The following is a 510,991-nucleotide window of genomic DNA, read 5'->3' as shown; positions in this document are numbered from 1 at the left end:
ACCATGATTGTGGGAAGTCCACTCTCTAACCTGCCTGTGCCCCTGGCAGCTCGAAAGGGCCAGCTGGTGCTGCCAGCAGCCCTGACGGATGACCTGCTGTGTGGATACTTTTAGCTCATGATTCACCCATTATTATATAAATGTACAGTGTTATGTACAACGTACTGAGGCAAAGATTTTTTCTTGTAGCTCCATCCGTGAAGTGTGTTGAATGCATTTGTTGCCGGAAAACCTGAAAGATTTACTTCCGCTTGGGTGAATATCAAAATATGTAAAGCTGTAAATTCAAAGTGACAGAAGAGATGTGTTTTTAAAACATCATTCTGACATCTCTGTTATGACCACCTACAACAAATAAATCCCACCATCAGCTTTGAGTGATTGAAATATAAAGTATTAGACTGGCACTATATAGACAAGGATTACACACACATGTAAAAGAAAAAGAAATCCTTGTATTTGTGGAAATAATGTTAAAGCAATATTGTTATTTTTAACTGCATTGCTTTACAAAATAATTTGAAAATTTCATTAAATAAAGCAGCAGAAATGTGCAATTAAAATTTTTGAAATAATCGTTCTTAGTTTGAGGCCCATATATAGGAGAAGTCAGGGAAGTAACAGCTATATCTTTTACTTGCTGCTTGAAAAAGAATTCATCACCAGGACTGAACTTTTTCATAAATGACAGAAAAGATGAAAAAGGGTAATGTTTTCCAACAAGAGCAAAGTGATATAAGGGAATAATAATTTAAGGAAATAAATTTCTCACAGCAGAGGAAATTATTTACAGTATTTTTTTTTTATTTAATGTGATGCTTTGATGCTGGGCTTTTCCCTCACAATTGGTGTCCCTGTAAAAAAAAGAAAATAAAAAAATAAAGAAACACAAAAGCAGTGTTTTAAATTACAAAGCAGCATTAAGATATAGTCAATGCTCTATAAACACAATACTAAATGGAATGCCTATAGGTAAAAGCACCATGATTGAGGAATAAAATATTCACTAAGAGGAACATATGGTTCTTTAAAGATAATGCTTTTTAAATTATTTTTGTTCTCACGGTATCCCTGTTCATTTCAGTACATTGATGCCAACAGCATCAAACTGTACAGCAAAAAATAGTTTTCTAGTTTTTCTTTTTTTGCTATGCTTAATTTTCTTGGCCTACGGTAGTTTACCAAAAATTGCATGTGAACAGAAACAAATTTTGAAACATTTGCATAAACAGCCACCTCTTTACTCAAAGAGAAACAGCATGTGCCTGCTATTTAATGTTCAATGATAAAAATAGATGCAACATACATTTCATTTATTTACAGTTCCTTTATGCCAACACTACATTTTAACCAATCTATAGAGCGTTGCTTGGACTTCAACAACCAAAATGAACATCTACAACACTTCATATTGCAATATGCATGAAATATGCTGTGTTTATCCTGACTGGTGCTGGCATATGGTCACCAAATTAATCAAATTTCTGTCTATTTCAATAAATGTGTGTCTGTTACAAAACTAGGTTTTTTTTGTAACATTTTAATATGAACCATGAATACTGACTAAATTTGAAAAAAAAAAACATGCATATTCAGTTCTGAACAGATTTTTTTATTCTATTACAGGAAACTAAAATTGAAAGCAACAACTCAAAATTGAATGTTACAATTACTGAAATTACCCAGCGTATCGGTCACTTCCCTCTTCACTTTTAAATGTTCTTCATTCAGACTGAGCTTTAAATGCCTGAACATCTGGAGAGTACCTTTGTTCTGTAAATGGTTGGAAGACAGCTGCCTCCTCCATGTCTGCCAACAGCGGGCTTACACTCCTCACTTAGCCAACTGCAAGCCGTGTGGCACTGTGCCTTTCTCATCTCCTTAGCCAATAAACATGTCTTCTTTACACTGGGTGAAAAGGAAGCAAATTGCATCTCAAAGCTGCAAGCACTGTGATCAGAAGGGCACTCTGATGAGTTTACAACATTCCTCCTTTTCAGTTGCCTTTTTTTTCACCTTCTTCGGACTCTGAGCGACATTTAAGCAGAGAACTGAGAGAATAGCTTCAGTGGAAGTGTGTCAGAAAATGCACATCATAAATATGATCCGCTTCTCATTTTCACCAGAGGAGATTATACATCAGAACAAAAACAATTAGTCAGGTATAGGACGTGAGGTAGATTAAAAAATGCTGACTTTAAATGGTTGTAAAAAGAAGACTACCCAAAACCTAACTGGACCTTACTAGATTATTACCTAGTAAGTTACCTTTTCAGTTACCTTTTTAAATGCCTGGATAAGCAACTAATCTGCCTTTTAACAACAAAGAAAATCACTGCAATGAAGAGAACAAAAAATGTTGCATCTTATTTATTTTTCATCTTTATATAAAAGTGAGCCTTCATTCAAATACAACCCAACAGATAAGAACAAAAAATATTCCATAACAAAATATAGCTACTAAATCCTAATATCTATAGTGTCTGGTTCTTGTTTTCAAATAATCTTTTCGCTTTATTGAGAGAAGAAAAGCATTTGTTTATTAAGGTTATACCCTTGCTTAATCATCATCTAACTGTGATTAACCACATTTTAATGACAGCTGACTTCAACTTCAGTGGCCACAAAAAGGCCTGATTATTGCAAGCTCTCTACTACACAAAGCATTCACTTGACTGTCTTCTGGACATCAGTCAAGTCAGCAGTATTTCCCATGATTGAGTAGCCAATAGATCTAGAGTGAGAGACTGTTGTAGAGGTTCAGAAAACCTTTGCAAATATTTTCAGTTAATTAACTAATTAGGTTATGCACATGAGTTTCCAACAGTTACCTTTTTCATAGTATTCTAATTTTCTGAAACACTGAATGTTGGGCTTTCATAATCTGTGAGCTATAATCATCAAAATTATAAAAATCAGAGACGTGGAATATATCACTAGAACATTGACCAACAACAATGGAACAATGACATACATTGATGTTTTTGATGATGAAACTCAATAAAATATAATGTTTGTTCTCAAATTGGTGACTTGATGTTTTTGTTTTTGTGTTTTATGATGGAAATCACTTTGAACTGCCTTGTTGCTGAAATGTGCTATACACTTGACTGATCTATGTGTGATCTGTGTGTGAAGAATATTTTATGAAATTTTTTTTTTAAATGTACCTGACTGGGAAGATCACACTGAGTGACATGTAGATTTTATGTAACAGTTGTTTCCAGAATCAACACTAGTCAAGTGTTTTCTTTACACAAAAGAATTGTTGTTGTTTGTTTCTTATTTTGGTTACACAAGTCTTTTTTTTATCCTGGTTCATTACGTTTAGTTCTTGTCTCTGGTCGTTCCTTGTACGCTAGTCCTATTACGTCTCTTAGGTCTCTCTCTCCTCACACCAGCAAACCTGTTAGTGATTAGCCTGGTTCTTTGTTTCAGCAATCAACCTCCCAGTACCAAAGCTCCTCTCTTTTAGTCACTCCTCGCTGGTTCCTTCTGTTGATTCCTGTTCTTCATTGTGTTTCTGTGTTTACATTTCTTTGGATTCATGATTTGTTTTCTGCCCCGTTCTGTGGATTCTTGGAAATTTTTTGTTCCTCATTTTTTCATTCAAAAAGTTTTCATCATCTACTCATCATCTCTGTCATTCTGCATTTGGGTCCTCCATCAACCTACCAACAAGAGTCAAGGCCATTACTGAAACTTATTGTTAGCATTCCAATCTATGTCAAAACTAGCTGTGATATATATTTGTTATTGCTATCTTGGTGTAACTCTCAAGTGTCCAAGTTAAAATCTTCCATCTCAAACTATCCCTCATAGATTAAATAAATGGCTAGGATGTTCAAGAACAAATCAGGGGCCAAAAAGACAGCAGCTAATCTTAAACTAGAAGATACTGGAACACCGGAATCACCATCTACAATGAAGTCAGTTTAGCGTTATCTAAGAAAGAAGTGCCTACTCCAAAATCAACTCTATGAAGCTCCAATAAAATTAGTAGCTGTCATGGACAGACACAAAAAGGACAGATTTAAACACTATTTGGCCACAATGTTAAGAAGAAAGAGTGTCAGTGTGAGAGTTACAGACATACAGGGACATTTAAACTTAGGAACATTGAACAAATTATGAAACTTGGTGATTGTAGCATCATGGTGAAGGACAGGTTTGATGCCAGGGAACATTGCACAACGTGAATGGAATAATGAAGAAGTTGGACTACCTTTCAATTCTATACGTTCCCTTTACATCAATAGATAATCATGGACCAATAAGAGTGTTTCAACAAGACAGTGGTCCCACACATGGCCAAGCTAGTTTTAGAATGGGATAGAGAGGCTGGGTGTATGGAAACTTCTGGCTGGTTATATACATCAATATACATTGTGGTTTTTAAATACAATTTTTCAGGAGACATCAAAAGGCCACAGGCAGAGTGTTTACTGAAATATTTCTCTAAGCTCCTTACTACTACGTTACAGAAAGCTAGCAACGTATAACAAACTAACAGGTGCAACAATGACTCCAAAAGGCGAGTTAAAAGGTTCTTTGAATTATTAATCTTGCTTCTTTGAACACACTCTGACAGTATAGCCGACCGCTTCACTGTGGTTATAAGTTTGGTCAGCATGCCTACTTCACACAAAGAATATGTGATGAAGCTTCGGTCTTCTGAATAAGTTCATTTTAAGATTAAAAATCTTTTTGAAAAAGTTCTGCTTACATAAAAAAGCAATTTTCACATGTGGTAACTTTTTATATCCACTAAGGAATGGTTTCCCTTCAGATAAACTAAGCAGTATTGCTAAAAGGGTCCATGAGGGCTGTAGATCTGTCTTATGTGATTGGCCCAGTTACTCTTATGTTGTTGGTATGACTCATCCACAGTAGTTTTATGTTTTATTCATCATTATTCGTTAATTTCAAATACTTGTGTTTTGTGTTAACACATATGGAGCATGTGAGCTCTGCTCTGAATTTCAGGTTTAGTAAAAATGAATTTAAACTGAAAAAAGGAAAGTCCCAAGGTTATGTAAAAAACAAGCTCCTTTAGGCCATGATATTTGAAATAAAAAAACACCTGTTTATGTTTTGATAACCTATCTGTTAGATGTGAAATGCGTTGGATGTAAGGCTGCCTTTCCCTGTCACTCCACATCCTTCCTGTTTAATCTCTACCAAAAACCTCAAAAGTGACATTACTGACTAAAATCTCTGGAGTCTCTAAAGATAACGCAGATTTTTATAGGCAGCCTTTTTTCATCACTAGACATGAGATAAAAAGCGAGAGATACGATTTAGATCACAGCACCAACATTAAGGTTTGCAGAGTGCAAGAACAACATAATCCACAAAGGGCTAGTTCTTTATTGTTTCTAACATCTGAAAGAATTATTTACTGAGTGAGAAAAGCTTTGAGGTCTGTTTTTTTTTTAATTTCCATGATGCACAGTTATATTTTATTGACTGCATACCCACAAAGTCCATGAGATAGGATAGAACTTGTTTACTGCCAAAATGTGATTGTACTGTGTTACAGAAATGCGCCTAACTGCAACAAAAAGTGTTTAAATGCTTTAGTTCTGAACTAAAGCATTTAAAACATATTATATGTGTTTTATGCAAAGAAAAAAAAGCAAGTGAGTTGAAAAATAAATGTTAGATATCACAGCTTTTTCTATTGAAGGCTAAAATGTTAAAATGCTACTTAGAGTACAGTATATGAGTCTATGTTTGAAAAAGGCACAATAATTTTTGTTTTTCTAAACCTGAGAATCAAAACTCTGTATGACTGCAGGGCTTACAGTGTGAAAATGAAGAGATGATTTATGGTCTAGGGATCTGGAATTTGAACAATATTTTTTTAAATGTACTGAACAGCCTTAGAGGCAACAATAGCCTGTGTCTACAAAACTAGCGAGAAGAGAGCCAAGAGATGCCTCCACTTGAAGGAATACTGTGTTGACGTCTGTACTTAAAAATTAGTAAGACTAAAAACTCAACATCCACATTGCTGGAGCTGAAAGCATCCATGTAGAAACTTCTCTTTCCAAAATCTGCTCTCCGTTGTTGACTTTGTTTAACACACAAGCAGAGCAATACCATTCTATAAAGTTAAAAGACTGCTTTTGTTTGTTGTTAAAGAGATTTTACTTCAGTAAGATCAAAGATTTATCTATAAAGCAGCACATAATGGAATGGCAGTTTAAGATGGATTTATTTCAAATTTCAACGTAACCTCTCATAATGAAATATAGTGAAGCCCAAACATTTCATACCCCTGAAATATTTAAAGTAATATTTTAATTTGATCAACATGTTTGTTTTTTTCTGACTGTAAGGGACATTTTACAGTAGTAGTCATTCATCCATCATAGGGCAAAACAAAGACTCATTAGGCAACCATCCATGAATGTATATACTCTTTACAATTTGGAGAGACCAATTAATCTAACAGTCAGATTTCTGAGCTATGGGAGGAAGCTAGAGTGTTGGAAGAAAACCATGCATGCATTGGGAGAGCATGCCAACTCCATGTACCATGACACCAGGGACGAAGAATCTCTTTGCTACCCACCGTGCAGCACAGGTTTGGTGCAATTCCTGTCTCATTTTTTAGAGACAAACTTCTTTGAGTAAAAATAATGTTAAAACTAAATTACCAGTCATATAAATATTTTTGGGCTTAAATGTATATACTTGGTGTTAAATTTCAACATAAATTTCATAAGAGGTGGTGAAATATATGTGTTGTTTATTCTCTGCCACCTCATCCAATTATTTCTATGACTAATTAGCACAATATGCTGTCTTTAAAATGCAATTGTCTTCTTATATTTAAACAGCCTATGAGAACTTAAATCCTTTAACAGGATAATACAATCACAGCACTCTTCATGCCTCTCAAAGCAAGTGGAGAGCCAAATCTGATCCTTAACACAAAACCTCACTGTGTTTGGAGACTAGTGCTGTTTTGTGGAAGACCACAGAACTATGGCTGCTAATGTGCCACAGAACCAGGTGATCCCTCAGAGTTGCAAATGCAACATTAAGAAAGGAAAAAAGAGAAATGTATTCAATGATAATGTGGCCTTATCTATTCATTCAAATAGAGTGAGAGCAAATTATTTTGTGTGTTGACTATTTTATTATTTTTGACTATTTATTATTGGAGGTTTTCTGTACAGTGTGGGTTGAAAATGAGGCCAGGGATGAAAAGAGTAGTTATTACAGTTTTCAACTGTAATAAGTGAATTGCAACAGCAATGTTTTGTGCTGCTACAAGTTAGCACCAGTTACTGACTTACAGATCAGCTGAACACAGACATTAATCTTCAATCTAATTCCGAATCTTCTTAACAACATATTAGTACTTTAGTGTTTTGGGACAGTTATAGACATTGTAACCCATATTCAGTGCATATTAGGTTCTATTCAGTATTTTCACCTTTAATTCAACTAGGGTTTAACTGAAGACAAGCCTTTAAAATGGAGTCAGACATCAAAATGCATAATTAATACATTCCAAACTCCAGGAAAGAGAACTTAAAACATTTCACTCTTCGTTTATATGTAAGTTGTGTTCTTACCCCTTGCCATTTTTCATTTCTACTACTGGTGATTTTTCCTAATGCATTGCAATACAATAAATCCACATTCCACTCATTTGAATTGTGTTGCACTAGCAGGTGTTTGAAAAGGAAATATCTCTCTTTTAGGCATTTCCTACCAAAGATAACCAACCAAAAAAGAAGCAAACCCAGTTCTCAGCTTGAGCTTCATGAATCTAATTTGTGAAAATCTGCAGAGCACTCCAGAGATCTGCGGCCTCGTCTTCAGTGTTGGAACAGAAGCAGCCTATGTTCCACTGAGCTCCAAAAGCAGCAGACCCAATCGATCGCTCTTTGATCGCCTTTCAGCAGCTCTCCTCTCTCCTGCCGCCAGCTCAACATGGGGGAATCAGGCTGCTTCTTCATGTGAATTGCAAGTGTCAGAAATGGCTTTGGCGAGATGTTGGTAAGTTCAACCACCTGCCTCATTCATTCTCTGGCCTATAGCTGCTCTCTGCACTCTCAGGCATGCAGCTCAGAAAAAAACAGGGATCACTCTGAATAGATGTGTGCCAAATTGGTGCAGTGGTTTGCTGCTGCCAGGGGAATGTATGTGTCATCTACGGGCGCTGAAATTCAGGATGACATTTCTTTCAAAAGATCGCCCCTGAGCAAACCTGCCATGTTTGTTTACACATGAATGAGCCATTATTCCTGATGTCTGTTCAGTAAGTCAGGGACGATGGTCCCAACTGTTGAACCATGTGCAGAGCAGAGTCCTGCAAAACAGAAAATACCAAATAAACAGTTTAAAAGGAAACAGAAACAAAAGAAAACCCTACAGTTCCTTTTTAAAAGACATTTTTTTCCATTTGTCAATAACCAGGTTTCAAACCTTGAGATCAAATCAGTTTTTGAATCTTTTCCTGCTGTTTGGTTTGTTCTGTATTCCAAATACCAAACATATAGCCCTGCTGGTTAGAGTTTAGATTGGACCTAAAAAATTCAACTCAACCCAGTACAAACCCAAAGACATTGTGTCTGAGCCCAATCTGACCTAATTAACTTTAATTAGAGTTAATTAGTAAACCCAACATATTAACTTAAAATGCTTATTACAGACTAATTAACTTTTTAACCTTACTTTCTTTCCTCAACAGAGAGAACTATCTCCTTCTCTATTTGGACTATGTATAAATTTATACAACTTTATCTTGAGTATTCTTGTTAGTTTACATTGTGCTGATTGTATGGTAGACTTATAAAAACGCTCCACAGTAGCCTGAGCCCTACCCGACCACTAAGCACATAATTTTGGTGGAATTTGGGGTCAGGCACATACTATGGATCAAACTCTACTGTTGGTAAAGCCGCTACACTGTTGTTGGTATGAGATAATTACTGTGCCTGGTGAAGTAGTCATGAATCTTTTCACATTTTGTCATGTTATAACCACAGTTAAGAAAAACCATTGTCAAAAAAAATTTAAATTATATATTTTGAAAATTTAATACAAAATAAATGTGCGAAATGTGAAATGTGTTCCATGCAAGAGTTACAGTCAATCCAGTCATGTTTATTCATATAACATATTTCAGCAACATAGCCTTTCAAAGTGCTTTATATGGTGAAAACAGAAAAAAAATCCATTATAAACACAACATATAGTCAACATTCATACTTTTGTTAAAGCCATTTTATTATACATCTGATGCTAAAGGAAGACCTCTTACCTAGCCTGAGGTCTTCCGCAGATTGTAAAAGGGTTTCTTCCAGGTTTGTACTGTATTTAGCTTCATTCATCTATTAGTTAACTCTAGCCAATTTCCTTGTCACTGTTGAAGAAAAGCATCCCACCACAGCATGTTGCTGCCATTACCATGTGTCACATGTGACTCAATATATGTTTGGGTGGTGTGCAGTATTTTGTATACAGGCCAAAAGGATACGATTGGTAAATATTTTTCTGACCAAGGCATATTTCTGCACATTTCCAGTGTGTCGTGTGTTATTTTCTAACATAACCTTTCTTTAAACTTCTCCAAAACGTCACCCTGTCTGGTGTGGTCTTTGTGCTCTGTGATGCCTGCAAATGTTCTCTAACAAACTACTGAGGCCTTATCAAACATGCTTCATTTTACTGAAAAATAATTGCACATAGGTTGACTCTGCTTAATAATTCAGACTTTTCTGCAGGGCTTGTTTCAGGTTTATCAGATTAAAATGGGCTAAATATAAAAAGCCACACTTTTCCAATATTTTTGTACTTTATCTTGGAAACCATATGTGTGTTTCCAAGATTCACACAAGATAAACATATGTGTATCTTGGATACACATGTGTGTGTATCCAACACATTTATGTGTTTATGTAGAGGAACAGAAATGTGTTCCTCTACAATTATGTGCCAGTTTTTGTTCATAGGAATTTCACAAAGACATGTGCTAATGTCTTTGCCCATTGAACAACAAAAACAGTAGTAACTTTTACAAATTGTTGTGACATATTGCTGATTGCTCTTCTCATATATCACATACTGTGTGCTGAATCATTCACAGCTGTGTTTGTTTGTTAATTCCTTGTCTGTTTTGTTTCCCCTTAGCTCAACTCTGTATTACCTGAATCTGAGTCATTCACTTTTTTTGAATTTGAAAAGGAAAAAAAAGCACAAGTGGCAAAAATCCTCTGGGAAACACTGAAGTTGCATCACAACTCAGCAATGTTTGCTTTCGTTTGCCAATAATTCCACCTACTGACTGTCTGCATTTCTGAATTCTTCGAAACAAACAGTGATTTATATCTATAGGCCTATGTGTATGTATGCATTTCAATCTGGAGAGACTCAGACGGAGATGAGAAGACAATTAGAAGAGTTTATTGACAAACAGAATTTAAAGTCTTTGGCGCTCGGGCCCCGGCTGGGGATAACGGTTATCGCAGCGTTAGCGATGGGCTTCAGGTGAGCATCCCCGATGCTGTTAGGAACGTCATCCCCCAGGGCCCGGCACTGGTGGTGGAGGTTGAAGAAGGGTGCGGGCCTCAGGACCGGGCGAATGGAGGAGAAGGGGTGGTGGTGGGTTGAGCTCGGCTGGAGAGCGAAGGACGCCATGAATGAAGGTCCTTATCAGCTGGGACTTGGTCGATGATTGGACATGACGTGGCTTGGTCCGGCGTTGATAGGTCGACGATTGTGGGCAGGTCGCTTCAATTAACGGGTCCCGGCGGGGATAAAAGAGTCTTCCAGTTTGAATTTGCGCCTAGGCTTCATAATATGTATAAATTACTGTATTCCATTTATTAGCTGACAAGCTAATGAATAATGAGGCATTATGAGTTTAAATCTACAATCCAAACTGTGTTCAAAACTGTGGTGGCAGACCATCTTGTATAGCTCACTACATCACAAAAACACAACAAATGTGTTTGCTTTATCATGTAGCTGAATCCAGTAAGCATGCATACTGCCAAACATAACACGGCAGCTAATAGAACAGACTCAAACATGATCTGTGGATTCTTTTTAATCTCAGAGAAAGTAGAGTTAGTGTTGTTTGAATTGTCGTGCATTACATCATCATAGTTAATTTGAAAAAGCTCCTGTTGGCAATCTAACATTTAATATTTGTCTGAGGATAGTTCTGTGTTTGAGTATGAAAGTGGGGTCCTTGTATTTGCTGTTTTGGGTTTACTATGTGAGATCAAATGTAGTCTGTAGCTTCTCTCTGTGGTTAGGATGTGCTCAAAGCCAATGATGTGTCTCTCTGAATTCATGTGATGGGGCCTGCTGGCACTTAGTCTCTCAGGTGCTAGTGACCCTCCTGTTTTTCTGAATAGCTGCTGAGCTCGGTTCACTGAAGTTGAAAGTCTATCACATTTAATTGATGGAGACCCTCCGAAGTCGATGAGGCTGGGAAAGCAGGACAGCCCCTCTCTTTGGCCAGCCAGGGGGCCATCCGTGAGGGAGGCAGGATGAGAGCTGCATGTGATGTTCATGAGTGAACCTGGGGCTTTGGAGTAATGGTGTGTGTCTACCCTGGTGCCACGCCACATAAACTTAGGAACTCCCTGTCAGATCCAGACACTAGGCCTACGGCAACACACAAGAGGAAGCTGCAAAGAATAGACTCAGTATCTCAAATACTTATCACATGGTAGTCATAGTTAATGCACATGCCATGTCACAAAAATATTAACCATTAAAAAAGTAATGCTCCTTAATAGGACATTTCTTTTTAATTAAAAGTCTAAGCTAAATTTATCTAAACTAATATTTTACTATTAAATTGTTGATGTTTCTAGGTGTCCTCTAGGAGCTGGCAAGTTCAAGAACCTCTTATGGCCTTTTAATGGAGAAGGGTGCAATGGGAACCCAGTCATCTGCTAAAATGCCAGCAGGCACCGCTGGCTGTCTCCTCACTGTTCTCACTGCTGCATCAACAGTGTCAATGGACTAGGCCAGTCTTAACAAGGAGCATCTGGACAATCAGTATCGCCACTTTGGATGACAAGCAAGAAGCCAAGACATGCAACAAGCTGAGTTTGCTTCAAAGAGTGATTATTAAATAACTGGGATAGGTTAATTTTGTTATTACCATTACTGTTCATTTACTACTTAATTTTCAGAATCAAGAGTAAGTTAGAGTTTACAAACAGGAACTTATATAGTTAAAAAAAAGACATTCATGAACTATATGCTGTGTGGGTTTAAGGCAGTAGCAAACTGAATTAATACAAAGAGTTTTTAAAAAGTGTCTCAAAATGTTAATAAAATATTTTTCTTACATTTCTGAACTTTATAGTTTTTTTGTTATGCCCTGAAAGAAAAGTGAGAAAAAAACTATGTATGTATATATTTTTAAGTGTTCATGTATTCATTTTTTCTACCACTATAGACACTGTGTTGTTCAAGCGGCTAGTCAAAAGGCTGGTTTCAGACATGTCCCATGTTCTAAATAGGATTGTTTTAAAGTAAACTAAAATAAAGCTTCATTAGCTGTGCATTTGTTTGCCATGCTATATTCGTATCATATTAAGCTGAAATATGAATGCGTTATATTGAAATAACTAGTGGTGATTAAGGACATAAGTAGAACAAAAAGTACTTGCTCACCAAGATGGCTTTTTCATGATTAAACGAGGCAAGAATGCTTTATATTGTCTGTGAAAGTTGTTAACTGAATGTATTAAATTGATTTGGTCCTGTGCTTTTTAAGAACCCACAGAAGGACTTATTTTGGATTATTTGGACACGATTTCACTTGTGCTGTATAACACCCATATTTTATGATACAAACATGTTATAAAGTTGTTTCTCTCTCTTCCTTTTTCCTTTAGTTTTTGCTTTTTAGTCACTTTTGAAAGCTTCAAATCATTTCATGTTGTTTGCATATCTTACCATCAGACAAAGGCGACATGAGTAGATGCAAAAAGCAGCAGGGTTGGCACAATTAGTAATTAGTTTTAGGGGGCAGTTATGGTTTCACATAGGGTCATCTTTGTGTTATATTAAAATTTACTTACTGACCTCAAACATTTATGTGAATAATAAAAAAAAACTACAAAAATCCGTAAAGGGGTAAATATATAATTTCACATTACTAATTTTTAATTATTTTCACATTGGTGCTATTTGTGTAGGTTGGTTTAAAAACATGTAACCGGGGTGTAAATTTTAACCTTTATTTCCTCCTTCTCCGATTTTCCAGTCTTTTAACTTTTTTATATCTCAAACTTCGCGATGCTTTTAATGGAATGATTGGCCATTCTCGCGAGACTATTAATTAGCCAATTGCGATTGAGTATTGGGATCACGTGTACCGCTGCCGCGTTACCTGCTAGGTATATTAGCTGGAGCGGGGAGGCATGAAGGTTAGAACACGTTGGAAGGAGCAGAGCTGCAGGTCAGTTAAATGTGGTGTTATTCATTTCCCGTAAATCTGTACGATGCTCACTTAATGTGCTAAACCATTGGAGCCAACTGGTGTGAACCAAAAGGGAGATGGGAAAAAATAAACCCCAGTAGGGTGAAATAAAACTGCGGAACTGGTGAGTGTTTTCGTCAGTGACTTGGCGTTGGCTTATAATCACTGTTATTGTGTAGCCGCTAAATTATTGATTGTACACTTCTTTTGATAAGCAAAAAGGTGGCTTAAATATTTCTTAAACACTGGTTTAAATTAGATTTTACATTTCATGTTTATTAATTATATGGTGTATATTTATTGAATATTTCATGAATGTTATTTATACTCAATTTTAGATTTATTGTAATTGACTAAACATGATGGTTTAGAATTATTTATAGTATAAAGAGTGCTATTTATTGAATTGTGTATACACTAGATGTTTAGATTATATATATATATATATATATATTAAGGAAATGGTCCTGTTTTGTTATTCAGGCCAGGTTGATGGTGAGCTAGAAGACCGGGCATAGAGCCAAAGAAAGAATTCACTTTTTTTGGGTGAACGAATCCTGTTTCCTACCAGGATTTGAACCAAGCAAATTATAATTATCTTGTTGAGACCCCTAATTAATCCCAATTTGGGATGAATGGACTAACAGGTGTGGCCTCTCAATTGTGGAACCTTGGGAACAATTGATTGATTTAGTTTCCTTTGTTGTTGTGTTTTTTTTTTTGTGTGTTTTTTTCCCCTTATGTTAATGGCCATTTGGATGTTCCCAATGCTATTGTAAATATGTATATATATTATTCACATTGCAAATATAAACAACTCGCAACTACAATTTCCAGCCTACCTGCTCTTTTTGAGTCGTACTTATCTTCTGAGGAAAAAAACTAGCCATTTACCTTATTGGTCAAAATCCAATTATATAGAATATAGTTCTTATAAATATGCTACAAACATTTCAGATTTTATTTTTTATTTTTTCCTTAGAAATAGCTATTTTTAATTGGACATGATCTTCTCACCCCTTCACCAGAATACTACAATAACCCCATTGGATTAAGTTAAAGACTTGCTAATGTAAGGATTCTCATGCTTTAAGTGTTTACTGTCTGGATTCAAGTATGCAACTACTTACTTTGATTGCTGTTTGTTTTGCTCAATGTTGCTGCATCCTTTAAAACCGGTCCTTTAATTGTTTCCTAGATGAATTATCATTGTTAGAAACCGATGATAGAAAATCACAGTGACAGCCTGTGCTGTTGTTTGTTGCTCATAGAGCAGAATAACTAAATTCAAAGAATGACAGGTGCAGTTATCCTGGTACATGCTTGAGGCAGACGTAAACACGTATAATCATCTGTCTGTTTTGCAGTTTGCACAATACCCACAGGGAACACTGGAAGGCAAAAATGGCAGATACAGATACAAAGATTTATTTATTTTTTGTTCAGTAAAGGCAAGAAATGGAACTGGAACTCACTTAGCAATCAGAAATAAATCAGGACCATTTCTTCCCCTCTCCATGAGGTTAGCCACCAATCACATGCAAGCATTTAATGTTTCAGCAATCACTGAATGAATAGATCTAAGCATTTTGGAAAAGCCTTCTGTAAGAGAACTAAAGATTTCTGGTGGTTCTACTTTTATACTTCTACATCTATGGCAGGACTCGCATGGTGATCAAACATTATCTGATCCTTATCTAAAGTAAAATGTTTTTGGCAAGAGTTACATTTGCATAGCACTGAAGTGTCTGAAAATCTACCCCGACCTCAGAGTTGCCTTTCTGAGTGGGTAGAAAAAGATACCCAACCTCTGCGTTGCCAGAGGTGCTGCTGAGGTTGAGCTTGATGTACACAGATGGGGAGTGTGGAGAGCGTGTAGGATGAGACTTTCCTGAGCTGCGCTGGGCACATAAATAAGAGAGCAGCACAAAGCTATCCCCCAGGACTGCTGTCAGTTGGCATCTTAACATCCTGGACACTAATGAGAGACAATGCTGCATCACGCACCTTATGCAACGTGCAGCGCACAGATGGATTAGGTTGTACAAGCTCACACAGTAAGAAGTAGGTCTGATAGTTGCAACATACATAAACACAAAGATTACATTTACAACCAGTGCAATATCATTTTTTAATTTTTATAAATGAATGTACTGTGAAAACAACTAAATCATATAATCTCTGTGCAGACATTCAGCAGGGCTCTTTTTATTTAACATTTTAATACTTAAACCTTTATTAAACTGAGAACAAAAAGTTGAATGTGAACTGAAATATTCAGATTTAGTGTAAAAGAGAGCATGAAACGTTGCCAAGGATAAAATCTATTTTTATATACGTACCTCTGCATGCATGTAAGCAGATTGTACAAGGTCTGTGTGGACTAAGAACCACTAAGCTAATTTCTTTATTAAACTAGTTTATTTCATTCCAATGACCTGAACACAGTAGGTCACTGCAGATCATGGAAGTTTGTAAAAGACAAATTAGTTGCTTGTATTTCTAAATTGTACCATTCTTTGTTACATAACTCAGACAATTAACATAAAAGGGATATAAATTTGCTTTGTTCAGAAACTACAAATAAGGAGTGAACAGCTTGATTGGGGGTGGGAATTTAAAATAAACGCAACCAACTGTGGTGGCTTGAGTGATGGTTTGTAAGCATTTTTGTCAGCCTGAAAATAATATGGAATGAGATGCATAAAGTACATTGTGATTTTTAAAATGTCATGTGGTTTAAAATTAAGATTAAGTAGAACAAAACAAAAAAAAAAGTTGAATCAAGTAATCAAAAATAACTTTTCAGTTTAGTGGACAAAACTGATGAGGAACTGGCTAAGTGTCACATCTACAAGTTGTTTTGGTGTTTCTTTCCTCATCTCTCTCACCTGGGTGTGACCAGCAGGTGGAGGCTCTCCATCTGCAGCTGGTTGAGAGTGTTTTCACACCTGATAGTCTGGTAGATGTGGTTGGATTGGGGGACCTGAATTTCAACATTTGTTGCTTTTTCAGCTAGTGTAGTTTGCTTTCACACTACACTGGGTCAAATTAACCAAATTCTCTGAACAACCTGTTTACGCACTGCACCAAGAACCATCGAAGTAAGCGACTCATAAACCTCTGAAGAAGAAAACTCCCTTGTTCATGAAATGTAATCAAATAGATGGTGTCAGATTTTAGCAGTTGTAGGATTTCTCTTTCATCTTTGGTAAAAGACCACAAAGCATTTATCCTCCTACTTTTGCAAGGCACAGTAATTCTCTCATAACACCAGCATTGTAGATTAAGTGATTGTAATAAAGAATGAAACACAGTGCTGGAAAAAAAACAATTAAAAAACAGATTCTGTCCCACTGGGCAAGGTTTGAAAAGCAGTTTTCAGACTCAACACTTTGTGAAATAATTACCCTCTTCTCACTTCAGCAAGTTCACATACTGTTTTTTGTTCTGGACCCTTTGGTGTCACAAATCATCAGTGTCTGTTTTAACACCTTCTGCGAACGTGTTTCAACATTGTGTTTAGTTGCAGTCTGCAGTTGCCCATTATCCAACTGCAAAATTGACATCTAGTTTTCATGGTTTTGTGATCTCTAATTACTTGGTTTCTTGATTATTATTTTGGTTTATAACACAAATTATATAAAGTGAACACATTTTTATTTGCACTTTTCCAAAACTAAACTGTGTTGTTCCGCCAAAGAAATAAGCATGTTAAGTATTGCGTTGAATATTTTTTAATATTTGTTTTACACTTCTTTCATTTTGTATCTTAACCTTCCCAAGGTTTTAGCATGACGCCTCTTAAGACCAGGGAGAGTTAAAAGTTGTTTCTGAATAAAATAGTCTCAACTTCTCAAATAATTTTAATTGGAGTCAATTAACCTTTAAACATGTACTGCATTTTTTTCACAGGACTACTTCCAACTATAAAAATATTTACTTGAATATAAATGTATGTATCTTCTCTTCACAGACGTACAGCTTCGCACGGCAGCTTTATTTTTCAAAAGGTAACTCAAACACATTAACATCAGGGATTGTGTTAACCAAATATTTTCTGTCTTAGACAGGGTGTGTTTTTTTTTAAACTGTCATAGAAAAACTTTGAAGGTCATCATCATTTTGATAGACACACCTGACTTTGTGCAGACATTTTCAATTTTATGTACAGAGAACATCATGGAGGAGCTATGGAAGCTTTGGAGCATCATTGTCATTTTAAAAATTGATTATGATGGGATTTTTGACCATGTCAGTCAAAATGACAGTCAATTTTGTTGTCAAAATGACTGACAACTAAAAAGCTTAGTGTGACCTCAGATTTACACATAGCAGTATCTGATGCTGCAAGTTATTGAGCTACCAATGAGCAGATCATAAGAATAATTTATTATATCATATATTAAATCAATCTATAGCTATATGTTGCTTTGTTTACATTTTAGTAAGCTCATTTATATTTATGGGTTTTTGTGACACTCTTTCCTCACCACTGTCTGGGTGGGGACAAACAAATTGTCCACCTGACAATCGCATCCCTACTCCTCTTCTTTTTCACATAATGGTATAATCCCACATCCTCATATGTAATTGGCCACATGGCCACCATGTCATCAATCAAAACAAAGTTCTGTTGTTGTCTTGACTGAGCCACTGAGAGTGAGAACCGAGTAAAGGGGAAAAAAAAAATAAAAAATGGGGGAAGCCAGTTCTGATTTGATGGGAGTCGAATCTTATGATTTACTACAAAGCTTTGGCATGACTCAAGCAATGAGAAACATTATAACATGATATAAAGCTTAGAAAAGTTGATTTTACATAAACCCTATCTTCTAGGACTGCCTCCAATGATGAAAAATATTATTTTCCATTTGAGGTAGGTGTTTTCCCCCAACCATCCCACTGCCTCCAACAAAACCTGCTTTGCAAGCTTTTTGTGCGTAGTCAGCTGTGCAGCCTAACCCATGCATTTTCCTGACAAATGTGGAGTAACCAAAGAGGTTTTCCAAATGTATGTGATTTATTGCCGAGAAGCATTGTTACAACAAACAAAAAGCCTGCCAAACAAAAATGTTCTTAATATTTGTGATAAGTTTAGTTTTTGTCTTCTGCGTTTTATTAGCAGTGAAAGTGTTCAGGTTGGGACAGAGGATTTTAAAAGGGGATTACAAAAATATTTTTTATGTGGTACTTTGCTGGCTTCCTTTATATATTTGTTGCATATTTGATGAAAGTTTCCAGATTATACCGGGGTGGTAAATTTCCAGCAGCACACAGCTACTTAAAGACACCAGTTTAGTAATATTCAGCTTTCAATAAATCTTGCACATCTTATTGTACAGAGATGGACATTACATTTATTCTAGTTCATTCTATTTGCAAATAAAGCTGGATGTAAGAAGCAACAATAAACAAGAGAAGGAGAACAACAAATCAAAATAAAATTGTGGAATTTGATTCCCTTAACAAACAATAATACTAAGTTCTGATGGGTTCAGAAACTCTGATCTTGCATTTGGTTATTTGAAACTTTGAAAATCCCCTGTGTGGCACCGGCAATGGATGAGCAATAACATATTTTCACAGTTTCAGATCAGTGAAGCTCTTACACTTTAGATGTCTGGCAAAGAGGTACGATGATAAACGAGAGCTGATGCTCACTATAAAATTCTTTTGATGCTCACGACAATCTGTAAATTTTTCAGCTGGATGGTTTCAAATTAGCAAAGATAAGTGAAAGCTGTTTAATAAGTACACAAATTATACAGCCCCTTTTGTCAATTAGTGGCTTTAGCTTTTATTTAATGCACTTGCTAATAGTGGGAGCGGTTGTGCTTTTAAATGTCTATCTCTTCTCTGACTTTTTAATTTTCAGAGATCAAAAGTCAAAATTTGGAAAATAAAGTCTGAAATTTTAAATTAAATTCTGAAATATAGGGCAGAGCTTTTTTTTCAGTAGCCTAAATTATTTTCCATACTGGACATCAACTTGACCTGAGCAAAATGATGAAAAGATCATTTTAAGTGTCTGAGCTGCTTTAAGGTAGTTAAATAAAACAATTTAGTCATAATTTTTCTTATATGTTGGTTGCTTCTTGCTGAAGAGTTGCTTTTTGAATGCTGTGATTATTATTGTACTCTGTCACCCTTGATGTGTTAATGCTATGATCCGTTTGAAGTGACTTGTATCTACAGCAGAGTTTGAACAACTTGCTAAAACCAAGCTGCACGTTCATATCTGTATTCCTCTTTTTCTCTCTTCCTCTCGCTCTCTTTGTCTCATTGTGTTTTCCACTGTCAAACATCACAGAAGCCACATTTTAATTGATCTAGAACTGAAACTAGGCATGAGTGCATGTTTGGGTTTTTATGATCCTTTGTTTCAAAGTTGTGGGTGGGTCTGGATCTGGACAGCATTTCCGGATCTGACGCCCCCCCGACTTGTCTCCTGTTTTTCTGTCTTCTCACTGCAGAAGTCAGGCTGTTTTGTGAAAGGATGTAATTTAGCTGTATTGTGATTCTGCCACTCTCTTTTCTTTTTGTCCTTATTTTTAAGTAGTCACTTAGTTTTGAAGTTATTCCATTTCGTTTTATCACAATTTGTTCATTAGTTTGATTTGATCCTTCACTCACCATTTTTTATATATATATTCTTTGTTATTTTCTTTAGTTGTTAATTTCTATGTTTGCAGTTAGCAAAAGAGATTATCTCAACTGTAAAGTTGACCTATTTTGTTAAATTCCCGGACTTAGTTGGAGACAGGTGTGTCTGTGATCACCCCTTGAGTGAGAAATGTCTGCTGTCCTGTAGTCATCAATTCATTTCTTCCAGCTTGACATACGTTTATAGGTTCTGGATAGTGCCCTGATTTAACTAAAGAAACTCTAACTTTCTTCATATTTTCATTAGTAATGAATTATTCATCATAATTTGTAATAATTACATGAATCAAATATTCATAGAAATTTTGATTCCCAACACTGTAGATGGGAAATGTAAGTAGTGCAAAGCTGGATGGGAAACAAACTATTTCAACACATTCCAGCCTGCACAAAAACAACAAAAGTGTTGCCAGGCAATTTGTACATTTTAAAAAGCACCATGGACTGTGTTGCAATAAGAACATGTTCAGCAATGGTCTATCTCTGTATGTATTTCCAAATTATATAATGCTATCATCCGCTCAATTGGAAATAATGCAAGTACTTCAGAAGAAATATATAATAGATAGTTGTCTCATACATGTTTTTAATTATTGTCTAATTGTTTTACTGTTGCAAACTTCCTGCTAATGAATCTCTAAGAATATATGCTTAGTTCCAATATATCCATCCATCCATCCATCTTCTTCCGCTTATCCGAGGTCGGGTCGCGGGGGTAGCAGCTTCAGAAGGGAGGCCCAGACTTCCCTCTCCCCAGCCACTTCTTCTAGCTCCTCCGGGGGAATCCCGAGGCGTTCCCAGGCCAGCCGAGAGACATAGTCCCTCCAGCGTGTCCTGGGTCTTCCCCGGGGCCTCCTCCCGGTGGGACGTGCCCGGAACACCTCACCAGGGAGGCGTCCAGGAGGCATCCTGACCAGATGCCCGAGCCACCTCAACTGGCTCCTCTCGATGTGAAGGAGCAGCGGCTCTACTCTGAGTCCCTCCCGGATGACTGAGCTTCTCACCCTATCTCTAAGGGAGAGCCCAGCCACCCTACGGAGAAAACCCATTTCGGCCGCTTGTATCCGCGATCTCGTTCTTTCGGTCATGACCCAAAGCTCATGACCATAGATGAGGGTGGGAACGTAGATCGACCGGTAAATCGAGAGCCTCGCTTTTTGGCTCAGCTCTCTCTTCACCACGACGGACCGGTACAGCGCCCGCTTGACAGCAGACGCTGCGCCAATCCGCCTGTCGATCTCCCGCTCCCTTCTTCCCCCATTCGTGAACAAGATCCCGAGATACTTAAACTCCTCCACTTGGGGCAGGACACCCCCCCTGACCCGGAGAAGGCACTCTACCCTTTTCCGGCTCAAGACCATGGCCTCGGATTTGGAGGCACTGATCCCCATCCCGGCCGCTTCACACTCGGCTGCGAACCGCTCCAGCGAGAGCTGCAGATCACGATCTGATGAAGCCAAAAGGACCACATCGTCTGCGAAAAGCAGAGATGAGATCCTAAGGCCACCAAATCGGACCCCCTCAACACCTTGGCTGCGCCTAGAAATTCTGTCCATGAAAGTGATGAACAGAATCGGTGACAAAGGGCAGCCCTGGCGGAGTCCAACTCTCACCGGAAACGAGCCCGACTTACTGCCGGCAATGCGGACCAGACTCTGACACCGGTCATACAGGGACCTGACAGCCCGTATCAAAGGGCCCGGTACCCCATACTCCCGGAGAACCCCCCACAGGGCTCCCCGAGGGACACGGTCGAACGCCTTCTCCAAGTCCACAAAACACATGTAGACTGGTTGGGCGAACTCCCATGCACCCTCCAGGACCCTGCCGAGGGTGTAGAGCTGGTCCAGTGTTCCACGACCAGGACGAAAACCACACTGCTCTTCCTGGATCCGAGGTTCGACTATCCGACGGACCCTCCTCTCCAGGACTTCCAATATATTGACTACTTAAAATTTGCGGACCTCCAAAGCACAAGGTCAGATAGGGAGAGTCCTATAGTAGTCAATCTCTAGATTTGCAAACTTTGCACACTGGTAACCTTTAGGTCTGTAAAGTGTGTTGACAGAGAAAGACGGAGCCCGGTGGCAAAGACCAGCTTTTGGAAGGAGAGGTACTGCAGTGTGGGCTGCTGCACAGAGCAAACAACAAGGCAACATGTTTGGTGATGCGTGATAAAGACATGTCAGACTGAATAACCAGCAGATTCTGACACTGAAGCTTGTTTACTGATTAAATTCCCAACTCTTTCTCTTGTCACAGATTGAAAATGTTTCTGGGTAACTTTGAACCGAATCAAAGCACAAATTTAGCAGTACATTTGAGATCATTTGCACCAGCTGCCATTTAGAAAGAGAAAGAGGCAAATATGTGTAACTGAAGAGCTACAACTAAGAAAATGTTCTAATGAAATGCATTACTCCATTCAAAAACATGTTTATGTAAAAATTCAATAGACGCAAATTCTCTAATAACTCAACATCAAATAAGCTATGAACTATATACGAACACAAAGTAGTGCATAGTTGTGAAGTTGATGGAAGTTTATTTTCTAATTTTTTGAAAAATGTAACTCTAAATGTGGCGTGAAAATTAATTCATCCCCTTTGAATCAACATTTTTTAAAATGACCTTTTACTTCATTTACTCCTGCTGATCTTCACTACCTGTCCATATTGAAAAACTGAGGTTTCTGCCCATTATTCTCTAAGGAATAACTGGAGCTCAGTTGTGCTAGAAAATTTGTGAACATCAATTTTGAGGTTTTGCCACAGACTTGGATTCTAACAGATCTCTATGCTCTGGTTTTATCCATATCATAGCGGCTCTGGCTTTATGTTTAGCATTGTTGTTCTGTTTGAAATCAAACCTAAAGTCTCAGTCTTTTTCTGTCTTTAATACGTTTTCTTACAGGGTAGTTCTGTAGCTGCATCAGTCTTTCTATAACCTCTGGCCAGCTTCCCTGTCCCTGCTGAAGAACAGCATAGAGCTGCCATAACCATGTTTCACTGTGAACATGGTGGACAGACGTGTTTCCCCAAAGGTTTAAACTTCTTTACTACTTCATCCATGATCTATCTGCTGCGTTTCTCAATGTTCATGATGCTGTAGATTCAGTAATGCTCTCATATGTGCATGCATTCTTTTTATTTAATGTCATAATTATGCACTACTTTGTGTGTGCCATGTTTTCATAAAAAAATATGCAGCCTTAGATTATGATTAAAACAAAAGTAATAGAAAACTTAGAAGGCATTAACCCAATGTGCACATTAAAGCCTTAATTTATAGATAGTTGATGATTTAAACTTGCCTGTAAATCTGCAACACTCACAAGTGTAACTATCTGGTCATTCAGTGTGTGCTCTGTCACAGGAAAAACATCAAATCATTTACAAATAGTTTTCACTCATAATTTTCACCCTAAAGTTTCACTTCCCTACCCATTAATTTACCTAAGTGTTCATTTCGTCATGACTTCATGCCATTAAGTATCGCGCAGAAATGAAGTCGGTTCCAAACAACTTGTTTGGAACAACTCAAAAGCATTACTGTCGATGATTGGGCCAATTTAACCAATCATATGTTGACTACTTCTCTTTCAGTAACAAACTATGAGAAACGAATCAGTCTGACCCTGAACCCTAAATGTGAACTCTTTTATCAAACACCAAGGGCGTTTGAGATCAAATAGCTCTGAATCTCCCTGATCAGTAGGCAGGATGCACCTCCTGGGAAGCAACAGTGTGACACCTATCAGTGTCGATGCATTAACTGTGTCAAAGCGGACTGGTAATGAACTGGGGTCTGTAAGATACAGGGCTGCTGAGCCACCATGTTCTGGAGGCCTTTGATCACCCTGGATCCCTGACCAGCCAGATGAACAGGCACTGGGGCAGAATAGTGCCTTTGAAGATCTCAGTCATCGGCCACTGATAAGGTTATTATATCTTTGCTCTTTACCATCAAAGCCATAATCAAATGTGACAGGGACTACCTTGCTGGGGCTCCCTCAGGGATGCAGTAAGGTTTATGTGATGAGAATTTTGTCAGACGAGGCTGGGTTATTAGATGTTTTCATTTTGGTGGAAAAAATTGAGGAACCTGCACAAATTGTAAATGTTGAATACAGCTGCACAGGGCCGGTCAAAAGTGTACAATCATCAGCTTCAATTGTATTTTATTTTTGACTTGACAATGTATTTCAAACATTATTTTTGTCAGGAGTTTAACAAACATCTTTTATAAATTTTAAAGGCTAGAGACTACAGCACAAATTTTGAGTTATGAAGGTCAAATTTATACATTTAGTACTAAATATACATAAAGTGATTTTACTTGTCTATTGAACACTGGAGCTCAACTGTCCTCCAATTGCTTATTTTGGGCAGATTCCCCCATTTTTTTCCTATTTTTTTTTTTTACACTGAACCAGCCTTTTTTACATGAGGTGACTGTTAGGGTCAGATCATTGAAATTTGGATGTTCCAGGAGGATAATGATCCCAAACACACATCAAAACTGTTTTTGAAATGGATAGGAATAGCCCCAACCTCAGTCCTAATTTTCAGAATGTGCTTAAAAGTAAGGTTGCTGACAGGAAGCCAATCAAGCTGAATAAAATCTACTATTTATAATGAAAAGTGGTCAAATACCCAACTTGGTGAGGAATATTTCCCAAATATCAAAGGTGTGTGCATATATTTTAGCCTATATGCATAATTCTCAGCCTGCATGAAGTGCTTTCAAACAAAAATGTATATAAAAAATAATATAATTCAATTGTATATTTAATGCACCTTGAAAAAGGGAATAGCTCAAATACATGTTTAAAATCTTCAAATTTAACACTGAATGTCCAGTGCTGGATCGCACACCTAAAATCCAGAACTGTAAGTTTAAGGATGCCAAATGTACATTATCTCTATTCATTCAGTTAGTACAATACAAGTTTGTCATGGTTAATAAATGTTTAGATTTATGGCAAAAATTTATATACACAGATCAAAATTCTCCCTTTATTCTGCTACATGTTTGACATATAGTAACTAAGATCTTTTACTCCTAGAAGAAAATGTAGATTCATGGTCATTTGAAAAAATAAAACTTTTATTTCAAAAGTAAAGCCTGCATTAATTATTGCCCCTCCTTATTAATAACCCATACATGTGTGGAAGAACTTGAGCAGAGCTGCCTTTAATGTGTTATTAGTTTTCTCTCAGCTGAAGTCTTTGCATAATTCTCCCCACTGCTTCTCTGTGTAAACACAAATCAAACAAAATCAGTTAGATTACAACTAATTACTATCTGTTTCTTCTTGACAGAGCACTACGGTGAGTTGCATGTTCTGAGATCACTTTTAAAAAACAAACTCCCTCTGCAAAACACTGAGGCTTAACCAGAAAGTTGTACAGGATTGATGCATATTTGCTTTTTGATCATATGGTTCATGTAACCGCTATAAATCTTTGCTAAGCTTGTTTCTCCTCCGTCTATTTTTCTATAAAAGCAAATCAGGCTTTCTAACACCACAACTGGCTTGACGAAAACCAGAGAGGAATAATAAGCACGACTTCAGACAGAAAAGAAGGACTAGTTTCCCTCTAATCTTCTCCATCGCACACCTAAAATCCAACGGATTAGGGTCTGCGCTCCTGAGCTCACTATCACGCCGGGGACTACTGGTGCATGAAACATCTCTTATGGCCTTCATTTGATTTCTGCTTTCCATGCCAAGCATTCCTGCTCTGGCCTTGTAAAATAGATGGCACAGTAAAAAGGTTATGTTTTCAGAAGACGTCCAAGGTTTGGCATTATAAATGTGGAAATCTTTTCTTTGGAAATTAGTTTTCTAAGGGAAGAGGGGAAAAAAAAAAAGTTCATTGCAAAAAAAAAAAAAATGAAGCATAAATGGTGGTAGCCTGTAAGACAGGATGTTGGACTGACAAGCACAGCACAGATGAAGGTCACTGATCCATCATCTGCTTCTTAAATAACTAAAATGGAAAACAAAGAACAATAAAACATGGGCTCAGTAGCATCTGAAGCTGTGGGATCAGACCCACTCCTTTGACAGGGATTATTAGCAAAGCTCACCAGCTTTCAAAAGGCAAGTGAGGCGGAGAGCTGCACCAGCAAGGCAACTAGCTACAGCCATTTCACACACATTTCACTACCTTCCGTCTTCTCTGTTCCTTGAGGCAGTGACCTTTGCAGTAATATTTCCATAGACATGTTGTTAATGGACAGGGCTGACATATAAGAACAATTTGCGAAGTTTGACATCAAGGATTACATAACAACCACAGCCATTCAACGGATGTTAAGGGAGAAAAGTGCCTGTGTCTTTCCAAGGTTTTAGTCACAGAGCAGTTCTTTGTGCTCTTATTTTGGTGGTCAGAGCAGTAATTACAGAAAAACATTTTAATTAAGTCAATGAATTTAAAAACCAAGCAGGAAGCAACCAAGCAAAAATATTAAAAAAATAACTTTTAAAATATTTACTCCTCATTATTATTATTATTACAGCCTTGAATATCCTTGTCCATTATGAAAAAAATCTTAAACAGTGACAGAATCTCATTGGTCAACCTTAAAACAATTGGAAAACTGCAAATTAAGTCTATCTCCAGAGTAGTTGGGACATTTTTGTCCGGACCTTCTAGTCCAGCAAAAATAATAAAGGTGAGATAAACAGATGGTATTACAGTGCCAAGAAAAGTTATAAATCCCATTAAAGACTTATTTAGCTTTTCATGTCTTGTCCCACTTGTTTCATGTAATCAAATTACAACGTCAATTCATTATTTGAAATTTCCCATGTAAAAGGGAAATGAAATGGGGAAAGGGACTGAAATGTGACATGAAGAGACTGCTGTTCATTGATTGGCCATGGGGTGAGAAGAAATTAGAGATTTCAAAGAAGTAGCACAGACTTAAGTTAATAAAAGTCAAGAGTGGCTATAATATTATTTAGAACCACAATAGAAGGAGCGGGTAAAACTGAAGTATAATTTTCCTCAGCTTTCTGAATTACATTGAGGTGGTTTGCTGCAATGAATAAATCAGCTGTTCAGATACACATATATTTTCCTCACAACATCCAAACACCACTGCCTTGAAACGGCTCATGGACACAGTAATAGTTAATAGAGGACGGCTCTCCGGCTGCAGGTGGGGCTTTAAGCCAGAACTTCAGCGGTCGAGTAGATCTGTGCTGAGCCACTAGAGCCAGTGGAAAAGGGGCATTATTAGTGGGTTTCTCTCTTTACTCTCAAGTGTTCCTTATTGTGTGAGTATAATAGAAAATGCATCTGCATTATAAAAATACAAAGACTGTATGAATGTGTGAGTGAAAGGAAAAAAAAAAGACTAGCTGTAGTGTTCGACAAGAAAACTTGACCCTGGAATACTGCTTTAGGGATTTATATTAGAATTACAGACAATACTATGCTTTTTGTGGTATATTTGCTCTTCTATTAATAAAAGTTCAGAAAGTAAAAATTCCATGAAGAATGCAGTTATATTTAAGAAAATTGACAACTATTTTGCACAGATTTAACAGTTATGTGAAGCATTTAAAATTGAAGCCCAAAAAGAAAAGTGCAGAGACTTTTTAATACACTTATTTATCAATTTATGTTCTTCACAACCATGAATAATGACACATCAGTGGCTCTAATGACCACTAATAATGACTTTAATTTTCAGATGGTTTGGTTGAATGGACATTTTAATTAGGCCTTTTCAAAACAGTCCACTACGGTACACTAACATGCTGTGAACATGTCACACTCAAGACATAAAAACATAAACTCTTTTCTATTGGGTCATTAGTTGGAAACAAAGGATAGGCAAAATAGCAAGGACTGGCGTTATGGTTTGGGCACAGGTAATGAGTGAACGTTATAGAAAAGCAAAAAATTATGCTGAGGAAATTCTGGAAATGCTAAGAGACCAAAACAGTGCCCACAGGAAAATAATGTATACATATGTTTTATTTTCTCCAAATTCTTAATTGTTAAATTTAAAACTATTATTAGTTATTTAGTGCTAGATTATTATCGGTACAACATTTTTTATCAGAACCTCTGATATAAGTAATTGTTGTTTGTCTTTGCTGTTCAGCTGCATTTTGTTATCATACAGAGGTCTAAAAAGTTTGCAGAGGTTGTTTGAAATGAAAAAAGTACCCCTTCAACTCATTTGCAAAAGGAGTGAAATGATCTGTTATTCATAAAAAGATATCTGTTTTTACATGAAGCAGTAATTCTTGTTTTGTATTGCATAATTGTATTTTACACAAAGAAATGTAAAATTTCCAAATAATTGGACAGTAATCAAAATCTGAAGTTGCCATTGAAATGTTGTAACTGGTCAGAGTGGTCTTTTCTTTTTATTTCCCTCTCTTTTGGAAACGCTATTGCTGAACAATACAAGTGCATTCTTAATGCCTCTTCAATTCCAAAGCAAAGCTACACTCTCAGCATGCATTCCGTTTGATTACCAAAAACGCAGAAACTTAATTGTACTCATTGTTATGCGTTGTCACTCCGCTGGTCAACATGCTGCTGAATATCAATGAGCTGCTGATAAATCACGTCTTTGCTGAGCGTTCAGAGGAAGCAAGAGAGGCAATTGCCCGACTCTGCACCAAGGACAGAAACACACAAATTAAACTCCACCATGTGCTAAGTGAATGTCACACAGAAGACTATTAGATATTGGAGTTACATATCATTTTGTAACGATTTTGTCTTGCATAATAAACCAAAATGTACCCAATTAATTTTTTAACACACTAGTTGGGAGGAAGAATTGCTGCACAGAGGGAAGAAAGCTGGCTGTCCAACAATAAAGAATTCAAAATATTTATTTCTTTAACCAAGTTGCATTAAGGTCGTCCCAGTACACTTTATGTGAAAGGGTATACAATTGAACTAAATTTCTGTAATGAGGAAAACTTCAGATTAATACGGTTTCTGTTAATTAAGGCAACAGCTGTCTGTTTGGTGTGATGGATCATCCGAAAATGAAGATAGGAGCACAGAGAGGCAACAAACAGTAAACAAATGTTTACTGAACATCTGAAGCAAGGGTATTTGTCAAAGATTTATGATACCTCACACAGGCGGCAATAACAGCAGCTACTGTAAAATTACAACTGCATCAACAGACACACGCATTTTAAACAGGCAAATTAGAATAATCAGTTTAGTTCTTACGTTTTTTTATGTTATTCTTTTTCCTTTGTTCTTTTCTTTTCTTTTTTCTCAACATAGCACAACATAAGTCAATGGTTTCTTTACATGGTATCTACAGATCACTATTATAGGGATTAAAATACAGTTTGTCATGGTTTATGACCTGGTCATGATGACATGCAGGACTCTGCAGGGCTCTGGTGAATAAAAGTAGGAAAAATAAAATAAAACAGACTGGCTAATGTTTTCTATAAAATAACAAAAATAAATAAATAATAAAAACAATAAGGCAGAAGTGGGGTTTTTTTTGTATTGTTTTTCATTTTTTCCATAACAAAAAAGGTCACACCAATAAATACTTGGTTGTTCACATGTTTATTTTTATTATTTGTCTGTGGAGAAGCACAGATATTTAATCAGAGGTAAACAACTAACCCTCAGATCTCTCACAACATTGCAGCAACATCATGACAACAATGTCTTGTATTGTGGTGTCCTTATAATATAATTTTTGATTCAGATGTCTTAAGAATATTACCCTCGATGTCCTGGTCTTTGTCTATGTTCTCTGTGATAAACTTCAGATTGGCCTTCATTTTCCTTAAAATGGAAGCGTTTCTTTCCATGTAAGATGGAGAAAGTTGCTAGGAGAGGGTTGTCCCCCTGAACCAATTACCTTTTATATCAAATTGCAATTCAACCGAGAACTTCTTATAATTGACAAGCATTGAAAGATGTGTGGTTGGACAACTATTTAGATGAATAAATAGGTATTTCAGAGAACAGTTTTACTTCTCCTGCAAACACGATAATGCACGTGCAAAATGCTACCAGTAATACCTATAGTAGGTAATTTGTAAGTGAGAGTGCAGGAAAAATTCTCATTTGGTAATAAAGATGTAATTCATTCAGACTATGGATAAGGTAGGCTGATTTAGATGCAATGAGGTCTTTGGGCCAATGGTCCATGAGCAGTAAATGACTTCTAGGAATTCCTTCTTCCACAGTTCAAAGACCCATATGGCTTAGAGCAGCTGCTTGATATTATTGTTGCTTACATGTGGTGCTAACGCCTCAGGGCAATTGTAACTTTAGACCACTTCACAAGAAACTCTGCATCTAAGTCCTCTAAAATGTGGAAAACGGTAAGGTTTAAAATTAGAGATTTTACTCTTACAAGCCCTGCCCTCTCATTATAATACCATACTTATTATAATGAGATAAGTATAGTAACATATTGCTAATATGTTAGCAATGTGCACATTGCTAACATATTTGCTGCATTTCTGGATATGCCATGGGCACCTGGTTCAGACTAGTCTGCTATAAAAGTTGGTGTTCACATTTCTTGACATCAATTACTGAAATTTTGTTAAAACTTGTCTGCCATGTGCAAAAGAAGTCATTTAATACAGTAATGTGATGCATCTGCAGAACAATGCTGCTGTTATAAAGAACAAGCTGGTTTAGCTCTTTGAGATAGTTATTTTTCCATTTTAGCCCTGCTTACATTATGTTAATAAGGTGAGGAGTATATGGAAGTTATTTCTTCTTCACCCTGAAATGGTATTTTATGTTACAGTAAGAAAGACAGACAGCAAGCACTGCAATAGAGCACTGACACCCTATCGCCTTTGTTATATCCATTGGTGCATAATTGTATTTCAAATGCATAGTCTACAGATAGCACAAAACCAATGAGTGCACATGTGCAAAGGACTAAATAAAGAAATGCTGTTAATTGTAAAAGCTATGTATACATACAGTACATACACTTTGCTTGCTGTCCAATCAAAAAAGCTTTTTGTTGTTGAAAAAGAGACTTCTTTGAAGTGTTTGGGCACAATGCTAGTGCATGACAAAATGTGTAATTTTTGCCTTGAGTACTGTAAGTCATATTTGTTGGGGAAGGATATTTTTTTCTAAAGGCACCATCACATTTACCCAGGCCTGTTTCATCACTTTATTTTATTAAAAGATTCTGTTGGACCACATTTCAAAAGCAATTTTCATTGGATATTTTTCATGATTTATTTAAGAATTTTTTTCCGCACTTATGCCCTTTATTTGAAAGTAATTTAGCAGGAAGGGTGCATAGTGAAGGGAGGAAAGACATGTGGCAAAGGAAACAAGAACTGATATTGAGGCCATGCTGACAACTGTAGGGTGCCCATAAATGGGGCACCACAAGATGCCCCATTTATTTATTTATTATTACCTTTGTCAATTCGAAGTTATTTCAGTGACCATTGTGGGCATTTTGCAGCCCACAATGGTCCCATTGGTAATTCTGTCACATTTTTGCAATGTGACAGAATTAACTTCCTTGTCTAAAGCAACACAAGCTTAATATGCAGGACCGAACCCTCTTTGTGAGAAATATATATATATATATATATATATATATATATATATATATATATAAAATGAGCTAGGAGCAAATAAATGACAAAAAAGGTGTAATTTTTATGGTTTTTAATCTTGTTTCCGTGAAAGTCGCACAGCATCATTTATCTTTTGCTTCTACAGAATTTAATTTGATCTTTCTTTTACAACAGGAGAGAAGTTGTTAACCCTCAGTTGTATTTTGATACTTTCAGAAATAATTTTTTCCCTTCTAATAAAGCCTTTTAGGAGCTCAGAGCTGGAGGGAATCACAGTACCTATAATGAAGAAAACTATCATGCATCTTCACAATGTAGAAATCAGCTTGTGTCAGAAATACACAAAGCAGGGCAAGCTGTTCTCCAGAATGAGACTGTCACGGCTCACAAAGAGCAAAGTGCCCCATTTTCGTCAGCCAACTGCGGATTTGTGAGATATGAAACGAAACCTCCTCTTACTCCCATCAATATAGTGCAATTACGGGCAACAGAGAAATTGCTCATGCAATAAGCCAATCCATACCTCTGTTGCTTGCCACGTTTCAAATGCAATCAGAGACGCAATAGGGAAAGCAAAGAAACAGCTTCTGCAGTGTGTCTGTTGAAGCCGAATTTAGCGTGAAGAGATTTTCGAAAAACATTGTGGAGAATCAAATGTTTCATCACTGTTGTAATCAATTTTAGATGCTTCAGTACTTAATGACAAATAATTTTAATACAGTTAAAATTAAGATTTATGCTTTTAAAAAAGGATAGAAAGGAATATAATACAGTGTATGAATAATGCACAGACAGCTTCACTTTCATAGTTCGTCAAAAATCATGCACTAGAGTGCAATGAAGTCAGAGTTTAATCAAAATCTTGGAGAGAGGTGAAATGGAGCATAACTAAGCATCTGGAAACAGCAACGAATGTTTCCCTCAAGATGCTCAGAGAAACCATTAGAGAGCAGGACCAGTTTGCATGCACTCATCCTGGGAAAGTAACTGTGATTAATGTCTGCTATTATAAGTTCCTGTTTGCTTAGTTTTTGAGGACACAAATATGACTATAAATACATATATATTCAATTAATTTGGGTTTTTCTTCTCTTGATGTTCCTCTGGTGTCTTTAGCCACATCTTGTTTTGGTAGATTAAGGTCAGTAGGTGCACTTCTCATATGAATCATCTTTTTTTGGATGAATTCAGTCCTGCAACAACTAATGACAATATATAAGTGTGTTGATAAATGAAAAAGCTCACCAAGCAACTGAAGTGAATGGAGGTGCAAAAATAAATGGCCTATTTTCATTAAAAAAATACAACTTTGTCATGACCCTGGTCTCAATGAATGCAATAATTCTACTCTGTGAGAAAAGGGGGTTAAGCAGGAGTAAAATGAATCACAATTCCAAAATGTGATATTTGCTACATAACACCAATGCATTTCTTCTGAATCTTGCATGCTTGTCTTTAAAACTGAAGGGATTTGTGCTGTGCAATCAAATGAACAGGTTTACTGTGGTTGGGTTTAATATACAAATATTTCACAAGCCAAAATCTGATTCCCTGCAGAATCTGACCTCCTTTTTGGCCTATTTCTTAAATTAAACTAGTACTGTATTTGTTTCATTATGTATTTACAGGAAGTGAGATCATTACTCTTCATATTGATTAAAATTTGCTTTGATCTTGCATCTGTATGTTTTGTACATATTTTGTATGTCTTGTAGATTCTTTGGGAAGTGTTTCAAGAGGTTACACAAAGTGTGAGTTACAATCACAACTCTTAGCAACAGCATAACAGTGTTTTCCTAACACATGGTTTAACTGTATGTTCAGAAGTTTAACTTCCAAATGTGACAGCTGGGTTTATTGCTATGTCAATGAAAGTCTTTAACATTATAAATATTTGAACACTTTATTTGTCCATTTAGTTACCTTTATTAAGTTTAGTAAGTTCTGAAGAATACAAGACAACATGAATCCATAAGTACTGAGGTGTTTAAATGCAAGTATGTGAAAATCTTAAACCCCTGTTACATTATTGGGTATTTAGCATTTCAATGGAAGGAAGATACAATACAATACTAAAAAAAACATGCCAGCATCACATTTCTATGCGTCTGATGCAGTTGAATACACCAATTAACAATGTTTTCTCTTTTTTTTTTGGTCATTAGTGGGCATTAGAGCCATTTCTTTTTAAATTGGAAAGTGAAGATTTAGCCTTTGTCATGTTCATGACAGGTTCTGTTTGTGTTATTTATTAATTCTACAGGCCTGACAGTTATTTATCCAGGTTTATTTATTATGTATTGAGACTGTTCACAAAATAATGCAACCGTTGTATTGTGCAGTGGTTTTCTTGCCAGTGGCTAATTTCTAAACCTAGTCCTTAGTGAGCCTTTTAAAATTAAACAATACAGGAACTAATCAGTCCAAACTCACATGCACAAATTAAATAAAACTAAGTTTGTTTACAGCCTTCATGATCTGGTCATCTTGTTGTAACTCCTATTCTACATTTTTCATTACTTCAGGGGACAAGACCATAGAAGGATTTCAAAGTCAGTTTCATAACAGAGACATTTAAAATGTTCAAAACTCAAGAGATTTGTACTTCTGTATTTAATGGTGTTAATTAATTTGTTTTTGGTCAAAATCTTTCAAAGATTGTGAGATACAAATTAACATTTGTACAATAAAAATTTGAATCTAAAACAAAACCCAGATATTTAAACTTATCCACTTTATTTTATTTCTCTCTCATTAATGACCAGTGGGAAGTTATTTCAGACTTTATGTTCGATTGTAAAACACATTCTAACCGTTTTGTTGTAGTTCAGAGTCAAATATATTTTTAAACTACAGAGACACCTCTATGTGGTGTGGTTTTTGAAATGCAATTACAAATTTGGTTAATCACAGTCAATTCATGTTTCAGCAAGGGATGCAGATACTTTTTCAAACAAGGCCAGGTTCTTTGTCTCGCCCTTTTTTCCTTTTAGTAAATTAAATCATTTGAAAATGGTCATTTGTGTTTATACATGCAATCCATATCAAAAAAAAGAAATGGGGAAGACATTTTTTCACAGCACAGTAATCTTTTAACTGAATCTTTTCACTTTTGAATCAAAGTCTTTGCAAATAAAATAATTAGATTACTAAAAAGGGTAATCACAACAAACTGCTGTTGTTGCTTTAATCCTCACAATAAATCCAGTTTTGAAGTCTGCGGTTAGTTTCAATAGAAAAAACCTGTTTATTCATTAACTTTAATCCATATTTTGTCTTAAATGGGACAGACAGGATCTCATTTTACCTTGGTGTATGAGTTGTAGGAGAAGTTGGCACAGTTAGCAAAGTCAAGCAGAATAACAGGGAGATCTGCAATGGTATTTCAGCCTTCAGTATATCATTTACCTTGTGACAGTGGATATAAGGCAACATATCTCTCTAGCAAAGTCTTTAATATTTACAGAGTCATGATTCTTAAGGAGAAAAAGATAATGGAGTGAGTCAGAGGAAAGAAAAATGATAACTGTAAGGGCTTTAAGAAATGTCATTTTCTATCAGAGGGTAATCTTTCACTACAGATTCAGGTGAAAGTAGCTTGCCTGAACTGTCAGGCCAGGACGCCAATGCTTGACATAGAGTAGTGACTTTAAAAAAATAAATTTAAAAAAGAATCACACAACTCAGCTCTCACAAGAAAAAAAATCTAAACTGTCCACATTTACATAAAAAATAATATGGGTAAACTAAAATCATTACCAAAATACAAAAAATACAAATCCTTATAATTGGTAAAGGTTACAAATTAAACAATAAAAATAGCCTACAGAATTTTCTAAGTATTTTAACATTTTTGTAGTTTTCTGGAAGTTTGTTTCATATTTGTGGTGAATAGTGTAGAGAAATAAAATTATGTTAATAATTAATAGAACCAGAACCAAACATGGAGATGCTGAACGCTGCATCTCCATGTTTGGTTCTGGTTCTGGGGCTGAAGAGTAGATTTGAACCGGAAAACTTGGATGGAGTGGAAGGTCTGTGATTTATAAACAAAAAGTATTTTAAAGCTTATTCTAAGATCTACGTGAAGACAGTGTAAGGACTTTTGAAGTGGGGTGATGTGCTCCCATTTCCTTGTTTTTGTGAGAACGCGAGCAACAGCATGTGGATCAGATGTGACTGACTCACAATGAATGTGTCCACATTATGATTACCTGGGTGACAATATCAAAACTTTGAGATATTTATGTGTTGAGTTGAAAAGTTGAGGCTAATATTAGAGTTAACATTGGATTTGCCTTTGTTGTCTGGTGTAAAAAATTATATTATTACATAATGTATTTTGTTATCAATCTTAAAATAAGAAACACATTCTTCTTTTATACTTACTCTTGTGCTAACTAAATAGTTTGTTTTGAATTAATTATTTTCCAACAACACTGAAGGTGCATAAGCTACCAGAAGACTTACTGGTAAGGCATCAAGCAGGGAGTATAATGTTTCTGTGTCTTCTGAGACGGACATTTAGCTAAAAGTCAACTAGTTTACAATTATAACCTGTTCTCTCTGACTTGAATCATCTTTCAGATTTGATGTGAAAGCTTTTATTTACTACAATTAATAAACCCTTTTGATCTTCCTAAATTGAAATAATCAATTGTGTGTGTGTATATATATATATATGGGCAGTGGTTCTCATTTTCTTTTCCTTACATCCTAAAGTGTCTCTGGAGTTTATCACATGGAATACTCACTCAGCCTTATTCACCAAACGAGTTTCAGAGCCACAGTGGATCAATGTTTGTAGATTTAAAGTCAATTTTTCAGAAACATAGACCTTCCTGACATATAAATTGCCTGAATCATGGCAATTTTCGATATGCTTCACATAAAACTACATATTTTTATATTTTCTCAAACCATTTCCACAAGGCTTTAAAGCTGAGCCTCTTTACCGTTTGTATCATTTGGTATGGAAGTAGAACCATTTGCATTGGTATGCTCTGTCAGCCTTATCGCTTCAAACCCCAGGTTGTTGTACATTATGGTCTTTTGATGAAAGTAGTCTATACTACCTTTTATTTAACATCACATAAATATGTCATGCACAAAACCAAAGCGCTTCTATTCAAAAGTCCCACGTCATCTTGAGGAGAAAAGATTATTTAGTTATATACTAGATGACTTCAACATACAGTATATAACATTTGGTTCTAATGCTGTGACTGTTGTCTATATATTCTGATCATAATTTGAAATCATGGCTTAATTCTTGTAGTTTCAGATAAAACATTTTAGATTTGAGAACTTCTGGTTTATTTTGTAGTGATTATTGGGGGAGCATGCTCTAAATTTGAAAACTGAGCACACAATTACCATCCTGCTTCGTGCTTCAATGTTTTGATCCTGACACAGATGAAGAAACATGAATCAGTTTGCTTGTTCTCTGAGCCAATCCTTTTCTGACTTATTTTGAATGCAGATTTGACGACAAAGTTATGCATCAACAACTGTCAGTTGAACCAAGATCTCTGATCTCCAGTTATCAATGAGCTAGTTGGAGGCACACACATACACACACACGCCCATGCACATGCCGTTTATAAATGTAAAACCTTGTTTACAACCACAGGCACAACAGTTATTGGCAAACTCAACAAAGCTGAACATGATTCCTAAATTGCTTACTTGTTTGTGAATGTTGACAACAAGGACAGACAAGAGGGGCCTCAGATGCCTTTTCCAAGGAGAGAGGCTGTGAAAGACAAATTCCTGCTGCCTTGGTTATGGAGCATAAACCTCCATTCTCATTGTTTCTCATTTTAAAGAGGAATACAGGTGCATCGTAAAGCAGCCGTATAATGTCAAAAAGTAAAATTATTTCAGTAATTTGATTTATAAACAGATCTCCTGTTTTATCTAGATTCATTAAACTCAAAATTTAAGCTTCTTTATATAACACAATTAAAAACAATGATACGATTGGCCAAAAATAAAGTAGGAAAAAGACAGCAAAGCACGAAAAGAAAATGGAAACAGAAAATAAAATGCAATGAAACAATAAAAACATTTTTAACTCTGATGCTGCTGGAGAAGTCAGTGAGCCCAAATGTGTTTTTAGATGTGTTTTTTTTTAACACTGACAATTGGAACCTGGCTGATGTTGACTTACTAAAAAGTATGTCTGTGTATTGTGATTGATATGGAGTCAATACTTGGTCAATGTTTCCTTTTTTAAATAATTCTATAGCAATGTATGGTAATTTGCATTCTGTAAGCTCATTAATGGACTGTGAGTGATGAGGGTTTTTTCATAAAACTGATCCCTGGAGGATCTCATCTATTTTTGAGTCTTTGCTGTACATTTCACATGAGCTGTTAAATTTTAGCAAAATCTTTTTAAGTGCAAAAAAAAAGGAACAATCACAGTGTATGAGAAATGCACAGCAGCTGAACTGTCATAAAATGTGTTATCGCCTGTGGGAGCTCTAATTACCTAATGAGCAAGTTAGTGTCCATTATATAGACTCTTCCATGCAGGTGGAAGTGTGTAGACCAAATCTTGCTTTTAATTAGCTTACAGAAGAGCCAATTCAATGGCTATTCAAAGACTGTAATAATCCTTAAACTTTAAGCAGCTAATGATCAGCGAATATGTTTAATAGTTTCCCATTGTTAAACCCAAGACACGGACAAGAACTTAGATGAGCTTTGGGATGGACAGGTGGATCAGTACCACAGGCGCACCTGCATCAAGTGTGACAATGTTTATTAAACATTTTATGTTTGAAACACCATCAGCTAGTAAAAACTGTTAAAAAAGAATAGAGTATTAGAAACATTACACATTATGCCCAATAGAAATGATTTCATGCTACTTTTAATTTGTATCAGAAGTCAAGTCCTTGAATGACAGGACTGTAAAGCCACATGTGTGTTACCAGTTTAAAGAGAAACAAACTGTAACAGATCATAATAAACTGTTTTTATGTGAAACTTTCATGATGTTTTGAATGCATTTCCCCAAAATTGGATGCTGAACTCAGGTCTGATCATCAGCCCCTGATTTCTCCACGCCATAAAACGTGATATTTATTGCCCACCCCTATCAGAGCCAGAGTGTAGATTCCTGAATCATCACTACTTCAAGGTAAATGTTTAATGAAAGAGTGTAGAGATTAGTGTCTCTTTCCTAAAGGTTTATAACCTATCTTTTTCCCTTTTCTCTTTGTACCAGTAAGATTCTCCTCTTCATGTTACTCATCATTCTTACATGGATTGTTTGATTACTCCAAAAAGTAAACCAAAAAAGGGGAACGTGCATAAACTCACTGCTTTAAACGCCACAATATAATTTTCTGTTGCTTGAATGGGGCTCTGATGAAAGACTTGTGGTAGTTTAAGCATCTTGCTGCAGTTGTAATGTAAACCAAAAGCTGCTGCATCTGTTCTGCAGCTAACATCATGTTTCTTCTGATAAGATACATTCCTTTTTGATTACATATGTGACCACTGTGGTCCTGAACACACTGTTCTTTACACAAGGGGGAGCAATCAACTCAGATACCCAAAGAACATCAACCAGACAAGGTTGAAATAACATTGTATTTCAATTTACACCAGTAATAACAAAAGCAGTCTTAAATGTTATTTACAGTCACCATGTGAAAGGCCAGATTTGGCACAAGGAATCACTTCTTGATCGTACGCTCTTCCCTCTGCTTGCATACAGCTGATCTCCAGATGCTACAAAAATAACTCCACTCTTCAGATGCATCACATACGGTGGCCGACAGGTGCAAATGCGCAGCAAAAGAGAAAACATGCAAACAAAAAAGAAGACACCCCCGAATGAAATGCAGCAAATAAAAAGAGAGACGCAAACACCCCCGAATGAAATGCAGCAAATAAAAAGAGAGACGCAAACACCCCCGAATGAAATGCAGCAAACAAAAAGTGTTGAAAACGGAAGTGCTCCAGACCACTAGGGGGAGTCAAAGAAAATAGTATTCATTTCTATGGGACCAGATGCAAGATTCAGAGAAAGAAATTTGAAAGAAAGTAAAGGTATCTCTCTGAATCTTGCATCTGGAAAGTGTGATTATTGTGAGAAGTCTGAAACAATAGAGCATGTTATTTTAGAGTGTTGTAAGTATGAAGAAGAGAGAAGATGCATGCTGAGAGAGTGTGTAGGTATTAAAGAAAGGTTTAATTTAATAGAATTTTTGAGGAGAGATTTCGGGAGTAGACATATTCAAATAATTATTCGGTATCTTAAAAAAACAAAGCTATTTCATAGGATATGAGTAGAGCAAGTTGGGTGTGAATGTGTAAAGAATATCAAAGAGGGGTATATAAAGTTATAAGCAAGTTGGATAATATAAGCAGGTGTGTATGTGTGGGGGTATGTTTAATCAGGAGTTAATGGAGGGAAAAGGTAGAAAGTGAAAGTTTATAGACCATCTCGAACCACACTCCATACTGGTAAGTGGCGGTAATGCTACTGTAAGTTTGTTGCCAACCGCCAATAAATACCAAGAAGAAGAAGAAGAAGAATCTTGCATCTGGTCCCATAGAAATGAATACTATTTTCTTTGACTCCCCCTAGTGGTCTGGAGCACTTCCGTTTTCAACACTTTTTGTTTGCTGCATTTCATTCGGGGGTGTTTGCGTCTCTCTTTTTATTTGCTGCATTTCATTCGGGGGTGTCTTCTTTTTTGTTTGCATGTTTTCTCTTTTGCTGCGCATTTGCACCTGTCGGCCACCGTAATCACACCCTCTCTGAGACTACTGAAAAGAAAAAGCAAACACCAATATCTGCGCACCACAACGGTATTTGTGGCATGCTTGAGTGTGCAACATGATTATCAAGTATTGCTATTTTTACTTGAGTAAAATTTCTGGCTACTCTACCCACAGCAATTAACTTTACTGAATAAAGAGCAACAGGTTCAGATCAAAATGCACTGGACACAGATCAAAAGCAAATCATGCAAAGAAAATGTAGAAATAAAAAATAAACGCTTCCCGCTGTGTCACACATGCAGAATGTGGGGAAAAATGTCCTTGTGGATTTGGAGAAAGTCTAAGCTGAAGTAAAATATTTGTGGACGTTATGTATCTGGCTTAGAACCTGGCCACATTTCCATAACTTTTATTTTCTGTGCCTCTGCCATGGTTTGTTCTGACCCCATCTGTCCTTTGGGATATTTGACTATTCATGCACAGAGACTTGAATACTAATATTTTTCCTTTTGATTGGGAGGTTGGATAAAACACTGAGGGTGTTAACACGGGCAGTTTCAACATGTTTTCTTTGCTTGAATATTATGATCAATGTTTATTCAGGAAATAAAAGGTAAAATTTTTAAATATCACTGCTGGCAGGACACGCAAAGAGATTTCAGCATTTCTTGGTAAAAGGTAGATCATATTTGCTACATTTGGCCAAGTAAGTTTAAAGGTTTGGCAGGACTCATGCATGATATATTGTTTGAGCGATGGTGTGCATCCAGCAACCAAAAGCCTACAGCTTAATTTTTATGAGAAAAGATGAATCATCCTGGTGCTGTGTGCCTAAAGGAAGAAATTTAAAATTCACACGTCAAATTTCAAAGCCGTATCAGTGATTGTGACAAAATGTCTAGGATTTTCTTTTACGTTTTTTTTCAACATTCTGATTCTTATTTTCCCTAAATAAAATATTAGTTATTTCTCAAATTTAAAAAATACCTATAAGAAAACAAAACATGCTACTTTAACTCATTTAATGCCATACAGTGATTATTTAACACAAGCACGCAATTTATAGATTCACTAGACAGCCCTTAAACTCAGATTATGCAATTAGGAAAAAAAAATAATGGCATAACTTGACTGTATCTAAAGTAGTTGCCATAAAAATAATATCTCAAACTACTGTTTTCTGATTGTAAGTACATTTCCATAATTAATGATATGACAGAGGTGACTATTGTATTAATTTCTTGAACACTTCACCAGGCAGTACAGGTCAGCTGAACCTGCTCTAATTTTAATGTCTGTATTACCAATGGAAAGGTATTCTCAGTGATAAAGCATTCCAAATGGACCTGACCGAATTGTAAATGAACCACATCCATCTTTGTGACACGGCGTAGCAGGGTACTTTCCTCCAGAATCATCTCAAGATGACCTTGCTATTTAAAGTTTTCTGTTGATGCACTGCCTCTTACAATCAGGAAAGTTAATTTCAACATCCATAATACTGAAAGAATAAATTAAAATGGTTTAAAATACACATTTTGTATTATAATAAACTAAAAAACAGATTAGAAGCAATTATAAAACCCACTTTTCATTTCCACTGCCTGGTTCTTGCTGGCTTAACTGCAGTTACTGGATGTTTCAGTCACTCTGCTTGTTAAGCTTCTAGTATAAAACTTTTTTTAACAACATTTGAGTATAAGACCTCCTGGAAACATTTATTTTTTTACTTTACTCGTTTGGCTTTAGTGTTTCGGTTTATGTTAGTGATAACTATTATCACAGAGAACAAACACTGCAACCTTTCCAGTGCTCTTGAACTCCACCTTCTTCCCCAGATTCCAGATTATTTTTATCTCTGTGACTAAACCACATAAGGAAGAGAACTCAGGGGTCTTGTCTCACTCATTCAATCTGATTTTGAGGGGCAAGGTCATTTAAACAACGCAATGTATATATATATTTTTGTTCTCAGTAAAAAGGTTTATGTCTCAACTGATTTTTAAAAATAAGATACTAAGCAAAACTCTGTTCTACAAGCATTAAGGTCCCTTAGACCGTTTAAAACATGTCTCCTCTCTGCCAGTATTTTTTGGTAATTTTAGGCACTGTGATCTCAAAATGACACATACTGAACATGTATCAAGAACAGAGGGAGTTACTGTGGTTCATGACTGAGTTCCTTTTTTTTTCTGAAACCCATAAGACATGAATGTTGTTGATAGAAACTTATACTCTCTGTACCACATAAATATTCATGCTTTTTAATAAACAATATCCCCTTAAAGCCAAAAACAAATTAAGAGATTTTCAGACACATTCTTAAAAGGCCTCAAAGGTTTTTTTTTCTTTTATCAGTTCAGCACAAAGTAATAGGTTTCCACAAGAGACACTTATCCTAAGGGGACAGGAAGTCTGATATTTTCCCTTTCTGCTTCTCTTTAAAAGTCCTTGTTCTGTTAGTTTGGTAAGAAATGCAATAAAAAAATATCAAAGGGACAATAAGAGTACACTTACATATAAAATACACTTTAATATTTCACACTGTGGTTCACAGACTTTTTGCCTTTCTAATTTTACTACCAATTCTAATCAGCAATCATGCATGTAGTCATGAAAGGTTTAAGCCAATGACCCTCAAATATCATCACATCCAATGTTTCATTAAATAAAGAATGAATAAATGAAAGATTTTATGTTTAGTTGGTGATCGTGTGAAGTGGAGCGTTATTGTTGCTCAGCTGCAGGGGGAGAAGAGGGCAGCAAATAAGGAAACAGTGCCAAGGGGGATTAATTGGCACAGCTTCACTGTGTTTCTAATTAGTCTCTGTGTTTTTGTTTACAGAGGTGTGTTGAGGTAGATTTGTAAGGGGATAACATGTCAGGCAATGCTGGAATCAGACTGATATTGCTCCTAGTAAAATCTAGTTGGACAAAGAACTAGATGCACCTCATTATGGCCAGGGTTGTCTTTCTGTGTCTGTTCACAATAAAATATGTGCAAGAAGCTGAAGGTTAAGGCTGCTTTTGGTTCCCCCTCCTCATTATGGTTGAGTGTAAAACTTTTATTAAACTTATATTAGTTAGTATTACTTGAGCATAAAACAGCATGTACTGTACATGAGCTATAGATAGGTACCAGTTCCCTACAAACCTGCATGGCTAGTGTAGATAATGGATGGATGAATGTTTATGCTAAAATACTGGGTCACATTCCTAAAGACTAGAACTATTTGCATCACACAGATTTGAACATTTAATTGCAGCACAACAAAATATATAATAATAATAATAATAATAATAATAATAATCTGAACTTGTACAGTTAAATATTTACTATTGTGAAAAATTAATTCACATGAAATATAATTTAGCTTAAGTAATTTGTTTTGGCTGGAGAAATGTTTCATTTCAACAGAAGATTAAAGAAACTGAAAAAAATGTGGTTCATATCAAATTTCATTAAATGTCTACTACATTTTCCACTTAATTCCAAGGCCTATATGCCAATTGTTTACATGTTTAACAATGCACAATAATTTATACTGAAGCAGCCTGTATAGAACATCACCCAGCCATGAATTAATTAGGCTTTTCTGCTCTGATAAGTACCAGCCAAGAGGAGAAGAGCTGTACTGAGTCTTAAAGAGCGAGTAATTGTTAATGCTGTGCTGAGGAAAACTTCACTCATCATATTGTTTATCACAAGGAGGAGGCTTGAACTTCTGGCAAGTGACACTTGCTGCATGAAGAACTGTAAGTAACAAGTAATATTCTTTTGCAGAATGCTTTTCACTTCATTAACTTCTCTGATTGGATTTTGGAATTGATTCTTGAAATCAATAATGTTAGCGTTTTTAAAAAGGAGAAAGTTTCACGGGTATTTTGTAATTTCTTGCTTTGTGTAAAAAGTGGTATTACTGTGAAAATTCATAAAATACACTACTGGTTGTCTTTTAGTTATCACCTCTCTTCGTATTTAGATTACTAGTGCTTCCAAAATTTGAGTCTTTAGTTTATTCTTTTGTGTTTAACTTCTTAGTTCTGGTGAATTTTGGTTTAGATTCTGCTGGTATTAATCTTCAGCTTTAGATTACTTGTGTTTCCTTCCAGTGTCTTTTGTTCCTGTTATTCTTTATAACAATGATGACTATCTGTCATTTTGAACATAATAGTTGGTGTTATGATGCAAATGGTCTCTAACTGTCGGTGTTTGATACACTATTGAATTGGCTTAACAAACTTTGAATTGATTTGTAATCTGGAGCTGCAAGGAGAAAATATATCTGATTCTTTCTGTGTTTATTATCCATTTCTGGCAACATTGTAACTAATAAAACCCAAGACCTTATGTTGTAAATAGAAGTTTGAATTTTAAGCAAGGATTTAAGCTGTGTCCAGCTTCTTCATTGGTGTTGCAGTGTTATACAAAATAATAATGTGATGGATGAATGCATAAGGAGAGAAATCTGTTTAAGTATGCATCTTCTTCTTCTTTCTGTATTTTCCCTCATAGATATTTTTCCATCTTTGTATCTGTGTGTTGGGGGCTTAGAAGTCAAGCAGAAGCGACTTTAATCTCTGTCCTTGAGAGTAATCTTGCCAGTGTGCAAAATGGCTCACTTTATCAATGCTTGGAGTCTGGAGACAGCAGTGCTGGTGCTTTCCTCATGACAGCTCAGAACAGCAACCAGACGATCACCTTCTTCAGATGCCCACTGAATATTTAGGAAGCACAAGAAAGGAAAACAGCAACTATTTACAGTTTTGGAATACTGCAAGCTATGATATATAATATGAAAAATGCTTTCAACAGAAATAAGTTTAAAGACCACCAAGATCACTGGTGTTCAGCTAAATTACATTCATTTTCTCATAAATCCATGTTTATTTAGAAGTAGAAAACAGAGATACTTTTTACACAAGATAGAAATCACAGATTCAATTTAATCTCCAACATTAATTACTTTGTATATTGAGCATAAAACCATGCTTTACGTTCATTTTACAGTTGTCCACACCATTATGCTGGTCCCTTGCATTCAATAGCAGTAAAGTCCAATGAAATTTGCAGTTATATCTTGAAAAAACAGAAATATTTTTATGTTTTGTGAGTACTTTTGCAAGACCCTGTATAAGATTATCAAAAATTTAATTTATCCTGCAATGTCGCTTTTGTTTCTCCAAATATTGGAACAAAATTACTTACAATATCACATTTATGCATACATATATATATTTGTATAATTTTTTTATATTGTTTGTGGTTTTATATTTACTAATATTTATCACCTTGGATAGAGTAGCTTGTCAGTCAATAAGCAATTTATACATGGGATCAATAAAGTATATTCTATCTGCTATTGCTTTCAGAGAATTTCTTATTCTATAACCATCCTTAAATGTGCTGCCAAATACATATGTCTAAGGTGTAATAGTTCACTAAAAGTTTGGTTTTTGGCTTTCTTTAGTAACAAGAGCAACACATTTTTAGTTTTGTACATCATTTTTCTAGCATTTTAATTGTTGTATATGTCTTGTGTAGCTTGACCTTAAAACACATAGCCATCTAAAAGACTCCCCAAACTCACATCAAACAAAAACATGGTGTCTTTCACATTTCATAGCAAGGTCTGCAATAATGCAATCTGTTTGCCTGCAGCAGAGGTTTGTAATTAGCCTCTCTGTGTCTAACACAGTGAGGCTAAATTGGGTTAAGTCAAGCACGCAGACAACCAGGTTGGAAGCAGCAGAGGGCAGTTCCAAAATCAGGTCATCATTGAAGTTAAGTGTGTACACACACCTTCAGAGCCCACCACTTTCTGTCGGTCTGTATCCCATAATAACCAACTTCCAAAGGCATTGGTTTAGAGCGGAGCATGGACACCCCTTTGGTCATCCTTCATGACCGCATTTCAAGATTAGGTGCCAGTTCCTTTGAACTGTCACCTCCCCTACCTACAGTGAAATACAAACTCTGTCCTTTTATAATCCCAGAGCCTCCTTGTGGTACTGTTTAAAGGCTAATCCCAATTACAGCAAGGTACCGTCACTGGTGGTGTACATATAATCATTTTTTTCCTGAAACTTTCTGTGATCACATCAATACAGCATATAAATGATACACAATAACTAAATCTAAGTTAAAATTCTGCTCTTGCAGTAAAGGAATTTAACAATGACTAAGAGATCCTAGAGGAAGCAGGAGAAAAAATGAATTTTGCTTAAATGTCTAATTGTGTAATAATAAAATATCATTATTAAAATACGCATGTAAATGCCACAGTAAATTGCAATGCCTTTGAAAGACAGAGAAAGCTGCAAAGACAACCAGATTGATATTAATCTAGTGTTTATTTAGCTGAAGCTATCTGTCTTTCCACGCTGGGTTAATTCAACCTCTGAAAAATAAACAACCAGGGGAATATATGAGGCCTGAACATCTGTTGTGAGCAAATTGCTCCATGCTGCACAACATATACAAGTATTTTGCTCTTATTGTGGTGTATAATGCCTGTGCAAACACAAGTAATTGTATGTGTTTATCATATTTTAAAAACTGAAAGCATCATTACCATGAAACTTTTAATATTCACATATGTTTGGTTTCTGTATTGATCATTATTTAACTGATACACTGATTGATATCTTTGGCACTACATAAAATAAATATGTAGTTCAGTAAGCAAAAATATGTCCTTATGTGACAAAGCTATTACACTTAAAAAATTCTGAATATCCATTATTGGCTATTTAAATGACGGAAAGTAAAATACGCACAGAGAAGTGTTTCTGCAGTTTTGTGAATGTTAGTTTGCACCTGAACTCTGTTGTACTTGTGTCTGAACTAATTGTCCCAAGCTAAAAAAAAAAGGAGAAAACAAACTAAAAACATAAACAAAACATGAAAAATAAAATAGATACGTTTATTTGGACGTATTGTGATGGAGTAACACAAAATAGTGCATATTTGTGTCCATATATTTTTGCAAAAACTCAATCACAGTCAGATTGGATAGAGAGAACCTGGAAACAGCAATTGTAATGTCTTGTTACATAATCTCAGCTGAATTTACTGCAGTTCTACACTCTTAGAACAATAGAACACATGAAAATGCTTTCATCTAAACCACTCCTCTTCCCTTTACCTGCTAAAGAAACATCCCCACAGCATGATGTTACCAGCACAATGTTTCACGTTGTGGCTGGTGTGCTCAAAGTAATGTGCAGTCCCAGTTTTCAGCTCCTCATGGCATTTTACATGTTTTGTGGCAAACTTAATCTCGACTTCCTTTTCTTTTTTTCCCCAATAATAACTTTTTCTGTGACACTCTTCCACAAAGGTAAGATTAGAAAACTGCATGACAGATATCTCTTACGTTGATTTATCAACCTTATTTTTTTTTTTTATCTCTACAGCTCCTCAGTTATTTGAAAAGCTGAATGTGCACAGGACTTATTTTGGCTTTTTTGCAGCAACATTTTAGTGAGTGAATGAATAATAATAATAATAATAATAATAATAATAATAATAATAATAATAATAATAATAATAATAATAATAATTATTATTATTATTATTATTATTGAAATGATGATCTCTAAATAAGATTCAGCCACACCTTAATCATTGTGGAAATACAGTATTTACAGCACACAGCTAACCATAGTTAAAATTTAGTCTCTGCAGGGAAAATATCAGCATGCAAAGTGGAGTTTTGCCATTATGTAATACATTTTGCTTAATGTAATTGGGTGTGTAATGGTGATTTAATGGATGGATAAATTAAAGCCAAAGATACTGAATCTTTACTGTGTTTGTAAAGAAATCCAGAGACATAAACCCTACATTCCTGCACTTAATGAGGGCTAAGTCTTAACCAGTTGATAAAACTCTGATACCACTATTAGCTACTCAGCCAGAGCATTAACTTACTAACAAGCAGTGTGGTGTGTACAAAAGAAAAGCTAAAGGACAAAATGGTTACTGTTGAATAAAAATAATATAAATCAATTTAATGAATAACCCATGATAAATGGACAAAACAAAGACACTGATGCAGTTGAGTGTAGCAGAAGAGATAAACAAGTATATAATAAAATGAAAACCTTTTGGAGCAGTATTGTTTATCAGCAATTTATTGTACCCCTGAAAGTTATGGTTTTATCTTTTTGCTGATGATTTTTCCAAATAAAAAGTTGCAGATTTTTACTGAGAGAAATTCACACCTCCTCCTCCTTGCATGGCAAGTTGGAGCTTCAGGGGAGGTGATCATTAAGAAAATGGGAGAGTGGGTGCAGGATGCAGGCTGAGAGATGGATAACTGTGTTATGCAAGGCAGACAGAGCTGCAGTGAGGGTAGTAAACAGGTCAGACCCCTGTAGGCACAGAGCTGCAGTTATTGGTCCACTCCCTCTCTAATCATGATTAATGAAAAGTTTCATAAAAAAGAAATGGCAAAAATGTCAAGGTTCAGGTACAGATTTGATATTACATCATCCAGTTTCTTTCATTTGTCTTGTCATTGGAAGTCTTAATCTTTTTATTACTTTAACATTGATATTTTTCCAAGAGAATTTGTTTTGCTGAAATATTGTCAGCAGATGATAAAAAGTTTGACTAAATTCCACAAACATGGAGGTCCAGTTTATTTATGTTTGCATGAAAGCCAAGGTTAGGATCAATAGAATTTCCTTCTCCAACTATCAAAACATTAAGGGAAATTTATATTTAAAAATATAAACAATATGTATGCTCAAAGTAAACTAAGAAACATTTGGGAAGTCTGGATGTACAGTTCCATAGGCTCAAATTATTCATACCGCTGGCAGATTTAATTTTAAAATTACTTTTATTTTCATGACTTTTTTCACATTTATAAATATTACTTTTTAATCCTAAACAAAGTGGCATTAAGTGAAAAAGGTTTGATAAACCACAATGGTCTCAGGTGATAAAACATATAACATCTGTTTTCCTAAATGTTTCCTTATGAATTTAATAACTCCACATTGAAATAAACAAGATATATTATGTTTATCTTTTTGACCACTGGAGTCAATGTTGCTTTTCTAGTGCTGACTACATGGTCTAATGCCCCACGAACATTCAACTTCAGCACTTGAATGTCTCGCAGGGTCATGACCCATATCCGTTAGAAATTCACAAAGACCTCTCTCCATTAAGACAGTCACTGCTCTCCTGTGACTGTGCCGTGGAAAATAGCAGTCCTCTTCTTCACCGCACAGGGTTTCACCAGTATTGCTGCAGACTGCCCATCAGTGCAAAGCAGCATGTCCCTTAGATAGTCACCTGGGAGTAGCAGGGTCACGCAGCACCAGAAAATGCTCTTTCTAACCATTTAAATCATCTGCAGGTTTCCTTTTTGCTACCAGTTTCCACTTCTGCTCTTCCTATGTGGTTTAAAGGGACAAAGGTGAAATGATAAGAGTGTTTCCCCACTGTTTCACAAGAGCAAAGGTGGACAAAAGTGTATCCACTGCAAACCACCATGCATTTTGAGATGTCATTCTTAAATGTTGTCATTCAATCAGCCTTGGGTGATTAAATAAATAGTGTCTGAAACAGCTGTCTAATAACAGGATGTGTCAGCAAATGACCTGCACATTTAGAGAAATATTGCTATGATCAGAGACATTTCAAGCATACAAATACCTACAATATAAGAATGGTAAGTATCTATTAAATAAGTAAAAGTTGTAATTTTTGATGGAATTGTGTGACGGGGTTCTATTATGATTTAGTCAAACATAATGACTGGTGCAAGTCGGAGATTGTTTTAGAGAAATTTATTAAGCTCGCACAAAGATGGCAGGTGCAGACCACACACGAAGGATATCCAGAGCAGGTTAGAAATCAAATAATCATTAGTACCTTCACTGCAACAGTCCATCACCTCCAGCGTGACTTCTTCAGGAGTCTAACCACAGACTGCCTCCTGTGGAGTAGAGCCCTGCTTTTAAAGCCACAGGCTCCGCCCACAGACAATCCAAACAAGCAAAAATACTAAGCAATTACTTCTAACTCGAATCAACTCTTAAAATATACAAAATACTACTAGATAATAATACTACTACTAATAATAATAAAAGAAAAAAAAATAAGTAAAATAAACTTGTAAACAAAATACAATACTCAATTTAATAAACAACACCCAGTGCGCTCTGATGACATCACCACCTCATGTGACTCCCTCCCTGCACGCCACAATCCGGAAACACCCTACTTGAAATCAGAACCGGGAAAACATTTAATGCGGAAAACATGTTAGAATGAATGTTTAACTGAAGCAGGAACACCGCGTGTGCACCCACGACGAACCGCATCAGGTTAAACTGCAACAAAAAGTAAGTTAGTGATTGTGTGTTCGGGTGTGTGCGCATGCCGATACGGACTCTATAATTAAGTCTTAGCTCGTGACGGCTCCTCCGTCACAAATTGACAGAGGTTTTGAAGACAAAATTTCAGGATGGAAAGTTGTTGTATAACATTTAGTGATAGCCATAGTAAAACAGAAACAATGCCCAAAAACTAATTATTTGCATTTTGCTTGATCTGAATGTCATTAACTGAATCTAATGCACAGTAACCACAAAACCTCCATTTGTGAACATGTTGCCTTAGTGCCTGAAAGTCTATTATACATTCATACTTGTATTACTGTATAACATAAAGTATAGCTTGTATTAGTAATAGCGGTTAGCCAGCTCAATTAATATAATTTCATATATTCTCACAGCTTTACAATATGAAGCTGGAACACAGTTAAGCTTGGCTTGATAGTATACAAAAATCCAAGTTTGGACTTGATCAGAGGTAGGGTTTCTTTTTTTGGTGATGTATGTAACGGGTCACTCTTATAAATGAGACAATGAGTCTCAAGAATTTTTTTTCTCTATAAATATAGGACATAGATACTGGTACTTATTCCTGCTTCACTGTTGTCCAACACATCACTGTGATGTTTGTTTTTACTTTGCAAATATATATTACTGTACGAACATCTCTGGTATGAAACAGAGGTAGAAAGAGATTAAATATTAACCAACACAGAGTTTTGGATTACTCACCAATGCCCTCAAGTTAATCATATGTTTTTCCAACAATATTTTTAATGCTTTTAAGGGCTTTGCTCTCCATTCTCACTGGTATTGTATTTTTAACTGTCTAAATGGAAGGTTGCAACAAAATGCAGACCACCTGTGGAGAGTAATGATCATATGCCACACACTGTGAACACATGGTTGCCCAAAATGATCAGTGCAGCACAGTTTATTCGGCAACAGATGTAATTATTAGAATGTCACTGAATTCTCAGATCATCCAGTCACAAGAAAAACAAAACAACCTACCCTGTGGCGTTGTTTGTGCAGCACACTCACTAGCGATCAATGCCGCGTGAGTTGGTTGAGAGAAATTATCAAAGAAAATTATTTGCCATCACACATTGTGCAATTTTGTTGATAATGGTAGATAATAAATTCAAAAATCTTATTTTTTTAAGTTCAGTCATTAGAGACAAGATAACATATTTCCTTTATTTCCTTCTGCTAAACAAAATCCTTAATTTTTATGAGTGAAGTTCTTTAAATTATGCATGAGGACTATCACATAAATATGTTCCCATATTTCTGACCTTGAATAAGTATCTCACTTATCCTGGTACATCATAAACTACACATTCCTCATTGCTCAAATATTTGTAAGGTTTTGTTCTACCTATTTCTCCTGCTTCAAATCTCCAATTTTCTGTTATTACAGTACACATGTTAAGTTACAGCATAACAGTTTGCAATTCTACTTATTCAACATCCACTGCTCTGACCTCCCATGCTTAATTTCATTACAAATGTGAGACTGGTGTTGTCTTACATAAAGAGAGATGGTGACAAGAGGTAAATATAAGAATAAGACATATGAGCGCCTCCTTCTGTATTGAGTCTTTCACTCCATTTCTTCCCCAGGAGATCCTTTATTGTTCACTAAGAGAAGTGATCCATCAAAGCAAATTTATTGACATTTGTGAGAAAACAGCAGCAACTGAAGGGGTCTCCACAACCTAGTGTGAAAGCAAAATAAAAATGTATTTGATATTTTGAGAATATAGAAATGAACTTACTATACTCGTTTATCATGTGCTAGTATATCCTACAGTAAATTAAAAACCAAAGAAGTATGTTTTAATTAGTTACATCCATAATTTGGTATATTTTATTGGGATTTTATGTAATGGTCCAACACAAAACTGGAAATAATTGTGAAGTTTAAGGAAAAAATGCATGCTATTTAAAACCAAAGGAATCTGAAAAGTGTGACAAGTGTTCATATTCATCCCCCTCACTCTAATACAAAGAACTGGGCTCCAATATATGTAGTCAGCAAGAAATAGTTGGATCTCCTATGGGACCATTCATGGGTGCCTTAATGCCTTCTCAATCACTGCATTTATTTACCCAAAGTTCAGTTTTGAAGCTTCAGTCCTTCTGCTGAACTAAGACCTTTGCTGTTAAGAATCTGTGGCAAGATACATATTTTCATTGGCTTTATCCTTCCAATCTGATTTAGCGTTCACCCTCTTTCCAAGGATTAAAACAGGTCTTAGGTGACACATTTCTCATGCAAAAAAGGCTTTTGTCACTTTTGTTATAAGAATAAACATTAATATTTTAACATTTGGCATGAGCAAATCAGTTGAAAACCGTGCAGTTCTATACAATGACTACATTTTTTAGATACGTGGTTTAATTTTTTTCTAGATTTACTACAGAATGATGTCTTACTACACTCCCCTAACACTTGTTCAGCATTAATTCATCTTCCAAGGAATGCACTGCTTTTCAATTTTTATTCAGCTCTCTTCAGGAAATACAGTAATCCTTACTTAATAGAAGTCAGAAAAGGATGACTTTCTACCAGTGTATTATCCAAGACCTGCAGCCAAGGATCAGCTATCATGTTTTCAAAGAAAAAGCTGCTTACAGATATTTGCAATATGCTATGAAAGGATATAGTTTGTCAAAGATCCTAAAAAAATAAACTAAAATCCAGGATGGGGGGTTTAGCTTTCCAAAAGATATGTTAATAAGTGCTTTCTTAGCTGAAGGAAAGGTATGCTCATTGTCACAGATGACCTGAAACAGTAAAACAATATTCACTTGTAGAGTCTGCTGTTGTCTGCTGGGGGTCTGGAGGAAACCGTTAAATAAACAGCTAATCTGAGGTTGACATGCAGTCGTCCAGAGGAGTGTCTTTGTTGTTTAAAACTGCAGTGAAAGTGCTACAGCCACCTTTCCACAGTTGCTACTGATCTGTAGTGTGTCATATCCTGGGAACAAAACTGTAAAATTATGTTGAGAGAGGTCCTCCCTAATAAATCCATGTTAATTATTTGTCTCTCTCAGCTAGTTCTGTCAAACACCTATTGCAATAACACCTCTCCCACAGAGCATGACAAAGAAGATTAGCACTTTACAGGGAGAATCTCACTCTCCTTGAATCTACATCACATTCATTCACACATTCCCTGTGTTGCAAGTCACATTTGCCTTCTTAGCTGTCTCTTCATAAAAGCTACACCTGGTCTGGTGTTCAATTCAGCTGTGACACCTTCCTGGAGGGAGCCATTGGCTAACCTATTGCCTATTGTTCTAGAAGACATACATGACTATATCTTTCTGTGTTTGAATCTCTTTCTCTCTTAAACATTGCAAATGAAGGTGAAAATTCTGTTATATACTCTTTTTGATGGCTTGACTGGCTCAAAGCATTTCTGTTTAGCTGTGTTTCTATCCCAGAGGAAGTCAGTGAAAGAGCTGCTGCTACCATTAACAATTTAATTTTTTTCTTTATCACTGAAAGTACTGTGCGATCAGTGCTTCTGTGGATGTTGTGTGTCTGCTCTGACATGTAAAATCCCCATCTGATTGCAGCAGAATATCCCTCAAACCTAGCTTCGTTCTCAGAGGTTTCTTCCAATTAAAAAGGTCTCTTTCCTACTGTCACTACACGTATGCACATTATGAGAGAGTGCAACATGATGGAAGCCGCTGTCAACTTTCACCATGTGCAAAGTCAGTGACTTGATTTCTTTAGAAATAAAACTTTTACCAATTAGAAAACTGGACCAAAATTCCATTAAACCTGGACTAAACAGGACTTTACTGCACTGTTTTATAACTAGTATCAAAGCAGTAGATGGCAATGCCAGGTAGCCATTCCATTTTCTTAAATAGTCTACTTTGAAGAAAATCTTATTTCATACTTTCCAACAAAATTAAAATACTGAAAACTGCTTTAATCAGAACTTAATTTAATGAGAGACATTAGATAACACAACTAGTCCAGGTGTCCATAATAGAAGCAGGGCCCAAGAACAGAGAAGGAATAGCCTAAGGCTGACTGAAGGTACCTTTGCTCAGATTCTCATTCCTCTTTCATCTCCTCACCTCTTCCCTATGACACTCTTTCCAGACGCAGACATTGCTGTCCTTCCTTTGTCAGCTTCTGACGGCTCTGATATCATCATCTCTGCTGGAGGGCATCCGTGGAAACTCTGGTAATAGCTTTAATGATAGCCTGAAAGCATATGACTGTTGTAACTAAGCAAAAAAAAAAAAAAAAGAATATTTTTACAATGTTGGATTTTTCAAATTAATGAGAATAATTAATGCCTAAATGACCACACAGTAATTTGAGATAATGTTCCATTCCATTATGAAAGCACTATTTTTCTTGCACGATCAAAGCAAATGCAATGCTGTGAGCATATGCAGATACCAAATCTTTGTAAATGTCTGTCCTACTTTAATGTCTAATATATCTTAGTGTACAGCCTGTGTAAAGATGCTGTAATTAACGGTTTTCCCTGGAGGCCTGAGCTGAGCTGTGAGTCTTTTGGAAAAGTGAGCAAAAATGGGCCCTTCTTTCCAATATAACAGGAGCATGGCAACAGCACGTCCAGCTAAAGTGTTGTTGCCACTTTAGCTGGCACTTTTTTAGTGGGAAAAATTGTCCATCTTTAATGTAAATTGTTTTCTTTTATTCTTAAATTTGCTGCAATGTAACTTGGTTTTTTTTGGTGGTGTTTGTGTTTATGTGGTGTTTCTGTCTGTGGTAGAGCTGCAGAATTTCCCTGGAGGATGGAGCTGAGCAGGGAGCTCCAGCACACCTGTTCTGCACCAAGCCTCATCAATGGCAGGATAAGGTAAGGCAAGACACTTTCATTTGAATATGACATTTTCAGCAACAAGGCAATTTAAAGTGCTTCACATGATAAGAAGGGGAAGAAATAAGCAAAAGACAAAAATAATCTAAAACATCACATTGCAGTTGCAAAGTGAGAAAAAACAATGACAGGTTTCAAAACAGACTAACGTTAATGATGTTCTACATGTTATTAATCAAAGGCAACTTTAAACAAATGAGTTTTCAGCTTTTTTCAGCATTTCTGCACTTTTCTGGAACTTTGTTCCAGATTAGAGAAGTATAAAAACTGAGTGCTCCTTCTCCCTGTCAGGTTCTAATTCTGATTTTGAGGGTAGAAAATAGACCTGAACCAGAAGACCCGGGTGTTCTCGAAGGTTGCTACGACAACAGATCTCTAATGTATTTTGGGTCTAATCCATTCAATTATTTACAAACGTACCTAATATTTTAAAGCCTGTACTCTGAGCCACAGGAAGCCGTTGCAAGGACTTTGGAACTGGGGTGATGTGCTCCATTTTCCTAGTTTTAGTTTTGCCTGAGAAAAATTCACAAAAATATGTTTGACAACGGCATGTTTTAGAGAACATATCAATAATCTCTTATCACATCACATCCATCCATCATCCATCCATTTTCTAACACCCTTGTCCCTAGTGGGGTCGGGAGGGTTGCTGGTGCCTTTCTCCAGCTAACGTTCCGGCCGAGAGGCGCGGTTCACCCTGGACAGGTCGCCAGTCTGTCGCAGGGCGACACAGAGACAGACAGGACAAACAACCATGAACACACACACACTCACACCTAGGGAGAATTTAGAACGTCACATCAAGATTTAAGCTGGGCCCTGGAGAAAAGAGACAGAACAGTCCACATCGGACTGAAGTAAGACACTCACTTCCTGTTCTATTTATTACATTCTGGTGATTGATTAATAACAAATTTCATGCTTAGTTTAATTATTTACTAACTATTATTAATTCTTTTAATGTTTAGTCTGGTTATAATATTGGTTTTAAGAATAGCTTAAGGGTAAGAAATATATACAAATGTCCTTTATTTATATATGTGATAAAGAGCATTGGTTTATGTGCAATTACACAGTGTACTGTAATTCAGTATTGCTACATCTCATAATGTCAACACATTTATAACTTCTCTTTAGGTAAAAAATAAGGGCCATACGAAAAAGCCATTATCGTCATAGCGAAATTAAATACAGTTTCTGCAATAAAGTTACTGACAAGCTTTTTTCTAATTAGACAACAAAAATAACTTCATATTTGAGAGATACAATGATCCCTAAGTTATTGTAACAGACTAATACGTCACACCTATAGGACACTTAATATCACACACAGTTTAACACACATGTTTTTCGACTGTGGAAAGAAGCTACTTACGAAAAAAAGCACTTATGTGCAATAAAAATGTGTGACGTCATCTTAGCAAGGACCCAGTTGAGGAAAATAAAATAAAAGACGTTCTAACTGTGCCACACACAAAAGCATGCACTTGTAAGACTAATTTTGATACAATTGACTTTAAATATTTTTATGACCAATTAATTTCAATAATAACCTTAGTTATGTTAAGGATTTTCCACGTGTATGTTTGGTTGTACATTCAGAGACTTTATAAGATTAAATAATTAATCTAAGGTAAAAGCAAAGATGCTGATTTTCAAATTCAAAGAACTCTTTACACAGTCATTTAGTACCAGAGTACATTTAGTACCAGAGTACATTGAGTACCAGAGTGCTTAAGGACACAAGTCAAAACAACACAAAGGTCTCACAGTGATAACAGGTTCTGACTAAACTGTGCATTGATCTGGAAAGCTGTAACCGAGATGTTACTGGCTGATTCCAAGCAGAATTCCCAGCATGTACGAGAACAAACTGTGTGAATATTTTCTTTTTTCATGACCTTTTGCTCGCTGTGCAAGAACAGCAGTAGCAGCCGCAGCAAACTGAGGATTCCTTCGGTGAGCAAAAGGTTCTTTGTGACAAAAAATGACAGGATGGCTGTGTCTGGTTACCTGTTTGCAGGGCTTTGTGCTTACTTTTTAATAGAAGTGCATACCTGGAACTTGCTAGAGAACATTTTTATAGCATTCCAAACTTAGTTGTTGGAAATAATAAGTATAACACAAGGTTGTTTTCAACAACTGGTTTTCCTTTGCCTTGTGTTGCATACTTTGTAGCAAAAACAAGAGGTTCCATCTATAATTCTATCTTTTTTCATGGAAGGACAACATGGTGGGTCTGTTAACCTAGCACATAGTAACATTTACTGCTCTCTAGTGTTGTCTATTTATTCATTGGTTAATAAGGCCTTACACTTTCTCGTGTGTAATGTGTGAAAAACAGCTTGTTCAAGTGATATTACCTTACAGCTCCTCTACCATGCTGTGACACGAACAGACAGACTGACCTTTCAGTCACTGCTGTTGGAAGCCAGCAGAGTTGTGCCGCGGTGTGCAGCAAACCTAAAAAACAACCGAATTACAGCAGAGCTGTGATGCTCTGTTCACTTACTCCACAAAATGGCTTTAAATGAAGTCAGTTCTTCAGTCCAACTCCAAATATAAAATTTTGTTCATTGAAACAAACAAAAAAGCAAAAACAACAGTAATATAAAGAATTTGAAACTAGAATCATGTAAAATCTTGATTGAAGCCTGGAATGATACATGTTTCAAATGAAATTTTGATGATAGATTAATCATGACAGGCTTATATAAAATAGAGTGACTAGATGAGTCTCAATACTCATGTATAATACAGTAACAGGTGAAAGAAAACCAACACAAATGAGATGAGATCATTTAAAAGGTGTCCTTCAACCAAACAGGCCCACTTCAAGTTCATTTTATGAGATTGGTGAAAAGACTTTTTCCATAACGAACGTATTAGGCAACACTAAGAATGAACAAGACTCCACCCATTTAATTCTGTACTTTAATAAGTTTAGACTTCTTCTTGTTTCTATGTACGTTTTGATTATTTTGTTAACTTGCCACATTGAAGCCACATACTTATGATGTTTGGAAATACAAGAGGAAATTCTATTTTATGTTGTCATGCTGGATCATAAAAGGCCACAAATTAGGATTCCCCAGAATTCTGTAAGGTAACCCGTCCTCCCTGGGCCCTGGATAAAAGCCCTTTCCTCTTGTGCTGAGGTGCACAAGTGGAACGTAAAACTAACACGACAATAGAGGTGGCACTTAAGCCAATCACCAGCTGGTCACATTTTCAGGAACAGCAAGAGAGGTAGGGGGAAAGTAGGCAGTCACAGTGAGCTCAGAGAAACTGAACAGCTGTTGTAAGCTGTTCTTCCAAAACTGTGTATATAGCATGAGAGAAAAGTTGCAAAACATCTACAACCCCCATAGATGTAAAGCCTATGCTCATTCGAAATGCATTTCATGTACACTTTTCAGTGTGAATCAAAGAAGACTGTATTGAGATACACTGTTCTCAGAAAGCAGCCCCAGAGGATTGTGAAGGAAACTAGATGGAGACATTAAATTCTACTTAAAATATTTTTGTTGGTTTGGCTCTACTCTAAAATAGATAATATCTACATCACCACTCCTCAATAAGTAGTGATTGAGGCTGTAAATGTGAATTTCTCCAGACAGTAAGTCTGACACTGGAGCTAGGCCAAATGAGAGAGAGCTGAGCTAATAGCAACCCTGGGTTTATTTCCATGTGCAGTGTTCTCTCAAGGTCATGATGAAGGGCTTGTGGATCAGAGATTGGCTGCTTATCTCCTCTGCAGGACAAACCGGATACTCCCATTAATCAACCAGAGTTGCTTACAGAGGTAAAGCTGTAAGTGAATGAATAAGTCAAAGTTTGTTTTTGTATTTAGGCACATGTATATACAGTTTTTTTACTTAAATTTCAAGGTCTAGATTTTGTCTCGGCTGATTTCTTAAAAATGTTTATGAAGTATATTAATAGAAGATGTAACTCTTCTACTGGAAGATAACATATCTTCATAAGCTTCATAAGCTTCATAAAACTACATTTTATTTTTGTTGGACAACTAATCAAGAACAGATGAAGGTACACTTCATTCCTCATTGCTCATCAAACGAGAACTAAGGAACCTCTTGAGACATGCTTAGGCTACTGGTAGAGCCTGCAAGAATACAAGTTGTGCACCATTTGAAAGAAGATAAATGATGAAGTAAGAAAGTCGAGTAGATTCATCGACAACACAATTGCCTTCTTCAGTGCTATCACCTCTGCTCTCTCTGTCACTGTCTCTGTGTGTAATGTACTGTAAAATGGAGCTTGCTTCACTAAGCCCCCTTTATTAGTTTTTCTTTTTATAAGGTCCTATTTGCACAAATAATTTCCTGCCCTCTTTGTGTTGGGTATGGATCAGTTGTCAGGATTCTCCTGCTAAAATTAACACTGGTGCAGTAAGGTAGAGCTTTGTTATTGCATGTTTCGTGTACTGTGTGGTTTCACTTGGACAGTTTGACTGAAACACACAAGCATTTCCCATTAGTGTAGTGATTTGTGGTAAAAGTGCCCAGCCTTAAATAAATCTTGGATTTGTGCCCTCTTTATTTTTAGCTAGCCCTATTCTTAGTAATGTTTGCTTTTATGTGTGTGTCAGTTAGACTGAAAACACTTTGTGTTAGCTGGGAACTCTTGTTTGTTGCTCCTGAATGACCAGCTGATTCTTTGCAGAGCACAAGAAAAGTCTTATCCTGTGGGGGATAGCCACTTCTGCTCTGCTCTGTTCTGCTAAGAAATCCTGCAAGTAGGGGTGGAACTTTGTTTTAATTTATGTTATCATATTTAAGGGGTCTGTGGTAATCTATATAGTCTAATGAGATGTGCTTTTTGTACTGATCTGACAGATTCTTAAGATGCTTAATATTAAGCACAGCAACCAAAGGAATTTGTTACATCTTAATGATGGTTAAGCCAGGCTTTGAAAAAGAAATTAAACAATCAAAGTGGATATCTAATTCACACAATGAATTATTTCAAATTATTTTGCATAGCAATAACCAAAAACATGATAGTAATTACAGCGAAAAAAAGCTACAAAGTAACTTCATATGCATATTAAAATATAAATCAAATGTCAATATTAAATACTTGCAAAAGTTTGATTTATAAGTGATAAATAAATAAATAAATATATTCTTTGTTAAAACAAATCTGTTTAGAAATACTTACAAACTAGCCCTTCACCCATCTATTTATTCAACTATCAACTTTCACTTCAGACCCCCAAACATGTCCCCAGACATCTTTCTTAGCTCCTTCAAGGGAAAAAAACCCAACAAAACATCCCTAAGATGTAATCTTTTCACCACTTCCTGGTTCTACCCTTAGGCATCCTTTCAAAGGAACATGCTCAGAAACCTGGCTCTCAAATTGTCTGGATGGAAGGCATCCTTGCTAGATTCCCCTACCACTATTTTATGTAGAGGGCCTACAACTCTTGCTTTTTTTAAATTCCCAAATCCAACTGCCGAATACTGTTTTCCAAAAGATGATTTATAAGGAGCTTATTTTGAATGGTTATACATGCAATTTCATTCTAGTTGATAGTAGGTTGTAACCACTGGATGGAGCATTGAAACATATTCACCATCAGCTTTGGCTTTTGCCAATGCTGTGTCTGCATTGTTGCTAATTATCCACTTTGTTCTGAAGACCTAGGGAGAGGTCAAGTACTTCACTTGAGGCAGAAGCTCAAACATGGAGAACATGATTCACCCTTTCCCTGCTGAGGAAACTGGGTTCAGATTTGGGGGAACCTATTCAGTACCCTAACTTGTTCATTCTAGATTTCAACCGGGCATAGTGCATATCAACTCTGCTTAAAGAAATTTACAGGACTACACCTTCTGTAAAAAGTAAAGCTCAACAAAGCAGAAAGGCTTTGCTCCCTGGTTGTGTCTGGAAAGTCTGTTCATAAATATAATGAACAATATGGACCAGACTTGACCAGAAGGCAATCTGCAACTGACAATGCAAACTAAGCTTTGATTCAAGTGAGAGGGTCCTGGTATTCCAAATCCCTTAAGCCCCCTCCAATGCCACAAGGGATATGACTGTAAGCGTTTTGCAAGTACATAAAAGACATGATGATTGGATGAGGTGACCCCCATACATATCCATAAGAATTTAGAGAGCTTCACTGCCAAGATAAAGACCACATTGTTGCATGTTTCTGCAATTTTAAACAGCCACTTCTATCCTCCACCCTGGCACTGACTTTATCTTTTGAGGCTGTAATTTTTCTGCACTTAGAACACTTTCTGGTCCCCTTTCTAACAATATAGAAATGCTTTTGGAGTAAACCAGTCCAGACATACTGTTTTGGACTGTGGTGTACAGAAATGCCGATCTTCCAATGCATAATAATGCTGCACCAACTTGAATGGGCCACTTTTACTGTATCAAAACTCGTCTTGTCAAAATTAAGGTTGCAACTTTTATTGTTAGTCCCAGTGGTAAAATTAAAAACACCCAGATCAAATGTCCTTTTTCTTTGACTTTTGAGATGACAATTATTGCAGGCAAATCAGATGCACACATGGTATTTTGCAGACAACCTTAATCTGGTGTTTGGCAGTCTCCACACAACTTATCATGCAAAGTGCATCTCTTTTCAATGCTAAATGACATTGGAGTGTTCACATGAGAATTATCCACATGGATGAGCATCTGGGACAAATTTATTTAAGAACCACACCATCTGCAACTATTTCCAACAGGGAAAACCTTTTGAAAGATGATGGAATGTACATTAGGTAATTCATAGAGTGGGATTTAAAACAAAACAAAACCAAAAAACAAAGAACAATATAACTCAAATCTGAGCTGTAGGTCAAAACTTATATTGTCACAGTTCTCAATTGTAAGTAATTCCAAATTAAATAAACTTAATATCAACAGCTTAGGAGTACATATTAGCAACAGAGATTTGTCACCTTTTTCCATATCTGACAACAGTCACGTCTCAAGACTAATTTTAAAAAGTAAAGAAAAGAACACCAGAGTCTACATTGCAAAGCCAGGATTAAAATATGTTGGTTCTATTTATGTATTAAAGGCTATAATGCTCTAATAAAATAAAATAAAATGCAGTTGCTAGCATACCAATAAGTCTATTTGACAGACTGAAGCAGAACTCACCAAAGTAGTATAAAGTCAAGTGAGACTTTAATTGAGTGTCTGAACAAATTGCTATAATAGAAGCATGTTTAACACATTGAACAGACGGCAGCAACAAATCAATGGAAACTCTAATAAAACATGTCTGAAAATAAACCCACAACCGGGAAGACTCTCGTCAGTCATGATTTACAGTAACTGTGACACAAGAGATGGTCATACTATTTAAGTCTTTCACATTCATATTTTTTGTCAAATTCCTCTTACTCCTAATCAATCTTCAATCTTTGCAATATTTCAAGTCATTCTGAAAATAAAACTCTTCATTTCATATTTTCTGCTCTAATTAAAGTTGATCAACAGTGTAAAGAGAATACTTCTAGAACAAAAGCTAGAAAGTGTAATATACAATATTATAGCTGTCACTACGGTCCTTTAAGATTTCATATGTTTTTATTTTTCTCACAAGTTTTATTCTAAACAAATTTTAATCACAGGCAAGGACATTGTGACTAAATGCAAACTGTAATGTTGATTAATTAGAGGAAAAACCTATTCAAACAGAATAGCTTAATGTGGAAAATAATTTCACCTTTAAAACCAAGAAACCATAAATTGTTTTAAGAATGAATAGCCTGTTTAAAGTCAGGCCTCAGTGTCTTAATCCCATTTCATTTAAATCTGGACTTTAAGTTTTAAACTTTTGATTTTCTTTTCTTTGGGGAGAGGAGATGGAGTTCAGAGTTGGACTTGATGGTCTGCTTCAGATTACATTCCTGCCATTATAACCTCAATCTTAAGGTCATAAGGTATTCCCCTGTATGACAGGATTTTGCAGTAAACAGCAGTATTAAAAAGGTTTGATCAGTTATGGCAAGTTATTCAGGGTCAAACCCTCTCACTACCGCCACATCCATGGACTGACAGTATAATGTTCATTTTCTGAAATACTATTTGTTTTATACCAGATATCAGACAAACATCTTTCAGAAAGTTCCATGTTTATCTAGTCAGTCCACAATATGTCTTCTCAAAGGTCTTGGAAATCATAAAGATGATTTTTTTTGTTTGTTTGTTTTGGTCTCCAATGGATACCGTCTCTTTCTTGAGGTGGAATCAAACTCAAGACAACTGAGGCACAAGAGAACTGCAGAGCTTTGAAGCTTTTGTCCAGGATGCCATGGACAATCCACTCTTGAAGTCAATGATAGGCTTGTGGGAATGTTCACCAGTTTTATGGACAATGGGTGTCACTGGGTTTTGCTGCTCCTGAGTCATACAAATGGTTTGTCATGATGTCTCTTGTTTTTCCTCAAATTTATTTAGATTGAGGCATGAGGATTTGGTTTTTGGGGTCATCTTGCCCCACTCTATGTTGTCAAGCATAGTGCCTGGTTGGTTTGGACAGCTTTGTACCCTTAATAAATAAACTCATCAATTGAAAACTCCTGTATTACCTCTGATTATCATCATGTTAACATAGACGAAAAGTCAATTTGATATTGAACCAGTGGATTACACAAATTTGACACTTACCATGCTGTTAAAAATCTGAAGCTTTACCAAGTAAAAGCTAAAACAATAATTGTAAGGCCAACCTTGTCAACCTTGATAACAGTAAATGGCTCCCACTTATTTTTATACACATTTGTTTGATATCTACATACAGAAAAGAAGTTGCCTTAAAGATCGGTAGCCTTCATCATGTTGAGATTCCATTATATTATAAATGTGTAGATTTGGAATACCCTTGCTGTTATCAGTTGTAAAGTATAAAGGTACGAGTTTGGCATGGTACATCTGGGTCTGGTGCAGGCTGCTTTGATCACATATTCACAATGACAGTCATGTGTGATCCTGCTTTAAGCTGACAGTGTAAAGCTTAGGCCTGTGCAACACTGCAAGGAGAACACCATGAAAAAGAGCAGTTGAACGAGGATGACTTGAGGCAATGGAGAGTAAGTCGAAGACCAGCCAGATGGATTGTGAATGTGATACTAAATTATGCACGTAAAATGTCTTCAATTTTTGTGTTTAATAAAATTACCTTGCACTGATACTGATGAGATGCAGAGTGAAATAAACACAAGACAGTTACTCAGTCTTTAGTTATTCAGTCTTAATAAAATATGAAGAAAGCTTCAGATACATTTTTCAAGACTCAAAAAGCAGCCGTTCTTTCAGTGCAAGTCTTAAAGATCATAACAATGCTAATAAAGATGACACAAGAAGAGACTGTCTTCAGTGTCCTTAAATATTCTTTGTCATAGTCATATATTAATGGAAAGGATATTTCCCTGTGAAAAGCTTTTACTCCATCCAGGCAGAACAAACCTTAAATAACTCGCACACCACAGCTAACACTTTGCAAGTAATTCTGAAGACCTACTTTTACATTTTTCTTCTTCTTTTAGGAAACTAATGGATGATTTATTAGTTTGTGATTAGTCTCAGATGTGTCAACTGTGCAAAAATACAGATTCTCATCTTTGGCTGATTTACCAGTAAAGACGGTAGAGGGTTTAACTTAATTTCAAGGTCTTTTGAGGGGTTTCATTTTGCACATTTAAACAATAAAACCATGTTTTTCTCTGCTAATAAAATGACTTTGCTTTCTTTAAAAAGAAAGTTGTTCTGTTGAAAGCGTGTGTTGCCTGTTAACTCATTCTATGGTAACAAGAAAGTTGACATCTACAGTAAGCCCATCTTCTGCAGCAAGACAAGTGTCCTCTAATCTGGTCATACAGACACATGGAGCAAACAAAATGGGCTTAATGCCATTTTGCTTAAGAAGCTCATCTACCATCTAGGGAAGGAGACTAGAAGAAGAAGGTGTAAACCCTCTAATCTGGAGAAGGAAACTTTGTGATTTAAGCATGCCTCTGGCACCAAGAATAACCTTAATCATCTTCAAGTAGTGCTCAGAGACAAGGGAATTCTTCTGGATTTTGTCAGTTTGAACAAAATCAAGGCTCACTCTTCACCCAGGAAAAAAAGTAAGGCTCTAGAAAGATTATTTTGATCCCATCTCCATTGCAGGCTTTGAGGGAGACATGAGAGCCTAAAATGAACCACAGCTGATGGTAGCAAAGCAGTTGGCAGTATTGGACAGGGACTTGTTGTCATGATAACACAGTAGAGGATGGAGCGGAATGGGTTGTGTTCATTAGATGAAATAGCAGGAGGGTTTTATTTGGGTATTACCAGGATTAATTGGATTCAAGTGATCTGCTGATAATGTGACACTGTCGAGCTGAAATATGAATTTGGCATGACATCCGACAGGGTTATGAGGCTGTTTTAAAGCCAGCAAGCTTTTTTGTTTAACATTTGACTAATTTGACTGCTAGTTCCAATTTCTAAATATATCCAGTGAAATCCAAAAGTATTCATACTTCCTAAACCCTTTTTTTGTTACAATCACAACTTTTATTGTATTCCATTAAGGTTTTAGAGAAGAGACATACACTAAGTTGTGTAACGGTGAAGAATAATATGAGGTTTTAAGTTTTTTTTTTTATAAATATCTGACATGACTGCTGTGAAAATGCATTTACCCCCTTTTATTCTTTTAAACCTGAGTTTTATTCAGTGCAGTCAACTCCCTTCAGAAGTCACCAACAGAACAACAGTAACAGAAAGTTCACCTTTGTGTAATGTAATTTCTGTAATAACACAGCTGTTCTGTGAGCGCCTTAGAGGTTTGTTAAAAAACATTAATGAACAAACACATGATGAAGACACAGCAACACACTAGCCAGGTTTAAGTTGTGGAAAAGTTCGGGGATAGGATAACAAAACATCACCATCCAACCCTGACGCTCATTCATTTGAAAATGTAAAGAGTATGGCACGCACAACTGCTAATTTACCAAGATATTTCCATCCATCTAAACTAGGCAAGGAGAGTATTATTCAGAGAATGAGCCAAGATGTATATCGTAATTCTGGAGGAACTACAAAGATTCACAGACAAGGTGGGAGAATATGTTATCACAACTAGCAGTTATTCATTTTACATGTCCAGTCTATGTGGAGAAATGGAATGAAAAAAAACATAGCTAATTCACAATAAAGAAGTCCTGTCTAAAGTTTGATACAAGCCATGTGGGAGACACAGCAAATAACCTGGTCTCATGATTAGAAATGGATTAATACTGAGTTATGTGTTGAGAAAAAACCACTCTTCAACACTCAGTTGCCATGGTGACACATGTAGGGGTAGCATTATGCTTGGTGGAGACCTTTTTGCAGCAGTTAAAGGGTAACTGATCAGACTTCTAGGAAGATGGATGGAGCTGAATACAGTGAAGAAAACATGTTAAAGACAGAAAAAAGGTCTTGGTTTTTGGACAGAGTTTTACCTTCCAACAGGACAGGCACCTTAAACTTATATTTTATTTTATTTATGTGAAGATGAAGCAGTGTTGCCTTTTTAATTATATGTTTAAACTTAGATCCATAATAGTTCCACATTGAAGCTTAAATCAGTAAAATTGTCTTTGGGTCAGCGGTTATGGATCTCTTATATAAAGTGCTAAAAAAGTGGCAATCTTTGGCAAGCAAAACATCATTGCTCAAACTGACAATTGTCACACTCATCACATCATTACTTTGAGCCTGCAGGTCTAAACCCAGTCAAAATCCCTTTGCCAAAACTTGAAAGCAGCACACTCTTTTCATGTCACATTTGCCACTGCCTCCGGTGTCTCAGAGTATCACTGCTCCTCTAATAGCATCCATTTGAAGACATTGCAGTATGGCCAGCCAGCAAATAGCAGAGGTCTTGACTGCTGAATTTTCTTTCACTCTTGATAACAATAATCTGAAGAGACTTTAGTCACTGAGGCAAATAAACAATTAACCTCCAAAGTCAACCACAAGCCCACTTATTCCCATGTGTTCTCAGATGGTTGAATTCATCATTCTATATCTTTACTTTTTGGACTTTTTTTTCTGTGCAGATGCACAAACAAGTTTCAGCTCTGAAAATAAATTAAAGAATTATTAAATTGTTATTTGATTGTTGCAACTAATGTAATGCAAAAAATATTTACAACTAATGTACTGGAAAACATAACTAAGATTTTATTTCACTGAACCCATTTACTGTAAAACAAATATTTCATTTCAAATGTGAGATCACTGTTTTACTTTTTGTGCCCTAGTCACTTATAACATCTAGAGGTATTTGAAGGTACGGTGACACAATCACAGTGAAAAGCAAAATATTTTTCTTTTATCAGATCAACTTTGCAGAATGAAACTTTAGCAACAATTTATTATTAGCATTATTATTACTATTTTATTTTTTTCCATCAATTTTACCCATCAAATAGAGGTGTATCTTGTTGCTACAATGACTATCATTCAACTGTGTGTCACCAGTTGATAATAAAACAGTAAGCTGAATTTAGTAATCTGCTTTACTTCTCTTTGGGTAAGTGTCAGAGAGCCATGATTATTAATTATGTTGGCTGATTATTAATTATTCTTCCACAGAACACACAATATTCATCAATTTTTTAACATCTTCCTGTTGAGTGAAAATACTTCTTTACTTGAAACAATGATGGGTAAAATTAAGTCAAATGACATCTGTTTCATTTGATATCGACTAATGAAGGAAACTAAATTTCTAAAATTGCAACGCAGAAAAATGCAAAGTGATTAGTTAATTAAATAATCATTATGAAGTCTGCAACATATGAGAAATGTCTCTTTTTGATTTTGACACACCAACTGAAACTGAGATACACAGAGAGCAGTGAGCAGTGATGCTGCACAATCTCAGCAGGAGTGTAGCAACAAATCTTGAGGCAATACTGCATTGAAATTTACAACTCTAATTATATTCACATTTTAATAACTTATTTATCAAACTCAAATCTTTGGAAGTGAGATAGTTAGTTTTCAGTACTAAGTGTTCACCATTTAATAATTGATGACGTCTTATCAATGGCCTGTCTGTAATTTATATAACATTTATTCTGATAGTAAATAAAAAACAAATTTCATTTTGCTAAGTTAGTCTATTTTAAATATATAAATAACACAATGTGATAAACAGCGATGGTGCATTTACAAAGTATGAGAAGTGCTTTAAAATTGTTGCCTGAAGCAAATCTGAACAAGCTGCCTCCTTATAAAGACTGTGAACCTTGCATGTATCTGTTGTGGGGTTAGCTCCAGGGGTGCTTAAAGAATGCTTTGCAGTGTGACAGAATATTCTGTCATTTGAGGTACCAAAACAAGACTAACAAGTGATTGTGTAAATTAACCAAATATAAATGGAAATTTTCAAGGAGAATTCATCCCTTTTTATTTTCTTACTGCGATTTGGAGTCTTCAAAAGGACAAGTTAAGACAATAATAACCACCATCATTTTTTGCAAATCATGAAATATTAACTTACAATTCAGTTTCCACAAAAAAATTTGTAATATGTCGCGGTCTTCTGTGTTCCAAAAACCAAATTTTCCAACAAAGGCCGTGGGTGGTAACAGGTGGTTTGATTTGCACGTACTTCCGACTTGATTGTTTTGTAAATAATATGTGTGATTTATTTCTTGTAAAAGTAGAGACAAAATAATTACTAAAAATGTCTTGTAATTTAGTCGAAAAATAACCTCAATTTGATGTTTGAAGCTCTAAAAAGTGGTCAAGAAATCATTTACAAAACCTCCTGTCAACACACCAGACATTTACCAAACAACCTTTTTGTTGTTTGGTAAGCAACAAAAAGGTTGTTGTCTCCACCGAGCAGCCGGTGTGTTCTTAATTACTCAAATTAATGGGAGGGTCTAACAATTAACAGCGTAATCTAAACAATTCCAAATATAAAAAATAATTACAAATTTTGTTTCTAAACTAACTTAAATATATTCTAACTACCCAAAAAAGAAAACTAAATTGGTAGAAATTACAATCCACAAAATTTTGCATAAATGACCACAACATAATAGTTTAAAACAAACAATGCAATTCCTGCAATATAAACAATACAATATGCACACATTGTTACATTTTATCAGGATTTACCATTCATACGACCTAAAGATGATGCAAAAGAGTAAACTCAGCATTGTTACTTAACTTCTATAATCCTAGTGATTGCAATTCTGAGGTGAAAATATCCATTCTAATTTTATTCCACGGTTTGAGAAGTTAGTATTCATCTACATAATACTGACAGCAGTTATATTTCAGTTTAAGGAGTGGATCATTAATAGTGACATGGTTTAATTTGCATGGTGTTGTACAGTGCCCAGCAGCAGGAAAATCTGAGGTGTCAAAAGCAAAAGGAGCTGCTGCAACAAGGCTGGGAGGAAATTTCTTTGTGCCAGCTGCCTGTATAATTATTTTCTTGCTGAATTATGCATCAGTGGAAATGGCGAGCAGTGTTAGACTCAGAAAGATAAAGAAAGAGTGGACAGAGAAGTCATGTAAAGCTCATGAAATAGATAATACTGACATGTCAGAAAATCCAAGTTAAATCTTCAGCATTGCTGGATCTCAGTAACAAACTGTCCTAATCCAATCACAGGTATCTGAGAGCCCATCCACACAGAAACAATTGATTTTTTTTTTCAAAAACGCTGTTGTTTTCAACAAACTATAACAAAACTAATGAGTAGCCAAATAAACCTAGATACCTGACTGACTTGATGCTGAACCATGTTGAACTGGACAATGAAAAACAAACATACATCGGAATCTATATGAAGTCTACATGTCAGGATGACGGTGATATAGATTAGCCTCAATACCCCGAGCCTTAAAACTTTTACAGATCAGTGGTAATAATCTACTGTTTATTACTACTACTTTATTAATCTAAAACAACCTCATTAAATTTAGATTTGTATGTACCTGTATTTGTTTTTAGTTTCTTCATAATTTAGTAATTTGTTTGTTTTTTTTTTCCTTACTATTTTGAGGGAAAAATTCAACCATAAAAACAGATTCATTGGTCAAAACCCTCTGGATGTTTAAAAATGTATTCTCAGTCGGGTCATGTCTTATCGTATCTGCACCAAGTGTCAGACACTTAGCCATGGCTCTCTGAACATGCTGCACTGCCACTGTGTAAGTGTCATTCACCTTGGACTGGGATGCATTTGAAATCACAGAAGTGTGAATATAGGAGTCTCCCTTTGGCAAAAAGCACAGATGGCACAACATTAAAGCGCATTCTGTTTGTGCCCTTCCAAAGGTTTTATTTATTTACTTTTTAACAATAACTGATTGAAATGTCTAGGGCCTTACAGCACATTTAATGAAAATCCCTATTCAAATTAATTTTGTGTTAAGAACTGAACTTAAACAGGAAGATCAAATCCAATTGTTCACCCTACTTCAGAAAGCCAGGGTCCCTTTGCAGCCATATAATGTGCTTACTGAAGCAGAGAGCAGAGATTGAAGGGGATAACTTCAGAGCCCAATGACCAGGTGCTCCCAGCCTTTAAATTCTAGGAAGGGAAGAGTTTCAGACTTTGTCAGCTAAGTTACAAACCAACAAGTTTGCATGGAAAAACATGCCAAAACACAACCAATTTCACAAGCAACTAACTACAAGTCAACAGTTTATTCTGCATAAAAAGAATAGTCCTGGAAATAGAGCATCAACCAAAAACCTGCATTGTCGCTCCTACTGGGTCATGCTTGTTGATCTAGAACCTACTGGCTTTGACTTGAGTATAAGTGTATTTATGATTTCATTTCTATGCATGCTCACAATTTGAACACATTAAATTTTTAAAATGTCTCTGGACCAATATCTGGAAAGGTTTTGTGTAAGTAATTGAACATTTGAACTCTTGCAGTAGCTTACATTATTCTAACATACTTGCAAAGCATTCATTCCTGGTAGTAAATTAGACGATAATAATATATGATGCTAAAATAATATTAGGTCAAATGTGTATAAAATCACAAATTATTAGTATAAAGATTCTTTGTGTTTTCTAAACATGAACATATTCCTGTGGGATAGCTATCTGCTAATTGGGTTGAGCTCTTAATTTCTAGAAGTCATTATTATATGACTTCTAGAGATTGAAGCATTCAGAAAACAAATGTGAAATCAAACTTATTTTTCACAAGGGAACATCACTTAAAAGGAGAAATGATGCATGGTTTTTTATTTATTATTTTTTTGACTGATTTTAGCTCCAATTCCTTGTCAGAAAAAGTCTGACTTGGTTTGCAGTAGTTGTAGTCAGTCGGCATGGCAAGTCAGCACAAAAATCTGTTAGTGTGAGAGGAGGTGAAGATTGTTTACAAGTGTGTGAGGGGAACAGATCTGACCCAAACCCAGTCACAGTCAGACAAACATGTTTGACTTTTTGGAGCCAAATCTGTAAGAAGTCAGGTTGTGTGAACTGATTACCGGCTTAACTGCAAACATGTTGTTGACAGCCAATAAACAATAAATGCTAGGCATAACATTGGCTGTGAGCCATTTTGTCTAGTTGAAGACCTTATTTTTAACTAAAAAAAGCTTAAAAACATACATGCAAAGCAACAGTTGATGTGCTCAGTTGGCTTTATTTAGTTTGCCAAATCTTGCTGTCTGTCATTCCGCCGGAAGTCCAGTAAGTGTGTGGTTCCCAATCAATCATAGAACAGTAATCTACTGACACTAAAGTGTAAACTTGTGTATTGTGCCTTAACACACTGAAAAAGTATTGAACATCTCTATGAAAGCAAACACACAAACAAATAAAAAATAGAATTGAACATAAAGCTCAGTCAGTACTGACTGACAAAAATGCTACCCATATGGAGTGCTGCACACAACTCTCATTAAATTGTGCAAATTTTATTCTTAGCTTGGACAGAATTTTGAATCCTGTGGGGACATAGAAATAGCAGTTGAATTATGGTTTAGGTAGGTTTAGGATAAAATTATTAAGATTTTCTTTCTGATTGTTGAAGATTAGGGTAAAGCGGTGAATGTTAGACAATAGATTATGTGTGTTCTTGTGTTAGGAGTGCTGCGTAAACCTTGAATTCTTAGATATTTGGCATTTTTTGGGCAATGGTTGCAAGGAGTCTGTACTTGGATAAGGCCCTGTGAATTTACTCATTTTACCAAAACAAAGTAAAAAGAAAGTCTTAATATTGTATGTATTTCATCGTGAATAATTCATTTAACATCCGCTATTTTTTGATATAATGTGGCAGCAGGGGTAACCTTTGGAAGCTATTAACTATAGTGGAGGTTTTTTTGCATGTGGAAGCCATGTAAACCAGATTACCTTATCACGTTGTGATCATTGGACAGACAGTCTGGTTTCCACTCTGTCCTCCTGTAGAGATCTCATTCTGTAAGAATTAGTACTGGGACAAAATCCCAGAAAGATCTGAATGCCAGTTTTAATCTCTACCTGGGCCTACAGCCCATCACTAAGGCCGGTAATCTTGCTGAGGTGGTTTTGTTATCTTTAGTGGAAAGTACTTGGCCATCACTCTTGGCTCCTGCCACACGATAGGTTTCCTTATTTTGCTTTCTTTTGTGCTTTCCTGTATCTAGCACACACTGTTTCTCTTTTACTTTTTGTGATTCAGTTTTTTCTTTGCTGCCTATTTTCATGATCTGTATCCAGGTATAATTTTTACATTAGCTTTTCTTGACAGAAGACCATTCTGTTACAGTTCAATAACTGCATTTGTGAAAGTGCTTACTGGTGAAATGAGAGAAAAATATGAACCTAAAATGACCGGTGGGTTTCATAGTAAAGAATGGTTATTTTTTTCAACAACAAACTCAAATTTTTGTTCTTTGTAATCTTAAGGAATTAAATCAACTCTAATCTATCACTGATAAAATATTATGTACATAATCTCTTAAGATTCTGAATTTTTTTTATGATAGTGCTTGGTCACCTCATCCAGACATTTGTGAGTCAATACAGACTTAAAGGTTAATGTATTATACTTTTAGTCTTTTTCACTTTTCTCATCAGACAAGAGATTCTCCATCATCAGCAGAGAGCCATTAAAGTGTCTGCTGCTTAATGGACTTGTCAGAAATCCAAAGACAGACCAAAGATAGATGATAAATACTAAAAATACGTAGGGTTAGGAGTGGGGAGACGGTGCAAGAAGCTTAAGGGGTTACCCTGACTCCACATTGATTCACCTGTCAAAGAGTGGACTCTAATTTTCTCTCCAACAACAAATTACTTCCACATCATTTCTTCTGTAGAAACAATGCTTAAGAGTATGTAGGTGTGTACTTTTCACTAAGTGATACTTCTATTTTGTGCTTTCTTCATTTATGCTTTTGTTTAGTACTTTAAATTTAGTTTCATTTTTGGTTGTTTTTATGTTCTGTTTCCTATTTCCCATCTTACACCTGTTTGGAGGTTGTTTTTTTTTCTCTTTTATCTCATAATTATAGTCTTTCTTCTATTTGGGCATGCTCTGTTACAGTTTTTCCTGTGTTTCCATTTTCAATTGAATACATAGAGCACTGATTCATAGCACAAAAGCACTTTACAAAGAAAATGTAAATCTATACATTCCTAATCGTCAAACAATGTAGTCAAATTCAGTTTATTATTCAAATTCATTACAAAAACTTATGTAAGTATACCCAGTACTTCGCGTCTTTCCAATGACCATTGTACATCAGCACCATCATCTTCACGACCCCTCAAAGACAAGTAGATATAGATGGATATATATATATCTATATATATATATATATATAGATATATATATACAGTATCTATCTATCTATCTATCTATCTATCTATCTATCTATCTATCTATCTATCTATCTATCTATCTATCTATCTATCTATCTATCTATCTATCTATCTATCTATCTATCTATCTATCTATCTATCTATCTATCTATCTATCTATCTATCTATCTATCTATCTATCTATCTATATAAAAGATAGATAGATAGATAGATCTATATCTATATCGAATAATATAATTTTAAAATAAATATCTGTCCAAAATCCTGACATCCTTTTGCCTTAACTGCACGGCCTCACAACAAAAAGAAAGTGTTTTTTGTTTGTTTTTGTTTGTCATAAAACAGTCATTTTATGCAGCAACTGAAGTTAAAATCACTCCGCATGAACTTTCGCTATTAACATTGCTCTTTTTACTAAGAATAAATCATTTTTCTGCCAACAGCAGAATGTGTTTTAACTCTACATGAGATGAATTAACAATTTATTTGCAGTGCATCCTGCAGTACGCTAAAATGTCTTTCATACGGTCTTCTTTACTTACTGAGATTTATGCTTTCTCATTTATGTTGTCAGTTCAAGCCTGAAAATCAGTTAGCCACATGGGAAATGACACTGATGTTGCTGTAAGGTTTTAGGTTTGCACTACCCTTCACTCTTGCTCTGATTTGGGGAACTCAGCGGCATTAGTATACATAGCTGCACAACTCTAGTCTGCTCTGTCTGCACACAGCGTCCTATTGTGCATTTCAACAGGCCTTTCAATTTCATCTCTACCACCTTTAACGCATCTCTATCTAGACATAGCCATGGTGAATTCATATTTGATCAGTGAGAAATTCATTACACCCTATTGCAGAAGATCAAATGGGTTTGATATGAGAGAACAAACAAGATGTCAAAGCTGCTTTTAACAAATGTGCATCGTGTTTTAATTACCTGCAAAGCAGTAGAAGCTGCTCTTCAATTAGTAATTGTTTAAATGTTTATGCAAAGGATTTGACTCATTTGTGTAAAGTGTGGTTACGTTACAAGTCTAGAATTAGCACAATTTATTTTTCTGGGTATATAAAACCTAAGCAGTTCTCTAGTTTGGATCATCAGAACACACAAAACTGTATCTATATGATGTTTCTTCACACACGATTCAAATAAATTGGTTGTTAGCAGTTATCTGTAGAAATTTACAAGATACTCAGGAGCTAAATGATAGTAGATCCAAGGCCTTGTCCACACCAACACAGAAATACTGTAAAGCAGATTTTCAGCTGCTTCTATCTCCTGTCAGTTGAATTTTTGGTAACAATAAAAAAGAAGATTCCTTTTGAAAAAGCTTTCCAAAATAGATATTTAATCAATTCTGGTTGTGGTGTGTCCACACAGTCCCCGCCTCCAATTGTTTCTCAACACCTGAGAGCACAGACCCTGTACAAAGTAAACAGCATAGTACAAAGAGCGGTTTTTCTCCAGGCTAAGTCTAACCAAAATTTCATAAAATTCTATTTAAATGATAGCGCTAACATCTTATTACTTTGTTTCTCAAACTTAAATAATTGTAGCCGACATAGCAGTGTCAATAAACTAACTTTTGATAAAAATAAATAAATAAATAAAAGTAACAACCTTCTGACTGACTTTTTGAAGCCTTTTCTTCAATATTTCTTTTGGCTTTGTTTTGGCTCAAGAAGGGGGAATTTATATTTCTTAGTGGTTGTGGTGATCATAACAGATCATGTTAACTAGAACCGAGAGGCCTGTTCTTTATATTTTTAATCAAAAGCTGGCTTATCAAATTATCAAAAGGTCGTAACCAGTTCAAGTTTCCCAATGGTTCCTTCTCAGATTTTGATAAATCCATGCAGGGAATGCTCCAGCAAATCACACAGATGGATACACCAAGCAATGTTAGACTGGTGAAATGGACTATCTCAGTAATTGAAAACATAAGTCATGGCCTCGTTTGCCTCTTCTGATCCCAAGAAGCTGTTTCATTGAAGAAATCACACTGTGGGAGAGGGAGACATGGTGTTCAAATGTTCTGACTGTTCCAATCTCACAGATTAATGAGTCACAGAGGTCTGTGCCTCTAGGAAAAGAGGACACATGATCCTTTATATCAATAAAAAAGGACATTTATTCGTCATTCTATTGATGAAGTGAGATGGCCTATTTGGAAAAGGGCAAAATTATATTAGAGGTGGGCTCGGATTCTTCTAGTGGTTTTCCATATGTCACTGACTTATTCACAGCATCTGTTTAAAGCAGGTAATTTAAGAGACAACACTATACATCTCAACCAAAACTGTTGGCAATATTAAATGAGAAAAATTGCAAATACTGCACATGTGTGAAATAACTGAAGAAACAAACTTTAGTCACACAAAGCTATAACAATCAGTGTGAAACTAATTTCAATTATGTATGTAACTGGAAATCGGCAATAAACATTTATATTAAATTACATGACTTTAAATTTCATAAACAAAATCCAATTCACCTTTTATTTACTTAATGTTATGCTAGAAAACAAAATCTTGATCTTTAATACTTGATAACTATAGAAAAAACAAATCCACAAGCAAGAACACTAATGTAATGTAACAATATACATATTGCAATAAAGGGTCATGGTATTGTACATCTTTACTGAATAACACAAAAAAGTGAAAAACCACTTCTTAACTTCAATAGACTTCTCCTAAAACAAACTAGATGCTTTTTGCTCCTTCAAACAAATTTGCCTCTCTAGTGAGGTGTTTTGGACATGCCCCATCAGGATGAGATCCAGAGGAAGACCCTGGACACACTGGAAATATGATGATTCTTGGATGTCCTAGGAATGCCTTGGGATTCTTCTAGAGGATCTGGCCCATGTGGCTGGCCAGAGGGAAGTCTGGGCCTCTCTGTTCAGGCTGCTGCCTCTTTCAACTCGATCCCAAATTAAATAGAAAATAATGGATGGATTAGATTAGTTTATTTTGAATTTATTACTCCTTTATGGTCATGCTGCATATTCTTAAATATTGCCAGCATTTGTTGTGCCGGTCCTGCCAGCTTGAGCAGAAAGAAAGCATTAAGCCTGATGAAAAATCTCCAGAGACACCAGTGCATCTCAATTCAACCATACAATTAGTGATCTCATGTGGAAATAAAAGCTTGCTCACTCTGTACAAGTTGAAAAAGACTGCATCAATAAAAGCATCCTGTTTGCTCTGTTCTATGCAGAGCTGTAGGCAATTTTGCATCTTTTACTGGAAAGAAAGAGTTCACACGCTGTTGAAAGTGAGCCTACAGCCCCTCCTGCTATTGCAAAACCTTCTAAAAGGAATAGTAACCAGTATTTAAAGCAATAGAAGTCCTCAACTAAATCTGTTTAGTGACTATATGCTTATAAGCAGAAAGATGACGTTTTAATTAAACTCTGAAATGATAAATAGAGTTGTTTCAAAATGCCAATAACCATGTTCTTTGAACAATAATCCAAACTGAACAGATCAAATGATTATGATTTAAACAATTCTGACAGACTTCAGTGTGAATACAAACCATGCTGCTTCTCTGCATGTCACGCAAGTAATAACAGTAAGTGGACAATGTCAACGCAAGAGGAAAGCTAGAACTTCATTAACATTGTATGAGAGTGCATTTATTTGCTCTTTTATGACAAGAAAATATAATTTAATGGATGTCACATTATGGAATATTAGTCTTTTTGATCTTGACTTGTAAACAATAAACAAGCTCTGGAGTGTATTAAATGGAAATTTGTAACCAACTGTCTGCAGCTTCTTTTATCAACATGAATGGATTTGTTTTACCCAGGCAGGGACAAATGTAATTATGACTCTTAATTGAAACAGACAGTAAATTACAGGGAGGGGAGAGGGGTAAAATGGTCTCTTCTTCATGTTGATGAGTAAATTACTGTCCGTGTCATCAAACTTTGCCTTTTCTTTTGCCTTTTGCCAGTTTTGCCTTTGGAGATACACAAAGGAGATGTTTTGCGGGACGGGCATACACTTTCACATACACCCGAACAATGAGCTCAATTAAATTCAGCTTACTCAATCAAGATACTTGCACAGGGATAACGTTGTTTCTGATGGAGAAGGTATCTGTGCTTATTTTACATAGCAATCAGTGTTAGGTTCCAGCCTAATGTGGGCAATAAACTTCTGAAGAAATGCTTAATGGCTCATAAATGTGGCAGCTGGAAAGTTTGGTTACTGCTTTTTTTTTTGCTGCAGATACACTAAGATCGTTCAGGCTGAAATTCCTTGCAAAAATGAGATGAGTATGTAATAAACAGCAGACTGTTAATTTGTGTTATTAGCAGATAAAGTGAGAAGACTGATATGAAAACAGAAAACACGAACAATTAATCCCAGATTTAACTCATACTGTATTTTAAGCTATTTAAAAAGACTGTTTCATAAAAATGAACAATAATGACAAGAAAGCCAAAAAATATTCAAACATTTCTGCAGTAGTACATGAAAAGACAAAAAGGAAATTATTGTGTCCTGACAGTTTTTAGAAATATTGTTTGAAGAAAAGTTACTAGAATAGTTGTGAGGAGATGGTGACATCTTTCGAGTCTTATAGGCTTATGTTCATGTCTAACCTCTATGTGGCAAATCCAACATGTCCACTTATAATTAACATGCCAGACAAGAGGTTCCATGTCTCTGCTGGAGATTCCCCAGTTAAACTGTGAATAGATAAGAATGCACAATCAACTGAGCAGAAAAATAATATGCCCTAATAAATGAGGACAAACAGAATGTTTCTGTGAAGGTGAAGAATAACGGACTAAGAGTTTCATGCATATCATTTTGCACCATGACATTGACAGGGAATGGGAATGTGGAGGCAGTTTATCTTTCATCAATACTAAACAAATGACTACTGTATCTTCAATGTACTGTATGTGATGGACATACTGCTTCTCAAACCATTATATATTTAATCAAACTATTTTACTTTCAAAAGCACATTTCAGGAATGTTACTCAACCATTTATCATTATTCAAAACTTAAGTTCTACTCGTTGCAGGTTTGAAAGTTTGTGGCTTTGTTGTGATCTTAATATGTATTATGAGTGCTTTTAGCCATCTTACAAAGCCAAGGGCAAATGTCCACATCTGTGGACAATAAATATTATTATTATTATTATTATTATTATTATTATTATTATTATTATTATTATTATTAATAAAGTCAAATATATATTTTATTTCTTGAATCCTATATGGTTTCTCCATGTCACAGATTCTTTTTTGAAATAAGTAATGATTTCCAGATACAAAGATATGTTCCTTTTCCATAGATCTATTTATATTGTGATGTATTAAAGTAAACAATCCTATCAGGACCTCTGGGGTTTATATATTGTATAAATGCTGTTTTTAAGCAACAGAAACAATTGTAATGAAATATGTATGGATTGCCTTTAATAATCAAATCACATTGAGTTGAGATGATTTATAGACTGACGTTGATCAGAGAACAAATGATAAAATAAGCAAGGAGAAAACATAATACATAATGAAAGCAATGGAGGCTTTGTGTTTGTTAGTTTTCTCATCTGATTATGCATATTAGTGAATCAGAGAAAAGTAGAGTATCATGACATTTTTGTCAGCTCTTTACTCTTTTGCTGTGTGAAAGTTGAATATATGAGGAGAAAGACAAGGCTGTGAGCTGGTTGCTGATTTTGTCTGCATGCTGCACTGAATAAATATATCCACAGCTTGGATTTCAGAGGACAGTAAAATAAGAGGGAAAACTCTGTGTGCAGTGCTTTTGTTTTCAATATATAGACTTATGAGTTCTTCTGCTTGTGTTAGTTCACAGAAAACAAATCAGGAACAAGGACATCTAATACTCAGAAACAGAACTTACCATCACTTATGTGTGTATAAGGGATCAACTGGAGAGACGGAGACTGGAGGAATGTTCTGATGTTTGAATAAAATAGCAGCATAGCATGACAGTGTTTGGTGATTCTGAGGGTAACAGAATTGAAGCTACATTGGTAAAAAAAAAAACAAAAAAAAAAAACATTAGCTTTATTTAAGATACTTTTGGGATAAAAAACAGATTGTAAATTTAAAAAGAAAAAAAATTAAAGGAACAGCATGTTATATTTACGTATCACAATAACATCAAAAATAATGTAAATTTATAGTGATTTGTTGGATAAATAAACCAAGCTGTCCATCTGTGTCCCTCCCTAAACTTAACAACTCATTCTGCCAGACGTAGTGACAACAGCTGCCATCAACCATTTATTGAAACTGGCAATGGTTTTGTTACATTGATGTGGCAGATATTTGGAGCACTCTTTATCGCAGAATCATTTTAATTCAGCCACATTAGTGAACTTTTGAGCTTGTTTATTTGTCCAATGTTGTCTGACATGTCTATGATTCCAAACTCTGAGAATATCAGTACCAATCAGAAATGAACTTGCTAGTGTGCACATATCTTGCTAGTGTGCCCCCCTTGTTAGCTTTTGGGCTAATATTGTATTAAATCCCACTCCTTCACTACATATTCCAGTAAATACGATCAAACCATGAAATCAGCAACTCTTCAAAGAAAACATTGATTTAGCAGTTCAAAAACTCACTACACCAATGTAATTGAAAGATTCCTAAGTCATTCTGTCCTAATTAATTTATTCTTGCCAAGACACATAAAGACCAATTTTACAGCTTTCAATACAGTGTCCTGAGAGAAAGTCCAAAAAGATGAAAGAAAAAGTGTGTCATTTGTGGGCAAACACCTGGTACACTAAAGTCAGCTATTTGGCTAGGTTCAAGCCTGAGGTTCTACTTTGCTGCAGCACAATGGGGGAAACCACCTAGTCAGATTAAGAGCAGAAGTTATGGTCAGATTTCTGTTAAAACTTGCCTGCAATTCTTTTACGGACTTGTTTTGGTTTTGCCATGGCCAGTCACAAATGGAAAATGACCTATACTTTCATACCAAGTCCAGAGGACAGCAGAATGTTTCACACTACATCCAGCCATTCACCCTGATGGTGGTAAGCTACTGGATTGTAGCCACAGCTGCCCTGGGGTAGACTTACAGAAACAAGGCTGTCATGCATCGGTCCCACAAGGATATCTGACCACCACCAGCAGGCAAGGCGAGTGAAGTGTCTTGCACAAGGACACTATGACTGAGACAGACGGAGCAGGGATTTGAACCAGCTCACCGATTACAAGACAAACTCCAAGTCACAGACATTCACGTGTGAGTTAATGCTCCCTTCTGCATGGCTGAAACGCTGCTGGGAATAAGCAAATTAGTTCCTGTCCCTTGTATAGACATCAGTGATGTCAGAGGGATTCCTCAGCGCTATGAATGCTGGGAGATGCAGATTGATCAGTCTGTTTCACTAGGAACTAGGGCTCAAAACTTGATCGTGCATGTCTAGTTTTAATAAAGTCTCAGAGAGGATGGTGAAATTGTGGTTAATCTCAGTTGTTAATGAGTTGCCATGGGTTGAATACTTATTCACATGGGTCAGGTTAGCTTTCCTAGCTATTTTTTCTTAATAAACAAAATCATCATTTAAAAACTTCAGTTTGGGTTTACTCAGGTTATCTTTGTCTGACATCAAAATTTGTTTGATCATCTGAAATGTAGAAACATTGAAGTGAGACAAAGAAAGCAAAAACAGAAGAAATCTGTAAGGGTCAAAGTCTAAACTTTGAATTTGTATAGACATTGTAGGGTGAACATATACGGTTTACAGGACTATATTTTAACTGACAATAAATTAAGCAACTCAGTTGAATAGTGTGCCCACAAACACAAAATAAATTTACCATTGATTTAGAAAAAATAAGATTTATTATCAATCACAGCAAAAGTTCTGTGCATGTTTCCTATGTTTTCCACGGTTTAAATGTTTACACTGAGAAGCTATGTAAGAACTTATGTCTGACATCGGTTTGAATGCATTTAACTCTACAAAAATAAGCAGAAATGTGCAAAGACATCAATTTCTTTTATGAGAACTTGAATAGTGCCAAGTTAGACTTCTATGCCATTTTATATCAGAGATGGTACTACAGAGCATGTATATTTCTCTCAGTGGAATGCAGTTGACTCATGTAATGCACAAAGACACCATCAAAGCCTGTTTGGTTGGGATTCAAAGGGATAGACAGACCCCCCCTGGGAAGTGAAGTCATGTGGGAGAAAAGTTAGGCAGTGCCTTTGAAGCGTGTGTAAATGAGGCTCTTTTGCTCATCTTGGGAGTGGGAAAGGGAAAAAGCAAGAGGATGCCTGTGATGCAGACAGACATATACCTGCAGATGGATCATTTCCCACCGAAGAGATGCCCCAGATTGCTTTGACAACCTCTAGATCCTGCAACTCATATAGGCTTTGAGGTATGGGATAATTTGTGTAACAGAACTGAACTGACTGAAAAGTGACTGTCTTATTTTCAACTTTAAAGTGGCATTGAAATTTATGATGTAAATCAAATAACATTTATCTTCAGACCCAAATCCTTTACTTGCACTGGGGAAAACCAGCAATTACTTTTTTCGAGGGGAGGGAAATAAGACTTTGTGATTGTAACATATGAGCAAGGCACTCAAGGTACAACGTTTTTCTTCAGGGCTCTTGTCTTCTGTAAATTGACACTCTTAAAAAACAGAGTGCACAATGGCAGTCAGCAATTGGAACCACACAAGCTCTGAAAATTTCTTGTCATATTGTAAAGTGTTATTTTAGATGAAGTACTGTTGTAATTGACTAGAATTATTTTTTTTATTCCCTCATCCGTTATTAATAAAATAAATGCTTCTGTTTTTCATCTCATTTAATTTTCACAAGCCATGATTCAATTTTGCACCTTTTGCTGTGCAGCAGTCCTTTTGTAATAAAGCACTGGAGGTTCATGAATCACTTATACAGAAACAAATGATCCAATAGATAAACATGACCTTTACACGTTTAGCTCAGACAAAAAGAGTTCATTCTGTGGCCAAACATCAAAACCTAAATGGTGCAAAGATTCCTTGTCGCTATGGATTGTTTAAGGACAACAAAAGATGTAATCCATGTGAGAATTAATATTTTTAATATTTGGTATGTGTAGTTTGAAAAAGAGATGTACAACAAAGCAGTCTGTGCCTGAACAATCATACTGGTCAAAATGTTCTGTATGGCTGAAAAATTTAGTTTTGAGGTTGGTCAACACATTCATGTTGCCACTGGTAATTTTCTTCAGAGACATTCCACTGTGGTTTCCCAAGGAAACTTTTGACCTGGGTCTTGTATATAATGGGGCAACAGAACTATTGTTTCTTTGGTGCAAAGATGCTTGAGACCAAAATATTTTAATGACAGCTTCAGCACAATCTACTGGTACCAATTTAGAAAATCTCAGCATGTGAAAAGAGAAATGTACTCCCCCAGTATCCTATTTTGACGGATCTTGTCCTTTGGGACCAATTAGGAATTTTTTTTTTTCTCATTTTACCCTGCGAGATAAGTATCCTCTTCCTAATCTTCTGCCATGTGACATTTGGCATAATTAATTCCAGTTGAATCGTCTATTTCTAGTCTAGAAAGCAGGATGATGCAGTTTTATCACCTCTTGCTAACACCTCCTCCCTGGAAGGAAGAGCAGTAGGTTGGTGGAGAATGTCAATGTTGTGAATAGGTGACAACAAACAGGATTGTGACAGCACTGCACAACAACTGAATAACATTTGGTCTATTCATGACAATGGATGCTTGGACAAAGATATTAGTAGGACTTTTTGGAGCAGTAAAACAAAGAATTGAAATATAATCCCTCCAAAGCATACTGATTGAGTAGCATAAGCTGGAGGTGAAAAGTATTGTTTTTTGTCCAGAAAACTATCTGTTCCTTGTTTACCACCATGGAGAGTCACAAGCTTGCTGCTGATGTGGAAGCAAAGGCTACGGCAACATCCAATGCATGTCCATGCAGTTTTCAAGGCATCACTTGACAGATGATTGTTTTGCTTGGAAAAGTGAGCTTTAAAATTGCTCATTCTCCCAAAAAAAAAAGAAAAGGCCACATTAAATTTATTTGTGTTTCATATTTGAAAGATTTTTTAGGATTTTTTTGTTTTTTAATATTGTAAGATGATTAAAAAAATTTCTGTGTTTTTTGTGAGGGCTGAACATTGATGTTGAGTTGGATGAGAAGTGAATAAAAGTCTGGTCAGCTACACAGTTCTCTCGCCATAAGCTGCTCTTTTCCACTTCCTATTTTGTGGTAACACATCTATTTGCCCCACATAGCAGTGTTACAATATATATTTGCCCTTTAAATGGACTAAGAACGCCACTGAAGAAAACAAAATATACTACTTTTAACATTCAAATAACAGTAACTCGGTTTATTGTTGCACACATTTTGCCAAAATTAAATCACACCACATCGATTTTACTGAAACTAATGAAGGTAACAGAAAAACGAAGGTCAAGATTGGAGAGAGAAATTGAGGGCAGTGAAAGAACATCCAGCTATCTGGGACTGCTGAGCTGTAATTTACTTGAGAGACGACAGGAAAGATACAAGCTGAAGCTGCAGACTGATAGCTTCTGGTTATGAGGGGAGTGGAACATCAGTTATCTGCTAGCTAAGTGACAGAACGTGTTGATTGTACACTGCACAGCCGCAGCTCTTCAAAGAGGAACGACGGGTCTTAAATCAAAGAAAATTCCTGTCGTTTTTCTTTTACCCTTCTTCGCAATCTGTTTCTCCTTAATATTTCCTCACAGACAGAAACACACATCCCCAGCTGCCATTTGCTGGCTTGTTTCATGCTTTACAAATGATCAAATGAAAACTTTGGCCTGCTCCAGCACTCAGCACATTTTCCAATCTTGAATATGTTTGATATAGGGGTGTAAAAGCTTTTATTTTTACATTCATATATTGGATGTACAAGAAAATGCCATTCAGTTGGGGGAAAAAGAGACGTTATAAGACTTTTTAATACATGCACTTGACACAAACAACTGAGCTCTGATATCAAACAAAAGCCAGTGTTATCCCAATAGCTATAGTAGGCAGCAGCTTCTATAACCAGGGGCTTGAATTGTGCTGTCAGTACAGACTTGAAGGAGTAGCACTGGGCCGCAAGCAGTAATTATCAGACTGGCAGCTGCTGATAACTGCCACAAGACAAAACAGGACCGTAAAATATTACCCTTCTCCACTCGACTTTTTAAAAAATTATTATTATTATTTTCACATCCTCCAGTATGCTACACGTTTGCTGTCACTCATTCAGTAGGCCTAAACAAATTTCACTTTTCAGTGCCATTACTGCATTAAATCAATAAAAGTCAGATAATGACAGCATTTAAAGATGCTGCCTAAGTCTGGCAAATCTTACCACCACAATGTAAAATATTTAGCGACAGACAGACATACATACATATGGATAGATAGGAATCAGACATTTTTATTTGGATTGTTTATATGACTGACCAAGTAAAAATAAATGTACTAATGAGCACAACTCATTAAATAATTTTCATGACCATTTACCATTACTACACGGTGTTATTTCAGTTTCCAGTCAGGGCATATTCAAGAAGTGTGATCTCATGTATGAATAATATGCCAAATCGTGTCATGCCTCATTGTTAATGCTTCTGTGTTCATCTTGTGTCAGTGCACATCACTGTTCGCCAAGCTAGTAACTTACTATTCTGTGATTTTATGCAAATCTAGCCAGTTTGATGACATTTGTGATATAATGGTGTGAAAAGAGATGAAAGTCCTCTATAAGGCATATTAGGTTAAGCAAATTAATGAAATACATCACTGTGTGTTCTATGACTGTAATTTTGTGTCTTCATTTTGAGCTGCCTTGTTGCTGAAATGTGCTATACAAATAAACTTGATTGAATGACTGATTGCTTTAAAATAAAGTGTAATTGACAAAATACATGGTGTAACATTTTGTGTTGAAGTGTAGCAGTAAATACTCAAACTAGTTGAAAATGAGTTGGATTGCACTCTTTAACAAAATAAAGATATTAGAGAATTAATTAGGATGAAAATATGTGCAGTTTTAGATTTCGTTCCCATAAAAAACAATTGTAGCTAAAAGATAACTTCTGTAGGGAGTGAGTGATCTGTACTTCAATATACTTGAACAAGTTATGTTCAGTGATTTAAAAAAAAAACATTTTCAATTTTGGTACTGAATTATTTACAAGTTGCAACAGAAATTAGATGTAGAGCTAATAAGTGCTAGAGCCTATTAGATTAGTCCAGGCATTTATTTATGCTTCAAAGACATACTACTCCAAAGGGAATTGAGTGAATAGTAAAAATTTAGTTTGAGAAATACATTAAAAGCCAAACTATCTTTCTTCTAGACACAGGTACCGACATCAGCTGTCCTGACCAATGACCAGGAAAATTATTGTTAGAAAAAGCTAATAAAGTAAAACACTTCTCTAAATGCATTTAAGCCCTACATAAATATCAGTTACTCAGAAGTGTTTCTGAGTTTAAACTGAAAGACAAAAAGCAGAAAAAGTCTAATTGGTGTTTGGTAGTACTTGGTAGAGCACAGTTGTAGTGCTACACCAGTTGAGTTGTTGATATAGGTAATACAATTTTAAACAGTAACATAAAAGCAACAGGAATGTAGTCTGGTCATGTGTGATGTGATCTTACCATATTTTCTTATTAAGCTGTATCATGCACAGCCATTGGTTACGGTGGCCGACAGGTGCAAATGCGCAGCAAAAGAGAAAACATGCAAACAAAAAAGAAGACACCCCCGAATGAAATGCAGCAAACAAAAAGAGAGACGCAAACACCCCCGAATGAAATGCAGCAAACAAAAAGTGTTGAAAACGGAAGTGCTCCAGACCACTAGGGGGAGTCAAAGAAAATAGTATTCATTTCTATGGGACCAGATGCAAGATTCTTCTTCTTCTTCTTCTTGGTATTTATTGGCGGTTGGCAACAAACTTACAGTAGCATTACCGCCACTTACCAGTATGGAGTGTGGTTCGAGATGGTCTATAAACTTTCACTTTCTACCTTTTCCCTCCATTAACTCCTGATTAAACATACCCCCACACATACACACCTGCTTATATTATCCAACTTGCTTATAACTTTATATACCCCTCTTTGATATTCTTTACACATTCACACCCAACTTGCTCTACTCATATCCTATGAAATAGCTTTGTTTTTTTAAGATACCGAATAATTATTTGAATATGTCTACTCCCGAAATCTCTCCTCAAAAATTCTATTAAATTAAACCTTTCTTTAATACCTACACACTCTCTCAGCATGCATCTTCTCTCTTCTTCATACTTACAACACTCTAAAATAACATGCTCTATTGTTTCAGACTTCTCACAATAATCACACTTTCCAGATGCAAGATTCAGAGAGATACCTTTACTTTCTTTCAAATTTCTTTCTCTGAATCTTGCATCTGGTCCCATAGAAATGAATACTATTTTCTTTGACTCCCCCTAGTGGTCTGGAGCACTTCCGTTTTCAACACTTTTTGTTTGCTGCATTTCATTCGGGGGTGTTTGCGTCTCTCTTTTTGTTTGCTGCATTTCATTCGGGGGTGTTTGCGTCTCTCTTTTTGTTTGCTGCATTTCATTCGGGGGTGTCTTCTTTTTTGTTTGCATGTTTTCTCTTTTGCTGCGCATTTGCACCTGTCAGCCACCGTAATTGGTAGCCAAAGTGGTGGGAATGCTGAAAAGTACTGCAACAATCTAAGTGAGAGTTGATAAGAAACTTGTAACAGGAATTAAAACCTGACAGAAATACCATTAATCAAAGTAAATTAAAAAGCAGATTTTACATTTAAGAAATGCAACTATTTGTCCATTCCTTGCAACAAGTGTACCAGTGTTACAGGGTGTGCTGTAGGCATAGGGGATAGCGCGACCCACGTTTGGAAGCCTTGAGTCCTCGACGCGGCCGTCGCGGGCAAAATTTACCGCTTGTCTTCCTCCTTTCCTTCCCCCTTTCCTGTCAGCCCACTTTCATATAAGGGAGACTAGAGCCCACAAAAGACCCCCTGGAGGGGAGAAAAAAAAAGTGTACCAGTGTTACTCTGTAAATTTGACGAAAACTTGCCTGTGAAACCAATTCACTGCATCAAATTATAGTCATATATTGTGTGAAACATCCAGAGGGAGTATGAAAAGTTTGTTTGCATCAGTGTCCATATTATGTGTGTGTGAGTAGGTGCATTATGTTTACATATGTGACGTCCCCCTCCACTTGACGTGGAGGGATCCGTCAGTTATTGTGTTTTGTCCTGAGGCGGAGCAGAGTGGGCGGGACCAGGATTCGCCAGGACCAGCGCGTCATCGCTATAAAAGGGAGTCGGCTTCTCCACCCAGAAAGGCTCTACAGAGGTGGCTCTTCCCTTACCTGTCTGGCCACCCTGTTCTGGTTATGTTTTGTTTGTTTGACCTTTCTTTTCTTTTGCAGAACTTCTCCGGTTATCACTGACTTCAGAGATGCCGTCGACCACTGAGGGGGATACCTGCTTGTCGCTGTTTGGGCTTTGTTAATGTGTTTGGGTTGTTCAATAAAGAACATATTCTTTATTTGATGGCCGTGTTTCTCTGGCTTTTGTTACGGCTCACGAGTCAGGTCGTAACAACATAATATCTACAGGATGGCTGTAGACATTATGTGGAGAAAGTAATGATTTTATGTAAACCTATCCACCATGTGCCCACTAGATAATTAGCCCATTTTCACTCGTGGTAATCTATTTCAAAAGATTATTCAAACTTTTCTGTGCACCTATTGGCAGGTGACTTCTTGCTGCAAAATGCCTTCTCTTTCTGACAGAATAACTCAAAGCTCTTATTTAACTATAGCTGCAGTATGTCAAAGGAAGGAATGAAATGCATTATGCATATGCTCACAGTGTGATGTCACATTTACAGAGAGAAGTAGGTTTCCTCCTCAACCTTAAACTATAAACCTGGAATGCTTGCCAAACAGCATGAAGTCACATTTTGGAAGAGACATGTACAGAAATAAAATTTTTAAATCTTGAATTAATGATGTTCAAAAAAAGAATAAATTCTCACATATACATATCTATATAGATATACATTTAGCAATATTGCTATTATTGCAAATATGCAAAATTGATAATGAAAATCAGGTTTTTAATAAGGACATTACAATAAGGAGATGTGTTCCCATCACATTTGAAAAAATATTCAGTTGGATCCCCACCCATTTTCAATAAAGTGAACTTGATTGATAGCAAGCACGTAATGCTAAAGTCAGCAACCTGTCCAGGGTGTATCCCTGCTCTCAGCAGTTGACATAGGCATAGGAACATAGGCAGCAAACCCTCTCTCGACCCTGCAAGAGTTAACATGTTAATTAGATAATGGATGAATGGATGGATCTCTATTTAAAATTAAATGGCTTGTGTATCCAAGCTTTTGACATGCACTGAGCATTTATTTGAAGAATATTGTAAGAATCAAATCATAAATTCTAAAAATTTGATCCAAGATGCCTAACAAACAGGTAAGATGTTGCAAACTTTATTTTCCTACTGACTTTTCTTGTGTGTTCAGAAACCATTGGGCATAGATTATATCTATCTATCTATCTATATATATATATATACATATATATACTTTATATATACTGTATATACGTATATATATATACATTCTGGCATGTGAGTTGGTTGCTATACTTTTGTACTTTCTCCAGAGAAATCCTTTCAATTCAAAGTTAAAACTGAACTTCAATTCAAATTCTGTTCTGCAAACACCTTTTTGACAGGATGCTCTTTGATAATATTCCTGAGTGGTGTATGCACCTACTTTTTAAATGTATGAAGAATAATAAACTGCACAACTAGAGATACCTTTACATGTCCGAGCAAGGAAAAAAGGACTTTTAAATAAACAATCAAAATAAATATTTAAACAGAATCGATCAAACCAGAGATAAAAGTAGCAAACAGGGTGTTATAAACTTTTCAGTATTCAGTTTATTACGTGAGAGCTAAAAATTACTTGTAGAAAAACGTTCCCTGCAGCTGTTATGAATATAGTCAATTTTCAATTTATTTCTTCTAAAGGAAGAAAATTAAAACAGCATGAATAGATTTTTTTTTTTTTTTAAGATTTGGATATTAGAAATGTCCCTTGTCAGACCATTGTCTTTTTCAGTTTTGATCGTGCTCAAAGTTGTATTAGCTTCAAGGATCAAAACTACTTGATTAAGGTTTGGCAGAGCCATTGCTCCCCAGTGTTGTAATGTGTGTCAGTAGTCTATTAAGAAAGAATTAAGTTAAGTAAATTATTAGAAGTACAATGGACGCAAAATGAATAGTGACTCAAACTGTGTTTAAACTTTTAATGCTTTGTTTAACAGTTTTGAATCATTTTTGAGCAAATAAAAGAATTAATCTTTAATATAACTATTATTTTATGCGTGACTTGTAACTATTGCAAGAAACTGGTGAAGTTTAGACACCATGCTGGTCTTATGCAGCTAGAGACATGATTAAACACATGCTTAAAAAGAGAAGGAGGGGTTCAGTGGAAAAGTCATGGCTTTGAAAATGTACAGCCTCTGCATATGTAATCTATTTCATTTCACTATTAGATTACAGAACAAACATCCCTTCTCAATTGTTATTCAAATTGAAATGAACCAGTGACAGAATTTCAATAGCAGTGCTTATCATTCATTTGACTTGCATTTTAACAAGCAACAAACCAAATGAAATCCAAGAATGTCACAATTTATTGGTAATATCAGCAATCCAAAAATGATTAATGAATTAAAGAATCTGATCCTGGCTGTTTTCAAGAAGAGGCTGAGCAGCACCCTTTGCAGTTTTATTTTCTAGTCATTTCTCCATGTCTTGTTTTATCTTTTCCTTTGCCTTTTTGTCACAATTACCTATTTACAGCATTTTCTAATTTAGCAACAAAGTAACATGTTTTACTGCTGGTTAGGGCTGTAACCAGACTCCACAAGCCCTTGAGTAAAGAAAAGTTCAATCTTTAATGTATCGAATTTTTGTCAGCATGACTGTAGCTGGTTGCTTCACACAATCTGTATTCGTGACTCATATAGATTTTAAAACCGTTTGTGTCAGTCATCTCTGGTATGTACAAAGGAAAAGAAAAAAACTAAAAAATTGTCATTACATACTAAAATCTACAGTAGATATATAATCTTGTGGTGTCAATGAGACACTTTAGTGCTCTGCAGTAGTGAAGTTTCACTAACGTGAAGTGACTTACATGGCAGGGTAACTGTCCTGTCAACTTATTAATCAATCAATCAATCAATCAAATTTTATTTGTATAGCACATTTCAGCAGCAAGGCATTTCAAAGTGCTTTACATCATTACAAACACAGAAACACAATGCAATATAGAATCAATCATTAAGTCAAGTTCCATCAATAAATTTGTAATTGATCACATTTCAAATACAATTCTAAACAGGTGTGTTTTTAGTTGAGATTTAAAAGAAGTCAGTGTTTCAGCTGTTTTACAGTTTTCTGGAAGTTTGTTCCAAATTTTTGGTGCATAGATGCTGAAAGCTGCTTCTCCTCGTTTGGTTCTGGTTCTGGGGATGCAGAGCAGACCAGAACCAAAAGACCTGAGAGGTCTGGAAGGTTGATACAATAAAAGCAGATCTTTAATGTATTGTGGTGCTGAGCCGTTCAGTGATTTGTAAACTAACAACAGTATTTTAAAGTCTATTCTTTGAGCTACAGGGAGCCAGTGGAGGGACTTTAAAACTGGTGTTATGTGCTCTATCTTCCTGGTTTTAGTGAGAACGCGAGCAGCAGCATTCTGGATCAGCTGCAGCTGATAATAATAACACAAATTATAATAATAATAATTTATGTTATTATTATTTGACCACTTTGGGGAGCTCACACACTGCCTATGGGGCATTGAACTTTTTCTTTCCAAGATGGAAAGCTTATTAGTTATCTTTGGGAATCTTAGCGACTCATAGAAAGAGTCTCTAAGGACAAAGAAGGGTTATTCAGGTAAGAAACATTATGTAGTTGCTCACTGTATATTTTGTATAGTTAATCCAAATACACACAAATTTTGTTACAAGGTTGTGCTATAAGTAATATACAAGCTTCATATTTGTAATGAGACTTGATGTTTCACAAAATACACATCACTTTTTGTGTCTGGATACACATAAAAATATGTTTTTGGAAATGCCAACAAGTGTGATGAGATAAAAAAATAACAAAAAGGGTGATCATTCACTTTTTTTCTTTAAAATAGTGCTAAAATCTCACAGTGTCTCTCATCTTAAACCCCACAGCAGGCATCACTTTTTCTCATTATCTAAGTGTACCAATACTGCTGGATGAAAGTAACAATTCAAAGACCTTCTGCTATAACATTACTACAATACGACTGAGAAGTCTTAAATTGTCCAAGACAAGTCATTGGTGTCCCTCTTCAAAACACCCAAAAATCCTTGTTTACCTTAAACGGAAGAAACTTCTGCTTAACTTCTTGCTTCATCAATCAGAATATTTCTAGGTGCCATGTTAGACAGCTGTTGCTGTGTAAAAATGAAGGTAAGCTGCTCCAAAAATAACAATTTCTGCTTCGGTTTAGTGGACCTGAAGCAAAGATTGCTGCCCGTGATATTGCTTAAGCACACTTATTCTCATGTTTGCAAAAAATGTGTGCAAGTTTTCCTTAGGCAAATTTCTTTCATCCTCATGTGGCATCATTAGTTCCCCAGATATCCCCTGAGAAAAGATGGGAGAGGAAGACTGAGATCAAGCGAAAAAACAGAAAGACCTTTTTCTTTATGTCCCATGGAAGAAGCACTATGTATTAAAAAGAATACAGTATGGTCATTATAGAGTACCTTAAGCAATCTGGCATGCCAAACACTTCTCAATGATTTATTTGGTTGTTTGTGTATCTGGAAGAAGCCCTAAAACTGTTATTCTTAAATGTCTTGAAGGGGCAGTATTATGTATTTTCCAGGCACAGTGCCATCCTATAGCACAATCAAGTAGCTATGTAACCTTGAGTTGTTATAACAATGCTGTAAATATAAAACATAACTAAATTGGAATTGACCTTTGTCTCTTTCTGACACAGCCTTTAGCTCGTCGTTACAACAATGCTACTTCATTATGCGGTTTACAATTCTTAGGACTGTTGGACTGAGAAGTAGGTTGTGTGATAATCACAGGAGACTCGCAATTCCACCAGGTGTTTGCTAATTGCTGCTGTCGCTAGTCTGGGGGAGCAGAGTGGGGAAGATGCGGCCGATGGGTGATCTGTGTGGCAGAAGCTCGGCTAGAGACCGCAACTCCAAGGTGTAGCTTTATGGAAATAGGCACCACTTTCTATTAGCAAGTGTTTAGGCACCCTATGAATGGTTGCCATGGGAGATTCAAACATTCCTCAAGGATGCATGAAAGACGCAAAGCAAAAAGCCATGGGGGCAAGTTTGTGCCAGGTATGTTTTTGATGAGGAAATAACATTATAATATAATATAAAGCTCAATGTTACAAGTCAATTTTACAAAATTCCCCCTTTGTACCCACTGTAGATTTTCACATCTTCACATCTCTGGATTACCACTGTCAATGCCTTTTCTAGGAAAAGGGGCATTTTTAATTGTGCTATAAACATGTGTATTTTCAACTCAAGAGCCTAAAATGTCATAAGGTGTTTTAATTCTGAAGGTGTTCCTGGTAATCTGTGACAGATTGTTAATCAGCACAGCTGTTTCTCTAAAGCAAGGAGTTAAATCTCTGCAAAATGTTTCAGTTTCAGAGCAACTGAAACATTGCTCTGAAATGAGAGAAATGGGAGATGGGAGAATATTTATAGCATGCCCCAATTTTGTCCTCATGGAAGTATCACTTGAGAAGGCAAAGGTGCTACAAGTTTGTGCAAAACATGCATTTCCATGTTCTCTCAGTATGATCTAACAATGTTTCAAAATCCCCCATGTGATGTCAGCAACGCTGACTTTCTCAGTCTTCAAGTATCACCATATATATGCAGGAGAGATGAGGACAGTGGCGTACTGAGAAAAGGCCATACAATTATTTTTCTTTGGACTTTCAAAAACTGGTAAGCTTCTGGTAATTCTTAGATTTTCATTCAATTATTAGGGCTACATTTTTTATTCTTTTTTAGCAGCACATTGTTTAAAATAGAAGTTATTTTGAATGTATGTGAAAAAATTTTCCAGTTCTTTCTTTTGCTTGGAGAGTAATAATAGTTTACCTAATATTATACATTTGTGTGTTCTTTTTACTACATTTTTTTTACTTGAATGTCAAATTTTGCATTGAACAAATTCTGAACCCTGAGAATTATAGACATTTCAGTATGACGTTTTCTTTGAAATGCAAATGATCCCCTGGAAAAGAGACGTATTCACTTGTCAGATTGAGACTCGTATAGAAAATAAATGTTATACTTTTAGGCACCTGTTGATACTGAACACTTGTTCCTGTAAAAATAAACAAATAAATTGAATATTTACATTAACAGTGCATACAATCACTATCTGAACGGTGCTGTGTGATTGTTTTTCTCATGAGTAACTTATTTAAAGCAGTACATATCCAATTCACCTCATAGACATGACAGTGTTGCACCCACACTGCCATGTCTGTGAGGCACAATGCACACTAATAAAAATTGATTTTATTTATTCTGTGAATGAGAGAAACTAACAAAGCTTTGCAAGTAATCCATTTACTTCAGACAGTGTCATCTCCTGTCCTCCATAAACCATTACAGCTGTGTAAGAGGACATGTCTGGTAACCTCAAGGTATCCACTAAGTGGTATGTGCACTGGAGGGATGTACTTGGAGTGATTTCATGGAGTGGATTGTGTCAAGGGAAACAGCAAAGCTTTTTACACATAAAATGTCCCTCTCCACAGGGAAGGAAAAAGGGAAACAAGAAGCCAAGAGCAGCATGAACTGTTCATTCAGTATGAAGGGAAAGTCAGAAGGTCAAACCAAAAGTAGGAATAAAACATTAAAAGATCTAATTTAATGTTGAGTATTGAAGAATTTGTTAGTTAGTGAGATAACGTGGTGATGTGGCTTTTCATAGTTAAAATCTTAACCCACTCCACTCCATATTTTGTCTCCTGCTTCAACCATTTCTGTAAAGTGTCTTGCAGTACCCCAATCAGAATAATATATTGTGTCTACCAGTCATCAGTTGTTGTGAGGATTAGTTCCATTGACTTCCCTGCTGTCCCCAATGAACAAATCTTAATTACACTGCAGTGCCTCCTGTGTGAAAGCCTCAACTTTGAACGATGTTACACCTAAACATGAGTATCTGGAGGTGATAACTTTGTGTACTGTTGAGAGATAATACTTTAAGCTGACATGTCTGCATGCATAGTGGCATGGCTATTTGTTTTTGTGCCAGAAACTATGGGAAAATCATCCATCTTCCAAAGCACCACAAACTCCAACAGTTCCTACATCTTATACCCCCAAGTGCCATGACAGAAAACTCATACTGTATTTCATTTAAAAAAAATTAAAATATATTACATTCTTATAATTTTTTCATTATAAACATAATTTCTTTTAATTACTAACACAATTAACTTAATCATAATTGCACTTTCTTTTTTATTTATTTATTATTTTTATTTTCTCTTACCTTCACACTTATATATAAGTGTGAAGGTTATATATATATATATATATATATATATATACATATATATATATATATATATATATATATATATATATATATATATATATATATATATATATATATATATTTTTTTTTTTTTACCTGATTTACCAGGAAATCAGGTAAAATATGTTACACCATTAATTATATATATATATATAAATATAGGCACTCTTCTAGTTTTTTCAAGTTTTTTCTTGTGTACTCCAGTAGCCAAGCAATAACATTTTGTTGCCAGGTTCACTGTTCTGTCTCTGTGCGATGATAATAAAGTAAGTCCATTTGTCTCATGACTCCACAACACTGAGGTTATAATGGGCTCACAGTGTTTACATTTTACCTTTTTTCTACTGTGACTGATCATTGCATTCATGCATGGCTGATGATTTTAAAGGCTTTGAAACAGTATATTGTATTTGGAAAACATGCTTGAAAAAGTTAACAGTTCCATATCAGATAAGGGTGTTTAGGCTAATAATGGTACAGTCTTAGAATTTGTACAATATGAAACCTTCATCAGAAAGCTAACGTCCATTTTATTATGTTATGGACTTTAGTGCATATGAATGATAATCATTGAATTAGAACAAAAATAAAATAATAATACATTTATAATCTTACCTTTGAGGACATGGGAACTGAGGAAGAAACCGTAAACTGATAAGGTACAGATTACACACTGCATCTGTTTAGTATTCTATGCTCAAGGTCAATATGGAATCGTTTTAATAAGGCTGTAGTTCGTTGTTCATTTAGTGATAAGCAAATTAATGTTTTCAGACTACCATTAATTAATAAAGAATAAAAACGGTTTGCATCTATTTTATTCTAAAACTGTATAAAGAAACTCAGAAGCAGACCGGTAACGGAAAATAAGGCTGTAAAAATAAAACATAAACTAAATGTACAATCAGTAACTAAAACCTACAACTCAAAAAATTCATTTATCAGAGTTCCACTAATGACATTTCCTGACAAAGTAACATATAAAGGATTTCCAACCCAACCATCTAATGGAAAAGTAAGGCAGTGCAATACTGAAAAGAACAGGGTTCACTTAAAGTGCAATGTTTTTACTTTTTACTCTGCTGTTCCATTATATCAGACAGTTCACACTGACAGGAAATGTTTTGCTCATTCCTTTCTCAGCGTGTGCTTCAAACAGCAGTCATTGGTGGTGCACTACCTCCTACTTCCATTTTATGCATAAATTATCATCTTAATCTGTAAATAACTACTCAATGGAAATGTGACAGTCATTCAAAGATTCATAAAATATTTAGAAAAACTGCTGTGACATTTTTGAGATTTAATTTGTTCTAGCATAGCGTTACCCTCTGTAATCTGTGTTTCTGCTAAATGAGTACACCAAGAGAGGGAACTACTGCAGTTAATATCTCAGCAGTTCAATATTTCACTTGGAGAAAAATGGAAAACATTCAAAATTAGTAATGACTGCTGTTCAGACAGTTACAATAATGTTCATTCCCTGAAACCTCATCAGTTGCTCTTTTTTTCTCTTCATTCAAACACATCCACATGATGAACAAATCACAGTTGACACATGGAAATGTATCTATAGATCCAACTGGCACTTTCACCTCAGACACTCTTTTCATTGTGAGAAAAAAAAGGCGACCATGACTAAACTGACAGATCAATCAAGAGCTCAAAGTGACATTTTGCTTTTCCGGTCCCCTTCACTGGTCTATTCACCTATCTCATCTGTTCAGTGTTTAGTTGCTCTCACTCAACGCCCTACAGATGGCCAAGAAGCCAAAGAATATTGAACTTTTGTGACAGATCTGCCAGTATCTCAGATCTGCCCTTGTTTTCTTTTCTTCCTATATTGACACAACATACAGAAATGGCCTTTCCCCCGCCTGCCACCCCTCACACCCCCTCTCTATTTTTCTCCCACTTGCCTTCAGTGAGGCCTAATTACATGGTGGACAGGCTAATCGATACAAGAGTGAGTGAAAGTCCCAAGCAGCCAGCATGAGGACCCTCTCAACTCCCTTCAGTCGACCCGTCTCATACTTAGACCCATAAACATGTAAGCTATCTTGACTTTTTGCCGACATTAGACTCATGCTCACCTAATGCACATTACAGCACACCCAATGCCGAATAAACAGAGGAAGTGCATTTTGCTATATACTGTACATGCACTATCAGAAATGATGATAGTTATCTTAATAAATAGATCAATAACCCAGAAATACCTCAAAAAATAATGATGTTGGACATAAATCACTCAGTTTGTATCAGCCAAAAAACCTAAATAATTAAATGTCCAAAATTTTCCCGTTCTTTTTTCAAAAAGATTAATGTCCACAAAGGAGTTCCATATCCTCGAATAAACCAAAGTCCGGGAAATATTTCCCCGTTGTAATCCAAAGTCCTGATCCAAAATGAAAATCCCAAACGTCAACATTCTAGTTTCTTCAAAGTAGCAACCTTTTGCTGTGATTACTGCTTTGCACACACTCTGCATTTTCTTGATGAGCTTCAAGAGGTAGACGCCTGAAATGGTTTTCATTTCATAGGTGTGCCCAGTCAGGTTAATAAGTGGGATTTCTTGCCTTATAAATAGTCATGAAAATAAAGAAAACCCACTGAATTAGAAGGTGTGTCCAAACTTTTGGTCTGTACTGTAAATGGGAGGTATTATATGTAATTACCGCATCTCAAATTGTGTCTATGATTTAAATATACTGAGACAAATTAGTAATTTGACCTTTAGATTAATTCATGTGTTGTAAGGGAAATAACCCCAACCCATGTTTCCCTTAATAGAGAATTCTTATTTTGTTTTACTACACAGCATACTAGTTTATTTATTTTCTGGCTGATGTGCATTAGTGTTGCATTGTCATTATGTGTTTTTCATGAATAAATTGGTAGGTTATCATTGGCAACCACCACTAAAACAATTTAGAAAGCTTGGAGTACCTGTCCGAATTATGCTTCAGGAGGAGATGAAGTAAATGTCGTTAGTTTGTGAACAAATTCAAACCTAACACTGTTAACTTCTAATAAAAGACTGAGACGAATATCTGACCTTTTGTTAGTGTTCTGCAGTTCAGTTATTGACAGCCTCGGGGTAAAGTAAGACTAAGTGGCCAATTAAGACTCCTCATTGAGGGAACCGATGATCAGGAGGACTTTGTCTGAGCTTGAAAATCCTTGCAGGTGCACTATCTGATACAATTACAAACTAAAATTGTGCCAATTCATCAATGTCTTTATTAAAAAAATGCAATGTTATCAGAGCGATACAAGTGTGTCATCTGAGTGAATCATTGGTGATAGTGAGCCTCTCCCTTCTCATTTGGCTTTCTCCAACCCTATCTTTGTTCTGAGCACATCTTGAAGGCAGAACGTGCTTGTTCTGACACTACAGGATGAGATGAGAGCACAAAGCCAGGGCTAATTAAAGTAGGCAAACTTCAACAGCCTTGTCCAACTCGTATTGACCTTTATCAAAACACTGGCATTCATGGCTGGCAAATGCAGGCACATTCCACTGAATGTGGTGCAGTGAAAGAGGTAAACAAACAGAGACTCATTAGGTTGCACCAGGGACCATCCTATCACCCCAGTAATCTTGTGATTCCTAATACACACACAGACCCACTAAAGGTTTCAAGATGTGAATCTGTTAATGAAGGCATCACTGATGTCTGCAAATTAGAAGCCACACTGCTATCACTTGATAGTAAACTAAATAAACCATTTGGAGTCACTACTTGTGTCATTCTTGGAAGAACTGGTCTCTGTTTTCTTCTTCTCTTCACTGTCAATACTTTCATCAACATGAGACAAATCTTTAAAACTAAGTAAAGATTCAAATTATTAAAAGGTAGGGCCTTGGGCTGGTCCAAGTCATAAGAGAACGTTTTATCAGCTTGGGAAAAAGTTCACTGACTGCCACGTGAACTTTGTGCTAATTTCAAGGTAGAAAGAGAAAATGAATTCTCCAAAAACCTGAGAAAAAGTTTACTGTAAAAAGATCAGCAAGTAATATAATTATTTTTTTATTTTGTTAATATTGTTTGTTTTTATAGTTGCCTTGACTTGGTTCTTCGACTTCTGGGTAATAACACATGTAGCTGTAATGTTTATATTTAATTTAAACATGGAATAAATTTTTAACACAGCATGTAAACAGCAGACAACCATACAGAAAATAACTTAACTCACTATTTGCAAAGAAAAAAAAAATCAGTTTGGTCATTTTACACATCTTGTGTAATTACTGAGCTCTTTACTGAACACTTTATTGAAATATGGAAATCAGATAATACAACACCTGGCTTGATATAAAATGAGCACTTTCTAAAGTGCAATTCATGATCTACATACTTTGAAGGAGCTCGCAATATGTAAATACGATGCACCGCAGGAAATAATGTTCAGCATTGTTTTAGTGCCAGGCGTATATACAAAAAGGACTGCTATCCCTAGAGTTCAAATTATATTTCAGACAAAAAGAAAAAGATTCTTTTTTGGGAGATTTTAGCTTGGATATTTTTTGAGAACTCCACTCCTTAGATGTGGAGAATACAGAAGCTGGCTGGTCCAAGGAAAACACAACCATGATTTGAATATCTTTATGACATTGAAGACTGAAAAGCAAACACACCACATGTGTTATACCTAAAAAGAAGCTAAGTCAAGTATTCCTCTCAATTTGACCACACTTGACATATTTTTACAGAGGCGTGGTTATGAGTGGGTTTACTGTAAAGTTCCAAGAACATTTTCAAGTATTTTTCTGCCTACAAAATAAAGTGACTACAAAACAGAAAGATGTCATGATGCCAATTTTCTAAACTGAAAATGTGGCTTGAGAGTTGGTATATCCCTTAGAGGCACTTTTACTTTGAATGACAATTTGTCACAGAATGAAAGCAGACGTCTACGGGTTTTAAAATGAAATTTTGGTGTCTGTGGCAAACTGTGCTCTAGTATTCTGCTAATACTTCCTCATAAAGTGATGTATCAGTAAAAACCCCAGGACACAGTGGATGCAGCATACGCATATTTTTTTCACCTAGCTACACTTTAATGGCATGTCACTTTGAAAAATAGAGATTAAGTAAACCTAGAAGTGCCCCGTCTTTTTGCTTTGCAGGGAAAACACACCAGCAGAATTCAACGCACATTCAAAGCATCTTAGACACCCACATTTTCATACCTACTGCTATAATATTTGCATACTAGGATATCATAGTTTTCTATTTAAAATTTTCACTTGGAGCAAGAAAATCTTGAATTTTGCATAGCTATGCTGCACTAATCTAACTTCATATCTATGTTTTAAGATCATGCTGCTCAATAAATTCAAGGGGGATAAAGCCCACAGTATAGATGATAATAGGTAAGCAAATTTTATAGTGAATTTGAAACATCTGATTTATCTGAGTAACATAACAGAAATGCAGAAAGGTATCAGAGCAAGCCATTCTTGCTGACAAAACACATAGAATGTCTTTCAAATGCAATTTTTTTCACTTTATAATTTCTATCACTTTTAATTCTAATGTGGACGAAATGGTGCAGATTTTAATGTTTTTAAAAAATAGCTCAAAAGTGTGGGGTGCAGTTATATTCAGTTCCTTTAAATTGAGTTTCTGTAGAACCAACTGTGTCAAATGGAGCTGCAAATCCTTTGGCATATCTCACTCATCTACTACAGCTTCTGCAAAATTATATGCCCAATATACTTTGAACTGAACTACTCCACCATAGCTTTATGTTACTTAACCTACATAACTTTAAACAGAACTTCTCATATTTTTCTTTCAACAGTGGGTGAAGGCCTAAAATGTGAAAGCCACAATTAACAATGATTTTCCTGTTATTATTAATAACAAATTCTCACATGAACTGTGAATCTATCCATTTCCTCCAGAGTTATAATGTGCCTTCTGGCTGAATATTTCAATGATTAAACCACCTTGTTGACTAGTTGTCAGTTTCTAGGGGCCAATTGTTGAGCCATCAGATGATCTGAACTATGAAAATCCGTAAAACACAAAGGACAGTGGCCCTCGGTGACTAACTTTGGACACCTCTAGTTAAAGTGGTAAGTCTATATTTGTGCTGTAGTAGCATTAGGACCTAGCGCAGTTAGCAGCTAAGGCTATTGAACAGTGTAGTTATTTAAGCTCCAGTCTATTCAGTCAAAGGTGTTCCCACGGCCTTCCATTGTGTGCCTTGCCACCAGTGAAGGGAGCTAATCTTGCCATTTCTCTCATATCTTGCAACCACAGTAAGGGAACGGAATCAGGAATGCTAAACAGAATTCACAAATGTATGTTTGCTATCGCATTATAAATATAAGACAAACAATTAAGATATATTAATCTAGATGACACCAAATTCATATTGCAGGATATGTAGCCAAATTAAAAATACTTAGACTGGCTTCCTTGGTTTTTTTAAACATGAGAAAAACCTGGTCACTGCAGTAGGCAGAGGTCAAGGGGTTATTTTCAACTTCAGCAAAACAAACAAAACAGATATCAATAAAATGACTCACACACTTTGATTATTCAATCAAAGTACTTGAGGAAAAAGTCCCAGGGATGCATAGTCCGAAGGAGGAAACAGCAATGTGCTCGTTTCTGCTCATGGATTTCAGGCAACCGAGGGAATGAATTACAGCATAGCCTTTCACCTGCTCTGCTCCCTCTGCACCTTGGCACAGCTCTCTGACCTCAGCTGGCTACCACTGAAGATTAGCCAAAGGGAAAGATATAACTCACTCTCTAAAAACTCTTTGACTCTTTCCGCTCAGCCCAGGAAATGACACTTTAAGCAAATTTCAAGAATTTCAATGATAGTCTTTCACATTTTTACTGATTTATATTGCACCAGTGTTCTTGGATAAAATTTTAACTGTGTCTATTTTTCTGTGCAATGACCAAAATGGCAGCAGCTTGTGTTAAGACGAAAAGGGAAGCTTTCATTTCTTCTGGTCTGCTAATGTAAACTAAAACAGCACAGGAAATTATGCAGCATAGTTTTCTGTTTTTAAATTGATTTGTGTGGTTTGTTATTTTCTGTAATATTTGAGGAAGGGTTGAATTTTATACTTTTTCATACCTGATCATAGATCTTAGCATATCATATAAACTACAAATAGCCTTGTCCATGCTTTGAGATTAAGTCATGTTAAAACCTTTATATTTTAGCTTTTTTAGGACTGACTACTTCTAATTTTTATAATTAGAGGTAATTTATTTTGCTAAACAGCAAAATAATCCGGAAGAAGTTGTTTAGAAAATTCTTTTTAACAAACTTTACATTTAGTAGCTGACATAGACAGTAGTATTTCATAGTGTTCTTTTAGACAGTATGAATCTGATCTGACATTTTGACTATCCGTCCAATTGCTTCTTTTAATCGTTTGCTGAACTGTTGGCCCTTCTGATAGAACTGATGTAAATGAGTTAAGTTTGTAGGCCACCTTGCTTTTACAAGCCTTGTGTTACACAATGGGAGGCCAGCTATTCAAGAGAGATTCTCAACATGGTAAATGATAAAGTTTTGTATTAAGAAAGTCATAAATATGTTTAAAGATGCATTGGTAAACAATACCAATAAACAGTTAATCTGGAACCAGACAAGACATTTTTGGATCAAGATCTTAGTTGTGATCAATTATTTGGATTGCCCTTACATAGAAGGCAGCTCTTTAGTTTCTACTGGTCCACAACAATTACACTCCCATCTTCTTTTTTGCAGAATTAGTTAGAGGTTGCACCAAGCACAAGTCTTCAGAAATGAAAGACAGGAGTAGCAAAGAGGATCTCATCAGTTTGAAATATCCTGCTCAGATGCTCTTTCCTTCACTTCAGTATATAATCATAGAAGGTGTTATCATGCAAGAAATCAAATCAATATTGAGCATTGTTTCTAAAAAAAAGAAACCCTTACTGAAAGTTTTTGTAGAACAAGATTTTGAGCTGGTCATTGATGTTTTCAGCTTGAGTGCAATCTGTTCAAATTACACCCATCCAAGTTAACGATCGGAAGCTTTTAAGTGAGCTTTTAGACAGAGTCAGTGTGTCTCTTTATGTCTCACATCATACCAATAGGGATTCAATATTTCCAGTCTCATTAAGTGTTGGGACTTTAGCTGCTGTAACATGTCTACAGCATGTGAACTCACTAAAAACCTATAAGATGTGAAAATTGGACTGTAGTATTTATTGTGCACAGCAGCAAGAGCAATTATTGTTCATGCAAGACCTCACTCTGCCACCGAGCTCTTCACAATTTTTATTCAGAGAGAGACCTTCTCATAGCTGGGGAGCCCCTCCTTCTCTTTCTACGCCTTTTACAGAAATAGGAGAAAATCAATGAAACACCAATCGGAGTGCTAAACTGCCATGGCATCTGAAGTTTTCCCCTGCAAGCTTATGTAAAGATCTAAGTTGAAATAACAAATTAATTTTACACCTTAATTAAAAAAAAAATTAAACCATAAGTAGAGACATTTTGTATGAAATTTACTTGATTCTAAACAGTTTTACATTTGTACTGTTTTAGAGTTAATTGAGCTTGAAAGACTGACTGCTACTTCAGCCTTTTGACATTTTGCAGTTTGTGATAAGAGAACTAAATTCTAAACAACTGAGCTGTCTTGCATATGAAGTAGGTCTGAAAGGACACACAACAGGAATACTAATTCAAGAAATAGGCAAAAAGTAATGTGAGCTCATGTGTGCTTTGGTTTAAGCTGGTGAATTAACCTTTGATTCTCTATGTTGTTGCTGAAACATCACACTAAATAATGTACATAATCTGTGTCTTATGATTTGACCTTCACAGGTCAAAATTGATAGCCTTGTTTATTATTATCTCATGCTCACTTTTATCTTCTTTGAAGCCAGGCATAGCTTTGTAACAGTTATCTTGGCTATGCAAAATTATATTATCTATGTGACTTTACAGGATGAAAAGGGGGACAAGTAAAAGAGACAACAAACCAGATATGAAACAAAATGTAATACTGTGCACACATTTGTAATTTAGTAATAGTAACAAAATGTTATTTAACTCGATGGTGTAAAATTAACCGACACCATTCAGAAGCAAGTTAAGCCACAAAAAGTCATTGCTAAAAAGTAAGGCTGTGCTGTCTTGTAAAGTGTAGTAGAAGGAAAAGCTTTAGTAGAATCCGACACATAAGCAACAAGGACTACCACAGGCTTGAGGGGACTGTGAAGCCAAGTTTATGCAAGAGTTTGAGATATTTTGCTGCAATATTTTAATGTGAATCAAAGAACTGCGTTGATTTTTCCCGGGGAGTGTTTAATCATGCAATAGTGTGAGAAACCAAAAAATTCCTCCAAAACTTTTTTGTATCTGATTACTAACAATTTCAATCAATATTTGTGCATTGATGATTTTTTTTTATTTCTCAGATATTAAGGATCAATGACAACAACCTACTCATTTACTCGTTTGGACATAAACAATGGAATTTACACTTTTTTATGTCCACTGAAAAAAACCTAGACACAAAAAAACAAACAAAAAAAAAATAATTTCCTTGAAATTGATCTTTGGTAAAAAAAATTACTTTTTTTTCTCCACTGGGTGATCTTTATAATTGAACTTGAGACACACATACTGTTCAGGGTCAAATTGACCTGCTGATTAAAATCAAGACAAATGAGTCATGCAGAGAATATTAATGTTTCCCTCCACCTCTGCTGACTGTCCACTCAGTGCAGAAGGAGTTTGTCCACGGGAACAGAAAAGATTTCAGTCAAAAGTTGTATGAACACCTGCTTTCTCGCAGTTTCCTAGTGAAGTAAAGAGAATAATGAGAAAGTGGGCGTGTGTGTGTGGTGTATATAAATAAATAAATATCCTATCTGAGGTCAAAACAAAAAAAATACAACTTTTTTCTTAGATTAAAGTAAATTTTAATTTTATTTGAAAATCCATTTCTTAGACTTTCTAGTGTGAGTAAAAACACACATGTGAAGCTGATTGAAGTCAAGGAGGAAGTTTCCTCAGTCTGAAGTGATTTGTGGTGCCATGTCATCTGCTGTAGATGCTCCAATATATTTTCTCAAGTTCAAAGTCAGCGCAGCTGTCTGTCATGTAGTGTAGCACCCTTTGTTGACAAACTTTATGGATATGCTAATTTAATTTTCCAACTGAACTTGACACCTGCCCACACTGCTAAAAGTACCAGTACCTGGTGTAATGGCCATTGTATCACTGTACTTGGCCAGCAAACTGGCCTGACTTATGGTGGGCTGTCAAGAAGATTAGAAACACCAGAGCTAAGAATCCAGACAAGCTGAAGACTTTTGTGAATGCATGTTGGTCATCTCAATAGTGCAAAGGGATGAAAACCATCATGCAGGAAGTCATTTGAAGAGGCCTAACCAAATATTGAGTGTGTATATGGACATACTTTTCTTTAGTAGTAAACAAAATACATCTTCAAGTGTACATAACTCCAACTGACTTTTTTTGCAATAAGTTGTCTAAATAGGTTTTAAGCTTTGTATTTCTTAGCAATTTTTTTGACATTTTTGTATATTTGTTTAATTCTGTAATATTTTGAATAAAGTCCTGTCAGTGCTGGCCTCCATAGGTTGAATGTGTACTACAGGTTATTTTTCCTGTTGTTTACAATGATACTCCTTGGGTAGCATCCATGACACAGCCTTCAGGTATAAAACCATCTCAAACGCACCCCATGGCAAGTCAGCAATTGGAATTGTGAGCATGGAAAGCATTGATTGATAGTGTCTCTCAACTTTGCATATGTGATTTATTTGCATTGTGGACATGGAGTGAATTGGGTCTCCTCTGTACTAACTTCTGGCAGCGGTATGCTGCAGGATGACTGTATAAGACTGACTGGAGTGATAAGGAAGCGGGAGGGGCTCACGACAATACACTCGCTCTGGAAAGAGCGGAGCTGCAGTGGAGCTCCAGAACGATTGGTGCTTTCATATCTTATTGTCAAAAGATTTCAGTAACAGAAAAATAGTGCTTGATTTGTCGCTTGTCACTTTTTTGAAGAAAAAAAAGTTGCTAAAGAGATCTTAAAACTTGCTAAATGTAGTGTCAAACTGGATAAGTAGGCAACTTTGTCACCATAATTAGTGACAAATTTGTCTACTTAAATATACATATTATGTAGCGTATACTATAGTGCTTTCACTGTGCGGTCAGTTACACTCTATGGTTTTCAGTAGCTATTGTTTTAACCGTAGTATTTACAATGAACAGAAATAAAAGTTAGATTTACATTCATTACACATACACTGAAATATTTCTAAGTTTAACTTTTGAATTTTCAATATAATCCTGTCTTGAGATGAACATTGATAATACATTTGAAAATAAAACACTAGATTTGGTTCGTCAAGATAAACATTACTGTTTATAATTTGAGGATGCAAATCACTGACATGCATTTTTAGATGGGTCACATTATAAAGAAGAAAAATGTAAAAAACTGGCAAAAATATTTCCTCCAGTAATTGTCATGCAGTCAGAGTCCATAGCTGCTTTCTCTTACACAAGGATTGCAGGGCAGCCAATGTGATATAGAGCAGCTTGTGTAATTTTTTTCTGCCTTTATCACTGAGGGGCCCGACTACTGAGTGTGTCTCCTCAGACACGTCTTCTAAAGATATGGCTACAGGTGATTGATTGAATAATCTACTGCAGTTCTTATCTCAACCTTCTTCATCACTCCATTCAGTCTCCACTGCAAATGTCCATAACTCTTTATAGTATAAGATAGATTAAGGTGAACTAGCACTTTTAAGTCTATCTACAATCTTGGTCACACTTTTTCTCTTCTACTTGTCACTTTGCTTTGTTTCTTCACATGGTTCACAGAAAATGCATAGCTTGGTTTAGCATGAGAGCAGCAAAGCATTTGTTGTTTTTCTTTTTTAATGTTTTAGGCTCCTTTAAACCATTATACTATTAAAATATCAAACCTACATACAGCATTTATTGCTTAAAAGTTTCTTTCTATACTTTTCAGTTTGTGACCTCTTTTTTTACTAAGGGTTAAGAGTACAAGTCAATCATTGACTCTTCGTTTTAACCTTGGGATGTAATTTGTCTGCACATTAAAGCCAAATTTGACTGGATCTAATTTGGTTAAATGAGGATATCTCCCAGCTGAGATGGAATGAGGAAAGAAAATGCTGTGGCTGCAGCATTTCTGCCTCAAGAAAGATTTGCTTTTCAAATACTCAGAACTAATAGTTTGTATATTTGTTATGCATTGGGTCATCTAAAAATATCTGATATTAATCAATAAAGATAATGAAGGGCTACCTCTAAATTCTCAATCTTAACCTTAGAGCAGTCATTTTAATTAGCAAAGACACATCAAAATTGATTCTAACAAAGTTGTTTGAATGGCTTTCCTTAAGCTTCAACCTCATTTACATTGAAAATGTGTGGGCTATGCTAAAAACCCAACACTGGACCAGGAGGCCTCCCACTTTTAAAGAATCTTTCTAGTTCTGCCAAGAAAAATAGTCCATTGTAACATGCAGCTTACAACTGAATTTGTTTTTCTTTTCATTTCACGCACTGTAGACTTTACATCTAGATACACAAAATAGGGATAAGCTTCTCTACAAGTGCGAAAACTCACCAATTTTTATTCATTTGGATAAACTACAATGACAAAAATTACAGAATCTGGATGCACTTGTTGGGGCAAAAGAAAGCAATGCCATGAGAGAAGCTAATTTGACACTGAGATCATAGTTATTTATTGACAGTGGTAACTTTCATTGAACAGATACAATTATATCAGATGTTTTATTTGGTCATATTAAACATGAGATGTTACAGAATATTTGTAATTGGAAGAAAGCTACATCTGTGTGAACAAACAGAATAGTATTAATAGACTACTACATCCTGGCTTAACATTGCCTTACTCATGGTTTCTCCTGCATCTTTTTGCCCCATCTAAAGTACTTGTTCTTCAGTCACACAGGGTTTTTGTCTCCTATTTCTACATCTTGTGCATTTTTGTCTTGCAGGTACATCAAATTAATGCAAAATCTTTCTTGCCCGCCAATGGTACTGATTGTTATTCTGTGTCAAGATGTTTTTTATTTTGCCACCAAATCAGTTCGAAGCATGAGTAAGCACCACAAAAGCTGCTTATTGGCAGATAGTCATAACTGGCGTAGGAGGTCCTGATTGAGATAATGGGAAATTAAATATTTAGGGAGATGGATAATCTAATCCTTAAAGTGTTAATGTGCTTAATAAATATTCTCTAAGAATAAAATGATAAAGTTAGCTTTTTCCCCATATATGTCACAAAACGCCATCCCTTTTCATCAATTTTATACTGATCACACAAGAGAAGTTGTTGTATCTAATTAAAATATCTGCTATATTTTAATTAGATATACTCTAACTCTAGATATACTGCTCTCAGTCTATAAATAATTGAAAAAAACATTGGACGTCTCACAAAAATGTTAATGAAATACACAAAATAATTTAAGTACAAATAGGAAAATCTTTATTCTGAAACATGAATTGTGGGTTGTGTCTGTTCTTAGAGGTCAGTGTCAAAAGACATATTGTTTACCTTTGTTTCTGCACAGACGGGAGATAATTTAAACCAAAACTTTAGGAATGAAAACTCAAAATGTATTAATTCTTGGATTTTAACAGCTTAAATAAAATTTGTAAAGTTGCTGAGGCACTTAAACAACAAATCTGTTTTATGCATCACAAAACAACACAACTAAGTAAAATGAAAACACAGAATGATTTCTCCCCATTCAAATATGAACCAAAAACTGATGTAAAAAGGGTGTCCATTATATTTTTTGTACCTGTCTATGAAGCCAGAGTATAAAGCTGTTAATTTATATTGACATTTTCTGAGGTACATCCTGTAATTCTTAAGATTGTTACGTTGATCTGCAAATAATAAATGAACTTCTGTTTTCTACTTTGTTAAACTTCAGATTTTAAACTTCTTAAAAATAAGATAAAACATTGAATATGGGCAATTCCTTTTACCCATTAATCTGAGACCTTTCAAAAAATAAAAATGCAGAAAAAAAGTTTCATTTAAGTCATGTCATCTTGACTTAAATGTGATCATGGCTTAAACTGCATACAGTCATGATCACATTTAAGTCATCTGCATAAGAAAACTGTTGAAAGGATTAAATCCTCCTTTCAGAATGATTCTCCTCATATCTGCAGGTTTTGCATCAGACTGTCATTTTTTCTCAGCTCTTACTATTTCTTTTAAAGTCTACGAGTGTGTTTAAAGGACACATTTTCTAAGTCATCTACCACTCCTTTGTGACGTACTGAGTGGTGGTAATAAAACAACAAAACTGAATAAACTGATAAATAATAGCAGGCTTTTCTTAGCTCATTTCATTTGATTGACTCAAGCTCACCCTTAAAAGGAAATGAACCGGGGCAGGAGTGACAAGCCTATTCGGTGTAAAGCATCGTGGGCATCTTAAGACCTCAGATTTGTGCATCGTGTCTTGAAAAAGCCACCATTTTCTCTCGTAGGAGTGGTTAATGAAGTGTGTTTCTCTGCCTGGGCTGGCAGGTTGATGAACTCACAGAATGGGGCAATTCTTTTCTCTACCCCAAAGAAAGGTAGGATAGGTGGATGGCTGTGAATCTGCTAGTTTTTCTTCCTGGTGCAAACGGAAAAGTGGAAGCTATACCAGCTTTGTTTTACAGATGTTAAACATTTGAATGCTGCATCTTCGTAAGCAAATAACTTCTTGCATTGTTCATGCAAACACAAGTCCTTTGAAAGTTAATTAAAAGTTAACACTGTGAGGTGGAAGCTGAGCTTGGAGTCTGCGGCTGCGGGGAGGTGATTTGTGAAAATAGGCAGTGCTTAGTGAGAGCAAACGTTTATGCAAACCCAAATGGCTCCTGAAGATTAAGAAAATCCTCAAACATGTATGAAAATGTCAAAGCAACACTCCAGGTATGTTTTTGATGAGGAAATAACATTATAGCATGATGTAAACCTAGAAAAAAAATTTTTTTGCTTTTACATAATATCTACTTTTTAAATTAAGAACAGGTGGGCTAATTGCTAATTAAGTGACATCTGAAAGACATTGGCTGCACTTGAAGTTTATTTAGTGGTTTCACAGTATTCTGTTGGTCTTTCACAATAAATCCCAATAAGATGTATTTTAATGGGACCTGTTTTTTTACTTTTGTGCCAAAATTTAAATGCGGTGCAAGGATACAAATAATTTAGCAAAATGATTTACTGTCTATTATAAATCTCATTAGTTGGATTTGCTATGTTAATGATAATAGCCCCCTCATTATTTGACAGTTAACCATGAGATAATATTGCACTGGACATTAAGCTAGGAAACAGATTAAATAATTTTTCTGCAACAACTTTGAGCAACATTCCAGAACATGAACACAGCATTTGGACTGAGGTGAATTGGGCTGTTATTCATCAAGAAATGTAAAGAGAATGAGGTCAGTGATCAATACTATTCTACAACAAGACTAGGACAACCTTGAAATTACAGTAGAGAAGCAAATCTGTGATCAGAAGATGGGCGGTTGTGGCCAACAGGATTGGATTTCACTTTGGAGAATGTGTGGGTCCTGTACAGGAATTAGTGGATTTTCTACACTGGCATAATTTCATCTATGAGCTCTGTAGATAATTAGATGTTAAGGTCAAGGCAACGTTCCCATAATGCAATGTGATCAGAGGCAGTAAAAGAACAGGGATAGAGGTTTACCTTTCAGCAGAACAACATGCAACTAGAACTGCAAATGAATGGTTTAGATAAGGGGTGTCAAACTCCAGTCTTCTAGATGTGCCACAGCTACAAAACACTGGAATGAAATGGCTTAATTACCTCCTTCTTGTGTAGATAAGTTCTCCAGAGCCTTGCTAATCACCTAATTATTTTATTCAGGTGTGGTGCAGTAGAGGCACATCTAAAAGTTGCAGGGTAGTGGCCGTCTAGGACTGGAGTTTGACACCTGTGGTAGATCAATGTAAACTCATATTTTAGTTTTCCAGTCAAAGTCCAGAACTAAATGAAGAGCCTTTGGCAAGACCAAAACACTGTCAACAGGATTGTTCCATGCAACAATCTGATTGACCTTGACCCGCTTTGAAAAGAAAAATGGGCAAAAATTTCACTCTCTACATTTGCAAAGTTGTGACGAGACGAGCTGTTGCAATTGCACCCAAAGGTGGTTCTGCAATTAAGGAATTATTTTAACTATATGCCACATTTTCATATTTGTAAAAACTTTTGAATAAAAAGCATTAGTTGCAATGTAACAGAATGTGATAAAATACAGGGGATGTGAATCCCTTTGCAAGATGCTGCAGCTGTCATTACTTATTTTTTCTACAGATTTAAATCCATAAACCCTTATGAAATGTTTGAACAATTTACCTGTTCACTGTAAGGGTATCAGTAAACATACTTAATATGCCATTTGTTAACACACCTATGTAATTCAGATTCACCATATTTCCGAATTCTCCTAAGAAATAATTTCCATGTGGACAGAATAAGGAGAATATATTATTGTATAACCAGCCATCATGTGTAATCATTTTTAAGCCATTTTATTTTATAGTCAAAGGTAGTGACAATTTTTGTTTATAAGACAGTGAAGCTGGCATGAAATGCTAAGAAGACTATCTGTGATCAGCAGGTGTGTCAACATTCTCCTCTTATCAGGTCATTTCACACCAGCTTGCACTCCAATGAATATTATTTCACATCATATGCTTTGAAGATACTTGCCAGTGATATGGCCACTCCTGTCTAACTTTCTGCTGCTTACATTTGTTTTTAGAGAAACCTAACACTAAAACCTCAGATGTACTAAATTTGAATAAAACAGCTGATAATGTCTGGTTTAAAGTAAGTCAATATCAATATTTCATTTTACTGAAATAACTAAATTTCTCTGGGGATTCAATTTTTGCAAATGAAAGCAAATAAGTTCTGATGACATTTCAAATTGTGATAACCAGAATTCCCCAAAAAATGACATGGCTTAGGTTTTAGTCTAAAAACACTGTACCGAACAAAACAAGAAGAAACAAAGCTCAATTCATCTGTGAGGATCAATTACCATTTGCTGATATGACCAAGGTCAAGATTTATCTTCATACCTTTGAGCGTTCCTGTTCAGATCTATTATTCATCAGAGAGGAGCAGGAATCATAAACACACACACAGTGTTGGAAAAAATGGCAAGCAGTCACTTGCATGTTTACTTACACAAAGTTATAGTTTTTCTCAAGGCAACAAAGGCAGAGTTTCTTATGAATTATGCAGATAGAGTGGATGAAGTCCTAGTAGAATCAAATCAATCTTTCATCTTTGACGAGAGAAGGAGCATTTTACATCCGGAGAAGGCTAGGATGCAGATTTTTGAAGAGGTTTCACAAACCGCTCATTTTTAATTAATTTTTTACTTTTTATTATAACTGACTGTAAGTAGAAAGAAACAAAAAAAGACATACAGGATTTACTAAGAAGAATTTCTTGAAAATCTAAAGGGGATTGAAAGTAAGTATAATTCGTTGTTTTACCCACAACATCAAGTTTGAGATGTAGAAATACTTTTTTTTTGTTTGCAATTTCTGTTAACTTATCAGAATGAATGATATTTTTTCACAGCACTCACAATAAGGTATGTTTCTCTCTGGGTTTACGTTCTTCTAGTGATGCTCACTGGGGGTGTCTTTTTGAGGTTTAATTTTTCAAAATGTTACCCAAAACTTCAAGTTTAGTTTTATCACATTAGAACACATAGAGTTTCCTCAAAACTTTGTCTTTTAGTTGAGTAGCATGCCAAATGTCATAATATGGATGGATGGGTTATAAACTAATTTATCATGATCCTTTTTTGTAACATCACAAGAACCTAGCATTTTAAGTGGTTCTACAGTTGCACTGTAGAGAGCAACTGTACTTAACTGCTGATGTATCTGGGCCTCATCCAGCCTCTTCCTCTGACAGATGTAAGAGGCTCCACACCCTAGCAACCTTGAACATGATAAAGTGCACATAGTGAACAGATAAAATGAATGGTTGTTAACAGTTGTTATTTTGAGAACACCAATGCTTTCACACTTCGAAGCAAAGCCACATGTTGTGCTGTGTGGAGACACCTATGCTCACTTTTGGCCACACAGTGAAAATAAAAATAAAGAGACCATGTGCCAAATCTCAGAAAGAAGACTGGGAATATGTCATAGGTGACAACCTTTCCATCACTCTTTGGTATTGGCAGACACTAAGTAGGTCCATGATTTCTACCTGTCTCTTACACTGCATGCATTGCTGAGATGTTGTTGATGTATGGGCAAATCTTAGTCAAGTTGAAAATTTGCTTAAAATCAGGGAGAAACCTACATGAAATATGACCAAATGTTATATTCTTACTTGAAAATATTTGCTGTTTCACAAACAAAATTCAGAGGTGTCTACACTTTTGAGAGCCACTTGAAATTCGCACACAATAAAAAGTCTGATGTTGGCAATTTTGACACGTTTATGTGAACATCATTGCTTTATGCAACATGAAGCAAGTACAAAAAAGTAATAAATGGTAGAAATAATATATTTTTGTTTTTAAAATTGTAAACAAAATGTATCTTTTTGTCTATAAAAAATTACAAGGTCACAAAAGGCAAAATATTTTTCTCAGTTTTCTGAATAATTGAGTTAATCAAATTTCAAAAAGTAAAAAAATGAAATGATTATAAAGACAAGATATTACAAAATTTGCACAACAACAAAAAAGAAAAAAGAATTGAAAATGCATTGATTCTGTAAATCCCTGTATCTTATGTCAGTGGAGAGAAAGGCAATTTGTTCCAGGCTGTTTGAGGGTGCTTTGAAATCTAGGTTTTAATCAGATATTTAGCATGTAAAAGCATTTCTCATGCATCTTCAGCAGGGTCATTATGTGAGAGTCAATACAATCAGTAAGCTCATTCAAGCTGGACATGTGAGCAGCTCTTAGCAGTCCACACTCCTATGTTTCATTAATTCCTCTGAAATGAAATTCAGAGTTGCAGTGTCCCTCTTCCTTCACCCTAATCTAATAACTGTAATGATACAGATTTCTAAATTCAATCAGCTTAATCTTGGGGAAACAGACGCTTTCGACAGGGAGAGAAAGTGGTCCCAGCTGGTGAGTGGTGAAACTCTGATGGAAAAAAACTCGCTATTTTTGAGGGATGAGTGGTTGAAACATTTGCAAAATGGGAAAAATGTCTGTAATAAATGTGACTCTGCCCGCTATGCTTCCTTTATGAAATCACACAGAAAATTGGAACTATTGTTTGTGAGACAAAGCAATTTTTTATCTAAATATGCTTTTGCCCCTTTTGATAATGCAATTTTGCTCTGCTATGTTTGTATTGTCATGCAGACAAGGGTTCATGAGGAGGCATTTTGCTTTTATTTCGACAATATTGAACCAGATTGGGTTCAAATTCATGTCCATGCTATTCTATTACAAGGAGACATATTCAGATTTAGTTACAATTACAAATAATTTCAAAAATACTGAAAACTGTTTATAAGAGAAATTTTATTCTTTAAAAATTGACAGTTTCACTGAATAACCATTCATTGTTTCATCATAATTACCAAAAACACTGTAGGTGATGCTGCAAGCATGTCTTGTACTGTAGTTAAACTAAACTAGAACTTACTTCAGATTAAAAATCAAAAGTAATCAAGTGGCAGTATGAAAATTTACTTATGCTTTATGTTTTGAAGTCACCTGGTTTGTTGTTGTGTTTTATTTGTCACACAATTTTGGCAGATGTGAAAAATTCTCCTCAGCTTCATTTTCAAAACCAGGACCATAAGCATGTTGTTTCTGACCTGTCAGGTTGCTAATCAGCCAGATATATGTCGTTGCACTTGCTGTTTTGCTAAGCTACCTCTTCAGTCAGTTGCAGTTTCTTTCCAAACTTGCAGAATCTCTGCAGAGTTGTTCTTTTTGCAGAAAGTTCTAGGATAAGTTTGCTTCGTTGCCAAAAGGATTGCAGCATACATTTAAAGCAGTATCTGTTTTTCATAACAATAAGTGGTTTTGGCTGCCTTACTTGTTTATTTGCCTTTCTTTCCCCCCCCTTTTTTTTGTTGTTGCTGTGAACCAAACAGTGAGCGAAAAACATTGGATTCAAAGTTTTATTAAATATATTCTTCTAGTCTGCTTGCATTTATTTTTTGTGCGTTGAACTACAGTACTTGTCATGTTTTCAAGTAGCTTTATTCTTTCACATGCATCACTTAAACATTGAAGATAAATAGTTTAATTGAAAAACAGTTCGTAGGAGTGCTTTCATCCTGTTTGTAAATGTTTTACCATTTAAAAAATTTTAAATGGTGAAATACAGTATGTTAAATATCCATTTTGTTTACATTAAGTGGCGTTTTACCACAGCCGCAGAGTAGATGTTTCTCAGACTACCATGGCACTGCAATCTACAAACACTACTGAATCAATGAATGGATTCAATCACTCTACTTTAACATCAATGACACGTAGTTAATGTGTTTTTTCAAAGGATGGATCAAATTGGTGGATTTTTAGAACAATTAATCAATTAGGTAATTTATGCTACAACATAAAATAATTATTATAGCTATGTACTGTTAAACAATACTAAATACATTGTTTAACATATATATATAAAAAAGCTTTTCATTATGCATCACAGATAATGGAACTGCCCTGATTGTTTTGAATGAGCACAAAACCTGCACCCATCCTTGACATCCTTTCAGACAAGAGGTGGGTTCACACTTGGAAGAAAGTTTTCAGATTCAGCCATAGAGGTCAATTGTCGATCACCAGGTACTCGCCTGCAAACTCTGTTGGCCAGTGAGAACCACACTGGAGAGCGAACCTCTCCAGTGTGAGTGTGAGGTTTCTTTCAGTGTAGACCCATAATGGTGTTTAGATTTCTTCCCTGAGCACAATTTGCATCAATCTGCATTATCTTCATTCATACTTTTATTTAGCAATAGCTGTAGAATACAAGCTTATCAAGCTTAATATTATGTGGTGTATTATGTATGCAAAAAAATGGCTAAAAATGCAAAATTTAGTATTTTGCAGAATGGATGGAAAAACACTGATTTTTTCTTTAGCACAAAATGTGCCAGTACAACAATGTAATCTTCCTCACTATGAATACCATTTGCACTGCTTTTGTGTGAGGTTGCTGGTGACATGAGACACAGAAGGCTTCTCACTGCTGAATTGAAAGACTGATTGCACCTCAATTGCAACTGACATGAGCCCATAGAAATTCATGCGCAAGGCCTTGCTTGTGTGCATGATACGTGCATCAGGCCTGCTTAGTTTCTCTGTCAACAGAAGGAGTTCACAAATAGTGATGTCTTTGCTCATTTGCATTCTCTCTGCCATCTTCATTAAGTCCATGATGCCATAATGCATCTACATGCAAAATGAGGTGTTATATTTAGAATTTGTTTATTTTAAGTTTGTTCTTTTGTTTTATCAGAGCACTCAGTGGCAAGGTTTGGATATCGAGGAAATTATGAAGCGTATGGAGCACTGAAATGGCCAAGACAAAACAAATCAAGACAGTCATTATGGACATTTAAATATATTGAAGATTCCAATACTACAAAATGACAATATACTTCTTCAAAATACATTTATTTCAGTGCTTGCAAATGTTTACCCATCCCTTTTACGTTTCACATTTTGTGATGTTACAGCCACAAATGTCAGTGTATTCTATTGAGATTTCATATTATATCCCTACAGAAAGGTCTGGGTGATTCTTAAGTGGAATAAAAATAATGTATGACATGATCTTTGAGAGTTTTGCTTTATGTCTTCGTTCACTTGTCTTCCCTCACAGCTGCAACCGGTTTCTAATCAACCACCTGCTCCTTCTTTAGTAATCAGATCTCAAGCTGAACTATCTCTGTCATTGCACAGTCAGATAATAAATAAATAAATACATTTTTAACAAGGTATATGGTGGCAAAGATGTTGGGATCCTAATAAGTTAAATGTAAATGCCACTTTGCTCTTTAGGTAATTCCACAGATCTTCTGTAAATGTAAATGTGGCATTTTTCAAACTATGGTTTACTCTTTTTTTTTTTGGCTGGAAATGTTTGTAGAAACTTGTAATTAATAGGATAGAATTTTATGCTTCCTTAAAGGGATCCGCAATTAGTTGTAGACTTTATTTTAGAAATATTTATTTTATATGTAAAACAATACAGGAACAATATTGTAGCATGTTTAGTTTTTATACATTTTAATTAAATATTGTCACATCACATGATGTCACCATGTTGTTTATGCTGTAATGCATTTTGGGTAAATGCATGGCCTTATTGCACTAGCTCCAGCCAAAACAGAGATGAGTAACGTTTTTTTTTTTTTTTCAATTTGAGCCAGAGGAGTTGAAATTGATGGGAATGTAGAAATCACAAGTGGTAATGAAGATGAGGAGGACCAAACAGAAGAAGAGGAAAGAGCTGGTTTTTGTGTTGCTGCTGCCTCCTTCAGCTTCATAAATTGAACAATGAATGACACATATTTCTGGTCAGGCTGTGTGATCCAGTAAGTAGTTCTGTAGTTCTGTGTCCAGTCCGGTAACAGCTGTTTAGGGTCAGTGGTTCCACATTACTAGCAATAGCTCTGATATTATTTAAAAGAGCTTCCAGCGCTGCCTGTAATAATGTGGGTCCTTGTCAAAATGCAAACTATTATAAACCTTTTGAAATATCAATATAGTGAAAAGGGTACTACGTATTTTCCAAGAGGCAAAAATGAAACGTCTCTTGGAGACAAACCTGCTACTCTCACTGAGTATATAAGCTTCCTGCTCAATTAACTGTTACTTTCAGTTGTTATAAAATATCAAAAATAACAGGACACAAGAAATTGAAAGATCTATCTGAATTGTATAGTCAGACATCCTGCTGCCCCAACATTGAACTATTTTAGAAGAATAAGTGCTTAGGAAAAGGGGGCTGTAGGTATTAACAGCAGATGTGCTGTGAATAGTGATTTTGTACAAAAATATATATATATATATATATATATATATTTTTTTTTTTTCCCCCATTGGATAACTTTACTCAGATTAAAGTTTGGATTTCTCAAAAATGTTCATTACTACTGCAATTAAGGATTAATTTATCCTAAGGATTTTTACATTTTGACAAGAATTGGATGAGTTACTGGGTCTATTTCCATACAGTATTTCATACAGTTTAAAAAGTTATTCTCTGTTGCAATTGTTTTGAACATCGCTTACAAAATAAAACCAACTTGGATATACAAAAACAGGGTAACCTGCTTGGACTTGGAACAATGACGACACAGACTTCCAGCTCATACAGCAGAATCCCAGACAAACCATTACCTAGTTAGGATATCCTACTTTATACAGAATATTGGGTGTCCTGACTTACTAGTTCTTCCAATCTTTCATCTAAAGTTGATTATTAACAGCCGTGAACTGATGCACATGAAAGCAGAAGCGCTGTCCAAGGGACCGCATTCTGCCCCTCCCCGGTAGATATCACGAAGAGACACGTGATAAACGCTCTGTCTGTGGCTCCTGACAGTCGCTGGATAAGCTGAACACAGAAACCCGACTGCACCTCCTCTTCTACAGTGATAACTGGATTTCTTTTTCGTCCCGCGCTGCTCACCAACTCCATCCACTCCCATTTTATATATCTTATTCTTCTTCATTCACACCGTGAGTCACATTTGGAGGACACAATATTTCAGGTAATTTCTCCTAAGCTTTTACGATTTGAGCGGAGTTTGAGTGAAAGTGGACACATCTCGCTCTCTCTCTCTGACTCTTTCCCTCGCTCAGGCTGATGCTGTGATTCACTTGAAAGCAGATCTTGATCGTCTAAAGAGGATTTTAGACTCGGGCTCTCCAACAGACGCGGAAATATGGACGATGCTGATTATTGGGAGCTTTTCGAATCGTTTTCTCATTTTCTTCGTGCAACTGTTTAGGGGTCCCGTGGAAGTAGAGGTCTACGCGGAAAGGTAGAAGAATACACGGCACATTGCTAAAAAAAAATAAATAAAAAAAATATATATATTAATAGCTACTCGAATAAGTAATTAATCCCACAAATACGTAAATATAATCCGTACCGGTTGTGTTGTCGCGGTAGATGTGAAGGTATGGACGATCAGAGGAAGGGGCTTTTGAGCGAAACGTGAAATTCCGATGAAGATCTAATTTATGAGATAAAAGCATTATCATCTTTGAAATCCATCGCGGACACTTATTGTGCAGTTTACTGAGATAATTCAGTCTATTTAAAGTATAATCTTTTATTAAAGGCAGCGTCCAACCTTTCTATTAGATAGACCAATATATTTTTTTTTTTATTTGAAATGCTGCCGAGAAATTAAAGAGTTTTGCTTCTTTCTCAGTGTAGTATTCTTTGTTATTTTAGATTTAAAGAAATGCCGATATAAGTGAAATTATAATACAATAATATGACAAATGGCTATGAAAAGCACATTTAGGGATTCTGACTGAGATCCAGAGATTTTTTGGGAAAGGTGGTCTTTGTGGTTATGTGTGTGAGGGTGACGAACACAAACCGACCATTGTGAATCAAGTGACGCACTTATTCTCATGTTTAGTGTTCAGCCGGGAGCAGAGCATTCAGGGCATCTGTTAACGGAATGCTGAGGTAAATGGTCAGTAGATCTGGTCTCACCCCTCCTAATTGTAAATGTTCCCCAAGACGTTATCCGAGTGATGCATTTCTCTTTATTCATCTTTTATTGCAATTAAGACCCAGAATGTGACTGTTTAGAACAATTTGTGACTTTTTCCCTTCATAGAGTATATATATTCTACTACAGATATATTGCCACTGAGATGAACTCATATGTGTGATTGTCAAGTGCAGCAGCTTGCTTCCTGGAAAGAACTGGTGATGGTAATCTAATGATACAGCTTGTGCTTATTGTGACAAAGGGCTTTCTGACTATACTTCAACTTAATCACAATATTAGTCTAATTCTAGTCTGAAGGCATTGCCAAAGTGGACTTGGAAATGGATATGTTGAAAATGCTGATGCTGTATTAAATCTGCTTTTTTTTCTCTTTTCTCTTTTGCAGAGAGCATCAACACAGAGAAGAGCCTTGACAGGCAAACTGTGTCTTATGCTGAGCTTATCAGCCAACGTGACTCCTTATGGCATTTTTCGGCTCTGCTAGCTAGGACACGGGGTGCAAAGCCCTAAACAAGAATTCCAGCGGCTCACCAGAGAAAATGCAGTTAAACATGAAAATTAAAGTTGCCATTTCAACTTTTCATTATTACATGAAATAGATGCTGTTTGTGTACCCAGGAGATATTTGAATCGCATGCTCAAACTAAGCTATGGCAGAGAGAACCTTCGAAGTGTTTAAACTGTTTTGGCGAGAACAGTGAGATATTAGGCCACTGGCCTGGACAGATTTAAGTAATGCTGTCTGCTCCAGGAAGCAAGCGTTGGCTAAATCAGTTGTCAATTAAACCTGTGCTAACATGTAATCTTATACCTTACAATGCAGCAGTTCATATTTATAAATTTACCTAGGCAGTCAGTGCTACACCAGACCTTTATCACAGTTGACCCAACATACTTTTTTGCATAACCTAAGATACATATATGTAAGTTCATAAACTATTACTCCTAACTACAATCTACCAAGTTTGGAATCACACAATGGTTGTACAAAAGCTGCACAGTGCCCATTTCATATGGGTTGGAATCCTCATATGCTGCTTCATCGAAATAGGCACCTGTCTAGAATTTACAGGTACTGAGGGACAGTGGGCTAGGTTCCCAGTGTGGAATGCATGTTGTGAAAGTGAAATGAGCTTCAACATGAAAACAAAGAGCTCCCATGGGGTTCTTGTTTACTTTGACGACGAGGGATTTTGTGACTTTTTAGAACTTCTCCTAATAAACGGCAAACTCAGCCTTCGCTACTCAATCTTCTGCGCAGAGCCTGCAACTGTGGTGTCTGACACTGCGGTCAACGACAGCCAATGGCACAACGTCACGATTAGGAGAAGCTTTAAGAACACAACCCTTTCTGTGGATGGCGAGATAAAGTGGGTAGAAGCGAAGTCGAAAAGACGAGACATGACTGTCTTCAGCCATTTGTTCATTGGTGGAATACCACCGGAGCTAAGGTCTGTGGTGTTGCACTTGACGTCTGCAGCGGTTAAGGATCAGCCACCTTTTGCAGGATGGATAACAGATATAAAGGTCAACAACACGGAGTCTGAAATGATCAACAGCGAGGGGGTCTTACTGGATGTCTGTGGGACAGCCAACATGTGCTTAAATGGAGGAGTTTGCAGTTTAATTAACAGTGAACCGACATGTGACTGCTCTCACACTGGCTTCCAAGGAAAGGACTGCAGTGAAGGTAAGACCTGGACTTTGTAATTCAACACATCATGGTTTTGACATTACACAAATTAACCCAAATTGTTCAACTCAACATTAGTTCAAAAGTAATGGATTCCCTTCCTTTATCTGAGTAAGCTCTGGTTGTGTGCTATTGATCAGCTATGCAGTTGTTTGTAAAGTAAAATCTCCTTGAAGGCCTCATTAGCAAGCAATGCAGGTAACTTTCATCCCCCAAAGGTGTCCTCTATAACTATAAAGCGGGTCTGTGGGGATGAGTTGACCTATAAAGTATCCCCAGTGAATTGCTGCAAATTAAAGAGCAATGATTGTCATCATAGTCAATGGAGTAAACATGAGTGATACCATTGATCTCATAAAACAAATTAAATGATGGCAATAGAAGAGAACCCACATGCTAACAGGGTGGGGTTTATGGATTAATAAGAGGATTATAGTGTTATAGTGTTGCTCAAAATACACAGAGCTTGACACTAAACAGGCATTTAGGACAGTATTTTGATTTACGGTAATAAACTGTAAATAATATAATTTTAAATAATTTAAGTTTGAAGTAAAAAGTATTAATTAAAACAAACAACAACAATAATCCTTATCACAGTTTTTGATCAGACCTTCAGGAAAAGAGTGTTGCAAATAAGAAAAAACAGGAACAAGAGACCAGTTAAATATAAAGACAAAGGGAACATAGAAGTCCTTTGGAGGTAATGGAAGTAATACAAATAAAAAAATATGTTAATAACTACTGCTTGTAGCTGTAAATTTGCATGTGTTCTGTTTTCCTTTTTTAGTTCTTATTGTGGACATCAATGGATATTCATTCTTAATAAACATATAGTTTTTTTTCCCCATGAAGCAACAATGTAATCTGTTTTGTGACTTTTCAAGGTATGAATCTTTTCAACTATAAGCTCACTGAGCTACCTTTAAATAATTCAGAGCTATTGCATAAATTATTCTTAATTAATCCCCTTAAATTTTTTAGGATAATATAAAAACTGTATTATAAAGTATGCAGGCTTAACAGGCTTATACAGTTTAATCAATTTTTGTTGATTGGTTATAAAATGTTTTTTCAATTTCTTTACAACCCTTATGCACAGACACAGTGAATAATTCCCTCTACAGTAAAGTTGTTTTATTTCTACCACAAATTGTTTCCTATTCTAAACTGGTTGGAACTACAGGCTATGAACCTTTTCCTTCTGTTTCCCATGCTGCAAGCTCTGGCTTAGAAACTGAAAAAGCGGTGCTACGTAGCATAAACGATCAACCCAGAACTCCTTCAAACATGAGCAGCAAGGCGGGCTCATCTAGACAAACCAATCAAAATGTTGGAAGGACCATGTGATTGATTTGCTTAAGTCAAGCTTAACATTCAAATTATTAAAAGACCTCACATTTTCTGTGATGTCGTGATATAACTGATATAAGTAGGGCAATACTTCATAAAGAGCTGTTGCTATTGGTACTTACAGCTGATTTCTGGAGCTGCTATTTCAAACTTAATTTAAGTTTTAAATATTGCAAGGTAATGTTAATAATTCTTTCCTCATGCATTATGTGTAAATTTAGTTTTTTAGCACCCTGGTGCTGATCAGAAGGAAACTAGTATAAATGTGAGGCATTCACAGATATTGCTTGTTGTTTAAAAAATCCACCCATAGTAGTCTCATCCAGCAGTCTATTGAGTGAGAGGCAGGGTCCACCCTGGACAGGTCGCTGTTTATCCTAGGGCATTATTCAAAATGGTATTAGTAATTTAAGATGGTGATATTGGAGCCTGGCTTGCTGGAAATACTAAGTAAATTTTTGATGTGTGCCGTTATTCTATCTCCTTGCATTCCAATCCTATTCAGAGAAAAATGTTATTAAAACAAAGGTACTGAATGAGAGCCTAGAGATGTGGCACTGAACATGTGCTTTGGTTGTGTAAAATCAATCCAGTTCTTTTACACAACCAGTTAATAAATGGTTTTAGCTCAAGCCTTGGTTAAGACCTGGAACCACTTTTGTGAAAAAATCCTAAAACCCTACAACCTCAATAGTATAACTTGAATATAATACATTAGTTATTTCTTTACATCAAGCAACCTGTATCAGTTCATCTAACAGATTACATTCATAAATTTGAAACGAAACATTATTGTGGCCGTACATGTGCTTGGACCTGCCACTAATCTTTGTCTAGTTTTCGTTACAGCTAAAGGCACATCAGAACATCATAATGACTTTGCCATTTTAAGAGGCATTTAAAGTGTCTAAACAAATCTGTCTCAACACTCAAGCCTCAGCAATATTCACTGCCCTTTCAGTTCTAGTATTGCAAGGTATTGTTGGTTATGGTCCTAAATTAATTCTTGGAGAGGGCTTTCTTCTGGGTGTGTTATTTGATGTTTGTCACAAAGTTGTTTTTTGTTTTGTCAATCAGATGAAAAAATTATGATTGTCACATGAGCGCATTTCATGACAAAATACTTGAGCTTAAAAATTTACTGATGAGAAAACATTTTTTTATGCTACAGGAGTGTTGAACAGTCACAGTCAGTGAGGAATGGAGTCATTACGATGATGGCCTGAAAGCTTTTCCTTATTGTTTAAAAGCCCTTTTGAGAATCTGCATCATCACAGGATGTTGTCTATATGGGGGAAGACATGTCCTGAGAGTTACTTACTGTATTCAGAGCATAAGCATGCTTATAAATAAATTATTTTGCAAGTTTCGATAGGTGTGACGACAAAAAAGTGGCATGTTTACCTCATTCTGATGGTCTAAATTTAGCATTGTGCATCTGTTCGCTCAGTTTAGATATTTTCAGTCTAAGTATGAACCCACTTTTCTGACCTGATTACAAACCAGCAATCTGTGTAATGTGCCGATGTCACTTTTCTCCTTGTGTTATGCTTCTGGTCTCCTAGAAAGAAATACACAAATTATAAAATAAAAGATTATTCTCTTACATAATTAGAAATTGCTCCCTTTTTGTAGCACTTTAGAAAACGTTGGTGCTGTAGGAGTTTCAAGAGAAATTGTGTGGCCCTGATTGGTTTGTACTAACAGTTTTGACAAAATAATAAATGCACCCTTATTAAGTTGTGTTTTTCCAAGGAGACAGAAAACTTCACATCCACTAAGCATGACCCAAAACCAATTTACACTTGTTACTTGTTAACTTTGCTTTATGGAGCAGAGCAGGGCTGTATAGAAGAGGACCTTCAACTTTTTTGATAAAAAAATTGTTGCCTGTGGCTGTTGACACGGATTCATAAAATAATTATAAAACACACCAACCCTATAAATCTGTAAGAAAGAGCACTTTTACAAGTAGCAAGAGAGTTGGACTGTAAGTACAGAGGGACTCCTGAAATTTCCAAAACACAATATAGTACATAATTGCAATAATGCACAAGTCAAAATAAAAAGTAAACACTGTTTGCATATTATTTACACTTGTGAAAGAACAAGGGAGTTAGAGCAAGAGTGGAAGGAAAAGTAACTTTCTTTCTCACCCTATTTTATTTCTCACCAGTATGTCGTGAAATGTTTTCTAACCTTTTGGAATTTGACATAGAAGAGTTAACTCTCTTCGAGCTTGACTTGTTAGATACTCAACCTCACTCATTGGCTTGATAGCGTGTCTCTGAGCATCACTTTTCAAGTTGTGTTACAGATGTTCATTTGGATTTAGGCCTGGACTGTGCCCAGACTATTAACAATTGTTGTGACCTAAATTGTTGCACTGCAGCTGTGTTTGCCTCTCTTATCCAGTATCAACACCTATGTAACCTCTAAAAGATGATACAACCTGCCTTTGCTCGAGGTTGCCCATTATGAAGTTACCAGCAACAAGATGACCATAGTCGCCATGAACCTTAATGCTGTCCCTGCCCAACCTGTCAGTTCAGTAACATTTTTTAGTACTTAATGGCAGCAGTAGTTATTTTAGTGGCGTCATAGGAATGAAAGTTAAACAAAGAAACTCTGAGCCAGTAGTAAAATCTATAGGAGACAGGAACATGCATAGCTAAAGAGAGAGACATGGCTAAACACAGAAATGCCGGGTCTAGTGAGAGAGCATGAAGTTATTGGCAGCAAAAACTCAACTTATAGCTATCTGCAGAAATATGTCACAGCTAAACAGCGAAACTTGGAAGTAACCTCACTAAAAAAAAGTTTTAGCCACAGCCTTTAAGGTAGACTTTTGCCTCCAGGACTAAAGCTGTTTCACAGGTGAATTGGAGCATTGAAATATCTGCCTCCCTTTTTACTTTTAGAACCAATAGCCCTGCAGTGTGAGAAAAAAAGTATTTTGTTGGGAATATAGCAAGCAGTTCTTTAACATAAGATGGACCTATATTTAAAAAAAAAAAAGCAACAAAAAAAAGTAAAATTGGGATTTGGATAATTGGGACTGAAACTATGTCTTTGTTTGCTGGCAACCTCTCAAATAAACCATCTCATCCATGTTAGCATCAAGCATTTAGAAGTGAAAGAGATATGTATTTCAAAATAAGACGGCAAAGCTGTTCTTTGAACTTCTCCAAATCTAGCTGGTGACTAAGCAAGGATTTGGTTTAGGAGTATATTGAATTTTAAACTTATTTGTCGATTGGATATTTTATAAACTGTTTTGTTACTTTGATCAGATGAAAGGATTATGGGATTTGCCACCAGATTTGTCAACTTCTTCCCATCCAACTGCAAGCATGGACATTACATGATGTCAGACACAAGCATACACATACACAAATCCCCACAATTGGTTGAAACAATTATTTAAATGCACCGTTCAATCAAAAAAGTTCTCTTGAATGTGACCTTTTGTTTCTCATAAGAGAAATAACAGATGCATTAGATAAATGCATATTTTATCGTTATAAAATGGAACCATGTTTACTTCATCATGCATTGTTCAACCATAAATCAGTAGAAGTGAGAAAGTAGGGCAGACTTAATTCTGGACATTACTTTATTTTATTTGCCCTTTTCTATTATTTATTTTTAAGCATATCACCAGATAGCATTTAGTTATTTGCATAATCTGGAGACAGTATACTGGTACATCTCAAAACATTAAAAGTGCAGTTTTTCTTGCCAGTCATCTCAGAAAATGAAACATTATTTAGAATCATCAAATATACAGTTATATATTTCAGGCTTTTGTTTCTTGTAATTTTGATGATTATGGCTCAGCGATAATGAAAATCCAAAATTCATTGTCTCCACCAATTAGAATTCTGTGATAAAAGATCCTCCTAGGCTCACACCCTACTCATCTAATTAACTCAAAACACCTGTAAAGGTTTCCTGAGCCATTAAATGGTTTTACAGGTTAGTAGGATTCATAATCAGTCATTGATACCCTTCACAAGGAGGGTAAGCCACAAAAGGTCATTGCTGAAGGAGCTGGTTGTTCAGAGTTCTGTATCCAAGTGTATTAACAGAAAATTGACTGGACAAAAGAAGTGTGGTAGGGAAGGTGCACCAGTAACAGGGAGAACCACAGTTTTGAGAGGATAGTCAAATGTAATTCATTCAAGAAGAGCCACTACACAGATGAATACTAGACATGGGCTACAAATGTTGTATTCCCCGTGTCAAGCCACTCCTGAACCAAAGATGTTAGAGGTGTCTTACCTGGGTTAAACAGAAAAGGAATAGTGCAATGGTCCAGCGTTTTGTCTTCAGATGAAAGTAAATTCTGCATTTAGAAATCAAGATCCCAGGACCTTGAGGAAGAGTGGAGAATCAGAATCAACATTGCTTGAAGTCCAGTGTGAAATTTTCACAGTGAAGGTAATCAATGTCATGTCATCTGCTGGTGTTGGTTTATTGTGTTTAATGAAGATCACAGTCTATAAGGAAATTCTAGAGCACTTCATGCTCCCCTCTGCTGACACGTTGTATGGAGATGCTGATTTTATATTCCAGCAGGACTTGGCACCTGTCTACACTGCCAAAGGTTCTAAAAGCTGGTTCAATGACTCTGGTGTTCCTGTTCTTGACTGGTCAGGAGACTCCCTTGACTTTTAACCTCATAGAACATTCTATGGGCTGTTGTCAACATTAAGATGAGAGACACCTCATCCAAGAAGGCAGATGACCTGAAGGCAGTTCTTAACTCAGTCTGGGCTTTCATTACCTTTATGCTGTGCCGCAATAGTGATGAGGCATCATTAAGTGTTTTGACACATTACCAAACCGTATTGGTATTGTGTTGCTACTGTGTCACTTAATACTGATACCTGCTGGACTTTAAAAATCCCTACAGGCAACCTCGTTGACACTGATTTGATGACCTTTAAGCCATTGTATTATATATTATATTGCTTCATTTAAATTTAAAACATTGTTGATATTGTTAGTCAAGTTAAGTTTTCCAACGTTTGGAAATTGAGTCTGTTACGCTTTATTGATACAACTTCTCCAGCTGTACAAAGCACAGATGAAGCCGGAGTTGAAAGAAATTGTAAGGAAAGGTGGAAAAGGTTTGGACAGATAATCTTTTGGTTGTCCTAATATCTTATAGGATCCATCTATTTGGAACTGCAACAAATCAGAGATTACTTTGGCAGATGCATCCCATTAACAGATATGCTTCCTTATAAACAAAGTTTGGCTCGTCCGTGTCCGAAACAGTTACTGTGTCAGCTATGTGACTTTCTTGTAGCGATACATGGGGTTTCGCCCAATGAGCTCCATGCATTGGTGTTGCCGGACCCATTACTATGCCACAATAGGGCGATATTGATTTCAGGTGATATGGCCAAAATCAATATCATGATATGATGAGCAGTTCATTTCAATAACAATAAATGGATGATAACACTACCCCCACTTTATATTACTGTGAGCTGCTCCTCTTCCTACTTGACTAACTCTGTCACCGCCACTCCAACATTTAACATTTCCTCTATTTTCTCAACCTCACTGTCTCTCACTTCTTGCTACAGACTTAATGGGTTGGAGTCACATGACTACAGACTGTAAAGGTAGCACAGCAGCTTAAATCAATCAATCAATAAAAATTTATTTGTATAGCACATTTCAGCAGCAATCAAAGTGCTTTACATCATATCAAACACAGAAACACAATGCAACATAGAATCAACAATCAAAACACAACATTAAGTCAGGTTCCATCAATAAATTTGTAATTGATTAAGTTTCAAATACAATTCCAAACAGGTGAGTTTTTAGCCGAGTTTGCATCCATAAAAAGTTTACCGGTTACACTCCTACTGTGTTATATGGAACAAAATACCTATTGCTATTTTTATTCCCACTCATGCTCACAATCACACAGTAAAGGGATATGCACATAATTCTACTTATACACAGCCCACAAAGACAAAAACGAGTTTTCTTTGAATTAGTTTTTAAATGACGTTGGTAATTGTAATACATTTAAGTGTTTACAGGCCTATGCCACAAGCTAATGGCCTCTAAGTCACAGCACATTGATGCAGTAAGTCATTCAAGAGGATGCTCAACCAAGAATTGAGTGCTTAGGAATATACTATACATACTTTTCAGAAGCCTGACAATTGTGCTTAACACATCCATTGCAGAGGAGATGAATATAAATGACTTTGCTGTCAGGTTGTCTTGGTGTTTTAGCTTCATGTCATGCAACCGCCTCTCTATCACCCTGAACTTACACTCAATGCGTCACCGCTCCGCTGCGTACATATTATTAATATAGACAAGGTCCCCCTCAGTTTTGTCAATTTCTAAACAAATGCGACTTAAAGTTCAGTGCAACTTATGTGTTTTTCCTCTTCATGACACATTAGCTGTCTGATGTGACCTATATTCTGGAACGAATTATAGTGGGATGGTTATAGTTGAAAAAAAAAAGGTACTATTTGAGACCTAATAGAATGTGAGATATGTTAATTGTATAATTTCTAATTAATGCTCTATGCAAATCAGTCAATTTTAGTTTAGCAACATCACAAGAAATTAGAGGTGTTATTGTCAGTGCTCTTTGTCTATCAGGATTAATTACGAGATGCCTCCTGTATCATACATGGCAAGTGTTTTTGCATTTCATTGGTACCTTTTGTGGAAGCTATTCATGGTGTCTTTCTTGCAAATTTATTTTATTCCATAACTATTAAAAGGTTTTAACATGACTTTCTGAGAATAAAAAACAAAATTGGACACCAATTGATTATCTCTCAGCTTTTACTTTAAAGGTGGACTCATCTATATTATGCACTCATACAAAGATATTGTATTTTACTTAGTTAAATTGGCAGTTTTTAAATAACATGACGAAGACAGCCCCCAAAAATAAAATGTCCAGTTAATGTCCCAGAATAAAGTAAGTAGAATTATGAGGTCTGCAGTATTGAGAGACTTGAAAAAAATATGAAAACTAAAACACCTCCTCATCATTTAAATAAGGTTGGTAAGACAAATCATATGGATCAAAGTGTTGTTACTGGTCATCAAAGCAATAGTGTGTCCCCTGAGTTCAGTCCAGAGGAACACAGTCAAGTTACTAAAAGTAACCCTCATTCTGGTCTTCTACCGAAATGCCTACATCCTTCATAAGAAAAGCAAGCTGGAAATTGTGTAGCTAAGAAATGCTGATAGGTGTTTCAGTAATGACTGAGTGGCCCTGCCTTTGAAAAGAGTGAGACTACTTGGCATATTATTTATTTGATTTAATTTTTCTCAACATCAAAGTAGTTTTACTAAAGCTACGTTTTTGTTTGTTTCACTTTAGCTTTATTCATTTTACCAACAATTGATATTTTATGACAAGTAGATTTAAATGCCAAAATACACTGAAGAAATAATGTAATGAAAAGTATTATTAGCTAGCTAAGTTTTATGTTATTTATTCGATTACCTATTTTAGCTGTTTATACAAAGATAAATTATGCTTGTCCTACCCACAATTTTGTTTTTATACCAAAGCAATCCTGGTCTGACAGAACTTCTGAGTGTATCCTGGGGTATCTGATACTAGGATGTTGTTAATGTTAGATATAGATCCTAGCACCCTTTGGGTTTGGCAATGGGAACATTGTGGGTTTGGTAACCTTCCCACAGATGCCATCTGATGCTGCCGGATTGGCATCAGGGGAATATGGTGGCCTGAAAAACACACCATAGCCTTTATTGTGGTACTCTACCAGTCTGTGGCCAATATATTGCAGCTGATCATGTCTGTCTATGCACATATACACATCTATAATGTGTGTATATGTACACAGACATATACACACAAATAAATAATTATCTACTTCAGAAAAACAAAATTTTGTCTAAGGCATTTCTAGATTCCTGGCAAGCTAGACAAGGAGAAGTGAGTAACAGAACTCTTGATTATCATTCATGATCATTTTCTTTAGAAAAATTAACATGGAGCATTGGGTTTTAGCAGTGAGTGGTGCTTTCTGAGTTCTCTTCTAGATTTGAGTTCATTTATAAGTACAGCTCTACAAGAATACTTGATTTAACAAATTAGTATTCAGTAGCTTTGCCCTTGTTCACATATGAATTTAACTACTGAGGTATTGTGGGGAAGAAGATGAATTATTAATGTGAATGAATACTCCTGTTTCAAGTATGCCTGTCATTTTTACAAACCATGTGATTCCACTGTATATCTGAAAGATGGACCTTCTGCAGCTTTACTGCTTTACTCAGAAAAGTAGATTAACAGTATACTTTTATCTTCGCGTCAATAAACACATTATATAATTAAATAATTGGAGGAATTTTCTCGGAGGATTTTCATTTTGTTACAAATAAACAACTGATTATCAAAGGGAATTTCTAAATTTCTTTAACACCCTTTTGACAACTTTTTAAAACATTATTTCTAGCAGACAATAACACCTCTGTCTCAGTCAGACACAGAAAAATACTGAACTCAACAATCTGAAGCTTATATTTTTTGCTTTATCTTAGATAAAGCAAAAGTGTGTTGGTCTTTTGTGATGAACCAACACAAAATTCCTTTTTGTGACAAGGAACAAAAATGTCAATTTTTAATATATAACATATGTAACATACATCCTCTTATTCTATCCTGTTCTGTTCTACTTTGCTGCACATAGTGTTATAAGGCCCAAAAGTTTAATTTTGGTTTCATCTGAGTTTAGCACTTTTTTCATAGGTTGGCTAATCCTCCTGCATGGCATGTTTCAAACTGCAAATAGAACTTCTTATCCTTTCACTCAATTATTCAACTAGTAAACTCTACAAGTAAACCATGCCATAGTCCTGAGAATGAAGTCTGTTCATCAACAAGGAGACCTTTGAACGTAGTTGTTTGCCGTGGATATTATATAAAATCAAAACAGTAAAAAGGGCTACAATAATGTTTTTTCAAATTATTTGCAAACATTTTTGAAAAGTAAGTGGATATACTTTTTGACTACATATTCAAGAAACTGGAATATGGACTTCAAATAATCTTGTTTTTCATTTAGAAGTAAATTTTGAAAATAATGTGTTTTGTTTTCTTTTTCTAAATCTGGTATAATATTTTAAATTCCCCCAAAATTAAATGTGTTTTCATTAGCTGTGAACCAAAAATTAGCTGAGTTAACAGAAATAGGCCAGAACACATCCACCTGTGTGCAAGTAACCTATGTAATGTGTTTCACTTGGTGAATTGAGTTACTGAAATAAATGAACTTTTAAACATTAGAATTATGACCCCATTTATGTTGGTTTATCACAAAACATAAACTAAAATTACATTTGCAGTTGTAGTCTGCCAATATTTCAAAAAGATCAAATGTGGCAATACATTCGTAAACACATTACAAGTATTTTTTCCTGGCATATGACACTTTCAGGAAAACGAGCCTTATTTTCTCAACCATTGCAATGTTATGCAGGATCTGAGAGAATTAGACATATCTTGTTTAATTATTTGGTTATACTAAAAACATATATGTTATTTTATTTGTAACAATATTTCCATTTCCAATATTACCACATTTGCTTGGTAGATTAATTCCAAATTCCAAAACAAGTCATAAGAGCACATGAATAATTTCAAAGAAATGATGCCCAAACCAAGTAAAAACAAATAGTTTTCAGAAACATTTTTGTTACAGTCATGTTTACATACTTTGTAATTCTGTTACTGAATAACATCAGACATGTTAAGCTACTTTTGACATCTACAAAGCAGTGGCTAACATGTTGAGGGTGTTTACACTGAAGGAGAATCATACCGTCCTTCTTGTTTATTTTTTCTGAAAATGAAATCTAAATTCAGTTTTGCTTCGCTTCAAATGACACTGTTAATTCATTTAACACATGATGTATTTTTATTTTCACATGTGTTTTTTTATGTATAATGGGTGAAGATGTGGATTAATGGTAACAGTGCTTAGAGCTTAGTTGCATTAATGCTCAGTATGCCTTATTGCTGTATTTTTTTAGGTTAAGCTCAAGAGCCACTATTCAGATAGGGATTTGTTAGACGTCAACAGTATGAGAAGTGGGAACTCATTTTCTTAAGGAAGTCCTATACATTTACTGGCTTAAATAGCCACCATTCTGCACTTTGTAACAAGTTGGAAATATGCTGAGCCTACACTTACAAACTTTCCACTTGCATTGATTTCTTAATGCCATCTTTCACTGCTAATACCCGTCACAAAAGAGATTGACTCCACAATGGTAATACTATCCTAGATATTGTCAATCCTGGGATTAAGGTTATTAGAAATTCTGTATAAGCTGCTCTGATTATCCTGTTGGATCACTCCAACCCGTACGTAAGATGTAAAAGAATGGAGAGCACATCTGCTCACACAATCCTCTCTAACGGGTCTGTCTCTTTGGAGATATCTGGATTGGAATACAATGTCCACACACCATCTGTCCTGAGAGCCTGTTAGTAGCTGAATAATAAGAGTAATTAAATCACAATCATTGATGTTATTTGAGTACAAATAACATCAGTTATTTAAACATGAAATGTGTAATGCAATGTGAATGAATAGATTGAACACATACTAAAACATTTCTTGATTTTTTAACGTTTTATATAAAAGCTCTATTTTAATATCGACCCATTGCTAAAGAGGATAAAGGTGTATCTGTGCACCGTAAAGGGCAATTTTATAGTTCTTCCCTTTCAGTTGTGTTTGAGTTTGTATTTAATTTTCTTTCCTGAAAGTGAGAAATATGTAGAAAAGTCTATGAGAATAAAAGCGTGGCCAAGCAGCATAGAATGAAGCTTAAGGTTAGATTGGAGTAACCACGTTCCGTAACACCAAACTTGAACATTAGTACAAACCGCAATGGACACTCAAGACAATGGTGATATCAAAGTCCTCTTGTGATATTTGGACAGCATTTAGAGAAATGTGGTAATTTCTTCTGTCTCACACCAGCATTGTTACGTTCATGCGCACAGGTATCAGCACTCTTTTTTTTTTTTTCCTAAAGTTCTGTCAGCAGAATAGCCATTCTTTATGTCAGTGAGCCATGCAGTGGATGTAGAAGTTTCACTTTTCTGTACATAATCAACTGTGTTTTGCTTGTGAGGATTTGAGTGCAACAGAATAATGTTGCTGTTTAAAATGTTTTTCTGAGGACAGTGAATGTCACACTACGCAAACTCTGTCAGTCCACAGGTAGTTTTCTCATCAGAACAAGAGCATGTTTTGCCCTAAAAACGTCAGTTCAAGTTAATGCTGCAGATCTTGGATGGTTAAAGAAACTAATGTACATGCAGTCAACAGCTGAAGTCCAACACTATGTAAACTTGATTGATATTTTGCACTAACAAAAGTTAAAAAAAAAGCTAAATCAAGTAAAAGATAGCATTTTGTTATGTGAAAATTTCTGTGCTGATGTTTTCTTCAGGCTCATGTCATCCTCTATTGGAGTAGCAGGAACTGTGCAACATTCCCGTCCTTCAGACGCGTACTTTCCCTTAAATCCTGGGGCAAAATATTTTTTCAACTGTTTGTTTCTTTGTGCTTTGATCTTCAACTTCTCAAAAAAATAATTCTCTTTTAAATTAAAATAGACAAACACAGACAAACTATGATCATTCCAAAACACATTTACTTTCTTGTCTCTTCTTTGTATAGTGCTTGCCTTCTGGTAGCTTCCTGTAACTGAGTTTTGCTATCACTATTGATTGACAAATTGTTCATTTTTAAATCCTTGAATGTTCCTTTTGGACACTGTCCTGTTTGGCAAGGCCATTACCACTGGGAAGATTTTTCTAAAAAGCTCATTCAAAGACAGAAATGGTCTGAAGGCGTAAAAGCTCCAGCAGTGACTGAATAATTAGAAGTGGAGTTGAAATTAGTGAGAGTATAATTATCCACAGCTGTGGTCGCTATCAGTTTCTATCAGAATGGCTGGTCACTTAGTCAATGCATGCACTTCCTCTCTTATCCTTTTTTCTGTTGCTTCAATTACATAATTGAGCAATGGTGAGCTGTTCATTGCTATGAACTCCCCTTTGCAGATGCATTAGGTTAGTGGTATAAAGAGATGAGCACCCACTCATTATTCTTGATTTTGTCCAAGTTTGTCCAAGTTGTAATTTAACAACCAATTGATGCTTAGTAGTTCCTGCGCTGGTCTTTCAGATTTTCTATCAAAACATCTGCTACCACTGTTTAAATTAAAATTTCAGTTGAAAGAAATTGGATTGTGTTGTAACATACAAATGTACAATCATTGTAATTATTTACTAATGAAATCCACATGCTGAAACTTGTGCTATTCTTGTGAAAACTCACTTTTTTTTGCATTCCCATCCCTTTTTATTTATTTATTTTTTACATTTCTATAATTCCACAAACATTTAAATAAAATATCACATATAAAATGTAGAATATTTGTAAAACCTTAAGAAAGAACATTTAACTTTTACCTAGCTAAGTTGTGAATCTGTCTCTTCTTTAATCTCAAGCCAACTGTAAGCCAATATCTGACCGTTCTGAGGATTTTTCTATTAAATTGATTATTTATAACCTATTTTAATTTCTTAACAGCTGGGAGCAAATTTCAACTGTTCATTATAAACGAAACTATTGCCTGCATTTACAAAGAAGCATTTTTTAAACCAATAGTGATATTTTAATTTCAACATTAAAGACTTTCAGTTTTGTTTCTGCATTTATTCATTTACGATTTTCATGTGGATTTTGTGGAATGGACCAACTTCGTTAGATGTCGCAATTCTTTGGTTATCAAACAATTAACTATTTTGCTCTGTCCACTGTTAGAATATTACCATTATTATTAGAAAATTTGGAAATAATAGAGTTTAGTCCTGTATGAGAATGAATTGTGACATCACCATTGATTAGAGCACTATTCACTTTGGATGTAATATTCTGTATAACTCAGTTTTAGAAAATTATTGATGGAATTATATTACTACTGCTTGGACTGTGAAGTTTGTGTTAGACTATTTTGAATATTTGGACCATTTAGGAAGCAATTGGGTGTTGTTAAGATATAGTTAAACATCATTGCAGGAGCTATCTCAGCTTTTAGTTTGGATTAAATGTTGTTTAGAATAGCCTCTTCTGTTTGTTTTCTTTGCTACCCAAAATAAATGATTCAGAAAATATGAGTGTAATTCCAGTGCAAGAGAAGACAAATTCACCAGCTCATCAGTGCTTATGGCATTAACAGTAGGTTTATTCAACTAGAAAAGATCTTACAACATTGTCAGAAAGCAGAGAAAAAGGAATTGTATCTATAGCTGTGTGTGGTGTCTCGTGAATATCACGCATGCTTCTTTATTTAAAATGTCAACAGGACTCTCCTTCCTACATCTCTTCAGCCAGATACATTCAGACACACAAGACAGACTTGCATCTGTTTGTGTGTGGTGATGGCATTTTGAGGGTAGCTTGAATGATGTATCGTAGTGGACTAAGCATGTCCAGTTTTTTTTTTTCTTTTCTTTTTTTGTCTACTGTATGTCCTGTCACTTTGGCTTTGAACAGTTGTCACGGTTGGGGGCTCACAGTCAGGGGGGTCAAGATTGTGTTTTGTCAGAATTATGTCTGCATGAGGCAAAGCAAAAAGAAAATCAATTTATAGATTAATTTTCCCACCTGTGTGTCTCTGTGTGTTTTTCTTGGAGAAATTGTACACCAGATGTTTCATTCAGTGAGGCATTAAGTTAGTATTGTAATTATATTCCTTGAACCGCAGACTGCTCTGTGTGCATAACATAACAGCGTAAGACTATCAGAGACACAGATTGTTTGATAGACAGTTGAGTGCATTTTGGTGTAGAGTTACCAGCACAATAGCACTAGGATCACTTTGTGAAGGGGATTAAATGGATTTACAACTGTGGATTAAAATGTAACCAGCTGGGTACATTTGTGAAAAAAATGGAAGTGCATTGGCTTGTGTAGGAGTGTGTGCCTGTGTGAAAGAGAGATAGAGATGAGTGATGGTGACTTGCTTTAATGGATCCTGTGAGGTGATACTGCTATTAGGGAAAAGCTTCTTTCGCTCTTAAAATCACCAAATGAAACCTCGTTCTATGTGGCCCCTAGAGGTTGGTTGAATTTCATCTCATAAAATGCAGTAGGGAAAATAAGTGCAAAGGAGCAAAAATATGTTAATAATTTTTCTTAATAAGTAAATGTCTAAAGGGGCTATTGATATGAAATTCATGCCATGTCAGTAACAACTCGTGTTTCATATGTATAGTTTATTTGTTAATGAATGTAAGACAGAAGAAAAATACTTAAAAAATAGGATCGCTAAAATGTAATAGTATTTAAAAGACAATCTTTTCCCTCTGCAAATCAATTAACCCCAGCTGCTGAACTTTGAAAATGTTTCTCAGTACTAAGATATCACACAAGAAGCATCTTGTGCTATGTAAAACAAAGAGCTTCCTCAAGGCCAAATTTATATTTGTAAAACATACTGATAGCAATGTTTCCAGGTGTATTACTAAACTTCTGAATCTGGAAAAAATAGTCTGGTCAAGTGAGATGCTTACTGAATTCTTTGGATGTCATTGCAAACATATTTGGAGAAAGAAAGATTCTGCAAAATTCTATGAGCATGTCAAGTGTGTATTCTCCTTATCTTGTTGCACAAAACTGATCTAATTTGTGATAATTTTTATAAATGAATCCAAAGTAAAATTTATGTCAATAGATTCCATAGAAATATATTTACCAATAAAATCTGTTTTGTGTTAAACATACTGAACACAAATAACAAAAAATAGTTGCATTTTCCTAATCACACCAAGAAAGTTATTTTCAGTGGTTTCACTTTTGGTAACTAATCACATTCATTTTATCCTATGGAGGTTAAGAATCATGCTAAGATAATGTTCTCTGATCTGATTTAATATGGAGGACATAAATATTGTATGTCTCCAAAGCTATAATTAGATAGGATCAATAATTAATAGCTTCTAATTTAAGATTTAAGCTGATAAAAGGAAGGGAATCAGTGTAATATCATGCTAATCCCACTGGTGTATAAAAAATCATCTAAACTTCCCACACAGGCCACTCACAGAACTAAAAATATGTAGCTTAAATATGTCTCACATCTAACATTACAGGTACATTTGATAAAAATGGACAAAGTATGTGCTGTAGCTAATGTTTCAGTGCCTTTGGGTCTTGACATAATCCAATGTTTTTATTTATTAATGTTTTTCACCTCTTTTTTTGGTCATTGGCAACTGCCAGTCTCATGCTTGCTTTGTCTGAATGCCTTTAATTTCAGCAGAGTGCTTTTCATAGTTAAACTGGGAAAAGAGATCAAACAGTTTGCATGTTTATTTGACAGCAGTATCTCATTTATCTAAGAGACCTGTTTTAGTTTCAATACTTCCTGTATATGCACACAGTCTTATTCATCTAACTTTCTCACATGCAACAAATTCTGCCTGATTGTTTAAATATGCATTTGTTTTCCAACAAGTGAGGCAGTATACTGTATTTCCAAGAAAATTTTGAAATTTTATTAATACAGACAACACCTTTAGATAGAATATGAATACACTTGAATTTTGTTAAGTTTTACAGAACTGGTGTTGTCATGTATCTTAACCAATTAGTAGACGTTTAATCACTTTTGTACATTGCCACAACCTTTGGTAATTTTATGTGTGGTGTCTGACTTGGAAAGGGAACCAAAAGGTATGGTAAGTTTTGAGTCAAAGTAAAAAAATGCTTAACTTGGAGCAAGAAACCATTTTGGAGAGGTAGGAATTTAAATTGTGGTCAAAACTGGGATCCTGATGGCATGGTTAAAACCTGGGCCGATCACAAGAACTATTATTTTGAGTAATTATAAATGGATGTTGCATGCAAAACACAATTTTTTTCTTGTTTTTGTCATGTTTATACCCAGACCCGGATATCTCTGTAAATTTGGTTCTAATATATAGCCTGACGAAGAACTACTCTTTGAGTATATATTTCCCCATTTTTAGAGGCAATAAACGTTTACTGTTACGCGTTCTCTTTTTCTTATTTTTGCATGTTTGAACTCACATGATTTTTAAAAAAAATAATATATATCCCCTCAGGTGGCATGTTGTGTACCTCACCTATTTGCCATCACTTTATCAATATGTATTTATGTTTATTTTCTTTATCAGAGTAACATATTTCACAGTGACTTTCTCACTGCCGTAAAACTCACCTTATTGCCAAAATTAATATAGAAGCAATGATATTTAGGTGCCAATCTTTTGTAAAACTGGATGCACTCACTATTCTTTGCCTTTAATGGTGTAACCAAATCTCCTGAAAACGCCTTCAAAAGATCTCACTGCCTGTTCTGAAACATCAAAGGTTTTACATATAGAGCCAATTCCATTTGTTTATATTATTTTCATTTGCTGTGAATTTTATTAAATAAGACAGCTTGTCATCTAAGAAAGAAAACATTTATGGTGATTATTTTGAGGCAGTAGAGATTAAATTATCTTTAAAGAAAGGTGACATAAATAAAAGCTTTTGAGTGAGAAACAACAGATCAGAATGAACCAGTCTCAAGTTGTGTTGCTTTCCTCCCCTTTGCCTTCACATGCTTTGTGATCAATACTGGTTCTTTGATTATTTAAATGTGAAGCCAGTTTTAAGATGTAGGTGGAAGAATGTACTTTTTGCTTATTTGTAAACAGTCAAATGCGCTCACACTGTTTTAGAGCTGTCTGATATTCTAGGACAGGCATAAGCTTACTAAGTCCCTAAGAGCACTTTAGTTTGTAAAACTTCAACATTTTTTAACATTTAATTTAGTAAATAAATATAACATTTTAGATTTATCAAAATAAATCTATATAGACTGGGATTAATAATTTCATTGGATGTCATAATTTAATGAGTTGAAACACGATTTCATAGAAACTTAATAAATAAATCAATAATTTTCTATGCTCTCGCAAAAACACAGCTGAATAAACTTTGCCTAAGTTTCTCCTCTCGCATTTATATTTATAAGCCGTAAATCGAACACAACAGCCAAACTTATCTCTACAATTTATGACTAGCTTACACTTTCTAAAAGATTCCGTACAAGCTGCTTTTTACTTAATAATGTAAAGTAACTGATAAAAGTCAGTCATCTAGTGATTTTAAAAAACTTAATTCCAGCTCATTATTTAAGTACCATGTGCAACAGCTGTTTTTGATACCTGATGGTCCAGTGAATTCACATAAAATTAAGGTGTTTTGCTCCTATATTATCTTCTAGGTTATCAAAAATGGGGCTACCATAAAGAGCAGATGAACATAAATTTGTATTTTCTGTTGAGATGTTGCAATAGGTCACTTGCATGTGATGTTTATTGCCTTGCATGGTGACAACATGCAATGGCCAGTACTAGCCTGCATGCTGCTTAATGAATATCTCCCTCTCTCTCTCTTTGCCTGCCTATGCCTCCAGAAGACAACAATACCAAAGGTGGGTATTTTCATCCTGGGGACTAATTCCACCTAAAGTCTATCAAATGAATGTTAGAGAATGTTTTGTCTTGGTGATGGTATCGATGTAACTTGAGTGGTAAGTGTGGTTTGTCATATTTTAACTTTGTTTTCATTTAATTATTTTCTATTAATAGATAGAAATAGAAAATTAGAAAATTACGTCCATTAACGATGAGAACAAAATTAATTCATTAATTAATAAGTCAGTTGATTTTCAGAAATACTCATGCCTCCAACAAAGTTTTTAGGAACGCTTTTATTAATTTCAACATTAACATAAAAACAATATTTCTATTCAGAAATTATAAATTCTGAAGTCAATGTATAAAATAAAATACAAAAAAAACCCAGCAAAAAATCTCCTGATTCATTTTTGTCTGTATCTGTTTTATTTTTATTTTTAAAGTCAAGGCTGGATAACGTTTCAAATTTCCCAGATAATTTAAGCAACACTAACTGTATTGCCTGTAAATCTTGCTGTGTAATGTAGTGCTTATTCCAACTAGTTCTATATATCAGTTGCTATAAATTTATCTCATCCATATATATGATATATAAAATGATATATAAAATGGCAATAGTTCAGAAAACTCTAAAAGATTACAGAAGCAAGCAATCAGTAAAAACCCTCTTTAAAGAATCAAGCAAAAGTGTATATTTATGTACATTGAAATATTAATGGATGAATTCTTTACACCAAGCTTAATACTTTCATCAGGCTTCTTTAAAAGAAGTAAATGCAGATTTCAATGTATATTGGTGCTTGTTCATTTATTTTTCTTCAGCAGTTTTGGGTATGAGGATCATTAAGACTAAAATGACAAAGCCTAAAATACCATCTGACTGCAAAACATGTTGCAGCAAGCACAAATGTTGTCAACATTAATTTCAGCATCTAAATCATAAAGAGAGAGGTGTTGTGGGCAAAGGATAATAAGGACAAGACTATTGCTCTGAGGTCCAAAGTCCAATTAGAGGATGAAAGATCATTTTCCATTTCTTTTGAAAACTAATGTCCCACAGTTTGGAGGAAGAGTGAATAGCCACAGAATCCAAGCTGCTTGTGGTCCGGTAGGACTTTTCCAGGCAGTGATCATTTGGGAAGCAATTTCACCTAATTGTGATGATGCATATAGGTCAGCGTGACTTTAGCTTTCTGAACAATGCATAGTAAGTTGCTGATGATGCATTGCAACCTTTCTGAGTTGCCTTAATGCTCATCAGACTAACCCTGTTTGTGTGTCCTCCACTTGATCTCTTCCCTGTTTTTCCCCTATCCCAACACTCCTCAAGTAACAGACATCTGCTGTCAAGGAGATGTCTGCATGTCAGTGTCACACAGTTTCCCATGATCCCTTGTTCTCTGCTGACTGTACTCTTATTTTCCTTTAAGGTCTGGCACACCTGATGATGGGCGACCAAGGTATGGGCTATGTTCCTTTTTCCTGTCATTCCTCCATTGCTCTTCCTGCTCCTATTGTGCTTAGAAATTTGTGAGCCACTAACTCCTGGGCAGGCTTGAAGCTTCTGATATGGGCTGCTGTCTATCCATTTTTGATCAATGGCTTTATTTTTTTGTCTTGTGATGTTTTTCCATCTGACTTTTTTCACAGGTGATCTAGCTTTAATTTGAAGTTTGTGTTTTCTACATAGTTTTGACATTTCCTTTTATATATAGTTTTTTTTTTAATGATTAAAATTTAGTATATCTTTGTGACATATGGGTAGTTGTATTGAAGGACAACTTGCAATAACCTTGTTTGGGTGTTGTGAAAATAGCTTACTGCACTTTTAGAGCTAATCCTCATCTGCCCTCACTTTGGTAATGCATGTTGAGAGCATCTGCAGAGACAATTGTCCATTCTGTATTCTTTTTTTCCATTTTTGCAGTTCTGCATATTGCCATGGCACAGCAGAGCAGCAATGTAGCTTTCTGCTTTCACTGTCCATAGCAGCATCCTATTCCCCCCCCCCCCCCCCCCCTGTATTTGCACAAATTTGCAGCCATCAAGCCTCTCTATCCCCCTGTCCACTGTCCTCCTATTTTGTCAGGACACTTACTGGTGTCTCCTCTCCCTTTGTTCTTCCTCTTTGTCTGGAACCTACTTTCTTCATGGAACATTTCATCAAATCTCATAGGTAAAAGTAAAGGTATTACCCTTTTTAATTATTTGAATTCACTGAGCTTTGTGGTAATTTTTCTGGCATTATATGCTCTTGTTGAATGATATATAAAGACCTATGACTGGGATTTTTAAAAATTGCTTTTCAACTAATTAATTAGAGGGTTTCAAGGTAGGTGCTGCTTGAATTCACATGCTCAAGCTGTGTTGCTTTCACCCTTTTTTTTCCTTTTTATTGCATGAGAGCCATGCAGACTCATATGAATGTAAGCCCCACAGTTGCTGCCCTAGTTCTTGTGCACAATTTGCACCCAGGGGAAACTACACTGCTTTTGTTTAAATGATGGGTTTTGAGGTTGATCATAGTGTTGTGGGCCTCCCATCCTGGCTGTGATCCTCACCTCTTCTCTCTGTGGGGTAAGTGGACTTCTGATTTTTCCCATTTGACTCTCCTCCTCAGGGCAGAGAGGGGAGACTTGGCTTGTAAGGTCCCTACTGAGCATACAAGGTAAAATTTAAATTCTTATGTTATTTTTGCAGTAAACTGATTTAGCAAGTTCACTTGTGTTAAGAGACTGTAATGTTTTATCAATACATGTGGAAAGCTAATTGTAAAATAACAATTTCCATATAACTAATTAATAATGGACAATGTGACATTTAACAATCAATTTTCATTACCTTGACTTGCTTTTGCTTTTAAATTAAATGTTCTATTTGTTTTAGCATAAAGTCTAAATATTTGCTCTTGCACTAAATGTTCTCTAAAACCATGTTCTTGTGAAGCTTCATTTAAGCAGGTAAGTTTTCAAACTGACCAGTGTGAGGAATATTTTGAAACATTTAATTTGAAGAAAAATATTTTTGTCACAGCGTATGGTTTCTGCATCTGTCTGTGGATTGCAAAGTTTTCAACTGCATCTTTTCGAAGTTCGAAGGAATAGGGACATTTTCAAGTGGTCACAAACTGTGTGTGAGTAAAGGTAAAATTTTATATGTTTAGCTTAAACTATAAATCTACATGCACTGTCAAGTGACATTTTTCCCTCCACACTGACATTAGAGTAATGTTTTCCTGTTTTAGGACATATGGTATCAACATTATTTCTATTTGCAAAATGTCAGTACCTTTATTAAAATTCAGAAGCTTAGGTAAATATAATTGCCTTATAAAATGTTTTGGGTAAACTTCCACAACCATCTGATGAACCTTTTCAACCCAAACATTTTATTTAACTAAAGTCTTGATTATTGAGACATCCTCTCCAAAACATTGACTTTGTTGTCATTAAGTCACTTTGTAACTAAATTGCCACCTTTCAGCCATTGTAATAGAGGTTTGTTCTCACTGTGGATGTTGTTCTCTTACTAGTTTTAGCCAGCATTCTTACAGTCTTTTGCATTTGATGTGGGATTGATACACATTAATTCATTCATCTCTGAGACATAGAACCCATCTGTTTTCTCAAATGTACAATGGGCCAAGATTTGATCTCATGCTGTTCATACTCGCATGTAATCTTTTTGAAAAAGTTTGAAAAGATAAACATGGCATTGCTAGGCATTTTGAAGCCATAAGGATAAACTAGACTTGAGGAGGTCCACATTTTTTTTCCTGATATCTTGCCTAGTCTTTTTCGAAGGTTCCCTAATGTCACACATGGCTGCAGTGTATTAGAGGTGTTGTCTAACATAAATTGGCAAGAGTGTCTCAAATTACCTTTAATGTTGTGAATTAGCCTATCAGAAGCTTCCAAATTATTTGAATAATTCTATTAAAATTATCCAAAAAGTCATCATCATAGACAAAGAAAAACCTGCAATTGTCAACCACAAATGACCTACAACAGGAAAAACTTTAAAAATAAAAATGTTTCTTATCACTTTTCTGTAAATATGTTATTCTTTCTGCTATATTACCATAATAATTTCTTCCTATTGGTCCTCCCTAAGCATATGTTTGATCCGTATTTACTGGTAATTCAAAACAAGTCATGAAAAAACCCATATAGCCCATATATATGGAATGAGAAAGCCATAAATTAGCTTTAAAGCTGTGTAATAAATGAGACTTCATGCATAATATTTGCCCACATGCATACACATTGTCTTTTCAGGGGAATGAAATATATTCAACTGCTGTACTTATACAAGCCACAGTTACAGCTTTTGTAATTTGCCTTAAGCTCATTCTCCAACTAAGATTTGATAATTATGGTATGGGGATTATATGTAAATACACAAATGTGAAAACTGGAATGAAATCCATTTGCAACATCTCCCAAGGTAAGTGTCACTCTCAGTTCTATAGTCTTCATGCTTATTGTTTGGAAAATTGATGCAGACAATTGGTATTCTGATATACTGTCTGACAAATGTGATTCTTTCTTTGTCTGGAAATGGAAAATTAATTCTGTGGGTGGCTTTTGAAATGTAGTTTTTTTGCTGTTCTTCCAAGGTTTGACAAATCCTGTAGACTATTTGTCATTGATTTGCAAGTCAAAACTGGTCCTACATTTATATTCTGTGAATGAAACTCTACATTTTACAGCAATAGCAGTTAATGCCTGCAACTCAAATGTTCTTGCAAGGAAAACTAATTTCTGGCACTGTCCTGCTCAGATTATGTAACCTACTGTTTGATACAGCACTTGTGATAATTATCTACATTGCTTAAGGAGTCCATTAGTAACATTTGAATCATCTCCCGATAATGTGCTGTAAAGCTTAGGTGTTCACAGCTCTGTATCAACACCAAGTTTGGCTGTGGCAGAAGGAAAGCCGCAGGGAAGAAGTCAAATAATGCTGATGAGGCACAAATCTGCCATACTCGGCCCACTGCTTCTAATTTGGGGCTTGGTAAGATGTCCCTTGTGTTTTACAGTGTAAAAACCCTTCTCAGTCTTTGTAAATGCACTGTTTGGTCATATACACAAATCCCCAAATGAGTGGTAAAATTGGAGTGTGGACAGAGTTTGTATTCATTGTCTCCTTTATGCTTGTGAGGATATTGTGTTTTATGTAGGCCCTCGCTGAGATTCTCCTGTGACGATAACCACTTGGTTTGGTTTATCCTCTCTGTGAGGGCTGGTCCTTTGAGCATGGGCTTTTTGTGTGTATCTGGTGCTTTTAGCTGGTTTACCAACATTGTTTACCTAAAACCTTTTTCCCATCCAGCACCACATAGCAGTGAGTGCAGAGGGATAAGTTGTAATACCACTGGCACATAAATCATTTGGGTATTTAATTCCTGTCATTGCAATGTGCAGCTTAAGAGGAACTACACACTGTACAGATAGGCTTACAGGTACTACGAGGCTATTTCTAAATGAATGGATTTCCTAATGTAATTGCTTTCACCTTCTAAAGATGGAAATTGTTATTTTTGTCACAGAGGACATCAAAGGTGATCATATTTGTTCATATTTGTGTGCATAACATTTTAAATTTTATTAGATTAATTTGATATTTATAAAGCATTTTGCAGTGCTTGTTTGTATTGTATAATGGCTATTCACCAGAGTCTTTTAATTCAGTTCAGTTCAATCTTACATATAGCTCCAATTCACAACAAATGTAATCTTGAGATACTTTACAAAAAATCATTTTAATTCAATCATGCATACATTCCAATTGATCCTAGTTATCAAACAATATATTAAGCTCTGTTAATTTTTCATAGTAGTTTTAAAGGTTTCTGTCTAAGGATACTTACAGTAGAAGATTGCATCAAGTCACTTAGCTTTCTGTAGCGGCAGCAAAAATCGCTTGCAATGTTTTAATTAACTGAGTGTCACAGATTGATAAAAGTTCACAAATGCTTTCAGATGGTGGTTATCTGCCAGATACAGTATACATTAGCTGTTATGGTTAATGGGATGTCAAATTATCAAGTGTCACAATTTCACCCTGTTATCAGAGTTAACAGGGTATGGATATTTCTCATGTTCTCACGTATGGAGCTTTGCCTGTGGTTTGGATTCAGTCATATTTGATGCATTTTTCACATGGATAACATGTTTTATGTGTCTATTATATAGCTTTAATATGATAATGATTCAGAGAAACCTCCATCACTAATGTTTAAATAGGCTGGGAAATTAACAGGACAATTGAGAATATTAATGGCAGATAATGAAGCAACACATCAGATTCTGAAAGTACGTGATACCAAAGACATCAGTTTGATTTAGTTTTAATTTAATCCATTACATGCATCCCTAACCTTGAGGGGAAACCTATGTTGTAAGGAGGTGTGTTTGTGTTTGTACCTTGTTATAGCATAGTACAGTGATGGATAGTACTTATGGTGGGATTCAGCACAGATCAGTGAGCATGTGACACTGGAGTCAGGTCAGTGAAAATCATTGAAAGACCTTCACAGGTAGGATTTTACCACTCACTTGCCCCAAAACAAGCACTGTACAATTATGTATCACAGATTTATTTAGTTTGTAACAATAACTGAAGAGGTGAAGTATTTTAAGAATAGCAACACTTAGTATTTTGAAAATCAAAACTACTTATTGTTAGTTATATGTTTCAGTTGTTTTTAAAGGTAGACCGTGACAGTGAGATTTTCGCAAGAAACACTTCTGCAAAAAGAAAAGGAACAATCCATTTTTTGATGTTTGGAACCTAGAAGGAAGATTTTACAGATAAGTGTAGAATATTCCAGTCTAAGTTTGACTGGTCCGTGTATTGTGGAATCTATGGTTGTCTATTTCTAAAGCAGTCCTAAAATCTTTCCATGTTTAAAAAAACTCAATTTAGATTCAGTAGATCTGAAACTGTGTTGCTAGGTCTAGTGTAGATTTCATCAGTCCAAGTAATTTAGATTTGAAACTGTAAACAATCAAATGCAATCCAGACTCATTCAAATCATGTCAAACAAACCTGTAGGGCCATTTGAAAGCAGATTTAAATTTTACATTCATTAGCTTCTGATGTCAGTCCCTGTATTTCCACAGTGCTTACAAATGATTTGTATCTCACCTGAATATTTGATGTCAATAGTGGGCCACTGTGGGATAGTGGGCATTGCTCATTATAAAATTGATTCCCACAAATCCAGTTTTGATAATTCATGAATTTCCCATGTACAATTACAGCAATATTTATGTAGACGTTTGGATTGCAGCCATGAACTAAAACAAAAAGCACAACTGCTACACACCTGATGTGCTCTACCCTTCTCCTTTTAACGTACAACATCCTTCTTCTGTCCCAATATCTCTTGTTAGCAAAATTAAGATAATTTGTAACCTAATCAAAACATGGACGGCTCGTTAAAATGTAAATTTAACTTTATGTCATCTTTATATGAAGGTGAAATGAGAAGAGTGTTGGAAAAACATTACAAGAAAAAGCATTGTTGGAGCCGTAGCTGGTATCAGTGATGTCTCAAATTCTCATTACCTCCAACAGGTAGCGTCAGTGAGGCAGTAGCCTTCATGAGCAGTAGCTAACGAAGACATGCAGATGCAGTGTGAAGTCAAAAGTATGGAGGGCCGATCAGGCCAAAATCATTAATAACAATTAACAGGTTGATACAGTAATTAATGGTAAGCCACAGATGATGCTGTGATTGCCAATAAAGAGGAAGATATAAAGGAACTGTAATAAATGTATTCAACTTGTATGACTAGATAGTTCATCTGACAAGTACTGCAATTTTATTCCAAAATAGTTTTTCATGCTCACAAATATGTCTTAAGTGGAAGACATGAAGCAAAGAAAACTTAACAGGTAGAGAGACAAGAGAGAGCATCTACAGTGACAACTAGAAAGAGAGAAAAGGACATCAAATTAGAGTTCTGTTTTACATAATATAAGTCTCACAGTCAAGCTCATTCGTATTACCCCAAGACTGAACAGTTAATTCATCTGACAAAACACCACAAGATGTGTGTGTTGAGTCAGTGACAAATGTTTTTGTACCTTCCCATGAAACTTGTCATAGCCCTTTTTCTAACCTTTATGTGAGATATTATGGTCACAATTAATGAAAGCAAGCTGTGCTTTGCGGAAGGTGGCACTGCACGATTATTTCAGAAGGTGATTATTCAGTCTTCTTCTCAATAAGACCACATGCAGTGTTAATAACACCTTTACATAAGTGGTCATTCACACTCTCATTATGTGAAATGTCACTGGAAGACCAATGTGAGAAGATGATGAACATTTTTAACTAAATATCTCTTCAGTGGTCCATGAACAGCACAATGTAGTTGTTATAGAAACTCTGGTCAAAGAGTTTGACTAAGGCTCTTTGACAATATAGATATTCTCTCACTCACTCACTGTCTGTTGAGAAAACATCTTATATTGACTGCCCTGTTGGCTGTACAAAAACAGTGTTGTTTTATACTTGAACATATGCAGAAGGTTTACTGTATGTGCATAACTAAGTATGCAGTGCAACATAACTTTAGAATGAGTGCACTTACAGCTCTTACTAATTTGGATCATTTTGGATCATTAAGATTTCTCATGCAGGTGTAGTTGAGAAAGAAAGGTGGCTCGAACCTAAACTTTGTTAGTGTACACAATTTTCAACAGCATTGAGACACTTAGCTCTCGCTCCACTTAACTGAGTTACTCACATGGAACAAGGTCATGCTAAATGTAAAGATTACTGCTACTGGAGAAAAATCCACCTTAGCCCAAGTGGGTACCTGTATAAAATCAAACTTGAAGAAATCCCTGTTGATGAGAGGGGATTTCCCAACAGCTGCACATGCTGCTTTCAGGTACAGATGGTACGTTACGTTGTCTAAATATCAAAACAACTCCAAAATGATTTAAACATATTTTATTCCCATACATTTGCAGTCTTGATTAACAATTTATCATTGACATTTTTAAAAGTCAATGATAATACTGTAGTCTGTCTGTGAATCTATCTAGGCATTGAGTGTGCATTCTTATATGACGAAATGTATGAAGCTATCTCATCCAGTAATAAAAAATATAAAATATATCTATTTATTAAGAGATTAAGAAACTGGAGAAAAATCACTCTATCTAAAATAAAACGATAATACCAAATAAAATTCAATCAATCACAGAAAATGTATCAAAATCACTGTTTTGGGACAGAGTGAAACGCAAACACTAAAAGGAACCATGTCAACTGTAGCTTTTCATAACTGTTGAAGTTATTTATTGACAGCTCTTTAAGGAAAATTTACTTTAAAATTCCTGAATTAAGTAAAAATCTGGAAGGGAACTATCATACTGCTTTTTAGTTCTGAAAATTAGATTTATCCTTGGACTCATTCATTTCCACAACATCCTTAAATGAGTTCACCTTTTGTTCAAAGGGAAGCCAATACTGATGTCATAATCTTGCTAGCATCATTAGCTGCAGGGAACAGAAGCCTAAGGGCTGCTGCTGGGACATGCTGCTGTTACTCATCCTTGAGTGAATTGACGACTGTGCTAGCAAAACAATATAAAGACTTTGTAAACGTTTGTTTGTCTTCCATAACTGTTGGAGATTTACATGAGTTTAAGGTTAAAGGGTTTGGGTAGTGGGGGCCTGGTGTATAGGTCAATAAGTCGGTGAACAAGAAACAGGATAGGCATTTCAGTACCTCATCATCAGTACAAACCATACACATAAATATACACACAGAATCATTTCTAATGATAATTTATAATTTACATTTAAACTATGCTTGAGAGGAAACCAGGGTGCCCAGAAATAAAATAATAATAAAAAAAATGTAAATGCACAAAATTTACACACAGAAAGCCCTTGACCAGAATTTGATTGCATAACCATCTCCAACAATGGTAATACGCGTTCCACCTTGCAACCCTAGTGTAAAAAAGGCCTCTGACATTGTGTTAATATCTTAACTTTCCTATTGTCCTGACTTAAATGTTTAGTTTTAAGTTGTTTTTTTTATCATTTTATTTTGTTATTTTGACCATTTCTAGGTGAATAAAGGGGAGTGTTACACATATTTTTGAGATCCCTGTTTATAATCAGATCTTTTATTCATAGAGTCTGGCATAAAATAGCTACTTATGAGCACCAACACACTTGCAATTAAATGAAATAACAATGAACTGTTGAAGCATGGCTTTCATGCCAGTAGCCTGTACCCCACAAAACATATAATTTTAGAGTCCTACTAGGAAGGCTCCTTTTCACATTTAAAATATAAAACATTAAAATCTAATTGACCTTGTCCAGGCTGAACACAATTATGAATTCTGCCGAATTCACGGGTGGGTTTGATATCAGAAAATTTAGAAAGGAAAGAAATGCTGCATAGAGGAGAGTCATTGAGCCATGTCTGTCACTGTTCCATTGTTCTGATAGTAGCTCAGTTCAGCACCAAAAAGACATTTTATTCAGTGCTTGTCAATAATCCTAAATATACAGGAAAACAGCATTTATCTCATTCATTTAATCAGATTTGCATTTAAATTAAAATTATTATAATGCGTAGAAGAACAGATGGTGAAAAAGACACTAGGGAAATGGTAATGGGAAAAATGTGAATCAATGCATGCTTGGGATCTAGACCACCTCAATTATTTATTTTAAACCTTTGTAAAACATTCAAACTTGCCTGATAAAAGTCAAGTTAACTTATTTCTTTGTTGGAGTAAACAGCACAAGTGTTAGGAAAAACAACCAATAAGATTCCTTTCAGCAATTTGTTCTTCCCCCTTGGAGCTTACTGATATTATATACCCATTTACCATTTTAATCCCTGCAGTGCTTAGCTTCCGTGGTATTCTCAGCAACTGGTGTTTGTAAAAACCAAGGTAATTGTAGCTGATGGGTCACAGTGGCAGTTTTTATTGCAGCAAACATCAGTAAAGCGACTCCTTCGCAATGCAGAGTGAAAAAAGGCCTGTAATTGCCTGGAGTGAGATTTGTGTATCTTGACATGGCAGATTGGCAAGTCTGCACTGAAGCTGCACAGATTAGTGCATTACCAAAGATTCTGCTCCTGAGGGGGAGGCAAGAAGACACACAGACACAGCGAAGGGCTTAATGCAGACAGAGAAAGGCATTTACGGACTAAGCACAAGGAAGTGGGCACAGAGAAGGAAGAGGGGCACCATTTGAAAAGAGGCAGTGTGATAAACTAAGATTATAAATCGAAGGCATGTGATTGTAATTTACACCCAGCAACATGAAGTAAAGATTGAATAAATCAAACATTCAAAGTATTACCTGGAGTTAATTAAAAACATAACTTTTAGTTTTGAAGAGAAACACCTCTCTTTGTTTGGCTCAAACATTATATTTCATATGTCAGACTTGTCTGCTTGGGTTGCTGACAGATGTGTTTTGGCTCTTTGTGCCAGTCCCAACTTGACTGCCAAAAAGACTGGAGCATGCCATAAAATCATTGAATATTATAGGCTGTTAACAAAATACATAAACACTTTTTGCTCATCAGTGGTTTTCCCAAAGAATGCCTCTTTATTTAATATTTATTTAAAATATGACAGGTATATACATTTTTCCCCTACCAAAGGAAAGAGGGAGAGTATAGAATAAAAATGAGGGATCAATATGAACAAGGCTCATGTGGCTCCCCAGGTGGAGTGGAAGGAGATCTGCTCCAGATCAATAATGCTGGTCGATGCCAGTGAGAGACTGCAATGATGAAAAACTCCCTTTCTTGGTCTCCAGAAGGAAGTGGATGAATTGCAGCAGAAAATAGATTAAAGGTAGATACCTATACCTCAGCTGTAGCCTGTGAAATGTATCCTTTGCACATCCTTTTGTTTAGTTATTGCTCAGATTCAGGATCATAAATTATAGCCTCTTTATTGGACTTAAATGATGGAATGTTCCCAAGTGTTTTTTGATACACTGGATATACTTCAGACTATCATTTCTTTGTTTCAATTGTTATTTTGAAAAAAAAAAAAAACAAGCCTTATTTATAAAGTGTTGCCTTATGGATGAAATGTATGATCAAGCTACTGCCTTATCCATTTTCAAGAGATTTGTTTCGTACTAGGGCTGATTGTTAATTTATGAAAATTCCACTGAAAGTCCTTTTCACCTCAAATATAGTATTCTCCAGACCTTATATTAAAACGTGGCCTTATATTAAAACATGGCACACGTTTAAAATAAATCAGATTATTTAGTTAAGAGCTGGAAATGAATGAACCTGTAATAGACCTGATTTCCATTTCTCTTAAGACCTGGAGATACTGTTTAAAAACTGAAGTAGTTTTCTCAAGCTGGTTTGAATAGTGTCTTGGTTTAGCTCTTTCCACAGATGTTCAGTGGACTTAGATCAGTTTTATTCATTGACGTATTTTTTAAAATGCACATTTAAAAAGCAATGCATTATTTTCATTGGTTAATTTTCAGAAAATGTGTTATATCTATTACTTTTTTCAGGTTTATTTTATCTCAATGACCATTGTGGGCTCTTTGGTCACTAACAGAGGGATAACAACAATTTTGTCTGCATGTGTACACGTTTTACAACGATTAACATAAATCTGTCAATATTTAGAATCTCTTCTAATGTGATTTTATTTAACTTAATGTAAATTTGATAATTACCACTAATAAGTGGAATACTGTATAACCTAAACATTTGTAAAGTACCCACATAAAACCACCTTTGCTGTTGTCATTTGTTGACCTAAGTAAGTATATAATCTACACTAAACAGAAAGCATATTACTAAGCTCATGTACAATGATTCTTTTATTTTTATTTATTTGACAAACTAAATGTAAAAGTGCAGTGCCTCCTTCAGAGACCCACAGTGAGGAAATTGCAAGGCTTCCTGAGGAAAATTGAATAGTCCATTTCCAATTGAATGTGCCCTGGAAAATCCATGGAGGTCAGTTGCAATTTGTCCTGGAAGGTCTACACTGAAAGTCATTACACTCAAGACCATCATGTCTCAAGGGAAAGAACCATTCTTAAAGGGTAGACTTGCATTTCCTTTTCATACAAAAACTATTTCACTTTCTTTGGTGCATTTTCTTGTGAGTAGATTGGACAATTTTCTTCCTTATTTAGAGAAATGTGAACTGTAGATTTTTTAAAAAACATGGTTATGACCACCATACCACACTTTCATCTATGGAGCCACTTACCACTGCAGCTTTTCTTCCCGAGTACCTTGTCTTTGTACAACAAATTGCTCATCTCTCTTGTTTAATTATCCGCAAAAGTGCCATATCTACTCTTCTCCAGCATGGTTCAGATTACAAGTGTCATGAATTTTAATGGGCAAACGGTGCTGCTATCAATCATTATAGTTTGCTCATGTTTGAGCTGTTAGCAAGTGACTTTTAGGCAAATGTTTCCTGACAGATAAACTCAAGATAATTTTCTCAGCATCTGCTGCATGACTTCATTTTTTATTCATCATGCGTTTAAGTATATGTGTGTGTTGTAATTAAAAATCACAGCAGCAGATTCCTGTTAAAAAGTCATTTCCCAACACTAAGAAATTGTCTCGGTGCTAATTAATAACCTGGACAGTGAAATGTTTTGTTATGTGGACATAGAAGCAATTTTGCTTTATTGCTGCTGGTCACTTATGAGTTCTGTTTGCAGTAATATGAAATGGTGATTAATCGAAATGCTCAGATAATACTGTTTAATGAATTCAGTGGAAATGAAAGAAGCCAGGCCACATCTTGCAGTAAAAGTAATATGAATATAATTAAGAGCTAAATGTGTCGGCCTCTTTGCAAAAGTAAAAAAAAAAAAAGAAAATCTATTTTTGACTATATTTTTCTAGATGATTATCTTCTCAGTTTCTGCTTGTGTTGTATCTTATCAAATCAGATAAAGGCTTCACAAATGGGTTCACAAGTATCACTGTTTTTTTTTTTTTAAGCTAGTCACACTCGTTATAAGGAGACTTTCTCCATATTTGATCTAATTCATATTTTCAATGCTTTGCCTGGAATACATGGAAGTTAAGAAAATATTAAAGCTCAATATTTGCAAAATGCAGCCAGCAGAGTTATTACTAATTGTAAATGGTGCTTCATATTTGTGAGTGAATTTGCTATTGCAGATTGTCGCTCTTTGTTTCAGATGTTATCTGGAGGGTTTTTCTTATTTGTAGGATTTGAACTTTTCCCTCACTCTAATGCCAAAAGACATGGGGGCATGTTAACTCCATTGTGAACACAGTTATGGGACAGTGCTAAGTAACAAACATTTTAGAAATTTGTTATATCAGCATGATATTTATAGAGATAATGGGAACCAGTGAAAACTCTGCAACCGGCCCAAACCTTCAGGTTGCAATGCTTGAGAAACCGTCACTGACACTAAACGCTGTAGTGGAATGGCTTAGCAAAACTATTGCATGCTGCAACAGAGCCCAACTCAGAAATTTTATAGGCTCATATTTCTGCTGCAAAACTGAAACAATTAGTACTCTCATTTTCCAAATGATTACAATCAATGTAATTAATGAGAAAGGCACAGTAGTAAACAAGCCTCTCACACCTGTGAGTGTGTGGTTGCCATGTAATTCTAGATCTGTAAATAGGAATAGATCAATCGAGTGGATCCATAAAGACATAATAATTTATTTCATTTTAAGCTGTTTGTCTTGAGAAAATGAGAATAAAGTCCAATTTCCATGACAGTTTTGGGGCTTGAATGCAGCTGAAAAGTGGTAAATAGTTGTACTTTCCAATACCTATGGCCAAAAGACATCTAAAAAAATAAAAGCCTTTGCGATAAATACATGAAAATTAAGAATAAATAGTCCTTTTTGCAATAATTGCCAATAAGGTGAATAAAAATAAGAATGAAGATTTCCTTTTAAAACTATATCTTAATTGTTTTGTGGATTCCAATATGCATTTTAAATTACATGTAACAACAGAGCACTTGAAAATGTACTATGCATGCATTGGAAGAGAAATTGTGAATAGTGTCTTATTCTATCCTATCACGTGCATTATATTTTACTTATTATATTAATAAAATCAAATTCACAATTTTCCATAGCAATCAATAAAGATCATGCTTTACTTGCAATGACTCAAAACTAGAAACTGGTGTTTTGGTCTCATATTGAAAATATTTAATCAGTAGTAAAGTATTGTGGGTTATATGCATATAACCTATGCGTAAGTTGACCGTGAATTATATAGCAATATAAAAGTTATATAATTCATCTGTTTTCTGAATGCTATTTCTACTTTTTATGTACTTGGATTTAAAAAGTAAAGGCATTGAGGAATAGCATGAAGCAAGTTTTGCTGCTAATTTTCTCATTTTTATTTGGGTATATTTTGCTACCTACACATAGATTAAGACAGTATGGTTTTGTGTGCATAGTAGTGGCATCTTCAGGAGCGCATCACTAGCTGTCGCTTCTAAAAGGCGTTGTCCAAACCAGTAATGTATATCAATGGAGAATTCTTACAACCACTAAAATCTGATACTACTCCATTTTTGTTTAAATTTTGTGAAGAAGGAAGTAGCACCAATCATCTTCTTCTTTATTTAATTTTCCTTTGGGACCACTAAAGATTTTTTTTTTTATTGAATTTGAATTGCATTGAATTGCAGAGGTTTTGTGTTGATTCCTTGAGTGGTTCTTGATGCAGTGCCATCACAGGCAAGGGGAGGGAACAAGATTTGTTCAGTTAGTTTAGGTTATTTGATTCTGCAGTGTGAAAGCGAGCCAGAGCAGCTGAAAATGTAATGTTGCAATTTTTGTCCCCAATCAAACCGAGTCTACCGGACTAACTGGTGAAGTTCGGTATTATGTAGAATGCTACAGGATTTGTGCATTTTAGTGCTTAAAGTACTACATCAGCTTTCCCATTATGAAGCGTAAGTATACTGTAGTTCTCTCAGGTGGCTATACTGAGGCCATAATTCCTTATCTCAGAGCTTTGGCGAAGGTCACCAGGGAGCTGTCAAAATGTCAACATTCCATGAAGGTATTACCATAGCATGGCTCCAAAGAATTAAAGTCGCTGTCTGAATGAAGCCAGTTTGGATCATTAATTTTATATTTTTTTCCACAGTTGGTCTGTATTTATCCCTGGCCTTTTTATTTTTATCCTTGTGGGAATGAGCCACATTTTTATGACTTACATAGTGCATAATGGACTTGGGATGGCGACACTGCAATAATTTAAATTCATTCTGCCAAGTATAACAGCATTTGTTTATAATGCTATTCTTTATAATTAACAAAGAAACCCAGAAGCAAGCAAATGGTGGCTTACAGTGCACTATTACCCAATACAGTTATTTTTTGTGAGAAGCAAACTGTACACTGTTGTCTTATCCCTGATTATCTTTTTCCTATTTTTGTTTTTCATCAAAATTATGATTGCTTTGTTTATTATACAGGGGCACACCAAACATTCTAACAGTTTTCCAACAAGATAAAATTACATCATTGCTTTGAGAATGGTCACATTTAACCTCAGAGAATGTAACAAATAAATAAGAGCCCGGTACAAAGTGAGGCAAAGGGGACACTCTGTTCAGAAAGATACCTTCTATATTCTTTATCTGTTCCTCTACCCCCTCAATGGCAAATTTTGACTTAATGTGTGACTCTTCAGAAAGTCAATTACATGTTCCAAGTGTTTAAGCTTGAACAGCACTGAGTCTTTTTGTATTTTGTGATGTTTTGTTGTTATATTGTGTTGTGAAGAAAGTTGTTACATTATCTGAGATTTTTGTGATTTTCATTCTTTCCAGTGTATACAGTTTGATGATGCACTGCTGATTTTGAGCATTGCAATTTGACATCTGTATGTGAATGAACATGGCACACATGACAAGGTGGGAATCTGATTGTATCAAATGACAGCACTGACATAGAAAAGTGCTCCTGGTACAAATGTCTGAGAAAGACTTAGACTTTTAAACTACTTGAAATTCCCCATGGCTTGAAGTCCTTTCAGTGAGATGCCAAAAAAGTGCCAGTGTGACTGGTTTCAAAATAGCTGGCAATATGTGAGAAACATTTTGGATTAGCAGCAGACTGCAGGCTACCCGGGCAGATGGCCTGACTAATTAACCAACAAATACAAACTTGTTTTCTCCTCAGTGTTACTGCTAAAAATATTACAATAATAATTACAATAAATTGTGACAGAAACATGTTCTTTTAAAAGCTATAAATAGATATAGACGATATTTGATCATTTGCAAGCTTGAATCATTATGTTTTGACAGTGGTTGAGATGATTGTTGCATTCAGTTTTAAATGTTTGTGTAAATAACATCTTTTAAAACCGTGATGCTTTTCCTTAAGCTCATCATAGAGCGAGAATCACATACCAGCTCTTGCTTAGACATGAATGAATTTAGAATGATCTAAATATTAAACAAAATCAGAAAAAACAAACTCATGAAAACATTTGGTTTAATTGTGTGAATCCTGAATACTACATGTTGTCATCGATTTAATCTACTTTTAAAAAGTACTAAGTACTATATAATAAATACTAATAACACAAAGGTATTTTTGCAGCTGATGCATTCATTTATTCATTCATTAAATCAGTGAGCATCAACTACATTGCATATAAGCCCGGGGTTTTATAGTAGTTCTACGGTTTTAGCAAATAAAATAACTTTTAATGTAACTTTGTTTTGTCTTAACATATATAGATCTGGTATAGGGTGCACTTGAGAGAGCAAAAGATTACAAAAATTATAGATAATTTACTTTCAAGTGACACAATGAAACCCAAAATATGTTTCCTGAAAACTTGCATCAAAATAATTGTTGTTTATCTCAAATGTATGTTCTGTTGTTCAGCTAGGGGTTGAAAATCTTTCTCCATAATGGATTTTATTCATGTATAATTCCATCCAGAAAATTTATGACTCTGGATTTTGACATTATCTATGATTGTTTGTATCACAGGTGCAAAAAAATTATGTATGTAACATTTAACAGCACAAGAGAAGTATTTGCCGTTGAGGTGTGATTTTGAAGTGATGTCAGGTACTAGAATAGGCCTGTAGCTAAGAGCCAAGGATGCCTAGCACATCATTAAGTGTGAAATATAACAACATGCCCCTGAGATTCCTACTGTTCCCCTGAAGGGGCGACAGCTAGATGGAGCTTTGTACAATTACGGCTTCGAAAACTGCAAACTTGCTTCGTTTTAAAGCTGGTGTGATTGGGGAGCACACGATGGTGCAGAATGCCTGAAATGATGTTTATTCTCTAGTTCAAAAATTGTTGTAAAAATGATAGCACTGTGATTGGGTTTTTGTTTCCCCCTATGACACATAAATGACAATGACACATCAAATATTCTATTTGTGACAAAGCAAAGACTATTTTATCTTAATAAACCATATGATATGGTAGAGCAGTGTGCTCTTAGTATTTTTAAGACTGGGCCAAAGCCCACTTTTTGACTTTGAGTATGTTTTATATGTGGAACTTCAGTGATTATGTATCAGGCGTTAAGGGCTTACAAAACATGGGTGACCTACAATTCGCTGCTACATCAGAGAGCATCCTGCGTAAACACAGGCAGAGCGTTCATGCTCTGCTAACATGCTGTTAACACCCTGCCTCCGGTCTCGTTGAAGTGTAAACATCTCTGTTTGCAGGTACAGTGGTGCTTGAGCCCAATGTATACCATGAGGCAGATTTATAGTGAAATCACTCCCTGGAAATGTGATGTCTCATATGAAGATGTAGGGCTACAAAACTGGGAAGCGAAGTTGTTGCTTCAAGAGGCGCTCTGTTTTGCTCTTCTGAGTCATCCTTTCTTTTTTATTTTCTGCTTAGTGTGAGAGGCATGACTATATTGCTCTGAAACTGCCTGCTTATTATAGTGTTTGGCTTGAAATGTTGGCAAAGCAGCATCATTGTCATATCAGCTTTTAAATATAATCAAGTTTTACCTCAGTGAGTCATTTCATCACACATTTGGATTAGCAGAGTAGTTTGCAGCAGCATGAATGCATACAGTTTATGTGTTTGTCATAATTCATCTAATTCATGTGAACATAATTTTACTAGCACAATATTCTCTCTGTGCCCAGCTACACATGCATTTATTTTTTTAAAGAAAAGAAAAATGAACAGGAATAATTTAAAAAGTTAATGCTATATTTGTTGTCACATGTTTTTTGTTTCATTTTTTTAATAATCTTTTCTACCTCCCACCCACTGCAGAGCCCATAGGGATACAGAGATGAGTTAAAGGAAAAAAATGTCCCCTAACACTGTGGTTTTTCAGAGTGCTGACAAGCTGTTCTTTGGCTATTAAATCCATTCCTCACTGTCAGTAGAGCTGAAGTAGCTTAGACCTGACTGAAGAGATGCTGGAGCTCCTGCTGCTGTGGGACCTACATATAGATATAGCACACTGAGGGCTGTGGAGTCCATACGGTGCATCATGCTACAAATAATCTGCAGGAGCAATGTGGAGCTGGAGTTACAAGGAACTACAATCTAAAATATTCATTCAATATTGATGTTAGCATGTCATTGCAACGTTTCTTCTGGATAATTTTAAAAAAAGGTCTGATTACAATTTCTCCCAACAAGAAAGGAAAACTATTCTGAAATGAATTTAAATTATTCAACTCAGTTATGTTCAATTTAACTGAGTGGAATAATCCTGTTAAACTCAAATGCTGTCAGCTGGAAATGACAATTTGTAGAGAGAATTGTTGTCATATACTACAATTTCCAACTTTATACCAGTACTAAGAAAAATCCTGAATACCAGTATTATTTTAGATATTTCAGTACATTTTTTTTAACAAGTTCTTTGTAGTAGAGCAAAAAGTATGATTAAATACAATATGACAACATTTTAATGTCCTCCGTTAGGGCAAAACCAATAAATGGGGGATAATGGAGTCCTCATTTATATAAAAAAAACATCAGTTGAAATAATTTCCCTGTTCTTCAGAAGAGCTGACAAGATCACACTTGTAAAAAAAAGTTAATAAATTATATCGGTAGAGTATTACTTTCTTAGGTTATAAATGTGGCCCCTACCAAGTCCTCTTATTCTGTTTACTCTCTATATATATTACTTTTGTTTGAATAGACATGTTTCCATTTACTTTGAAATTGCTGCTGGTACATCTGAATTCCCCTGCTGTGGGACATTAAAGTATTTCTCTTTTTCATTTCTAATATTCTTTATGGAAATGTCCCTTTGAGTCAGTTGTCCATTTATTTTGTTTATTTATAATTTATTATCTTTAGTGTGCCACTGTGTGCTTCCATTTGCCTGTCAATTTTCTGTTACCACAAATACATTTTACTACAAAGGGACAAAAAAAGAAAATTAATTCTTTCAAATGATAAAGATCAAAATATAAAGTTTATTTGTAGTCAAATTCTGCATCATCAGAGGTGAAAAAAGACTTGATTTGCTTTTTTTTTTCTAATTTGGGTTTTATAGGGTTAAACAGGTTCTCACTATTTCTGTATTGTCTTAAATTTTCACATCGGAAGGGTTTTGTCTGAAAGTCAGTCTTATTTTTTCTATTATGTTGCTGATCCAAAATTCAAATTTCATCATGAATGAACACCAATAATTGAGTTGATGGTTATTTAGCAGAAAAGGTCAAACATCTGGTTGTTAGTGCTCGGTTTTAGCAGCTGTGTGGAACCTCTCACTACTTTTAAAATGTTTATCTGCACACTTCTGAATGCTCAGAAGACAGGAAAGGTGTCAGATAGCCCAACTGTTAGCCCAGACACAAAATCTGTTTTGTTGTTTTCTGTGATAAACTAAAGGGCTACCTCCCAGTTGAATACAGCCTGGAGTGTATTCAACCATTTATAGTTTAAACACTGAAATACTATAAAGCAATGCATATAACACCCAAGCTAAATAATTCTACATCCATAGGAAATTCTTTAAAACACGATTAATTAATTTGTGAAAATACTACATCAGAATTTAAATGTAGTAGGATCACCTCATAATTAGACAAGCATAAAACATACTACACAAACTATCTGAACTTGGAAAATCTGGCAAGATGTATTCCCCTGCAATTGTGATTTCCAAAATCTATCACAACTTAAGCTGACTTTGATTTGTAAAGACCAACAATAGAAAACCTATGCAGGTGCACTGCGAACACATAAATACAATGCTTAACATACTCCTGCAAGTGGGTTTCATCTTATATTCACATTGACTCATCATAGCACTAAACTGTTACCTAACTGTTAGATGCTGTTTATTTTATAGACTGACAATATTTTATTATTGGTACAAAAGAATAAAATAAACATAATTTTTCAGTTAAGCATGGTTTTATGTCAAATAACACTGCCCTTAAATCATGAATGGTGTTCAGGAGTAATGTAAAGCAATGCAAATATTGGATTTTCATTTCTAAGCTTTTTTCTCCAAAATGTTGTTATTCTAATAACATAAAAATCACACATAGAGCTGCTTAGTGGATAAGATGACGAGGGAGCTGACAAAGGGGTACTAGTAATAAAATGATTGTTATGAACTTTATCTCGAGTCTTACTTGAGAAACAAATGGCCCTGTCAACCAGAACACACCATCTATAATTCTTTGTCTTTTTTTCCATAAACAGTTATTCTGCCTATGCCGGCCTTGGTGCCAGAAGATAAATAAGGGGAATTAATTTGTGTCAGGATGACAGGAAAGCGCTGCTCTGTTTGGCAGGAAAAACACAGCAGAGAGTGTTATTAATGACTCAACACAAGGACTGCAAGGACCATAGTTGCTCAAAAAGAGGTCAGAAAAAGAGGGAAGTGAGACAGAGGGACAGAAAGGACTGAAACGGGGCACTAATGCAAGAATAAAAAGAATATTTTGTAAAGGGACAGATGAACAGATGGAACTGGTCTGGAAGTTAGAACACCCACCACTCCACATCATTTGCTGCTTGTCCTAGTTTTCAGTGTCAGCAGCTTCGTCCCAGCTCTTGTAGTGTAGTGGTGTAATGTAAATAATTGGGTCTCAGTGTTTACTATGGAGGCAGCAGTTTGGTCTGAGAAGTGGTGACTTGAGTACCTGAAGAGCGAAATTTGTTTGGCCTTGGCACATTCAGCGCAACCTCATTCTACAAATGTGATTGCCAGTGAACTCCCTCATCTCAGTGAAGTTTACTGTGTCTTCACTGTTTCTTCCTTATTCTGAGTTTATATTCTCTTGCTCTGAAACAGATTTAGCTCCATCTTTTTAAAAGCTTTGTTTTATGTGTTTTTTTTTTTAATCCTTGAAACAGTACCTTCTACAGTCTACATGTGATTTCTATTTCAAAAGTAACAACAACAAAAGAACTTAATTAGAACTTATACACTCCAATTTACATATATTTTGCTTCCAAAAAGCACTGATTTTCTTGTAACCTTGATCAATTATTCTCTATGCTTAATGGAGATAGTTTTTCCTTTGGATACGAGGCCTTGTTTTCGACCAAAGAGTTATTTCATGCTGTTCAGGGTGCTTGAAAATAAGGAATGTGAAAGAGTATAGAACCACAGGAAAATAAGCAATATTCTAAAGTTTTGTCTGTGCAGTCCAGAAAAGAAGTGAGCAATACACTTATCACATTATGAATTGTGCAACACATTAATGTGCATAACTAAGCTTATCTGTTGTTGCTTTTTTTTTGTGAATACATCTCTACGTATTTTACTTTCTTCCTCTGCAAAATTGATTTGTTTTTCAATTGAATAACATAGGATATATGTTGGACAAAATGTGTAAAAAGTTTAATTTTAAAAAAAGATAATTTTATTTACCTGCTTGATTGTTTACAATTTAGGTCACAATATAAGTAAGAAAATAACAATTCTCATTATGTATGGCACACACGTTTTTCATATCGTATAAGGTGCACACTTGATACTGACTGCTTAACAACAGTATTTCTTTTAGTTCATGCATGCTTATGAAGAATAAAGAGTGGTTCACAAAAGCAAGGCTGGCCTGGGATTGATTTAGCAGACATGCATTTATAAAAGGCTCATTGTCCTTTTGTTAAGCCTTTAGAAAATATAGAAGTTTGTCTGAAAACATAAAATGGTAGCTAAATTACACCAAAATTGGATGGATTTGCCACTGATAATGACCTTCTGCTGTAATTTACAGAGAACAGAGCTTGTTCTGAAAAGGTGAATCTTTCTATTAAAAGGGTGAAGGGGATGCTGTCCTTCTGTTTGTATTCACAGAATGAACTGAGAAGACACTTAGTTTGCATACCCAGGATGGCAGGGGTCTTGACAAACATGTGATTATTTCTCAGTAATTAGCTTGCTAGCATCCCTCTAGTAAAAACAAGGGTGGTAATTATGTGGAAGAGGTCTTGGGATGGCTGTCTGCATCTCTTCGAAAAAACATAACACACCAGGGGATATGACAATGAGATGAGAACAGGAGGGCAGTGAGGGAAGAGGAGGGAGGGGTGGCATTTGTTAACTGTGTCCATGCTGTCATAGAAAACAAAACAGTCTTTTAATTGGCATCCAAGGAGACTAAACATGGGATGTGGATGCAGTGAGTTGGAACTGAGTGTTGCAGCAGGAAGTGCCTTAGAGGAAATATCAAAGTTACTCTAAATGCACCTGCATATTGTTGCTAATAAAGATGCTGGTGATTAATTTACCGGCTGGTAAAACATTATAGAAATTTGTTGAAACTCATTTTAGTTATAGAAATTCATGCTTATTGTTTGTTTGTTTGTTTCCATTCTACTCTGTAACTACTCGTTTCTGTTGTGTATATTATCGACTGAGCTCAAGGTTCACTGCAGGCTGTGTGCAGCATGGATGTTCTCTTAAACTCAGAGGTCAAGAGGGTCACTGGGGAAAGATGAAGATCCATCATAGGCTTGTCTTGTGCTGGTTGGACCACTCATCCACCCCTGGACCCAGGACCCATTTGCAGCAGTTGCTTGGCAACTGCTTGCTGTAATTAGTCCAGAGATGGAGCCTCAAGTCAAATATCCCTACTTCTTGGTCAGATCGCAGAAGGAGCAAAACCACACCTACACATCCTCTAGGTGCTTAAATGAATTTTTATTAAAGCACAAAGCATATTATATGCATGTAAAAAAGTAAAAGATCTCTTTATTTCTGTAAAGCATTCTTTCTCTTGCCCATAGAAACACTAAACTTTCTATACACAAAATATTTGTTTCCATATACAGAAAAAAATACAGTATAGAATCTTAATATCCAACCCAAACTTGCGTTCTTGGTCCTTATAGCTGCATTTTTAATAATATCCGAGTGGCCGTTTGCCATGAACAACTAATCTTTGTAGCCTGTTTGTGTCAGGTGGCTACAACCTACCACATGTTGCTCTTTAGGCTCTCCACTGTGGTTGTTAATAACTTTGACCGAAAATGCCGCATACATTTTAAGCACTCAAACAAATACAAGTTCAACTAACTCTGAGTAAGGTGATGTAACACACTTTGGAGCAGTGGCTCAAACGCTAGTCTTTGAAAACCATTCCCCTGATGCTTTTACATGTATTTCTGTTCCAACTCACTGGAATTAAATGTATGGCTCATTACCAGCACTTTGCTGAACTTGACTTGCAAGATGTTGGCTCTTAAGAGCTGAAGTCAAAGATCCAGCCTTGAGAGGAAATGTAAGAGGTGGATTTCTAAGGTGAAAGGATTAGGGAACAAGTGACTGAACTGAAGACTCTGGATGATGAACAACGATCATTGTTTTAAAAAAAAAAAGTGCTCTGGTGTAGGCTCTTAACCGTATAAGCAAGCAACTGAGGAGCTGTTCAACAAATGGGAACTGGACAAAAATAATGTCCATATCATTCTATCTGTTGAGCTGCTTACAACATTTGGTTGCCCTGTACAGCTGAGTTCTAATACAAGTAAAGAACAATATATTTTCAAATGAGGTATTAGTTTAGTATGACATGTGACAAACAAGGTAGAGGAAGTTAATTCTTCCTTTTGGCAGTTTTAAAGAAAATTACCCAGTGCAGAGCTGGCTGGGTAGAAAAATTGGGAATCAAATGAAGACGAATTGCCATTTCCATATTGTGGTGACATTGCAGTCACTGACTGAGAAAAATTAAGAATTTAGTCGCTAACGACTATAGGTCAGTTATCTTGTGTTTAGATAGAACAGATAAAACCTGACACAGGAACTAACACACTACGAAAGAGAAGATGGAGAAAACATGAAGAGCTGATGATTACATCAAATGTTTTACTTTCATGTCATGTACTGAGAACATTAAAAGTGAATTTAAAAGTGAAAGGTAACATTTTATAACCTTGCCTTTATTTTTGTTACTAACTTAAAGTAAAGCTTATTATTTCTTTTGATTTTATTTCACATATTAATGTATTCTCTGTCAAGGTGATAAAGAATCTACTGTTTTGTATTAACAGCCTAATTATTACACCTTCTACAAATATAATAGCCATTTATGTTCAATTTCTAATCAAAAGTTCAAATAAAAAGACTGTATAATTTCACCTCCGTTTAAAAGGACCACTGTGTAGAAACAAAAAAATGAGGTAAAAGGGTTGATGCGTGGTGTAAAAACCCCAGAACATTTTTAGATGAAAATTAAACATATCTTCTGAGAAGCACAGTGCTGTAAAGATTATGATTTGAGTTTGTTTTGCATCCTAAACAACTTCCTATTTTTTTAGTCATTAAGTCAGTCATGACTGCTGCTACATACTGAAATATCACAGTTACATTTGAGGGTAATAATCCAACAGCTGGCTGTAATTTTACTTGATAATAAAACAAAAAAAAAACATAATAATGACCATAATAATGATTACTACTACATGTACTACCAGGGAGTCCTTAAGGATGGCAAGCTGAACCCTAAAGGAAATAACAGTGATCGTAGAAGGTCCCTCTAGAATAAAGCAGTTCAGGTTGTCCATTGTTGTCCTTCTTCTTCCATGTCATTCTTTTATCTGTGTTTTTAACATTTCATGAGTTACTGGTCATTGTGAATTTATAGCTTAGTGAAGACTGATTTACCTCTTCAAGTAATAACTTTTACAATCAACACATTTTAAACACACTGTGAATAAAATAAAGCTGCTGATCTAACAGTTTTAAAACACCACATATATATATACCAGAATGCAGTGGGCATGGTGAGTATGTTTTTTGATAGAAAGTCGTTAACAGGCATTCCATTTCATTATAGTCATTGATGTGCCTTTTTATTGTCTGTATTTCGTTCTCTCTCTCTCTTTGACGGGACAGATAACAAGTCATTGATATGGGCTTGTTTGGTAGCAATTTATGATCTGTGGCCCATATGGGAAAGCCATAAAACCTAATCAAAGCACCGCAAGGTTGACCCTGGCTCAGTAAATTCTAATGCCAACCATCAGCAAGCTCAGATAGACAAAAAAAAAACACACAAAAAAACAATTACACTTCATAAAATGGCATCCATGGTGATCATTATTTACCGATTTGACCCTGGTTGTCCTAGGTCTTTAAGATATTCAGCAAGTCTGCACTCTTTTATCTAAGTACATGAATCAGTTTGGATTTTTAACTAACCTGTTATGGGTGAAATATTAGTTTTTTTACTATTGTTAGACCTTTACAGGTGTATTTTATGTGGTACTTTTTATAATTGTTACAAGAAACAAATACTTTAATCATGGAGTATTTTGAAAAGGAGATAATTTAATTCTTCTACTGGATGTGGCTGTTTTTACTGTATGTATGTCAGGTTGTCATGTGGCCTTGTGGCTTAGTAGCACTCCATTGATATCACAAGAAATGTTCTATTTCTGTAGCTTTAAAGAGACATTAAACAGATTGCCTACAATGTCCATGAGTGTCTGGCTCTATGTGACATGAACACTGTGACCCACATCTCTTTCGAAGTGTGGCTGTATCCCACTGGGGAGTTTTGACATTTTCCGATGTGTTCCTTTTACTTCGTTTTTTTGCTTTAAGCCATGCTTTTGACAGTTTTGCCTTCTCATTATTTTAGAGCTTTACTGAACTCTGCTTGCATTGCTTGCTTTTTTCCCCTTTTCTGTTGAATACTCCACTTTCTAGCTGCCCAGATCTTCTGACGCGCCAGCAGACATGTTTTGTCTGTCCGCTGGCAAATTGTGACAATGGGAACTCCATATGGAATAGATTTATGAGAGTCAAATCTTAATAAAGGGTGACCCTGGGAGCCACATCTGCTATTAAGTGCCATGTCTCCATAATTTACAGCCAGGACAATCTGGGCATGCTCTCAGTCCTCTGAAAGTCAGTGTTTCACATTTTCATTTCCATAGAGGGTGTGTTTGGTTTGATCGATTGGCCATTAAAAATGCAAGGGTCAGAAATAGCTTTAATTCATTTTTCTGAGAAGCCTCATGACATGCATTCTGGACTGTTGATTAATTTAAAAGCAAGACTGGTAATTTTTCTTTTCCTTATTAAAGAGAGTAATTAGAGTACAGAAACATCATTTTGGCTTTATTTACTTTGACCAGATGAACAGTAAATAAAATCAAGATGGGAAAGATAAGGCATAATTTTAGACTAATTTGGATTTTATTTTTTTGTTATTGAGCAACCATTGAAGTTCACTGAAAAGAATAAGCAACTGTAATTCAGAAAGTCTGTCTGTTTCCTGTTGTCCCTATTGTCTTCACCTATCTGGAGTCTTTCCTGTGGTGATAAACTAAAACTCTAGTGGCCTCCACCCATGTTGGTCCCCAGAGAAACCTCTTCTAATGAGCTCCATGCAATAACCTCCCTGAAGTTTGTGCTTTTACCTTGACTTTGGAATTTTCCTCTCAACATACAACATTAGCCGAAGGTTACACTGAGGATGAAAGTTAATGTTATTTCCATAAATGTAAAAAACATTACAACTTTAGGTTAATGTAAACAAACATCATCCTGGCACTATGTATACTTTGTAAATCAGCAGCTGAAATTTAATGTCATACTGCCAATGAATATATTAGAGTCAAGCCTATCATCTGCATGTTAGGATTCTTGGTATCACATTACCAAATGTATACTTAGTTATAACTTTTCTAACTGTTGTATTAAAATTGTGTATGAATTCATTTTAAAACAAATGGTATTTTTTATTTTTATCTACAAAACAGATGTGCTCTCAAGTCTGCCACTTGACTAGTATCCTATTTACTTCAGACTTGATGTGGATTCAGAAGTTTCATGTCTTGAGACTTGTCTCAGACATCCATCCATCCATTTTCTTACACCCTTGTCCCTAGTGGGGTCAGGAGGTGCTGGTGCCTATCTCCAGCTAACGTTCCTGGCGAGAGGCGGGGTTCACCCTTGACAGTTCACCAGTCTGTCACAGGGCAACACAGAGATAGACAGGAGAGAGACCAATTAACCTGACAGTCATGTTTTTGGATTGTGGGAGGAAGCCAGAGTACCCGGAGAGAACCCACTCATGCACAGGGAGAACATGCAAACTCCATGCAGAAAGACCCTGAGCCGGGAATCGAACCCAGGACCTTCTTGCTGCAAGGCAACTGCTCTACCAACTGTTCCACTGTGCAGCCCTGTCTCAGAAAATGAGATGTCAAATTCCCTTCTCATGAGCAATCTTTAACACATATTATCAGGAGTGAATTTAAGCTTAGATCATTCAATGTATTGATCAAAATGGCCCCCTCTGCAATACCAAAATGTGTTCAAATGAGTAGTTGTCCTGGTAACATTGTATCATGGTTATGTCCATTTGGGTCTTTGGTAATGAACATGGGAGTAAAAAGTAGCGAACAGTTGCCACTAAGTTTATCTCTTTTGAATGCTGCCATTAGCTAGTGATTCTGTTGTGGAAATGAATCAGTGAGAAGACATGTTCAGTGTTTTGCCGACATTCTTTTTGGCTTGTCATGAGTAAATCTATCTTGTTAGGTCCCAGTGTTTATTTGTTAGAGGTATCTGGATTCATATCAGTCAATCATCTCAACAGGCTAATTTGAATCATTCTTAACATAAAAGCTATACACTATGTAATCTTTTCCCAAATGGCTTCTGTAAGAGCTTGAATTAATGAACAGCTCAAATTCACTGATCTAATTTAACCAAACCTGTATTAACCATATCTTAGCTCCCTGCCAAGAATTCTTTTGAAAGTGCCTGCCAATTTGAAAATGTTTTCATAAGAGAAGTTCCAAAATGGTAGATAGAAAATATAAACAGACAATTATCATGAACACATCTTTAATTTGCAGGTTCTTGATTTAAGACTACTCCCTCTGAAAATATTGCTTAGATTTGCTAAGAACCTATGTCTGCTCCTTGACTTAACTTGTGGTTTATTTTTTACAAAAAAAGTAACACACAGAAACAGAGTACTGTCGCTGTGCTAGATCAGCCAGTAAATGTTGAAGAACTCTGTATTGAAGCTTTTAGCTGGCATCTTGGGGAGTCCTGTGGCCACTGACATTTATTATAGAGCAGTCAAAAAGACAAGGGCACTTAAGTCACCGAGACATACTCAGAAAATGTTGTTTTTCTTTATCCTTTGTTTTACTCACTCTTTACACACACACATTGCTCACAAATGTTTCTATGTTAATAATAATAATCTATTTGTACAAAAAAGCTGAATTTCATTACATCCTTTTTTATAGTCATATATAGTAACATTTAACTCTAAAAGCCTGGAAATTTCTGACTAAATATAAATGTTTACCACTTGTATTCAGCCACTTTGTTCTGTTTGGTTATAAAATACCTTGTATTTATTCAAGCTTTGGACTAAGTATTTATGTGATAAACAGATGCTTTATAATACTGGGGGTGTGTTCTATAAGCAGGCTGTTGGAACTAATGTTTGAAGAACTAGTTAATTATGTTGCAGCATGTTTAAGCAGATAGTTCACATAGATTGCAACATTTCAAAATGTATGTTCAGTTCTGAATTAGTTCTGAAAAGCTGGGTACAAATTATCTTTATTATCTTTATCACAAATGGGCACCTAAAACTAAGCATGTACAGTGGACCACCTAAAATAATGCCGATTTTATTGCTTGCAAGCAAATTATTGTGTTAGCCGAAAGAGTGCTCTGGGGCTTCCTCACATAATTCCGGAACTGATTTGTTTGTTCAATTTACTGCAAATGTAAATTTCTAATATTTTACATCTGAATAAATTTTATTTAGACTGAAAGCTCGACTACTTTTCCTTTTTTTGTTCACCAAGACGAAGAGGCGTTTGATGTCTCTGAAGAGATTTTACAGTCAGATTGCAAAACCTTTGGAATTTAGTTAATATATTTTTCAGTATTTGCCTTGATTTTTATGTCTTGGCTTTTTAAAAAATATTTTAGTGTTTGGGTATGTTTGCTGTGCTGATCGCAGTGTTTTCTTGATTCAATTAATCCTAACCCCTCAGCTCCACAAAACAAACAGCTTCACGTAGTTGAACCTGTTCGATGCTCCATCAATCAGTGCTCCTTAACTTTTAATCTTCCAGTTTTTTGACACACCTTGCTGAATTCATCTACTATAAGCCATCCTAGTCGTCCATATTTTTGTCATCTAAGTTGGTGATTATTGTTTGTTAGTTTGTGCTATCAATTATACATGCTCCACATTGTACACTCCTTTCCTACACCGTACCTGGATCCATTGAATTCACAAACCATGATACTTACAGGCACTGACAGCTTGAGCAGCTTTCTTGTAAATTTCAATGAAGAATCTAATTGATTGGCATACTAGAGATAATTAGTTATAAATTCTTTAGGTCGCTTCACACATTTCTTTCATAATAAAATGTCAGGTTTTTTTCTTAATATGTACACAAAAAAGGGCTAAAATATAATTTTTGGTCGGCTAGCAAATGTATTCTCAGGAAATTGCTGAAATGTATGTAGAGTGCTATGTTGAGAGAATTTTCTGTCTTCTGAAAAGAGGCAAGTTTCTTTTGGTCAGCTGTTGGACATCTTTGTATTCTGAGCCATCTCTGTATTGATGGTATGTTTTTGGTTATAATGTTTATCCTCCTTCCCACATACTTCCTGTAACAATTGATCACAAGAAAAAAATATCAAGACAATTATGGGAAGTGAGGCAGCAAAGTAATAATCTCCTTATGAATAATGAATCTACTTAATGGTTTAAAGCATCACTGTGTGTTTAGGGGGTGACTGGAAAAAGGAAGTAATGGAAAAAGACAAGACAGGGTTTACCTGAGCTACTTCATGAATATATCATGCACTGAATGCTGACATAGAGGAGCGTTTCAAGGAAATTCCTCCTAGAGGTGCTTTAAAGCTTAAGTTGTTTCAGTGGCTAGAAAATACAAGAATAACTGATTGAGCTTCTTGACTTTTTAAATGATATAATCAACACTTGTAACTGCAGCTAGTCTTGTTTAGAAAGCATGGAATTGCTACTTTGTGTGTTGAGGATAGAGGTTGATGCCTGAGAAGGAGAGCCTGAGATTTCTGACTGGCTGTTTGCCATGCCGACTACTGAATAATGCACAGCCAAACCCTGACTGTATAATAGTGATGCTCCAGACAGGAGCTTCAGCAGTACGCTGTGCTCTGAATAAGATATAGCTAGACTTTTCTAGTACTTTCTTTGGTGAGAGTGAGTAGGATTTCAAAAGAAAAACATTTGCGAGCATCGTCTTTGAGAGATTGTGCTTGCAGTTTTTGTATAAGAGGACTGAATTTTGCTTAAATATAATTTTAGATTTTGGAGACTTAGATCCATGTTGATTGGTCTTAATGGCAGAGCATGCATGTTAGCCTAAGCCTCACAGACTCTTAGTTCCTGATTGATCTGAGATGTTGACAGGCAGGGTTGTCAGTGTTTGATTCGGCTCCTGTTATCAGTAATGTAGCTAAGGCTCTCAATAGGCTGACAAGATTAGAATGCATTACTGTCAGAAAGCTTGGTGCCCTAGGGCTGCTGCATGCTTGTTGAGTGTTAATGACTCAGACTGTGCCTCACTAGTGCAGGGCATGTGCTGACAGTCCACCTAATCACTTGCATCCCAATCAGTCCAACCTACTGCTAGAAACAAAGAGAATGGCTGTTCATTTAAATTGTTTTGTAGATATGCACTTTGAAATATCACTGATGTGGACTGCATTAGACTTTCTAAGTCTTTTTTGGCCTGAAGGCTTGTGTGTTTGTGGTAACGGTAACGGCCTGTATTTGTATAGGGCTTTATCAAGTCCAGAGAACGCCAAAGCGCTTCACACTACATATAGTCATTCACCCATTCACGCACACATTGACACACAGATGGTGACAAGCTACTGAATTGTAGCCACAGTTGCCCTGGGGCAAAACTGCCATGCACTGGAGCCACCGGGCCCTCTGACCACAACCAGCAAACAAAGCGGGTGAAGTGTCTTGCCCTAGGACACAATGACTGAGACAGACGGAGCACAGATTTGCACTAGCTGGTGGCCGGATGGGGGCAATGGATGATGATGAAGTTTAAAATGAAGAAGTACCCTCTTAAATTCAGTAAAAAAATAGATGCAAGACTGTCTCCTCATGACGGTCAGTAGGGGGAGTTCAGTGGGGAGGGCCATAGGGTCATCTTTTGCCCAACTACCCACACAACTTCTTTAATTATAATTTCTAAGAAATCTTCTACTTTGTCATGTCTGAGTAGTTTAAATAACAGCAGACTTATTTATACATTTATAAATTACTACCAGCTATCTTCAGAAACATTGTATTCCACATATTTTAGGGAATGTTACTCATATTTGCAGCAAAATGCAATGATTTCTTTCTTAGTGGTTTATGTCTTCCTTGCCCTTTTTGACCCAGGCTAGGGGTTCTCTGTAATGCCAGACAATGTCATGAATTTTACAGGGTGTCCTGGGTAATGAAACAAAATGTCCTTGGTGAAACTTGTTCACTAAAATCTTTTGGCAAAAATTATGGATTGAATGACAATGCATCTCATTTCACTCATGAAGGATTCAAGATATTAGCATAAAAATACAGTGTTTCTCTGTAATTGTTTGCTGAAGACTGTGTTGAAAGGTGTGTTTGTGTACATGGAGCTATTGCAACAATATTAAAGTGCTTCTCTTTACACTTTAATAAATGCTTCCATAAATTTCATATTTTACTAGTCATTTCTTTAAAATATTCTCATTTATTTTGGTTCTATTTTCTCTCTGGGCCAGAATTATTACAGATTATGAGTCTAGATCAAACCAAAAGATGCTTAGGTCACTTTCTTCTGGTACATAATATTTATTGCAGTCATGTGATAACACAGTAGACTAAGACTTGAAATCTTTGGCACAGCAGGCATGAAACATCCCTGGCCAATGCAAAATAATAGGTAACAGGTTAAAGATACATTCAATATACTATTTAAAGTTATGTCTCATTCTCAATAGGAAAAGCCATTCGGAAAGCTGATATATACTGTATATATATATCTTCATCTATGTAAAATCTATAATATAAAGATAAAGGTTGTTTCTCTCTTTGTCTGGCTCTCTTTTTAACCAACAAAGAGATGTGTTATAGTGTGGATGAAAAGCTAAAAATACACTGGTTTACAAAAAGGCTGTTTGTGAACTCAGGGACTCTGATTTCAGAGGCAGATAGAGGGAGAGGATTACACCATCTGGGAGTAATACTAGAAATAGGGAAGACATGAAAATAGATAATATTGAAAAGGTGTTACTAAAAACTTTATGTTAATGTCTGAGCATTCTTCTCTTCTAGTCATTTCAAAGTTTCTTCAGCTTATGTTTTCATTGTATTTGTTTTAAGATCTCAGCTCTCTTATCAAATGTGATGTGGTTGGTGATGATGCCATATGTGTCATTATGGCAGCATTGTTGAGAATCGAGGAAACCACAGTGTAGAGGCTCTTGAGGATTCTGAGATAAGGGATTCACTCATTAGGCCTTGCATCTTTAATAACTGCCCAGGGGGAAATTAATAACCACTCAATACTCTGTGGCATAGATTGCTCATCTATTAGCTCAAGCTGTGAGTGTTCTCACTTTTAGATAGTGCAGGAAAAACCTCTATTCTTTGTAATGTTGGATTTCTCAACAATATTGGCCTTTTAAGTCAATTGGTTGACAGTTTGTTCCTTTGCTTTCTTGCCTATTTGTAGCATTTTCTTTCTGTGTTTTAAAGTCTCCCCATTGGTACCCCCTCTGTAGATGAGAAATCTAATGCGGTGGCAGAAAATGTCACTTTGTCAGCTTTGCAACAACTCCACTCAAGTAGTCATGTCTCTGTTGGACTGTATGAGTGAGTTGGGTTTGTAGCTCTGATGGAAAAAAAAAAAAAATCTTGCTTACACATGTCACAATCACTGCAGATATTCCTCAGCTGATGTGTTGATTCCCTGAAAATGGTCACCTGATTTAGAAAAATGTGTCCTTGACAGTAAAAATTGCAGATATGTCTATAGTTGCCAGAGATGGTGTTTCTCCTGAAGGTGACCCAAATTAAGTTGGCATTTATGATGTGTGGGACACAACACAAATACATTTTTGTGACTAAAAACATTAAAGTTGAGCATGGGAAGCATAATATTATGTTATCATTTATCAAGAACTTAAAAAAAAGGTGTGATAACCGCTTATCTCCCATACAGTTGTTGGTCATGTATATCAGCATTCTATATTGCATGCAATACACATTCCAATTGCTTATTTAATGATGGCAACTTGTTAATTATATGATAGTGCACTTGATTTATAGAAACACTTGCTATTTTATTTTCTATTTTCACATTAAGTACTAAATTCTAATTCTGGTACTCATTTCTCTGGCATAAAGGATCTTTCACAGTTTTGGTACGAAAAGTGTGTTTCCATGAAAGGATGCTGCCCAAATAGTGAAAAAATATACAAAGACGTGTATAGCACAAGGCACAAAGCACGGAAGGCTCATTGAAGCACCTCATAAAAGCTGCAAAGTGTCTTAAGAGGAAAGCAGAAATTGACCCTAAAAACAGGAAGATTATTTATTACTAGAGAGCACAAGCTCACTATTGAAAGGAAATATTTGTATCAAAGAACAACACTGTTCTTTTGAAGATGTAGATAAATGTATTTTATCATGTTTTTTTTCCTATAAGCAAAACGTGGTTCTCAAAAGAAGATAAACAATGCTCTGTATTCTGTACAGCAAACAAATAAATAAATACCTTTACTACTTTCATTGTTCTAAATACCTAAACAACTCTTAATGTTCCATCTACAGTGTTACAGCTGATTGTGTATTTTGCTAAAAAACCCTGTTGGCAAAAAAATATGTAATACAATACTTTATTATGTGACAATGTAATAGTGTTTATGTATGAGCATTTGATAAGATCTGGCCAGTACATCCCTAGGTTGAATAAACTCTGTAGAAGGATCTTAATTTTTGACAACAAACAGTTAAGGCAGAGTTACCATGAGCACAAAGTGCACTACAAACTCATTTCTTTAGCAGCCTGTAGGTAGCATGAAAACCTTACCTGAATATTTTACATGTTTCCATCTGTTTATGTAGTTTTCAGGAGTCTGTGTCAATGGGACATGAATAGCTTTTGTGTTTTCTGATTCACATCTAACAAGAAGCCAGATAAATTAGAAATTTCCACAAAATCTCTAAGTATGAATGACAACCCTTCCTTTCAAACACTTATTCAGAGATAATGATTAGCTTGTATTTGCGCAAGTAAGAAGTACATGCAGCTCCTAAACATTTATCAGACAGTTATAATAGTCTCTGTGTGAACAGCTTGGATTCTTAAACTGTGTAAAAGCAAAATACTTTTTCATGTATCTCTTAAAAAAAAAAAAAAAAAAAAAATATATATATATATATATATATATATATTTACCCATTTGTTGAATATTTTTAACAGATACATGAAAAAGTATTTTCATGTATATATACAGTACATGTACTGTATATATACAATTTTATGCAGTTGGAATGTGATGTTTAGTTCTTCCCCTAGTCTTTGTCATTCACTCGCTTGTCATGTCAGGAGTTATGTGATGCATATTTAAATTTTATTCTATTTTGCTTTCTATTGTTATATATGTTTGTGTACCAGCCCAGAGGCTGCTGTTTTCAAAATCAAACACTGACCTCTTGTAGCCTCAGTGAGGAATATTTTATGACCTGCATACATGTCCACAGGCAAGCTGAATTCACCGTAAGGTAGGAGCAGAAAATAACAAACTCTAGATAGATTTTTGGAAAAGCCCTTTTTTTTCTTGAAGTAAAGCAGTAGGAAATTTTCTCATCACAGAACTCTGGTCAAGACTGCAGCAAAGGGGCTGCTGATGGTAAAAGGCTCATAACATCCAGTTAAAAAAAATAAGGGGAGGAAAACCTCATACAAATGTCAGGAGGAAAATTTTTCTGACTACTTCAGAAAAATGAAGTAGTCAAATAGAAAAGACAGTATACGCTTGGACTCAGGAGATGTGCTTGGAAATACAGTAAGATCTTTAAACAAAGACAACCATTTTTTATTTCTCAGGTTGTGATGATGCAGACGGTCAAAAAATAGGTTATTCAAGGTTGACTAAGTTTATTAGGGCAGGGACTTTAACAGATCCATTTTGATTAATTGCATAGACTCCAATGCATTGAAAATGTTAACGCACTTAATTGATGTAAGCAGAATTTATGTATTCAAGTGTTTCTGGTATGCCCGTAAATCTGACACACAAGCAACATCCGCATACTGTAGTGATAGATAACAAAAGGTGCTTCTGTTGGCCCACTGGAGGTTACTATTTGCTTCAAAAACAATATGGTGCTGAAAAAGGCTATTATGGTTAAGTAGTGCTAAAAGGAGTTAGCCTATTAGCTATTCAAACCTAAACTACCATGTCAATGCAAAACATCAGCAACAAACAGCAGCAAGCACAGACATCTCCAATGTTTGGCCCCACTGGAGGGCCAAACATTAAACTGTTTAATCAGTATGGTACTGATTAAACTGAAGTAAATGTAAGGCATTTAATCAACTAGACTGCTTTTAGCTGAAAACGTTTGTGAAAGTTCAGAATGTAGACAAAAAACTCCAATTAAATCAGAATTTTTAAGGTCAAGCTAAAAATAATAAAACAAAACCTCTCAAGGATCTTAGATGAAGTTGTCTTCATCTTGGATTTTGTCTTATTTCTGTGTGATTAAATTTACAGGGCACTTTATGATCTTTAATTATGTTTCCCAGCTGAAGCTCTTCAGGAATTTAAAACACTTTTTCAGTAATCTTTAGATACATGATTTAGTTCTTAGTATTTATTATAAAACTTTTATAAAATGCATTTATACTCCAATATAAAATTGACACTCCATGAACAGGAGTCTTAAAAAAACCTTTAAACTGAAGAATGTTCAATAACAGCATGGAACTTGTTTTGCTTTATATCAATAATAAAAATAATAGTAACAGACTGAACCCACTTTCACCAAGATGTGCTGATTCAACAGGTGGACTGGCATCATGGGAGCGAAAGGGGAAAAAAATAAAATTTTGCATTCATACATGTGCTAAAATTACACCAGATTTAATTAAATCTAATATAATAACTTTTATACCAGCTGACATTAAACCTACACAGCAGCAGTTGGTGCTTATGGAAAAAAACACGAAAAATCTGGAAGATGAGAAAAGTGACTGGCATAATACAATTCATATACTTCCTTTAAGCCATGCATTATTGTGAAGAAAAACTATAATGCAATAGAAAATCATTGAAGTGTATGATTATTTGTCTCTTTTGAAAAGATTTACATTTTTTTCAAATACAGTTCTGGAGTTCAGGCCATCATGTTGATGGACAACAGCCGCATGTATTGTAATCACAAACAGCTCACTCCAGACTCTGTTTGCTCCTCTCTGCGAGCAAAGTGGCGCAGCCCGCTGAGCAAACAGCGACAGCAGGTTCTTTAGGCAGCATGGTCTGCAGGTGAGACAGCAGAGGTCAAACCATTTCATGGAGCAAAACTCCAAGGTTTATAAAGTGACTGTGATCTAAAATGACTTGCAGTTCAAGAGGATGTCACTCTCTACATAACAGACACCCAGGAATGTATTTTTGCAAAGAGTTAAAAAAAAACAGGAATTAGTTTTCAGTATGTTTTTATTGGACTCTCAATAATAATTTTAATACTTAGAAAAAAATAAATCCGTCAGACTAAAGCTTCAGAATAATTGCACGACGTCTACTTGTAAATTGTTGAAATGGATCTGGCTGCAAGTTTTGACAGCCACAGCCAATCACAGGCCTCTGTCTCACAAAAGCTTTACATCGCAAACATACTGTGATTCCTCTGTGCTTCAGATTTATGTACTGTGAAGCATCTCTCAAACAATGACATGAGCACATTTGAAGTAAACTGCAATAAATTGCATTTCATCATGTTTCAGTGCACTGGAGTGAAAGAGGAGTGAACTGAATTGTACCAAACCAGCTGGCTCAAATACATTATGATCTGAATTATTGAGAGCATATTGAGGTGCATATTGAATCTGTCATGGAGAGACACATATAGAGCCCTAGAAGGGAATTAGCTTGAGGTCCAGAAATTCATTCTGACATCTGAATGATTGTAATGAAGATGAGAATGTAGTGGCTCATTTGCAAAAGGACTGCTATCCTAATCAGATTACTTGGCAATAACAAAAAGTCAAATGTAACTTGAAATCTCTATGTGATCATATAAGGCTGTTACATTATGACTTTTACATAAGCAGTGGAAGCGATTTCCTTTTTACAGCTGGCTAAACTCAGCTATCTCATGCAGACTTGCCTCATCATGTTTCCTTGTTTTGACATAGAATTGTAACAGTAAAGTCCCCAGAGCTAACCCGAGATTGGATCAGGCCGTAAGCAAAAAACCCATTTGGTATGCCCACCAGTTGCCACAGCACCACTGACCTCCCTTAAAAAGTGTTTACGCTTAATCATTTGTTCCTTTAAAACAAATTCTTTTGTAGTTTACTAGTGTGCCAACAATTTGTTAAAACTATTATGCAACCAGAATATACTTTGCTTGACTATTGCATTAGTCACAAGTATTTTTAACTGTATGACTTTACAGTTAAAAGTGCTGCTAAATGAGAACAGTGAGAGCCCATTAGGTAAAAGTAATGCAAATTACTGAAAACAGGTAAAGTATCCATTTGGAAGAGCTATACTACTTACAATCTTATTGGATTAATAGACATTTATTTACCATAAAAAATGTTTAGGTAAAATTAACAGGAAAAATCTACATACATGTCTACCATCTAATTAAGATTTATATCTTCAGATTAAATTGCCATGATGTGTTTTAAAGCAGCACTGTCATTTTTTTTTACTAAACAACTGTATTTATACTTACAGAAAAGTCCTTGTTCTTCAAATAAGTAGTGAATTAAAACATTCATTTTAAATGTACAAGAGCTCTTAGGATTTCAAAACCTCTGAAATATTATGCCATACTCAAGACTTCAGTGTTGATTTAGAGATAGTGTAATTTAACCATATATAGTAGGCCAACATTGTCCTCTATCAAACTTGTACAACTATCTCCAGTACTTTACTAATATGTTGAACAGGTACAAGGCTGTTAATTTTTTTTTTGCTGCTATTGGTGTAGAACTACGGCAACATAATTGCAGGGTGAAACTGACCTTGAAAAGTACAATTTTAGCAATGCTTTTACACTATGGAGAAATAACGAGATCCCCCACCTTTCAGGTACCTTTCTTTACCTTTTACATTTCCCTGTCTACTGTGCCCTCCTCTCCTTTTAATATCCTCCTCAGGCATCAGCTTTACCATGCAAGGAGGTCCTTTCTTTTGCCCACTAGCATAATGAATCACATGAATTGGCCCTGGTTGGTGGGGTCTTGTCTCCTCTCACCCGCCTGAGGAGCCATGTCAGATTGATGTACCAGTCACCTAGAGACTCCCTCGCATTGTGATTAGAGCAGCCAACCATCCACCCCAAGTATAGAGGGCTTCACCACAGGATGGATACACATCTTCTCTTACACACCAATGGACGCAGACTTAAATAGCAAAGGTGATCCAGCAGTCACACAGGCCTCTGTGATGGTGCCCCCAGCTATGTTTCCTGATGTTAAGCCTCTCATTAGGCCCAACCCATTCCCCTTGAACACTACACGCTGCCAGCCATGTATTTAATTAGTTTATTTAGCTTTTCTTGTGACTCAAGGATGAAGTTGCCCTCCTCCAGCACTTTGTCATTTGTTTCCTCAACTCTGCAGGGGATGGGGTTCTTACAGGATTTCAGATGACACGTGCATAGACAAAGGTGAATCAGTAGCAGTGATTCTTGCTGTTTGTTTGGATGGAGCTCAAACTGCCCTCAATTCTAAGAAAAACTTTTTTCTTGAGGCTTTTTTGCTTCTTTATTAGGACATTTTTAAAGTAATGACGAGAAAGACTCACGAGTATAACATGCAATAAAATTGCCCTGTGTCTTGGGAGGTTGGTATGTATATGTAAGGCAAACTGAGGGCTGGAAACTGCTTTGAAATTAATAAATTTATCAAATTTAAGAATTAAGAGGATTCAAATTAATCAATTCATTATTTACCATAAATATTTTATTCCAACTTACAGCAACTTGAAAAAAAACGTTCATAATCCTTAAACTTTAATGTATATTATGTGGATTTTATGATATGCCTTTAGAAAGTAGTAGATTTTTTTTAATTGGAAGGGAAATGATTCAGGGGTTTGAAAATTGTTTTGCAAATAAAAATCAAAAAAGGTGCAGCACTTTTTTTTTCTACTGTTCATAACCCTAAAGAAAATCTAATCAAACCAAATGCCAGCCAATTTGACCTAATTACTAAAAGAGCCAACCCATGTGTAGGCTAATCTCAGATTAAATAAAACTATTCTCTGACAGCCTCAAAGCTTTGATAGGGACAATTACAGAATAAACTAAAACTAGTTAATGACCAAATGCACTTAAACTATGCAAGTAGAATTGATGTATTCACATGTTTCTGGTACTGTATACCCGTAAATCAGACACACAAGCGACATCCGCATACTGTAGTGATGGATGACAAAAAGGGCTTCTGTTGGCCCACTGGAGGTTACCATTTGCTTCAAAAAACATGATGCTGAATAAAGACGTTAAGAAGGTTTATGTCAAAAAACAATATTCCAAACACTGAACATGGAGCACGTCTTTAATCCATCTTTCAAAGGTGGATTAAAGGCAAGACCCAACCACAAACATGCTAGTTCATCTATATTAGCAGTCAGGGCAAGGTGAGTTTTATTCAGCAATGCATGGATAAGTTGTGGAGATCCACAAGTGGGAGAATATTTTAACAAAACAACTGTTTCCTGTATCCTTCTGTCTCAAATGAAAGTGGTTCCCCTTGAGCAAAAACAGATTTTCTGTGTTGTTTTAGCCACATAGCTACATCTTTTACAAAACTATAAACTGTTGCTTTAGTGAAGACCAAACTTTTAAAAGTTATGTTAATGGAAACTAGACTTCAAATTACCCTGAAAACACCATACCCTTCATGAAGCACACTTATTATGCTGGGGGAATACTTCAGCAAAAACAAGGAAGCTGGTAAGAGTTGATGAAAAGATGAATGGAGACACAAACAGACCAACCCTGTAAGAAAACCTCTTAGAGGCTGGAAGCTTTTTGGACTCAAGTTTAGGATAGGGCAGGGGAAGCCAGAGACCAAATGACAAGCTTCAGATCAAAGAATAATTGTTAGTGTTATGCTGGGAGGTGTGGTGTGGAAAGAGAAGTCAGCCAACCTTACATATACAGCAAACAGGCTGGTTTTTAAGTCTCCTGATCCACCACAGATTTCAAAATGGCAGCCCACATCCAGCAGTCCACTTATGTACAGGTTAAACCCCGCCTTTCAATTTACATCGACCAATCGCCTCAGCCTTCCAGAATGGGGATAAAAAGAAACAAAGTTAACTTTCACATAAAATGTAAGCACTAACAGTTATTTATCAACATGTCAAGCAAACATTTTATGTATTCAATTGCAAAACTTACAAATCATTTGATCCTTTTTAAGTAATTTAAGCTTCAGCCAATCAAACACCAGCTCTCATCAGTGGTCTTTCCATAAAAGAGCTGGGTTTGAGGCCAGCCTTCTCTTTAGCAGGATCCCAAGATGGCTGCCACAAAAGACACACCCACAAGGTAACAAACATTTCAACCACACAGATAAAGACGGTTCATTTACACCCTCTAGAACTCAAGGAGCTTAAGAAAAACGTATTGCTTCTTAATAGTTAGAATTGCCTAGGCAAAGACCAGACTGAAATCCAATGGGGGCTCTATGGCAGTTTCTTAAAACGTGACAACAGCTAGTCAAAACTGACTTAGCTGTTAGCTAAGTCAGTCGAAACTGACTTAGCTTCAGTAATGTTCCCAAAAATATTTGGACACAACTTGTAGCTGTATTTTTTTATCTCTAAAAGATTTCAGATGCCATATCTATAACATGTATATTTTTTACAGTACAAATATATGTAACATTTTATTTCATGATCCAGGGCATGAAATACTCATTAAATACATTTCTGTTTGAGGTTGCAATGCGACAAAGTATGAAAATGTTCAAGGGCACTGAATACTTCTGGAAGGCACTATAGTTGTATATCATTTCTCATACCTTTTGTCTGAGTGTAGCGATAAAAATATCTGCACTTGTTTTATATTTCCAATGCTGTGGAGTAATGAGATACATGTACGTCTAAACTATAGTTTGTGTCTTTTATTTATTTTTTGGTGACTCTCAAAGTTCTGTTGTGGGATTTAAGCACTTCTATTATGTGTAAACCTTTTTAAAATAAAATGTCCCTTCTGTGAATACAATTGGAATGAAAAAGCAAGGCTCATAAAAAGCATAAAGGGAAACACAATGAACAAAATGGACTGAGTAGGAAGAGCAGATGAATCTTGAGGGAAATACAGAAAACTAAAATTGGAATTTATTTACATATTGCTGTCATTTGAAAAAAACGAAAAACAATATCCCACTTAGTTCTACCATTTATTTAATGTCACTACACTCAAAAAATAACAACTATTGTATGTAAAATTAACTGATGAGTTAGATAATGACTATTTGTCTGGCATAGTTGAGTTGGAAACACCTAGGGTGGATATGAGGGACAGGTGCGCTTATGAAGGGCTGATTCAAATACTTAAGTTGAATGTTGTCAAGTTTATATGGCTAATACATGAAATTTGCATCATGTTGATCCAAATAATATTGGAAATTAAGCCTGTTAATTATTTTTATTTTACTTACTCATTGTAGCACCCTTTTCCTGGGGGTAGACCTGACATGAGAGGTGCTCTGTCTGAAGAGCTGTGCTTTGTCCCTCCTCTTACCTTCTCCTGTCAGCAACATGCTGAGACAACATCCACCCCAAATAAACAAAAGGATTGAAAGAATGCAAAGTGCAAATCAGCTCTCCCTCTCTCTTGTCAAGTGTTCATCCATCTGTCAGTCACAATAGTCCACAACCGATCTAGCTCTATTTATTCATAAATCCATCTCACTCTTCATTCATTGGAGCCATTTTGTTTCACAAGGTCATACAGAAACACTGAGACATATACACAAAGAAAGAGGCACCTTTTAAGTCCCAGTATAGGATTGTATCTCTGTGGATTTTGCTGAATATGCTGAGACTGATGATATGAGTGAATAGTGAGAAATAAATATCAAAGGAAATCTTCCTTAATCTTGCTGGTTGCTTACTGTCTGCATTCTACAGAGATGAAAAACATCAATCTGTCCTCTTCTTGACTCTGAGAAATTTGCATTGCAAAAATGAACAGATTGGGCACAAACTCAATAAAAACTTAATGTGATTATTTTGCAAAGGCGTATTTGTGTTTACATTTTTTCTGTGTTCTAAACAGGCCTTACCCTGTAAATTATGAGAGTTTTACAATTTTCAGCTGCATTTACTGTGTAAACAGAGTGGTTGTATTTCAGTCTGATGAGGTGTCACAGGGTATGATGTACTAGTATTGCATTGCCACTGGTTGCAAGGCAAGGGACATTGTTTACAGTTCAATTTCACCTCGTCAGCAACCTCTTGATATCACAGCTGTTTGTTTTAGGCATAAGGAGGATCTTCGGCCTTGTGTGACACAAGAGTGTATTTTCTCAGCCTACCAACCAGAAATACCTCACCCCGGCTGATTATGTCAGCAACCACTTTAAAATGGGAGGTTCTCTGAACTTTAAGACTTAACTATTTTTGAGGCTCTTTTTCTTCTTCTGTATTTTATTGTTCCCTTGTGTTGTCTCTTCCTTTATCTTCCATCCATCCATTTGTAGTTTTTAGATAGAACACCTTATGATTGGGCTGAATGCTTGGTTTGAAAGGCTAAAAATAAACATTCTAACAGAGAAATGGCAACGAAAAAGCCATTGTAGAAACACATAAAAAGTTTTCACAAACCACAGCAAATGTATAGGAAATGCTGCTCTTGTGGAGTAGGTCCAAAATTTAACTGTTAACATTAACATTTTGCTGTGGCTGGTAATGGATAGAGTGAAGTGCAAAGTAATCCTGGAAGAACTTTTGTCTGATCCAAAAGACTTGAGACTAAAGCAAAATGTTTCACTTCCAGCAGGAGTCTAAACTTACAGAGAGAGCAACAGTATAATGGTTTAGTTTGAGTCTTAGATTTTAGTGTCTGGATGTTCAGCTAAGGCTTGTAAGTCTATAGTTGTACAATTCTGTTTATGAAAGTCAATTTCTTGTCCTAATATTTGTTTGTGTAAAAAATATAGTGCATGCGAGACATCTCATAGTAAAAAATGCAAAATATGCATCAAGAATATTTAATTTACAGTAAGGGACATGATATTTAGATTTTAGATGTTCTGACATGCACTCAAGATTGACATTTTTTTTTAAATTTTGTATATGTAAAAGCTTTTTTTGGTTCAGTATTCACTTAGGAACTTCACTTGGTACTGTGTCATTACAAGTTATTCAGGAAGACCTTTAAATGTGTATTTGAAGGGAATAGGTTTCAGTTCGTTTGCACTTCAGTGGGGCATGTCTGTGAGCCCCTAAAATCTCCTGTTAAGATGGCTAAAATACATTACAGAGGCTCTCCTTTTGTAGTGGAATGAATCAAGATAATGGGGGACTGCAGATCCAGGCCGTCAACTCTGGGGCCATATTTATAGCTTAAGAGCTATTAAGCATTGGTTTGGTTTCAGCACTGCCTGACAGACTGCTACCCTGGGGTCACAGAAGAAGGACAGTCTGAGCTTCCGCAGAACAATTTGCAAAGAGAAAACAACAAGTGCAGAATTACCACAAATGACTTATTGCCTCCAGCTCTCTAAATTTGTTAAAGCTGCTCGGCTATTTTAATCCCCATAAACACTGTAGTAAATGAGGGCAAACGTCAGTGTGGATTGCCTCTCAAACATGGCAGCGCTGATAGCTGCTGGTGTGTGTGTGTGTGTGTGGGGGGGGGGGGGGGGCGTCATTTGGATGTGAAGTCATGCCCTTCATCATGCCTGAGAGCCAACCCATCATGCTATACTATGATTACTGCATCTGCAGTTTGCCTGAGCGTCCTGAAGGGAGACGGTTGTCAACACTTTTTGTGCTCTTCTTCTCAGTGCTGGACTGTGCCAGGCCCAGTTACAGGACAGAAAACTGAGCTAATTTCATTGCCATATCACTTTGATATGAATGTAAAATTTTCAAGTTCAGTTCATTATTTGAATTAAAGTTATTTTTTTTTTATCTAAGGACACCCAGCAGATTGCATTGAGTCATTAACTTGCAGTTTTCACTCCTCCTGGACGATCCTGTAGTGATTATAGACAGTAGTTGGCTATGTGTCGCTTACTTCTCAACAATCTATCATTCTGAGCAAGCAAGTAGTGACAGTCGAGAGGAACATCTTTATTTTAACTGGAAAAAACCTTCAGCAGAACCTGGCTCCGTGCGAGCGGCTATCTGCCATGACCAACTGTTTGAGAAGACTGAACCTATCTACAAAAAAGAAACAGAAGAACTGATGTAGGGGTACTTTATAATTTAATTTATTGTCTAACTGTGTGTGTACAGCATAATGATAAAGGGGACCTATGATGCAAAATTCTCTTTTCACATGTTTGTGTACTTCCATTTTGGTCTGTACTGATTCTAGAAACAGACCAAGTTAAAAAACAAACAAACAAAAAAAACACATCCATTAAACTATCACATCTGGTGATAGTTCAGTGTTTTGTTTTGTTTTTTGGTGTATGAAAAATGCAAAGTCTTACAAACCTACTGATTATTAAATCACAGTCAGCGGGCATTCCCCTCATTTTGCAACTGGCCAGCTGATTTATATGCACTGTACAATGACTTGTAAAGACAAATGTTGTGGACTAACGAAACAGAAACCACTGCTGCATCCTTGATGATTGTGTAGGAGGCTCCACTTCTTATTCTTCTGAGTTTGACTTAGGTTCAAGGATATACTACTGTACATATGTGAATTTCTAGTTTTAACCTGTTTGTTAAACTAGTTAGTTTAGCAGAGTTTCAAATAACAATGATACACCATGTTCTCCTGAATTTCAAAGCTAAATATAGAATTGTCTTTTTAAGTTAGGTTGCTTTCTTACTTGTAGTAGCCACTTAGTTGTGTGCCAACTTAGCTGCATCAGTTGTACTTATGCAACAAACTTGTTTTGACGGATCATAAAAAGAAACTGCTTAAATCACATAATAGCAAATATAGATGTTGTAGTTTCATTTTGTTTGTCTGATTTTACTATTTATTATTTCATGCTTAGTAATAGATCTTAAACCATAAACCGAGTCTTTTTAAAAACCACCATGATGCACCCAACCTCCATTATTTATGATGAAAGTTATTGTGATTTTTTGAAATAAATGCTAAAGCTGCAGATTAGAACTGAGGATTCAGATTTGCTCTTTATTTGATGTTCCTGCTTCAAAACTGAGTCAGTAAACTCGAGTTACTTACTTTTAATCTAGGATTTATTAACAGTTGATGCACATGCGTTATGCATGTGCATTATTTGTTTACCATTGTATTCAATTTACCATTTTCAAAGAAATGTTAATTGCATATTTCCAATCTTCATACATATTATGAAAAATGTATAAGCTAATAAAGCACAATGAAAGCACAATGATAAAAACAGGAATTCTACTAACATTTAAAATGTTTTACACCTAAAACCTCTTTTCTATTTTATTCTGTTATTGTTTGACCCCCACCTAGTTTCTTCCAGCCACAGATCAGATAACCTTCAGATGAAAAAACAGACTGAACTTGCAGTGAGACAATATTGGTTCCTTTTCTGCAATATTTATGGGTGCTTTGAATTAGCATGATTGACTGAACACCATGTGATGCTTAACACAACCTCTCCTGTGAATTGACTATGGATTAGCCTTTTTGCATCAAGAAAGAAAATGCAATTGTTGGCAAACAGAACAAAAGACAGTTTTGGTGGTTTGAATTCTCTCCAAGATCTGTATCTTCATCACCTGAGCACAGTCAACTAATTTTTGTTTTCAAGGTTAGTAATGAGATAAAGAGTAGTTGGACTGTGAAACATCAGAGGGTGGTGGGTGTTAGCTGGCAGGACACCTCCAGCAATAGAGCTGTTCTCTTGATCCCTATGGCTCAGCTCCATCTGGCTGTGAGCTAACCACATTAGCAGGCAACTGCCAGTGCCTCGTGGCAACTTGACACTTGCTCATGTATGATAGTTAGAGAGATTCTTTATCGTTCAGTGAATGAGTATATTTTTTTACATTGGGGACTGCATTAGCCAATTATGTCTGCCAGGTATGGTATCAGTGGTGTAGCTTGAAATATTCAGAAGTTTAAGGTAGCATGTTCAGTTTAGTAAATTTTTTATATGCAACTGTAAGTAATGCAGTAAGCCTAAGAATTCTTTATTTGTTTCTCAGTTGCAAAATACATGGTTTTGAGCTGCAGTGTTATAGTATATTATATGCACGGTATAGAGGGAGATAGTGTATAGAAATACAAAATAAAACCAAGTAAAAATGCACTTTAAAAAATAAATGGCACAAGGTTAAAAATCAGAGATAACATTCTGAATGTGGCTGTAGAATAGAACTGGTCAATTTTTAGCCCAACAGCATGGTCAGAAATTATGTTACCACTACCAGTTTGCATCAACAACAAAACCTTCAGGTGTGGATGCTATTGTTAAAAATAATATAAGTAAGGAGACATGTCTGCACTTCATGTATGTGCCAAAAGCAGCAGGCAATTACATTCAACAGAAAAAAATGTGGAGAGATGAGTCCACTTTTTGTGCTGTTTTTGGCACTAACTGGGCTAACCATTCATATAAAATATGAATACTTTTCTGCAAGTCAGATTTACTAATTCCAAATATCAGAAATCTTGGTTTATTACAAATTATTATTAATAGAGCTACTGACATTAAAGGAAACTAAAACACTATCACTAGTACTAAGGGACCTTCTAAGACTTTTCTGACATGAGTTTCCTTTGTAAGATTGTAAACATTTAGTTTTAGGGTACGGTAATTATTATTGCAGATATTTAAAATAGGTATTGAACTTGTAAAATTCAGCTTGACCTAAAGCAGAACTCACAATACACTCAAGGGGGATCGGTATCAGGAAATCAGGTAAAATATGTTACACCATTAATTTCATAAAAAGAAAAAGTACCCAACCACTCAATAAGAAATTTGTTGATTTTTAGCATCAATTATTTATTCAGAAAGCATTACAATACTAAGAAATGATGATAGTTATCTTAATAAATAGATCAATAACCCAGAAATCCCTCAAAAAATAATTGCTAGACTTAAATCACTCAGTTTGTATCAGCAAAAAAAAAAAAAACCCTAATAATTAAATGTCCAAAATTTCCCCGTTCTTTTTCAAAAAGATTACTGTCCACACAGGAGTTCCATATCCTCGAAAAAACCAAAGTCCTGGAAATATTTCCCCATTGTAATCCAAAGTCCGATTCCAAAATGAAAATCCCAAACGTCAAAACCCTCCAAAAAAGATAAGAAAAAAGAGTGGTACCACCAAAAATCCCCAAAACGAAAGTAAAGTCCAGATCTCACCGGGAGAGTCTTTCTTTCCCCTCGGTGGCGTCCTCTTGCACTGGGCGGCCTTTCCAGGGTGCAAACTCCGATCCAGTTCCTATAATACGATCTGCGGCACTGGGGCGAACTTTGATCGCTGTTTTTTTATGTCTTTTCTTTGATTTCTACTAGTTTTAAACGATAGATAAAGACCAAATCCCGCTGCACAGATCTAACGATGAGCGTCTTCCTCACCGGTTGCGCCGCCATGCGCCAACGCACCCGGCCCTTTTTTAATCACCAATTTCCCACACACCTGAAAACTGCATGATGTTTCACCCAAATCAGTTGTAAACAGTGGGAATTCGGAATGATTTTTAACAATGAGACCACTGCAACTGTTCTACAAGACAGTTTGATACATTTACTTTTTAATATAATTCTTCAGACAAAAATTAACATAGAGGTTATGTTACAAACTTTTTGTTGGCATGTTTTATACACACAAAACTTTTTTTTTTAACACAGTAGTACATTTTCTAATTTTCCTTCTTCCTATTGTTATCTAATGCACAGCTTCTTCACCATCATATTCAAAAATATCCCAATCTTATTGTTTTTATATAGGTGAACACCATATGGTAACATGCAATCATTCCAAAACAAAAGTTTGAAAAACCTTTCAAGTGGTTTACAGTGCTGGGGGTAGCAACCTCCGGCATCCGTCCTGGTACAAATGGTGACTTGCAATGCTGATGGCCTTAATGAGCAGTACCGTGTGCTCCCAGCCATCACATAATGAAATTTGCTCAAGGCAGAACAGATCGGAGAGGCTTGGCAGAACATTGAGGCATATGGCGGAAACAGCCGTGATTTCTATGGCAGGTGGCTGGATGCTGCAGATAGGTAAAGGGCTAAGTCACCTAGAGCTATGCCCCGGATGATGGATAACACTGGAGAAACAATCTAAATTAAGTACCACTATTATTGACTAAAATCTGATTTGATATTTGCATTTGGCCATTTACATGATATCATATGTATGTGTGGCATATATGTGTGGCACTAGAAGACAGCAGAGCAAGTTAATTTGAGTATATAACACATTATACTTGCAGTGATATATGCGGAGCACAGCCACTGTTTTCTGTGGGACACGAGAGTAAAAAAAAAGACTAACATGATTAAGACTCCCTCCTCTATCCCTTTTTGTCTCTTATGCATTTCTTTAAAAAAAGCATAAAGAAGGACATGCAAGCCAGGCCATTTTCAAAGCTTTTTCATCCATCTCTGGAGGACACTTCATAGAAAGACAGAAAAAGCAGCCCTGTGCTTTTAATTAATTTGTAACTTTCCAAGCTCTTATTTAGCTGTGCTGCATAGTGGAGCCCATGCCTCATGAGAGGGAGTCTGTGGAAGCAAAGAATCATGCAATTGTGTACATTTTTCTGCATTTTGTAGAATTAGCTTAGTGCATAGTGTATGCATGTCAATATTTGTGTGGGTTTGTTTCAGTGCGAGGAATAAAATGTATGCACAGGCATTCTTTGCCTTTAATCGACTGTAACGAGGAAATCCCATTATGTTTCTTTCACTGTTTTAGGAAGTGGGAATGATTCAAATTCTATCTCAAATGATGTGAATACCATAAAAGATAGTTCAATATTTTTGTCACTCATGTCAGAAAGTGAAACTCATATTATTTATAGTCATAATATAAAGAGTTAAATATCTCAATACCTTTATTTGTTGATGATCATTTCAAATGGGTTTTTATTTCTTGGTTGTTAGTCTCAGAAATTTTGAATATTACATGAGATCAATAAATACTTGAATTACTGCACCAATGGGCTGCGGCATGGAGACGATCAGCCTGTGGCTTTGCAGAAGTGATGGAAGCCCAGGTTGCCTTGATTGTGGCCTTCAGGCAATCTGGATTGTTGGGTCTGGTGTTTCTCATCTTCCTCTTGACAGCACTTGATTTCCAAATAAATGCAAGCTTCACTTTCATTTGAAAATGGTACTGTGGACCAATGAGCAACTGTCCAGTTTTTCTCTCCTTAGACCAGGTAAGACACATTTAGACCACAACCCCTGCACACTTTGGTCACAACATTGTCGGACAAATACGACATCAGCACAATGATTAGTTACAGTCTTTCTAATCGGAAATGTGACATATTTGTCACACCGTGCAGTGTTGAGGTCTTCAATATATATATATATATATATATATATATATATATATATATATATATATATATATATATATATATATATATATTTTTTTTTTTTTTTTTTTTTTTTTTTTTTTTTTTACATAATTTTAAAGTTAGATGAGAAGCACATTGGTTAACATGTCCGACGATTTAAGATTTTCATTGGACAATATTAAATGACATTGGGCATCTCTGACCACCCAACATGTTTTCACAAACACTGCAAATTTCAATTTCAAAAATGCAATGTACTGATAAAGTATAAACGTCCATCTGTTTTATCTCAAGTCATGTAAGGAAGTCTGTGCTAACAGTCATTTTTATTTATCTGAACTTTCTCTGATCAATTCTTAGCAGATAAAAAGGAAGAGCAGTGACATTTAGCACATTGTGGTATTGTTGCTTATTAAATTCATTTATTCTTGCGTGGCACTGTGACACCTGCAGTTTGGTATGAAATGCAAAAGTAAGTGGCTAGGCAAACAAGCTGCTGAGCTTATCTGTATGTCACCACTTTGAAGGCTTAGGGGGGGCAAAATGCAGGATCATCTTTTTTCCATCCTTCTTTCTTTGCTTCTTTCACTCCTGATAGAGGCAGATCTTTATCAGCCTGCCGTAGCCTTGACTCCTGTCACTGTAACCGGCTACACTCTCCTTCATCACACAGGCCTGTTGACAGCAGAGTGGCAGCTGGACAGCCCATTATGAAATGACCTTGGTCTAGTGTCAGATGGGCGGTAGCAATGCTGAAACGGTAATACCCAAAAGTGAGTAATTTTACCTCTATAGGTCAGCAACTTTGCTGGTCTGCACAATCTTTCCCTTCAGATAAAGGTGGGGAGGGGGCACAGGTATTTACAATTCCAAAGGTTAAAGAAAGGGGGAGGGAGGGCTATGAACATAACACAACCATCTGTTGGGAAAGGCTTAGTGAGACACCTGCGGCAATGCAATTAGAACAATGGACTGTGTTGATTAACAGAATAGATTAACAATAGTGGAACTGCGTTTTGTTTCGCAATTTGTGTTCAGGTCTGCCTAATTACTCGCCATATGTATTTATTCTTACCAGATTGGGTTTTATTTAAGCCACTAGAGTTCTATTTGTTATTTTTTTGAGCTGAGAGAAGGTTCTAAGATTTCCCACTATCCTTATATTAATTATTAAAAAAAACACTCCACTTCAGCTTTTTTTTAGCACATTCTCAGTAAAGTGTGTTGCCCTGATATGTTATGGGGATATGAACTCTTCTAATCTGGGAGCAAAAAAGCAGTTTTTATACAGACTTCATCTCCAATTTAGTGTTTTATGCTCAGTAAAAACTCTCGTGCCTGTGGCTTTCAACTGCCAGGAATACCACAATGTGATCTTATTCGTAGCTGTGAGGCTCTTGGTGGGACACCAAAAAGAATATATTGTTTTTCCTGCTCAAATAGCCCTCAGTGCAGCACACTTCTGGCAGTAGAACAAGCAACAAAGGAAATAAAGTGTGTATGTTGTGCATGCACAGTAGATCCTGGGGAAATCTCTCAGTGAATCTCTGTGTATAGTTACATTACAACACTGGCAAAGTATGATCTGTAGAACTGTCACCCCAAAATTACCCTCATCCCCTTCACTTAGAAGAAAACACAACAAACTCATTAGGTCAGAAAAGCAAAGGCAGTCAAGCTATGTTTTATCTCAAGCATGGAACAAACGTGTACCAAGATCTGAGTCATTTCTCAACAAAGTAAAGTTGAGAAATGTTTGTCCATTTGCAAACAGCAACTTGACAATACACTGCCCAGTTGCATATTGTAGTGGTTGCATATTCCTGTGACCTATCAAAAAACTCCTAAAGATGTGAATTAGTTGGCTTTTTGCACTCTTTCTGTCTTCAGAAAAAGGATGGGGGGTTAAACATATCAATGCACTTCAGCCAAGAGAAGTTTCTTCAGTAGGTTTTGTGACGGCGAGTAGAGAAAAACTGAGAAGTCCCCCTACCTCACCAACATGTTTCACCCTTCAGCAGTCTTCTGAGGCTTTGATTTATGTGTAGTGCTTTATATTCACCCAGCAGAGTTCCATTCCATGCATCCTTTGGTTCCATTTTAAAAGCTCACGTGTGCCAAATATTAGTGATTTGATTGATGATGTGTGATTGGACAGAGGCATCTCAGAGATGGCTTTTCAATTTTTGAAATTAGTTTGAAAGTGGTTTTGTAAAAGAAGAATTTATCTGCTAAGACAAGTGTAGGCTACCATTATGATGCTCAGATGCACAGGAGAAAGCTTAGAGCCCTACTACTTGTTCCTTGTTTTGAGATTTATTTTAAAATTAGACTGGTTTTTGTGTTTCCATTTTGTGTTAGGGGTTTACTCATACAGTGTTAATTGTCTGGCTCAAAATATTCAGTTACATTATGCCTATAAGAGGCAGCGATTTATATTAAAATCACTTATACGATATTTATTTAGGCATCTTGAAGAATTAAACAGTAAGAGATAAGATATAAAACATTTGCAATAATTGTAAGAACATATTGCTGGGTACTACTGCTGGCTACTACTACTTTTGATAAATTGCCATGCTATCTCATCTCCTTATTGAGATTTCTAGATGCTGGGTATCTATCTGATCAGCACTTCTCTCCTATGTTAGTCGTCATCAACTAGGTCAACTAGGATACCCTGCAATATTTTTTCTTTTTAGCCAATGTTTTATATACATATATGTTTTATATATACATATAAAACATTGGCTAAAAAATCCTAACAAATGAAAAATGGCTGTAGACTTTTTCCTCAACTGCAGGATTGTTTGTTTTCTTTTCATGTTCAGAGGACATAAAGCAAAGGTGATGTGCTGAGAAGATTTAGTTTCAATTCAGGGTGCATTTATTTCAAGCTCACCTCACTGCACCTGAAATGGTTGTGTGTAACAGACAGGCCACTTTGCTGGCGTCAGACCTTAGAAGGCATGAATGAGCAATCTGATCTCATTGTGTTGACTTCAGTACTGAAAGAATAAAAGTACTGTATGCCACCAGAGGAAATGGTGCCACAGAACTTACTTACTAAGAAATAAAGATTAGATAGGAAAATAACAACCTGACCCTATTTTTCAAATTAGATGAATTATTTCTATGTGATATTACACTGAATATTTAGCAAATAAAAATGCCGCAAATCTGGGGTATGTTTTGAACACCAAAAATAAATGGCTTGCCCATTCTTTGCAAGATAGGATGGAGATAATCTAAGAATATAAATACTTATGATTTGCCACAAATTCTCATTTGAATTAGTTCTGGACTTGGACTCTAACCTATTTCTGAGTGCATTATCTCTTGCAAGTTTTACTGTTCACAAACATGCCACTGCAGTTAAATAAGATAAGAGAAGTTTTAGATATGAAGATAGTAATACGTGTGTGCCTATGTGTCTGCTTGTCTGTTCTCTATCAAGGATTCATGGTGTGTCTGGCAGAGAGAGGATCTCAGTGGTTAGAGCTGAGAGGACAAGAGCTACTCTGTACCGAAATCATCCTGAGAGACAGTGGCGATGTAATTAGCACATGAATTATTTCTGTTCAGTGACATGTTTCTGTGCCACTTGACTTTGCTCTACTGTGAGGAATGTCTCCACATATATGGCCCAAATTAGACGCCTGCCAAATGGCTGTTCCTTAGCAGTCGGAGTCTTCATCCCCGCTCCTGTAATCAAAAGTGGACACGGTAACCTCTGCAGCTTTCTCACAGCATGCACTTTTATTTTTGTGCTGGCAACCACACAAAGTTATCTAAAACAACTGTGAATATACATATGGCACAGATTTTTTGCCAGCAGCACATTTAAAACAAGGTATATTCAGGAAGAATTAGACTTTCTAATCCAGTGTTTGCACAGTTTTATTTATTTATGTCAGCATATTATCACTCTAATATTAAAGGGTTTTTAAGCGAGAATTGTTTTTGTCATCTGGCCTTTACAGTGTGTGTGAATAGGAAAATAAATAGCAACCCACATTATCTAAATCCAAATGCTTCTCTTTAAATGACATTATAGATCCATCTCAGGCATTCGTTATTATCCACTGGATTTACTGTGCAGATGTTGATTTATTTAACACCTTGCACACCCATTTCCGCCCATATCGTAGGAGTGAGTGAATCTCTAACGAGATAGGAGCTGCACTTTCTGTGTGTTTACAGTAACCTCACCCATATGCATGAGTATTTACATTGTATTTGACCGGCTAACTGTATGTGTTTGTCTGTACTTTATTGTTTCACATTTTGTTTATTGAGTTTCCAATTCCTCTTGAAAATTTCTTGGAGATATAATTGAAGAACTGGGGAGTCACAGACAGTTTTATCCTTTTGGTGTTCCATGCTATAGTAAAATATAAAAACAAATGGGATGCTTGGGGTCGGGGGGTTAGTTTTTTATACCCAGTGCACAGAATTGTCCTCAGCGGTGATGAAACGCAACAAAGATGATCTAGTTTTATGGTACACCTGACAGCTATAAATGTCTCACCATTTTTATCTCACTGATATATTTGATCTGAGACAATATTTCTGCTCCTTCTTTAAACAAAAAACCTCTTCTGTACATTTTTGAATTATCCGAGCCTCTTGAGAAGAAAATCTAATGGGTATTTGGTTTTTGTTTTCATTTGGCTTAATGGGATTCCTAGTGGTACAAGTGGTTTGCATTTTGTTCCCTAATATTATAAATACATGTTGAAGATGAATAGGATTTTGCTGCAGAACAGTTAAATTCAAGAAAATATTTCATTTCTTTGTCTATTTTAAATTAAAGTTTTTGATGTAGAAGTTTGCAGAACTTTGTGTTGGTATGAGAAATTAATTCTGCATGTGTGCCAAAGGAATTCAGCACAAGATCCTTTTTAGAGTCAGTCTTTCAGACTTGTTTATATGTGTGTGTGTGTGTGTGTGTGTGTGTGTGTGTGTGTGTGTGTGTGTGTGTGTGTGTGTGTGTGTGTGTGTGTGTGTGTGTGTGCGTGTGTGTGTGTGTGTGCGTGTGTGCATCTGCACAATTTCCATTGTCTATTGTATGTTTATTTTTCTTGCCTGCCTGAATGTGTGCACAGGTGTATGCATCATCAAAGTGGTGATGCCAAGCTGTAGATGAGGTGGCTTTGTGGGAGCTGATCCCAGAGGAGGATTGTCTGTGCAGCTGACTGAGATATTGCAAACAACAGAGAATTCATATAGACTCTGTTTGATCTTGTTGACATGCCAAGATGTCCTAGCTTGTGCTTGTTTAGTATTATTAGATTTCACCAAATTATTTAGCTTTTTTTCCAAACAAGAACATATGTTCATCTTCGATTATTTGTATGTGGCTTTATTCAGGACATTGCACAAAAATGGTAGTGAATAACATAACTTATTTATGATCTTGACTGCTGCTTCTTCCAAGCAGTTGTTATAAACATATCAAAGTTCTGGAAAGAAAACTCTTTTAAACTGATGTTTAACTTTAAAATGGACCTATTATGTTTCCTTTTAAACAAGTTAGGATAGGTTTATGGGCTATATATGTTTTTTGCCCAGAAATATTCTCAGAAAATGACAACATACCCCAGAATACTTTAGCTGTAATTTTACCAAAAGGTGGTTTTGACTCAGGATAGTAGGTTACATGTTACTTTTTTTTCCTTACAATCCAGAGAAAAAAACAGCAAAGGTTGTGATTGTAATATGGTACCGGATGGAAAACTTTAGGAGGTGTGAACACTTGTCTGAGGTATTGTAATTTCCCTTTCCTTTGCAAGTCTTAACTGTTGTATCCTATCATACTTCATTTTTACATGACATATCAATACGTTATGGACTTTGGCAAAACTAATGAGCTGGATATTACAAACTGATGAATGGTTAGTGGGGGATGCTTGAAAAAGCACACAGCAAAGGGTTAATAATAGTGGACTGCAGCAGCTTATGTGTATATCACAGAAAGCAAATGTAAATATTGACCTCTTTGAATAGCCACCCAGATTGGTAATATACTTTTGTTGTATTTTATGTAGAACAGATCATGCATGCAGTAGCAGTGCAGCTCAGGTTGACCACATGAATCATCTGTGAATTGTCAATTTAAAATATCTCTGTGACAGAAACCCAGTAAAACAGCATGCTGAGACACAGACTCTTTAATTACAGTCTTTTACCACAGACATTGGATAGCCATGCTGAGATTAATTGCATTCCCCAGTATGAACATGTGCTTTTAAAACTGGCACCAGCTTTGCAGAAGATCTGAATTAAACCAAATTGAGAATTTACCGCTTTGCCAAATGTCTAAGTTAAATGTAAAAGATTTGGTTTTCATTTTGATTTTTGCTACAAACTATTTTAAAACATTTTGCTAATAGATACATGTCTTCAGTTTTAATGACAGTCATAGTGAGAAAGCCAATTATGAGTGTGAAAGTTTGTCTGCACTGCAAGACATTTTTATACTGTGAATCTAAATGGCACTTTGTTAGACTTGCACAGTAAGGCATCAAAAACAACTTAGCATGTGTAAGCTCAGACACTTCCACACTTGCTGACTATATCCTTTAAATGTCTGGATACATTTAAGTGAGCAAACTGATATGTTCTCCCCTGGTGCTGCTTTACTGCTGCTCTGGCAACAAAAGCAGTTAGCTTCACAGAAGTTTAATTTTTATGGTTGACTTAATACAAGAAAGCCATCAAAATGTCCTATCAGGGAGATGTTTAGGGCTCATGTTTTGAGCAGCATAGGGGTATTTAAAATGATTTTCCACATTATTTTAAATGGTGTGATAAACATTTGTTTTAATGTTTTTTTCTATTTAATTGAGCATAAGGAAATGTCCCATTGCTACAGAATCAATAATCAAGTTTAAAAATGAATTAACTCTTAAAAATTAATTAAATATTAGACAGTGATGCTATGGTAAAAGTAATGTGTCCTGTCCTCACCTAATGTATGTATAGGTGAGTTTTAGTCTAGACTGAAAATGTATTTGTTTTCCCTGACCTTCAAAACCAGTTGAAATAAGGGGAAAAATTATCCATGTTTTTGTAAAATTAAATTGAAAGGCAATTGTAACTTAATATGTTATTTTATTATTATTTATAGTGGTATTTTATTGCAAATTGTATCGTCAAATTTAATTTTATTTCTTATTTTATCTTATACCTATCTGATTCTGTAACTATTGTGAAGTATAATCAGCTGAAGTTGATGATAATGTGCTATAAAAATAGTCTTTGAATTGAAGTGGATATGGACACTATATAAAATATATAGGAACGTGTGACAGCAGCTTAAATATTATGAATAACTGTGAGATGTCATAAAAAGATGACGCATCCAAAGCAGCTCAACGTTAGTTTAACTCAGTTTAAGCTGTCATGAACTCAGTCGTTACATTTACAGTGAGTCATTATATTACTTTCATTTTTTTAAAACTAGAAGACATTCATATCCAGTGTAGTCTTTTAATGTTTCTTGTGCAAACCTGTTCCAATAACCTAAATCAAATATGTTTTTTCAAGAGATATTTCATTTCTGCCAGGATGTTGACCTTTCTGGCTTTTTATTAATGCATTACATTCAGAATTGGCTCCCGAATGTCACATTTTAAATAATAACACCTAGAACTAAAGCCTCTCCCGTAGGTCTTTTATCATATCCTGTCAAGTCTGTTTCAGGGTGTTGTGTCATGATTTGATGCTGACAGTCAGCATGCATCCTCCTTCCACCACAGCCCTAGTGCAAGCTAATTTAAAGAGCAGACACACAGTAGCAGATGCCAGATTAGTGTCAGCAGAAAGTGACTGATGAGGAGCCTCCTGGTCGCTTGGTCACATGCTCCTAGTACATCCAGTACAATGTGCGCCAGCTTGCAGCCCCTCTGTGGTTTATAACAATTGAGTTTCCCATACTCAGCTCCACTTAATCAAGGGTTAAATAATGCTTTAGAGGCACTAATGCTGCTGCTGCTCTTTTTTATTTGCAGTGAAGTACTGTATGCTGGGCATTCTGTGGTAGCTTCATGCAGCAGTCTGTCTGTGACATTAATTTGACTTGAGTGGCGAATAATTGTATTACTTCCATTGAAATGGGTGGTTAACTCTGCACCACAACCACAAATGTAAGGTGACTATAGAAATTGAGGCTTTTGAATGGCAATATGATTTAGACATTGTTGAATGACCGTTGCAGGGCCTTCCAAAATTATCATACCCCTCGAAATTTTCTATTTGTGCAGATTTAGTCATCAACTACAGGAATTATAATGTCATTTTACGTAGATCAAATGAGTTATTGAAAATGTTTATAATATTTGAAGAAGCTTAAAATGTGAATTGTGTTTGTTTTCAGTCTCTGAGTTAGTTCTTCAGTTAATTGTAGGATCATCTTCTTCTGGAATTACAGCTGCAAGTCTTTAAAGTTTTGTCTCCCCACTTTGCACTTTCTAGACACTGCAATTGTGACTTTTTTTTTATTTCAAAAAAGCTCAAGCTCAGGTTTATTGAAAGGAGAGTGTTGACATCAACTGTCAAATTTTACCATAGATTCTCTGTAATTTGAACGTTTCTTTTATTTGTAGTTTTGACTTTATATCTAGTCCAGTTAGAATCATTTGTCCCTCCTTAAGTCTTTTGCAGCATCTTGCAGGGTTTCTTAGTTTTTTCCCCTTAAGTTAGAAACACAAAACTTAAGGGTGTTCCGTTCACGTTTTATCTGTCTCTGCTGAAGATAAGTAAAAAACTTACTTTTTACTTATCTTAAGTTTTCTGCTACAGATTTTCCGCAAAGGCTTAGCATTATAGATTTCAATATAAGCTAAAGCACCTTCTTCTGCATTTTTGCCCTGTATCTAAATTTGAGATTTTACTTCATAACATAACCCCCTTTGCACATATCTACAACTTCTTTCAACACTTTGCTTGAAATCTATTGATGTTTGCTACAAAAATTAAAAGAACTTCAGAAAAAAGTGTGTGTTCACACAAGAAGCAAAATTCACACATGATAACTCTATTTATTCATTAGGTGACTTTGGAAGACATTTAACTTTACTGGATTTACATTAGGCGTGTTAGAGGAAATGGGGTTGAACACATATTACCTCCACACTTTTCATATATTTATTGACAACATTATTAGAACACAATGCAATTTTTCCTTTCACTTCACAGTTGTGTTTCTCTCTGATATAAAATCCCAATCACATAAACTGAAGTTTGGGGTGGAAAAAAAAAGTTAAAGGCACATTCCATTTTAGGATATGTTCTGCTTAGAATGGCTGAATGTTAATGTGAAGAACTTGGCATTCAGAATAGAGTTGAAAGATGCAGAGGAACAGAGTGTGACAAGTTTCTACCTGTCTATTCATGGCCTCTCCCCTGGGGCTACACTTTCACTCTCTTATTCTGTCCTCTGTTTTTTGAAAAAAAGGAAACATATTAAAAGAGCTAGCTTTTATCCATGTTTTCATTCAGTGTCATGACTCAAGGGCAAAAAGGTGCGAGCAGCTTGCTATAATTTTAATGACTGTAAACTGTGGGACAACCCAGGGAGACAAGTGGTACACATCCAGAAGCTCAGGGGACCATGGTGACAAAATATTGTTCCTCTTCAATAAGAAGTAGTGTTTTTGGGGGGGAATTTTTGAAGAAATAACACATCCTAGTGACTTACTGTCTGCTAAATTATAACATTACAGATCACTGTGTGTTCTGTGTTTCCATGTCTAAAAAAGATGAACATGTGATATGTCTGTCTGCATTGTCATGATCTTTAATTTAAAGCTCACTAAACAAGTGCTAGATGCAGAAGATATTTACTGTTATTTGCTTCAAATAGTTTTCTAATATCTTCAAAGGGTGAAAGCTATTAACCATTTTATTGAGTTTCTCCATTAATTACAGTTAAACATGTCAAACATTACTTTTAATATGCATTGCTGTCTTAAATGAATAGGTTTATTTACATCTTTCTTTGACTTTCTTCCTGCAGTATCTTTCTTTAAAAACATGTTGTGTTTACTTCAATTCAATTTACTTATATAGTAACAATTCACAACAAATATCATCTTGAGGTGTTTTACAAAAAAAAGGTCATTTCAATTTAATCACACATACACTCCAATTAATTCTAGTTATCAAACAGTTAAGCTCTGGTAATGGAACTATTACGTTATTAAATAACGTGACAGAACCCTCTTCTTCAAAGAATATTAACTATGCTTTTGAGGTCTATGTAATATATTTTTTTCTAAATGTCTTACAGTCCTTCTAACTGTATCTTTCAGAATAAGCAGATTTATAAAAAAAAATAAAAATACAAAAGAGCTGTAGTCTACAATGAAAAACTTTGTCAAAACAAGAAACTAGTTGGTAAGGTAAACTTTATACAGTTTATAAATGTGATGTTATTTTAGTAAAATGGTAAATGGCCTGTACTTGTACAGCACTTCACATGCGTGGGTGACGTTATTCAGTCATTCACGCATTCATGCACACATTCACATGCTGATGGTGACAAGCCACTGGATTGTAGCCACAGCTGCTTCCCTTCGATAAATAAAGCGCCAGCCTCTCTTTTCCACATTTGATGATGTAGCATACATGATTTGAATACCTGCTAGGCCATACTTGGACTTATTCTTTTGGAAATGTCAAAACATTTCCTTTTAGCTCCCAAATGTTATACATATTGTCTGGCAACACTGCAATATTTACAGAACTGACAGACAACTATTATACCAATTAACTAATAATATTATCACTTAGGCTCATGCAATACCATGCAGAAGCTTTATCTGTGGTCTGTGCTCTTGAAGATTCCCTCTCCTGAGAATTTCAAATGCTTTAAAAGTGAAAGTGAAACTTTCTTTATAATTCAGCTAATAATCAACTAACCACTTGGGGCACTAATAGAGCACGAAAATCTAATGGCCAGATGGATCACTACAGCTTTGATATGACAGTAGTGTTTGATCTGATCTGAAACAGGGTCGAGGTTATGTAAATTCAAGATTCAATGCTGAATCCTGAATGTTGTTTTTGTCTGTGAAAAAAAATTTATCTGAATCTGGGAAATCAGAAATGTGCTCTCTAGAAAACTGTACTCAAGTAATGTGTACAAGAATGTTGATGAAATATATATAATTGTGTAAACAGTTTAGATTTAGAGTAACTGCATTCCAAATGAGTTTTTTTTAACCTTTTATGACAAAATGTCCAGGTGTGGCCTGCATTGTATTAAATCCTGCTGTTTTATTTGTAAACCTTTCACCCTTTCATTCCTAGAGCACCATGGCACAAGTGCTCCTGTCCCCAGTACATGAGACTCATGGCTCAATTAGCAATTACATTCTTTTTATTTTGAGACCTTGTCACTGCCAAAAAAGACATTCTCATAAAAGTAGTTATTGAAGATTAGCGATATTTTCACTTTGTTGTTAAGTTGTTATGTTTTAAAAATGGCTTTATGTTTGGTTGTGTTTGATCCAGACAAGGAGAGAATGTTATAAGAAGCCAGCAGCATGCATACGAGCTGTTTGCTGTTCGAGGCGAACAAGAATTACAGCCAGAATCTGACACTTGACTTGGCTGAAAGCTTCATGGTGAAATGCTTCCAAAGGCCTTGAGGCTGTTTGAGTCTGCCACAGACATTTTCAAGAAAATGATCTAATTTGACCTTAATATAGTTTTGTTCTGTTGGCAAAAGAGAATTTGTGTCATAGAGTTTGCACGAGTTATAAAAAAAATGGAGACATAATAATTAGCACAGAAATTCATTTCCGTACAATTGTCATTTATTATATTGTTCTATTTAAACAATGTGTGAAATATGCTGATTGTTGCTGAAAAATGTGCTCTTGGCTAAACCCCAAACGTTTTAATATCTAATTTTACATTTCTTGAAAACACGGGTCCCTGTCTGGTGGTTAAGGGAATTCCCTGTGATTTGCAGTTATTGGGGTTGTGTGTCACGAGATAGGAATGACCTCAAACTATTGGCTCTATTTGTTATGTGCTCACTCTGATATGTGGGTTTTGTGAGGAGGGTAGAGTTCTCTCATTTTCACTTATAGGGGTCTCAGACACTGAGGGAATGACCAAAGACTGTTCAGATCCAGTCAGCTTCAATTACAGCCCCTTGTAGTTTTCCCAGAGGTGCACTATAGCTCCTTTAAGGGGAAATCAATGAGGTGACAAATTGTTGTGGACAGCAACCCCTTTTATTTCTTACATTGTTGCATCCATGCCTGGATGCCCCTGTAAGCATGTAGGGGTGAATTTGCGTGTGTGTGTCAGTGTTTCATTTGTGTGCATACATAAATGAACAACCTCATCTATGATAATTGAATGCTTTGGCCCATTTGTGTTTTGGTGGTTTTTCTTTCTGCTTGTGACTTTAATGGCTTGTTATTTGTCTAAACTTGTTTTTAAATGCTCTCTAATGGCTGCTTGCACGCATCGCCCACTGACGCTTGTTGCCTCTTTGTTTTGTTTATACATCACAGTGTTGATGTTTTCTCAGGGCTATTTTTGTCACTTTCTTGTTAAATGCCATCATGACTGATGGCTGATGAGTGCTGATTTGTTTGGGTTTACTGAGAAACATAAGTCACCAACTTAGGTAGTGTTTTATAGGTTTCTATTGAAAATGTTTGTGACAGCAGATTTAGCTGAGTTTATTCTATTAACTTTTTGTCAATTATAAACATTGACTTGCACTATAACATATTCATACCCTTTAAATAGTTTCACATTTTGTCACATTGTAGTTACAAACCACAATACCTTTTCATGGGATTTTCTTTTTTTGTGATAGAAGAACACAAAGTAGTTCATACAGTAGATGTAAAGTGTAAGGGAAATGATGCATGATTATACAAAAACTGAGACATGTGGCATGCCTTTAAGTATGGCCCCGTTTAGTTGAATATGCTTAAATAAAATCCAGTTCATGAACTACCTTTAGAAGTCACCTGGATAATTGCTGAAGGTACAGCAAATGGGCAGGTTACTGCATATCACCTTAAGGCTGTACAACTCCCTAGTATTAGTTTTATTTCCCCAAATTAACTTAAAAGGAGGTTATGTACAATGGTCATATCTTTGTATCTGTGTGTAGTTTTGAAAAATCACTTTTTGCATTTTTATTTATTTTTACCCTTTATACTCCTACTAGAAGTTTATAATTTTAAAAAAATAATGTGTTCCTCCCGCTGTGTTTCATTTGAGAGGAAGAATGATTGTAATGACAACCTGTACTTTGTAGATGTGTTATTTAGCCACTCCTGTTGCTAAACATGTATTCTACACAACTGCAGTTATATAAAAAATCCAGGTTTGTTTTCAGATTATCTGGCCTGAATAACACATTAATGCAAACAGTTCAACATAGCTGAGTGTTGTTCAAGTTTTCTCAATTCTAAATATTTGAACAATCAGGTAAAATTAGGTTTACCTGATTGTCCATGTATCACATGGACAATGACAACAAGGAACCATGCTAAATTATAGCTTTCTGATGATTTAATCGTAGAAAAATAACCGCTACTTGTTCTTCTTTATCAGTAACCGTTGAAAAAAGAGAATTTGGTTTCTTTTTGAGGCTACATAAGGACACATTTTTTGCTGATATATTTTCTAATGCTGGTTTTCAGAAAAAGTCAGGCTGTTTTGAAAAAAATAGAAATTTTATGTGTCGATTTATCTCAAGCTTCTTACAGGTTAATTGTGATGACAAATCACTGCTCCATGGGAATACATCAGCTTTGCTATATTGATAAAAGCAGTGCTGAAATTAAAGATAGCTCACTAAAATAATAATCTGTTTTGTTGTACATGTCCCTCTACAACTTTTTGAGGCATTTCGTCCTTTTTTAGGCAGCTTCCCAATAAACCCCTAAGAGGCCACAACATTGATGAAACGCATTTCTTTCTCTTGTCTCCCCAGGAAAAGAAGAATATGTTGCAACCTTCAAAGGATCTGAGTTCTTCTGCTACGACTTGTCCTTGAACCCGATTCAAAGCAGCAGTGATGAAATCACGTTGTCATTCAAAACCCTACAGAGGAATGGACTAATGTTGCACACGGGCAAATCTGCCGATTACGTCAACCTGGCGCTGAAAAATGGGGCTGTGTCACTCGTCATTAATTTGGGGTCTGGAGCCTTTGAAGCTCTTGTGGAGCCAGTCAATGGGAAATTTAATGACAATGAGTGGCATGATGTCAAAGTTACAAGGAATCTACGTCAGGTAACAGTACAAATGGTGATGAAGCGATGAACTAAATTAATTAACAAATGCACTGAGATCATTGCCATCACAAAATAAATTTTCCTCAAAACAATTGGGTTGCTTAATTTAATCATGGTGTTATGGTGGAGACCTTAACAGCGCCACAAGAGAGCAGGGACATCTAGATTTGAATTAAGACTGCAGTTCAGTTATGGTTATGTCTCTTTAAAGTTAATAACTGGGCATTTGCTTACATTGAATAAAGTACTAAAAGGAACAACCGAGTCTTAGATAGTTCCTTGTACAGTTTAATTTGGTGGATCTTGAACAATGACGAATCCCTTTGAGTCTGTTCTCTCACTCAACTAAATGTCTATTGACCTAAAAGTTTGTTAAAATTCCCCAATTTCTTTCTGCTTTGAGAAATGACCCAGTAGCCTTCAGATTCTGGGCTTCAACACACTGTCAGCCTGTTGGATCCCTGACCAACTTAGAGATAAAAGTTTAGTTGAGAAACCCTTTTTTTTTTTGTGTCAGCTGAGTAAGTCCGTAAAGATATGGGTTTAAAAAATATTACTTGTACAATGTTCTTGTGTCTAATTATTTCTCTGAGAGATACTACTTAGAGCATTCAGGAGGGATTTGGGATATGATCTCAATGAGAATTAGTCAATTTCATAGGTGTCTAGAGAGGAAAACTCAGAAGAACACCTGGGTAAACACTTTCAACACTGCAACCCTATAAACCCTACTTTTTCATTTTCATAATTGGTTGTCAATAGGCTTTGTTGACCATATACCCCCCCCCCCTCCTACTCATCTATAAAATTCTAGTATTATGGATGAGTAGGTATTGCCAAGGTACAACAGGGTATTTCCATTTTAACAAAGGATTCTTGTGTAATGTGTTTTTGATTTTAAAATGGAATAGAAATTAGTCTTTGCTTCTGTAGAGAGAGGACCCATGATGTACATCTGAATAATGGGACCAAACAGCCTGACAAAAGGCAGGAAAAAATATTACAATGATACCACCATGTAGAAACATTCAAGAAATTGTCTTTGTTTATACATGAGCAGTTTTATTGGATTATTGGGACATAACCTGTGTAATCACCATAATACAAGTCAAATCATTTGCACTGTTTGTGATTTTATCAATCAGAACTTATTGCTAAACTATTCAGCTACTGGTAAACAGAACTATGTATTTTTTTTCTAGTTACCAATTATTAGATAAACACCAGGGGGAAAATATCTCTAGATTTGTTCCTGCTCCCTTGCTGTGAAATGTTTATCTTCACCTCAGCATTTAAAATGCGTAGTTTGCAGACTCAGCACTCTGGTTATTGGCAAATATCTGCTGTTTTCCTACTTGAACATTCACTGCATTCAGATTTAAAAGGAAAACCGAGCATACTGAGTGCATGCTGTACGGGGGGATCAGAATAGCCATCCTCCTCATTTCTTGTCAGGTCCTCTTTTCTTTGTCTCATTGCAGTAAAGTGATCCTAAAGTTCATCAGTAAGACCAAATGAAAGGTAACGTATTGAGTGAGTGCCAGAAAGTCTGATGCGCTGGATTGGAAAATTGCTGAAGACTGAACAACAACATTAAAATGCAAATAAATAATAAAGAAAAAGAAAAACAATAAGGTTTTCATAAATATTTTGAACATGGAAACGCTTAAAGAGGGTCAATTGATGTGCTTTAGGCGTTCTTTTTTATAAACCATACAATATCTTTCAATCACAACCTTTTGTTAGATGTTTGGCTCAAAAGCCTTTTTCTGCAATTTAGCTATTTGGGCACACACAGAAAATGGTGCAACTATATCAAGACAATCTCAGGGAGTCACTGGTTCAGCTATGGCTCCTCTTGGGGAGCGTTCTTCCTATTTTTCTTGGTCAGCTTTTTTCTTGTTACACTTATTTTGCCCCTTTTTCTTTCCTCTATGTCACTAACATGCTTTGGAACAAACTAACATCATTCATGGAATGTGCCATTCTACTAACCAGTATGGGTTTTGTCGTTTACCAATGTACTAACAGTATTGACCATCATATATTATTTGAGTAACAATCGTTATTCTGTTCACAGTTTTTAATTTCCTTTCTCCCCCCTTTTCCACAAAGCACTCAGGCATTGGACACGCTATGGTAAACAAACTACATTGTTCGGTAGATATCATTCTAATTGTTTCTTAGTTTGGGTTTGCCGTGTGTTTCTTTTCTTTCTTTTTTTTTTTTTTTACTGTAGACGTCATTTACAAAATAAGGGAAATTGCGGTTGGTACTCTTCTGCTTACTTTTCAAATCCTTTTATTTATATTTTTCGGTTCATTCATTGGTTTTCACTCTGTTTATTCCACCTGTTTTCTGTCCACTTCTGTTTCACCCACTCTTTTTTTAGGAGCATCATTTTCGAGCTATTTGCAACAAGCTGTGGTTAATAATGAGGACGCCCTCCTGTCTGGCTGGACTGATGCTCTGTGGCTCAGCCAGTTGTATCCCCATCCACTTTGCATGTCATCTTCTTCAACTTACATGTTGGAAATGTCAAACTGCACATTTGCCAACATGAATGTAACACTTGAGCTGTGTTTGTCATTTCTTCTCTGGTGCTTTATTATTTCGTTTTGTGATTTGGCAGTGCTCATAAACTTTTTCCACGAGCTTTTGCATGTGAGTGACACTGTGGCAAGCATAAGACATTATGATTCAGTATCCAAATAAAGCATTTGGGAATCATTTCTTTTTGATTACTTGTAAACAAAAAGAAAAGACAAATACATGCATGTTTTTAATGCCCCAACCTTTTTCCTACTCTAAAAAGGTGATTGCATGTACTCCCTTTCTAACATAGTAGCACGTTATGATCTAATTTATGTAAGTACTAAATGTACTAATTTAAAATAACAGTTGAACTAACCTAGATAGCACTTTACTAACACCATTTTTGTGTCTGCTAAAGTATTTTTAAGTTGCATTAAAGTCAATACTAACACTGTAGTATGGGTAGTTTACTAACTATATAACCAAAACAGTTTTGGTTACAAATAATCAAACTGGACAAAATAATAAGAAAACAAGAAAAAACGACATTTAAACAGACATGAAAATGGGTTTGGGAATATAAAAATGGGAAATATGTCATTGACAAACGAAAAAAAGGGAATAACAATGCATAATCTAGGCTGGCTCCCTATAGCGTGTCCTTTCCCTGTGCTTTGTTGTGTAGGTAACCATATCCGTAGACGGGATTCTGACCACAACAGGATACACCCAGGAAGACTATACCATGCTAGGCTCAGACGACTTTTTCTATGTTGGAGGAAGCCCGAGTACAGCAGACCTTCCTGGATCTCCAGTTAGCAACAACTTCATGGGTTGCCTCAAGGAGGTAAACACCGCTTCTCTGTGAACTCTTAAGACTGGTGGGTGTATGGGATGTACAGCTGGCTTCACCTCAGGACACCAGAACCGGCTCTTTACACCCACACACTGACCCTGCCTCTTTCTGAACACTGTCTTTTAGTTGGCATCTCTTTCTCTCATATAGTTTGATGCAAACTTTTTATGATCATTTTTTTGCAGATTCCGTTTCTTCTGTGCACATTCAATGTTTTAAACACAAAAAGTACCAACTTACAGACATGCACTGAGCTCTGTCTTAAAGTGGAATTCAGCTCCGTTCTCCAGTGGGTCCGTCAGGTGCACATCAAAGAGAAACGGTGATCCAGAGATGAGGGAGTTGAATTTTCATGAGCAGTTGGGCAGCTCTCACCTCTATTTGGATATGAGCTCAGAACAACCGACTGAGACCCTATCTTCATTCGGACTTGTTCTATCTGAGTTTTATTTAGTGTCAACTGAAATTTGCCTTCCAAGTGCTAGAAATGTGACACAAATACTGCAAATATAAACAACATTTACAACCTGGTAAATGTTGTAAATGCAACATTTACCAGGTTGCATTTACAACCTGGTAAATGCAACTCCTTGCATTTACCAGGTTGAACCCAATTTTAGAACAGCCTTATGTCATGGTCAAGATTCTACTCAGATTTTGCTCTACATTGACATGGTAGCTTCAAGCAGTTGTTACAGATATGTTAGCTATCGATGATGCAACTCTGCTGTGCTACTGAATTAGACTGAGGTCATTGAAGTTCAGTGTTTAAGAAATCTGTTTAAAATGCTTTGAGTTGTGTTACATGATACACATTAACCTGCTGGAAGTAGCTATCAGAAGATGAGTTCATTGTGTTCATAATACTCAAATAATATTAAAGCACTAAAAATGTCCCAAGAATCAAACCCCACGTCATTACATCAGTGTGAAATATTGATAAAAGGCAGAATTGTTCTTGTCTTTAAAGCTGGGATATGTGACTTTTATTTTTAAGAAAATAGTTTTTTACATATTTGTTGAAATTCTATAATATGAGACGGGTAATTTGTCTCAAAAATGAGACAAATTACTTCAAGACTGAGCTCTTCCACCTCCTCCCATTGCTACCATTGCTGTTTAAAGAAATGCACAATCAGTAAGAGGCAGCAGGAAGGCTGCCATCCTCAGGTATGCAATGCTAAATCTCCTAATGTCGGAGAAACGATTTACCATTGCAGGAAAACTGTTTATCTGGAGCTCATTTTTTTCACAAATGAGCTCTTATATTATGCTGTCGCAACATAATGATGATTTTAACAAATACATAAAACATATATATTTTTATAAAAGTTGATAACCCCAGCATGTTTGTGCCAAATGTACAACCAATCATATGCATTTTACAGCTGAAATTGAACTCATTGAACCTAGTCTGGTTTTCTGCTGCTGTAGTGCATCTGCTTCTGCTTTGACTTTTGCTTTCAGAGATTCTGCATGTATTGGTTTTTAACAAGTGGACATTTTAATTACAGTTTTCAGTCATTTTGAAACAGTCTGCCCATTCTTCTTTGACCTGTGACATCAGCAAACCATTTTAATGAGCAAAAGTTCTGCCAACTGGATTTTTTCTGTTTTTTAAGTCACTCCTTGTAAACGTGAAAGTGGGTTTTGCATTAAAATCTACCAGTATATGTCAGCTGTGAACTATTAACTACTTTTGCATGTTGTCTCAACCAGATCTAATGCCTAAGTGCATAATTTTGGATCTGATTTGTTATTTGTGCTAACAATTAATTGAACAAATATATCTGATAAAGAGGCTGGCTAATGTATTTTCTTTCAAAAGATGTGTTCACAGCTATCTAATCTAGTTCATAACCCTGAGGACATCTTGGGTGTGGTCATTATAAGAAACCTAGCAAATTTCTCCTTTAACTCTAATGCTTATACTGAACTGCTCACAATCTTTTACATGTAGCACGCAACTATAAATGAGAAGAAGGGTAAACCAAATTTCTGCTTTTGCATCAGTGATTCAATTTTGCGTTTTAAATCTGTGCATTTTATCATAATCATTACAACCGAATAAGACTGCAGCACAAGAGCCGGTCAATAAATTGACAAGCATTTTGAAGACATTACATACAAAAATAAATTGCACTGAGTAGCCGCTAGAACAGGCAAACCTGTCCAATTGCTTGTTGACACAAATAGCAAATAAGCCAATTACAGGGCAGTAGCTCAGTGCATTTATTTATCTAGCTATGGTGAGGGCAAGTTCATGAAGTTTGAAATGAGCATTAGAATAAGAAAAAAAAAGGGTTTTAAGTGGCTTTGAACGTGATGTGGTTGTTGATGCCTGACAACCAGGTCTTGGTATTTCAGAAAATGGACTGGGATATTTGCATTCGGCCATTTCAGAGAAGAGAAAATATCCTGCAGGTTGAGGTTGTGCGGATAAAGATGTGCCCTAGTCAGAGGAGAAAGGGCTAACTGGTTCAAAATGATAAAATGGAAATGGAAGCTCATATAACCACTACTTATAGGTAAAAGTATACAGACTACCATCCAGGAGACACAAGACAACAAACTCTGAAACAGAGGACTACAGTGGCAAGTCTATGAATCCATGGCATGACGAATTAGGGCCATTTTGAAGGTGAAAAGGGGTCCAGTCTGGTACAAGATGTGACTTATAAAGGTATCTGATGAGCATAAATGGAACTGTAATAAGAACTAAATTGAGAATGATATATCTCCAGGGTATTGTGACTATTTACTAGTTAGTAACTCAAATCATGAAGACAATAAAATTAAATACAGTTAACAATATACTCAATAGCATACAGCAAAACAAGACATTTTTTCTCTGGGATATGTAACATGCGGGTGTGAAAAAAACAACATAATCTTAAATAAATACCTAAAAGAATGCAGAATTTGTTTAAAAAACATGCAACTTATAAAATGCACAATCTTAACAGCAGAACAGCATCTCAACAGCTTGTGGCAGAAAAGTGTGAAGCAGTCTGGTGATTTTGCTTTCGATGTTCAGTTTGTAGAGTTTACCAGAATGTCAAGTCCTGTTCCCACAGCATCTCTAGAAGAGATCCTGGAAACATAGGATTATGTCCCAGGTTCCCTCACTTTCATGGGGTTCTTGTTTACCACATGAAGTAAAGAGACTATCAACTCTGCACAAAATTGAGGATGCTGATAAGGAGTGACGTTTGGGTTTTCGCAGAAAAGCAGTCTCGATCTCAGTGATGTTTTTGATGAGGTTATCTGAGATCTGTTCACAGCAACTTCAAAGTTTACAATCAAATGTCAGGCAAGTTCTGGTGGACAGTGGAATCTTGAGTATAATTTGACAGAACAATTAATTCAAAATCATCTGCTGGTTTGTCCTTTGTCAAAAAATGCATTGTTATAAGTTAACTTGTGTTTTATGGTGCCAGAGTCATAAAAGTGAGAGAGGAAATGAGAGCTCATTACAGGGTGTATAAAATGATTAGTGGATTAGCAGCTATTAGAAAGGACTCACTGTGCTCATTTCTAATTTTAAAGTACCTGAATCTCCCACCCAGCTGTATCTGTAGCTCCTTTATTTATGAGGCAGTGAAGCAACTAAGCTGGCTCTCAAACTCTCGTATGCCTTCTACATCTTCTATAAGGTAAAGGTTTGAGGACTAGAGAAGACTGTTATTTATAATGACTGTGCTGCTTTAAAGCAGCCATGTTCCTTAAAAATGTCACATTACAAAAGGAAATAAAAATTAAGTTTATAAAGCAATACATTTATTTTTTTCTCCAATTAGATCAAACAGTTAACCTGTTTATCTGGAATACATACAAAATAGTATGCAAATATTTCATGAAACTGTAATGCAGCTTGTAGGTAATTGACTGATATATTCCTTGCCATTTTACTACACTGGTAAGCTTCATCTCAGCTGATAGTGTGGAATTACACAGGTGCCCCATCACAGGTCAGCCTCTGAGTATGTTGTAATGGCATATGAGAAGCAGTTTACCAGCATGTGCTCTACTCCCTGATTGATGGTGTGTCCCCATGGGACTTTGTTGCAGTGTTTGTGTGCAGATTCTAGCCTGAGCTGCTATGCCTTCCCTGTTAGTTCTGATGGCAAAACAAACGGTGGTGCAGTAATAGCTCAGTTGTCACAACTGTGGTTTGATGACAAATTAGTGCAGCACTACTGGTGCAGAGCAAAGCATAGCTCTGACCAAAGCTTCTTTAACTTTGAAAGATGCCCTTTGTCTTAACTTTAAAAAATTGATTTGGGTTTATTGGGTTTATCTGTTCCAACTTTGTCTCAGGGACTCCAGTCTAGCTGGCTGAGATATTATCCTTTATCCCTTTACTCCTTTCTACATTCTTTCTTTAGATATGATGTTCTGGTAAGATGACCTTTCTATTTCTATTTACTTTTATTTAATTGTAAAAAAAAATCCATTCAAGTCAAGAACACACTGAGATGTACAAAATAAGAAATAAGGGTACATATGTGAGAATAAAGACTTTACATTATCAATTTGCTAGTTTTCATGCAGTTCAGCACTCCACAACAGTGAGTCTCTTAGCTTTTCTGTAAATCCAAGCATGATCTTAAATAATTCTGATCCACAGTTTCAAACTACATCTTCCTTAAATGTTAAGCAGAGTATATATGAGATGGTAATAAACATCTCCAAGTATTCCAATGTACTCCCATTGGATGTGTCCTCAATTTCATGTGAAGCTTTTCCATACCAAGAAATACAATAGCAAGGCTATTTTTTTTTTCTTTAAAGTAAGGTTTATCTGATTTGACCCAAATGTAGATGTAATACAAATTCTCTTTTAGTTTGTAGTTCATATCTTTTGCAAAAAAAGGAATGTGTTAGTGTTTTTTTCTCCTTCTATAGTTTCATTAGTTTTGTTTCCTCCACAATAAATGTCTACTCCTCCGAATGTTTGATTTGCAAACTGATTTGACACACATTTAAGCTTCTGTGTCTATTTCTTTGAGGTGAAAAGAGGAAAACCACATTGATGTTTTAATTAATCATTTTGACATTTGTCTAAATGTTAATTAGTGTCTCATATGGATATTACTCATAACTACACAGATTCCTGCAATGGCAGCTGCATAATTGCAGCAGACATGGAAATTGGATAATTACGAGGTGGTGGCTGTGTGTTTTATTTTATTTATTTATTTCAAGACTGTTGCCAATTACATTAATGTGCCACTGAGTGTGTAACTAAACACACTGTGGTTACCTACTTAGTTCACAGTATAATGTTCTGATGGATAGCAGCAGTTATTTTATTCAGAAACAATCACTGACATTTACAAAATAACTTCCTGAGAGATTTAACCTCACATTCTAAACTTGTTAAAAATAAAATAAAAGATCACATTCATAAGCCAATGTAACTACTAATACATGCAATGTCTTGCAAATGTATTCACAACCACAAAACATTTTTTTATATTTTGTCACATTACAGCCACAATTGTCAATGTATTTTATTGGGATTTAAAGATTTAGCCTTGTACAGAGTATTGCATAATTATAACACCCAACATTGTTACAATGTGTTTAAAACTTCATTTACAAGTGACATAATCAATATGTACACCTTAGAGTTATTTACACTTAGTAAAATTACATTTTAAAATGATCCCAGTAACCCTAAATAGGTTAAAGCTGGCATTAAAAATGAATGACATTGAGTTCCTACCCTCTTTCTACAACAGCTAGTGGTCACAATTCCATTCTAATTTTTTCATACAAAAGAACTTCATGAGACATGTCCCACTGATGCTACACCTGGTCTGGGTCATATTGTTTGAGAGCATTACCTGAAACAAATACTGTATAGAGTTTGCAGAATTAAAATCTGTAGAAATCTTCACCTAATCAATTTTCTAAATTGAGTGCAACATACTGAGTGCTGCAGAGTGGATGAGTAAGCTCATGCACTCATTTTTTGAAAGGCATATCCATCATCTGCCCACTTCTTTTTTTATAATTACAGCTCCAACCAGGGCTTTAATCACCATTTTACACAAGACCTGTGAACAAGACTGTAGTTTAGATTTATCCCTTTCCTCGCAATTCTCACATGCACTCTAAAGATATTTTACCTACATTTCCCCTCTAAACCATTATCAAAGTTGCTTTGTAAACTGAGAACTTCACTTGTTTTTCCGGTAGTAAAAATCAAAATAGATGTATTGCTTTTTTCCCTCCTGCCAGTCAGCATACACTGTGCACTTGTTGTGAAGTCATAGAAAGTATGGAGAAGTGTGACACATTTGGTTCTATGTAGGCAAAGCTCCTTAGTTATAGATACAGTTTGACAAACCTGACCAATTTTGGGGGCAAATATCACCTGTCATCAGGGATTCAACATGGATAACTGCTGATTAGTTATTGCATACTGTTGCATTTTGCAAGGCTGTACTGTATATCATTTATGACTGTGAAAAATTATTTTATTTTATTCTCTCCTTCTCCTCTTCAGGTTGTTTATAAAAACAACGATGTGAGGCTCGAGTTGTCTAGGCTGGCTAAGCAGGATGACCCCAAGATGAAAATCCATGGCACTGTGGCCTTTAAGTGTGAGAATGTAGCCACTCTGGACCCCATCACATTTGAGACACCCGAGTCGTATATTATTCTCAACAAATGGAACGCCAAAAAGACTGGGTCCATCTCCTTTGACTTCCGCACCACCGAACCCAACGGCCTTCTACTTTTCAGTCATGGCAAGTCCAAACAACAACCAAAGGACTCCAAGACACCCCAAACTCTTAAAGTGGACTTCTTCGCCATTGAGATGCTGGACGGCCATCTGTACTTGCTGTTAGATATGGGCTCTGGAACCACAAAGACCAAAGCAGTCAATAAAAAAGTCAATGATGGTGAATGGTACCATGTGGACTTCCAGCGAGATGGAAGATCAGGTAATTTTCAAGACCTTTAAAGGATGTATAGTCTGTATGTAAAGAAATTTCAAATTAGACAAAAAATATTGGTGGGGAAAACCTGTAAATTATTCAATATTGCTAATTGGACATCTAAAATTATACAAAATTTAACTTGTAAACTTAAACATGTAGAAGGCACTAAGTGATGTATTCCTCTGTGAAAGAACTTTCCATAAATCTTAGTAAACTTCTGTAATACCCCCAGACAGCTGCTTTAGGTCAGAGCTGTGGAAAGCTCAACTGGAACACTAGTCTGAATTAGATTTGTCTTTAAACATCTTTATTCATTATAATTCAGCTCTTAATATTGGCAAATACCTGATCTTCAATTACATTTGAGGGGGAAAATATCCTGATTGAGCAACCTTTTGAGTTGCTTTTGAGTTCATTTGATACGTTGAGCGAAAGCTCAGTTGTTCACTTTTTGATTTTTTTTTTTTTACCTGGCACAAAGCGCTACTTGTGGATTAGCTTTGTATTATTTTTAGCAAAAAAAGAAAAATATGCATCATCTTTCATTGTCTTAAGTTTTCACTGAAAGCTTATTATATTCTTTTCAATATATCTGAAATGCATAGTTTTGAGATCAGTAATTCAACTTCAGTCAATCAATGCTGAGATCCCAGGCATGAGTTTGAAGCAGAATAACTTTTTGCCCAACATGTCCTCTAAGACTGTGGCTACCTCACTCTAATCTATGTTGAGTTGCTTATTGAAACAGCAATTTGTTAGTGTGAGCTTAAAGCCAGGGTCTAGCAATGTCATGCTGCAAATTAGATATGCCCTTTGACCATGTTTTCCACTCCATCTCAAGAGGTGGAAATTAGATTAAACTGTTTCATTATCCCCCAAAGCAATATTTGGTTGCAGTTATAAATTGAGCTTTCAAACAGTCAAAATCATGATCATCTTTTATTTAACATTAATATATGTGTTAGTCAAATTAAGCATCTATATTTTTCTGAAAATTAAATATATATTCAACTCTGATTTTTTTGCATGTTATTAAAAGTAGTCACTAAGTGTTTTCTTTTTTCATTTTACAGGATAGAGAAAACTGACTTTGCTGAAAACATAAATCTCCAACATTTAGTTACGGTAGACCAAACTATAAGAAACAATGTCTTGCTAAATTAGATTGTGTTCATTATCTGTATAGTACCCTCCTATCATCCAACCACACATACTTACTCACCCCCACTTACTCTAACACATCCACACACAACCTCAAGCCCTCTCGTCAAGTTCTCTTTACTCACCGCTCTCTCTGTCTACTCTGCCTAAGTTTCCATGGAAACAGGAGGTGGTCTCTCCCAGGACTAAGACAGTTGCTGCACAGTGCTGAGCTGTACACTAATGACATTTCAGAGTAACTGTTCTTCTTCCCTTCAAGTCTGGTAGCAACGTGTTCATACCATAGAGTGTAAAGGGGACATAAAAATACTTTTTGCAATAGAGACATAAATCCAAAGCATACAAACATAATGGCTAAATTAGGTAGAAATATCAGTTTTACATCAGATTAAGACTGCCCACACACTCCAACCTGTCCAAGAATGTGTTAAAGTAAGACCAAAAACCTCATTTCACTATGAAGGTGAGCATGAGCCTACTGTGATATTAGTACTCGCCACATACTTCTCCCACTTCTGCTTTTTTAAAATCATCATAGTGCTGCCATCAGAGGTATTACATCTACTCTGGGATGTATTTGCAATTTGGAGGTGTATGCACATACATACTCCATACTCCCAGTGGACTATAGAAGCTCATTCAAATTGAGAATGATCTCTTCCTAATGTGATTTATTGGCTTCATCCAATGGGAACCAAACCGGCAAATAGACGTCTGCTTTTTTTATCCATAAATTCTTAATTTTAATTGCTTGTTAAAATGTTTCTTGTTGCAGCCAGAGCAGTGGTGGAAATCTAATCTGCTTAGTAGCCATGGTTCCAAAATGGTACAAAGTGTGACAACTTGGAGTACTGCCAGCCTGATGTGGCCACTATTAGGTAGTAGCTTTACCATGAACTTCTCCTTCACATTTTCTGATGACCAACATGTCAAGAGGCCACAGATTATCACATTCAAGAACCTTCCTAAATCCAGTAATGCCGTCACAACAAAAACAACACAACAATTTCATAGCATAACAGTAACATAACTCCCACTCCTTCAGACAGAAAGGCCTATCCTAGCCGGTATATAAAATATTTGCCATCCTTTGAAAGTCACATGTAAAACTTAATAAATTCCCTGTCCTTACTCTTATTCGTAAGGGCTAGCCATCCTTTATACTGCAGTGTCCCTATCATGTACTTTTTGATATTTGACTGTACATAGATCATTTTAAAACTTAAGAAAATAATTTATTATTATTTAAGTCTCTTGAAAGCACAATGCATAAAGCTTGTCATCTATGTACTGTATTTTATCAATACACACTACCAAGCATACACTACCTGAAACAAGTATTCACACCTTATTCCTTTGTGAGCAACATTTCCAGCAACTGTGACTTTTACAAATAATGATCTCTTCCTAATTTGATTTACTGGGTTCTTCCAATGGGAAGATGGCACATACACGTCTGCTTTTTAAAGTCATACTCTAACCTCATTGCATTAGTAATTCTACAAGACCCTGTGCTTTTAAGTAAGGGCTTCTTGGCTGGAAGTACTTGGGGTTTCTCACTGGGGACCTTACATAGAGATTCAACTGAGGACACACAGACACACCACTGCTTCAAACTGAAACATGCCCACAAAGAGTAAAGGAACAGATACAGAGCAAGCAGAAATGTAGTCAACACTTTCTTCATCCTCACAGCCACCTTACTGGCTTCTTTTCCCGCTGAGAATCCAATCACATCAGGGAGACTTGGCTGTACCGCCCTAACTGGATTGCAGTAATCCCCTGTCTAACATGTTTTGGGGATGTGCGAGTGGGGTTACAGGATCTCATGCCAAGTTCAGCCAGTCTGCTGATGCAGAAGGTATGAGAGGGATCTGAGCTGTCTTTTGGACCCCTGTGATACAGTTTGGTAATAAAGTGCTCCTTGCGGGCTAGCCAAGAATGTGAGAGTGAGATATATATAGAGAGAAATAGAAACGTGTCCTTAATATAATCAGGTGCAACCGGTTGCCATAACTCACCTAATCAGTAGTCAGAGAAACTAGTCAGAGACCATTGAAGGATGAATGTTGCTCAATACAGAGGAATTCTGAAAGAAAAACTGAAGATATGAAACTGGGGCAGAAGTTTATTTTCCAACAGTAGCCTTATTATCCTGTAACCATTGTTAAGATCCATAGTTTACAAAGTCAGTCTCCAGCAGTGTCCTACATGTTCAGATTCAGATATTGTACTGATTGAGCACACTTAAATAGCATGAGTGATTCTTGAGCAGAGGCAGGTGCCAAGCTAAGAGTGTAATTTTGACATTGGAATCAGCTTTGTTGAAGTAAGGTCACATCTTTGATCAGTAGGGCAGCATGCCTGGATGAGTGGAACTGGACACACCTAGTTTAGATCTAAGCATATCCATATCTTAAAATGGTCCAGTTAAAGTCCTGAACTAAGTGCACAGCTACTTTTGCAGCCATATTATTTCTGTATGTGTTTGTCATTAAGTCACCATATTAATCACATATTACTCTTTTACGTCCATTAATAGATTTGCTCAAATAGATATACCCATTTTGGCTGCTAATATCAGAAACGCTTTCTGTCCTTCAGTCTTTATATATGTGTTGCGCTTCCCATGGTTCATGCCAGACACTGGCTCATGTCTCCATAGGATTCTAGTGTGGCTTCAGACATAACATAGTTTGACTATGTTTACACAATACCTTGGAGGACTATGACAAGTGAACAGACCAGTCTGAGGCCTCAGTGATGATGGCATCCATCTTCCACTTGCATCAGCTTAAGTCAAGATCAGTTTAGAACAGTATATTCTAAGAACACAATTTCTTAGCTTGCTGCCTATGAATGTAAGTGATTGTGAGACTTACAGTAAGTATAGGTATGGCCCAATTATGATAAGGGACTATTAGCTTGATAATGACCCCTTCAGTATTTACTTTGTACATGTATTATTCACAGACCAATCATCCAAATCACTTCCGATTTCCACAGGGTGAGATATGTCAAAACTGAGAGTGCAGACACTCATGTCACAATTCATCCTGATCGTAGTGATGTTTATTCTTCAGCTGGGCACCTGCAGTCTGGGAAAAGTTTTCTCACTAATGAGTTTGATGTAGTGAGCTCGTTAGCTGTAACCTGAAGGGAGCTGTTCTGGCTGCATGACGGGTGGCCCATGCCAAGTGTGCAGAGCTTAGAAGTCTCAACAGCTGGTGCTGGAGAGAGCAGGGGCAGTGGGTGATGGCAGGAAAGTGCTTGGAACAGATGCCTGGGGCCAAGACCCTGAGAAGAGAGCTGGAACATGTTACTGTGCACCAGGTTAATCATTGTGCACTAGGTATTTAGCTGTCTCTCTCTCATGCATTTTTCGAAGTAGGCTGAATCACCTTGACTATAAAGTGCATGCATAATCAAGATTATTAGCATATATTTTATTTCTAAAGAGCTTAATTTCTGTTGGATAACATTTTTGAAAAACATTGCAATGACAAAAGAACAAAAATAAATGAAATGCATTAATTACATAATTGTGATTTATACAGACAAACATGCTAACAATTGTAATGAAGTGTGAAAAGCCCATGTTAATGTCTAATTATTATTTTTAATTATGTCAACTAGCTGTATTGAAAATGTATGTGTGGCTCAGGGCTTGTTTCCAAGCATAAGCAGTTTGACTTGAAAAGTCATCTGAAGCTGTGGTCCTATCACACACACTGGAGTCTTGCCATTTAGCCCGAAGCAGTCTGCTAATAGCTCTTTCATATCTGCCAAGGCATGCCTCCGCCACTCAAAATGTAAATTATAACTTTATGGCAGTTGTAGTTTCGAGCATCCTTAGCCTACTTTTTTCTCTACCAATACTTGTGCTGATCTTCGGCAGCACAGTGTATGGATTACTCGATGTGGATGCGGGCAGACGAGGCAGCCACCATTAATTAAAGTCCACAATGGGTCCTACGCTCAGAGTGACAGATCCATATACAAATTAATCACTCGGTCTGAGTCCCACAGTAAGGCCTTCCCTTTTTGAAGCTTTACAGTCCAGTCATGTCCGCTGTTGTTTACGGTGCTCCAGATCGAGAATTAAACCTGAATGAGAGTGATAAATCATGGCCAAGAAACACACAAACTCCCACTGCAGGTTTATGTGTTGGAGAGGCACAGACAGGGTGAAAAAACCTCAGCCTGCAGTCTGTTAATCAAGTTCAAAAAGATGGTTACGATGTTGTCCCCCACCCCCACTTTTTTGGACAGGGTGGTGGTAGAGGACGTCTGCAATGATAAAGAGGGTGATGATTTTTCTTTTCCTTACTTTTCTTTTTATGACCACTGCTTTATAGATAAAGAAGATTTATTAGGGGAAATCCAAGGAAAATGGAGAGGATACTCTCAGGGATCCCGGATTAGATTTCTAATTGACCAGCGGCCTGTGATTAATAACTTTTATCAACAGTCATCCGTCATTCTAAATGAAGACAATCCTGACCCTGTACAGATATATAACCCTAATTAAGCTAATTTCTTCATTAAACTGGGTTGAAACAGGCATTCCTTGTAAGTTTGCATCTTGAGCAAACTGCTTTTTTTGCTTCTAAAGACATTAATATATGTTATAATCTGATACATAGCCTTGTATAACAGGTTTTATTCATACAACTGTATCTTTTTATTGCTTTCTTTTTAGGTACTATCTCTATCAATACCCTTCGTACTGCTTACACAGCCCCTGGAGAAAGTGAGATCTTGGACTTGGATGACAATCTGTACCTTGGGGGTCTGCCAGAGAACAAGATGGGCCTCGTGTTCCCCACTGAGGTGTGGACAGCATTGCTCAACTATGGCTATGTGGGCTGCATTCGAGATTTATTTATCGATGGACAGAGTAAGGATGTGCGACGTCTTGCAGAGATCCAGAAGGCTGCTGGGGTCAAACCCTCATGCTCTAAAGAGCCTCCTAAGCAGTGCTTGAGCAACCCCTGCCAAAACAATGGGGTCTGCAGAGAGGGCTGGAACCGCTATGTCTGCGACTGCTCTGGAACTGGGTACTTGGGACGCTCCTGTGAAAGAGGTAGGAGTTTTCTTTCTCGTAACCTTTATAACTTTGGAATCCTCAGTTGAGATGGTCTTTATCCATATAACTGACAAGTGTATTCTTTGGTTGTGAATTCTTTGGTATTGCAAAGCATGAAAACCTAATGGGACATATCTTGAGATAAAATCGCAACTATTCAGTTTTATTCACCTGCAAAAACATTTGTATTTCTGTATGTCATAAATGTGACTGCAGGGGAAATTCTCAGAACCAGATTTTCACTTGACAATAAATGATTATTCATGTACACAAAACCACAAAAGGAAGAGAAAAGCACTGATAATTATTTTATAGCTACAAATACAATCAGAAAGGCAGACAAATATATAACAGCAGTTGAGTACATTTAGGAATCTTCATGTGCTGAAAATAACTTGTTCAAGTTGAAATCATGCATCAGAATGAAGAAATAGGAAATGCATTGCAGCTGATCTTATTATTTCAGAAACCAATGATCCACTGAGGTTTTTTCATTCACAATTTCACAATTTGCCAAAACTGTCCATGAGGACCACATCTGAAACATGCAGTATCTGTTGTATTTTCTGAACACAACAGTTAACATGAAGAATGGCTAGCGATGATAGATTGGCAGTAACTGTTCAAATAACCATTTGTTTAAACCAAGGTGCCTTCACATCTGAAAGCAAAATACGTTGAACCCTGAAACATATGGACTACAGTGACTGAAGATCACACCAGGTGCCACTAGGAATGGCAAAGTGAGGCTATAATTCACCCAGGCTCATGGAGATTGAACAACAGATATGGGAATTGCACCTTGCATGGTGCAATTAGTCTCAATTAATTGTTCAACTTTCAGGTGGTAAGGTTTAAATTTGACAAATTATGCATCTGCCCTGTCATGTATTGTAGAGACTGATGAGGGACAAGTTTTTACTATTCTTTATGACCTAATTGTACTCATTTTCTAATGGCTACTTTGAGTAGGATAATGCACCATATCACAAAACTATTATTATCTCAAACTGGTTTTGTGAGTATCACAATGAATTCACTGGACTCCTATGGCCTCCACAGTCACTGGATCCCATCATGCCAGTAGAGCATCTTGGAATGTGATGGAAAGGGGGGTTTCTAATCTCGAAGTCTAGCCAAAAGCTCCAGCAGCTGATGCTATCTTCATATATGAACCGTCTTCAAAACCTTAAATGTTTTCAAAACTTTGTTGCATCTATTCCAAGAATCAAGGTAATTTTAAAGGCAACAAGTAGCAATTGTGTAGTGAATATTGACAATACATAAGTAGCTTATTATTAAACAGGCTAATGTTTTAAGTTCATCTTGAATTTCAAAAGCCAGTCATTCAGGTGGTTACTTTGTCTGATGGACTAAACATCACCAAATCGAATACAGAAAATAAATAAGGAATGACATACAGTACTATTGAGTATAGAGACCCAGAAAATATGCCAACAGAATGAGTCAGGAATCTTTTTTGGCTGATGCAGGACCATGTTGAGTGATAGGTGACTGATGCACCACTGAGACACTGCTGGTCACGTCATGCACACCAGCCCTTAAATTGGCTGTCTTCTGCCAGCCATTAGCCTCATCAAACTATTCATTCATGACCAGCCCCTGTGCAGAATACTTATGTGTGTCTCCTCCAGAAAAGAGAAATGGGACAAAATAGCTAAATATTAGACTCCTATGTAATATAGTTACCCCTGACCCTGCAGAAATTATTTCTGTGGGAAGCAGCGAGTTGAATTGCTGCCTCTCAGAACATTAAACGTGTTCCTCCAACTTGCAATTTTAAAAGTGGGAGGCCTAAAACAGTTGATATTTTTAAACATGTTTGTTCAGATTTTTATACAGATTTCTGTGTTCACACTACTGGTCCAATCAAACCTTACACATGATACACACAGTAAAAGTAGACTTCATGACTTCTTCTTACACTCCCTGATCTTTAGGCCTTAAAAGTGGTAGTTTTGTGGTAACAGTCTTTGCAATAATTTGAAATAAAAAATTATGAAAATTCATAAACATTTTAACAATGCGACTTGTACCAACTCTTTGGTTATTCAGCTTAATACTAAGAAAGTAGTAGTCTAAGATTGCAATGAAGTCAGAAGTTTACTTTTTATGTTTTAATTTTGCATGTTAGTAGGATTGCCTTATAACAATATGAGAATACATGGTATTTTTTATTATTATTTCTTACTGTTTTCTATGGTTCAAGACAATAATTTGTCTAATTTGACCTTTTCTTTGCTTAGGAGTCATTTAAATTCCTATTGATATTCATTAATATCGTTTTTCCTCGAGATCAAATTCTGTTTAATTTGCAAATAGCATTATTTCTATTGAGAAACTGCAAAGATAAAATCCTTTGTCTTATAAAGATGTTGCCAGTTATGTTTATTCATACAGTTTTTACATGTATTTCTATTCTAGCCGACAGGAATTATTTAACAAAGAAATTGGTCAAGAAAGAAAATGTCATTTTCCTGAAATTGTTCTTGGAAATGCTTCGTCTAAAATCAGAAAAAGAAAACAGTCAATTCAACAAGCTTTGCACTCGAAGCTTCTGAAATTTCCTCTATTTTGACCTTCTGTCATTTCTCTCAACACTTGAAAGTCTTCTGACATCTCTGCTTGTCTGTCCAACTTTCATTCTTTGGCTGTCTGTGTTCTTTTGTGTAAGATCGGCATTAGTGAGAGTGTGAGTGGGAGCAGTGGGATGGATGGGCCCTGGCGCGCTGCCAGCTGTTTTGATGGCTCCAGATTGCCTCTGCACTGGTAGGATGAAGCAGGCACCAGCAGGCTGAGGAGCTGTCAGAAAAATTACCCCAGCTCTCACTTAGCCATGCATGGTGTACCACCCGGTGGCAAAATACAGCTACTGCATATGGCAGAGGAGGATGACAGCAACGATTGGAAGGAACAGGAGGTGGAGCTTCAGACAAGAAGCATGGAGCTATTCGTCCTGTTTGGAGAGATTTTAATTGAGCAGACAAAGCAATTTTCCTACATGCATCCCAAACGCCTTCCCCTTCCTCTTGTTCCTCCAGTTGCTAATTAGCCCAAATATTAGTCTTGCAGTGCAAGGGTAAATCAGCGTCCCAGATGGTCTAGTAGGTGGATTACTGCACATGCACATATTCCCTAATGAGATATGTGATATGCTGAATTCCTTCACTGACAGCATTCACGTTTTTTTTTTCACAAGGACTGAGTGTTTGGATGAGCATTTACGTAAATCTACATCCTAAGAATAAATATAGATGTAGATGATAAATCCCAGTACAGATAGTTGAACAAGTGTGCTCTCAGTGTACAGTATGCTAGACAAATACGTGAAGTATTGTGACATTTGCTCATGTGAGCTGACACTTTGCACAGTGCTTTAATGTGCTCTGCAATGAAGGATCAACTCAAACAAGTCAGACAGCAGGTCTATGCTTTTGTTCAGTTTTTAAAAATAAGATTAGTTATAAGTTTTCTTCAAAGCGTTATAAAAACAAAAATCTCTAAAGAAAACATGTTGACAACATGTGCCAAAACTTACAACCAGCTTTCGCAGACAGTATTTTTCCTGTGCTGTTTACGTAAGAGAAAAAGCTTTTTTGTCTGTAAAATATCCATCCATCCATTATTTTACAAGGTAATTCATTATCCTTATGATTGACAATTCTCCTTTAGCTAGACATATATTGAACTGTCTTGCTGTCACAGACGTGGTCCTCATGGACAAAATTCAACTTACTAATCCCATCATTCTAGAGAAATAGATCTCCTAATTTTGGTTTTATTCAACAACTAAGCAGGTATTGCTTTAAAGTCATAGAGTTGTGTAACTGATGTACGTCATTTTGCTGCTTACTATGTGTACAGATCTAGAAAGAAGCTCTTCTGTCTAGAGAAACATTCTCAACATATAGGGTGTTTTAATAGCTACCAAGTTTATTTCTTGGAACATACTGTATATGCTGTGATTCTCAAAGAAGGCTACAGTGAAGACATAAATGTCTTAAATTATGTATGATGCAGCTGAGCCATTTCTTGTCATGATATTTTATCATGAGTGTAAAATATAGATTTTTCCAAAAGCCTCCAGCATTTTTTTCCCACAATTTTCTGAATCAGACTGTTCCCAGTACCCTGTTGCTGAGGGACATTGGAATCCTGTGACATGTAGCTGACAGCTCTCTCTTCTCAAAGAGTTGGTTCTCCTTGGGGGACAATGGAAGACAACTGGGTTCTTATTTGCGATTACCTGATCCTCCCTTGTTTGTCATACAGCCTTCTCTGAGAGAGCTCCCAGTCCAGCAACTACTTCATCACACAATCTGAAAATTGTCCCACATTGTGGTTTTTATGGGAATGAAAATAAACATTTGGTTTAGTCCGCTGTGCTCCACATCCCCTGTGACAGCCTCCTGTTTGGGTTGGCACAGGCACAAGCTATAGCTCCTGTCCCCTCAATTTATTTTGATATTGAGCATGGGAATGGCATTAAAATGACTGGACTTGCACAATTGGATTTTTGACAAGTGCTCACTTTGCATTAGGTGATATTCCCTCATGGGTCTTTCTCCATATTTTTATATCTTTATTCTGGAACTTTCTCATTTAATGCATTTTAAACAATATCTTATATGAATCTTAAGTGAGGAAATGTCTTGGATGAAATTGTTTTGCTGCAGCAGTGATTTGAATAGAATTACTTCCTTGCTTGTTTATTTACTATACAGGAGTCTTTCCCTCCCTAACATTGAAGTAGGTATGTCTTTTCATAATGATGTGAGTCGATTCATCAAATTTAATGATGCTGATTGCATGCAGCTGGAAATTAAGTTAAGCATTAATGACAAGCTGCAGAGCCAATTTAGGGTATAGATGAGCTCATTTTCTGCATAATCAAGATATTTGATTATTTTACACTCTATTTGACTTTTCTTGCTTGTTTCCATTTTTAATGAGAGCACTTTAGCAATTATGATGAGGTACACAAGGACTTGCTGATTTGTTATTCTGGTACTCATTGTTCAGCAGTATAGACATAAACAATTTCCTTCAATCCTATCCTAATTCTAATTTTCCTGCATAGATTTTGCACCGCGTTTTGTTATTGTTGTTTAGCACCTTCCAACATTTTCCAAGCAGCTCTTTGCTTCAGCTGCCTGGCAGAAAGCAAACAGTTTAGCAGTGAACTCTTGTTTGTCAAATGCCCTATCATCCACAGCCTACCCCAGGAGGGCGTGGAGAAATTGGATTTGGGTGAGGAATGTGACAGAGTCATCCCAAGGGATGGATGTGACACTGGCTCTGTGTGATGAGAAAGTGGGGATGAGGCTGGTGTGAGTGCACTGGTACCCTGTTGCCTCCACAGCTCACCATCTCCCATTCCCTTTAGCACTCTTTTTATTTTCCCCAGTTCTCCAGCAGTAATAGTTGTTACTTTAGTATAAGTTGTATATACTCATGCAATTATATAACAACCTTGCACTATCATTTGAAAATGCATATCTTGAGCATCTTAACAGTAGCAAAAGGAAGCAATTCAAATACTTTAAAGTGGGGTTCTTATAAAAAGTTATGAGCTGTTATTTTCTTGCCTATAAGAGGAAAGCAGATTTTTGGCTTATTTGAACATCTACAATCAAATTCATGGTTTATGCTTGTTTAATCCAACTTCGATCTTCACTGGACAAATCTTTGCACAGAAGATGAAAATGCCATACAAGGCACATGGAGATCAGAGGACCTTTTTGTGCTAAACCTGTACACAACACAACAACAAAAAAAATCTTGTTGCAGTAACTACTATACTATTATCTGGTGGAAACTTTTAAAGCAATACTGCCATGTTTTCTTTTATTTCTTTACATGTAATATTTCTGCACTGAGTCGTCTCTGTCTCCTGCCTTTCCAGGCAAAATGATGTGTGTTTATACTGAAGGGGTTCATAACCTAAGTTGGCAAAGAAACTGCAGTTTATGGAGGGAGTCTGAGTGGCTGCCAGCTGCAGCATAAAGTGCGATGGGAAACTAGACATGTGACAAGTCTTTACAAAGTGGTTTTAGGTATCATACCTGGAGAGATTCCATTTTGCAATAACTCAGCATGTTTAAAACTGGCATTCTCGTTTTATACCTCATTGACTTTTACAGCCAATGAGTGTAAAAATAGCGTCATGAAAATCTGCATTTTTCATTTTTACATGGGCAATGCTTGTTTCTTAAAACTTGTCTCATTAATCCACCCTGTAAAATAGAATGCATCATCAATTGGCCAAAATTTGTGTGACAGTCAAGGTTAGTGGATGTAAGTACTTCACCACCACTCTACGCGGGATCAACACTGATCAAAATAACTCGCAGTTTTTGTTGGGATTGAAAGCCTTTCACTGAATAAATACAGAGAGCATCTGTCTGGAAGTTACATTCACATTCACTGCTTGAAGACTTCGGCTCTCCCTCTGCCTCTTAAATTCATCGATTCATCGTTCCTCTGAGACTGGATTGAAGGTCGCCTCACTAAACCTTGTCAACAAATAGAACATCACTTTACACTGAGCTGACAGCCGTGGTCATTGGTTTTCCATAAAATTGCCGCAGTCTATTTTACCGTTCACTCATCATGTTTTCTTTCTTGTTCCCTCTGCAGAGGCGACCATTCTCAGTTACGACGGCAGTAAGTTTATGAAAGTCCAGCTCCCAGTGGTGATGCGCACCGAAGCCGAAGACGTGTCTCTTCGATTCCGCTCCCAACGGGCGTATGGCCTGCTAATAGCCACCACATCCCGGGAATCTGCTGATGCCCTGCGTCTGGAGCTGGAGAGTGGTCGTGTCCGTCTTACCGTCAATTTAGGTATCACCTCGAATGCATACACACACTGCAGCAGGGAAGCAGACTCGAGCTCGATAACACTCACAAATGCACGACAATATTCCTATTTGTGTTACATGTTTTGAATAGACAGAGAGACTGTAGCGACTTTCAAGGTCTAAAATCTGCGGCTCGAGGCTCACAGGCATCTGAACAAACTAAAACTACTCGTCATCAGGGAATGCTTGCTACCCTCTTTTTTTTTTTTTTTTAGATGAAGCAGATTCTTCTGTCCTAACACAAACTGATGTGTCCCCTTTGCATACAGTTTTTACTAAATATGATAACTGTCTAGGAAACAGATGAATATTATTCTTTTAAAATTAATTATTACATGAATGTGATCATTTTGGAAAGTCAATTGGAGGGTGATATAATGGTGTCTCATTTTTTTCTGAAAGCTCTGACTAATTCAAAGGTGTTGTTTGGTACCTTTTAAGATATAAAAAAGTTATTTCAGTGCACCACATAAACATTGTCCTTATTTACACCACTATTCATTTATTTGGGTTTGTCCTTCCAATGGTTATTCTTTGAAGCAGTTTACAGGTCCAGACATCTCATACTTTCAACATATCTTATTATCCACCAGTTTTGATCCTATGTAAAGAGGGATGACTCTGCATTAAGCAAAAATAGACACCTTCTCCTATGAGTTTGTGGCATTTTTTTTTTTAAGTAATGATCCCAGAGCTGTCTTTTGGAAGTTCGATGTGTTTCAGACACTACAGTGCCACCCAAGTCTTCTGTTCCGTCTTTTCGCTGGCTAAACAGAAATGGGTTCCCTAAGTGGTGCCATTTAGTCGTGTATGCAGAAGAGTCTTTATTCGCTGTCAACTTTAAAACAGCATGTGTCCAACTGCAAAAGGCAACAGCGCCACACACTGACAGGCCTGACAGGTTAGATCACCGCCACTGCAAAAAGGTGCCCTCGGATAAAAAACAAAGGGCTGCATTGTTTTGTTTTCATTTAAATTCTTTTTGACAAATATAAGAGTTTTGGACTTTATTTCCACAAGCCCTTGAAGGCTGTCTTCCTTGTCCCTCTCAAAGAAAAGCAGAGCATTCCCTGGAAGGGTAGGTTTGTGTTGTTCTCTGGCTGTTTGCGACCACTTTTCTGCTGTGGTTGACAACACATGACAAGCAGGGCCAAATGGGAAGGCAGGGTTGGGGGGTTGATCTGGGTCACCTTTCTCAGAGCACAGAACAGGCTCAGCTTTTGCAAATAAAGGAGTGGAGAAAGAAACACAGTTTTTGTAGCTTTTTTTATCAGTGACAAATTTGTTAAAGCGATAACAACTAGAGCCTATTTGGTAGAATCTAAATTATTACTTGTCATGCAGTGACAAATATTACCGAAACACTGCATCAGCTTGTCTTGTCTCCACATAAGTAAACATCGAGACAAATTCAAATATTTTACTTTATAGATACAATTCACTAATTTCAATTTAGGACATATTAAAAGACAACAATATATTTTTACTACCGAAACCTCCCTCTTAACATCAATATGCAATGCATTTTCAAGAAATGCTATATGTTTTTTTTTTTTTTTTTTTTTATCTGATACAATGCCAATATCTTAATTTAAATATCTGTTGATGCAGAAACAATTCAGACTGTTTTCAGTTGAAATGTTTTAAACTGAATTGAAAGTGAATCATTAGGAGTCATTAGGTGAAAGCAGCAAAAGGATTATTTAGCTTCGTTATTAAACTTATTTTGTGCATCTTAACTTTGTACAATCATTCACTTACGTCTCCAGGATCATCCTAAAAAATAGAATATTGTGAAAAATTGCACCTCCGAAAGTGAAACTCATATTATCTAGAACCATCATACATATCAAACAATCGTCCATCGTCTACTTTAACATTTTCAGGATTAAAATATTTCTGAAGATGGTGATAATGTGTTCTCACTCGCCAGCATCCACACTCCTTCCATGACAATCTCACATAATTCCCAAACATGAAAAAAAAAAAGTTTACCGATCTAGTAGAAACATTTGTTTCTGTGCAGTTTTTGAGATTATTTAAATTCTTCAATTATCTCGGATGTGAACTTAAGCTCTTATGGTAAAATCAGATAAAATGGTTTCATTCTAGTGATAGATCTAGCAACTGCATCTGTATGATTAACTGATATTTGACATTTAAACACTACAATTCACTGCTGAACAAGAGTATGTATGTTGTAGAAACAGCACGACAGCAAAGGTTTAAAGAAACCATGTGGCATCTTATTAAGCTAGTGTAGGTTTGACCAATGTATGTCTTTTTCCCTGTAGTGAAATATTATACATGAGCCAGACAATATAAACGAAAATCCAAAATGAAACAAAACAAAACTGTTATAATGTTTTTAAGTTACACTCATTGGTAAATGAAAGAGGCTGGGGGGAATTAATGAGGAAACCTTCTAGTTGGCCCTGTGTGACCCTGACTAACATCTGATGCTCTCATGATGACATCATCTTATTGAACAAAAAAGTTCAATCATTATAAAATATCTAAATCTCTGCCTAACAGATCCAGTCCTCAAATTTTACTCTAATATGCAATAAATTGGGCTGCTCTGGTTCTCCAACACAGCAGTGCTTTTACCAGCTTGCTCCAGCTTGAGGCAACAACATATGAGAGCATCAGAGGACGGACAGTGTCCGTGTGTTTGTCCCCAGAGGGGTGGACTGTATGCTTTAATGATGTCTGCAGCTGTAACGTTGAAAGATGAATTTATCTCTCATCTATTCTCCCCCCATCTAGATTGTATCAGGATTAACTGTACCTCCAGTAAGTTACTGTTCACCTTTCTTCTTCTTTTTCTACTCCTTCTGTAATATTCACTATTTTTTCTGTTGCCTGGGAAATTTATTTTCTAAGTGAAAAGTACCATGACACAATTTTAACTGGGGAGACTTAATCAGTTTAAATGAATGTCTCATATTATACCCCACACAATCTAGGGCTAAGGGTCTTTGTAGTTTATTTTTTATATAATTAGAAGTGTGGAGGAAATGGAGGGAGGCCTGAATTAATGACAAACTGGAATATGGCAGTCAGCTGCTATTTTACACACCAAGCTGTGTCTAATTAATGAACCCACTCACTTATAAATCTAGAAAGGAATAAAATACATGCTATGGAAGCGTAGGTATTTTAGACATGGATGATTTCCTTGCGCTATCCCCCAACCCCTACCTTTTTTTTTTTTCATTTCTTTCACAATATTTCACGGCAGCTGTAAATTGATGAGGCCATTCAAAGCACAGAGGAAATACAGAGTGTGATTTTATTATTGCTATTAACCTGCCTCACAGAGCAGAAAGAAAGAGATGGAGAGGGAGGAGAGAGAATAGATCCTGTTGGGGTGTTCGTGGAGGAAGGCATCTTTGTGTGTTTGTGTGTGCGCTCGAACAGAGAGGCTACATTGCAATATTTTGGGGAAAAAATATCCCTGACATTTATTATTCAGAGCTGGTGATAAATTAATAATTCTTTCACTCGAGTCATAATACAAGAACTGTTTTTTTCACGTAATCCCTCTCAGGTGAGTGACTCACCGTAAAAAACAGATGAAAACATGCAGGTAAAGCACTGTAACAATTCCATGCTATGCCACATTGTGACTATAATTATAAACTGTTCTCTGATAACAGCCAAGTTGGAACTGTTGGCGTAAGTGTTACAGCACTAGAAGGTCGTTGCCTGATCAGAAGAGGAGACTTAAACAACACAACACTTCCTCACACAATCGGATGATGTGACCTCTAGACAAGCTTCTTTAAAGGATCTCTTGTTAGCATCTTTCTAAATGCAAAGCAGCTTCGCCCATACATCCTCAATTGCTTCTGGTGTTTGTGTGCAGAAGACAAGCTCCAATTCTCTCATTCCACTACCTTAAAAGGTCATCTTACGGTCCAGAGGATAAGGCTAAGGCATTATCTGTTCACATTCATATTGTTTGTCTTCTGATCACCATATTATTATGCCTTTGACAGAATAGAATAGCCTTTAATTTTCACACATAGAGAATATTCAGATGTGCCAACAGCAAATTAAAGACAGGTGGAAGCTTGTATATTTACACAATGATAAACAATATAAAAATAAGAATAAGAGACTGTATAGTAGGGGCAAAATACAACATAATACTATTGTGCAGTTACTAAAAGTTGCAAACTGAATTTAAAAAAAATGTGCAACTGAGTTGGATAATTTCAAGAAAATATGTTCAAGATATGCATGTCTATGTGCATAAACATAACATATTATTCACACAAAGTGGACAAATTGTGCAACAACAGGGATGTGGAAATATATCAGAAGATGTGGCTAAATAGTCACAGTTCTCTTTCAGCTGGCAGCAATTGGAGCTTGCAACATCCATCATGTTATGACAACAAAAACATTGTCAGAAAGTCTTAGTGTTCAGCTGTTAAATCCAAGATACAGTGACATTAAAGAGTTGACACTGGTGTTTGAAATATCGCCATTTTACCTTTGCAGCATTCGAATTGTACCTTCCAGATAATGCTGATGCAGGACTATAAATAGAGATTGTCGTTTTTTATTTGGGTGTCAGAAAAACTGAGTTAGGTTTTAATGGTTGACACTGTTAATCGTTTTATTACCAAAACGAAGAGTTAGAAGATGGCTAACTAATGAGTTGGATGGTTTTTAAATTTGCACTGTGAAAATAAATATTTAAATTCTTTTGATTAACCATTCTATAGAGAAGGTGAACTGCATGCTTAGATAAATTCAAAAACAAAGAAAGTAGTAAGCCTTCCTTTAATAGTTTCTGACCTAATTGTGTCGAAGGAAAATGCTTAATTGAAGGTCTTGGAAAGAACTGTGTTAAGCTAGTGCATTTCCACTCATGAAGAATTAGCTTTTAACATTTTTTCTAGGTTGTTATTTTTGTCCTCTTTTTTTTCCCTCAATGTTAATTAATGTGTCTTGTCAGGCACTGCAGCTCTGGTCAGCTTGCCGGATGAAAAATTTCAACACCAACTCAAAGAACACATCACTGTCAATTAGGGACCCAAGCTCCCTGGGGCAGCCCAGAACTGTCTGAAGAAAACACTGCCACTTCTGCTTAAACGCTGTTAACAGACACTGACTGACAGTTAACTGAAAATATGACCTGAAAGTACCTTGTGACAGATTTGGTGCTTTTATGTTCAGCTGGCTCAGCCATATTCATTAAGAGTAATGGCACGGGTGCCATGATTTACTGTGTGTAGTAACAGGGAAGGAGACATAGAGGCGTCTTACTGGATTATCATCTCAGTAACATTATCATTTTGAGTAACTGTTTCTGTTCTATAATTGATCTTGTTCCCACATTAGTATTGTTAGTAGAGGTCTAAGAGATTCTTTCAATGAACTTTACAACTATGTGGAAATTAAAAATAAAGGACTCATTTAGTCAGGTTATGAATGCAGGGGAAGTTATGTTGATTTGCTTTCTAAAAGGCTTAATTTCTTTCGTTAGTTTCAAAAATTTTAAGTTTTGTTTTTTTAAAAATAGTTTATAATTTTAGTCATATCAAATGTTGAAATTTACAGTGTGGCTTCTCTTCTATAGACACTGAAAAAAACCCTTTATCATTCATCTCCTTACTCAGAACTGGGAACTCACAGCCGGTCATGATAAAAAAAGAAACATTTAACTTTCTGTTGTCCATTATTGTAACAATTACAGGCAAATAAGTTAGCAGCCAAGCGGAATTTAAATAGCCTCTCTGTGTGAGGCTGTATTTCTTAATCAAGCCTTCATTTACAAAAATATGACTGACATTTGCAACAGTTATTTAACAGCCACAGCAAATTGTGCTTGGTTTCAATTTTACCAGCATATACATAAATATCTCAGGAGATCTGATAAGGTATTGTGAAAATAAAAACAAGAAGACATGTGAGGGCATGTATGAAACTAAACTTTTAAAGCATGCACATGTAGGTAAAAGCAATGTTGCCACAGTTACCTTGAAGAATAAGAATTTGTCACCAGCACAGAGTGTTCATTGAACTTTAACATCGGCATCTTTAGCTGAAAATAGCAACTGTACATATCTCTTTTCCCTCCATTGCTGTTTGTAGTGATGAACAATAATTCTCCATGTAAAGCTGAATGCTGCTCCAACACGAGGACAATCCAACCTATTTTCTGATTCATTCATTGGAATAAGTTTGCAATTTCAGGAGACTCATGGACTTTACATAAATCAATGTATTTTCAGTCCAAGATGCAAAGCTAATTATTAAGTATTTGTAAAAAGGAAAAATCCAAAGGTAGACATCAAGGAAAAATAATGTAATCTATCTATACTTGCAAGTAATGTTTTTTTTTCTGATGCCAAGATACATGATAAGTCTGCTATCTTTATTTGAATGAACTCTGAATTGAAATATTTTGTCTCTTTATTATTGACAGAATGCCAAACCCAACTGAGGTCCAAATAATATTAGATGTATAAATGATCATATAACACTCTGTGCTGTAGTGAATGTTATGCAACTGATGTCCCTCTTTTCTCTTCTTGCTTTTCTTCCTCCTTGAGGAGAACCAAGGGCATGAATGATGGAAAGCAAAGATCAACCATGCTTTCAAGTTCAGCCCCATCCCATTATTTCATATCTCTTCTTCTTAATCCCTCACCAGTCGCCTGGTTCCAATCCTGCCTCAATGTTTAGTGCTTATAAAGCAGCACTGTGCCTCTGCGATTGAGCGTGTCCTGGTACTGTGGTACCCTCACATTTGCATACACATTGCACTGAAGCTTTGAAGATTGCAGAAAGGCAGAAAATAAATAACCAAAAATGGGTTCAGGTGCATGAACTTGGCACCCCTCTGGAGGCTCCCCACTGTGTGAAAGGGATCAGAGCCTAGGGAGTTATAATGCCATCGTCTTGGCACACCCACATTGGCCTGTTTTGTTACATTCACCCAGCATGAGAACTTCAGAGCTATACAGGGATTTAAAACGTGAACAACTTTATTTTAATTTGTGTTTGGCTTTAGAAAGGCCAATGTTAGAATTATTTGAAAAATGAAATGGAATTTTTTTTGTCTTTTATAAAGATAAGATAGCAAAGATTTAGACCATGTACTTGGATATTTATTTTTTTCCACTCTAAAGCTTTCCTGGAGGGTTTTGGCACAGTGATTGTGCGACACCTCCATCTCTGCCTGCTTGCAATGTCACTCTCGTGCAATATTAATATAATGTTTCTGGTATGCTGCTAAAGGAATGCTAAAAATATTTTATGATTTTCAACTAAATGGTTACATTTATTTAATGAAATCAAATGAGTGAAATTTCACTTGTAGAAAAAAAATCACATTCTGTATTTCATATTTTTGGCTTTTTCTTTATTTGTCACAGGATGATTTGATTTTAGGGTTATTCTTATATTTCTTTCTGGTTGTTGTTTTGTTTTAGCTCCAAGCTTACTGCCTCTTCTGCAAGATAATTTCTTTTTAAAATAAGATTTTATTTCACATAGTGAAGGTTAGAGAAAGGTAATAGAATTGGTGGGTTAACAATATGGAAAGAGATTATTTGTAAAGGACTTTGCTAAATTGTAAAGTTCTGGAAGGTATTTGCTGCCACCATGTGGAACATGAAAAAACTTAAAATCTAATTTGAGTTGTGATGGTTGGAAAACACAGAGATCAAGAATAATAATCAAAAATGTGAGAGTTTTAATGAGAAATTCTTAATAATGATCCCCACTTCCTGATTTAAAGAAAACAATGCTCAGAGAGACTTTAGAAATGTAGTACCCTGTATAATGATGCAGCCAATGTAAGTCAGGGTGGTGACCATTTACTATAGTTAATGGACCACTTACTATGTTTACTTCAGTGTTTTCTGTCTCTGTTTCCTTCAATTATTCTGACTTCCTTTCCATCTTTTCTCTATATGATTCTCTTTAATATGTACTACTATTCAATCTTTCTGCGTGTTTGGAGGGGTGTGCGTGGGGGTGTGTGGGCGTGTGTGCATGGGTGTTTTTAATCACTTTTTGGACTATCCCACAGGCAAAGGCCCAGAGACAATTTTTGCGGGTCAGAACCTGAACGATAATGAGTGGCATACCGTACGTGTGTTCAGGAGAGGCAAGAGTTTGAAACTGACGGTAGATGAACTACCGCCTGTGGAAGGTACTTCTTATCCTTTCTGTTATAATAACTTTGACAGGCTCTCACCTTTTCTGGGCTCTTGTGGTCTACCTAGACTAGAACCACTACAACAAAGCAATAAAACAGCCATGCATATCTGCAGAGAACTTTAAAAAGTCACTTGCTTAGTTTTTATTTGTTCCTGGGTAAGTACAGTGCCTTGTAAAAGTATTCGTCATATATTTTTTTTAATGTAAAAACATTGAAAAGTGTGGGGTACACACTTCATTATGAAACCCCTAAATGCAATGCAGATGTGAGATAATTAAGCAATATAAATCTGTGTGCAGATTAAATATAAATACCGTTGACATTCACATATTCAAATAAAAGACCACCAAAACATGCGATCTATTGACCAAGGAGTGGCCTAGAGGCTAATGTTGGGTGAGATAATTTATTGACAGGATAGATTTGTCTTCTTTCCTGGATGGATGAAAGCCACTGTTGAGGAAAAGTCGTAAAAGAGCTTTAAGTAGTTTTCTACCAGCCACAGAGGGAGCATTCAAAACATCTAAAAGACGGTCTTTTGAACAGATTAGTTTAAATTGAACCTTTTTGCCTGTATGCAAGATGTGTGGAGGAAAATTAATACTTCAGATCACCCTCAATAGACCATTCCTGTTGCAAAATACAGTAATGGCCACACTATGAGTTGATGGGTGAATGTACATTAAAGAGTAATCCTGAAAAACAGAGGTGTGAATACTTTTAGAAGGTCCTGCTTATTTACTGAAAATCACAAGTTCTTTTTTGGCAAAATGTTGCTGCCTTGAATAAAAAAATTATTAACTTCTGTTTAAAAACTAGAGATAAATCATAAATTCTCTGAAGGCATGCTCAGTTTTTTTGTATAAAAAAAGTGTGCTCACATGACATCACTTTAAGGTCCTGCTGTGGATCCTTCATTTTCAAAGCTCTTCCCCTTTTAGCTTTTATTTACCCCGTTTAATGACATCCTCTCTCCCTCCTTCCCTTTAAATTAAAGGTCAAATGGCAGGTGACCACACCCAGCTGGAATTTCATAACATTGAGACGGGCATTGTGACAGAGAAGCGCTTCATGTCCATGGTGCCCTCCAACTTCATTGGCCACCTCCAAAGCCTCTCCTTCAATGGCATGGCTTACATTGACCTCTGCAAAAATGGTGACATTGATTATTGCGAACTCAATGCCATGATTGGCTTCAAGAACATCATTGCTGATCCAGTTACCTTCAAGTCACGGTCCAGCTATGTGACCCTCACCACTCTGCAGGCCTACTACTCCATGCACCTTTTCTTTCAGTTTAAAACCACATCTCCTGATGGTCTCATTCTCTACAACAGCGGCGATGGAAATGACTTCATTGTGGTGGAACTGGTCAAAGGGTAGGTGCACCCATTCCTGTAAGTGGGAATTTGTATTCTTAAGGGCAAAGTTTACAATTTTTAGAAGCGGTTTTGTTGAAAGGTTATATATTTGCCTACAGTAAATAACTCTCTTGGCATCTTCAGTGAGTTTGAATATAGATTAGTTTTGTCCTTGAAACCAAAGCTAACAGCCTGGTTGAGAGAAGTCAAGATCAAAGCATCATATCAGTTCATATTAATTCATGTAAATATTGTTTAGTTTTGTCATGTTTGAATTAGGTGGGAATTTATACAAAGCTAATGGTTGTTTACACAGGAAGTGGAGAGAGGAAGCTGTGAGATAAAAAAAAAAATCTTTGAGTGGAATCTGCAAGTGTGGTGCAGACATTTTATGAGTGCTGGTTTCAAAACCTGAGTGAGTAAGGAGTCAGCTGTGACCCAGCGTTTTTGATAAATACAGCAGAGTAAAAACACTGGCAAGGAGAATCATCTACCTTATCTTGAACACACAGAAACATACTTACACACTCTGGCCCCTCTTAAATGGGTCCTTCACACTTAGACAGACACACACATGACTTACAGACTCACTTACACACACAAAGCAATCATAGTGAACACTTCTTAGTGTCCAAGCCATTCAAATTGATAATAATACATAATCCTTACCCCATTTAGTGAATATTTATCTAACTGGAACAGTAACAGTTCATCTCATCATATGCACTAACCAATCGTTGTGATTTTGTTGAACACTGTTCAATGATTGAACAGTGTTTTCACTGTTCAATCATTGCCTTGTCCCCACTGAATTTAATTATTAAAAATGGTTATTCTAACTGGAAACATTTACATATTTTGCTTCAAGATCCTTGGGGGTACATCTCCTTGTACTCCCCATTTCCATTGTAAATAATAATCAGTGGATGTTTAAATGAAACATGCTACTAATACATCAAACATGATGATTGTTTAAATGTTCATAATATACTGTGTCTTATATATCTTTATTATTATATTATATTATTTCCTGGAATTCCCCCCCAACCCTCCAAAAAATGCAAAAGTTTACTTTTACTATGACTTCTGTACACAAGGTTTATTTATTTAGGGAACTCTGTATAAACGGGCCATGATTTTCATAATAACAATGATTGCACATATGGCCGTTTTAATGCCAGTACGCTACAACATATGAACATGTTGTCTCTTATCTGTGTGCCAGAGTTTTTACTAGAAGGCAGCCAGCTTTTGCCATGCTGCTTTATCTAAACAAAGGGTTGAGATAAACAGCTTCACAGAAGTGTATTTGTCCTTGCCGAAATACCATATTCCCATATTTTTTTGCAATTTCCCTTATTTCCCTTATTTTTGACTATCCAGTAACATCAACAAATAAAGTCATGCAATTTAATTACACAATTCAACCAGCTTGTAAAATTAGCCTGGAATGGTGTTACTTTAATGTCAGGACTTAGCCATTTTTAAGAGAGCTTCACACACTGATACAGTTCTCTTTGAATGTACACACATCTCCAATTGATTTTTCAGATTTTTGTTGTACATTTTTGCTCAGTAATGTAAAACCTCAAACAGTTACAAAGCAATAATAATAATCATGGTATTTTATCTCTAAAAGAATTGTGAATGTGTCAAATTCCAAAACAGTTTGCCAATAATCCGGTAATATTAGGAATTTTTATTATTCCAGTATGCTCAACTTTCTTCATGCTGTTCTGTATCTGCTTCCAGTTATCTTCACTATGTGTCTGACCTGGGGAATGGAGCCCACCTCATCAAAGGCAACTCAAATAAACCCCTAAGTGACAACCAGTGGCATAATGTCATCATCTCCCGGGACACCAACAATCTGCACACAGTCAAGATTGACACCAAGGTTACCACACAGACAACCTCAGGAGCCAAGAACCTTGACCTGAAGGGTTAGTTCAGAATTTTTATACCCTTACCGGACATGTTATAGGTGAATGAGTCCAAATGCTCATTAACACAAATGGCAAATCAGCCAAATTACAGCAACTTAAGGCACTTTGGATTTTAGATGTGGTGAAAACAAGTTGCTGAAGTTCAACCAAAGCTTGACAATGGGAATGAAAGTGACTTTTAATGTGGCTTAGTCATTGGTGGCAAACGGAAATGGTGCTATTAAGGTGTAACTAATAAAGTGGTTGGGGAAAGTGTGTTAGTATAAAATATGTTTTTTTCGCTGAGGAACCAGTGATTTAAAGTGAGAAAAGCAAGTTTGTGATTGAAATGCATAACAGGTTGGAGAAACGCTGCAGGGGTGAAAGGCACACAAAAGCTTCTTCTCATTACTGGGTCTCAGGTAGCCTTGAGAAAGAATTCATCTGTTTTTTTGTCACAACTAACAATGTGGAAATGTTGCAGAGAGCTCATAGTGCTCAGACAAACAGCCTTAGATAACATTTATTTGAAAAGAGTTACTTATTGTTGGCATGAAAGCTGCTGTTGAAAGCAAATTGTTTTGGGTAATTGGTGTTCTACCTGGAAGTATGTTCATAATGATGAGGCAAGATAAAGCAGTTGCCGAATATATGGCTTACACTCATAAATAACATTGAACAGTTACTTCATAAAAATTTGAAAGTTTTTTTAGGGAAGGGTGACAATTATTAAGCTTTTCTCCTCTTTTATCTCTATAAAGCACAATAGCTTGCTGCAAAAAATATTGACAAGGAAAGTTCTGCATTCTATTTTATTTCCACCAGGGGTCAGCATTGTTCCATTTCTGATTTCTTTACAGGAAACCTTTACATTGGTGGGGTGGCTAAGGAGATGTATAAGGACCTGCCCAAACTGGTGCATGCCAAGGAGGGTTTCCAGGGTTGCCTGGCATCAGTGGACTTGAATGGACGCCTCCCAGACTTGATGTCAGATGCTCTGGACTGTGTGGGACAAATAGAGAGAGGATGTGAAGGTGAGAGGCCACAAATGATGAGCGAGTTCCTGATGGAAGTATCTTTTAGTTTATTGTCTTTGTAGAGTTTTTACCTTCATTGGTTGAATATAAATAGATAAAGCAATGCTTATTTTTCACTTAAAGCGAATAACACAAGAGAGCAAATTCCTTTAACACATCTAAAATAGTTTATTAATGCTCTCCCAAAATATCATCAGGTGTAACACTATATAATGCTGCATAATCCTGCAAGTCACATACACATCTTCAAGCAGCAATCATTCTGAAGCATAGCCACAAAGAAAGCTACACTGGTAACTTGTGACATGTAATTTAACATCCATAACGCATGTTAGTATTCTGTTTGAATGAATCAGGCTCCGACACTCTTCCAGAGGCGATCATTTCTGTTTCACTTGGTTTTAATCTGATTATTCTCTTCACCATATTTGTACTGCCACTGTTACTTCCCATTTTATCCCTATTCTGTTGTACACTGTGCATGCTTGCTGGATCTGAGATATTTGGCCTGAAGCGATCCTTTTGAATAATGGATGAAGCCTTTGTTGCATGTATGAATATCATTTTCCCAGTCTAACGTGTGCACCATATCCAGAGACAATATTTGATTTTCTTTCAGTCTGTTAGTTTACTTTCTCTTTTCACCCACTCGTTACTGTTAAGTACTTCTGATCTTTTATCATGTTCCAGCGTGACAAAAGTAATCCCATTCAGCTCTTGTGAAGGCCTGTCATACTAGCCATTATCAGTTTGTACCACACTGAATCAATGATTGCTTGAAATAGAGTAAAAACATTTTTTGTTATTGTGATGGTGAAATTATGATGCAATGCATTGTTGCTAAATGTTTATGATAAAGCTAGACACTGGGGATTATGTGTTTCATAGGAAAAGTAGCAGTTATTTAGTTTTACTTTATAACAGGGTTTGGAGAGAAGCTGTTCTTGTATTTATTAATTTTTATACTCTTGCTCTTTCTCTGGACAAATATACTTTGTGCATCCTGCCTCACAATCTATGTCTTCCCCTCTTTTTCCAAACTTTGTGCTTCTTACTAACTGCTTGTATACTTTGCCTTTTCTTTTTCTATTATTTTGCCAACAAAAGTTGCTTTGACAAAAGCTGACTTGCAAGGTAGAAAGCTTTGTCTGTCTGATAATGGCAATTGATATCCTCCCCTCTTCCCTCAAATGCATCTGAAATAACAACCCCCACACTCCACTACACACACACACACACACATAAAAATACCAACACCACCACCTTCCCACAGTTTTTTACCAACCAAATTTCTCATAAGAGGACTGCCTTGTGTACCATTGACTCACTGGCATCAAGAATGGCATCCGCCTCATTGAAGTACCTTGTATAAAATTCTATGGGACTAATGTTTTGTTTTGCAGTCCTATTCGAAGTATCTGAACATTTAACTGTATTTGTAAGAGTTTGTTTATTCATTTATTTATTTGTTTATGTATTTGCATAGCCCACATTACTTTGAACCAAGCAGCATTATATTGCATGGATTTAAAAATATATATATATTTTGTATGTTATAAATTCCAAAATTTACTTCTACAGAGTACATTAAGCATAGTATTGCCAACCATCAATTCTTGTCATCTTTTGTAGCATCTTCTAACATTCAAAGTATATAAACAATAACCCACTAAGATGCTTTTTGATTTTAGATTATCTTCGGAGTGCTACAATGTATTTACCATACATTTAAATCAAATCTATATTTGATACGTTCAATATCCACCACTAATTGAAATATGAGTGTTTAATGAAATGTAATATTGTCTGAGGACGAATATAGAATCTGTTTGGATTTACAGTAGATGTTTTTTTTTTTTTTTATTCATACGAGTAAGTAGACTTTGGAGCGTGCAACATGCCGGGATTCAGTCTGTACAGCAGAATATTGTGACCAAGTGGTCACTATTACTCATTTCATCTGTGGGTTGTTTTTAATGTATTGACTGTTCTATGTCTCTGGCAGGATATGCTGAATACGGTGTCATACAGTTACTAATTTATGAATTTTGTGTTGAGTATAAACAGTAAAAAAAACACAATATATTAAAGCAATCAGTGCACTTTTAACTGAAACCGAATCAATGCTAATAAATTAAAACAGTTATAATAGATAAATGTACAAATGCAATTGAAATGTTTAAACAACTAATGAGTGTCCAAACCTAAAACTTACAGATCTTAAGCTATTTTCTACAAGTGTTTTTTTTTTTTTTTTATGCATATTTTGGCTTTATGTCTCTCTATATAATTTTTAACTAACTAAATCTGAGTTTGATAAAAATGGACATTCTGAGTTTGGTAAAAGTGGACATTGTTCACAGTAATAGCAGCAGTAATTACTAAAATGTGACTCTGCACACAGCTAGTTGTGTATGACTGTTATGTGCCAACATCCAATTGAAAAGCCAATTATCCATACTTCTGACATTACATATATTGTTTTTAGTTTGAATCCAGTCTTATTTTCACTAAGCTGTGATTTTGTTTTCAATTCAGGCCCAAGCACCACATGCCAAGAAGACTCGTGTGCCAACCAAGGTGTGTGCCTTCAGCAGTGGGAGGGCTTCAGCTGTGACTGCAGCATGACAACATTTGGAGGACCACTTTGTAATGACGGTAAGCTTCAAGCTTTTCCTTCTTTATCTAAACATTAGAAATGCACTGATCAGAGATATGTAGCCAATCTCTTTTTTTCTGTAAAGCTCTGACCTGCTTTTACAGATTGTTGACCAGTCCAGGTTCTACTACTTACAATGTTCAAAATATTGTTTTTTACCCTTGGTGTCATGGGCAGTCCTAAATTATTTATATTAGAATCAGAGGGAACCCCTCATGTGTGAGAGAATGGTGTCGTATCAAGTCTGTTTTATTTTGTCAAGCAAAGACAAAAGCATTATGCAATTTTAAGCTCCCTAAAACAAATCATATTTATTAAACTCTATTCTCCAAATAATTTAAACCCTATTTTAACTCTGAGCGTTTGAATAGGCTGCCAACATTTACAACTCCAGGATAATCCATGACAGATACAAGTGACTCAAAACAATCTGAACAAGGCAATCTTTCTGTAACGCATTATGCTTCCCTCACACTCTGCCATCCTCCTTCCTTACAAGTGTTACTCTAAATGAATTACAAACATGTCTGTAGGAAATAGTTTATTTTTTTACAGCTAATTAAACCATTGACATCATTTTAAACACTCTTTTCCTGAAAATAGCAAAACTTATCTTTAGAGCTATCCTTCATTCAGTAACAACTTTGACACAAAACAGTGCTGCTGTTGGTATGACTTGTTTGATCTATGTTAATGTTAATGTTGCCTTCACTGACCTGAAATGCTAACGTATGTTTGAGTTGTGATCTGTAAATGAGGTGATCCTAATCAAAGGTTGACTCATCAGTGAATCTTTAACACTCATAAAAGATTGCATAAATATCATATGTACATAAAAATAACATGATGATCATGGTATTTTATTTTATAACATAAGATTTTATTACATAACATGATTATGATGTTGTAATATAACATAATAATCAGACTATGATATAATGTTATTATTTTATATGAAATTGAAAAACTTGCTATGTACAGAAGCTAACATAGATGAGATATTAACATGTTGAATTCCTTTAGTTTAGTAGTTCTGTAAAGAATATATTTTGTGTTGGTGACATTATTTATGTAAAGTCATATGCACCACTAGAGGGAGTAAGATCCACATTTAGGTTCATTTGAAGAAAAAACCAACAGCAGTCTAAGATGCAAACAAATAATTATGTTGAACAAAATGCAATCATCTTCTGTTGTTATTTTCAGAGTGCATTAATTCATTGTCTTGACTATTGTTAATAGAGCAAACAAATCCAGGCTTTCTCATTCCATATTTTCATTTATAATAGTTTGGTAATTTTAATCTCTCTTAAAAGCAGTGAAGCAATCTTTTATCTAAACTTACTGCATGCTCGTTTATGCAAGGAATTTCAAGGAACTAGGATAAGATCTACTACTCCTTAAAGCAAGGGTACTTCCTTATGCAAAAGATGCAAAGGGGGGTTGTTTGGCCATTAATTTTTTCTGCAGCAGTTCACACAGTAAGGGGTCATTGGGCAGAGGACTGAACTGCATTATGGAGCAGAGGAAGAGAGCAGGCACTTTAGTGATGTCACCAAAGCAGAGGAGAGCAGTATAAATGTTAATGCATTCTGTGTCACTTCTACTAGTTTGATAAGATCCTATCTTTTGTTAACATTAGAAAGCCTTAATAGCCTTACACCCAGAAAATATCTACAGCCAATGAGAGCACTAAAACGATTCTGGTGTCTGTGATCTTGAGAGCTTTTCTCTGTTCTCACCTTTCATAGCTCAGATTCTGTTTGCATCAAAAAAGAGGAATGTGGCTACAGTGAAGCAATATTTGTATTGATGGCATCTTGTCTGTTAAAGGGATAAAGAAGTTGTGATTTTTCCTTTACTTTCTGTTGCACATGTGCAGCCTATTTTAGACCCATGGAGCTAACCGACAAGCTAAGAAGCAGAATGGGTATTTTTGTGCAGGATTATATTTCAGAGAACTGTCCCAGCTCCTGATTTTAGTTGCTAAAACTGGTGTAATTGTTTCTGCTAACCTAAAAAAAGCCAATGTGTTGAATTGGTAGGCAGGCATGTGTGATATCATAGGCTTACACAAAGTACAGTTTTTCTAGAAAGATTTCCATTGCAGAAAATCTGATCTAAACTATGAAATAGTGATGCAAAATGGCTCAAGTTGCACAGATATTCTGAAAAAAAAACAACAAGAATTGGCTGAGTTTTATATTGTTTACTGGATTGTTAGGGGAATATGGAAATAGGAATGAGGGGCATTTAAGAAAACATGCATTTTAACTAGTAATACATGCATTTGCATAAGCTATATTGGGCATTGTGTCTCCAAGAATAAACACAAGGTAAAACAAACATTAATTACTGGCTGGTTCCCTGTAGTCACAACAGTAAATCAAACTGCAAACATTTTTTTTCTTTTTATCAATGCTAATCACACCAGCATGACATACTTAGCTGCATTTGACACCTGCAGTATAACTGATATAGACACTTTTCATAGCTGGTAAATTAGAGAAAATTGGTGTGTCTTAGGAACTATAACATTGTAATTAAAGTCACATAGGCAGCTTTCAGGTATGTCTCTAGAGTCATTGTTACTGGTGTAAATGATAGAACATAACATGTGTAGATCTAATTTGGCAGTGAAGGAGTAACTTAAACTGATTAGGATACTAATTAATGTCACAATTAGTAATATAGCTTTCAGATGTATAGTTGCTTAAGAAAATAATGAAATATATTTCCCTAATTATATAATCGCAGACAACTAAGGTTGTTATTCTGCTCTCTTTGAACGTTCTTGAATATTTCAATGAAACTTAAAAGCGTGGCTGTTCTTATATGGAAACACTGATCTGCTGACAAACAACATAATAGCAAAGATAAACATATTCTCGATTAAACATGCATATTGGAGAATAATGTTATATATTAATCACAGCCGCTTAACCAGATTTAAATGCTCCAAAAGGTTAGCTCCTAGAATGACAACCTTATTTGCTGTTTATTGTGAGTGATTAGCATCACTGCTGTGATAGACTAAACAAGCAAATTACTAATATGTACAAGCTTGAGGTAAAACTATTCCAGGCTGCTCTAAGGGAAGCAATAACAGAGTTTTATTGGGGTCACCGGGTGATCCTAATGGCTCATGGCTCAGTGGGGCTACAGTAATTGACGCTGCTGTTCCAGGGTCGATTCCCGGCCCTGGGCCATGTATGGCATGTCCTCTCCTTCTCTCTCTGCCTGTCTTCCTGTCAAGCTACTAATACATAAAACCCTGTAGTGCCAATAAAACCTTTAAAAAATGCAGTTTCATTGTTAGTGTTTTTGTTACTTCTAAACTTTTAATCAAACTTTTACTGCAGTTGCATTTGATGTTTCGTAGCTAATTGTTGACCCAGCGTTTGAACTCACGGTGAAGCTGCAGTGTAGAAGGCATTCCTACACTGCTAAGAAATCCAGATTCAGCACATGTGACATATACATGTTGGCGGACTTTGCTTAGTCCACTTCTTTTATAAGACCAATCATGTAATTTTCTGAAATATAAGAAAAAGTGTATTTTTCTATCAAATTGAAGGAAATTGCTTTGCAGAAAAAAACCTGGTATTGGACTGAAATCTCAGTTTCTCTGAGTGAATTCAAAATTTTTGGCCTGACACTTGTGGCAAAATAAAACTTCATATTTGCATCAATATATGCTGTGTCATCTGAGTTTTTCCCAATTTTTTATCTTCTGAGTTTTCCCTGAGCTATCTTTTTTTTAAATACACACACACTGAGGTTTTGCTTAAATTTGCCTAAAATATTAGCAATTGTTCCAAATGTTGCAATCACTGCATTTCATTCTTCAATGCCTCTTAGTTATGCTCCGTGTTTCTATTATAAAGCATTTTAGCTTCTGAGAACACTGCTGCTCTTTTTCTATTCAAATTGATTGGCAATGTGATGAAATGGTGAAGAAAGCCACCTTTTTTATCACCTTTAAATATTAAATTCAAGTGACATACTCAGACTTTGGAAAGAAGGTTTAACCTTTATATTTATAGAAGCAAATTTAGTCCCTATAAACATACGATCAGTGTAAAAATGAAAGGAAAAAGAAAAAAAGATATGGTAATCAATGCAAGTCATGCCTGACAATTATGACTCGCTTCCTCAGAAAATGCCATCCTTGGAATGACAGCGCTCTAAATGTTGCTAATCGTAAATTTGTCATGTCCCTGCAGACTTATGTTGCCAAAATAAGAGAAACTGAACATACTGTTGAAAACACTGCAGTTAGTAAAATTGACTTGTGAAGAAAAACATATATATCTTATTGTGGTTGATTCATATATTGTTGTTCTCAATAGCAAAATTATGCTGATAATCATCTACAAAGCCAGACACTAGAATATGTGGAGTAGCTGCTGTGGTGCATTTTGTCTTCTCTGTAATGTCATCTGGGGTTTTATAGATTTCTCTAGATTGCATTTAGAAAATTGCATGTTGTTTGTGCATGTGCATGTGAGAGGGGGCCTTTAGCGCCAATCTGGACTTCTTGAGGGAATTAGCCTGCAGTGGTCAAGCATCTGAGGGTAATGTACAGCGACAGAGTGGCGTTTGTTGTTGAACTAAACTGGATCGAGGAGAGGCCATGGTTGAGGGTCAGCCCTGGCCGTTATGTAGTTTTTCTCTTGCTTGGTCGTTCCTCCTCTGAGTTTTATTGTCACAGCTATTAGTGGCACGTCAATATTAGATCAACATAGAAAACTGTGTTTGTGTTGAGTCCGTTGTCAACAGCTGAACATGCAAAGATGTGCCAATCCCTGGAAAGACCCAGTGCCTTTAAGGTAGTGGACATTGCTATGTCCATCTACACTGAGCATATTCATCAAATGTCCCACATTCACGATTTAGTATGCGATTATCCAAAAGAAATACATATATAAAAAATCATATTTACTTCTTCTCCACATTCCTAAAACCCCTCCTCCTTCCTTCTGATCCCTTCTCTAATCTTCCACTGCAGAGAAGCGAGAGATTATCGCATTGGCCTAAAATGCAGAAAATTCAACTAACTGGTTAAGGAGATAAGCTAGGAATCAAATTATTGTAATTTAGCAATATTAAAAATGTAAGAATGCATGTATTCCAACACATGTATTAAAGAAATTTCCATCTCAGCATCATTGCAGCAAATCCTGTTTTAGTAGGACCAGTAAAGATTACAATAAATCATTTACATGGACAATTATTCTTGCCTTAGATAGCCTCTTGTAAATTTTAAATATTTTTTCTCCTTGTAGAATAAGGGCTTTGTGCTTTAAAGCACAGCTGTCTGGAGACTTGATTAAAGCCAGACAAGTATCTGTGCTCCAGAAACACCCAGAGATAAGACCATTTATTTTGATTTTGATAAATATAAGCAGACACCCATACCAGTAACGATGCCAGAGGAAAGGAGTGATATTATCCGTGCCCGGGATATGGTCCACTTTTGTTGCATTTCAGCCAAACAGATCTATGGCTTTAAAACCTTTGAGTCTCTTGTGTGCTGAACGCTTGGCATAGCTTTAAACAGACTTTTTGCCTTAAGATAAGAGAGAATCGGTCTTAAGTGCCTTTGTGCATACACTTCAGTAGACATTTACTCAAATGTGCAAGGATGCTTGCAATAATTGTAGCGCATTCAGTGTAAAGTTTAACTGATCAGCTGAGAGGCTATGCAGAGTGATAGCAAGACTGCTATTCCATTTCCTCAGAGAAACTTTTATACTAACTATTTATATGTTTGACAGTTAAATGATGGCTATGATAAAGACTACTAGGCTGGGGACATGCTGTATTGGACTCACATTAACCTGTTTACTTCTCAAAATGAAAAATGATCAACAATGTGTTCCAACAGAAGATTCTATCTGTGCTTTAGAGGTTTTCTAAATAAGTACTTAAATAAAATCAATAAACACTATGAGTGAGTTGGGGAAAATTAATTTACTGCAAGAAAATGTTCACTAATTATCACTCTGTCTAATCTCCTGCACAATATACCTAACAGACCCAATCTGTATCTATGGTTAAATAGGTGCTTATTTCTAATGTACTAATACCCATTTAAACACTTGTATTTTAAACCTCAGTCATGGGAACCAGCTCTATTGCCCAAGTGCCTCAGGAAAAGATAGTGATGTGTAAATTGAGGGTTCAGGTTACACTTTACCACCATTTTTATATGTTATATAAACCTAATTAAAAGCGTTTTAATGTTATATTAGATCCAGTTTCATACTTATCAAATTATAGAATTCAGCTTTCCTCTGCAGTAGTTCACAGTAGCTACAAAACCATATGCAGATTTTGACTGCTTTCTGTTTTCAGATGTGCATCATTTAGTCTTTCTACAATGTCAGGCCACGTTAAGTAGTTGTTCGTTTTTTGTTTTTTTTTAAATTGCGGCAGTAGTTATTCCAGCTCAGAGTGGGTGATCAGTATCCTGTCTGATTGATTTAATAATGTGCTATTGTAACTGATTGTCCAGTTTTAATGTTTGTTTTTTTGTTGTTGTTTTTGTTTTTGCAAAGAGAAAGCAGTGTCCATATGTGGGCAAAGGCTGTTGGCATGGAAACAAGGTCTCACTTTCTAAACTGGAAGCTAAGTCTGCTAAAACTTCAGTGAAAAAAATCTATATTTAGGAAATTTTGCACAACTTTCATATTTGAAGGATTATGAATTGTAGCCTACATATAAATACATGACTAAGATTTTATTTGCATTATGTTCCATCTGAAATGACTCTCCAGGAAAGTATGTCTTTGGGGGGCCTTTTAAATGCTATGAACACTATTATTTAATTTAATCTTGTTTATTTACATTGTTGGATACCTTGATGAAGTCACAGCTGAATTCCGCATACAGTATATTTCCTTCCCAGCACTTTCTGCTGATTAGAATCTCATGCAGAAGTTAGCCAGATACAGTGCAGTGATGAGATCTTAATGTTTGAGGAGTTTTTTATTAATTGGTAGTCTTTGGGGACATGTTGACTTGAGGTGAGAAGCTTTTGTTCCTCCACAAAACAATACTAATTAAAGTGTTGATACAGTGTCTCAGCTAAAGTATTCTATTGGGAGGCATAATAGCACGGTGCATATTCCCCTCTCTCATAAACCTAGGCTATTGAAGATGAACCCCAGGAGAACTATGGCAGTAAAGTATCATTGAAAAAAAGAAGTTTGCTTGCTTGTGTTTACCTCAACTGCTTAACAACGATTTATGGCCTCTTTCCTGTTAAAATGAGTTGGGGGAAAATAAATTAATGATACTGTAGAATGGCTATTCAGAGGGTACAGACCAGTGACCTGAAACAATGAGTTTCAGGTCATTGTTGTTGTTTTTTGACTTTCTATGCTGTTTGGTATATACATTTCCTCCTATGTGTTTAATATTTAATTGGTGTACCATTTCACTACACACAATTTATTTGCTGTGAATTGAATGGTTTGTTACAAAGCTCTGGTATATATTTCAAGTCAATTAAATCTTTTCAATACTTACATTTGCTACGTGGATCTTGGTCCAGGCTAATGTTTAGTGGCAAAACTAAATTACTCTGCCTGTGGAATTGTTTTTTTTTTGTTGTTTTTTTTTTCTGTGAGAAAAGATATCATAGTCTAATTAAAATGTCATAAATTACAATTAAGTTTAAATACATTAAACACTGCGTACATTTTCTAGAAAATGCATAAGCCAATATGTATACAACTAAACTTCTAGAAGTTGTTATGCACACCTTTTAGTATGGCAAGTATTTTTTGTAAAAGAAGTTATCCTAAATTTTCAGTATGAGACCACATGATATGTTTATTTATTAATTAATCTATTTATTGTATCAGCAATATGCAAGACAGTCTCTGATCAAATGCAGATCTTGCTTTGAAGAGGGAAAAGACAGAACCAAATTGTTCTTGAACTGGACTTGCAGGTAACACAGTTAAAGAACATATTGTATATGCATCACTAGTCATATACGGTTTTATCTCTTGTCAGCAAAGTTGGAGAGCACACACAGATCAATCGGTATGTTAGTCAAAGTGGGTGCAAGTCAAAGAGCTTTCTTCACTGGATTGTGTGTTGTGTAATGGACTCAAAATGTTGTTTTTGACTGAATATCTGATTTAAGCAAATAGCATCCACTTAAGGCCAGACAAATTATATAAAAAGTGCCAAATTATACAAAAAATGTGTTGCTAGTAGACTGAAGTTTGATGCTGTGAATCACTGTAACCTATTTGTTGCAAGGCATCCATAGCGTTTCCAGCATAATAGGTGCATCCGTATAGTTTCCACCATAATAGCATCCCTTAAAACACACCTACATCCATTTGTCTTTTGTCAGTGCAAGGAATTTAATCGAGTGAAGCTTGTGCTTTGAGGAGTACAGAGACAGCTGAAGTCACACAGTCACAATTTATGCATTGAGCGCTTCAGTTTAGCCCTGTGCATATTAAAATTTTGACATAAATGGCTCTCGTCCTGGAAGGGTCAGGGCTACCCTTCCTTTCCACTGGATGTGTTTTTTTTTTATGTGCTTTCTGAAAGATATCAGCCTTTCATGTGTTCGAGGTTGCAGTTAAGTGCATTTTAGCGGTAAAGTACATCACCAAAGTTTACTGAATATTTATTCACTGTGAAGCTGCACAGCTGATTTCATTTTGGTCAGCCATGCTACTATTACTCCTTGCCAAATAAGCATCCAATACACTGCACAAACCCCTTTATTTCTGTGCAGAGGCATTCATCTTAATCACACATTCCCATGCAGTGTGTTGCACTTGCCCAGTTTTTAGTCTTATTGTGCAGATGTTGCACAAACTCAAGACAGCTGATAGCATTCTGAGAGACACATCTTTAATGTTTAATAGAATAAAATCAGAAGGTTGTGCTGATCTGCAGACCAATGAAAAATGTTTATGAATGGATTTACAACCATTCCAGTTGGATGCAGATTATAAACTAAAGTCACATGTCAGGAAATCATCTCATTATCTCTTAACTTTGTCCCTCTTAATTAAAAAAGAAAAGAAAAAAAGAATAGAAACATACAGCTTCCACTTGCTACAGACATTTCTCACAATCAAATTTTGGAGGGGATTGCAAATCCAAAGAATGCAATTACAGATTATGGTAGTAGACGAGGTCATTTGCATTATCTTACAACAAGAAGGGTTTTAGTTTAAAACGTGGCCGCAGTGATTTAATATCTTTACTGTTCATTGTGTGAATTATTGTAAGGTCTTAAGAAAAACTGAGCACGGATAGTTTCCTGTGTCAGGTGTTTATCAAATACTACCTGCCTGTTCGAGAGAAAAACTACGTCTCACCTATTGACTACTTGTATACACTCTACTACTCCTGGCAACCTAGGGAATTATAATGAATGAACATGCACTTCATGAAATAATTTACCAACAGGCATTGATTGTTTTTAACAAGAAACTTTAAGAATTTCTAGTTCTGGCCTTTTTTAGTGGAAACTTGTATGTTCTCTCTGTCTTCATCAGTGCAGGGTGTCTACACGCTGAGACATGGCAAAAGTAATACTATTATCTGGTAATTGGTGTAGCATCTGCCCATCATTACTGGCTCCCCATGTGATAGTGCTGCTGGTATTTATCAGTTCAAGCAAGTCTGAGCTCTGATTTTTCTCGAGTTCTCTCATATCACCAGCTTCACCTGACGCATCAGTATGGCAGAGTCGATTTTTCCCTGTCTAAGAATATAAAATTGCAAGCAAAACGTGTGTGAAGTTCAGCGAACTTTGTGCAGCAAAAGTGAAAACCACAACGGGACACCCAACTCACCTTCGTGTTTAGGAAGGTGAAGAAAACAGAAAAAAAGGTTGAATTAGAAGTTCTCATGCTTGAGCAGTATTGAAGTTATTCTGTAAATTTAAGCAGTTGAGTTCTTGATTGAAGAAGATCATTGTATTTAAAGAACTATACTGCCAAATCCTAAACACAAATAATTCTTCACACAATGAAGTAGAAGAAATAGAAATTGAAATATCCCTTATTGTCCCATAGTGGGGAAATTCAAAAGTAGTAGCAGCATCAGAGTATGTTAATATTTAAAAAAAAAACATACTATGCAGTTATCAGAAACAGCAACTGAGAAAGTCCACTTAAAAATCAAAACAAAAAACTATGTGCACGTGTATTTGAACATTAAAAAGACAACAGATGATTTATTAGAAATGAAAAATAAAACACTACAGAAAAACAGTTATTGGATCATTTTAATCATTGAAATTTTTGTTAGTTCTGTCTCAAAAAATAATAAATTTCTCTTTGAAAATGTGCTTATTTAATAAGAATTGCATTTTGAGAACAGAAATGTCTATACTTAACCTATTTGTTGTTCTAGTTAGCACAGTGAAGGAGTTCAGTGCCAAGGAGGCTGTGGACTCCTGAAAGAAGGAGACACAGTCTGTCCTTGACCTGGTCAAGACAAAGTGCTCTGAAACAGCAGCTGATCTACTTGGGAAAGACTTCAGAGGAGACAGACTCAGGCAGACGGTGTGGCCTGGTGGCCCACTGCGTCTTGGAAGCTGTCAGAGGAGATGGAGAGAAAACCTCCAGAAAACTGCTGACCTGTCACCCCTATCTCTCTCACTGACAGTTAGGATTTGGTTTATGCATTCTCAGATGCATCATCATCACCACACACCACCTACTGACAAGCACGTAAGTGTGTCTGTCACACACAAGCTCAACCTTTCTTTGCACGTATTTTCAATAATTTTTGAATCATATTTCCTATGTGGTTGATTTTAATGTTCATTTAAATGGATTTATGGAAATGAATTACCCTGCACAGACATTGTCTATGCATTAGGAGAGGGAAAAAAAGCCTCTTTGTCACATCAGGCATATTCCAGAGGCTTCCTATGCCAGCAATATCCATTGATTGAAAGGAAGAAATTAAACCTAGTTTCTGACGAAGCATCTCAGTTTCCTAAAAGACCAAAATTCAATCTGTTTATGTTCAATATATACAGGTACATCTCAATATATAACATAATAATATGTTATCTCAAATACTATTTATTTTTGCCATTTGCATTTCTGGGTCTTCTCTGTTTATATGTAAAGTATATATGCTCTATTTTGTTAATATAATAGTCATCCAATGTGTAACAGCTGTGTGTGCATCAAAACTAGTTATTCATAGGAAGAGCTAATCACATAATGATGAGCAGTCACAGCTGCAGTCATCATTTAAACCTTAAACTATGAAGCGTTGCATTGCAAGCAAGAGACGATGAGGTGGAGATAATTTAGAGACCACCAGGCTGAGGCCTCTTTGCTCTATGCTTTTAAGAGTTTGCTACACTTAATCTAAGTGATATATATTAATCTGACACATACCCACTGTGATGTACACACAGTATTGACAGACTGGCCTCCCTCTGTGTTAGAATAACGTGCAGCCTGTTTGTTTTTGTTGAGTGTTGACTCCCTGTGTTTGTCCGCTCTTATCATGTCACATCTAGCAATGACTAAGATGGTGCCATGTTTCTATTTCCGTACTCTTGCACACATTAACATCAGTGCTTTGTGCGGTCGGTTGCTCTTGGTACTAGAACTTGTGATTTTGCCTGAATGAGTAATGACATGTTTGATATTCACAAAAACCCTCATTGGCAGAAAGGAGCAAGGATCTAAATTTGTTTTCTGTCTTGTTCAATGGAACTTAGCGCTGAAAACGTCTCAGATGAGGAGTGTAGCCATAATGACTGCTTTCCACATTCTTTCTTTACATTTTTAAATCAAAGTAAAACTTTGAATATATATATATTTGGATGTATGATTTGACACAGAGTGAAGCTAAAAATTAAAATCCCTCTTGGGTTCATCACCAAAACTGAAAATGCTATTCAGTGTTGGAGCAAAACTGAATAACATTTGCTCACATTTTCATCCATCTTGAAAAAACATCTAGTTGTGTCTGGAGAAAAGTAACTGCACAGCATGATTTTCCACTTTCCTCTTTCTCAGTGGGCATGGTGTTATTTTTTTTTTTAGTAATGCACTGTTTTTGTGTCAAGCATATACTTTGGATTTTTCATTCTCCCACAAGGCTTTTGGAGCAGTTAACTGGGTTCAGATGTTTTCTTTGGAGGGAAGACTTTTGTCTTGCAACCTCTCATTTTAGTTGAAAAATAATAAAAAATGCAGTAGATTTTTATAAAATGCATAAATTGTTTAGTTACTGAAACTGTGCCTGAGCTGGAAAATTAAGTCAAAACATGTTTCAACAAAGTATTAGTTTAAAGGTGTTTGTGTCAATGTAACCAGAGTTTTCAATTTTATCTTGTCCTCCAAACCAATGTGTTTGATGATTTAAGCTAGAGAGTAGTGGACAGAGTCCAGGAGGTGGCGAACCATGGAGTAAGCTGGTTCACCACCAAGGGCGTACAGGTTGGGAGTTGCTTGTTTCGTTGGATGGGAGCTTAACCACTGAAGGAAGTTGAGGAGGTTTGAGCAGCAAATCAAGCAACCCTCTCTGCAGAGCAGATCCAGGGGAGAACTCAGGGAAAACAGAGAAAAAGAGTTATCATCAAGCCACAAAATACCAAGGAGATCAAACACAAAAAATATCAATGGAGAGCTAATGGTACAGCACGGGTTGACACTCGCACTTGCAGTCAGCTCCTCCTACGCTCCAGCTGATGAGCTTGATGAAAATAGGTGTGCCGAAGCACACCGCTCAGCGCCGCCCACTGGGGAAACCTGCATCTCAGTGGGAGAGAAAAGCCACACAAACTCAAAGCCAGATCCCTGACAAAATGTAAAGATTACATATTGCATTAAAGCCAGAAAATGCATTATGGTCTAATGTTTTTAGACATAAAAATGAGTCGGCTTTACACTATGCATCAAAGATTGGCGCATATTGTGGAATTGCTTACTACTTTAAAAAAACAGACACAAACTATTACCAAGTTGACATTGTAAACTGCTTTTAGTATTTCAGATTAGTGGCAGAACCAGGTCTGGGTCAGCTTAAACTGAAAATAACTGTTAATAGTCAGTCACCAGTCTCTCCACAGTAAATAATCTTTTTTCTGTTTTCAGCATACTGTTCTCTCTGGTCTGGAAAAAAAATATATTTCTACCAAACATTCACAGAGATAAATGTTTTTCTGAGCATGACACAGATGTAGTTTTCTGTCAAACATACAGCACCTGGTTCATGCTTCCCAGCAAGATCAGTTTAGAGGAAAAGCAGTCAAACAGCACCTAACACAAGAACACATTATTGCTTTTTGTTTTGATTTAGCTTCATTCAGAGTTCTACAAAATGCAATGATTAGGATGCCACATAATTAGGCTTGATTTCTTAAAATAGCAAGAGTCTCCATCATTGAGGCTCTTGAGGAGAAGAAACATTTTTGCTGAAGTGGCTTCGAGAGGCTTTCCCTCTCTAAAAGGTCTCTCCGTGTCGCATAAAAGTGTTGTTTGAGGGCTCTTTGGCTGATTTTTGTGGCCTTCTCCCAGACGGGTCAGGTGCTCGTGCTCTTATTCAGGCATCCATCTGTGGCTTTCCCCACATTTTTCCTTGAAATTTCAAAAAATATATAGATTGTTAGTATGTGAAGAAAATTTTCCCTTGTGTAAACAAATAAATAAATAAAAATCTTCTTTTTAAGACTAAAGCTCTAAAACATATGCCAAAAAGAAACTTTTCATTGTGGTTTGAAAAGTCTGATTTTAAGTCTTAGTTCCTTAAAATGTGAGCATTTTATGCTTGCACATCAGACTTTAAAAGAAACAAAAAAAACATAGTAACATAGCAGGGATAGACTTAAGGCATCACCGCCATCAAAGACATAACCCTTTGGGCCTTAAATAGAAACAAAGGGAAGCTTTCAGTCAAGGAGATATCTAACTTAATCTCAACAGGAGCTGAATGAGAACAGTAGGAAGTCAAGTCCTTTAATAGCAGGGGTTTTAGTCTTCGAAGGAGGGTTTCTCATTTTATGGCCAAGTCTCTGTAATCATCTGGCTAAAAGCACCTGACATCTGTAACTGTGTTTAAATTAGTTTAGGTTGTGGTCTCCAGGTGTTTGCTCTGATGCAGGCAGGAAGGAAGCCAGTTGAGAATGCTTTGCCTGAAGCAGTAAGAAAGGTAGCTTTTTTTCTTGGCTGTTTCACACTCAGTTTATCAAATTTCTACCAAAACGGTCAGAGCAAAGGGCAGACAGCTAATCCTTTTTTTTTTTTTTCTTTTCAGTTCTGGCAGAGAAACTGAGTCAGAGCAGTGTACATATTGGAAATCACTTAATTCAATGGGAAGACTTAAAAAACATATTGTGCTTGAATGTAGTTAAATTAGAATTATTTTCTGCTTCCCTGGATTTATCAAACTTAAGCTTCTTATTTTCTGAGTAAACCCATGTACATTTTTTGCACTTTAGATTTTTACCACTTGGGGGCACAAATGAACAAGTAAGCAATATCAATCTTGCTATGTGTCACTTAAATGATAGCAAATTATTAAACATCAGTACAATTTCTTTGAATGAACTTGGCCAAGTTCACAGTTTTGCATTTTTGTATCAGTTTCTCTTAAAATTATTTTCTCTCTACATTTCACCTAAGAACCCAAACTAAGTTTGGTTGTTGCCCTTGGACAGAAATCCAGATGGATTGCCTTATTAGTAGACATTATGCAGAATAGGCTGGCGGTAATTATAAAAGTGTAAACATGTTCAGCAGGAGTATCCCTTTTCACTAATGCAAACGAGAAAAGAGCTGTGGGGCCATATTGCTGACGTTTTTGCACCAGGTGGCTCCACCAAGTTATTGAGATTCTAAAAGGTGAAAGGACACAATTCCCTAATGTTTGCAGCATCTGTTTCCTACTGCAGCTTTTTTTATTAATATAAAGGGCCACAGGAAAACTCTTCTGGACTTGGATTTTGTGGTTATCTCATTGTTTTCGCAATGCATTTTCTCTCCCAATTGCTCACTTTCCGGATGTCAGTCATGCTTTAAAACTGTTTTCTAGATTTCCACTGAAATTGACCTAAATTAATTGCTGTTTGCATGACTGTCTTTTTTCAAGGCTTGATGCCTTGTTTTCATTTAAACAGCTTTTTTAAAACTAAAGCAGAGAAGGACTTCTAATCCTGTATGTCATTCTTGCTAAGATGGCTTTCTCTGGCCATGAAATGCCTGTGTATTCCCTGTAAACCATAAAGATTAGCTCAGCAGTACTTACAGTGTGTGCGGGAGAGTTTTTTTTTTTCTTCCTCCAGCTCAGAACACAGCGTTTCGAAAGGGAGAATGTTGAATGGCCAGTGTGCAAACCAAAACGGGCACACTGCAGCTGAGCCTTGTGTTCTTTCGTCCCAAACTCTGAGCACTCTTCCCAGCTGAACCAGATTGTGTTTATCAGCAGGGCTTTTTATGTCCACATGTTCCCTACTTTCCTGTAACCCCCACTTGCACATAGAGCCTGCGATCAGCCTTCCTCTCTCTTGTGAGGAATGCTCTTTTATTAGCAGGCGAGGCAGCAGACTTACCCAGATTCAGCACCCCCTCCCTTGTGGACAGTTCTCAACCGCCAGCTCTGGCAACTATGTACTTTGTTGACACGTGTGATTGTGTGCGTGTGAGAGTGGGAGTCTGCAAACATGCAAGACAGAAAGAAGGAGAGCTGCAGCATCATCTTTTCTTTAAAACCTTGTCGACACTGCAGAGCAGGAGAGATTCGTTGAGAAGGTGGTCTTGGTGGCGATGCAAAGGAAAAGTACAACTTTTTTTTTAAATTACAGAAAGTTGACGGAAAGAACAAAGGCAGATTTTGAGAAAGGAGAATGTAAAAAGATGGCATGCTTACAAATAGGGAAGAGATTATATGCATTGTGTTTAGAGTTTTTTTTTTTTTTTCGTTTTCTTTACTGCTTGATATTGTCCACACAGAGCGGAGTGGCTTAAAAACGGCTGGCGAGAGAGAGAGAAAGTAGAAAGGGATGTTGAAAGGAATCAGAGCTGGGGGACATAGCATCAGTCCCTGCTATTCTGCCTAAATAGGCTCTTCCTCTGCATTGCACTCAGGCTCCAGTGATTCGCTATGTGAATGCAGCCCATTTGCATAGCCACTCTCCCTCCCTGCTTCCTGGCTGGCTGCTGAGGCCCCCCCCACCCTTCGCTCTATCCTCCCGCTTCTACTCCTCCTCTCTCCCTTCTTTCTCTTGCGCACATCTTCTGGAACGGAGCTGCTTCTACTTCTGCCTGTGTGTGTTTGAGCGCACGTTCTGCCCAGGGCTGCTCTCAGGTGCTTGTCGCTCGTGTTGCGTGGTCTCACTGAGAGCAGAGATCTCTAGATGGGGAACGGGTGCGCTACTTGGCATAACTTACAGGTGCAATCACGCAGTCTGGTGCGTGCCACTGCACATGCAAATGAGCCGCGGATTTAACTATGGTCTCATTCCTCTGGATGTCCTTTGAGACCACTGGAGGAGTAAAAGGAGGGAAACTCAGAATGTCTGCTTTGATTTTCTGAAGAAATCCACTTTGCACAGGTGTTTTCAGTCTCTTCCTGAGAGAGCTGTCCTCTTCTGCTGGCAATTTTAATTTTTGGGAATATTTTAATTTTAATTTTTTTTTTTTATTCGGAGATGTTTCTGATTTTGTGAGAGCTTAATAGAAAGATAGAGAGAGAAACAGAGAGAACTAAGGGAATTGGAGCAACCCGGGAATTCTCTATTTCTGCTTGAAGGTTGCCCTAATTTCTTGAGTGAATATTTTTGCGTGACGATTTATATTTATTTTTCTGCCTGGGTGCTGCCACGGATTTCTTAACTCAATATTAAACGGCAAGAGTTTTTTTTTTTGTTTTGATTTTCCACAACCAACATTTTTCCTAGTTTTTTTTTTTTTTTCTTCCCCTGTGGATTTGAGTGTCCGTGGTGAGTTTTGCAAAGGTGAGAAGTATGGGGCTGTGAAGCTTGCCAAAGTTTCACCTTGATCTGCTGCCTCATTTGGCTACTCAGGGAAGATGTTCAAGGGCTGGAGTGCACAGTTTGCTCCCCTGAGGCCCATTGTAGAGCCCCTAAAGTGGAATTCAGTGACACTCAAACACCTGGCCCTGTGGCTTGTTGCCCTGGGCTTCGTGGCAGGCTCGGAACCGAGTGCTGTGGAGAGCCTCCACCACATTCATTCATCCCATGGAAACAAGCGTCACCATATTGTGCCTATTGCTATCCACAGATCACCTGCATCCCTAAGAGCAGGGCACAGTAAGTATTCCCTTTTTTATTCTCTTCAACTTTCATCCTGCAGTGTGTTCTTGAGCAGAGTGCCATCTGTTCAGTTGTCCTTCAGTGGTTAATATTAACACTTAAAAATATGTCTAAGACTGAACAAGTCCCAGTTTAGGCAGTGTTTTCTTTCTGTCAGCAAAGCATGCTCTCTCATGACTGAGATTATCCATATCCATATCTCCAGATGCTCCGCTGTGTCCAGATCAGAGTGGATTAGAAAGTTGAGGCGCTCCATGTTGCCCCTAGGTGTTTGGGATAGACAAATATGAGTTGCCTGCAGCTCTGCAGGGTGTCAAACCATTTCTGGCCCCTGCCCTGAGTGGTGTATAGAGAAGGCCCCCATGCCCTGTGAGCCAAAAAAGATGAGCTAGACATCCAGAATTTAATTTCAAATGGTAGACTGCAGTATGCTTCCTTCTCTGTAAAGTGTCGGGGAAGGAAATGAGAAATTCTCTGTTTTGTGCTGATCTCCACTTGACTTGTGTGGATGTTTGCAGAAGTTTTAAATCAAATTAAGTTTGAGACTGATGCAGAACTCTATCTCTTTAGTTATCTCACCAGCTAGGCCTTTTGTGAGTGACGTAACCAGTATTGGTGAAACACTGACGTAATGCTGAGGTACCCTGAATTTCACTCAGTACACTGTTCGCAGTATAGCGCTTGTTTAATTTGATGGATTATTTATTGTTAACATTAAGGCATAAGAGGATAAGTGACAGCTCCACTACAAAGCATTCCTGGCTCTCAGAGGATATCTTAGTTTTACACAAGAACAGTTCTTTGTTCTGGATCAACGGGTAGAGTTGGACTATCCCCAACAAAGGAGTCGGCATGCCTCAGTGATGATGGCAGAGATGCGAGGTTTGCTGACCCACTTAGACAACAAGACAGGCCAATTAGGCCAATCTGCCATGACCCGCCCTGAAAGCACACCACAGACCATGCCCCTTGCCTTCCCTAAGAACCTTGGGGCGCTAGGGCTCTATGACTTAGCAACATAATTGGGATCGCTGATTTTCCCTTCCAGAACTTTCTTTATACCATGATAAAAGTTTGGGTTTGTTCTGTTCAGAAGGTAGATAAATTCAAATTAGAAAGACGTGCCGTTCAGCAGGGTTCCTGGCTCTGGGACAAATCCAGTGGTTGTAAAAAGGCCCAGTGTTTTCTCTTCTGTCACAAAGGGGTTGCTCTTAGCATGAGTTTAATATTTGCTGCAGCAATTATAAGTTTGCAGCTTAGTCAATAAACTTTCCTTAGACTCATAACTTCACAAGTCAGTTTTTTTTTCTGCATTGTCTGAAGAATTACCATGCATCAAAACAACAGCATGAAAGTCAATATTTTACCATTTATCTTGCTGCTTTTCGGTCTCTACTTTAGTTTTAGCCTATAGTGTGATTGTCAGTGTAAAAGTATAATCATATTTGCAACGTTTACATAACTGTACATAACTTAAACTGTTATTGTCACATTGAATTTAACGTTCCCTCAAGTGATTTGGCCATACATAGCTGGTATCCTCCCTTGTAGTGTTATATGGAAATTACTTGTTTGTCTTGGAATGGATCTAATAAAAAATGCTGCTTTTCCTCACAAGTTTTTACCGATCAGTAAAAACTTAGTTTTACACAAACTTTTTCCAATATTGGTTTTGTCTTTGTTTAATTAGTAGAGAAGGTGGAATTTCTTCCTTGTTCTTTTCTGCATTGACTTGGTAAACGCAAGATCATCTTTATGCTGAAACCCTGGAACTACAGTGGGCACATTTCATTTTTTTATATGATTGTATAACGAGAAAGTATTGTTTTCTGTGTATTCCACTTGAAAGTTTGTCATTGACTCATGTGGAGAGAAGGAAAAAGATTAGCATGGTCAGGATGTATGAAATTGAGTTGGAGTGTGATGCATTGTTTAGGGTGAGCTGTAATGAGGTTCAGACAGTATCAGCTGTGAGTAGTAGATATACTATTTATCAAGGATAAACTCCTCAAAGTGATAGTTCTCTCTTTCCCAGAGATGACTATGCTACTTGATACACTGAATAACTGAATTATCATATTTTCTTCTGTAGTCTACCTGCTGCTTGTATTCATTAGCAGTGGGTAGATGAGATGGTCAGATCAATAGAAAAAGCATTTAACAGTTCTAACCCTATGATACTCAGGTCATGTCTTTATCTGCTACATACAAAACAAACAGACATTTTAATGTGGGAAAATCAATGGTTATTAATCTTTCAAATCCTGTTGTCTGAGCTCAACATAAAGCGCTCTCCATGTTCTTATTGCTTTGTTTTACATTTTGGGTTCATTTCTGTGTCACTGAACAGTAATTATTGCACATGTGCCTTGCAAAGCTGGTATTGACTGTTTAACATTTGATCATTTTATAGAAAACACTTTTTGTATTAAAAATGGTTGTGGCATCATTATGCTGTTTGGATGACTTTCTTCAGCAGGATATAGAAACTGTCTAGAGTTAATAGATGAGCTCAATGAAGGGGAATCCTGGAAACGTTTTTATGCCCTTGGAGCTTTTTTTACTTATTATCACATCATGCAAAACAGAATTGAACATAAACCTGGCCACACTATCCCCAGCCTGAAACACGGTGGTAGCAGCATCATGCAATGGGGATATTTTTACGTGGAGAAAGGAAAAGTGGTCATTTTTAATAGGAAAATGAATGAAGCTGAACAGAAGACAGTCTTGAAAGAGTTGTTGGTGGCAGCATCATACTGTGAGGATAGCTTGTTAGGACCTGCAGGACTAAATCGGGTTCAGCTTCACCTTTCAACAGGACCATGCTAAACATACAACCAGAGCTGTAATGGGATGGTTTAGATCAAAGCATATCCATGTATTAAAATGGCATAGTCAAAGCACAGCCTTTAACATAATAATATTTACAAACCATGTATTATTTTTGAACTAGTTAATCTGTCACACAGAATCCCCATACTTTGATGTTTGTGATTGTCACATCACACCAAGAGCTTTAAGAGGAGTGGTACATTTCCAACTCACTGTGTGTTCAAGAAGTCAGCCATTGTATACATGATGGCTACACATTCTACTACACATCTGCGACAGCACCCCACCTCACCTCCTGCATCACCCACCACACAAATCGCTTTTGTGTCCTAAAGCCTGGGTTGATCAAAGTCATTGAAGCAATTTAAGTGATTGTTTGTCAATTTGAAAGCTTTCCAGTTTCAGAGTTAATGGTTGAACATTAAAAAGACTAGCATTGCAATAGAGCACTGCTGAGACAGGATAGACAGATGGAGGAAATAAAAAATATAGAGAAGGAGAAAACAGCAGATGAGGAGAAGGGAAAAGAGAAGGGTGAGTAGAAAAAGAGAGAGCAGGGCAAAAATTTGATGATCTTTGGTGTTGCCTTGCTGCCAGTGTATTGTGGGCTTGTATAATATAATTACTCCCATGTCTCCGAGCTGATGCCATTCTGTGATAGTGTGAAGATGACAGTATCTTCGCCTCTGTGAGGCTGCAGAGATGATAGCTGCCCTGATAAGGATCTGAGTACATGTTCCTCTGCTCTAGAGGGAGCTGGGTGGTTATTGACCCAGGAATCAAAGACTGAAGATTTCACTTGTTTCATTCTCCTCTTCCTCTGATATATGAGATGGCAAACACCCTTTTTATTTGGGCGTGCGCTTTCTGTCTTCAGCCTACAGTACTTGAATCTTATGATACTTGCCTGCTGTCTCCTGTCTTTTTTTCCTCTTCTCAGCCATTCGGCCTAACTTGCCCTCATCAACCTCATTGGCCTGCATGGTCTATCCAAGCAGAAAAAGCAGGCTGGCTTTTGTGCCTGTAGTGGTATTTGCTTGTATTCTACGGTGACCAGACTATGGTTGGCATAAAGGGAAATAAAACCCGACTATGCGTGCAGTGGGCAGTGAGGGGTCAGCTGAGTAATGTGTCCATCCTCAGAAGGGAGACTTAGAAGATGGAGAGGCAAAGGGAGAATGAGAGTCCCCTGTTTTGACTGAAGGGGATGTCTGTTCTTTTCAGTTGCTCAGGTCCTGGATGAGCTTGAGTTGGTTAGCTGTTTACCCATAAGCACTTAATGAGTCACCAACAGCAGCATGTATTCAGATTTATTGTTCAGTTTTTCTCTGTTTGCATATCTCTATTTCTCTCCCTTTTTTTTTTTACAAATCAGATAAAAAAACAAACAATAAAGTGAAATATCTGCTTATATTTTCATAATGCAACATCTGTAAATGGATAAATACCCTATGACTACTGTACTTCTATGTATAAATGTCAATTTCATGTATTGTTTCTTTTTTTCCCTTCCTCCCCTTTATCTTACCCTTACACACACCCATATATATATAAATATATATATATATATATATATATATATATCACCTACTTCCATGATTTCATTCTGTATTTTTATTTGTATCCTTGAGCTACATAAACTCAGAACTTCTTTTCTCTTTTGCAATCATTTCACTCTGTTACTGACATTGCACAGGACTGAAGGAGGAAATAAAAAAAATATTTTTTTATTATGCATAAAGACTGATGTTATTCGGACTGGGATATGACCGTGCTCTTACTGAGCTTTAGCTGCTGAAGCTAAGAATAAATGTGAAGAATATATTGCGCAGAAGATGTGGAAGATGAAGAAAATATGATTGCAAGAAAAGAGAGTAAAATACTTTGCACCATTTTTCATTCGTACTACATAAGAGGACAGGATCTGTGAAAGACTGATGCTGCTGTTGTGCACAACAAGGTGTTAATACGGACGCTAAGGAAACAGCTCAGGTAGCTCCCTGCAGTCCCTTCTTGTCGACTCCATAAATGCATTGGTGATTCTCAGGGGAGGAACACATGAGAAAAGAAAATAGAAATAAATATTTGAGTATAAGAATAGAGGAGATCAAGAATGCAAAAAGCTCACATTATTTTATCTAATCTGGGTTGAGTTCAGTCAGCCCAGAGAAGCCTCATTCTCTGTCATTATAATGAGGTGGCAGCTATCTCTTCGCCAGTTGAGCTTTTATGCGCATGGCATCGTCCAAGTTCACTACTCACACAATGAGCAGCAATACACCAAATCATTTTTCATCTCTTTGATCACTTTGAATTATTGTCACAAGCAAGTCTAAAAGAGGACAGTGAAGGGAATGTGCAGAAAAGCACACAGAAAAAGACACATCTCTGTGCATCACCATGTTATTGTCCAGAAGTGTAAACCGATTGTGAAGAAAATGTATGATCTTCGAAATTATGAATATAATTCCAATGATTTCTATTATTTTTCTAACTAGCAAAGGGGGAACCTGGAGAAGCACAAGATGAGATTATATGTTTTCAAACCTTCACAGCCTGATAAACATGGCCACTGGGGACAGCAAAGAGGATGGCTTTCTCTGCAAGGTAGCTGGAAGAGGACTAACGTATATGATCACCATCTTTCACCCAATCAATAATAAGCTTTATTGATTGGCTTAAATTTCACATATTTGCTTCAGAGGACAAAGAACTACTGTAATAATGGTATAATTACTTTTGATGTACAAATTATTGCCAAGTTACTTTAAGCAGTTTTGAAAGTAATATTCATATTACTGTTAATACTTATATTATTAATATTAAATTTATACTTTTATTAAATTGAATAAAAGTACAAAAAAGATTGTCTTGATTTACAATTGAAGACATAAACATGCTATAGTTAGCTTAATTAATTTATTTATTCTGCAGTTTCCATTTGTTCACCTGCTGCAGCGTGAGCAGCAAAGAAAGCCCCTCCCACACCCACCCGTCCACTCTAATAGGATTGTGTGGGATTTCACCTTCCTCATTGCTCCTTCCATCTCCTACAGCCTCAGGCCTGCTGGCACAGCCTGATAAAAAAGCATCCCTGCCTAACACCTAAGTGCAAGCTAATATTAGCATTTATTTTGCAACACTGCTTAAAAATACAATGTAAACCCACGCACACTTGTTTCTCTCTCTCTGTTTATATATCTGTTTGTTGGGAGATTTGTAGCATTGCTTTGTGGCAGAGGACGGTTTTGGGTCTTTTCTCGCTCCCACATTGCCTGCTGATAAGGGGGAGGCTTCACTCTATATAAATTGCAAAGGTAGAAGCTATGCTGCATGACAAAACTCCTTCTCACACAATAATGCAGGCGGTCTTTATTTCTGGTGATTTTTTTCATCTGGATCTTATCCACATTAGTTGTGGAGTATGATTTCCATAAGATATTCATCTAATTAAATAATATCCCACCACTTAGTGAACTTACTTGCAACGTGAGAGAAGTCAGCAATGAAGCAAAACAGATGTTTAATCCTGCAATTAATGCCAGGACAGACTTGTTGTACCCTTGGGTATAGCTTACAAAAACAAAAAACGGAAAAAAAAAATATTCAGTGTCATTCATAGGCAACAAAGTTACCACATAGATTTGCATGTGAAATGTGTTTTGTGGTTTAACAAAGTTTATGGATCAATTTTATAGTATTTTATTCCTTTCTTTTCTAGTGCATGCAACCTTTTTATCGCTAACATAGCTGGTGATCCAATAACTATTTTAGTGATCAAATAGCTAAATTGTAGTCAACCCTGCAGCTAGATCTATAGGAATATTTCCACCACACGGGGTGTACAAGGCTATGCAAAAGTTCTGATACTCCTTTAACTATTCCTATAGATATTTTGTCTGATAACCAACATAAAACATAATACTATTGCAAGGTGGAAGGGAATGGATAGAGGTTTGTCAAAAAAATCAAAAAAGTGTATCTTGCATATGTATTCAGCCACTTTGGGTCAATTCTTTGATGTACCATTTTTGCCATGCTTTACAGTAAGTACGGTATGTTCAGCATACGGTGTTTTGTAAGTTAACAATAATAACAATTTTATCTAACCAGGTCACTTTAATACACATATTTGCTTTACCCCCTTGATTTTTCTGTGGCAGAAAGCAAATTGTACATGTAATTACTTTGTTGATTTTACCACTCTCTGTTTCTATGTTGAGGTAATTGTTTGTCTAAAGATCTGAATTTTGGTTTATAAATTAATATTGCCTTAAACTTCTGCACAATTTTATTCCTGGCCTATTTGTTCTTCATTGTTGTGATTTTCTTATTAATGTTCTCAAACATTTCAGACCTTCACAGAACAGCTGGACTTATACAGTGACAGAATTTCACCCAGGTGGGAAATATTTACCAAATTGCGTGACTTCTGAGGATAATTGGTTGCATTCAATGTTAGTTAGGTGTATCGGATTAAAGGGGGTGAAAATATATGCACGTCTCCCTTTTCAGATTCTAATTTATAATCCATATTATACTTTTTCTACCACTTCCCATGTATGTGCTACATTTTGTACATTAGTCACATAAAATCTCATTACAAACCTTGATGGCAAAAATTTGGAGAGGTCTGAACTTTTGCAAGGCACAGTAATTATTAAAATGATTTTACTTCACATCATTGCTCCAAAGGAAATAGTGTTTGGCTTTAAAAATGAGAAGGACAATGGAGAATGCTTTCTATCTGTTGTTCTTCCTTTAAATGCAATTAGAGAAAAGCACATGGATTAGGTAATTAAAAAACAGCCCACCTGTGGCACAGACATTGTGTAGCAGCTCGGGTGTAGAGTAAATTGTGTGTGATTTTCGTTGTGCTCAGTAAAGCACTACAGCCCTGTTCTGTCTGAAAACAGGTTCTCTGAGCTACACATAGTGACGGGCAGCAGGAGTTGTCTTTCGTGTCAGATCAGACCTGCGGCCATTAGCATTTTGGGTTTTCTGCTTCACTTCCACTGTAATTATCCAGCACTTGTCTTTTTTTAGTAATCAGGGCTGGAGTCTCACTCCACATCTGCTGACTCCCTAATGAAAAAGAACAACTTGCAGAGACCATTTGGAGGCTGTGATGTTTGGAACATGCCCGCACACAGACATGCTGAAAACAAAATAACGAACTGATGAATCATGCCACATAATCAGTCGAATGGGCTATGTTTGATTTTTCCTTAAGTCCTGCTTTGATATGTTTTTTTTTTTTTTTTTTTTTTTTTTTTTGGCTGATGAAAATAAAATCTGTGGAAACAAAATCTAATCAACAAACTGCTGGCAAACAAAATGACTGACCTCAACCAAAAAGAAAGGAAGCATTGTATCTGTGGAGCAAATGAGGCAAGTGATGATGAGAGAGTAAATTAGAAGCTGTCGATACTGTGAGACACTTCTATCAGAGCCAAGGCTGTTGGCGAGGGAGGCAGATATGCAGCTGGTCGGGGTAACAAAGGCCCCGTTTGGTGTATTGCTCCATTAAGACACTGGGTCTTGTCAACTCTGCCTGGATGATGCCCCATTCTGCTCCACAAGGCATAGACTCATGTATCACTTCGAATTGAAGGGGGAGCTGAGGGAAGGTGCAAAAGGGTGAGATCTAGATCACTTGACTGAGCATCCATGGCGTAATGTTACCAGCCCAGAGGGTGGAACTTTACCTCAACCATGAATTGATGGTCTCCTGCCATGAAGAGTGAGGGCGGTTGCTTCAGCTGCCCAGGGGCCCCCTCATGATGAGGTGAAAGCTTATCTCTTCAGAGCAGTAAGACGTGCTGTTGCAGTACAGTTCAGAGGCAGATGTTTTCATTCACAATGTCTATCAGATGCAAATAGTTTAGTTATGCCAAAAGGATGAGAGTCTATCTATATAATACCAGTGTGTTGCATGTATGTGGAGAAAGGTATTGGTAACTGTCCCTCCATATCCTGGAAAGGATAAGTGGTTAAAGGTAATAAACGGATGGATGGGTTGTTAAGTTTTTCACTTTACAAATTTCACTCCTTTGTGATGTTTGAAGAAAGGTTTTGTAGTGGTAATGTTACAGAATCTGAAAAGCTTTAAGATTTATTACTTTTGTTAGGGACTTGTATCATGTATGTCACTTTACAAATTTTTACATACTTTTCAGTTGTCAAACCAAGCCATAAATTTTGTTCTCTACAGAGAGACTGCTATTAAATAAACACAAACTGACCTACCCTATTGAATTTAATTAATGGGTACTTTTCATGAGTAATCAATTACGCTGTAAAATTTAAATTATCTTAATAGATCACAGAATTTCGTATAACAATAACTTAGTTATACTTTTGAAGGCATTCGCTTACATAAAGGTTGGTATTTTAGGATCATGTTAGAAATGGCTTCATAATCCAGAAAAGCCATTTTCACACATGGGCAACTTGACTCAAAGTTCTCTTTTTTTTTTTTCTTTTTTTTTATTTTTAAACAAAAAAAAGGTATTGCACATTTTGTGCTGGAGAAGGGCTTTAACAGCATAAGGAAGGTGGATTGGGGGGTAAGACGTGTAAAAGGTACTGAAGGGAGGACGTAATGTAAGAAGCATAATGGTGAAATACAGTAGCTGTTTCCTTTAAAGTCCACAAACAATAACATGAGGCTCCCTGAAGACTGTTTTATGTGAGTATCAATACCACGTTTATTTGTGTATGCAATATCCACAAGATACTGGAAAACTATATAGAATTTTGGACATAAATATTTGAAATGGTGCTGTGCATGTACACTTACTTATTCTTTGCAGTAAATTTTCTGCTATGTGTACGCATTATCCCACCTGGTAATCTTTGCTAGAAGTTTAAAGCTTGTAGTTACAATGCTGACATGCATTGTGTTCTCTGTGGATTGCAGTATTTCCTTTATATGCTGAACAAAAGGGTTGTTTGGTTTTCTGTCTCTCACTCTGTTTGCCAGGGTTTGTTGCTCCCATTATGTTGGGAGTCTGTGTCTTATACCCTCTAATAAGGATGACCAATCACAGGGGCAAGCAGCAGTGCCCCACTTTTTGGTCTCCACTTAATTTAATTACATCAAATTAGCAAGGCTAGAAGAGAAGGGGCTGAGAGAGAGGATTAATCCTTTGCAGCTTATATAGGCAGGTTGGACACTGTCAGCTGTCCTGTGTTGAATTACTGTTTCAGGATTGTCTTCATTAGAGGGGAGCTTAAGGATCACAGGTCACTTGATATTGTTAAAACAATGCTGTGGAAACAGGCTAATTAGAATATTTGCCTTTATGTTTTTAATGGGTTTTTTTTCTCTATTGGTGCTTTTTTTTTCAAAGAAATTGGAAGTGAACATTTTATTTTGTACTGTTTGTTTAAGGTTAAAGCTTACATTTGCTCTTAAAGTAACACTCAAATAAAAATAAATTTTGAGGAATACTTGGGTTAAATATTAGAATCATAATTATGTTTCAAACAGATATTGAGGGATACATTTAAATGCACCATTAGTTTTGATTTGCAGGTCACATTTACAGTATTTTGTCTAAGTAAAGTGATATGGCTCTCTGCCCAGGGCACCACGATGAAATAGCTAAACTCTAATGCGTTTATGCTCAATCAATGTTGAGCATGGAAGCACCATAAGAAATAGGAATCCGATTCACAGATTTCATTTTGGCACAAAATTAAAGAGCTACTTTAAAGTTTCTATTTGGGAGTAGACTGTTATTGTCTTCTAGATGAGCATCTAAAATAATAACCTTGATCACATCTGGGTTGGATTATTATAGTCTCTATTATAATTCTTTTAAGCACATTTCAAGACTGAAAAAAAAATTCTTTTAAAAACACCAACTGGCCAGAAAAGGCCTGTTTGATGAATCTGTTGCGATACCATCAAGTGTGATGGCCAATAGTGTAGATTAGTATTTTGCCTGAATTGGCTGAATGGACCACAGGGGTCTTAATTTGTCACTTGTATTTATGCCAATGTGTCCACATTCAGCATAAAATTGCAGGCAACCTTTCCATTGTGATGTTTAAGCTCCTCTGTCTACTCTCTTATTTTGAATGTGAAAGTAAAATCTTAGCCTCACCCTTCAGGTAAACCTGAAGGAATCTGTAACCTAAAAAAGTATAATGAAAAGATGTGGACTGTATCAAATCCTTTTCTTCTTTTTTTTTTTTCATTTAATATCAGGAGTAAGGCTCTTAACAGATTTCAGCAAATAAAATATGCAAGTGTGGCTGAGAATATTGTTGGCTGTTGTTTACCTAAAAATACATGGAAAAAATAAAGTATGAAATGCACAAGTATTGCTGAACTTGTAGCTTAGTTTTAATGTAAATGTCTGTGGAGGAAGTAAATTTTGTTGTGATTTTGGTGTCCTATGTCAGAGGTTTGTTCCTGCATCAGTCTGCGATAAAACTTTTTTTTTTCCCCATGCCTGCTGGTTCTGTTCTGTCTATCCCATTATGAGAGGCAGTTGTTTGTGCTGGAAGAGGATTAAGACAAGTCAACAATCCACAGTCTTTTTAGTCTCCCAAAGGGCTTCTCATACAGAACAGGAGGTTGAGAATAGCTTCCTCCCCTAATCCCCCCCACAATCAACGCTGCACAGCCAGGTAAAAATTGTTGAAAGCACCTCACTGTACCACAATGGAACAATGAACCGATATAAAAATAGAGATTGGATTGGGGGGTTGCCACTGGAATCTAATGGTATTCACTGTTCTCTGCTCCTGTGGTACACCTCCCCTTTCATCTATTTCTTCTATGAAACAAGATCCAAGAATGGTGATCCACGCAGTTGAATTTATCTTTATTTAGTGTTGCTATAAAAATAACTAGAATCTCTTAAAACAGAAACCAGAGACAAACAACCATTTCCACAGGTAAATTAAATATTAACTGCAATTATTTCCTACAACACACAATAAAATTGTTTCTCAAAGAAACACTGAAGCTTCACTGTACTTCCTGTTACACAAAACTGTCCTTCACCTAGGCTGGAAAGAAAGAGGTCAGTTTAGGGCAAAAAACCTCTTTGTTAGCGCTTGCTCTCCTGACAAAGACTAACAAAGACCACATCATACCAGGCTCAATTGAAGGTGACAGAAATTTTAATAAATTAGAAGATTCAAGCCATACTGCATCTTACAAAGTATTGTTTGAATAAAAACACAGAGCCACAATGACATACAGGATAACAAAGGAACTTTTTCAATCCAATAATTTGAACATTTAACTTCTTTGACTCATGAATCTTAAATTTGGCTTTCTAAATATGAAGAGTGCCCTTTTTTCTGTCACTGGCAAATACAGTGCATAGTTTTTTTATAAATCACAGAGATGCACTGATCTGGGATTTCTTGGCCGATACCATCTTAAGTTTTACTTTGAGGTCTGACCTGCAGATATTGATTTTGTAAAAGTTCTTTCGTTTTTTTCTTAAGTTCCTTATCACAGAAAAAGTGAAACGTGCTGCAGGTTCCTTGATAGTTAGTAGTTTTGAATCTAGCAGAAAATAAAGAAATGAAGAATATCCCTATATATGCCCAAGTCATATGACCTGTGCATATACTGTATGTAGATCATTTCTAAATATCCTGTTATACTACAATTTCCCCCTTGCAGGAGATTAAAGGTTGTTTCTATTCTATTCTATTCTACTCTATTCTATCTGATTTATATTGAACTCAAAAAAGCTCTATCAAAGTATTGGTGGTTGGTATGAACATAGAACAAAAGTTGGGTTTTCTTTGCATTTTTTTGTTGTTGATTTGATGCAATTCAAGAAAAGAGAAAATCATTTTCATTCTTTTTTATTTGACCTGTTGACTACAGATCACAGCATATCATGGTGAAATTAGCCTATCCCTGACTGATTGATTGGTGTATTTTCACAAATAGATTTCACCACACCTTAAATCAATATGTACTACATCACAAAGCTCATCCTAATTGATCAATTAACAATCATGTGGAAAAATCAGTTCTTATGCTAAAGTTCCAAAAGTGCATCGAGCTAAATCTGTATTTTACCAAATGAATTCATTTTTGTGAGCTTAGGAGCTAAATGGAAGTAGAATTGAGCTTCAAGGACATAGTGGATACTACATAAATTGGAGCATTCCTTTTTCATGGTACAGTCACATGTGGTCATGCCTAGAGTGGAAGAAATAAGCTATTTTTTCTTGCTTGAGGGAATTACATCAAAGTCAAATTGCCCTACATATTCACAAATGGATTGGTAAGTCTGGGATCTGTGCATGTGCATATATATATATATATATATATATATATATATATATATATTTTTTTTTTTTTTTTTTTTTTTTTTTTTTTTGTAAAGTAACCCAGAAATGTGGTTGCAGAGCATCACAGAGTACTGTTTTTTGTGGATTGTTGGGTGAAAGAAGAAAAAAAAACACTGTAATTTCATGGCTTCTGTCCTGCTACTTTAGAGCAGTAAAGTTCACAGCATGTTGCAAGAACACCACACACGCAGAGACAAGAAAAACGTTGACAGAAATGTCACCTTGCCAACACAAAGCTCCACCGTGCGCTGACAGCAGAATGCAATGCTTTTAGTTTGGGAAAATCCAGGGAGGCATCCTCTGTACAAGCAAGGGTGGGGGGGGTCAGATTTACATCAGCAACTCTGGGTGAATAATAAGAAAACAGAGTGAAAATAATGGTAAGCTAAGCTTTGTTTGTGACAGTAACTGCTGCAGCTGAACTGACAATAGGAAATAACACTTTGTAGCTGTAAATCTGCACATGTGCTGCAGTTAAAGTCCTGTACATTGTTTCAATTAATAAAACACTTAACATACAGTGCAAAAGTATGTATTAATTCAAACAGAGAGCGACAAAAAAATAAATAAAAAAGGTAAATGAAAGGAAAAGAATACAGAATTTGTTTCTGCTTCTATGCTAATTGGATTTTATATGACTCTCCATACATTTAAACTAAACAGTAGTTATTATGTTGGAAATAATTATGATATGACTCCTTAACTAGAGAACATTTTATTTAGCAAACTATAAATGATATATACTCTCTGAATACTGCATACTAAGATATTCACCCACGACCACTTCTGGTGTTTACACAGAAGGGTCAGAGAAACAGAAAATATCTAGTAATCAGCTGCTGTGTGGATGAAAATGCATTGTTGATGTCAGAGGTCATAGCAAAATGGGCAGACAGCTGAAAGGCAACAGTAGCTAAAAAAAATCCCTCATTACATCCAAGGTATGAATACCATTTCAGAACAACAATTTGGGAATTGGAGCAGACTGGTAACGGCAGCTAAAGACCACAGCACATGCAACTTGTATCAGCTAGGAATAGGAAACTGAAGCTACAATTTGCACATTCACTGATGTACCAGACTGGAACAACATTGTTGTATGAGATGTGATAGTAACCAAAACATTCAGACAGTCACGGTCAGTCTGATGCAAGCAACATGAAAGAATGGATCCATGCTGCCTTGCATCAGATGCTTAGATTGTCTAATAGTGTGAGGAATACTTTCTAAGTAGACTTTGGCAATCTTGGTACCTAATGAGCATTATTTAAACACCACAGCTTAACAGACAGACAGTCAGAAAGATGGGTTTATAGTTATGTAGTATATATATATATATATATATATATATATATATATTAAGAGGTTGAGGGTTATTAGATACCATTTATTTATCCTATATAGCTGTTGAGAAAAACATATTCTGCTGTCTCCATATTTTATGATTTATGTCCAAAACCTGTAATTAAGTTGCCATGTCTTCTAAAAGTTTTCCTATTTAGCAGTAACCTCAACTGCTGGCATAAAAAAGTAAATGTATAAAAAAAAAAAGGAATATGCTTTAGTCAAAAAAAAAAAAATAAAATCATTAATTACAGTAGCTCATGATTTAGTTGTTTTTTTTTTCCTTGTGGCTGTAAATCTTAAGGAACATTGATCGGAAACAGCTCCTTTACCAGATAACGATGGTGTGTGATAGGACAATAGTGAACTCATAAATCGTGCTAATGATTTCTCAGAAAACTGAAATGGAAATCCAATAGATATCTTAAGCCTCTTTTAATTGTATACATCCCTCTGGGGCACATAGGCCCAATATAATTTTAAATCATGTTACTCTTAAAATAGTTTTATCCTTTGACATGGTTTAGGGATGCACAACTGTTATTCTTAGACTTCCTAGAGACTTAATGAAACAGGATTAATGGAAGATTTGCATTGTTTTACCAAACCCCTCCACATACACTTGGAACAACATCCAGGATGAGTCTGACACTTAGCTGTTAAACTCAGCACAGTTTTTGTTTTAACATCTGGCTTTAACATTCAACACTTAAGCATTTCCTACAACATTTTGGCATAAATTATCTTGAAGTTTAATTTAAAAACAAGACAAATAATCCAAGTTAACATTTAAACTCAGGACATTTTATTACAAAATAAGAATCCAAGGTAATTTAACACATCTTAATTTGTGTTAAATTTGTGCTGTTATAGGTGGGTTTGATTTCTGAATTTGTTTTACTAAGGCTCTTTCCATGTAAAGATATCCAACAAAAAGTTAATCATAACATGAAAACGGAGACAGCTGAAAAACAGCTTTGAAAGGCAGTTATCTATAGTCTTTCATCTACGAGATTTCCCTCAAGAGACTCGTGGAAATGATCAAAAATTAATTTCAAAAAGCAATCCTATATTCCACATCTCGGATGATCTATTTTTGCACAGCCAGTCATTACGGGAATCTGTGGCAGCAGATAGAAAGACGACGCAAGTGTTAGGTGCTGTCAGAAAACAGATCTATAATGTCATCTCTCCTTTTCACATTTCCATCACAACTATGTAATTATGATTGGATTCCTCCATAGTTTCTCGGCAGAAGTGGTAATATGAAGCGCATTGTGATGGCTTTTCTGGAGGTTAGAGGAAAGACAGTCTGCAAGCCTGACACTGCCATGAGAGACGCTGTCAAATACACTCGTTTTGTATTCTCCTCCTCCCATAGCTGCATTATGGCATGGATTCTGCATGTGTGTTTCTCACACCTAGTTAATTATATAATTCATATCATGTCTAGTCTATTTGCTTCCACCATAAATAGATTTAAACAATATAAAGCAAACACCAAGAGCGCTCAAACAAGCAGTCCATGTTTGCTTCTCCGCAGAACTAATATCCCACACACCTCTTAGGCCAAATGCATGAAAACTCCTAGGATAGTGCTACATTTTTAATGAAAGCAGAGTGTTTGATCTGCCAATGTTTGTCTTCTTTGATGTGAACTGACACAGCAGTGAGTGGCCAGATCTCAGTGTAGTCCAACATGAGGACAGATTAATTCATTATCCTTTAACAGGGTAGGCTTGTAGTTAAGGAGTTCATCCCGAAGGCAGAATCTAAAATCGGTAACACCTTCCAATGCATTCAGTCATGGCTTCTCTCCCCTGTAGCTTTTCTGTGAAAATACAAACCTTGAGCTCACGATTCACATTTCTTTGCAATACAAACACATACATGTTTTACTGAGATTTGCTCTAACAGACCAGCATAAAGGGACACACTATTGTAAGTGTAATAAATGTTGCATGATGCATTTATTTTTACAAATTAAAATCTGAAAATTTGGTATTCGTTCAATCTCAGACTTGTATCCTAGTGCACTAATGTCAGTATAAATTCACAGAATTAGTCAGAAGGGCCAATATGTTTATTACTTAATGTCAGTATAAATACCAGCTACATGTATATATTCTGAAGGTATCTGAGGACATTAGTGAATAAAACCGCATAACTAGGGCCAAGAAAATCCAACCGACAGGGATCAGAAAAGATTGTGGAGAAGTAAAGCAATATTGGGTTATAAAACAATACTCTGAGATCTGAACATTTGGCACAGCACAGATCAAACTCTCTTATAAAAATGGAAATACTACACCACAAGTGCAAACCTACCAAGACGTAAGAGTCCACCTAAATCGACAAGCCAGAATAGGCGGCATTATTCATAGCAGCAGCCTTCATGAGGCTCATGTAGCTCTGGAGCAGCTGCAGAGATCCACAAAGGGAGAAGGCACAGGGAAAATCTTGAAAACTATGCATCAATATATTTTCACTATAAATATATTTAATAAATACGTTAAATAAAATGCATTTGCAATTTTGCAAGGCATTTTTATGAATCTAAGGGGTGGAAAATATGTCAGAAAATGTAAAAAAATTCAATTACATAGATTATGCATTGTGGAGATAGTTATGTCAAATGACACTATTTTATATTATTTACTGTTGCCTGTAGATTATTGTTTTGCTAATTATTATTTACCCGTCTAATTTTTCATAATTAGGTGGCGAATGGGGAATAAACTGAAACTCTCTTTAAATTATAGTGGTAAATAAACAGGCAAGAATTTCCAGGATGCTTCTGTATCTAATGACTACAACAGATCCATATCAAGCCAAGTGTCCCAGGAGACGATGCAAATAACAAAAATGCAGCCAGAGTATAATTACTCTGCAGCAGTGAAGTCACATAGGAGAGTGCAGTGATTTCATGCCACTGCATGTATGTGTAGGTGTGCATTAGCAATGTTTCTCCATGTAGCTTAATCCCCAACACTCACTATTAGTCTTGGGCTTTCCTGGATTTTGTGCAGTTTTACCACATATTGGCAGCCCTATTATTTGCACTTAGTGAACCAGTTTTGGAAACGTTTAGTAGTTAGCTTCAATCCTCTTGACCTGCTGGGCCTTGACATGAGCATCTTGCAATTAACCTATTTACTATAATGATCTCTACTAAGGTCCATTGAAATGGGTAATCACTACTTTATAGTGTCTACTAACAGTAAATAGGATGTCAGTAGGATAAAGTGGGTGTCAAAGCATATGAATAGACTGAGCAGGAAATAGACGCTTAAGGGTGCAGTGATTTCCATCGCTGACATAGTCCAAAGCTGACATAGTCCAAAAGCACTTAATTATAATGAGCCGGAGCACAGAGCAAGTGTTAGACGGCTTGGGGGAAATTTAAGAGATAGTGACAACAGTCCAGCGCTGGCTGCATGAATTGGAGATCGCTCTGGGATGGGTCCAACATCAGATCTGCATTAGTGAAACAAGAAGAGTTTTCAGCTTTAGCCGCCAGACTTCATGAAAAAGAAATGATGCCTGTCTTGCAAATATAGCAAGCATAATGTATTTTTCCTCTGTTGATGTCATCAAGCTCCTTAGAGCCATATCCGTTAGGAGAACAAAAGTGCTTACAGTATTATCATCAATAGGGTTTTAGAAATTTGAGTTATGCTTTATGAAAAACACAAAATCCTGTCATAGATCTGAATGTCTTAAGTTCATTTCATGATCACATTAATGTTATTCAATTATGCTGTTCTTTGTAGCTTATGGGAAAGAGTGTCTGTTTAATCAAATAAGAGAAATAATGGAGTGAAAATGAAAAAAAGCTCCAAACCAGAGTTGCGCTCTGTGGAAACTCTTAGAAAAAGATGCAGAAGCATATAAATAAATTGTATTGATAATTTTATATCCTTGTGAATCAGTTTACAAGAAAATATTGAAATTACAGTCAAGATGATTTATAATCTATTACTCCAGCAAAGGCTGTTTAACTTCTTACTTCTATGAATATTAACATAGTCTTACTGTCTCGCAGTTTTTCACTCTGGCTCTAACCCACATGTAGACATACATCACACCAGCACAACTTGTCTAATTTTTCATGAAGATGGCTGTTTTTATGCTAATCTGACAGCTGCATTCATTTTCAACCTTTCTCACAGGCGTTCATTTCCCAATCTCGGATCCCTTCATTCTCATTTGTGCACACACGGACACACTTTTTCTCACAGCCACAAAGCAAAAATGGAGTAAAACACAATCATGATCCTTAAACATGAAACATGACACCGCTGTAAAAGATGAATTTGGCTGCGTGTTTTTTGGCATCGTCTTGACTGGGGTCACTGTCTCACTCTGAAGAAGTGCTTTCTCACTTAATAGCTGGGTTATTAGAACCACTCTCCCATCTACCAGGTCATGCTTTAACCTTTCGTAGAGGAGCTTAGGACATTGACATGATTCAGCGAGACAGGAAATAGCTGGTGTGGAGGATACAAGCAGGGCATAATTGGCCCTCTCAGTCAATAATGCCGCTGTGTTCTTTGAGATCGCTAATGAAGCACAAGAGATGAGGAGGTGCCCATTTGGTATGCTGGTCTCCCAGACACTTGGGACACAACTAAAAATTTGCAAGTGCTTGCTCGTGTCTCATCAGTGTAGAGGTGAAACAGGCAGCGGCTGTAAAGCTGAGTAATTGCCTGGCATTATGAGGTAAGCGGCACCTCTACCTGCGTTTCACACATTTTTAGCTGGATTTTCTTCTACTCATGAATTGACATGAGTGTACTTAAACTCTCAGATGGAGCTGAGAGCGGTTCAAGAGTGATATGTTGCTCGGTGCTCTGCAAAGTCATTACTCAGCACAATAAAACGCTCAGACTGACGGTTCTCCGCGCACATGGAGTTGAGGCCGGCTTTGCTATGTTAATAATGGTTTTGTGTTGACAGCCGGCAGAGCCCGCTGGGTGTGCAGTCGTTGTTTCAGTTATTAAAATGTTTGCTCCCCCCCCGTCTTTTATCTTGCAGCGGGAACAACATACATATTTGGCCGAGATGGTGGACTGATCACCTACACATGGCCACCAAATGACCGACCCAGCACAAGGGCGGACCGACTCGCCATTGGGTTCAGCACACACCTGAAGGATGCTGTCTTGGTGAGGGTGGATAGCTCCTCTGGACTCGGAGACTTCTTGAAGCTCCACATTGTAAGTCAGAATTTCATTCATTCGGATGCTTTAAGGTGCAAAATTACTTTTTCTTTTTCTGCTGGAAGTAAATGTTGGTACATATATCCGTGGTCTGGTCAGGATCCAAAATCAAGGCTCACTATTTAGTTGTGGTCAGTCACATCAGATTAAACCACATCTGATTATGACAGTGTTAACACATGGATTCTGCTAAAATTTTTTGATAAACTTGAAAATTAAGCTTGTCACAATGAAAAATGGAAAAAAGTTAAATTTTTCATTGGATCATTGTAGCATGCAAATAATAACTTTATGTTGCCGACAATATTTATAAACTTGCCTTGCCATACATAAGAACTTTACAGACATTCTATAACTTCATTGCATAGACTGAGGGGCTCACACTTTGCAACTTAAATTGCTTCAGCTCTTCTGTCAAGGCAGGCCATTACACTTAGGACTTTCTTTTTAAAGAATATTTCTGATTTCAATTTTTGATTTTGGACAAAAAGCCCTGGGTCGCAGTCACCTTGTACTTCACCTTAATGGTACACCATCAGATTCAGGTCAAGGCTTTGTTTTGACCAGTCAAGTTCCTCCAAACCAAATTTGCTCATATATGTCTGTATTAACCTTGGTTTGTGCATTGGAGTGCAATCATGATGGAACTAAAATGCACCATTCACAAACTGCTCCTATGCAGCTGGAATTACTTTTTTTTTTAAATGGCTCTGCATGCTGCACATACAGCAGTTTTCATTCTCTGGATTTTATTGCACCATTTTATGTAAGGTTAGGATGCAACTGCTTAGTCATGAAACTCTCTAAGTTTTTCTTGAGCTAATTTCAGGCCTACACTAGAACTACTGCTATTAACTATTCAAATAGTTTGTGATTTTTGCACACTATGTGTCTCTACATGTGGTGTCTGTGATTTTAGTTGGCTTACCACTCTGAGGTTAAAATGTTATTGTTTCCTGTTGCTTTCACTTTGTTGCTAAGTCGATGTGTATCAGTTATTGTATGCAGAGAGCATTTTACGATTAGACTTAATGCACAGTGGGCTCCCGACTGTCGTACTTATATTCAGTGAACTGCTGACAGTGACCCAATATTTCACTGTTTGCAGAAGCAGTCTGTATGCCTAGCTGTTTAATATTATATTAAGTGACTGAAACATCTGAATTTGCTTATTTGGTAGTTGCTTCTCAATGTTTTTTTCTTGCTTATCTGTAATGGCTTTTGCCTTTGTGCATCAGAAACTAGGAGAAATTGTGCTGTCATAAGGGACAGGTTTCAGGAATTGCTTCTGTGACCAGAACATAATTCTGCAAGCTGCCCCATGACCTGCCTCTGTCTGCAACACCTAATAACTGACAGTAAAATGTGATAGCCTGGAGAATACAAGAACACTCAAACACACAGTGAACACAGGCTTCAGGCCAGAACACGTACAAATACTAAACGTGTCTTGAAGTTTTGTAGCATAATTCAGCTGCCCACACCTTGAGATGTAGCAATGTAAGCAGACCTTTCCTGAGAAAACAGACCAGCTGTGATACATGTCTTCTTCAAACACTTCTCTGCCCCCGTCTTGGCTTAATAGCCAAGTAATTTTTAAACCTACAGTGTATGAAACCTATTTGATGCATATGATTTATGACTTAACTAAAATGGGAGCACACAAGATCTTCATAACAACAAAGATTGCAGTCTGGTCGTAAAAGGACAGACGTGTTTATACAGATGTGCAAATTCTCATTTACCAACCTTATGCATGCTGCTGCTTTCTGGGCTTCATTCCACCTGCTTAGAAAATACCCGAAACAAAGATGGAACATAAGAGATTTCCCTTGTGGACTGCTTTAATGTGCTGAATGAGAAATGTTTTCTTGAAAGATTTGCAGAGTTAAGCCAGGTTTTCTTTTTTTAAATTACTGAACAGGGTTTTATTTTTCATTGGTCATTGCAATGCATAGCTGTTAAATGTGTAGACAAATAGATTGTTTTGTAAGGTTTGCAAAATGATTTTTATAGCATCTTATGTATGATTCACTGTTTTCTCACAACAAATGTTATAGGTCAGGCACAAGAACTGCAAAGAAAGAAGAAGCTAGGGAGCTTTTCTGCATATTTATAACACGGTAGAAAGATCATGCAACTTAAGGCAAATGTACACATAGCCTTGTTGATAAAATAAATAGCGCGCCATTGACATTTTACACGGAAAAAATGTTGATAAGGCATGTTCTTATAGCAGGGGCAGTGGGTTGTGAGAATCCTCTTTCCTCTTGCATCAGCAGTCACTCTGAATGCATCTTTTTATTTATTTATATTTGCACATTAATCCAAGGGCTTTGTGCAATGTTGAATTTTATTAGAAAATAAGAAAACAATCAGGAGAAAAATAATTTTAAAAGAAGAGTGTGGGAGAGGGTAGGTGCATTTAAAGGTCTATTGATTGATTTAGTTGTCTGTGAGAGGTTATTAGAAAAAGAAATAAACAGCATTCATTATTCGGAATTGTGATGCTGCTTAAGAATGCATTTTTAAAATGTAAGTTTAGCCTAAAAATCTGAAATGACATTACATCAAATTAATAATGATAATGTTACAATGAACTTCTTACCTGGGATTTTCTAACTTTTGCGTAACTAATGCTTGAAAAAATTGCAGAGAATTGAGTCTCAAAATTTTATGAAACTGCAATACTTATGATACACACCCTCCAGAAATATTTTTTTCGCTTCTGTAATCTCCTCATTAATTACACAAGAAAGGACGTTTTTTATTGCACTCTATTAAATGCAATGAGCTGTGCAAAATTGCCACTTTGATGTGTTTCTTATGGAAGAAAAGCAGCACTTCACACCAGTAGTCACCTAAAAAAATCATTTCCAGCAAAACGTACCATTAGTGGTATAAACTAATAACAATACATTGACTGTGTGGCCTAATTTGCCATAAAACTATTCTGGGATCCCAGTAATTTAAATGTATTAACAATTGATTTCCATTAATGGACCTGTATAAAATAATTTCTGAAGTAGCGCACTCTACAGCTAATACATGTTTAAAGCTGATTCTCATTCATTTTCATCCCATTCCTTTCAGTCACCTCAGCATTGGTTAGAAAAATCTTAGAAGGAGTATATCCAGCTGCTTGAGATGGGATTAAACAAGAATTTAGTATTTACCCCCTTCTCTTGCTCAATCTTCTACATTTCCCTCCCCCTATGCCCTGCCTAATCTCCCACTCCCATTTCCAATGACAAGAAAGCCAGCGGGGCTTGAAGGACGCCATCCCAGCTCACATTTTTAGGTGGAAATCTTCTGTGTAATATGAGGAGACTATGATTTAAACATACCACAAAGATGTGGTGATTCTTCCCCTACACCTTCCTTTTCCAACAGCAGACAAAGACAATAACTGTGAAGTCAGCCAAGCATCAAATGTGTAACAATTCTCAGGCTTATTACTGTAGCACACATGCCAAGAAAAGAACTAGGTTCACAATAATCTTCCTGTGGTTTTTCCAATTAGGTTGATTTTCCACATTATTATACAGGTTTATCTAAGGTGAAACATATTCATGAGGTTTCTAGTATCTATGTCCCACTTGGTTATAATCCTGGTCTGTTCTTCATAGCATGCCAAAGTGAAGTATATATATACATAATTAATTGCACTAGACCTGAACATCAACCCCGGGAAAATATTTCCAGTGACAGTATTGCAAAATATGAAATTATGGATGTAATGATCCTTGGTGTGTCAGTTCAGAGAAATCCATGAGATAAAGTAGAGGACTTTTTACGATGTGTGGCATATCCTACTTCATTAAGCATGCTAAAACACTTCAAGACTGTTAAATTCCACTAAATACAAGTGCATCTCAATAAATTGCAATATCATTGAAAGGTTAATTCATTAAAGTAAATTGAAAATGTGAAACTCATGCATTATTTAGATTTATTACGCTTAAAGTGTGCATTTATTTGTCTTAAATCTAATGAATATGTCTTACAGCTAATTAATTTTTTTGTTTTTTCATTTTTTTTTTTAGTAGAGTACTACATAAGTCTAATTAAAAAAATATAGTAAGTTTGTGCTATGGCCATGCTAAAGCTGACACAGTCATGAGGAAAACTGTGGACTTGACAGTAGATTGTTAGAAGGTACTTCAACTACAGCCAGTTTAAAGAGCTGACCTGAAGACCTGGTTTACAGATGGCTGATGGAGGAAAGTTAAGCGGAAGAAAAAAAGTGTATAAGCAGGAAGAATAACCACTGTTTTTAAAAAGATTGCGAAGCAAAACCCATTTAAGAGTTTGGGGGAAATTCACAAGGTGAGGACTGTGGCTGGAGTCTGGGCATCAACATACATCATACACATCCTAGGAGCAAGGAGAAAAAGGACTGGACTGCTGCTCAGTGATCTGAAGTCCTCTTTGGAAATTTTGCATTTAATTTCTATCTCAAAGTGACATAGTATGGAAGAAAAATGAGAGGCAGAAAAGTCAAGTTGATTACCATTGTGAAGTTTTCACATTCAGAGATGATTTCATAGTCATGTCATCTGCTGGTGTTGCACCACAGCATTTCCTCAAGTAAGTTCAACAATATACGAGAAAGCTTTGGATAATTTTATGACTCCCTTTGTTGACAAGATCTACATGGATTCTAACTTAGTTTTCCATCCACACTGCTTAAAGTATCAATATGTGTTTGATTGGCCACCAAACTGGCCTGACCTGAACCCCATTGAAAAACTTTGGTTAATTGTTAATAGAAAGATGAACAACATGAGACCCAGCAGTGCAGATGAACTGAGGGCTGTTATTACAGCGGCTTCTTTAACACCTCAGCAGAGTTGCAGACTGATTGCCTCCCTGCCATGTCGGACTGATGCAGTAATTCATGCAAAAGGAGTCCCGAATAAATAATGACTACATTTACAACACAGCACTTAGACGTACTTCTAAGTAGGGTGACATTTCAGTATTAAAAATCTATATTTTTAATTGGGTTTATGAAACATACTTTTCTGAGAAATTAAATTTGGGGTTGGTAATACCTACTACCTGTAATAAAATCTCTTCTATATATATATTTCACTTTTTGAAGACAATAACTTGGATTTTTTTTATTACTTGCTAACTTTTTGACATGTACCTTCATACTGCTCGAGTATATCAACGTTCACAATACAACAATGCAGCCTTAGCCCTTGGAAACCTATCTTTACTTTTTTTTTTTACCCCTCCAGGGGGTCTTTTGTGGGCTCCAGTGTCCCTTATATGAAAGTAGGCTGACAGGAAAGGGGGAAAGAGATGGGGGAAGACATGCAGCAAATATCGTTGGGTCCGGGAGTCAAACCCGCGACGGCCATGTCGAGGACTCAAGGCCTCCAAACATGGGTTGCACTTTCCCCTACGCCACCAAGGCACGCCAATCTTTACATTTTTCAAGGGTCATTTATTATTACAGTTGTTTTCATCATTTCTTGTTGTCAATGAGCGTCAGTGATTCTGACTATCAGAGACACTGCTTAGTCTCAAGCAGGGCCCCAAGGGAGCTACTGCGCTTATTTTGTGCTGGCACTCAAACTTTGTATGGGGGAAGGAGACAATTCTGAGCCTTTTCTTCCTTCCTTACCCCTAATTATGTGCATTCCTTTAAAAAAAACAAGCAATGAAGGGACACTAGCTAAGACAGCAGCGCTGTGAAGTTAATTTATTCCATACAGTAGAAAGGATAGTGGAGAAAATAATGACTTGGTGGTACATTGCTCCCTTTGGTCTCCCTTTAGCTGACTACCAGAAAGGAGTGTCTTCCTCAGATGGAAGACACCTTTAATTGCAGTTTCAACTCTTGCTTTCTACCCTATTAATCATGTAAAATGGCTCGAGAAAATAGAAGACCACAGTCATACTTTGAACATCTCAGCTGTCAAGTAAGAAATGTCATACTTTTATCGTTCACCTAATGTACAGAAACCTATTCTCAGCCATGTGCTTCATTGAGTAAATACAGCACAGTCTACGTTGTGCTAGGTTGTTACCTAGGAGAGGTACTGCAGGTCTCAAAAGACAACCAGTGTCACGCTATCCCCAATACTCTTATTAAAGCACATGCTCAGGGAGGATATTTCATTCTAATCCTCTACCCCTGTTAAGGTCACTAATTACCTATCTTGTTCGCACTGCTCACAGACAAGGAACAGACTTGCATGCAATGCCCAAAGGATCAACTCTTGTGCAAATCACCATGTAGTTAAGTCACAGTGATGAGTGTTAAAAACTTAGTCTGAAACTTAATTCTATTTAGAATTAGTGATTTCCAACAGGATTTCTGATGTTTCAATTGTTTTTTGGGGTATTTCTGCTGTATGTGAACAATTGCCATCTGTATCTTTTCCTCACATCACATATACTGCTGTTGCCATAGTAACTATCCCAGTACAGCACTGGACTCAGTATCATGGCGATGATATGCATTTTAAGCAGATTTGAAAGTTGTGAGAGCATATTATTGCCAATTGGAAAATATAAAATCACACCTGCATTCAAGTTGTTGAAAACTCAACACAAAGTGGAAAAAAGTAGCAGAAAGTGAAGAGAAATTGGTTTCCACTCCTTCACAATGCTGCTAAAATTAAGAAATGTAAAATGTTATGCTAAAATTTTAAACACTTAGATTTTTTGTTTTCTGAACCACATTCAGAAAGTAGATTGCAATAAAAACAAGCATATGGAAACACAGCCATTAAATGCAGCAGATGGGAACAGTTCAAAGCTGTTTTTACGTCATTTTCATTTCTTTAGCCAAAAACTCACCAGATGCAAATCAATGATATAGTGAAAATTATTAGTTATTGTTTTGTTTAAGAGAAAGCTTCTGATCCAGAGCTAAGGAGGTATTCCTCAAACTATTAGAACAATTGTAACAGAGGGAAATATTGTTTCTAAATCAGTGTGTTGTTGCAGATTCAAAACAAGTTATGTCATCTTACTGTAACAAAATAGAGATAAGATAAGATAGATAAGATAAGATAAGATTTATTTGTCATTGTCATCAACAGATTACAACGAGAAATCTGTTGATTCCTAGAAAATTGTGTGCAAACCAGTAATTCCAGAAACAAAAAATGATCTGACACTGAAAGTCTTCCTATTCTTCATCAACAGGCACACATTAGGCTCGTAGTGATTGACTGTGCTCTGTCTGTTCATGTACATGTCCATATTATGTGCTGTAGCCAGGTAGGCTTGGCTTGTCATATAAACAGACTGCAGTGTGGTTGAGAACAACATATAGAAAATGTAAGGCCTGAGCTGTCTGAAAATCATTACCAATGTTCTGACACAGAGTCATTAACCTCCCAGATTATGTACATCACACCCATAGGGGAGAGAGGTGGTTAAACATTCTCACTTTTCCTATTATTTTGCTCAATAGGAAAAGTGATTTGCTAATCAGATATACAGATTCAGTCTGGTTCCTATATATTGTGCTGCTGATAATTATGGCGTTTTATTTGTGCCCTCTACCTGATCATGCAGTGAGATTAATGAGAGCAAGCAAATCCATGTGAAAAAGACAATAGTTTGTCATGTGTACGTTTAAATCTAACACACTCAATACTTGCTCTTTGCTCATGCTCCACTCTGACTTTACTTCCCCTCATCCTGGTGCACCGCCCCATGTACGTATGTTTGCAGATTATCAAAGTGTGTGTAAGTAAACCAATCATAAACACCAGCTCCATCCCCTTTTTGACACACTTCAAATTGAAACACTGAAAAAGCACGATATATTAATAAAAGACATTACATGCCACAGTAAATGTGCAGCCCAGATGTCCCCTCTCCCCCCACCTTTCAGAAGCAGGCGGCAAGAAAACAAATCATCAGAGAGGGAAGGAAGAGTTAGTGCAGGATGCAGCCAAACATGGCGAATTAAGAGAGATTTTATGTTGCGGAGGTCAGAGACAACATGGGACCAAACAGCAGGACTACAGCAAGTTAGCAAACACTGCCTACCTGGCTGTATTATTCCACACTTGGAATATGGTGTGTTTGTGTTTTTTTTATTTTTATATATACATATATATTCTTAAGGCACACAGAACATTAAGGCCAGCCTATCAGCAAAATTATAGTATACCTGCATAAACTGTTAATCTGTTGATAAATTAAAATCAGTCATTACTGACTGACCAGAAAAAGGAACATGCTTCTTCAGTGCAAAAATAAAACAGTAGGAAAATGTTTTAAAATGTTTTTAAAGTGAAAAGGTATCTTCATATACAGACTGTCTTGCACTGTTGTTTCATTAATATAGCTTTTTTACCAGCTTAAAAACAATACAGTCAGTAATTCTCTTCCAGTGTTAAGATCCTTTGATAAGTAGACATTTATATCATAGCTGTTCTCTAACACTATGTATTCTTTGCAGGAGTGCTATAAAGTTTATCGTTGTAAAGTAGCAGACAAGGACAGTGTCACTTGCGGTTGTGGAGTTGTAGAAGAGGGACGGCATAATGCTAGTCAGAGTAGGAGTGAAGAGGAGGATGAAGAGATGGATGCGCAGGGACAGGAGAAGCAGATAGAACAGGAGGAGAAACAGAAAACTGGAGCAGGAGACACTAAAAACAAAGTGGCAAGTAGCCTACAGGTCAAGTCTACATTGGCATTACACCCCCCCCCTCCCCCCCCACACACACATATACATATATATATATATATATATATATATATATATATATATATATATATATATATATATATATATATATATGTGTGTGTGTGTGTGTGAATAATATTGTGAATTTCCCTTCAAACTTTTAATTCTTTCTTCAGGCAGATTTTTAAATTAATTTTATAGAGCGTGAGTCTTCTGCACTTACGTGATGATACAGACTAATGTTAATCATCTTGTTCATGTCCGCAAATGTGTACACAATATAAAATAAGTAAAATATGCCTCTTGATCACAAACATAATGGCTCATTCTTGATAAAACTATTTATGAGACATTTAAGTGTATTGCAGTGGGAAAATTAATCATTGTTCATGTTTCCAGCTATTAAAAACCTTAGGTTTTGACAAAAATTGACGTGATATTATGAGGTTAAGACACCATCTCTTTATCGTTATGTTGATGAAAGTTTCCTTTTGTTTGGGGGCTTCATGATGTAAAAGATCTGCACAGCTTTGGAGGTTCTTTTCATGCTCCCTAATTTTTATTTTTTAAAGCTGCTATTGCTGAGGAAATGAAGTGTTTCTATAATGCATATATATATATATATATATATATATATATATATATATATACTGTATATATTAACAATTTGTCCAATGTGCAATAAAAGGCCTTTCCAGAACAAGCTCCTAGGTTGAATTTCAACCCCATCCTTCCCCTGTGTGTGTGAGTTTTATTTTTATTTATTTATTTTTTGTGTGCGTGTTTCTGTGTTGCTCCATGATTGACTGGCAACCTTTCCAGGGTCTGCCCCACCTGTCACTGAATGAACGCTTGGTGTAAGCAGCTGTGTCCCCCATTCCTTTATTAATAGGCAGGTATAGATAAGTAATAGTGAGTTTCAAATGCAATTTAGTCAATATATTTACATTAGAAGAATTATTCGCACAATATTATTATATTAGTCACATTCCTTAAAGGGGATGAGGATGAGAAGAGAGGATGAGTTCTACCTTCTGTTTCATCCCTGACCCATGTTTTGTAAGGCCAGCTGTGTAGCAGGTGGCTTTTTTTCAATCTTTTCTTTCATGGGTCAAAATACCATCAGTTCTCCACAGATGGAATTTTTTTCTCTGCAATCTGGGGGCACCAACATCTTTGATCTTTAGAAATTCAAAGCAGATTTCACTGGCAGTAGTCTATGTAAAAATACATAAATATGGGTCTATAGCTCCATAAGCTGATTAGTTATACCCAATTTAGATATGGGAAAATGCAAAGTGTAGAAAGATGTTATTTTCTCAGTAGTAACTGAAGTGCCTAGGTGTCATGTTCCAGAATTAGAATGACCTGCAAACACAGGTTTGCACACATTTTAATACCTGCCAACAGCTTTGTGCTACTTTGTAGCTGCTTGTGAAAGAGAGAGGGGGAAAAAAACAACAACTTGAAAAGAATTTGGAAAATTTGTCTTGTAAACCTGCAAAAAGTTATTCAAGAAACAGGGCTCAAACTGATTTTCAGGTACTTTCTTCATCATTGAATTCTCACACTCTAATGAACAAAGGGTGGGGTAGGAAACATCAATTTCACAAGTGATTTGACATCCTCTGATTTGTGCTGACACAAGTCACTCTTGCTCCTTCATTTTCCCTGACTGACTGGGACAGAACCTTGGAAAGACATGCAAAGCCTTCTTCACTTTTTGTCAAAATGGCCTCAAGACAAAAAATAAAAAATCATGCAATTCCATCAATAAAATTTCAGAGTTGAAATTTCACCTTGCTAAATTTAGCTTTTTTGTTTTGTCTGTCATTCTTTTTCACTTCAGAAAAAAATTGAATTCCCTTTTATTTTTATTAATTTTTTCAGATCCATAAATCATGGAATTGTTTATGTTGCTACAATTAGTGGTAACATTATAGTAATGGCACTGGTAAATGTTGCATGGATTTCATGTGTAATGTAACGGATTTTTAGCAAAGGCTTCTGTAAGCGCATGAGCATCTATGTATTACTTTTGCCTGTAGATGGGACACCTGACCTCAAAGAATCAAATCTCATCATCTCCATATTGGGAAGGAACAGCACTAGAATCACCATTACTCATCTTTCAATTCCAATCATTTCTCAATTTGTTCAAGCTCTTCGCTACTACAAAGCCAAGTGGTCCATGAAGCAGAAGTGTGCAAGCGAGAGAGGATGATGTGTGTGTATTCGTATTTGTGGAGGCAGGACAATACTGTGTCTTCACTTTTATTAGTGTAACAAATCACAGTGACTAAGGCTTGTCCTTCTCAAAGCTGTACATCAATACATTATGAGCTTGCCTCAAACAGAGCAATATTGCCATGGCTAACATGGGGTAAATTTGATTTCATTGTCAATGTTACACTGTCAGACATGTTTCGAGTTTCGCAGGGCTACAAGGGTAACGACATTGACATTCTATTTGCTGTTATATTGCGCTTTGATAAATGATTCATTTTGCACAAGCTTTTCTTTTAGATGCATTGCCGTAAACCTTGCATTTGACCACATCTACAAAGGACATCTTATTTTTAGTTAAAGTTCAAATCTCGCTATGCGTGGCAAATTATGTGGTTGGAAGAATGTGTATTTGCATGCAGTTGGGACATGAGCGCCACAGCATGTAGTCACCACAGTTGTTGACTTTTGACATGGCTGCCCCAGGCCTAAGGGTGGGATAAAAATAGTCTCACTCGTTCTCGCTCCATTACAGTTAACTGCAGTACAAAATCTCTGAAGTATCACAAATGGAGCATATTTGGTCCAGATTCAGTGTGCACATGTTTTATTTGGAATATTTGTCTTGATCTATTTGCAGGAAAGACATGATAAAAAATATAAGAAACTAGATAGATGAAATAGTAAACTGTATTGATATTATTGCAATAATGTTGGGTTTATTTCTGGTGCTAGTTCATATGAAACCTTAAATTCAACTAATGAATAACAATGATGCAACCACAGCACAACCTAAAACATAACAACCCTGACTGCCTATCTCCTTTGATGGGGATTGGGAGTAATACTTCTTACCCATGTTTTATGAGCAGGTCCAGTCATGACTGTTGCATAGTGGAAAAATGTCAAAAATGCACAAATTAATCTTTAGCCACTACATCATTCCACATTTTTCTCTTCCTACTTTATTGAAGGAATGTCTTCCCCTCCTGATATGCTTTCTGTTTATTAGTGGGAGAACATTTAAAAAGTTAAAATCGGATTAAAAACTTTCATGAATTTTGTGGATTTAATAAAATTACATTGTCCCCACTTGTCACAGGGAGGCTGCACAAACCATCTTGGGTACTTTCCTCCATGTCAGATGTAGCCAACTCAAAATAAATCTGTATTTATATGTCTTTGCATTTTTGTTTTATATTCATGTTTCTGTCACTGTGCCTCTTTCTGTTTTGTTATATTCTGAGTTGTTGGAACTGCTCCACTTACTAATAGGATGATTGTATACAAAGTAGAAATTTCTGACATTTGGAACTTTAGCCAACAAATATTGCACTACATACAGGCCTTTGTAATGTTAATATTGTAAACAATAACTTTGCAATCAACAATATATCTTGGATATGACATATAAATAAAAATATATATATTGTTCTTGTTCCATTGCACAAAATCCACTTTTAAACTGCAACTGAGGAAAAGGAAGAATTGTGGAGAATTAACTGCACAATTATATCCAAATATCTCTTCTGCCAAAGAAAAGTCCTCCAGGTTGCCTCTCAGCTACTGTAATTATTACATAATTGTTGTTGGTGCCTGTTGTTGATGCCTTCCACTAGGCTTTTTATGTGAGGCTGTAAGAAATATTTGACAGACAACTCGCCTTGTTCTGGTCAACTTAATTACCTTCTTCAATTTGGTGCTGTTATCCCTACCATCCTGTGTGTCTTCCTCTCAGGCTTGTCAAACCCACACATAAGTGTAATACATATGCTGTTTTTAATTATCTGCTGCCAGGACAGTAGAATGCCTTCAGTAGATAAATATTTACATTGTGATATTTTTCCAGTGCAACTACTGGAGCTTTCACAAATATTTATTTTGCTGTCTTGTTCCATGATTTTATTTATTTTGCTTTGGTTTATTTTACTGACGATACATTCATAGGTACATTTCAGCTCAAACAGGAAAGAAGACTTTGATAGAGTAATATCTTGTTAAAAAACTACACTGTGCTAAAATACTGGAGCAAGAGTACATCAGGAAACAAGAGATCAAGACGCAGAACGGATCATGTTGACGGATGAAAAAGAGCACAGCAGAAACCATTTATGACTGGGACTGATGAGGGAGGGAATTGTATCCGCTCTTAAAATGTCTCGGGCTTCTGAAAGCATTGTCAGCAGAAACACTCATCTTCCTCTTGTCCCCTTCTTTTTATTTATGAATAATGAATTTAGTGATCATTTCTATATTCCCTAATGACTATCCGTCAATATTACTGAGGTCTTAATGAGAAACACAGTGATTTGAAGTCCAATTATCTGCTGAGAAGCACTTGACATTTATGTCACAGATCTCCAGAATGATGTGTATTTTCCTCATTGTTATTTCTCTGTGTGTGAGTGACTGGTTGGTCTCTTGTCTTTTAGTTAGTAGAGTTGCATTCAAGCAGGGCAGTCTAAATAGAGCCTCTGGTCCTGGATGTTTTATCCAACAGTGCAGTCAAAAGAAGTGCCTCTGTCTGTGTGTATAAAAATATTTCTCAGCCTCTCTGCTATGAAAAGAGCTGAGCAATGACGGGCAGTGCAGTGCAAAAGCAAATAATCCGTGACGTGTCAGCAGCCTACATGTGCAGCACACCTCATACAGGGAGATCAAACAGACAGGCGCATGTTGTTCCTTTGTCCTCCTCCAACCCTCAGGTACGCACATGAGGTGATAGGGGGGCACCCTTGAATCAGTGGCCTCATTCTGCTCGGTTTAGCAGCTTCACAGCATGCTGTTCCTCTGGAGGGAACATGGACGTCGCAGGGAGAAGTTTGAGCTGTGTTTTGTTGCAGTATACATGCTGACAAACACTATGGCTCAATATGTTAGTTTCTTAAGTTGGTCCTACCACCAATGATTTTGTTTGCTTGTCCCTGAAGGACGAAGCAAACACCTTGACAAAAGTAATTAAAAAGGCACACGGGGGCCTTCCTCTGTTTTTCCGTCTGGATCTCCTCCCTTCTCTCAGCCTAATAAATCAGTTATGCTTGATGTCTCCTCCACTTCTGAACTCTTTAATCAAAGAGCCGCTGTAAAAGATGTAGGAAATTGTTGTGGGAATTCTGTGTCTCTGCCGGATCCTTACTGAGCTTAACATTAATAAGTCAAAGTTTTATTTCACCATCAGCACTGGCACATTATGACTGGTCAGCAATAGTGATAATGCAAAGCATTTCTGATTATCACATGCTCCATTTTGTATGCTTTGGGGACAAAAATGATTTTGAATGTTTTCCTCAACACAAGTTTTGGATTTCCTTAAATCCAGTGGTATGGGAGTGTTTGTGCAAATTTTCAAAAAATGCCCTGCTGTGATCGATACTGGGGGCCCACTCTTTCATCCATGTTGTAATTTCTGAGGCTATGACAGCCCAGAACGCTGCTGTTATTTATATGAAAATGTAACAGCTATTGCATGCCAGTGTCACCCACGACCATTCTTTAGTCAACTGCCATATAAATCGATGGGCAGCCAGACAGCCAATCTTTGTGTATTTGTTTCTCGATCCATAAACATCTACTCTATAAACTTAAAAACGTCGGCTTTTGGAACCATCATTATGGTACATTAAGGCTAAAGACAGGTCAAGCAAATACCGTGGATTACTCCTCCACAATGATTCTTGTCTAGGGATGTTGCATGAGAGGTGTTAGAAGCACAAATGGATGAACATATGGATCTAAGGTCTGAACAATGATGTTTTACAGTGATGCTGGAAAATACTCGGATGCTGCTATGCATTGGATGACTATTTCATATAAGCACATGTACACGCACATATATATATATATACATATATATATATATATATATATATATATATATATATATATAGAGAGAGAGAGAGAGAGAGAGAGAGAGAGAGAGAGAAACTCGTTTCAGTTCAATCAGTGTAAGACAGAGCTGGAGCTCTGTGTTTAAAGTAGCTTAAACAGGACTAAGGACTTTTGAGGGAGTAAATGCTTGGAATTACAATAGGCTAGCTTGGAAAAAAGCCTTTTGGTTTCGTTATGTGTTGTCTAAGTAGGTTGCATTCTGTAATTTCTTCTTAAATCTGAGAGTATTTATTCACCTAAAGCGTTCTACAGTGGGTTCTAGGTGACCGTCATCATATTTTCTTCTACAACATTGGGACTGGAAAATGAAGTCCGTTCCATAGAGGTTTACCCTTCCAGTGTTTGGTAACATTTGAACTGAGCCCATAGCCTGACAAGTTGGGAGTTGTTTTGTTGCATAAGGGGAGACTGCTCAATATTTGTCAGATAATGATGATCGACATATTTCAGTGCTGGAAGTCATTGTATAATCATTACCACTTCATGAAATCTTAATAGGCACTGTCGATTAGACTCAAAGTAATGGCTTCAGCCAGGAACTTGTGTCGCCATCAGTATTTAACAGATGGCTGTAAAAAATTTGCACATCTATACAGAGCTCAGCTGGAGCCATTTTTATTGTTCATGGTACTCAGACCAGGTGTCTGCTTCCTCTGTAGTAATACAGTTTTACAGCAAAAATGGCCGCCACATACAGTTTTTTTTTTTTTTTTTTAAAGCTACCAGGCTATGCAGTTTGAAAATGCATGACTTCTCATCCAATAGGAGGGAGAGGGCTGACATTATATCAAAGGTGGTTGCAGACACAAAGCTGCCATATCTGTTAGCCCCACTGGGGACTTCCTAGCACACCTCAGGATGAGGAGAATACATTGGCAGGAGGTGGAAAGCATTGAACTGGTCACCCACAAGGCCTTATCTTCTTGTTGTATTATTTAACCACAAAGAAGCACCGAGGCCAAATCTCTCACCCATCTCTCCGATAAGGACTGCTGCCACAAACAAAAATAAAAGACAATGCACAGAGTCTGTGACAACAACACAACAAAGCAGAGCAGGGCTCCTTCATTGTGTTGGCCTTTTATTACCTTTCCTTGCAAGATGACTGATAAAAAGCCAAAGACAAGGAAGGAGGGAAACAAAGGAGATCAGCTGAAAGTAGGAGAAGCTATAAAAGTAAGAAAAGATAAAAAACGAGAACTCTCAAAGAACGTAGAGATTTAATTAAAAGGGAAATCTTGCTTGTATAATGGAAACAGATAACATGCAATAAAGGAAGTGATAGGAATGAGTTTGAAATCGAGCTGAGGTGTATGAACTGATTTTTAATTCTTGTTTTGTTTTATTTTTGGTTTCTGGAAATCTCCTTACACAGGTAAAAACCTTCATCAGAGCTTGACATTAAATGTAAGTACCCGAATCATCAGTTTCCTTAAACAAGACAACCACCTGCCATCTTCACCAAGTCAAAGCCTGTTAGACACCAGTAATGGATATAGGATATTTTACTGATCCCAAGGCATGCTTTTTATAGACTTTGATTAAAATTTTATATTACAGTCCATTTGCAAAACGATCTCAATACAATCCTGCTGCTTCTTCCCCACACTCTCAGCTCTGTGGTCCGCTAGGCGGAGTTGCAGCCCAGCTTGGGCTCAGAGAGGCAGACAGTTCTAATGCACAACATTTATCATCGTGGCAGCAGTGCTTGTGTCCCTGGCCTGATCACTCCTGCTGTTATGAACCAGAACTCCAGAAGAACGCTGATTCAGGAGTGGCCTGAGATGAGATCAGTATTTTCCATATGGTAAATGTTGGTCCAGTTGTTATGATGCTGCTGTTGTTGTGTTGCAGCCACATAGGACAGGATTTTGGTGCTACTTAATGCTCTGTTTAATTTATGTTTTCCCAATAAAGGATACCAATTCAAGCTAAAAAGGGCTTTCAGCAACTCCTAGCAACCATTGAGTCAGCTAATCACTGTGGGCTTTGACTCATTTATCTATTATGTAGTGATGCATTGCTGGAAAAATAAATATATCTTTCCAGCCATAGAAAATCACACTTTTACAGCTTGATACAAATAGTGCTTTTCTAAAATAATATGGTGGAACAGTTGGTAATACTGATGCCTTGCAGCAAGAAGGTCTTGGGTTCAAATCCTGGCCTGGCATCGTTCTGCGTGGAGAAAGACTCATTTTTGGACTGTGTGCTTCCTTTCACAGTCCAAAAACATGACTGTTAGGCTAATCGGTCGCTCTAAATTGCCTTTGGGTATGAGTGTGCATCCATGATTGTTTGTCTGCATCCGTCCAGGGTGCACCCTGCCTCTTGCCCAATGACTGCTGGAGATTGGTGCCAGCCCCCTCGCATCCCTTCAAGGAGAAGCTGCTATAGAAATTGGATATATATAGTGCCTTGCAAAAGTATTTATACACCTCAACCTTTTTCACACTTTGTCCCAGTACAGCCACATTTTTTTGTAGAACCACCTATCATTGGATTTGCAGTATCTCATTGTCTTGCAACAGCTTTTTCTAACCTAGCCCTGTGTCTCTAAAGCTTATTTAGATCAGCCTTGGATCTCTTGGTTACTTTTTTGAAGCTTTCCTGTCCATGTCTTGGTGAGTTTGCGGTTCTGACATTTTCTTCCTATTTTTAGCTGATGGCCCAAACAGTACTCCATATGCTACATTAAACTTCTCTACAACATTCTCCCTGTCTGGTTCATGGTATTTATTATGTTTCTCTCTATGGATTCTTAATAAACTTCTGAGGGCTTCAAAGAATAGTTGCATTTATACTAAGATTAAATGACTCAGTATAAGTAGTTTACTCACTCTAATGAGTAAGTCACTTACTCATTAGAATGAGGCAAGTTCTGAAGACAAGGAATTCAAAACTCTTAGATTTTCATTTATAAAAATGATGTCTGGATTTATTTCAGATGGTTTGCTGAAATATCTGGTGGTCATCTTCTCTGATGCTGCCGCTAGGTCTGAGTACCATGAATTTCAGCACACCTAGAAATCAAAGTTATAGTTACCTTTGAAGGACATATCCCATGGCAGTTTGTTCACATATGAGTAGAAAAGTTGTTTGTATGGCCTTGTGTGTGTGCTTAAGTGAGTGTGAACTGTTCAATAAACTCATCACAGGGCCCATAAAGATTTCTGACATTTACAGCGTAGTCCAAAGGTCAAGGATACGGTTCTGATGAGATCATGATGGAGAAAGAGCTGTTTTACTGCAGACAGTTGAAGAAACCAAAAGTAAAACTGCAAAAAAGGAAATGTTTGTGATTTCTAGACAAGGTCAACAGTCTGCAAGAATTATTGATCAACAATTATTTTATTAAATTTGCTTAATACTTGCAAGAAAAGGGGTAATAAAAAGCTATATAAATAATTGTTTGCTTCTGACCTTAAGCCATTTGAGCCTTCAACAGTACACCCCTCTGATTGGAATTTAACTTTTCACATCTCAATAAATAATGTGACTTGACCCACAGGACAAAAGACAATAAATAAGCAAAACCTAAAATCCAACAAAACACTCCAGCATCAAAACAGCTAAATTCAAAATTACAGATGACAATACATAGATGTTTTCTACAAAAAACTGTTGTGTTTTAAATGAGCTGATTAACCTTCACAAACGACTTTCATTTGTGCCAAATTCGATTTTTATTAGTTTTGTTTTTAGAATTCGTATATATATTATGAAAGTCATGATCTATGATTTTATAGTGAACCATGTTTTTGACCTAGAAAAGTATCCGTTTATGCTCAGTCTGATGAATGACCTTTATATGGTTTTCGTATATATATGAAATTTCACACTTCAAAAGAACACAGTGAGTTTGTAGGTAATTTCACATGAAAAAAAATTGTTTTGAAAATTTACATAAAGTGATTTACACAATTGTTTTGTGTTACTTAGTCTGAAATGGTATTGTTTTTTTGAGGGGGGTGGGGGGTTGTAAATTATTTTTATTATTATAATTTTTATTTTTTATTTTTCGTTTTTTTTGTTTTGTGGGTTTTGTTTTCCCATCAATAATATTTACTTCCTTTGGATACTGGATACGCTTCTTTGACCCAGAACATAGCTAACTGGGTTTTAGAGGGCTTCTATGAAATTTTTCAGAAAGTAAAATTTAATTTAATTGGCAGCTTTCAACATAAAAATCACAGTGCTTTAAAAATCAAACAATAAAAAATCCACTAGGGAAAATTAAAGCGCACTTAAAAAGATAAATAACTGACAACATTTTAATTAAATCACGCAATGTCTTACAATAATTTGTTAAGGGACAATCTGATTTTCACATACAGCTACATAAAGCCCTTAGTAAACACATCTCTCACTTTGCAGGGGGTCTTTACACAGGTAGGTGTTCATTAATGTGCTATCAAAACAATAGGTTTCTTCCTCTGTTTTGATATACCTTGTTGATCATTTTGCTCATAACATGCTTATTTTACGGTTTCAATTGCACTTTACCAGAAAGAAAGCTTTTTTTTTTTGTTCAAAAAGTAGAAAGTCTTGCATTGAACATTGTAATTCATAACAACTAGCATTCCTCAGTGTATCCTGCTACACTGAGGAGTCTCTGATTTAGACTCATGATTTATGAAGCATCTAAACAATACATGATAGGGTCAATGTGGACAGCTTGATAATGTAGGCCTAATTAAAGCTCCTGGAGTGGGACTATCCGCATGTCTCTGCCAACCACCACATTCCAGTATACAGCCCTGTCCTCATTAGTACCAACAATGTCACCAGACCTACACCGGTCAACACGGCCTTTAAATGACGACGAGGGCAGAAAGTGTCCCTGCTCTCGGAGCTGTGAAACCCTCCTGATTTCTGAAGCTTGAACTAAACGTGAGCTAGGTCTGGAGCTAAAGTTAATGAAGACAGTGACACAGAGGAGGGAGCCAGCTCGCTTTGAAAGAACCCCGGTTCTGTGTTTGGGGACTGAAAGTCTTGCCAGATTGGCAGCTGAGCCTTATGGGCCTCTCATACCTTTGATGAATCTCTGAAACTGTTGAGGAAGAGCTGACAGACACGCTCCCTTTGGCCAAGTTCTGTCTTTTTTTCTGTGCCTTTGTTGTCTGACTTTGTCAGATCTGTGAATTTTTGTGTGTTTGTCTCTGTAAGAATGAGGGTGTGAATGAAAGAATGCAGGAGAAATACTGTGTGTGTCGGTGTGCCCACTCTGTGTGTGTGTGTGTTTTAGGTGAGCAGTCATCTGATGAACTGCCTTCCCTCGACCTGGGCCTTTGCTCGTCCCGGCCAGTGAGATGCTGCTGATGTTGTTGTGTTGGTTAACAATGCTCATCCCCCAGCACCACAACTCACAGAGCAGCAGTAAGAAGTTGGCAGACCCTAATGGAAACGTCATCTTCCAGATAAAAGATGGCCTGGCTTTGATGAGAGGGGGAGTTATGGGAAGTGTATAATAAAAGAGCCATTTCCAATCGGTTCCAAAGCCAATTTAAGAGTGCTGAATGAAGACAGACGCTGTCATAGACAAACGGAAAAGCTGACAGTTATTCATAGGCGTTCTCCTGTTTGTCAGGTGGAAGAACCCTTCAATTCCATGCTCCATAGTCTTGTCTTGAATTAGATGGGCAGCAAATCAAATCCAAAGTTTTATTTAGGAATTAAAAGTGTGGAACACTTTTATCTTATTTTTCCTGCAGGTTCTCTCTCAAGCACAACTATTATGCTGCCGCCCTGCTGTGAATGTTTTCTCACCGATGCCCTGCTTAGAGACAATAATGTGCTCTGTTTGTAGTGTCTGTCTAAACCAGGTGACACCACTTACTGTGAGCGTTAGCAGTAATTGGTTGAAAGATGCTGTGCTCCAAATTAGAAGATGTAGTACCTAATACAGCTGCACCAACCACACTGGGTTTTGTCTTAGTATTCCAAATTGTGAAAACAGTTTGGTTGCCATTGCATCTAAATATAACAAAAATGGAAGAAAAAAAGATCCCAGCTGGTCTTGGGAAAGTGTGGAAAGATCTGGTTGGCTAAGAATTCTGTAAGTAAAAAAAGAAACGATTGCTGGAGGACTTAGCTTTCTTCTTAGAACAATGTTAGGTCAGGATGCATTTTCTGCCAACGTATGTGACACTTTCAAGCCACACAAACAAAGAGTGTAGTCTGCCATAGTTAGTGTTGTTTTGCTGCATGTTTGTTGCTCAAATACTCCCACATCTGGTTGTGTAACCACTTGACTCTCAAGCTTGGGCTTGGAAATTGTGGGTGGTTTGTATTAAAATTCTGATCTATGCTCGACCCAGCATTAACTGTGTTCTCTTTCATGAAAAGTCTTACCAAGTGACTCGTTTAAGTATTAATATAGTTCTGCTCAGCTCTTTCCTTTGTAAGATCCAGGTCCGCAGGGAGTTGGAGGGAAACTGTCATTTTTTAATATGTTTAGTAATGCAATATTGAAGGACAACCAAAAAGTCTTGGCAGTCATTATAATCATATTTTAGAATGAATAGTTTGACAGAATGAATTAGAAGAAGCATTGTTAAACAGGGAGTAGTTGGATGATGTTCCTAATAGAGTGCTAAAAATTGACTGATGCATGTTTCAAATTTTATGCTTAATGCTCAAAACGTTTGCATGTGTAATATTTTCATATTACACATGCATGGTCCATGGTCTATGAACATAGACCATGGAACCTGCATCCGTTATGCCTACATTATAGTTGATTTAATGAAATTCACAATACATTTAATCTCAGTGTCTTATCTTAGACCTGTAAATAGATTTATATGAAATTTCTTTACAAAAATATATTAGGAGATCATAAAGAAAGAACCAACAATCAGAGAGGAGATGTGGAAGTTCATTCATCATAACTGACAAGGATCATATTTCATTATATCCAAAGTCTCTGCTCGGCTTTCTGACCATACAGACAGAGATTTGAAAAGGAGCTGCAAAAGCAAATGAGGTGGATTAGAAGTGCTTATCAACAACTGATTGTGTCATCCAGGACATGTTACTGTGGAGATTCATCTCTTTGGATTTGTTGAAAAGCGGACTGCAGACAGATTATTATCCACAATGACACTCTGAAGATACTTGGATATAATTTCTCTTTCAAATACATGAATGACTTTTAATTTGAAATGAAAGCTTTAAATTCAGTAACACACATTCAAGTATAATATACTGCTAAGTTTATTACTCCAGTTGGCAAAAGGTTTTTGAAGGAAGTCCATCCAATTGAACTGAGTCATTGACTTTGCAGCAACCTTCCAAATATAAATAATTCGAATAGAAATAAGCAATGACCCTTCATGGAGATAGGGTGAGAAAAATATGCTTTGATGGGTTTTTTAATATTTTTTTAACATATTTCAGATAAATGGAAAAATAAGTGAATTACCAACAATTCAAAAATATCCTAGAGATCAGAAATTCTCAACAAATCTCTGATTGGTGCATCTCTAGTTATAAACATTTATTTGTTCACTTGTTCTTTATTTTAACATTGCTGCAGATTGACTTTCTTCCTATTTTTCTTTGGTTCTCAAACAAGATACGTTTGTGTGCTTCCTGAACCTTGAGCTGGAGCAACTTCCCTCTTATGTTGCACTCTGATTCCCCATCTTTATTTAATCCTTTTGATATTAGCGTCTTGTCAAACAGACTTCATGTTGTCGGAGAGAAGTACGATTGAACAGGATATGAAGTTGCAGTGAGACAGGAGTCTTTTGCTTCAAATGCTAAACTGTGTAACAGACAGAATGCAGCTATTTCTTTTTACCAGCTTTCCCTGCTGCTTCTCATCCTTTTGTTTTCTCCATTAGAACTTACTGAAACTGCATCTCAGTTTTGTTTCTTGTTCCCTTATCCTCTGCTTGCTCTCACAGTATCCATCTTTATCCTTTTCCTTATCTATTAGGAGAGTAATCAGACTATCATGGTGATGCTTACCAATAGATGCTCACTGCTTATTTGACTCCTCAACAGGAGAGGCTGGTGGGTGGGTGACAGTTTTTAGAACTTGATAAAACTTTGATCTGCAGTGTGGATTTACAAAATTGCACTTCTTGTTCCTTGTCAAAGGGGTGAAATAGTTGAAATGTGAAAGAGAGAGCTGTTAGATGATTTTTATGTATTTTTTATTTTTTTCTGATACTTTCAGCATAAACAGTGGTTTTGTATTCATTAAAGAACTTTTTGCTGGAGCTAAGCAATTTTAGGCCTAATTTTTCCTGTACTTTACAACAGGAACCAAAGTCAGTCCTTCAATCGTCTTTGAGGCACAAATGGGATAAATGACTCCTTTATGCCCTCTTCATTTTCAGTGAAATGAGTACAAAGCAATATTTCCTGTGTAACTGCCACCCCACCACACACAACTTGCTATGTCAACATCTTAATTAGCAGGAAGGATAACGACCTGTGGTGAATAATTGTTTTTAATTATGCAATTTTACCACTTCTACAAATAAGATGAGCGTCTGTGGGCCAGATGAGGTGCAGTGAGCAAAGAACCATTAACCATTCAATTTCACCTCCAAGCTGAAGAAAGAGTGACTTAACATGCTTTGGCTGAAAAGAGAAAATTAAATCCAATTTCCATTATCAAGATAAAGTGATTACACCACATCAGAATGTGGCCTATAGCAATGTATGGAAATCTAGATCATGAATGTGCCTCCAGCATCCACTGACAGCATTGCACGTCTCCGTGAAATTCAGTGTGTCTGACACACATATTTTGCTCTTGCTTCCATTCCAAGAAGCAGACACATGTACACATGCACACACGCATGCAGATATAAATTCAACTCCACATCTACCCTGAGATGTAAAGAGTCTATTGAGCCATCACATGGATTAATGTTTGGTAGAGTGAGCTTGGATTTGCTCTGGCCATAACAAGGTTTCAGTGTTTTTCCCTCTGCTTGGATATCCAGCCTTGATGGTCATGTTACACCTGGATGGCTCTGCTAATAGAAGCATTTTATCAGGCCTGCAGGCAACAGGCCTGGCCTGACCATCCATTTTATTATTCACACAGCTCTTTTCCCAGATTCTATTTTCATTTTAGCCCACTGACCCGTCCTTCAGGACAGCGCACCAACCCAAACTAATTAACATGCTTGAGAATACAGACAGTGAGAAGAAGATGTAGCAGCAGAGGCAAAAGAGATGAAAATTTATTCAGGGACATGCATTGATCTTAGTGTTGTTTCCACAGGAAATCAATCATAAGTTATTGATTCAGTAATAAGGCATTAGATCAATATATTCAAAGTGAAAGCTTGACTCGTTTTAAGGGGAAAATTGCAGTGGGATCCTGTATATATGTTCACTTTTGATGTAAACATCTGAATTAATTTTTGAGGTTCATGAAAAAAAAGAACTGTAGCTTTGTGGGTAATAGGATGTTTTAAAGTCACGTTTGATGCAATGTTTGTTCAACTTTGCTACAGATCACATATCTATGCAGTAACTTGCAAAATATTGCTCAAACCATTTCGTTCACAATATATTTCCATGTAAAACATTTTTACGATGGCGCAACACAGTAACAAATACATTTAAAATGTAAGGAAAATGGCATGTAGAAATGTGATAGGCATCTCTGAAAAGGTAACAGTGTAAAATGACTGTTATCTTCCAATTTATATTTTCTTTTTCCTAAAAATGACATTTACAAATTTGTTTAGACCTCTGTCAATCATCAATCTAAGAAGCCATTAAACCTTAAACGGTCATTTTTGATAAATTAGAATCTGAATTTATTCTAGTCTTCAGCTTTTTGTTTGTAAAACATTTTGAAAGAATCATTCATCATCCACATTACAGTTTTGCAGAATTTTGTGTTGGTCTATCTATCACATAAAACCTAAATGCAATATATCATGTTGTGTTTTTATATTACAAAATATAAAAACTAATATGCAAATGTTTGAGGGGTAGAAAGATTTTGCAAGGCACTGTACTTTCAGATCTGAATGTGCGTACTTGAAATCTCTATTTCTATTGTTAAGAAGAAATACATATTAAAAGGGATGGAATAAAGAAATGCATGATCACAGAGAGTTGCGGTGGAAATATGCATTAAAGTGATGCTGCGGGATGCTGGAGGCCAGCAGTTTTGACTGCATTTATTTTCCTCTTTGCACTTCACCTGGCATCAGAACAGACAATAGGTGAGTGATAGAGGGTTGTATCAGGACTGCCAACTATCATCACACATTAAAACGAGAAGCTGCTAGTTCGTCTATTTAGCCTGTCAAAGCTTTGTGGTGAATTCACCAACCTATATTCTAGTCTTTGTATTTTTATGTGTATTTGAGTGTGTAACAGCTGGATGAAGCCTCTGATGCTCCGTTGCCAAATGTCACAAGTGGTCCGCATCCTTCTGGGGAAATAAATTGGCTCTCTTAAGCAGCAAGTAGACGACAGGAGCCGTGGCATATGTGGAGAATCTGACAACTCGAGACGACAGCTTCTCCTCCTTTTTGGCTTTCTCATCATGTTTCAGACAGCACCTTAATGATTAGTGTGTCTTTGTGTAGGCTTCTGTTTGTGGATGAGACCACTGTCGACAACTCATGAATCTTTAATAAGAAACGGAGCATAATCCGTGACATCTTGTATTTCTTTTCAGGTGCTGCTTAATGTCATTGAACCGAGACCCAAGATCTGGGGCATTTCATTTGGGACAATTTGTCATGATGACTTCAGTACTTTAGGATACTAGTGAATTACACACAAAAAGAGTAAAATATTGTGCAAGCTAACCACTAAAACAGCTCTGTGCTTTTTGGTATAGGACTTGGTCTAAGTGGTGAAAGGCAGAAACAGTAACAATTTGCATTTTGGATCATATAAAATGCAAAAATGAAGGTCACAGACATTATGCATTCTGTGCTTTGCACTTGATTGTGACTGATAAAGCACTCACCCATAGATAATGGACAGTATAATTTTTTTCTATGTTATATTTTTGTCAGCATCAGTTGTGTTAATTATTGACTTTCCTTCAGTTTGCGTATTTTCTCTCTTCCACAATTGTTTCTAATCCCCACATTAACTCACCTGCATTCAACATCTTTCCTCACCGTCACCATAAGCTCACTGGTTTTCAGTATTTGCTGGTCCCTTGATACTGTGCCCATGCTCCATGCCCTGTTATTTTTTTTAAGGTTTCTGTCTTAATTTTTACACTTTCACCATCCTGATCCAAGTTCCTGTTTGCATTTTGATCCTTCGCTTAACATATAAAATATGACATTTATCATGGACACTCACCATCTCATAAGGGAAGTTATTAAAAAAATATACCTTGGGCAAACATTGTATCCATTTTGATTTTCCTTTACACTTCAGAGGAACAGCATCACAGATTTTGGTCCCTTTCTTTCTATTTATTATTCCATCTTTTCACACTACAACATGGGTGAAGCTCCTCCATCAAAGCCTTTCTTTGTGTCGTCACCTTTCTCATGAGACTGCAGTAGATCCATTACTTCCGCTTGTTCCACTTTTACTTTTCCCTTAGCATGGTTGCTGTGAACTTTACTGAAGTCATCAAAGTTTTGGGTTCAATCACACATTTCCTTCTTCCTATGGTTGGAAAAACTGTGACCAGCAAAATTTGCTTCTCTTGCAGTGTCTGAACAAATGGGGACCCAGGAATGAATTCAACACGACTGATCTCAAATGTTGTAACAGTGAGATGTAGAAGGCTTTTGTGCTATTAGTGCAACAAAATATCACAAATTTGATAACTAGAAACTTGCCAATGTTCATAATGTACTAGCTTAATCCATAAAAAATCTAAAATTCGGTACTGCAAGCATAGCTATTGAATTTCTAAATTTAAAAAAATCAGACATTGAAAACATATGCATGAAACAGAAAATCCTTCTCAGTCTTGTTCCAAGTGGCTAACATTTGCAGTATTTCTATGTTCTGTTTTGCATGAAATGCATTTTGGAACCCTTTTTATTCATATTTTCTGCATTCAGTATGTGTTAAGCGGACGGGTGACTCTAACCCAGCAGACACAAAAAGATTTCCTTTGAGTGATAGAAACAAAGCCATCGCTAAATCTGTATTCATGTGAGCAAACACCAGTATACACTTGTTTATGTGTTCCTATGAACATCCTGGGAAAGTTGGTGGAGTGTAGTGCTGTATGGATAAGAACAGAGAGAGAAAAAGACTAATGGCAGGGGGGAAAGATGTATGCTTGGATGGAGAAGTTAATAAAATTGAAGCTGTGTTATGATGAATAAGGAAAGGACCATAAAAGAGAATGTATGTAGTGAATCTCCCTGGCGAGCAGTGCTGAACAGCCTGGTGAGCGCGCCCAGGGGAAAGCTTTTTAATCTGCAGCCCTCCCTAACACTCTGTACAGTGTGGGGGAATGGGTCCACATTCTGTTTGAGTTTCAATAAGAGAGAGATGGAACCATGAGCTGAGCATGAACAGAAAGAAAGGGGTAAAGCCTTCGTAATACAGCAGAGAAATACCAAGTTGAAATTCATTTGACTTCTGTGCAAGGGTAGAGGACTGTCTTGTCATAGAAAATGTAAAAAAAAGGAAAATTAATAAGAATGTTATATAAAAGTATGAGAAAGTTTTTGTTACTTGGAAGGTCAATGGATCTACTTGTAAAATATGTATACCATGGTTCCTATTATATAAAAGCCTGTTGCAAACACAAAACCAGAGGTTTTGTACGAAACTGTTATTGCCATTTTAAAATCATTAAAAAATGTGAACTTTCCGTTTCATCTCCTAAACAAGAGATGAAACATGTTCCATGATCATAAAACTATGCCCATTTATGGCTAATTACACTGATTATCTCTGTTAATAGGTTGAGTATATTTGGCATCAAATTAACATTTATGACTCAAAAGTGATATTTTAGAGGCAGGAAAAATGGGCAATCATAAAGTTTTGAACCAAAGATTAATTGTCATGAATGCAGTTGGAGACTGAAGGTTGGCCTTTTTTGTCCAACGTAATAGAAAAGGTACTGTAGCTGAAAAGGCTGAAGAGGTCAACACTGGTTCTGATGGGAAGGTTTCACAATGCATCACCAGGGAAGTCTGGCCAATTGAATCACCAGGTGTTTGTGGGCCACTAAACTGGGGATAAACAAGGATGCAGGCCTCTTTCAGCATGATGTTGTTCCATGTCACAAAACAAAAATAGTTCAGGAAAGGCTTGTAGCGCAAAAAAATGACTTGGAGGTGTTGACTTGGCTTCCAAATACCTCAGAAATCAATCCGATGTGTTGGACAAACAGCTCTAATCCATGAAAACCCCCAGCTAACTTTTAGGTCTTAAAGAAGCTCCTGTCAATATCTTGGTGAAAGACAACCACTATTAGACCTTCAGAGGTCTAATAGTGGTTCTGGGAGACTTTGTCTGGACAAGTCAGGACTGCATTGGTGGAAAAGGGATACAAAAACACTATTTGACAGATGGTCATATTATTATGCCTTATTGATATCCTGACATTTTTGTTTTTCGCTTAGACAAGAAACAAATAGTCAGTTTATGTTTTTTGTTAAATATCCTCTTGTGATTATTGTAATACTGCCTGCATCCTCTCCTTTTGTAGTGCAAATATTTCATCTAATAACTGTTCAAGTGTCAGAACTTTGTGCATTTCAAGGTAGAGTGAGAGCGACTGCAGTATTTTTACAAAGAATGTTGAAGATCTACTTATTCCATTGATGCCAGGTCTCAGGTCAGTGTAGGCAGGCCGGGTATGGCAAAGTCACTCAACTCATTTTGAAGCATTTTTGTTTTTGTCAGATGGTATTATTTAAACAGTCAGACACAACACATTTATGTAACTGAAACCCCTTCATGATGGATGTTTGTCTTTCTTTTTAGGTATTTTGCTCTCTATCCTTCTTGTTTCCATCGTCTTATTTAGAAACATTCAGCTCCAAAATTTCAGCCATAGCCACAGAGAAAAATATCATGTAGTTTAATGACAATACATCTAACTCGTTTCCTGTTGCTGCACATTGACGTCTGGGAATGGCAAAAAAAAAAGGGGGTGGATGAAATGGTGGGGCCTTTGTAAGTGCAGCTGTGGCAGCTGTTCATTTTTCGCCTGAGTTGCTTTCAGAGAAGCCAGTTACCTTGCTGATGATAAATGGCTGTGTACGGCGAACTGTCTCAGAACTCCAGTAGCCCTTAAACCCTGACAGCCTGCTCAGCCTCAACCCACAACCTGAACATCCAACCTTCGTCTGTCCTTCAGCGCTGCAAATCAATAGCAGTCTTCACTCACCGCAGTTGGTGGATACTTGTGCCACCTACGCAATAAAACCTATTTATTGATATGTGAGTTAATGTTCGTCTTCGTTGAGATCTCTATGATAGTGTGATCTCCCAGAGGGCATCAAAAAGGCAGTGAGAGAGCGATGGGGAGGTTCTGGAATGACTGTGATTGCTGTCTGTGTGGATAACCAGTCTGTGTGGACACAATGTAATCTCTGAAGGAATAATAAGTTCAGCTGTTTCTCTTTGATCCAGACGGTTCTTCGAGACTATTTTGGTATACCTTGGATTATCTTTGTCTTCTCTCACTAATCAATTCAACTTTAAAAGTCCTGCTATGATGTACCCCCATCATTTAGCCACTAATTCACTCCTGTCTCCTCCTGCTGCTGGAGATTCTGCTTCCCCTCCCCTCTTTTAGGAGTCTGTTCATCAGTCAGATGCAGTAGCAAGAAATTATTGATAGCTGTGACGCTTTGGCAGGTCTGATTTCCTATTATCAAAACAGAAATGCCTCTGACAAATTACATTTAATCTCTGAGTGTTGATACATATTAAGCATATAATTATTAAACTGGACTTAATAAAAGCTGCTGAGTGTAATATACATTTTGCAAACATTTTATAAAAACCTTTGACTACATTGTGTTCAATTTTATACACTGATTTTCAATGGCAGGACACATCAATAGGGCATTTTTTTTTCTTGGCTAAGGCATACAAATAGGAACCCCTTAACCCCAAATGAGGATTTAGTTGTAAAACAAAAAAAAAGAAAAAAAGAATGTATTTACCAGAAATAAAATCTTATTGATTTGCCATACAAAAATGTGTCAAATATATTTTTTTAAGTTCTTGCACTGAGGTCTTAAAGTCTGGACATCTTTGCAATTATTCAGTTTTTATCTGTGACCTAAGCTTTGGAAAAGTGCAGAACTGTATAAAACAGGTTTTATTTATTTAGAAAAAATAAACTATTAAAAAGATCAAATATTGCTGAGCCTCATTATGAAAACTTAGAAGCTTCTCAGAACGGTAGGGCAGTAGGAACATGCTCAACCCAGCAAAAGCATGACCTTGTTTTCTTGCATATTTATTATAGGGTCCCGCTATACCAACACTTTTGCTACAGAGTTGCACAGGCCATTTATTTCAATCTGTCATTTCATGGATAATATGGTAGTCCCATTAGCTATATGATTCTTTTGCTGTAGACAACCAAAGCTTGCACTTTTTGAGTATGAATCAACTTGAGAAGTTGATGTTAAAGGTTTGTCTCTGTTTTTGAAGTTCTAGACACCTTCAAGTGAAAGAAGACTCTCAAGAGCAGCATAGGGAACACAGAAAAAGAGAGAGGGAACTTGAGTAGGAGGGCGAGTCTGGGAGGAAACATGAAGGGGAAGTAATAGGACAGTAAAAATTGAAGCAAAGTGATACAGCAAAGCACAGAGAAAAAGACTAAGAGCCTCCGGCAGAGAGGCACCAGTCCAAGTATCATAGTCAATTAACATCCCAGCCCAGCACTAATTCTTAGTCTATTTCAGACCATTAATTATGTCCACCATCAGTTTCAGCTCACTTGACCTAACACAAGGCTCCTTCATATTACCATGGCCCCTTATGATCATATTTTTACAACAAAAGTATGTGCCCCTTACATTTTCATGATGAAATTACGATGACGCACATGGATTAAGCTCCCACTTAGGAGTCATTTACTAAAGAATAGAGGATTTAATAAAAACATCACTCTTCAGTGCTTGAGACTGAACACTTCATCAGGACATTACCCTTAAGATGCCAATACAGCTTGACATGTGCTGTGTCTTTTTACCACTGACCTCCTCATGCGTTAATTCAAAGGGCTCAGAGTAGGTTTGCCTACATCAGCAAGGCCTTGGGAGGTTATCAAAATGTCTGAGTAGTACTGCAAGGTTTAGGGTGTCAGCAAACACTGAAAGCAGCAAAAGTAATTTCTTTACTACCATTTTGAAGTCATAACATATTGGCTTAGAAAACTAATAAATGCACAAAAAAATTATGCCTTCACAAATGCACTTCACAACAAAACAAAACTTAACAAAAAACTGAACTGAAATACAAGCACAGCTTATTATGGTGCAGTGAACTTAAAAACTGCTGGACACTTATTAGCCACAACAACCTGAATGATTGATTTCATTGTGGAAAGACATCAGAGAGACAAACTCTGTAATTCTTACCCCCAACTCACTCAGATTGCCTTACCAGCAGTCCTCTTCTGATGGAGAATATGAAGACATCTGGGTGGCATTGATGAAAGGTCGTACAGCTTTGATGCCAGACAGACACTTATTGTAATCCTCCACAAGGAGTTTCATGGTGCTGTGGGAATCCCTAGAATCCAGTAACAGGTGGTGTCATTAGCTATGGAGAACAAGACCCTCGGAGACTCGGTCAAATCCCTCACAGAAGGTACAACCAAGCTCCTTGAAGAACAAAATTTAAAGAAGCCGTCCTAGACTTAAACGGTTGGTTCAGAAATGTTCAGAGATGCTGTCAATCGCTAAAAGCTTCTATTACTTCGATATAAAGGTGACATATCACTGTAAGATTTTTTGGAAGAGTGTGAAAATCCTTGGAGTGTTCAAACTAACAGGCTTGTCAGACTTATACTATACCAGTACTTAACTATACCATCTGCTGTTATGTTTTATAACTGACAAAAATCTTAACACATTGAGAATGTTACTGTTTTTCCATCTCTTTATTTTTAAATTACATCATATGCCTGAATGAATCTGTCCATTTATTTGGAGAATCAATTTCTTTCTCCTAATGAAACTAAGATGTGTCAGTAGTTTGTCCTGTTAGCCACCAAACTGCAACACAACATGTGGTAAGAAAGCATGTTTTACATAATGATAAGATAAATATTCTGCACAGAATGAAGATGCATGAGGCAGATAACATCCAAATCCCTTGGGGAAAAAAAATCTTATTCAAAGCCAATGTGTTGCGTCTCTTTGATACATCCTCCACATTAGAGCATCAGATGATAAAAGCTCATTTCACAGAAGCACAAAAGTGTGATAGGTTGTTCTGAAACCTTGACTGCAATGCACGCTTTTTTCAGAAACACTGCTGTGAGATTTGACAATGTTGAGGATGGCAAGCAGAGACAAGACTGCATCAAAAAACAGTGAACTAAGATGAGAGTGCCTGGTCAGTTCTGGAGAGATGACAAACATCCAGAAATGTGTCACTTGGTCCCTATTTTCGATCACCTTCCAGGGAACCTGAGAAGCTGTCTCCACCACTGTCATCTTGTTCATTGGCAGGTTCCATCCCACTCCATTTATCCCTGGGCAGGTGCTTCTTACAGTTCTCGAAATACATGACAAGAGAGAGTCATTTCATGCAATGTTGAAATCGAGTGGGCTGAATGAGAAATGGAGTCCCTCCTCAGGAATTCAGATATAATTAATGATCATCCAAAATATCTCAGTGCCTGTTTAGATGATTGATTTTAGCTGAAAGTAATGCCAATTGCAGAAATAACTTGTTGTCTTGAAAAGAAGAATAGAAAGTACCACAGCTGCCATTTACTGAAAGACATATTTAGGTTTTAAAACAGTCTCAGCTGATTCATAGTGATGCTTGCTGGCTAGACTTTTCACACTATACTGTGCCCCAAAAAGGCTTTTTCTTATTGTATGTCTGCCACAGGACAGAAGGAGGAGATCACTTTAATCTTTCCAATGTGTGCAAAGAAAGTTTGCAGGTGTTTACAAATGTTAGATAATCCTGTGAAAACAAAAAGGCCCTACATGAAACTGCCTTGTGTTGTTTTATGACCTAAAACTTCTTATAATAAAGTTATGAAACATATTGATTTACTGATTGAATTTTGACAATTACTGAACACCTTTTTACTATGTTATTAATTAATCTGTCCATTTATTTGTCTTCCTGGAAGACAACGAAATGTATTTATGTGTGATTGAGAGTGTTGAGAGTGAGAAAACCAGATGTGAGACTTAGTTTTGCATTTTTGAAGGGAAGTTCTTTGAAATGGTTATAAGCAGTTTACATCTTATCTGGAGTGAATAAATCTTTTGACATTCACTTAAATCGTTACACCAGTTTTGCTTTTCACATCACTTCATTGCATAAATCACTACAATATTTTTTTTAGATTGGAGGTGTTTCAGGAATTCCTCACTGGTCTTTGCTCCTTTCTGACCATTAGAGATTAAGTGTCTTGCACGCTAATCTGGCTTTATGCTAAGAGAAAATGCCAGCAGAGTTATCTACTATAAGCACAATATTTATAGCCAGTGCGATTTTAAATAAAGCCCAGTTTTAAAAAAATTCCTACTGTCATTTCCAAAAGTACAAGACTTAAAAAAAATCTGTTTTTGGTGTCCATTCAGCTGTCTATCAAAACAGAATAAACCTCTTCAAAGTAACAAATGTTTATATCAAAAATATATAAAGAAACAAAACTGTTTGCTGTTGCTTTAAGGATATTATTGAAGTACAACACTCCTTCAGATATAAAAGTACAAACAGTAGAAGAGGGACATGCAGGACTGTCACATGTCTTCATAAACAAGCAGCTGAAGGACTTGCTTCAATATGACTCCTTGGACATCAGTTACTTCTTTTTAGCCTTACCTTAGTCTCCATGCACCAACTCTTGCTCTTGACAGTGGGTGGCAGAATTCTTTACTTTTTTCAGGACATTATTGGGTGTTAAACCAGACATTAATCACAGCATCAGGATAAACAATGACCCACCTCTTCATCTGGACAGAAGTATACAACCTAGTACTTGTACATCCAACTGGACAGTAGAAACATTGCAATGGAAATTGTCGAAAAGCACAGCAATCCCACTTCTTAATTTATATGCCCCTTGTGTCCTTGCAACTGTAATGCTATATCCTATTATCCAAGGCATCAGTGATGTAGTTGATTCCAGCTTATAAACTCTCTATATAACACTCAGTCAGGTTCAGTCATCTTGGCCGTCTGTTCATCAGTCGGCCAGGTTCTCCATAACAAGGCAGATGGGGACATAGCCATTCTCAAAAACAGATTAAAAAATGAAAAACAATATATGTTCAACTATGACAGGACCTATTAAGGGTGTTTTTTTTTTTTTATTTATTTATTTGACATGCAAAATAAATCAGCAAAATAATTCTATGTTTTCTGCTGTCTAAAACATATGGTCATTCTGGGAATGAAAATAAAGATTAATTTCCTTTGCTTTTCCTCTGTGTCTTCCCTCATTGTGTGATGAAAATTTGTGGTTTTCTACACAAAGGAATTTACAAAATATACAAGAGAAAATCAAGGCACAAACATTCATTCAGTAAATATCCAATTTACTCCAGGAAACAAGCAATTCCATGGCTATCCTCCACAATAATCAGCCTGTTGTTTATTTTGGGTTTGAATCAAATTTTCTCTTTCATGTAAAGTACAACAGTTCAGCTTTGTGTACCAAATTGCTGCCGCAAAATTAGGTTTTGCTGTTGTCAAATGGTATGGGTTTGAGTCAAATGTGGGAATTGGTGTTTTTGTGTTGTAATCTTGAATCATTGTAAAGGTACATTTTTCTGCTTCTGAGAAGCATGTTTTTCTTTTTTATCTTCTGTTTCCTATCATTTTCTTTATATGAAAAACACACTGTGAGCTTTTCTGTAGGCAGTTTCATGTGCTAATGTGCAGAGCCTGAATTGATTATAACTAGATCTCACCTCACTCGCTTGCTGTTGGGGATATTCCAATTTTACAGCTCTCAGACAAACACTGAGACCAGATTCAATATCACAAATACACCAACTGTAACCTTCACACCCCATCTGATCTGCTACCTAGTGTACAAAACAAAACAAAAAAAAAAAATCTAAAAAGTCACTACTGCTGAGAGCAGAAATATTTTTGCAATATTTTATGAAGGGAAGCAGTTCTCTATTATCAAAAGTACAGAGCGAGGTTTATTCTTATAAAGTTTGAATAAAGACTATTTCTTGTCATGACATAACACTTCTTGTTTCAGATGTTTTAATGGATTTCTCTTCAGGGATGAAATTGCTGCTGTGTTGGAATAGGAAAATCATTGAGCTATGTAAACATGTGGAAAAAGACGCAGAGAAGTTACTGGACATGAATAAACGAGAGAGTCCTGAGAGGACTCTGTTTTTATCTGTGCTGCCGCAGTCAATGGGAAACAGAGGCAGGTTGTTTGAAGAAAAAATGGGGTACAGTACATGGGGCTGATGGGGAATAATGTGGAAAAAGTTGAAAAAAACCATCCATGAAATTGCTTGTTGCATCATTTAAAACCTCTTGATTGATGGTGGCAATTTGAAAGCCTGGCTCTTTCTCAGTGTTGTGGAAGTATCGGAAGCAAATTCTTCAGGGCTTTCTTCTCAGAAAAGTGCACCCTAAAACGCTTTAACCTAGTTAAATAAGAGCTATTGGCTATATAAATTCAACTTTAATTTTGTTCTTTCGAGGGGTGTTTGTTTTTTGTGCTCCTTGTTGATAGCTGGCCGTGCATAATGGTAATGCCACTCTGGGCAGCTTGATAGGAAACACATTTTCGTTTTTTCTTTGTAAAGGTGGAAACCATATAAATACTTTGGTTGCTAACGCAGGCTCTAATGTAGATGTTTTGGTTTTCAGCTCCTACCAAAATGCAAATTAATAAAATGGTTAGATTAAAGTTTTCCTGGATGAAGGCAGTCAGTCATTTCACATTTCCAGACATTTACTTTCACTAGTATTGGTGTCGTTTTAAGACTAACCATGTTTTTAAGTTGCCTGTGTATGTCTGCCTAAAAAAGTAGTATGATTGAAAACATTCTTCTCTTCTTAAAGAAAACACTGAAATCATTGTTCATCATCCAGCACATATTGTTACTCTGCTTTTACTCTGTTATCGGGAATGTTTTAGCATAAGATCCTGGTTGTAACTTGGGGAAACATGTTCTAACATGGACAAGCCCCAGTGTATATTCCAGACTGTTGCATTGAAATGTTCCTTGCAGATCCTTTAATCAGAGCCTGCTGACTGTGCCACAAACAAAGGGTGGTAGGGTCAAATTTTATGGCCAGTATTCTGGAAATCACTACGTTCAAGTTCTGCAGATTCCATTGTTCTCTTGAAATTAAGCTGAAAATGTAAAATTGTAAAGTTGAATAGGACTTTGTAATTTTTTTCTTGTTGAAGAATAACTATATGTTCTTTTTGTACTTTTGTGCTTAAAAGAAATCATTCCAACAGTAAAGCAGTATTTTTTTTCTTTTCATATTTGTCTCGTTTTGCCTTGACCATTTCTTTTGCACTTTAGAAGGAACCTGAAAGAGTAAACAATGTCAAAGATAGCAAAAGCTCTCATTTGTTTTGGGATTATCTTTAGCTGAGCACTTCTTAAGCCATTGCCAGTATCTTCCATTTACTAGTTTAACATGGTAGACATCACAATTTTTAGCACCACTTGGCAGACCATAATTATTACAGTCTTTCAATTGGAGTCCAGCACATGCAATTGCAATTTTTTTTTAAAATATGGTTGAAAGAAATTTAATTTAGAAGGCTGCTTTGTCTCATTTGAATTTATCCATCTGAATAGCTAATATTCATTTTTAATCTACAGGTGTGCTTGATATGCAAAAATACAGAAAACTAATTTCAGCCCCATACATACAGTATATCTCTCCCATTACCATAGCAACAGGCATTATAACCTGGAACGTTCACAAAAAATTGGTCTGATTTAGTTTTAACTGGCAATTTAACTGTCATTGATAAACAAAAAAGAATCTAAAGATTGGATTGTTAAATAAACTTATCACAATCTAATTTCCCACTATCTTTTCTGTTAATTGATGTGCTTATAACTTTGGTCTTAGCCAGCAACACATCTATTTCTGAACCACTTCTCTACAAGCGGTAAGGCCCTGAATTAATTTGTGCTGCAAATGCAACGGGCAGGAGTTTCCAGGTTCTCTTGCCAAATGAGAGATAGCTTCAATGTTACATCTAATGGGGCTGTTGAAGTTAGCTGGAAGGCATCCATTGCTCTAAATCCAACAAAGTTATACTCTTATGTATAAGTGCCAGTAGCAGAGAGGAGAATTACAACATAGATGATTTTGGGTTTTTTTGTGGTTTTGTTTTTCACAGTTCGTGGTTTCATCATCATACTTTATTTTAAGCTAGCAAGCATCAAACTGAAGTTATGTTTTTCTTCTATAAATTAATTTAAAGTTTTATGTGTCAAACTAGTTGAATTTGCATCCGAACTTTCTATAACTGCATCATTTTTGCTCCGATTGCATATGATTAAACAATTGGAGCAAAAATCTAAATGATTAGACTGGCTTCCATTTTTAAGAATTTGTTTTAGGGCAAACATTTTGTATTCTACCAACTTACTGCATACTAGGTTCAAATCAACATTCGTCCTCTGGCCATAATTATAAACTGATACTGCTTTCAGTACTAAAATCATTAATTACCATTTGAAAGATAATGCTGCAATATTTAACTAGACATTTGTTGTGTTAGGGGTTGGGCTTACAAAAATGTATTAAGAAAAGCCAAAACATTGTGCCAAGCATTTCTTCCAAGAAATGTTTTGACCGTGTCTAAATAATTATAGACAAAATCTTTCAAAGAGAAAACTGCAAATAACTATTGGTTTATTATAGCATTGTCTGTGTGCTTTATTCATTATAGTTAGGAATGCATCACATTTCTATTTTTTCACTCCTTAGTTCTTTTACAAAAATCGTAGCTACTGCAAAGTATATCTCTTCCTTCCGTCTCTTTCTATTTGGGTACCCAAACCATGTACTGTACGTCCTGTAGCTTTAGCTTAACACTTTTCATTCAGTAGTGAAGCTGTAATTTACTCTAGTTTCCCAGTGCAACATTTCAAATAGATTCACAAACAAAAATCAGTAAAAATGTAGATTAAGGGCAGCTTGCATTGGATATGTCTGCCTTTCAGAATAACTTTAAAACGGTGTATTACCATTGACCTGAAACGGTGTGAGCCCTGCAGCTGTCTTCCTGATGAAAGCAGGAGCATTCAGAAAGTGACAAGCCTAATGCCATTTTCTCTTTAACCATTATATGGATTGTAGGTAATTACTATCATGGCAAAAATGAAAAGGACTATATCTTATTTTAAGAAATAGTTGATGTCTTTTTTAATAATATGTATTTGCCTGTTGTTTTGTTGTTCATGAATTGTGTTCACTGATAACTAGGAAACACATCATATGGAAATTATGGAAACTGAATACCTTTGTAAATATATTGGTGTGTTGCATGCTTTGGTAGGGGAAGAGGTTGAAGTAAAAGACAGGACCTTTCACCCCAATAACTGAGATTTCAAAACACAGCAACATGTAAAGAGATCATTTCTGAGAGGGCAAAGTAAAATATTTGTCCCTATGAAATTTTATGACAAAGATAATAATTTTCATTGTCTGTTTGAGTCATAATGTGAAATGAAGGGTTACTCACCACATATGTTCCTTCCCTCTAAGCATATGTTGCCACTTCAACTCAATTCACTACGTATTTTCCCTATTTCTTACTCAAGTGATTGTGCTATCTCCGATCACCCTGAGAAGGCACTTGATAGTATGTGATCTTATTTGGCCAGAAAGGCATGCAGTATGAATCGTACAGATGAGGTGAGCTGGACTGTGACTATGCTCAGGGGGATGCAGGAAGTCCTCTCGGAGAGGACAGAGATGAAGGTCAACTCACCCCGACTGTGAGCCGGCTGTCACAAGTGGACAGACAGGAGAATCACCTGAAACCTGAATTGATTTCTTTGAGAGGGAGAGAACGAAATTTCAGATATCTGTTGACCTCACTTGATGGAATATGTCACAAGCTGGATAGAGCCGCAGAAAGAGTTTAGACAGGCAGCAAATGCCACTGCAGGAAAAGACGATCAGTGCCTTTTGAAAAGTGCCATCGATCAGCTCCTTTTACTGACACATCTGTCAGTTCCAGCTCAATGTAGGCTTAATGACTCTACTTCTAATGAGTACAAAAAGTTGTTTTTTTTCATATTACAGTAAATTCCCTACTTAACACTTTAGTTTTATCAAACTTCATGCTCATTACCAAAAGCAAGCAGGTCACATTCCACAACCTTATTTAAAAAAACAAAAAAACAGGGTGATTTCAAGATTATTCAGTGAGTGCAAAAAGAAAGTAGCCCACTCTGTCAATTTAAGATTATTTGAATCCAACCTCAGTAAAATAAAACAATATGCCACAGATTCCATCTTTATCAAGCAATGAGCTTTAGAATTAAAAGAGACCAAATTTAAAATACATTGCCAAGATTAATTTGATATCTGCCTTCAGATCAGCTGCCTTTTTATTGTGATCTCTCTCCTCTTCCTCTTGACCACACCCCAGAGATTTTCCATTAGGTTAAAGGTCAGGGGAGTTTTCTGGCCAATATAGAACAGTAACACCACAGTCATTGAAGCAGCTTTCAGTACCTTTGGCAGTGTGAGTAGGTGCCAAGTCCTGCTGGAATATAAAATCAGCATCTCCATACAACTTGTCAGCAAAGGAAATCATGAATTGCTTTAGAATATCCAGGTAGACTGTGAACTTCTGAAAAGTTCACAAACAAAAATCAGTAAAAATGTGAGCCAACACCTGCAGATGACATAGTATAGAAAACCATCACTGACTGTGGAAACTTCACCCTGGACTTCAAGCAACGTGGATTTTGTGCATTTCCTCTCTCAGCTTCTTCAGCAGTAACATTTTGTGGGTTCCCGTCCATGTGAAGGGTTTCGATGTTTTCGGACATTTGTCAAGTCAGCGGTCTTACCCACGATTGTGTAGCCTACTGACCCAGAGTGAGAGACTGTTTAAAGGCTCAGGGAACCTTTGGAGGTGTTTTGAGTTAATTAGCTGAATAGGGTGTTGATTTGAGTTTCCAGTAATGATCTTTTTCATAGTATTCTCATTTTCTCAGACTGAATTTTGGGCATTCATTATATGTGAGCCGTAATTATCAAATTTACAAGAAGTGAAGGCTTGGAATCACTCAGTGTGTGATGATTCTATATAATATATGAATTTCTTTCAGCTTTGATTCATATTCAGATCTGATGGCAGTAATATCAACTAATATCTTTCACATTCTTTCATATTCAAATTTTTGAGATCTACTAAGATGTTCATGTACTTTCTCTTGTAATGATGAAATAACATTATATCTCTTGTTAATCTGGCCAATCTCTCCAACTGCTGTCTAATAATTTATAAATTTTGTCTTTGATGAGCCTTACTCTTATAAAATCACTTGATATAGTTCCTTGACTTTAGAATAAGCTAATCAACTAAGCTATAAGGTATTACATTGTGATGAATCAACAGAAGTAGTTTAGAACCATCAATATAATGACAAAGATATATGATAAATTATCTCTATATAATTTATAGAGATACACAAAATGATAATTACTGGAAGGTTGGATAATTGTTGTAATAACTGGAATTATGCAGACCTGCTCATAATAAATAGGTAAATAAATAAATAAGTAATGGGAGGATTCAGTCAAGCATTAATTATATTATTTTATCACTTGAATTATGCTCATTAGAGTAACAATAAATTGATAATTACATCTGAGTGTAAATTTTAAAAGTTATTTAGCACCTTGCTTTTGCAAGTATAATTTGCTTTTTTAGCAGGCATGTTGAGAGTTTGATTAGAATAACAGCATAAAATAAAATAGGAAATGCAGCCAAGCATTTTATATATAACTATTTTATCACTGTAATCATTTTATAATTACATCAGGGAATATAATTACATCAGAGTGTAAATTGAGTAAGTTATTTAGCACCTTGTTTAATAAAGAAATTATCCTTTAGCAAAGTTAGGCTAGTTGCCATCCTATCCTGCATTCGAGAATCATTAAACCTCGGGGTGTGGCTGATTGACATGTAAATGTTAACTTTTAAAATGATTTATCACAGTTTTCTAAATCACAAAAGATTTTCTCACATTTGTTTAGTAGATTTAAACAAATGTTATAAATAGCAGAATACCATCAAGCAGTGGTGGGCTTGTAAAATTAGATTTATTCTTAATAGTTCCTTTACCAATTATACTTGTTGTTGTCATTAAAATAAATTTGTATATAATGATCACCATGAGGGCCACATGCTGTTCGGGCAGAAAAAAATGAATCTCTTTTATTTCTCATCATTATTTGTTTTTTTTATGTAATTTCATTTGCCAAGCTTTGCTTTAAAATGAAGCCAAAGACTGTCAGAAGTAATTAAAAGATAAGGTGCAGAGCACAGTGTTCCAGTGTTAGCTGCGTTAAGACATTTAGCTTCACCAGAGTCTAACATCCCCTCAACATGCACACATCCTGTAGAGACAAACACATTTCATATTGAGGGGATGACAGAGGTGGTCTCTCACCTGCCAGCAGACCCCCCTCACAGACATCCTCGCTGAAGAGAGACGTGTTTTTGTCCTGTGGCGTCAGACTGATGAGATACAGAATGTGACAGGAGCACAGTGGTTGTCAATGCGAATTGCTCATGAACAAGCAAAACATTAGGATGGACTTAGCTGAGGTGTTCATTTTTGCAGAAATCGGAGAAGGGTCTCAACATAGTCTGTAAGACTTTTCCTGAATTCTTGTGGGGTTTTTTCTGTTGCTGTTGTTTTTTTTTTACATTTTTGCAGGGACAATAAGTCCAACCCCAACAAATCTTTTGAACACCAGCGTATCTTGCTGACTTGCTGCGGTTGGTTTGTTTGAGCTCCAGGCATATTGTAAACAGCACACCATATAATTTTAACCAAAACACCAGTGTGAAAAACTGATGTAATGTGCTATTCATGGACATCCTTGGAGAAATACATAGGTAGCAATGGCCTTTTTTAAATTAATTGATTTATTTTTCCCTGTCATTTTAATAAACTACTTTGACTGTTTAACACATCTGTTCAAACATAGTTTACAGACATGATTGGGAGAAAATAATGATACCACTCAACAAACCTAATGACTACAGAGGAAAAAAAAAACACTTGGTCTGCTGAGGATATCGTGTAATTTTATAGCTGGTATAACAAGTTTCTGTGTTGGTATAATGAGTGCAGATGGGGAGTTTTAACGACAAACTGACACTCTGAGCGCTGCTGCAGCTACTCCACCCTCCAGCTGCAAGGATTGGAAGCATAAAAAAGAGCAGATTAGAGGAGAATAGTGGATCAACTTCATCAGTTAATTAAACTCTATTGCAGCTTGATGAGCAATTAATCAAAGCAGCGTGCCGAGTGTCAGGCAGGGCTGAGCTGTTGGGGTGTGGTGTGTGTGTGCTCTGTGCAGTATGTTCCTGGGGGGACTGCCCTGTGGGGACCAGCACTTACCAAGTGAGCAGCCCTAAAATTGAGCAGGGTGCAATGGCTAGGCTTATGTTAGCATCTATCAATCACTCCCTGACATAAGCCAACACCCCATTTATGCTCCAGGATTAGGCTCGTCTTAGTTCTAAAATTAACATATAACTAGTTGTCTAAGTCAATCTCTTTTCAGTATACGTTGAAATGTATCAGATTTATATTTATAAAATATTTTTATACAGATCACAGCTCAGATAACAGAAGCAACAACAAATGGAGTTTTGTTTACTACATTTGTTGCATCTCAAGAATTTGGGTATTTGTATTTTTATCCATTTTTTTTTTTACTTGGGTATGACTAAATTAAATCCTACCAAGATACAGTTAATGGGAATATATGGAGCTAATTACTGAAAGACATAGAGCCCTGTGCATAGAGTTGGACTTTTAAAATAGTCTGATTTACATTAAAGCATTAGATCAACCCAGTCAAAACTGAGATCTTAATTCATTTGAGAATCGGTGGCAAGACTTGAAAATTGATGTTCACAGACACTCCTTTGCAAGGATACAGCTTTACAAAGAAGAGAAGGCAACATTTTCATTATCTTGGTGTACAAATCCAAAAAAAGACCTTCAAAAATATCAAAAGACTTGAAGTTGTTACTGAAAAGATTGACTCGGGAGGTGAATATATATGCTATGTATTCATTTGTGAAAAAAACTGAAAGATATTTCTTTACGTTGAGCTCCAAACAAAATCCCTGTAAAATATATTTTAAAAAATGTGATTTTTCCATGAGAAAATGTATAAAAGTTCAGGGGGCAAAATTACTTTTGTCTCTTGAATTTTAATTTCTTCAATCTGATCGTACATGCCTTTCTACTGTCTTTCATCTACCTCCTCATCTCTTTCTACACCACCGCAGAGGCGCTCTTTATGCTTTGAAAATTCAAGTTGGCAGTTTGTGACTAAATGCAGTAAATTTATTAACAAGACCGCAGGGAACATTAAAAGTCAATTGAAGGAGGCTATTAAAAGCAGGATTTTAATTGGGTTAGTGCCTCGGCTGAAACTTTTTTTTTACCCTGTCTCTTTTTCTAAGAGCGATAGTCATAAAAAAAAGTTCAGAATTAATGCGTTCAGTATGTGCTAGTCCTTGAAAGAAAGTCCCATTTTAAAACCGCAAAGGCTTGTTTCATGTTTTTTTATGCCATTATCCAAGACTTTAAAATTCAGGAAACTGTGTGAAAACCAGCCTAGCTGTAAAGTCTGATTATACCATATGCTAGTGGAATCTGCTCTATTCCTGTGCTTCCTCCTACTGAGAAGCTCATTTATCAATGTTTTATGGTGGAAGAGTACATCTCTTTGAATGGCATAGTTTAACAAGATTTTACACACAACACAAGTGTCTTCAGATAAGCCCTTGGTCAGGTCTGAAAACCTGACTATAGCTGTTGTATCTATTTGCTTCTCCATTTTAGCAGGTCAATGTTAGGGCCTGCAAGCAGTGAGTAAATTATGTTAGCACTGTAGCTTTACTGGATCAGATTATATAATCTGTTGAAATTACATTACACACCATAATATTGTCCTAGTTTTGGTAACGTGGTGTGACACATTACAAATGGCTTTAATTGTGCTGTGGCTGCTGGCAGTTCTGACATACTCGACTCTTCTGTGCACTTCAAGGGGCTGGGCTCTCAGAGTGTGCATACTCATGTTTGTTTAGTGGCGGACTCAGAAAAGGAGTCGGTCTGTGCACATGGGGGAGTTGGAAAGAGAGATGGTGAGGCGGCATCATATTGGTTGTGCTGACTGGATAATGACATGCAAAGTGCTGCGCCGCTATACTAGGCTGAGCCTCTGACCAAATGCTGCTTTCACTGCAGTTCATAAGCAGAGAGAGCGGTCGGCTGCACCGACATACGCACTCGTCTTCAATGGATTAAACAGGAGGATTGAGGGACTTCGATCATGTACTGTAAAAGGAGCTTATTAAAGCTAATACTCATTATGTGAAGGAGACTGTGGATAAGATGAGTTCTAAACCTCTGAGGTATTTTTGTATTATTTCTTCATAGTTGGAGTTCACGCAGCTTGTGTAATGAAGGTGCCTAAAAGGGCCTAAAAAACTTTACAGATTGAATTGTGCCTTATGAAGACAGAGTTAAGAGGATTATTCATGTTTGTAGCAAATAAAGAGTGCCAGATGGCAACTGTACACAAAGGGGCTTAGCAGGTAAAGTTAATATTAGCTGAATAATTCACTTAATTTTGTTATTTAATTACATATATAAATAGACAGCATAATACAAAAGGTAATGAATCTCATTGTGTAAAAACTGGGACGCCCCATTAAATATTCAGTTCATTGTTAATAAATGTTCTCATAACAATGTCTAATCTTCTTATCTCTGAAATACAAAGTGATTTAATTGCACCAGATAAAAAAATAACCTTGTTTTACATATGAAACAAAAGATATCAACACACATCTTTTTTGGTGAGGAATAAGACCTTACCACCAATAGTTTTTCTTACAATCTTAGGCTCAAATTACTTCAGATGTTCACATGTTTGTCAAGCGCTGTCTGATATACGGTAGATGGTGGATTTATTGCTGGTGAGCTTATTCTTTAGTTTTTTCAGACTTCTGTTTATCAGGGGATCCCTTTCAATTTCCGATTGCTTTAGAAGGCCAAGCCTGGGCATGTTGGCAGTTGTTTTGAATTCCCTCCATTTCAGTACTTTGCAATGAATGATTTCAAATTATTTTGAGCTCAAACCCCTTCCCAGACTCATAAGCCACAGACTTTTATCTGAATGCCTCAGACACCGTTTTAAAATTCCCACAGCATTCAGTCTTACCTCAACAGTCAAGACATGAAAACATGAAACCTAGTGTTAAAAACAAATCTTCAAACAATGATGTTCTAGTAATGTTCACCTGATGTGATACATCTATTAGTACTTTTAGTTATTTTAGGTGGGAATAAATATGGTACTGGTATATAATACTCCTTCAAAGAAATGCATTTTTTGTACCTTTAACAGAAAGCTCAGTGTGACATACACACACACTTGGATAGCATCATGCAATGCATATGCAATGGAAAAACAAATTGTGATAAATGCTATTCACACAGAAAATAAGGTGCTATATATGACACTTCAAGGGGAGACTTTTTGAAACAATGGGATCACAGTTAGCAGTAAACAAAATAAAACTCTGTTACTTTCCACAAACCAATCTGAGTTATAAAATGCTCTAAAAGCTCTAAAAGCAATGCAGTTCTTGTCATACAGGAAATAAATGAATCACTCATAGATGCAATGTGTCTTGGCAGAAAAGCATTATGTTGTTTTCAACATCAGCTCACTCTCAACCTTTCACAATGTAACTATATTTTCATCTCATGAGACAAAAAGATTAAGAATTATGTTTTGGGAAAACTCAAAATCCCCAACTGTTTCTGTATGTATACATATTTTTTTTAATTTACAAATTAATGTTTCACAAATTACAAGTTGTTTTTTAAAAATCCAAATATGTTTTGATATTTTTCATAACATCTTTATGCACAGTGATAATACATCATTGCTAACACGTCTTGTTGTCTGTGCTCTTCTCCTTTCAGGAAAAAGGAAACATTGCTGTAGTATTTAATGTGGGAACAGATGACATAAACATCGAGGAGACATCAAAGTTTGTAAATGATGGAAAGTACCATATAGTGAAGTTTACAAGGAGTGGGGGTAATGCCACTCTGCAGGTGGATGACCTGCCAGTCATTGAGCGCTACCCTACAGGTGAGTCCTACCGCTTTGCCTACAATTGCATCCGCTGCTGCCTATAGGAGATAAAATGACCTAGATGTTATCAAGCCAGCTATTAAAGTCTTATCTGTTAGGATGTCTTTATGTTAACCTGGCATGGGCTTTAATTGCTATTTATGTTTCTGTTTTCAGCAGCTGTTAGGAATCCCACTAGTGTTGCTGAGTTTTATTACCAGATAATGGTCATGATAAAGCTGTTAAATAACCTTTACAAAATGACTCAAAGTTGAAGTTGCACTTTCCTATTTAAAAACCTTAAGTAACATACAGTCTCAAAGGATAGTCAAACACTGTCTGTATGTCTGTGTTATGCTCTTTCAATCCACCTACAGTCTACTCTCTAAGGGGCTTAGATCAATAGACTATTCCCTGACAAATTACCAGTTTTATTGTAACAGTGTGCCGTATATTTATTTCTTCATCAATATAGTTGATTGATTTACTAATTGATGAATGGCTTTGTGTTGGACAAGCCTATAATAACAGTCAAAGTAAATGTAGTACTTATGGAGAATTAAACACCATGTTGATGACTGGCTACCTTTAACAGCTAGTTTAAGCATAGAAATGCACTTTTACATTCATCATTTTGACAGCATAAACCACAATTACCCACGCAAAAACCAAGCTGTGTTAATTTTCTTAGTCATTAGTGCTGCTAATAATTTCATTTGTGTAGCACTTTTTATAAACACACTTTACATGACAGCAGAAGATGAATGCAGTAATTGCAGCCCTGTGTAATGGCTGGGAAATAACTGGAAAAAAAAGAAAAGTAGGCTTAAAGTAGTAGAAATGTTGTTCCCAACCGTCAACAACTCAACCTTTTAGAAATTTGCCATGTTTTTCAGGAAAGGCAACTTTATGCCATTATTTTTAAGGTGAAAAATATGCAGTAGTCTACTGGTGAACCACTAAAACTCAGCAACACTGGTATGTTTCTGTAAAGTCTTAAAATGTCAGTTGTTCAAATTTTGATGCTACTGTTTGTGTTGTTGAAACTCTTAACTTCTTTACCTGCTGTAAGGCTTTGACAAAAGCTACAGAGTGCCAAAGACATGTCAAAGTGACAGATGCAAATCCAAATCTGAGTTCTGCTGTAGGTACAAGCTATTGTTCCAGAAAAGCAAAAGTTGCACGATCACATTTGTTAAGATGTGCGATACCCCAACATGTGTACGCCTCAAAACACACATACAAAAGAACCTGTTTCCTTCTTGTCTTCATAACCTTTAATGACCTTTCTGCGGAGAATTGTGCATTCATCTAAATGATAGATGGCCGTATGACTGCAACCCAAACCTCACAGTTTGCCTGAGGTGAAAAAGCAAAACGGAAAGTTTTTGACATGGTCATGACGGGATGTGAGGCAGATTTAAACGTGGTCATGCTCCCATCTCTGCATTTAAAGATGCGTGCTATAAGGTGGCTCCTGTGGTTAGCGCTGTTGCCTCACAGCTAGAAGGTTGCCAGTTTGAATCTTGGCTGGGATCATTTTGAGAGGAGATTGCACATTCTCCCTATGCATAGATTCCCTCTAGGTAAACCAGCTTCCTCACGCAGGTCCAAAAACAAGCATGTTAGGTTAATAATGACTCTCAACTGGAAGTGAGTCTCTGTGCATGCATGCATCTAAACCCTTTTGACCTGTCAAGAGTGCAATTGCATTATTTTAAACCATAACAAATTTAAGAGAGTATAGAAAACAGATTATGTTTTCTATAAACTTAAACTTAAATTATTTTGACTTTAGTATAGAAAACAGATTATGTTTTCTATACTAAAGTCAAAATAATTTAAGTTTAATTTAGCTTACCAAAGTTCCTTTAATTGTTTAAAACAGCAGTAAACGTTTATTGAAAAGTTAACAAATCCCTTGAGCAGTGAAATGCTGACAGACAGAACACTTGATTTAATCAAGTAAACGTTATCAAACTCTAAATTTTTAAACAGACTATTTTTGATGATGCCCCACAAATGACAGCCTGTTGCAAAGTGAAAGGGTTGACTCCACTTCTGGTGGATTTGAATTGGACTGTTGAGTTGAGGACAGAACAAGGCAATGGATTTTTTTTTTTTTTACAAAAGTAAAATTATTTCCTACATTAATATCTCTCAGCTATGCAAAAGGTTTTTGGGGGGGTTGTGACAAAAAATTATTTTTTTTGTCTGTGCTTCAAACCACAACAGGGGAGCTATTCTATCCCATTCAGTGAATTATTTTAGCCAATCAAAAAGATAAATGTTTCGAAATAACTGAGCTACAATTGTTTTTGAAATATGTTTCAAAATCTTAGCGGAGCTCTGCTTTATGTATGCTAAAAATATTATTCTTTAAAATTTTGCTGCAATTAATGTTCACCTGGTTGCCACCCACCAATAGAGGGTAAATATTATGATATTATTGATTGATATTTGAAAATTTAGAAACATTTTTGGAATATCCAGGGGTGGAACTACAACTACATACTTCTTTCTAATGCATTGGTCTTACTGGAAAAAAAGTTAAAACGGTGCTCTCTTGTGAAATTGTAGACAGGTAATATTTACTAATATAGTGTTGTAGTACCTCATTAAGAACATGCTATAAACAAATTACTATTGAAGTCCTCTGTTAGCCTTCCCACCACTTGAGGATTTCTTCATTTTTCTATAAATTGCATCCAATATGGCATCATATTTACTGGCTACCCAGGTAAAGTAACTATTACTAATAACTTCACAGAACATCACTTCTGTCTTCCAGCTGTCCATTTTGGCTGTAATTCTACTGATTTAAGGGTAAAAGTAGGTAAATGTTGACAAAAAAAGACAGCGACCATCTATTGCTTCAAACCTGTTAAAGCTTGTCTGCCCAACATTTGACTAATTTAAATTCTCGTCAACATATTCTGAAGGGTGGATATTATGTACATAAATCCTCTCATGGCAGGTGATGGGTTTTAAATGCTGCTGGAAAAAAAGATCAACCTCATCCCCACCAATCACACTTCAGTGACAATGCCAAGTCCGGTTACATTATTAGGCCTGTAGCAAACTAATTACATCTAATCACAATTACTGCATGGTCCTACCCCCTTCCCCAGCACACAAAGTCATTATTCTCGCAGCTCGCCTGTTGTTTGATTAGCATCCATGTATTCCTATAACATACTCATAATAGCAACCCTCCGTCCTTCTTAGGCCACTCACGGATCAACAGTGATTATAATAAACGTGGACAAGAAAGATAAAAACGATGGCTGGAAAGTGAGGAGAGATGAGGAGTTTGAACTTGGGGCTGATGTGATATCACTCTAAAAGCAAGGAAGTAATTGCTTGAACAGACCCACAACTACTGTCCTCATAACCTCATTAAAAAGTCTCATACTGGATGCTTAAAGGCCATTAAAAGTCTTTAGGACAATTATGAGAATCTGAAATGCTAGCTGTGCATTCAGACACATAAGTAGTCTCCTGTTTGTTGTAGTTTAGGTCGATCTTTCTTTTTTTTTCTGTACATAATAGGGTTGTGCAGCAAAGAAAAAAAAATCAGTTGCTTCTCCTGAGCCTTGGCCGTGGAAGTAATACCATCACAATTGTGCTGCCAAACCCAGAGGGTATAATGCAGTATCCTATCGAAGCATCCAATGAACACGCACTGCACACAAAGATAATGGAGAAGTCCCTGGCCTTATTCTTTTACTGTTATCAGAGCTTGGTGCACTTACAGTGCTCTCTGTCTCTTCCTCTCCTTAGCTCGCACTTCCTTCTTCTTTTTTATGCCCTTTTTACCTTTGTCTGGCCACCCCCCATGTCGAAACACCCACTGTTTTTCAACAGTGTGGTCTGGTGTCTGCTCTGACATAAGGGGTGTGAGATTTATTCATCAAAACTCCCGCCTATCTCTCCTCATTTTCTTCCTTGGTCTAAAAAGTCAGCCTTTCCCTTTTGTCATAGAAGTCATCACACAGCATGCTTAAGAAGTATCCACCGGCTATCACAGTCAGACAATGGACTAAAATAGTAAAATAGGAGGATGACTTTCCTTTTTTTTTCTTTTTTTAGCTGTTTCCTCCTAAAATTTTTACTATAGCTTAGCTTTGCCACCCGTATGAAAATTTTATGGGAGCCACAATGAGAGCAAATCATTCATAATCCTCATAGTTGGTTTTAAATATCTGTTTAGCTTAGAATTATCAGGTTCAGGTGTAAGCACACTACCTTAGTATTTTAACCAAAAGTGGAAAAATGCATTCCAGGTTTAACCCTGGAATACATTAGCCAGCATCCATCCATCAGATCTTATGTTACCCCAGCACAGAGAATAACAACAATTTAGAGATTTGTGTAGGTTTCTCCTATTTAATTGCCCTCATAAACATCATCTCATAAACAATCCGAGTGTTGGAATATTTGCCCATTTTACGTGGTGAGAATCTGAGGGCTTGTTATGAGATAAAGTTGCTGTCTTATCTGACCACTCCATTAACGAAAAAAAAAAAACAAGTGGGTAAGGGCATGGTGGGTCGGGTGGGACAGCTCAGCTGAATAGCTGCTGCCTGGCAATGGAGATAAGACAGGCTGTCCCACACCAAACCAAATCACCGCTTAACAGCAGTCACAGGCTCTGCTCGCAGGCACGATGAATGGGCTGCAACAAAGCCCGGGGGATAGCATTGTTTAACACCCCATGGTTCTGCAGTGAGGATCAATACATGATCAGACCTTGATTATATCCACACTTAATTAACCTCAGTATAGCGATAGACTGAGCCTGCCATTGGATGCAGAGCCAGAAAGATAAGCTCTTTAAAATTGGTGCATATTTTTGCTCAGACGTGAAGGATTCTGGCACAATAGCAAGCTTTGTCTGAGCATAAGTATGTGTGTTAACTTTATAGAGCATTTGCCTATATGCACCTGGCAGCCACCAAGGTTTTCCCATTAGTGTCTTACATTTCTAATTAAAAAAAAAAAAAACTTGTAATCTTTGCTTCATAATTTTATTTGCACTTTGTAGCTGCACAGATAACTTATTTTGAATTTTAACTACTTTAACATATTAAACCACCATTTGTATTCCCAAATTTACACTGACTAATGATGAAAGTATCAGGGAAAATGTCTTGAAATTCAACGTGTCTCCTTTCGGCTCTAAATTTATATGTCCTCACTGTCCTTTCATTAGCTGTAGGCTAGCATTTTTCCAAAGCACCAATCTGCTCCTGACCTCTCCTCAGATGAGGTGATGCAGTGGCAGGAAATGGAGAGGTGACATAACTAACACCTCATGACTGGCAAATGGAGGTGACAGAAATTAACAAATCCCATGAATGTTCCATTCTAACAGCAATCAAGGATTATTCATCATTTTGTCTCATTGAAAATACCGAGAGGCACAGCTGTGTTTGGCTGCGTAAACATTTGCCCCCAACAAATGCAGTATTTACCCATGTTGAATCATGCAAGCTATAATCTGTGCCGAAAACTCTTGGGGAAACCATTTACCACACTTTAGTGAGTGAAGGAAATTTAATAGGAGCTCTTTTAAACTGTGTGCTGTTGAATTTAAAGAGAATTCTTTATATAATGTGAAATTACTTAATAGGAACATAGTGTAAATGAATGAAGTCTGTGTTACTTCAAGAATATAGAAAGGCTTACATTTTATTAAATATGCATCAAATGAAATGTTCCCTCTTGATTGTGTTTAGATTGAAAATCATAACCAATGTTATTCTTTAAACTTCATTTATGTGATATGAAATCCCTCTGGGACCAAACACTTGTAGGATGTGTTTCATCACAGTTTGCATTAATGGTTGCATTCATACTGTTAAAACATCAAATCAACAGCTGATAGATGATTTCATACTGCCTTGTAAATATTTTTAAAGGCTTCTTTCCTTTGCAGAAGCTATTTTGTTTATACAAGCAATTCCTTAAGGCTCTGAGTCAATTTGCTACCCTGTCAATTTGGACTTTATTTCTCTTAGTAAAGAATTTTGAGGAATGATACAGATTGATATAATAAAAATACCTAAATTCTACTTTTATTTCAGGCCACTTGTATAATATTTCCAATAATGGTAGTTCTGATACATTTTTGGATCCAGTTGACGGTGAGATTATTCACTGTAGTAAAATAAATTATGTTTCAGTACACTTGTGTATATTATTAAGAAATGACTATATATTATTTTGACCCCACAAGTTTTTGCTCTTTTATGAGTTTTTTTTTATTTTTTTGTGTCATTTTGGAAATTGACAACACACACATTAGCTAATGAAATTGACGGTCTGATGGCACCATCCCTACTGTCCCAACATGACATATTCCGTGCTTCTCCATGCTAAGACTGCAGGACACTTAAAAAACATCCCTAAGTTTTACAAAAAGACATTTGGAAGACCAAAACTTTAAAGGTACAAAATGCCAGAGAGAAAATGACCCGCACCATTTCTTTATCTGTAATGATTACTCAAATATAATAATGATTTCTCAACCAATGACTATACTTTTACATTTGAGTTTCACCTTATCTTAGGTGAGGACCCATTATTTCTCAGACAGTGTTTTTAAATAAGTAAAATAGATGCGGTCTAGGTCTAAAAGCGGTCTAGGTCTAAAAGCAAATGAGTGAAATGCATAATCACTGTGTTTCACATTCAAACACCTTCTGTAACAGGAATGATAGTTAAGGAAATGATTTATGCTGAAAGAACAGACTAAAAATACACTAAATGAGTCTTTTCATGACAGGCTCACTGGACTTCATCCGTGTTTTTTTTTTTACGAACAGAAAAATGGGCATTGTTTAACAATGTTGTTCTCACATTAACTAATGAAGTAAAAGTAAACGCCCTAGATTCTTGTGTGGCTTCCAGAGTGCAGAACAAATCTGTCTGAATTGTTGCTGAGGTCAAAGTGCTCCACTAAATCTCACTCACAGACCATTGTGTTTCAACTTGGCACAGTCAACTGCATCCAAACACCATGAGCTGCACACACAAGCCTTAAATCCTTTCTCTGTGTGGCTGATCCTCAGCAGTAATTCAAGCTGATGTGATTAAAAATGTCTTTTTATGCGCCACCTTACCTCCAAGACCTTTCATCTGATCAAACGTGCATCTGTTACAAGGTTAGCCTCCTCTGTTCATTTCTTTGCCGTTTTTTCCTCTCTGAGGCCTTTCTCCGCTGACTCATTGTTAGCTACAGGATCCTTTATCGGCCAGAACTGAATTAATATAGTTGATGGGACAAACATTGTCAATCTGCCAGAAGAATAGAGCTGACTGAATTCAATCTCAGCAGACAATACCAGGGGAAAAGCACTCAGAGACAGTGCCACTTTGCTGAACGTTTTCTGTTTTTGAGAGGTTATTGGCCTTGACAAAAGGGTGATGCAGAGTTTTCCTTCATTAAAGCCAACATGTTCCTCCAATGTTGGAGTGCAGATGGTTTCTGCTCTTATGTGATTTATTTGGGCTATGTTTTAAAAAGATTTTCCTATCTGACAAGTAATCCAATTAAACTCAAAACTCTACCAGTTGTAGCTTTCGTCAAAGCCATTTTATTACAGGGTTAACTGTGTATGAACTTACATTGACATTGTCTTCTGACCAGATGTTCTAAGAGTAATCTGTTTTAATTGTGATATTGCAAACATCTTAATATTTATTGTCAATTAGGCTATTGTTAAATGGGGGGTACATTTGTTAAAGTTAATATAACTATAAACGATTTACATAATAATAAAATTAAATGATGATTCTTTGGTGTAGCTGGCCAAAAAGTCATATAAAAAGATGCAGAAGGAAATACAAATTTTAAGGGAAGTTTTTGGTAATGGTTATGTTTAAATTTGTGCTTTTGGTTGTTTAATAACATAGCCTTATTAATTAAAATGAAACGGTTCCATGATCGTTCACTTATTTTTGATAAACTAAATCTAATTTGTTGGCTAAAATAAAATAAAAAGAGTGCAGTGTGTTCAAATTATGTTTTAGTAAATACTGTGTTTTAAATTTATAAATAAATCTTAAATTAACTTTGTGCAGTCTTTAACTCCAGCTTTAAGTATGACTATCTAACCTTTGACCTTACAGATTGTAACCAATGAAATGTCTCTTTAAACTTTAAAGGCAACATTGATAACGAACGCCTGGCGCTTGCTAGACAGCGAATCCCATACCGACTCGGTCGAGTAGTTGACGAATGGCTACTCGACAAAGGTAAAATCACTGATTAAAACTTCAAATAAAATAAACTGATCTTAACCAAGTTGTAGCACCATTTTGTAAATAATAAACCTAAAAAAGCAAATGTTCAGTAAAACGTAAAAATTTAAATGTTTTGAACAGTTAAATTTAGTTGGTAGTGTTTTTATAATAATGTATTTACTTTATAGATGTCAGCTCTTTTAATAAGTGTTTCTTTATGGTTAAAGGGACTGTAAATATGAATTTAAATTTAAATGTATCCAAACTCATAAAAAATGTCTATAAAGTACTGTAGTATTTTGCTGTAAATATAACTGATAGTTCTAAAAGTTGTAGTTTAGCTATTCATAGGTGTTTAAGTGTTATTTGAAACACTTTTTATTATATTTAGATTACAGGGTATTACTTAGTGTTGTTTGATATATTCAGATAAAATGCTAGCAATGATAAATAGTATGCAATACCAATTGGCATTAGAATTTTGAGTCCCTTTAACAGCGATTGTAAACATGTTTAGTCATTGAGATAAAGAAACTGTAATATAAAATAAACTGAGTGCATGCTGTGTTTTCATAGTTCAATAACTAATTCATATTGTGAGCTAAAATATTATTAGCCCTGTCATTTTTATTATTTTCTTTTGGTGTTTATTCCTCTTGTTTGTATGCAAAGTTTATTTCATATTTTATCTTTTTTGTAATCGCAACAACTGTTTAATTTTTCCCCCTGTTTTGCTTTTGCTAAAAGGGTCAGAAGTAAAAATGCAAGGTCTTATTGGTTTTTTTTTTTTGTTTTAATTTTTTTGAGTCTAGATACATGAAAAGTCTACTCTCACTGCCTGTTCCACTCTTTTATTTATTTTTTTTACGTCGAATTTTAAGAAAACCTGTCAGATAACACAACAATAGAATAACAACATATATGTATTTCTATTTTTTTATTTATATTTTAATTGAAAAAAATATTTTGCATTTTTAAAACAGTTTCTGTTTGGTGAATTCTTTTATTAAAAATTCTTACAAATATATTCATTGAATTATTATTATTATTATTATTATTATTATTATTATTATTATTATTATTATTATTGGTAGAATTTCCTTTTAGCAAAGCTTTAATTTTTATTTCATTTTCACATTCAGCTTTTACTTTACTCACCCTTTTTATTGTCATCTCATTATTATAACTACAATAAATTACCAGGGTTTGTCCAGATACCTTGTAATTTATTGGTCCCATTAGCCATTGGGCAAATAATCTGTCTTTCTGTCTTTTTATTTCCTGTTTTAGTGAAAGTGGTTGAGTCCACAGTTTAGCGTTCCTGTATGTATGTAACATTCTTTTTCTGCAGGGCGACAACTTACAATCTTCAACAGCCAAACTACTATACAAATTGGGGGCTGGGAGCGAGATCGGAGTCGATCCTTTCAGGGCCAGCTCTCAGGTCTCTACTACAATGGCCTAAAGGTGTTCAACATGGCCGCCGAGGGCGATCCCAATATAAAGATCCAGGGCAGCGTTCGGCTGGTTGGGGAGTCTCCCTCCTCTATCACACCTCAGTCGAGCACCACAGCCAACCGCTCGGAAACATCCACATCCATCATGGAAATCACCACCACCACCGCATCTACCAGGAGAATTAAACAGACCACACCGCGGGAACCTCAGCAGGTAGGGATATATTTTTTTCTTCATTTCTACACACATCTCATAATATATTTCACTGATGTTCATAAGTGGATAAGCAAACACTGGATAAGCAATCATTAAAAAGCAGTGCATACCTGAGTTTATTTTGTGTTACATGTCCTTTCTTGAGCTAACATTTGTTTTACTTAAAAAACGATCATATTTAGTAATGTATTCCACAGCTGGAGTACCATCTGCAGGTGCCCTTTCAAGCGTTTCTCATGATAGTAATCAGATATGGTTGGATAAGGTGGGTGTGTCTGTGAGTGATAGAGGTGTGTGTTACCTCTTAAATGTCAAAATGTGTATCATATCCAATGACGTTATCAGATAATTAATGGGTTATTTTAGCCAAGAAAAGAAGACTTATTCTATTAAGTCCTTCAGGGTAAAGCATGGATCAGTCTTACATCATACGTATGTATAGTAAGTAGGCCTGTAATGATACCAATTTTGGTGGGCAATAAATTGTACCAGATATTATTGCGATAAACATAAAAAGTGTCATCACTCATGCACTCATTCACAGGAAAAGCATTGAGGGAACTTTAAATATCATCAGAGAACCTTTTTATTAAGGTTTAATCAGTCAATAGTTTAAAATCACTATGGATTAATTATTTTTTGATTAATAAGTGTTGGTTGGGAAATATAAAGTCTTATAGTACAGATAGGTTTAGTATAATTTTTAAAATGTATACATGTTTTGTAATTACAAAAAATAAGTTAATAGCTCAATTTGAAATGTTGAGAAAACAATTTTGTTGCTACAAATTCTAATAAACCACTGCATATCTATTTTAGACATATTAAGACATTTTTAAATCTGTTTTTCAAAGCCTGTGAACACTCAAATATTAGTGATTTTTAGTTTTAACACACTTTCTTCCACTTTATTATTAAGTAACATTCTGCAGCAGAATGAATGCACACCCCAGCTGGTGGAGTAACAGACAAAAGGCTATTATTATGTCTTAATTCCTAGTGAAATGTTACCAAAGCACAAAGTGAATTGGCTGGAAAGGAACAGACATTAACTAAAATTGAGCTCATTCTTATTTATGTCCATTATTGTAGAGAAAACTGAGGGATGAGAGGGAAAGACAGGGAGTGTTTGGTGATTTAGAGAATGAAACAGAAAGTAAATGTAAGTATTGAAATGATCTTGGTATAATGATAAACTTGAATACTCTAATCAATAACAATTTTCCATGTTGCAGTCATGCAATGCATTCATCCCCTTCTTATCATTCTCTGAGCTCACACTTCCAACTGAAGGATTAGTAAAAAATCAAGGCTAGCTTCTTGTACCTGTTTAAAAAGTGTATATGTCAGCAAGCATCCATGGGATCTACAGGGAATTGTTGATACCAGTTTGACTTAAAATTTCAGAGATGTATTTAATTTAATCGAATAAAAAAGAACAAATGAGCAGGCTTAGCTATTTTTGTATGTGAATACAGTGCTACACAGTTCCATCAGAGGCATCCATATAAGATAAAAGGTCACAGTATTAAAGAGTTGCTGAACAATGTGGGTGGGTGATAAATGAGGCATGGAAAACTGTAGTCATTGGGAGACTTCAAGAACATCGGGATGTATTTAACACAACAGCCTGATGAGTTACAGCAGTAGGACACTATTTTCTTAGGACACTCAAAGACACTAGAATTGGTGAGAAATCTGAATGTAGTCATTGAATTTAAAATAGGAAAACTTTCATTCACTGTTTTCTCATTCCATCTGCAATGTGAGAGTGAGTGTAAAACAAGATTACAGAATTGATCAAAATAAAATAAAACACACTTTATTTTTTTCTTCTTCCATATAAAAGAATCAAAAATAAAGTATAGAACCTAAAAAAATATATTATTATACTTAGTTTTTGCAAAATGTATCACATGTATTGCACAGATTTAATCTGCAGGATTCTCAGTCATACAATACATAACTTTTAGTCTAATCTAAAACTCTTAAATATTAAAACTATTAAGAGGCTCTTGTTTTTTAATTTTTTTTATTGTTTTTTTTATTAATTAAATTACTCCAAGTTTTACAGAGAAACTAATGGATAGACAATGAATACATATACATTCAGATTTTATGAAAAAATTGTTTGCTCACTAGAGCTCACTTGCTTTGCACACATTGTAAATATTCCAGTACAGTAAGATCTTTAAGTGATGCTTGCTCTACAGATTTAGGGCGTGTCAGCTTGCATTGCTCCAGCTAATGATTTTGAAGGCTCCGGCTTTCCTCACACGCCCTTTCTGAAAGTTCCTTGAATACTTGTCTGGCTGATATTTTGGAATCCTCTGGGCTTTGGTTTATGGGTAATGTCATGTCATAGTCTTCTACAGCTCCTCAGTGCAAAGTTATGCTTTATTAACAAGACGATTGTCATTTTAGAGCAGAGTAGTGTAATCATTACCCACAGGAAAAAAAAAACGTGTGAGACAAAATTAGCTTTACAAGAGATTTGAATTCAAATCCCAGTTGGAATGACTTAATCTTAGAAGATGACACTAAACCAGTACAAACACAGTGAATGACACAGACGCCTTGCCTTGACTGTAACTCATATGCTCATAGTTTCTAAATTGGTTGTCTCTGCAGTGACTTTTTCTGCTGTGTTTGCTTACTGCTGAATGCAGAGCAGGTACAGTATTGTTTTTGCTGAACTGTCACGTCCTAATAGTGTATTTACATACAGCAGTGCTTAATCACATCCAATTAGACCATGCTTATGCATATATTTACTGACAATGAAACAACAACTGTGTACCTAAAATCACAAAGACAGGATATGAATTCCTTCGTCTGGATGTGAATCTCAAACTTATTTATTGGGCACTCATTCAAAACTTGACCAAAGTTGACCAATGTGCTTTGCTATGAAGCAACAAAATAAATAAGACAAAGAAATGTATAAAGAGGAACTAGGAACAAATCATAAGACACAGTATTTACTAATTTTCTAATGCAATCAATTGAAAAGGTATGAAGTTGAGCAGTGATTTACTTGACCTTGAGTCTACAAATTGTTAAAATGTTTCTATATTTTGGTGCAGCTATTTCAAAAACCTGATTTCTATTTTTATTTTATTCTGGATGTTGAACTTTAGGAGAAGCTCCTCAACAATGTGAAAATTGAAGATATCCATTAAATAAGATGAGGTCGTACCATTCCACACTTTACAAGTTATCATTAACATTTTGAATTAAATTAGCTTGTAGTCGAGGGAAAGATGACTCATCCAAATCAACCTACAGTTATAATGAAAGTATGAGCATCTGTTAATATAGGATGTGAGTTTCTGTTTTTGCACACTTTTACTAATGAAAGCACAAAATGGCACAAGTGAAAACATTACTAAAAATTTGCAGGTCTGGGAAGTAACTAGCGTTGCAGTAATTAGGTACAGTTTGTCTGTATTCTGAACTTTACGTTTTTTACAAAACTTTCTACTTTTACTTGTGTCTGATGCATTATTATTATTAAGATCTCATTGTTTTTGCATCCTTTTGAAGACAGAGGTGCAAAACCCCCATCAAATATAGTTCAAATTAACCTCTAAAATAAAGAAAACCCGTGGCTCTACCTAAGGGATTAGTTTATCTATAAGTATGATAAAGGCAACTTTGTCATACTTACAAAGTATGACAAACTTGTCATACTTATATATGCTTATAAATAGTATAAGCATATGATAAATAATGATATAATTTATCATTATAAGGCATGTACAGTATAATGATAAATGCCTTTATCATTATGATAATGATTTATCAGCTTAATTTATGTTCAAAACTATGGCCATGCAAGCATTCAGAACAATATTTTAAGAACAAATGTAAATAATTGTTATGATTATAATCTGCATTAGTTAAAGCTGAAAACCAACCATCAGGTGCTTAGTTTAGAGACAGTTATTTGTAACTATTAAATAGGAGGGACAGAGGATCTATTGGATGAAGATCAGAACTGCCAGGTTCTGAAGAAAAAGGAAAACAGAGAAGCTTCATAGATAAAGTGGAGGATGCAGAGAAGGATGCTGAGATGGAGGAGATGATGAGCTGAAGAGAATCCTAAAGACAGCAGCAGAACTTGTAAAAAAGTAACAAAGTAACTTAAAGTTAGTTTGGTCATTTTTACTTTAATTTGAGTAAAAATGTAGACTGGTACATTTTCTTATGTTTAAATACGCTTTTATTAAAGTAACTGTACTTTTACTTGAGTATATTATTTTTGCACTCTTTCCATATCTGCATCACTTTTACATCATATTATTATTTAGTGCCATAGATGATGCAACACAGTCCATTGTCCTTTGCTGCATTGCACCAAAATGAGCTACATTGCATAGACCAAACGTGTATAATGATCTGACGCGGTGTTGTCAAACCTGCTTTCACCATGTAAAACAAAGTTGATTTTGACCATGAACCAGGCTGCAATCAGTGATCCAACATACTGCCTGACGACTTAATATTAGGGGCCACTTATCAACACATTTGTGAAAAGAACGGAAACATCTTTTTTTGAAGGTTTATTGAGGCACTATTAACCTTTATTCGCAGTATTTAGGACAGGAAATGATCAGAGAGAGAAAGGGGGAAGACGTGCATTGAAGGTCCCAGGGTCAAGAATCGAACCCCGGACAGCTGCATGGGGCGCCTGGTCTGCAACTACGCCACATGCTGGCCTCAGGGTTACTATCGTCTTTCAGGGATTTCTGAATTATGCTTCATATTGCATGTCATCAAGACCTGTCTTTTGAATATATTTAAATGTATACCTTGAAATGTTGCTAACAACGTTTCTCCAGCTTACTTCATTTGTCTGTACGTTTAATATAAAAAAGGTAAAAAACTGTTTCCCTATGACATTATTATTACACCTTTTTTTCTAGTTAATTTGTTTAATTTAACAGCTAGTCCAGAATGAGGATATTTGGGATGTACCCCTTGTAAATAGCAGTTAATCCCAGCTAATGCTTAATCAAATTCACCTGAGTGATGCCACCCTACTTTCTGTAACACTTACGCCTCCAAGGAGAAAAAGGAAAAAAAAAAACAAAAAGAAAGGAAAGACGAACAACAGCTATCTAGAAGAGCCACTAAGCCACTGCATTTGACAGTGATGGATCCTCACATGCATTGCTTGGTATTATCTACACCAGCCAGCAAACATACAGTATATAAATCTTTGAAGAATTTCCAAGTGTGAGGGTGCCATCCAACATTCACCAGTATCGTCTGCTGGAACATCATCTAAAGTTGGTAATAGCTTCAGTGTCTCTCAAACAGACAAGGGCAGTATACAGAAAGAAGAGTGCTACATTATATACTGTGATAAAAAAACAAACAACTATGGCCATAATTTGACAGTGTATAGTATGCAGAACACAAAGAACACACATTTTTCTACATTCTTTGTTTTAATATGATGACAAAGTGTGGCAATGGGTTGTCAACATGTACCAGACACCAGACACAGGCATAAGCAAAGTGCATTATTCATGATGATATTCATACATTAATAGTGATTGTACAAAAAAGACTATATATATATACAGTATCTATCTATCTATCTATCTATCTATCTATCTATCTATCTATCTATCTATCTATCTATCTATCTATCTATCTATCTATCTATCTATCTATCTATCTATCTATCTATCTATCTATCTATCTATCTATCTATCTATCTATCTATCTATCTATCTATCTATCTATATATATATATATATATAGATCAGCATACTAATAAAGAAAAAAATATTTACTACAGTAGAACTAGTGCAAGCTCTATTCAAATATTATTTGAATGTTGCACCAATGAGCCAATAATTGCATGAAAATGAACATCATGCTATTCTATGTAAATACTCTTTCTGCACCAATAAAGATTTGCTCACATTAGTGTTGTTTGATTTACTCTGACATACTTTCTGAATAATATTATGCTAAAAAAATAAAAATAAAAAAATCACTCAGCAACACTCATTGACAATGTTTGGATGCCATTGAATATTCATTTCCAGATCATAAGGGAAAAAATAAGATGGCAAGGTTGCAACAAATGTAGGGTGTCTTGTTATCATCTAGTACAACTACCACTACCCATCACACATACAATTACACAAAACAGGCATCCATCACAAGAGACACACCTTCACAGAATTTACAAAAATAGGCTTTTCACAATGTACTCTTCATTTCATCTGATTATGGCTCTTGGTTTTTAACTATGCAAACATGGTAAGGTAGGAAACAGAGTAATCGCCGTTTTTGTCTTCAGTAGGAACATGTAGACAAATTACCAGTTTCTTCTACCCAGTTACCATTAACTTTTGACCTTCAAGACCCATGGCAGAATATACAGTATAAGTAGCAATAAACACATTCCCTTAACTGCAGTTCGACTGATACATAAGAAATCTATATGGCCAAACATTATGTGCAAATATCCTAATGTTCAGTCTAAGACCATTATGAATCAGTGACACATTCCAAGAAACTCCAATATAAAATTTCAGGATTTCATGTTTCTCATGAGCATTTAATACTCTACCATTTGAGTTTTACAGCTTGATTCTGAGGAAAAAAACCATCAAGAAACACATGACTGTATCCTGTTCCTAGGGAGAACAAATGACCACTATGGCACATCATTGCCACCAAATGGCCAATTGGCCCTCCTATTTCAGTATTAACCCTGAGTGAGGTGGATGTAATGGCTATTCATTGCAAGTAAGTGACATTCAAAACACATTTTGAAGGCCATTTCATTTGCAACTGCAGCACATGGCTGACTTCACGCTGAACTGGTTCACAGTGGCTGTATTTGTTTGGTTCCTGAGACGATAAAGCAAAATCTGGCTCAGTTATTTATGGGGATAATAGTAGATTTGACATGCTCCACTTTTATACCTTTAGTGGACTGTTTGGATGCCTTTAAGGCTCACTCTCTGTGACTCTTACAAACATAGTATAATAGAGTTAGTGTCACAATAATCTTGGAGTGAAAAATCTTCAGCAACCTTCGGTCCAATATCTACACAGTCTGGAGCCTTTTTCGCCCTCATAATCAGCCTTGCAATATGTACCTTTATTGGATTCATTGCTATCTTTAGGCATTATTGTGATAGTTGTGATACTTGCAAGATTTGTTTTACAAACTCAGGCTATGCTTCAGCGTCACACCCAGAAATTTACTCGCAGAAATTTGATCTGATGGCTAAGAATCGCTTCTTTATTGCGAGTGTAATAGTACTCCTAATTGTACACAGTGTTGAGCTTCAAAAGGGTTTAATTTACATTTATATTATGTATATTTTACTTAGTTATTTTTTAATTTAAGTCCTTTCTTAATTATTACCCTTTGCACCCGGATTTGCCACGTTACAACTTTAAATGTTTATGCATTTTAATGGGATTTTATCTGCATATACAGTAGCAATGTATCATAGTTGTAGAGTGGTAGAAAAATTGATGCATGATATTCAATTTATTTTAAAGTCTTAAAAGAGCGCCAAACATTTGTATTGAGTTTGTTTGAGTTAGTATGCTGTAGAATCACATTTAGAAGCAATTAGAGCCCCAAGACCTTTTGGGTGTCTAAGGTGTCTTAAAAACAAATAAAATGCCTCATTCCTTTTCACAAAATAGTCAAAATTCAATCATATTAATGGTGGGAGTATACAAATATCAGTTTTTGTGTCTTGCCACACAGTCTCAAGTGGATTAATGTCTGGAATTTGATTTAATCCATTGTGGTCTGGCAATGTTTGGGGTAGTTGTCCAGCTGGAACCTGAACCTCCAGCCCAGTCTGAAGTCTTTGTAGCCTCTAACAGATTATCTATCAGGGTTGCTCCTTATTTAGGTTCAGCAGTTCTTGATAAACTCTAAACATCTTCTCCCTTAGAAAGCTAAAGAAATACATTTCCACAGCCTGATACTGCCACCGCTGTGTTTTACAGTGCAAATGGTGGATTCTTTGTGATGTGAACATTGTAATTTAAACAAATCACTTCTAAAGAAGTGTGGTTGCACTAGATTTTCTTTAGAGATATCACAGTAAAAATTACTTAAAAGTAAAAGTGATAGCCATATGTTTTGTTCTCCACTTCACAATAATGCATAGCTTCGTGTCGGAATATTATTAGTTAACAGATGTGTAAATATCCTTTTTATTTCTCTACATATTTTATCTTTTATAATGATGCCAAGGAAAACATCTTTCATCACAGTTTCCAGCTTTTCTTTACTTCATTTGTAAAAGTTTAAAACCACACTACATTTTAAGTAATATTCAGTGGGAACAAAAACAAGCTTGTAGCATTACCAACCCGTTACCTAACAGGCTGTTAAGTTTCAGGAGTGCAGGAAGGAATAATCAGTCTGTCAGTTACGGAGTCAGACATTTTATTTCCACATATCGTGACTGTCTTCTTTAAGGTTATGTCGCTGTCGAAATATCAAGTTACTTAGCAACAAAGTGCTCACAATAGTACAGTAAGTTTGCTTTTGATTGACATAGTAGATATTTGTGGAAATTACTTTGAAGTTGCCTTTCTTTTTAACTCATGAAAGTAATAACTGCAAACATTAAACACGAAGGCACTTTGTGGGGCGTTCTGTAAACTAAGTGACCTGTTAATTTTAATGCAGGATCAAAAAATCAGAACAACTAAAACAGACAATTAATTGTTCTCATCATGCTGGTGACATGATAATAACTTTAGCAATAATTTCACTGGGGCATTTTGTTATGTCAAATACCACCTTGGTGTGGTATTTGACAACCTGTTTATTGAAAAAAATATCATGTACAATAATAAGATGTCTTTGAAAAAGGGCCTTTCCTTTCAAAATAAACATGAGAAAAAGTTGCTTCAGGCGTAGTAGCCTATCACTAGTGATAATAGATCTAGAGCCAACGGAAAGCATCAATACATCTTCACTTGGTATACATTTTTGTGCTTTGAGATTAGAGATTTGTCAGGGGTAATTATTTGACAAGTGTGTTCCTTCCCAAATCACGTTCAATATAATGAATTTAGTCTAGCTGGATTCCAATTAATTTGCAAAAGCGTCTCAGGAATGATACTACAGTACAGTACTAATCAAATGTGCTTGAGCTCAATTTTAAAGTATGTGAATACTTTTTTCTTTTTTTTTTACCTATTATACTGAATGTTTACATTTGTTACTAATTCACAAAAATGTCTTCACTTTGTAAATTTTCAGCATTTTGTTCATGAAAAGTTTTAATTTGTTCAAATCCTAGTTTTCTGAAATATTGCAACACTTTGCAGAGAATAATGCCAGATTACAGTCTCATATTTCTATTAGGAAGTGAACAGGATCAATGCTTAATGTTAAATGAATGTCTACCAATTTTACCGAGAAATTGCCAGAAAGTGTTTGGGCTCATTAACTAAAAGTCAGACATCTGTGTTGCAAGATTCTTAGTTAAAAAATAACAGCAACCAACTTCTACATTAATGAGAAAGTGAATATTCAGCAGAATTTCAGTCACATTAGATGAGTACTACTTTATTTTTTAAAAAGTCCAAATTATCAGCCTCACACACTTGGAATCATACTGCAGTTTTTAGTGTGAGTGTAAGGGCCCTGGAAGCATATGGGGTTTTCAATTATTCAGAAAAAGAACACATCCTCAGGATAAAATTTCCCCTGCAATGCAGTTGTACAGGATTGACCATCGTACCTCTAGAAGACTGTATACTTTAGACAAAAGAATTAAAAGCAGAAGTAATAAACACATACATCACTGACATGCGCATTGCTGCTTTTAAGGGTTGATGATATTTCATTTCATTCAGTTTATGAAGGACAGCATGTATTGCGATTTACATCTTAGACTGTTCAGAACTATCATGTTGCCCCTGAAATTATTTGCAGCACTTTTTATGGTTCTGAGGTGGTGATGCTTCAGACCAAATGATGGCGTTGTGCCCACCTATAGCTGACAGATGGTAGAAAGGAGGTAACCCTTTTGCCCTGCAGTGGACCCAGGTCTGTGGCGTTCACTTGCAGCGACAGCCCATATTCATCATGTTAGGCTCACCGGGGGCCATTATGGAAACTGTCCTTCAACATTGTGCTTGCCATGTATACTCCATGAAACATTGCTTTTAATACAGCTTAGCAGCATTGAAGGCATACATACTTAGTTTTATGCACAGTAGTCAGTGAGAAAACTGCATTTATAATTTTCCAGTTTCTTTCGTACACATGACAAAAAAAAAGAAGAACACTGCTAGCCTTATAGCATTTTTATGAATCACCTTGTAATCTCTCAGGAATTTTCAGCTAAGATTTATGAAAACAGAGCACAGTTCAACTATTAAACATGAGATCCAACTCCTGCAAGATTCAACGATCTGCCAGTTTAAACATTAGATTCATGAACAGAAACTCTGTGCCAAGAGCTCATTGAGTTGTGCAGGCAGGTCTCTCTCCATTTTTGAATAATTTTTAGGTGCTAATAAGCCACACACTGACTTATTCATTCCATGTTCCCTATGCTTCCACCAAGGTATGAGTAAAATATAGTCCAGCATGGGCAAGATAGAAATGTTGGGGAAAAAAAAGTAAACCTCCTGTATTTTTTGAGAAAAAAAATTTAATTGCGGAATTTTAATTTCTAGAGAATATCCGTTAGCATGTATTTATTTAGTTGCAAATAACACATAACACAAACACTGTTCATATCAGCTCTCTCAATATGTTTATTACCAATGTCCACCTACACAGATCACGCACTACGCATGGGGCACCAAAAAATCTGCCTTGTGAAAAATAATTATGAGTATAGTAATCATAGGGATATAAGAAATAAAAATGTGTAAAGCATGTTAAGAATTTAAAAGTAATTTAAAACTAACATTTTTGCTTGAGGAAAAGATTTCTTTTCTCTGTGGCACTCTCCCCAGTCAACCCTATGTTGTCCCCTGCTGTTACTTTGAGCAGCAGTGTTAAAGTCTGTTAGTCTAAAATAATATATAACTTCATGTGAAGAAGTTCTGCAGACCTTGGGGATTTTTTGTTTTGTAGTTTTTGGCACTTGCCTTGGTGCATTTCTCATATCACTAATAATATTTGCTCAACAGTGAGTGCATTTCTCAAAACTATAAGTAGTAACTGCAGAATGGATATCCTACAAAAGCATGTCACCAGAAAACATTTGTGCTTAGGTCATTCAAATGGCTAGCGTTGGCCCTGTTACAGCTGCGGGTCTTTGATTAGGATGATACTCTGTGTCCAAAGACCAGCTCTCTCAATAGCAGATATCATAAAAAGCAAAATTTATGGCAGAACGCTAGAATAATACAAGGTAATAACAGTATAAAGGATGTTAGTTTGGCATACAGGATGCTATGAATTAGGTATTGTGTTGGACATGTTAAGTGAAAATTCTGCTTATTATTGAAGATTTTTGCATTTTAGAGGATGTGCACAGTTTAAGAAAAGAAAAGCATACTTTTTTAAAAATCTGAGATGAATTTGAGAGTTTATCTTTCATGTCTAACTCTCACCTAAACAGCTATACAACTGTTTCTGTTTATATAATTCTCTGTGACAAATTAAATATAAACAAGAAAAACAATAAATTGCATATATATTCAAAATGTAAAATTAAACAAAATGGCCTTTCTCTTGTTTACAGCATTTCACTCAATAAATGACTTCTTTAGATGGTAGGTGTCTATTAAAGGAGTAGTAGCTATCACATTTCTTGATGTCCAAGCAACAGGGGGTGACCTACTAACTAAGACATCTGCAAATCCTTGGTCAGATATGTCCTTCCACATACCTGCAGCGTGGGTTTCCATGGTAACCTACTGCATTTCACCTGATGGGTGGAGGTATTACCCACCACCACATCAATTCAGGTTCAGGTTTTAGGTCAGTTGTGCTACAGCATCAGGATACGGGATCTGCAACAGACCTATTGCTTTATCAGTGCATAGAAGGAACTACCAGCAAAATGGATTCACGGAGGTCAGCTCTTTGTTGAGTCCAGGAAATCTGGGTTATGCTTCCCAGAACTCCATCTCCAAACACATGGCATTCATTGTTTCCATAGTCAGTTCCCTGCATCCTCAGCAACTGGCAGTGCAGCTTCTTGTCCATAAAATGCCCTAGATTATTACTGCCATACATTATTGAAGGTTATCCCAATCTGTGTCATGTCATATTGAACCAGAAATATAAATACATTTTGACTTGAAGTCATGAGTTCATGCATTACAAAAGTACCAAAGGGATTGTTTGTAGCACAAAAATCTTCTTTCATTCAAAGTGAACACATTTGCCAGGATTGTGCTTTCCTTTGTCTGTTTTTTCTTTTTGAATTTTCTTTGTCTGCCTTTGTCTTGAATCAGTTCATCAGTCATTAGTTTATCACATACACTCCCAGCCCTTGGTGAGTGACAAATCTTGACCTGAAGGACAGAAATCTGATTACAGAGACCCTCTTGCAGGCTGCAAGCAACCGGGCCTGCGGTTGTAGGGCAAAGCTGCTCTTGCTCTTCCCTCATGTCATGTTTTAGCAAGCGCTACGCATGGGAATTAGGCCTGAGTACATTCATCTCAGCAATGATAGCATCTATATTAGGATGACAAATTTGTTCCTGTCACCAGATGAGGGACTGGGACTGCATGTCAAGGCGCAAGTAAAGTCTGGAAGACAGTGATTTGTGGCCAAGCTGGATATCTCTTCTTCTGCTTCTCTTTTTCCTCAAAAGACATGGCATCATGCTCATAATTGTCATCTATTTTTAGATTTTTGACAAATTAAACAAGAAAATGAGTAACTGAGCAGTGATTTTTGACTGAAATTCACAAGCGTTTGTGTAGTAGAATTTTGATTAAAAATTACCGTGATTACAATGCGTTTTCTGGTAATTGTTATGCCTCTTTCATTCACTCAATTATCCTTAGCAAATTATATTCCTCCTGGGTAGTTCTGTGCTCTCAGGCCACATTACAAGCAAAGAGAGCCACAGACATGCACAGAGCTCCAGATTCGATTTCAGATAACAAAAATATCAGGGAATCCAAAGGGGGAAAATGCTCCAATGGCGGCAGATTTCATTTATCCAAGATGTGTGAAAGCAACGATAAGGAGGAGGGACAGAGTTGACCATGCAATACACTTTCTGTGGAGCAGCACAAGGAAGAAAGAGAAGAAACAAGAGAACTCAGGGGGAAGCGTAGGAGGGAGATGGAAGCAGATAGTGTTTTATGAACATCATAGTCAGATTTTATCGTTTAAAGCGTCAAGCTAACAGAAGGCAACCAGCCTTCTCTTGTATAAGCTGCTAGAAGCTGTACACTCGATGGCAGCTGCTCAGCACGCACTCTTACTGTGAGGTGACTGCAAGCACATGTCCATATTGTATGAAAATGATATCTACATCCACGGCAATAAATAATAGCCACAAGGCCTAATTGAGAATCAAAATATCAGCTGTTTGTCATATGGCACACAGGATGCCTTGAGTTGTCTAAATCAGGCTCCAGTCACATAGTTTGCTGTGAGTCAGTGATGGACGTGGTGACAGAATGACGCAGACAGTGACTGAGAAACGGACTTGGTGTTTCCTCCTACACAGGCAGACAACTATACACGCCGGTTACTTTTGTGCGCTGAGACATATCGTGTCTAGAATTTTTCATTAAGACCATGCAGATGATTGTTCCTGAAAAAGAAGCTGAAGTGAGTCCTGAGGGAGACTTAAGTAACGGCTACAAAGCAGTTCCTTGAAGCTGCCACATAAAAAGCTGCAGTGCTCACCAAAAGCACTGTTCTCCAGTTCAAGCTAGGAAATATATTAAAAGTGGGTAGTCATATATTTTGAATTGGTTATGTGTGTAGTTTGTGTCCACTCCCTCCTTTGTTGCTTTGCACCTTAACATCTTATGTTTCTTTTTTTTAATGCAGCCTTAAATCTACACTTTTTTTTCTGAGTCTATGAAGCAAGGCCAGGCAATGCTAGTGTCTGCATAGTGCAAATCATACACAAAGTAACTCAAAATAGATGAACAAAGACAGACGATGCTCCATTAAAGAGAGGAAACTACAAGAATATTCTTGAAATTTAAATTCGATATGAAATTAAGGAAATATTAGCATGAAATCTAAAACAAATATGTAGCTAACACTTGAAAGACATAATGTAATCTTCGACAAAAAATATTCCATCTTAATTTAAAGAAGCTAAATGCTTCTGCACATGATGTTTCCTCTCTTTGTTTAGCTTGGAGTGAACCTACCTCTTATGACCTTAGAGATCTAGATGCCTCATACAAGATGGAAACTCCCGGATTCATTTATACCATTCAGTGTTTTGCAGACAACAAAATTTCAAATTGTGACTTTTCACAAGCAATGTCAGTAATGTATGTCAGTGTAGGAATTTGTGGCATGCTGTGGTGTGATCCATTTTCCTAATGTTCAGGGCTCTGTTAGCAGCAATAGATTTAAAAAATATATTTTTGCAGAAACCGTTAGTTGTTTATGGTATAGTGAATTGATGTTTTAGAAAAGGGGTAGACTATATAAATGTTTTTCTACAAACTACTCATTTTCATTCAAAACCTATGTTCATGTTAACAGGAAGAAAGAAAGGAAGGAAGGTCAAAATTCATTAAACTATAAATGAATGAAAATAACACAAAATAAATAAACATTACAATAAACTAATTTCTGAAATCTACCCTCTGCATTTGGTTGGATGAAATTCTGACACTTATTTTAATGACATACTGATTCAGTGCAAAGGACTGTAGTGACATACACAATAAGTTAATGTATTCAATTTTATAATTGACAAATGAAGCAAGTACCCAGAAGTCTAAGGAATGAGTTGATCCTTTATGCTTTTTCCTCACTTTTATTGTTTTCAAAGGGAGAACTCCCTTACTATATATTAAAATATTTTTAACACACTGTCAGGACATTGTCAGCTGCGTTTAAACTGTAACAAATATCTCAAGTGTTCTTTATGCCCATATACTTAACTGTCTTAAAAGAGATTCGCCAATAAGACCGGAACCATTTTTCGTCTTCCTTGCTTACTGCTCATTTTGATTCCAAGAGGACTTTTTGTGGGTTTCCTAAAAGCAGTTTACTTCTACACTGGCATCCTGTGACTTTACAAGGTGTGTGAAGCTGCCTCGCAGCATCTTGTTAGACTGTCTGGGGCCTTGAGCCCTAAGGAAGATGTGTGGTGCGACAGAAACATGTGGGGAACAGCGGAGAAGATGGAGAACCTCAGACCACTGTCTTATATATATATAATTAAAGTCATACTCATGAGTCTAAAAGTCAAACAACAGCTGGTGTGTTTTTACATAAAGCAAAACCTTTTCTCCCTAGAGAAACTGCATCTGATAACTGTGAAAGTGTGAACAGCTGGTAACCATGGACAGTTTTTCTTACGGCATAACAAAGCAGATAAAATCACATACTAATTACTGAACACAAATTGCTTCTGAGAAATGTCAAAAAATTTTAAAGGTAATTCATTTGGGCTTTGAGTTCAAACTACAATTAAAATATTGCCTGTGTTTGGCTCATGTTGAACTCAGAAAAATTAATCTGTAACGCATTATCTGTAATAATTATAATGAAAAGTTTCTTAAACACAGTAAAGCATATTTTTGTTTCCTTAACAAGTTCTTGGTCTGTGAATATTAAGGATTTTTATGTGGTGATGTGATTTTTTGTGACAGCTTGGGACACTAAACTGGGTCTGGAGGCCATTTGCAGAAATCAGATTCAATTCAGTAATTGATCTGAGAAAATATAAAATGAGTTCTTAGAATGCACACCTGCTTATTTGTATTATAGTTAATTTTTGTCTTGGTGTTAAAGTAAATAAAGTAATAGTGATGGGTCAATCAGAAAGAGATCATCCGTTGTTTATATTAAGAGCAGATCTGTTCTTAATATAAACAACGGATGTTCATTGCAATAAGGCCAGAAAATATAGATTTTGATCAGCATTTTCATATCATCGGCATTGGAATAGCAATAAATCAATTTAATTGCAAACTCCCCATCTTCTCTTTATGTTTGTGCTTTAAATTGGGATTCATCTATAAAATTTGTAGGTCAATGTTAAAATTTAATATTTTCTTCTTCATCTCCTTCAAAGAACAGCCTCTGTTTTTCCCCAGATGGTTATTTCCTTCACTTCAGCACTCGATTGTGAATAATTTTGACAATCTGTTGTGTCACCATGAAACCCTCCATCAGAGTTTTCTTTTCTATTTTCTCTCCAACTTAAAAAGAGCGCCAGGAGAATATGGATGTTTTGAACATAAGTACCCCATTATACGGTGTTTGTAGCACAACTCGCTGTGATATAGACAATGACATTTGATTGTCTTTTACCCTTGTCTGTTTCTGTGCAAGAGTATTATGCTGACAGCCTGTCAGGCCAGCAGTAGGAAGTGTGTGGGCGAAGGCCAGGCAATACACTGAGCTGAATTCACAGCCTGAGAGGCCCACATGCCTTCATTATTCTGTTGGAATCTATTGAGCATCTGGGACTAAATTATTTATCAACATCGACCTAGTTCCAGGGTGCTAAGTTAGATACTTGGTTGTCATCAGGCATTTTGATAAGAGCTGCTGGTGGTGTGTGAAATCTGCCATGGGTAAATAAAGAGCATGTGTAAGGATCATAAACTAGACACCATTTCATTTTCTTGAATGAAGGTTTGAATGCAGAGCCTTTATATATGCTGAGATCTAAACATAGATTCTAGCTTCTTTCCATGTCGAACCACAAACCCTCATTTACCACCTACTCCTTCCTCTATACTGCTCTTTAATAATGTGTTACTGCGAGGCTGAAACTTAGAACAGATAACTCCTCCCAATTAGTCCACTGCAGCTCTGGTCAGATACGGACACTCGCAGGCTGCTCTCAGTGTAAATAGGTGCCAACATGACAAATAATGGCACACAGTCTGGGCAGCAGCAACACGTAGAGAATGTTGATTCCTCAGCTTTGCAGACAAGTCAAGGCTGAGAACTTTACAGCTGTACAAATATATACTTTTAAAAGAGCACATGAATAAAACAAATATATATATATATATATATATATATATATATATATATATATATATATATATATATATATATATATATATATATATATATATATATATATATATATATATAGTACAGACCAAAAGTTTGGACACACCTTTCTAATTCAATGGGTTTTCTTTATTTTCATGACTATTTATAAGGAAAGAAATCCCACTTATTAGCCTGACAGGACACACCTATGAAGGGAAAACCATTTCAGGTGACTACCTCTTGAAGCTCATCAAGAAAATGCAGAGTGTGTGCAAAGCAGTAATCACAGAAAAAGGTTGCTACTTTGAAGAAACTAGAATATAAGGGGTATTTTCAGTTGTTTTACACTTTTTTATTTAGTGCATATTTCCACATGTGTTATTCATAGTTTTGATGCCTTCAGTGTGAATCTACAATGTCAATAGTCATGAAAATAAAGGAAACTCATTGAATTAAAAGGTGTGTCCAAACTTTTGGTCTGTACTGTATATATATATATATATATATATATATATATATATATATATATATATATATATATATATATATATATATATATATATGTACTATTTTGTCTCTTCCCCAAGGACATTGTGTAAGTAAAGTATTTTATTATTTTTCTTTGCCTAAATAGAGCAAACATTCATAGTGGAGATTTAACATTTAATTCTTTTTTTTTTTCCAAATGCTTAGTAATTGTAAGCATTAAAGTCAACTGGGGGATAATTACAGTGATCACAAGATGCACTTTTAAAAATCAAACCAATTCAAACTCGATTCCAATAACAGTCTTAATTATAGTTGACAATAGAATTAGGACAAGTTTCAAAAGAAATTGTCAAAATTATTATTGGTCATTTTTTATTTGATTATTTTTTTAGAAGGTAAAGCCACTACTACACTATTAATCATCTAACCTGCAGGTACATAAGCTACTTTTTTGGAAAAAAATATAGATTAAAATCTACACTAAATAAGCTAAAGATTGCTGATTTTTTGTGAAACAAACTGCAATATTGTCACTGACCAGTAGTGTGCACCAGAAAGAGAGCCTTAAAACCATTGGCTTGCTTTGGAACAAAAAAAGAAGGCCCACTAGGGGGAAAAAAAACCCGAAAGGCAAAAGAAAACAGCAAGCATCCTCAGTGGAATACATTACCGGGACAGCAGAGGCATGCTTCAGATAAACCTTTCAGATGCCTTCAGTGTCCTCCTGACTTTCAGCTCGTCTCCAAAGAGACATGTTGTGTGCCAGGGAGCATTCATCAAATTAGACCGGAGAGAAAACAATGCGAAAACCCACGACTCTCCATGGAGACACACCGACAGGTTATCACAGAGAAGGTGTCTCTTGCTCTCGAGCACCGGGGCAGCAGCACACAGCTTCCTCCCTGAAGAGCAGCCTTTCTTTCTCTATCCCTCCGCAGGCCAGCATTAAGAGAGTAAAACATGCATCCAGGGCAGTCATGTACAACTGTAGTGCATTATATTAAAGTCACCCACTGCATATAGGAGCTATTAAGGAGTTGTGCTGGACACTGCAAGGCCGTTGAATGTTACCAGGGAACAGATCAGTGTTTATAAAGTTGTAGATAAACTGGTGACTGCTGACTAAGCCTTAGCGAGCACATGCAGAGCACAGCTAAGCCTGGACATCTCATTATGGAGGACCATTATCAATTCTCACAGATCGAAAACCAGCATGACAGTACTACAGAAAGCACTGGGGAACCTTTGGCTGAGTCAGGTAGGAAATTCCTGGTCGGCATCTTTGATGGTTCAATCACTGCATGAGCCAAGGCCAGTCGATGCCTTTACCCGTCTGCAACATTTAATCAAATTGACTTTATTAAACTGAAATTACAGTATACACACAACATTATGGTTTACTTTCTGTGAAGAAAGCAGGAAGGCATTGCTTTTTCTTCCACTTCTCTGACTGTCTCCCCAGATTCCCTCAGAGGAGTGAGGTCTCTGCTGCTCTGCAGAGCTAGATAAATGAGCTGTGCTGTAGGTTCACCATGGCTTCAGCACTTTACAGCTAGATTAATGATGCTTTGCAAACCTTGAGTCTTGCTTTTAGCATTTTCGAAGTGCCTTCATAAAATGAACCACGGGTATATCTTGTTCATAAACATATCTGTTGTGGCATATTTCTTGTGGGAATGATGCTATGAAATCAATCAACTGGACTCTTTTACCCAGTATTTCTGAAAATGGTCAACACTGAAGAAGAATTGAGATGGATAACCTTTATGGACAGATAATAAAGATTGTCCAACTTTCCCTTTGTAACTCACCAGAGTTATACTGGTTGTAACTCACCAGAGTTATACTGATTCACTTATGCTACAAGCAGAAATATTAATAAAACATGAGCACAAAGCAGCTTGGAATGCAACTAAGATTTGCTGAAGAGTGATGATGTTGCATTTAGAATAAACACTTGCTTCAGTGCACAACACACTGCTCAGTCAATGTAGTAATAGGAAGTGCGTAGCTCCAACTTGTGTTCTTCAAGTAGGGATATATAGTGCTTTATCTAGCAACTGGGAGAACGTCAAGATGAATGCTGCATGGGGGAAGTAGCTTGAATACCTAAAAGACCGGCACCCTACCAAAGAATTTAAAGCTTTGCTGAAGATTGACCCTTTGTGCAAAAAAAAAAGAAAAAAAAACTACTTCAAAACACTCAAATTCTTGCAGCATTCAAACATAAATTGTAATTTTTTTATCTGGTTTTGAACTGCAGTGTTATTCATCATTCAAATATGCACATCCAGGTTTGAGGGTGTGCCTCTAAAGGCTTTTTTTTAAAGAAAAGTGTTTTATAATTACTTATTTACAGTGATAAACAATTGAAAGTAACTTACTTATGTTTTACACTTTCAAAATTTTAACTATTTCTCTGCCATAAATATGACATTTGGCCTTTAAGTAGCTGCATTTATTGGGTTGTTTTTATCAAAACTGACGGTACATCAGAATGATTATAAGAATATGTATAGTTGTTTATTTTCTTTGACAATAAACAACTATAAATAACTATTTTTTTGTGTCTCAACCCAACTTATCTGTCAGTTTTCATTATGGTGGCTAAATTGCATGGTAAGCCTCACACATGGACCACATTGAATTGTCACGGGTGAAAAAGAATCCAGGCAGTGGAGGACGCCATGAATTGGTCATGTTATTGGATTTCAACCAGGTCATGGCCACATAAAATGTTGACCTACACAGTTTTCCAGGTTGGTAGACGGGCTAGTAACACGAATTTATTATGTTTGTTCAGAGACACACATCTACAACACACAAATTGAATTTAACTTATATCAAATATAGCAAGTCTTCCCAATTTTTTAACTGGGAACATGACATTATTTAAGGGTCTATCATCAGGAAAAAAGTTTCCATGTTTTGTCCATAAAGGTATAGAAAAAAACTGAGTTGACCTTTGCTCCTCTCTTTTAGGTTTAAGAAGAAAATGTTCATGTAGGTGCTGCTAATTAGAGGATCTCATTATTGTGACTATCTCTATCAAAGGAAAAGTCTTAGAAGTTTGTTGATCCAGATAGTGAAGGTGTTAATACAATGCTAGTAAAAAAATACATCAAAAAGAATCTTATAAAAGTCACTGTTACTAGCATTCAATCTGGGCAGGCGATTTTCCAAAAAATTGAAGGCCACAGTTTTACAATGAGAAACAAATCTCACAAAAGAAAAACAACAAAATAAAAAGACAGTTAAAAAATCCAGAAATGTTGCAAAAAGAAAATAATGCATGAAGCTCCATCTAAAACAGTCGTAACCATGTTAAATGGCAAAGTTCAAGAACAGACAATTAGAAAGAGACTGAACAAAAGTCTGTGGAAAGGTTACCGGAAGAACATTACTTCACTTGAATAAGAATATAGCAGCCTGACTTTTGTAAAAATGCATTAAAAGCATGCATGAGAAACAGGACATGTAGAACAATGATCTCACCATGTTTGGTGAAATCCAAACATTATATATCAGCACAAACATTTCTTACCAACTGTCAAGCATTGGGTTGTGAGTTAGATAATGATCCCCAAACACAGCGGCCAGTGTGCAACATAATGTCTAGAAAAGAAAGGGGGGAAATAAAACCCTCGTTGTTGCAACGGCCCAGACAAAGTCTGGCTGTCAACCTGGTTATAAAATGTGATGGCAGTACATTGAAACTGCTGTGAATAAATAAATTCCTCTACAATCAACTGAAGGACTTATCATACAAAAAACAAATGCTTCAAGTTACATTATCTTTGTTTAGTTTTCCAGACATATTTATTTTAATTTGCTTCTTTAATGTTTTTGTGTCTAGATACTCTTAATATTTTTCTCTTTTCAGCCTATTCACTATAAATACTGTTTTCTTTCTGTCATGCATTACTTTTTCCTTGTAAAAGAGAAATATCCATGTTTTAGATTTATAGCTAGAAAATGGAGTATTAGGCCTCTTTCTGACCTGTAAGAGGGAATTAAAACATAAGTATAAACACCTCCTCTTAGGTTATCCTTTGGGGAGTTATCCCATATATAATACACCCACATCACACTGTTTCCTCTTCTACACCTCTACAATAAATCTGAAGGATGGAGTTTAAGGTCTGTGAGAGGGAGAAAGAGAGTGGTTAGGTGGGACAACTAGGGAGGCAGTATTGATTCCTTGATTCCCGTACCTCTGCCAGAGAGTGTAGTGTGTCGAGATCTCCTGCCAGGAAAAACAAATCACGAGGCAGAAGTGATGGATGTGGCACTCCGGGATCCGGTGGTTTCGCCATCTGGATGGCCGATGCTGTATATCAGCCTCGTGCACAGCAAATTAAATTTACATTTGGACGGCTTCCCCAGGCCTCACGCTTTGCAGATGCAACTGAAACGGCCCTCTGCCGCAGCACCCTTAATGGGCTTGATCTATCATTTCCAGGACTATTATGTAAAGATGATGTTGGCCCATGCTCAGAAAGTCAGAATGATGTTACCGTCACAGCAAAATCAGATTAAGAGTAGCCAAATGGATGTTCGGCAAAATGACATCACCTTTCATTATCTTAAGATGAGTCAATGCTAATCCAACTAGCAGATGTTTTGATGCACATTTAAACATTAGTGACATAACAGCACAAATGCAATAAAAGCTAGCGTCCATCTTTATTTAGAGGCCTGATGCCCTCTTTACCAGCTTTTTTTTTCTTCTTCTTTTTATTCACCACAAAATTACAAACAATGGGCACAGCTTTATTGCTACAGCTCATCCTACTTAGCAGCACTTCATATCCAAAAGTCTAACCTGGCCTTGAGGAGGCTGCCATGCTTAAATGAAATGACCTTTAACGCAGAGCTGATCAAATGGCCTGAGGCAAGACTATAAAAAACATTGCAGTATAATGTTTTACAGTGTGCTTTTTTCTGGTCCGTTGTTTGCCCTTTCCCATTCTCTAAGACGGCACATTCTATCATCTTTGGTATGTGTATAGTCTGAAATGGATTTAATAAAAGAGCATGTGCATTAGGAGAACATAGATTTATTTTTTGTATGCTTATTTTGTAAAAGATAGAAGGTAATATTGATTTAGATTTCTATTTCTCTGTCTTTTGTTTTCTGTCTTTTTAGGGATGTTATTTTACATTCAGTGCCCAATTGTCCTCTAAATGCCAAAGGCACATTTGACGGCTCCTTCCAATCCCTTGACATTGTAAATTTCTGCAAAGCCACACAGGCTTGAAACACAAATTGAGCATGTGGGTTGACAATTATGTTGTGAACCTGAGCCTTCACTGTTCCTCAATAATCTGATCCCATTTCTGTAAAGAACTGAGCTGTAGCCTGGAAAACGGCGCAGCAGCTGCTGCTGTGCCAAGGAAGCGTGTGGTCGTGTTGACAGATAAATCCAGCAGCCAAATAGTGTAGCTGTCTGGATTCACATGCCATCTGCCCACACTCTCCTTAACCTAAGCCTCTAGAAATGCGACTTTTGGTCATTTCGAGTGGGAATCATCTCACCTTGTTCATACGGCTAAAGAATTTCATGCCCTCACCTCTGTGCCTATGTACCTCTCTCTCTCTTCAGACAACTGATGACTTGATGGTGGCTTCAGCGGAGTGTCCAAGTGATGATGAAGACATTGATCCCTGTGAGCCGAGCTCAGGTGGGTTAGGTTAGTCATCTCTTTTTTATTCTACTTCTCTTTGGGTGTGTCAGTGTGTCTTTGTGTGTCATACATCACCAGAGGTATAGGTCATTACACACCAACAGATACAGTCAAACTGTGCAGATTGGAGTTGTGAGTAAAATTTAAGGTCTGTGAGAGGGACCTACAGTTATGTTTTTTTCTGGTCACTGCTGACTTTTCTGTACCTATTGTAACTTGATCTCAAACTACAGAGTACAGAAATGTGACTTAGGAATCACTTATTTTATTTTGTCTATAGTATTTATGGTGTTTTTAAATGAACAAGTTATATTTGGATTGTTTAAATACAGCAACTACAGTATATTTGGCATTGTTTAAATTGACTGTACTTCCCTTTATGAGTAAACCTCTTTTTGTGTTTACTGAAAACTTAGATAAGAAAATAGAAAGGTAAACGGATAAACTGCAAACTAGAGTTAAATAGTAACCTAAATAGCTAAATTGCTTAATATTTAAAAACTTATGAAACAAGTTGATCGGACAACTTTAGCTTCCCACAGTGGACACAGCTTCAGAGGATGCTCATCAAAGCCCTTGTATTATTTTGGAGGTTTATATCACTTCACATTCATATCAGGACATCACTGGACTAGAAACTCAGATTATCTCGAGGACCAGCTAATCTGAATTCATGCTGAACAAAGATGGTGAGACATTTATTTACTGAAAGTCAGTCAATAAATACACCAAAGTTTTTATGAATCTAAATCTGTTTCAAAGAATTGCCTCTGTTTAATAAAAAAATCATCTCATTTCACCACTCTGAATATTTTAGACTTTGATCTATAGATGAACAAATGCAGTTGAGATTCCAGACAAATAGAACCTTTAAAATTTCTGCAGAAAATCTTTATTTAGCATCCATAGTCAGTGGTTTAATTCTAGCCATTACAAATCATTCATATCTTGTGCGCCACTTTGTCACCATTTCTGTTTTCCAATTGGTGTTCAAATCGCCGTCACAGAAATAATTTAAAGGTGATGGGAATTTCTTTATTGTGTTTGTAATGGAGTGTTGTCTAGCCACCCGGCGAGAATTATTCATCATTCGATTCTGTCAACATAATGTGGCAGCGCAAAAACTTCTCAAATAAAGATAGAGTGTTAAGTTTGAACAACACGCTGTCAGAGATCCACTGTTTGTCAAGAATGAGAAATATCATGGTGTTTTAATAATCTGGACCTTGTGTGACAATATCTTTCAAATCCATAGTGTTCATGTAATACTGCAAACAAATGCTTCCTTTATGGCAAGATATTGAAGGACTGCTTGTCATTTGCCTTGTGTTCAGAAGTGTATTAATTTAAACATAGGGATTGGGGCTATCTTATGTTCGTCAGCTTTCATGTTTGTCAGTCTTCAGTTCACCCATCAGCATTGCTAAACAAAAGTGTTGCATAAGCGACAAAAACTACATAATGTTCTGTCTGCTTGGTGTCCCTACAAGCAGATGTTGTTACTGTGTTTTAATTGTCCACCTACAGTATTTGTTTACAGCAGCTCAGGGCATTTGTTAATATGCATAGAGGGGAGTTCTCATGAAGACGAGAAAAAACAATTGTAATAATGAAACCTGTGTGACTTCAAAATATTACATAGAAAATGGATAAGCCAAGAGAGGACTGCATGATTTTTACAGATGTGCACAGTGTCCCCACTGTTGTTAATTAAATTCTACAGCGGGCAGTGCAAGTTTATCCTGTTGTTTCTCATATGCTGTTGTTCACTGCGGCTGCACGCAACTCCCCTTGGATATAATGATTGAGGTGCATGTCAGTTGTTTTGTTCTTATAACATGAACACACTTAGTCGGTCTAAAGATTTGTGTTTAAAGAGCCCAGATTAATTCAAAATAAAAAAGGCACTTATTGCTTCCCCAAAGGGTTTCAAAAATACAGCTTCACTCTGACAATTTGTGATTGTAAATCTGTTTTTCCCCACATTGCTTGCAAAACTTTTAATCTCTTTCTCTTGCCACACATGGAGGGCAATTAGGTCTAACCCTAGCATCTGTCTATGAAAACAGGGATTTTCAAATGCATTAAGAAGTGATGAGAAGCACTGAGAACAATTAAGTCCGAACTGAAGGCTCCCTGCTCCATTTAAATGTGTTATTGATCAGTATGTGGTTGTAAAACCTCCACTAAATTAATGCCTGTCCCACAGCAAATGATATCTCCTTTCTAGTCTGAATGTCTTCTTATTCTTCTGGCTTTCCACTTGCAATGTTAACTGTACTCCTTTTCCTCTAATTCTGATTTTTCATTTTTGATTCATACAAAGAGCATCACAATAAGTATTCCAATGTGCATTTGTTACCTTAGGCAAATATTATACCTGGAAGAGTACAAGTTCACACAAGCAGCATGCATTATCATATTTTTTTATTTATTTTTTTGACAAGGGCATCTGCCAAAACATCCGTTGCAAACAATGTGAAGCTTTGGGACGCATCCTCCCCATGCTGTGCATTCTTTTCCTTTTGTGATCGCTGAGGGGGATTTGACACCAGAGCTGTGGGCTCCCAGGGTGGCAGCTGTCTAACACTGTATCCTGATTAATATCTACATCCAGAGAGGTTCACATGCTCTGCCAAGCACTCACCTCGTCTCAGTCAGACTTGCTGCTTACAAAATCTAAAGATATTGTTGCTGATAAAAGTACAACTTACTCATATTACTGTTTTAAGCCGCTTACTTTAATAATACCAAGGATGTAAGGTTTTTCATGCTATATACCCTGAGAGCTTTTTCTGGCTGCAAACTCTAAGCAGCAGCCAGAACTGCAATAACTTTGTGCCCGTGCCAACCTCTGCACTCATGTATGGCTATAGTATGATAATGTTAATGCATAAGTGAACCCAGGAGGTGAGCTCTGAAACAGACTATTATGTGAGCTGTACATGGCAAGGTCAGCTGTAGATCACTCTCAATCTCAGAGGATTTCTGTCCCCCAGCGGCCCCTTCCAGCCACTCAAAGACATGAATTGGGTAAGCTTGCTTATTGCCATGCTTTATTACCCTTACTTCCGGAAACCATGGAGGAGCACAGCTTATCACTTGGCAGGACTCAGATTAGATCACACTGCACCAAATTGAATCCTCCCCCCTGGTTTTGGAATCCACAGAGGAATACAGAGGGCCATGATGCAGTAACACATCTGATTTGTAAGAGGAGGAGGATTCAGGAGTGCTCAGGTTCTCGGCAGCCCGTTTCTGACAGCTGAATATCACTGCAACTGTGATTACAATAACATGTTATACTGCTATCTTTGTGATGCTGGTTGGGCAAAAAATGCAAAGGACAGTGCTGAAGGTTTTTGCTTCAATAAGATTTCCCCTCAAATTCTTAGAAAAATAACCGAAATATAAGTAGACAATCTGCATAAAGACCTCACCTCCAAGGTGTTCTCATATAAATGCTGAATAAATCCTGGCATTTAGCTTAAACAACTTCTGCAATTTCCTCCGAGTAGGAATAGCTCATTTGAAGGCCAATATGAAGTGCCGGCCAATCAGCTGGAGAAAATGTAGATACAGACTTGGTTGTGTGAAAATAGCCCAGCGAACAGTCTGGCAAGATCACAGCTGGCGCTGATTTTCCAGCCCTAACCTCAGTTTTCATGGTGAAAGTTAATGGAAGGGGTTGCTGGGGAGCTGCATGGGGTCAGATGGAACGGATGTCTCTTACCTACCTGCCTCATTTCATTGGCATCAAGCCTGCCGCTGTTGGAGGGGGCGAGGAGGTGCAGCTGCTGTATGTGATCCACAACCAAGGTTACATGTTACACTCTGCAAATGTCTTTGTTCCGCATTATGTTTTGTTATTTCTTCTCATCGCCATCAATTCTCTGCAGACGTATAGATTTTGTTTTTGTTCTAATTTGTACAAAGCTTTAGAAAACTACTAATTTACATTATGTTATAAAACATTAAACTAAACAGCAATTTAATATAACAATAAAACAATACGTTTGTTGCTCCAAGTATATTTGTTTTAATTGTCTGTTTGAGCTGATATTTAATTGCCTCTTTGCAGAAAGATTAAACATGAATGGAAACAGCTACTCTATTCTGGTGTGACAAAATTTCTCAGATATATTAAAGATTCTAATTAATGGATACATAGTTAGGCCAACTCTGCAGTAAAACTAAATCACAGAAAAATAGCACGTCCTTAGTGAGGAAGCTAGCTACTTCTTGTTATAAAAATATAACTTAACAGAACTGTCATGTTTTTTGTAGCAAAATTTATCAAAATAGCCTTCTGTTTAAGAAATTGAAATAATTTTTAATCTAAATCTGCCTGATGTGTGAATAATTTACTAATAGATCAGCCACACTAAATAGTGTTTTAGCTCGAGCAAGGTGATTACCAAAAAGAAATGTTTACACAAAACCAGACAAAGCAACATTCAATGACCAACTGAAGGGTAATGAGCCTGTTTGCCTTACATCAGGTCGTCTCTGGATAGTTTTTAAATTTTGTAGAGATGACTTGCACATTATGTTCAAACGCCTGTCGCCCTGAAGGCATCTCTTTTCCTGAACAACGGTTAAAGTACAGTCATGCCACAGTGGGCATCTATCTTCTAGGAGAAAATGATTAAACAGTATGTTAGCTGAATTTAATTTATCATTCGCACTTAAAGGTGTGGGGGTCTCATGAGACTGCTTGTAGGATATATGGAGAAACACACCTAATGACATAGGTAACTCTCGATGAAGAAAGTGTTCAGCTAACACCTTCTCGAGGGAGATATGTGATGTTTTTCATTCATTAGATAATGAATGAAAAACATTCATTACAAATATGTTCAAAATTTGTAATTGATTTTCCTTTTTTCTGTCTTTAGATCTTGATGTGCTAAATGCAAAAATGAACTTTAAAAGATCTTACTGAAAAGAAACTAGAAGGCCGTTTTTCAACCAAAGTGTTTTCCTCTTCAAATTTACAATTCATTTCCCCTTTAGAGTGCACAAAATTGAATGAAACCACCTTGAGCATGCCAGATGGATTTTTTTAGCCTTCCACCATCATTAATTAAGTTCAAAGATTGATTGTGATTTCTTTAAAAGCAATAATCTCCCTGACAAACACACCAAGCTGCCTCAGTTACAATTTGAGTTTCACTTTTCTGCATTTCACAAAAAAATTTAATAAAATATTTCAACCCCTTACTCTTAGCTGCAGCAGCCGTTCACTGTGAATTGCCCAAAGGCGGGTTAAGGTTAATCATCTCTCGTTTCCTACTCTCTCTGTGCTCTCTCATCATATTCTATCCTCGAGCATTCCGCTGTGACATTAGCAGCTACTAATGTGTTTGACATTTGTTTTAATAGATTTAATTTATGGGTGTGGAAACAATACATAGAGTAAACCAATAAATCAACCAGCAAATGAATACTCTCCTTAACCCCAGTGGCAATGACTGGAATGCACCCAGCCAGGAGAACAAGAAATAGGGTAAATTATTGCTTTAAAAGTAGCTGTAAGATTAATGAAACATTAAGAGCACTGTGGTGGTTTAAGAGGTCACTGCCCACATTTAATAGGTTACTCAATCATACACAGCTGGAACTCTATATATTATTTTGTTCTTTGCTGAAAAACATAGACTATTCTCTTGACTGCCACTAGCAAGGGTGATTTTAGCCCCCCCCCCCCCCCCCCCCCCCCCCCAAAAGAAAAAAGAATGCTTATTCAGTAATGTCACAACTCCCAACCTTTATCCTCATGCAAACTGATATTTCTGGGGGGAGGGGAGGGGGGTTTCAGTATTTTCCCAATTTATCTTGACATTCCCAAGGAATTTTGCCATTTTGTTTGTTTTCCCTGCACTATTTCACTAAGGATTAGGCCATTCCTCTCTTATTTCTACATTCTATTTTAAATGAAGTGTGTTCTGGAAGAAAACAGGATTTCACACTTACTGTCAGTCTTTCTCTGTACTGATCCCCCACCCATATTTATATTTTCAATTATTCTTTTTTTCCTACTGCACATCTTTCTGGTGTGGTGACATTGATGCTAACACAATGTGTCTGCGCATAAGCTTAAGTAGGGCATGAAAGACTTTGCTTCACAGAAAAAAAGAAAGAAAAAGCAGAACCACAGGTCATTTGCAGCAATATTATGAGAAGATAAAAGCTCAGAAGTAATGTGGAAATATCAAATAAGTGGAATGATTTCTAAAGATAAAATAGCAATGTCAGTCTTTTAATCTGTAAAAACAAATGTCCCTTCACATCTTGTCAAATCTGTGCAGTGACAAAAACTTTAATCCTCTTGTGTTCTGGCAGCAAGAAAGGATTATTTTATTGCTGTTATGTCACACAATTATGAAATATCTAGCTTCAGATTATCTACATGGATCACAAATATAGATTGCAGGAACGTGTGAGCTGACACTTTAGGAATCTAATCAAGAGATAAATTCCAGACTTGAGGCATTCAGGCCAAGTGAGCTCAGTCCTCTACTTTCATCTTGGCTCCTTTAGTTGAATCCCTCTGGGGAAAACGGTTTAAACAGCACCATACCTTTTACCGAGCTAAATCAAAGACCTTTTAATAATTCTCCCTCCATTTCATGCTCACCCAGCTCACAGCTCATCATCCACCATCAGCATAAGCGGAGCCACTTCAGAGACACACATGTAAGATATCACGAGGCACACTGCCAGCGTGTCTCAAGAACATGATGGCTTGCATCACTTCTTGAGGACACAAAGATAATTAAAGAGAGAGGAGGGGGATTTAATAAATGCTTTGGCTCTGCTGCTGTTGATACAGTGACCGGTCCCCAGACTGATCCCCGGCTCTGTGACAGCTTTGACAGCTAATGATATAACTGGATATGTGAAATGTGACTGTGTAACACTAATTTGGTTGACAGATTAACAGCAAAATATCACAAAGCAAACCAACTAAGTCTTGCTTCCTACGGAAGCAGCTCACTGTCTAAAAACCATTTAAAGTATAGCTCCTTTCAAAAGTATTCAGACAATTAAACTTTTCCAGAATTTGTCACAACCACAAACCTAACTGTATTATCAGGTTGTTTGGTTTTTTAAAAGATTGAACTATGTTAAGTGATACACATCATTTTCAAAACTAGAAAATATGTATCTGAAATTTGTGCCTATAGTATGTCAAACAGCCTAGCAAAATGAATGAACAGGAAAATTCTCTACACATAATATTAAGTTACACTCCACAGAATAATCCATGATTACTTGAATTTGAGAATACAGACCCACAAACAGGGAGGGTTCCACTGCTTTTCCAAACTTAAAAATGTATGTTCTCACATACAGCATTTATACAGTCTGACTGACTTTGAATTGTTTTATAAAAATTGGCTAAGCTGATCGGGATATAGTTTAAAGATTTGTCCCTGTCAGCTATAATTTCAGCTTGTAGGTGGTTCTACAAAATACCAACTCAGGGAAAGTGAACAGAACATTTTAAAAGTATTCTATCCAATTCTATCATTTTATAAAGTTAGATGCTGTTTTATATAAGGGGTTTGCAAAATGCCCTCCTAAAACACATATGATTGATTGGCTGTAACTTGACAAAATGGTCATGTGTGCATGGCACCCTAGCACTGCGAAAACCCATAACTAAATTAAGTGTTGCCCAATTTATCAATCAATTTATTAAAAAGGATACTTTTCACTTAAAATAACACAAACTAGTCTCAACGGTTAATAAAAGGTCAAGCCAGTTTATTCTATATCCTCAATTGCGATAGTTGTTTCATTACCTCCAAATAAGCCTCTCACACGCCTGAAATAAACCAAACCCCACCACCAATCCCCCACCCACCCCACTCTGCGCCTTCCTTCATCCGTGACCCTTATCAACCTGCTCACCCTGTGACAAATTACCAAACAAATGAACCCTCACGCTGGAGACAAATGAGGAAAAATAGTCTTTGAAGAGAACCATTTATTCAAATCCCACTTGACAGGAGAGTATCTCTGATCCTATTTCTTTCCTTGAGTGCATGTGGCAAAAAAGAAGTCAGGCAAAGAGAACTGAAATCCACAACAGGCTTTTAAATGACATGTTCCCTGATATCTTCGCCAAACGGGCTCATGTATCCAAGCTCAAGAACCCTGAGAGAATCAGGAGAAAAGACGCTTTTTAAAAAACAAATTGCTGTGGCAGACTGACACTTGAAGCCGAAGCAATCTCAGCATTTACGTGTTTTGATTGTTCGGTTTTATGGCCGCCATTGTTCTTATCCTGCTGTTGTTTTGTTTATCGCTTCCATTTCTTCATCTCTTCTTGAGAAATAAAGGCAAATGATTTGTGGCGAAATGCCTGAAACATTAACTGTTGTCCTTGTAAGTAAACCAGCAAGGGCTTTATGATGGCCCTGAATGTGATACTGTAATTTAAATCTCACTCTGGGATGAGATGAAGAGGACAAAGTTATTTTGGCAGCTTTAACACAAGTGCAATCCTTCAAAAGTTAACCCTCCTGAGTTTACCTCCATCGCATCACAAGCGCACCCCTGCTATGCTGCCAAGAAGCCAGGCGCCACTTTAAGGTCATTTTCCCCATGTCTAATTTTACCCTTGGGTACGCTTGAGTAGAGCGTATGAGAGCAGCCATCATTTTAAACACTTGTTTCAGGCGCTATTTCTTTCTCAGTTTATGTGCCTCCGTTCTGAGGTGATGGAGTGCTAATGAACAGACAGGCAGATGCAATTTGCCTGAGGTCCTTATGTGGCTTTCTTGAAGGCCTGATGTCGAACACATTACTGTGCCTCAGCTCAATGTGAGGGAGATTGGGGCTCACGGGTAACAAATGGCCTGAATCATGAGGTTCATCAGGTGATCTAGTGGACTATGGCAGATTCAATCAAGCGGCGGTTTGAAATATTCTACCGAGACTAAGTGAGAGCTAATGAGCTGCTATGAATGCATATTGTTATAGACTAAACTTGAAGGTTCTCTAGTAAATTCAGTGTTGTGTATGGTCACTGTTGACTAGTCTTTGTTAAGATATATATATTTTTAGCTTACCCATAATGAAAGAAATAAAGAATCGTGGTCAGCTAATTGAGGCTTTAACGTCTTAGGATGAATGCAGTCTGGGGGGAGCCAATCAACAGATCCAGGCAGAAGGAAATAACAAAGCCCAGAGCTGGAGGTGTCAGATCACACAAGAAGAACAGCTCACTGTGGGACTTTTGTCACATGGCTCACCGCTGATATTTCAGATTGTGGCTGCCTGCCTCCTCAACTCTTCTAGCTCAGTTAGCTCACAGGAGGAGCCAGCCAAGGTTTTAGATAAAACCCCCAGAGTTTCAGACAGAGGTCTCTCCCTTCCATCAATCTGTTATCTACTCTCTGAACTCTTTCGACTTTAAAAGGACAGACAGCAAATATGAAAATAGCTCGATGTTTAATGCCTGAACAACGGCTTGCTGGGGACGTGCCTAGTCAACCAGTGGCTTTTGCCCACAAGGCGAGGGCATTCTTCACACCTGTCTGCAAGGATAAGTGGGCTTGTCACAGGCAAAGCTAATCTGTTGCAACGCTCAGTCACACTCAATCCCCTGGTGGAACGCTGCGCTTGTCCTTGAATGTTTGCTGGCACTGGAAGCATACTTGGGCCGCTGATGGGTCTAAACGTGGTGGAAAACATGTCAATGAGGAGCAGCGGCCTCTTGTCTCTTTACAGACAGCTTGGAGGACTTTTGCCCTTTACAGTTAGCACTTTTAATGCTTATAGCTCCGGAAGGAACAAACTCATCCTAACACAAGGATATATGCTGTCTGTGGAGGTAATTAGCTTGTGAATAACACAGCTCAGCACAGTGCCTGTCTAAACATTAAAACGTCACTCAAGCGGAGACATAAACTGAGTCTGTATTTTACCTGATAAAACCTACAACACAGAGACAGCACAAAACAACAAAAGGAGCTATCAAATGCACTGAGTCAGTCTTCTTATGTGTAATCACCAGCCTATTCAATGTTGAAAATTATACTTTCAAAGTAATCACACATTTTAACATCATATTGTATAAACTTTGCATTTATGGTTTTCAGAAATGTTTCCCGTGGTAATTTGTAATAAGTAGGTGGAAAAACATATTTTTGTTCAATCATGAAATAAGGACTGGAGTAGATGAAACAAAGTGCTTACACAAACATCAGTACCAGCAAAATGTTGTTGTCTATGTTTCTTTTTGATGTAGTTAAGTTGCTTTGGACTGAAGACTGAGTCCTTGGAGGAGAAGGGAGATACTTGTTGGAAAATACTACTCTGAATAGATCAAAGGAGTTGAAGGATGACTTGTGAAAAGGAGAAACGCTAAAGACATTTTTAGAGAAATGGTTTCATTTAAAAGCTAAGGAATGCAATTATTTTTATAGCACACCATTAACTGAGAAGAAAAAAAACAAGAGATAAAAGAAAAGGAACAAATTGAGGGGAAAAAGACAGTGAACATCAATAAATACAATTAACGGTTGTTTTTATTTTATTCAAACACAATAAAATCAATGTCATTAGCTTCTGTATCTGAAACTTACAATTTATGCTTCCCAGCTGAATGGGACAGACATTTTAGTTATATGAAGAAACTCTGAAATGATTTTATTAGAACTAAGGGGCAACTAGAATCAGATTCAGTCTGATCCAAAACACTGCAGCTGTCTAAGGGTCAAGTTAAAGTGTTTGTGAGTACTGCAGCACATGCAAACCTGAATCTGCATGTTCTTCTGATTTTGATACTAGAAGCAGAACCTCTCTGAAACAGATAACGTCTCTGCATTAATGCAATTTGCTGAAGATTCAATTAGATGTTATGCTTGTATTTAGGGAAAAGGCCATCTATATTGTTTTATATTTATATAAATCACAAACTGTACAAATTCCTGGGCATTCTGAAGGCCTAAAACGTTCAGAATACTTGTGTTTCAGAATATTTGCTACATAGATTCATAGATTTTCCACAAAAACTGATGCTGATAGCTTGTAGCTTAAATATTATCAAAATTAATTAAATAATCTTTGTCTCTGAATAACCTAGTCATGCTGATGCATCACTATTTTCTCTTGCAATCTCCAGCATCACCTGTTGAGTTGGAAAAGTTAATATTTTACTCTGACAGCTTTGGTGAATTCTTATTCAATTCTTATTCAAAACTTGGACTTATTTGCTGGCAATAGTAAAACATTTGTTTCTGTCACTTTAATTACTACAGCACCTCTTACATTCGTGCTGAAAAGGGGACAATTGTGATCTGACGCAAAAATAAGTTCAAATTGCTTCCATCTGCTACACTTGCTGGGTGTGTTTGTGTCAGCTTTTGTCTAGTGATATCTTTTTTTTAATCCAGTGCATCAGTAGCAAAAAATGAAGGAGATTGAAATGCTTTGTGAATTCCCTTGTAAACTTTTCAGGAGTTTGTTTGAGATATTTGGATTTAGCAAAAATAAATAAATCTTGAGCCCTCTATGTGGATTTTGTGTTTGATTCTAACTTTGGAGACAGTAAACTTCACAGTAGAGCAGAACCTACTGCAGAATTATACACCAGCACGAACATTTTCCAATGATTTAAGAAGTGGGTGTTTTTATGGTTTAGAGCAGTGGTCCCCAAACTACGGCCCGCGGGCCAGATGCGGCCCGCCTCCACATTTGGTCCGGCCCCCTGAACAATACCAGAGTATTTTCATATATGTGCATTTTTATTTGATAAGTTGGACTTTTGCAATAAAATAAATGTTCCTTAGTAATGAACTTTATTTATTATTAACTACTAGTTAGTAACTATTTTATACAGGCATATAATTGACCCTAACCCTTTTTTTTATGTGGAGAAACCAGTGTTATTTGGTTATTATTTATTTCATAAATAGTGTTATTTCCTGACTTTTGTTCTCTGAAGAATCCAGAAAAGGTTATTTGATTGTGCTTTCTGAAAAACAATACATTTTTATGTTTAGCACTCTTACAATCGTCACACTTTTCTGTTACAAACTGACCCCGGCCCCCCATCAGAGAAGGGACAAGTTATGTGGCCCTCACAGGAGAAAGTTTGGGGACCCCTGGTTTAGAGGATTCTAAACCTGTCCTGCAAGCAGCAAAAAAGCCTGTTTAAGATTTTAGAGACTCATCTTTAGATAGTTGGGAGACTAGATCCACCAGTCAGATTCAATTCAATGCACAATTCAAATACAAACAAATATCCACAGGAGGAAAATATGGATTTAATTTGAAGGTTTTTTCCACAATATTTGTTTGTAAAAGTTTTATTAAAAGTATGAGGAAGAAAATCAGAGAGAATGCTCTTAAATTCTGAGAGTTTTACAGAACTGATGACTAACACAAAAATACAACAGACAGACATGACAGAGAGACTGGGTGATATCAGGCAGCTCATGTGTTTCCAGAATACGTTCGATTGAATGGTATTGTTTTGGAAACAGAAGTGGGAGCAGTCTTTGGCTCAATCTGCTTAGTCAGCTGAAGAATTGTTTCTTTGTGAGAGATTTATTTTCAGCGACTGTGTGATACTGTCGCATCATGTCTAATGCTGTATGTAAGGAAAGCTGAAAATGTTGTCTGTTCATTCATGACTGTGCTGTAAAACGAGTAATGAGCCACAAGCTTTTAGCTGTGTTTTTCAGTGAATCCCTAACACAGTAGTTTGCCCGTTTTGTCTGCAAATTTAGAAGATTTCTTTTGCATGCTCCATTTCCCACTCTTCCATCTCTGATTGTTTTTGTCAACCAGTTTCCTCCTCTTGGGTCAACAGGAGTAGGTTTTCCAGTTGTATTAAAAATTTAATCTGTTGTTGCTTGTTGAGGAAGCTTTCAGTTACTGAGCCTTGCTCTGTGGTACAAGCTGCCTTCTGGCCTCTAACATCTACATTCAACAGTGTCTTTTCTCCAAGGCTTTTAGTTAATTACTGTCTGTCTATGAGTGGGTAGGCATGACTTGCATTGTTTACTATATGTTTTTGCAATGTGTTTACAAGTTACGTTGTAGTACTGTGGTAGTGGTTAATTTAAATTTTACATTTCAGTTATTTTCTTATATTTGTGATGAGCTTATTTTTATTAGGTCAAATTTCTTTTCTTATTTTGTTACCAAAGGACAAATGTGTTTTAGAGTCTTGTGATTCTTGGTTGATATATGTAAACAACTTACTGGGATCCATGACACTAATTGTCAATTTGTCAGAAACTACTAGCAAACTTCCTCTTATAAGAAAATCCAGTGCCTTACTTAAATATTTTTCACATTTTGTCAACTTAATTTTGCAAATCTCTATGACTCTATGTTGAGATTTTTTTCAATAGACTGCACAAAAGAGCTCAGTTGAGTGGAAAAAAATAAATAAGTAATAGAAAGTTGTGACATGCATATGTAATCCACACCCTTTTAATCTGATACTTCTAAATAATATCCAATTTCCTTTGAAGTAATCTAATGAGTGTATTTAATCGATGCTTACAGCCTCACTGAAATTGAACTAAAATTTAACCTTATCAAATTTCAAGTTGACAAGGTTGGCAGGTGGCTTGTAGAACCACCAGCAGTAACAAGGCGTTCTACAAAGTGAATATAAATGCATGCCACACTTTTCAGATCCTTATTTGTGAAAATGTTCTTTTTCTTACAATTCACAGTTATGCAGTACTTTGTGTTTGCCTATCTTGTGTAATTTTCATAAAATACATCAAGTTTTAATGTGACAAACATCAAAAAGGTTAAGGAGCATGATCATTTTCTGCAAGAGACATCATGGTATGTCAAGCATAATCTCTCATGTAATATCTAGTCATAATTCATGTGCTGAATGAAACTTTTTAAAGTTCAATTTACTGCTTAAAATGATATGATAGCAATGATAAGACGTTGAAGTAAATGCATGTTAGAGCCTGTTAGGTAACTGTTTGTATTTGTTTTGCCTGCAGCCAGTCCCACAGGATCTGGACCGAAGGGTTATCCGGGCACGTCAGAGGTCTTCCGGGAGTCCAGCAGCACAACGGGGATGGTGGTTGGCATTGTAGCAGCAGCTGCCCTGTGTATACTCATCCTCCTTTATGCTATGTACAAGTACCGTAACAGAGATGAGGGATCGTATCACGTGGATGAGAGTCGCAACTACATCAGCAACTCAGCACAATCCAATGGCACAGTAGTCAAAGAGAAACCCATCAACAACCCAAAAACCTCCAGCAAGAACAAGAAGAACAAGGACAAAGAGTACTACGTGTGACTGAGGACCCTTTGGTCTTTTCTAGACCGACATCTGTCTCAAAGATAGATCAGGACATAAACATGTGTACAGGATAATAACAAAGATGAACAATATCTAGTCATTTTTTTCGTACAAGCTAATGCCCTACAAAATAAACTGAAAATAAAAATATAAATTTCTTTACTCTAAAGAACCCCAAACAAAAAGGACATACTGTCCAGAGAGAGACTCTAAGGAAACGGACTGGCTAATATCTAAAATGAACCAAACAATAATAACCCATGTGTGACTTGTTCCTGGGCCAGAGTAATGTCACCCATCTGTCATGTTTCTGGGAACAGAAGAGTACAGACGCACTTTGCAGACGGAGATTCAACATTACAAACTGCATTTACATTGCCTGTGTTTGTGTGGTTGACTTTTTTTTCTAGAGAAAATGGCACACTGCATCAATAAATACATACCATAAATATGCCAAACATTGACTCCAGAAGGGAAGGAAGGACGAAAAGAAATCTCACGGTGGAAAATTTTAGGCCAAAGCACTCACCGAAGAGGCAGTGAAGTCCGGCCAAGACTTATTTGTTTCACTGAGCTGTTGCAGTGTAAAGATTAGAACAGATGGTTGTGTCTCATGAAATGGTCTGATTTACAAGGACAGTTCTTTGAGAGAGAAAGTGGAGACATTCATATTCCACGTTGTGTGATCTTAAGGGGACAGTGTTTCTCCTCGGATTCCTGGGGATCTGAGAAAAGGTTACCACCTGGGAGCCATGCACGCAAATTATCTTATTACAGTACATATGTTTATAAACAGTACAACCACATCTATATGTGCTTTCTGGACTGTGACAAAGTGGTGTTTTATAGCCTGTTGTAAAGATGATGCAAAATATAACTGCTCCTCAACCATTTTGGAATAAAATCTATTAAAAAAAGACAATAAAAAATAAAGATACATATGTGTTAATAGGTGTTGCTAGACATAGAAGATTTTATGAGGACATGTTTTTCTCTCAGTTGAATGATAATTTGAAATCTCCTTGTTTTTACATGTATTCCTATATAGTTTTTATACAAATGCCAACCTGAGATAGATAATCCTGGACCAGTAATAGCCTATCCATTCCCGAAAACCACACGAGACACCAACAATGGAGTCTCGTGTGAATCTCTTTCAAGGAATCACTGCCTTTCTCCTCCATCCTGATTTAGATAGGTGAAAATGAAGAAGAATATGAATGAGATGATTATGAGGCTGGATTAGGAGAAATTAATTTGTGTGCGTGTTTTTTTTCCCCCAAAGTGGTACTAAAACAGTGGACGATGTGTGCTTGGGCTGACCCTAAATCCTGAGGAGAATAGGTCAAATAAGCCTCCATTTCAACTGTTCTGTGTTTGTTCTGTCATTCTGTCTGTCAAATCTGCTTTCCAGATCTGTACTTGGAATGAGTATGAGGAAAAATGACCATGAACTATAAATGATGATTATGAATTCTCTTTGTTTGCTGCTCTTTTGTTTAATTCCAAGTCTTTTATTTCAAATGTATTTCTTGTACTCCCAAGTTTAAAAGGTTTCCTTATTAAAACTAGTTTTGGAAAAGCAAATTAATAAAACATTACCTAAGTGAACTTAAACTAGTATGATGACAAGCTCTATAATATAATTGCAGGTTTTTGTGATTAGATTTCCTCCAATCCAGTATTTTTTATTTCAGATCTGATCATGATATCAGAATTTTAAAATCTGCTCATGCCAACATTTTCTGATCCTCAATGCCTTTGGTATTGTTTACAATCATGGTGTTGTAAAAAGGTATATAGGAATAAGCCGCACAATCACTTCAAGTTATATTTACCGCATTTGCGTCCTTCATCTGTACTTTTTCAATAATTACAAAACAGGCATCAGGAAGATGCCCTTTTCATGGCTATAATGGCATTCTTGTCAGATTGCTGAGCTGCTAAATTGACTGTAGAATTGGGAGAAATTATGTTTTGTTTGTATTATTTACTTTTACTGTTGCCTATTGCAGAGATCAGCGTGTAGATGAAAACTAGTTCTCAGTTGTCTCACCTGGTTAAATAAATCCAAGCACTGACCTCTGAGAGAAATTTGGAGAAATGTTGAATGGTTACAATAGACCTCAAAATATAAATGTAGTGGTTTTATGTCTTTTTATGTGCCTACGGTCTGGGACTTTGTTGAAGTTGAAAATGGAGCTAAAACATTCTGAAAAGTGACAAAATTACTTGCAAACAAGCCTTTCTGCCAAATAGGAGTTAACTATTTCAGTTAATGAAGTCAAAACATGTGATAACGATGTATTTAAAATATATTTTTGTTGCAGAGTGCAACAGCAGATTCTATTGTTAGAGTTTTTGAAGACTGGTGTTGCTCTAGTGGGGTTTATTCATTTTTTGGTGGCCTGGAAGAAAGACACAGAGAAAGGGGAAGACATGCGGTAAATGGACCGAGATAGGAATCAAACCAGAACAGCTGCTTAGTCTCCACAGATGGTGCACCTGCTCTACCACTGAGCCATGTTGCACCCCCTGAGCTTCTCAGCTCCACAGCAGCTAGATGTTGAGAGCTAAATAAATAAATAAATAAATATAAGCAATGTTCCCTATTTCAGTTAGCCTTCCTGTCATTCCTAAAACTCTGTTGCTCCTGTGTACACTTCTACTTTTCCTCTGTTATTACTTTTTCTTTTTCTTTTTGCACGAAATACAATCAACAAGTATCTCTCATTTTCTTGTTTTCACCAACATTTTTCCAAAGAAGATGATGCTGAGTCCTCCCTCTGCAGGCAACGGATATTCCACTGACAGTAGTTTCTCATTGCAAGCTCTGTCCATATGTTTAAACATTTGGCTGTAAGCCCTAACTTCAGGGTAAATTCAACCAACATACAACCTCCAGCTACACAGAACAACTGTGCCAGGATCAATATACTGTGGCTGGGCCTGATAGCGGATGCCAGAACTACATCAGTACTTCATCCAGTACCAGTACTGGATCGGATCGAGGCCATCTGCTGTTGTGATTTAATAACCTCATGTAAACACCCTTAAGTTTTGTGATTACCGGGTTTTGATTTTTTTTTTTGTCTATTTGCTCTTCTTTCATCCGAAATCTATGGGACCTCCATTACCCTTAAATCAATTGGATGACTGCAGCTGCGGGAGCTATACTAGTAATTTCTAATGTTGCATCGAGCCACTAGACTCTAGCAGAGATGCTCGGCAAGCTACATTTGGTACGCTCACCCCTGTGTACCTTCACACCCACAGATTTGCCTTTCATTTTCTAACTTGTAGCCTTCAATCTTTACTCAAATGACACCATTTGACATGTATCAGCTAGGAAGACAGGTTTGAAACTTTTCACCGTTTTTACGTGGCACATTTTAAACTTGGAGCATTAATCTCTGAGACATGTAAACAGACTCTGAAGTGTAAAACGGGACAGACCGGGGTTCTTTGAGCCAGTTCATCTGTCAGATTTTGGTTCCTAATGTGATGCGTGTCGACTGCATCCAATTATATGTCAACAAGACAGTAAAGGGAAAAACTTACGCTCAAGAGAAACAAATCTAGTACCATAGTTTGATCAAAGACATTTTATCTACTTATTTCCTTGTTGAGCTTTTTTTTTTGTCTGGTCAGGCAGGTTAAAGTGTAACAAAACATTAATTCTGAAACAAACACAGTATTTAGGGATCTGATATGACATTTTAATGTGATGTACAGACATCAGATAGTATTGCAAAAAAACAAAGAAAGACTGGAAACTAATAACAAAGCTCTACTTTACAGTTAAGTTCACTGAAAACATGTAATTTTTTTTTTTCAAAGCTAGCAACATGTCAGCAAACTGTGGTGATATGAAAAGTTACCACTTAGAAAATTAAAATTGTATTATATACGTGACCAGAATCCCTGAGTAGCAACATCATGCCGCTAAATAATGATTGCAAAGGGAAAGAACAAATTCTTTGAAGAACTGCACCAGAAAAAGAAAAAAAAATGTGTCACTTGGTTAATAAAACTTGTGGTAAAAGAATGAAACAATTCAACACAATTGTAAACTCTTTCCCTTCAGTGAAACATGCTGCTGATTTTAACCCAAAATGTTCATCAGTGTGTTAACCCTCCTGTTATGTTGCGGGTCAAATTGACCCATTTTAAAGTTTTTTTTTTTTTTTTAAATAGTTGGAAGTATTTATTTGCATGAAACTTTTTCTATTTGTGCTAACAGATTATCTCTACATATAAATCGAAAATGTATTCATTTTATACATTTGCAACCCCCGCTGCGTCTACATTTTACATAGATACCGTTCGGGTCAAGTTGAAGGGTAAAAGAGATTTTAAACATTGTCCAATTCTATATGTTTTCTTGCAGCTATGAACTATATTTCACCACACGCACACCTGCACACCCCCACGCCCACATACCCACGCACTCACTATTCTTTTTACTTCACTAGGAAACTACGAGAAAGCAGGTGTTCACACAACTTTTGACGGGGATCTCTACTGTTCCCGTGGGCAAACTTCACCCACACTGAGTGGACACTCAGCAGAAGTGGAGGAAAACATAAATACTCTCTGTATGACTCATTTATCTTGATTTTAATCAGCGGGTCAATGTGTGTCTCAAGTTCAATTATAAAGATCCCCATTGAAAAAAAAATTTAAATGTAATATAAAAAATATTACAAAAGATCAATTTCAAGGAAATTATTGTTTTTTTTGTATCTAGTTTTTTTTTCAGTGGACATAAAAAATGTAAATTCCATTTTTATGTCCAAATGAGTAAATGAGTAGGTTGTTGTCATTGATCCTTTATTTGTGAGAAATAAAAAAACATCATTGCACAAATATTGATTGAAATGGTTAGTATTGGAGTTAATAATCAGATACAAAAATGTTTTGGAGGAATTTTTTGGTTTCTGACTCTATTGCATGATTAAACACTCCCCTGGTCAAGATGACCAGGGGAGTTATTGCTGTATCTCAGAAACAAACATAACAGGAGAGTTAAATGAAATTATCACTAATTTTTTAAGGTCAGATGGAGATAATCTCAAGTACAGAGAGCCGCTTTCAAATGATAAGAAATAACTATGGAAAAAAAATATTTCTGGAAGTTGCTAAATCATAGATTAACTAAACTTCTTTTGCAGAGATGTATGTGAATAAAGTTAACCAATAGAAATTACCTAAATATAACATTTCAAACAGTATAGAGCAGGGTAAAGGATCGATCAAGCAACACATAGTGCACCCTTCTGAAGAAATTTAAATAAAGGAGAAAAAGGAGTCACTATCTATCACTCTGTTAAGATTTAAAAGTTATTTCTAAGGCTATGCGTCTCCAGTAAACCTCAGTGGGAGCCATTATCCACAAACATGAAACAGACGTGAACCTTCCCAGGAGCAATCATTCTACCAAAATTACTCAAAGTAAGCATTGAGGACATACCCAGGAGGTCATAAAAAAACCCCAGACCAATATCTAAAACACTTTTGGACATACTTCTCACGGTGTGGGTCAGAGTTCAGCATTCAACAGTAAAAAAAGAAAGACTGAGCCAAAAAATATTCCTCAGATTAGTCCAATATCAAAACAACTGCTGACCAAAAAACAGGTAAAACACACATGGAACATTTTGGAAGACATGCTTCCCATTACACCTGAAGGAGAATGTCCAGTTGATGGCCTTATGCTCATGCTACTTTTGGTTGCATGCAACTATAAAATATAAAAACAATATGACACAAAGTTTAAAAGACCCATACAAAACAGAATGAAGACACAGCACTCAGAGCCAACGGCAGATTACATATTAATCTAGAGTGATTCCAGTCAGTGCTTAGATTTGGAGTTGCTTAGTCAAAATTCAAACATAAATCTAAATTATATGCTGTGCATGACTATATACAGTTTAACCATATTAGAAAAACCTTCAATATGACTGAATTTAACAAAATCTACAAAAAGCAAGGAAAATTCTACAACAGCAATGTAAAATACTCATTGCCTGTCATTGCAAACAATGCCAGGCTACTGCTAAAGGTAGCATAAACACTGAACCAGTTTTAACGTTCTTTTAATTTTTTTTAAAAAGACAGCTTTGTTTGGACAGCTTTTTAAATCCGTCCATCAGCAATACCCAGTTATTCTTGCAGGATTATGTCATAACTTAAAACCAAAATTTTGCATTTATAATATTCTTTTTGACGACATGAAACATTTAAGTGTTACATAAAAACAAAACTTTTTTTTTTTTTCACTGGACTGCATCTTCTTTCACAATAACATGAAAGCAGGAAGTACAGAACCCTGTTTTATGTTACAAAACACACACACTGTTTCCTGTTCTTCTTGAGTAACTCAAAATATCTTCAAGGAAACCCATCTACAATCTATAAATCGGAATGTTTCCAGGCCAAGTGGATCATGCCTAAAGTATCCCCTACCCTGAGGATGTTGGCAGAGAGCATTTCTTGACATCAGCCGGAAGAAATCTCAAACTCTTCCGTTGCTTTAGAAGGACTGTTTTAAACTGATGCATCTTTTATTCAAAGGGCAATATGAGTTGAGAATGTTTAAATTCAGGGTAGTGTGTGCAACATAGGCAAAAGAAGCACTGTTTACATTTAGTGTTTCTCAGCAAAGTCGTGTGTATCTCGAAGGCCTGACATTCAGGCTGAACATGTTTTGTAACTGATAAAATATTCACAAAGCCTTGTTTTTGAAACCTGCATTGTTTGTATTGTCTTGAGGCCCCTCGTTTCTTCTCTTTCATCAATACCGCAGCCAAAAAAAAGCTTTGTTTCAGGGCATAAATGCATCGCGATTTATATTATTTGAGGAAGTGCTTATCACATGAGCTGTGTAGCAACACCGGCGGTCAAATGTCCACAACTCTCAGGCTTGGAAGTATAGATTATGGACCCAAAGAATTTTTAGTGTGTTTGGTTGCCACAAGAAAAGCCTTAATGTTAAAATTTCAGCTCTGTTTTTCACATATTTCTTTCAATGGTTCGATTTTTTTCTTTCGATTTTTTTTTCTTCCTTTCATCCAACAGCTTACTCACATATTTTTCACACAAGAGCTTCCTTGGGGAAACACTGTGATCGCTGTTAACAAGACTAGGTAATAATGAAATACCAACTGCAAGCTCACACCTTTATTTCAGCAAACATCTTTTATGCAACAGACAAAAAAACAGCTCATTGGCTGGAGATATATTTTTGGCAACAAGCTTATCCTCTCCCCTCATCCTCCCTCCGCATTTCCCTCCACATTTCTCACTTTCACACACAATTTCTTTGTCCCTGTCCTCTGAATTCATCCTGCACCATTTTCCTGTCTTACTCTGGCTCCGTCCTTCCATCTCTGCTGGATGTACCAGACGTCCCTTTAATTCGACACACTAATGTAATTTTCCTTCCCTATAATCATTCATTTTTCCGTTTTCATGCCCTCTCTTCGAACTTGAGACAACCCTGGTGGATTGTATTTCACAGCAGTACACCAGGTTCCAATTTATTTTAGTATTTGTTTAGAAGCCCCATGCTGGTTTGATGCGAATCAGTGTTGCTTTATTGAAGGAATCTTGGCTGACCAGGTTAAAGTGAATGTAATTATGAAATATTATGAATTTATGCAGGTTAATGTTCATAATCAAATACAAATTAATCTGAGGTCATACTGAAAATATGGTCAGATTTATAAGATGACAAAGGATAATTTATCTTACAGGGATATGATGTAGAAACAATGCACTTACTCTGAAAGATAAGTGGATCTAAGTACACACCAGTTTAAATATTCTGCCCAACAACATCTTCACAGATATGCAGCTCTGGGAAAAAAAAAAGAGACCACTGTACTGAACCCCATTGAAAACCTCATGGATTTATTAGTAAATATTTATTTCTGAACTCTTCCTGAGTTAAAACATTAGTATTGTTTCTAAATAAATATGAAATTGTTTTCTTTGCATTAATTAAGGTCTGAAAGCACTGCATCTTTTTTATTTTGACCATTTCTGATTTTCTGCAAATACAAAATAAAAACTACATTTTTGCTTGTAATTTCAGAGACATGTTAGTAGTTCATAAAATAAAATAACAATGTTCAGTTTACTCAAACACCTATAAAGATCATTTTAATTTTTTCCAGAGCTGTATATAATTCTTAGTTTAAAACCAAGTTATCTTTTGTTTTGAAAATGAACAGACATCATTTGTGTTTAACTACTAAAATGATCGATTTCACCTATTTATAACAATTAGGTTGAACCTGATTTAAAAATACATTAACTATACTTTAAATTAAGAAAAACATAACATTTCAGTTATACTATGCATTTTTCTACAACATAAAACTAATATTTAAGGAGAAATAAAGAACAAAATAAAATAAAATGCTTAATATCCTGACAAGTTGAATAGTATTATGAAACAAAAGAAAGTGAAGTAACCCACATTTAAACTGGCTTTTAAAAAAACATAAAATATTAGTTATGTCCTGTTTTTTTAGGTTTAAAGAGTCCTCTACGCATCAGGATAGATATCATCAAACAAGTGGTGGAACAGATGTCAATCCTGTTGCTATTTTGTTTTCTCCTACCTTTATTTGGCCTGCAATGATATCAAACTTAATCCTGCTGTTTATAAAGCAGCTGCCTCATTCTCTTTATAGTTGTTTGAAATGCTCAATTAGAATACAATGTGCATTTATATTTACTCCTCTCCACTTAAACTAACTGCATTTAGCACCACTTCACAATAAATTGTCATGTTGTTGTTTTTTGACCCACCTGCAGAATCAAACTAAGGGACACAGGGAAAGTAAAGTTTATTTCCAATATGTACTGTACAGTGTGTGAAAAGTGCAATTTAGGAGTTTCTCTTTCTGGTTCAGCAGGAAGTGGCATCTGGAAGAGGAGAGCATGGTTAAACAGGAGTCTTAACAAGGATTTGAATAATCTGAGAGGAGGCAAAAATTTGGCAGCTTGCGGCTTTGAGACAAGGAGGAAGTTTGTACAGGGTAAGTTTGGACCTGGTGTGTGGATGGAGAGATGTGAGTTCCAGGATGTATCAGAGGATGGAGTGGGCAGAGAGAAAACTGGAGGTACAAGGGACCACTGTTGAAAGACCAAAGGCCTTAACACTGGAGGTTTGCAGATAGAAGGTTGGAACAAGGAAACTGGATTCGACCTGAGAGCACGAGACCTGACTGTAAGTTGAAATGTAGACAGGTTGACAGAAGATAATTTCACCAGAGGGTTTACACCAGAGCAACAGGGTGGTTACATCTACCCAACAAGGTTAATCATCAAGCGAAGACAGGTTGTCATGCAGCTGTTTAAATCCACAGGACCTAATGAGCTAACTGATGCCAGGTGTGCCTGCTGTTCCTAATGGATCGCTTCCCTATAGAGATCTTCAGGAAAAGGTAGAAACACAAACCCATCAGAATCAAGACTCAAACATTATTTTAATTCACATTTCAACACAACTCAATTAGATACACCAATTTAAATTTAATTGCATACATTTCAATTAAATCCTGGTCATAAATCCTTGTCCTCATGATGTACAATGAGGACAAGGTACTCGATTTCACATCATAATGCCAAGAGAGTGTTGACAACATGTCCATTGGGTCACAAAAGAACCCAGAACAAAATCAACAGCACTACAGGACTTGCTTGTTTCAGTTAAAGTCATTGTTCAAGATTCAAAAACTAAGACAAATACTGGCTAAAAACTGCAGTCTGGCAGAGTGGGGCTGCTTCAGGACCTTAAAAACTGAAGGTCCTACATTTACTAGAACCACAACATTTTTTTCTACCAGAAAATCCTGAAAGGCAGAGTACCACAACAGTTACAATCAGTTTGTGTCCTTAAGTTAAAGCACACTTGGATTATGCACCAGCAGAACAATGATCCAAATCACACCAGCAAGCCAATTTGTGAAAATCTCAAATAAAACTAAATAAATGTTTTGGTCTGGGTTTAATTCCAACTGAGGCTAAAAAAATACATTATTGTGGCTGAATTAAAACAATTCTACAAAGAAGCGTGGGCCAAGATCTTTCCAGCTATTATAAAACGTGATCATCAAATATTGTAAATGAATGATGGGTTCCTCTTACGTTGCAGGTGCATCGGCCTAACTTAATTTTAAAAGTTAGAAAACTGGATAAGTCTTGTGAATAAATATTTCATGCAACAGGACCACCCCTCCTCTGTCAGCGCTGAGCCTCTGGTGCAGAGGTTACAGGGTTGGCGCTTCAGGCCAAAGCCAGCAGTTGAGAGCCAAACCTCAGAAGAAAAGAGTCAACATGGCAAGGGCACCGAACACATTCAGGATGCATAGGTGCCATTTATCATGGCTGACAACTGCACCTCTCAGTGCCATTTGAGTTTATTACCGGTACATTTCTCGCCACATAATGATGTTTTCCTTAGCACTTGTCCTCTGAGACTGACTTCAATGAAAAACTGCAGCCAAACTATAAAGGTGACATTTTTTCTCTCCTTTCTTTCTTTCACAGAAGGGAGAGAAAGAAAAGAATTTGAGGCCATGAAGACAAAGCGTACAAGTCATGATGCATATACTTATCCTGTATGTCTATTGGCTTTTCTTTACAGCAAATATAGTTTTTCTTAGTCAGCCAGTTTCTAATCACAGACTCAAAGGAAGTTTCTTGTACAAGCAACAGTCTCTTTGCCAGTGAGACACAGGAGGTCATTATCTTTGTTGTGGTGCTGATGATGGTGGTGATGAAGTTGAGGGACAGCTGATTGATTTGTGCCAGCGGCTGCGATCTTTGTTCTATGAATTAAATATGTTCGTTCAAATAAAATTTATTTTCTGCTTCTGGGATTCATCATAATACTGAAATCAATATTTAATATCCTTGGATCAATGACACGAGAGGTTTTATTTTGCATTGGTCCTCTCCATATTTTAGAGTAAACATGCACATCAGCAAGCAATTAAGAACTGATATTATGAGAACATTGAATATGTGTCACTTGAGAGTTTGTCTTTTTCCCTGTTTAATTTTCTTGACGTCTAAAGCTTTGCTTTCCCTAGACTCAGAACAGGCAGTGGTGATGAAAAGTCTGAGAAACTCAGTGATAATAATGCTGAGCATCTCCTGCAGACTCAGTGTACAGAACGGATCAGTTCATTATTTCTTCATCTGAGCGTTTACAATGAGTTTTTCAACAGAAACTTGACATTGCTGACCTACTAAGGTGTTTAATTTTACAGCAACATAAAAATTGATCATGGAATTGAAGAAAGAACTATATGCAGTTATGACTGATGCCGCTGGCAAATTGAGATCTAAGGTTATATTCACGCAATCAAGAAGTTTGTTTTTGACAGGAAATGAGGAAGATGCCTCTCAAAAATAATGACTACATTTTTTGTTTACATTTCTATATATATATTTTTTAATTCACATCAAAAAATATTCTTGCCCTTCTCATCAATCAGTACAAAAATCTTTCTTAGTTTTATAGCAATGATGTGAGAAAATACAAAGAAATACTTTTAATAATTTTAAACATCACATTACTTTTCTTACTAATATACTAACTGTAATTAATCATAGAAATACAAAGTAAAACACTTTAATGCCAACAGAACAACGTCTCACAAAATCTGAGCCCTATCTGTGATTGTACTACAGTTGAGCAACATGGACAAAATCTCCCCTGGCCGATTCTGAAGTGTGACTGAGCTGAAAAATATGTGTTGCAAGGTCTTGCAATAGTGGGTTTATTGTGAAAGAGACCAATCTGAAACAAAATCCATTTTCTTCTGATCTGTCAGCTCAAAGACATGATTTTAATATAATATTTCTTTAGCTGTTGGTGTCACAATGGGTTCAGGATATGTCAATAAAAGGTGCAAATGATATGACGGCAAAATAATTAGACAGCATGTCTAGCAAGGACTGGTTATTTTAAATCGCTATGCTATCTACCACTGTTAGACAATATGAAACCATTCAGACAGTCCATAGCTAGAAAACACTGTGAAGCTCCATGCCAAAGTCAATATGTCTGTACAGATGGGGCCATGTCCACCACCAGTCCCCCAACTGCAATAGTTAAATCAAGAAGAGTCTTATTGAGGTAATGAGAGCATGTATCTTTCTTTGTTTTTTAAGGAAGATATTCTGAGAACTTAAATGTATTAATATTGCAAAATGACAGCAAAAAGTGTTTAACCTGCTAGTTAGTCAGGGCCATTTCTGTTGTAGATTTTTTATTATTTCTGACTGGGTTAGCTATTTAAATACCTATTATTAAAAACAGGAATGATCCTTTAAATCAGTGTAAGTGTATATGAATGTATTCATGTCTGTCTGTCTCAAATATCTGTGTATATTTGAGTAAGCTAAGCAGTTTTGATAAAAATTTTAAAGCATGAGCAGCACAGTTCCTGCATACCATGTAACGCACATCTGTATCCTTTATATAGCATCAGTGCAACTGTGACTAATACACCATAGTGATAACCCAATATTATTACTTAATTTTATGCTACATTGTCATCCTTTTCTCTGTTTTCTGCCATAGCACCAAATCAACTTTTTGAAAGTAGTACTCTCTTTTCAAAAAATATATATATCTTAATAATCTTAAGATCAAACAACTTTGAAAAACTATTAGCTACTTCAAAAGACAAACCAAGTGGGTGAAAGGTCATTGAAACATAATTCTTTTTTCATATGTAGTAATAAGTCCAAGTTTTGTTTTGTTTTTTTTGCTTGATTTCAGCTTTATTTCAATCATACATTAATAATAGGACTTAATGCCATATATTGTGTCTTGTTGCTTAGCATTTAAATGGAAAAAATAAACAGACAAGCAGAAAAATACAGAGTGTGGAGTGTAACTGGAGTGTAACTGGATGATCAGGTTCTGCCCGCAAGTTCAAATGAAATCTAAGACCTTGTTTCCTGTGTTTGTTTGCTTTTTCTAGTGACAAGGTCATAATTTATAATTCATCTTGTGAAGGAGAAGGAAGAATATTCTTGCAACTGCTGCTTGTATAGCTGACACTGCCACTGCTTACTAAAATGCTATAGGATTATTTGCTCCTCTTTACCCTGTCTCGTAAAAATATCAGTTCTGGGCGTCTATGCTGTGAACATAGTACTGAGTCACCATTACTACTGCACAATCTGCCAAGCTGACAAAAGCATCTTTATCTCACTTTAGTCATCTTTGCTGCAGTCAGTTACACGGTGTAGACAGCCACAGATTATGTATTAACTGTTTCATTTGTGTGTAGCATGAGAGATGCAGTAGAGATAAGATATAGTATTACAATTTTCAAAAAAAGAAAGGGCAAGCAAAAACATCTATTTGATTTGTTTAAAGAAAATCAGATTCTGTATCACTTTTAAGCTAATTATTTGAGAGTAAATGCAACTTGGTGTAAAAGGATTTTTTCGGCAGTGCTTATTTACTTAAAAGCTTATGTATGCTAATTTTCTGTACATTTAAACAAGTCAGTAATCTTTGCTAGCCATGTCTCTGGTGAAACTGGTGCATTTCTTTTCACCAAGTCAGATATTTCCTGGCAAGTATTGCCAAAAGCTTATGCCCTTCTGACCTACATGTGTAACTTTACAGGCCTTTCAAGCAGTCCAAAAAACAAGTACATGGCCTGAGGGTGTACATGGAAACTGGTTCAATATAGTCTGGGTTTTGTTGTATAAGTTGGCTCAATAAAATCCAGGCCATTTTTATGCATCATTTGATGGTTCTTCCTCTCAGGCTACACCAGTGACCCAGACCTTTCATCCAAGGTGGTAGACTGTGGATAGAAATAAGACACAAACACTGGCAGATACACCAAGGGACGCAAGTATTGATCATGTCAACCTTTTTCTCAGGCACTATATCTCCAGTGTGGCTACTGAAATTAAACTTAATGCTTAGGTCCTTTGGTGTTTGCAGCAAGATGCTGCATATTTTTTTAAGTCTGTGGTGGAGAGCAGAATCTCTTTTGCCAACATCTGTTGGGTTAGGAGTTAAGAAGTCTCAACACCCTGATAAATAAGTTTGGTTCTGTTCTATGAATGACTGTGGAGTCACTAAAGATGATGGTGCAAAGAAAGATTCTTCATAAAAATCAAGAAATTGTGGAAACACTGAGCAGCATCCTCTTCATGAAGCTGAGTGTGTTCAGTTAAAGGTTTCATCGACCCTGCTGTGATACAGACCGCTACAGGAAATCCACACACTACCATTACCAAGAGCAGATATAGCCTCCAGAAATTTTAAAATGTTTGTAATCATATGTTTTGTTCACAATCCTGGATGTTCAGACCATTTAACAGGAAAAAGGGAAAAGCTGTATTTTAAATATGGGAAAATTAGCTGTTGTCATCCAGTGGTCTAATGTAAATCTTAAAGTTTAGTGTGACATTGACAAGGTATTTCCTATGAAAGCTGATTTGTATGTTACACATTTTCATATGGTGAACATATTTTAACCAAATTTGAAGCCAGAAATTATCCTCCTCCTCTCTTTCTTACAGTAGCTGCTTACTGAGAGCCCAAAAGGCAAATCGTACCTTAGCTCAAGGACACATTCATCATGTTGTCGTTCCCCTTTGTGAATGTCACATGTAGGTTTTTCTTCATAAAAACAGTTTCAGCACAAAATCTCGGTTCTTGTTCTAAACGGCTCAGTGAAAAAAACAACAAAAACGAAAAACAAAGTTCAGATCAGGTCTGTGAAAACAGAGTGGAAAACAGAGTGGAAAAATCATGTAATTTGAGCTTTAACTCATTTGCCAAATGAAGCCTGCAGTTCTACTAAACAACAGTATGATAGATTAAAACGAGAAAAAGTTGCGACATTAATTTAAGGATAACTGTCTTCATGCTATTATAGAAAATGTTTTTGTAACTAGATATATTATTAGAGCTGTGAATAATGCTTGTTGAAATAGTTAAGTCAACAATAGGCATAATTTGGTTTTAAAGTTGTTGTGGATTTAAACCTGAGTTGATGCTGCTGATCTCATTTTAAAGTAGCTATAAACACACAAACACCTTCAAACTCACGCCTTCTTGTAAATTTAAGCCTCAAATATTTCCTTGCCAGTGTGTAGGTGGCATGTTTTAAATGCCATGCATTAATTTGAACAGTATATTCTTATTTCATGTGTGCAATATGAAGTTTTCTTTTCAGTTGGTTATTGTTTTTTAGTCAGTGTAATGAACCCAATATCATCATGTTTGACCTGCTGGTGCTGGGCGAAGACCAGAGGTTCAGGCTCCATATTTCTGTGTTGATGAAGTTCATACTGTATTTTCAGGATTTCATTCTGGAATTTTAAATGTTGCACATAGACATCCTGCTGTGTTCTCTCAATCTCTTGTGCACACACCTGCTTATGTTAATTACCATATTAACTGATGAGAAATAATTGTTGCCCATAAAGGCAGCAAGGATTCTTTGATTACAATATTATCAAGGAATTTTTTCACTGGATGTAGCAGCTTTTCAGACCATTTTACAGCTTCAATAAATCAACCCAGCTTATGGACACATTTATAAGAAAATTTTAAACTATTCATTTTAGATTTCAGATTTAGAAACTCTGTAGTTGACAAGAATAAAATGATGGGTATTAAAATAATTATAACACAAGATATAACATATCTTGTGTATAAAAGGAACATCAATGGTGTCTTTAGAAAACAACATTTTCGAAAGTAGTTTTATCCATTTCACTGATCTACATTTGTTGACGTGATAACCAGAGTTGTGTTAATCCAGTGCTTACCTAACTAAAGTTCAGTGTTATATGTTAAATTAGGTTGAATATAAATGAGACTGAGAAGTTTTTAAAATGGTTGTTAATCTACCATGACAACAAAGATTATTTTGTCTGACCAATGAAGAGTTATTGCTAAGTTAGCATCTGCTTTACGGTTCCTGGAGTCTATACCTCCAGCAATATCTCGTGCCAGGCAAACGTTGGTTTGGTGGATTACCCCTCACTTATAAGGCTCATCTTCAACTTCACTGCAAATCCAGAAGGGACATTGCTGTCAGTTACTAGTTTGACTTCGTTTAGCATGATTCTGATGTTGTTTGCTTTGAATAGCTGCCAACACAGGATGTCAGCTGAATTGCATCACACCAGTCGTAACAGTTGGTATGATGGAGAAACGTTTCTGTTCATGGGGAACGATGCCTCAGAAAATCCCCTCTCCATCTGGTAACATCACCTGAGAGCAATGAGATCTCTTCCAACCTCACATTGTTACTTTTGCACTCATAAATTTTTAAGATATTCCACTGATCCTGACCTGCCGATGAGTGACAATAAATTCTCCCTGTGTGTAGCACTAACTTGTTTATATCTAACGGCCTGTCAGCGCTGCTGCAAGACATAACAGCTGTGTTTTAGTGTGTCGCAGGGCTGAGGTATGCGTTTCACTTCACAATTTAACAAGACACAAACTCTGGCTAAAAGGATAAAGAATGAAAACAAAATCAAAAGGTAAGTGCTGTGCTCGCATTTTTGTGTTGCTGTGTTTTCCATGTCTTCTTACATAAGTGACAGGACGTGGATAACTCTGACAACTGTTTGACAGTTCACTAGAGAAAGGTATTAATGAAGGATTGGTAGAGTAAAGCACAATAGCTTTGTCACATTTACATCTTAGTGAAATCCACAGAATGCAACAGAATGCTGAATCTACAAAGAGGACACAGTGGCACTCGCTTATTGCTCCTCATCATAGTTTTGCATAAGTGAGCAATTAAAAAGCCATCATCTGACTCCCAACTAATTACCCACACTGTAATCTAACCTTGTTGTTGATATTAAATAAACTACATGTTCATAAAACAGACCTAAAGTACATTCTGGATACGTTGAATGCCAGAGACTGAATCAGAAGAGCCTTTGCACAGCATTACAACTCTGCAATTCTGTGACACAAAGTACTGCTTGAGCAATAGTAGATGAAATTTATACAATTAAATTGATTATTTTACATGAATAGCACACAGATAACTGTAGGGGGTTTAAAGGACAGAAAATCTGTTGGCTAGTTGTGTTTTGCTCTAATCATGCAGCAATAATCAGAATGACTCAATAGAATAAAGTTTTAAGTAAAAACAAAATTATGAAAAAAAAACTCTGTGTTTTGAACTCAAATAGTTTTTCCCATCAAAATTAGTTTAGATTTACAGCAAATTTAAAAACACTATAATGCATAATTTTAACCTAAATAACAGAGAAATACAAGACATTTCTGATAAAAGGGGGAGTAAAACCAAACTTAATTTGACTCCTTGATCAAAGTTGTAAACTAATACTAATTGTTTCCATAATGCAGGGAAAAACAAGCCATGCAATTTTCTAGTCCTTTAAAACAGGGATTTTTCCAGGGACACAGTTTAAAACAGAAGGGAAGCTATGAGAACTATATATATTTGATAACATTTCAGTTTCTGACTGAATTGTTCAAATATGTATGTATGTTACTGTTACGATAACTTGTCTAGCTTAATATGCAAAAGTCTTTTGGTTTATGTCATCGTCCATTATCTCAACAAGCAAATAAAACAAGAGAAAATCTTGGTATTTTTCTTAACATCTTACTCTCACCAAAAAGGCTATGTCATAGTCAGTGTAGTCACCTTTATATTGTTGAGCATCTTCCTTACAGGTCACTTTTTATGTATAATGGCTGAGTTTTAGAAGAGCTTTGAGAGATTCATGTGGACTGCATGAGAGTGAGCAAGTGGTGTGGATTCTATACTTGACGCCTACCATGGTGCAGTATTCTCCAAAAAGACAGCCTTCACAGATGGCTCACAGAGCAGTGCAGGTGGACCTACTCTGCAAGAGCACCTTCCAACTTGCTTGAGTGAATGGTGGCACCCACAATCTGCACAGAGTTACAAATAATGGGTGCCTGACCCAGGGCTGAGATAGCGAGCAAGACCAATGCATAAAGGTGGGCACGGCACGTTTGCCAGGCACCCGCTCTTGCCTGGTTATATGGGTCAGCAACAAACCTAGCTTGATCAGCAAAATTCTGCAATCACATGCTATATATCACCTGCAGTATAGTCATGTTTTTTCCTGTTCTTGATATTCTATCCATCTGTCCATTATATCATCTGGTTGTTTTTAAGGAAACCAATGAGGTTTGGAGAATGTAGTGGAAAATCATAACTAAAAATTAAATGTTCAAAGTATTTCTGCTCAGTGCAATTGATCTTGCTTTAAAATAAAAGCAAGATAAATATCATATTTTCTGAAGAATATTGAGGCATTGATTTTGTTTCAGGTAGTTACTCTAATCATAAATGCTTTAGCAGTTCTGTTTCAGGGCAGATTATACTCAGGAAGACAACTACTAGTTCCTGTGGATGTAATCATGATCTTCAACATAACCATATTCTGAATAAAAAGAGACCCTGCTCAGATTAATCCTCAGGACACCAAGTCTAGATTTACATAAAATCTAAGAATGCCAAGTCATCCCTAGCTTCCTCGGGTGCATGAAACACAAGACTAGAGGATTGTTATACAGACAACTTTTGTTTTAATCTCTTATATTTTTTACTTTTCTCTTTTAGGAGGACATTATACCTTTTTTTATCATGTCATTTAAAAACTACAATGCTCTTATCGTGGGCAGTGCTTATTGAGCAGCCCAGCTTAGTGCTGCTGGGCAGCAGTATTTCCCCTGAATAATGAAGCAGAATGTGTACCCAGAGTTCTAATTAAAACCCCCAGTCATTAATCTATCTAAATGATACAACGCCTTCCAGTATAATTTTGTCCCAAATGGACCATTTTAGTCTGCTACAGCAGCCTTTGCTGACCAGAAATAGTGTGTCAAACAGCCATGAGACGAGACAGCAACATGTAACCCCCACAAGCTTTAAGTGTACATACACTAACACATTTAACAAGCTAAGATACACAAATGACAAGATATTCTACTTTTAAAGTTAATAGTCATATTAGACAGTCAAATTCATCCTGTACTTTTTTTTCTTACATGACATTTTCGCAGGGTTATGGAGAACAGATTATGACTTCACAAAGACAGCAGTACTTGCCATGGCATGCATGAAGGTCAGAAACAGCCCAGTCCCAAAGAAATATGTCATCACCTCAGTATATCATGCTGCCATGATGTGCTAGAACTACATGCAGCAGCAGTAAAATCAACAAGGCTCTTCTGTGTTGTCATGGTTTTTAGTTTTAAACAACCTGGTAGAAAGTAAGGTGGATGATGTCACCACTTCAATAAAAACATATTTTCAATGCATTTCTCTGATGAGGCCACAACATTTTAGAACTATAGCTATTTTATGGATAAAGCAAGTACACCCAAAACTGCTGAATTTTTGTAAATAAGTTTTGGTATTTGTAACTGTTAGAGTTCATTTCAATAAATGTGCTAGACATAAACCACCTAAACTGTTGAAATACAAGTGGCTGATGTGGGTTTTCAAAGCACAGCTGAGATTGTTTACAACTTCACTTTAATCTAGTCAGCATAGCTTATGAAAAATTTGTTCAAAACAATTGATTAAACGCTTGTCAACCATCATGTTTATTTTGCATTGTTATCTGGTCTTAATGAGACTCTCATAAATATGCCATACAGTATTTTGTTGACCTGGGAACTTACTGTCAACCTGTCCAGGGTGTACTTCTCTTCCTGTCCAATGACCATTGAAGATAGGCAGAACACAAGAGTATAGATGACAGATAGATGAATGGGTGGATGTGTTGATATTTTGTTATGTAATATTTTTCTATTTTCCCTAATTCTTTTCATTAATCTATTCTTGTTTGAGCTTTGAAAAGAAGAAGAAAATAGATTTCTCCATGCTGTCCCTATCTGATGAGCAGCCTGTCAGAAACTCATAAATCCATTTTTTCCCATGTGGTGAACATCCCATACTTAACTGCTGAAAAGTTGTGCATACAACACACAACATCATAGATGCTGCTAATAAGGAAAGTCTATATGTAAGACTGGGCTATAGTCTCCATATGTTGTTAAAAAACAAATTCAGACAGCCTTATTAGTGGAAGGAAACATCATCTAGATCTTCCTTTTACAACTCTCCTGCTTTGTACTGTTTAGATTGCATTCCCTCCTTTCCAATTAGTAGAGAGATGTAAATTGTTTTGTAGTACTAAGCATGGTAACTACACGTTTTCATTCTAAACCTATGCAGTAGCCACGGAACATGTTTCGGTGAAAATAAAAATGTTTTTGTAAACAGAAAGTATGATGTACTTCTTTTGGGAAGTCACCAAGTTGTTTCTTAGTATAATATAATGACGATATCCTTACTGGCGTCACATTTCCCCCAGAAGGTGCATGCAGTGTTGTTCTTGCAAAATTCAAGCAAAATTCATGATTGTCACAAGGTCAACATTGAACATAAATGGCTTTAATAGCAACAAAATCTTGGTTTCATGTTGTTCCCCCTTCAATTTTATTGATAATAAGGGCATGTAAACAATTTAAAACAATAATAACCAGTGGACATTATGCATGCTAAATAATGCAACTAAACAATGGTACATGCAGTGACAGCAGTAAGTCATTAAGTATCTATTTACAGTGAACTGTGCAGCTTCAATGTATTTTTTTTGTTTTTGCTAGAACAAGTTTTACCACCATAATGAAAGACCTCATCTCCTATGCAGTATCTAAACTCAGATAAATTAGAGAACAATTTAGCTGTATTATTTTTATGTGCACAGTAACAGGAACATGTGTGCCAAATTTAAAATAATATAATGAGATGCAAAAACTGTAATGATATAATAACCTTACTGAGACAGTACTGGCTTTTATAGCTAGAAAATTGGGTAGGAAACAATTCCAGCAGGCTGATATGCCGTCACAGAAGCCTAATTATTGTCCTCAAGAGACTCCACGTGTCTGTTGTCTCAGCAACTAAGCAGCAAGAAATATAGTTTTTTTTATCCCCCTTTATTAGTGGAAGTAAACTTAATACTGGTTTAAGTTTTCTAACTACAAACTCAAAGCATCCAAGTTGATTTTGTTTGTGTCATTTTTAGCACCAAGCTCGGTATTCATTGTGTTAGTCTATGTGCTATAACATTATGTCATTAAAATGTTCTTATAAGGTAACCTGAATGTCTTGAGATATTGCCCAGAAATGCAGTCACTCATTGATGAATGTTGTTTTGAGAAAATAAGTGGACAAACCGCATCATTAAGGCCAAGGAACACATCAGACAGATCAGGTTAGGGATAAAATGGTAAAGAAGTTCAAAGCAGGGTTAGGTTATTAAAAAATGAAGCAAGCTTTGAACATGTCAGGAAGCCCCATTTAATCTATAATCTTAAAAAAATGAAAGGCAGACAGTGTAACTGTAACCGACCAAGACATGGATGTCGATTTAAACTCATAGGTTCAGCAAGAGGTTATATTAACTTTGTAAAAGCTGCAAAGATTCATAGCTTAGCTGTGAGAAGTTGTTAGAAATCTATTAAAAGTAATGAACTCTACAAATCTGGAAGACTGTGGCAAATCAGCAACAATAAGTTCATTGTTGGAACAAAATTGAGTCCAAAACTGAGTCATTTAGTTTTTCTCAAACCACTAAGAGGACATAGAAAACATGTGAAGTTCTCTGGTCATTTGCAACCAAAATGTAACTTTTGGGTAACATGCAAATGCTACGTGAAGTAAATCTAGCATGGTGGTTTCAGCGTTACACCAAGGTGATGCATTTCTTCAGCAGACACTGAAATTGGTCAGAATTGATTGCAAGATGGATGGAGGTAGATACAGGGCCATCTGCAAGGAAAAGCTGTCAGAAAATTGCAGAAGGCTTAAAACCAGGGCAAGGTTCAGCTTCCAGGAGAAAAGCAAACCTAAACACACAACCAGAGCTACAATAAAACGGATATAATCACAACAAAATCATCTGTTAGCAGTCAAACTCCATGCTTAAATGCAATTAAGAAAAATTCAAATGTTCCTTCCAATTTTCAAATATGCTCTTTGTGTTGGTCTATCACATAAAGTTCCCATAAAAAAACTGAAGTTGCAATACGACAGAAAATGAAACATTAAGAATAGAATAGAACAATAAAATAAAAATAAATTTTATTTATAATGACCTTTAAACGATGGAACATGTTAGAAGGCACTATTTAATGACTTAAAAACCTAACTTTTTGTTCTATTCTTTAAAATAGCACAGAAAGCTTTATTGTCCCTCTGCTGAAACATGAAGATTCACACCAAGGTAAAATATTGTAACAGAAAGTAAAACAAAAAACTGCACAGGCAAATTGACGACAAAAAATAATGGGCCGTAACAAAAGAAAAGCCCACTCGAATTCAAAGAAATGTACCACTGAGTAGGATAAATGAAGAAAACTTGCAATATGTTAATGTGTATCTGTGCATTAAATAGACAGACTAGTATCTGCAAGACATGAAAATAAACAGATATGCACAGCTTGAGGGCAAGGGATAACTTGGCACCAGTCTAAAGACATTATATTCAAGTAAGTTGAGTTCAAATCACCCTAAACATGTGTTCTGCTTAATGCATCTCCAAGTGGAAAACAATTTTAATACAAACATAAAATCAGCTGATTTAAATGTTTGTGTGTGTTGGGTTAATTTAGAAAGACAAAAAGGTGAACAGCAAGCAAGGGAACACACAGGAAATGAGACACAGTGCTAATTGAAGGCAATAATTACATGGATTAAAAATCAAAATCATGGAGAAGAAGCACTCTGTGTGTCAGAAGAAGCCTTCAGTGGCCCGAGGCCAACACAGCATTACAAAGGAAGGTTCAGGGTCATGATTGCCGACTTGAATCATTGTATACAAAAAACTTCAAAACGAAACAATAAGAAAAAAAAAAAACGTGATGGGATTAAAATTTTAGCTAAGGCATATGCAGAATTCAAGCAATACACTGAAAAAGATGAAAACACTACAAACTATAAGATTTGCTTAATCCATTTCAGCCAAAAGCAAAATCTGCTGTTTGTTTCTATAATGTTTGTGCTTATTATCAATGTTTTATTAGCATAAATATTCTCAATGATTCTCAACATTGTTTTATTTTCTGCAAATAAAAACAATGCTGACAATGAAAACAAAATAATTGTTTGTCTTGCATAAATGGCAAGACAAACGTACTGCTGTAGATGAGATTAGAAAAGCATATGTATGAGAAAGGTTCTATAAATTCTAATATTCTGAATCAATACGACACAAAAGCAGTGGAAATGTTACATTTTCAAAAGGTTACATTTTTCAGAAGACACACTGAGCTGGAGAATATAGTCTGCATGTACAAAAAATAGAAAATGCTGTGCCTAATAACCACAATTTAAAAGTTTTAGGTTTTAAAATAAAAGATGGAAGTAAGATTTTCCTTGTCTTCTTGAATTATCTTTAAAGCCACTAGTTTCTGAAGAAATGGTTCAAATTGCCTGCTTTATTTGTCTCAATAAGACCCATTTCTAATTACGTTTCTCAGCTCTTTGGAGGTAAATGAACACGCTCTTAAAAGATATCTGGATGATCATTTATATTTTCAAGAATTCTCTGGGAAATATTAACATCAATTCATGAGAAAAAAGGTCTAACATGTGTCACTTATACAAGGCTTTCAGGCATTTCCAGTGCATTTCCTGGAGAACTCTCCTGGTGCGCAATTTATGTTAAATTCTACTGTACATATACTTAGTATGTTGAATTACCCTTGAAGAATATGCAATCATTCAAATGTCACTGTATTATAAGCAATGCTCATGATGATGCGTCCTAATAAATCACTTGCACCCAGAGGAGGCCACAAAGCTAGCATGTTGCTTAGGGGTTAGATAGAAGCTCATCATTTATTTCCCAGGATGCAGGGTAAGGAGTGTTGGACCACAGAGTTGGTCCTGCTAAAGTGCCCCTCGCTACAGGGGGCAGATGTTTACTGACAGCCCCACAGAGGCTGCGAACAATCATCTGCTCCCACACATTCCTTGAGGGGCCTCGCTATTACATTAATGCATGGGGTTTCATCTCATTATTCATAGCTGCTTGACTCCAGAGGGAGACTGTTGGGAGGAAGTTACTAGGGCAGGGAATGGATATTGGGTCAGCTTTACCATTCCAGGTGGCATTAAGCCAAAGAAAACTAGCCCCACAGAGACCTGCTGTTCTGTGAAACGGAAAGTTTGTTTAAATATAGCCCTAAATTAAGAGTTACACTACAAATAGTATGTTTAACCTTTAAGGAAAATTATTTGAACTGGCCTTATTGTGATCATCTCAGCATATTTTTATTTATAATGGCCAAATATGAACTAGTAAAACAATTACTTCTAAAAACGTCAACAGGAGTTATTAGTTCAAAGTCTGCTCACCTGTTATGTTAAAATCTTTAGCAAGATATTAAGCTGTTGTTATATGTTTGGGATAAAAGACAGTTTTACTTGGCTTGATATAGAGATGAACAGTTGTTAGATTATGTTTCTAAAGCTGCTGTCACCGTGTTTCATGTTTTTTGTTCCATACTTAATGATCTCCAGTGGAAAGTACAAGGCATTATACACACATTTTGAGTGTTCATAAATTTTCAGCTAATTGGTTACTAAATTACGTTGAAAGTAGGTGAGATTGTTGTGATTTATATATGTTGTGGGATTATTCCTGGAAAAATAAATTCTAAATACAATAAAAATTTGTAGAAAGGCATCCTGGACAACTTTTCGCCTAAGCTTGCTTGCATTATTAAAAGAACAGGCAGACATGCCAGAGTGTGATGGGGGTATGATGACCGTTATTGAGTTTGAATTTCTGAGTAACCCATGGATACTAATTTTGCATACAGATGGGTCCTCAATTTTTCTAAAATCAAACACAGGTCTAATGCCAATCCAACCAATTGAGACCTTGGCTCCGGGTCACTCCAAGCCTTGAAAATCATCTCAAGCTTCAGCCTTTTCAGGAGACATAAATATGCAGTAGTCCCTATTCACTCTTCTCATGTTTTTTGGAAACTTGAAGACATTATTTCTCTACTTAGTTGTCAGATCGTTTGCTTATTATCTAGAATAGAATAGAAATATTTATTATTCTACAGTGGGGAAATTCAGTTGTCACAGCAGCAAGTTAAGGGCAGTGGGGACATGCATAGTCATGCAAGGCAGAAGAATGAAAAGAATAAATGAGTGTACAGTCATAATAAATGCACAACAAAAGAAAAAAAATACTGTAAATTAGATTAATAAAAATATACTCAGATTTAAAAGTGATTAAAGTGAGGACTTAAATTCAAAGAAGAAAAATGTACAAAATGTGTATGGATAGAAATGCGTATAAAACCAACAATAACAACCGGTTTAGAAGTGACAACAATAATAATTTTTTCTTAGTTTAAAAACTGTCCCAATCATCAGACACTAATTCAATTTCAAATTAAAAAGTGGAAATAAAGAATACACTCCATGAAAACTTCACAACAATCACAGCAAGACTCACAGTCATATTGACTTGTCAAAGAGACTCTGGTTTACATTAAATATGTCACAAATAGATGTGGAAGTACTTTGTCTCATGGGACAAATAACTAAGTTTTTTTTTTTTTTGCAAAAGCAATAGAAGACAGACAGACAACCAGCTCCACTCTAATATTCCTTTAGGCTTGATATGAAGATACAAGATGGATCACATGGAGTCTTGTTGGAGCTGGAAAGTGGTACAGCTACAGCTGATGGAAACCAGGCATTGTACTAAGAGATAATATATATCTTGTTTGTGCAGAGCTTAATGCTAAAGGATAGTGCTTTTGTACTTACAGTACAGAAGTGCTGTTTTTGTTTGCTCATTTTATTGATGCCCTCTAAAATACAATTGGAAAATAAGATCCAAACAGGCGGACAATGTATAATTATATCTCTCTAGTGGAAAAAAGAAAACGCACATAAAAATAAACATTATTTAATCTTTCTTTTGTCAAGAGTCAGCAACAGCCTGTCTTTGTTCAAGTTTTGAATTCAATCTTCTTGGTAAGAAATTATGTATGCCACTGAAGTGAAGGCCCCTTTTAACACAATACAAGATGTACTTTTTCACATGTTGGAGACTCTGTCTTAATTTGAGCAATGCAAAATACAATAAGAGAATTTAATCTATGCTTACATGAGACCCCTGAATGAAAACTGATGGTATTTTAAGATGTTGACTGAAAAATTCCACCTTTAGACAACGCTATGTCTCTGTTTAGACGAGGCCACCAATCTTTCAAATAAAGTCATAGAACAAACTGAAGAAAGTATTGTATACGTTACTACTTCTCTCAGTCCAAATGATGTATGTCACATCATATGGATTGGACACAATCCATGTGAAATGAAAAGTTAAAGAATACATTATATGAAATAAAGGGGAATTGAACAGGGAATAAGAACTGAACACTTGACCAGAAAAATGCACAAAAGGTATAAAAAGACAAGACAATAAATATGTCAGTGTTTAAAAAACGTTCTTTCCTCTTATCAGTGCAACTTAATACCAAATGAGGCCTTTAAAAAGTCTCCTTGCTACCAAGATATTACAAAAAAAAGCATGTTATGATGGTCGAAAGAAAAAAGCTCTCTCAAGACCCCAATACTGGTGGCATTGGTTACAAATATCGACGATAGACTCTTATTTTAGTCTCGACCAGGTGCTCCTTGCAAAATATTTGACTGTAATATTAGTAATTATCAGAATAATTGCCCAAGAGTCAAGGGTCACTCACAGAGAGCTTCAGAAAGACCTTAGTGAGCTTTTCTATATAAAAATAAACTCAATCACCATGGCTTCTAAGAACACTCACTGAGACAAGTCTCTACTGCTGAAGAAAAAGCACATTCATTTGTTTAATTTTTGCTTACAGCTCATGATGTAGCTGAAAAATATGGTCTGAAAAATATAAGACTCTTTAGATCTAATTGCACACCACATGTTTGGCAGGTCTTCATCATAATTTTGGTTTACATAAGAATCAATCAATGGAGAGACAGTTATGACAGAAATGTGGAAAGAAAACAAGTGTGAATACTTCAGCAAGACAATCATCTCAAACAAACAAATAGTGAAAATCTCAGTTAGTTACAGAAAGGGCTGTACGGTCCTGGCCTGGAGTTTGCATGTGTTCCCCACACATACTTGGGTCCTCACCAGGTACTGTAGTTTCCCACCAAAATCCAGAAAAGATGTTAAGTAGCAAACTTTATTAATGCATGCAAGTCACATCTTAACTTCTCCATATAGAAGTCATCTTTCAGCTGTTTTTTTTTTCTATTTCTTTGTATTTGTGGACTCTTTGGGTTGTTAATAACTTACAGTGTGAACAGCATGTCAGCAGGTCCATTAGAGATGTCTTTACCAAGAAAAACATTTATGTGATTAACACTTATTTTACACCCTTTACTTCATGGCCGTACTACTCATATGAGACTAGAGAATGAATAAGATGTCTTCTTAATCTGAAGCAGACTTATTACTGATCATTATTAATCTAACTATTACTGCTACTGTAAGCTTATGCAAAGTTAGAACAGCCCAGTTGTTCCAAGCACATAAAATGTGCTAGTGAATGACGATAAGTCAGTGAAAATGGATCTTTTTTTCTGTTCCTCGAAATTTATAAAAAGAAATTTGCAATAGCACTGCAGTTAATAAGCGTCAAACCCCTCCTGAATGACACAGAGGACACAGAGTTGCTGAATGACTGAGAGCTAAATCCCCTTGTGTGTTCTGAAAGAGCGCCAGCGCTGCAACATCAAAGTTGAAACTATGCAAAGTAAGCGCGCAGCATTAAAAAAAAAGACCAGATGTAGAGACTTAGCTTGTGTAGGACATTTATACTATCTAACCACAGCGTCCAAGTTACATGAGATATATTATTGGCGTGAAGACATCAAAGGCAACTTGGTCAGATTCTAAGATGTTTTGTTGACTGATGCAGCTTTGATCAATTTTTTGAGGATTTTATTATCAATTTAAACCTCTTTCTATTTTATTTGAGGAGGTCACACTTGGTCAGCCTCCTGATCAGTTATTACATGCATAAACGTGGGTGTGATGTAGTCACTGATGTTACTCACAGCCTGCAAAAAAAAAAATTAATCCTTAAGCACTGTGTGCACAGATAGGGCTGGATTTCTCTCCTTTGTGGAAGAGTTTAAAATATTCATCACTTATACACGCTACTTGTGAGTCTGCTAGGGGAAAGGCAAAGAAAGAGCATAACATGCACTGGCATTCCTAAAATATTGCATAAAAATAAAAAGGTATCTACAAATCTTGAATTAACATGTATATAATATCAGCATAAAAGCAAAAAATATTAGAAAATGGATTCCAATTTAGCAATGTGCTATCCATTTACACTTTTATACACAGAATGATCAAAAATCTAATCATTTTTGCTATATTTTCAGTCTACCTGTTTTTATCTTAAGTAAAGTTACACAGATTATAATCCCTCTCAAAATATTGCTTTTGATACTTGAAATCATATTAATAAAATGTGCCTTCTCTTCAAAAGTAATGAAATCCCTCCCTTATAATTACAAGGGAACATCTAAAGGCATACTGCATTGATAACGCAGTCAGAAAGTACAATTCGCAAGACAGATTCATTAGTTGGCAGTTTAATTTAGGAGTATTGTTGAAGCACATGGGAAATGAAACATTTTAGGATACAAAAAGCCGTGTTCTGATACACTGATAATGTTGTAGCGTGTAATTTCTAAATAATTCATTTTAATCTGTCTCTGTTTTTAACTTCCTTGTGGAATATATTTAGGCTTAGTAAAAGAAAACCTCTTTGATGGCATAAAAATCCAAATTTGGGCTAATGGTTTAGGTCCGAACAAAATGATTTCCCTGCAAAGGTACTCTACACTTTCATCTGTCTTTTACATGCCTGTTTCGTCTCTTAACAGCTTAAGTACTTCATCTTTTGTCCTCTGGATTTGCAGGGGCTTTCAAAGGCCCTTTCAACACAGGTGTGCTTTTTAAGGTGCTTAAGCAATTAAAGACATCAGAGTAGAGCATATATTTGTCTTAAAAATAGACCCCACTTAATATATATAATTGGCCACGAGCAAGTTTGGCTTCTTTAATATACAGTGGTAATAATAATATGTTCCCAGAAGGAAACATCAGTCTGAGGATTAACAGAAAGCCTCCAGCGCTGGGTTCACATGGGACCAAATTTATCTACATGTAGAAAGTCAAAATTTAAAAAATTTCCTACTGATTGTATTTATTGTCATGGATTGAGCTCCTCATTTGACTATGGTAGACGTGGGCACAGAAATCCTAGTACATAAACTTGCAGTATACACAAGAGTTTAAACCAAATATTTACATTCACTGAATTAAAAGATGTACAACCTTTCTTTTCTTCATTATCTGACATCAGAGCTGACAATTCTTTTCTGTTTTAGGTCAAGTGACCAAATTACTACAGTTTTTTAAATGCCAGGGATTTTTAATGTTATTTAGAATTGCTTTGTAGACTTCATGACAATAAATGTTTGGGGTATTTTTTCCACAAGCACACAACACAAACCTTTTCAGCTCTATCCACTAAATCAGAGTGATGGAGTGTTGTGATGGCCACTCCAAAAAACTGAGGTTTTTACTTAGGCTGCAACATCATGTAGATAGATGTAAAATATTTGCATTTATTTGTACCAATTTCAAGCCAATAGAAGTTCAAAAAGCAAGAGTCAGTATAGCGTTTTTTCATATGTAGATTTATATAAACATGGATGGATCAATAATACTCAAAAATTCAGCAAAAAGCATCTGCAGGTGCTCACTGAGAGATGATTGTATGCTGGCTTGGAAACTGCAGGCACATAGCAGACAAGTCTTATATGTTCAGGTTAGCCAATTCAAATTTATTGAAATGTCTCAGAAATCAGTATTTCTAGAAAAAAAAGTTGATGCTATCTGAAGACTAAAGTACCAGTGATGTTTCAGTTTCTGAGACAGAGATATTGCAGTGCAGGAATGAGCATGAGTACGCTGTGGTTCAATCAACTTCTATGAAGTGAAAGGAATACAAACACGCTGTCAGTAGACAACAAAAGATTAATTTAAACTCAAGGAGGGCAGTCAGCATCAACCCATGAGCAGAGCCATCTACTTTTTTATATTATAAAGTTTGAGAAAACACGTATAGACAAAATATAAGTTGAGCATGGCAGATGTACTGTACTTTTGGAATGTTATCATTGGGGGAAAAAAAAGACATAAAAAAAAAAAAAGTGTTCAAAGATTCTGTCCCACCTATCGAGTTCCTATATCAGCATGTCCTTGTAAGGACACAGTGTTGGTGGCACTGGTTCCCATCTCAGTGGTCAGCCAACACTATGGGCAAGTTTCTAGTAATTACAGGACCACACAAAGATGCATAGGAAAGACAACCATGAAAGAACCTGGCCAGATTTATAATTTGTTCATGAAATACATTAGTGAGCTTGTAAAATATATATTTTTGAAATACAAAGTTTAACCACATATTTTTAAACAGAAATTTTAAATTAAATCAATGCATTGTTCACACCTACTCACCACCAATGGCCAACTGTTGGAAAGTTGGGTACACCACGGCTCACACACCACGGTACAACACAGAAAGAGCACATAACCAAATAAATAAAATACCCTATTAAAATATTTTTAAAAAACAGATGTGCTAGCACAAACCAATAGAGTAGAGAAGAATTTAAAAATGTGAATTTGCTCCTAAAAGTTTTACATTGGTTGTCATGGTTTGAGGCACTCTTCTGACCCACATGTGTAGAAACTCTCGGGAGACAAGGGTAAAAGCTTGATAGGTTTATTGCAATTCAGGAAGAAGTGGAGATGAGTTGATCCAAGAGGGGAGTAAGGAGTGGAATCACTGAGGAAGATGGCGAGAGATGAGTGGGAGGAATAACAGATGTGAATGTTGCTGGAGAAACCTTGTGGAAGGTCTTACTGAACTTAGATGATTAGTTTGGAGCATGAAAGAAGGGAACAGAGTACGGGGGTGTAAGTCTGTGTGGAATAGATGTTAGAGCATTGCAGGGCAGGTTTGGTTGGAGTATCAGTGAAAGTGTGGAGCCCTGCAAACGCTGGTCATGGAAAATGAAATCTGAGAGGTTCTTGCATGCAGGACGGGTGAGAGAGAGCAATCCAGGAAGTAACTTAAGAGGGTACCTTGGAAGCAGGAACGATGAACTGAGTGGACATGAAGCTTGAAAGACCACTAGTAAATTCACACTATGTAGCAGGTTTAGCGGTATCACCACAGCTGACATACAGGGATTAAATGACCAGCAGCCAGATCCTCTTAAGCATCTGCTGATGGACTGATAAGTAGCAGGTGTGCAGAACCACACTGCTCAGCCCCACCCTCTGGTGGAAACTTGCAGCTCCACTGAAGATAACACAGCCCACAAGCACAACATATACATACCCAGATAGTGGTATAACTTACAGACATCACAACTAGCACAATATTGTAGACAGCTGGCACCAAATTATTTAACTACCTGCAAGAATACAAGAAAAAAAGAAATGCATTGAGAAACTGGGATGGTATCTGTTGACATTGGGCATTAGGTAGATAGTGGAGAAGAAATACATTTTTGTTTTGTTTGGTAAGAGAAGCAGCAGAAGGGGCTATATGTTTATAGGTGCTATTGTCCATCCTGACTCCAAATGACTTTCATAACACTTCTAGTATTGCTTTTATTTTTAGATCATTTGAAATTAACATACTGTATTTGCCACAAGGACCAGCATTTTAAGTATCTAAATATGCCTTTTAATTTTCCGCAGTTCATATACAATAATTTTCAAGCATACTATTAAAAGGGACTGCTTACATCTGCTTGTTTTATTTGTGTTTATGGAGTAAAAATATTGCAGTTAGCAATCAGGTCACATCTTTCTTTCTGCTCAGCCAGTTAGGCAAAAGAAATGTGAGCCAATAACTGAAAATACAATTTAATGAACCTTTTCTTTGCTCAGTCTAGTAGACTGGGATGTAGATTACTGTAATGAAAAAGAAGACAGAAGCCACTTTTAGAGAATGTCGCCAAAATGCAGATGATGCCCTGAAAGCTGTTAAAGTGAGTTTAATTCATCACGGTCTATTACAGCATGGACAAGCTTTCATGATCAAGGCAATGACCCGTTTTCCAAACAACCACTCAGCATGTGGTTTGAGCACACTGTGGGAGTGAAAATGTATTGAGCTTGATTTATTGCGCACTGTGAAAATTTCTGCAATGAGCTCTGAAGTAATAAGAGGCAATCTACAGTCTGATCTGTCTCTGCTTAGCGCGAGTTTTTGCTCACTTTTTAACATTAATTTCACATAAGAGTACTGTCAAAAAAAAAAAAAAAAATCCTGGACCCACATGAGTAATACATTTTTTATTCCGACTGACACCTATTTAACAAGAAATGTTTACCAATCTAAGGGAGGGGAATAAGGAAATTACATGGATATTCTGGCTAAAAAACAAGACTAATCAGGGTGAAATCACTCACATTTGTCTTGGTTTTAGTTCTTATTTTAAATGGGGGTTGTTTGAAGTAGGCTGTAGTGATATGAATTTTTTAGGTGAGAAATAACCTAGTCTCTTAGATATGAACAATTCTTTTTCAAGGGTCAGTAGTCTGTGGCATTTAAAATAATTGTAGACATTTATTTACCAAACTCAAAAGACAGCGAAATCTTCTTTCTTACACATTTTGAATCGCTCTTTGAAGTATATAAAATCACCCTTACCCTATCTAAAAGTCTAAATAAAGACCTAATATAGCACTGTATAAATCTGATGTAATTTCATAAATGCATTGAGTTGATGCCAAGACATTGGCTGTTTTCTATTTGTATTGGCAAAGAGATTGTAACTTTATGACTAGTAAGTTAGTAGCCACAGTCTGACTGCTGACTGTCTGTGGGTCCCTGAAGTCTCGTCACAGTGGCAAGAAAATCTGCAAACGGATATGTTCGACAGGCAAATCAATCAGATGCCTGAACCACCTCAACTGACTCCAAATGGGAAGGAGAAGCAGCTGTACTATGGGCATCTCATCTTACCAAACCAACCATGTTTTGTGCAGGTGGAAATTTTAATAGCTTATCTCTTAGCACTTACAATACTGCAAGCCAAACTTCCAACCATATCTTACTAATAGTGATTATCATTAGTGATCAAAATATTAAGATACTAGAAGCCGACAGACAGACCTACCACCTTTGTTCTGGTTTAGAACATGTGTCTGCTGATTGAACGCAATAAAGTTCCTTAAACCATACATTCTCCTCTCCATGATTAAACCCACAAATGCCACTCATAAACACCACAAACAGGATTGCAGAAAATACACAGCTCCAGTGGAGTCCAACTTGTTCTGGAAAATGAAACTGGACTATGAACCAAAATCTCCTCCAAATGCATTTGATTAAGATTGCATTTAGTCTTGCCCCCAAACGCTTTGATAGAAAAGTGTCCAAAACCCAAAACAAACCCAATCAAGTGAGCAAAAAGCGGCTTACATGTCTCAAACTGGTTCATGCCTCTTACAGCTAAAATAAGTATTGTAGTGCCAAACAACACACTGATGTGTAAATTGTGTAAAAACCACAGGTGGTGCCGCCCTTGAATGAGCCTGCTCCTTCTATTTTCTGAGCACGTTACATTGCTAAGCAACACAAAGATTGCTGAACTCCTTTTTGGAAGAGCTGGTTGTAGCCCATCACTGAATAATGATACTGTGCTGCTGTGCCGAACTATTTGAGCACCATGCTGGCAGTTATTAGGTCTGAAATGTTCTGCACAGTTTGCCCTAGATATTCTAACTTCCCAGTGTATTCATAAATGAACTATTACTATTCTGTGTGTCATTTCTCCCATCGTATTGCCATAATTATTTACATTTTATGGCTACAGGATGAAAACAACCACACAAGGACCATCAAAGATTGTAAAGAGGGTCAAATTTCATATTCCTGCCAAATAGAGCCAGATAAGTCAATACTCTAGCCTATTTTATACCTATAATCAATGTTTAATAGGTGGGGCCTATTTAACAAGTTATTTAAATTGAGAATATTATGGCAAAAAAAAATTACATACATATATTTTCCTCCTTTTAGTATGGATTACAAAAAATAAAACAAGAGAAGATCCTGCACTAAACAAAGCAAGAACATTCATGGTTTTTCAAATTGCATCACCATCAATATTAGGTTGAATTAGAAGATGATTTAGGAAAAACATTGTGATTTATAGCAAGTAAGCTCAGCAACAAATACCTTATATACCTTATGTAATCTAAAATGTATCTACATCTCATTGCAAATCCTCTTCAAAACTGATTGCACTATTTACTTTATGAATGTCTCCTGAACAGAACAATAAAGAAGACATAGTGTAATATTCTTGCTTTGGTCAAAGATGCAGCTGAAATACAGCTCCAGTCAGAAATGTATACACCCATCATTAACATGAATTATATTTTCTTTTAGCCCTTTATATAATGCATTTAAACTTAGAATACAAAACTGACAATGCATTTAGCATCCACAGACATTAAAATATGAAATGTAATTTTATCTTGGCTTTAATCTCATCTAAGCAGAATTAGATTTTTCTATGCTGGATCTAACATTTACCTACATCTCCATAGATATTTTGATAAATGTTTCTTAACAAACTGATTGAAATACACACTTCTTGTAGACATCTGGCTGAAAATGTGACCACTCTTCTTATCAGAAATAGTAATAGAGCTATTCTTATTATGTTGTGTTCTTGGCACAGACCCAACTTTTAATCAAAGTTCAAATGTTTTAAAAGGTTGAGGTTAAGGCTTTTTTTCTTTAGAACCAGCTATTTATTACTGTGTTAATAGAAAGGCTGAGCTGTATCAAACTTTCAAGCAAGTGTAGTTATTGCTTGTTTTATTGTTTTGGCTTTGATTTGCAAGCTGTAATGCACACTGCTTTGGTAGTGATGATCTGAGTGATGATTTTATTTGTTCTCGTCCTATTTAAAATTCACCCACAAATTGTTAGCACCTACATCATGCCCATGTGTTAAAAAGCTGCTAGATGTTAGGTTTCTTTTTTCCCTCCATGCTGTAATAAGGTGGTGTTTGCTATGAATCTCTTTAAAGTGCTCCTGGATATGAAAATAACCTTAGAGTTTTGCAGAGATGTCCCTATCTATGCACTACAATTTTTTTTTTAAACTTCTCATAAATGGTAGAAATAACACATCACAAAACGGTTACCAATAACATCCAAGTGAGGCGATGTTTGCCTGTGTAAAATTGTAATATTTTTATAACACAAAGTGCATATACGCATCTGTAGGGATTGGAAATAAGGTTAATTCAAAGGAGACTCCCATCAGTGTCAGAATTGTTTCTTGTAGTAGTGCAAAGAGGTTATTTCCACTCATGCAGCTATTGTATGCTCCATTTGCATGTCTCACCTGAAGTCTCCTCAAAATTGCTGGAAAATTACCTTAATGCCTCCCAACCTGCAATGACAGGGTAAGCTGCTGACAGCCTGGTAACATCACGTAAACAAATTTAAAGTCTTAACAGTATAACAGATGAGTCATTTCTGTATGACAGACCAGAGTCGGAATATGTATGCTTATGTTCTATGACTCATTCTGATTGGTTTAAGCTAATTTACATAATACAACTTAGCCTAGCCCTTTAGGGCTTCTATGTCAGGAAGCTGGGAATCATCCAAAGCTTATTACCTTATTAGGAGAAATTAAAATAGCTTTCAAGAGTCACAAGATTACAAAGAAGATTTATTAAGGTTTTGGGAATGTTGCCACTTTTGGCCTAACTTTAGATCTGTCTATAAATAACTATCATCATCTGCAGTGTTAAATTATATAGTGAATTATGGAAACAGCTATCTGTTACATATGCCTATATATTCATAGGAGTCTCCTTTCTAGAGCTCAAATATGTTTGGAGCAAACTGGTACTTAGACTGATTCACTGTGTTTTGTTATGATGCAAAATAACTTACTGTCAAAAGTAAGTTTTCATTTTTATTGCAGAATTTCCATGTCAACTGCTGCACAAAAGCTGCACAGGCACTTGGATATAATAATTTTATTGCAGTTGTCTCAGAGTGCAGATGAAGTCTAAAGGTTAGCAAAAAGGACATATTGATATGCTGTATGCTGTGATTCAGCTCCTTTTGTAAACAAAGCTATTTACAAATCTCTCATGGATAGATAGGAGGCTACAAAGATTCCAGGCTCCTAGTTAAGCACATTTTTCTCAGATCATTGATAAGTAGCTGTGGGCTGAACCCTCCTTAGTAATAAGTGCCGACTCATGGAGAACCATAAAAAAATCTGTCTGGTTCTACTTGAACAGAAGACCTTCTATTACATTCACATGAGTTCTGTTTATTAAATAAACAAAAGAAAATTGACCTAATCATCCTGAGATGACCAGCGTTTATACTGCAAAGTACGTTTAACAGATCCAGTAATTATTCCTAATATTAAGGATCCTGCCTAAATTGTACTACAAATCTGATGACTAGAAAGAGAGCTGGGCTCAAAACTAAGGAAAAAAAGACTGCTGGATTGGTAAATGAATGTTTTCCATTGTAGTCAAATTGCCAGAATTCAAAAGAAAATGAAGGAAAAAAAATAACTTTAGCAAGTTCAACAATGTGTGAAAAGATTCAAGGGCTATAACCACTTTTGCAAAGCACAGTAGAAGTACCAGCATGGCAAGTCCTGTTGATCTAAAGGTTGAAAGGATGTAGGGATGTTTCAGTGGCAGCTTGCTTAAAACTATGCTAAGCTTTGACAAAGATTGTATTTATAGTTACCCTATTTTTTTGTAGAAATGTAGAAAGAATGAGTAAGTTACATTTTTGACCTGAAATGTAAGAGTATGAAAGGGTCTAACATTTCCATTTGGAAACATACATCTTGAAAACATACTGAAATATGTTCTGTGCTTCTGAAAGCACAGGAACACAAACTTTTCTAGCAAACAGACAGAAAGACCTTTGTCTGAGAGATGGTTTTGTAGGCCACAGGTGTTTTCCCAGCTGCATTTAAAAGGGAAATGACATAGGGTTCAAAGCTGAACACAGTGAACAGACAAAGTGATTATAGCAAAACCACTAGCTTCAAAAATGTTATGTATGAATAAGTACATAACTTTAACACCAATAATTGGGCTTACAAAACCTAGAAATATTAGGTTACACTGTATCCACCAACTGGAATTGTCAGTAAGAACATACAAAATGATGTCTTAATGCATCTTCTAGCTTCACACTTGCTCCAATTTTGTCTTTTTAAATAGAAGATTTTAAAACTGCAGTTGGCAAACCCCTGATCCCCATTTCCATGACTTTGTCTTCATTTTATTTCAACTCTTTGGGCCTGTGCTGTCCTCGTACAACCACATTTTTACAGATTTTGTTCAGTAACCTTGAGTCCTACCCTGAGGCAGAACTCATAAGGTCTTTGCTGCACTAGTAGTCACAATCTGAGCGTAGTTAATTTTTTCCCCCTCTACCATCTATTCCGTTTTGTCTTCTGGTCTGGAAATAAGCTTTCGTGTGGCTGCAAGGAGAGCATTCTTTTCATCACTCATATTATTGTCCTTTATCCCCTCTTTTTCTTGCTTTTATCTGAATTTATTCAAATAAATAATATACTTTGTTGCAAGAATGCATCACATAGATCTGTGCTAACATTTTGACAAGAGTTTGGTTAGAAAAGCAGCCTTTGTGTTTATTTTATAAATTGATGAAAATTTGTTTCTGTTAATTTGTTAAATTCTAATGGTATGATTCAGAAATGCTCTGCATATTTGAAATTTACATATTGTCTTAAACTATAATAGTATGTTTTTACTGTGATGGAAGTATTATAACCCACAAAGCTGTCTCACATCTTAATTAAGAGATTAAGAATTTTACTTTAGAAAGCAGGGTTTAAATCTTTAAGTCAAAAATGTATTAATTCATTATTTCATTATAATGCAGCTTTTCCACAAGGTACTAAACACATAACACCACAGAAGATTTATTCCCGTGCAGCACAGTGTATGCTGACTCAATGTTTATTTGTACATGCAACCAACCATTGAATTTGTCTGGTTTATGGAATCCTGTTGACCTTTGACCCCAGGAGCCGCAAGTCAGCACCTTTGCTCATACAGGAAAACAACGATTCTTGCAAGGTCAGCCTTTCTCTTGCTATGAATCAATCTCTAGATCATTGCCAGTAATCTCCAAAATGTAAAGCCATTGATGGCTGAATTTAATCTTTGAAAGCCAGATGAAGTAAAGCATTCCCTCTATTGAAGAACTTTATGAGTTGGAACCAATTGGCTGGATGGTGATGCTGTAAAACAAGGTGGAAAGCTCACAGATTTTCCAGGACCTTTGTGGATCAAAACAGCTTCAGACAGAGGGAATCTCCTGTTTAGCTCTATCCTGGATTAGGAACACATTCCAGATTTTCTAAACAAAGGTGTTAGAATCTACATGAAGCCGTTTTGTACAAGAAATGTGTGACTGCTTCCTAAAAAGATTTCCTGTTGAAAAATCATGAACCATTCAAGTATTTCAGTTAATATATAATATTTGAATAATAGAAATGTCTTCACTGATGCAATGTTATTTTTTTCACTTTACCTTTGTTCTGTATAATACCCTCGTCACACTATTGTGCATTTGGTTTGTCATGTATTAGCTACAAGAAGATGTGCTACCTTAGGTAAATAACTCTCATGCATCTAATACTGTTGCATAAATAATTTGATCACCAGATAAGCCAGCGTGCCACGGGTGATTTGGACATAATGAAAAACTCTGTAGCAGTCCTGACATATCACTGCTTCCTACATTGGCACACATATCTAAACACCATATCTAAAACTTTATTAAATGTGAATGTAAATATCACACAACTAAGAGTGTATATAAGCCCTGTCACATAAATAAATAAACATTCTGCTTTCAAAAGTCTGTTTCTCACTTTTGATCCACTTTTGTTTTGTATAATCAGCAATTATTACGACAAAGTTGGAAAATGCACAGTCAGTTTCTGCGTCAGAACAATGTAAGTTAATTTTGTCATGATCTTATCTTGGTTTTTAATGACTGCTTGACCATCTGGGAATAAAAGATCAATACACAGTCTGACTGCCTGTAAGTGCTCGGATAATTACTAGCTGAATTGGTCAGAAAATAGTTCAAGCAATCCTACCGTTGGAGCCACTATAAAAATTTTGCATGCCATAGTGAGTGAATCCTTGTCGGTGCAAATTTATGACCTCCATAGAGTAGAATAGTATCTTTAGAGCAAAGTAATGTCATTAAATTGTTTTAATGCGTCAAAAGAAAAGAATCTGCAGCAGCCTGGATTTAAGTTGTATATTTAATTTCTTGTGGTAAAGTATTCAATGCTTAGAAATCAGGTATTTTTTACATAAAGCACATCTTTGTAGTCCTTTTAAATTTCAGTAGTGTGACAGGGTAAAAATATTGTTGGTTTCATGTAAGAATTGTTAGAAAAGAAGCTTGTTGTTTCTTTAGAAACAAGTAAATATTAATACTCTGGCATCTGATATGCGGTAAAAATTCAAATGTGAATTGTTGGTAAAAATTGATTAAGGTTAAAATGTTCTGTGTGATCCAGTCAGAATGACTAGATATCTCAAAAACAGGAGGCATTTAGTAGCTACACAAGGTTAAGCAACACTGACTATTCATTAAAGCAGTATTCGTCAAATCTGATTTTAAGGTTCAAATGTACATCTCTAAACACATTTTTCAGTAACATTTAGTGTCCAAAAAAAGGCCAGTAAATATCAAGCATGCTTTAAACTTTTTGGGAATTTCTCAGGTGGTTTTTCAAGCAGTTTGAGGAATTTAAGGTCAGACAGGTAAACCGCTCATGCAACAAGATAATCTGTCCCAAAACATCAGTATTGACTGACTGATATTGGTGGTTTTAGACTGGATTTCTTCTGAGAGTTTTCAGAATCTTGGGGATAAGTGGCTCCAAAACTCCTTGCTCAAAATTACTAAAAGTAATTGCATTTATTTGAAATGGAAATGTCTACAAGACTAGTTTAGGTTTTTGCATATATAAATTGAACAAGTTACAGAATGCATTTGATGCAAATAAAAAAGTGAGAGCTGTTTTCATCTGTACTAGTGTGAAAAGTCTTTTTTTTAATAAAACAAACTTGAACAACAACAAAAAGATCATCATACTCTCATAGATGTTAACCAAAAAGGTTGTGAAAGATTTTTTTTTTTTTTCACACAAAGATGACACCTTTCTTACCTCCCATGCAGACACTGGCTGATGCATCGATGCGACTGTCTCTGGGTGTTGTTTATACAAAGTGGCATTTATGAGTCAAATTAATATTGGCACTCAGTGTTCATCAGTTATAATGAGCAATATAATTAACCAATTACATCCATAATAGTCTGTGCTGACTTCCAATTTACCCAGATATGAAATCCTCTTCAGGCATTATCACTTTTGGATGGGAAGTTATCAGTCGATCAGATAATATTAAAATTAAACCACAAATTGAAATTTAGAAGAAAATAAATCAGTTTGTTTCAAATAAAAAAAGTAATGCTAAAAGTACTGTAAAAACATGTCATAATGTTATTACAACAATCTGTAAGTATAAATAGTTGAGTGTTATGCATATATCAGTAAATAATCTAATTTGAAAACATTCTGCTTAATCTGGCATTCATCACGTTGCGTGTCTGCTCCATGTCTAATCGAGAAGATATATAAACATCCATCCTTTTCCAAAAGGGAAAACAAGGATTGCTTCACAGCTGATGGTTATCACTTCTGGAGAATACATTTTTTATTTGTTTTGCTGGAGGCAATAATCTGCAGATAACACAATAACTTAAGTTCCTCTGTCTGTAATTTTCTTTTCAAATAATTCACATCTACTTTACAAGAAAATCTATATTTGTCAAACTGAGGAGTGATTTTTTTTCATACATTTGGCTTTTTGTGTGCCAGTATAATCAGCATTATCTCACTATTTAGTTGCTAATTTGTCTAAAGTTGAATGCAACTCAAATAGTTTTCTCAATGGTGCTTTCTCTACAGAGCTGTCACAGTAGGATAAAAACAGATGTAAAAATCAGAAATAATCATAACATGTAATGGCTTATGAAACAAGTATTGCTGCTTTTCATGCAAGTTGAATTTTTTCACATTTTGTCAAATATGACTGTAAACCAGAATGGATTGTACTAGGACTTTATAACACACAACACCACAAAGCAGTGCATAATTAATGAGTAGATGGAAAATGATACATTGATTTAATTTCTTCCCACAAGAAACTTATATTCAGCAACGGTCAATACTTTGTAGAACCATCTTTTACTGCAGACACAACTACAAAGTCTTTAGGGCTACGTTTTCTGTGGCTGAGCACTTCTTTGAAAAATAGTTCAAACTCAAACAGATTACTTCAGAGTACATTATTTCAGTGCAGTCCTATTTTAGTGACCCTGCTGAAATAGAAATAGAAATCTCAACAGCATGATGATGTCACCACCATGTTTACCAGAAGAGTCTTCAGGGTGAGGTGTGGCATTTTCAGCCAAAAAGCTGAATATTGGTCTTATCTGACCGGACGACCTTCTTCAATATGATAGCTTTGTCTGGGACTGAAGTACTGCAAATATGACGTTTCATACATTTTTTCAAATAATGGATTTTTTTTGTCGCTCTTTTATAAAGGCCAGGTTTGAGGACTCCATTAGTCATAGATGTCCCAATGATACATTCGCTACCTGATTCATGAATCTCTGCATATGGGGTGGCCATATGAAATTAAAATATAAATTATGATATTTTGCATTCATTTATCATAACAATAAAAGTGATGATAAAGTTTTTTATAGCTTATTTTGAGACTTTTATAGTCAAGTGTGATGGCCAGTCACTGCAGTCAAAGCACTACAAACACATAATATATTGCTCTTAAAAATATATCATTTTTGAAATTGGCTCTTCACGACACCAGTGACAAAGTATGATGATTAAACACTAACAATATTTTTTAAATTTATTAATATTTATTGATGATCTCATGTAACCAACAGTGGAAAAATGAAGAAAAATCTGACTGTAGAGTCAGTTTCAAAGTTTTTTTAAACATAATTTTATAGAAATTTATCATCACAATAAATTAAAAACTTTATGGTGTTTTTTTTTTTTTTTTTTTTTACAATAATGCAATAAATATGTATCCCTAATCTCTTCACCTCCAGTCCACTTGGTAGCTTTTCCAATTATTGCTGTTCTTATCTATAAGCTTAAATTTAATATCATATCTTGGCTTGTAGTTGTGTCATGATGAATTGAACTGTTAGTTGTTTAAAGCTATGGATTTTGCTTTATCGACTATTGTTTTTTCTCCCTGACTTGTATTGTATACTTGCTTGTTACACATTTAGCATGTGTTGTTTTCTTTCCATTTCACATTTTTACAATACTCAGTGTTGTTCAGTTATATAAAATTTACAATAAATGCTTAGAAACTTTAGATTATAGTGTCAACTAATTTGTGGGAAAACGAATGCTTTTGCAAGTCATCTGTCCCAGTAAGAAACAGTTAAGACTAAAATAACGTTAAAGCAAACCAACACCAAGGTGTTTGTTCATGAAAAGGTCTATAAACATAACCCTTTTTGCTGTACGTATCATTCTTGTTTACCTCATCATTGATAAATAACAAGATCATGTAGATCACAGGTGTCAAACTTCAGTCCTGGAGGGCCACTGCCCTGCAACTTTTAGATGTGACTCTGCTGAACCACACCTGAAAAGAATAATTAGATCATTAGCAAGGCTCTTGAGAACTATCTACACAAGAAGGAGGTAATTAAGCCATTTCATTCCAGTGTTTTGTACGTGTGGCACATCTGCCCTTGAGGACTGGAGTTTGACGCCCCTGATGTAGATCATCCCTTAGAGAATGTCATAGTGGTTTAATCAGTAAAACAAACAAAAAAAGGAACAGAGAGATAATGCCATTGCAGAAAAATTCTACATTTTTATTCTCACTTCAGACACTTAAATAATATACTAGCAGTGCATTGTACAGTGAAATTCAGGCTGAAATTCAGGCAAAGACATTCGATTCCACTCATCTCCAGTGGGAAAAATGTCTTTTTGGCTGCAGAATGCTTCCAAGTGCTCAAATTAGTCTTCGTGTTGCTTTCAACAAGAAATGTATAAACAAACTTATTTTTTACTTTCACTGAAAACTGCTGCAAGTGTTGACAGAAACAAAAATGACAAAAAGATTTGACAAAAATGCATTTTTTTAATGTCAGTTTTAATTAATTAATGTCTGCATGAAATGTTTTTATTTATTAAAAACTAAGCTCTGCATCAAAATGCAAGAGTAGCTGTGTGCAAAATAAAGCTAGAATGCATAATGATACCTACAAACACAAATTACTGAAGCATAACACTTCTTTGTATGAATGTAGAGTTGAAAAACTTTTTCAAAAGACTCAAGAATAAGCTGCTGTTGCAAGTCAAGCTGCCTTCCAAAGAAGGAGAACTGACTGAACAGTAAGAGGCAGTGTCAAGTCCACGGAGATTTGAAAGGGTATATGCTGCAACCAGTTAGGCTATGTGCAGGTTTTCCTTGAATCCCTGACTGACTCCAAAGAACATACTTCACAGAGTGTTGAATGCGAGGGTGTTACTTGATACTACTGTCAGACATCTCTTTATCTTGGTGGTATGTTGGACAGCTTTGTGATTCAGATAGGTCTACAAAGAGAATCAATAAGCAGAAATATGCTAACAATGCTCTTTTGCTCTCACAGATGCTGGTAGCTTTGATGGTTCCAGTTGCATTTTATTTCTGAGTTCAACATTTGACAATGGGATTAAGAAGTTTAAAGGGCATATATCATTATAAGAGAAATGCAGAAAGCTAAAATGTTTCCCTCCAAAGTAGATAAGCAACTCTGAAACACTTTTCGAAAACAAAAATAGCGATGCTTGGGCAACTGTGGCTCACTGGTAAAGAGGTCATCTTGCAATCAGAAGGTTGTAGGTTAGATTCCAGCTTTCTACTGTCACATGTCATTGTGTAAGGCGCGTAACCCCAAGTTGTCTATCAATCCATGTATCAGTTTATAAATGTATGTGCATTTGTGAGTGTGAATGGGCTGTTCCTCCTCCTTTCTGGATAAACTGCAATAGAAATATTCACTTTACCAATTTAAACTGGACTTAATCACTTCTTTAGTCTTAGGTTGGCATTGATACCTTGTTCAACATTCCAGTTTTTACATCCTGTGTCTTTGAGAACGTCCAGCTGTGCTGCGCTCACTTTTAGCCTGAACAGTTGTAATCATGATAATTGCTATTTGAGCAAATTAGTACAGTTAGGTGACATCTGGTCATGGCAAGGAGTGTAAAATAGTTTACGGAAGAGACACAAAAAAATTTGAAAGGTCAGAATCTAATTAAGTTCATGCTAGCAGCTTTAATTATTTTGTGTTTGTTAGGAGGGTTTACACAATATCTTTGACACTTGAACTAGGAAAATAAATAAAATACGTTCTTATTTAGCATTCAGTTTGCATAAACCAATTAAAAATTTGCCCCAGAGTGAAAGCATCTAAAAAAAAAAATCAAATATAAGCTAACACAAGATAAGACTCCTCTTTGAATGAATCAGTAACTTAATGTGTGGTTTCATTAATTATGACCAGCACAAAATAATGAGACTCAACAGATACCCAGAAGATTTTGCCTTTAGTTGACACAAAGTATGTATTTGTTGGCTGTAAATGGTTCCCTGGACCATTAGGAGAGGTTTCATTTATAGTGCCTAGGGGTGTTCATAAGACCCAGATACACTTAATGATGTACCCACACAGCACTCATGCTGTGGTTTTAGAGCCAACAAGAAAATTGGTATTTTAGTTATTACTCATGTCCTCGTTCACTCCCATCTTTCTGGCCATTGAACAGAGAGAAAGACCACTGCAAGCACAAAATGGAGCATGGCTTTTGACAAGAAAGGGGGACGATCAGCTACAGCATGGGGAGGGGAGAGCTAGTGAGGACCACATTTTTTTTTCCCCCTCCAGGGGGTCTTTTTGTGGGCTCTGTGTCCCTTATATGAAAGTAGGCTGACAGGAAAAGGGGAAGGAGAGGGGGAAGACATGCGGCAAATGTCGCTGGGTCTGGGATTCGAACCCGCGATGGCCGCGTCGAGGACTCAAGGTCTCCAAACGTGGAGCACGCCCACATTTAATCTGCTGAATTTAGGTTAATGTACTATGAAGATTTGGACAGAATCTATTTGGAAAAGTTGCCTTAGGTTGGGTAATGACAAACAATTGAGGCAAGGATAAAGGAAGAGGGAAAATGCCCCCCACCAGTACTACCTCCTTCTCTATTACACATATAGCCTCTCCCGGTTGTGAATCAAAGTTTGCTTGAAAGTCAATAAAAGATAAGAGATTCGGGTGCGGTCCATGGTTCTGAGTTGAAATATATTTGGTTTCTCTGAAGGACCTGAGTTGAGAATTATTTTGGCGGGAGTTGTTTTTGTTTTGTTTACTCTCAGTCTGTACATTTTTGGATTCTCTCACAGTGGAAATGAAAGGTGTGCTTGAATAGAAAGGCTGATGCCTTTCTAACAGCTACACTCCCACATACTGACCTGATTTTTTTAACCACAATGACATGAAGTTTTTGTGCTTTACACCTACGTATAAGTTATATATTTCTATATTAGATCCATTTTGACAGCCTGAAACCCATTTTTTGTATGAAGTCTCGACTGACCATCAGTTGACTTTTCACTTAACTTTTTGAGCATTCAAAAATGACTGTTGTTATTTGTGATAACACTGATTAAGGGTATTCAATAAAGACCAATGATTGGGCCCAAAAGTCTTTTTAGATATCACTGCATGGTGCACATGGACTTGTACGTTGATGTGTTATCTCAAAATTTGTCAGAGGTCTTTTTATAATACTGTCCCTCATAGATTGGCATTGTAACAAACTTCTGTTGTTATGAACTAATGAACTTAGTTCCTTAAAGTTCATTATCAACTCAATATCTCAACAAAGCTCTTTTGTTCCTTAACACATTTGTATGAAACAAATTCAGTTGTTGTCAGGGGATGTATGCTGGTTAGAATTGAGTATGAAAAGGGTGGAAAAAACAGAACCAATGGACAAAAATGTCCTAATGACACTGGCAACTTGTCATTGAAGCATTTGATAATTTTGCTCTAAATTAATGTGTGAACTACTATTGACAAATGGTTGACAGTTTTTAGTGTAAGATATCCAGGATGTTTTAAGGACTCACAACGAGTGATAACTTTTCCTGCTTACTCCTTTAGACTAAGGTTGAGAGGCACAGGTAAAATAGTAAGAAGACTTTTGTAATGCAAAAACAGCCTTGGTAACATCAAGAACAATACAATACATGGAGAAACAATACAATGTACATGAAGTACAAAAATAAGAAGAGGATTAGCAGCAAAACAAGATAATACACACTAACACCTGCAGACAGAAGGATTGCTGTGGCATACAATCAAGGACTCTAAAAACAGATCCAGGAAGCAAATCTTGACATGTCATGGAGAACAAAGTAAACCAAAGGCTACATATGCTGTACAAAGGGGTATAAGAGTGAAAGGATGTGGGTGAAACAACCTATGACAGAACCAAGGCGTGAAATAAACATAAGCAAAGTAGAAAAAAAAACGGAAACCCAGAAAACATTTATAAAAAACTCATTATAAAGTGACCCGTAACTCACACTTTCTTTTACAGAAACTACAATTTTATTTAGTTGTGTTTAGTACTGGGAATAGGTTCTTAATCACACTCAAAACTAAGTAAATCTTCTAAATATATTATATATATATATATATATATATATATATATATATATATATATATATATATATATATATATATATATATATAATATATAATATATTTAGAAGATTTAGAAGATATATATACATATATATATATATATATATATATATATATATATTTAGAAGATTAGATAATGAGTAGAGTAGTAGATTGTGTAAAAGTGAAAATTAACTTTTTCCCTAAAATTTTTTAAAAGCCACTTTTTATACTTAATCGGGTTATCTGTGCCTGATATTACAGATTAGTTGGTGATCTATAACATGTAAGTGTGACTAAAAAGTACACATCTGTAAGTGGCAAATGATTTTTCACTGCGCTGTATGTTAAAAATGCTAATCTTATTTCAAGTCTGTTCCAACTATTGACAACCACATTGCAAAACCTGAAGAGACTTTTGTGAAAGTAATGTACTGTACTTTAAACTTTGCGTATGAAGTTCTGCTTCACCACTCACATTGTAACCTTTATGAAAACAAAAACCATTTAAAATTTAGTTGATGAAATTTCTGTTTTAACCTCTTCAAGGAAGCTGGTAAGAAAAAAACCCATAAAATCAAGCAACCATGCTTATGCATCATGGCTCCTCTATTCACAATCAAAAATTAGAAACCATGCTATGTCCATGTTCGTTCTTTAAAATGTTTTCTGTTCAAAAACGCTGTTTGATATTTTTTTTTTCTTTTATGTGTTGAATGCTTCCTTGCTGATCTATTTTCATATGCTTTCTGCAGCAGATCTAAACTACAATATACACATCCTATTTTATGCAAAAATGTTTGTACTTCAGTATTTTCCTGGAAAGCTGTGTGTTTGCCCAGGTTTTGTTAAATACTTTATGTGTACTTTTTCACTGCTCCTGTGTTGTATAAAGTGTCTGTTTTTCTTAATTTTTCATATTTCATGAGTACATGTGGTTTTAACACAATTATTCTTTTTCTTGTAGTGTTTTGGCCATTATTTGTTTGCATCTCAGGGGGGCTGTGCTAAATCCAAAGTGCCAAATCTTGCACTGTAGATGTGCAGAGTCTGAATAAGGTTTTTATTCTTACTGGCTTTTATAATCCCATTGCTTGTGTTTGTAATTAACATGTAAAATATTAACTAGATAACTAATCTAAGGAGTGATTTCACTGACCATACAGGCTAAAATTGTAGTTTTACAGAACAGATACCAGCATTAAACCCAGTCTGCTACTAAATCCAGCAGTTGCAGTTGCTAAGTTACAGGTCCAGTGCTCCTCAATGTTGGGCAGGGTTTAGTAAACTCTCCAGTGGGAAAACTGTTTGTAATTATTTTGTGACTAAAATGGTTATAAAACTAAAGAAGCGGTTACATGTTTTACAGTCATCTGAAGTCATCTTGGTGGTTTCCAGGCAGCCAACAATTGCCTCTAATAAGCTAAAGTACCTCTCTTATGGTACTATAGTACAATATTTCATAATGTTTGGGGGCTGCAAATTTGTAATGTACACATTTATTTGAGAAGTAGAAAAAAACAATTTTGTGTGTTAATACTTTGCTTTGTTGCAAAGAGAAAACCAAAACTTGAGTTAGAAAACACCACATTACCATACTGATAAATTCTTATTCAGTGAACAAGCACTAGAATAAATTTGAAATGTAAGGGAATTTGCAAGTAACCGAATGCTCCTCTGTCTTATCATAAGGTCAAAGGTAAAATTAGGATGCAAATAATTGTTCTACCAGATCAGAGGGCAGTAAATAGCTCAAGCATCTGTTGCCCATTTACATCTTTAAATTAGAAAAGTTTTGTTTGGAGACACTGAGTACCAGAAAATTTGAACTTCTGGAATACTCCGTAGTCTTTGTTTCTGTTGTTACTATGCTATGTAATTTCCCCTGATTGATGGCTTAGAAGTGTATCATTGACTGGTGATTGGAGGGCTGACAATTGTAGGCTGACTTGACCACAGCAGGTCTGACAGCTGAGGGAAGCAAATCAAATACTCTCAAACAGCAAAGTGAAAGCAGTAAAATAAATTGGCAGACAGATTTAGAATATATTCATGATGGCCAAGGTTTTTCTGCCTTCACACGTGCTTACAGTCTACAGGGTCAGAGTATCTCTTTAATGATTATGTGAAGCACTCTGTAATTAGTTTTGAGAGTAATGCATGTGAGCTATAAATTGAGAGAGATCAGAAAGACAATGATTCATGTTCTTAAGTCTTCATTATGCGTCACATCTCCAAGATAACACAGTTCTCCAATAAATCCATTTGATTAATAAGAATTTAATTAATGAGGGGAAGGAGACCATGAGATTTAATGTTGATAACACTGACATTGTAAATAAGATGATCTGAATATATGCATGTGTTTATTTAGGGATTTATTGCTGTCACTTGTTTAAATTGTGACAATTTCAAGGGAAAAAATATTATATCTTGTAAATAGACCAAGCTCAGAAGAATTAGACGAAGGGAGTCTGTAATTCACATGTTTAGGTCTTCAATTTAAATCTGGACTGGGCCACCATAACCAATAAAGATGCCTGGATGTAAACAGTGCCATTGCAGCCATGGCTGTATGTTAAGGGTTGTTCTCCAGATGGAAAGAACTCTTGCTTCTGTCTCAAATCTTTTGCAACTTCTCACAGGTTTTATCCAGGTTTGTAATTATCAGAATGCAGCCTTGGTTAAAATAGCAGCACTACTGGTATTGGGCTGTTTTGAAGACAAAAGTCTTTACCTGTTTGGCTCTCCTTTGGTGTGTCTCAGTGTCAAGGCAGCAATACATTGTACTAAATCTGACACATGAGGGTTTGAGGTGACAAATGTTTGTGGGCCTTCATTCATATTTTTCTATTTTAGAAATGATTCATTTATTATTCTAACATTTTCAATAAACAGTTGAATACAGACCCACCCATCCCGTTGCAGGTTTGTTGCTCTAATGAATATTTTTATTTCTCTTAACTCTTGAACTCTTCAGTGTTATAAAAATACAAGCAGAACTAGCTTTTGTTTAGTCATTCACTTATTCCTCAACTCATTTGCATATAAATCCAAGTCCCCCTTCTCTCTCTCTCTCTCTCTCTAGTTACTGGGCCAGTACCACTGCTCTTGTTGCCTTCGGAGGCCCTTTCTTCTTTCATACGATAAAATAATCCTAGTCCGTCTCTGCATTTGATTGACCACATGGTGTGCCCATCAAAATAAAGCCCCCTGTCTGCATCGATTCTCAGCAGAGCTCGGTGGGAGATGCTGAAGTTCACAGAGTCATCAACACCACAGCTATAAAGTGTTAAAGATGGTTTTGGGTTAATTTGCCCTTCACTATTTCATACCCTGACATGCTATTATTTTTACCTCTTTCCCTTTTTTACCTCATATTTCATACCAGTGTACTTAAAATCCCTGTGTATGAGTTTAATTGCGTTTATTTAGTGGTTTAGTTTTATGAATTATGGAGATTAATAATAACATGTTAAAATATCATTGATTTATTAAATTTGTTGTACAATGTTTTCTAAAACTGTTTGGACCACTGGGTAAATACAACCAAAACAAATGCGAGAGTCTAGTGGTAGCAGGAGAAATGGCTCATGGTCTATTACCAAAGGTTAAACAGAAATCCTACAACTGCTAAAATCTGACGCTACTCCATGTTTGTTTATGTTCTGTGGAGAAGAAAGTTGCACTCATGTCTTCTTTGAAGGTTTTTGTGTCGTTTCCTTCAGCAGTTTTTGAGGTGAACAGGTTTTTCAATTTGTTTTGATTATTTGACACAATGCAGTGTGAAAACGAACTGCACCAGTTGAAATTGTAACATATGGTGCAATTTTAGCCCCCAATCAAACAGAGTCTACCAGACTATCAGGTGGGAAAACACCCTAAAATATCCAAGCCACCTACTACTCTAGTATGTTATTTACTGGAATCATGAAACAATTTCTGGCCATTCAGAAGTAATTAAATAATTCAATTTCACAATTATTACAAATTATATGATAATAAGTAGTGAGCTGGGTCTCTACAGGTCTTTTTATATATGGTAGGCTCTGTATCCATAAGAGTTGGATATGAAAAGACCAAAAATAAAATTTATGAAGTGAAGGAGTGAAGTTACCAGCCCCAGTTTTAAGATACAAATGGGGTTTAAAGAAACATAAGAAGTAAAAATTGAGTCATCAACTCAATTGGCAAAAGGTTTGTTTAGAAATTTCCCTGGTGGATCTTTTAAGAACTCAATTTTCTTTCAGGGTTCAGCTTTGTCTCTCCCACCCCATCTTATTTTCCACCAACAACAGTCTTCCCCCACTGCGTTGATAACAGGAACCAGAAATTACCCCTTAGAAAATACACTGTCCTTGATACAAGATTGTAGCACCCTTTATGTTCAAAGACTTTGCAACCTTTCTGGGACTCCTGGTTAGCAAGAGAAAAAAAAGGAATGTGATTACAGGGTTATTCACTGATTCATTGATACAGCTTACTCAGTCCAACCTTGGATTTGCCTGAGTGTTAAGGTGGAAGCTCTGCAAGAAAGATGGCATTTTCTGTTTTTTTCTGTTCCAGAGAACAAGAGAAAGCATTTCTCCCACTGGTTAATAAGCACTATGGAACAAGACAATGTTTGTAACACTGTCTAAACCCAGAGGAAGAAGCTGAAGCAACTTCATCACATACTCCAGCATTTATCTGGTTTTCTGGGAGGATTAAATTCACCATATCAAAACTGACATGGAGGAGTAACATATGACAAGAAAATTTTGATTATGAAGATCAAGTAGGTGTAAACTGGAGTCTGCAGAAGTTGTTTGGGTACTTTAAAGTGTTCCACTTTAGTGATCATTCAGTGCATGCTGTTTTTGCTCAATATTGATATGATTTGTTTGTGCATTTATGCATTTTTAATAGACTCCCTCCTCCCCCCAATCTGCCAAAACTCTTTCCTGTTTCTGAACAATGAGTCTTTTTGTCTTTGTATGTAAAAATAGACTATTTTTAAAAGAGGAAAAGCTGGAGTTCTACCTGAATTATCTGTTAAAATGTTCATTCAGTCCTCTAGGACCTTGCCAAGCAGATTCACACTTTTCTTAGTTAAATAAAGACATTTTTTCAAACACGAAATTATAAATCTGACCTGTTTTAAAAATAGCAGGCTAGTGATCTTCAATTGAGACAGATTTCTTGCTGTTAAGATATGCTGTTTATGTTTTCTCACATGCGTTATTAAGTCTGAAGTATCACACAGACATGGGGCCGTGAGAGCTTCCCAGCACTCTAACCTGACAAGTGTTAAAGACACCGTACACATGGGAGACAGGCAAATGTTCTCAACACTGACAGGTAGGAACTGCGCTGATATATTTTTGAAGATCACTACAGTGAGAGTCATTCATGGACACAGACTTTTTTTTATCTAATAAGAAAAATCTCAAGAAATAAGTAGCCAATGTGACAATAAATAAGTAGCCAATGTTGATTTTTCTAGCTTATTTGCTTTGTCTTCAATTCTTGCATTAAATTAGAAGAAAAACATTTAAATCCTAATAAAACATGAGGTGTGTTATTTGAAAGTATGTCTACCAATGGTATGTTAGTTATAGGTCGAACACAACTAACAAGCTCTGCGATGGACTGGCAATTTGTCCAGGGTTCACCTTACCTCTTGCCCACTGACCGCTGGAGATGGGCACCAGCAGCCTTCAAAACCCCACTAGGGAGAAGCATGTAGGATAATGTATGGATGGACAAACTGCAAGGTTTAATAGATTATTTTTGTGTTTTTATTAAATAAAACCACAAAAAGTAGTGTATATTTTTAAAATGTAAATAATAGTTTATTTTACACAACTAAAATACAGATCGAAGATATTTTAAAAAAAAGTATAGATAGTGCAGGAAGAAGCAAAAGTCCAATAGACTTATATAAAGCTTCCACCTAAATAGTATAAAAAGAAATAATCCAACAATAAAACCCTTCAATCAGTGATCATAAAGTTATACAATGAAATCATATAAAAAAGATAAAACAAATATGTATCAATAAAGTATAAATGTAAATTAAAAAAGAATATGTAACAAAAACAAAAGTGAGAGTCACAACTCTTTAAATAACTTTAAACTCTTACCAAAGGCCTGCCTTTTACCATATACGAAAAGTCATTTCCAAATTTATCTCCCCTGTACCAGACAGAAAACTGACCGGATTGCTTATATTTCCTTTTTTACTAATTAAAAAACTAAAAAGTATGCAGTGCATTTGTGTTCAACCTTTCTACTCTAACACCCCTGCATTAAATCCATTGCAACCAGCTGCCCTGATAAACATTCATTTTCTATTATCATTATTGTTTTATACCATTTTTATAGGAAAGAGCCAAAATCCTTTACCAGATGATGCCAGCTAGAGAAAGTTCTAAAATGCAGCAAATGAATGAAAATTTTATAAATTATTAAATGTCAAAAAACAATAGGCAAAACTATAACAACCCCAATGACATATCCAACAGTATAATCAAATAAATCCTCAATCAAAAAGTCTCAGAGGTTTGCTAGAGAGCCTTTGTGAACAAAAGCAGGATGAGGACAAACGAACACAGCATAAATGTGTGCAGATATTCAACGTGAGGTTTCCCAACCTTTAAATATCTCATGGAGCACTGTTTTAGTCATCATCTGAAAATTTAAAGAGCAAGCCACAACTGCAATCCTACTGCCATAAGGCCATTATATAAACTGACAAGTAGGGACATGAGAGGCCTAATCTACGAATCAGCCAAGTCACATTTAAAGTATGTCAAAAGTTGTGTACTGGATAGAGCGGCCTTGTAAAAAAGTTGTTCTGGTTACATGAGACCACAATTCATTTGTTGGGGCCTGCATGTAGAACACGGTGCATCACTCTGAACACATCCCTTCCATGTAAAACTCAATGAGAACACAGATGGAGCTGAATACAGAAAAACACTGGAAGAGACAAAGGCTGTAGTTCGGCCCACAGCAAGACAGTGAGTCTAAACATACAGCCATGGATACAGTGGAATGGTTTATATCAAAGCATATTATCTGTAAGAATAGACCTTCTGTAAATCTACTTAGACTGAACCACTTGTAAATCCAATTTTGAGAATCTATAGCAGGGCTTTTCACTGCGCCCTTGACATTGCTGTTTACTGGTGCTATAAAATCTGTCTGAATTTGAGCTATTTTGCAAAACAGAGTGGGAAAAAATCTCCATCTGTAGATCTGCAGAGAAACAAACCTCAAAAGACCTAAAACTGGACCTGATGAACCAGTAGTATCCACAAAGTATTACTTAAGGATCTGAATACAAATGCACATCACACTTCGGTTTTCTATTTGCAAAAAAGTTTGAAAACCATAAATAATTTCATGCATATATTGTGTCAATACACATTAGTTCCAAGTGTCCTACCCTCATCCTTGTTAAAACTGATGCAGATCTTTTACAGCTCTCTGGGGGTACAAACATAAAAACTAAGGACACTACAAAGTGACTATGCATAAACAACACATGTTCATAAAATCCTGTCCCCGAAAAAAGACAGTGGTTTGTTTTTGTGATGGTATTTCATTACAATCACAGAGACACTTCTGTCAGGGCAAGATATTAGCATTGAGGATATAAGGGCAGCCCCGCAATGAGAAAAGGCTCTTTTAGTTTACCAATTAATAAACAAATCACAATATCAGTAGGATCTCTTTTTCCACAATCAACCATTTAGAATCATTTGAAAATCTCAGCCAAAATGAGTTTCTTTAAATAAAACAGTAGTGTATACCCCAATAAATTATTAGGTTGATGTACTTCTGTTTGATCTAGGTTTCCAAGCTATATCTGTCCGCCCCTGACAAGGACAAAACGTCCCAGGCACATACCTCAGGAGTCTAGTAAGTCTCACCAAAATAACGTCTCTTGATATAAGATAATGCTTTAAATTAGCTGGCTTTCAAGATGAAACTTTTATTAAGAGACATTTCCAAGCTATGAAAGATTAAATGACTAAAACCATGTAAAAATACCATTAGATCAAAGGAAGTGCTGTAGTTTGATGAAAGCTAAAACTGTCAGCTGTGGATGAGCCAACAGGCAGGGAAGATAGTGAAACTATTGCCAAAAAAAAACTCTAGCAGAAACATATTTCTCAAAGGAGTAGTGTGAGATATTAGTAGTCGGTGGATGAAGTTTCAAGTATTTTTATCAAAAAGAAAAAAATAGTGAAAAAATAATGTTCTGAATTAGACTGAAATGGTAGTGAGTGCTAACACTCACTACCGTCAAATGGACACAGCTAAATGTAAATGTGAAAAAAGAAAAAATTAACATTTTTAAAACTGAATTTTAAATCATACCAAAAATTTTACCGTTTGGTGCCTCATAATCCTCACCATTCCCCATCAACACCCTAAGCTACGAGAAGCTACAGTGATAAGTGATAAGGCAAGCAGCCTTTTGGTTAATGATCCAGCACAGGGCCACAATTTAATGCCCTGGAGTTTAATGCCTCATACGTACCTACTTTATATAATGACTTGGTGCCAAAATCATGTTATAATAATCTTATATGTTACAGTAAGTCTACAATATTGCATTGTTTCCAAAAAGCCTTGTAATTTAGTGTATTGGCCTAAAATATTTCTAGTTCAGTTAAAAAAAGGATTAATTCACAATGACGACTTATTTCAACATAAGGGCCCGTCATTAATATTCTTTAAAATATATTATTTTCATCAATATCAGAATGTATGCTTTGCTCAAATGTGTTCATAAATACCCAAATCTTAAAAATTAAATAGAGTACATAAAAATATTAAATATCAAATAAAATATTTAACAAAAATTGCTGCACTTTCTCATAACACTATCATCTCTTTTTCTTTTGCAAAGAAAATGTTCTATTACAACTTCACAAATATGAGAACATGAGATAAAGGGCAAATCTCCAACACTATCCTGTACATTGTATTTCCTTTTCTGCAGTATTAAATATCAAGCAAATTACTTTTCAGATATCTGATCCTGATGATTAACGATTTAAGAAATTATTGCATTGTTCTCTACAAGTTCGTAACTTTATGATACTATTGTCTTTTTTCCTATGAATATGAGTAGCTTCAAAAAATACAGCTAACCCAAAAACATCAATATATATCTGAGTAGTGCAGTGGTCTCTGTTTATTATAGTCTCATTGCCTAAAGACATGATTGATTCTATCTCAGCTTCAGCCTCTGCTTTTGACACCAAATCACATTTTAAAAAAGGTCATAATTCTCAGCAGAAATCTCCCATTTTTACAAAGTCCTCTGATCAATTCAGGTTGTAATGAGCTGAATCATCTAGTATCTCAGGGCACTTTTCATTAAAAGCAGTTCTACACAACATGCTTCAATATATTAAGTCCAATAATAGTCACTCAAAGAGTAATTCTACTCCACTTTTGTAGCTCATGGAAGGTGCTTGGTGCTATATTTTTCTTCTGATTGAGGGGCTACAAGAGAAAGTCTCCTAGTAACGGGGCATCATGTAATAAAAATATTACATTATATACCACAATGCCACACAAATAATGGGCTTGAACAAAGGTTTTCAAACAAAGTACATCTTCTTGCCTTATCCATTTCATCCTCTTCCATTTTTATGACTAAGTGTAAGACTGCTTTTGAAAAAAGCTGACAAGTTTTGTACATTTAGCTGCATCTGTTTCCAGAGCTTTCCTCTTATTAATTCTAGCCTTCTCCACGCCACCATTGCTCTTTCTAGTTTCCATCTTTTAACCACTGTTGACCAAGACAGACGTGTTACATCAAGATGCGTCTTTGAAAACATAACCAAAACAAAAAAGGGTTCTGTCAGCAGAGGCAGATGTAGTTCAGGGACTGTGGTTACAGCAGGCAATATTAACAAAAAATTGGCTTCACCACACTTACTTGGTAATTACAAAACATCAATTACAAATAGTCAGATAAAACTGATTTTATGTTAAAATGACCTGCCATACAGTGGAAGTTGCTTTCATGATTAAACCACCATTCCATGACTGCACACCAGCCCCCCAAAAAACGGGAGAAACTGGCCCCTAGTGGCCCAAAGGTCACACCTGCCCACTGAGAAATGTCCTGGTCCTCCTGATTAGCCTGATCCAGCAGCAGTTTGCAGGAGTCTGTACAAAATCCCTAACTACAGGAACCCATCCCCAGACAATTTGATAACCCCTCCATCTGGCTGACAACCTCAACATTTTATGCAGGTCTCAAAAACAGCCATCCACATGTCCCACCCACACAAAAGGTCTAACTGTATCCCCAACAAACAACTCTACAACCCCATCTCCTCTCTCCTCTGATTCCCTGCCTGCGCTGAAAATCTCTTAGGAAGATTTCAATAGGCTTTTTCAGCATCAGAAGACCAGGAGAGCTCTAAGACCTGATTGTGTCTCCATCCTGCCTGAGAGTCTGCACTGACCAACTGGCCCCATACACCTTTACCCTCAGGTTGGTGTTACATGGTGCTATTTGCAAAACCAACAGCCACATAGACAATTTCTTTCTCCCGACTGTCTACCTGATGAACAAAATGAACATCTTATCCAGCCATCCGGGGATGAAAAAGATGTTCATTGTTCAGTGTGAATATTAATGTGGTTGAGTTTCTCTGGTGAGAATCACTGTGGGGATTTTAAAAGTTGATTAAACAGAATTATTTTTCTTCTACACCACATTGTCACACAATTTTTGTAATACAATACCATGTCTTCTAAAACCTTTTGATAAACATTAGAAATTAATGCTGCTTGCTCTATTATTGCACAAAAAGGTCCACAATTCTCCATTATTTTTATTGAAATAAAAACAACCTTTGGAATGAAATAAAATGACAATCCTACATCCTCATCAATGCCGAGTGAATAATTAGCAGGCTTGCCATCACTACAGTGTAAAGCAACACTTCTCAGATCCATACAAATTACATTTTCAGTACTGGTCATAAACAAAATTATTATTTTATTATATCATAACATTTTGATGTATGCTGAATAGAGGAGGAGACAAAAAAAATGAATGGAGCTCATTCAGAGAGGAACATACTGTATTCAATAAAATCTTCCCATGTCATTGCTGAACAATTTTTTTTTCCTTTGAAAATAATGAAAGAAAAAATAGAAAGAAAATGAAACAAGATATGAGCAACCAAATATTGTGAAAGAGCATAAGCAATGTTCCTGAGATGTTATGCTTCACTAAAAAATTTGCAAAATAATGCAAACCTAGAAACTTACCTAATGCTCCAGACACCCAGACAGAAAGATGCGATGCGATGTACACTATGTATTGAGATCCAACAAATGAAATATCAGTCAGAGTCAAAATAAAGGAGGAATAAATAAAGAACTAAGCATTTGTTTCAATCAATTAAACAAAGCTGTTTGTTGTGTCCCAGTAGAGATTATAGATGTGAAAGCAGTCATATGTGTCTCCACATCTTCTTTTCCAAAACGGCACGCTTAATTACATTATAGAGAAATAGAGCTACTCGTACATAGAGACTTGATATATACTGTACATAAAAAAAACATTTCAGCAGTCGGTTGCAGCAGATGACAGGTAACACTGAGCTTGGGTCTGCTGGAGATTGTTTTCTGTTAAAAAGAAGTCTTTTCTTTCCATTGTTCCCAAATGCTTGCTTAGGAGGACAGATCACTGACTCTGTATGTAGCCTCTTTTATACCTGACATACATTTCTTTGTCTTTCTGGAAGGTTTAACATTGACTTTGACCAAGTTGTTTTAAGTCCTCTTTCATTCTTTTGGCTATTACATTATAATTAGTTGTAGTTTCTCTGTTTCTTTGTATTAAGAAAAAAAAATCAGTCTTTTTTTCCATCAAACTTTCACTCTCAGATATGTGATGACGCAGCTGTTTCTTGCTAAACCCTCTGCTTGTAGCCAAAACTACATTTAGAATCGTATGACAAATGACTATGCTCTGTTCACTTTCCCAGAGACTCCACTGTCTGCTCAACACAATGTAAACTTTCTGTCTCAGTCTAGTACGACATCTCATCTTTCCCTTTCTCCTTCCTCTGCCTTATAATGGCTTCAGCTTTCCATTGTCCTGCCGACTGTGTTTTGCTGTCTATCTGTCTAAGTGACAACTTCTTCCCTTAGATACTGTCATTGGCAATTATGGCAGGAGATAAACTCTGCAGACACAGCTGGAGCTAGCCTCCAACACACCGTGCCAAGGTCAAGCACTGAAGGACGGGCAATAGAAATGGGCCACTTGAGGACCGTAAAGTTAAGTGCTCTCATATCACTATTTGTCCCATTAAAGTTTTTAATTTTGCTGAACACCTCTCCTCATAATGTAGCCTTTGATAAACATCCCTTTTATTGTCAAATTTCTGTCTAATCTGTCCTTTAGTATCTACGTATAATACCAATGCTGAAAGAGTTTTATGTAGGTTCAGGTGAGGAGCTGTAATCAGTTTTATGCCAGTGTCTGTGATTAAGGACATTTGGCTCAGGACTGTGTCAAAGACTTTGCTTTACAATGCTGGGTCCTCCGTCAGAGAGCTCTAACTCTGCCTACAGCTGACAGATAAAGTGAGCTGGTAGTAAATAATGAGAAGCACTTGAAGACCTTGGAGGTGGCCCCTGAACTAATTTAACATCCTTTTTAAATGAAATTGTAATCCATAGCAGCTTTTTTCTGCTTTGCAAAAACATCGTGCTCTGTGCCTGATTTACTTTAAGGCAAAGGTTCAACATGAAGGTTGTTGGTCAGTGCTGTGACTTGTCCAGTTCATACAGCAGAAGCAAAACAAGAAATAAGACCCTCCTCTCCCTCTTTGATTTATTGGAAGAACTTAACATATTAAATATTTATGGGATTCTGCTTTTTTTTTCAATAACTACAAAAACGTCTCTCTCATCAATCTTTGTCTTTTACCAGGCACATGCTCACTTTCACTTTGCAGCAATGAGGAACGTAGACATATAGATTTCCATCTGAAATCAGTGGAAGAGAAGTAGAAATCAATAACAAGATTTGCTTCAGGCAGTCTGAGAATATAGCTTGACTGGCACCAGCCAGACATTCCACAAGCAAGAAACAAACTTAAAGAACAAAAGTAATCAGATTCCCTCTGTTGAGCTCACAACATGTGGATATTTCTCAAGACTTCCCTCTAACCTCCAACGCTGTGAGTGAAGTGAAATATTTAGCCTGATTTACCAAAATAACATAGCAATGTCCCCACTGAGGGACAATAAAGGTAATTTCTATTCTATTCAATCCTGTTAATTTTATTTTTACTGCACAAATTGGAAACAAAATGCATTCCTTGAGGATGCAGAGAAACAGTTTAATCTAGTCTGAGTTTAATTAGGTGTACATCTATAACCCAATCTGTCCTTTCAGATTCAAATTCCAATCCAGTGCCTCATATATTATTGTAACCTAAAAGTGAAAAGATGCATGGGTTTCAAAAATTATTAACACTAAATATAAATAATTAATAAGAAAAATAATTAGAATTTCCTTTCGACTTTAAAGTTATTACAGTTTACAGAAAAGAATCTTAAAAGTAGCTTGTACAGCTACTTGGTTTTGGTATAACACATAAAATCATGAAAAAGTGCACTGAAAGATGCGGCCCAGGATGGGATTTGAACCCAGGACTTTCTTGCTCTAAGGTAATACTGCCTGTAATTGTGCCACTGTGCATCCAAGTTTAAGCCAGTTTATCCAAAATCAAAGATTACATTAATGATCACAGAACTATCTGAGGTTCTTTAATGTTCCTCAGTTGGATTACCTCACATCTTTACTTCATAAGTCTGAAACAAATTATTTCCATGCCTTGCCACAAAGTAGTCCACCAGTTTTCTATACACAACCTATTATCAATCTCCGATACACCCAACTAATGCAAAGCCATTCAAGTATGACTGCCTCATGCTGAAAGTCTGAGATGTACAGAGTGAAAAGAAATGATAAGACCCCTGTTCCCGGTGGTGTTCATGTGCATCTGATGGTCAGACACACAACCCTTCAGTCTAACAAACTGTATTCTGACAGATAATCATTTATCCAGCCAATTAAGGATGCATCTATCTGTAGACTTCTTACAAAGTAAAACATACTAAATTATGTTAAATGTATAAGAGAATTATTGGAACAATGTTTTTAGTTGTTCCCAAGAATAGACGGAAGTGCAAAACAAACAGCGGATATCTGTTGGCCTTTTGTCGCGATGTTAAATAGTAAATGAATTGAAATGATAGAGTAGTTCTTCGATCATCCTAACCACTCAAAAAGCTTTTATATACAGACCTAAGGCATATGGGGAAAACGAGTAGTCTTGAATCAAATCTACAACTTCCCTACTACAAAGACTACTCATTTTCTGAACAGCATTCCTACAAGTGCTATATTTCAAGATTCATTAGATTTCAAGATTGGAATTTAAAAACGTTAATAGTTTTTAACATCTGCTTTAAAATGTTTGCATGTACAGGAGATAGATTTTATTACATCTATGTTCCACAAATTACTAAATGAAACTATGTTGGAGTTAAAAATTTGATTCAGCAATGTAAAAGCTGATTTTTGCATTTGTACTCACTTAAATACATTTCACTTCACAATTTATAATTCTTACACTTCTCAAATCAGGGACAGGTCACACATTGATCACACACTGTGGTCTCAGTGTCTTTATTGGTAATTAAACCTCCTTAGATTATCCGAAGTTTAAGAAACACAAGTTGAATTCAGAACATTGATTTAAAGAAGTCTAAAGGCCAAAGGTTTTGTATGTTTGTTTTTCCATTAATTGAACTTTAAAAAAAACCCTCCAAAATTAAATCCTGGTAGAAAAATACTTACCTCCATATGTGATGTGGAAATTCAGAGATAAGGAATGTTATTTAAGTATGAATACATGAAAAAAGTACTCACATGTTCAGTAATCCAGATATAGAAAGTTAAATGGAAAATCTTGTCTGGAAATTCAAACATATTTCCAGTCAGTTTTCTTTTTCTCCCCCATGATTACCAGATTGTGCATAATTCTTGTTTGGACCATGAGAGCAGGCATCTTACCCCAGCTGTCTGCCTGTGATATTGTCAGAATTGTCCCAAATATAAACGTACACACTGTAAAACTTAAGTTAATTAAGCAACACTATTACATAACAAAAATATTACACAGTGAAATTAGAGTTATAATTATTCAGGTATCAAAGCAACAGCTGCCTAAATCTATCCACAAGTGCAATGATAAGCTACAGGAGGATTTGTGGTGAATTGCCGTAAGTCAGATGTTTAATAAGCTTAAATGTAGTTCATACCAGTGGGCTACTTCCTAAAATTATCTTAATGCTGTCCAATTTCTGCCTCCTCCGGTTGTAAAATAGAGGAAATATGCTATAATGGCTTTTACATGTCCACCTTCACCTAACAATGGAAGAACAGGTGGTGTAGTTTGTATTCAGCTTATGTCTCAGGTAAAATGAGGGCAAATGGCTATATGACATTTTATGATAATACACTGAAATAATATGAATCAGAAAAATGCTTCTTGAAATTTTGCCAAATACACAGTGAAACATTTTTGTGCATGTTTAATGTTTGGTATACCTTTAACAACAAAAAAGCTAAAAAAAAAAAAACCTCAGAAGTAACCCAATACTTTCAAACTTGTGGAAAAACCTTGCATCTTTTATTTGTAGCTACTGGAAGAAACTGAATTTGCTGTCAGAAACCTCGCTGGCCTTAGATAACTTATGATGCAACAGACCCTGGCATGTAACAGAGTTGGTGTGGTGTTATTATGCATAACAGACAGGTCAAAGTCATGTGAGAGAAGCAGAAAATGCACCGCTGAGCTCTCAGATGTCCCATGGGGGCACAACAAGAGGACAGTTAATGTTAGTACCCCAAGCCACCTGCCGAGAGCGACGCAACAAGCACCGCACCAAATCCTTCCTCTAATGAAGTTTGACATACCTATGATGACATCTGCCATGACAGCAATGAACAAGGATACAGTGGAAAGAGAGGAGAACGTAAATTCCCTTTAAGGTAGCACACCTGTGCACCACAGCCAAGGTGAGAGGGAGAGTGTGATGGAAGTGCTGGTGATTTCCAAGCCGACAGGTGATACATCATTCAGCAGAGGGTCCATAGAGGCGTACTCTCAGCAGAATAATGACAGGTGTGATGACAGTCGCACATCTGAATAATCGTGTGGCATTAATGTATGAATGTTGAGTGGACCTTGACCTGATGTAGTTCATACTATGTAGATTGAGGTCAAAATCATCTCCTAGACAACAGACTGGTAGAGATCTGAGTACCTGTGCGTTTATTCTTGCACTCAAGCATGTGGAGCTGTAGATAATTTGAATAAGGGTTTCTGTTTTTACAGGTTTTCAGTTGCGCTGTTAAATTGACTGTAATTAATTGGCAGAATCTGCTTCGTTCATCTCCACTCTCATTTCACTCGTAAATGAGTACCTCGGTTGCTGTCGTGGAACTGTCCCATGGGCATGACACATTTGACTTTAGATCTGATTTTGCTGTCATTTTTCTGATGTAACATTTGACTTGGTAATTATGAGCAGATCAGCATAATTATAGATGATATGAAAAGTTCATTAAAAATTGTTCTGGTTTCCCAATTGTTTAGGGTGTGTTTGTTTAAATACTGAAGAGGCCATAAGTTCTCTATTGACTCCTTTATTTACTGTGGCTTTTTATATATATTATCAAAAGATTATTGAAAAAAGGAATGCTTAATTGAACTATTACACATTTTTAAGTACATATTGTTTTGTTTTTCAAAAAAAACAAAATGTATTTAAATGAATAAATTTGAGAAAATTAATTGTATTTAATGTGTTTTTTTTATTATTTTATCCCTTTAAACACAGTCACGCACTTAAAGGCAAAAGTGGATCAACTGCATCTAATTAATTTCCAAAAATAATTATGAATCTCTATTAATTCACCTTGGTTCTGTCTCACTCAACTCATATAGTACAGCAGCTATTGAACCCCAAATTATGTTTTACGTAGATCAAAATGACTTGTAAAATTTTAACCACATTTCATTACCTGTGAAAGTTTTATCACATTTATTTTAACATTTACAACTTTTGAAAAAAAAAAATTCACCTTTTTAAGTAAAATTTACAGTATACTGTATAGTTAAACTTGATCGTATGCTATGTCGGATTTATGTCAGATGGCCAGTATCATCTCAAAGTCAAAGTATTTATTTTAGTAATCTTTAAGATGCAATATTTTATTTAAATGTACATCTACATTTAAATGTACATCTCTCTCTCTCTCTATATATATATATATATATATATATATATATATATATATATATATATATATATATATATATATATATATATATATTCCAGCATATTTTTTATTATTTTCTTTTTAAGTTAAAACTCCTTTTCCTGTCTGATTTCCAAATATAAAAGAAGCTTTTCAGATGAACAAAAATAATTTTAGATCTAAATTTTCCAAGAGTATGAATAATTTTGGGCTTAACCAACAAAATGTAGTTAAAATAATTATTATTTTTGTGCTGTTTTCATATGTATTTGCTTGATGAAAACACCCCAAACAAGAAAAAGGCTGCACTTTACCGAGAAAACAGACCCATATAATCATGAAACGTTTTGTGTTCTTGAGTAGGATTCATTTGGAGATTATTACAGTTCTTTTCTAAATTGCTTTGTTGCATTTCTCTGATCATTTTCTCATTCCTTCTAAGAATTTGCAAAACAACTGGGATCTGCATCATTTACTTCCATACATTTCTCTGCTGCCATTATCATTTGCTCATATCGTTAGTCAAAATGACTATGCTATGCTGAATAGTCATTCCATCTATGTTTATATTTACAAACATAAATGTTAAACTAGTTTTCAAAATCTGTCAATTGTATACATTTCTTAATCATCCTTACCAGAAAATGCCTCCGAGATTGAACAATTTCTTCAAGGCGAATCTTAGCTTTCACTTACAGTTGCTCAGTTTCTCATGTTAACCATGTTTTGTGATTTGTACTATTTTAAGAAATACAGCAAAAACTGTTGTGTAAATTGTAATAGTGATGTGAGAAATTAATCAAAACAACAGAAAAACTAAAACCAAAAATCCTCAAAGTTTGCAGAATTTTTCCACATTGAGTCATGTATTTTAGATAGACTAACTCATCTAATGACATCTGTAACTCATTTTTTAAAGCAGGACAGAAACTGATGAAAGTTATCGATTAAAGAGTATGTCTAAAGTTGATCTTATCAATCGACTAACAATTAATTGATAAGCATCCATTTTCTTAAAAAAATGTTTTTTCTCTTGTTTCAGAGGGTTTATCACCTTTCCATAACATTTCCATCAACTCTGGCAGGCTATCCAGTAAAGTGGCTGGTGAGAGGCTAAATTAAGCCATCTGACTGAATTGAGTGTGATTAAGCAGGTTGAAATATAAACTGGTAATTTTCTTCACTGACTGAAAAGACTGATAAGAAAAAAATAAATAAAACATTAAACCAGAGCGTCTTAAAATGTATTCAAAATGAACCCACTGGGTCCACTGATAATGTTCAATTTTTATAGATTAAGCAAGAATTAAATCTGAAATGCACAACTAATATGTTGTCAAGCTATTTGAAGTGTTAGCTCCATCTCCTCATGTTGCTTCAATAGCACTCAACTATAAAGGGGAGAAACAGTGATACTAATAAGTTTTTTAAATATGAAAACAGTCAGTGCACAACATGGTACACAACTTTGCATAATATTAAGCTTGTCAGGTTCAAAGGGAAATATATATGAAGATGTTTATATCAGCTGTAATATAACACTCTTATTGGTGCTGAAACAAAATCAGCAGCCTGCATCAACGACAATGGTGCATACTCCTGCTTTTAGTGGTGTGTGAAATTGGTCAGGAGAGTGAAACACTGTTGATTTGTTGGCTATGTCTTTTTTGAATCAAACCTCCATTGCTATCCTTAGTAAAAGGCTATTCCTTGTCATGAACATGTACTGTAAGTATCTGTGCAAAGCTGACAATTGCAAAAGAGGATAAATAGTCTCTGCCTAGTAAATCCCCGGTTTTCTGTGTTACAAACACAGGCTTAGCTAAATCTAGACTTCTACAGCTTACCTGCAAGTCCTACATGCTTCTGTTTCACTAGAATATTAACGTAGGGAGCTGTGGTTAGACAAGCTGCAGATAAAAGCATGCTAATGATCAATAAATAACAATAATTGTCCTCTAATCAGGAGGACATTTTGTCTAAAAGTGCAAGAAATTATCTGGTGTCCAATTATGGTCTCTATCTGTTTGTTATCTTAATCAGAGGCCTTAACTTAATTGTTGTCTTTTGTATCTAAAGAACTTAATTCATTCAACACCAATCCAGCCTTATTTATAAGGCACTTAAATCTACCATATAACACCAAAGTGTTGTATAGAAAGATATCCAAAAGCTATAACAACACACACAAAGTGTACAATGCAAAAGAAAATGCCTAAAATAGAATAGAAAAAAAAATAGTGGGGAGATTCAGGCACACTAGTAGCAAGTCAGAGGTAAATGAATCATGCTCGTTTAAACACAGTAGAAAATATAAAAACATAAAACTAAGAATTAAAGACAACAGAAAAATATCACATAACAAACTAAAAGAAATGTGCAGCTTAGTAGGATGAGTAAAAAAATATGCAATGACTATTTGTATGAACGAAAAATAGCAACCGACTATTTACAAATGAGACTGCAAATATCAACAGGGATGTGAACACTTGCTGAGTTTGTTGGGAGAAGTGATATTCAGAAAGTCTTACAGCTGCTGTGAGAAAGGATCTAAAATAATGCTCCTTTGTGAACTTTGGATGAAGCAGTATGTTAAAGGAGCTCTCTAGTTGTGGGCGATATTGTCCAACAATGATGTTATTTTAGTTCTTCTGTCTCCCACCATTTGCAGTGGGTCAAAGGGGCAGCCCATCACAGAGCTGGTCTTCCTGATAAGTTTATCTAACTGCCTCCTCTAAGCTGTAGATAAGCTGTTTCTCCAACAAACTATATCACAGAATATGGCGGATCCTAGTCCTAGTCCAAGTCAAAGCCACATCATCCGAAGCCGAACAGTCAGCACGCAGTCACATGGTTTTGGCAAGTTTGTATTCGCACACACTTTTCAAAGAATGCCACAGACCACCTGGGAGACACTGTTAAAAAAGAGGTAATTTAATGCTAGCTTTGGACAAAACGTTTGGCTCTTTCCTCTTTAATTTCTTCCCGGGATCCTCGGCGAGTGACGGCGTGCTGCTAAAACGAAACAACAACAAAGCGTGTTGACATCACAGATCACAGAGTTTAATCCCACACAAAGCAACGCATGAATCAATTAACAAAGCTGCAGAGGTACAGAGATATGCATTTTTCTCATAAAAATAAAGACACACAAGGGGAAGACAAACAAACATAAAACAAAGACAAAAAAAGGCAAAAATTAGCGGCCGCTGTCTCTCTGCCTTTTCTCTCCTTTGGTCATCTTATATCAAATAGGTGTTTCCCTATTTAATTTATGCAGCCAAGGCGTTCCGTTCTTTGACCAATTGGAAACTCCGTAGGGACTCAGAGAAACTTCGAACTCCCTGATTTACGGCAAAGATGTCTGGTTTTTGTCTAAGTAAAAGGGCGGACCACTTAGTGCTCATCTCTGTCTGATACGGGCGCCGAAAAGTCTCTTCCCCCATCGGAATGTTACTTTTATTGCTCTGTGTGTCAGCGGGGGAGGTCCCTGCTTGGCTGAATGCCTGCTATTCAGCTCCCACATGCTCAAACGAAACCTGTTCCAAATAAGAGTATTGAATATAACTGTTACACGTGTCGTAGATTAACTGTATCAAGCACTAAAATTAATCATTTTTCCTTAACAACACCCCACCCGCTTCTGTACACGTCATGCCACTTTCCGTGAGGGTCGCTGTTCCCTCCCTGCATCCTCTGTTTTGCTTTGAATAAACTGTCGCAGAAAGAGAGCCACATTTTTCTGCAGACCACCTCCTCTGTGAACACCAACTATCACAGAAATCCATCTAGGAGTTAGTAACCATTCACCAGTCATAAATTTATAGGGGTAATTTAGTGAAGAATCATAAAAATTTACATTATCCCTCATCATGTCAGATAAATGTTCCTCAAAAGTATCCATGTCTCCTGCAAATACAAAAGCCGGATAATGGAAGCGGAAAAGTTGAACAAAAATATCAACACTGACATTGCTGTCCGAGTGCATTTTCATATGAATTGATCACGGTTGTGTGATTTAAAAAGTAAAACTAGTAGTGAAAAAAGCCACATTTTTATATTCATAAAACCCACAATCTCCACACATGTCTGGCTGTTGACTCCCTGCTAGTGTATAAGCTGTGTTGTGTTCTCCTTCCTCTGATTTGGACATTTCTTCTCTGAAACCTAACAATCTAGTCTAGATATTTTTCATGTGATTAGTTCCTACATCTCTGCAGTAATATCCCTTTTCAGTGTCTCTAATAAGTAGCCACACAGCTATTTTACATTGTCATTGAAAAGGTATGGTTTTCAATGACAATGAAATCATTTCCTTTTTATAGCCAAAGAGTTTAGGCCTCGAGACTGTGTGGTTAAAGATGCTCTGATTGTCATCCAAATATGTAAAATGAATTTGGTTTTGAGGCTGTGAATCAAAGGCTCTTCTTGTGTTAGAAAATTGCCTTTTAAAATTGCTTTTGTGCTTTGACAAACAGTGGAAAGGAAGGATATAAATAGGCTATTGGATATGATATATGACCTTTAAAATATGTTCATTATATTTTCAGTGTCTTAATACTTCTAATTTTCAGTGTTTAATTGACAGTCATAACTATTATTGAAATAATTTTTGATCAATTTAGGGCCTAGAGTTATTTTTGGATGGTGTTGCAGTGAAAATACAGAATCTAATATGAGGACTCAATAATATCACAGCTGTTGAAAACACGGTGAAACTTTTCCCTCTAAATCTTCATAATTAGAGCCATTGGGTCCTACAGATTTAAAACAGTCATAGTTTATTGGTATTTGTACCAAGCAAGGTTTTTCCATGTGCAGCAAATTCTGTCTAGCAACTGCTGCATAAGAAAAGTAGATGATAGTCCCCAAACATCCACCACCTTCTGCAGCAAATGCAAATTCTTAATTGAAATGAATTGGAAATTCTTATGTTCCACTGCATCCGGTTTTTGTAGAATAGCCAAAGCTAAACAGGTTCTTAGAATACACCACCACATAGTGGGAAGTCGGTTCTGAGAATCACTTTGTACGTATTAAAAGGGTGCTTGAATTAAAAACTATACTTTTCCAGTATAGATAGAATTATGGAGACAGAAGTCTATACACACAAGACAAGTAAGGCCATGAACTGTGGTACTTTACTGTGACTGTTAGACTATCATTTGCCCTAACATTTAGTTAACACATGAGGGTCATGATTCACCTTAATAACTCCTGGAAAGCATCATTTAAAGCTACTGAAAATACTTCAGCACATTCTATTTTTGGATAAAAATGCCACCCATTATGTAATTGTCTATTAGTCATAAAAAAAAAAATCAGTGGTAGTTAAATTACAGCTTGGAGAATGTCAGTACTGGTATATTCATATTACTCATATTTCAAATTTAAACTCTAATTACCCTCCATTGTTCATATAAAGTCATTTTCTTCCTCCTCTCTAATGCATGCTTAAAGTTCATGACAGTGCTTGTTTCATCCCTCTCAGAGCATTTGATTTAAAATCACTGCTGCAGGCTTCTGTGTTCCCGTAGAGCTGACTGCTGTTGTACTGTGGTCTGTTCATTTGACAGGGGAATGACTTCAGCGTATCATCTTGGAGCGCAGTTTTATGCAGAATGAGCCATCAAGCACAGCAAGAGTATGGTAATGGCAAGAAAGGCTGAATAAAGCCCAATGTAAGGCATACATTTTTAAAAACTCTCCAGAGACATATTTATGTTTGATCGAAGTGACTTCCATATATGTTTTTACAGCCTACTAAAAGCACCTCTGTATTAATGTCATTCTGTGATAAAGAATAAGTAATGTTCGTTGTCATCGCATTGAACAAGAGACTAGTGCATCCCATTGTGAGTCACCAGTTTCTCTTTTTGCTATTTTCTCTAAGTGAGACAGACTCCAGCTATGACACATAAAATATCCCATAATATGCATATAAACACAAGTTAAAAATTGGAGGTTAAGAGGACAATAATCAGGGATGTGATCAAACAAGAAGCCAACAAGTCAGTCAACACTAAATGAAAATGTCTTTGCTGGAGATGATTGCTTTTAGTAAATGTTTGTTTATTTTAAACAGGCTTTTTCTATACACCAGTGACAATGAAGACAGCTTAAGCTAGGTTTATATTTGATGCATTGAACATTGAACTCCAATTACACTGTCCCCACAGCTGCCAATTGGCCTTTCACGCTATTATTTCCAAATTATAACACCACCAAATTCTTGTGACTAGACATTTTTCAACACATAAACACAGTGGGAAGCTGGTCAACTGCCCTAGCACCCCTACCACCAGGATTAGCAGGTTTTCTGGTGGAAACCCTGTATTTGTGAACATCACTAGCTGCATCCCTTTCATAGCTAGCAACCTACACCACCATGTACTAAAGGAGATGGTGGCTTCAAGGTCAGTTTGCCTCAACACGTAACATTTGGGTCGGAAAGTTCATGGTGTCCTCTGACCAGAGCAGCTGTCTACACATGCTTGCTGTACTGTATCTTCTAAAGTCAATGCTCTTAGTTACTTCTCAGTCCCCTCCATGTCCAGATTTGCAGATTTGGTGTCCTTGTTCTTGCTTTTTGTCTTGATTAGTTAGCAGTTGTGCCATGCTTTTTTTTTAAGACAATGGATTGAACAATGCTTAATGAGATGTTTAAAGGTTGGGGTATTGATGCTCTGTCCCAGACACGCCTGCTGTGCTCCTTGGTTTTCATTATGTTGTTTATTCAATGATAGTCCCTAACTATCCTCTTAAGCTGTAACAGAAAATCTGTAATAATATTCAGATTTTAACTCTACAGAAAGTGGACAAGTAATGTGGTCTAATGAGTTGGTTCTGGCATGACTACAGGACAACATCCCAGTTTTTTCTATTCACAATGTTGTTAAACTGGCAAGAAATTGATTAGTATGCTGTGGGCTTTATTTAACTTGGATCAAGGTGTTTATGTAGTGGAACAACAAAGTAAAAAAGTTTCTTTTATGTAAAATAATTGGTACAATTACTATGTTTATTAGCAGATAAAGGCTGAATAATTATCCATTTCAGTTAACGCTCTAATTCATTTATCTCAATTAACAGAACGCTCATAAAAAGTGTGCCAAGTGCTTTATTTTCTCTATTGTGATAAGTGATCTACAATTCTGGCATGTTCATTTATGACTCCAGCAGGCACAGATGATCAATTGCTTCCCTCTTAACGTCTGTCTGTTGATCTGTATTCTACCACAGAAATATTAAAAACTAAAACCATTCCTCCCTATTTTAACACCGTTTTCAATCCTGCTTCAGAAATTGCTTCATGCATAATACATCAAGCTTTAGTTATGTATTCATTACAAATGTTAGAATAGTTACAAATACATGCAGTCTTCAGCCTCCAGTTGCTTTTTCTGTGCCATCGCACTGTGGCAAAGACCGACTAGAACATCATTTCTTTTTTTCATGGTAGCTGTTGATTTATCTACTTCAATTTAGACTTCAAGCAATCTTGCTGATGAATGATGCATAGTGTTTTTTCTTGCAGGAAAGGGAGTAATAAACATGGTAATAACACTGAATATCCAAGACCTAAATGAGACAAAAGCTGCAGCCTTATAGTCAGCAGGAAACACATAGTCTCATGGCTAGTTGCTTGGCTCATGAGCCAAAAATGCCGGTTTTGAAGTTGGCTGTTTCCCACTGGAAGAACAAATATTTTATTATAAGTACAGGCAAAGATACAATGCCATGGTGTTGAGTTGTGGTCCTCAGAAACAACCAGTTCTGTAAGTCACATCATACCAAGGGATTGCGGGTCAAAGTTTACAGTTTTTCATCTCAATGTTTCATTATGAACTGCATGCACTAGCACAACATCTCTATCTGATGAAGTTCATTGACTAAGTAGGGAAGTAAACTTTTGTTTATAAAGCAACTTTTAAACATCCACACTCAAAATACTTTCCAATTTCACACATAAGTTAAAATAAGCAAGCACTGAAGTTTTTAAAAATACATTTACTTATTTGCTTCTCTAATATTAACTGGCAAGAACGTACATAGTTTGGCGGCATAGTCGACAAAGCCATTATAAAAAATTTGCAGTGAGTTGTTTGAAGAAAGAATAGAGTTACAAAGTGAGTTTGTGGTGTACCTTCATCAAAGCCTATTCAAAGGTTTGTTGTAAGAATAAGAATCTCAACATCTTTTTCAACATTATTCCAGTTTTACCTAAAACTGGAATAATGTTGTTTCTTCTCAGTTGCTGTTAATATCATAGATGAAATATTTTGGATACATTGAGATCTGCATTTAGGACTTTTGGCCATGCCAGCAAACACAGTGCTTATGACAAATATACTGATAAACTATGATTGTAAAATAATAAAAAAAACTAGACTGGAAAAGAAACTCAAATTATTAAATTATCAGATTTCACTTGTTGAGTAAACTCTCCTAGGTTTAACAAAAGTCAATCTTTGTAGATTTCAGGGCCAAGTAAGATGCTCTAATTTATCTTTACCTTCAGAAAGTTACTCCTAATCCATTTATTTATTGGTTTTAAATACTTTGTCACTGAGTTTAAAGTCTATTCAACTTTACACATATAAAGTTGTTTATATATTTAAACATTGTCTATTTAAACAATCTCTATTTAAGCATATAAACACATTTGGGTGTCATCACCATAAATGTTTAAATACAAGAAGTAGCATGCACTGTGAAAATAAGTAGTCAACCAAACCTATATGCTATTTCTGTCTGCTTTATATGAACAATAAAGTCTGGTTCTGGTTTTCAACAGCACCATCAAGGTAGTGTTTTCATTTGAATTCCAAACATTAACAATCAAAGCAAAGAGAGATTAAATGTAGAAACATTTAACACTTACTAAAGCCTTCATAAATGTTAATCTGCAAACAAATTATGCTTGGACTTTAATAAAGGATCTTCTCAAAGCAGGTGTTCAAATTAATCACAGCACTCACCAGATTCCTCTCTGGTTGCTGAGCAGGTGAAGTAGATTTATGCAGCAGAAGATGTTACATAAAATAAAGCCCACCTTTTACAGAAAACATTCATTCTAGAATTGATCTAATCTGAAACAACTAAGTGACAGATAATGCATCAATCTACATTAAATCAATTAGTGGAAATGCTCCAGCAATCTGGTAGTGCTGAGAACCATAATCTTTATTTAGAGGCTGACATCATTCTGCCTTGCATTTGATTACGAGTCACTTTAGTCTTTATTGCCACTTTTAAGGCAATAAATTTGGTGTGCAAAAATAGAAAAACAGTTAGCATTTCTTAGGTTTCAGGTCTGTCAAGACACTTATAAGAGGTGACATATCTAAGCATCTGTTAGCTCCTACTTTGAACTATGCTTGAACGTGTCCTACTTCCCACAACAGCTTCATAACAACAGTTTGGGAAATGTATTTTCAATTAAAAGGAAAAATCTACTTGTGGAAAAAATGTGACAGATTTTTTCCAAGACCAAAAAGATCTGCTGTTCTTGCTTTGAACCACATTTTAAAAAAATCAAACTAACAGTCCAGCCTCTCTTGGGTTGCTACCACTCTGCTGTGCACAGCAAATGTTAGTTTTATTGTTGGAGTGATGCTGACCAAGGGTTACTTGTTTTGAGACTGTAATGATCCTTACCAACAGAGCAGAGTGACTGTTAGAAGTTCAAAAATGGACTTGATGAAAACCAAAATTTGCAATGAAAAATAAAAAGCTGAATTAATGGAATTATAAATATAAAATTCTGTATCATTTCACCTGCTCGTAAAAAGAACTCTACAGATGCCATCTCTGAAAACGTTTATAGATATGCATTATTGTTGTCTTTGTTACTTTGTTGTGTTAACAACAAATGAAATATGTAATCGTGAGACTTGCATATTTTATATGGGCTTTCCAAGAATATTAAAGATCTTGAACCTGCAAGTCAAAGGGTGTTTTAGTATACAGTTGGGTTGTGTATTCAGCTCTCATAACATTATTTGTGGGTGGAAAAGTTCAGTGTGATCCAAATTTGTGAAATCAAGAAGAAAAGTTCATGGAGGGGACATATGAACTGCTACTCAGAAAAAGAGCAAAGATTATTGATTTTTTGCTGTTATGGATTTAGACCTGGGAAATTATGAGTCATCAAGGAGAAAATCAGAACTATTATTAAACTACAGTGTTTCCTGTTTGCTGCTTATGGTTCTCAATACGTTTATGACTCTAATATTCTTTTCAAATAGAAATATACATACATTTATACCTGAATAATGTACATCTTTTCCCTCAATTATTATTGTGGTTAAAATAATAATTATTGAGATTGGAAAGTTAAAGTATGTCAATTTAAATATGTAAGAATGGCAAGTTGCATTCCTTAATCAGACTGAAATGTTGAATTGAAAAAATTATCTTGAACGTATCGTTTGTATGGGTTAAAAATTAGTTATTACGATTGTGCTTTTAAATGCACCAGGCTTTATTCAGAATAGAGGTAGTGACATACGCAAGGTTGTAAAATTTCCCTAAAAAAGAAAAACACAGAAGATGATGTACTTCCGTCCGTGATAAACACAAAATCAAAATCATGTGTACACAAAATCGCATGTACACAAAAGTGTGTTCATTCTGTATCTTCTGAGTGCCCAGAACAGACCTGTGCCAGGGTCTAATAAATCTAATATCCAATTAATTTGCTTTTGCCGCTCCACTTTGAATATCTGTCTGGCCGTATGAGAGAGGGAGTCGGCTGATATGATCCTTGCCCGTTATGATCCATGGAAGGGCAAAAACATTTGAGATAATGCCATGAGTTACATAAAAAAAAAACATTTCTGCTGTAACTATGCAAAATCTTTTAAATTAATGCAGTAAAAGTTCATATACACAGCTGATATTACATCAAGACGTTTACAGGATCTAGCAAATGCAATAAATAATACAACAAAATATCTTAATTTTTATCGTTAGTTTCAGTGCCTAAAATATCTTTTCACAGTCAGAGAATAATCTTTTTAAGCTCAGATGTGCCAATTTACCACAGTTTGAAAGATCCATGTCAAATGTGTATACACATTAGCATTTCCTTCAGCTTTGATACAACCACCTGTCCATTTCTTATTCCAGATTCAAATTTTAAGAGAGTTAACAAATTGCACAGATGAATCAAAAATAAATCTTAAAGGTTGTTCAGTTTGTTAAATGTGTTGGATCACGGTGTTCTTCTGCAGCAACTCCTCCTTAATTTTGTGTTTTAATTATCCATGTACCTACCCTGTACAAAGCTTTAGTCTCCCCAACCTCCCCAAACTGAACCGTGAAGAACCTCATCGTGCATTAACTATCTCAAATTACTAAGGGTTTCACATTTGGTTAAAGGTGACGTCAACTAAAAAGATGTTAAAGATGATGTCATGTTACTTGTACACAAAGGAAGATGTTCAAGCATACCAGTATCACTATGTGTTGTGTCTTAGATGAACACCTCAACAACAAAATTTTGGTTTGCTCCTCCTTTAGAGCTGCTGTAATTAGAAAACATTTATCCAAGTCCATCTACTTGTGTGTGTTTTTTATCATTTTCACAGCCAGGGAAACAATTCTTTTATTTGGACAATTTTCTTATTCACCTCACCACAATAGTAAGCTGTTATTGCAGCAAAATTTTGCTGCTACAAGCAATTACAGCTAAAGGGCTCCGCAAGGTGGGATTAGTGAACTATTTTTAGAAAGCATCACCCCTGCTACAATATGAGATTTAATGCACAGGAGGTAAGATTTTTCATCCCACCCCATTGCAGTGAAGTATTGCCTGCTGTTTATTGTTTGCTGCCATGATAATGTATTCATGAGCAAACACATTTAAACTGTTCCTAAGATATCCATACATGCCATATTAAATTTTCTCACATTGTGAAGGCTGTAAGTATTTCATTATTGAACAATGCAGATTTGTTAAATAAATCTATTCAGGTGTTTATTTTGTGCTTACTGTAGATATAGTTGGTGTAGGTTCAACATTTCTGGGGTTTATGGAGAAAATTAAATATATTCTGTCTTACTTTAAAGACTTTATTATGGAACTCTATGATAAAAAGGGGAGCTTTCCCGAAGAGATGTCTTGTGTGTTTTCAAGTGCAGCACAACACACTTTGTTCACGTCAGCATCCCTGCCAGTGAAGAGACTTTTATTATTGTTGTGTAGCATAGATTTTGTATTCATTATGCAGCTCTTCAGAGAGTTAGGACTGTATATACATAATATACTTGAGGTGAAAATACAGGCACAATGAACTTCAGCCATTGGGTCACTGAAATGTGCCTTACAATATTACAAAAAAAATCTCTGAATAAAATGGTCAATTTGTCAATTTTGATTTTATGTTCATTCTGACAATTCACTATTATGAAAAAGAATAGTGTGTTACACTCTGGTTGTATGTAAAATTCCTATTATGGTCAATTTTACAATCTTAGAGGGTTTTTTCTGTTTGTTTTTTTTATACTAAACGCCTGAAAATCTATGCATCGTCTCTTTTTTTGCTCATAAACCGCAACAAAACGCTACATTTTTGTCACTTTAGGAGATCCACATCATTCAGACAGATGTTGAAATTACTTTTTTGTCATTGTTTGGCATTTTTGAAGAATCAGCAATTGATTTAATCTGGTCTTTGTTTGAAGTGTTCAGTCAGTCACTTATTCTGCATAGCATTAACTGGGCTTACACCATTGAAATAAATAACATTGGTGTCATCATCTCTGATCAGATATTCAAAGCATAACATATGCTACGCATATATGTGGTTCATTATTGGTTTTATTTTACAACCAATAATAAACTGCATAATCCAATCTGATCTGATATGTCTAGTAGATGAGCCGTTGTGTCATTTTTCACCTTCAATTTCCTCTGTCAACACAAGAAATTCAATAGAAAAGAAAAAAAAATGTATTTGGTAGTTTTTTTTTCCTGTTTTTCTTCTATTCAAACTTATCTGCAAAAATGTTTGTAGTTCTTTTTCATTGTAGGTTAAAATGTAGTAGGGCTCAGAAACTTAAATATATGCAAGTGTTTTGCATAAAGGGCTAAAGTGAAAATGTATATTATTTCTTTAAGTTGGACAGTCATAAGTGTATAAAAATCTCTTCTGACTTGTATAAAGAATATTACATTAAAGTATTCAGTTTTGTAAAATGGCCCCCACACATACTGTTATGTATCAATTTAAAGCTGTAAAAAGCAATCGAGTTTCTTGTTTACTGGATACATTGTCAATGTAACCAGTGACACTTTGATTAAAACATAAATTTTCCACAACACTGAGCATCAAATATTTGAAAGTACAACCTCTTTGATTTGAAACTTGATTAGGTTTTTCCTTATTAGTTTTATGCTGGGAATAGCTCCTTGTCTTCACCAGGTACGATGTGTGAGCGGTCAAGGACTGTGACATTGTTTTGAGATTAATGAGTTGGTTTGCACATTCATACACGTGCTGCTATACATCATGAATATGAGCATGCACATGCATAATATTTCAGCAGTTGCATTATCAAGAAATGAAATTCTGTCTTGAATGGCTTCCTTATATTCATTTTCGCCCCAAGTAAAAAAATATCTTTTGTCATTAATAATTCCTTTCTAGCACTTTGTTTGTGGATCTTTCATCTCAATGTCTAATTCCCATGTAGAATATTGTTTGCTATATTGTCTCACATACTGCATGCAGAGCTCTACGGTACCATGAAAAAGTAGTAACCCTGTACAGATTTCTTCTGGTTTTGCTTTTTTGCATATTTCCAAACAGTAACATTTTAATACAAAAGATAAATATAACTTGAGTTAAACAATGATAATTTCATACACCGTTATGTAAATAAGTAGTTGCTCTGTGATAACTGTTTGTGCCACCAGCTGCCTTCATTAATTTCTAGTAATGATTTTTAATTCACTGTGTAGGACATTCCCACCCACTTTGCCTTGCAGAATTGTTTTCATTCAACCACATTAGATAATTCTCAAGTTTGAGGTGCCTCTTTAATCTTATCCCACAACATTTCAATCAGATTTTATTTAGGTTTTGATTAAGACACTGAAAAAGTATTTTTTATTTTTATTTGGATGGTAAAATGGCAAATGGTAAATTGTCTGTACTTTTAGAACTTTATCTAGTCCAGAGGACCCCAAAGTGCTACCTGACCACCAGTGTCTTGTCCAAGGACACAACGACAGAGAAAGACGAGGCAGGTGCTTGAGCTGACAACCCATTGGTTACAATATTAAATTATTGTTGGATGATGACCACTGACATAACTGACATATGCAGTTTGGGGTACTGCCAGGAATTTTCAGGTCCATGACATAAAAAAGAAAAAAAAAATCTAATTAGGCACTCTCAGCACAGCTCCTGCAAACAATAGTAAAACCAGCTGACCAAACATGCTGGAGCTCCACTTAGGTTGCTCAGTGAGTTGCTGGGCTTGGCTGGGGTTGCTAGGTAATGGCAAGGTCCCTTTTGCTTGTGAATCAACATTCAAGAGGTTTTAACGGCTCTGTTTGTTTTATAAGAGCTGGGGTTGGTTAAGAAGTAGAGACTCAATTGGAAGTATAAAATGTGCAAAATGTTAATTTTGCATAATTGGTCTTCTTTAAAGGCAACTATCTTGCTTCCTTTGTTCCAATACTGGTACTAGCACAATATTTACTGTTAGTAAATTATACATGCAACAGTCTACATACAGTATGCAATAAAAAAAATCAAAAACAAAGGCTCTTAAATATATATACATAACATGTAGAATTTCACAATAAAATTAAATTCAAATATATTAACATTTAACTCAAAGTACTGAAAACAGCAGATTTGTGAATGAGACAACTACTGGAAACCAAAACTTCTCCCTCAATTTGACAACTATCAGGCCCTTGCTCAGTCTGACTTGCCTCTTCTTCAGCTCTTCTTCAGCAAGAAGAGCCTTCAGCAAGAAGTGCTGAGCCTTCTTGCTTGCAAAGTCATTGATCAAGTGCTCAAAGTCTTGCTTTCTAGCCAACTGACATTCATTTGACAACATGGCAAGACTGAAAAGCCTATCTTGAGACTTAAATAGTTGCAAGAATGTGAACAATGCAAACTTTTCTTAAAATGCTTTGTACCTGCATTTTGTTAATTGCAATCAGGAGACCAAGAGAGGACAAGTTAAGAGGGAAAGTGGCAGGTTACACCATGTTCAGCTGTTTTATCTCATTTTCAAACTCAAACCTAATATCTCCTTAACGAGTGGTGGTACCCAGAAGGGACTCGATCATCTCTAAACTTCCCCCCAAAAATTAAAAACTAATTTTAATATTGCATTATGGAGCTTACCGTTGTCTGATATTAAAACTAGTTTGCTCATATATCTAAAACGTATAGATATTTTTTCTTTTTTTGAGTGGAATAATAAAAAAAACAGAGGCATGGTACATCTAGTTAAAAGTAATGTACCTTTCATTGAGTTGAAATTGTCCCAAATTTAATTAAAACCAACAAGTGAGCATGCAAGAATTATTTCCATTAGATATTCTGACATAGAGTCAAAGAGAAATATAACATTATTCTAATCAATATAATTTTTTTAATGAATGAGATTCTTCTGATGGTTACATTCACATTCATTGTCAACAATTAAAACCCCTGAAATATTATAAAAATAGCTGAGCAAAAGTGGGTGTTCAATAAACCGCATTGATCTCAATAAACAAATCCACATTCTGACATATTTATCTATCAAAATAATAAGACTAAGAGTCTAAATAAAATTTATGAATATGCTTTCTAATACCCCATATAGGCTTCACAAAAGGTGGTATTCTCAAATCATTGTTTACCTTCTGGATTGTCAAGAGAGCGGTTTCCTGCTTCTCTCCATGTGATTGATCAAGAAACGTCTTTGACAGTTTGATGGAAGCTTGAGTGATGAGCATCCCTGTCTGTATCCCACCTGTCAGACTGGAATGAATTGTCCATCCCATCAAAGATCACCTTTGATCTTGCTGCAGAAGATAATGGAAAGCCATGGGCACAGGGCCCAGGTGAAAAAGCTCCATATAATCTTTCTGTAGGGGCAAAAAAAAAAAAGACTTCCAGTCAATCTTGTTCAATAGAACTGTGCACTCTTCCAAATCATTTCACATGTGGGGTTTAGTTGATATGGCTTCTCCAAAAATGCTTTTGGAGCAGCCATATCTCCAAGGTTCTCCCTTGATATGTTTATAATTTGACACTTTGACAGAGAGGATGCAGTCTGATGACTCAAGCTATAATCAAACCCCAGGTAAACAAGTATTTCTGCTGATGTGCCCAGTTTAAATCAGTGGGGAGCATGACCTGTTCAACCTTTAACTGCTGATTTATAATTGTATGAACAACAAGACTTAGAGGTAGAAACTGTCATAGGACCTTGTGGTGTTAAAGTTACCATGTGAATTTAGAAGTGACCCCAAATAGATATGATCGTTCATTTCAACAACTTATTTTGTACTCTGTGTTGATAATCAGGCTGAGTCTAAATGCTTCTGTTTTACCACATACATTACTTTGAATGTTTAAATATTATTACATTTATTATTATATTGTTCAAATAAATTGTGATAGTCTTCAGCTATAATGAAGTCGAGGTGGATGTACAAAAAAGTCTGTTAGGCTGAATAAAAACATATCTAAAACTTATAGATCTTTTTCTTTTCACAATCACCTACTTTTTACGTTTAAGACAAAAAATAATCATAACAAAGCACTTTGAAGTTTACAATTGACAAAACATGATTAAAGGCACATGAAAAGTGTTGTCCACAAACTGCACAGAGACTGAAAAGCCAACAAGCAAACTAGAAGATAGCTTATATGTTCTGAAATCTGGTTGATATCTTGATAACGCGAGAACAGTTCACATCCAGAATTCTCCAGGTCATAATCCATATACTGCTATTTCTACAATTTGGATTCATCATGCCAATTTTTATTTCAATGCAATAGTTGACGCCAATAAACAAAGTGCAATGCCAGTTAAATTAAAATGACTAATATTGGTCGTGAAAAGTTCCCACACTTTAACATTTGACTTCAGATCCATTTAAAGAAGTTGCACAGTTTGGGTAAACCCTACTTTAAACACAAATAAAACAAATTTTCCTTTTAAAGCCAGAAGCAAAATGTGAAACTGAAAACAGCAGCAGGTAAGAAAGATACTTATATATATATATTTCACTAAAATATTTGGTATGGAAAAGTTTTTAAGTTTGCTCTCAGATGTTTCCCACCTACAACTCCAGTACTTCTATGCTTTCACTCTGTCAAAGTTGGTAATAGATTTATGAATACATTTTTGTAACCTTATTTCATCAGGACATACTCAGTCACTTTCGTAGAAACTGTCATGCATGATTGATTTATGATCTTTAATGTATGATTTTCGATTCATCTGCTAGTTTCTTACAAGCCACATTTGGCCTCAACAGCCCAGAATGAATGAGAGTGGCAGCCTACAAGCTGCCACAGATCCATCAGACATGTCTGAACCAAAAACACATCTGACATATTACACTGGAGCGGTCCTTAAATGTTGGTTGACTGACAAAACATGCAATTTGCTGCTAATGTACTTGACCAACTTTGACATGCTATCAGATTCTTTAAACCCTATCTTTTCACTGCTGAAAAATCACAACAGCAAAAAATGAACAGCATTAGTACCTTTAAATAGATTATGTTTGACATTCAAAACTGAAAATCACAGTGTAAGTAATGAACATAATTTAAAAGCTTTGTTGCAGCATATGTTAGTTGTAAGATGCATGATAAAGGACAGATCTTCCTTACTGTGAAAATTTTTGTAACTCTCAAGGACTTCTTTCAATGTTTTCATCATTTCAGATTTAATTAAATATTTTTATTTTATGCTAATCAAGATAGTATAATTTTTTTTAGAAAAAAACACAGCTGATGGCCTGAATTGACATAGTAATATTTAGTAAATGGATTTTAGACATTTTAAAACAACTCTTTGGTAATATATTTTGCATCTAACATAAGCAATATATTGTGCACATGTTTTTAAGTCTTCAAGCTGTGATTTAGTTCCAACACATAATAATTTGCAGAACTTATATAAAGTTATTTCTGGTGTCTCATAGCTTACTTTATTCTTTTCTTGGCATTGACGTAATCGATGTCTGTATCTTCTGTGCCCTGCCTACAAATGTTTTTGAATTTCTTATAATGTATGTTTTCATGTCTGCTTTATGAGACACTGGCTTTGAGAACTATTTATAATTGTTATTGCATATTACATCAACAAAAGTACTTTTATGCCGTGTTTGATTCAGTTTACTATATTCAAACACAATATATGACAATTTCACAGATATGTATGTGACTAATAACCCATGGCGCAATATCTTCAACAGTTTTGAACAAATATACATTTGAGTGACTGTTTTTTAATCTATTTTACATTTTGATTTGACTCTAGAGAAAACATATTTTTACTGGTTTTTATTTTAAATTAATGTTTTCTTTAGTGGCATTTTTTTCTTTACCTAAATCCTTAAAAAGATTGTATTATGTATTTTCCAGACACGTTGTGCAATTTTCAATTAAGTAACTATGTTACCTTCAGTTGTTATGAAAATGCTGTAACATCTTCTATGGGCTTAAGAGACAGAGTCCAAAGACCCTACAAGCTTTTTATCCTGTGTGAGTTAATGGTGGGGTCACACTTGCTCCGCTTCCCTGCTGTCTGACCGTGAAATCTGCTATGCTCCTCCTGAGCACGGGAGGGATAAGAGGCTCCTGCTCTTTCTGACAGTCTGCCTCTAGCACATTGTCACAACAATGCTCATCCATGAAGCCCTTTAGTAGTTTGCATGATAAGATCAGCAGATGCACAGTTCTACAGTACTTCTATTTACTGCTGCCTCTAGTCTGAAGGAGTTGAGTGGGGAAGTGTTCAGTGTTGTATAGTAATGAAGTAAAAATACTTCACTACTTTACTTAAGTATATTTTGGAGTACTTCATACTTTCCTCGAGTATGAAAATTTTTGATGACTTTCACTTTTACTTCACTATATTTCCGAACTTAATTGCGTACTTTTACTCCGATACATTTTCAATGTGTGGTTTAGTTACTCGTTACAAAAAAGCGAGAGAGAGAAAGGCAATTGTTTTGACCCCACCTACTGATTAGCAAGTAGCAAGCAGGCTACCGAACAAAGTCGGTAGCCTACTTGCCTGGGCTTGTTTATCACCACCAATAGGATGCACCTGTTTCGCTTCTCCCATTAAACACAAAGCAAGTCTGGCAATCAGCAGCGGCCACATGGAGGAGGAGACGGAGACCACAACGACTGCAACTACGTCGGACACGGCTCCAGGGGAACCACCAGCTGGTGATGAGAGCCCATGGCCTTATTTAAACACAATACACTCTTTCGTGGGTGTTAAAGATTCGTCGTACCGCATGCAGTTTATGTTATTCCTGCCCGAAGATGTGGAAATTCTATCTTACAAAAACTCCCCGTCCAACTTGAAGAAACACATCGAGGTAACGTCTTATGAAATGGTTATAATCCTCCTGTTTCAGTAACTATAGCTTGGTCACTAGACACTACTGTATTGTGAAACGTTGACCATAAATTAACTTTGTTTGGCATTGTTTCAGTTCCACACGTGGTGTATTTAGCTTAGGCTTAATGTTGACTGTAGCAGGCTACCTAGACTCCTCTGTTCAAGGGGGGACCGAAGCCATAGCGATAGCAATTTAGACTAAATTTAACGAATATAGGAAAGGCATGCAAGTTCAAAACCAGGTTTACAGATGCCAATAAGCTGCATTTCCCTCCCAATTCTTTTTTTCTTTTGCATAATGACCAGTTGTGTGCACCACCTACTGACTGTAGCATTGACTGATTCACTGATTTGTGAAGGAGAGTAATCGTAACAGCTCTTTTTCTTCATGTTGGCCGCATTTTCTGTACTATTTATTTTTCTCATTTTCAGCACTGACCTTACTTGAAGGGAAAACTTAAGGCTTACAAAAACTTTGTATTTTCTGTCCTGGAGGGTGTACTAAGAAGCTGGTTCAGTTGTAAAGCAGGTTAAGTTAACCTTGTGCTATAGGTAAAGCACCTAATTTTCTTAACTAAATGATGCCTGCAGGTATATCAATTAGCAGGTTTAATGTTGCCTGCACTTGGTTAGGTACATTATTTTAAGTGTATTTGACAAGTTTACCAAAATATAAAAAATGTCATTCAAACTGCATTTGCTTTGTTTTACTTTTTACTTGTACTTTTCATTACATTACTTGAGTACATCCATTTTTACAGTAATTTCCATACTTAAGTACAAGAAGTTTCAGATACTTTAAGACTTTAACTCAAGTAACATTTCAGTCAGTGACTTGGACTTTTACCAAAGTCATATTTTGGAGAGGTACCTATACTTTTACTTGACTCTGAGATTTCAGTACTTTATACAACACAGGAAGTGTTGGAGGGGTGCTCCATGAGGCAGAAGCTCAGCCGAAGAAATGGGTCTAAGACCATTTCCACCCATTTCCATTTGTGGAAATGAGTGGCTCTTTTTGTCACCCATCCTTGAATCCATGAAACATCCTTGAATAGCTGCCAGGTGAGATTTAAGGATTCTTCGAACATGCATGAAATAATTAAAGTGACACTGCAGTATTTTTTTGATGATTTAATAACATGACAAAGTTCAAAAAGGTCTATTTTACATTATACCCTCCCTCCCCATCCTCCTTTAAGATTTCTGCTCACATTTACTGGCACCCATGTGCTGCATTATTGTACAGGATTTATGGTGTGAATAAGTAACATTTTGAGAAGATCACTTCATTTTTCATTTCATGTATTTAAACAAAAATAAAACTTATACTTCATATTATATGTTCTTGTATGCTTCCTTTTATCTACAACCATGGAGATATAATGCAATGTAAAATTTTACAACACAGACCAAGTCGAATCTTAAGTTTTTAGGGCACTACTATGAATCTGAAGGAGTTTTTTTTATTTTTAAGTGTGACTCACATTCTGATGCTCGAGTCACCATCACCAATGTGTATAATCTTGTTTTCTAAATGAATCATTACTCTCCTAACTGAAGCACATTTCCTGTTAGACACACTGTTAAAACAACCTCAACTTAAGTCATTAAACCTTTTCTAAATTGGCAGTTACTCAGTAAAACAATTCAAAATTTTGATTAATAATATTTGAAATCTTGTCATATACAGACCACAAAGTCTGACCAATAGAAATGAAGAAAGGTGGGGTTCACAGTTTTGCCAAGGATAGTTTTACATGCAAAGCAGTGAGCTGGAATCAAACTGTCAACCTTCCCATTGACAGATGACTGCACCTCTCCTGAGCCATAGCTGCCCCAAACAAACCTACTTTTTTATTATTTTCAACCACCATCTGTATGGGAGGGTTCTGGTTTTACTTTTCCTTCCTGGAAAACATCTTTGTTGTCCAAACTCTGAAGTCATTGCAGTCTTCACATTTTTCTGAGTAGCATCTTTTGAGTGCCTGCTACTATGCATTTTCTCCTCATTATCAGCAAATTATTGTTTTTTTTCTTTGTTCTGAATGAAATAGTGAACCTAATGTAAATCAGAAAACAGCCTGCGGCTCATGCTCACTAGAGCCTGTCACTCACATATAATTGGCTCAACAAAAGGAAGACACAAATTATGAATTATTTCAGTAAAATTTAATACATGCAATGTCCATATGTTTCCATAACAAATGTATGTTAAAATAAAATGAAAAGGAGCCAATGCTACTTTTTACCTCTATGTTCTGAAAGCTCTAGCATAATTGAAAATAATGCATCAGGGTCAAACACAAAGTAAAATGTTTGAAATGACAATAATTCATGCGGAGCTTGTACTACAGTACTATTTAATGGCACCCCTAGTGAAAATGTTTAAACATTTAAAACCTGCCTTTGTCATGAGTACTGCACTTTTCCTAAAATGTTTTACAGGACAGGAGGATAAAGATTTTCACATTACCATTCCTCTTTGCACAAGTCTCCAGATCTTCCATAATCCTCTCCTAAAGTTTCCTCCACAGGTTTTCTGTAGTATTCAGGGCTAATGTGGTCCTAGAAGCAGGTTTGTATTGTGTGTGATGAAACATCTGTTGATTTGATTATATGGTTTGAGTTGTTAACCTGTCGAGAGATCTGTTGACCCCAGTTTTAGATTCCTGACAGAGACCACAACATTTCCATTTAATAATCCAAAGAGTTGGCAATACCATGTACTCTGAAACACATGTGCTTGAAGATAAAAACGCTCACAGCATCACAGAATCTCCACTGAACTTAACAGTGGAAATAAGGGACTTATCCAGATATTAATTATTTCACACCAAACCTCCTTGAGTGTTTGTTGCAGAAAAAGTAAATCCTAAATTGCAGTCACTGTTTTCTATCATGCCTAAAAACAGGTATGAATGAAATGTGAAAAATTCATGTTTACAAGAAACTGAAGAAAAGTAGTTAACTTTATTTAATAATGTTTGTTATAGTACTTTACTTTTATATTTTTTTGTCTATTTTCAGTGTTCAATGAGTGCACTGAAACAATTTTGTGCAACTGTTACAGATCAAATAATTATTAGTTTAGCTAATACATCAGCAACTTTCAGTTTGAACCGGTGCTAGCCTGGTAAAAAAAACAAAAAAAACAGCTGCTTTGTGTAGAAGGTTTGGACTCTTAAATGATTGCTTTCTGGAGAAACTGACTCTGTTGGAAGTTTAAAATTTTACCCAGCGGGCTCTAACATTTGGCCGTGACGTATGTAATGCTCTGGTTCGACACTATGAAGTTTACTGGAATTTGCCTGCACTGTAAAGTAGAAGAGCGAAGTCAAGAGCTGAATGAGGTGGCTGTTCATGTTAATTCAATATTTGAAAGTGTGGCCAACACAGACTGAACTGCTTCGTTCACTTCCTCCACTGCAGACTACAATTCTAAAGCTGAGCAGAAAATTGACATCACCGTTCATAACACCTTCTGTTCACTGATTGCAACATTTTTCTAAATATTCAGTGTGTTTTTATGCTGCAACAAGAGAAAATTGTTCTGATATGTTTTCCCACTGTTGGTAAATCTGCTCAAGACAAACACATGTAGAGTTTTTAATGAATGAATTCCTGCCAACTGTAAAGTGCTTTCCGCATCTAGGGAGTTTTTGCGAGATGCACCCACAGTGCTGGTTGTGACAAATGTAGAGTGATATGTCGTCAAGAGTGACAAAGCTTTAATTCATTTCATGATAAACAGGAGGTGTAAAGCTGTATGACAACACAAGACAAACAACAGGTTTAAAATCACCAGTGTGTCAGGATTTGTGCAAAGGAGAATTATGCCCTACCGGTGCCTCATCAGCCAACCTCACAGCTGCAGCACATGTAAATCCTACGAGTGAGGCTGCGTCTGTCACAGCTGTCTAGGCACTATTCTTTAGAGACTTCATTCAGTGCAGGAATGAAAAAGACACCTTCTACGACTGCTTTCTGCTCTGCTAAATATACTGAAGCATCTGAAACTTTTTAGTTAATCAAAGTAACTTGTCCATCAGTAATATACTTCAAATAAAAGCAGTTAGTATTTTTTACTTTAAACCATCACTGGGATTCTGTAACAGTCAAATGCTGCCCTGCTTTATGGTGCACGCAGAAGCATATATTTTCCTAAACCACATCAAGGAAGCACATTCTAACAGCCAATTTTTTTTTTTTTTTTTTTTTTGCTCCAGGTCTATTTTTAAGAGTAGAGTTTCCATGGTAACTTGAGGTGCAGGTATTGCTTGTTGGAAGTGTTTTTCAAGGTCTAGTCATGGAGTTAGAAATGAACAAAAAAAAATTATAATGAAACAACCACCTCACTTCAAGTTTTTTTAGCAACATTGTCAGTGGGAACATGAGAGAACTGTTTGAACTGGGTGATTTGTAGTAGATAGGTGATAAAGAAAAGTGTCAGTGCTGAAGTTCCTTGATGGATGAAAGCATAGACTTGACAGAGCGAGTGAGTTGTGAGTTTTTCTCATTTACACTGTTTATTTTTCAAGTATTTTTGAGAGCCAGCTCAAACGATGGCAACAATGTGCAAAAACGTCTCAGTGATCGTAATTAGAACAGCAATGCAGGCCAGCAACTGAGACGTGTTGAAGCTTGAGAGGTATGATGCTTGAGGAAGAAAAGGAACTGTTCAAGAAACAACTACACAAGTACAAAGGTAGGATTAGTTTTCTTAAATCTACAAAATAAAAGGCAATAAACTTTTTTTGACTGCTGTGATTTTGGAGTCAAAAGGTAAAATAAAGGAAGCATATTTTGTTTAAATGATATAGAAATTTTATAACAGAAAAAGCTATCCATACTAACCTGTTTTTAATGTTGGTGTAGTTGCTTCTTGTTAATTCAATATTTTTCTGTGGCTAAGTCATCCCGCAGCTAACCACATCCAGATGTGAATACTGCTAGATCTATAAAATAAAGAAACCACTGGTGTTGTGAACCCATCTGACATAATGCATTAGGTTAAAAAAATGACTCAACCACAACCCACCATGCTCTAATTTATAAAAATTCAAAATGTCAAATGGATCTATTGACATCAATGCAGAAAGATATGTTCTTCTCAGTTCATCATGGGCTAGTAGTGCAAAATAAATTAAGGCTAAATGTCTGATTGTTTTATATAGTCTAAAGTTCACACTTTTTGTTGAAACACCTAACCTCAGTACAGATAACACACACCCCACCCAGTATTTGTGTAAAGAAATAACTCAGCAGTTGTCTGAGTGCAGCCGGCCATGTCCTTAAAAATGATCATGGCTGAAATACAGCAAATAAAAAATAAATAAAAAAATGTCTGCAAAGTATCTCATACTGACTGTTAAGTAGGGTTGAGAATCTAACATGCTGTGGGAACCTGGACTCAATGGCTACATGACCTCTTTCATACCAGTAGCTTATAAATGACAATATGGAGGCCTCTATGTGTACATTGAAAATGACCCACCATTGAGTTTCTCCGCTGGAAATTTTTGACAAATTAACACAAAAGTAGTTCAAAGGAAACCATTGTTTTTTGGTCTCTCAGTCTCTGGATCTGAATACCACTGAAAACCTGTAGGATGAACTGGAGAGAACAGAGCTAGGGAGGTCCCAAAACTCTTGATAATCTAGAGTCATCAAAAGATGCCTTTCTTTTTATTATTCATTCTTGTGAAATCCTTTAGGATAATACCAAATAATTTTCTACTGGCAATAGGGACCTTCGTAGTAATAATTGTGACACCACTGATCTTGTTGAAAATTATAAAATCTTAATTTTGAGATACTGATACTGAAATAAGATTACCGTAAGTTATTTTAAAGAAATCTTTACCAGTGGTGTCAAAACATTTATGAGATTTGTCTGTGATAATGTTTTAGAGCAAGATATGTATAGTAATAACTTTCAAGGGCTAAACCCCATAAAAACTGCAAAATGGGAAAAAACACTGTACGCAATGATTTTTAGATTTCTTTTAGATTTACGCAACTGCTCACTCTGGAATTCAACCTTAAGACATCTTTCTTTATTCAGAGCTTCTCATAAATGTTCTGCTAAAGCAACAATCTACAGGTTTCAACTCATGTTTTCTTTACTCCTTTATTCCTGTATCTTTCTTGCTTCTCTAATATGTGGTGGATCCAGTGTCTTTTTATAACTCCAAGGTGCAACAGAAGAAATTTACAACCCACGGATTAATTTGATAGCTTAATACAAAACCACTTCCTTGCTGTCCTGTCACATAGACGAACTGATATAAATGTTGCAATTAAATCCTTGACATTTCTCTGTTCAGCTTTCCTTCGTATTACAAATGTAGTTGCCACAAAGCTTAAGGTGAACTTTTCTAATCACATACGTTGCTGTAAGGCCTTGATGATGGAACGTTCCTCCTCGCAGTACTACAAGGGACATGTCTCTATTAGCACATCTTTTTATCGGCTGACAATGAACAGGGTCCTGAAAACAAAAAGAGGTGTCTTTTTAGTAATACAGTGCAATTAACTATGCAATCTTAGTCACTAAATGATGGCTTTACTAATAAAGCGAATCTTAACTTTAGATTTTAACACAAATAAACGGATTTTACAATAATTGTCTGACTGTTCTTGTCTGATCTTCGTCCTTACTGCCCTCAACACCAACCAGGGGCATATTGAAGAGGACGCAACAAAGCAAGACTTCCATATAAAAATTAAATGTTATTTATTCATATTAGATATATCAGTTAAATGTTTTATCATGTGAATGAGACTAGAATAAATATCAAATTTATAAGCATTGTTTTTCATCAAGTATCAGCATTTGACAAAATAAGCATAATTTTTCAATTTAGTTATGTTTGTTGTTGAAAATGTATAAACTTAATTTGTCAAGTCAGAGATGGCCTAGAGGGCCAACAATCACTGGCATACCAAGCCTGTGTGTTGGGCTCGAAATGCCCAACATATCCGACTTTTCACAGATGGATGATGTTATTCTGCTAGCTTCTTTGAGCCAAGACCTTCGACATGGGCTGGATTCATCCAATAGTGAATCAACCAAGATGAGTGCAAGTTCCTCTGACTCTTTTCAAGCAGAAATATGCAGATTACTAACTTTGGGTTTGAACTCAAGATGGCCGTGTACTTTTCTGTGTAAATGGCTTGGCTCCCTTCAGTGTACTTGAAGGGCCAGAATAGTTATTTGTATTAAATGGAACCCAACACAGATGAAACAAAAACATTTAATAACTTTTAAAAAAAACATTATGTGGCTGCTATCATCTGTAGATGTTTGGTCTTTTAGAGTCATTCATATTTCTATTTTGATCATATCTTTATTGTTTATTTCCTGTTATATTTTTTTCACTTAAAAGTATCTTTATTTTAACACATCTCTGCACTTGATTTATGCATTCATAACTAAACCCACCAGATCCAGGATGTAAGCTTTCAAAATTAGAGCTAAAGACTGAAAAGCTGCAAACTTTTCCAAGGTTATTTAAAAGGAAGATGCAAATGACCTCACATTTGCATCTTATTATTAACCCTTATATTAATTTCTGTTTCTCAAGCTATTGCAAAGATTTTTACTGCTGGTAGGGCTCATTACAGGACAAAAAGTATAATAGAACAGAAGTTTTTACCTCAATATGAAGTTATGTTTTTTGATTCTGGCTACTTTTAAGAAAGTGTCTGGTAGCTAAATGCTGAGAGTCTTTAGTGTACATCTACTGTCATTTCTACACCTCAATGTCATGAAAAAGCATTATCTTTCACTGTTATTGTTCATAATGACTGAACCACTTGGTTTTGCTAATCTGGCATTTTGACAATCTTGGTGATATTCCCCTCTGCTATTAGTCAGTCAGTTTTAAGGTACATGTATGCATGTTATATTCCTCTCATCATAATCTTTTCATCCTCTCTGTTTTGTTCATTTCCCTGCTGGTCCCCAGTCTCCCCACCAAACACTTAAAGGAATTAATCAAAAGAACTGGGTCTTCCCATTCCTCCCTAATAAGCAGTGAGTGAATGCATGGCTGCCTCAATCACAAATTGCAATGAGACCATAGACTCCATTACCACGCGTTTCTTAATTCATGAAGAGAGTTTCTTTTTAGTCTATCCTCTCAACAGCTCATGCTTACGCCCTCTTTCCTTATTCTCCTTGATATCTTTTAAACCCTTGTATTTTCAGTCCTCGTACTCCACTGTCACACTTGAGCTAAAAGAACATTGTTTCATTTGGGAGTGCTTCCAGTTCAAACTGTGTCCCATTTTATAATTCAACAGCATTCAAGGTACAAGTTATTTCTGGACATAGAGGCATAGCACAGGAACCAGCGTGACACTTTAAGAGCCTCCGACCTGCTAATGGATTCAGCTTAATGGCATGAGGAGGGACACCAACATTATTTCAAAACATTTGGCCATTAAGGTTTTTGCTCTTTTTGTTTTATCTCACATTTTTCCCTTTAGATGATATGCTACATTCTGGTGTATATTTTATCTCTACAAAGCTTCGGTATGTATGTTATTGTCACCTTTGTGCTAAGAATATTAACCTTTATATTAAATTCTGTTTCTCAAACTTTTTCAGGCTGAGGACCCCTTAACGCAGTGGTCCCCAACCCCCGGGCCGCGGACCGATATCGGTCCATGGACCAATTGGTACAGGCCGCGCAAGAAATAATTAAATATTTCCGTTTTATGTATTATTTGAGTCTGGAAGATCTTTTATTTTGAAAATCCTTTAACCAGATTCTCTCGGTTACGTCTTGCGCGCCAACATTGATCCCACAAACAGCAAAATGAGTAAGAAACTGATCAGATGTCTTTGGAAAGTTTCTTTGCAAAGGGGAAAGGCTCAGAGAAGAGACAGGAGAATGGATTTAAACCGGCAGGTGATTCCCACATTCCAAGCTCTGCATGATATGGTGACCGGCTCATTAATGAGGCAATGAAGCTTCAAACTGCTTCGCCACGTAGAGACCAAGCATCCTGTGCATAAGCAACACTTCGGGTGTCATTGTCTCTTATCACTCCCAGCTGGGACCGTCTCGTTGCAGAGAAACAAGCTCAGGGCTCCCTTTAGTCGTTATCAGTTAAAATTTTCACGAAAGTAATATTTTGTATCTTATTTTGAAGGGATATGTAAACGTTACCATAGCGACCAGAGTCAGAGAGCGTTAGGGCAGTGGTGGAGATGAGAGTAGAGCTTGTGAATTTTAGGTCTGGTTCACACAGCACGATTTAAGGATTGTCGGCCGATTTTCCAAACTTCTGTGACCACACACGACACGAGCCGATAAAAGTACAACAGGTTTGATCGGTTCGTGTGTCCAGCCACAAGGCAGGAGCAACACACCACACAACTCATGAACGATTCCAGAGGAAAATCCAGTAAACCCCCCCAACATACCATACATGAATTTAGAATAATCAAACACGGATGATGCAACACAGCAGTGATAGTTTGTGGCTCGTTTTAAGCGATAAAAGACATAACAAAAAGGAAAGGCATTTGATAAAAGATGGCGGGAGCAGCCGCTCTATTTGCTGCACTATGATTTGGAGGTGAGTTATGTTTTTTTGTAGTTAACATTTTTAACTGAATAACCACATATAATAAAGATGTATAAAAATGACCTTTACACATAATAATAAACATTTCCACATATCACCTCCGATGTCCACCGGACTCTCAGTTGCGCAATGTCAGCTGTTTGGGATTCCTCTCCATTCTTACGTCACCGTGCTTTCTGACTGGCTACCTGTCACATTCAACAGGCTGCGATAATTGGGCCAAGACTATGTTGAATATGCCCGATTTTAGATCGGGCACATTCAACACACCACTCAATGCAGGACGTAGTAAGATTGTCGTAAAGGGAAAATCAGAGCCAAAAAAAGTTAGTGTGTTTACAGCAGGAACACCAACATGCCAACCAATCCGTGGGTCTCTTGAGACCCATGATGACTTAAGTGACTTAAGAGACCAATCCTCGGTCTCTTAAGTCACTTATTGTTGTGTTGTTTGTTCATCCTAATGAGAAGAGTGGTGCTGTTTAGTAAATGTGACTGGCTAAGACAGTCTGCCTGGGGTATTTTGAGTCATTTACAGATTCTGAAAGTGTGGATTGTAAGCTTTCCAATGATGTCAAACAAATGGAAATAAAAAAAATGTTGTTCTTTACTAGCAGTAATATGTGAATTAAAAACATTAGGGCTATTTGTAATTTAGAAGCACAATAAAAGAAAATAGATTTGGATTTTTGTTACTTTGGCAGGAACAAAAATACTCTTCTTTACCTTTAAAAATAAAAAATGCATGCCCATTTCTATGTCTTTATGTATTTATCCTATTTGCTAATTGAATCATTTTAAATTAAATTAAAAAATAACTATAGCTGTTGACGTGTGAGCAGAGCGTTATAAGCCCACAAAGTTGTAGAAAACAAGTTTTCTACAACTTTTCTACAAGTTCTACAAGTTTTCAAGACTTTTGAATTCAAAAGAATTCAATCATTCCTAAATGACACATTAATACTCTCAGCAGGTATGACTTGCCTTCCTCCAATCATCACTCGGTTTTAAGTCACTTATCCATTGTTATTTTTAAACACAATCCTTTGGTGAGCTAACAGTATGAGCTTTGAGCTTTGAGCTTTTCACGGCAAATAAACGGTTTCATGCAGTAGTTTGCGGACCACTAGGGGGCGCCTGTGGACCAGTTTGCGAAAGACTGCTCTAGTAGGGCAGCAGGTTTCTTGTAGTTGACTCCCTGTTATCTGTTCATATGTAGGATTGAAAGTTTGTGCTTTTACTATAATAAAATTGTGATAAAAGTAAGAATTCTGACACATAACCATAAAGTGCAGTTTGTTCAATAATACGTTTGAACAATGTGCAATAGGGTGTTCCTTTAACACAAGTGTATATGGATTTGCATTTTTTGTGTGCTTGATAGCACATATTCTGATGAGAGATAAGAACAAAAACCATCCATCAATCATCTATACCCACTTATCTGTGCCGGGTCATGGCTGTTTGGTGCCCTTTCTGCTGTTTGGTGCAGTCATTAGGAGAGAGGAAGACAAACCACTGCTCTGTTTTTGCAGACCTTGAATTTGAAAATATCCTTTAGATATTTTGTCACCCTCGCTGTGAAAAAGCAAATCACACTTTAGCTAGGAGTAGAAGTACTCCAACCTACTTGTTTTTAGCACCTCCAATCATAAAAAAGTAATAGTAAGATTTTGTGAAATAGTCTGGAGCAAACCACATCTCACTTGTAGGAGGCAAGAATTGAACACTGAATCCTATTTTCCTCTTGTCCACTTCTCCTGTCACAGCATCCTACTAAATTTAGCTGATAAACAACATAAATAGAATATTTAAGTTTCCATCTTTATGTTTCTGTGGGAATTTTGACATTTTTGTGTAAATTTGTTTAATTCCGCATTATTCTGCCTAAAATTGATTATCTTCTGGCCTCCCTTGGTCTAACAGTGCCTTAGCAGTTGGTTCCTCCTTGTTTAAAATGGTTTGAGTTCACATCATGTGGATCAGCTTTTCGTCACTCAACCCTGCATTTGAAATAAAACTATATTACTCAGGCACATGGCCCTATGTGGCTGTAGCTAGCATTGATCGATAGCGTTACGCAACTTTACCAATGTGTGATTTATTTGCAATATTGACAGGGAACGGGATGGGTCTCCTCTTCTCTGACTTGTGGCAACAGTATCCTGCAGGACGGACGACTATTTCAGACTGACTGCAGTGCTAAGGAAGAGGGAGAAGCTCACCACAGCTCTTGCTGATTACTCAGGACACAGCAAAGCTGCAGAGTGTTGTCGCAATGAAAGTCTCCAACAACACAGGAAAAAAGTTGCTAGATTTTTCACTTGTTAGGTTCTAGATTAAAATGCCACTAAACATGTCTGAAAGTCTATTAGAAACAGCTCCACTTTTCCCCTTCTTGTCATTCTCACCCTCAGCCATACCTCTGTCTCTTGGCTCTGCCCACTTTGTGGGAGTTTTTCAAATTATGCCAGGGGCAGGGTTATGCTTTCTCTGGACATTGGGGTTGGGGTTAAACTTTAAGCAATCATGACTAGTCAGAGGTTTCAGTTGATAAATTATGTTTTTGCTTGCTAAACTACATATTAATATTATTTTAATATGTTTACAAGGAGACATGTCAAGAGAGATGTAAGGTATTCCCTGTGTGTTAAACTCCATGTTGATGGAGACGGACAATGCAGGGGGAAGCGCTTAGATTTACGCACTCAGAGTTTCAGATCTGGGTATAGATGAATAATGTGTCTTTTTAAAAGTAGGGTCAAGTGTTTGAATCCACACTCGTACTTACCCTCACAGCTTACTCACTCATTAAAAAAAAGTTTGTGAACATCAATAATTTCTATGACCAAAGGCTGCAGGCAAAGCTTGTTAATTTTCTTTGGCCTCTTGTGCCGCCTGCTCTCAGCACAATAATATTCCCTACCTACAGCCTGTAGCCATTGCGCCTGAGCCTTCCTGCTGTCACTGACACAGACTGAGAGCCCAAGTGATATTTGTAGAGCTCATTTGCACTCTGTGTGGCACATGAAATTACCATTGACTGCAATCTTGCAAGCTCTCAATGGCCTCACATCGACAGTGCTTGTTAAAACTGCACCATGACTAAGTCCTTGGATAGGGACACATGCCTCAGGGGACTCTGAGATGGGTAACAAGCGCATTAGGTATGGCAGCTATGTAGTGTGCATTGTTTACACCCACACACATGGTACACATGCACTTTCATATGCAACCACGCAGGCCTAAATATGAAATTTTGTAGGAAAAATGAAAAGGAAGCTTCGAGTCAAATTATCCTGTTAAGCAAAACACTTAACAGAGGCTGCAGCCCCCAAGTTAAGGATCGTGCTCAGCACAAGTGCCAACATAAAAATCAGGTAGCACAGATAATGATTGTAAAGGGGTTTGGAGGTAGCAATTAGCTGTCAACCAGTGGAATGAGAGCTGTTTGTCTCCTTTGATAGTCTATAACAAAAGAAAATCCTCCTCATACAGTTTCCCCTATCCACTTCTATTCTCTGGCACTCCTCTGCATTTTGGTGCATTGCCAGAAAATCAGATTTTTCACATGGGCAACTTTTCTTCTTCTGAGAGATTATTTCAATAAGGAATAAACAGACTTCCCCCACAAGGCACGATCACAGGCCAAATGATCCACTCAGAAAATGTGGCTTTAAAAATGAATAATGCATATCTTCACAGTTAAATAGAATACAGCTCACAGAAAAGAAAGCTTGTCTTGCTGCCAATCTTAAATTTGTTAAGGCATTGAGACACTTACTAAAACATGACATAAGTAGCAACTTAACGTACAAAAACGGATTTTCAAAGATTAGTCCTTCAGGTCTTGTGTTTGTGGTCTGTTGTGCTTACATGCAGCCATGCTCTTAGTTTAAAATCATTAAATGTAGTGAGATTGAATGTCAATATTGTCCAGAGCTACAATAACACTGCATCTTAATTTTGGTTTGAGTATGCTTGTTTTTAAATCATTTATAATATACTTTTATACATCTAAAGCAATATCAGTCCTGTCCCAAGAACAGATAATACATAACCAAAAATATTTGGCGAAATAAAACCTCACAAATGACTTTAATAGACTCACACAAGCTGCAAAACAGTCAAAAATAAAATGGAAAATGATTCCTTATTCGTGACTCTGGCATCCTGGTGTTTTTAATTAGTGCCGGCGCTCGAAGATATTGTACTTGTGACTCGAGTCCTCCCAGCTGGATTTTTATTCATCAACATCTGCCCTGACTCTGGCATTAATTAAATAAACTCTTCAATTATCAAAAAGCCTGTTATAGCATCATATAATCGCACCCCAGGTGATGGTTTGATTTTTTTATTCAAAAGGACTAATACTCATTCCCCTCAGGGTCAGAGTATTATTTAAAGTTGCAACATTTTCTTCAAAATTTAAGCTATGCAACAGTGACTGTCAACAGTATTTTTTCTCTTTTGTCAAAGTTTTTTATGCTTTGGAAAAACTGACACATTGCCTTTTAAAGCAAAGCCTTGGGTAATGAAAAGCAGAGATTTTGGGCACTTGCTCAGTGAGACTGTACAGCTGGCAATGTGTTTATATTAATCCCCTTCACAAGTGTTGGCAGGTGAGGATAAACTCTCACAATGACAGCACAAAAGGTAACAGGAAGAAGAATGCAGGAGGGGAATCTATTGTTACAAGTAATGACAATGATGTAAAACTGAAGAATAAATTCATAAGCAATATTTACCCAACAGAAATATGGGTAAATAGTGAATTTTCGGACAATACGTGGTTATAATACATTTTTATTTTACAGATTTTATTTTGTCACCTTGAGATGCACCATTGTCAGAGCGGTGAGAGCTGTAGAAGGCCTAAACCTCGCAACGTCCAAGAGCAGCGAAAGACAGGTGGACTCGGTTTCACAAGGCCAAAGTAGCTCCTGGCAGACAGAAACAAGGCAGCGCCCCAGGGCAGCCGTACGTCCCAAACAGAGATAGGACATCAGCGAAGCACAGGAGCAGCAGCAGCACCCAAGCAAAAGAGGCACAGGGTGAGACATAGGGCAGCCCTGACCCAGCCACACCACCATGTCCTTGTGGCGCAGGGCGACCACCAACAGCAAGACTACCTGGCCCCAAGTAAAGGGGACACCGTCAGAGCCTGTAACACATCAGACATCCACCAGCCAAATGCATCAGCTGGAACTCAGAAAAACCTAAATAGGAGGGCACATTACCACTCCACCTGGTGAGCTAGCCTCTAGGCAGTAAAGAGAGCTGAACACCCACCAGAGCCCTGCGGCCAGCCCAAAACATCTCCGATAGCCATAGGCCACCCAACGAGAGTCAACTGCTCCGGGCATGGCTCGAACACCCACACAAACAACACCCCACCAAGCAGAGCAAATGGATGGTGCTGGTGCGTATTTACAGTGGTCACTGGGTGAGATGCAGTCAACACCCTAGAAAGGTTTCTAGGGTGTCACATTTTTTCTCACCCAAAAATGTAATTTAGATTAGTCAATAACCTAAAATACTTTTTTTAAAATGAGTTAACCTGGAGTACCTATGAAGAGACTAACAGCACCACTGTCCTACTGTCACCTCCCATACTGATATTTCTGATATATCTCTTTTCTTTGCCATCTACTCATCTTTGTCTTGCACATATGATGAAGTCTTGCATTTTCTTCTCAAAAAGTGTTAGAAAGATTTTTTTTTTTGTAGAGTGAGTTTGAAATGGGGACTGATTGTATATGAAGTGATCAAGAGCTTGATGCTTCACAAAATGAGGAAGCTGCTGCTGTTCCTCGGTTCCGAAGTTGCACATCTGGTAGCCCTCCAAGTGCCCTGAGGGTGTTGCAAAGAGGAGTTCCACTCCCTGACTCCCTCAGATGGAGTGAGGAGCGACTGAGGACTCTGACGACGGGAAGGAGAAAAAGCTGGCTGTCTGGGTCTGATTACTGTTGAACAGCTGCTCAGTGCAAATCATCCTTCATTAAATGCTCTTAAGGAAATAATTTGTCACAAATCCACAACGTCTCACAAAAAATTTAGTCTAAAATAAGAATAATATATTTCAAACCCCAAAATGGCTCCTTGAAAGCCAATTTTATTTTGAAAGCACATGTGAATTATCTCCCAAAGGGAAGATGACAGAAACACCAACATCCAATTTTATTTGAAATTATGACTTTGGCCAAACCGGTGTTCTTCAACATTAAAGACGAGATGCTTTGTGGATATTTTTAAGATCAGAGGAAATGTTCAAACCAACAGAGCCAAGCTCAAGTCACAGTGTATATACTGGATGTACGTAAGGAATGGTTTCCAATAGGGTGTCATTGTGGAGGGAAAGAAGATGATGCCTCATTTGGATGCAGTTAATTAGAAAGACTGATTGATTTGATGGCACTAGTGAGGCGGGACAGCGAAGTGCACTGGTCTGTGAAGGAGTCCACGCTCAGGTCGATATTTATGCCTTCCAGAGAAGCTTTAATAACAACCTGTAAGGCTCTGTGAAAAGCTCCTGGCTGCTATTCTCTGCTAGTCATCAAATGCTCAGTCGAAACATAAAACCATGAATTCTTAACAGATTTACTTTTACAATAACTACATAAATAACGTTTGAAAGAAAACAGGAGTGTGTGTGTGTGTGTGTGTGTGTGTGTGTGTGTGTGTGTGTGTGTGTGTGTGTGTGTGTGTGTGTGTGTGTGTGTGTGTGTGTGTGTGTGTGTGTGTGTGTGTGTGTGTGTGTGTGTGTCTATGACCATAGATATTCTGATGTTAAATACATTTTAAAAAATGAATTAATTTAGAGAAATATTTTGTACAAGTAGCGCCCCCTAGTGGCCTTAACATTAATGGGGTGGCTAACCCTCAATGTTATAGGTGTTTAGCCCTCCCACTACAAAATGTATATGTAGAAAAAGAAAAAGAGAAGTCTAATTTAAATACCTTCCTTTGCTGCGTAAGTTTACCTTTATTCATATACGAATACACAGTTATCTATTCCGGTTGCTTTTATAAGTCAGACCTTAGTTTAAGTCAATGCATCTTGAACTCAGCAAAAATAACCACAACCTTCAATTACGTATGCACCTAACTTACGGATTATTCAAAAACAAAAACTCTGTAGCAGTTTCGTTTCAGCTATAACTTAACACCAGCATTACCAGAGAAAGGTCATTTAACATTTCTACGTTTGGAGTCCAGAGACGGGTCGACTGACCTGAAGGATTTTAGCTAGCCTTACGGGTTTCGTTTTACATGTAGTTGCTGGTGTGACACCGGCAATTCAATATACTCCTCCTGTTGCCATTGCTCTCCTCCACTTCCGGTTATTTGCGCTTCTTCTTCCACTGGGATAAGCTTTCAAAAAATAACTAAGCATTTCTCCAATAACAGACATGAAATTCCTAAACTAATATATTTAACTAAATAAGCTTTTATTAAACTATTTTAAAGGTCTGAAAGTCCTATTTACTCTTCAAATGAGCTTCCATTTTTAATGCATTTATTTAACTTTTATTTATTGCTAACTTTGAACCATTATGTTAATGAACTCAAACACAAAGGGGTTACATTATGTATGGTAAGCTGATGTTGAAGAGTCTCTGACATTCCTCTGGTAATGACATAATAGAAGTGTTATACATCAATGGTGGGCAAGCTTTATATATGCATCATATATAAACATCTGGTTATTTTGGTGAGCCAAAACTTGACTCCTGTTGAGCTCCTCTGCTGGCATTGCAGTCTTCACACTGCAATCATTTGAATATTATTTGTTTAATACCAGCTGTCATTTCATTTTTATATAATCTTAAGCAATGGAATATTATTTTTAAAAAACATTAAATTGAAAAATCCATTCATTTATTCAGAGCATTTTCATAAAAATGAAATTTAACTCTTCATTTAAATTTTGTTGATACCAAATTTATTGAAACTGCAAGGAAATATTATGAGCTAAGCCGAAAATATTAGAAAAGCTAATAATATTACAATTTTTTATAGTACAAATATTTATAAAGACTCAACTGGTGGTTCACAATTTTAGAGCAAAGTTTCATTTCATGTTATTTATAGCAACAAAGACCCTTTAAACAACCCCTATTCGTGCATCCCACAATACAAACTGATCCCCCAGTTTGCTATTCCTCATTTTGGTGATCCAACTAGCTTGTGTTACTATGTGTACAAATATGCTTTATGATAAAGGCTATATGACATAGCTCTACCACAAAATTAAATCACTTTAGGATTTAATAACCCTAAGTATTGGTAACAATGTGTAGCATAACACCCATCCATTTATAGTCTATACCTGCCTGTCCTTGGAGGGTCATGAGGGGGCTGGTGCCAATCTCCAGCTGTCATTTGTTGAGAGGCGTAGTACACCCTGGACAGATCGCTTGTCTATAAAAGGGCAACACAAAGACACATAGGACAAACCCCTACGCATGCACACATATATGCATTCACTCTTACCTAAGGGCAATTTCGAGTGACCAATTAACCTAACAGTCATTTTAGGAGAGAAATCAGAGGGAAACTATGTAGAAAGAAGGCCCTGGGATCCAGGGCCTTTTTGTTGCAACACAACAGTGCTACCAAATGTAACAATGTGTAGCCATAGCATATGTGCCAAATGCAGGCTAATAATTTCCATCTATCATGTTTAACCCAAAAGCCAAATGAAACAGGACAGTTTTATATATACGTCTAATACTCATAGCTTGGTTTTAGAAAGTGGATTACGAGGAATCAACAAAGGCTTTTATTGTTTTTTTTATGTGAGGGCAAGAAGAAATGAAAGTGCTCTGAGGCATTGATGCGGAGTGTCTTCTAGGGACTCATCGCCTTTTAAGACGAAACAGAAGAATAATAGGGGGGGGAAGAATTATGCCACTGGTACATGTAGCTGACATTTCGTAGGTGAATGTATTCATACAACATTAAATATTCATGTGCACCTTGATAGACAGAGACAGATATGGATATGTGCTAGATTTTTCTCTCTCACACACAACAAACAATAAAAGTCAATCATTTTCCTTGACATCCAAATTAAAACCAAGCGTTCCTTGGAGGATTGTATAACTCAAGTGGTGCGTGCTTATGACAGCTTCATCATAGTGGTATGAAATGCAGACCAGACCAGAGGGACACTCTTGTTTACCCCCAAACCCTTACCATCTATTGTGGCTTATAAATCATTCTTCGTATTCTCTTAGCCTATTTTTTATATTATTATTCCTTGTCTGATGTTTGTGCTTTATTAACGCTTGCACCCTTCTTGCTCGACTGAACTGGATGAGGCCCAGATTTCTGGTATCATTGTAGTACTTTGTGAAGCGGAACTGATTTTGCTCTGTTGCTTTTAGGGATTTGCTATTTGGCATTGTCCAAAACTGTTAACTGAAGAGGCCTCACGTGCATGTACAGTACAGAATGTTATGGGGTGTTTTATATCCCTGTACAAATGCCAAAAGCTAAATTGGATTATGTGTTGTATTTTGCTTAAAAGTCTTTAATTGAAGCTCAATTTTTGCTTGTTCCTTATGTTTATGTTCTAAACATTTACAAGTGAATTCAGATCTTTACCCCAACTGCTTAAAAAAACATACTTTTTTTCAATTAGGTATACCATCCATCCATCCAGAAACAGCATATAATAAAACATTCTTGCTAGCTTTAGTCAGCACCTTTACTTTTATTTAAGAGTTAATGTACTATATATTAACATTATATGGGCTTTCCTAGATCATTTAAATTCAGCCATCTTAATGTATCTAAACTTCAATCTTTTGCTTTCTGACTTTAATCTGACATAAATTATTTTGGTTCTCTTTGCCTCACATAAAATAATAAAGATTTAGTCTGATTTAATGTCAAACAGTGAAGGGAAAAACGGTTTTGTTTTTTTATGCATCATATTTAAACATCTGGTTATAATTACAGTATATTAATATGATTAAATAATCTGGGCTACATCACTGCATTTTTATTTATTTTTTTGCAGCAAGCTTTAATTTAATGTCATTAAAGGGAAACAGATTTTTTTTTTAATCTCCTTTAGAGGATGATAGAAAGATTCTGAAAACCTGATGCAACTGCTTTTGCTTTTTCTGCCTTAAGCAAACATCTGGTCCAGGGTTGAATGAGGCCTTAAGGAAAGCTTCATTTTTTATATTCCAACATCTTTTCAGATTTATACCAGAATTGGGCAAGTCAGGAAGGAGGGGGCAAAGTATGATGTTTTGTTAACAAGCAACCAATTGAGAAAAGTTGCTACTTCTTCGTGTACCTACATTTACAGCATGCATGAAATGTACCGTGAAGGTTAAAACACAACAAATAGAAATTGTTAAATCAGAAATAAAATAGAATTCTATTAATGCATTTTGAAAATGATAAAGAAATTTCCTTTTGGAGTTTAATGCAACTGTACTCTTGCGGGTCCCTGTTGGACTGGGGGTCCTAAAGGAACCATATATCTGCTTCTAGCAAACACAATTGAATTAATTCAAATACAATACGACTTAAGATGCGTATTTAAGTTGTTTTTTTATCTATCTTTACTAAATTTGTACAACAAAATTAATAGGTTATCCATATTACTAACCATTACATTACATCACTGTGGTAATGGGTGTAGCAGTGGCAAACTGGGTCTGTCACAACTGGGCCTTCTCTATCGAACAATCCAACACCCATAAAGCTGTTTCTAAACTAATAAATCCCAATTGAATTGTACTTCAGTGGACAATGAACACCAGTTTTATTTATTTAAAAACATAAAAAGCAAACATACTGATCAGCAAACAAACACAAGTCATGTACTGCAGAATCAATATGAAGAAAAAACTGATGATGAGCCTTCAATATTGATGCTACAGGTTACTGTGTATGTAAACGGAATTACTGTTTGACACAGCGTTAGCTAAACAGCTGAGAGTCTCAAAGCCCTTCTAGACTTCTTTGTGCAGGGATTTCTTACAGCAGCAGAAACTCCTGATCCAACTGAGAACCAGGCTTTGAGCTGAGTTTATCCTTTCCAATTGCTGACCAAAAAAGGCTATTAATCGGACTTACTGCATTCAACAAAACCTTTTAAATAATTCATATGTTTTTATTATTCATAGTACTGAAAAGGAGAAAAATAATTTCTTTGCTTTTTTTAGAGTCCCTGAATATATCTTACAAGTAACAACTCTGCATACTGAGAAAACTGTCACTGTGCCAGCTAGAATAATTACAAATCAAAATAATAATAATAATTTAGACTTTAGGTGTACAGATAAGGAAGCAATACTTTTAGAGTGAACAAACTCTTTTCACTGTGGAATTAAAATGTGAATAAGTTATTATGCTATTAAATAAAAACGCAAATGCATAGTGGGCTTGCAGACTCTCTTTATGCTGCAGGAAATAATTATTTGATTTAAATATTTTTATTTTAAACATTGTGGCATGAATCTGCTTTCAATTTTTTAAATCCAATTAGGGCCTTTTCTGAATAACTTTAAGGAACTCACAGTTTGGCACTGATATTTAGTGATTCTGTTTTTGTACAAAAAGGTAGACTGCTTTAAAGTTGTTTGCATATGCCATGGTAGATGTATTAGAAACTGTATTACTGGTCTCATCTCAGAGTGAAATCATTCCCACATGTTCCCTCACAGCATAAGAAGAACGGTGGAGTTTGTTTCTCCTTGTATGTAAACTCAAGACAAGATTTATTTATAGAGCACTTTAAAAACAACCAAAGCTGACTAAAGTCCTGAGGAACTCAACTACTGGCACAAAATATAGAACAAAATACAGAACAAAAATGAGAAAAGTGACATAGATCATAATATAAATAAAATGATGCATTGTGGGAGTTTTGTTCAACCTAGATCAAAAGGTAATGAGAAATTATGAGTTTTTAAAAAAATGTGAAACCCAAGGGTCGAGGTTGAGTTAATATGTGTTGGCAGGCTGTTCCAGAGTCTTCAGCTTAGTTTGAGGGACTTTGAGCAGCAGCTGGTTCCCCAATCTGAACATGTCAGAATCACTTACTTTGGGACTCTATCGAACCATCTTCCTAACCCAACAGCTGCTTCCTATTATTTCTTTTGCCACCATTCAATTCTCACCTGAAAACATCGTTAATGTCAAAATGACTCTTCTGCTCTTCTTCTGGGCATCAATTTCACCTAAATGCCTGTGGGTCATCATAGTCAAGTATGCGAATCCAATCCAATCACTCTTAACCTTCATTACTCTTAGCTATCCTTGGATACAAAGCACCTCCCCAGAGCCACAAACAGTCGACATGCAAGTAAGAAATAATCCATTCATACGTCGCTCACCTCGGCTTCACCTGAGCACCACAAAACCGCCTCTGTTTTCCTTCAGATCGTTGACTGAGCATATAGTCACACGGCTTCAGCTGGTAAATATCCAGACACTTGCATTAAACATCGCTATTGCTCATTTTAACAGCCTGTGCCTTGCACGATTCTTGCATCAGACTCAATATCTAAACATCCCAAAATGGCATTGTCAAGGTATGTTTCATCCAAACACAAACACAACTTATTTTTCAATCCTAGTTTGTGATTTATGAATTCTAACCTCATACATTTGCTGTCAAAAAACCAATCCTAAATGTTTTTATATTTCCCAGCTTTAGAGCTATTAAAGCTTTAGAATTACTTTTAAGATTGAGTGAGATATTTAATTTCATTCAAGACATGCATGTTAACTAGCTGCTTATTTTTCCTCCATGCCTGACCATAGATGTTGGTCGGAGTAGAAAATGAAGGGGTCCTTACAGCCTTGGGGCAAACTCTGTTCAGCAGATGGCAAAAGCTATTTTAACTCCCTGCGGAGGCCAAACGACTCCAAACCACCTTTTGTTTCTTAACACACTAACACACACACTTCTGTGCCGACGTGATAAAAATCAATCTTACTGTGACACTAGCCCCCTCAGCAACCAGGGGGCCTGAATTTATTGATCTAAATTAAAACCGGGCCGGAACAGCTCTCACAGGAAGCTGTAAGTGGTACAGTTTACAAAGCAGACATACCATACTATGTTGGCAAAATAAAAGTTCCTAAATAGAGCCCAGTGGCACATGTGGTCACTTAATGTGTAACTCACGCTTTTTTGAACATAGCTTTTGCACTATAACGTATTGGTTGACATGAAGTACAAGAACTTGTAAACAAATACAGAAGCTATACAGGCCTTGGACAACAGTTGGTGTTCAACCTGGACAAGTTACCAGTCCATCACGATGAAGAATGGTTCAGGACAGGTAGAAATAACAATTGCAGGTTTTACTGCGATTCAGAACCAGGTACATTTTTTCCTTACTTTTCCAAAAGTGTGTTGTTTCCACACTAATACCTCTTTTGCAGCTGTGGTTTTGGCCAACTGTCTCTCAGTTTGGCTCATGAGAAAATGTCATCTTAAAAGTTATTTAAATTTTTGAGTCTTGTTGAATTTGAAACAAGAAAAATACTCTTAAAGAAAAAACTGACACTGAGCACACATTGAATTTTCTTGGAGTAAGAAATTGAGTCTTGCACAGAGCATAGCAAATGATATCAACAAAAACCAAATTAAGACAGGCCCATCAGTCCTATCTAAATCAGTATTATAACATATCTTCTTGGTTTTTCTTTGTAAGTCTTGGATCTTAGGGAGACCATACACTTCCAAGGGAGGAGTCGACATGAGGGACTGCTCCCCCAATCAGAAACAAAATTGGGGTAACATGACAGTCAAGTGGCGCTAGAGAGAATAATAAACTGGTCCAACAACTTCAACAATGCATAACTCTGACCATCTCATCAGTGGGCTGTTTCACAAGACAATTTGTCTACCACATTGAATTATTCCACTTAATAAAAGCCAGGTTCTTTTTCTAAGTTTGATATGTTAATCATCTTTAACTTATTTCAAAACCTGCTTCACCTCTAAATTATAGCAACCAATGAGGTTATATCTTCCACCAGTGTAGATTTGAAACTCCTACTAAATGATTTTCAAGGAAACTGGAGGAAAGCATTTATTTTAGATAAAATACTGATGCAATGTTACAGCTGTAATCTGAATTTTATTTTATTTTTGCAACTGCAGAGTAAAACTGTGAACAACAGCCAATAAACTAAAAATCTAACACCTTTTTTAGGGAATGAAACAGAAGCAGGAAAAACAACAAAGCAGAACACACAATTGCATTTCCTTGCACAAATTTCAACCTTATAAACAAAAGCACTATTTCACAAAACCAGCGATTAGAAAATCTATTTTCAGATACTCAGTATCCCATAAAGAATGCTGATATTCTACAAAATGTCATGAATTTAATTTGTGATTAATTCCTTCCTCATATTCTACGTTTTTGCCAACATTTTTCTACCTCAGTATAGGCTTTTCTCCACGTCCCTCACCTCCTTCACACATTTCCTTATCTTCTCACCTGACGCCCATTCCTTTTGTTAATTACATATTTTGGTGTCTTTTTTTAAGCTCATGGCGAGGACAAACTACCATAATGTGGAGAGATTGTACATGCATAAGGTTGGGTAAAATAACACTTGCAATCTATTCATAAAAATATGATAAACAAGTTCTAGAATATCAAGTTTCCTATTTATTTCTTAGGTATTATATTGGCATTTACACAATTAGTTTCTATATTGCATGCCTTCATAAAGCATCAGTGTCCTTGATGAACACAAACAACTGCAAAAAACTTTTAATAAAAGGGCTTAGCGGGATGCGATTCTGTGCCTCCTTAAAACTCTACCATTTGTTTACTTTTATCAATATGCTTAATGAGCTGGAAAATAACCTGCATTCAGATTGTAGCAGTTGGTGTCCAGCTCTTCCATTGTGGTGGGGTGCAAAGTGTTTCACAATTCCTCATTTCAAAGGGAGAGCTGCAATCAGACCAAAACTAACCTTCCTATTATGGCTTCAAGCTGTCATCTCCATCAAAGGAGCTTCAGAAACTATTTGCCGTCTTTCAGAAAAGCATGTAGTTAGGGCAAAGCTTGTGTAGAGGTACCTGGATCAAAGATTTACTGAGGTCCACATAAAACATTTAGTTGTTTTTCAAGGGCCAGAGAAGGTCAACATTTCTATCTTTGTGCTGTTCAGGCAGAAGAAAAAGTGCAATGGAAAAATTGCCTATCATCTAATGTTATGTGGATCAAGTGGAGCTGAGTTCAAGAATGAGACGCGTGGCTCTTCTCTGCAAAATTATCAATGTTTAAAGTAAATATACAAAGACAGGAATATGATGCCATCATAAAGACATCTCAACCAAAAGTGAAGTGAAACGGACATCAAAGACAATGACTTTGTCTAGAAAAGCATTGAATGGAGGTTAGCAGAGTCTGAAAACAGGCAACACTTTACAGCATTTTTGGATTATGGATTAGGCTAAAGTGTGAATTCTGTTTAAGTTAGGTTTAAGGTCTGGTTTAGGCTGTAGAAATGAATAAAAAATGAATGGAAGTCATTGCAAAGTCCTTGTAAAAATAGCAGGACATACTATGTGTGTCCTAGTGTGTGAGAAAGAGATTCTCTAAATTCACATTGCTCAAGTAGCTGTGAGCTCTATCACCTCATCTTTTTATCATTTAACAAGTGTCAAAGACTTTTCGATCTAAATAGAATCTGCAGTTCATATTTTTTAGTCAGAAACAGCTCATACACCTCCCAGGTACTGTGGTATCGAGAGTGTATTTCTATGTCCCAGATGAGTAAAGTAAACTCATTGTTGTTTACTATCTTGTTTCTGGCCTTGTCTAACACAACAGTAAATAGTGGGAAGGTTGTAGACATCAATCATTTCCCTCTCTCTGCATTACTGGCTTTGTGTGTGATCATTTTGTGACTAACATCCCTTTGAACTTCTCCATGTCAGAGAAGATACTGTTAAGTTAGTTTTATATGGTTAAACTAGACCTAATTAACAAAATTGGGTTGGTTATTATGTGTGAAATTAAGGTTAACTGATTATCACATATGCTAATACAACTTTTTCTTCATACTTTATTAAATAATTCATATAAAAATTGAGCAAGTAAATAAAAAGCTAAATAAGCTTCTGTCTGCGCTGAGTAGCTCAGACTACAATGAAGTAGCTTATCTAAATCAGCGGGCGTGCGTGTGTGTGAGCGTGAAGACCTGAATGTAGTGTAAAGAGTTTTTCTAGGTTTCTAGGATATCCTTCTTTCATCTGTGCAATATTGCCAAATTTAGAAATATCTTGCTCAGGAATTATGCTAAAAATCTAAGCTGTGCATTTGTTACTTCAAGGCTGAACTCCTGTAATTCTTTACAATCAGCAAGTTCAGAAAATGCAGTCAAAAGCCTTCAGCTGATCCGAAAAGCTGCAGCAAGTATTCTGATGAAAATGAAAACAAACACTAATATTTCCCCTATTTTAGCTACCCCTCATTGGCTCCCTGTTAAATCCAGAATCAAATTTAAGATTCTCCTTCTCTCATATAAAACCCTTCATAAATTAAGCACCAACAGGTAAAGGGATAATGTGAACTGAAGTGAAAAATCTGGTCGTTTAAAACTGGGGATCTGTCAGGAATAGTGAGACTTGTTCTTGTCTTTTCTTCTCAGCAAACTGTAACTTATTGGTTGACATGTAATAATGAGTAATAACGTTCCAATAATGAGCCAGTGTTTGGTTAAAAGTACCAGCCTTCTCTCCTAACACCACAAAACTAAGATTTGAGTTGATTATAGGTGGAAGTTTTTTTGTGTACTGATGATTTGCAGTGCTGAAAGATAAAAATATACTTAAGAAAATCAAAAGAAAATCAGATCTCTCAAGTTCCCTTTTGATGGTAGAGAATAGCAGAGTAGATACTAATATCAATAGTTTAAAATAGTAATTTAAGCAAAGAATTGCTTTAACATCGGTCTCTTCTAAATGATCTATTAAAGTGTCACTTTGCTAATTTAATTAAAGTATTTTCATATGATTATATTGCTATACCCTCCTCACATTAAAAGAGAGTGCCTGTTGAACAACAGATGTCCCTTAAGTGCCTATAAGTTTCAATAGCCTCCTTTCACATGTGTGTAAGGATTATAACTTTGCCAATAAAAATTTAAATCCCTTCGAGGCTCATTAAGTAAATAATTTGGAACCTTCTTTATAACTTCTTCTTCGATTGCAGTGTAGCAGCTTGATTGGTGAATATTAGAAGAAATTATCCAGGGAAACACTACAGAAACACTGTCGTCTGGTTTGTTGGATGGCATTGTTACAATGCCTCTCTGTTGGACCAGCAAGTGAGAGAAAAAAACCCTTCTGGAGTGCAGAAGAGGGTTTAGAGACTCCTATCCCACTCATAGTATGAGTGCCACTTCCCTTGATGTCTAAAACAAGCATTAGAATAAAATATGTCTCAGCACATTTTGGTAAGACAATCACTGTCCCTCTCCCAGTCTCAATTTCCTGGTTTTCCTTTTAAGGAAACATCGACAGATTCTCAGATCACTCCACATTGATATTTTAAGGCAGGGAGACATATCAAGGCATTGGAATAAATGTGATAGTATGAATCTATCCACTGCCAGCTGCTTCTCGGGCCTGATCCCAGTCCATCAGGGCATGAAAAATTCATCCACAATTCCAACATGTCTGTCTCGAATACTGTACAACAGGGATCCTCTGCTGAATCCTGGAACACAGTGGCCATACCACATGTCAGTGGAAGATTGGGGAAACACTTTCTGTTTGTTTTTGATGCAGGATAGTCAAAGGAACGTGTAAGAACGGAGCCAGAACTCATTTCTGCAGCATTTTGTTTCCAGATAGCTATCTCTGTCACATTGTGTGTGCAGTCGAAATGTTTTTGTTGAACACAGAGCTCAGAACTCATTCCCATTCCCTTTCACAGACGTAGCTCTGTTACTGCAGATATACACTTCTTTAGTCCACATTAACAAGCAGCTTAAGATTTATCATTAATGTCAGGGGGGTATTAAGGAATCCTAATGAAATTTCACGTTGTTCTTCAAGCGATAATTTTCCTCTGACCTCTCTCTTTTTACAACAGCAAGGTTTAACTGCTTAATGTCAGCTAAATAAGCTGGTGGCATCAAGCTCCATTACAAAAAAGAATAAATATATTTCTTTTTTTTGTTGTTTTCTTGCTCTCATGAATTTCAGCTCCTTTCATAATAATAGAAAATAATGACAACCCCCCATCCTCTCCCCAGCCTCTTTCAGACTGCGGTGGGCAGCAAGTTAATGACACTGGGCCGTGTTGCGGTTGGCTGCGTCCCCGCACATAATTATAGTCTGATTGTCACAAAAATCGGCTGCACTCGCTACCACGGCTGCTGTTTAAATCCTTCACCCTCTCCCCCTGCAGATGAACGAAAAGTCACATTATCTCTGCTGTGCCGGGGCTTCTGCTGTAACTGCCCTGAAATGAGTAATTAAAATTTAACTTCATAATGATAGGTGCAGCCTGGAAATTAATTGCCTTGTCTGAAATACAAATTCTGTTTTTACATGAGATTGCCTGCAAGACAGAACCTGGGTGATTCTTCCATGTACTGATAGTGGTTTCATAATGATAATAATATGTTTTTAACTGTGCGGTTATATAAATGAGAGAGCAGGAGAGGAGGGAACTCTGTTAACACGGTCGTTAACTTTATAATATGTGAAAAACATATAAAACAGGCAGTGTAAAACCAGTTTAGTTTGATCATATACCATATTTCTCATTAAGCAATGGTTTTCAAACTACAAAAAATGGTCATAAAAGCAATATATAAGAACAATCTGCGAGGCATAAACTGTCAGCTATGGCAGCCATGTTGAATTTTGTGATCTAGACTAGTGAGAAACCTGCCTTTGTTTTATGATTTTGACTGCAGGGAACATCATTTTTCCAAATTGGTATTTTGAAATATTTACTTTGTAATGTACCAAGAATGAACAGATTATTTTCTTTTTGTGACAAAACATGAACAGAAAAGTTTAATTTCTGCTGTAGTTCTAGTGGAAAATGTCCTGACAGAAACGGAAGGCGTAGTTTTTATATGATGTTTTAGACACATTGTCTTAATAGATTGACAGGGGAGTGTAGGAAATAATATTCCTAACATTCTCTGCACTTCTCTCTGACCTGCAGATTTTAAAGAAAATATTGTCAACAAAAACATTACCAGATTTGTAAAATGGCTATCAGAGGAAATGCTGTGGGCCAAGTGTCCACTGTGCTTCACATTGACCGGCTTTACCATGTAAGCGTGAATCTGTGGAGGTGCTTTACATGGCCGCACTGAGAAACTACGTGGAACAGCTGCTCCTGTACTTCAGGAACAGAGCAAACCCTGCTGCTTCTCCCAAAGCCACTGCAGACGTTCTTGCCTTACGTGAGCTGAAAGTGAAGATAGATAAGTTTTGTGGATTTATCCTCAAATATCTTGCCATATGTAGATACTTTACAGACGTATATAATTCCTATTTTGAAACCAGCTGCCATTGAGCAAGTAAAATAAACATAATAGCTCTGCCGACATAAAGCAGTAAAAACCTACTAAGAAATAAATCTGATGTACTGAGTGCCTTGGCGGGGAGGTAAAATACTGCAAATGTCTGTCTGTTGAAGGACTATATTTATTCCTTGCCACCTTTTGCTTCTTTGCCCTCCATTTACTGCAGTCTGATGTGCTTTCTCATCTGATCCGTCTAAACTCTTCAAAAAGGAGTATGGCATCTTCCTGGCAATCAAAGGGCAGCTACAGTATGTTTTATCGTCATGTTCATTAAACAAAAACATTAAATATGACAATAAATTTTTTACATGGATCACTGTGAATATTTCACCAAGATTCTTTAATAGGAGGCATAAAAGCTTATGGTGGATATGTTGTCTAAATTATCCTCAGAATGTGACACATTTGGGTTTCTGATCCTGCTGTCATCCAGTAGTCTGATGGTTCTGATCAGCAGTGTCATCAATGTGAGGAACTTCTCTCAACCATCAACAAGGTTTTACTTCATATAGTTGGATTTTCTGCCTTAAGCTACTGCAGTTTTAGGTTAACAGAAGTCACATTTAAAGCCCTACATGCAACATTTATATGGATCAAGAGAAACATCTGCAAGAGGCAGCAAGGAGACCATCTTGCAGGTTGCACGTGGATCTCGGTAAATGGGGCAGATGGCTCTGACTTACCATGACAAGTGTGTCTGGGAGTGTCTTTCCTACCACTGAAATATTTAGGTTTAAAGTAATTTTTGATTTTGACTTGACGGAATATCGATGCTTTGGAGTGGTCCAGACAGAGTCCTTATTTGACTCTGATCTGTGGAGGGAGCTAAAGATTATGACAACAGCAAAGAGGCTTTTCAGCTTAATAAATGATCAAAAATACCAGTGGAAACATGGAAACACATGCTCAGTAGTTATAAGAAGAGATTGACTGCTGTAATGCAAGTGCAGAATGAATAATTGTAAATCACTCCTCCTGAAACTGACAGATAATTGAAGTGAAATAATGCACCATTCATAATATTTCTGAGTATTCATTTGTTTTATTTGGTAGGGTGTTGAAATGTGGCATTAAACTTCCAATGTGGGAAACTTTTAAAAGTAAATTTCATCCACATTTTATCTTGTTTAGTTAAAAATATTTGACCATCATAGTGCAACTTCTGATTGCTGAACTATGTTGCACTACTGTTTATACCTTCTGAGGAAAATTATATATTTTTTAAACACTGTTTAAGACACTGTTTAAAAAAATAAACAATGTTTACACATTCTGATGAAAATTATATTCAGCTAAAAGAAATGCTGCATGTTTTGACCGTGTGTCATGCATAGCATCTGAGATGCATCATCACAGATGATGATCCAAAGACAGGGAACGCATAAAATCTTAGATATCATTTTCATACTTGTCATCCTGGTAAGGTATTATGTCTTCTTTCTGGGCTGGGCGTACAACAGATGTGAACTAAGGTACTCTCTGTACTCTTAGAAATTATGTATGACATCAATTAAGATAATCTTCCTTCTGCACCTAAGTAAATAAAATTTTTAAAGTTTTCCCTACATGTATAAATATAAATATTTTGGTAATCGATGGGAGTTGGAAGCTCCCGAAGTCAAATTATGTTTTAGGCCCCATGCAGCCTTGGATCAGCTCAGGAAAAAGAGAAAGAAATGATAATGTGTATTTTCTGCTTTTGGAAAAACAAAAAGACCCTTTCAGAGCAAACTTCCTCTATCAACACCAACAGCTGTACCGACTCTGTCTATCTTCTGAAAGAGGCACAAAGTCTAACTGTATCAGCAGTGGCAAACCGGTTCCCTGGAAGTGAGAATTTCTGCAGCGTTCGCCACCACCCACAACATCAGACTGCCTTCCAAACCAGGCAGACCGAGGTTCAAAGTAGATAGCTTATCACATCCTGGGTCAGGACGATTCCAGCTCAGCCATAACAAAGAGAATCCATCATTCAAGACAAAGGACAGAGGGAGGAAAGCTCACGTTGCTGAAAACATGGAGGAAGAAAGAAAAGTGTTTCACTAAATAAACACCTTTTGGAGGAAAAACCCCCAATTAACTTTGATTTGAATCCCTTTCAGCTGCTGGTTTCCTGAGCGCTTTCTCCCTTTTTTTGTTGGTCTTAGAATGAGTTTCCTCCGTGAAGCTGCCATTGCACAACTCTGGGACAGCTTGTGAAGAGATACATCAAGGACATGGCAAACTACAAAATGGGGACACACACAACCTCTGTTGTCCTGCCTCTCACTGCAGCAGACCTCTCCGGGGATTTACCTCCAAGTTCAGGTAGTTGGTTGTCATGGTAACAGCCTAGAGTGAGGGCTATTTGCATTGTTTCTGCTTTCATCTCTAAAACTGTGTCATTACCCATACAGTACAGGTACTCGAGTTTATTTGCCTTCTCCAGCCTCGCCTGATTGTCAGTCTATTTATGTGTCCGCCTGCTTGTCGTCCCCCCCCCCCCCCCCTCTCTCTCTCTCACTCTCTCTGCTGGAGTCTGCCTGCTTTCCTTCTCAAACATCATCCTCTTCTGTGGCTGGTCAATCTGCAGTATTCCTCCATTAAAGATTTATTTACCGCATCTGCTTCTTTTCCAGCTCCACAGCTGGGGTACAGCATGTATTTGCAGTCTCTTTGTTCAGCATCTAATATCCAAATGTCCACCAGACAAAGACAGTGAAGGAAAGACTCTGCTATTACATAGCAGGCTTAGAAATATGAACAATATTAGATGCATCACACACAAAAAATGTACATAACATGTAAACTGTGCAAGTGTCTGATGACAAATTTGTGACGTGATGGGTTTGAGGGACTGACAGTTTTTTTTAGAAACACTTCTGACATCTGCTGGTCACGATGGGAACAACAGGATATGCATTCACAAGAGAATCTAAGCTTGGTGCGAGTAGCAAATACATTTAAATCACTGTCATTATTGTAATGTAGAAAATATCTGAACCCTAATTTATCATCATAAAGCAATGTAAATATTGAAATGCAAGCTATTTATTTTCTTTTTTGTAAATGAAAAGGTAAATCCAACAATGTAGTCATGTGTCTATATAATTTATATCTGTATAAAATTGAATGAATGAAACAACATACAATGATTGCATGATCAGAAACAGAGTGATAAATAACTGTATCACATACAGGTAATTACTTAAGGGAGTCTAATTATCAATGTGCACTTCTAAAAACACATCTCCTAAAAATAAACTATCTGGAGCAAACATCTCCAGCAAGACTTAATGTGTTTTATTACAGATAAGACAAATGCACTCTGGGAGACTCATATTGTAATGGATCCACAATCTGTACATATTTGGAGATGAAAGAGAAGAGTCACCGAAGACTGAGAGAAGTCCCCAGAGCTGTCACAGTTTCATTCAGTCTGGGCGTAAGCTAGTGTATCATAAAAGAAAAAAAAGAGCAGCTATGTATTGACTTCACGCTTCGAATTCCAAGTGCTCAGTGGTTTTGTCTGCAACGATTTCTGCCTCTCCACAGCATGCTCTTTTCATGCATTAGAAAACAGTTGTCAGAGGAAAGAAATTTCTAATCTGTAAATGAAAAGGAAAAACTCCAATCCATCTGTTTCAAATTAAGAAATTTAAATACAAATATTAAAGTGTTGGAGAAGTAATTTAAACTGATATGATAAGCAAGAATATTTTAAGGTTTAATGTTAACAAAATATTTGCAAAGTGCCCACACTCTCCCAGTACTACAATATCATGATTGATTAAATAAAGTAGGAGCCAAAATAAAAGGTTTGAGGAAAATCAAGTGCTTTTAAGAGAGATAATTTTAATTATCTCTCTTAAAATGTTAATTCCAAGCTTCTGTCTGCATTGTGATTCATATTTCTTATAACATTACATGCCAAGAAGAGCCTATTATCAAGCTATACAGTGGATCTGTGACTCACTGTTTTACACATAACTAGTACATATTTATGAAGGCAAACAGGGAAACAGAAATGTAGTTGTATCTGTTCTTCTTTATCCTCCTAAACTTTCAGTATTGATTTCATAAAACAAACTGATAACAGAGGACTTAAAGGAAGTAAAAACTGCTGGAAAAAACATGTTTTTTTTAACTGTGAAACTTTATGATCACAAACAACACCAGTCGTATCCTCAGTAGTCTGACTGCTGACTCAATGCTGGAGCTTGAGTTGGCTCTTTCCATTAACTTATACTCATTTAATTATTCTATAGTACAAACTGTAAATGGAGAGACTGTTTTTTGGAGGATGGGAAGATTTTTCCCCCCCATTTGACTTTTGTTTTTACAATGGAATCAGGTTCCTCCTTTTCTTTTCTGCTCTGTTTTTGTTTAACATTAACTAGTATTCAATGATCTTGAAATTATTCAGTTCTCTACTATAACTTCATTAGGTTTGAATTACAGAGGGGCTTGCTTGGAAAGAACCTCCAGAACATTAGCTAATTCAAGACAATTATTTATGCATGATAAGAGGACCAAAAAGCTGCAAAAATCCCTTGAGACTAAATAACATTAAAACAAAAATAAAAAAGTAAAAAGTAAAGACAAATTACTGAATAAAACACATCTAATATCCACTGTAAACTGGGTCCTGTCTTATTTATGCAAATCCAAAGATAACTTATTGACCACAGATCATTTTCATGTTTTCCTCCTAAAAATACCAACCTCATTCTTACAAAAGATACTTTTCATAGCTAAATGGTAGGTAGTTATTTGAGCCTACTGACTGAAATCTTGCAAATAAATCTCAAAATTATCACAGTGTTGTCCATTTGTTTTAAGATGCCCTAGATCAGTATTTACAGAACTACTTTCGACTTACTCAGACTTACTTGGACCAACAAAGTGAGGCAGCATTTAATTTGCATGCTCCTCGTCTCAAACAAACTTTCTGAAAAAACAGCGATGAGTGGAAACTGTTTAAATCACGACTGAACATTTACAGCATCTTTTGAACAAAGAATCTGACCAATGAATGAACGGTTTCAAACATTTGTTTCTTTTATGCCTTTATTGTCTGTATTTTTTCAAAACTTTTATCTTTTATGAAATGCTTTTATGCCTATGCTTTGTAATTTTCTTTCTGTCTTCCCTTTGATGTTTTGCAAAGCATTTGGATTGCCTTGTGCATGACTGGTGCTACAGTTAAATAAATTGTCTTGCCTGGAGACAAAATTTTCACCCAGTCTCGCAAAATATAGCTGAGGATCAATCAGACTGGATGGAGATCATCTGTGAACATCAATTTTCAATTCTGGTAAAATTTCTCCAACATTCTTAAGTATTTTGTCATCAATTACATGTTTTCTTCCAGAATTGCCCTTAATTTAGCTTCTTCCATCTTCCATCGATTCTGATAAGATTCCCTATTCCTTCCTGAAGAAAAGCATCTCCACAGCGTTGTTTTGCTACCACCATGTTTCACAGCCGGAATGGTGTCCTGATACATAGTGTTAGCGCTCTGTCACACATGCTGTTTTGCAGGTAGGCAAAATAAAAAAAGCAAAAATGAATGTGAATATTTTTGCATGGCAATGTAAAGGAAATTGCTAATCGCTGCTAGTAAAGTTCCAATCACTTTTCCTCCTCAATAAGTTTGTTGTTCTATAAATCTAACAGTGAAATGTGCGCTTTAGATAACAAAACAAAAACACAAGTTTGTTCTTCCAGAGAACTTTAGATTCTCTTTCAGTCAGCAATTTCTGCCACAGCGGTAGTAAAGCCATAAAAACTCCTGGGAAACTGAATCACAACTCGGACACTGCCGACAGGTTGTACAAATATGATGGACAGCGAAGAAACATGTGCTGGCTCTGAGAGCTTAGTCCGTCTTATAGATGACAGGTCAGTGTCTCTGAGGAAACCTACGATCAATGGAACTTGACCCTCTTAAATATCAGCAGTGCTGACACCCCTCTTGTCTCTATGCTTCGCCCCAATCAGGATTGATAGCAGCAATTTTGCACTCCATAGACAAGTGACTGCTGTTAGTTCCTCATGTTTAATACTGATGATGCGGCACATTGTCCCGCACAAGCTGTCAGTTTCCTGTTATGCTTGATTATACAGTGATCTCGGTGATCACTCAACCATCACCACAAAAGAAAGTCGGGTGGTGACATATTGCACCAGCATGTTTTCAGGCATCGAGAGTGCTGCTGTGACATTTCACATTGTTTTACACCAACATTTCAATATGTTTTCCTTCTGACCATAAATTTAAAGGAAAATAAAATTTGCTGACTTTCCAGCATGGTTTATCGGGCAGAAAAATATGTCTATTTTTTATGTTATGTCACATTACCACTAATGCTGCCACTAGCGATTATTTTAGCGATCAATTATTTTAAAACTGTCAAATTCTGCAGATCTGTTATTTAACAACTTAAGCTTATTTTACACAAGGTTATAAATACATTAAAATTTAAAATAAATTAATAATCAGATTTCTTTTCAAAATGAGAAATAAACATTTTATTACCTACAATGCAAAAACAGCATTCCTTTAGTGAATCCTTGATCATTTGTGGCAAAGAATGCATCTGCAGCTAAAAACTACTTCATATCAACATGTAAAAATCTCAGCCCTTTCTGTTGATTTTTTTATTAACCAATTCATAATTTCAAGGGGGGATTAAATTGAGATTTGTTTAACAGAATGTGAAGCAAGAGAAGATAAAACTAAGCCACTTGAGGAGGTCTCGGTAAAACATAGATACAGACAAATAAGCTTTTTTCTTAATTGCAAAATGTACAGATTTTTTTGTACAATTTTGGCCCAACTGTGTTGTTCTTTCACCAAATGGCCTTTTATACTCCAGTTAGTGATTAACTGATTACTAAATTAGGTAACAATTATTTCATGATTGATTTATCACGATTAATCCAATTAATTGTTTCATTCCTAATTACTCTGAACCTCATTCTGTTTTATTTGTATAATACATAACAGAGCAACCCAAATGATTGCTTAACTGAGAAGCAGAGGGATGTTGAACTAAATACATGACATTCTGTTCAGATTATAGATAAGCAACATTAAACATATAGTGATCCACCTGTTAACCCTCATGACTTTCAGGAAAAGGTCTGGGATTTAAATCTCAATGTAAATCCTACAGTTGCAGTTCTAACATTTATTTAGAAAAATAACATCCATAGAACTGCTCAGAGTAACGATGACAGCTCTTTGGGGTTTTGGATGAACACAAAGCACCTCTCTGTGAATACCTGTAAACTTCACTGAATATTTCAGCAACTGATCTGTTTTAATTGAAGGCAGAGGCAGCAGGATGCTCCCTTCGCACATCTAAATAAGGTGTGAAGACAAAAATGGCAGATTTTAGCACAACCAAAAAAAGCACAGCAATGCAATTGAATTTAAAAGCCATCCTTCAAATTACATGTAAATGTTAAAATCTGAGGTCTGGTTAATTAATTTCTCCAAACAGACAAAAGCCACTGTTTATTATACAAGGTATCCTGTAGCTGTACTCGATCCAGTAAATAGCATGCATCAGCTGAGTCTTCTCGCAGGCCTCCTAACAAAGTCATTGACCTTTCCTATGACACTGACTATATTTCAGGATGCAGAATGTTCAAAACTGCTAAAGCTGTGAACCGAGAGATGTAGGTTTTGTGCCATGATTAATGCTCCCTTCCTCCAATCTCTGACAAGCACAAGGGCCACTCTACCTGTTTGATGCACTTCTCCCCAAATTGAATCCTCTCCTCATCTTTCTTGTTTGTTATTTATTCGCACTTGGTACCACCACTCCTCACAGGGCAGCCACAGCCATCCTCATTCATTTTCACCAATAAAGCTTTCTGGTGTGACTTGACTTTGGCAGTGGCTCCCAAATTGGCTTTGTCGGTTTTGAGGTCAACGCAGGTATTCATCCGAGCCGTTCCCCCGCTGAGAAGGTAATGATCAAAGTTTGTGTGCCACAGAGTTAGCATAATTTACAGAAACCCAAAATGTCCCCGGCCATCACTCTGCGGGGTGCTTCGCTTATTTTTGTTCAGACCAATTATATGACCCGATGAAAAGAATACAGTTGTCGTTCGGTGCCAGTGGTTTCCCAAATAAATAAGTGCTTAATGACCCTTATACTTCCCCTTTTCAGCTTAATTAGGAGGGAGCTAAATTTACTGAATGGATTACTGCAAAGCAGCAGACTTTGAATCTGAAACAGGAGACTGCCAGCCCTTCATTCACTACGTATATTGCCTTGTGCAGCTGCTTGATTGCTGCCCAAGTCATTTAACTATAGCTGACCACCAGCAGGACTGGCCATGGGGTTGCAGCCATTTTAACATCCCGCAGCCACAAATCTGTTACAGACAACACAGCCAAGCAGGCAAACATCCTGGATGTTCTTCTAAATTACATATACATTTCTAGACAAAAGGATAAATGTGTGTGCTTCTGTGTGTATGTGCTTGTGAACTACAATGAGACATATTTCCTAGTATCATTTTATTTAGCCAGTGACTGAATCAATGCTTCACAGAGTTGTATTTCACAGAAATCACAGCGCTTTTGAGAAATGTGACTAAAGACTTTATACATCGGGAAAAGAAAGATTTTCCTTCATTACTCAAGATTAAGCAAAATGGATGGAGAACAAATGTGAACTTACATTTTATTACTTGAGACTTTAGTCTGGCCTGTGACTGATCCCTTCAAAGTAAATAAACAAGTACAATGTATCCATATAGCACTTTTTACATGTGAAAAACAAAGTCTCTCACATAAGCTACAAAATGTAAAGAATAGTGACATTTACAGAGTGACAACTCTGTCAGTTGCTTCCTTGGCCTCAATTTAAGTTTATTAAATGAAAAGCAGTTCATTGGCTGCTGAAATCGGGTTGTGAGAACAGAAAAACACAAAAACATACAGCAAACGTACATGTGGATGGTATGTAGTGTTATTATTTTGCCAGTTTGGTTTTATCTGACCAGAGTATCTTCCTCCACTTGGTGCCCACGTCTATTCATCCAGAGTTACCAAATTACTATTTTCAGATGCATTCATAGTCTGCCACTCCTGAATCAAATGGGTGAATTCCCTCATCCGTTCCTTTTGTGTGCATCTCTTCAGAAGTCTGGTAGGTACTCATTTGATCTGTACTGGGGAAGAGATGCATCCAGAAGTTGCAGAGTAGCAGCTTTGTAAGTTTGGACATGTGTAACCGTGTTTAACCATATTTTTACTGTGTAAAAATGGGTTCTCATGGATTTCTTTCAACAAGAGCTTTCTTTTGAAAGCATCTCTTTCATAAAGCTGGATCTGAAGAGTGCACAATTAAAAGTTGTAATTTTTGTATATTATTATTCCACCTGAGTCTTGAAACTCTGCAGCTCCTCCAGAATTTATGCTGCCATTGTCCTGAAACGTTGACAGCTTTGGACGTTCCTCTACACTCTAACCCTGTTTTAAATGTGTCCTCTACTTTTTCACACAGATTTTACAACAATTGTTTTCCTCTCTACTAGTGCAAATCTTCTAGATTTTATAGTTAATATTTCAGAAGATTAAAAAGATAAACAGAATAACCAGAAAATTGGCATTGCTGGATTATTGTTTTTTGTACCAGCTCACCAAACCGATTTAATTTTTGTGCGCCTATAACAGCATGCAGTGAGTGCTGAGGTTCATGCTGTGCATGGCTTGACTTCATACCTTTATTCACTCATGTTGCTATGCCAAGTCTTTTTTTTTTTGTATTTGGTCTATTTAGGTGAAGAAAATTGTTCTCTCTCTTTATTTTTAGACCATTGCTTTAAAAAAGGCCCAAAAGAATTACAAAGAAAAACATCAGGCAGAAATCCACATATAATGATTAATGAGTTGAAGGCAAGAACAAGCTGCTTTTTTCAGTTGATAATTCCAGTTTATTTCAATTAAAACTAAAACTAATTAAGGCAATCTCATTCAAAATTGCATCCAGTGGTATTTGGTGTTGGATTAGATGAAAAAACTAGAGAATTAAATTTGGTTGGTTGGGTTTTGTACCCAATTTGAAATTTCACTCTCAAACAACAGATGTAATTTGTCTGTCTTTGGGTTTCTCTAAGAGTTAAAAAAAGAGCTTCACATACTAATTGATACAACATTTTATTTACATGCTTATTAAGAAAGGAGGGCATACACTGGGGAAAACAAAACTGCAAAATCTCTGACCATCTTCGAAAAATAAATGAAATGCAACTGACAGATCTAACGATGTGGTTTGTTGTCCATAAAGGACAAACAGCCCCCACTCAGACTGTCTTTGTCCCTTCATATAAGTTTTAAGGCATTCAAACAAAATTGTTTTTTAATCATCACTGATTGCAAATTGATACAAATTATCTCATCAAACACATTTAGTGCAAATTGCAGAGTCTGCGCAATTAACATAAACAATATTTAGAAGGTATGTTTCTCTTTACACACAGATTGTTTGACAAAGGTTCTCTCATCACTGGATTGGGTAAATGTACTCCACCAGAACTTTCTGCAAAATAATTAAACTTTACTGAAATGCTCTCACAGATGGGTCAAGAAAAACATGAACGTAACAAGATATTGGTCCACTGACACTGAACAGCAGCTTTTCAAAAACAAAGGTTGAATTGTATGTAATTATGATAAAAAGCACGACTTTAAAAATTAGAGTAAAATGCGTATCTTGTGGAAAAACTATGGTTTCTGAGAGGTGAATTACAGTTGGGAACATTTCCATGAGTAAGAGACTTTTTACATATAGATTCTCCCACATGGGTTTTAAACTCTTATGATTTCCACAAATGCAAAACAGGTGGGAAACGATGAAACAATATAACTACATATGAAACAAATGTGTGCAAATGTTTGACACGTGGATGCTGTAGTTCATTGGAGTTGTAATTTGAGTGGTTGTATCACCAGGTTATGAAATTTATTCCAATTTTCCCACCCAAAAATTGAAGTGTTTCAGAAAAATTCACCCAGCTGTTTGTCGCTGAAACCAGAGAAGGGCCGTAAGAGTTCAGTTTGAATATAACTTGAAATGGGCATGGTTGGTTTTCACATGGAAACAAAAGTTATTCTAGCTATTTCACATGTGTGACATGTGTTTCATACTTTATACCATTAATGTGGTTTCAAAACAAGGTCCCTATGTGGAAAGATTCCTTACATGTTTAACATGTAAGGAATTTTGCTTATAAAATTTCATGACATTTTATAAGCATAGCATGATTAAATGTCTTTAGTGACTTTTCTGCTCAGACTTGTGAGTTATTCATTTTCCTATTATAAAGTTTTTATATGGGACTCATTTGATTAACATTGAATTCTTTCAAATGATGCATTTTTAAGTAGTTTATTTGCTTGGTAGCAGGAGCTCGAGCTGTTTTTACATATTGATATTTATACCACAAGCTGTCCTCTAGAAACACCAATATGTTGTTTACACACAGAGAGGCACAGCATCTCTTTTAGGAAGGTAATTGTGACTTTGTATTAGAGAAAAACTTTTGTATTGATATTCAACCAAACTAAGCAGAGGATAAATAGTTCCAATCAAAGTATTGTAATTGCTATGAGTAATGAGTCTGAAGTGAAACACATTGTGAACCTGATTTCTTCACAGAATTAAAACTAAGAAGATACAGATGTAGATAGACAAAAAGACACTCAGGTGGGAAATAAAAAAAAACACAATTTCTAAAATATGATTATCTATGCTACACATCATAAGTAAGTCTAGTATGTAGTTCCTTGATTTTTTTTTCTGGCTGAATCCAGTAGATCTGGCTTCAAATTGTTTGTCAACTACTCTTCTTGGGTCGACTAAATATTTCAGCAGCCATTTGACTAACAAATTAAGATCTTTGCTTTGCATCAAATGGATATTGTTAATATCTCCAACCCATACAGCTTTTACCAAAACTTTTCCTAAATCGAATCAATATAGGCAAAAACATGAGATTGTTCTGTAACCTGTGGGGAGTCCCATTTTGGGGGAACGTTCACAATTTATTTCCTCCTCATATGGCCACCATATGTAAATGTCTGTCTGGATTTTCCATCAAAAATAACTAATCAGTGTTTTCCAGATTCAAGCGCTTTGGTCTACAGAGGTGTTACGTTGCAGAAACGCCTGTCCTTAAATGAACAGCGACCAACACACACCTTTCACTGGATAAAAGTCAGATTGTCCAGGAGAAAAGAGATGAGTTAAGATGTGCTTATCTTTACAAAAATGCAAAGGGCTGAGCCACCTTCCAAGCCTCCCACTATCATACTCACGCACACACACAACCACACACACACTGTCAATTCCACTACTTCTGCTGCAGTCCAGCTGGCACTGTGAAAAGGATGCTTTGATGTTGGAAGAGACCAAAAAAAAAAAAAAAAAGAAAACCTGCTGCAATTGCATGATGGGAAGAAGCTGTAAGTGCTTCTGTCAGTACTAGAACTATTTTAGCTACTGTGCTGCAGGCAGCATGGAGACAGCTGGAACAGGAAGATTTAAATGACGACAGAATCTCTTAAGAACAGGTTGCTTGTTTGGAGCACCTTTCATCAGAGGGAAGACTGGACACACTATTTCTGACTGAGAACTTAGTTTGAGGTGAAAATGAAATACTGATTATGTTTGTGTAGATGTATTTGCATCTGAGAGTGAACTAGCACCATAAAGAGCTCATTTATTAATATTTTATGGATCACTGTGGCAAAACAATACCAGTTAGCCAACTAAATCCACCTCCCTCTTAATTCAGGATCTGTCTGATTAGAAAGCCAATATTGAGGTGTTATAGCACCGTTTTAGACGGATTCTCTAATCAAAGCTCCCCTTGGCCAGACTGAGCTATTACAATAAAATGTGCCCGGACTGTGGAAAGAAGGGGGCATTCGTTTCACCAGACGTTGCTATAAAATAACGAAACATTACATCAACTATTTCCTGCTTTTTATTAGTACCACTGAGCTCCACACACACACTCACAGATCAAACAAGCAAAAATAAATAAATAAAAAGACATCTGTAGGACTCTAGACTTTGTCATTAGAGCCTCCTCTGAGACTGCAACCAGGTCTGTGTCCCATTTTCACATCGCTGATTATTCCTCAGCACCAGATCAGAATGAAGCAGTGATCAAAGACCAAGTGGATTTACTCCACTGGAATCCCCAGCCCCTCATGCAAAAGAGGTTTGTGCTCTGACACCTGTTGATCAAACTTCAGAATTGCAGCCTCGTCTGAGGAGGACTGTTATTGATTCAGTAAGTCTCATATGTAAGTGAGCTTGATAAAAAAAAAATAAACAAATAAATAAAAAACCTGCAGAGATGGAAACATGAAAGAGTATTGTACTGATTGGGAGCTAAAAAGCAGCTTGGAAAGGGTTAACTCTCCTAATGCCATATCTCTGTGATGCATTTCAGATGTCCAAGGACCCATGAATTCCTGCCCTGATAAGCTGTCAGGAGCATCCCCCTTTCCACAAATTGTGCATGTGTGCATCTGTGTGCTGAGGAACTGTGAGCTTGAATGGACAGCCTCAAGGTTAAATGCTTTTAAAAACAAGACTGCATAAATTCTGCCTAATAATTCATAATAACGACCCGCAGTTTGCTGGCTGCTTGTTTATCTCATGTTCATTAACATGCCCGGCTCGTGGTGCTTATTCTGTAAAACTTCTCCAAAGTGGGAGAAAGGGAGAATCATTAGAGGGCATATGGAAATGATTAGACTCTGCACAACTGGATCCATCCACAACTCTTCGGATAGAAACCTCAGAAAAACAGTGAGGGTTGAGATTTACAGAGAGAAATGTTCTGTTAATCAGTTCTGAACTGTATGTGTGTGAGTTTGAGACTGAGTGTGCCACTTCCTCTGCTGAGCTATTTTGACCTCTCTTGGCTCTCATTCTGTCTCCTTGGCCCATAACTTCCTTGATCATGATCTCAGATTCCTGCAGAGGCCTTGAGTGTCAGGCCTTGATTTTTCATGTTTTCCAGCCCAAAACACTGAATAAGGTTATTTCAGTTCTTTTAACCATCAATTTATTTTATTCCCATTGCAGCTTTCACTAATCACTGTTTTATCCCTTGCATATTATTATTTGCTCTCTGTTGTTGTTGTAATGTTTTGTCATTTGTTGTCAATTATTATAAGGCTAATGAGGATATGTTTGAGCTGTTCCTTGGGGACCAATAAAGTTTTTTTTAACTGAATTGAATTAAATATACTAAACATAAAGATAATTCACCTTTTTTCTCAGTCAGTGACATTAAAACAAAGAAATTTTTTGTTGTTTTAGGTCCGTTGGGATTAGTAAAGCTATTTCTATTTGCTGAAAGCCAGAATTCACAACAACAGAAATAAGGAGACTTTTGACAGGAAACTCTTACATCCACAATCTGATCCAACGTATTATATCACAGTTTCCCAAACATTTTTTTCTTTCATTTCAGCTGGAAAATTCAAGATAACCATTACCAAATAATGGTTTATCCTTCAGAATATCCATAAATGTGACAAAGCAAAATGGATTGAAGAACGTGTAGGACAATAATGGCTGCTGCTTAGATTAATACTTTTATTCTGTTGTGAATTATAATCACTCGTCTTCTGGAACAATGGATAAATATGTAACAAGGATCATGAAAGATTAATTTAAAGCTCAATGTTCTAGTGTGCAGATAAATTATTTACTTTTTAAATAAATTACCGTAATAGTAGAAGAGAAACTTTGTCTGTGTTCATAATTGTTCTCCTATAAAGTTGTTGCTGGTCTTCACAGGCACTAAATCTTTAGATTTATCTTTCCAGAGCTCATTTCACCAAAGAGCTGGTTCTTTGCCTAAATGCTTGTTGGCAAACTGCGATGTGAGTCTAATGCTTCTTTAGAACAGCTGAAAAGCATTTTTGGTATGCTGCCATGGCAGTAAAGTCAAAATGGGCATTTTCCTCAAAATTGTTTTTGAAATTACTTGCAGGTGCTGAATGTTTGATTCATTTAAAATTTGAGTGTAGAAACCATCGAGCTTGTTTGTTTGTTTATCTCTCAGATTTATTTTTTTTATTTTTTTTTTTTCAGTGTGCATTTTTGGGAGTAGTATTTTGCAACATTTTTAATTTAATTACAATTCCCAGTGTGACCATCACAGAAAGATGAGTACGGTACATTTAAAGAAAAGAGAAAAAATGCAACAACAGTCCCTGGTCAGATTTGGTCACCTGAAGCGGTGTCTGTGGACTGTGTGAGGAATCCCGACAGAGATCCAATCAATTCGTCACCAGCGGGAGTATTGAGTGGTTGGGGAGATTAATGCAGACACTTGGCTCATTAGAAATGTCACAGGCTTACACTTTATACTTCATCCAAACGGTTGACCAATTTATCAAATGAAGGCATGTGTATTGCATTCTCTTAGGATCCTGAAAGTTAAAAAAAAAAAAAAAAAAAAAAAACTAAGGGGATCTATTATCCAAAATTCACTCTTTGCATGTTTTTGTACCTCCATTTGAGTTTCTACTGTTTCCATTTTATGGAAATAAGTCAATGTTTTTTGGTGTCTGGAAAACAGGCCATTTAAAAAAAAACTCCCAATTATTAAGTCACAATGGGAGAGGACACCCCCGTTACCTAACAACCCCAGCCAAGCCCAACCCCTCACCTAGCAATCCAACCTTTGGTCAGCTAGCTTTATCGCTGTATGTGCCGTTCAATGGCTGCAGGAAAAGAGAAATCATTTGTTGTTCACTTATCATCCAGAAACAACTGACTGCTTTCTTGTTATTCCACTTCTTCTGCTTCTGGATCTGACTCAGGGTCAAAGATGCACATCTGTATAATTGTATAATTGCACATCTGATTGCAGGTATTTTCAAGTGCAAGTGTAAAGGTTGAGTTGGGGGGGCGTAGCCAGCAGCATCTTATTTGGATTTAAAGTGACAAGATGCCCTAAGACAGCTCATTTGGATAGAAGCTCAAAATAAGCAGAACTGAGCAGACTAAAATCTCACTATGTGAGGATGATTTTGTGCAAAAACTGTAATGGACATGTTTTGTGTAGCCCATCCCACCCTATCTTGCATAAAAGGTCCACTTTAATGACTTCTGAATGAAAAACTTTGCAATGCTAGGGTTGCAAGTTGCATTCCTAACGCAACATATACAAGACATGTTGTGATAGGTATTTTCTCAACCTATATAAAAAGAACCACAGACGTTAGGGTCTCAATTCTTGCAAGAATTGAGAAGGCACAGAGGACCAGCTCCTACAAGCCGATCTCCTTGCGTTCTGCCATCCTGCTGCAGAATTTTTCTTTTTATTAACAGAGAAAGGGAGTGAATGGGCAGTGGGAGAGTGATCTTAACAAGAAGGGGGCTACCCTGATAACAAGCAAGGGAAACAGAAACTAAATTCTACACACAGACAGTTAGAGGTACTAAGGAGTATCTCAGGAAGGGCCCCTAAAGAAACATCTGTGAAAACATGCTCGAGGTCAAGGAAAGGTTAGTTATGTCTTACACAGTTTAACAAGTTCCTTCTCTCTGGGGTGAGAACACTAAACCTTAAAATATAAAACAACTAGTAATATAAAACTACTAATGTAAGAAAGATAACAAAACATAATAATTCTAACATGTTGCAATGTCTTGTATATAAATACAAGACATTGCAAATATGCATTTTGCATTTAATTGGCATTTTACGTGTCAACATTTTGTGGTAGACCATCAAAGACCAGGTAGTGCATAATGGACCTTACCACAGGGGCCGCTTTTCATTGGCTGATGGACGTCTCACTAACACACGCTTCCCGTTGGCTAAGTACAGCATAATGGCAGCACTGATACAACTTCTATACCTTGAAAGCCTGTCTGTTACACAGTCTTACGTTAGCTAAACAGATCAATATGCAATGTGTACTGTATCTGACATACACTAAAGATTTTATTTTAGCAGAAAAGGCTTTGGACTAAACTGTTACTCGTGTTAGCCACTCTAACACCAAGTACAGTGTATCAGGCCTAAGCACACTCAAACATTTGCCAACAAACCACAGGAATCACCGACTGATTTCAAAAGTAACCTACGAAACGATGAATGCCCAACTTATCCAGCCTTGCAAGAACAATAGGCATCAGTGATCTTGTCCACAGCTATATTGATGTAGAGGGTGTGTGGATCTGCCGTTTTCCTCACTGAGCAAAAGCATTTTGCTGTGACGTGCACAATATTGGAGGCATCATGTGGCTCAAACACCTTGATCTCATCCAAAAAAGATGACATGAACGTCTTAGTTCCTTTGTTCATTGTAGTAGCTGATATATTGTGAAAATCAGGTAGAAATGATGCACTAATCGAGTCAGAAATACACTGCAGAGAATCAGTCGAAGTGGAAGACGCCATGTTTACATAGAAACAACGTGCCGCAAGGCTTTGTTTGTGAGACTTGCGGCCACGTGGGATTTTCTAGGTCGGTTGTGGGCGGAGCTTGGGAAGGTCCATGGAGAAGAAGAACAAAAAAATACATGTTTTTCTTCAACCGCCTTTACTTTGATGATTAATTCTTGATAATGGATGGAGAAACTGTTACTATTAGAGATGGTGATGGAGACTTGCGTGAAGTTTTAAAGAGGAAAGAGGAAGCAGACCATATATACTGACTATTAATGAGGTAACTGGCTCCTACCAAGACTAACCAAATGGTAAGAGGAGAAGTAATGAAAGAATGGAAGGTATTTTAAAAAACTTTTTTACACTGGCATCTGCTTTGCTCGGACAGATGCCAGCGCAAAACAATCTGGCATCTGTCTCAATGATTCCGGTCCTCTTTGTGCTCCTAACAATCTCACTCTGCTGCACACCGATGCTACGCTGGTCAAAGTTGATTTAAAAATGGATGGAACTAAATACAGGAGAACCCTGGAGGAAAACCTGTACATGTCCGCAAAGGACTTGAGACTGAGACGAGGTTTACTGGAGACCAATCCTAAACATACAGGCAGAGATACCCAGTCAAAATCCAATCAAGAAATTACTTTAAGCTGGTTTTGGCAGATGTTCTTCATCCAGTCTAACTTGGCTTGGAAAAAATAATGGAAAATATTCCAGTCAAAGCCAGGAGATTCATTCAAAAGATTTACATTTGCAATTTCAGTAAAAGGCATTTCTACAAAGTGTTAGTGTCTGATTATGTGCTGCTTTATGTATAAGCAAATTTCCAGTAGCATACATTGAAGTTTGTGGTTGCAATGTGGTAAAAATATTAAGAGTTCTTGCATTTGCATTTTTTTCTAACTTCATTAAATTTTCTTCTGAATGATTCGAGGCAAAATGATTATTCCTGTTTCAGGCACAGCAATACCTGGAAAACATATTAAAAATGTTTAATGGTTTATCCAATCATGGTAGTAATCCTGTAGTAATGTTTTTATTTCAGTAAAAAAGGAAAAACATATTGGTGTGGTAAGAAGGAACTGCAGCAACACACAGCAGCATGAGCATATCAGCAGGGTGACATTGAGAGGAACGGGGCGAGGAGAAGCTGCGTCGTGGCCCTGGATGTTTTATGCCCTGCTTAGGAAACTCTTGTTAGTTTTTGGCTCTGTTGAGTCTGACAGAGCTGGAAATAAGCTATTCCTCATTGCAAAGCTACAACGGGAGTCAGGACTAAGACAAAAAGGGACTCTCAGAAGAACACACCCGGTGCTCCTGCTGCCAATTACCTCACACACCACACTGACGTGTGCTTTCTGTTGAACTTTCTCCCTGAAATGTCAGTTTTGGTGTGGAAACAGCAAGTAAATAGTGTTTGACACTGATGGCTCCTTCTAATGACTGCAGCTTTGCTGTAACTCTGTCCCTGTGTTTCACTGATTGTGCTATTTCTGTGTTGTATACTTTGCTTCTGGTCTATTTTTGAAATTGTCTCGTCTGGTTTAATGCAGGCTGGTGCTGCTGAACTGTCTCCTCTTGCGTGGCATCACTTTTTGTGTTATGTTGTGTTCTCGCTCGCTGCTTTTGTGCTCTGATAACCAGCAGGAAGCTGACAGGTCAACAGCCTTCCACCCAGAGGTAAGAAGAGCCTGTTCACTTAAAATGAAGCCTCCGACAATAGTAACAAAAGCAGGTTCGCAATCACACCTATTGCATGTCATGTCACATGCATGCAGCTCTGAATTAGTCAATTTCATTTTTAACTTGACAAATGCGTTGTGGATGTCACCATGTTTGACTTTCGGCTCCTCACAACCAGCTTCATGAGATTTTTTTTTTTGTTTTGTTTGTTTTTAACATCCTATCTACCTAAAAGAAAAAAACTAAAATATAACCTAGTATTTGCTTTAGTCTATGGAGCCTTCCAAAGTTTTTCCACATTTTGTCAGCTCACACTAGCACAATAAATGAATAAATAAACCAGCTTAAAATTGCGAAGTGAAAGTGAAATACTGTTTTACAAGTTAAAATGTAAAAAGTGTTGAGTGTATTTTTTATCCAATCGCTTTTAGGTTGATACCCATAGATGTCGTTCAGTCAAATAATGTACATTACTTTAAAGTGGAAATAAGTTACATCAATAAGCTGGTAGTTAAGTTCATAGTCAGCTAATTGTATTACTAAATTCATGGATGCAATTTTTGGGTTTGAAATTTGATCAGAATGTGACATCTGTGTTATTAACAATCGTTGTCATATTGCATTTGCCGAAACATGACCGATGCGCTCTTCGCATCAAACAGTCTTTGACGTAAACGGCTTGTGAACACTCTGAAAGCACTTTATACGCTTTGTATCTTGGAAAACTTTCGTCTTTGTAAGTATTTATGTGCTTGGAAGATACTCTGGCATGATGTGTTTTTTCTTTGGTAGATTACATGTAGATCAGTGTACAGATTTTTGATCAGTGTACTAAACTTTTTGAGTGTAACATTAAGATGAGTGTATTAAACAATAATGTATTTTTCCCTATTGTTGTATTTCAGTTACAAAAATCCATGTATAAAACATCATCAGTTAAGAAAAGTAAGGCTAACATTTAATTTTATTAAAGTAATTTCTAATTTGAATTTTATTTGGAGACCTTTTATTAGTTGCTCACTGGCTATAGTCACGTGTTGTGAGGAAAACACAGTGGTGCAAGGCTGGGTTATAAAACAGCATCTCAGGCTTTGACTATCCCACAGAGAATGGTTCAGCATAGCGCTAAATAAACTACAGGTAAGGCAAAGACAGCATTATTCATAGAAGCAACCAAGAGCTCAGAAGGAAGAGTGTATTGACAGTTCAATTCCACACACCTGGCCTTGATGGAAGAGTTGCAAGAAGTGGAAAAAAAGAGAAAGAAAGAAAAAACATAAGAAGTCTTGCTTCTTGTTTGCCACAAGCAATATTCAATAAACATATAAGAAGGCGCTGTGGTCATATCAGACCACATGCTTTGTGCGGTGGAAAGGAACTGTGCACATCATATGAAGTATTTTTGAATTTAAATATGATCAGAAGAGGAATGGATGAAAATACAGGGCAATCCTAGTAGAGGTCGCAAAAGTCTTAAAATTGATTTAACTTACAGCCCCCTAAGGCGCAGAGATGAACGCTGCTCTAGATGCAAA

General features: G+C 36.2%; 1 protein-coding gene across 30 annotated transcripts; it reads left to right on the top strand.

Annotated features, from left to right (window-relative positions):
* Positions 1-120,019: 120,019 nt before the first annotated feature.
* Positions 120,020-378,550, top strand: nrxn1 (neurexin 1). 30 transcript variants are annotated; one of them, XM_023327244.1, is made up of 25 exons: positions 120,020-120,194; positions 120,286-120,467; positions 121,564-122,868; positions 141,778-141,795; positions 143,212-143,241; positions 143,958-143,969; positions 144,402-144,449; positions 207,208-207,509; positions 209,627-209,650; positions 210,732-210,893; positions 217,420-217,861; positions 223,722-224,105; positions 230,769-230,972; positions 233,759-233,785; positions 239,046-239,168; positions 240,175-240,556; positions 242,291-242,481; positions 243,324-243,497; positions 246,039-246,158; positions 283,007-283,188; positions 329,356-329,527; positions 337,682-337,771; positions 339,111-339,430; positions 362,685-362,772; positions 376,764-377,068. In XM_023327244.1, the coding sequence occupies exons 3-25, from the start codon at positions 122,157-122,159 to the stop codon at positions 377,066-377,068; spliced, it is 4,512 nt and encodes a 1,503-aa protein (XP_023183012.1). In that variant the 5' UTR covers positions 120,020-120,194; positions 120,286-120,467; positions 121,564-122,156. The 30 variants fall into 30 exon arrangements, with proteins under 30 accessions (XP_023183012.1, XP_023183013.1, XP_023183014.1 ...); XM_023327245.1 differs by lacking the exon at positions 120,286-120,467 and having other exon boundaries at positions 141,781-141,795; positions 376,764-378,550; XM_023327246.1 differs by lacking the exon at positions 120,286-120,467 and having other exon boundaries at positions 362,685-362,763; positions 376,764-378,550.
* Positions 378,551-510,991: the final 132,441 nt, after the last annotated feature.

This window comes from Xiphophorus maculatus, chromosome 22 (assembly GCF_002775205.1).
Source record: "Xiphophorus maculatus strain JP 163 A chromosome 22, X_maculatus-5.0-male, whole genome shotgun sequence".
Classification (NCBI taxonomy): Eukaryota; Metazoa; Chordata; class Actinopteri; order Cyprinodontiformes; family Poeciliidae; genus Xiphophorus; species Xiphophorus maculatus.
This window is presented reverse-complemented; position numbering and strand designations above follow the sequence as displayed.

Bases quoted from the DNA above. Each gene is read 5' to 3' on its own strand.
- nrxn1 (XM_005806805.3), top strand. From the start codon at position 122,157: ATGGTTGTACAAAAGCTGCACAGTGCCCATTTCATATGGGTTGGAATC. The intron at 144,450-207,207 runs GTAAAATTTAAA...TTGTCTCCCCAG, and splicing joins GTCCCTACTGAGCATACAAG to GAAAAGAAGAATATGTTGCA. The intron at 362,773-376,763 runs GTTAGTCATCTC...TTTTGCCTGCAG, and splicing joins GCCGAGCTCAGGTGGGTTAG to CCAGTCCCACAGGATCTGGA.